The 505,939-nt window shown below is 38.7% G+C and overlaps 2 protein-coding genes across 5 annotated transcripts; one reads left to right on the forward strand and one right to left on the reverse strand.

The window, feature by feature from the left end:
• Positions 1-6,562: 6,562 nt before the first annotated feature.
• Positions 6,563-105,934, reverse strand: VPS41 (VPS41 subunit of HOPS complex). Its single transcript, XM_051610114.1, has 29 exons — positions 105,886-105,934; positions 101,632-101,670; positions 87,336-87,443; positions 84,307-84,384; positions 66,829-66,903; positions 61,185-61,247; positions 59,988-60,053; positions 50,887-51,006; positions 47,640-47,786; positions 46,389-46,455; positions 38,134-38,231; positions 35,659-35,788; positions 33,837-33,952; positions 32,221-32,277; positions 29,651-29,712; positions 28,811-28,892; positions 24,613-24,705; positions 23,982-24,109; positions 22,653-22,797; positions 21,376-21,417; positions 21,215-21,265; positions 19,795-19,932; positions 17,263-17,317; positions 16,132-16,272; positions 14,544-14,680; positions 10,784-10,883; positions 9,985-10,029; positions 9,620-9,699; positions 6,563-7,974 (listed from the first exon to the last, which is right to left on the reverse strand). Exons 1-29 carry the CDS (start codon positions 105,904-105,906, stop codon positions 7,894-7,896), a joined length of 2,565 nt encoding a protein of 854 aa, XP_051466074.1. The 5' UTR covers positions 105,907-105,934; the 3' UTR covers positions 6,563-7,893.
• Positions 105,935-144,840: 38,906 nt separating this feature from the next.
• On the forward strand, positions 144,841-458,562 carry POU6F2 (POU class 6 homeobox 2). Of its 4 annotated transcripts, XM_051610115.1 has the most exons (11): positions 145,560-145,700; positions 205,607-205,778; positions 278,177-278,268; positions 279,213-279,441; positions 304,314-304,415; positions 359,818-360,152; positions 402,573-402,719; positions 432,681-432,887; positions 444,944-445,112; positions 454,245-454,413; positions 457,723-458,562. In XM_051610115.1, exons 2-11 carry the CDS (start codon positions 205,613-205,615, stop codon positions 458,225-458,227), a joined length of 2,121 nt encoding a protein of 706 aa, XP_051466075.1. In that variant the 5' UTR covers positions 145,560-145,700; positions 205,607-205,612; the 3' UTR covers positions 458,228-458,562. The 4 variants fall into 4 exon arrangements, with proteins under 4 accessions (XP_051466078.1, XP_051466075.1, XP_051466076.1 ...); XM_051610118.1 differs by lacking the exons at positions 145,560-145,700; positions 304,314-304,415 and adding an exon at positions 144,841-144,945; XM_051610116.1 differs by lacking the exon at positions 304,314-304,415.
• The last annotated feature ends 47,377 nt before the right edge of the window (positions 458,563-505,939 follow it).

The following is a 505,939-nucleotide window of genomic DNA, read 5'->3' on the forward strand; positions in this document are numbered from 1 at the left end:
TTTATAAGATTTTTTTGTTTTTAATTTTTATTTTTATGGCTCCCTACCTGTAATAAATACAAATCAGTCTTTTTGCTTGAGTTTTTGTAGCTTCACTCTTGGAGTCTTCTGGGTGAGGACTAACAAAATTTATCATTGTTCTTCAGTTTAAAGCATCTCTAACTTATTTCAGTACCAGAAACTTAATTCCATACCATCTTAGGTGGAACCTACTTCATTATAGTCTTAAATCCCTTTTGACCGTGCTATTTTCACAAGTATATTTTGGGACTCTGCCTTTTTCCTTTTCATGCTTCAGCTACTGGGAATATTTCAGAAGTGTTACCATGAGGATTTTAATAGACTTAAGTGTTTTATATTCCTAACCCCTTTTAGGCTATTTCAGGTACATGACCATGTGCTGGCAAGAGTTACTATGAATATTCATCAACCAATCCAGCCATAATCACAATGGACAAAAAGGGAAATAGGAAGGGGTTTGAGGGGGATTTTGTTTTGTTTTCCCAAATAAAGATATACAGAAATTTACAGTGGACTGGAATAAAATTGTAAGCATGACATCATGCCAGAAATCAGCAACTGGTTTTAGATTTCATTTGCTTGAATTCATCCCCAACAAAACACACCAAATTACTTTCTCACCTGCCACTGCATGAATTGTGAGATAGTAACTGAATGAATAGTAAATGAGTTCAGTAACATGATTTTTTCAATTCAGTGTGAAGGCTGATTCCAGTCACAAAGAACAGGTTGGGGTAAGGCACAAATGGAAAGAAGAAAGATGCAATACCTAAAAGAAATCCACTGAAGAAATCCCGATAATTTCTTTACCTAATCTCTTTGTGCAACACTAGATTTTTATTCTTCAGATCCAGCAGCATGAATCTTTTCAGGATAACACTGCACTGCAGCATGTGGGGAGAAAGTATTTTAAAACAACTACAACTATCAACACACTCAAAATTTACAGGAGCAGCACAAGGTATCATCTCTTTAAACCCTTATAATTTTGTTTTAATACTGTTTTGGAAATACACATTATTAGTTAAAATGTTTTTTGGTGTTCCCTAGAATGATAAATGAGTCATAAACCTCTTCTGCAGTGAATCCTGTGGATGACCACCAAGTTCCATTATTAAAGTACTTTTGTACTATGTGTATCTAAGTAGTTATAGACTTATCGCAGCCCGCTCAGAAGGAAAAGTTCCTGATTTAATTAATTTTATAGTATTTATGAATAACGCAAACTAGTATCAAAGGAGGGCCAGGTGCTGTCCTCATTTAAGTTGTGGCAAATTTGTCATCAGTTTCAGCAGGAACAAAACCTGTCTCATGTTTCCAGAGCTCCAACATGGACTTGGGTAATCAAGGGTCCTCCTGACATCAGTTTGCAGACTTGGAGCCTGTGACTGCTGATCTGCCTGTATCTACAGATATGAAGGGTGGCAGCTGAGCATGGAGGAAGGAGCTGCACATCCCAGATAACCTGCTTCTCAGCCTGTTAAATGCGAGGGAGTCCCATCATCAGAAAAAAACCAGAGGGAACAGCAATGAATACAATGCACCCTATAAAAGCAGAATTTATCATTCAGTTCTAAACTGACCGCAGAGGATTTTGTATATGCAGGTGCCTGATGTGAGCACATCACCTCTGATCTCTCCCATCCAGAATAGCCATTACAGCCTGATTTAGACATAGTTTAAAAAAAATAAATCACTAATAAGTAAATAAATAAGCACCTAATAATTTCTACTGATTCTGTTAAAGAAATAAAATGTATCCTACCCTGGCACTTGCCATGTATTTTCAATTATTCCTCCTTGGTACTTAAGGACAAGGAAGTACCCAGCTTCATCCTTCATTCATCAGTAACAAGAAGGTATTACATCTGCTTGCTAAGCTGATGCAAGAATAACAGCTTCAAAGCAGCCTGACATAGCTCTTGGTACAGACAATGGAGGAACAGAGGATTTCCACTGCAATTCCCAGGCAGAGAGAGCTGCAAGGGCAGTTGTGAGTTCTATGACTAAGCAAGACAAGAGGAGCAGTTATCTGTGAAAGAAAGAGGCAGCAAAGGAAAATCTGAGCACCAGAAATGTGATCAAATGCAGCTGCATTTTTACCACTGCAAAGGAAGTCAGTGCTGCTTCTTTGAACAATAATTGTAAAGACTAACACTTCTGCACAGCCAGGATCTTAGGAACATCTGTCCTTGTCGGGGGGGGGCATGATCTAACCCCACAACAATTTTTACTGGCTTCATCTCTAGGCTAGTCTGCAACTTTATAAAATACCCATGAACAAAGTGTATTTCTTCAGTATGAAGAAAACATTCCTTTTTATCTTTAAAAGGCCATGTCAATCAGAAGAGGTTCCTGAAGACTAGAAGAAAGGAAATCTCACTCCTCAAGCCTGTAGTCCTCAAATTATCCGATCCTCCTGGATATCATAATCTTTAAGACTGGCAAGAAGTACAACGTGGGGAACCACAGGCTCGTCAGCTTCATCTCAATCCTTGGAAAGGCGATGGGATGAACCGGCGCTGGAGTGGTGGGATTGAACTACATGATCTTGAGAGGTCCCTTCCTACCCCAGTGATTCTTTTGACAGCACTGAAAATTACTGTTATTCTGCAAAGTTCACCTCTGAAGGAAAATGCTTTCCTTGGCTTAATACTGAGGAATGAACTCCCCCAGGAATTAAAGATGAACAAAGATCATCCACCTTCCACAGGACAGACCTAGTTTTTTTCTTGCTAACCTTAACACATACACAGCATGGTGTCTCTGTTTGCACACTGACTGAAAATCACAACCCAATTCAAAACAAGGCACTCACACCAATGCATATTCTTTGTGGGAGTGAGAGGAAGAGGTGGAAGGAAAAAGAGAATGAATACAGGATAATGTAAACAGAACATAGTCACCTTGGTGCATCACCAGAAGGTGAAGTGAGGCAGAGGGAAGAAGACCGGGAGGCTGGACAAGGCTGCTAGAGATTACAAGAAACACAAATACCTGGAGGGGCCTGAGGGTATCAGACCTTTTCAGCTGGATGGCTGTGGCCAAACCAAGGAAATGCCTTCTTGGGGAGCACTGCAGAACTTACCATCTTCATCCTCCATGGAACCCAGGGCAACAGCCATAAGAAAGGGGATGCAGAGATATTACCAGGGGTCTCAGGGCTTTGAAGCACCCACTGGTGCTTCCCCACCCAGGGATAGGAATGATTCTTGTTCCCAAGGTCAATCAGACTGGGGGCATCTGGCCACTCTGAAAGGCCCTGAGATGGCTCCAGGTTGAGGGAGAATAGGGCTTGGGCATCTCTTGAGAGGTGTAACCAGCCTGTGGGAGGAGGAGGCAGGTCTTGCTCACATGCTCAGGGAGCAGCCAATCACCAGCTCTGCTGGGGTCAGGAAGGAATTTTCCCCCGGGGCAGACTGGCCCTGGTCCCTGGGGGTTTTTTGCCTTCCTCTGCAGCACTGAGCTTGACCCCTTGTCAGGCCTCCTCTGGCCCATTTTGTGAGGTCACAGCCTGCTGCTCATGCTCCACGACTGTGGCTTCTGATGCCCTGCAGCTGTGGGGAGGAAGGTTTTTTTCCCTTCACAGAGGCCTAACAGCTGTCTGGGTTTTTGTATTTTGGGTTTTTTTGCCTTTCTGTGCAGCACCAAGCACGTCCCCTGCCAGGGCTCCTTTGGGCCACTTTGGCCAGGTGCCTGCTGCTCCTGGTCCATGAAGGTGGCCCTTGTGCCCCACATCTGGGGGGAAGAAACTTTATTGGATTCTCAGGGTGGGTCCCCAAGGGTGGCCCCCAGGGGTTGCTTCTAGTTCTCTGTATCACTGAGCACAACCCCTTGTCAGGGCTCCTCTGGGACCTCTTAGCTCAGTTCTCCTGCTGCTCTTGTACCTCCAACATACTTAATTTCTGAGAATTTCTGTTTAAATTGTCTTGAAAGTAATTGATTTAGAGCTAGTGTTTAGCAAAGATCTGCTCAGGGGACAAGCTCTTCTAGGGAGGAAGAGACCCTGATGTTGCGTCTACCATTTGTACACATGGGTGAAAGTATGCTGCATGGATATGGAGTCAGAAGTGTCCAACACAACAGGACAGAGAGAAAACAGACTTCTCAGAGAGATTTTCCTCATTTAGGTAATGGTCCTTGTTCAGCATTAGATAAGAATTTTCCTGCAGGTATTTTTTCAAACTGTTGTCAAATGACACAGGCAGGGACCAGTCCAACCAACTTGCAGAGATGACACCGTGTTTTCCAAGGTGACTGAGATATGCAATACTTGAATGCTAAATCAGAACACTTCAGAAATGGGAAATCCAATGTGAGGTTTTCCTTTTAAGATGCTATTTGCAATTCCAGCTCCTTTGAATTGCAGTCAACTCAACAAGCAGAAAACCACTGTGGTACTGTGAACAAAAGCAGAGTAAAATGGTGCCTGGAATAACCAATACATCTAAGGTAGAAAGTGACGACATTTCCTAAGATGAAAACTTGATAAGCCAGCCTGTACAGTCTACACAGAATATTGACAGCCTCTACCCAGCTATCAGCCAAAATTTGGAAAAAGATGTTGCAGCATAGCTTCCTACTAAAAACGCATTACAAAACATGCCTTTACAGTAGTCCTTGAAAAATCTGCAGCCAAGTCCTTGGCAGCAACTCTCCTTGAAAACACTTACTTCAAATAGGAGTATGATGTGGATCTTAAAAACAACTCATTTTTTTTCGCTCTGGCTCTGAAACACAAGAACAGTTTCAGACACTAGACAACCCACTCCTGTTCCAACACACAATACCTGCTGTGTTCAAGGTTTCCCACTGGTGAGCAGCTGTCAGATGCAGCAACAGCCAAAGAACATACTTTGTATTATGGAATGACTCCTTGAAGTATTAACTGACCCACTGATCCACTGAATGCTGGGCAGCAGGCTCTTGTCCACACACCAAACAGCGGATTCAGTACATCACTGATACGGTAGAGGAGCTGCTCAAGCCCACTGAGACACAGCTACTAACTGGTAAACACATGAAACTCACCTGTAGCAGGAGATGGCAAAAGCCTCTCATGCACCTCTCAGACATTGTCTGAGCCACAAAAAGATCACCCAATACATTTCTTACAAGAACAACAAGCACCTCTTACTTGTCCCACAAATTACTAGCTAGAACTTTACTCTTGGCATGTCCCTTCCAGTCCCCACAGGTCTATTAGGAACAGATTCCCTTCTTCTTTTAAAGTCAACCTTCATCCTGATGCTACCTACCACTTTTAACTGAGCTCTCAGGAGGATTAAATAGCCCCATGCTCACCAAGCACCAAATCTTCAGTGTAGCCCAACACTGCCACCAAGCTTATCACACAGCATTGTAGGTCTCCAAGTATTCAAATGAAGACATATGAGAAGAATAATCCAAAGATTCGTTATAACCAAAGTACTTCCCTTGATAAATTTACCATATCTTAGTTAGAAGCAAAAGCACTTTGATAAATGGATTGACATCTTAAGCTCTGATGAAACTGAGTAGCTGCTATTCTGTACTTTTGTGAAGGGTTATGCAACTTTAGGCTACTTCTTAGGCAGAACTGTTCTCCAAAAGAAAAACTCTTGGGTAGCTGAATATTTTAGACTCCAACCTCAGACGTTTTCTATGATGTGAAGGCTTCTTAGGAAGAAAAGTGACTCAAAGTCAGGACTGTACTTTTTTTCCTGAATCTTAATGAGCAAACTTAGAATTCAGGAACACGAAAAGTCTTCCCTGAAGCCTGAATGAAAGCAGCTTTGGATTTGGAGAAGATTTTGATTAGATTTTCATACACTGACTTAACATTACTTGCATAATTTAAAGAATATGCCAGGGTATAAAGCAATATGATTGCTAGCGATGGCAGGCTAGCAAACTGAGCTGCTGAACGCTCAAACGCTTAAGGCAATTTAAGGCCAAGCCAAAGTAAACAATATAGCTGCTTTAAATTATCATATAACTCTGAGTTACAGAACATTTTGTGGCATAACTGTAGAGTAGTAATTTGACTTGTTCCTCCTGCAAGCTGACAGCTTATTGAACTGCACAGTGCACTCTTAAGGTACAACAGAAAAAAGCTACTTAAAGCTACTGAGGAAGAAGTTTTTAAGACAGTTTCTCAACTTGTCTACAGACATGCAATAGTTCAAGCATGGTAAAACAGCCCTTGAGATCATTGGAGCATTTAGTTTACAAGGAATCAAAGCAGCTTTCCTGTTCAGTGTAGTAAAGAAAGGATAAATGAATAATATACCTGAGAATGTGTACCAGTTGCTGAAAATGAACTGCTACAGAGCCAGGCAGTAATTCTTACGGGTGAAGCTTAACACAGACAGACTGTGCTCTGCACTGCAAAGCTCCTGTGCTTCTGTTATTTCATCTACTCCATGTCCATAAATAGTCTGCAACATTTTTTTCCCCCTTGTTTGCATTACCACAAAAGAATATGATTGCTATGCTTTTGAGAGAACTATCCTTTTAATGATAGTTTTGTCTCTGTAACCATGCAGAGTAAATCCTAGTGTTTCTGATACACTTCAAATTTTATTCCAGTATTACACAGATCTACACAGTGGACATCAAAAATCACTCTTCAGATTGCTAGACCAGCTCAGCCAGCTGCTGGGAGGTTATCAAAAGAGTAAAATGAATTTACATAAACTAGAAATCCAGGTTTCTACAATATACATTATTTTAAGATGTACCTACATGGGAGTAAGGTGCAGAAGAACTTAAGGGTGTTACATTTTCCAATTTTACAGTTACACTGCAAGATCACTATGCTGTTGTTTCAGAACGTATGATGTTAACGACTTGTTTAAACCTCACAATTTGATGGTAAAACAATGTATTTCTTTACTTTCAAACTCCAGTTATTAAAAAAGGGGAAAAATACCTTGGGAGTTCTGAAAAAAGACTTTTCTTAGGGAAAAGGTGCTTATGTTTAATTTAATAAAGAGATTATGTGACTGTGAAGACATTCTGAAAGATCACTTCCTTTGGATCAACAAAGCAGCACACTCTTGAAACTAAATACAAATGTTTTTCATTTACACCCAAACAAGCTTATTAACTAGAAACTCCTAGACATCTTATCTTTGAAAGGTCAGAAGTGGTTTCTTTCCCCTGTACTTGAACACAATCGTACACTTAAAAAACTAAGTGTAAAGACCTACTGCTGACATTTTAAAGTTAAGTTTCTGGCTGAGTTTAACATGAGAAAACCCACTCTAAACCACTGCATTGTGAAGATCAATTGAGAAAATAAGCAGTTCATAACAAACATACAACCAAGGTAAATTGTCAATGTGTGGGATTAACAGGTCATAAGTTTGTTGATTTAAGGTATGAGTTGGCATATAGACAGCTTCAAGCCCTGAAAGCAGCCAGACTCCTATGGCTCTCAAGTGAAGCAGTTTCCTCATGGACTAAAGTAGTTCGGTGAGCTGAATTCAGAGCAATTCATCTTTCTTTACAATATATAACCATAAGCCTGATATGGCTCCAAACCGTAAAGCACATTAGGAAGCAAAGATCTCCAAGCTGTTTGCTGTTTTGTTTTTTGTTTTTTTTTTTTCCCCTTCTCATTTTATTTCTCTGTTCTGTTCTAGAGTTAAGTAATGAGCTGAGCAAAGGAACATTGACACACGAATTGCTAAACAAAGACTTACTACAGGGAGATTTTCACACTTTCTTTTTCCTGAAAACGTTCAATAAGCTGGATAAATTATAGAAACCAGATTTACATCACAATCAGAATTATATACAGAAATAACAACTAACAGAAAATACAGCGGCTCTGCATGGTCCTAACAGAGTTGGTGTCCCAGGCTGGCAAGGAGAACGAGGGGATTGCTATTTCTTCATCTCCAGGATTGCGCTTCCTGGCCCTCGATGTTTGGCACTGCATATGTTGCAGAACTGGACAGAAGATGCCTAGCAATTGAAAAGAGAAACAGAACCTCTTAGAGAAATGTAACCAGCTCAGAATGTGGGAAGAAGAATGCAAAGCACTAATGCCTTTCTCAGCGTTACTGTTCACAGTCAGGCTGTTCCCTATGGACACATTCATGGATAGGCGTAGGAAGGTGATATGGAAGAACATCATAAAGCAGGTTTTACAGGAGTCAGAGGGCAGTATGCCTCATCACTCAACTCCAACTGCATTACCACCACCCTTCCTCCAGGAGAATTAGGTCAAATTTCCTCCAGAACAAAAGTGAAAAATACAAAGTCAAAAGTAATAGTAATAATGATAGCCTCACTATTATTATTCATAGGTGTAGAAGACAGTAAGTCACTTGGTTGGCTCCACTGACCACTGGATGTCTCAGTCACTGCTCTGTCTTTGGATAGTACTCCATAGCTTTCCAACAGCTGAGAATATGACCTGAATATTGTCCATTTGATATAAAATACGTTGATTGTTACCCCTGTGTTCAGCTCTGTGCTATGTTTTATGCATGGGTTACTTTCCTTTCAGTATACCATCTGTAACGAAGTATCAGTAATAAAACTGATGAACTAGGAACAAGAAATACTGTAGCTGTGGAGAAATTTGCTAACATATATCCAGACATCTGTGTATTCATACATATTATAGAACAGAGATAATGGAATATCCATTTTAAAATCCCATCAGATGATTACCTGTCCCAGAAAACTGAGAATGCCAGATAAATTTTAGATTATTTCTCAAACAATAAAATTAGTGGCAAATATTGTTTGAATAAATATTTAATAGTTGTAAGGCTTTCTTGTGCAAATGATCTAATTCTTTAGGATCGTCATGTTTAAGTATACATGCTGTACCATATGGCTACAAGCACTTTGCTTGGTTACTTGCAGATTAAGTGATTCACCAAAGTTATTTTTTCACTAGATGCTCATTTGCAGAGAGAGGTACAGAAAAGCTTAAATTCAGTTTTCTTTACAGTTCTGCTGGAACATTCCGATATGTTCCTTTTTAAGTTTAAAACTGGTTATATCTAGAAGTTATTTTTTTGATGTGTTTTAACTGAAAGGAAAAAAAAAAAAAAAAAAGGAAAAAAACCGACCAAAACATTTCCCCAATGAAGAAAATCATGTTCTGAGAATAAAGATGGTAATGAAGTTATTTAAATATTCACTCTGAAATAAGTAATTGTGTTTTTCTCTTCCAAGTCAGAAAAATTTCATGTTTCACCTGAGAAAAATACCTTGACTCTTGTCTTTAATTAAACATACTTAAAGAGAGAGCTGCAACAGTAAATAATTATTAAAAAAAAATAATCAAACATTGTATTCACTGTATGTGTCAAAGCTGCATTGCATATTCAGATTGCAGAAAGTGATAAATTACTTCTCAAACAGCAGCAATTTCTTTCTAAAATTGGATGAACTCTAGTTGCAGTGGCCCTAAACTCCCTTTCCTTCGTCACATACTGCTATGGAGTATGCTATGGAGTATCACCACAAATAACTACTGTAATAATATTCTAATTCCTGATAGACCCATGCCCTTCTCCACAGTTGACAAAAGGAAACAATTTGTCCTTTTATCTTTTGCAAAGGTGTCAGAGAGATTAAGCCTATTCCTTACTGTGTTAGATACGGGGAGGCACTCTTTGTGAAACATATGTCTGCAGTGGAACACCACCACGTTGAAGGACTTGGATGCATCTGGGAAAGAGAAAAGTGAATTTGTTACAACAAGGCAGATCCAGGAGCTACAGCAGTATGATGAGTAAGAAAAAAAAAAATCTAGGTTTTCTGCCACAAGAAAGTTCAAACTCTGCTCCAGTCCCATGTCAGAACTCACAATCAAGCCTTGCACAGGAGAATGATACTATACAGTGATTACCAAGGGAGACTACTACACATTCCTATGAATAAAAGCAAACTAGTTCCTCTAAAAATAACATTAAAAAATCCCCAAACTCTTTCTCTTCTAGGCAAGCATCCTACCTGAAGGAAGTATTGGAGACAAGCATGATTCGCAGATATTCTCCTCTGAAAGAGCAACAAAAACCACAGATTAACAGCTTTGTTAACAAACTCCACGTTTACTTTTTATAAGGTGGGCATGAACATACTGCTGTTACAGAAATCAAGCTTGGACTTACTTAAGATGCCTAATAGAGTCTATTAAAAATTGAAGAGCAATACTGAAGCAGCATTTCTGTTAACAGCATGAGAAATTATTAGATCTGATTGTGATGATGGCAGAATGGCAGGAGTGAGGCTGCTTAGGATCAGTGCTGTAGGGCCACAAGGCATACTGAAAACAGGAGCACAGGATGGGTGCCTGATACCTCTGCAGCATTTTGTAGCAGCAGCTCTGATCCTCTGTCCTTCTGGCAGCCTTTGCCTCTTGGTATTAACACTCAGCTGGTGCAAACTACGGCACTGCTCACATGCATCATTAGCACCTTGCAATATATTTTCAACTCTTTCTGAATGATCTTGTAGCTTTTGCTTTGATTTCAGATTGTTATTATCTGACTATCTGTGTTGGCTCTGAAGAGCATTTTTCACCTTTGTAGACAAACAATACATCACTAGCTGTGCAGAGCCTGATCAAGAGAAAAAGCTGCATGCTGGGTCTTTTATTTTTTGATCTATGAGTAGTTCCTTTGCAAAGGGGAAAGCAGTGAGTACCCTATTATGCTCTACAAATAAGGCAAAGCAGTCATGTGGCTTGGGTTTACAAACCCAGTGAAAGACTTCAAAACCTTGAAAGTCACCATGTTTGTTCTGTACCCACCATCTACTAGAACACCCTTCATCTGAGTTCGATGCATTTTCTTCAACAGAGAAAGAGAATCAGCAACAAGGATCTTTTTGCAGCCTTCCCGCAGCAAGATCTGTTGGTGCAAAGAACATAAAATGCAGTGGTTGTTGAGTAGATGAGCATATCAGCTACCTTGGCAAGTCTCCACTGGGTTTCTGCTGCCAGAGAGTGTAACGAGTGTTTAAGATGTTCAAGCTATTCTAAAGGAGAGAAAGAAGGAACCTCCTGTTATCACCATCTCTACTTAAATGAAAACCAACATTATATTAAAAAAACAACAACACCCAAACCCTAAGAAAAAACAACAAACAAACCCTTTACAAACATACTATTGTCATAAATTATGCTCTTCTTCCTATGAGCTTGTCTCAACAGCATACAATGGGGAGGGATTTTATAGCACCCTTCACAATTCCTCTTCTGACTATGCGACTGTATAATTAAAACCAGAAGTCATAAAAACATCTATTTAATAAAAAAAAAGTCCTTATTTACAAATGCCTAACATTATCTTTAACAGAAAACACTGTGATACGCAGTTAATTTGAAGGGTATACTCAAAGCACTGGGAATCAAATCAGGCCTTGATTCAGTTTAGCACTCAAGCCCAAGTTTCTCAAGGCAAATCCACCAAATGCTTCCGAACTCTTGCAACCACAATTAAAGGCACATTACTTCTAGTCTACAACCATAAGGCAGCTGTCCCTCTGTGCAAGCTGGCATCTGCCCTCTAGTGTCTCCAAGGTGTCTGAACAGCAGCTTATTCACATTCAGGAGCAAAACCCAACGATTTTTCCAGATGGTATTCCAAGCAGCATTCATTAGTTTACCTTCAGGGTTCATAACCTCTGCTATGAATGCATGGAGCCAAATGCTATGAATGGATGAATCCCTGTTACCCGTCAGAGTTACTGCAGGTTCAATAAAAGTTTAAACTTGTAAGTCAACATTTGAGCAAAATGGCTAATCTAGAAAAGCTAGAGGTAACACATCTAAATAAATTGCTTTTATATTGTAAACCCAGGGAAAACAAATCTTAGGATGACAAAATATTCTGAGGTCTTCTTCTAATGATTTTCATACCAAGATTGAGAAATTAGGTCTGTCTTTCTAAAATGAGGGAGGTATTTAAATCCCTTCCAATGACACAAGCATTTCTGAAATTTCACTCAGGTACAGAACAAAGCTGAAAATACACCTGATTTTATACATTTGGAAAGTGTATCAGGCTTCTAACTAACTCAGAAGTGCACAAATAAGATTTTCTATCAGCCTTCTCGATGATACAACACTTTAGAAACCTAGAGCGTGATAACACTTTGTATTTTAAGAAAGGCTTCCTCATTCATAAGTTAGGACCACGGGGTAATCAGATACCAGAGACTTAAACACGTGCAAACTATTTTGTATTTTTTCAATTTAATTTTTGAACTGAATATAAAAGGTAAATAAAAATTCAGGGGCACATTTGTGAAAGACCGTCTTTGTTAAGATCAAACCGTTGCTGATGAGTTTCAGATCAAAGAAGTTGTATAAAACCAACATCAGTAGCACAGAAAAAAAATAATAGTTTCGATTTATGTTTTGCCTAGGAATACTAGGAAATGCTGATTTTGCTATAATTTTCAAGTAAGAGCTTTACTGCCCTAATTGTGTTGGCTAAGGGATTTTTTAAAAATAATTGCATTGGTAAACTGCTAATGAGAACAGAGGTTCTGTATGAGTCTCAAAAAAAGCATCTTTGAGATGAATACACAAAGTCCTAGCCAATGAAATTTGGACTGATGTATGAGTTCAAAATGTTTGGTACATTAGGTGATGCAAATCAAGAAGTTTTTACCAAAATACAAAGAGTGGTACCAGGCCAGAATAGAGGGCGTGGACTTCTCACCATAGACCTACACAACATGAGGTGAAGGTGTAACCAGGCATCACACATAAACACCAAAGCTAGCTTTAAAACAGCTAATGATGAAGCCATTCAGAGTTGGGCAGAGCTGGGCTCAACAAGATGATGTTTGCTTGAAGTTCAGGCCATTTCTTACATTTCTATAAAGGAAAATAGTGTTGTCATCCCCTCCTTTCATTTTTACTATATTGTTTTGCTATTGTACAAACAAGCAAAGTGCAATTTACATTAAGCTTCCCAAATTTCTATTATTCCTGTGAGGTCTCAATTTTAGCCCTAGAGCTATCCAAGTCTACTTCAAAATGAATTAATTTGAAATAATGAAGTATTTCAATGCTAGCAGCAAATAATTTTAGATATCACTCTGAAGGTTAAAGACATCCTTTTCACCCCAAAGCAATTTTGTTAAAAGGTACTTGAAGAAAAAATTATTCTTCCCTCCCCAGACCATGTCATCAGCATTGTTTGAAGCCACACAATATAATTTGCATATGTGTAAAACTGCAGACACACCAAAACTTACATTTTTAATTCAACACAATGCAGGAACAGGAGCATCAGCAGTGCAAGCAGCAGGGTACTCACAGCAGCAAGATTAACATGCAACTGTTTAAATGTAGCATGCTAGTTAGGTAGTATAATTTTGGAAGGATATTGGCCTGTCATTAAGTCAATTAAAAACTGAAGTAATGTTACACCATGCATGATATGCAGACATGTATCTGTTTATCTGGGGTAGCTCTTTGCCCATAAACAAATACCAGGAGAAGAAGACATGTAAAATGCTTCTTTGAAACAGTGAAAGTTATAACCTGAAACTCGTATGATAATAAAATAATGGAAAAGCCTTGAAAAGGCTTAAACCCTGCCTTTTTAAAAGCCCATCCGACATCATTGAAGGATCTAACAGATACAGGCTTTATTTTGCCTGCTAAGAGACCAAACATGACCTTATCAAGACCATCAAGTCCATTTACTTACTGATGTCCAAACAATAATAGCAGACAGGAAACGAAGTGTTTATAAGGTTCAGAAAATTGGAGTTTCAGCTACTAACTAGGCCATGTTTTCTTGGACTCTGCATAGTCACATCAGAGACACTCAAACTGCTCTGTATCCTTATGTCCCTCAGAAGAAATGTGCAATGCAGCATCACAGAGAGCTCAAGTTTGGGCCTCCTTCGTAGCAGGGAGATTTAATGGGCGCAATGCAACTCCCTCTGTTGTTACTTTCAGGAACATTGAAGGGTATGCTTGTTGAAACTTCTTATAAACACACATCAGAAACCAGTCCTGTATGGAAGTGCACATACCTCTAGAATTATACTGGGGTATGAACTCCCATAATACAACGAGAGGTCCTCAACACATTCTACACAACAGACATGGATTTTATTTTAAAAGTTCATCTTCCTTTATTTAGGATGACACTTAACATATGGCTCTAATACCTGGTCAGTGTATCAGTGAGGTCACGTTATGTTCTGTCTCTTCACATACGAAACAGAACAAAAAGTACTGGTCATGAGACTTTCTGACATTGGACAGTCAGGCAGTATAAAATTAGTCTGAATCACCCAAGACCCTTTCAGTTCTTCTTATCCATCAGGTGTATGGCAGCATGGGAGAGAATTAGAAGTGCTAGGAGCCACCAAGAAAAGAGACTTCTCATCTTGACAAATTTCTACTCTGCCATATTTATTTTTGTACCAACCGACAGAGTCAATGACAGTTGTGTGAAGAAAATGAACAAGAGAAAACCAGTAGCAAAGTGGTTTCGCTGTCTCTCTGAAAATGAGTATCACAGGAAGAATGCAACATTTACCTGCAAGTTGTAGTCCTGAAGAATTTTCACTAGTGAGTCTCTCAAATTAGGAATCTCCATGCCTTCCTTAATGCGGTGGATCAAAAGAATGGGATCTACATGGGTTCCAATATTGTTCAACAAACCAGTAATAAAAGCTGTGAAATCCAAGAGAAAAAGAAATTAAGAAAAAAAATCCAGCCAAATACCTGATTAAAGGATGCTTTGGTGACAAGCTACAGGCTTTGGCTGATTCTATGACAGTTCTGTACCACGAATTAACACTAAGCCTCTTCTATATGTTTCTAAGCCTTCATATGTTTCTTGCAGCTGTATTTACTCAAATACAGACCTTAGGGTAAGTGGGGAAGTTACAGTTTGGCAGCTCACAGAACTTCTTGGGTTTGCAGAAAAGGGGTTACCAAGTATCCAGCACAATGTCACAAGAAAAAAAGGCATTTCAATTCGATAAAAAGGGCACTCCAAGAAAACAAAGCCAAAGAACTAACTACATTGTGTGACTATTCCATCTCCACTTCCTGAGGTTAAAAAAAATAATAATTTCAAGCAATTAATCTAACTCAAACATGCTTCTGAAAATTGCTAAGAGTGACACAAAATAAATGTTTTGCTCTTTGAATTGCACCTGGCTAAACAAAACACTAGATCTGAGGAATATTGCTGGATTTGCTCTGCATGTGGGCAGATGGAACTTATTCAATATGCTTTGAGTCCCTTTTGCTTTAAAGATGTCACTGACTGTAGTATCACTTTTAGTGATGAACTACATGGGTAACCTGAGAATGCCATTCCTCTAAAGGAGTAACAGATTTTGGTTGCTGCTTCCTGTCAGAATTAGCAGCCGAGAGATGAAAAGATATGCATTCTGACACTAATTCTACAAGACATTAAATGTTTTGGAAAAGAGATCCCAATAGAGACTTTAAAGCCCAGATTTAAAGCCCCAGATGAGGCTGAAAAACTAAGGGAGTAGATAGTTAAAATACTTCTCTATTTTCTCAGCTGTACAAACTTCTTTGAATCTTCCTCCTGAACAAAACTGATGTTGTTTATGAGCTTTAAACTTGAGGAACTATTCATATAATGGATGAAATGCAAAATGCACTTATTATTACAGATCTTACCTTTGTAGCACAGAAACAAAACAAATTAGTTATTCTGCTAAAGGGCAGAAAGGTCTAGGTTCTTAATTTTCAGAATTTCAAAGGGAAGCAGCTGCAATAAACACACTACACAACATCCTCATCAAGCTTGCAAACTGTGTTTTGAGACTGTCTAAAAATAGAGCCTCATTCTGCCAAATTAAAAGCACTATTCTCCCCTTAATTTGTCATTAAGGACACAACTACGCTGGGCTTAGTCAGATCTAAACCCCCAAGTACTCATTTTATAGCATGCCCACATGCTGCCTTATTGGCAATTTTTATGTGCAGTAAGACAACTATGTTGTGCTGCACAAATGAGAACACCTCCCTGGCCACCCATAAACACTTTCTCTCATGTGCACGTGGCTAATTCAATCCTTCAGTTGCAATAGCATTCCACAAAAAAAATACACATGCAAGGCTCCTGAGAAACTGTCTCTTACGTGGTTTGTCTATAGAATATAAAATGAGGTCTTCCCAAAGTTCTCCATCATCTTGCTCCTTGGCAAATTCAATAGCCTTATCTACATCGTGCAATTCTTCCATTATCATCTTCAAGGCACTGCGACTGTTACCCATTCTGCCTAGAAGGAAAAAATAAGTAAAGATATTAGAAATTCTAAATGCTTATCAATTCTCAGGGCTCTAAGAAGCTCTTTCAATATTAATTTTCTAGGGTTGAAGTTGTCTCAGACTAATTCAACCAAGACTAAGTCTAATGTAATCTAACCTGATGTAGGAATGCAAATCCCAGAGCAATCAGTATAACCTGAAGAAGTCCTTGGAGCACTTTCCTGGACTACAGCCTGGGGCCTTTCTTAAGCATGTGCTGGGTTACAGTAGGGGTTCCGAACTGCAGCAACATCTAATGGAAGGAGGAATGTGTGTCTATGTATGTATGTAAACTATGACATGGTATACCTCCTTTAAGAGCAGAATGGATGCTCTTAATTTGAGGTAATTACAACACAGTTTACACCCAGGGAAAGTTTGAGGAAGAAATAATAGAAACGTTGAACTATTTTTTTAAGTAAACCCAAAAGTAAATCCTACTCTGCTCTCAACTCGTCCACAAAACTTTCTTCTTACTAAAACAAATTCCTTGGCCTATTTTCATTAATTTACAATTGATTTTGTTACAAAAAAAAAAACAAAACAGAGGCAACAGAAGCAAAACTTCCACCTCAGCAAAAGACAATGATGCTCCTGAGGTGTATTCAGAATAAAACACTTGTTTTATTTCTTCCCTCTCTTCAAAAGGACAATAGCACTCTTATCCTGGAGACTGTTTCAAGAATACATCCCTGCCCCAATCTGTTCACCAACACCTCCAAAACCACAGAAAAACGCCGTATCAGAAACACAACAACAAAATATATGGAGTTAAGACATAAGAATTCTCCAGTGCTTTGTTTTCTTTTCTAAATCATGTTATTTGGTCCAACTAACTGTATACCAACTTTGTCTCTGGGAAAGACTGTTAAATTTTATTAGAAAATACATCACATTTTCACAGCATAAACTTTGGCAAGATTAAAAGCATGTTGTAATTTATTACACTGAGTGTTACTTACTCAGTAGATAGACTGTCTCTTCTACAAAGTTCCTCTGTTGGCAGATCTCAAGAGCCTTGAATTTAAGGGAAGAGAGGAGGGAAAGAGAATACAGGAATCACGTAACATGATATTTTATTGATCACAAATGCTGCAAGAGGCTTAAAGATACTTTTCCATGAAGTTGTATTACTCATTTTGACAGGAATACAGCTCATTGGCAATGTCTTTCTTCTGCTTCCAAAAACTGGTTAATCCAAAAGCATTAAAGTTAACTCTGTCAAGACCTGCTCCCAGTGGGTGGACTTAAGAAATCTGTAGTGATGGAGATCTACTTGACATTAATTCTTAATACAAGCCTGTAGATCTTCTCAGGGTAACCAGAATGGTTTTGGAAGGCATAATGTGCCCTCCAAATTTTGTACTAGTAACCTCCAAGAAGAAATACAAAAACTAACCCAACCTGAGTATGGAAGAATAAGGACAAAGCACTTCTTGTAAATTTGTTTTAAAAACTCAAGGGCTAAATACCTCAAGCAGTTACTGAGTCTGTGTGTAGTTGACAAACACTAAGCACAACTATTGAAATCACTAAACTTTTAAGCAACAAGTATTAGTAACAGAAAATTGGTGGGGCTGGTATTCTGATTCCAATCTGGAAACCAAACTCAAGATTCATGGCATTCCTGAGAAGGCAATAAAGACTTCCATACTTGGAAATCAAAGCTATAAATGCGTAAGATACAGCTACAACTAAATATGTACGTAGGAATTAACTTTTTGTTCCATTCTCAAATATTTCAGATGGGTTGCTATGAAGATCAGAGATACTGGCAACGAATTTCAGGGTAGGGATAAGTGAATTACCAACCAGGTACTTCAGGGGAATGAAGATATCAATAATGCTGACTTAAAAACACAGGTAGTAACCTTTTTTCTCTCCACTTAGAAGTTAAGCTGCAAAGTACAAACTATTCAGTACTTCTGGATGCTGCACTGTTCTTGACTGTCATGCTCCCTCTAGAGGAAAACAGTCAACATTTATACTTCTATTTCAGTTCTCTTTATAAAACATTTGCTACATTGCACTTGAATAAAAGTGGCTTACGTTTAAGAAATGAGAATTCTTACTTAAGAATTACTTAAGAAATGAGCTTCTTACTTAAACATATTAACATTTTAATGTAAGGTGAGAATGTTACTTTTTCTAACATCCTTTTCTTTTACTTTGGTGACTATTGCACCACACCTTCCAAAGGTTCACAGGTCTCTGAAATATTCTTGCTCACAGCCCATAACTTCAGCAAAGCAGTGCCAGCAATGTGCTTGCATTATTTACACACAGCACTTTTCTGCACCATCCATCACTGAAGATAGGCAGCTGGATCTGCAGGAACTAAAACTAGACTCAGCCAAAAGAAAAAGTGCAGGTAAGCTTTTATACATAAAACCATGATCATGCAAATAATATATAAGGCAAAATTTAACAGAGACTCAGAAAGTTAAAACCAAATAAGTCATTACTATAGGCAAAAGTCTCTGGCTGGAAAACTCTTGGGCCCATTGCCTAAAGAGATCACTGAGACAACCTCGATTTGTGCAACAGTTTCAACAAAGGCCAAGCCTTCAATCCTACAAGTATTTTCCAGTGTTTCCTGCTGTTGCACAGTAGACAAAAGCATGTAAAACAAGAGAGGTGCCAGGAACAGTACTAGTTCCCTTTAGATTGTCAACCACATAAAATGCAATATTCAGTATTACAATTTAAACTACTCCACTGGTGTCATCATTATAGCTGCACACAGAAAGGCATCCTTTCACAAAGTCCTCTGCTTGTCCATTAACTGCAACAAATACAAATAGTAAAGTGCTGACCTAACTAAAGAGAAAAACTTAAGTTTCCCTTTGATTCACTTTAATTTAAGCAGGGGGGGAAAAAAAAAATCAAAACCCAAGACTGTCCTTAACTTTCTTTCTTTTAATTTGACAAGTAAGAGCATGGAACCATAATGTTAAAAAGATAAAAGAAGGTGGAAACATGGTAAAACCACAAGTCTACTAGCAGAAGTACAAAGATTAAATACTTCCAGCTCTGCTAGCTCACTGTCTGTTACATTATGCATATTATTTGAAAGCAACTTAGGACTGTAGAATACAAAGGTAGAAAAACTCCAGTTACAGCTACACATTTTTCAAGATCTAACACTGACAAGGCCTAGATTTGGGAAACGGCTTGTACGTTTCCTGCATTAGGAACCCACTGTCCTGTCAGGCCAAGCACTAATGTGTAGATTTGCTGCAGGTAGGCATCAAGTGCGAATTCACAACGTCTCCATTAGAAGTCCCCATGGACTCCTGCTCTGCGAGCTGAGAGAGGAAGGTCTTAGCTGTCAGCCAGCTCTGCAAACCAAACTTCTGCAGGTAGTGGTCACATATGAAAAGGATCTCTCCTTTTGGCAGCAGAGGGCAGTACTAGACACGGTTAGAAACTCATAACACTACAAGCTACAGACAGGAAAATCGAGGACCTGCAGTTAGATTTTGGGGGCTTACCTTCTCTAGTGGACAGTGTGTGCTGTCTCTGAGAAATGGTAGTAGATTTGGACGATCGTATTCTGCATAAAGGCTGATCTGTTTCTCATGATATCGTTGACCTTTATGGTGGTCTCTCTTGAAAAGCTTGTGCAAGTACTAGGAATCAAAGTGAGAATCATAACCCAAAAAACTTAGGCAGTATTACTTGTTCTCTGTTAAAAAATCCCCACTCTCTAATTTCCTCAGGAATGTCCTAACAAATACTAAAAGGCACAGCAATTAAATTCTGATTAAAAAGAATAGTTTTACATTTTTCTTAAGTACTCTCATCACAGCAACCTAAACCAGCTCTATAAAACAGGTTTTCAAGGAATAGTTAAGAAACTGTCAGTGAAACTACTGGATTTTGAATTTTGCAGAAAACTTTGGACAAATATATCAAATAAAGCATTTTGGTTATCTAGATATATTTGATCACTAGAGATAATTACAGATCGACTTTTTACCAAATGAAGCTTTTTAAGCAAAGTACCTCAAACCACAGACAGCTGGGCAAAGCTCCTTCTCTCTAGATGAGCACAGAAAAGCCTTGAGAATAATACAGAGTCACTTTCATTCAAAGGCAAGCAGGCCTCACACTTTCTAACTGATGCATCCCTTCCATAATCTGACAGTCACTCACTCAGTCAGTTGTCTTTGCAAAGCTCTTGGGGCTGTGGGCTGCACACTCCATAGAGCTGCTTCCTATCATCAGATCTCTAACATATAAACCTGCTCTCCATCTGAGCAATGCCCTGAGCCCCATCTGTACACAGCTGCAAGTTAAACTTCCCTCCCTAACACAGCCCAAGCCCACAGTTACACGTTACACGTTCCCCACTGACAGCACGTTCAAACTGAAGAGGTGCTTTTGGAATAGCAATTTTGAGCCGCAGCCTTACAGTGATACTGTAATTCTGCAAAAACAAGAACGATCCTGCAGCGTATGGAAGTTACAGCTCTAGAAAGACAAGGAGTTCACTGTCTCTACGGAGCAGCAAAACATGTTTGAGAGTTACACCTGCCATCCAACTCCATTTTTGTGTGGGGAAAGAGGAGGGATACAAGCAAGAAGTAATTGACCAGAGAAGTTAAGTGTCTCCAATGCCGTAAGGAATACCTTGTAGTATGTTAACAAGTAAGTAGCATGTTATCAAGTTCTCACAGGTACACATTTTAAAATTCTTGTATTATTGTAAAAAAGCTATGGCTACGTTAAAAAATTAATTACCAAAAGTAGCCACTTTGATGATTTATGACACTTCAGTGTCATGTGAACTTTGACGGGAGTATCTGTAAAATATCTGACCAGCAAAGAGTTCGTTCAGCTCAACTTGAAAACTACAGAAATATTGAATATTGAAAATATTGAAAAATACAGAAATATAGAAATATTTACCACGTGCTGCAGCTCAGGCCTGTTTTCTAATTCTTCAACAACTCTGTCAATCTAAAAGAAAACAAATAGAACCCAACCGATCAGCCAACCTGTAATGAACATCACACTTCCAGGGCTGAAAGAAGGGTGGGACTGCTGTGCCACAAACTTGTTATACTCACAGAAATTTTATCTTCGTTATCCAGAAGCATGTCTACTGCTTTCTAAAGAAAAGATAGAGAACTAAATTAAGAAACAGGTACACAGGTTTTCTCACACTCTATATAGTATTCTGCTTGTTCACTGATAGGTACCAGATGGATACTGCAGACCTGCTCTTTTCAGCAACAGTAATTCAGAGAGCAGTTTGCATAACATCAGCATTCCCTAACTGCACAGCATGACAGGAGAGCACATTACGTATTCTTTTAGGATACCTCTCCTAAGTTTCCACACTAATAGCAATCAATACTGTGCACTTATAGCAGATGAAGTATGCCCATCAAATCAGGGGTCATGGAAGGCCACCGCTAAATGATGTAGAAATACTATTTGTCCCACTGCAAAAGGCAACTGCAGGGTGATGGCTGTGTAGGAAACATATGACTCAACTTGCCACACAACTGGATTCCTCCAAACTATTTGCACACCAATACTGTAACATAAGATGAGATCATGTAAGCAGAGTGGCCAACAGGATTCTTGTTCTGATTCCTCTTCAAGCACAAACTTTGCTTCAAATAAAAAAAACTACAAAAATAAAAGATTCTTTATATAATTTAGTCTAATAAAAAAAAATATATTTTTTTCTCATGTAGTTCAGAATGGCCAACCAAAATTAGCATCTTTGGTACAGATGGCTCTAAATTTTAGCTCCAGTGCTTAGAAAACTGCTGCACTGAAAAAACAGATCTACTTGATTTCCCTGCAAGGCTCATATAGATTATTTCCCCAAGGATCACACCAAAACTCATTTTCTGAGGATTTGGCCAGCCAGGAAGAAAGAAAATTAAATTCAACACAAAATGCACACTTCTTGATTTTTGGAATTTAAGTTAATAACCTTACAAACTTTCAGAAGCAGACCAGTTGACTGCAGAGAAAGTGGCAACTACATATGCTTCACAGTAAATTCACTGCTTCCCTTTTTCTGCTTATTAATAGCATTATCTGATTAGAAATGCAAAAAGAATAACATGGTGGAAGTTTATGCAAGGAGAACAACAATGATCTTGGATCGGAGACTCTTCTCACTGAGTGATACTCAAATGGAAATGCCAAGGAAAAAAAATTAACTTTGGGTCAAATATTTTACAGTCTACGCAAAATTCTCATCTCAGAATGTATCCAGACACAGCAAATGCACTCTCTCTTCAACACTACCTTTACCTCATTTATTTTTAATCTGTTAAGATATCTCTAGTGGAAAGTGAATATTAAATCATTACGATCATCATACCTCTGAATCAAAATCCATGAGTAGAACAATTTTGTCTCTGATAGAACTGAAAAGATTGTGCTTGTGGATCAACTGGAAGACATCTTTGTGCCTCAGTGTTAGGTAAATTTCGAGGGCTCTGCCATAGCGCTGGTCATAAGTGTACCTGATAAAAAACAATAATACACGATCTTAGGTATCTGAGCATAGGAAAATCACCTATGAAGAAAAATATAAATATATCCTAGGATGCAAAGCCTCCTCCTGAAAAAAAGGTTGCAGCAAGGTGGATATTGATCTCTTCCCCTGAGTAACCAGCAACAGAACAAGAGGAAATGGCCCCAAGTTGTGCCAGGGGAGATTTAGATTTGATATTAGAAAAAAATTCCTTCACTGAAAGGGTTGTCAGGCATTGGAACAGCCTAGCCAGGGAAGTGGTCGAGCCACCATCCCTAGATATATTTAAAAGACAGGCAGATGTGCTTAATGACATGGTTTAGTGGTGGACTTGGCAGTGTGCTAGGTGAATGATTGGACCTGATGATCTTACAGGTCTTCTCCAACCAAAACTCTACTTGCTTTGATGAATATATGACTAGCTGCTGTGATTCACTTTTGCTGAGAGAAAATAACACTGGGCAATGTTAATTTCATTCCTGTTTATATCAGTCATCGCATTTGTCTTCTGACCTGTGGTTCTCTACATTTTCTGCCACAGAAAATGCTAGCTCTTCCATTTTTGGTAACTAATTGGAACCCATGTCAGAACTTAAAACCATTGCTCTCTTAAGACTCTGGAACAGACTGTAACACAGCAATAGTAGTAGCACTGCTTTCTAAAAAGCAGCAGCATGAAAAGAACTTAACATGGGGATCAGGCTGAGAAAACCTAAGAGCTTTATCCCTGTAAGAAGTAGCCTAGAACCAGATCAGTTTTAGCACATTTTGCAGTCACATATTTCCAGCCATGCAGTAAACCCAAATATACTTCTGAAATTGAAGGGAAAAAAAGCCATTTTGTTTTCCTGTGAGTAATTCTGAAATGCACACTTCACAAAAGAGGCTCCTTGTGATTGCACAAAGAGGAATGCTAGCTATTTTATTGTAAAGAGGAGCAGCAAATCCAATCTTAGATGAAACTCTTTGCTTTTATACTTGGCATACACTTTATAAGGAAGGAAAAAGAATTGTTAAGCTGTGCAATTAGCAGTGTGGAAAGCAGAGAAAGCCAATACTTTGTAGACTGCAGAAAGGGGATATTTTTGTTAAGAGAGTTAGACAAATATCTATAAACTACAGTATACTATTTCAAGCTTGCTTTTTATAATAGGAGTTGAAAATTGTACCCACAATTCTGCAAGCGTTCGTAGCAAAGTCCTGTTCTGTGGATCTTTCTTCAGGTGATCTACTACAGCTTGAACTATGATTGTGTTGTTGTAGAGATCTCCAGGCCACTCTTTTATCAGGGTTGCAAACCCCTAAAAGTATAAGAGATTGTAAAAGAAATAGAAAGAACTGCCTAAGGAGCATTTCAAAACATCAAAGCTTCAGCTAAGCCTCTGAGATGATACCTGCTGTGCTGCACCTCTAAGCCACTTTTACGTGCCCACAGATGTGCACAGTGCAGAACACAGATTTTCCTTCTTAGGGCAATGTTATTAAGATTCATGAAGCTGGGTTGCTTTCAGGTGCTGGATGCTTTGAGCAGCACCTCAATCCCCTGTACTACATTAAACAAACGACACATACTAGTATTTATAATAAACAAACAATCTTGCAGTATTTGTGTGCTCTGAATAACATTCTACTTATTCTCTTAAAAACTAAAGCCAAATTAATCTTTTTAATCTTGTCATTATCTTTGAATTGTGCACTGATAATCTCTTTGAATACATCAGAGAATTTGCTATCAGAGTTCCACATTGCTGAGGGTGTTTTGCTGGCAATAGCTATTACACTTGGACATGTCAGGTTGCAGTACCTCGTAGTCACTCTCCAAGAACTCATGCAGGACCATTTCATAGATCAAAGGTTTCAAAACTGGATCTCGTCTGGGCAGGTAACGACTAATTGCCTATAGGGGCATAGAGAACAAAGTGTTAGAAGGGGAATTACATGTAACACCGTAGCACGCTGATGATAGAAAAAAGAATAATGAAACAAAAAAACCCCAAACCCAAAACCCCAAAGCTACTTGCAAAATACAGCTCTTGATAAACACTGGAAGCACTTTATATTCATATTTGTAAACAGTATCCTAAATTTATTTGCTTTAGGATTATATAGATTGAAGCTGTATTACTTCTCTGATAGAATTTTCCTTAGGAAAATAGTGGCAAGATCAGAGTTATAATTTGAATTATCAGTCATTACACTTAAAGGCATCTGAATAATTACTTCTAGTCACTTAGAAAATAAAACCCACAAGAAGAGGGGAGTTTTCCAAATTAATTTTTCCAGTCTTGGTCTTCTATCTTGTATAAAGGTATAAGCATTCATTAGCTGAAAAACATGTACTTTTGTTTTTTGACTTACTGTGAGGTCACTACATTTTATGAAGAGTTCTGTTTTGCCAGCTATTTTACATATGCAAATGAAAATTAATTTGAGAACTCATCTCTCCATGGAAAAGGTGAAGGCATGTGATCTGTTGCCCTGTAGGAGGTGTTAAAGAACTTCATTCTGGCAGGCAGGAGACAAGAACCGGCCAGAATGAATCACCTCATACCCTGAAATTTCAGCGCAGCATCTTACTAGCACTATTATATTCCATGCAACCAGAGGCCAAGGTTATTTCACTGCCTGCCAAAACAAACCCTGCTGCTACCAGCTGTGTTGGGACATTGGGGGTTGTAGCTGAAGGTCCAACGCTGATGAAATTCCTCCAAACACTCAGAGGTGTTGCCTGCCGCCCACTGTCACATGGTACAGTAGCAATTTTGTTACAGAAGTTGCTTGAACAAAACAGGAGAAATAAGATCTCACTAAATACTTTTTGGTAGCTTTACAGATAGCAATGACTATTCACAACAGATTCTCCTGGATTTAAATAAAAACAATTGCCTAAGTTACATATTTCATGCCAGTCTTCCATCCATAGCTGAAAAAGGAGACAAAAATAAAAGACCAAGTAAAAAAAGCACTGTTAATGACTTTTAATTTTTGCAAAGTTCATTGCTCACAGGAGACCTCTTCTCTTCCCACATTGTTTGAGCTTGGCCAGTCTTTGAAATATAGCATGCTGCCAACATCAGCTCCCACCGTCTGTCACAGTATTTAATAGCTAACTCAGGGCACGGTCTTGCCAGCTGCCCTGGGGAATCATATTCCTGACCCCCACATAAAAAAGCCTCTTCTGACCATAAAGCAAGCTGGACATCAGCTGGAGAATTGAAGGCAGAGGACATTCTCCAATAGTTGTTTTAAAACCTACTTGCTACCTTCCTGCCACCTCCTAAGGCTTTGCTGCCACTCTTGGCTGGGGTTTGGCCACACAGTGAGCTGCGGAGCGGTGCAGCTGCCTCGCTGTGTGGGGGTCAGGCTGCTTCAGGAAGGAAATCTTTCCTGCCCCAAGCCCCACTGCTTTGAAGGAAAAGCTCGACCACCTCCTGCAGTTTGGCCCCTGTGCTCAGCAAAAACTAGGAAGCATCCAAGTTATTTTTAAGCCTAGGCACAAAGGTAAACTCAGACCTGTGCTGAAGGTTACGAAAACTCTTCGCATTGTATTGTTAAGCTGCAGAATCAGGATGCCTTTGTGTCAGTTCATGAACCACGTGGTGGAAGCCACTTTGAATAAAAAAGGAATACTACACACAGAAATGTTTTCTTCATTTCTTCTTAAGACCTGCCTTCAGACTTTTGATCAATAGGTATAAGGACAGGGTATACACAAGAAAGCCCATACAGAAGTTAACATGAAAAAACATCTCACCAATAAGCCCAAGGCACAATTATTTATTCCTCAGAGAATACCTATGAGATAAAAGAGACCATCTGGATAACGCTGCTCTATTCTATGTCCACCACGGTTATGCAAAGTTTTTCATGTGTCCTCAAGCCAGTATTTTGGTCATTATAGCACTGCTGCTGCTAGCTGATCATCCTGCACCCCTGCAAAAAGTCACTGCTGTCATAGCAGACTCAGCAGAATGGAGCATATTTCTCATGCCACAACTACCAGCACTTAGGGAGTTTGGCATCTTCCTCTGAATCCACCTTCCTCAGCTGCTTCAGCTGAGACATTGGACTTAACATTGAAGTGACTCGAGCACAAGCACACTAACCCCATCAAGCCACGCAAGGTTCTAAAATCTTGAAATTCCCATAACATGGTTTGCTAGTGGACATTCACTGAAGACGTAAGAGACATCAAGACACCAAAACGCAGTCTCTGATGGCCAAACAGGACCTTTAGTACAAAACACTCAAAAACCTAAATCCCACAAGCAAACAAACAAGACATTTGCCCCACAGGCTTTGACATTGGGGTATCACTAATCAGTCCTTCCTCAGGAAGTAAAGTTTAAACCTTTAGTTTCACTATCATCTTAGTTACTGGCAAATCACGTTATATTGGAAACATGAGATTTAAGGCAATCACTTCTATGCAGTGCAAATACTTTAAGAAAATTCCATTTTGAAATCCACTTTGTCTGCAAATCTCAAAAAGAGTATCCTCACTGGAGCTTAAAGCCATTAAAGTCCAGTGGCACTACCATGTTTAATACCCACTGGTTGAGTAAAATTCCAAATATCACACAGGTGACAGTGACACCAAGCATTTCAAGAACAGCTTCATTTAGATCTGGCTTAACTGAATATCCTTTATGATATTCAAGTATCTTTAGGAACTTGGGACAAGTTATATGTGGCTGAAATAATAAAGTACGAAAGGCATCTTCTAGAACTGCAGCTTGGAGCAGAGTAATGTAATGGATTCCACCTATGTTCTTCTAAGTCCACTTGCAAGGGACTGAAAATAACCAACTGTTTAGAAAGGCAGTAATTCAGCAGAGATGTTTTTGCAGCAAACCTGCAAAAATTTTTGTATTTTACAGTCTGTTGGATGACATAAGTGGAGAAAAGAAAAACATCCACTCCAGACACTCACATCTTAAAAACAAAATAAACCCAAAAGGACTAAGGAACACTATTGAAATTTCACCTGTACCTACACTCAGGTCCTTTACTGGATTGAAATAGAGACAGAATCATGAGTTTTCAGCTTTCAAGGTGACAAAGAGCGCATGGAAACACTGAGAACTCGTACAAAAGGCAAGACTGTTCTTGCACTGGCATGGCTCTAAACCAAAAGCCAGACATTTCTGAAAACTGTAATACTGAAACACTCTTGCTCTTTGAACAGATTTAAACAGCTCAAAACCAGCAGAGGACTGCATGCTGTGAGATCTTAATAATATGTCCTTTTTGGCTCATTGAGTTTGAATGGGAAGACATAAAATTCAGAACTAAAAGTACATGCATTACCAAAGGGAGTATGCATAATGTTTTCTACTGGCTTGGCAGTGACAGCACAATAGCCTTATGTCCCAGGTATTTTATTAACTGAGAATCTCACAATAAATGTGTACCGTTATGGTAGCTGGCTTGTGACCAGGGAAAACACAAGACAGGGCAGATTGCTCCTCTCCCTTGCTTCCATTTCTAGCACACAGCACAGGTTTTCCCTATTGCTTTGCAATTTAACTACATTTGACACTTAAAGCTTCATCTCTGTTGCAGGGGGCTTGGATTTTCAGGAAAGGCTGGCACCCACAAAGGATATTCTCCTTAAGAGTTGGGGTAGGATTTTTCAAGACACACTGGAATTGAGAGAAAAGTAAATAGGAAACATGTATTTCACTGTGAGCAGCTGTGAAAGGTAAAGGCCTTGGGCATGGGTCTTCTACTTGTGGGCTGACAACAAGTTAAAAATAGGTAGCCAAGTACCTGGATATGCTACGCCTCCAACCCTGTTTTGAGGCTTGTTAACATACACACAGTCTGAGTGACAACTGTACACGTAGAGAGCTGGTGCAGGAATTTTGAGGGCAGTTTTATACCCTCCTACCACTCTAGTGCCATTACACATGGCATTTAGATACTTGAGATACTTGATCAAAACATGCAGGAAATACAGCATGCCAACTACTGGAGTTCAGAGACAGGAATTAACTTACCTTAAGCTGACCTATTTCTTTAAACTTGTAAACTTCAAATTCCCAGAGTTCTGTGTTTTTGCCAAGAATTTTCTGGCACTTTCTGGAAAGAAGATGAAAGGGGAGAAAAAAAGTAGGCACACAGAAGAATACAAATGTGACAGCATTACTGCAAGGATTCCTTTCTCCTTTCTTCTCCCTAATCAAGGCACTTTCAAGGGTCGCTCATTCTGGCAACCATTGCTTCAAGTATGTTAGGTACTCCTCTCAGATCTTACTATTTCTTTGTATCCAAAAGGATATAACAGCTTATTATGCATTTACCATTATTGATTAAAGCCATATTAGCTTTATGAGTGAAACTTTTAAATCCCAGCCAAGTAAAATTGAATACTTAAAAATATGTGTATATATATATATGTACATGAAGACACACATCTTCAGTAATTTCTGTTGCTTACTTTAGATACCCAGATTTGACATTTTTATTTACACCCATGTGACCACAATTTATTTTCTGATGGTCGTACATGTTATGACACACTAATAAACTTCAGATCATGAACATCCAAAGAAAATATTTATTTAGAAAACGTAATGTGACTGAAAAAGTAAAGGTTTACTTTCAAAAATATATATGTCTCAAATCTAATTAAATTTTAGTAAGTTTACAGTAACTTTAGGGTCAATACAGGAAAGAAAAATAGGGTCCATACAAATCTGTATGTTTTGAATCTTCAGAAACTCTAGAATACATAGAAAAATCAACATCACAAAATACTTCAGAATCAGTAATTTACTTTTGCTTTTTCTTTACACAGATACACTTTAGCCACCAAAAAAAAAATCTTAGTAAGTTACCGAGCAGCCAGGTCATACTCTCCTTTCTCCACTAGATGATTTATATAGGCTAAACCAATATCCTAAAGGGAATAAAACCAAGGAATTAGTTATAAAAGTTTGGAAGTCAAACACTTGACTGGCACAATAATTTTAATTCCAGCTGTATGTACCATTGCTAGGTCAAGCACCAGGTCCTAAGTGGATACTCCAAATTCTCCTTCACACTTAGGGCCCACAAACTAGTCAACACAAAATACTTGCCTAGACTATTCACAGGTTCAAATTAACAATGGAAAGGCTGTGCCACCTCTACATATTAATAATTGTTCAAAAAACATGGCTGATCAGTCAGTGCCTGCATTAGGTATCTCAAAAAGAAACCCAACGGCTACCGTATGAGACACCTTCTTTGTAAACATAGTTTTCAGAGGAAAAAACCTTGATTGAGAATATAAATCCTAGTGCTGCTCCATAAAGTAGAGGAATTACTGCGAATTTAGCAAGATTGTTACCTATTATTACGTAGCAAATTTTCCACCCCTCTATTCTGCATTGGTGAGGCCACATCTGGAGTATTGTGGCCAGTTCTGGGCCCCTCAGTTCAAGAGGGACGGGGAACTGCTTGAAAGAGTCCAGTGCAGAGCCACAAAGATGATGAAGGGAGTGGAACATCTGCCTTATGAGGAAAGGCTGAGGGAGCTGGGTCTCTTTAGTTTGGAGAAAAGGAGACTGAGGGGAGACCTCATCAATGTTTACAAATACGTAAAGGGTGAGTGTCAGGAAGATGGAGTTAAGCTTTTTTCAGTGATGACCAGTGATAGGACAAGGGGTAATGGATGCAAATTGGAGCATAGGAGGTTCAAGATGAATATCAGAAGATTTTTTTTACTGCGAGAGTGACAGAGCACTGGAACAGGCTGCCCAGAGAGGTTGTGGAGTCTCCTTCACTGGAGACATTCAAAACCCGCCTGGACGCCTTCCTGTGTGATGTGCTCTGGGTGACCCTGCTCTGGCAGGGAGGTTGGACTAGATGATCTTTTGAGGTTCCTTCCAACCCCTAGGATTCTATGATTCTATTCTATTATTCTATGACAGTACTGAATGGCACACAATATGAACTGAGGTACCCAACAACTTCAATAGTTTAATCTACCACGAAGTTTTAAAGCAATAAATTCATGCACATACACCAGATTTTAGGATTTAATTTTGCTATAGGAACCACCTTTATACTTTCAACTTCACCATTATCAAGAATTGAAGATTTGTGGCAGTCTCCTTCTCCCGTGGACAAGCTCCCCATTGAGCAGAGAAGACGGTATAAGGAAAGGTGCTGTACATCTGTGGTTGTTTGGAACCCTTCCATTCTGCTCAAGAGGTGCAGAGGGGCAGTCATCATTACTGCAATCTAAAAGAAGCCCCAAGACCACTAGACTTGTCAGGTGGTCTGAGTGCAGTATCATTGGTCTGATTGCTGCTGGGCAGTGATAGCATGAGTTGTTTTAAATCCCTGTACCACTCACTAATCCTTCTCTTAGAACTTGATGTCAACATTTTTTCCTTAACACATTCCATGCGTTTTGCATTAGAGACTAAACACTCAACAGCTCTACTTGTATATACCCACACTAAATTTCATTCTAGCAGAGCAAATTTTTGCAAGCCAAGAGAAAAGCCTGAATTGCCAGGATCTCCTTTAAGAATTCTTTACAACTTTTGAAAGGGTCACAGAGGAGTTAAATCATGCAAATTTTGTGATAGGTGATGGCATGCCATTAGGTCTTGATTCAACTTCTGGACTACACAAGAAAATAATTTTAAAGACATACTGATATGCAGTGTACATATTATAGCAGTAATCAAAAAATTCAGTATGTTTTCTAACACTTTGTACTTACAAGCAAGCTTCCATTTAAAGAAGCAGCAGTATTAATTAAATACCAGTAAGTTCATGTGGAAGTCAAACAAAAAAGGCGAAAATTAGAGATGTTTTTTGTGGCTTTATCCCCCCACCCCTCTTCTCTTAAACATCAATATCCTTTGTTGCTCTGTGAAGGAACTAGAAACATAGGAAATAACTACACAGGAAAAAAGGAGCTTAACTATGTAAATAATGAGAATTGCAAAGCAACATGAGAGAGCTAGATGTGAAAGTGCAACTGAATAACAATAGCATTTAAAAGGTCTTCCAACTGCACCTTTTAAACTCGTGCCAAAACCCTGTTGCATGTAAAAGTTAAAAGAGAAATATGTCACCCCCTCCCAATCTCTAATATTGCAATACTGTGTGTTACTGGAAACAACAACAATTTTAATACGGAAGTAAAAGCAAACCAAAATCCCATCAGCAATCGGAGAAGTGCATCTCCTTTTTCATGTTAACAGCACCTTCATAAATCCAGATCCCTTCATGTTTCACACACTAAGGCTCCTCTTCTGCAGCCGAAACCGGGAAATTGCATGCCAGTTGGAGTATGCCTAATAGCTATTGTCTGCTGCCATTCAGAGAAGGGGTACTATTTGTAGCATCTTACAGCCTTCTAAAAACAACCAGATACTTTGCTTTGATAAAAAATGTTGAGACTTACCAAAATCTTGTGCTTTCTTATGGTTTTCTGACTTATCTCAGCTGCCATCAAAGCTTCCTATATTCCAAAAGTAGAAAACAGGAATAGTAGCCGAATCAACAAACGTTCAATACAGAAAGCTGTAGAATTATATAAATCAATTATTTTTCAGAGCAGGGTGTTTGAAGCACTAGAATTTTTAATGCCATGGTTGGATGAACAGCTTTGAATTCATACTCAAACAAAAGCAGTGAAGCAAAGAGAAAACTACTTTTGTTTCCATCTGGGTTCACTCCACATTACTATATTAGGATCAAATCGCAAGATTACAACAAAACAGACAATGCCATCGCATTGGATCATTTTCAAATGAGAACCCTTCACTACCAAAACCTGTGGAAAAAAAATCATCAGGAAAGGGGAAGGGGGAAGGCTACCTTTCACTTCCCCAGCCCAAAAGTCTTCTCCAGTCAGACTGATTTACATTTAAGTGTTGTTTTCTCTTCTTCCGCTTCTTTCAAACGTACAGAAACAAAGCTGGCACTTTTACAAACAAAATCAAACCTTTACCATACATCATAACACACAAGCCATCTACTACCCTGAATAGATTTCACAAAGGCACAGACACAGCTGTCACTTGCAAATTACTGGAGTCTTCAGGGACTAAATGCTGTGATTTACATAAACTGCAAAACTGCACTCATCATATCAGTTTGCTATTCAGATGCAAAAGCATCCACAAGGATTTAAACATCTGCATGAGAAATATCATGACTGCATTAATGAAAGGTATACATGCTGAATGGCTTTCCCACATTTTTTCTTCTAATGGGCATCCAAGAAATAACATGTAAGAAAGCATTTACAAGTTACTTTATGAACCGTAACAAGCGTTGTAAGTTATTAACTGCAGGACTTCAAAACACTGGATGTATGTTAATATTGTCTGTAAGAATTCTGTATTATTATTGCTTTGTGTTTAAACATGCTTAAACCAAATACTGAGCTGTTTTTTACCAACGAAGATGTATGTTTTTTTTTAATACTGGCTCTCTTTTTTTGGGAGTAACACTACTTTCACACCAATACCTACAGTTCAAGCCCAAATTATTTTGCTTTTAAAAACTTGCACACTGAAGTAAGTAATGCAGAGCAACATACAGTAACCTAACACAAACTTTTGACTTTATTGTGGATGTGATATAGAATAGGGAAAAAAAAATAAATCTAATGTTCCACACCATGTTCATATCCCTCCTCCCTTCAGTTGGGATAGATCTAGAAAAGTATCCATGTAGCTCATTAGTTAACTGTCCTGCTGCTTTAAAGCCAAAACTCAGCTTTAGTATTGTTCACTGACAGCTAATACGTTTCATATCTGGTGCTGAGAGCAGTATTCACAACATCTAATTCAGCTGCCTCACTTGGATGCAATTCAGATGAGTTGCTTCAGTAGGAAGACTAACTCTCCAGAGAGATGGAGAGATGTATAGTCAACACCTACCCCTCACAAGCATTTAGTCCCTGACTGCAGGAACAGAAACTATCCTATCCAAAGGACTGAACGAAGTTCATCATCCCACCCCACCTTCCAAACCAGGAAAGTCTGACAGAAAGAATGATGTAAAAATTACTTCATATTTCTTCTTTTCAAGAAGCCAGTCAATGTGGTCATCTTGGTCCCGCTCTTTAGCAACAACCACGTCTCTTGGGCTGATGATATAGAAAAGTGATTCACCTTCCGAATACTCTGCAAATGCATACACATTTTTATTATTATTATATGTTCCTTAAGTAAAGCCCTGCTTTTCAGTACACCCTCGAGGGGAATTTAAAAAGAAGAGATGCAAGGAAGACAGCAAGGCTACTCCTGCAGAACATGCTTGTTTGGGAAGCTGTATTCTCCAATAAATTAAAACTGGTTTAAATGGCAAAACAGCTTTCAAAAAAAATCACTACAGCTTATTGCAAATTCTGATTCATCCACTATGTGTAAACTTTATGATGGTTTAGAACACATTATTATACTTTTAGAGGACTATTACACTACATGGCCAGCAATAAACTTATCCTCCCCATCAAGGTCAAGGCCATCAAAAGCATAAATGATAGATGCCATAACCCCTGGGGACACAGCACATCATTACAGCAATGCATTTGCGATGCTATAAGTTAAGGTTATATGTGTAATGCATTTGTTTATACCATAAGCCTCTGTTTTTGAGTAAGCTCAAAAGTAAAAATGTACTTAAAGGTAAAATCAAGCACAGATGACTGTTCAGAATGGCTATTATTTCCACAGAACCCACAAAAAACCACTATCAATATTTTGTAGATAGAGGAAGGAAAACCATCCTCCATCTTTTATCTGTATCTATACATGCACACAAATCACTCCTGAACTGATAAGCAATCCACAAAATAAAACTTGTTTTAAATCCATCCAAAAATTTAGACTTAGAATATTCATTAAGCATAAAAGCACAACTGTGGGCATCAATGTTCTGCTTAAGGACAGGCACAAAGAAATTCCAATTCTACTGATAGTAGCAGAGATGTTTCGGAGATCAGGAGGAGATATACTGTATTTCTAGTGGCTTAAGGGCATTGATGTACACAAAGAGGCCTGCCAAGCCTATGATTTGAAGAGTGCTGCCAGAGAAGATGCTTAAAAATCAGATTCATGGATTTTAAAAGCCAGAAGGAATGTTTCTGTGTAACATACGCTATATAATCTTCACCAAGGAATTCTGCATCAGCTTTGCCATGCATCTTTCTGCACTACAACACATATATCAGAAAACCATCCCATCTTATTTAAAAGACTCTGGCATACATTGTGCTAGGGCTTAATCTCCCTGCCTGCTACATAATTACATCTATCTTCTGGGCTGAACTTGCCAAATTCCAGTTCCTGTTCATTACATTTTACCATTCTGGGGGTGTTATATGCCAATAGCTTTATCTGTACAGGGAGGCTAAATAACAGTGAGCCCCTTTTAAGGTGATCCAAATGCATGTTACTTTTGAGGTGATATTTACTCCATCTTCAACTCTAGAGCAGCTCTTCCATGACACCGTATCACTTATTTCACTATTCCTGAAGCCTTCTGTCTCCAAAGAGACACAAGAGCCCCCACAGATCATGCTGAATGCATCTCCATAGAAAATACTTCCTTCCATAATACTAGACGTTACAAAAGATTTGTATTTCTGCCTTCCCCAATATGTCTGTCTTAATAGGTGACATTACAAACCATGATGTTTAAATACGCACATTTGTTTTATTTCATCTGACTGTTTCTTGTGGATTTCCACTTAACATGTCAATGTCATAATCGGTTACAGACAGTTATTTACAGAGATGACCAAAAAATTAAAAAGGAGGCTGAGTCCTCCCAGAGCAAGTCTTTTTTAACCAAGTTATGAAAACAAAAGAATATTAGTAACACCAACCTAAATGATAATCTCTACATTCATTTTCCTGAAATCCTCGTACTGTTAGGGCATCAGAAGATATTTCTTCACAGGACTCAGGTAGGGGTTGTACAATATCCAGTCTAGGCCTTGCACAACACTCCATTTCCTAGAGAAACACAATCATCTTAGTTATATCCTACAGGATTTACCTTAGCAATGCCAACTGATGGTCATCTACAAACAAGGCTGAAATTAAACAACAGCAAACATTCCCCAAGGTACTTCGTACTGGGTACTCACTTGTGAACCATACCCATTGCAAAGCTTTGCTCCACAGAGTAGCTGTAACTACACCTGAAACACAAAGGGAAGTTAATGCTGCTCTTGGCTTGCTTCTCTTGAAGAGATCTGTGCAGAGAAAGGAGGTTTAGACAAGACACTGGTCAAATCCTCCCCTTGAGTTTGCTCACTGTTTTTCTGCTTGTGGTCACAGAAGTTTTCAGGGCTATTGCAGATTAATAATTAAGCAGAGCATTCAAGAAACAAAACAATTTGAGACACATTCTCAGCTGGACTCAGGCTCAGAGGGACAGAGCTCTATGAATCACTGATATTCTGGTACAAAGATGAACTTGGGTTTTTTTAGCTTGTGTTTATGTTTGCACTTGAAAGTGTCCAGCAGCACTAGGGAAAAAATTAATCTGCTATGCTGATGATCTTAAGAGTAACATGAACTTTCAAGTGCAACGTAGTGGTTATGGTAAGACAACATCATAGACTTCAATCTTCTATCCAAGGGAAACTGCTGCCTTCAACTGCTGCCTTCACCTAGCTGTATCTTTCATTAAGACAAGGTTTGAAACAATCCCTTATTTTCTACTTCTCATTGTGAATTATAACAAAATACAGAATGAAAGAGTGAGAAGACATACAAAGTAGATTTACACAGCTCTAGCCTATGCATTTGGCAGCAACATAACTCGGGTCTTCTACCAATTTAACTGTTTTCAAGTATTAACCATTAAAAGCAAGCAAGCAGTGAGTCTGATTCTGATCCAATTTGTCACAAGTAGGAAGCTGCAATTTGAAAGCTGTGAAATCAAGTGTAGAAAAAACAATGTTCCCCAAAAGCCAACAATATCCGTAGCAACCTGAACTTCTGGTGCAGGCTCAGGCAGCTCAGGCTCCACAAAGCCAAGACATTAACAGAGGGGTTCCCACCACACCAGGGCACTGACATGGTGTCAGGAAGGAGATAACTTGTTTCCTTGATAGAGTCATCCAGAGGGCTAAGAAGTTATTGAAGTCCAGCACTCAGAGTTGTTTAAAAGACTAATTAGAAGCAAATATATGAAAAAACCCATCTCTTTCCTGTGTACCATTACCATATCAGCTGAAACTCTTTTTGTCTTTCTTTCCTGAAGCTGCCAGAATAACTTCAACCTTTATCGGTTACTACCTCTTTTGTATTAGCTCCTTTTCCATGCTACGACTTCATTAACAGCAGCTTCCCCATTTCCTTGCTTCCCAGCATTTCAACCCATATCTTCTTTCCCTTTCCTTATCCCATTTATTTGCCTCTTTTTTTTTTTTTTTCCCCAACCCTCGCACATTAGAGAACTAGTGTATCAGCCCTCTTGGGAAACACTGCTGTGACATTACTTTTCTCCTTAACATAAATAAAAAAATAAAGAACTGACATCCTGCAGCAGAGCTAGAAGCTAACCCTATTGATTTCAGCAGGCTCGAGCATTTGTTTGAACCTACAGCATTTCATTGCCTAGCAACTTGTGCACCCAGTTGCTTAGGGTTACTATGGTGATGGTTGTCTAATGCAGATATACTATCAAAGAGATGATCAAGAGCACCTGCCACTCTCACTCTGCAACTTCAAGGATTTCCTCCACTGCCTTGCCTTTTATTTGGCAATATGAAATAAATGTTGGAGACAGACATGGCACTTGCCCACATGCAGTAATAACGACTGACATGAATTCTAATTTCTACCTATCTACACACACATCTGGGTGTACACAACTAAAGGTACTGGAAGCAAGGGAGACAATGATGCCACTCGCTCTCAATTGTGCTTCTCGCCTTCGCCACAGTGACTCTTACTGCTTGAGTTGATCAACTTCACTGCTTGGGTTTCTTCTGCATCTTAATGCAGTGTCAGCAAACCCCTCTTATAGCTAAAAAATTATACTTTTTTTCTGGTGTAGAAATAGCAGATAGAATGAGAGAAAAGGAGAGAAAAAGAGGAAGGGGGGAAAAAAGGAAAGAAAGAGGAGAGAGAAGGACTATTGAGACCTTCTCTGCCTCCTTCAAGAAATAAAGGAATCCAGACAGGACTTTTGAAAGGTAAGTACATTAGTCTTCAACATCACCTCCACTGACCTTATTTTATAGGTGAGAGAAGATTCAAGCACTGTTCACTACCAGGGAATACAATTTTTTTCACAGATAATCTGATCTGCCTGACTAGTATCAGGCCCAAATAAAAACAATTACCGTTTTTTCGGAAACCTCCTTCACATATGAAAGTATAACAAGCTGGTCGCAGAGAGGGGCAAGCCCACTGATATAGAACTCAGTGTCAAACTGGAAAACTGAAAAACAGGAAAGACAACAGATTGTTAAACAAATGAATGTGTATGAACCACTCCCCAAGCACAACACAGAACTGATTTTCAGTGGCCATCAACAGCCAGCAGGAGCACTTTGGAGACACGAAGACTCCATACATATAATGAACCCCCAGTCTTTCCAGTTGCATCAGCAAGATGAAAAACCACGTTTAACAGATTAAATTCCATTAAAGCTTGCAAGGAGAAATGTTTGTGCTCCAGGACATGCTAGATGTGAAACATGTGAAATGAATGGTCAGCCTGATTTTCAATAATCAAACTGAAAAAAAAGGAAGCAAACCCAATAAAGTAGGTAATAAATGGAACATGTCCATTGGTTTGCATATTCACAGCAAGTCATGTGGTCATGAAAATCACAGGGGCTACACCGACTGGTATGATACATGAAAACAAAAAGATCATTATTTATTGATTATCCCTTTAAAAATAACACAAAGTTTTTCAGATACTTGCATTACAAAGAAAACATACAGTCCATTTTCTTGTTTATAAAACTAAACCCGTAATTTCCTAAAATCAGTTTTGAAATCGAGACAGTTACATGATGACTATTTTGAGAAAGAGAAAGTAAGAGAGAAGCACTGTATTTACAAAAAGGCTCATTAAAGCAGATCTCTGCCACAGGAAAAGATACTTATTTTATTTTGCTGGATTTGGAGTGCAGGCATTTAACATCTGGTAGGCCCTTTTTGTGGGCTCCCCTCTCATGAGGCCCAAAAGAGGTGTCATCCAAGTACTAGTATTAGAAAAAATTATAAGTTTTTATTAAAATATGGGATGCATAATTATTTTCTCCAAAAATATGGTTTTAGGAGAATATAAGTGTAAGTAGAAAAAAAAAGTTTCCTTGCTTTCTGCTTAGCATGCTACATTACTTAATTTCTACTGTTTACTAGTTAGCAAAGCAAACAGATAAAGCAACGTAATGACACTAAAAATAAAGCTAATTTTCTTTAGCTAAGGTAATAAGAAGGAACAGGAGAAATAATCATCCGCCTGCTCAAGGAGAAAAAATCCTTTAAAGTGAAGTACAGATTTGACACCTGTCTCTCAATGAATAAGCAAATACTGTTGTTCTCTTAATGAGTGCTGACACTTTGACATCGCTGGGGGACCAAGGCACAGAGCAAGGGTAGAGCACTCCATCTACTCTAGGAGAGAATAGGTTCACATTTGTAATCCTCTACATAATTATTTTGTTCTAGCCTACAAGACCGATGAGATTACTTCAGCTGTGTCACATGCTGCTCTGAGTGATGATTTTAAACAAACGATGTCAGAAACATCTACATAATATAACTTATTCCCAGTTTACAATTTAGCAACTTAAAAGAATATGGAAGGCAGGAGGGAAAGATAAAACAAAGTAAAATCTGTAATGCTGGCTAGAAGGATAAGCAAACAAACTTTCATTTCAGCTTTAAAAAGTCAAAAGAGAAGGCTCTCAAAGGCATATAAAACATTGTGGTTTGAATTTGGAGAGGAAAAAACAGCATGATGAGTGGTACATTTATAAAGATTATGGGGACAATTAAAAAAAACCCCACACGTTTCTTTGACTTTCACCGGAACTTTAGTTCCTTTGCCAATGAAAATGTTTTAATGTGTACATAAAGGTGTATTTAGGATCAAGCAGTAGGCTGTTCTGTGAGACAAAAATAAACAAAAATCATCACTTCAAGTTTTGTTTTTCAATAGAGTTTAGTTTCCTTGGTTTCACTTTCAGCTTTCGCAGCTCATCCTCCTCAAGAGGCCTTGTTGAAACACAATGCTCGAGCTCTGCTGCTACAGCCTTGAACAAAGAATAGCTGGCAGAGACTGTGCTTCTTGACCTGATAAAAACCTTTGATACAGCTAATAAAAAAAGTCCTACTGAAAAAAAATTATAGCGGAAACAAACACTAATAGGTTAATTTGACTTACTGTCTGGACACTTTGTTGTGATTAAGGGGGGCAAAAAATCCAATATAGAGGCACTGCAGAAATGCTGTTAATTTGAAAAGGATTCAAAACAATTAAAACAAATGTAGTACTGCAGTAAATGGGAATGACCGAGGTAAGGCCATGTGTCACACATGTTTATGCCTGTCATAAAGGAAGATGGAAGATATGCTGACAGTGGATTTACTCTATGTTCAGCATCTACGTACAGCTGTCAAACAAATTACCAGGAAGCAAAAAGAAGAAACCTGTAAATCTTTTTTTGTTGTTCATTTAAAGAAACATATGAAATACACCACGCTACAGAAATAAAACAATATATCTACCCAAACTCTATAAATCAACTTTCTCTCGAATTTAAAGATCCACACACATGCAGTAAACTAAAGAAATATATTTCATGTAATCAAAACTCAAAAGCAGCCCCTGATTTTCCAGTGCATATTTACAGAGTGAAATTCTGCTTACAGTCAGGTTTTTGCCATGTTTTCAATGGGTCCAAGGTTCCAACATTGTCTTTTGGGAAACTAAGTAGGAAGCTGAACTAGCTTGCAGAGAATTAACATGAGAAATCTACTGTGTGGAGGAAAAAAATATTTTACTGTTTTTTTAAATTGCACTTGAAATAAGAAGGAAATGGAAAAGCAAACACACAACTAATTAGTAGGTAGTCCACTTGTATATCAGCAGTAGCAGAGCTACAAGGCACCATAAACCAAACCAGGTCACCAAGAAATCTGGTGCACTGTTAGCTGATGGGACGATGCCACTAGGCATTCCCAAATTACCTTTTAACTGGCTACTTCAAGTACATCTGCAAAATGTGCAGTCCCTGCTGTAGGCCACAGTACAGCATATCCCTTTTTCAAGATGTTATCTTCACCATCAGTAATTTTACTGAGATAGGTTATTTATACAAAACAAAATAGGCTGCAATATGGCATGTTTTGATCAGCTATGATAATGTCCGTGCAGTTGCATTTGATATAAAATAGAAAAATGAATTATTTTTTTTTCCACAGTATGTGCATTCAGTTCCAACTAAAGGACCAGAAAAGGCCCCATACAAGTATCACTTAAGCTGTCTCTAGATGGACAGAAGCAAATCACAAACCATAAACATACATACATGGTATAATTTAATTGAAATAGAAGACTATTCTTTCTTTTAGGTGTACTATCTAACATAATCCTTGCAGAAAACATCAATCTCAGATTTTTTTTAACATAATATTTTTCCCTGAAAACATTTATATATGAACACTTGCCCCAGCATTTAAGTATTTCCTTACAAATGGTTTATATTTCCCATCAGGCTCTGCAACAGCCTGCATATATTCAAATTTCCAGGGCAGACCTATTTCTGACTAGAAGCCTGAATGGAAAGCTCAGCATGTGCCCTGTTAAAGAAATGTCAACTGCAGCTCAAAAGGAACTCTAAAATTCCGGGGAGAAGCAGTGAAGTAACCCAAACGGAGGTCCTTTATTTGGGCTTGAATATCCTTAGAACTCCCTGCAGATTTTCTACCTGTAACACATAAAATTAAGCAACTGTTTACCTAATCACAAACGTATTGCAACAGCATTTTAATGGACTATCTTTTCCCTCGAATTTCAGTAGGAAGATCAGTAGGGTAAGACTAAAATCGATGGTGAGTCCTACACATCAATGACTAGCAAAAACTGATGTTACCAGAATCAAAACTTACATCCCCTACTATTCATTTATAATAAAAAATGGTTGGAAAAGTCATACTAAAATTAATTTTTGCTTGAATGAAGGTTCAGTAATCAATCATTCCATATCTAACTTTGAATGCCACATGGCAAAGAGGGTGAGTGTTTTCATTAAAGCAAAACAGGGCAATGAAAATGATACTGTTAATTGAATATGATCACTGAACAAAAAAAAACAACCGTGAACATCTACTCTTAAAATCAAAACTGTGTAAAGCCTCTGGGACTGAAAGCTGTTGCCTTACTACTTGATGCCAATATAAACTGGAAAGGAGCAAGAATTTTGCTATGAAAACAATTTATCTCAATTATAGTATCACACTAATTAGACACAACAAGAAAAAAAGCCCTCTGCCTCATTGTGCCAGTAATAATTCATCTGGTGAGGTCTTCTCTTTCAATTAAACTAGAGAAATGGGGTTTTTTTGGGTTTTTTGGTGTGTTTTTTTTTTACTGTAAGCAGTGTCACAATTTGCTGTTTTACCAGCAATCAGGGTGTGAGAACCAGATGCGCTACCATGATGCTGAAATAATCTTAACCCTATTCCATCTCACACAGCAATGAAAAAATCATCTTTAGAAATATGGCAAGTGTCTGCACAACTCTCTAGCTATAGACACACACAACCTTTAAGGAAATCCTGTGCTATCCTTGATGGCAACTGGAAAGTCCGAAGCTTAAGTTTCAAAGCTTCAAAGTTGCTTTTCTGAAACACTGTTTTTTCCATTACACATTTAACTGAGAAAACTTTGTTAACGAAAAGGGAAAATACACAGGAGTTTGACTACTAATTTTTTCAAGAAATGTATAAATTATCAATTTGGCTTGTGGCAATACAGGATGAGCAAAAGTCTAAGTGGAACCAGCTATATAAGTAGTTTGGGTTTTACTCCTCTAGTTTTGATTGGCAGTTTGCTTCTCAGAGTGTAGGAGACTTGATCCAGTGAAAGCTGGCATAAATCAGCAATATAACGTTGATGACCTTTAGTCACAGCTAATTTCCTGCTCAACACATTCATTAACTAAGCTTTTAGATCCATCTATATACAGAGAAAAATGTTGGTATGGTTGAAATCGGTATCTCACTTCACAAACAAAAAAATTAATACCTCCATGTTTTCTTTTCAGATAAAAATATGTAATCTCTGTGCTTGGTGATAACTTGCCGTGCAGTTATAAAGCTGTTCCCTTACAAAACATACAACTGTGTTGTTACACAAGTTGATCACAAAACCTGTGATATTTAAACCAGAATTCTACTTTGTGAGGAATTTAGGGGAATGCAGAGAGGAGACGTGCTCAAGAGGCATTGCTGGCTGGTTAGCACCTGGAATTAAGCTGAGATCCTCATAAAATTTGGGCTAAAGTAAATTGACTTGGAAGTCTTTAATTGACTTAAAAGTCTTTCACTGACTTCCAGTGTTGATCTCTATTTTCTGCTATCATTAACAACCTGAGTAACTGAGGCAGAGATAAAGTACTTCTCCATAAAAGGATATAAAATCCCAAGCTACTTGACAAGCCATCAAAGACTAGATGCCCTGTTTCACTTTGAAAAGACATTGTATTAACTGCAAAGTGCTAATTAGTTCTTTAGCAACCAGCCCTCTCACAGGCTCCAGTTGAGGAAGGGTTCCCTGTTCAGACGAGAAGCTGTCCAGCATTACAGCTTTTGTACACACATCAGGAGCAAGCACAAAGGTCAAGCACTCTTTAAGAAGGATCACAACAGCATTTAGTCCATGTTAAGCCTGTAATTCAATACCAATACTTTCTAATCAATACACTACTTCACAGCGGTAGCTGACAGAGCTAAACTGATAGGATCTGCTCAGCTAACATACATTTAAACCTAAATAGAAACATTTAACTGGAGTTTATCTTCAACACTGAATGAAGACCCACAGAAGCAATGTACTGGAACATGCAACCAGAGACAATGGAAAATAATACTGAAGAAAAGCATCAATTAATATACTGAAAGACGCATATAAAACGCCACACAGATCTCAGTGCTCAAGCCCTGTATAATTAATCTAATTTCTCTTACAGGTAATCATGGTATTATCTTCTTTAAAATAAAACAGCTAGAACAGTTCAGTGGTGTTACTTTCCCACATTATGGACTGTCTAGTTTAGCATCATAGCAGAGAGCATATTTATTTCCTGCCTCAGAGTAAGTAAAGCTACATCTTGATGAAGAGCACCTTGTTACACAGGATCCTATGTACCTAACTTACAAGGCAGAAGATGCTCTGTTTCCTTATTCACCAGGCTGCAAAACACTGAAGAAATATTTATGATCTACTAATGCCATCACAGTTTACTATGATACTATTGTGGAAGTCTGAGGCCCTCAGAGTAAGTCTACAAGAGCATAAATCTGAAATTGTTGAGGTGTAAGAAAACACTGTTTTATCATAGACTTCATATGTATTATCCCGATGAGCAGAGAAGCAACTGTGAAGTCTCCCTCTCCACTTCTAGTTTTCATTCCATGTGCAAAATGGTAAAAGCAGGTGGAAAAAAACCAAAAAACCCCGCACCACTAGACATGAATGAAGTTAGACTGTGTTACGGATTTCATTTTTCATAAGTACATTGCCAAGATGTTATGAGTCAAAACTTCTGAAAGATATTCAGCTATCCTGACACTGAAGGATATTCTTTCCTTGAATAAATTCTTTACATTCTGAAAGCGTATGAGCTTATACATCCACTTAGGATACTAATGACCTTGCAAAAAACTACATTGGTTGCTGGTCTGCCCATTAATATCAGTCCTTCCAGCTAAGCCTTTGAAAAGTAAAGTTGAAATAAAATTGAAATAGATACTATGGCATGACACACAGCTCTCAAGAAGACCTTCTATACGGCTACGTCAAAAGCTATTGTAACTTATATTGAGACGTACAAATAATGCCTCTTTCTTTTCCCTCCCAACCTAAAATCCATGTTTCAATGAGTGCTGCTGGCAGCATTTGGCAGAGCTGTTTCAGTGCTTCGACCTGAAACCAGAAAGAAGAATTTCAAGCACGTCATTAACAGGTTAAGCGAGATAAAATGCCAGTCCTCAAAAACAGAGATTTTAGGCTAAAAATTGTGAGATGAAAAAGTTACTTCCACAAAAATCCCTAACCTTCAGATCTGCACCTAAATAGTCTGATGACAGTTTCTTATTTTTATTTTTTAAAAATGAAGTTCCGGTAGACAGTCACATAAGACTAACTCCCTCCATGTAGATACATTATAGCTGAAGTAGAAGTTCCTCTATTTACTTGCCCCCATGTAAATAACCCCATTTAATTATTTTCTAAAAGCGACTTACAGACATATAAAATATTATTTAAAAGATCTAAGGCTAAAACTCAGAACTTCTCCTTGATTAAATTCTCTCAAATATCCTAAAATTCAAGAGTTAGTTATTCTGTTGGGGCCATGTAACCTTAAACAACAAATTGCTTCCAGGTCTTAGTTAACTGTCAGGCATGCCACTGTCTCCAAGCATCCAGAGTTCCTACCGAATTTAACAAGTCTCCTAGTTATTTTCAGAAGCTATTTTAAAACAATTCTTTCCTGAAATCAGAAAGCAAAGTATACACCTATGCCATGAACCATTCTAATCTGACATGAGCCAGGATCTTGCCTGAACACTCTTGTCTACAGTCTCATGTCATTACAGTCAAGAGAAGGAAGCACCAGTGTTTGCAAACTATTGTCTACTCAAGTCTGCAGAGTGCCAGTAGGTCTGTATATCTTCCCAGCACTACCTCTTCATAGATACTTTCTTTCTCCAGAAGAAGCTTCTGGAGACAGTTGTGACCTTTTGTTTATATGCTCTCTTTCCCTCCAAATTGCCTTTGAACTCCACTTTTAGCTTTATTTAATGCATATTTTGTCAAGACCTTTTCCATTGATCAGTAATAACAAAATTTATTCACATCACCTAAACTAGACAAATAAGTAAGCCAAGGAGAACATTAAATGCAGAAGCAAAAAAGGCAACAAAAATTAAAATAAATTTTCTAGCTCTACACCAAAGAGATGTCTAAAAAAACCCAACAGAACAGTTAGGAGCAGTGTAGTCAAACAACACAACCAAATAAAGTAGCACATATTTTTCCTTTACTACTACACTGCTCATTATTTAACCAAGATGAAAAACCAAGTTCTCTGTAGGAATCTCCATGAAAGGAAAGTTAAGACATCCACTGTTCACACAAGGATCACAGAATTTAAGACTCTCTACAAACACAAAATACCTAAAACAAACTATGCAGGTGAATATTATGACAACCTCACCAACTGCAAATGAGAAGACACTCATGTTACGACTACATATTGCCTCTGAATTGTAACAGCTTTTCCAGACTAGAATGCAAAACAAAAGACCTTTAAAGCTTATATAGTTTTCAAAAAGTGCATTTGTACAATCGTACCTATTTCCACATAGCGGTTTGGAAGGTCACGCATTTCACTGGCATGCCGTTCTTTTACTGAGCAAACCTAGGAAACAGAGATTGGGATCATTATGGTGAACAACCTGCAATTCCAGAAATTGTGCTAACTCTTTCCAGAAACTCCTTTTCTTACTGAGGCATTCTTGGACATGCATTTCTGTATTTTGAAAAACACTGGCTGTAAAACAACGATGATGCATCACTAAAGACGGAAACCAGAAAGAAGAGTTGTAGCTGTAGACCACAGCCTTACAAATACACTGGGAGAAGAGAGGGAAAGATGGACGCATGAGAGAAATCTAGTAACTTCTGCTCACTATGATTTCTTCAAAGTAGCATATATATGAGTTTAGCTTTGGTATCTTCTCACACTTTGCATCTCATTACCTTACAATTTCAGTAAGAATTATGCTAGTGTATCAGGAGGAGAGTATGTACACAATGAAATGCAAACACCCAAATGTGGTGAAGCACGCACAACAAAAGAGGGAAGACAGATGCCAAACTTATGACAAGCCTCCTCATTTGTAAAACTCCAAGTTTAATGCTCCAAAAGCTTTTTATGCTTCACCTACCTCATTTTACCCTCCCTTTCCATCTACTCCTACAAAGCACTTTTAATTTCTGACTGTGCAGTGATGTAGCAGTCTGTTATTAGAAAACAGCTAACAGGCTTGTAACAAACTCATATCAGGTGTTGGTCTGAGCAAATCATAGCCAGTCTGCAGTGCACAAGTTTGAAATGCCAATTCGCTGCTAAAAGCAGAACAAAACCCTAACCAGCCTGTCCCCTTACCCCACATCATTTTTATTATGGTTGACCGAAATCATGTGGCTGTTTTACCAGTCACAGCCTCCTCAGCCCCCAAAACAATTCCCCCCCCAAATACTGCATGGTAAGTTGTTCTTCCTTAATGCTAATCAAAAGAAATGAATTCAACAGCCCACTAAAAGCTTTCTAAAGAGGAAATCTCTCCAAGGCACAGAGAAGTGTCCCTGAGGATTACATTCGCTGCATGCTCACACACAGAGATCTGCCTGACCGCTGGGTGTCTGTCACTCCTCCTCCTCATGAGGGTCAGTCCAATGACATTTCTATGGCAGCAGGAGTTCTGCACACTGTAGTCAAACCAAATTCTATTTTTTTTCGATTGTCTTTGCTTTTCAGAAATAATCCTCTGTTTGTCTGTGATAACAGCAAGCATTTATTACAACGACAGGTAACTGCACCTTTACTGAATTTCCCCAGCCAATAATCAGCGTTAAATTATCCTTCCAGCAAAGGCTGCAGGGATACATATCTGGGCGAAGGCTTATGTCATCTCGAGGCACATTGGTAATTCTTTGCTTGGAGATCATGTCAAGTATCTTCACGCCCTGAAAGTTTAAATACAAGAGAACTTTATTCAGTATGACAAACTCCTATTCACCACATCCTGTATTATTTTGTATGCTAAGGCAATCATAGCAGCTTATGGCCTAAGTTGCAGGTTCAGGCTGAGCATACCAACAGAAAAAGCTGTTGATACAAAGACCTATCTAATTCAGGAGGTGACAGAAGGAATGAAGTTAGAAATTTTTAATTCACATGCCAAATGAAAAGATACAAGAAGTGAATCAGTGACAGATTAGCAAATCCAGTGATGAAGGAGTTCAGGCTGATTCTACTACTGGAGAAATGAAGAAATCCCAGATCGTCCACAACAAACCATGCAGAGAAACAGAAATTTCCACCTTGAAAAAAGGAAAGATGTGAGCAACAGCTCATTAAGATAAAAGAGGGCAATCTGAACTGCTCAAAAAAACCATTTCCACTCATATCAAAACAGAAAAGCAAGCATATTTAAATTCTGCTTAGATTTTTCACTGGCTCCTCAGGAAATCTCCTAAACTAAAAGAACAAAAAGTTTAAAGCAGGGAAGATTAAAATCATTTGAAAGAGAGAGAGAGGAAAAAAAAGTTCCACTAATCAGATTTTTTCTATGTCATTTAGAAAAGGTGAGTTATAACCTTTCCAATAGCAAAATGGAGATTAATTTCATGTTAAGTAATGACTTGTTCTTAGTGATTTAAAAACTAAAGTCCCTAAAACAACCAAAAAAAAGCATTTTAGTAGGTATTTCATTTAAGCTCAGTGAGCAGAAAAAACAATTCTCTTGATTACAGAAAAGGGGACGGAAGGGACCTTGAAAGGTCAGCATCCAGGATGCCATTCCATGTTAGGGTATTTCTAAGTGACAAAACCAATATAAAAGATTCCTCTGCCTGTTTCTGTTCCCTCCCACTGTGAGTTTCTATATCCCCAGCTGTATAGATTCAACTGTTTATACATCAAAGAGTCTAAACATGGGGTTTGTGGTCTAAGCCATTTTTTGGAGGCTTGTTTTTTTTTGTTTGTTTGTTTGTGTAGTTTTTGTTTGGTTGGTTGGTTTTGAGTTTTTTTAGTGCTTTCTTTTCTGTTTGGTTTTTTTTTTTAAATCACAAGGAGTGTGGAGTAAGCTGTATGGGGGTGGGTTGGGTTTGTTTTCCAGTGATCTTTCTAACTAAAAAACTGCAAGATCATGGAACACACTCCTGTTGGCATGTCTCAGGTTAACAGCCATCAAGGCTTCAGAAAAAACTTACCACACAGCATCTGCAATGTACAGAGCCCAGATATCTGAGTAATATGAACAAGGTACTTAGCTTTGTGTTTTCTAAGCTCATCTCACAATTTTGCAATCTTGCTTGAACTTGCATTTTACGTTCACACCTGTTTTCCTACAAGGCAGCAAATCCTATATGGGATAGACTAGCTTACATTTCAAGTACCTTTCAAGCCAAGAGAAGAGGATCCTCTAGTTAAAAGACTTCCAGAGTCAACTTCCTATCATGAAGGAGCCTAAAACCTGTTCAGAGGGGAGCTAGGCAGCCTCATGCCTCTAAGGATTTGATCCGCAGGTGCCTCAGTTTGTAAATGGCCATAGAGGAAGAAGAAGAGGGTACAGCACCAAACAGGAGTTACCTGAGCATCTGACAAGCAGAATTAGACCTTGCCTAAATAACCTAGAACCCATCTCAGAATATTCAGTGGCAAACAAGCTCACCTACGTAGTGCCAAAAAAATCCACACCAAACAAGGCGCAAGAAAATAAAATCTAGGTAGCCAGACACAGACAGTAAGAAGCAAGGCTATACAAGATTTTCTCTGACTTCTACGGGAAAAAGAAAAAAAAAAAAAAAGAAAACAAAGCCTTGCTAGAGAAATTTTTAAAAAGGTAAAGGGGGAAGGGAAAGGCCAATAACCAAATATATTAATCTTTTGGAGGGCAAGTGTCATTTCATTTTTCATTTAAAGATAGGCCTGACCGTGGCTTTTTGTCTCTGACAGATGGCTCTCAACATTTTATTAGTATTCTGTGTTCTGATGTGGCACATCATCTCTAGGGATAGCTCTCCTCAACTGTCCTATCTATTCCCAGCAGATTCACCTAGAATATATATTTTAATTGTAAGGCTCTGAAGAGAACAAACCCATCAAAACGAGCTATTGTTAAGACGACCAAGCACTCACTGAAGTTTCAATTCTAATGCTGTCATTAAAGGGGAGCAAATAAACAAGTCCACCTCTAACAATTTCATATTAAAATGGTTTTGAAAGGAATAAAGGAACAATGGATTTAAAATATTTTATTACATGCTTCCTTTCAGGAGGGAAAAACAATGGAAGGATAAAAGCTAGTGTTTTGGAAGTACTTTCATCACATTTTAAAATAAGGCTTTGGAATTTAGATGTAATACATACTTCAAAACATATCCCTCACTCCTGAGCTTTAAAACACAGACCTTGACCCATCAATTAGATATACAGTGATAGGTGAAATGCAACACTCAGCATGAAAGCAATGGTCCCCTTTAAAATATGAATTACACTTAGAGCAAAAAGGGCCTATTTTCTCCTAAGTCTAGAGTTTTCTAGTGGCCTACCAAAATAGGAAATTATTACTGTCATTTCTATAATCTGCAGCATTAGAAGTGCATATGATAATGTCACTTCAGTACAAAATACAAAACACAGAGAGGTTTGTAAGGTGGGGTGGGAATGGGGTTTGGGAGGTGGTGATTCTCTATTTTTATATAAAGAAGAGTTACATTGGCATTCCTTCCTCAGTTTGCTTCAATAAATTGCACTAGTCAAAACTGTGCTATACAATAATGCACAGTAGTGATCATCCACAACACTGATTATATAGAGCTACTTCTCTTCATTTCTTCAGAAGTAGAAGTCATATTGAGAACACTGACAGCAGGAAATGCCAAAAGAAAAGTCTATGAAGAAATGGAATCTAGAACACCATCCTTCAATACCTTTTATATTTGATTATTTAAATGCACCATTTTTCAATGTAATATTTTGGCAATTAACAATGAAACACTTCAAATATCAGTATAATGCAGTGGTATCTTTGCTCATTTAACAGAGGTGGCATATACTTACCATATTATTAGCCCAAGCAATTAAGTGTCCTCTCCATTTTACATTTCTTATATTTCCTTCCCCTTCATGTAAAACTGAAGGCTTCCATCTGTTCATCCAGCCTCTCTCGTATAACAGCAACTATGAAGAAGTGCAACAAGTAATATTTCTGTGACATGGTTTTGCATGAGAACATGCGAGGTCTTTTTTTGTTTCATTATCCCTTACTCTATTTGGATTCAAGAGCAACAAAAAAACCAATCCTATCACAAAACAAAAGCAAATATTGTCAAATATTTGCAGATAGTACAAATACATTGGGAATCCTATATACTACAGAATTCAAGTTACTTTAATAAAGTATTAATAAGCAGGCTTTCAATAAAGTTTCTCCAGAGAACTTGTAAGTATTATTTCCATGTTAAGAATAAAGAAATTAAAGCACTTGAGAACTTAAGCCTTCAACACTAGTGACAACACTTCAGAAAGCTGATAAAGAAACCAGTTCATACCTATTCACTGATCTGCTAATAGGCTCTTTCTTCCCTCCAAAAACCAACCAAAGCATTCCGTGTGCTTGGTGTAGTCAAGGAAAATTCTTGAAAACCCCCAAGTTTCTGGCCTTTTGTTTGACCCCAGGTGGAACTACAGGACCTTGTGCAGGGCTCTAGAGATGCTGTGTGTCAGTTCCACACAAGCAGACTGCACTGTATCACAAGCACTGCTGATTCTGAAACTTCTGTGGTTGAGAATCTATGGTTCTGCAAATAGGAAAGGGGTTTTTTGAATATCTAGATGCATAGGAGATGTTACAAAATGCGTTGCAGCAGCAAAGAAAAACCCAGATCCAGGCAGATAGTTTGTTACAGTCCAGCTTTTTCTACAAGTTCCTGTATGGTTTTAGGAAGTTCTTTAGTAGGATTATACCATAGAACCACTTCTTAGAATGAAAGAATGCCAGGCTGGAAGGGACCTCAAAGATAACCTGCTCCAGCCTTTTTAGGTAAAAATACTGGATGACATGGCCCAGCACAATGTCAAGCTGAGTCTTAAAAGTGTCCAGTGTGGGGGAATGTTCGACTGTTGTCTTAGTGAAAAATTTCTTCTGGTGCCATTCGCTTTGAGTGATGCAAAGTCCAGCACTTGGAGGGAAGATGAAGCATCTATGAAAGTTATACTCCGAGGTATCAGGCCTGTCAACTTTTGCATGAGAACACCCACACACAGACACACACGCAACCCAAACCTGAGCTCATGTGAGTGCACAGTGATCCCTAGGAGATGCAAAATTGCCACCTACAAGGACTTTTACCATGCTAAAACCTAAGCCGAGTACTTTTGTTGCTAATATTTCCTAAGATCCAGCTTTTCATGCTTTTTTATACATAGTTGCATAAATACATAAAATGATAAGGCACCGACTGTTTAAAATAACATCTTTTAACAAGGTAAGGGGGTTTTCAACTACACAGGCTGCCCCTCTCTCTCACAGCCACAAGATGGCACCAAAAGACAAGTATATTCTCCAAGAGTTTAAAGCGGTCGCTATCTAGGATGGTTTATCAGAAACTTTTGCTTGAAGTGCACTACAGATATCAAACTCCTCACTCAAGCATATCTTCACATTTTAACCCCACCCAAAATGACCCTGCATCCTTCACAAAGCTCACATGAAGGCTCACCTTATAGACAGATTACGGACTTTTTTCTACATATGTAAAGGTTACTCAACAAATCTCCTATGCACTATTTTATAGCAACTAAGGCAAGACACTGAAAGCAGGTAACATCTATGCTTGCAAGGCAGTGCCATGCAGAGGAATTTCCATTGGCAGGCTGATAGGTGGACGTGAAACACACGAGAAACCCTCAGCCCAAACTCATTAGTTTCAGTTAGAAGCTGAGAATGTCAGTAAAACCAAGTGCTATGTTGATTCAGACTTGAAAATTAGTTTTTTCCTTATTCACAAACTCCCAACCAGAGGCTTCTTTCAATACTGTCCAATAAAGACTACAGGAAAAAAAAATAGTATTTTCATCAGGACTCACTGGACAAGGCTGAAAAAACTGACACGGACATTGTAAAAGGATAAAAGTGGCTAATTTCAATTATATTAACTTTGAATCTTTTCTGCTTGTGACTGAATCATAATTTAACTTTATTTATTACATGAAAGATCCATAGTAAGCTTTAAATGACACTTTATAGCTATTTTGTTACTGTTCATGCTTTGTGAACATCATACTTTTTCATGATTGTCTACCCGAATAAGAAAACACAAAGAAAATAACCTGAAAAGCAACCAGTAAGAAAAAAATAAATAAAATTCTGCTTCAGTTTGTGCTCAGTTCTAAGCACATGCTTAATTAAATTCTCTGAGCAAGGCAGGAGAAAACAACAGTCTAATATTGCCTGTAATAAAGATGGAAAGTGAGTCTGAATCACTGCCACACCCAAAATTCCCCACGTCATACTAGCAAGTGCAATAGGTCCATCACTGAAGCCAAGAAAAAACACACTAATTTATTTGCAATACAATTATTGGCATTTTATCAATATACATAATGTGATTTATTTATTATTTCTTTTAGCCACAACACCTGGAAACCGAGTTACTGACCCGTAACTTTGTCACCTGCTTTGGAACTGCTATCCACCAAATGTGTCTCTCTAAACAAGCAGCCTAATTTATTTCTTAGTCTTCCTTTCTGTCTTCATATTGAAATGTTTATCGCACCAGAAGGCCATTTAAAACTTCAAGAGAAGCTAGACACATAACAAAAATCCACTGTTTCTAGAGGGTTTCCTCCTACCCCTCCCTCTCTTTTTGGTAGAGGAAGAATATTTTAGGGCTTTACTTCCCATAAATTCCGTATTTTGGCAGTCAGCATTCACAGTGCTTATATTTCAACAGCAGCCACAAAAATCACTTTCTTGCATTCTCTGCAATGCAGTTTGTATTTTCCTCTTTTTTATTTGCTCTGGTAAATCCTTCTAGTCCTTTGTTACAATACAGTAGTGCTTAGAACAGATTCCCAGCATGTATTTCATGCACCGCAACATGATAATACACCTAAATTAAAACAAAATAAACTTTGACATCTAGGATCCCCACCTACACTCCTTCATAGTACATTGCAATCCTCAGGTAGTTCACTGCTTACTATTTTGTGACTCTTCTCAACTGCTTATGCTTGTCCAATGGCTCATTAAGAAAACAGACACACTGAAATACATGATGCAAGAGGACACCACAGGACACACTGTGATCCTACAAACAAGTGGATTTAATTCTCTTGAATTAGTGAATACATCTCTGTATCTTTCTCTAACAGGAGATTAACCTCCTCCAAAAAAGAACTCAAAACTCTATTTCGGAATGTATCAGCTAAAGAGAATAGACTAGGGCTTGGATTTAATGGAGCCTGTCATGCAATTAGCATTAACACTAATTACACATAATCCCAGTCTTTTAACTATGTACAGGAATTTTCAATCCTCTGAACAAAGAGGCCAATGACTGCAGCTTTGGTAGTATCAATATGGTGAAGTAATTCAATTCAATTTCATCCTACTAGCAAATACCACCTTCAAAACTCTGAAATAAAAGCTGTCTTTTCTCACACAGTGAAAAGTTTCAAAGGAAACACGCTTTTACCGAAGTACTATGCACAGCATCTTTATTTTGCTTCAACATAGTACCTTCTCTGAAAAGATCTGTAGGAGTTTTACAGAAGAAAAAGGCTGAGACTTCAACTTATAACTAAAGAGCCATCCTTCCCTTCTCTATTGCAGCACTGTTAGATTACTTTTTATTTCACAAAATAAAAATTTGGAAAAAACTCCAGTATTTTCCTTCTCCTGCTCTTTGTTTGCCTGAGCGTGAAGATGGGCCTACTTGTGGAATTTGTTATGATTTTGGCATCTGTGTCACTAGCTCTCCCCTCAGCCATACAAGATCACAAAACCCAAAATGGTTACAAGTGCTCACTATAGACATTTACTGTTTTCAGCATAAAGCCAACATTTACAGGCACAGCCAAGATTAACAGACACCCAAGAGTAACACAGAACAGCATGCCACATGAAGACTTACTATTTAATCCTGCATCCCTAGGAAAATATATAGCAACAATAAAAAATTATCACTTCTCTTTGGAATAGCAATGGACTGGATGAGCTCAAATGAATCAAAGCACAATGAAAGCCTCAAGTTTTCAAATGAAGACGAGTTTTCAAAATATTGTCTCAAAATGCTTTTGTCTAAGGAGCTGTGGTATGGGATAGAGGTGAGGGTAGGAGGTGGAGTCAAGGGAAAGCACGCAAGGAGGCAGTGGCAGGAAAAAACAGCACTGAGAGCTGCTGCTGCAGTTAATGGACAGCCCAACTAGAAATCTGGAGTTTAATACAAACAAATGCCATAGAACTTTTATTAGGCAGTACTTTTAATAATTCAACTGCTAGATTCCAGCTGTCACCTATTCATAAATAGCTACAGAATTAACACCGTGGAAAGCAAGTCCTGTAGCCTTGCAGACAGAGACACAAACTTTTACACATTTAATATATTTACATCATCTTTGTTTGGCACCTCAGGCAATGGAAAGTCTTCTACACAGATATTTGCAAAAACACAGAACTACAGATTCCACATACACAGGATTATGATCCATTCCCTCTTTACACAACTCAAATTTGTTACAGCACAGGGAGAATGCTTTTTCATGATAAAGAAGAAATGCACAGCCAAATAATAAGAATAAATGTAAGCAAAATAATCTCCTTATTAAGCAAACAGCACATCACTACATATCAAAGGCTCATCTGCTCAATAATAGGAGATACATCCGGGCATTATACATCGTAGCAAGCGAATGGCAGACTTGTGTTATTGTGGCTTCCTTGCTACTACACTTTGTTTCCTGCTTATGGTAAATTACCCAATGCATAGACAGAAATTGCCATACTATTTTACTCTTTCTTCACTTAAACCAGACCTTTGAGTATTCTGACTGACATTTTATAGCTTACAAAGCAATTTGCCTTTCTTGTCTGGTACTCTTCTACCCAACATAATGCCAAACAGCTGACTATCCGCTTTCTAAAAATGGACTGTGCTGCAAACAGCATCCTGACAATTTAATAATTTGTCAAAGTAGTCCAACCAGTTATTATGAAGCACATATCATAGGGTTCAGAGGTAAAGGTCATCTACTTACTCACAAAGTGCATCTGCTGACACTAAAAAGCAGACAATTAAAAAAAAAAAGTATCTGAGACATTCCCTAGCAGACTTGACTTTACCATACAGATTTCATTACCCATAACAGCAGTTGCAGATCCCCAACAATGCTACTTCTTTTCCTGCTCTGTGCACTGTTCACAACCACTATCCTGCTTTGTATATGATGATGCTTCCCACCTGGAAGTGGAAAGGGCTTTAGACCATCTTGTTTTTCATCTCAGGCAGAAGACACAGTGGGTCCAACCCAGGATTCCAAGATTGAAGTAGTATTTCATGTAGGTTTTTTGTTTGTTTGATTTTTGTTGTTGTGTTTGTTTGTGGTTTTTTTTTTTTTTTTTTTTTTTTTTACAGCAAGACATTTTTCCCTGATAACATTAAGTTCTCTCTGCTTTTACATGAGACAAAAAAGTTTAATGCTTAAGCATAGGCATAGATGCCAATTCTAGGAGGACAAATGGGACAAACATATTCAGACACAGACGCATTTGAAAACCGGTTTTTATAGTCTACCTTCTCCAAGCAAAAGAAATACAGACCTAATTAAAATGGTTTTTTTAATCCATTTCCACTATATAAATATATATGAAATAGCAATATATTATGCAGATGTAGACACAGATATAAAGATATGACTGCTGACAGTCAAAGGGTAAATTTTCCATTTTATCTTGTTTCCCTAGCCCTTAAAATGCTTCAGATGGGATACTCAAATCATCACTTATTATACAAAATGTATGTCCTAGGCAAATGAAGAGGCCGAATAATTTTAGATACTGAATATCCTACTCCCATACTGGCTTTGGAATTAATTTGCTTAATTGTGCAGGCTTTCTACTACCATGCTAGGTAGAGAAGTGCCCCAAATACCTTAATTACTACACATACAGCAGAGTGACTCAATCACTCCAGAGGATTCACTCTCCTAGGAATTCTACTACAAAAACCTTTATGTCTGGTTATTGATGTTAATCAAAACATGAAATAGGGAGTCTCATCAGTGCCTCTGCCAAGAAAGAAACCTCAAGTTGTCCTGCTCTCCTTATCTTTACACAACATGCAGCAGCTGATACCTTGACTTAGGAACTGAAAACACCTTCAGTCTTCTCTGTTAATTCTGCCTCTTTAACCCTCTGGATATAATGGATTCTTGGACTTCACAATAATGTTCATTTAGTTGATGTGTTGGGAAAGACCAGCACTCTAATGGTTAAACAAAGAACACCTTGTTTTCAGCTTTACCGCCCTCATTTAGTTGGCTTTTACCCTGTTATTTTTTAAGATTAGACCCTTTTTTAAACAGTAGAGGGTTACGGCCTTCAATAGCACAGTATTTGTCTTTTCCCTTGCTTTGAAGCTCTACTGTCTGCTCTGAAAAGGAGTGCCCTGTTATTTACAATATACACTGTTATTATTTCAGAGTTACCATCATCTGCCAAGTCATCACAATGGTGCTGTAGTTAATTGCAGAGATAGAGGGGAGAGGAGCAGGGAAGTGCCTCTACTTAGTATGGTACCTATTGCTTCTCTCTGTGACTGTGTAAAAGTTTCCACAATACGTTTCCTGTTTCTAGGCACAGGTTGTATTCATTCATTTTTTTAAAAAGGGTGAAAAAAAGCCATCCCAGCGCAAAATAGAAGGTAAGTATCCCAAGATAAATTAAAGTTGTTTACTTTTAAAAACTAGTGCTTAAGTAAGCAAACAATTTTTAAGTGTTTAATTAGTTCATAATACCATTTAGAGAAAAACTGCTCTTAAAGGGCTCTAGTACATGCCTAGGTAAGCAACTGTATAAACATATTAAGGGTTTAATAATCTGCAACAATTTAACAACCTGCAACAACTTAAACAGCTGCTCCAGGTAGTACTGCCTTAAGTCAGCTTTAGGTCAGGCTCAGCTTCTATGACAAGGCAAATCTCACCATCACACAATTCACACAAGTTTCAAGCGTGTAACTGTGTTGGAAAGTCAGGGTCTGCACCATGCATACCTGAAACATACCACTTAGGTTTTATTCCCCCTCTACCTCTCTACTTCTTTTTAAGAGATTGTTGCCCACCTCGAACATTTGCAGATGCTCTGCAGTGGGTCTCTGAACTGTAAAGTTCATATTTCATACATTTTATATTGTTAAGAACTGCATATTTCTCCAAAAGTGAAAGAGGTGATAATTATCCCCTCACACCATTCCTTAAGCATTCTAATAAGGCAGATGCCTGGTTATAAAATAAATAATTAATTTGAAGCAGATATTAAAAGTGGTTTTTTTGAGATGAGACAAAACCAGGTGTTAAAGGATAGGAGGGCAAGTACTTGCTTCCTGTGTGCATGTATTTTCAAGGTCTTTTTCTTCTGAGAAAAGAAAAAAATACCTTCAATGAGTAAGTAGGTGGAATTTAACTTTCTCAATTTTCAGAGCATTTTGGTTTTGCTGTTATACAAGCACATATGTTACTTTTCAAAGAGAGGAGAAAAATGGGAAGGGTTTCTACCACAAGGCTAACAGGTTTTATTTGTTGGTTTAATGTATCAATAAAATCAAATTACAGTTGTCGAGGGACATTTATTTCAATGCTAAATAGCTTATGTTAAGATGTCAATTAAAGTTTTCCTGAAGAGTAAAGTTCCTCAGCAAAAAAACGAATGCATTAAGAATGAGTATACCATTCCCCAGAGAACAGACTATAAAACAACCTGTCAAGTAATCAAAGATAACCAAAGAGAATGTGTTAACTCCCTGATGGTTTTTTTTCTGTTTGGCATCAGGTGAATGCAAGTTCTTTTACCACCTGACGGAGCCCTGTTCTATTAATTCCCTGCTTCTCTCTTTCTATACCACTTTTATCAGCACTAAAAAGCTTCACAAACTGGTGGCTGACAAAGACATACACTGACTATGCATTATTTTAAGGACAACACCAGCTCTGACTAGCCAGCAAAAGCTGTCAAGCATACATGCCACTTAAAGCAAAATGAAACCCAGCTTTGCTTTGAAACATATTGAACAGTTAATGAAAATTAAGTTGTGTTCTGCACTAGAAGTCTGTATTTCTCACATGCTGGTAAGGGAGAGCCATGGCATTCAGTTTGATGCATCTGTAAGTGAGGATTGTTCATCCTTAATTCATAAGAGAAGGCAAAAGGAAAAGTCCATGCATTCAAGAAACTGTTCCAAATCAAACTTTTCTTATTTTGACTGAAAATACGCAGTGTGATACAAGATACTTGCACGACCTGAAAACAACTGTAACCTGAAGTCAGAATTGCACCCTACACCAATAAGACACCTAAAGCACATTTAAAATAACTGCCCCAAGTAGAAGTTTTTAACTACACAGATACAAGTAGTTTAAAAAGTGGGAGCTCTACTCTACCAACAGCTGTCCTGAATCAATTTAAAAATGTACAAACAGAAAACCCCACACCATGAACAAGAACTGATGAAGACACTTGGGTTTGTTTACTTTAAAAGCAAAACAAATGAACAAAAAACAACACAAAAGCAAAAGAAAAATCCTAAACAAGACCAAGACGCAATGTAATAGTTCAGTATTAAGGTCTAACTTCCAATCTCACTTCAACAAATTAAAATTAATGGAGCAAATCTGGTTTAGGGCATGCAAATGACATCTTCAGACTACGTAGACAGAAATATTTCTAATTTGAAGCTCAACTTGTTGCAATGTGTTTTTAACACATAAAGGGGACTTCACCCCTTCCCCAACAATTAGTTTTATGTAAGAATTTTTCTTTGAATACAATGCATAAAGAGAAGGGAAAAGCAGAATTCTTTGCTCTAGGTGTTGAAAAGGTAGTCTGAGGTATTTTAAAAAGCTATTTGAAGATAGCCTAAGTCCATTACACTATGACTGCTTACCTTTTTCCCACCTGTTACAAATTGCTTGTAGTGGGATCTTATGAAATGAGGATGAACAGCAACAATCTGCAGGGTGCAGAGGGTGGGAGAAGAAAAAAAAATGACAATATTTTAGCTTGAATAAGACTTTACAGGGAGCCCCACACAACCTTTTAAAACTTTGACAACTACCAGGTATTACAGCTGAGTTCTTTCTCTGAAGTAAATCTGATTGTTTCAGACATCTGTTTTTCATAGAGAAGAAAATTATCCATATTATATGGCATGGGACAAGACACACACCTGACACTGAGGGACACATTACACCACAAAACTACTTTTTTTGCACAGCAGGCCGCAGAATTAGAACTGTGCATCACAGGACTGCCACAAGCAAGGGTTAACCCAAGCAAGCCTTGTTTGGAGCCTGCCAAGAGGGCACATACAACTCAGCCCTGGTGCAGATACCTTGTGTGTCATCAGTGCACCTTAAATGGCCTCTTTGCCTTGTGTGTGACCTGTCAAGTGTGAGAGATTCAGCTGTAAGAGAGGTAAGGCCCTAGGAGGCCTGTAAGTCACATCTGATGCATGTGAAAACATAATTACTTCACTCCTATCCCTGCCCCCCAAGAGCAGCTGCAACATGGAAGACCCCAAGCAGCAAAATGCAATCACCACCTTTCCTCCTGCAATAAATGTTCCTCATTAAAAACAAGCTAGAGCTTCCCATACACCTACTAGAGATGCTTTTTCAATGGCCAGGCACCTACATGCCTCTCAAGCACAGTGTAACTGAAGATTTTTCTTCAGATAGGTTACATCAGCATCCCCACCCACTGCTTTATCATGCGGTAGGTTTATCAGATATGAATTGGTTGCAAAATATTGACCTCACAGTTAGCAGAACCCTCAGAATTTATATCATGGACCTATAAAGAAATATGTTGAGACAGGCAACAGCTGAAACAGGACAAGTTCTCTTTCACTTTGCCTTTTCTGTTCGAAAAACTCAATAATACTTCTTACAAAACCAAGATTGGCTTTCTTGCTGCCTAACTAGATCAAAAGCTTTTATATTGAGATAGATAACTATTTTGTAGTGACTTGAATAACATTACAAGGAAGCAGTATTCCCCTCTCTCATTTAGATTCAATGTGACCTTTCTGTTATTAAAGATGACAACAACACAATTACTAAAGATTAAAACAAGCACTTACTTTAATAGGACAGTCAAATGTTTCATGAAACTCTTCTGCGGAATACAATCCAAACACCTGCACCTAAAGAAGTATATAAAAAACCCAAAAATATTTACCTCATTACCACTGGAAAATTAAAGGTGAATGTATATCACTATCAACCAGAAGATTAACCTGAATGGTAAGAGGAACATCTTTTTTCTTTAAAAAGAAGAGCTGTATTTAACAATTAAGAGTTAATTGAGACATTGTGGGCTTCTATTATGGTGTATCTAAATGTATGCAGCTCTGCAAAAGTACATATTTGAATCTTTTCCCTTTTTTGTTACTAATACAGCAAAACCTACAAGTTCCTTTTGCTTTAGGCTTATCAAATCTTTTTAACAGATAGTAATTTAAGTAAGGTAAGAGCAACAAAATAACATTCAGGGGAAGATAAATTAAAACCTCTTCCTTTCTGAGAAAGAACTGTAACATTTTTTTCCCCTCCAAGCAAAATAAGGTTTACATAAGGAAAAAGAAATTTGTGACAATATAGCAAACCAGCCTGAAAACCAAGTACCATACATTTCCTAGCATCCTATCCTTCTCCCGAGTACATTTTGTGCTGTTTTGTTTTATTTCATGACCACTGATTAAATGTCTTTATCTGAAGATTCCTCCCTTCTCATCTACGTACTTGATGTCTCAGTACATTTAATAGTTAGCACTGAAGTTGTAACCACAGGCCATCAGAATATTTATCAGAATTAATCCATCTGAAGAAAGCTCAACATTAAAAAAAACCACCACAACAACAAGAACTAAAACAAAGGATGTTTCTACTATGAGGAGAATTAACAGGTTGTAAAATGTTCTCTTCCCTTTACTTACAGAACAGCTACAGAGGTATAAAGTATTAAGAAATATTAGACTTAACCCTATTCTGTAGTCTTAGCATCTTTCTGAAGTTTTGTAAGCACAACTCCCTCTTTTGGGCTGATGTCTCTTCATCCAACATGCAATAATCCCTTCCCCAATTATCTGATGAGACAGTTGACAACTCCTGCAGAACTAAGGAGTAAAACAGGGCTGAAGACTTAGGGCCAGGAATTAGTAATTGATTTACTAATTATGATTTCCACAAAGAATAATAACTAGCTCCTTTTTTCATAATTTTAACAGGTTTCCACCCACTTCCAGAAGCTGTTGGAACAAATCACACCAACAGGGATAGACACTGCTGTTGGGAGAAGGAAAAGTAAAAAAAGTTTCCCATGGAGTAATCCATGGAAAATTGTGTGACAACAAACCTACTTTAGGAAGTTCTCGGACAGGTTTAGTCATTTATCTGTATCTTCTGAAAAACATAATCCCTTCAGCAACTCTGCTCTGCATATTCAAGAAGTTGAACTCAAAGATCTGAGAGATCTTTTAATCTTATTTCTTTCTCCTCATCCCATTCATGATTAATTCAAAGGGATAACTAAAAAATAATAGTAACAAAACCCAACCAACCAACCAGACAAAGATCTGCAGATCAAATCCAGAGAATACCAGTAAGGGGCCTCAAAAAGTGAGGCTTAATAGCTCTAAAAAGATCAGTTCAGGGGACACAAACACCCAAAATTCCTGCAGTCAAGGAAACAAGAGTAAAAAACCAAGACTTAAGGTAAAATACAAGAGGAACTAAGCCATCAGTGAGGAACTAAGCCATCAGCCCAATGGCTCAAAGTTCAGCATCCTCAGTGAAGTTAAAAACATCTCAAACCACCTCATCTCTTTTTCAAGCTTGTCTCCTAGATACGTCTCCCTAAAGCAGCATTATCAGCTCTGTCCGTTACTCATTAGCGAATACACTGCCTCTAACAACACACTTTAAAAATACTGCTGCATTCAGTGTGTAGGGCTGAGCTACTGCTCCAAAGGATTGGAAAATCAATATTTGGAGACAGTGAGATGCATCACAAAGGTGTGATTATGTATAGCCAACCAAAGGGGTTTATTTGAGTTGGGCCTGGCCGTAAGCCTAGAAAACCTTAAGGCTGCTGTCTAGAGGATTTTTGTTTTCTGTTCTTTTGCTTTCCTCAGTTGGCACAGCATATCCAATGAAACAGACTATACAGAAAACAAACAGAGGAAAGAGAAAATAAGACAGAGAGAAGAAAGGAGGAAGAAAATGTATAGACATGGTTAAAACACAACACTGCAAATTCCATGGAAGCAAAATCCTCAAGAAGGACACAACACCCCTCTCGAATTAGAACTAATTAATACAAATTAAAATTAGCAACAGTGCCTTCAACATTTTATGATACTATACTGAACACAGCAATATGATGTTATTTATTTAAGACTATGAAAACAAAATTGAGCCAGTTAACTAAAGAGGAAAAAGCTCAGCATAAAATACATGTTACCATCTTTACTCTAGGGACACCATGCAACAGTTTATTACTTCTTAATTTCTTTTATTCTTCAGAGATAAAGTGATTTTTTTGATATTACAAACTTATATTGGATTTACCTATTTCTACTTTCTATTCCCACTCAGCTCATGATTTTTTGGGTATCTGGAAAAAGGATGTAATTATGAGAGTCCACTATATTTTGCCAGTCCACTCGGATTTTAAATATCCAGAACCAACCACTTCAGTGCATCCAGACTTTGCTTCCACATATGGAAGAGCAGCCAACCTTCAGTAAGCAAAAGGCAGGACAACAAACACATTTCATCTACATGCTACATTTCTTGGAAAAAATGATCAATATAATACTTGTTGGATATTCTTAACATAAACGATGTTACAAGCATTAAAAATTACACTGAAACATAGAAATTATATTGAAAACCCATGCGTTTACATTTCTTTGTATAAAAAGAGTTACAAATCAATAAAGGTACAATTTATAATACTGCTATGTAATGACTTAAGAGAGCTTTAGTAAAATTGGGAGTAGTCAGATCCAGCTTTTTCAACAGAGCATACAAGTAGGAAAAAAACTAACCTAATGGCAACCCTGCTTCCCCCTCTATTTATACCAGTGCCAAAATTCTCCTCTTATCCCCTAATATTTTAACACCTAGTCATTGCCTTCAGACAGTGGCCAGACTAGAGTGGTGGTGGTGGTTTCAATTTCTGTTCCTTTCTATGCCAGTGGTGATCAGCTGCTTCTGAGTATATTGGCACAGAAGATTTTCAAAGACCCAAATGTGCAGAACAGAAAAGCTGCAAGTGGCTCCCAAAGAACCTGTTGACCATGTATGACATACAGTTGGCCAGGTTTTGACACTAGGCCTGGATGCTGCCTGACAAAAAGAGGGCTAGAGAATTGCATTGTGATGCTATGCCTCACTCCCAGTCAATGTAGGTAGTCTAAATCTAGTTTGAGTGGGAAAAGAAAGAAAAAAGTAGTAAAATAAAATACCTCAGACAGCAGAATGGATATGAGGAGTATGTTCTCATCATAAGGCCTTCCTTCAAGAAGACAAATGGTCCCTCATATTAGATCCACTTTGATATTGGAAAATGCGCTCCCTGCCTATTGCAAAAATCTTTTGCAGTGGTCTAGAGGACATACCTTCATTAATTGGCAGAATATACTTGCATCAACCCAGGCGGCTCAAAAATTCACAAGTCTTTTTATTATAACTCTTTTTTGTTTAAAACAGATTTAAGAAAACTAAGCTATTTCACTCTTTTTTTAAAAAAGGGTTTCACTACTTTTGCTTATCTGACTGAATGAAGACTTTCCAACCAAACTGGTAAAAGTTTTTATCTTCTTACAATACAAACACTCCCACTGTAGTAAAGGAAGAGCTGTATGGAGCGTTAAGGTACACGTTGGTTATGACCCAGAACCTTTAAGTGCTACATTATCTGGACAAGAATTTCTGCTGTTTTCTTATAAGTAGCACAACATACAAGTATGTGTTTTCACCCATTTTAGGGGTGGATTCTTTTATAGAGACACAACTTTCCAGGACAAGCGGAAAGTCTAACTTCTAAAACACCCAGACCCTTCAAATCTCCACATGAGCTTTTCAGTGTAGAATATAGTGAGGCATCAACATCCCTGGACTCTATAAATGTAAATATGATGAATACTGCACTTGTGATACTCCATCCCTGTATCAAAAACATTACTGGAATTAGCCCTGGTTTGAAGACCATAGTTTAGACTGCCTTGTATGTAATGTCACCTATTGGATCCACAATAGCTATTTCACTAAATGAAGACAGATTAAACATTGGAGTCTTTTCAAGTAGAGCCACACCAGAGTAGGGATTATGGATTTTTTAATGTTTCTGATATCAAATACATATTTCTAACATTAATATATTAAATATGTGTGTGGCTTCTAGTCTCACTGCAACACACATATTTCAAGTCAGCAACCCACAGTTACATCTGAGGAGCCCTTACAGCAAATGCTTGCTTCTCTCCACCATTTAAAACACCCAAACCAACCATGCTAGCTCAACATTTTTATTATCTTGCACAATTACTGACCATTCCCTTATCTTGCTTAGGCAATTAGAACACCCTCTCTGTGTTTCTCACAGGCTGTAAAACTATACAACCCACTTTGATAGGCACTAGTATCCCAATTACCGTGTCAAGATAGTGACATCAAGATATCCCTGAGAAACAAAAGGTTTGGATACATAAACTGGCTGCTTGCCTGATAAGAAAAAACAACAACACCTTTTGGGAAGGTAAAAACCGAAGCGCACACTGTGTAGAGGGGTCATTTCCTTATTTTGCCTATTGCAAAATACAATTTTAGTTTTAATGTATAGAACTTGTACTGAATGGGATGCAGGAAACCTTCTCCCCAGTAAGTCAGATGGATATTGAGAAATTATTTAAATTATTTTTAATGCACTGCATTTGTACATAAGCATTGTATTAGAAAACAAGCTTAAATACACCCTATGCATTAGAATTGTATCATTGCAAACCAACATTAGAGAAGACTACCATCGACTTAAAAACAAAAAAGACATTCTTATAAGTGGAAAATCAATCACCAAAACCACTAAATGTCACAGCTCAACATTCTAGAGAAGCACTGATAATTGTTAGTTATACACTGCACAAATGATATATGTCCTCAGTCAAGGAAGTAGGTGCCAGTTTTTTAGGAAACTGTACATATATTGATTTTACATTTATTTAATGCGGCTGTTGTAAGACACTTTATTCTTCTGATAAACTATGATTGCTTATCAAAAGATTCTATAATTCAAGAGAAACATTCATAACGTGTGTGAAAATGAAAACTACCAGCCCACAGAAATCATGCCCGCAAAATCCAATTTTGTGGATTTATAGCAGAAAGGCATTAAACTACTGTCTTGCAGGAACAGCAGTCACTGAAGTATAACTGGCACAGCAGCAATGATTAAGGTGACATGTCCTCCTGCCACAGCTGTTAATCAGCTTAATACCAGTTACATTATTGACATTTGTGTAATTACTTTTCCTACAGCACATTTGTGCAAAATATATTTGACTTTAATTTTGTGTATTCAAAGGTGAGTCCAGTTCTCAAAATGGATAGTCAAAGTGGTGGTGCTAAATGCAGGAATTAACTCCACAGATATCACCATTATCTCAAGTGTAATACTGAGGACTACCTGCTATCTCATTAAATATAGAAATGGGTTTGTTGTACCTTGCCATCTTCTGAGCAAACACCCATGTGCTCTCCACTTTCATCCAGGCTGATCTGATTTATCTTCACTGGACTCTGGGAGAGAAAAGACACGTTTAAAGTTGACTTTAAAGATACATCACCAATCACATGCTTTAATGTCCCCAACACTTCTGAGATTTACATGTTAATGGTTGTGTAATGCTTAGTTGCATGAATCAAAAATCCCCACAGAATAGGTACTTCTATGACAATGCCAAAAGACAGCCATCTTTCCAGCCTTTCGCCTAACATAAAAATTTGACTTTTTTTGCAGTTATACAAAAGGCTCTAGAGCTCATGTGAAGCATGAAGCTCCCAGATCTTGAGCATCTGCACCTGCACACCACAGCTGTTCAATAAGAACCTCTCCTGCTGTCAAAAATCCACATAAAACACACTGACCACACAGGCATCTTCTGGTTTGGTCTGATGGCTATGCTGGTAATTAATTATTCCTTCAAATCCCTTCTCTTGCTTTCATTTTTTTGCCTCAGTGTTCTCAGAAGCAAGCATTAGAAGACATTGAAGTGCAACACAGGTTACTCATTCTTAGACAAATACTGAAAAACTTCTGAAGACTGCACCAATTAAAAACACTTCCCTTTCTCTATCCAAATACACTTTTGGTTCTTATCTACAGGGTTATATGGCATCTGTTACTGTTTACTTTAGCTTAAACATCTATCCTTACCTTAAGTACTGAGGACTAGCTTATAACATCATTTGGGTAACACAATGCATATCCTCTCACATGCAAAACCCCATCCAATTACATTCAAGTACCCAGAACATTATGTACCATGATCCTGATTTCACCCTCTGTAACAAATACCTCACCATTTCAAGCATCACTGAAGGATCTTCACCCAATAAAGTCTCTCTTACACATTTAAGAAAAATTTCTCCTATAAAATTTGGAGGGAATTAACCACAACTCAGATTGTTCCTGTGGTTTTGAGCATGACAAAAGAAAAATCCATAATGTGTTCGTGTGAAAAGAAAGTGTCACTGGAACATTGCTGGAGTTGCAGGGTGACATTAGATGTTACACAACTGTATCTAAAATATTTCAGGTCCTAATATACACTATGGCAGCTGGAATTACATAAAAGTACATCAAAAAAGTTATATAAAAACACACTGTCCAGATAGACTATCTACAGGAGATAAACTGAGGTCTTCTCACAGTGTTTGGAAAGCTTTTCCCCATAATCCTTCACAAACAAGCAAAACAAAAAAACAGCTCAGGGAAATGAAGTTTCCCTGTCTTCTACCTTGAAAAGAATATATGACCAAATCACATTTCATTTTCTAGAAGCTTCTTTCTAGTCAGGGTTGAACAACTGAGCCCTGCAGTGCAAAAGCTGCCTGATGAGCAGGGAAAAGGATGCTAATAGCCCTTATGCTTCCCACTTCCTTGTGTGCAGGATACAGCACTCTTGGTCTCATTAGGTCTCTGCAAAATGCTACATGGAAATACCACAATTACTGCCTATCCCAAAGTGGTTTTTCTGCTCTGTGTGGTTTGCCACAAAATGCACTGCCCAGGAAGATGTCAAACTAACCTCCCTTGACTTGCGTTCCAGAAGGATCTTCATCCACCACAGAGTGGCTACACTGCGTTGCTGCGTTGGAGCGAGCGCATCGCTGGCCACGCAGGCAGCTGGGGCAGGCAGCTCCCTGGCTGTGTTCCTCCCAGCACACTTGGGGGGGTGTCAGCTGGGGAGCACAGCTCAAACCCACCAGCTTGCTGGTGCAGTCAACATCCTTGTTAAAGCTCTGATTGTCAGATGCTACAGCCGGCTAATTCCAGGACTGGAGGATGTCGAGTAAGTCAGTTGTCAGTCTCACTGTCTAGAAGTTTCATAGAAATGGCTAGCATGGGCCTTTATTCCTGCCTGACCTTGTCTTTTTTAAACTTATGTTTTGCTTATCAAAGTGCAAGGGAATATTTTGTCTTTGTTGAGGGGGGGGGGGGGGGGAAAGAAATGCCAACCTCCATCATTCCCTCTGCAATGAGAAATACCTCTGGACCTCTGAAAAGGCCAAGCACAGAAGTTCAACTGGGTTCACCATGGAAGCAGCATGGGTTTTTTGTTCCGCTGCACCTAAGTTGCCATTGCCATTCTCCCTTCTTTTATTACTCTGCAATTGGAAAGGCAAAAAGTCCACCTTGATTAGTCCCACCTTGACACATAACCATATGCTAAGATAAAATGTTCAAATGGTTCATCTCTTCAGCACCTACATTTGCTGTCAGGTCTGACATGGCGGCAACAATAGGTTTAGCAGCATTCATGCATGATGGGACTTCTTGGAGACATTCTACTACAACAAATCCCAAGACAAAAAGAAACAAAATAGGACAGTAGAGAAGAACTGACAGCTCAGTTCTGCAGTCCACAGATCCCATGTTGCTGGCAAATGGCTTTGATGAAGTTTGACACTCAAAAAATTAAGTGAAGGAAGTAGGTAAGGTAGACTAAGTTCTCTTCACATAAAATGTGAAGACGAGGAGCAGGAGGATGGAATTTATGTATCATGCTGCAGTTTGGAAGCCACATGGCACACTTTGGAGATGAAACGTGATTGTACTGAGGTAACAAAATGATGCCTAGCAAGGCAGAAGGTCTTCTTATATACACGTAGAATACAATGGGAAAAGGCAATTTCACAATATTTACAATTTTTTTCCACATTTAAAATTGTGCACAATATTTCAGAACTAGTTTCTTAAGTAAAAATCAGATGTTACCATGTTTCGTGACTCTGTATATAACTGGCAACTTGTTGCAAGCCTTCTCCGTGCCCAACATCTCTATCAGATGCTTTGAACTTTTTAACTTTCTCCAATTCTATTTTTTTTTTTCCTATTGTTTGCAGTAGAGACAGATGACAATCAGGGAAAACAAATAAATTCAACTAAAAGCAGACCTGCTCACTGTATCACAGGAGACAATAGTCTAGATGACGTACACCAGGCAAAGCAAACGCAGAGTATTTTTTTCAGCACTGATGTTGAATAGTTGGTACTGTAGACTGCTAGTACATTCACTGATTTTACTAGTGAGAACATTCTATGGAGCACAGAAAGTGGTGATAGCACATCAACTAAAAAACAGTCAAATCTGAATATTCAATGCATTTTTTAATAAAGTTCCAGCACAGGGAAGAATAGCTAATGTTAACAGCTTCTTGTTCTGAGCTAAATAACAGTCAAGTTTACCATTTCCAGAACTAAATTCCACTGGAAAGCTGTTTAATATTTGTATCTTATCTATCCATCTATATATCTAGGAAATCCGACCGTAGAGATAAAATTGGTACACTTGTTATCTAAACCAAAGTCTTTCTTCTAGCTCCAATTCATTTTTTCATATAAATTATTTTTATAAATACATTACTGTGCCAGTCAATAAAGTTACCTACTATTTCAAACTTAGTTGTATTTATATCCTGTTAATGCCCTATGGATAATTTTGATATTTCAGAAAAGAGGAAGATTAATAATTTTAAGGGTTACCCTCCCAGACCTTGCTTCTATTTCTTTCCTTTTTTTTTATTAGCCATTATCAACTCAGCCATGGAGTTACAACCATCTGTCCCGTAAGTTTTTTTCAAAACTTATTCCAGCTAACCCACCAAAGAGTTTAATTTGCCTAGAAAAAATAAAATAGGTTTTGGGTTTTACAGTATAGAGGATAAATGCTCCTCCTGCAACATCCACCTTTACAAAGGTCAACAAAAGATGAAGAATCACTCAAGGTTAGAGAGGACACAGATAAACAGTAACTCCTCATAACCTGGAGGACTGATCATTTGACACAGAAGGAACCAGGATATGCTCTGAGGTTTGGGCAGTTGATTTCTTTAAAGGTAAAGGTGGGAAAAAAAACCTGTCCAAATTTACAGGCATCACATTTTTTAAAAATAATAAAAACTAAGTATTTTAACAGCAATGTGAAGTCAAATGGCCAATCTAAAAATTAGGAACATATCATCCATGTAAATAATACTCAACAGATGATCTAATCTTAAACCCCATGTCATAAAACACAGAAAGATGCATATAAAATGTTGAGAGAACTACTAACAATTATTTAATTAGCACTATAGTAGGCAGTATTTTTTTAACCTAATCAGGACCTCTAGCTTTAGGCCAAACAAGGAAAAACGCACAACTTCTTTGTGGTCTCAATGATACTTCCAGTACTGTATAAACAATAGTAACACATAGTATTTCTAAAGCAACATAATCCAAATCTGGCAATAAGGAGTATCCTGTTATTTTGGGAAGGAAATACACTGTAATGATTAACCTGGGAAGAGTTTCAGAATTTCACAAAGTGTGGGAGTTCTGGCAAAACAGGAAGAAACACCTTCAACTGAATTTTCATTAGCTGCAGTTTTCTTTCTGATGGAGACATGTTTGGAATTCTGGACAACATAAGTAAGTTTAGCTGTTCAAAATCAATAATGTCAAGCTGACACTACAGAACAAAAAAAATGTTACCTTAATGGAAGAATGAAAAGTTTTGGGAGAGGAAGAAAAAGCTAACAGGCATCTTGCACATAACAATCTAAATGCAGGCTTCTGCAAACTCCTATATCTAAAGGAAAGGAAAATCAAGTGCCAACAAATGTACTTCATGTGACAATCAATTACCTAATGTAAAATGCTTGAAATAAACACACTTAGTATGGATTATGTCAGCTCTTCAATTAGGAGCAAATTCACGGCCACTCAGAAAGCTTCTTTTAATTGTGTTCTTTGTGGCAAGTCCTTCTCCCCTGACACTCATCATCAACCCACCTTATACTACCAGTCCCCCAATGGTGAACATGAGAAATCAATCTGCTAATGTATAATTTGTAAAGCTTCTCTGACTAACAAATGGATAATTGATTCTTTCACAAATGCTGCATCCCAACGGAGATGAAGTGGATGAACAAGAGACATAAGACTGGATTTCACTCCAATTCTGTGAGAAATGCAATATTTACGAGCTAGGAATCTAAACATTTTAATAGTTGCCTGTGACTTCGTGCCTTTTAGCCACGGTTAGCAGGCAAGCAACACGTGTTGGGAGTGTGAAAAGCAAAGCAGTGTTTGATCATACTTACAGCAAAACTAATTTGACTTCAAGAAGTTTCCATCACTAATGCAAACCCCTTAAGCAGCATTTTCATCTACTCTTTAAAAAGAATTTTCAGAAACTTTTCCTAAATTAACAAAAAATATTTTCATTTATCTGTCTATACACAGACACATATACATAACCCAAAGAAGAAAAACATCCATAGGTCTTTAATGCTACCTTCATGTCAATCTGGATGTACACAACCACTATGTAGCGGCTTTCCATACTAAGGCAAATTGTATGTACACATAGTTTGAACTGCAATTAAAAATATTTGACTCCTACAAGTGCCTATTTTTCATATGTTTTCATCTCCATTACATTCAAATAAATAAGCATGTAAAACTCCAACATACAGCAATATGATCAATCAACCCACTGCTTAAAATGTTAGCCCACAGAAGGACAACCATTTTTACATTCGTATTATTTGCACCATGGTGGAAGTATCCAAGTGCAAATTACTGATTTGTAAACAGAAACTGCCACCGTTACTGTTATAACTAAGCTGCCATCCTCTCCAAATACATGCCTAGCTCTAGGTAAGGTAAGGAACTTGCTTTGAGAGCCCCAACTCTTCAGCTTCTGTAAAGTAACATTCCTTACACATCAACACCAATGAATTATGGGAAACAGACAACACCTTTAACACAATTGGGGGAAAAAAACCCAAACACCTAGGCAAGTACTGAACAGTTTTTTCTCCAAGGATGCCTTTTCAATTCAAAATTTTAACCTCAGCCCACCCAGAAAAAAAGCCTAATTTACTTTATTTGCATAAAAGGAGTTCTACTTTCCAGGGCTCTTTCATTTTGGGAAATGATAGGAAGTCATAGCAAAAAAAAAAAAAAGAAAGGTGTGCAACAGCTAAGCACAAGTGTATGATATTGTTTGTCCTATCTGTTTTGACTTGAGAACATTGATGCCCAGAGAGCTCTTGTACTAAGAAACTACCTTTAAAAGGAAAAAAATGATACCATGCACTTTTCTTGTCCTAGACCCTGCACATGTTGCATATTTGTAGAGTTCTAATGACAATATAATGAAAAGAATCTCAAGAAAGCAAATTCTGATACTGTATGATGATTTACCTATAACAAGGTACAAGTATACACGTAACTGTTTTTACACACAACTGAGAGACATAGTAACACAAAGGTTTAAATTAAAAAGACAGCTTTAAAAAACAGAGAATGTGGTGTTTGCCACTGCCTGCAATAGGAGTAGCATACTCTGAATTTACTTTACAATACTTGAATTTTAATTTTATGAAAATTTACTAATATCCACACCAAGGAGGTTTTGTTCAACCATACTGGCAGCCAAATTCTGATAAGTGAGGATTCCTGGTCCAGAGCTTTTCCTACAACACTCCTGAATCTGTCATTCTCCAAATGAAAAATGGGATATTATATTGGTTAGACCAGAAGGGAGCAGGGGAAAGCTGGGGACAGTGACAAGGTCTGAGGGACAGAACAATAACAACATTAACTTTTGTTTTGTCTACCGCAAGGCAGACCTTGCCTACAAAAACAGAAAGCTCTCAAAAGCTTGTCTAAAACTAAGGGAATATGAGGACAAAGAATCTCTCATAAATAGTCTGACAAAGTGAGAAAGACTAAAAAGCCTATAGTGATTTCAATATTTTCCACATCGGTGAATCCCTTAATCTTGTTTGTCAACTACAGGGACTAACAACAACAACAAAATAATAAAAAAAAATCACTACCAACCAAGGTAAAAAAAATTAACAAGGGATCTCCCTAAATCTGTAGTAGCTGCTGGGTAATCATAATGCTTGCCTAGGAATGATGGAACTATATCTGAAAAAAAAAAAAAACCAACAAAAAACCAAAAATCTCTACTGAAAGCCTACACTGCTTCGTAGTAGAATTTCACTGTTCGCTAATTCCTGATGGATCCAAAGTAGAATCTCTTTTCTATTAAAACACTGATGTGTAAGGAGAGATCCTCCTGGGAGCTCTGTGCTAAAGTAAACAAATTACTCCCATTTCCTCCTCTCCCCAGGTCCCCTTCACCATCTGCTGTATAACTGTAAGGCTTCAAAACAATGGTCTGTCCTAAACCTGCCTCTTCATCTTTGTTGCTATCTGTGTATTAAAACCATCTGAAAATATGATGCAATATTTCCCATCACACACTCATAGCGAGGGCTGAAGTACAGGTGGGGAACTGAGGAAAGGCTGCAGGCAATGACTGCAGCCACCTTTCTTGGAAAGTCCAACATAGCGTGGGAGAAGACTATACCAGGCAAGCTGAAGGTTCAGCGCACTGGTTTCTCTAACTGCTTTATTTTCAGAACAGATCCCCAAGCACAATGAACTCTGACAGTTCATCATTGAGCATTCACTTTCCACACAGGCAACTGAATTATAAATTGGGCTTTGAAGAACAATTAAAAAAAACCCCAAAATATATCTAAGCCTCTGAAGATGAAACTTACTAGTGTGCTTTTACAGCTTGTTTCTAACAGAACACCACCACTTTCATTAATACATTTAACAGGATTTTGTAGAATTCTACCCCCTAAAGAAGAAAGTATGAGATTTTTCTCCATTTCTTGATAAGCCATGTTTCAGAGATGTGACTGATGAGAGAGGCCAACCAGGTCATACAGTGCAAGTTCTTGTCAGGACACGTTTTCATTTTAGACATTATATTTTATTGGTGCCTTGACCAAACAACTTCTAAAGAGGCAAAGAGACTCCAGACTGTTCTTCTCAGGGGTCATGCACTGTTGTGACAATATCCTTTCCAGGAAGGTTTTCACAACAGCCATGCTGCACATTTTCCTCCCCAACGTAACAGACCATGCGGAACCCAGCATCCCTATTTCTCCATGCATTCCATTATGTAGCCATTATTTTCTCTCCACACCTACAAAGCTGTCTTCCTTCTATCAGCTCCTGCTATGAAACTATGCACTAATTATCTTTTTCAGTTATTTTAGCCTGTCAGCCATTCCACAAAGATCCCAATGCACTGGCTACTGTAATCAGTGAAAAGATCTCTCACTGACGGAATCAGACAAATGGAGAAATATTATACAAGAAGGAATTCCCTTTCCTGGCTGAAAATGATGTAACTAGTCATATACCTGGCACAATAAAAATATTACACTGGTGTTCAATGCTGAAGTTCAGCCAACAGCTAGAGCTAAAGTATCATTTTCCATGTAAACACTCAGTTACCAGCACTGGTATAGACTAGTATAAGTCAGAGCTATATACCATAATAGATACATTTCTTGCTTCCTAAAAGCATTATATTCTATTTAGACACCAACTCTGGACTTCCTTTATTGCAATTATAACATCTGGGAAAGTTTCACAAACCATCAGAGATACTCAACAATTATCAATGTTAGGTGTCTGATTCTTGAACAGGATCCTAAAAACATCTGCAAATGAAAAAGATGGGGGGAGAGGGAGGAGAGTACCCCCACAAGTAGAAACTATGGATCATGAAGTGTACTGTAACTTACTGTATGCAGCATACTGTACGCCATGTCCTCACTGTGCCAGTAAGGTATGGAAAGCTAAACGTGAAGATGAATTTTTCCTGTGCAACTTCCTCAATGCATTTACATACAAAGAGGCTCTATTTCAATACTAGTGAAGTGTAGACGTGATTGCTTATAATAAACTTTGTTTAAAGCAGATCAGAAAAGCAAACAGATTCATTAATTCCTCCATCTTTATAGCGCTCACATTTCACAGCTCCTGTCTTCAAAACTGCCAAGACCTGCAGCAACTACAAACTTCAATTAGCAGCCAGTTTAGGGTTACAGTCATGAATGAACCTTTCAACATCAAAATACCAATTTCTGAAATTTCTTGTACTTTTATTTCTCTGTGTCACAGAACCAGCTTCCTCAGCAGCATCACAGTGGAGATGGCCAGCTTGAAAGTAGCTATTATTGTCAGCAGCCACTCTGAGGGTATTAACACCCAAGACTGGTCAAATCTGGACTGTCTGTGTTTAGCATTCCATCAGGAGCACAATAAACAACTGCTATACACACTGACATGTCCTCTAAAACAAAAAAGTCTCATTCTTCAGAAAGGAATCTTTATTAGAGTTACAAAGTTCATTATCAAGTATATCTTACCCCTATGGGAAAAATACTAAGTTTTCCCTTCATGTTTTGTTCATCTTATTATGCCCCTGTTATGTCATTCTCTGTTTTTAATAGCGCTGCCTTTTTATTGTTAATGGAAACAAAGGGCTGTAGCTCTATTATTAATGTCAACTTGTATAAAAAACACTGTCCTCCAGAACTCAGTTGCTTTGGACTTTCTAACTAGGAAAACATTTTCTAATGCAAATAATATTTTATTAATGCCAGAACTCTGAATAATTCTGACAGGCAAACTGCTATTATTTTGTATATGTGCACGCAAGTCCCTGCGTTCCATATAGAGGAAAATGTCATCCAGGTATAATATGCCATTTGAAGGGAAAACAGCTCTAGGAATCAGCAGTATAGTAGCTTCTTAGGAATCAAACTTTCCCAAGTTCCCGAGTTTGTGGTTTTTTTTTCCTTTTAAAGGTTGTTGGGGTTTAGAAAAAGCATATCTGTGTTATCAGTCTTTTATGAAGACTTCATCAGTGCTACCTGAAGGTAGCTGTCTCATTGCTGCTAATAAAAACTCCAGAGCAACCTGGCCCAGTGGTCCAGCTGTGTATCAGCAAAGAGCATTTAGGGAGCGTATGAGACAAGAGTGTCACAATATGCTTTTGAGATTACTGGAAAAAGGAAGCAGTGAATCACTGAACATACATCTCCTGCCACTCAACATCACCCGGTCAAACCAAAAAGTTCCCAGTAAGGCAGGGACATCCCCAATGGTAGGAATTTGTGGGTTTTCAAGTATCAGTAAATAGTGAAAACCAGCAAAACCTAGCAGCATCTAGTCTTCTTGTGAGGGACCAAGCCTCTGAAAGGCACAGAAAAGTATGTTCCTTATTTAAGAATTGTTTGAAATTTGTCAGGAGTCTTTTGAGGCTTTAAAATCCAATTACGCTCTAGAAAAGTAACCTTTTGCTTAAATCAGAGATGAAAAAATATTACTGTGCATGGTTATTTATTATGTCTTTGAAATTAGAAACTATGTTTCTTTGTTTTTTTCTTAAAAGCAAATAAACTTTGTTGCCTTGTACTGTTGTCAAATTATGGTTCATCGGGCAATTTTTTGGAGAAAAGGTCAGCAATACTTGCAAACACAAATTACATTTACTAAATAAACAGTGTATGGATTCAACCAGCAAATGTTACCAAACCTGGATGGTGAAAGAGTTACAAGGGAAAAAAAACAAACAACAAAACTACTTTGATGATTTTGATGTTTCTGCAAGTCACAAATAATTCTGTTCAACAATGTTTGAAAATGCCACATGTAAATTCACTTAGCAGAATTACAATAAGGTTCTCTACTTGATCTCTCACAAAAATAGACTCAGTGTTTCTGTGTCTGATGAAAAAAAATAAAAAAGGCATTGAAAACTTTGACCTTTCATTGACCAACAATACTGCATTAAATAATACAATAGTATTTTTCCATAATGAGATTTTTTCCCCTAGATTTTTCCAGATTTCAATTGTTTTTTGAGAAAGCATGCAGAACATGATAGGATCCTGCCCAGTCCAGAGAAACTGAACTACTTGCTATGTCTAGATTTTTGTGACAAAAGAGTATTCAGTTATAGCCATTTATACCTTATTAAGAGGTGACATTAATAAACTTCCTTAGATCTGTGACATTAAAGAGGGCTGCTAAGGTACCTTGAACATAATACCTCTAGAGATGGTCATGAAATGCGTACCCACTCAGCAGCAAAATAATTGATACTGGAGAACAAAAAGGAAACTTCTTCCTATGCTTCTGTGTCAAAAAAACCCCACCAAAACAAGAGGAAAAAAAACCCGTGCATTTGGAGAGTAATGAAGTTCTAGAAAGGTGATTCAGTCTAAGGTTGGGACTGACATCCTTCCCAGAAGAAGGTACATGGACAACACATCTGCTAGTGGAAATTTCAAATGAGAAGGAAGAAAAAATTGCAGTCCCAGAAATAGCTCATGAAGTATACAGGCTTTATACTTTAAACAAAATTAATTTAATATACAGCATAGATGTTACTGTTCGTGACTGCACAAGTACGTATTTGATTTGAATGAGCTAACAACATTCAAGAAATAAGTGACTGGACCACGTAAGACCTTCTGTAGCTGAACCCAAATTCTCAGCTAAACTTTTTATGTTATTCTGCACTAAGGTACGGAGTCATTGCAAGCTATAAGCTTGAAAAAATAATTCAATGAAATGGTCATGCTTTCCTCAGTTCTGAGTTTATAAAAATTAATTATACATGACACTACAATTGTTTAAAACTTGCATATTTCATCTATATTCCTAGCAACATTTCTAGTGATAACAAATACCCTCCACACCCACCTGATCTCTTTGTTTAAGCAAAAATTCAAGCAATGCTCCCTTCAAAGGGAAGTTATATAGAGGGGATACAAAGATAATTTGCAATATGCCTGTGAGAGGTTTTTTGGTTTCAGTCATGTTGGACCAGAAACTTTTCTAGATCTATGTAGCACCTGCCCTGACACCACAATTTTTGCTAATCTAAGCAAGCTACCTCATGTCTCATCCAGTGACAGTGAGATGCAGATACACCATGATTCCTACCATGGAAGGATCATAATCTTCAATAGCTCCACAGTTCCCACTGGAAACAGTCCAGGTCTCAAACAACCTAATAAGCACCATCCCAGAACAAACATAATAAGATACACTTTCCAAACCTTTATAACATCCAAAGAGCAAGGCTCAAATGCCGATCTGAGTTACTCCCACAACTATTATAAAAATCTCTGGATTTCCAAATTATCTGCAGGTAACATGAAAAGACAGGTAGACAGAAGCACAAGGGCTATTTAGTTGGGTGTAGACATCTGAGTCTTAAGAGTAAAATCCTAAAAGATGTCACTTTTCTCCAGTTTTTCCATTTGATACAGCTGGGGAATAATTTAAGACACAGGACTGCACCACCCATTTGGGTGGGAGATGCCTTGGAGCATTTCACCTGCACAGACACTTGCTCGTATTAAAACCTTAGTTTTAACATTGGCTTTTGGAGACGAAGCATGCTATAGCAGCATGCTTGGTTTTGTACAAAACACAGGATTTCAGCTTCAAATTTAACAGGTGCAATGACACCCTGCAAACCCTAACACACAGCTCTTTACTCGAAATTCTGTTGCTTCATTTCATTTCCCTACTAAGTCTTCTTTCATAGTATGACAGTGACAACTAAAATGATACCGTTAAAGTAATACACAGGAATTTTAAGTAGGCTGTCAAAATAACTGACACTTACATCATCTTACTCTTAAACTCTCATGTAAAGTTTCAAAGTAACTTCTTCATTATACAATCAAATGCTAAGTTACCTTCCCCATTGAAAGATGTTGCATTATCTCTCAGAGCAGTTAGTGGGCTCCTCATCATTTCCAACAACAGCATTTAGTGCTCAACAACCATTGCTCTTCTTCATTAGGAAATATGCTTTTCTTGTTAGCAATTAAACTCTTTCAAAAGCACAACAAGTCAAGAGAAACCTCTGGCATTTTGCTTGCAGCCTGCTGAGGTATCAGGAAAACCAAGAAGCCACTGACCTTCAAGCAAGAAACACACCTGCTCCAGAGGTAACTTTAATAGATCCACAGGCAACAATACCACTGTGGAAGGAACTCCTCTTTAATTTTTCAAGGTAGCACAGATAACCTAGTGATTTTGGATTTTTGCCACTCCAATTAAAACAAAATAAAGAAATGTTTAGCACTACTAATGTAAGACAATTAGAAAAAAAAATAAATGGGTGAGGCCAGGAAAGAAGTGGTAAAAAGAAATGCAATGAGATGAGGCTTCTACTTAAGACTCAAGTTCTTTCTGAAATTTCAGCAGTCTTGAATAGCTCACAAACACTGCATGCTAAGAGGACTTCAATTTCTTTGCACTAATAGAAGCTTTAAAGCACTATTTACATTGTTTTCTAGGCTCATGCATCACCTCTGAAACACCTCTGATGCATTAAACATTTAAATCCTTCCACTTGCAAAATAGGCAGTGTTTCCTCTTCTCACAGAGTATCAGGGGCACCAGCCAAGACTTCTTACCATTTTTGCTTTAAGCTTGATGTTTATTAGAAGACCAGAATGGGGGCAGGTTTTCTTGCCCTTTGAAAGGTTTTTGACTTGTTACTTAACTAAACATGTTTGTACAGCTTTCTTCGTATCTGCAAGTCCTTAATCCACAAGATGTCAGTTGAGGCAATAATTATATTAATAAATTGTAGACAGCCTAAGAAGAAAAGAAAGATGGAGAGGCATTTGGAATTAACATGCTGTGAATCAGTCCTGCATCATCCTTTGTCAGTGGCATTAGCAGGCTTTTTTTCCCTCCCTTCTTGTTGCCTTTTGGTAATAATTTTCAGGGCGTTTGACACATTTCATCTCACTCAATGCACTGAGCCCTAATACAAGAGAGCACCAGTTTATCAAACATATGTTAGTTGAGTATGCGTATCAGTTAATCTTAAGCAGCTGACATTGTCAAAGACAGCCACACTGTCAAGTGCTAAAAACATGCCAGGCAAGGAGGAAAGGCAGGTCATGCAAGAGCACAAGCTTGGCTGCTGAGATACCAGCACCACCCAAGGCCAGAGCGCTCAAATTCCTGTCTCTCAATTCGCCCCAAACCAAAAGTTTCCCACACCAGTTTTAAAGCACACATTTCTGCTGATATTGACAAGAGGAGTTGCAAACCTCAGAAAATTAGTCACCTACCTAGTACAGGATCCAGCATCAGGTATTTTAAGAGCAAGATGAGAGCAAGACTCTGTTCTGAAGACATGCTAGTTGTCTATGTTAGTTTCACAGAAGCCTCTGTGAATATTTTGTTGGTCAATGCAGAGCACATGATTAAGTCTTTGCAGAACTAGGGCCAGTATTTGCAATTCAGGATACCCATATTGTTTTCCTGCTACAGACATTACAGAATGAAGTCCAAAAAGGTTTTTTTTAAGCAAACAAAACCAAACCAATCAAAAAAAAAAACTTGTTACAGTTGCAGAACTTCTAGGAGTCCCATTACATTTTAGTGTTTCTTGCAGCTATTTTTCACAATTTAAAATGCTAAATGCACTCAGCCTTCAACATGAGGGCCATAATTAAAAATATTTAATAGGAACTTGCTATTGAATTACTATTTTTTTAAAGGTTAAAATAAAAACTCCTTTCTCCATTTTGGTTTACTTAACATACTAAGACTAATTAGGATCTAGTGACTTCTAAAATTTCCTGTGTATGGTTTGCTTTTTCACATTTAACAAACCTAACTTATTTTTTTCTTCCCCAACCTGGCTTTTTAAAAAAACAAACTGCTGAAAAATACAGATAAAGACTCAAATGCAGAACAATTCCTTGAATTATGTAACTGGTTTCTCGCAGAGGAGGGGCTTCACCTTCCTATCCTTACTATTAATTTCTGCCATCTCATAAGACAGGAAACATCTGCTGAGAAGACTTTAAAAAGGCAAAATATCTAAAATTCATTCCCCGGGTACTTTGTTTACTGCAAACAATTCAAGATTTCAGTGGTAATATTGCTTGCTCTTTAATGAGAGCTTATTTTATTTACTTGGAACAATTTCTATACACTACTAAATCCCAGAAATTCGTAGTAAAAGATCCTTCTCCTATTTACAATTTCAAGGTAGAACCACACCTGCCATATCACCAGTGGAAATGCTTCTCGGAAGGAATTTACTCATGTTGGACCCAAAAAAGAACCAGAGAAAATACTACTAGGGAGAATACTCTTTGCCCCGGTGCATTTACAAAAAATGCTTTGCATCTGTAGGACTGCAGGAAGTGGCTCACTTTCTCTTCAAGAAAGGCTAACATTTTATTGGGGATTTACAACATGGTAATGCAATTCCCCCAAAGGGGAGACAGTAAACAGGCACTGGTAGGAGAGCACAGACAAAGGACCAACCAAACATTTTGATAGCAACACCTTAGTCTGCAGACCAGTATCTCAAAAAGTTAGAAGAAAAATATTCTGACACATAGCAGGAAATTCAAAATAACCTGTCTGCGGGTTCAATAACCAGCAACACTCATTCAGAAAACTTCTCTGTTTAAGCAGCCAAGGTTGTCACAGAGCTGCTTTGTTTCTCATATAGGCAGCCTACTCTGTTCTACAGCTCTTCATAGCTCTTTGGAAAACTTTTCTTTTAAAGGGAAGTAGTCCTAGATCAAATTAACTTGTCTTCAAACAATATACAAAAGAAGAAGCACCCTTTCTACCTGATCTGTGATACAATTTATCTGTTGCACTGGAGACACGTAGGTTACAAAAAGAGACAGATGCATTAAGAATAGAACCCAAGAAACATTTATTTTTCCTATTCTCCATCTCAAATAGCAGTTTGTATGCAAAAAATAGGTTAAAAAAATCATTGCTGTCTCTGCAAGAAGACATAACACAAAAATCTTCATCATGAAGCAGGTCAATTTTGGAAAGGGATAACCAAACAAGCACTGTAGAACAGAAGGTGGTTTATACAGCCCAACCTTAACTTCATCCTAAGAAACCACCCTCCCAACAGGCCCTGGTAGGACTTTTTATTAAAGAACAGCAAATAAAAGAACAGCAGATTTGGGCGGGTGGGTTGAAGGAGGATGCAGGGATTTTGTTTCATAGTCTTTAGCAGAAAACAGGACCCCTTGTTCCTAATTCTACACCTAGGCAGTATCCTAAGACTTCACAGAAAGAGGAGGCTCTCACCTTTTGGAACTACTGTGGGTGTTGGTGATGTAATTAAGAAAAACAAATATGGCAGCTCTACAAATGAACTCTTCCAAGTACTTCACACAGAGTGGAACAACGACAAGTCTATGACATTTAATGCCTGACTCAACAGAAAATCTCCACTTCACTTGACTGAGTCTTTGAGTGAGTTCTTTTACTGCAGAGATGGAAGAGGAGAATTCAGGTACACTTTAATCAGCCCTGCCTCAAGTAGATTACTTCAGAGAGAAAGAAACTATCTTTAGCAAGTAGCATACATGTAAATTAGCCAAAACTGTAAGGAAGACCCCAAAAGTGTTTTTTTCTCTTTTGAAATGCAGTCGGCATCTCCCTGTGGGGCTGATGAACATACAAAGTTACTAGAAATAAAATAACATAATTAGCTTGACTTTCATTAATACCCAGTAAGGTCATTGTCAATCTGACCAATGCTATATATAAAATTTCCTCCAAAGGTTGTGCCTAGGAGTCTAGGTTTTGCCTGTGACTTTTTTTCCCTTCTCCTTGCACAATTGCATAATTAGATTTTTCAAAAATATAAACAAAACCTTTCACCCCTCCCATACAGCCAGCTGTGTCAGCTTTAGAACATACGTTCTCTTTGAAAACATGCCTATATCTTGTGATGGATACTCTTGACAAGTGCTGACACTGCTACAAAAGCCCAATGCTTGGCTACTAGATTTTGTAACAGTGCCAGGAGAAAAAAATATTTCTAATTCTCTTCCTCCAACCTCCAGTGAAAGACAAAGAATTTGAAATCAAGACATTAAACAAACAAACAAACAATCAAGAAATAGCCACAATTAAAAGGAGTATTTAATACTCCAGAACAGAGCTTTGGATGTACCATTTAATTCATCCCCTAATATCAGGACCCACAATACGGAAAACATCTGCTTCTTCTCCTTCTATCTATACAAACCCTTAAGAGTCCAAGCTTCAAAACTTTCACATAAAATATCAGCATTATATATTTGCAGTAGATAAACTGAACCAGCAAGGCAATCAATCAATTTTCAATTACTCTTGGCAACTAGATAAGATGATAGTGCACACACTAATAACAGACAACAGTCACCTAATGAGCAGATTCATGCCTTATGGTGGTCAGAAGCCTCTAGGGTACATAATTAATAATAGCCATTTACAATCATAAATATTTATTTCCTCTCCTGTCTTTACAAAGAAAGTTTATTATTGGTAAACTGAGATATGCTCACCACAAAACCATCTAGTGTAACTTCTTTTTGCAAGGACCATACACTGCCCTTACAGCATGGGGAGGGAGTTCATTAAACGCATTAGTAAAATTACAGGTGTAGCAAGAGCATTAACTTATTTACTGCTTAGCACATCACAGCATTTTTACATCTCAGTAGATGTTTTCTGAATAATGCCATACTTACAACATCAAACTTCTGTGTGATGTTCCCCTGGACATCCAGTAAATAAACTTTGCCATAATGCGTTCCCAGTGCCAAAAACTGTAAAAGAAAGACTGATTACATAAACAAAAAAAGACACTGCAACCAAAATTTCAGCAATGCTAAATGAACTCCCAGATGTTTAGCAGATTCATGATTAGCAGCACCCAGAATGAAAAAAACAAACCACAAAAAACCAACACACCCCTGTAGACAAAGCTTATTTTAACTGCACCTAACGAATGAAACAGGGCTTCAAGCCCATATTCCTGTGATAGTGTAAGTTAGCTGTCAGAATGAGTCATGAGGACCCTCATCCACTGACAACTAATGGTGTGTCCACAGTCCGTACACACTGCCCGATGGACTCTGGCAGCAAATAAAAAATGCAGCGTGAAAGAAGCCACCAACACAGACCTGCAACGGTACCTGGATCCTTTCCACAGCTTTGTTCAGTCATCATGGTTTCCTTTGGGATTTATTTTTAACTCTCCTTTATACTTAATGTAAAACCAAAACATTCAAACATAGCAAAAGGCCATCACTAAGCCACTGGTAAAATACTGCTGAATTATGGAAGGTCTCTGACGTGCATTTAAGCACAGAGATAACCATTGGGTCTGCTTTCCTTCACCAAGTAACACTCCCACACTGAACCCTCTCAAGACACATACATTTTTCCTTGGAAATCTCAGTTTTGTTCTAAAAAATAGGAGCAAAATAAGGAAACTGTCACATAAACGCATGCTGTCACAAACTTATTTTGATACAAACAAGAAGGGAATCAATTCTTAGAGATCTACTGTTAATTGAACCATATGAACTATACCTAAACAGAAAAGGAAGAACTTCGGTACTACTTGATTTATGACAGAGTTTTCTTTTATTCCCCCCCTCCTTTCAGCATTACTAAATAGTCTAGGTTCCACATTTCTCTGTATTTCACTGCATGTGAGCATGCTTCATTGCAACCTATAATGAAATGCTCAAATTTACAGGCACTGCTAAGCGTGTCAGTCAGGCAGCACAATCTTTAAAAAATAACCTTACAGAAAGTCAAGGTTTAAAAGGATTTATCAAAATGGAATTGCTTAAAATGAAATTTCAGTTCAGGCACTTAAAATATGAAGCTACATTAAAAGGAGTCAAAAAAGGGAAAGAAGGGTTCATTAGAAATTCATCCCCTGCAATGCCTTTCACTCCTGCAAGGTTGCCTTTTTTCAGGAAGAAAAAAGTCCCCTGGGTAAAAAAATCAATACTGGTTAATAAAACATCAGGTGTGCAGACATAACTAGGTATGACTATTCCACTGCACAGGCCTGCTTGAATGCACCAGGTGCCATGACGATTAGTCATCCAGTGCAGACAGCAAGTCTGGTGAAAATATGATGCTTTAGCAGTGAAAAGAAAAAAAAAAAATTCTGGGGGGAAAATACCCTGAATAAAGAAGCCAGATTTTTAGGATTCCCTGCAAAGTTAAAATGCTTTAATAAGAGGCATATTTTACATAACACTTTGTAATTGTGCTAATGAGTCTTAGAGTGGGGTTTTCCCTGCTCTTGTAGGGAAAAAGAAAAAACAACCAAACAAAAACAGAACAAACCACAAAACATCCTTGCAAAACCTGTAACCCAGCTTTATTTTTAAGCTCTCTGTTATAAGAGACTTATTCCTAAAAGACTCCAGTACCTGGCTTCTAACAACATTGATCCTTCTCATAAATAGTGTATCTAGTCTGCTGGAAAACTAAAAGTGCTGGGATGCTTAAACAGCTTCCCTGTATTGTCACTCTTTGTGACACTACAGTTAAAGCTGTATCTGTGCACATCCTTACAGAAAAATCCTGTTCATCTCTTGGTTTTAAAAATTTACCTGAGGCTCAAGAAAAAAAGGTAACACAAACAGGCCACAGACCAGGACAAAAGGCTTGCCAATTTTTCAAATATCTATGTAACTCTAAGTTGTCAGAAACATTTTTAAAAGAGTTATTGTTTTCATTCACACAGTTAAAATACAAGCTTCATCTTAAGAGCCTCTTGAGCCATGGCAACAGTCCTTTGAGTAAAAGAAACACAGCACAAGTCAATCTAAAAACATAGTGAAATAATAGAGAAATCCCTCAGCAATAACTGTTAAGGAGCTATTACTGGCGGTGAAAAATTACACATTCAGAAAACACCTATTATGTCTTATATACTAATAGTTACTTTACAAACTCATACTTTCAGATGCTCTTCAGCATTACTCAATATTTTAAAATGGTCTTCAGTATTTATAAAAGAGAAGAAAACTCCGAAAATAAAAAAGGAATTGTTTAAATTACAAAAGAAACATAGGAAGCTTCTTCCTTGTAAAAACACAGGAAGGATTATTTGTAAAAAATCTTTACTTTCATTGTCCATTATTTTCTCCCTTTCACTCTCCTGTAGGTCTCAAACCTTATCACTGATAAAGCATGTGCATTTCTTCTCCTTGTTTTAAACTTAGTAATTCAGGGAAGGGGAACAGGGAAGTGTTAGCATGACACCCCCTCAAAAAACCGCAATCAAACAAAAATGGAATATTTTGATTACTTTCTTCTATACTAAGAGAAACTCATGTGTCTTCCGCAGTTGAATGTATTTCTAAGGTGACCCCTAGCATGATCAAGTCTGTCTGCAGTGATTCAGGCTGTACAACTAAGCAAAACATCTACACATACTTCCTTTTCAATAGAGGAAAGTTGAACTGTATGCCAATTCTAGTTGATAATACTGTCCATAATTAAAATCAAGTGACCATTTTCCCTATAGCTTATGTAAACATCCTATCCAACAAATCACTGCGACTCAAATTCTCACTTTATTTTCTCAATGGGAAAGTATGTGCTGTTCAACATAAGTTTAACAGTTGTTTTGTTTATATTAGTGTTGACTTGCACTGCACCTCTAGATTTGGCAGCACTTCTACACAGAAATATGCATTATAAGCACAGATAAATACATAAAACCAAGCAGAAGTTCTATCTCTACCTTTTCATGCACTGTCATGCAGCTGGCTGCATCCTTCTGGAGAATTTCAGTCACTCCATTAGAAAGCCGTTCATACTTCAGCTTGGGTTCTTCTTCACTCTCATCTTCCTAAATTTTTAAGAATGCAAGGAAAAGAGAGAAAAAGAAATTTAGAAGCTTTTTTAAAAATAAAAACAAATTAAAAGATATCCCAAAACTATGACACAGCAACAGGTGAAGATGGATCACTGCTTTTTCTTAACAACAGCCATTACAATCAAAAGCCCAACTTCCACATTTTTATCATTGGAGATGGCTTGGGTGGTGCTTTTTTCTTACTGGTTTATCTTTTTACTGCAAAGTTCTGGGTACAAACAAGGACTGCATAGCAGCATATCAACTCAGCTGTAAGAGGTACTTAGTTGATATAAAAAAAGCAAGAAAAAACGTGCATGTGTACTTTGTTACATATAGTTAAGTCATTCCCAATTTAGAAGAAAAATACAAAAGAGATAGATATAGAAAAATGAATGTTGATAATACTAAGTGTGTCACTGTAGCCACAATTAACTCTAAGCTGAAGCATGGAGGTTACAAGAAACTTCCAAAACATTTACAAGGTGCTGAACAACCTCTGCAGGAAGGAGAGAGGCAAAATGTTATGAAAAAAAATTAAGAAAACAAACAAACAACACACTAGGAATAAGTTAATTGGAGAAAACACACCAACGGATTTATGTTTAAAAATAATAAGAGTATAAATACATTATTGCAAAAGTGTATGGGAAAAGGATCTGGACACAGCATACACCTATATCACTTGCAGGAACACTTCCTGGCATATACTGAAGCTTTCCTCTCTTTTTCTTTTCAAGCATGTCAGGTATTATCACTCAAACACTACACAGATGCAAAAAAAGATTATGCATCAAGTGGCACAGAGTGAAGAGCGACAGAGCTAAAGAACACAAGCAGGAAATTTCACTGATCAAAGAACATCCAACACGTTCATCTCTAAGGAAAAAAAAAAATTCAAGGTGCAAAATAGCGCTTTGGTCACAGACGTCTATCTAACAGATGGTCTACTGAAGTCCAATGCCAGAGAGATTTCATAAGCTTCAGTAAACCTCAGTTCATACTATACATGCATAGACACACACAAACCCATATATATCCCTTGGTCCTCACTGGGAAACAGTGTGCCTGCAATGTCTCCTGCACTCACTTATGAGATCTAACGAACCCATCAATGTTGAGTGTGTTTCCCACATAAAAACACCAGTGCAGTGCTCTAGTAAAGGAGCACCTTTACTTCCCAACAACTACGGCTTTCCAATCCTTACAACAGAAAATAAAAACGCACAGTGTCAGCCTATGGCAGAAGAACTATATTTGAGCAACATTTCCTTGCAGCTAATGGTGTGAAAAATTTGGAAAAGAGACGTGTTATCTTTCAAGTACTTTAAAGTCAGTCTTTCCCAAGTTAAATATTACGGCCATTTACCATGCAGGCTACCATCACACAGGGTAATACATGCATTTCCTCATACAAAACACATAAAAGGCATAGGAGCCTATGGAAATGTTCAATATTAAGCCTCATGCTTCTAGAAATACATTGCAAAGAGAGGCCCTTTTAAAATATTAGGGAGTTTTATGACAGAATACAGATGAGATTAATATAGGGATGTCAGCAGCCCATGACGTAGCAGTCTGAAGTGAGGTGTCAAAATGTCCACCAAGAAACAATTTTAATCAGTAAATCGAACACTGAACAAAGTTGTTACTAGACAGAATGACAATGTCAAATTACAGGGCTGTATATATATCAGCCAAATTCCTTGTGCCTACAGATCCTTAATAAATGACTACACAGCAGAGGGAGGAGGTAAAGTCAAAGAAAAAAAGCATACATGTGATGGAAGGAGGGAATCAGGAAGCACACATCCATTTTAAAGCAATTAATACTTTTCTGCATTTTACACATTGCTTACAAAGATTACACTTGAAAGGCATGGGTAATCATTGAATACATTCATAAAACTAAAAATTGAACTCCAGTCATCAAGTTTTTATAAGATCCCACATGTTGCTGGACTCTGGACATCAAATGTGCAACCAACGTGAAAAGTTAATTCTAGTCTCTTCAGCAGTTTGCATAAAAGCATTCATCCATGGACCATTAGATAAAGTTCCTGTAAATAAGTTTTGCCTGTCTTATGAGTGAAAACTAAGTAATTTTTCCTGCACACGCCTATACAAAAAATATATACTTTCAAAAGTCAGTTCACTGGAGCATTGTGCCAGGCTTCCAAAAAAGTGAATAAAACAAACACTTCAAATTAGGCACAATGGGTGTACCCATTTCACACTTTCTCGACAGGTAACTTTTATGTTAAGTAAAAGTCAAGCCAAAAGGTGAACTTAAATAGGGTGGGGGCACTTCACTGCAAACAAAAGAAAATTAAAAAGGTGATTTGCAAAAATGCAAGATTTCTCTCCTGCTTCAAACTCTACCCAATATACTAAATGCATTTGATGATCTCTTAATCAGAGTTTAATAATTTCAAAGGTATTCTTTCATCAATAAAACTTTTATGCAGCCTGAACTTCTAAAGTAAATAAAAACTGTTGTTAATAAAAACCAAATCAATATTTTTTGTTAAATTTTAATAATCCTGAAAACCTACAAATAAAACCATCAGCAGCCTGAGTTGAGATGACAGTTAGCTGCGTTTCTATGACAACCCAGAGGAACAGCACAAGTCCTGACTCGCAGTAAAGCTAAGATATAAACAGTGACATTTACCCCATACAAGGAAACTCACAGCTTTCCTTTTTCAAAGAAAAAGAAAGAAAGAAAAAAATCAATATCTCAACGAACACGGATTTTTACTAAGTGTATGGCACTTTTAATTAAGAGAAGTCCTTTAAAGCATCCTAGAGGATTCTAAACATTTATAAAATAAATACATTTTGTAGCACTGCTTCTTGTACCACCGCTTTCGTACTTTCTGCCTAAAAAAAACCCTTAACAAAACAAGCCCTACAACACTGAATTCTGAAGTTTTTGTCCAATGTATTAAGAGAAAAAGAAATATATACTGAACAAAATGCACAGTGCTCCATACATGGCAGTCTTAAATTCTGAAAGGGAAGGAGACTCCACAGAGCTGACAAGAGGAAGCTACCTTTTGTGGTGTTGTAAAATAAATAATATTTTTTCAACCACAGGAATGCTAATTTGAAACTCATATTCCACTTAGTTTTCCGTTTGCCTTTTTACTACTGGAACTAGCAGTGAAATTGCTAAAAATACACTGTGAAGAACCTGTAGCGAACATTTCCAATTGAATAAAATACTCTAAATTAACTGTAAGACTAACACAATTCCCTTCCTACTAAGTCCTCTTTCATTTGTCAACACTGAACTGAATTGAAAACAGATTCCTCTTCTCACACCGAAGACTTTGTTGGTCTGAAACTCACTACCAACTCATCTTCCGGCACAGGCTTTCAAAACCGAGGCCAGCTGCAAAATGTGAAACAAGCTATCAAAAGGCCAGTGCCACTGCAAGGGATGCTCATCTGCTTTTCTGAATGCAGGTTCACAACCTTCTTCAGATATCCTGTCCCACCCTTCCCAACTTTGCCAACAGGAACAACTGCAGTGGAATCATAAGAAGAACAAAAAATCTGAAATGGGTCCTTGCAAAGAAAATTTCCAGAAGGAACCTGTGGGCAGTTCCTGGAGTTATTCCACTAGCCCACATTTGCTCCTGCAGCAGAGGATCTGCCCACAGGACAGTCTGTCACATGAACTACATGCTCTACTGATTGTGGATACTCTAATTATGTTACGGGCACTGACAGCAAAGTGTCATCCTTCCCACACGATTTGCCCTCTAAGTTTTTTCAAAGCCTTTATGGAAATAAACGGTGCATACATTATAAGGCAAGTGCCCTTCCTCTTTGCTGCACATCTTCCATTCAGTTCCAGCTAGAATTCCAATTACTACAGCTGGCCATTCCAGCATTGTTTACACTTGCAAATTTTGATGCTGCAAAGCATTTAAACTCAAATAGAGAGATACCTGAGGTCCATCACTCAAGCCATTTCAAAGAAGCTGCAACAAGGCCCTGATGTTGTTTGCCTTACTAAAAGGATGTCTTGGAAAAAACCAAACAAAAAAAACACCCCTACAGCTCACTGTATTTTTTGTCATGCTTTCTTTCAAGTTAATGTCAATTTCAGAGATACAAGAAAAATGTTAATTTCATTCATTTCCTCCTACCATAAAGTCCATTAACAGTGTTCTTCCTCCACATATTTGAATAGCTAGTTAGTGTTCAAGACACATTCTAAAATCTCATTTAAAAAACCTGTTGCCAAAGTACAAATCAATATTGCTGATAAAAAGTGAGAAGAGGCTACTTAGCAATTTGTGAAAGTAACTTTTCTTGACACTTAATACAAGCCAGATCTTTGGTAACCCTCAAACCTACTAAGAAATGAGCATTTTTACTTATTTAAACAGTCATCATTATTATGCAGAAGAAAAAACCCAAACTATTTATATTTCCAGAATTATTAGTTTATAAACTATGGGAAAATCTTGAGTAGAATCAAAGAATTAACTCAATATATTTTTGGGTTAAAATAAAAGTTTGCAGAACAACCTCAATTATGAAAAAAAAAAAGCCAACAAAAAACACACCCTTAGTGCTTTGCTGAGGGCAACCTTACTTATCACATAAATTCAATAACAAATAAACATAAAAAGACTTCAAGTCCCAAAATACAGTCTCCACAGAGAATTACTTACTCTTCTTCTATACATACAGAAGTACAAAGTACAGCAAAATAGCCAGAGGAACTCAGTTACCAAAATCATCTATTACCTTCTTGGTCAAATCAAGACTGTTCCACAAATATCTTGGCTTGATACTCCAACTTATGTCCTAAAGGTTTTAATCCAGTATGAGTAACTCCCTCACACACACTCTGCTAGAATTAATCATCATTTCAACAGCAATAACGCAGGGGTGAAAGGGTTCCAAGCCATGTGAAACAACAAGAAAATAAAGCACTTGGCAAAAGGATCCTACAACTGGCCCAGCACAGAGATAACCAGCTTTAGCTAAAAACAACCAATGGATCATGCAATTCCTGTTCTGCTTTGCTGCAGACAGAGAAAGACAGTGGGCAGGTGGGAACCCCAAAGCTGGCTACTAGCCACCCACACACGTATTGTAGATTTGGGTGGGAGAACACTATTATCTGAAACTTGTGTGTGTGTGTCCGTGTCCTCTTTCCATGCCCTAGCAGCATAGATGGCATTCAAATACATGCAATTTTTTTTTACTAAATCAGAGTTGACATATTTAAGTGAACACACCACCCATTTGCAATACATGGCAACATGGCTAGCGTATTAAAAAGTTAAACAAAAATCTCCTACAAGTGAAAACATCACATAGGAGCAACATGTGACATAACACTTGTAGGAGGATTAATACTCTTAAAGTCATTTTAGAAAATATTAAAAGGAAAGCTGTAACAAATTGCTAATACCTGTTGATGAATTTAAGGAATTAGCATCATAATTTCGCAACACAGTTTGGAGATCCCTTCAACTTCCACCGCAGTCATGTCTTAAAGTCCCTGTATTATAGTCCTATATAGTCCGTAATAATACTGAACATTTTTTTTTGTTTTTTTTGAGAACAAAAATGAAGAAAAACTCCTAATCTTTAGGATCTTATCATGCTCACAATTTCAAGTATGATAACACTTTGGTTTTAACTGTGATGGGGTAAATCAGCCTTCTCTCCCTCTTTCTTGATATATTCCCATTTAATAGTCACAAAATAGTCTTCATAAATTCTACTCTTACCTCATGCCTGCTGGCATCAGATTATCATTTGCAATTTAAAAATGAGGTAAAAGCTTTGAACCCTATATATGAAATTAGAATTGCTGTAACATCTATTTGATACAAGAAGGGATCCAATAATATCTTTGGACATTTATCCACCTTCCTTTACCCCAAAAGCAAACTTTGCTTCCTTACAGCAAGTTCAAATAACCTGACCTGCTATTAACACCTGCTGCATTGAGCATGCATGCTAGTAAGTCTTACTCCTCCTCAGAGCCATTTGGAAAGCCTGCCTTACTTGAGAATGATGAGAAGTTCCTGTTGGAAATGCTGGGAGGAGGGAGGTTTGCCTTTGGAAAGTTTCCGAAGTCAAATTTCTTCCATTGTAACATGGGACTTCCTCAGTGTTGGCCTCTGATGCTGCCATTTTTGAAGGAAACCTCCCACAGGACAACCTATCGCCCACCATTCTGACATGGGAGACAGAACACCCAAGTACAACTCAGGTTTCTTTTCACAACTGGAAACTAACCACTGGTTTTGAAAAACAAAGGATGATTATTTCTGACTTTTAAAAAAGCTGGAAATATACAACACAAACAATTGCCAAAAATTATGTTTTCATTGTTGCAAAAACAGTAGTCGATTGCTACGTTGTATAATCAAGACAGGTAAATTCCAATTTAAAAGTCCATTCAGTCCTTTAAAAGGTAACACTTCGTAGTCAAGTATCTTCAAGTAGATCTGGCCGTATTTGCTTCTTAAAAATGATTCTTCTAAAACAACGCAAACATCACAGCTTCCCTGCTGCCTATTTCTAGGCCTTAACCTGCCTTCTTTTAAAAGAAAATAAAAAACAAAACAAAATGCAAAAAAAAAAAATCCCCTTGTGCTGAAGAAACAAATGACACAGAGCAAACAAAGACAATTACAGTAGGATACATAACTATTGCAAAGTGCAGCTTCATCGCTACTGTTTCTCCATCCCTAGGATAGGATTTCCAGACTTCTCTTCCTGTCTCAATGACAAAGAGACTACTCATGCCATTTGCAGGATTAGGATCCTGACTCAATTTCTCTCAATGCAATCAGATTTCTAACACTAAATGGATGCCAAGAAAAATTCAGACTAAGGCCTTTAACCCTCAAAATTCCAGTTTGCCAGATAGCACATGAATTGGAACACAATTTCACTGCATAAAACTACTGGATGAAAACCTGGATAGTAACTTCAACAAAGATGCAAATTACTGAGGCAGGCATGGAGGGCATAACTTTATATTTGTAAAAGACCCCATTATTTACTCAAGTTTCGTACAACACTTGCAGGACAGTGCAAGAGAATACAAGCTGCTGTATTTTGAAGTGAATTCCTTCCTTAGTGAAGGAAGCGAAGTGAATAACCTCCCATCCAGTTCCTTTATGGTTCCTCAAAGGCAAATCACCAATACTTTCCCTGTATGTAGCTGTAAAATTGGCAAATATGGATTAGGATGGTAAAATTTTACACAGCAGTTTTCTGTCCTCCCCATGCATTTTCTACAGGGATTTATTTAATCCCTTGACCTCTGTGAGAAAATGCAGATATACACCAAGAGCAAGGAATTAAGATGATATGGCTCCCTGTGATTATGAATCAAAATGGGCTACATTCACAGTATGAAATGACACACAGATGAAAAGCAAAGTAGAGAGTATTTTATTTATTTCCAAAACTGTTGTGATATACAGAATGCCACACTATATTTGCTGAACATCAACTTAAGATTCACTCATGCAGGTTTAAGGAGCTTGGCATCAGCCAAGTTGTGAAGGAGAATAACACAGATGATAAACTGCACAAGCAATCATTATAAATGGCATGTTAAAATATAGTAAAAGTGCATATAGTATAATTTGGTTTCACTTACACTTTCATCAGTCTGTTCTATTTTACTGGTAGTTTTGTGCATGACAAAAAACACCTGAAAACTGTCAAATCCACTACAGTGTTCAAAAGCACAGGATCAGTCCATCGACATCAAGTGCACCATACAAAGGCAGCAAAGGATAGGCTGTTCCATCTTTCACACCCACATCAGATTTCCACAGTGAAAAGTCCAAACACAGATCAAATCTCAACGGAACTACACATTCATACTTGCATTTTTCTTCTGCTGAGTAAGGAACTTGGGTAAACATTTTTCTCCCCCGTGAACACTACTCATGCAGCCTGGTTGCCACCTTATGATGCACTGCATATGAAAACCCTACAGTGCAGTTTGGGAACAGCAGTTTTAAAATTCACCTGCTCACCACAGTGGAAGAGCTAGATGGTAAATAGATTAATTTCCCCACTGCTTTACTTTTTCCAGCCCACAGTGTTACTCCACCCTGATAAATACATTTCATGTTTTGGAAAAGCCACATCTGCATACTCCGTTACCACACTAGCTTTGCAATTGCATTTAATTTATGTAACACGCACAGCAGCATTTTTGCTTTTTATGTATTCCACGACATACAGATAGAACAGGCACTTCTGGTTAATATTAATAGCTCATTAAATGAAGTATCCAATTTTCACTCAAAATCTGAAGATATTAAAAGCATACAGCAATAATCAATTTTTCCTGCAAGTCAATCCTCTAACGATGTATATTAGAATGTTAGTTACTAGTTACTGCAAACTTGTTTTTCAAATTAATGTATGAAAAGATTCCATTTAAACTTCAATAAATAATTTACTATGCTCATCCTACTGATTCAAATTGATAAATTATTTGCATGATACATTTTCTCATTAATAAGGAGGATAACTTTCTATTTGGAATTTATGTATCTTTTCCTTCCATTCTCCTCATTTAAAAGGCCAGTTTCACTTCTGGACATAAAGGAGGAAGCAACCTCCCTTCAGATTGCTCAGGTATTTGAAACAGAATATGCTTTTTGGGCATTTTTTCCTCCAATCTCCTATTTTTAAAACAACTGGAAGAAAAAAATGGCAACATGGTGTAGAATTATTCAGTAATAAGAAGGAATGATGAAAAAAAGTACTTTGCCAAAGATAAGACAGGAGACAAAAAAAGGCAATTTGGGCTGCATTACAGTAGCCAAATCTGCTTTCCAACTATCCATTTTTTGTTGCAATGGTGATGCCCCTTCCGAAGCTACTAGCCATAGTAGCTCACCTCTTCCAGCCCAATGCTCCACATTCCATGTTAACAAAACATTTTGATGGAAACAGAGTATGACAAGGAGCCTTTTTTACCAGATGCTTTATTTACTTGAAATGATTTAATTGCTTTGACCTAATCCAGACCCCATCTACAGGACCAAGACCTGGAGTGCACTGAAAAGGAAAAGAAAACATGAAGGCTTCTTAGCTGCTTCTTTTTAAGGCTTACATGTTTCCTGTGTTTCTGCTCTGATCAGCTTTCAAAACCTTGAAGAACAAAACCACTATCCATTTCAGTGGGGAAATTGTATCAATGAAGGTTATTTCTAACTATCATAAACTGTATGAGCACTGGGTTAACCAAGAAGTTTTTTATACTTTCCTCTCTACAAACTCTCCCAGAATTAACTAACACAGTGTTCAGATAACTAAAAGAATAAACTAAATGAGCAAACATATACCTTTCACGGGGTACCAGTGATCAAAGATCAGAACACAAGCTGAAAAAAACCTAAGCCCAGGAGATATAAAAATGGAAGTTTTAGAATGGAATCATATGCAACACTGAGTACCAACACACACAAGGACATAGGAAAAAAATAACAGCAACACACATATTAATGTAATTTTTTAATATTTAATATTTAATATTTATTTTAATATTTAATATTTTTTAAAAGAAAATATTTTTTAAAACTTGTTGCATAAAATGAGCATCTGCATCCACCTATCATTTTTGTTGGTGGTTTCCTTTAACAGGCCAAAAATACAAAACAAAAAATATACTCTGTACTGCACCACCTACAAAAAACCAAAGTGGAACTCCTCACATAATCACAGATCATCTAATGGGATGCGGGACTTGTTTTCTAATTCCAATCATACTTGTTCTAGAAAAGATGCTCCCTGTAAAGAAGATACATACTGGCCCAGGCAATACACTCATAGCCCCAGCAGTAAACAAGAAACAAGCAGAAAACTTTAACAAATAACTAACCAAATTTCAGGATGGAAACTTAGCTTGGATTACCTCATCAAGTAAGAAGGTTCTGGCTTTTGACACATCATAACTTTATCTGTACCTCACACTCACAAATGGGGTTTGAAACCCTCTCTCTGCTTCTCAAATATATGATACTGTTCCACTTCATAAAGCAGGGGGCAGAAGGGGTTTGCAGGCAAGAAAGAGGCAGAGAATAATTAACTTGTACATGAACTCTGAGGCTGAGAGAGAAGCTGAAGGTCCTGGGACACCAAGGCATGGATCCAAACATTCTTCTGCTACAAGCAAGTTACCTGAAAAAACTGTTACTAATTTATGCAGACCAGTGATTTCCAGGGCGCAATACAAATATATGCTTTTACCAGCACAAATTAAGTCTCAATGGGAAGGCTTCATGCACTACATATACAGCGAACACAAAATTAACATTCGCCCGACCTCACAAGATTTCATAGTGTAACATAATGAATGGTGACTGTGCCATATTGTGCAACAACAGCACACTGTAAACAAATACTCCAGAGCAGTATAGTGCAGAGCAGCACAAAAGTTCAGGAAGACTCAAGCTAGTTCTTTAATAAGCTTTTTTTTTTTTTTGATGATGAAATACAAAACTAGTTCCTCTCTTCAGAACATGTGACTCATGCGGATTTAACAACACATACAGTCGTTTGCACTACTGTACTATAATCACTCCCTGTTTTAAATTAAAGAAGATAACGGTTTAATTTAAAATAAATATTTGTTTAAAACACTCCAAAACAGCCCATTATATGTTATAACAGGATTATCTCATTAAAAGCAGAAGTTGTAAAGACAAAATTACAAGGCATGCAGCAGCATCAACTTAAATGCAAAAAAAAAATACCAATGTGCATTTCACATTGCCACCACTTTGCACTGCTACTGAAGGAAGTTTAACTACTTACTTATACATTTATTAGATATCTTTTGCTAATTAGCTGGAAAAACATTAGTATCTGCTTGACAGAAAACAGCTCAACTGGGAAAAGGAAGATTTTCCAGTAACAGACACATTGCAAGAAAGAAAATTAATTTGAAAATAGAAATTAATATGCAGGTTGTACGTAATTTAGGCAGACTTTTTTTCCTCCACGGTTTACAAGCAGCCAAAATCAGATTACTTTATTGTCTATTTTTAAGTTTCATGCAGCTCCAGGTGCTGTAAAATAAAAAGTTAAATAAGCCAATTAAGCCACAATGTACTAGGACTTTTTGACCAAACAACCTGCTCAAGCTCAGCCCCAAATGCAGCGTATGTGATGATCAGACAAGGCTGGAAAAAGTAAAGCAAATATACTTGACAAACACAGTTCAAAAGAACCAAAATCAACCAACCAAAACTAGAAGATACAAACCCACAACAATTGTACTTCAAGACTGCAGCAGTATTACTTAGCAAACCAAGTAGTTTTTTTCTCTTGGGAATTAAAAGATGGTGTTAGAGATAATGCTTCCTCATCATATCATGGTATTATTTAGAGCAGTCTGTCTATAGGAAAAGTTTATAGTACACTCTATCATACGTAAAGAGATGAAATAAAAGTCTGAGTTGTACTGTAGTTACCAGGAAAGATCTATTACATTTCTACAAGTGCTCACACAAGTTAACAACCACCATCTCTACACTGAAAGATCTGCTTAACTGAAGATAATCACCTTCTAACTAAAACCTTTCAATTTTTCACATTCTGATTTAAACAGCTGAAAAGTATCAAACACTTAAGAAGCCTTAGGAACTAAATTTCCTGGGAAGCAAGAGTTGGACACAAACTTACAATGAAGAGCTCTTAACAGAGGTACATTAAAGATAGTTAATTTTTTGCAGACTTCCACATTTGGGGCCTATTATAATGCTCTACCACCAAGTCTGTGTGAGTAAGCATCCTGGCATTTATTAAAGAGCGTGTCATTCAAAACAAACCAAGAAGGCAGCTAGTTAGAGTTAGTATCTTATTCACTAGGAGTTACTAAAGGAATTATACTAGAAGAGTTGCTGAATAAGAGAGTCACTGTATGTTTGATTCTCTACTGAGATAATGGCAGAGCAGTGTAAAAAATACAGGGGGGGGGGGAATCTGTATTTTTGTTTACACATTCAGTTCTGACAGGGATAGCATTTACTCAAAACCAGGAATTTTAAAGTTAACTTCCTTAATAGAAAAGCCTTCTATAGTGTAACTAGGATATTTTATTTTACGGGAAGAATCTAAATTAAATTAAGTGCAAGACTGATTGTATATGCAAAAATCTGTATTACTATGATAATAATGTCTACAAAGTCCATACCATAAATACTATATTTTAATGGGTAAAAAAAGGGTACAGACTGCAAGGATTGGAGTCTCTGATTCTAGCACTGCCACCATAAAACCCATTCTTCATTATTTAAACTACCAGCTACCCAAAAGAAGTAATTCAATTTTATTATCACAAGAGCTAAGAGTGGAGCTATCAGTTCAATCTTGCCTCTGACCATACCTTCAAGCAAGCACTGGCCCCATCCAGACCTTCTGATTCTACCATTACTATTTGTTTGTATCTGAATAATCATTAAAAATACTTTCATGAGTGATGTAAACACTAAGATTGAAAACTGTTCATTACTTCCTTTAGGTACTTTCTAAACATGGTTTCAAAGTTCCATTTCAGCAGCTAGCTAGGTACTGTCAATACACAACAGGCTTGACTTACGATCTAAAGACAACACAGGTAAAGCATTTTATTAGGCATTAGAATGACAATTGTGTTATTCTTTGGAACATCGACATTATCGCTATGAAATTTTCCTTTTCACTGCTCTACACATGTGAAATTAACATTAAAAATAGACACAAATATTAACAAAGGTCTTACTGAAAGTTTATGACTTTCAATTTTGTGAAAGCTGCATGATGCCTATTTTTACTTAAGATAAAAGCAAATACAACCCCGATAACCTGTCAACCCATTTATGATTAATTCTGCTGTAAATACATACTTACTGTGGGCTGAAATGTTGGAAGGCCATTAAAAAGGCCAGTAAAGTTCTCACTTAAAATGGATTTAAAGAAAAAAACCCACAACCTCAGCAGGTAAGTGTTGGTGTTCACTACCTTGTCAATGTCAACCCTTGAGAGGATTACTGTTCAACTAAATACCATGTTGTTGTCTAGTAACTGTCTACACGAAGTTCACATTGCAAAGCAACATCCAGAATGAAACCATTTCACGCTGGGCAAAAAAGAACCTGGTCCAGGTGGCTGTTCCACACAGCAATATTAAAGGGCCAAAGAAATCCCTGATTTTCACCAGGAATGCCCTCAAGTGTTACTGTAGACAACCACTCATGAAAAGCAGAGGGTAAAAAAAATTATCCCACAAGAAACAAAGCCCCTCTGCTCTGCAAAAACATGTTTTCAAAATCCACCACTTCAGTCTCTGCAGTACCTGCTTGTCTTGGAAAAGAGCATTTCTAGCTTAATGCTTAAACCCAGACCCCAAGCATGAAGAATGGACCCTAGGTAAAAACCAGGAAGTCTTCCAAACAGCAAGACCATTAATGTTTGTGAAAGTGGCTCCCAGACTTCCAACACTCTACCATTTTCTGTGTCAATATGTCCTTTCTGGTGGCCATAACTGAAGCTGCTTGACAACCCTTATTTTGTCCTTTCTGCAGCCATCCTAGACCACACTGAAGTTAAGAATCTCCTTCCAGATCTCTCATGGTTCCTTCAATAATCATGGTAGCACACTACTGTTCAGGGACAAATTCTTGAACCCACTGTAGCTCTCTTGCTTTCCTCACCCTCAATCCACTTTTTCCAAGACCTACAGCAGGCTAGGAAGACCTCTCCACAACATGAGACAATTTCTGACAAAATGTCAGCTCAAGAACAGACACTCCACAGAACAGGATTACATCTAGACTAAAAATAGAAAATAACACAGTAATTACCTGAATGTAGTATTACTGCATATATAATTATACTTACAGTTAAATTTTCATTCAAAACAGAAGTGTGGGCACTTGAATTTCTCTCTCAACATAATTGATTTTACTATAATGGGGTGACTGTGGGTTTTTTAAAATATAAAGAAGCTTCTAATAGCAAACCACAGTTCCTTTTCAATAATTTAAGCCCAGATTATAATTTATTTCTACATAGTACTGGCAAAACTTCTAAAAAAACCAATGAGGTACTATTTTTCCCTCCCTACTGACAAACAACTAGCACTGACAGAGAATCAATAGTGAAGCATTTTAAGTAGGTTTACCTCAGATTCATCTGTTGACTCCTCATTAGACCTGGTTTCCTGAAAACGACACAAAGAATGAACAGAAAATTAGCTATGTAATACATAACTAAGCAGTATTTCCCTTCCTAATGTACTTTTTAAAGACTTATTAAGAGACAGAAGACAAAGCAACTCTAAGTTCAGACATTTCCATCTTTTCCATTCATACTAAGTTAGTGCTTGCACTTGCAATCTCATGCCACACTGACACTCAGTGGCACCAAGTTGACTACGATGATATTGAAAGTTACCCTAAGAGAGAGCATGACTGGATCATCTAAGAATTTGTTCCTGTGAAAGTCTCCCTCCTTCCAGCAGTAGCAGCAAGTTTTGCAGCTGCCCATATCTTGACTTGCAAGGCAGAAGTTATCCCCAACCAACTTTTATCACTCAATTATTCAGCTCGTAATATAGGCTTATTTTTAACTTTATTAATTCCAAACCATTTTCCACAGAAATACAGCATTTAATTATCTTCCTCTTCCCATCCCATGCCAATGCAAGCTATGTGGCTTTCTCTTGCCTTCAAAGAAACTGTACCCTTAAAACATATCTCTTTGGCAAGACAATGATTCTTACCGTCCTACAAAAAAAAATTTGTTAAGTCAACTCCTGCTAATCTCTCACCTGTCAACTGAGAAAATCTGCTGATGCAAAGCCTCCTCAAAGAGGTCAGCAAAATGAAGATTTACTTAACGTATTTATCGTTATCAATAGCAATAAAAGGCTACAACTAATATGCTGACAGTGAATGTAAGCATTTTAACAACAAAATATGATATAAACAAAGACCAAGCGAGTGAGAAGGCAGCATTTCAAATCTTACAAAGCAGTATTTGGACAGTAAGATGAACAGGTACACAATTTTACCACAGAAGGAGAAGAAGAAAAAAAAAAAAAAAAAAGAAGACAGTTACCAACAAGAGAAATGGAAGGGCAAGAAAATGTAATGCACTGACAACCAGTTTAATTTTTAGTTTATCACATTTATTCATTTTCTGTGTTTATAAAATACACTGACTGTGACCTCTAGGCAAAAAGGAAATGCCTCCTTTGCATTAGTGGACATTCACTTTGGTGACCATAGTGACCATCACAAAAGACTGGAGATACAGGTAGGGGAAAAGAAAAGCAGCGTTTCTACTTGCTACTTGAAACTCAGTGCAAGGTGATACCACTATTACTGCCATCTGTTTCCTCCATTTTACTTACTACAGCCAAGTCCATCTCTAGAACATGCATCCCACAGAAGGGCTACCTTTGTTGTCCATTTTCGTGACATGAATTACGAAATTTCTAGTAGAAAGAACAAGTCATGGGAAGATGAAGTAGCATCCTGGTAACCTTTCAAGCTTAGGTTTTACTTAGCCTGTACAACTGTTTGTCAGGCAGTCTCATGGGCTCTACTCACAAGATGCAGTTACTTTTCAGGAAATAATTTGTGTTACATACAAACTTTGTGCATCTTAAATTCGACTTAACAATAACTAAATGGTGTGAGGGACTAGCCCTTAGGACCTATTACAGAAAATTGTGTCGAAAACCCACTGTAAGCCCTCGAACAAAGTCTCATATGCAGCCCAAAAGGCCTGCCTGGGAGGATGGAGACGACGGTGACGGCCTGCATATGGCCTAAGGCCTGCAACGACAACGTGACAAATGGGGACAGAACTAAAACGTTGCGGTGTAACGCTGTCAGCCTGCTGGACATACTAGAGCAACACAGTAAATGCAATGCAAAATATCACCAAGTTCATAATAATATAACCTGCCCTTCTCTCCTAAATACCAAGAGTTGCCTACTCAGCTCCTTTAAAAATCAAACCTATAAAAATTAACATTTTAGTAATTTCACAGAATCATAGAACACTTTAGGTTGGAAGGGGTCTTAAAGATCATCTAGTACCAACCACCCTGCCATGGGCAGGCTCACCTCCCACTAGATTAGATTGCTTAAAACCCCTGGCCTTGAACATTTCCAGGGAGGGGGCCTCCACAACTTCCCTGAGCAACCTGTTCCAGTGCCTCACCACTCTCACACGAAATAATTTCTTCCTAATGGCTAACTTAAAACAACCCCTTTCCAGTTCAGTGTGATACAATTCATACAGTTTGTATCAGCAGAATTTGTTGTTGTCTTTTAAAATCTGTTCTCCAAAAGAAACTAAGTAATTACAGCAAGTGACATTTTTGCTGATACACAAGTCTTTCTAGTGCAGCTATACCACTTATATTTTTTGTCCCCTATGGTTCTGCTTTGCCTATTCAGAAGAACACAAATGTAGGGAAAGCCAGTGACAATAATCTATTTTGATTTAGGACATGTACCCTGGTATTGCTACTGTATTCACAAGCCATTTGCAATTGCAAATACTGAATTTCACAAACAGCATAGTAAATCAGGCAAGTGCCTCATGGCCTTTATGTTTTACTGGAGAAAATAATATGCAAAAACTCAGAGGGAATCGAAACTCTATTTGTTCCCTAAGAAGAACTTAGCTGAACAGAGGTGCTTAGAATTGACGCTTACCTACTAGCTCACTTTGCTAGCAACTTACTAAGACAAGCTTTTTGCTCGAGTCCTTCCACTCAGACAGGCAAACTGGAAGAGCAAACTGCAGCAAACTGCAAACTGGGGTTTTCTTAGGTTCCTTTCTCCGGCCTCCAAATGTATGAACCGAGAGGATTACCCCTCACTTTTACTTTGTAGTAGCCTTGTAACTGTAAAAAGGAAATTCCTCAACAGGGATTTGTAGACAACTAGAATGCCAAATCATGTAGGAAAAGCTGTCATTGGTAGGTCTCAGACTCTAGGGAAAAATCAGCAGTACGCATCCTGCTGTTGCTCAAGGAGCCTTAGAAAGGAGAAAGGGAACACGAATGAGGAAGCCACAGAAACACGAAGTTATGTGTCACCATTACTGTCTCTCACTTAGCAGATCAACTATCTCGATAAATTCTTCATCTAGCTTTCCAATATGAGGCATACAAGGTTTTTAATTCCCTACCCTTATATAATCAGATCATATCAACTAGGGTTTTAGGTCCATAACTTAAGATGCCAGGAGGTGAAAGCCATGAAACCTGCATTCCACAGGAACTGTGGCACTGCTCATCTACACACACACCATACATATCTGCTCACCTACACACACAACATACATCTCTCTTTTCAGGGCTGTGCATGCCCCTCAGACGACATAAACAGAAACGAATACAGAAACTTTCCTATTACAGTCCAAAGTGAGCAAAACACAGACTATTTTAATACCTTATACTATTTAAGAAGGTAAGAAGAATTGTCAGAGTTGGCTTTATCCAACTTTATCCAAGAACCCTTTCAAAATATGCCACAGTCAAAAACTGACAAAAGCAGGCAATGAAGTCTCCCTGTAAAACACTCAACCCCTCCCAGCAAAACCCAACAGCAGGGGAGGTTGAAACCAGATGGCAATTTCCAATTAAAGCCAGTTCCCTTGAGGTAATTTTAAAACTCTACCACCTTTAGGCATTTGAGACAAGACGAACATCACACAGCTTAGCTGCACATCAAAAATAAACGTCCTGGCTCAGCGAAGAGACAATGACAAAATATCTGAAAGCACTGGGAGCTTCACTTCTTGCATTAATTGTATGTTGTTCTTGGAAAGACGCAGCGTAGCAGGGGCAGCTTTAGGAGGACACCGACTCTGGAGAACCACGGGCCACAAACACCGAACTGACATGGACTCGTTTCACCTCTCCTGTGCCACTAGGTAAACGACGACTCCTCAAGCTATTTCACGCGTGCCCTTCAGTTCCTCAATCCTGGCTCCAGAGCGCTGTCACCTGCATTTCTAAGCCCCTCCCTCCCGCCCAGCCCCAGGTCCCTACATCGGGTCTTGTATCTACGAAGCGCGGCCCTCACGACCTGGCCCGCCTTCCCTGGCTGTTTATCGGGTTGTGGGGTTGATTGTTTTTATTGTTTGGGGTTTTTTTTTTTTTTTGGGGGGGGGGTTTTTTAAGACAAAACCCCAGAGGAGGCCCCGCGCCGCCGCCTCCTCTCCTCCTCTCCTCTCCTCTCCTCTCCTCTCCTCTCCTCTCCTCTCCTCCGCCCCGGCGCCGCGAGGTTCCAGCCGCCGCTCCCGCCCCGGCTCCGCGCGGGGCTCCGTCCCCGCTTCGCCCCGCCGCTCCCCAGGGCCGCCCCGGCCCCCGGCGGCTCCCGCCAGCCCCCGGCTCCCTCCCGGCCTCTACCTTCTCCTCAGCTTCCGCCATGGCGCGGCCGCGGGGCCGTCATGTGAGGAGGGGCAGGAAGCCGGCCGGGCTGGGAGCACCCTGGGAAGTGTAGTTTCCGAGGAGGGCGTGTTGTTTTCCTCTTCCCCCCCCGCCTTTTTTTTTTTTTCAATCTTTTTTCTTTCTGTGGTTGGGTGGGTGGGGTTCTGGTTTGGTTTGGGGGGGGAGGGGGGGGTGTTGTTTGTTTGTGTTTGCTGGTTGTTTCTGTTCGCTTTGTGGGTGTGGTAGTGGGCCATGTCTTTGGGGTGGGCGCTGCCGGCCGGGGGGCTCGGGCTGCAGAGGCGAGGCTGGGCCCAGCAGGCCCCGCACGGCCCAGCCGGGTTTGCCTTCTGTCCTCCGCAGCTGCCCAGCGGGGTGCTGTGTGTATTAAGCCGGATCCACCCCCTCCCAGTCCCCTCAGGGAGAGCTGTGTGCGCCCAGCTCTGAGGAGGCTGCGGGCCGCTGCCCTGGCGAGCGGCAGGAGGGCCTCTTGTTGGCCAGGTCAGCTCCCGGTGGGAACGCGTAGTGAAAGCTCAGAGGCAGTCGCTGTGTCTGGGCCTGGCAGTGCGGAGCCATGGGCTGCCAGGTGTCTGGGACAAGGCCCGTGTGCTGGCACCCGTCTGAGCGCTGCTCGGTCAAGCTTCCCTTTGTTAGAAATGAAACGTAGTGTTGTTTTTTTGCATCCTAGCGTTAGAAACATAGTGTCGGGTTTGGGGTTTTTTTTTTTAATATATATACCCTAGTGTTAGGAATATAATCGTTTATTTGAGAGAAGTGAGATATCTGCACATTCCAGTGACACCTGGAGTGGTTTATGGCCCAAGAAACTGAGGGACTGAATTGGGCTCCATCTGGGGGATCCGAACACGGAGCAGGATTTATGGCCGAGATCAGACCCAACAAAGCCACTTGTCTTGCTCCTCGGGGCAGGATGACACCAGTAGGTTTAGATCATGTTGGTAATTGGGAAGACAGCCAAGGGGGCAAGAAAGGTCAGAATTAAACCTTAAAAGGTAAAAAGTAAACTGCTAGAATGGAATGTGTAAATGGGGCTGGGAAACTTACAGGTTAATTAGAAGCGTCAGTTAGGCTGTGAACCCTGGAGTTCCCAGCCAGTGGGGAAACAGGGGAGGGAACTTTGCGTCGGGAATAGGGAATATAAACCGTTATTCACCTTCCTATGGGTGTGCCTGCTTGTTTAGGTCACCCATTCTTGCAAGAGTGTAAATAAACTGTGCTTCGCTGAAGGATCTGCTTGGGCCTGTTCATTGGCGCCACAAACATTTCTCACATGTTAGATCTTCTGGTGAGGCCCACAGCAGCCTCTCTCTGTACTTTTACTTAATTGGGCAATATTGAAATGACACACTGTCAGGAGAAGCATTTTAGAAAGCCTAAATATCTTTCTACAATTCTAGGAGCTGCTGCATTTAAAAGTTGCTTTTCAAACAAGATCTGAATACCTAGTTTGAACCCAAAATTACTTTCTTTGTACATTAAAAATATAACCAAAGTTAAAAAGCAATAAGCAGTGTTTTTTTATCACCCAGGTTTTGCCAGTGGACCTATTCCAAATTTGAGGTGGATCTACAGTAGGACTGAGAGTAACCAGTCCATACCCTTGGCATCAAAGCCAATAATTTAAAAATACGCAGAACAACTTTGGCAATAAAAGAGAAATGTTAGAATGCTATGCTGGATCTAGGTACCCATAAAGCCATACAAATAAAATTAACTGCAGTGAGCATTGGCTTGGATGTGAAAATCATCTATATTTTTGTCATAATATGTTGTCATAATACCTTTGGAAACAAATAGCTGGAATTTTCACTGAGAGGAAGCAGAACTGTCCTTTAAAATCACACTGAGAGGCTGACACTGGAGTGAGAGAGATCTGTCAAAGTTAACAGTGTCAGTACAAGAACGTGTAAATATAACTACCATGAATACATTTAATTTGCAAATAACGCAGTATAAGAAGAACTTTTTTGGTCTGTCACCAGGTGTCTGTGGACTATCAGGATACCATGGTGGAGTGTGTAAATGTCATCCTAGCCATACAAGCCAAGGGATATCTATGAAGAAGAAGAAGTTTGGCTGCCATTGTACAAAATACTGTTGAGACCTCACCTGGAAATAACACTAAATGTCAAGTCACCTTTGTTGCAAAAAAAGAGTAATTCAAACCGCAAGGGGGAGAAGAACTACTAAAAGGAATACAGAAATTTAAGGTCTGCTCTATTGGAGAAGACTGGAGAAAAAAAATAAATAATAAGGTTTGGCTTCTTCAGTCTAGAAATAAAAAAGAGCTGAACAAGAAAAAGAACTATTCATAGAATCACAAAATCACTTAGGTTGGAAAAAGATTTTTAAGATCATCTAGTCCAAAGGTGCAAGATGAAATAGGTATTGGCTATTTTCGGTGCATTTAGGCTGGAAATGGGAAATAGATTCCCATATATCAGACAACTGTGGTCCTCAGAAGAACCTTGCTGACAAATTTAACTGATTTCAATATGAGACTTAATAAACTTATATGAGAGACTGTAATAGATGTTTGCTGACAGCTATGTTGCAGAGAATTAATTCCAGTTCCATTCTGACCTTCTTGAATCTTAGTCCAGTTCAAATCAATGAAAACAAACAAACCACCACTGCTGCCAATGGAGCCAGGATTTGTCCTGTAATGTGTAATGCATAGCTAACTTATCAAGTACTTGAAGACCATGTATATCAAGTGAAAAAAACTTTGCCCAATATGTTGTTAGTTTTTTCTCCCATTTTCAAGGGGAAAAAAAAACTGCATTGGGGTTTTGGGTTTCAAGGTTAGTTGATGTCTCAACAGAGACGTTTTGTGGAACTTTTTAACCTGGAACGAACATTAATAACTGACTTTTGAAATGCCAGGAAAAACAGAATGTAAGGGAAAGGATGGCAGATCTTGTAAACTTTGCTAGTGTAGCAGCTAACAGGGCACATTTATTAGAAACAGAGCAGCCAAGAAACAGCTGTTCTTGTTTTCATTGCACATAGAGTAAGTGCTATAAACAATGTGATATACTTCAAGTGTGCTACTTATTTCTGGCAGAAACATGCAAAATTATTTTTTTCTTGTTTAGACTTAAAGTATGAATTTAATATGCCATGATAATAGGTTTTATTTTGTCAGGAAAATTTAATATCTTGGCATCTGATTCAGCTACCCCTCTCACACCCACCCTCCAAAAGTGCTGAAAGCCATCAAGAAACAATGACGTCAATGGGTTTTAAGATCTTTCAGCACTTCCCGCAAAGCACTCAGCATCCTACAGACTTGGGCCGGACAGCATCCCAGTTATTTTGGAGATAAAAAGCTTAAGAGTAGTTCAACATAAGTGGAAAATATAGCACTACCAAAGGGAAGTGAATGTTCTGTCCTAAGCTTAAAAACTACTTTCTCTCACTGTCTGCCAGCACATAGATCTTAAGTTTAGGTTCAGTTAGTTGTACAAGTGGGAGAGGTTTGGGACCCCTGGTGAGATTATAAACACTTTGAAGTTTAGGTGGAGCATTTTGGCTCAGCTTCATCTCAAGTGATAGGTTGGCTCTACTTTGTAATTTAGTTTTAACTCGGTTCACCAAAAACAGCACTCTTCCTAAGTCTTTTTAAATAGAGATTTTATCCATACCATGATGCTTTTAACATTCATAGTGCCAACTTTATTGCAGAGCTTCTGGTTGACAGGAGTTCTGCAGGATGCTTCCAACAGGTTGCTGACTTCCCCAGCCACCTTTCTAAAATTCAAGTCTCTCAGGAGTTTCTGATTTAACTTTTGCCACAGAAATCAGAATTATCATTGAAACTTGGACTTTGACCAGTCTTCATATTCCAAATACTTCTAGATTTCTTATCTCGTGCTTTAACACACTTTCTGACTACTGTGAAATATTAACAAGTAGCAAGTATCCATGCCATTTGGTGGAAATTATTGTATTTCAGTTTCCAAGAGGTCTCAGTTGCTTGCAAGTAAGACTGATTCATCCAACAAAATACTCAGCTGGGTTATCTCTTGCCACTCTTGCCACCACTTATTCCATAAAACAAAAAGACAAAAAAAACAAAATAAAAAATAACAACAAAAGTGGTGTCTGTAAGTTAATAGCATTTAAAACACTATGCTAGATAAAACATAGCTAATATTGTTGTCAGAACAATAGAAGTTCAAAGCTTTCCTCTTTCTGTCTGTAGAAAGAAAGAAACAAAAGCCTTTTCTTTTTCATTTGCTATCAAAGAATTATTTCTGTGAAGATACTTCTGATTCGTACCATGACTTCCATAAATGTAATATAAGTACTTCATACTTAGAAAAGATCCCATTTCACCTGCTAGCATTATATTATTTTTCAGTTGTTTATTTTTTTCTCCTTAATCCACCTCTACATTTTATTTATTACATTTCTTCTTGAAATAAGAATCAGAACAATGACTATAAAAACTATTTCAATTATAAATTAAAAAAAAAAACCACACAAGAAATAAATACACTTTAATGACTTGAAGCTAGATAAACTATGCTCATAAAGCTAAGCTCTTATGGAAATCTTAATAGGAAAGTCATTAACAAGGTGAAATAAATATATTTTTGTTAAACATTGTAGTAACACATGATCATCATAGTAACTGCCGTATTTAATTGGAGCTAAAGATTATCCCTGTGAAATTTGCCAGAGCACCAAAAATGCAAGGTAGGAAATGGAAATACCCATTACCACTATGCTCCACCACTGCAGCATATTTAAATTACATTTCAGTGATAACCTATTTTAATAAAAATGAGCATGATAATCACATCAGAATGATTATTACAAAATCTTTAAAATAGTTGGTCTGTGTTCCCTGACATTTGAAGATTTTTCCATATTATAGTGAATTATTTTCAAATCCTCCAGGAGTCACATTTCCTTTAGTCTTTTCTTTCTTTGACCCTCACTCCCTGTCTGTGTTTCTTCTCCCTTTCTTCATCTCCACTCTCAGGCAGTCTTTATTGAGAGATATCTTCTTCTGCCAGGTAGAGCACACAGAGAAGATGAAAAAATATGAAGAGCAGTAAACAACATAAAGCCAGTACAATTATCCATTTATTAAAGATAAACAAGGACTAGATATAAAGGGAGAGGCAGTAAGGAACTCTCTTAAAAACCTTATAGTTAAAAATACTAAGGGCCTAGTAAAGAAGGAGCAAGTCTGAAATGGAAAAATTATTATACTACAAGAAAATTTAATAGATCTACAGATTATGAAGCCAGATGGGAATAGCGCTGTGATTTAATCTGAACTCCTCCCTAACATGGGCCATGAGATTTCCCTGAAATAATTCATCTTTGTACCATTTTTAAAAAAGAAAACATGCTTTGACATAGCATTTCCAATTACAGGGAACTCTCTGCACTTCTGATAAGTCATTTCAAGGGCAGTTATACTCACTGCTAGAAAAATAAAGAAGGCCAAGAAAAAGTCTTACTGGATCAGCATAGTGGTCTGTCTAGCCCAATACTTGGTCCCCAACAGTGGTAAGAGATGCTATCTGGGGAGAGCATGTACCCTGAGCTCCACTCCCCTTGTCTTACCCCAGCATTTACTGGCATGGAATCAGAGATGTTAGAAGGCACATCCCTGACTTCTCCCTCTAGTATCTTCTAATGAACATGCTGATGATGTCTCTTTAGAACCTGCTGATACTTCTTGTTTCCACAACCTCCTGAGGCAATGAAGCCCTTAAGTTCTCTGCCTACTGCTTGAAGTCCTTTCTTTTTTTTTATTTCTTTTTCTATCATTTCCTGTTTGAATTGTGTCTTCCATGGTTCTTCTACCCGTTTTAATAAGCACCCCAGGGCTTGGTATGTAATGGGTTTTCCTTATCCCTATGGCAAGTTTAAATGTCTTGCTTCAGCTTTCAATCACTCTGTTGGCCACTATGGCATCATCTGTCAGCAGCTTTTGAAAATTCTGTATTAAAAGATGTCTGTTCCCCATATGAGTACTCATAGGCTAACATTAAATCACTTCTTAGTTGTTTGCTAAGTTAAATAGAAGGAAGCCATAGACTCTTTCACAAAAGATGTTTTACATCTTTTTTATTTATCTTTTATTTATCTTTATCTTATTTATTTATCTTTATTTTAATTTGTGCCAAGCAGGACATGACTCTATTGATGTTAAACTAATGCAAAATACTCACCCCTCTTGCATTTGTTTTATTATTATTAATAACTCTACCCTTTTCATCTGTCTTTACATTTTTAGGACTCTTTCTCGTTCCTAACAGAATTAAAATGCTCCTTGGCTAGTTCTTCTAATACTGACTTCTTTTTTTCCTGTTTCCTATAATATGGTTTTTTATGATTCATAGTTTTTACAGAATTTACAGTTACTGCCACTAATTTTTTTCTGTCTGAAACAAAATATGAAATTTAAAGTTTACAGATACAAACGTATAATAGATGCTTTCATGTCTTCCTCAAATATATTTTTTGTGTTTTGTGGTCTTATAGAGTTTTTACTATTTTAAAAGTTCCCACTTCCCATTTATGTGTTCCTCCTAGCTGGTTGTTCGTTAGTTTCATCTTTTTAAAACAGTATTAGTGTTTGTTTCTAGTAAGAGCTATATTCCATTGTCAAACATAAATGTAATTTGAACAATGAGAATTTTCATCAAAGAAAACACTCAGATTTGATCTAATTAAAAATTAATGCATAATGTTTAGAACAGTTTTAAGATACTGTTTGATCCAAGAGTCTCAAGAACAAGCTTAAATTTAATCCCCATGTTCTAATGTACGTTTTGCTAGCTTTTAGCTATTGGACTTCCTTTCTACGTATTGAGAACTGCTGTATCTTCATAAATGAGACCAGTTCTTAAAAGAAAGTACATATTTAGGTCAGACTTCAGATCTTGACTCTACATTTTCTTCTTTTTTTCTTAACATTTCTGGAATTTGAAATTGAAAATCCAGAATACCAATTTCTAAAACTTCAGTCTAGGCTAAGATAATTTTTACAAATTATCTGACTTACAAAGTGACTAAGAGAACTGTTTATCATATTCATTATGATCAACTGTTTCTTGTGTATTCTACTAGAACAAAATCATTATCATTACTGAATTATCAAGACAGTTCTGTCTGTGTTCTTGTCGCAGGTTACACCACAAGAGAATCCTGGTTCCCGAGGTGATTGGTGCAGACTGTCTTAAGACATGGCCTTCTTGTGAGTTTCCAGTTTTAAGTATCTGAAGTTATGTGAAGATAGTTTCTGTTTGTCAGGGGGTTGTCTGGCATCAATGCTGAGATTTTTCATGTCTTTCATGTTTTTATGTCAAGCAGACATAAGGGAACATGCAAAGGCACAAAGCCTTCTGGGATAGCGCTGGACGACTGTCTCAAGAAGAAGGAACCAGACTTGATGAGTCTGCTGTGGTATTTTCAGTCTATAGCAGACCCTGCATCAAACTGTCACAGAGGGCACCAGTTTCCTCACTACAGAGGGGAGCCCAGATGCGAATAGCCACATGCACCATTTTGTTAATCAGGCCAACAGGCCACTGGAGATAAAAGAGTAAGCCAAGCTGGCAGCATGAACTCATACACAGAATTATTTTGTGCTCCTGTGATCTTCCTATACACAGGTCATATTACCCAGGTATTTTGATATTTTTTACCTTAAGCTGTTATAAATCTGCATGAATCACAGGAACATACTGCCACTTTCACTCATACTTGCCACAGCTGCTTCCAGAAATTTATTGTGGGTAACCAGAAGATGATGTAGTATTAAGTTTCCTAACAGCTCTGTGTGGTGTGTGTTTCCTTTTAAAGACCACCACCTATTTGAAAAGCATCTTTTCAAATGGCTTACTTAAACTGACACTTCACATAAATCTCTCTTTTCCAAATCTCGGATATAATTGGTCTACTTGTATTTTAATCTAAAGTAAAAGGAGATTTCAGGATACAATAGAACAAAATTAATAGAATATAAGCTGTTCTTATTTTAATCTTAAATTTCTTGCCTGATGAAGGTTTTTCCGTTGTTAGTCAGGTGTTCGTTAAAAGGTTCAGCAGTAGCAACATTTATTTAAGTAACTTTAGAGAAGAATTTTGCAAAAACATTGAAGGAGCAGATTACTACCTAAAAAGCAACATTTTCATCAAATAAAATCCTGAAAAAATGCAATGCGGTATATATATTTATATATATATATGTAGATAGACATTGATATAGACATAAAAATATATATATATAGTGGATAGAGGAGTTGTCACTGCTTTATGAAGCTCGTCTATATTTGGCTTTGCCTGCTTTACTTGCTCTGTTGTGTAGACAAAGTAAATCAGTTTGTTTATGCCAGATCTTCTCACTATTAAAGGTTTTGAGTTCTTTGTGAAGTCTTTTCCACCTGAAACAAAAGTGGTATTCTTTTTGAACTTGTCATGTTTTGTATGACATCAAGGTGAAATAACTATAGATTACATGTATTTTCAAAACAAACCTCTCCCTCCACACACCAAAAAAAAAGCTCTTATAAAGGAGTGTTTGCAGAAGCAGCTGCTTATCCCTACTGTCAGTAAAGTTAATAGGAGTTTTATTGTTGATTTCAGTAGGAAAATATTTAGACCGATATTTTATGCTTTTGAAAATATCAACCATTTTTCTGCAAATAATTAATATATAAGAAATAAATAATTTAAATATTAGCATATAAATAAAGTGCAATTTTCTTTACAGATGTGTTGTATCTTGCCTTTAACTCTCCTAAGTCAAAACACCAAAATCTAGTGAAGCTCTCTCCTATTCCTTTTCCTCACAAGTGTTATTTCTATTAATTATTTTCCTTGACTACTTCTGATCTGCACTGTTACTGAAGGTATTTAATGGAGCCAATGCTAAATAGGTAATTGGAAAATCTAGTTTGTGAAAAACACTTTTCTTCTTCTTCCTGACATACACTTAACCTCAAGGAAAAACACTTAGATTTCCACTTACTAAAATAATGTACATAACGTACAGGAAATGATTGATGAGGTTATCAGAGTTCCTACCTCAGGAATACCGTATGCTTTCCATGTATAATATCCTGGTTATAACCATAGAGCATATTGCACTAACATTCTGAAGAGAATTTGCCATCTTTGTATACATATTTTGTAATACTGCTTAACTGAGATCTCAAGAGTGGAAGGAAGCAAACAACTAACAATGTGAAAAGGGAGGAGAAGCAACCAAATAAATTAAGCCACAATTAGAAGCCTGCCAAGTAAAAAGCTACTTATACTGCCATTTGACAGATATGACATAAAATTCTGGTTTCACTAAAATGAGTAAGGGTTTGGCTGTTCATCAAAAAAGGGTTAAGACTTCACCCAAATATCCCATATTCCCTGTTAACCTGAGATTGAAACATTCAGTAGGTATGAACACATGAAACTGGAGGCGCGTAGCTGGTTACAACAGAAAATTAAATGTCTGTTTATTTTTTGCTGATGTAAGGTTGCCTTAATTCCCAGTTATTACAGCATAGCTAAACCATCTTAATTTGGATGTACAAATCCTGCAGTATCATTCCTGAGAGAAGTCCAATTAACTTTCTTGCAGCTCAAAACATTAAATTTAGTGTATCACAAGCCTGTAGAGCCCCTTTAACTGGTGCTATCACCATACCAAGATGCTACACTGTTTGAGCAGAGGTGTGGAATAGATCCTGACCAGCAGAATAAACCATTGATTGTCTCAGTGAACTCCCCATTCTTTCCAGTTGTGTATTGATATTCCCAGAAATAAGGAGTATGCTCACAGGAAACTTAAAAAAACCCCACCAAAACCCAAACTAAACTAAACAGAACCCCTCCCCCCCAAACAAACAAACAAACAACCTCCCCCAAACAAAGAAACAAAAAACAAGCCCTCAGTGTTCCTGAGGATCAGGCCATCAGTTTATTGCCATCGGGCATTTTAATCACAAATTCCTAGGAGGCAACCTCTCCATCTACTGAAAGTACAATCCTCACTGCGTGTTCTGTTTTCTGATGCTCTAATAATAACCTATCTTCGAAAAAGCTCTTAAACCCAGTTTTTTCTTTCATTACATCTTTAGCTGCATGTATCAGCCCACTCCTTTGCATAGCTGTTTTCCTTGCTGTTTCTTCTCATCCTCTTACATCCCCTCAGGATTTGACCCTAGACCACACAGCTGAAGTCTGACAGTTCACCCTGGGACAACCCTTGATTATGAAGCAATGTCAGAGTCAAAACCCAGGTCCCTGGGGTGCAGGGTAGTGCTTGTGAGTGGCGCCTGATAAAGACTATTTAAGTATCTCCTGTTACCTCCCTTCACCTTGGAGTGGAATATGTTTTTAGTCAAATACATTCTCAGTGAGTTTTATTTTGACATGGGAAACATACCTCGCTCTGGTAATGTATCAGCAGTTTTCAGCAAATTCAAATGCAAGGCTGTGAAGTTATGTTATCCAAAGGCTGCAGATGTAAAAGATACTGTAAAACCAACCAACCTCCGACACAGAAACAAAACTAATGAAATGTTAACAGTCCTGCTGAAGTCAATGGTCCCTACTAAGGAAGTGATTCACCTCCAAAGGTTTTAAAAGATACGAATATTTAATAGAAAAAAAAGCCACGCAGCTTTTTTACATAGCACTCCTACACAGCATTCCTACAGCATATGGTTCTAGTATGAAAATGTTCATGACATGATCGCTCTCGACCGTGGATGTGGATAAATACAGCAGCCACGTGGCAATAAAAGGATTATATCCTCTCCAAAAGTAACTTTTAACATTTAAAATCAATTCTTTCCATTCTTCTCATTCTTTAGCCCCCAAGAAGGTATTTTGTGGATAATAACACTTTTATGAGCAGTTGGGTCGGATGTTGAAGGGCTCCACCTATTCCGTGCTAAGAGTGCAGCAGCAGAATGCCAGTCTTCACCTTCCCACTTCATTTAAGTAGATTTTTAGTACAGTGCTAAGAAGTAGTCTCATTTTTATCTGTGTCTGGGTTACTGTCAGCAGTGATAGTGAAAGGTCAGCAGCAACACTTCTCCACAATATTCACTGCTAGGCCACAAAATACTAATAATGCTTGAAAACTTATAATCTGTTTGCTTCGTGCAGAGTCCACGAGGAGCAACTTCTCATTTTTCCAGTGGGGAAAATGAGGCAAAGAGCATCACTAACTCATTTTAAGCAAATTAAAAGGAAAATCTCTGTCTCCTGATTCTTATCCTTATCCTTTGACTACAGGACAGCCCTTCTGCCCTTGATGGCCTGCCTCAACTATTGCCGTTTTCCATTAAGCAAATATTGATTTTGTTCTCCTGCTTCAAAACAGAATAGAAATTAACATAGCTCTTTTTGGTTACTTCATTGTTTGTGAGTCACTTGGGAACAGTATTTATTAGTTAACTGCTGTTGCTCATCCAATGGGCACTCACAACCTTTTTTTTCCCATGGTACGTATTAAACACCAGCTATTAAGAATGCTACTCTGTGACAAAGTGCCAGGCTTTCCCTTTAACTATTTAACATCATGCAGACAATCCAGCCCCCTAAATATAAAACAAATCATACAATTTAGAAGAAACAGGACAGGGGCATGCAAAGATCATGTTACTTATTTTAGAGCATCCGTCTCCTTTGTAATTAGCCATTTATATTGTGGTTGTGACAATAGCATGCTACTTATTTTTCAACATAGATGAGAGGATACAATTTCTGTCTGAAAGAACTGACTTCTAAATCAACACAGGATCTCATTTGAATCCTATCTAGTCCCTTGAAGTAGCTGGGATTAGTATGAGATGGGGAGGATCAAAGGGTGATAGGAAAGGATGCAAGTGAACTGCCACAATGAGAGTTGGTGATGGCAGGCACAGCACACAGAGGTTATGGAGGTTTCCTAACACATCTAGCACTAGTCCAGAGGAATCAGTATAGAGATCTCCTCTGTCAAGTGATACATAACATGTTACTTCAGTGTTTAGTTAGAAAAGGGGTGAAATTACTGGAGTAACAAGCCTAACTATTATTTCATAAGGCAATCTTTGTGAGAAAATGTGATTGAAATGGCAGAAAGGGAAAGACATGGGAGCTGACTGCTATCCTGTGATGTGCCACAGTCTTACTAAATGATAGGGGAGAATTCTTTCACTTCTATACCTCAGTTTCCCCATCAATGAAATAGAAGTAATGAAATGTACTGATTGTTGTGAAGTATTTTGATATCTAGAGATGAAAAGTCCTAAGAACTTGAGGCTCGATCCAAAGCCCTTTGAAGTCCTCAGCAGGCCCTTGATTCAGCTATATTAATTTGCATTTGCCTTAGTCTGCAAGTCACCCACCAGTCTCCTGAAATTTGGAAATGTACCACCCAACGCATTTCTCAAAGAGGGAAAAATACATTCTCAAGTAATCATTATCATTATCTTCAAGTATTTGACTATTCAGTTTGAATTTACAAAACAGCAGTGAAATATATGCATTTGGATTATTTGTAATATTTTACAAGATCAAGGTGAAAACTTAGAAGATGGAGAAGGAAAAAACCCAGCATGTTTCCCTGACACCAAAGAACGAACTTTGACAGAAACAAGCTTTTTTTTTTCATCTTTCTTCTCTGAAGATAGATGAAAAGATCAGGAGAAACTATGTCTCATTAGAAGTAAATGCAGTCTGTGGTAATCCATACTAAATTTACCAGGTCGTATCTTCTAAAAAGATATTAGGCACCAAAGGGCAGGTGATTAGATTGTAAACAACCCTGACAAAAGTATTTAAAAGTTGGTGTTTAATTTTTTTCCATATAGTAAATGAAGTGGCACAGACTTTCCAGAAGAGTTTTAAATCTTTCAGTGTGATAGGTAAGGTGAGAGAAGGTTGTAAGACGAATGACACTTTTGCTCATTATTCAACAAAGCTCACAACAAATGAAATGGGTGCCTTTAGAACATACTTTGTTTTCTTTTTTTTATTTTTTTTTTTTTTTTTATTCTGGAGACTAAACAGCTTCTTTTTCCTAAAAGAGAAATATTATCTTTATGAAGAAAATATTTTTCTTAATCAATATTTTTTTAACCTCTGGGTTATTACTTCCTCAATCTTTTTATTTTTTTTCCTCAAGACTGGTCTGTGTACTTTAATGAAAAATCTGAAGAACAGACACATACTATTGTTCACATTAAAGCTTTCAAAGGTTATTAACTCTGATGGAGCATTACTTGTCTTCAGCACATTTTTCTGTAACATATTACGTTATTGGGATGTATGTGTGTGTATATATATAATTGGAAGCAGAAAGAATTAGCTGCTGGCAAAGCAGAAACATCCACACACTAGTTACAGTCAAAGACCCAGGAAATACACGTTTTGTTCTTGCTATGCCACATATTCCCTGTTTCTGGTATATGCCACTTGGCTTCTTTCTGCTTCATCTCAGGTATCTGTCAAATAGGATTAATACCATAGGGACATTTGACCACTTCAGAAGCCTGCTGATTAATGCAGACTTTTACATTTATTTTTATTAAACTTCCTGTGATGAAAAATAATTGAATTCTTCAATTTTCTTATTTTTCTTCACTTTTAGAAGAGAAAGAGTGTAAGAAGTGATTTACATCTTAAAACCATTATGTCAGCTAGTAGTTCTCCAGAAGCTTTTCCTCTTCTCCTGCCAGGTCATTATTTTGCATCACAAACCAGCTTAAATTCTCAGGAGTACAAAACTGCAGTTTACTTCCATCAGGAGTTCAACTGTTTGAGAACTGTTGGCGTTAGCTCAACACTATTTCTTCTGGAGCCCTTCTCCCAGGTCTAATACAGTCAACGTGTTTGAATGTATACCCTCTAAGCACATGTAGACCATACATCAAAAGAGAGCCTTAGATGTTTTATTATTTTTTGAGCTCTGGCCAGAACAGGGTGATGAACACTGTGTTTGAAACTGCTGATGCTATTGAAAAACCCTACAATAAAATATCTCACGCTATCTTTTGTACTTGATTACCAAGCTGAAAGCAAGATTTTATAATAAATGGCAAATCATGATCACTTTCTTTTCTTTGTCTGTCACCTATCTTATTTGGAGAAACTTAGACAACTGTTGCCTGATTACTGGGCTCAGTTTCATAGAATCATAGATCATAGAATGGTTTGGGTTGGAAGGGACCTTAAAGATCATCTAGTTCCAACCTCTCTGCTTGGGCAGGGACGCCTCCCACTAGACCAGGCTGCTCAAAGCCCCATCCAACCTGGCCTTGAACACTTCCAGGGAGGGAGTGTTCACAGCTTCCCTGGGCAACCTGTTAGAGTGTCTCACCACCCTCACAGTAAAGAATTTCTTCCTAATTCCTAATCTAAATCTCCTCTCTTTCAGTTTAAAGCCATTACCCCTTGTCCTCTCACTACATGCCCTGGTAAAATGTCCCTCCCCAGCTTTCCTGTAGCCCCTTCAGGCACTGGAAGGCCACTGTAAGATCTCCTCAAAGCTTTCTCTTCTCCAGGCTGAACAGCCCCATCTCTCTCAGCCTGTCTTCATAGGAGAGGTGCTCCAGCCTTCTGATCATCTTCATGGTCCTCCTCTGGACTTGCTCCAACAGATTCATGTTCTTCCTTAGTTGGGGGATCCAGAACTGGAGACAGTACTCCAGGTGGGGTCTCATAAGAGCAGATTAGAGGGGGAGAATCACCTCCCTCGACTTGCTGGCCCTGTTTCTTTTGATACAGCAAGGATATGGTTGGCTTTCTGGGCTGCAAGTGCACATTGCTGGTTCCTGCTGACCGTCTCATCAATCAACAACCCCAAGTCCTTTTCCTCAGGGCTGTTCTGAATCCATTCTCCACCCAACCTGAATTAGTGCTTGGGATTGCCCTGAACCAGGTGCATGACCTTGCACTTGGCCTTATAAAACTTCATAAGGTTGGCATAGCCCCACCTCTCAAGCTTGTCAAGGTCCCTCTGGATGGCATCCCATCCTTCCAGCATGTCAACCCCACCACACAGCTTGGTGTTGTCAGGAAACTTGTTGAGGGTGAACTCAATTCCATTGTCCATGTCACCAAAAAAGATGTTAAACAGCACTGGTCCCAGTACCAACCCTTGTGGAATGCATCTTGTCACTGGTATCCATTTGGACATAAAGTCATTGACCACTACTCTTTGAGTGCAATCATTGTGCTGGTTTGATTTGTGGGTTTTTTGGTAGTGGGGCAGGGGCCCCATGGGTGGTTCTGGTAAGAAGCTGAGAAGATCCTGCTGCTGCAAAACCAGCCAAGGAGCCAACAGAGAGACAATAGATGCCTCTGTGTTTAACATACAAAAGAACTGATGTAAGAGCTGAGTAGGACAAGCAGCTAGGAAAAGCTGAGCTGGAGAGGCAGAGTGGTGGCCATGGTTGGTAAGGAAGAAGGGGAAGAAGGTGCCCAAACAGAAGTTTCCCTGCAACCCATGGCGAGATGACAGGCTGTCGCCCTGCATTCCCTGAAGGTGCCAGGAGGGGTGAACTTTGATTTTGCTGCCAGTGGACTTGGATCTGCAGATTTGGAAGACCCCAGCACCATGGGAGGTAACAGTTCCTGAAGCAGCCTGTGACTTTGTGGGAAGCCCAGGCTGGAGCAGCTCTGGACCTCGTGGGAAGGACTCGTGAAGGAGAGGTTGGTGGAGGACTCTCTGCCATGGGAGGGACCCCGTGGGGAAGTAGGGCAGGACTGTAAGGAATCCTTCGTGAGGAGGAAGGAACAGCAGGAACCACGAGCCTGTGAAGTGACTCTAAACCCCATCCCCTGTCCCACTGCGGGGAAGGAGGGAGAGAAACCGGGAACAAAGGAATTTGGGCCCAGGAAGAAGGGAGGGGTGGGGTAACATATGCAAGCCCTGCTCTGTGTGTTGTGTCCTGTCTGTGTTTGATCAGTGTGAAAATAAAATATTATTTTTCCCCAAGTTAAGTCTGTTTTGCCTGTGACCTTAATTAGTGAAGAACCCTCCTTGTCCTTTTCTTGACCCACGAGCTTTTAGTTGGTCTTTGTCCTCCCCATGACAGTGTGTAAGGGGGGAGTTGAGTGAGCGGCCACATGGCTGAGTCTTTGTTGTGTTAGGCCCAATCCACAACAACCATCCAGCCAATTCCTCGTCCACTGAGTGGTCCATCCATCAAATCCATATCTTTCCAATTTAGAGACCAGGATGTCATGCAGGGCAGTGTCGAACACAAATTTCAGTATGCTTGTAAAATTTCAGTGTTCTCTCTCATCCTGCTCCCACATTATCAACTTTCTCTGTGCTCTCTTCCTCAGCTTCTCAATCCTCTTACAAGCTACACTCTCCATCCCACAGGAATTTCGGTGCACAATGTTGATTGAGCTTACATCATAAACGTGATCGCTCATGTAAAAGCAGGTAGAAGCCCGTTTTTTACTTCATTTATAAACACTTTTAAATTAAAGTCGTGTCCTTAATTGCACTGGACCCACTTTTAATTATGAATCAAGCTAATTCTAGAAAAGTGACTACAGTAAAATAAAGATGAATATATAACTGGGAATATGTAATATAGTAGTATGTGACATCATGAACCTAGAGGTCCTTTCATAGTGTATCTGCTATATAAACATGAGAGGTTTTAAACTTTTTCTTGTTTAATTTTTTTAGTTGTTTTCTGAGTTTGAGGACTTTTCTGAGGTGAACAATCTTGCTTTAAAATATACATATAAATGATTTACATTTATTTTTTGTGAGAACTGAGCTGACAGAAATACGGGAGAAGCCACTTGCACTGTAGGGAAGAATGTGACATTCCAACTTTATATCCAAACTCTTCTACAAGTCGAGGCTGTTCAGACTAGGGGCCAACCTTCTCTGCTTCAAATTCTTGTTTCAGAATTGGTTATATGTAAGATTTTGGCACGTTTTCTTATGTTTAAGAACATGATCCAATGCTATTAAAAGTACTGGAAACATTCTCATAAATTTCAACTCATATTGCATCAGAGCAAAAGACAATAAAATACTCGATGGTTTCATTTTTTGCTCTACACGTCCTTAAGGTTACTTAATTTTTTAGAGCTTGAATACATCGTCAGGGAGGAAGAAAATATCTCTAATATTACTGTCAGGGGCAGAATAGCTTTGTTAGCAAAATGTAAAGTATCACTCTTGTTCATGGTGTGCTGAACACATCAGTGGATTAAGCAAACAAAAACTGGTAGTGACAGATCTTGTTTTCTAAATATATAATTAAATCTGTAGTTGAATATGCCCTCCCAGGCAAGTAAATGGATGAAAAAACATTTCATATACATATCAACAGATATCTTAGTGAGCGTCATGGTCCTAAAACTTACAAAACAAAAGGGAATTCCAGAATCCCTCTTACCGTGCTTTCTGTGTCATGTGACAGATTCACTTCTCTGCAATACTGACAAAACAAATTATGTATATCATGGTTAATGGCTCAAAAAATAAGTTTTTGATCTTGTAATAAAAATGGCCCAGGAAATGCAAGTGGAAGGCATTAGCTGAGCGTTATGAAGGCGAAGGCTCCCAGGGCACCGTGCAGTGCTGTGCCCCCAGATTTTTTTCTCATATGCTACTTACCTTTCCATTTGTATTGAATCTGCTGCAAACACGTGGTTTTGTTAGCCAGTTAGGCACGGTTCCATTATAGAGATAGTCATAATGATTAACTGATAACCTCATGTTCATCTTTTTGTCCTGTTTTCCTGCTGCATCCTGCTTGCTTTGATGACAACAGTGTATAATAAACAACATTATTATCCTTCAGGAGTTTTCTTCCAGAGCACAAAATAATGACTGCTAGTGAATGAATAGCTAAGATACAAGCTTACTGAGATTAGCATCTATGTTTTCTTCTAAGACCTTTCTTCCAAGCAAAACAGTGTACAAAGTACCTTCCAAAGTCAAGTTCAATAGCAGGGAATCTCCAGCAAACAGAGGTGTATAGGAAAACTGATACAGGCACATGCTGGAGAAGGACAGTTTGCAATGAGAGAACATTCACCTGCAGCTTTTCCCTCTGAAACATTAATACAGGATCCCAGGAAGCTTCTGTTGTGTCAGCTTCTCAGGAACTACAGGCTGTTGCTGTGTCTTGGAGGTACATTAAACAGAGACTGAGCAATGCAGATGTATACGAAGAGCCTCATTCCGACACGCTGAGCAGTTAAAGGACATTGGCACCTCAGAGAGCTGGGCCTCAAAGGAAGACATCCCTATGGTTTTTCTAAACGTAGGTATTTTCTGAAATAGATGTTACAGTATCGCTATTCTAAAAAGCTCTCTATCAGTATATTTTTTTCCCCTGAAGAAAATTGTGCATGCATAGGAGGCTGAGGAGAGGGAGTGGGGTAGCTCACTAGCCCAAGAAAAAGTTTTGTGCTATAGCCAGACATCTTTTAGTATATATGTTCTCATTTAAACATACTCAGAAAATGTAGACAAATCCACAGGTTAGTAGAGCTTCCAGAAGTGTTTCTCTTTGCCTTGCCCAGGGCTGAAGGCAGAAAACTCCTCTGCCTCTTGGAATTCAGACTACCTCCTTCCACCTGAGTGCTGAGCTGCTTCTGACACTTTGGACCCCATCCCTCCACCAGCTTCCAACCAAGATCTGATAAGTGTAGGGAGGACTGTGTTCCAGAGTAACATAATCCAGACGTGTATGCTTGAGCACAGAGAAGGTCAGACAGTAAAGTCTGGGAAGGGTTGTGCTTTTGCTGATCCAGGACCACAATTTTTGCCCTGCTTCTACATCATGCTGTAGTATTCTTTTTTCTACTTTTTAGTCAAGTAAGTCTAGCAAGATGGGTCTTTTATTTGGGTCCACTGAAGTCAACAGAAATAACTCCTACCCAGTTCCACTCTGACCAATGTTCTAACTTGTTAGGTTTTTAACCTAAGTAAAACAGATCCTGAAAACAATTAAATTATGCATTATAATTCTACCTTTGTGTGCTCCTTTCTGCTCTTCTCCAACTCAGAAATTCACAATGCAATGGGATGAGGTAGATTCTCAGAATTAATTTCTAAAATTGCGTTCATTTCTCCATCATTGCAAAATGCAATTTAAGCTTGCTTGCACAGGAGTGCTACAATTTAGAGAAAAAGACTTTTAAAATGCATGTTTCATTTGTTATTTTCTTTTAAATTCCTTTTCTGGTGCCTTTAGCCCTTTGATATTTTAGATTGGAGAGAAAGAACAGCTCTGCAGCAACACTGACTAGCAGAGAGTCTCACTAGAGTAGCATTGCAGAGCAGATGAATTATGAAAACAGATGGTGGCTAATGGCAGCTGAATTAAAAATAACACCATTATTAATCTAGAGGCATTTCTACAGGACTCCTTACCCATAGATCTCAGCAATTTATAGACAGATTTTTAAACTGAGGACTCTTTTGCCTTTCAGTCGCAACAAAACCAGAGCACAGTCCTGGCAACTGTAGACAGCAGTCTGTGCTCCATCTGTTGTGCTCTTCATCAGGCCAGTTCTGCTGGCTTTTGTCAGCAGGTGAGCTGGTGGTGTCATATGTTGAATAAAGTATGCTTTGAAGGAGCATAAGCCCTTACCACACTGCTCAAGAAACAGGAGGACTCTGGGGAAACTACTGTTGCCATAAGCCAGAGAAATCCTTTCTCTCCTTTTCAGAAGAGCAGGAGACCCATATCCTGTCCATGATTGTTACTCAACAAGATTCATTAAACGTAGGAGTGAGGAGACCATGTCTGAGTGAAAAGATTACACTGGTGGGTTAGGTGGCTAACTGGGAACCTCTGAACTATCATGAGATGTTGAACTTAACTGACTTTAGCTTTAAGCTTTATCTGTCTAGATGCTTATATGCTGTTGAACTCTTAAATCTGTGAAAAATGCTGAAATATGAGCTTCAGTAGCTTGGTGCCAGGTGTAAGATCTCTGGACTTGCACTGCTGTGAGATTTAAAGGCCACACTTAAAACAAAGGAAGGTCTTATGCTTCTATATCGGTAAACATAGCTTTCTTGCATGATGTCATTGATGACACTGTAGTTTGTATGTGCTAAACAAACATGAGCAGGAGCAGAAAAGCCAAAATTCTGCTTCTGAAAATAGGAAGTGACAAAATGAAATTCACTATTATGTTATGGAAGCAGCCTAGGTAGCCCCTAAAACTAAGACTCTTTCAGAGCTAAAAAATGGACATTGTCCACAGGACAGAAAAGATCATGATTCTTTTTCTGAAGTGGCAATAGAAACTTTCTAACCATTTGCAATGTGACTTCATACATTCATTTTATAATCCTCTTATCCCTTGGCATACTCTCTACTAAAATCAGAACTGGTGCAGTGCTGAAAATGTTGTTTTCTGCAACCTCTAACCAAATTCTAGAATGTGGAAAAAAAGTAAATAATTCTGAATCTTGCTGTTAAACTGTTACAAAGATAAGAAGCAATTATATGAGATAGTTGTTCTACCTTTAGGTAGAGAGTATTTAAATTTTTCTTCTGCCATTTACCTCTTTCCATGATAAAAATAATTACTTTATCTTGCAAGCATAAAAACTTGTTCACTTAAAGATCATGAAAAAAATCATCAACTGAAAAAAAAAAAAATATGTACAAACAAATGAACAAATTAAAATAGATTTTACACTCACTAAAGTTAAAATCTTGCAACTGAAAGTGAATATATTTCACTAATGTTGGTAAGAATTAGAAAATAAATGTCCTCATGTTTTCACTCTAAGACTTTTGCAATTTTAATTTCAGTAATGCTTTTTTAAATTGTGACTTTAGCTGACTTTCTGTTAATACTTAAATACTGCAGTCAAAGCAGCAACATACAGTCAAGAGATGTTATTTTACTGTCTTTCTTCTGTTGCGCTTTTGTGTTAGTGAAATTTTTCCCAAGCTACTGGCATGATTAGATTCAAAGCTTTTAACTGGTTCAGCATTGACTGTGACCAAAAATACCACCTCTCAGTTCAGGTGTCTTGGGTAGTGACTAGACTGCATAGCTGCAGTTTCTTTTAACCCTTCAGTGAGGACAGTAGTGGAACAGAAATTTTGGGAAATCATCTGTGCAGGCTCCTTCTTTATTTATTCCAACATGAAATGTTTGGATATTTTTTATTACCAGCTGTAAAATAGTTAGGTGGGCTACAACTTGTTGTTGCTTAAGTAATGCCAGTGCTAGCATCTTCTTTATCTTCCAAAGCATTGAATTATGCAAGAGAAAAGCTTCCAGCTTACCCCCTTCTGCATTTTTTCTGAAACTGAGCAGAGTTCATTTCTTCTCCAGGAGACTTTACAAAGCTGCAGTGTTTAAGTACCAGTCATTAGCAGCCCATCCTTCAGACAAATAATGTTAGCAGTGCTGTCAACACAGTTTACAGATCCTGTTAAGGAAACAAGGGCTGAGTTCCTTTCCCTGCCCCTCAGCCTGTCCAAGAGTCCACCAGACCATTACAAGTTCTAAATGAACAGTTCTGTGCTTCTGCTCAAACCCTGAATATCTATGTGTTTCTAGGCCTGTTATAGGGTTGTTGGTATTCAAGATACACGATAAAACTAAGGATGGTTATACACAAGGCTCTTCATGAAGATCCTAGACAAGACATCCATAGAAGTTGTGAGTGCTCAGAGAATTCAACCGCACTTACTTGAAGACCTGAAAGAAAACCCACAATATTTTATGTATAAGCTGTTGCTGGAAATATGCTGCTTTTTTTTTTTTTTTTTTTTCCTGATCATCAGAAAAAACTTCTTTACTGTGAGAGTGACACTGGAACAGGCTGCCCAGGGAGGTTGTGGAGTCTCCTTCTCTGGAGACATTCAAAACCCGCCTGGACACGTTCCTGTGTGATGTGCTCTAGGTGACCCTGCTCTGGCAGGGGGGTTGGACTAGATGATCTTTCAAGGCCCCTTCCAATCCCTAGGATTCTGTGATTCTGTGATAATGTTCTGCCTAGTAGATTTGCTGTACTGATAACTCAGAAGCACGAACAAAACAAGTCCCCATAGTGTTCCAAAATAATGAACCAGGAGTAAGACCGGCTTAATTTACATAAATGAAATATGCATGTGATTATTTTCTCTTATTTTCTCAGTCTGTATAGCACAGTGAGGTCATATCTTCAAGCTTTCTTTACACATACCAGTATTAGAAGTTGAAGTTTTTAGATGAAATCTGAGATTCCCATGCAATAAGGATTCATGGAATGGGGATTTTAAGGAATACCAATGATTGCAAGACTTAGCAATTGCATTTGTCTTTGGGCCATTTTGCCTTCCTGAGGAACATAGTAAGTGCCATTTTAGTTCACACCACAGATGTTTTCAACAGTGGTTGCTCCTAGGTGTTTAGCAAATCAGTATAAAAATAAGGTACATATAAAGTGATCCTTCTGACTTCCTACAATGAAGAACTTGGTTAGGATTTGGAACCAGACTGCTGTGTTCCATACCCATTATCTTGTACCTTTGTTTTTCATAAAATCCCTTATTGTTCCATCATTTAATTACATGCTCTTTTAAAAAATAGCTCTGTGTGTTTGAAGTATGATACTTGATCATGCCAGTTGCTTTTCTTGAGCTCTTCTATTGTAAGCAACAGTGACCATCCCTTTTCTGTCCTGGCTGGCCTAGCTCCTGCTTTAACTTACATATCTGAAGTCTGGCTCTTCAGAGACTCTATTCCATAAAAACATTAATGTTTGTTGGTACTCAGTTGTATCTGCCATAAATGCTCACAAATCATTCATCTCAAAGGCAGGCATTGCAACTTCAGTCCCTTGTAAAGAATGTGATGAGTTGTGAAGGTATGATAGCCAGGAAACTACATTTGTGCACCACAGTAATTTTTTGTGACTGAAAAGTGGCTGCAATTGACTGCAAATAGATTCTGAAGTGACCCTATTCTGTTATTTTTATACTCCCTTTTTTCCTCCTCCGAAAATAGTTGGGAATAGTGTCAGCTACCAAGGCAGTAGAAAACATCAATAACTACTTTACCTATCTCGTTGTTTCAGTGACTTGTGACAGAGGACTTGTGAGCCACTTAGTCAATACCCTAATGGAGATGCCTGTTAAAAATACACTGTTATCTGGTTGGTAGATAAAGAAGATAAAACAGGAATGTACAATAGAAAATGTTACAACAAATCAAAATGGTGGCATTCTACAATGCCTAAGAGTATATGAATACATATGAACTGAGGCAATACGGAATGGAACCGAAAATTTCCAGCAAGCTCTGAGCAGCTGGAGACTTGGATGTTTGGTCACAGTTCTACTGTCTCAGTTCTTGAAAAGTTTTTCTGGTTTCATTCAGCATACAAGTCAATTTATGATGGTGGTGTTCTCCTTATTTAACCCCTTTTGCTAGACTGAGAAAACAATAGAAAAAGAGAGGAAAGAAGCAGTTAATGATGATGGTGTGGATGAATGCATACAGAGGGTAGAAGCTAGGGCAGGTATCCTGAGAGGACTACAGAGAGGTTGTCCAAACAGCTAGGGATCAGGTAAGGAGAGTCAAATCCCAGACAGAATTAAAACTTGCCAAGGGTACAAAGAAGAATAAGAAAAGCTTTCTTAGGTATGTTTGGGGGAAAAGGACAACCAAGGAAAATATAGGCACTGTCCTGACGGAAATGGGAGACCTAGCTACACAGGATAGTGAGAAGGCTGAGGTTCTTAATGACTTCTTTGCATCACTGGCAAGTGACTGGCAAGTCCTCCAGCCTCATTGCAAAGGCCACAGCAGGTGAAAGCAGGGACTGAGAGAATGAAGTACCCCTGCTGTAGGAGAAGAACAGGTTCATGACCATCTAAAGAATCTAAAGGTGTACAAATCTATGGGACCTGATGAGATCTATCCATGGGTCCTGAGGGAACTGGTGGATGTAGTTGCTAAGCCTCTGTCCATCATATTTGAGAGGTCATGGTGGTTTGGTGAGATTCCTGCTGATTGGAAAAAAGGGAACATAGTCCCTGTTTTTAAAAAGGGTAAAAAGGAAAAACCAGGGAATTACTGGCCCATCAGTCTCACCTCTGTGCCTGGCAAGATCATGGAACAGATCCTCCTGGAAAATGTGCTAAGGCACATAGAAAATAAGGAGGTGACTGGTGACAGCCAACGTGGCTTCACTAAGGGCAAATCATGCCTGACCAACTTGGTGGCCTTCTACAACAAGGATACAGAGATGGTGGATGGTGGCAGAGCAACTGATGTCATCTACCTGGATTTGTGCAAGGCATTTGACACTGTCCCACATGACATCCTGGTCTCCAAACTGACAAGGCATGGATTTGAAAGATGGACCACTTGGTGGATAAGAGATTGGCTGGATGGCAGCACCCAGAGAGTTGTGGTCAATGGCTCAGTGTCCAAATGGAGGCAGGTGACAAGTGGTGTCCCTCAGGGGTCAGTACTGGGACCAGTGCTGTTTAACATCTTTGTTGGAGACATGGACATTGGGATTGAGTGGATCCTCACTAAGTTTGCTGATGATACCAAGCTGTGTGGTGGGATTGACACCCAAGAGGGAAGGGATGCCATCCAGAGGGCCCCTGACAGGCTGGAGAGGTGGGCCAGTGCCAACCTCATGAAGTTCAACAAGGCCAAGTGCAGGGTCGTGCACCTGGGTTGTCACAACCCCAGGCACAAATACAGGCTCGGGGGAGAATGGCTGGAGAGCAGTCCTGAGGAGAAGGACTTGGGGGTGGCAGTAGATGAGAAGCTCAACATGAGCCACCAGTGTGTGCTGGAGCCCAGAGAGCCAAACACATCCTGGGCTGCATCAGGGGAAGTGTGGCCAGCAGGGCCAGGGAGGTGATTCTGCCCCTCTGCTCTGGTGAGACCCCAGCTGGAGTACTGTGTACAGTTCTGGTGCCCTCAGCACAAGAAGGATATAGACCTGTTGGAGAGGGTCCAGAGAAGGGCCACCAAGATTATCAGAGGCCTGGAGCACTTCTGCTATGAAGACAGGCTGAGAGAGTTGGGGCTGTTCAGCCTAGAGAAGAGAAGGCTCTGGGAAGACCTTATAGCACCTTCCAGTACTTGAAGGGGCTACAGGAAAGCTGGGGAAGGGCTTTTCATCAGAGAAGATAGTGATAGGACAAGGGGTAATGGTTTTAAACTGAGAGAGGGGAGATTTAGGTTAGATATTAGGAAGACATTCTTCACTCTAAGGGTTGTGAGGAACTGGAATGGGTTGCCCAGGGAGGTTGTTGATGCCCCATCCCTGGAGGTTTTTAAGGCCAGGTTGGACAAGGTTTTGTGCAACCTGGTCTACTGGTAGGGTCCTTGCTTATGGCAGGGGGGTTGGAACTTGATGATCTTTAAGGTCCCTTCCAACCTTAATGATCCTATGATTCTGTGTTGGAAAGGTTCCAGAGAAGGGCCATGAAGATGATCAAAGGGCTGGAGCACCTCTGCTATAAAGTCAGGCTGAGAGAGTTTGGGCTATTCAGCCTGGAGAAGAAGAGGCTTATAGGCCTTACAGCAGCTTTCCAGTACATAAAGGGGGCCTACATGAAAGATGGGAGAAACTTTACACCAGGAAGTGTAGTGATAGCACAGGGATAAACTGAAAGAGGGGATATTTAGGTTACATATTAGGAAGAAATTCTTCACCATGAGGGTAGTAAGGCTCTGGAATAGGTTGCCTGGGAAGGTTGTGGATTCTGCCTCCCTGGAGATGTTCAAGACCATGCTGGATGGGGCTTTGTGCAGCCTGATCTAGAAAGTTTAAATGAGATATGACATAAAGTATATGAAATTTCTGAAGATAGATCCAACTAACAGGATTTCCTCACAGCTGCCTCAGTCAGTTTAATTTGGGTGAATGTCTTTCTTTTTTTCCACTGTTTCTTTAAACAGTTAACAGCTTGGATCTGAAGTTGTGCCTCAGAAGTTGTTTCACATAATGAAGCAAGTGATATGATGAGGCCAAAGTTCAAAATGATGTGCAGTCCTGACATAAATGACCATAAAATTTGAGATTCTTGTTTTGAATGGCTGACAAGAGATGTGGATTCTGCATGGTTTTATTGTGACAAAAGAGCTTCGCTTCTGCAGTTCTACTCGGGGCTTCCAGCACTACTAGGAGTTTGGCTGAATCCAGTGTAATGGCAGCTATGTGGCAATGCAGTCACACATATAGAACTGCTGCCTCATTTTTTATTAGATGTGGTTGAAAAATTGAACCTTTTCTCAAGGAATTAATTCTATTTCTTATTATTTTATTTTTAGATGTTAAAGCAAGAAGTAGAAATAAGAAATCGAGAGAAAATAAGAGAAAGTTGAGCAGTTGTTTGAGAAGTGAAGGATTGATGGTAGATTTTTTCAGAACTTGCCACATGAGAAAGGATTGAGGTCTTGCCTATTTTTAGAGCAGCTGCAATAGTAGCCAGCAACAACAAGTGCACAAGAAATTAAGGATCTGACCTTGACTTGGTAGGAAAAATCCATTCAAGTGCATTACACTGTAACAGTACAACTTGGTTCAGACTTGGTGCAATGATATTAGCATAACATTTTAAAATTATTTCTATTTGTATTTTGCTTTTTTCTAATGATGGGCACTCTTAGTTAATGAACAAATGAAACTGCACAGTAATAATTTAGAAAATCTCCTTGTTCTGATTTTCCTGTTGTTACTTTTTACAGCTATATTTCTTGACTGCAGCAAAACTGATAAATGTATTGTAGGAGTCTCTATTTGATTACCAAATCCCAGTCAGCCAGAGTCAGGTCACAAACCTCCAATGGACAGATATGTGTGATTTTTTCAATCAAATCTGACAGATATTAATTTGAGGCTAACATTTCCCTTTGAGATGCCTTCTGTGTGTGCTTGTGCACACAATACATGCTTTTTTTTTTTCCTGCTGGAAGCTCTTAAAGAAGACCTTGATTTTAAGTGAATAGCTTTTCCCTTGCTGAATAATAATAGAATTTGATATTATATAGGACTAGATCTTTGAAACTTTGATTATCCCACCAGAGAAAATTCTTTCATGTAAACAGGTTAAAGCCATGACATTCTTTTTTTCTGACTCTGAAGACATTTATCTTGTGGCTTTATTCTGATTCCGATATTTTATTTTATTTCTAGAACATCAAACGCTAACATTATTTGGTTGCTATTGTTTTCTTTGATGTCTCCATAGCAGGTGCTTATTGAAATGGGTAAAACAGAAGTAAAGGCACATGTAGGTGGATGGGTGAGGCGTTTTGAACAGACAGATTAGACAAGAGTGATATCCCAGTAACAGAGAAGGAGCTAGATTCCAAATGTAGACTAGATCAAACAGATGCGCTCTACACTTGCTTTAGTATTCAGACCCCTTTCTGTGCTGCCTGCCAAAGTTGTGCCCTTCCCCTTGGTCCAGGCTACTTCCTTGCCCTCTCTAGAGCAGGGATGATGCTAACAGAAGAGGGTTTGCATTTTAGCAGGGGGAAAGGAGATTACCTACAGGCAGACTGTGATCCTCTTCTTCTTCCTACCACCTGCATCTTTTCCATTATAGTAAAAACCTCAACAATTTGAAGCATAGCAGTGCTGCTATATATATGAGAGTAAAGAAGATCCATGACTGCCAGAAAGGAGAAACTTTGAGGAACAGAGAGGTCTTTTAGCTTACATGAGTAAAGGTAAGGAGAGGCAGTTTCCTTCACGAAATGGAATACCTTTGGAAAGTAGTTGAAAGAGGGTGATGGTACTGGGTAAAAGGAGCTGTACCCTTAAACAGACAGAGTGGATAGCATAAAGGCCTTTAATAGTACCCTGTTATGCAGCTCCTTCATGAAGAGCTGTCTCAGAGGGAAAAATTCTTGTCCTCTGACAAGGTAAGACGGGAGACTGAGAGAAAACAGTAAAGTCCCATCACAGTCTCCCATCTCCCATCAACCCATTGCCCATCACAACATCTGGTGGCTCTGTGTTTTCTTCTTGATTATTGTGAAACAGGTCAATGATACTGATAATTGCTAGGTGAATATGACTAGATGAAGAGAAGAATTCATAGCCCAAGTGCTAACACACTGATGGCACAGAGGCTGGTAGTGATGAGTCTTAATGGATTCTGAATTTCTAGATTATTTTCACCTCTTTCTTGCTTCTTCTACAATGTGTGAAACATAGGAAAATGATGGCCTGGCAGATAAATAAGAGTAGTGTACAATACTTATACTGATGGGACTTGATTTTTTCAGATCTTAATCTAAACAAGTAGATCATGCTTTGCTGTGGTCCACTGCAGGAACTGGAAAGGTACCAAGGTAAATCCCTCTTTTTTTTTTTTTTTTTTTGTCTACCAGTCTTCGCGGTGCTTGGGCTGTATGAGCTGAACAGGAAGGAGCTGAGGGAGGGTGAGTGCTGGTGGAGAGCAAGGCTCTGGATCCCTAGCATGAGGTCCTGCTAAGGGACCAGCCCTGTAAATGAGTGAGATGGCAGTCTCACGATGCTAAGTGTGGCACAGGAAACAGTTCTGTGAAACCTGAGAGCAGAATGCTTTTTCCTGTCTACAGAGACTCCTGGAGGCTGGAGCTGGTGGCCTCTCTTTCCAGGTCTCCAGACAGTCCTCCAGCAGAAAGTAGGGAACTACAGTGCTATGCTAAATATTTCTAATGTGAAGAGGGCAATGGGAATGGGAAAAAGACATCTGAGAAATGACTGGCAAGGAATTTCAATAAATGAGTTTCTGTAATTCTAACTGTGAGGATATAAAATCTAGTCAGACTCAAGTTGTGGCATATGCAATAAATACTAGCTCAATATGTATTCACTCAGTGTCTGCAACTGTCCCAAATGGCCTTCCCTCTGAAGGCTTATAATGTCTTTACTATGGCCCAGAGAAACATCTCTTAACAGTCAGGAAGGTCTTCCTGAAATAAACACAAAGGGCTGTTAGCCTTTGCTCCAAGAATCTATGCTTAAATTGACCTGCTGCCCTTGATCTGTGAGGGAACTTGTACTTATATTATGGGCCATTAGGAAAATTGCAGTTCTTAAAGGGACTGCTGAGAGGTACTTCGGGTCCTAAACTTTTGGAGAGGGAATGAATGTATTTTTCACTGTGATTATAAAACCTAATATATTTGTAGAATGGTAATTCCGTAGTGTGATTTCTTACCATTATCCTTTCAGTGTTTTCAGTCCAAGTACCGAAGTACATTAACTGGCACAAAAATTGACTGAAAATAAAACATAATACTCAACTTTTTGTCCAGTCTGAAAAATCATAGTCTATAAACTGAAAGCAAAAAAATCACAACTACTCTGAATTTTAGGATTCTTTCCATTATCTTATTGACGTGCCTAGTGGCATCAACTGGTTATACTTTTTTGTCTCCACCCAAATATGTCCATTGAGATCTTAGAATCCCGTTTCTCAGAAATAGTTCTGTTTTGTGTATAAAGCTGCTTGAGGGAATAAGTTTACAGAGCAAGGTCATAAAGGTCTTCCAGGAGTAAGAACATGTGAAGAGAGAACTCATTAAAATCACAGCATGACTTCTACGAGTCACACAAAGAAATAATCCAGAAGCGTATGGACTTCATGCATGTTTTACTTTGCCTTGAAAACCAATGTAATTTAAACACCCAGGGACACCATAGGCATTTGCTCCACTAAAGATGCTGAAAGCACTAAGCAAGGACTGGCCTGCACAAAACCAGGTACATTTGATACAAGTTGATACGGCTTGTGGCATACAATATTAATAATAGTTCTAATTTTTTAGTTTTCCCAACTTAATCCAGGTAATTTGAAACCAAAGAAAAGGAGATCCACAATGCTGTGCACATGAACATGTTCTAGTCTGGTTCTTTATATTCTCAGGAGATGTAAGTCAACATAGCTTCATATGTTTTAAGAATGTTTCTTTTATTTACCCTGATGCAGGATTCAACTGGAAATTACTTCCATTTGCTCAATACTCCATTTTAAATTACGTCTATAGCTTCATAGAGCATATGTTGATACAATGCACTTTTGTCCTGCTCCATTTTCAGATGTGGCTTTTTTTGGTCATTATTCCCTTCTTCTTAAATGCTTCTACCCATTCACTGGCAAAGTCCATTCATCCTTGAAAAATAATGGAGTGTTCTGTCTGAACCAGGAGTCTACAGTCTCCACCTCTTCATTACTGGACTGCATTGTGCCATTAAATCAGCTTGTTCTCTTCATGGCTGCTGGCACCTATTTATTTGAAACAGCAGATCTCTCATTGTAGGCTTATTAGCATCCATGTCAAGACAATCTGTAAAGTCCTCCTCTTTCAAGACTGATGAATGCAAACAAATAGAGAACAGAACCCATGAGCAATCTGTATCATTTCACTGCCACATTAATACCTCTAACTCTAATTGACAAGGTAATTAAAACCCAAAGACATCCCAAGAAAGCAGCCTGGGTAGCTGTGATCATGCCATCTAAGTGACAGAGAGCACATTGTGTGAAATAGGATCAAATTGGTTTCTCTGCATTTTGTGTCACCAACACAGCTGCCCTGATTATTCACATCCTATTAAGTGCACTTTGAGCATGTCATAATCAATTAAAAATAGTTGCCATTTCAGATAACAGTTTTGACATTTCAAAACTAGGCATTGCTTCCTTGGGACAAAGACTCCCAAGGCTGTCCTCCATTGGGCCCTTGTCATTCACCTGCCTCTCTCTCCTCAGGTTTGTGACAGTTTGGGGTCAGTCCTCCATGGAAGACCTCTGCAGTGGAAACAACTTTATTGCTCTACTCTCTCCAAAGTCTCCTCTCATGTGCTTCTCCCAGAATGGGCACCTGTCTCTAGTTCATCCCCAGTTACCATCAACACTGTTCCCACTCTTTACCCTCTTTCTAGCTCCTGTTTTTTTATTCACCATCTCTGATATCACTTGGGCTGCCTGTACCTCTGAACTGAAGGACTGCAACTGTGGGAACAGTGATTTTCTATTTGTGGACACTGAAATTTTAAGGGGTCAGTTTTATCAGGTGAATGTTTACGATAGGATAGGATAGGATAGGTTTAGTTCACCTGGAAGGGACCTACAATGATGATGATCTAATCTAACTACCTGACCGCTTCAGGGCTGACAAAAACTTCAAGTATGGTAAGGATGTTGTCCAAATGCCTTTTCAACAGTGACAAGGATGGGGGGCACCAACCAGCTCTCAGGAAGTCTGTTCCTCCTCTTCCTACCTCCTTCTTTCCCGAACAGTAACTGCCGAGGAAATCTTAACATTTCTTCCCAGCCCTGCACTAGCAGAGGTCTTTGGACACCCATAACCATGTCCCTGCCTAGGTATTGGCTCTGTCATGTTGCAGGAAGGAGGCATGTACCTTCTGATGGGGGTGAGTGCTGTGGGCCATCTCAGGATAATTGGACCATCTGCACAAATTTGTGAAAACATGTGAAGTGCGGGTTTTGAAAGTCTTCTGTGTTCATCCAGTTGAGCTGAGTTTCCAGAGGATGGCAAAACCCCACATCTCTGACACCAGCAAGGCTCAAAAATCAAGCCCTCAGTCTGAAGCAGGACATGCTTTTTTTCTCCTTGTACTTAGTTTTAGAAATGCCCAAGCTGTTTCTTGTGGAAAAACATACTAAAATAAAAGAGCATGAGAACATCAGGACTTCATCAGAGAGAAGGTCCCTCTGGCCCAAAACTCAGTCTCCAACACTGGTGGGTCAGCGGGATGCAGTTCATGGCACTGCTGTCTGTGGGGATGTGCTTTACTCTCCAGGGGTTTGAATAAAGTTTGATGGTGATTTTTAAAATTAATTCTGCAGGCATTTAGGGAAGAGGAAGGTTGTTGCTGGTAATGCTGATATGGGTAAGAAGGTGGCTGGCCAGGTGGCCATCCAACACTAAGAGGCAACTGCCTGTGTAGTTGTGAGATAGCTGCAGAAGCTGCAGAGAAGGACTTAAGATTTTGCTTTTTATATGCCTACTTGAAACCAACCGATAATGTGGGTGTGATGAAATTACTGATAAGGTCATTCAGATACAAAGGAACTTTTTTTTATTATTATTTCTTTAATTAATGAAAGAAATTATGAAAAGGAGTCTTCTAGCACACACATGGTAATTATTTTTCAGCACTGGTGCAGTAAGTGCAGAAAGCTGCCAGACTATACCTGTCCATTAAATCAATCTCAAAATCTTGATAGATAGCTGTAGATAGCTGCTCTCCCTTAGACCTAGGTCATAGACTGTCTTCAGTGCTGCCTCCTGGGTGGAGCTGGGACCTGTGATGCAACCCCATCTCTAGCCTGTTTCTAGCTGCATCTCTCACTATTCACAGCCCCCCTGGCTGCAGCCCCTGCCTGGTTTATACCCTTGCTGCTTTAGGGGCCTTTGATGGAATGGGCTACCAGACGATGGCTCTGCCCATCTGGACTAGAGTCTGCAGCAGGTGGCCCATCAGTGAGGGCACAGCCTGTGCCAGGGACACCAGCAGCTCCTGGCTCCCCAGTGCCTTCAGTGAGCAGCTGGCTTGTGCTGCTCCCTGACAACCTTCTTGCATAGACTCCTCCTCCAGCATTTTTCAACTCATGCAATTCCTAAGCCAGAGGGTGTCAAAGTACTCAGACACCCATCATGAATTGCCTCCCATGAATCTATCCCACCTCACCTTATAAGCTTATGGTCAAACTGTAGACAGAAACTGATCCTCAGCAGGTGTCAGCATTAAAAGCTGTCAAGGAGTCATAAACCTCTAAAAGGAATAAAAATTAGACAAATTTAAATATAAGTTTTGCTATTAACTACATTTATCATGGTTGTCATCACTTAATGATTTTCCCGTATGTATATGCAATTAACACAGTTTACTGATAGATGAAATGAACCCGGGAAGAATTATGACATGGCAGCTCTTTCAGTAGCTCAAACCTATCACATTTCCACTCCTGATCCTGTGCAATACACAGCAGGGTATAAAGTGTATAACCAAACGATGTGAACTGACTATCAGAAGATCAAACATTTCGCACTGCAAGGTGTCCTAATGCAATGCCAGGAAGTACCTCTCTGTATATAGCATACCTTTGTTTGATACATGAAATATTCAAACATCATCTAAAGTGCTTGGAGCAAGAGAAGCACAGGTATACGGGTACATCATTTTACTTGGGCCTTTTAGCTTTCTTCATGGGAGAGAGACATCTGAGTAGGAGCTGGGGATCTAAGGGATATGTAGTACGTAGGAAATGTGTACGCTTGCTGGCACTACCCACCCCTCCTGCCACATCCACTCTTCTTCTTGTCTCTAATGATGCTATCGTTCCATCATGTTGTGTTGAAGTGGGAGTAGCAGCTATGCAAGATGAGCCACTTACAGTTCAAATAAATGAAGCAAATCTAACAGTGAATAAGACACTAATAATCATCACACACACTGTGAAACTGCCTGCTTTTCTCTCTTGGTAAGCACATCACTGCTCTGAAGCGTTATACGTTAATAAATGCAACTTATTAATAAATTCCTACTAATCAATGAACAGAAAAATATGCCTAATTTTTTTATGTTAATGCTGGCCTTGCCAATGCCATGCCAAATATTTTTCAAAAAATTTAGAAAAAGACAATTCACTGTAAAAAGTAATCTTTTTGCTCATTCATATTTCTTGGCTGCCTTGCTTGAATGATGCTAGTTCACCTAAATATAGTGTGTTCTTCACATGGTGTAAATTTCCATTATTGTCCATGCTATATCCAAATACACATGTAAAAATATCTAAGGAGGTGTCTTAAAAAGCCTGTTGTGACAGAAACTGCAAATGAAACCATGTGACATGAGGAATGTAGTTTTATTGGACTGCTGTAGTTAGTAAGGCATCTGGAAAGTATATTACCAAACTTTACCCAGTTAATATCACCCTTTCTTGCTTATCCATCTTGCCTCCTGGCATATTTTTCCTCCACATTTCCATTTCACCTGGGGAAGGTGTGACATTAGCTTGTCATCTGACTGACTAGGTTCCAGCATCACTGCTGTAATCACCTCCCATCACCTTACTTAAGAGTAGAGGAGGAAGGTACTGTCTCTTCACTGTTTAGATGGGAGGAACCACAGTCTCATTTCCTATATTTTTTAAGGGAGTGCTCTCCATCTTATATAAATTATGGTTTAATCAGGAACCTGGAAGACCTATTGAATAATTGTCCTCTCTGAGTCACAAAAATAAGTTATCAAACAAACCAGCTTGTTAGATCTAGCAGGAAAGGGGGAGAATTTATTCCTACCTTCCTAAAGATACAAATCATGACAGCAAACCTCCTTTCTCCAAAATAAAGGGAAAAAAGAAAGAGAAAGAAAGTTCTTTGCAGAAATTTTCTTTAGGCAGTGTAGAATAATGCTGTGGGAGAGGGAGCCCTTCCACTGGCTGCACAAGAATGAGTAAGATGTAGATTATGCTTAGGCCTTGTTCCAGCAATTTAGGCACGGAATCATCTTCTCTTCCCAAATTTCGATGATATAGCCAAGCACTCATGAGGGCAAGAAAGTGTAGTCCTTGAAGTGAGTGTGTCTGTCCTAATAGTTCAGTAGTTGAAAAGCAGAGCTCTGGGGGAGTGGAATGGACCCAGAAATCATGCAGTAATAAAATCTGGAGCAGCAGAAATTTGAAGCAGCCATTGTTTTTTTATTAGCAAAATTATCTCCAAAAAGCAAAAATGATTGACCAAGATGGACTTGCACAGAGAGAGACCATAATCCACTAGTGCCTCTTAATACAAAACAATTCTTATGGAATAAGCATAAATGAGAGTACAATTTTGCACAAACACAAAACCCTCTCAGATACCCATGAAAATCAAGGTGCAAAATACAACATAGTGTCTGGTTGACAGAGATGGATAGAGAGAGGGAAAGAGGGAGGAAGAGCCATTGACAGCTTAGAATTAGGTCTGTTTATATTTGAAGAGTGTAAGATTGAAACTTGGGTGTTTAACCTGTTCAGCACTGGTGAGCCAAGGGTCTGCAGTGTGAGGTGTAACAGCTTGCTCTGACTGTGCCGTGCATCCACCACTCTAGAAAAGAGGAAAAATAGTCCCCCTAGTGTACCAATGCTGTAAGAAGCAGGAGGATCTCGCTTGATTCACTAAATCTGCTGCAAGTTCTGCTACGGCTTGTGAGCAACTGCATCAAGATATTGTAGTAAACCGTCTGGCTCTGCTGATCACAAAACTTGTAGTTTTTGGAGCAAGAAACCATGAACACTCACAAATAACGAGCATTAAAAAATAAACGTGTATTTTAACACATTTAAATGATGAAGTAATTTGGCTTTGCATTGCTGTATCATTCTGTATCTTGCTTTCCTCACACAGGAAAGATATCTTCTAGAAAAAAGAAGAAGTATTATATACAGTATAGTATTATATACAGTAATACTATTTTCACAAGTTGTTAGCTTTGTAGCTGAGAGGTAAATCCGAGCACATTTTTCTATTCAAAAGTACCACTTTTATTGCTTCAGTTAAACTGCAGACAACTGTTCAGGGAAAAAAGTTGAGTTTGAAAGGGAGAAAGTATTCAGTGTGACCAGGGACTACCACTCTTCCTGGATGCCAGAGGTCCAATACACCACGCAAAATACAGGATTTGTACCATTTTGAATTTGTACCCTCACAGAGTAAGTGATAATGGAGCGTCCTCCATGTGAAGGTCTTGATCATAGTCCTCCTATCAATACTTTTAGGTACAACAATGCAAACTTGGCCTTTTCTGCTAGGTGCTGTAGTGGTAGGTAAGAAGGTAAAGCTGTGGCTCCATAACCATTTTCCTCTTGGGTATGCTGAGAGAGAGCCACAGATAAAAAGATTCAAAGAAGACCAGAAGATCTCTGCTACGGATACAACACAGCTGGTTGGGAAGTAGTGTTTGACATTCTGTCCTTCAACCATTTTCCTCAAGTTGGCAGTGCTAGGGTGCACCTGGCCGGTTGAGTTCCCTTTGCACCCTGCTGTCCACCCGAGTCTGCCCTGTGGCAGATTAGGAGCTGCCTTGCTCCCTCACCTTTTTGACTGCTGATGCAAGAGCTAAATCACATTTCCAGAGGCACATCAAGGGTGTGTTTGGGCTGGGGGGCAGGGGAGGAAGTAGGGCGATGGTTCTTCACAGTAAGTAAAAAGACAATATTGGACTGACACTTCTTGGGGAATGGTTGGTGGAAAGCCCCAAAGATGAGCAGCAAAGATTGGATGGTGCCCAGGGACCAGGTGTGGAGCTTCTACAGGACCCAGGTCTCCAGCTCCACAGAGGGAAGGGCAGCTCCAGGGTTAGCAGAAGAGGCTCTTACAACTGTTCAGGTTAACAAGGAGGCCAAGACTTATGCAGAATCATTACCTGCAGGGATTTTGTTTTCAATTTTAGAGAGGACATTGGCATTTCCTGCAAGAGTAGGCTAATCATGGCAAAAAGAGAGGCAGTATAGATCTCACTTTGGGAGGAAGGAACTCTTGAAGCTCTGTCTGAGTGTCTGTTTGGTTTGTTGGTGTGTAAGGGATGCAGTAGATTTGTGTGCGTACAGCACTGTGCTTATTTGTGTGCTGCAACATATGTCTCAGTCAGTGTGTTTGCTAACGAAAACCCCTCAGTAGTCATTGCCGGGTTTAATTGCTTAGACAAGCTGAAGAACTTGGAAAGTTGTTTGTGCATATCCCCTGCAAAAAGGATCCTCCTAAAAAGAAACTATAAAAAAATTCCTTAAATTTCCTTTCAAATCCATATACAGTATTTGCCTTCAGCGTGTCTGCTTTCCTGGAGACTGCTGAGGCAATCTCTGCTACTCACTCCCCCATTTACCAGCTGTATTTTGGATGGCTTGCAATGATATGGATGTTGATTATGGCCTTCACAACACTGCCTGGTTTTTCCATGGAATCGTCCTAAGGGATGAGACCGCAGGAAATTCTCAGCTGACCAAAAAGCAGCCCAAGATATTAGTTCAGTGTATTTTCTTTCATGAGTAAGAAGCAGATAAGATTTCAGCGCAAATGGTGCATTTTAATTATGTTTATAAGTGAAATGCAGAGCAGATGTTGGAAGCACCATTTCAAGTACTTCTTCCTCATCCCAGAGGCAACATTTCAATGTTAATATTGTATATCTTTCAAGAAAGGCTTGATTTGAAAAACTTCTAAAGTTAAATATCTTTTTGGAGCACTTCTGGGTCCCCATGCATTTACATGTGAATTCATTTCTTGTTTCTGATTTTTTAAATATATACAAAAACCTAATTTCGTGATTTTGTCCTTAGAATAAAGAAAAAAAAAATGTTTTATAAAAACTTGAAGAACTCAAAGTAAATTGGATATTCCTTGCCCATCTCACTCCCTGCAACATAAATTCTCCTTCTCCTGTACATGCATGTACACACACACAAATATATATATATATATATATATATATACATAAACATGCACTCCTTCACATTCCAAACACTACTGGATGTTGGATCTTAAAATCATATTGTAAGAAATATTAGACTGTCAAGTGCTGTGACTACAAGTGGAATAGTGCTGATATTCTCAGATTTCTTGGCTATCACATGCTAAGATCAATATTGTCAATACCTTTAATAATGAGATAATAACTTCAAAATATTGCCAGAAACTTGCTTAAAATGGAAAAGGTACATTATATTAAGCTTAGAGACTAGACTGCTTTTTTCTGTGTTTTTGCTCCTGACAGTCTTTGAAAAGCAGGTTGTTTGCACTAGTAACAGAAGTACAGTTTTAAGAGGGCAGAAAGATGCACTAATATTTATATGAAGCTGTAATGCAGCAAAAAATTAGATAGACTGTTATTCTACTATATTGCCAGAGGACTGTATTGATCTTTGAAGGGTTAAAATGCTACCGGGTTACATTAATGTCACCCTTCAGCAATCACTGGCCAATAACATATCAGCAATCAATGCTGCAGCGTGTTGTTCGCGACACTCGGTTTTTGAAGACAAGTGGCTGATGTGTTTTGACGATGAGAAAAAATAGTCTTGGAAATCCTTGCAAATCTCCACTGAGAGGGGAAGATATATATGAAACAAACTGTTTCCATTAGAAAAAATGGTAATGTTTGCCTTCATAAGTAACAACATTTTATGTCAGTTCAGTGGAGCAGCGAATGAACCAAAACTCTGCTAACCTTCAAAATGGAAAGGATTCTGTAAGTAGGATTTACATAGTCTGAATATTTTATATTTTGAGTGCTCATCACAGCTCGCATAAACTAACACTTAAATATATATCTCCAATAAAGAAAACATTTGACTTCTGTTGAAGTAAAGCAGTGAGACACGTTTTGGCTTGTGAATACAGACGCAGGTTTCTCAGTCTCTGCTCCTTTTTTTTTCCTGGTAGCAATTTTCTTCTATCAAGTTCTCGTAATTTGTGCACATCCAAAGAAGGCAACACAAACCTCTTCACTTTGGCACAAAAGAAATTTAAAGAAAAAAGAAAAACATTAACTTAAACAGCCATAAAGAAGAAGTACAAAGAGGGGAATAAATAGAGGCTGTGAGATAACACAAGGGGTTAAAGTCCTGCCCACTGTCTGCATATATAAAATTATATCACCTTATCTGAAAAGTTTAGGCTCAAAAGAAAAGCCTCCGTTTAAAATACCTTGTAGGTTTATTAAATCTTTAGGCTGAAGATTACAGCAAGTGTTTTGTCTTTGGTGAGTAGCTGTTTGTCTCACTTTATTTACTTGGTATTGGGTATTTGTCAATGTCATTTCATATCTGCAGAAAATTCATACGTTCTATGGAAGTATGTATGTGTGTGAGTGTGCTGAAGGTCACATGACTGTTTCATCCTATTTGGTGGAGCAGCTTGACTTTTTTTCCCTTGCTTTTGGTGATGGTTGTGAGTGCAGAAGTTGATTGACAGATGCATGCCAGAAACCCCCATTCTCCTTTTCAAAGACTACATATGATGGATTGCGATCTTTCAGCTCAGCAGGACACAGGGACCATGCAAGCTGTAATTGGTCAGGTATGGAGTCAGCCATTTCTCAACTCCCCTTTTATTTTTTTTTTTTTTTCACAAGGGTCTAACCATATGATTCACATAATTCATATTTACAGTACCATCTTTCTATCTGTATCTTCAGCTACTAGCGAGTGTAGTACTGAAAGTGAGAAAGGGAAAAGAACCACAATAATCCAGCCAGGGAATCACTAGTTAAACCTGAAATACCATGCTTTTCTCCTAATAACCCCAGTTTATAATTTAGTCTGAGATTTGCCAAATCAATCTATTTATTAATTTACTGTTGTATTTTGTTTAAATGTGCTGAAGTAGAAGAACTGAGGAGTGAAAGTGTTATGTTTGCTGGGGAGTTGCTTTCTATTTCTAATGCTGTGCATTATTTCTATATTGACTGTATTCCTGTACTACAGGCTGTGCTTTTTTTTTTTTTTTTTTTTTCCTTTTTTCTTATTTTACTCCTAACCCATATAATATGTGATTGAGCTTGGTAAATGTACTAGTCTTTGCTGCTGCAGAGGGGCAGCCTGCAAATTAAACACTGCCACAATCTGAAAGGTCCAGGTGGTCTGCTCGTGCTTCCTAATGCAATCCAGCACAACAGCTTTAATAAACAGCTCTATTTAGTTCTCCCTCCCTGTATCCAGGGAAGTGAACTGGTCTGGGGCTGCTGTGATGAAATGCCAGAAGAATATCTCTCAAAGGCCTCACAAGCTGATTTTTAGAGCTTTTCCGTTTTGTCGTCTTTGTCTTCCAAATGGGTCAGTGAGTCCTCTTTCTGTTTTGTGATTTCTGATAAGTCTGTAGTTTTTATGTGTGTGTTTTAACCGTGTTGTTTCCAGCTTTAGCCAGAACAGAGTACAATCATTGTCTTTTCATTTGTTTCAAATAATAACCTGAAGTGGGGAAAGAAATTAAATAATTTTGTCCTGTTGTACAGGGAGGGCTGTTTTCCTATGAATGCAGCTGGAGTTGGATGAGGGTGTCTGTTTTTCGTTTTCTAACAAAATTTTAAGTGCTCAACACTTTCTCATTAACCACTGACTTGTAAATCAGTCTCTGGCAAAGGGTATTTTTTGAACTCTCAAAAGTTTGTGGTTTTTTTGCATATGTTTCCAGTGTACTGAACGCATGCTGCTGAGGTGATGACATACTATTTGTTTTTCCTATATGTTGATACAATGGTGAAAAAATAGCATCCTACATGCTGTTTTAAACTAAATTATGGCAAAGCACAGAAGTCCTTCAAAACACATGGTTTATTAATACCATCACACAGAGTAATGCATTTCTGGGTGGAAAATGTCAAACATGTAATACCATGTTTACCACAGACTTTTATTGCGTTAAATATTTTAAAAATAGAAGATACATTTTTTATTAAAAATCCCCCAAACATTAACAGCGTTCTATTAGGATGGCTTAGACCTAAAAAGTGGGGCATGTTTGCCAGCATTATATTGTGTGAAAATACATATTTGAGAGTCAGTTAATTACCTTTTTGTGTAAATTTCTTCAGTTTTAAGGATATATATTTAATGATTCTAAGGCAGATATGATGGCAAGGTTTTAAGCAAGTACACTTACAAGAAAACGTACCCTGAAACCTTGATAAATCTCAAAGCTTGTAATATCTCTTTACTGTAACTTTTGCTTTGGCATGCAAGAAAGTGTAAGCTAGCTATTTTATGTTTTAAGCTTGCTAGCTCTCCAAAAGTGGTTTTGAGGCTTTAAAGGCTATGAGCATGTTTTTTTCTGTGTGTAACATTCCATATTTCATCAATTAAAAAAAAGTTCAGTGAATGTCTGGAAAAATGTTTATATTGTGTGTTAGTGTATTTCATTTCCTAAAAATCAATAACAGGGACATGCACTTCAAAGAAAAATACATTTCACTATCTTAGGTGGCTAACTTCCTTGGGTTGATTTTTTTATGTCAGAATTTCTGGATATTATTCTTGTGCAACGTAATATTTGAAATGTTTCAAAATAGTCAGATGTTTCAAATATTTTTAAGATGTGTGTATGTGCATATTTACATATCATACATGTAATTGTGCACATCCAAACGTTTTCATAAATCCACAAAATATTTTTGTTTTGATTAATTGTCCAGTGTTTGGTTGTTATTAGCTACATGTGAAGATAGAACAAAATGCTTATTTTTTTTCAGATAAAAATTAGTCTATTTTCTAATTGTACAATCAATGATTTACTTAAAACTTGGAAGCACACAGCAATCAGTGTAATTACCATACATTGCTGAAAATAGAAATAGGCTTTCTCTGTGGACTCTAATACTCAGCTGACAAGAGAAAATAGCTCACATAACAAGCCCTGTGCCATAAAATATTTCCACACTATGTCTATTTTTATTATTGATAAATCATGAATAAGTGCATCTTCAGTATATGTATATTTTTAGAAGAGACATTTATTTTCTGATTGTTTTACAAAAAGTTCTTAAGAGTCCTTCTTAACTTTCAAACCTCTAAAAGCAAAAACTTTAAATAAATGTTTATCATTTGGCTTTTAATCTTTCAGAATTATTTTTTTCTCCAACTGTGAGAAGTAAATTTTGTCTTGACTAATCCTGCAGATGTAGCTTTAAATTCAGTCTTGTTTGCTGCTAATGGAGTGTGAACTTGCCTAATTAAAAATCCAAACTATACACGTATATCCCTGCTCCAATGGAGATCAGAAATATTAGCAGTTATTGTAGTTCAAGCACTAGTCTGTGTATGACACGAAAGTAATAGCAGGAGCATGCTGATTTAAAGGCATTTTCAACACCAAGTACTTGTACCTCATTAAATGCGTTTTCCACTTTTTAAAAACTATTCTTGATTTCATTTGTCTCATCAGGGTCCACAGTGGCTCCCACTGGTGATGGCAATGGTAGGCAGCATGCTACAATCCTGACCATTACCTAGCACCTGGGTGTACTTGCTCCAAGGTGTGGAATTGCTTGTATACCTTCCCTCTGGATTTTTCCTCCCCCAAGCAAGCAATTAAACAGCCAAGTACTCTGAAGAACAACCTCCTTACCTAGTGTGTCAAAATCTAGAAGCTCATTGCTCATTGTGATTTTGATTCATAACTGGAGTGTTTGGAATGAAACCCCGATCCCTGACAGCAATAGTCTGTTGCATCCTCCCTTGCAGACTGAACTGTAATACCCATTATTTCTTCAAATGTGTTTTGCTCTTGAAGAAACTATTAGCTAGATTTTCATGCTGTATTTATTATATATCCTGAGCCTTTCTAAATGACCAATCATTAAATGCAGCATTTTAATTACTCCTATTATGCTGTATTTTCTTTACCTTATATGCTTTCTAAATTCTGTACTGTACCATTCGCTTTTTCTTTTCCCCCCATCTTTTCTTTTCCTGTTTGTTTTGTCTTCTTTTTTTTTTTTCCCCGTTTTTTTTTTTTTTTCTTTTTTTTTTTTTTCCCTCAGACCTGAGCTTGTGAGTGACAGGTTAGTTCATCAGCATTACAGCCCTCCTGTTTTTGTCTCATCTCATGCAGACAGGTCACTGTGTCCAATCACCCTTCTGGTTCTGCTATCCCCGGGGGAGCCCAGGCCAGCCTGCCATCTTGATCCACCGGCCTGAGGGCCCGAGCTGGCTGCACATTTCTGTGTTCACTGGTTCTTTCATATAAAGTAGAATGGGAAGGGGAGGGGGGCAGCTTTAATTAGATCTCTGTAAACTGAGAGCAAGTAAATTAGGTAACATTCAGATTTAAATAAGCAGGCGTTTGCAGTTATTATTGCTATGTTTGTGTTTGCTTTTAACATGTTATGCATGTTTATTTTCTATATTTCAATTATATTCTCCATGTCTTCTCATAATCTAGTAAAAACTATTTATGCAAGCGTAAACGTGAGCTCTTTTCCCATAGAGAGCTCAGTTCTGAAGCCAAATTTATGAGACTTCTGCATTGCTGTAGCCAAGGTGGGTCTTCCCGTTCTGTGGTTTAGTTTGTTGCTTTTAAAATTTGTTTTGTTCCCCCCACTCAGATTAATAACAATAGAACAGGAATGTTTCAGAGAAGCCATTAATTTCCATAACTCATGGGTCACTTTTCAGAAGTTTGATCTGTTCTTAGTTGTTTTGTATTGCAGATCAATGCATATCCAGTTTATTTTTTACCAAATGTAGATTGGATCTATAATGTTAGTTTGGCTTAAGCAATCTCTAAGTGTTACTTCTTGTAGAAGCAGGGAAGACCTTTTTCTCTTGGAATCCCCATTTCCAACTCTAATATAAAATACAGAAGTGTCTATTAACATATACAAACAGAAAAGAACCATCTTACACACAAATTTAAGACCCACTTTTGTAATACAGCGAGGAATTGTGCCCTTTTTTGTACTGTATGGGACAAATCCCATTCTCTAGCAAGAATTAGACCCATCCCTGTAAGCATGACTACTTGCATAAGTAAGGTCAGACTACTTGTCCCCTTGTCTGCTTAGTGTATGTCCAGCACAGACATTGTTGTCCTTTACAGTCACGAGCAGTTGTTTTCTGCATCTTGAGACTGTGAAAGACTTACAGACAGGTAGACACTGACTGTTTTGTTCAGCAGTAGAGAGACAATGTAAACAATAAGAATCATGTTTGAAAAACTTCAAAAACACATTTTTTAATATTTATGAACAAGCTGGTACTCTGATAATGAAGCATTCCATCTCCACAGAAAACCACTGTTTTATGCGCTCTCTAGTATACTGTGTCCTTAAGAATTATTATTGTAAGGAGATGCAGGAATGTGGCTGTAATATTTTACAATATAAATATTTGTTCTAGAGGAGTTTGGATCTTGTTAATTTAATATATGTAAATTCTTTGGTCCTAGGCCTGGATTCCAACAAAAGAATGCATTTTTCTATTGACTTTTGTTTTTACAGCAGAAAAGATGGATTTTTATCACTTTCATTCATATTCAAAAAGATTTTTTTCTTGTTTTCACACCAAAATCAGGTTTAAATTAAAATCAGCCCTCTAAAAACTTCTTCAGTGATTTCTTCTAACTTAATTTCTTTAATCTTTTCTGTTCTATGCTACTGTGCTGTCTCAGGTGTTAGATTGTGGGTCAGGCCAATCAAGAGGTCAAATCTTAAAAAAGCTGTGATTTACAGTCTATGTATTATTCTAATTGTACAAGAAGAATAAAGTATGTCAGATGACCTTTAAATTGGTGGGCAAGCGACACTCGTCCAATGATGTAGATTTTTATCTTTTGGCAATGCATTTACATTCAAGTACCTCTGCTGTGTTTCCTAGATTCTAGACTGATAAACTAAATACCAATCTTGGCCACTTTTGTATGTACAGTACATAGAAGTGGCTGCTGAGCCTCTTATCTTGCTTGACCTGTAGCTGTAACAAAATTTTTATTTTATTGTCTGATCTGGACTGCAATTCAAATGGAAGAAAATGAAAGGACAATTGAAGACAAATTGTATATATAATTTTCAACATTAGATGAGGACACGGCAAATTATTCTCTTTTTTTTTTTCTTTTTTTTTTTTTTCCTGTGATTTACATCTATCAGTGACTTTTGCTTGTAATGGTGGTTCTTATTCTGAAGCTGTAAAAATGGCAGGAAGAACCTCGGATCAGTCAGTTCTGAATATATGCATGTTTATCTCATGAAACTTAACAAGACTTAAAAGTATGCTTAAAAGTTGGTCAGCAAATCACTTAAGCCCATATAAGAAGTCTGCAGCTGCTAAATCTCCAGGAGCATAGTGCAATGCTTAACTCAATGGGACTCCTCACATAAATAACGCTTTGCAGGATCTGGTCCAACTTGCCTATTGAGTAACTGTCATTGCTAATAAATATAGCAAAGACTGGTTTAAATGCTAGTTAAATAATTGCCATGCAAACTCTTTAATCCTAAAAGTCAGTTCTAATTATAAAGATAGGCACTCAAGGCTCTTGAACACTACTTTGAGGATGTCAGGGCTACAGGTAAATGGACTTTAGCTTCAGGGTTTTTGTTTTATCACTGGCTTTGAAACCTCTGTGATATGTAGGACTATTTCTTCAAAAGAGAAAGATTAGCTGTTGATATTTGCTGCTGATTCTCTGTTGACTGGTAGTGCTGTTCCATAGAAGAGCTATATCTAACTGCTAGATCAAAAGAAAAATTTGAAGATCAAGAGACTGTTCAAAATTTCTACCATTATTAAAAGTGGTGGGAGAAAGTTAAAAAAAAGGCAGGGGGAGGGAGGGGATGGCTACAACGTGCACACCCCAAAAATCTTTATTCCAAGCCATCCTTACATGGTGAATGACATATAAAATATATTTTCTTAAGACGTTTAGAATAAATTTTGTAGTAAAAATAAGCTTGTTTTTTCTGCCTAAGAGTGGTACAATTTGTATATGCCATAGTATAATACAGAAAAGCTAGGTCCAACCAACTTACATGCATAGACTTCCTTTTACTCACGTGAGTAATAGCATTTGATGTCATTAGCACTGGTGCATGTACTTGAAGTTGAGGAAATGTGTTTCAGAGATGAGAGCCTCAGAAACAGATCTTGCTCTCTGGTGTAGCTGCACAGCTGTCCTATGCCCTTGGCTCATGTGAATGAGGATTTACAGGGTAGGACACTGATAGCTGTTCTTGTGAAAACAGATGGGTCTTGTCTTGATGGTCTTTCCTGTACCACCTTACTGTGGTATATAATTTGATAAGCAGTGCTGCAAAATCTTACTTGCAAGAGTAATTTTTGGTCCTGTGCTATTTCCACCGAGTATTACCTAAACTACTTGCTAAATAACATCTGTTCCTATAGGTAACTCTTTCTGGAATGGTGGTCTGAGCCCACAGGAGGGGAAGGGCTCTGTAAAGAGAAACATATCCATAAGCAAAAGAAAAAAAAAGTTAGAAAGGAACTTCATGCTGCTTCAGTCACTGATTCCATCGAGTAATTTTTATTTTACAAGTTTTGTTTCAAGGATCTCAGACTCACGCGTTTTGAAGACACAGTCCGGCTGTGTAATGGCACTTCCATAAAGAAAATATTGTAAGGGCAACAATTAAAGAAAAAAGTTCTTTTTAGTCACTCCCTGCTATGAAAACAAGAGTTTCAAGCAATAGCAAGTAAGAGTGTGAGGTTTTTATGAGCAGATTAGTGAAAGTCATGTTAATACTATTACACAACAGCTGCTGTTAGACATATTTTAAGAAATAATTGTTTATTAAAATGTTGCCCTTTTCTCTAAACTGTTTACATCTCCAACTGCTTTTCCACCTACACAGGCAACCTGTGAAATTCTAACTCACCTTTTACTTGAGCTTTGCTCATGTTTCACATGCAACGAAATATGGAAAACTTTTACCAGAACAAAACCTCTGTTTTGGGTTGGTTTGTTTTTTCTTTTGAAGCTGGAGGCTTTAGCTCATTGCTTGAAGTCACCTTTGGTGTTTTTTTGTTGTTGCTTTTGTTTGTTTGTTTGTTTTTAATAAATAAATAACTTGGCAGCATTGAGTAAGACTGAAGCAAACTAAGATTGATGCAAAAATATTAATGACTAAAACATTTAATATCCTTATTTCAAGCTTATGATTTAAAATCACTTTGTCTCACATCAACGGCAAACTAACAACAGCTTCCATTTATTCACAGTACAACTCATTAAAGGCCATGATTATTATTTTTTTTATTTATAACAATAGAGAACTGTGCCAGATTGTTACCCAATCCAGATTTAGAAAAAAAGAAAAAGGCTAACGATGCAAAAAACTTTGATAATGTATAAGTTTGGCAGTTTTGAGATGCCGTCCTACTGGCTATAGCTGTTGATACTGGAAGCAGATGCTGCCACGTGCTTCTAGAGTTCTTGACTTCCCACTGGCTCTGTTAGGCAGGACTCATCCAGCGAGGCCTGAGTGTTTTTATCCTTCTTTTAAGGCACGGTTAGGTCCAGAAGCATGTGAGGGGAAATTTTTCATTCTATTTTCCTGATCAGAGATTGTTGATGAGGGAAAAATGTATAGGTTTCCCATGAAGGCTGTTCTGTTTAAACTGAAACAAAATAATCTAGAATAAAGGAGAATTGTGCTGCTCTAGGAAACAAAAAGGTGTCTTAGGATTCCTGGCAGTAAGTCTAACCTTCCTTCCATTGTGCTCATTCCTTTCTTTATACAAAATGTGCTTCAAATTCTTAAAACGGATTATACAAAGCAGAAATAATACCTGCAAACAGGAAGTTCCCAGTCATTTAGAGGAAAGGTTAAAAATTGTGGCAAATGTAAAAGTAGCTTCCAATGTGGAAGAATAAAGCAGAGAACATCAAACTAATTTCACTTAGTGTCATTCATTGTGATTTATCATTATAGCCAAGGAAATCTGATCTTGGAGCTGAAACAATTTTGTCCATCAAGAGGAAAAAAACAACCCCAAAAACCAGAATGTTCCAGCTTGGTTCTTATATCCTTAGGGTTGAAATACTGAATTCAGAAATGGGTAAGCTTAATCTTGCCGCCAGATTTGACAAGATGCTGGTTGAACAATAGGCAGAAGTGGTGGTTTGTGCGTCGTAGTGCCCATAGTCAGAAATAAAGAAAAACAAGATTTTTTCAGAAGTCTGGATGCAGTATTCACCATCTGCTCCAGCTTCTCTCCTTTATCTCACAGAAAATGTCTGTGTGCAAGCCTGACAGAAGACAAACTGGAGTGCTCTAAAACAGCATGTGAGGGTTTGCAGTGGTTATTAACACAGTTTTCTTTGTTTGTTTGTTTATTTTAGTCCTGTTGCTAATTTGAAGAGTTAACCATTTAAGTATGTCCAGAAATACACCCATAGATTTATTGGGAAAACCCAGGTGAGCACCTTATTGTGCATTAGACTGTGACACGAAAGGCTTGGGTCTAACCTGGCCTCATCAGGATACAGATATGTACAGCTGAAAACCAAAAAAAAAGAAAAGCCAGTTCTCCATCTCCACTCATTTAATCCTGGAGAGTCTGGCAGGCAGGGTAGGGGGCAGGCTGCGTGGAGCCATAAACCTGGAGGCTGCATCTGAAATCTTGGAGGGGTGAGCGATGGACTGATTGGTGGGTGTCTGGAAAAATAAGACCTGGATTTTGAATAGTCAAACAAAAGCAACAACAAAAAACAAAACAAACACAAACAAAACCCAACCAACCAACCAAACAAAACCACAAAAAACCCCACAGAAAAACCCAAACAAAAAACCACAAACAAAAAAACAACAAAAAACAAACAAACCTGAAAAAAAAACCAAACCAAAACAAAAAATACCCTGAAGTTTGTTCCCTCGAATATAATGGCTTCTGTTTGTTTTTTAAGTTCATGCTGATCCTTAGGAAGAGGAGAAGCTGAGGGTTGCCCCCAAACTAGGGATTTGGAGTGACTCTGTCATGAATTTTAATCCAAGAGGCACTGTGGTTATTCAGCAAACCTTTGTTCTATTCTGCTCATGTCCTTATGCTAGACCCATCACCGCAGTTATTAGATCTCAAAGATTACATTCTGTGATCTAGTGCTTTCTAAATCCTTAAACCATAGTTTATTTATTTAAAAGGTTATATCCAGCATTGGATTGGATTGTAAAGCACCCTTTGACTCTCTCATGAAGGACACAGTAGAAACACATGCTGCTGGAAGAGTATTTCCTTCTGACCATGAAACATCATAGCATTTTATTGAATTAAGAACTGCACAAAGATCTGTACTTTTAATTTGGCTTGTGTATTGAGAATATTTTCTTTTTATCTAATTGGTATCATGATGTCATTTATTTCTGATACAACAGATACATATTAGGATATGTAGGTGAATTTCAGTTACTCTCTAAATGAACAAAAAACCAAAAAAACCCACCCTAAAAAGTAGCCTCATATTTCTCTTAAGAAATCAAAAGCACACTGAACCTCAAACAGATGTTAAAAATTAGTACGTTCAGGATGTGTTCTTGGGATCTCTTTTGATGTGATGTTTACCAGGATTCTTCACGAGTAACTCTGTGGAGCCAAACAGTTACATTAGGGTAAACATGATCACTGGCAGCTTTTAAGTTTGTTCCATCAGATTCAGAAGCCCTTACATGAGCAAATTTACCAGTGTAGTCTACAAGGCTTGATTAATTATGAACTGTGTGATGTGACTCCCAAGCTAACCAGCAAGAAGGCTCAGAAAGCGAGAGGACACTAAAATTGAGCCCAGTGTGGTCTGTTCTGACTGATACTAATTATACTGTATCCAAACTGATCTCTCTTCTTTTTTTTTTCCAATCAGTCCTGCAAGGGAAACTGTAAAAATTCTCATGCAATTTCCCTTAATTCTGGAGAAACCAAGACTGAAATTGGCACTTGAAAAGAGAAATCTGATTAAAAATAGCTCTTATTGTTTCATTTTTTAATGCTTGTGTTTGGTTATTATTCTTTTTTGAGACATTCAGCCCCTGGAGATAGTAGCCTGATTCTCCTTTATGCTGAACCTCTTTATACCATCTGGTAGTACAAACCAGCTCTAAAGTGGGTGTAAAAGTAATTTATTTATGTGTACTTCAAAGCTCTTATATTTTCAGAATGGTACACTGCCATAGTGTAAATGGGAATCAGGCCCAAATAGATGGACTGGAATTTTCATTCTTTTTCAGATGGAAATAAAAAAAGAATAGGCAGAAATCAATCCGGGGGAAGGGAGAAAGGACTAAGCTTTATTCAGCTACAAATATGTGTTCATTAACATCCATTCTGAATTGAAAAACAGACAAGGTGAAGGGGCTTAATCCTGTTTTACCAGCCACCATTCATACCTTTGCTGGCAGTAAGGAAAAAATGAAAAGGAGGGAAGTGAGCACCAGTCGAGCCCTAGTATTCAGTACCTGACAACACAAACAAATCAAATAAAAGGCTGCTTTCTCAATCAATCACATATTAGTGTTTTCAAAATGAATATGGTTAAAAGAAAAAGCTTAATATATTTATCTCTCTTTTTTTTTTGTCCTTTTTTTTTAACCCCATGGGCTGCAGTGTTCTCTCTGTGACATTTGACAAAGATCTATGTTTCCAGGGCATTATTCAGTTAGTACACCTGGATTAGTGAAAAAGAAAACAAATGAAATTCATAGGAATTAATGTCAGTTAAATTCTCTCTATATTTTATAATGTCAGATGAATTCTTCAACTCCAAGTCAAAGGGTGAATAAAAAGAGCAAACAAAGAGAGAAGAAGCAAAACAAAGAATGACAGTTATGCTAATGAGAAACATCTTAAAATTTAGTCAGACATGGAAAAAAATATTAAAATATCAATTTCTGGGGTTGACCCAAGAATTTTCTTTGAAATTTTGACAACCTTCCTACTTGGGTGTTTTCATAATCCCTTTTAAACAGGCACATGGGAGGCTTAAGGGATTCCGTGAAGGCTGTGAGATATTTCTCTCTTTGCCTTCCCATTTTGTGAGAGCCCAAGGGAAAGATATTGGCAGGGCTTGTAGAACCTCCTATAATTGAAGCAGCCCAGTATTGCCTATCTTAAGACCTTTGCTGCTTCTGCTGCTAGTGTTTTCACCTGGTTGGCTACCTCTTCCTGAATATTTTTGAAGACAATTTCAGCTAGAATACTTCAGTGGTTACCAAGAAGGATAGGGAAATGTGGGATAGTTTAGCCCATTTTAAAGACACCCCATATTTAAGAGCAGAACTCTGAATTTGGTGAGGAGTAGAAGCGTTACGTCTGAGATACCTCTTCTGGTATTCTGTGACAAACCACATAAGTGTGTGCTTAGGCACATGGTTTAGCAGTGGGCTTGGTAAAGTTAGGTTAATGGTCAGACTTGATCTTGAAGGTCTTTTCCAACCTAAACAATTCTATTATTCAATGTTAAAAACCTTTGGGAAATGTAGTTGGCACATGTTTTCTCAGCACCTCTAAACAGCTCCATCCCCTAAAGTTTCACAGAAATTAAAGGTGTGAGAGGAACCTCAGAAAGTCATCTGTACATAGACAGGATCAGCTTATCTGAGTCACATTTGACAGATATTTAAGTGCTTCCTGAATAATTCCAGCAGCACCAATTCCACCGTATCCTTGTGCTATTAATTGAGCTTAACTATCCCTGCCTTAATGCACACTGTTATAAAGTTTTCCTTTTGTCAAAAAGAATCTCTCTTCCTCCAAGTTAAGCCCATATTTTCTTCCCTCTTTTAGGGATATCAGATTATGTCTGTCAGCCCTTGAAAGTCTAGCTTCTGACTTGGCCTGTCTTGGGAAGTGGCAGGGGTGGCACCAAGGACACTCACCCTTCTGTGTACAGAGTGATCACCCCCTGGGGAAGACAGAAGAGGAAGAGGTGTAATTCAGATGAAGATAGGACCAGAGCCAGGGAAGATATGGTTATAGTTTGAAACAAGTGCACAAGTAGTCAACCAGGACTAGAGAGTGGTGAGAGGGAAAGTAGGAGCTTCAGAGAAGAGTGTGCCCAAGAGAAGCTGGAACTGTGAGAGACAGTAGGGAAGAAGACTTGCCCCATCTGTGGGCAAGCTGAGATGAGAGGAGCAATGGAGAGAGGGCTGAACCTGGCTAGGGATAAAGACAGAAACAGAAAACCTGTAGGGCAGGTTCCCTTGCTGCTTGAAAATTTCTGCTGGCAAATCCCACTGGCAAATTATCTCAGTTTTCCTATTAAAAAAATAAAGTTACACATGCAGAATATGAAAAACATTGTATTGTTAAGCCACGTAATTCAAATGAAGCATTTGTACAGTATTAATTTGTTTTCCTTGTAAATATGTATAATAATAGACCCTTCAATTATGTAAACAACTACATATGCCACACAAATTAGATTCCTTTAGTGTGACCTCTATACATTCACACTTCCACTTAAGTTTCAAAAATAGTATTTGACAACATAGATAATAATATTTTATAATTCCTAGAAATGGCAGGAAGTTTATCTACATATGTGTGGATGGATAGATAGATAGATAGATAGATAGATAGATAGATAGATAGATAGATAGATAGATAGATAGATAGATAGATATACACACACATGGCTATACACATATTCTGGGACAAATTCCAGAAAAGTCATATTTGATTTTCAGTGTTCAGGGATTTTAGGTTTTTTTGTAATTTTTAAAGATTTAAAAAAGAATTTTTAAAGAAACATAAGTCTGGAGTCAGCACTCAAACTCCTCCGCTTACAAAACACCAAACTGAAATATATGGACTTTTTTCTCTTTTTTTCATATGAATGGTGACTTTTCTTTTAAAATGAAAATTTCTCAGAGATCTTGCCATTATTATTTGCAACAGACAAAATCCATCAACTTATCCAATAGTTTTGCTAGAACAGTGACTGACATCTAGATTTTTGTGTATATATGTAGACACTTTCTACAAAGTAGACACAAGAAACCCATATAAGAGGTGATACCTGGCTCTTACCTCTCCACAGCCAGAATTAGTTATTTCCAGTGTTAAAAATGGAAGCATTGCAAGGCGTTGCAAAGCCAAATGCTATTTCACTTCAAGTGTCTAATACAGTTTCTTTACTGCAAAGTAAAAGCTTCAGGTAACTACAGAGAAACAACACTAGATTATCATTTGAACAGATATAATTGCTACTTTCAGCTGCCTGAAGCCACTTTAATTCCTAAACTAAGACAATTTTTCTCTGATGGGAGGGGATAATTTTCTGAGACTTATTTAGCTTTTCTTCAGCATTATTTACAATTGAGACTATAATCTAATGTATGTTTCAGTAAGATCAAACCATCATACTGAAGAACTGTGAATAGGTAGCTAGTACAAACCATTTATGAGGGGCAGAGTGAGATGCAAAGGGAAAGGAGTAATAGCCAACATGGAGGTATGAAAAAGGCAGGATTAGAAGAAAGGAGGAGATGCAGGGTGGAGCATAGGCATGGCAGCTAGAGAAAAGGTGTTTTGGTAAGGCTGAATATGTCAATTATTTTTTAATAGGTTTGTTGTAGTTTTATATATTGAACTAATGGTAATAAGGACTCCGAAAAGTTGAAGATTAGGACTAGTAGCCAGGATTAGGCTGTGGCAGAGAGTTGTGTGAAACAGTTGTGTACAGGAAGTCTGAGGATAATAAAACTACATCCGTGTTAAATCCTTTTCCTTCACCGTTATCCATTCAGCATCTGCTCAGATCCAAGCTCAGGGACACATCTTACCAAGCATCAGCAAAGCATGCTCGTGGTAGTGGTGCAGTAACAACCGAGGCAAGTGTAAAACCAGGGCTCAATCCCATCACCTTCCTGTTCTTTATGGATACTTTGCAAAACTTTAGTTGTTACCACCGCTAATGTTAATCTGTTAAATTCCATTTTTATGCTGTAACTGAAGGTAGATTGACATAGGAATTGTCTGGTGGCAAACTGGGGCCTACAGTATTTCAGATAAAGGTTACAAAATCAAGAACAAATCTATGAAGCTGTCCTCAAAAGTTACTTACATCCTGAGCCATTCTGTTAGCAGAGGCATTGCTGGCTGTGGTACCTATTCCTGGCCCCACTTTCACCTCAATGTGATTTAATGATTCTTTTGAAATTGCTTTTCTAAAAGACACTTTATTTTTTGGTCAATATCCTTCTGCTTGGTAAATGCCATCTTGGTCACTCTGCATCTGCAGCTGTCTTGAGCATGAGGAAGGCTTGGAGGATAAAGTACGTATTTTAGGCTCTCTTTCAGGCTTTCCTCTGGTCAGTGCCTCCTCTTAAGGCCAGAGAAAGAAAAGAACTACTACTATTTGATATAATTTTACTAAAATAATACATTATTAAGCCTGGCTTTTTTCTTCACAAATTATCTGATAAGAATGTGTTTCATATGCAAGCTCACACTGGCATCTGGGAATTGTACTGGTGTCACTGAATCGTTAGACTATGCTGCAGTCCCACATCAGTGCCTCTCTGCTCAGGGACAGCCACTGCTGGCATCAGGGGCCGCAAATGCCAGGCAGAGACACTCTAAATTTGGTTCTTTAGCTCAAAGGTGGCATATGTAAGATGTGTAATTCCAATAGTATCGTGCAATATGGTGGGGAACGAGTCCAGAAGATACAGCATGTTTTCTAGTGAAGCTGTGTGGGGTTTTTTTCCTCCATAACTTCAGTTTTGCAAATCTGTGTGGTGACGTCAGCTTCTGGAATTCTTTCACTGTAAAAACGTCAGGCCCAGAGTTTTTAACTGTAGTATTTCCCCTACAGCTTCTTGGTGGCGAGCAAGCTTGGTGACATGCATATAATTCTTTTATATTTATACAGAAGATAGCAAAGGCACAGAGGACATCGGCTGGGTCTTAATTATAGAAGGCCATTTATTTAAATCAGCAGCACCTGTGCAGAAGAAGGCGTGAGGGAGCTGCTGCCCCTGAGGCGTGGGGAGCAGGGCTAGCCCTGACTCAGCTGTGTGGGGCTGGCCCAGGCAACGAGGCAAGGCAGGGGCAGGTATGAGGCCATGCTGGGACACAGGTTAGAGACAGAGTGCCCTGGGACAGGGCTGGAAGCCAGCAGAGCTGTGGCACATTGCTGGGCTAAACGGAGCTGTATGCGGGGCAGCCGGGGTCTGGTGTTTCCCTGGGAGGGAGCTATGAGGAGCTGGAGGCCAGCCATGGCCCTGCTCTGTGAAAAGAAAAAGAGCTGAAGGAGCTGAGTAAAGGTTTGTTTTGTGGTGTCTTCTGGGCCTTTTAAACTCAGGTTGAGTCTGGGTTTGATGCTAAGCTTTTTTTCTGCGGGAGAAGGTCTGCGTGAGGTGAAGGGAGGTGGGCTGAGGGTGCAGAGGAGGCGCATAAATGTCCTCTATGCGTGAGTGCCTAAGGAGGGGCAGAACGTGGTCTCCGGTCCTGGTCCTCGTGGTGCTGTTGGGTGGCTGGTGCCAGGCTGGTGAGGTGATGCTGGGCCCAGCCACGGAGGCACTCTGGCTGCTGGCAGTGCAGCTGGTGGGATCTACAGGCAAGTAAACATAAGCTCTCTTGATACTGTGTCTTGAGGATGCTCTGGACTCCTGCTGCTCTTGGTGCCTCTCAGTTCATGTAAGTATCACTGTTACTGTGGTGACAGGTGCTGTTTATGTATCTGTTGATATATTTTAGCAGGGCTTGTGGTGATAGGACAAGTGGTAATGGTTTTAAAGTGGAAGAGGTTAGGTTTAGACTAGATATTATGAAGAATTTTTTTTATAATGAGGTTAGTGGAACATTGGAACAGGTTGCCCAGAAAGGTGGTAGATCCCTGGAAATGTTCAAGTTTAGCTTGGATGGTGCTCTAAGCAACCTGATCTAGTTGAGTATGTCCCTCCTCCCTGCAGGAGGATTGCACTAGATTACCTTTAAAAGCCCCTTGCAACCCAAACCATTCTATAGTTTTATCTCTAATATTGTTGGATTGTGGGTTGTCTCTGAGTATGCGTGAAATAACCAGCAAAAATCTTGTTGAGTGTAATAAGGTCAGGTTTACACTGTATGTTAATCTGGAATCTCATGTTGGATTTGTTTAAAAACTGAAAAAAAGCAACAGAAGGGATACTGCTGAATTTTAGCCAAGAGTCTTCATCTTGTTATAAGTGACCCTATGCTGAGGCCTGGGTCTTAAAATGGTGCAGAAATAGACTCAGGTACGTGCAAGGATCCATTTACCTAGAGAATGTTTCAGGAAGTAACAACCAACCATAAGAAATTAAGGACAAAACTTATTTGGCCAGTCTTTACAAAACTTCATAGTGATTTTTTGATGTGCAGTGCTCCGTTTGGTGTATTTGTTTGTAGCTGTAATGAGTGATCAATAAAGCCTGTTTCATTGGCCTCAAATGTAAGGTAAAATAATTGAAGTTCTTTGCTATTTTCTTCAAAGGTAAAAGGCAGTACAATCAGATTAAGCATGATCGCAAAGTTGCTGAGTTTTAATTTTGTAGGTGAGATTCTCTGTACTAGTTGCACGTGGAAGGCTGGAGAAAACGTGGTAGTTGAATTTCTGTGTTACACTGTGGGAAGCTAATTGCCTGTGGAGTGTAGGCAATCTGTGAGCAGCCGCAGTGTTGCAAAAAGTTGTTGGTCAGGAATTGGACGATGTTGTTAAAAGATTTCTTTCCCACTTGCTTTCTAAAACAGAGTTATGAAATACATACAGATCAGAGATCCATGATGAAGATTTAGCCTGTTCTCCAGCATGTAGTTCAAGTTTGGGAAAATAGTTTGGTTTATTTTTCTTTATTTTGGTAGTGTCTTGACGTTCCCGTGGATTATTGTGTAAAGGCTGGGGAAAAATAAACCAAAACTAGTTTCAAGACTGAATTTTTTGGTAGGTGGAAATCTTTTCTTCAAAGAGGAAAGATCTACCACAGATGAAAACGTAGAGCTTTAATAGAAAGCTTTGAAAGCTGTTTTTAAAAGGAGGAACAAAGAAATAATTATTCTGCCAGTGCATACAAGGGTATGGGTTTCATGGTCTTTTATATTGGGTTCTTTTTCCCAACAGCCTGATTAAGGTTTTGACATTTAAGCAGTGAAGATGAGAAAGCCGAGGCTTACAGATGTGTTCTCATACCTCACCTCTCATTCTACCAGTTGAAAAGTTCCTATTAGGCTAAAAAGAATCACAGTGAGGCAAAAACTCAATTATTTTGAGAATCTGTCCTTTGCTGTGCTGCATCAAGCTTTGCACTGCAGTATTGCTAACAAGGCTTCTTTTCAACAGAAATTGTGTTAAGTTTACTACAATTAGCAGTCACTATGAACTGCCTTTTAGCTCTCTACTTGTAGAGGACTTCTACATCAAAGGGTTTTATTCTTCAATAATATTATGTCAGTGGATCTACATCTTTCTCAAAGAATCTTTCTTTAGTGTACTTCTGTATTCCAAAGTGTTTTAGAAATGCAACGTTCTCCTGCTTCTGAGCCCTTCAGCTACCTATAAGATGAAACTGAAAAATATGTAGTTAGAGTAGTGATTTACATGGCAGTGTGTGTCTGGAAGTAGAGAATGTGTTATCAGGGGAGTTTAAAGGAGTGCACCCATGCCAGTGTGGAGCTTGGGTGGGTTATCAGCTGTGCTCTGGGAGAGTTTTCCATTGCCCTCTGATAGGCCAAAAGGGAGAGAAAGTAAGTAGCTCTGCAGCTGTGCTTGTGCGTGTTGCCTTTCACCATGTTTCTTATTTAGAGAATGGATCATAAACATTAATGTGTGCTTAAAAACATGGGGTAGTGTTTGGCTTCAGAAACACCTATTCTTTTTCTGACTTCTGGGTTTCTACCAAATGCTCTTTTCAGTCTAGGAGATTGTCTTCACTCAGGTGCTTTCTCAGTATTTCAGCTCTAGTTTGGATAGATAACAGCATCAGTAGGTGGAGTTGAGATGTACTGGGCTCACTTCATATCCCTTCTTTCTATAGTTCACAATTTGTATTTGCAGGTTTCTAGCAAAACCTGATAAAGCAACCATTCCACTCCTGGACCAAAGGAGACAGAGCTACAATACAAAACAGCATGCAAATTTACTCCTCTTGACTTTACTACAGAACCTTGTTGAAAACACAGGCCGTCTACATGACATGGTGCTGATACTGTTGCTAAACATGCCATTATCAATTTTGCTAACAGACCTTTATCGTAGGCACAGTCAGACCAAGTGTAAATACTAATTAGGGCCTAATCAAAAAATCTATTGAAGTTTGTGGCAAGATTCAATGTCTCAAGTTAAAGAATTAATCACTGCTTTAGCAGGGTTCTGCCTCTGCAGTTGAGAAAATTACCTTGCTAACAAGGGACTGTTTTGTTTATGTGAGTCCTCCCATGTTCCAAAGCTCTCCTGTTTTTACCTTGGAAGAAATAGTGTGTAAGCTCTTAATGAGTATGAACTGACTGCAGAGAAGCAGCAGCAGAAAATACTTCCTTGCTGCATAAAAAATGCCATAATGGAAATAAAACACAGGGCAACTTTTGTGTATTGTCAAGCTATAAAACTGTGTTAAGCTTGTTTGCAAAAGTCAGTGGGAAAAGGATAAAAATCCTGGCTTTACTGAAGCCAACAGGGATTTAATCATTAACTGGTATCACCTGGAGAATCTGTGGTGGTTATGAGTACACAAGGTCTATGGTGTGGACAGAACAATTCTCAGTCTGCTGATCTTGATGAACAGAGATTATGGAGAAATGTTTACCTTCCAAAAGCTATATATTGACAAATACCTGGTGTACCATGAATGAAGTTAAATTTCTTATTCAAAACCTGAAAGTATATTCATTCTCAGTGGTCTAAAGAACTCTCATTCAAGGATGAATCTTTATTTTTATTGCTCCCTTTTGCTTTGTGACAGTATCTATGTTTTAGTGTAACCATTCGCTGCTTCAGGAGCAACAAGAACATTCAAGACAAGATCCTTACTAATTAAATATCCCATTTCTGACAATAATTAATAGAGCTGTTAAATGTTTGTATAAAATTTTAGTATTAATACACAAATTTTCCTGGAATGTATACATTAAGACCTTTTAATACTTAAAAGTTACTATGGCAGCAAACTTCAAATTATATACTGCCAGGCTCAAATGGATCTGTTTCAATAATGTTGTTCTAGTTACAATATTTTTGAGCCTTGCTTGTATGGGAGAAGCCCTGCTGAAGTCAGTGATGCTCCTCATGCCTCTGAAGTTCAGGGTATGACAGACTTTTTCTGGAGTACAGCTCAACCTCCAAACTGGCAAATGAGGTCAGTGTGGAAATCTCCACCAGTAGGCTTCATGCAGTAGTCTTCTCTTCCTGCTCCCAGGGCTAGAGGTGTATAATTGTCCTTATCAAGTTGAATTTACCTTTCAGATCAATGTTGAGTTGTCCAAATGTCATCTGATGAGCAGAAGTATTGTATAGGAAAGTGCACAAGTGATGTATTTATTTCCACAGAAGATCCAGAGGTTTACTTCTGTTTATCTGTTGTACTGTCTTTCTGTTATACAGCCTATGCAAACTAAGAAGTAATCATATAAGATGCTGGCTGTATATAAGCCTCCAGACAGACACACAGAGTTTAGGATGCTTGCAATCCTTGCCTAAGTATGACATAATGGAACATTAATGTGTTGATTCAGTTCCTCTGAAGAGAAGGATACTTCTTTTCAAGATCAGATTTAAACACCTTTTAGTATTTTTTTTCTTTCCACTCAGTTTTGTCATTTTTGTCTGTTAAAAAGATTGTTGCTGTACAAAAGAATATGCACTTATCCCAGTTTTTAGGAATTAGTGTAGGGTTAATGTTACTTGAGAAGATTTTAAATCATTACACATTTCCTAAATGTAAATCATTACAGCTATCTCATAAGTGAGAGACTTAATTTTTAAATTCTTACATTTGGAGACAAACATAAAACTGCAGCATGTTTCTGGTAACTGGAGAGATGTTGCACTTTGTATAATTATATATTTTAGTGGAAGAATTGCTTGGCACACCTCCATCTACATAATTTAGGGAAACTTCTAAAGAACTTTCAATTTTCCAGAAGTACTTGCATGTTTTATGAATCTTGTAATTGTCAGTAAGTTTCCTCCTCCAACCTACAATTATGGTTAGACTTTTTAAATGTGTTGTCTGTATGTCTTATGATGCTTAATTTCTCATATGTAATTCATCTGCTGTGACCCAGGCATTTAAAAAAATTACACGTCAAAGTATGAGCCAGTAACTCTAAAACCTTTTTTCTGTCTAAGCTGTATAAAGGAAAGCAAGGGACTGTGAGCTACACTGGAAGGTCTTATTGAACTCTTGTAAGTAACTCTCAAGTTAGGAGATATGAGCTGTACCTTTCATTATATAGCAGTTATAAACACAAGATTGCCAAAAAAACCTATATTTGAATTCCAGCTGGCAGGTTAATTCTCACAAATTAATTTCCAAACCTGCAATTTTGGCTTGATAAAGAGTGTCCTAAGTAATGTACCAAAGTTGAGAGTTGGAAATGCTCCAACTTCCCTCCGTCGGAATGGGAGGAAGACAAGTGATTGGGAAAAAAAAAAAAAATTGATTTTTTTTTTTTTTCCCCCTGAGTCATCTGGTATGTGAGGAGATATGTTTTAATCTTAAAAATGTTTTAAAATACCATTACATTAGAATTTTTCACTGAATATATACAGACTGTCAATTAATTGTAATTGTTATGCAAACTGAATAGTAGTTGGGAAGGAAAAAGTATCTTGCAAAAGTTTCAGCTTTGTAAAGAGCTTTTTCCTGCTCAAGTATTGCTTCATAATACTATACGATCACTTAATAATGATTAATGCTGGACAATGCAAAGAAATTATTAGTGAATGGAGGCCTCTAGTCTGGACCTTCTTTTGACCATTATTTTCAGAACTTGCCAAGTGCTCCATGTCCAAAATCCATGCACCTTTGTATAGGCTGGAACTGAACTGGTCCGTCTTAAGTTCTGGTTGTGTAGTTCTTTGCAGCAAGAAGTTCTTTAGTATGTATGCATAAGTGGTATCTGGAGTCAGCTTGTTGGTTATTTTTTTATCAGCTATCAAAAATAACTGTTCTAATGTGTTTTGCTGTTCTTCTAAGCAAGTTTATGGTGTGAAGTTGTAGGTGTTGCTTTTCCTGATGCTTGTTTTGCTGAGGTGTGTAATACGGTAGTAATAACAAGTATCAAACATACTGAAAAAAAAAAAAAATCTAAGGTAAAAAGTAACAACCTTAAGCAGCTTTCCTGTAGGCAATAGTTTGTTTGCTGAAATTCTTCCAGTCAAAATTTTTACTTCTACAGCTGTTATTCTTTACACCTCCAGATATTATCCAGGCAAAACTTACTGGGGGAAAGGCCTTGGAAGTGCTGAAATGCTTGTAGGTGGTCCTGATCACTTAAATATAGCCTCCTTGCTCTCCTCTGACTATCCAGTGCCACACACAAAATATATCTAGAAACTGCAGGTGTCAAGAAGACCTAATGTGGTGCTGGTGATATGCCAGAGCAGTTGGAGATGAAAATGCTTAGGAAAACCAAGGTGTCTTCAGCTGAGGCTCTGAGCAGTAGTCCCACCATCACCATGAGATACATGTCAAAGTTGTGCCTGTATAAGAGAGACCCTACATGGAAGCATGCCTCTGACCCAGGTCCCACAGAAGCAGGTGGTATTTCTGCTGTGTGGAACAAGATGCTTTGCCATCTTCCTCTTCCCTTCATTCATAGTCCCTGGTGCTGCTCTCCCTGGTGCTACTTTTTGGCCTAGGTCTCTGCTGTCTGTCTCTTCAGGACATAATGGAAGTTAACAACAACAAATTGGCTGTTACAGTGCTGCTGTTATAGTTTGCCATGTTGTTTCAAACTGTGTATCTGCAAGCAAAGATTAGGGTCCAGCTTGCATCTGATAGGAAGCAGCTGAATTGTAACTGAAAATTGGTGGGTTTCATTTTTGAGGTTGAAATTAATTTCTGTGTGGAAGAGCCTTCTCATTGATTAACTACCTGTATGTGTCTATGTGAGTCCATGTAGACTTTGTAGTCATCTTTCACGTGAAACAGTATGAAATGCCATGTGCTTTCAGTGGCAGATGTGTTTTGAGTCTGGTATTGAACACGATCAAGGTGAAGTAAATGCAGCCATATTTAATTGTCAAATGACTGATTACAAGTTCTCACTGATTATTTTTTTTTACAGTATTGACCCTGTTTGTTGGTTCCCAAAGATCTTCAAGCTTTAACAAAAATCCATCCAGTCAAAAGGTTCAGTTCAAGTTTATAATCTACATTTTATAATTTAAGTTTAAAACACGGTTGCTGTAAAGATGATCACAAAACCCAAGACAGATCCCTCTGCTCCAAGTCCAAGAAACTCAGTGCAGTGTAAGAGAGGAAATGCTCTGATGTGTAAAACCTCTCTTACTATGAGATGGAAAAACCTCAGATGTTGATATGACATAATTACCAAACATATTGCCTGATCATGAATAATACTGTGAAGTGTCATACTCATCTGTAGGGAACTCATTCCCAAAAGAAAAGCCTTCAAGTTCACAGGGTTGATCAAATACTTTTTTTGGTCTTATAAAAAATAAACTTTAGGTATTTTTTCTTCTAATTATGTGGATTGGCAAACTGCATAGCACCATGTAGTGGGATGCTGAGGGAATGCCCTGAGTCAGCCCAATGGGATGGGGCAGTTGAGGCCCAAGAGTGTAAGAGCAAACCTTTGAAAAGGTGCATTTATTTATTTTTTTTAATTTTTTTTTTAAGCAAAGCAATTGGGAATTGGATCCAAGAGGTACTGTTGTGAGAGATGAAATCATGTTTGCTGGGTTATTGCAGAAGGAAAGGAGGAATAGGAGTGAGTGCTGCAGGATGGGAAGATCTGCTGGTCCTTGCTATAGTAAGGTGGCTGCGGCAGGAGGCCCTCTGTCAGCCTGTAGAGCAGCAGGCTGGCACATGCTCACTGTCAGAGCATAGCCTACCCACCTCTGGTTCTGGTAGAGTGCTCGCTGTGCACACCCTGGGGCTGTGTCTTCCCGTGCTGGTGGGCTTCTTGCTGCAGACCCTTATTGCTTCACCTGTCATTTCTCCTACTGTCACTTTATCAAAAAGTTTTAACAAAAAATAGAAGCCCTCTGCAACCTGTTCTCCTGTTTGCTTTCACTGTGCTGCTCTCTAGGAGAGCAAAATGTCCAGCTTTTGAAGCTCCTTCTAATACCATGTTTGAGATGATGGAGCCAGACTAAAACACAATGATGCATATTGGAGGGCTCATCCTTTGAGCCCTTCTGATTGTGAGGAATTACTCAAAATCATGCTTGTAGCCATAATAAATGGTGCTGTAACCATTTACAAACAAAAGGTCTGCAGTGAGGTTAATTCTGTTATCGCTACAGAGTGGTGTGCACACAAGCTCAAGCCATGGGTCTAGGGAACCCTATACTGATCAGACTGATCTACTGAACTGGAGTCTACATAACAAATGAAAAATAGTTTGGTTATGCTGTAGAGTACTTAACTATATAAAATTAATGTCACTAAAGGAGGTGGGGAAAGCTGTCTTTTTCTGTTCTCTGTTCCATTCCATCTTTTGTAACATTAAAATATAAATGTGGATTGGCTGAATCCCAACAATATTCTGGCTGCTGCATGCTATTAATGTCTGAATATGCTTTTCTCCTGGGATTCTTCTATGCTTAACTGAAGAAAACAGACAGTGGCATAAATTGGGCATTCTCAAATTCTCCTTGAACTGTTTCTTTCCATCCCTTCTCACACTGCTACTGTAAGTTCCAGCTAAGTCACCTATCTCCATAAACTGGTGGAAGGACAGAGCAACAGAACAGCATGGTATCTCCAGTAAAGGGCTTAAAATCACAGTTTCCATCATGAAGCATCTAACAAGAGCTTGCACTGTTTTAAAACTGATAGTGTTACTGTAAAAAATGTCTAAGAATGTGTACCTGAACAGCTTAAAGCCATTAAAATCTTTATAACATGGCAACAGAAGTGTCCTGTGCAGTGGCATATTAATCAGGACTGGTGTCTGAAGCTCCCTCCCATTATGCACCAGCACAAAGGGAGGGGAATTGTTTGAAACATGATGGTCCCTATCGAATGGGCTAGAGTAGAGATGTCTGCAGATAGCAGACTGGATTGAGATGAAATGATTAAAGGGCAATGCTCAAGTTTTACTTCACTGTGAATTTTTTCTCACCATGCCTGCTAATTATACTGATTAAGCTTTCTTTAGCAATATCTCCATCCCACTCTGAGAAATTAAAAGGCATCTGCTGGCAGGATCTTCTTTCTTGTTGTATCTGTTGAGCAGAATGTTCCGAAGCGCACAGAGTGGTCTCTGTGCTCATACCACATCTCGCCACCATCTCTGCCCTCTTTGAGACAAAAAAATTAGGATGGTTCTCCATCTTTGTTTGCAGCAGAAAAGACTCAAGGTGAGAAAGAGAACAAATCCTATAAGGCAATTCTGTCACTCGGCTCATCTTCATAATCTTTCTTTAGCTTCCTCTACCTTCTAACCCTGGTATTGATCGTGTCATAGGCTACAGTAGACCAAGGCAGGGGGCTGAAAACCTTTCAGAACAGCAGTTGCCAGTCTGCCTGTTGCAGCCTGAAGAAGAAAAGCATGCTGTGAAAACAATCAGTGCATTTGCTTTAGATCTAAGTGATTCCAACTAGGTCGATGCTTCATGCTGATGTGTTGAAAACATTTAAAAAATTTCTCAGAGTTTGATTTCAACTGAAACATTTCAGCATGTGTCTGACTCTCTGAAGTTGTTATTTCTCACTAATGTAGTAGACAACTGCTTTTCCCACCCTATCACAAAGCAGTAGGGAAACTGGGCCTTTTGTCTAGATAGGCTTGTTTTGCATGTATTTATGGGAGAGGGAGATTTTGGTGGTTTGTTTTGTTTCTAATAAGCTGAGGGTCTTGCAGATTTTCTTTAGAGGAGCAGTACTTTATTTCATGATGGGAAAAGTGTAATCACAGTTTTCTGAAGTGTGAATGAGAGTAGAACTTTATTTAAACTGCTTTTGTTCCTTATATTTGAATTTTCATTCAAAGCTAGGGTAGGTCATTCATAAGTAAAGAATATTTTACTTTCTTTAAAGCACATGATGCTCCTTTGTAATGTGTTTGCACTCAACAGAATTAGCTTGATTCTCTCTCAGCTTGGGATCACAGAGCAAAGGAAGCATTGCAAAAGGAAGCTATCCTCATCCAAATGAGTGTTTATTCAGTTTCCATGAGTGGCAGGAAACCGGGACAACATTTTTCTATGGCAGGTGGTAGCACAATTGGTGTTCAAACTGCTTGGAAAAGACTCCGGAGAAAGAATTTGCTACAGTTTCTCTTAGTGTTCACTTTGCACATGCTCTGCAGTCTCTAGAGTCTATAGGAAGCTAAACTGGGCTGCTGTCCTAGTTTAGAGCTGGTTTGTTCCATGGTCTCTGTGGGAGCTGATTGGTAGGACCTCACTTCTGATTCTGCTCCACTGCACTTTGGTGCATACTCCTCTTGTTTCATGTGCACTTTTAAATAACAGGTGTTTATCAGTGCCTGTTGTTCTCTTTAGGATACCTTATTAATTATTTAATATATATTTATATGCTATATATATGATGGAATTTCTTTTCCCCCAAGGAAATGAAGTCACCCATGTGTTGTTGCCATCTTTTCTGCTTGCTTCAAATAACACAGAGAACATTCTTGCGCTGTTCCAACAGGAAATAGCAAACAAATACTTGCCTTGAGGTATTTCATTGAGTTTCAAAATACCAGCAGATAGAGATGTTCCAAAAAAATAGACATTTTGTTGGAAGAAAATAACAATAATAAGAAAAAAACCCACACCTTTAAAAGCTGCATTTATCTGTGGAGAGAAATTTCCCATCCCCCTGATCTAAGCCTTTGCAAATGCAATGTATGGTGTATTGGGTACTAATGGATTTCATACTTCAGCATTTGTTTCACCAAATATCATGCAGTGAACAATAGTTGTCATTTAAGCATCTGTAGTTTGCAGCTGTATGAGTCCTAGACATTAAAACTAGATAAGTCAGTGTAGGGGTGTTTGTGAGAAATTCTGTAGTCTTAGTAGCATTATTTCATTTTTAAAATTAACTCCATGGGGATGCTGCAAAAGTGCAAGTTGTAATTTAAATGTACTATTAGAAGTCCTGTTTATAAAGAATGTATATAGCACTGGGTAGAGTCTAGAGAAGGAGAAATTTCAACATTGTTTAAGAATCTTATGCCTAGCAGGAATTTATCTAGATCAAACTCCTCTACCATCATCTAGTATGACTATCAAGCAATGATGAAAACTTTCTTTTTAAATAGGCCCCTCTCAAGGGAGTTGTCCCATTGGATTCAACAAGACTATATATGTGATAGGAAGGAAGAAAGAAGGGTTATTGTACTAATGAGTCCTCGGTGGTCCAAAGGAGTTACCTTTTACTAGGTTGGCTTTATGTTTTTGAGCTGCAGAGGTTCGCATAGCATTGGAACTGTTTGGGAATTTGTAATGTTGTCTGTTTGCAAATATAAGGCCCCTTCAAACAGCAGCCATTGCTGTTGAAGTGCTCAGTTCCTCCATTGAGTTCAGAGGACATGAATTAGCACATGCTTGTGTTAGTGTTTTTGGTAGATTACTGAGGAGGGTAGTCAAGGGTGACTTCATTTTCTGTGCCTATCGTTAGAGTGATTTTTATATTTTTTGCTGTCTCTGCCTCTTACAAAGATGACCTCAAGCCATGTCCAGTGTAACCTTTCCACCTTGTATGAATTGTAAGCAAAAGTAGTTTTGAGAACTGATACCCCAGAAGGAATTCAAGCCAAAATCATGGTGCTTCCCACATGCATGCTGACCTTCATCCTACTTTTCTTGATGAAGTTTTTTTAAGCCTGGGGTTAACACAACATTATCCATGACTGGAATTGACACTGGAAAACCACAGAAGGCAATTCACTTAATCTGAGCTTGTTGTGAAACTGAAAACAGAGTTCTGCCTGAATTCTCTGTAGATTTTCTGGCAGGAAGCATCTTGGCATTTTGGGGTGAAATTTGTTCTGAAGGACCTTAGAGAAAGAGTCTTGCTTTAATCCATCTCTTACAGAAGTCAATGAAAAAGACTCCATTGATTATAATGAATACTGGGAAGATGCCCCATTCAAAGCTACATGTAACTTCCACTTCTGGACAATTGGTTTTCCTCAATAGCAATCCAAGGACAGATTGATGTAACTACACCAGGAAGAAAGACAGTGCTGAGTAAGAGGGAGCTCATCCTGAAGAGCAACTGAAAAAGAAGGGAGTAGAACATGACGACTGCTATGCTGTGTTATGTGTCAGCCATATACTGAATTACAAGAAAGAAAGAAATGGAGAACAGACTTGTAAGATGCAGTTGGCTGTAGGGCTCATCATTCTGTAGTATTTTTAACTTTGTTTTTAAATGCTGTTTGTGCTCAGATGCTTTTACTGCTATAAAGTATATCAGTATATCCAGGGGAGAGGAAAAGCCTGCATAACACTGTCCAACAACTATCTGTATCTCTCCCCTGTTGCTTTCTTTGAATTGTCTACTTTCCGTGATAGTAATACAGTTTAAATTGCCTCAAATCTTTTATGTACCAAGGTCAGACTACTAATGGCATGTGTCCTATGAGTTTTACATAATTTCAGTAGACTTGTCTAGCTAACTTGTCAGTCAGAGCATATACCTGTGTCAATTTCTCTCCTACAGAAATCACACAGTGCAGCTTTGAGTGATAATTGAACCAGATGGATACTAAATATGGCCATGAGAATGTGACCTAACATTTCTGATGTGACTCTACCATCTTTCAAAGTAACTAGGTTACTTGCCATTGTCATGAAGGCTAGTACCTGAGAGTCAAGGACACTCCATCCAAAATGATAGCAGCCAGGTCAAAAAAAAAAAAAAAAAAAAGGGGGTGGGGGTGGGGCGAGCAACAAAGATGGTGGGCAAAAGCCTGTGCCTTTTGGGAATGTAGGGATAAGGCAGTGCCCCCCACCCTTGCAGACACCATTTGATACAGCTCTGACTTGGGCATCTAACAGCAAAATACTCTCTCTGGCACAAATCCACTGTACCTAGATACTGAAGATATATACTGAGAACTTTAGTTAGGCCAGGCTATCAAATAAACTAGCTACTGCATGATCAAGAAGTTTGTATGCCCCAAATATCCTGAAGTTAATGCAAAACTCCCTTCGCAGGATTAGCAGCTAGACTCTACTTCCTGCTCATCCTAACCCCCTGCCCCAACTCTTTCTTTTTCCACCCAGCCTGCCAAGCTCAGAGTTTCTTTTTCAGAAACATGTATTTATTCTCTGGAAAAGTTGATATAGAGGGGGAAAATAATTTTCTTTATCCTTTAATCCTTTATTCTCTTTGCTTTTAAAAGTTTATTTACTCCCTACAGTTGGCCATCTTGAGCTTCTGCTTCTTTGCTGTGTCAAGACTTGCTTAAGCTTGAAGGTTTTTTAGGCTTGACCAAGCATTGACAGCACTATCACAGGAGCTAATGCTGGAGTCTGCCAGTTTGATGGATTAAGTAAACTTATTGAATTTATTTTTTTTTTCTTTAATACTAAAAGATGCCAAGGGCTGTTTTCTATGCTTGTGCTTTGTGTGAAACACCCACTGACATTAATGGGAGTGCCACATGTGGAATTAGAGTAGAACATGGCCCTTAATATTCAAAAGATTTGTCAACCTTGTGCATGAAGTAGTCTGGAGACATGTTGTGATACTGTGCTGCCCTGCAGAGGCTGTTCTTGCACATCCCCTGCCTTTTAAAGACACTCCTTGCATGAACTGCATGGCTGTTAGCAGCATTACTTAACTTTTTCCCTTCTAAAAATATTTTTTAAAGTATTATTCCCTTTTTGTGCCATCTGCCTGCTTTGCTTGGACAACAGAATAGATATGAGCTGTTTTACTCTGGTTTATGAACAGTCGTGTTATCTGATTAATTCATGCTGCTATTCTATGGAGGAAGAGGAGGAGAGAGAAAGCTTAACAGAGAAGCCATTCCCAATGGCTTTTAGTGTGTGTTTGTTTGTTTGTTTAGTGTTGGAACAAAATGCCTAGTCTTTCACACTCTAACTACTTTGATTCACTGCTTGTCTGAAGTTGTACCGTTCTCTGACACAATAATTGTTAAGGAATGTTAATATGTTCATTATAAAAAAAAAAAAGTTCACCACCAGCCCCATTCGTACTTCATATGTGCATTCTGTTTATTTTGTTAGAACTAGAGCTGCAGCTCAGTAGGGTTACCAGATTGTCACGGATGGCCTCAGTAGGGCAGAATTTTTTGCTTAGAGAGCCAGCTGCAAACCTAGCTTCTTTATCTTTCCAGAAAGAAAGGCTTTCTCTGCCCAACCTTCTGCTTTTCCTCAGTCACCACTCTTGAAATTCTCTGTCTTTACCTGGGAACAACTGCGTGTCCACAAAAGAGATCTTAGGGGGCTTTCCAGCTGAGGGTGTAAAGCTGATGATATACCTCTTCAAGATCTTGATTATAATGCTAGAAGGTTAGGAGAGAAATGAAGGTAAGGAAAAAAGGGCCTAGGTAACTCTTCCTGTGTTTTGAAGATGTCTGACAATCCAACACAAGACAAACATGTTTACTTCTAGTCTCAAATGCTTATGAATATGGCATTCATTTACTGTCATCCGTGCCTGTCTCAAACATTGCTAGTGAGTTTGCTCATTGTGAAGCATTGTGGAAGTTCTGACAGTTTAATAAGAATGTTACTTGTGAAAATGGTAAGAATGCTGTCCAAACTGCATACAAGGTACAGTAAACCCACTTCTACTGATGTCAATGACTTGGATCATGTCCTAGATGTTCATCTGCAATAATCAGTCCTTAACAGTTCTAACAGATCTAAGCATGTTCATGTAGAAGTCGAATGAAGTTAAGATGAATGGCATATGTGCTTTACACTGGTGTGGCCTGCTCTGCAATCTGCAGTTCCCAGGAATTTTTAAAGGTTTATTCCAGAGGACCTGCCTGCTATGCTATTCTTTAAAATTTGAATTTCTAGTATTTCTAAACCAGATCATGTGTGCAAGCAACTGAAAGATTAATCAAGAGCACCCACTTAAAAGTAGCCTAGGTGCAGAGTTCTGAAAACATGTTTGGCTTCAGAATGAGTGAATTTTCTTGGCATGTTTACTGGACTAGCATGTTAGTGGTTAGCCAAACCTGAGGGTGACTACAGAAGGTGGCTAATATAAACAAGTGATAGTAGCAGTTAACAGTAAAGAATTTCCAGAAACTGATGGAAACTCTTGCATCTCCTTCCCATATTATTTACCCTAAAGTTGTTTTTTAAAAATTTACAGAGATTACTGAGGAGTTTCATAGTGATAGTAGTGCTGCACTTAAAAGATGTTTGAACTCAACCCCTCTGGTAACTTCTTTTCTTTCTTTACTGTGAATGAAAAGTGGAAAGCTTAGCAGGCTATTCAAAGCAGACGTAGTCCTGCAGATTCCAAGGTGTCCATTTGCAAAATGCATAATGGAAAAACATGGAAAAAAGACAACCCTCTATTCCTCACTCTGTTTTACTGTGTTCTCAGCTAAAATTAATTTACTTCAAGGTAGAATGTCATTCCAGGTCCTCTGTTTTCCTCTGCTGTTCCTCTTATACCCTCTCAAACTCAGATGTGGGGCTTATTTTCCCCATCTCTCTCCTTTTCTGGTTCACCATATAGCATTTTTTAGTTCCTTCTTCTGTTAGATGTAGGAAACCCAAAGCTCAACAAAAAAACAAGGTAAATTTTCTTTATTAGTCTTTATATAGTTAAAGATTATTCTTTTTACTGTTATTTCCTTCCCTTGCTTCTGTCAGGCCACCTAGAGCTGGTTACCCAGTACCATGTCCAGATGGTTTCTGAAAATCTCTAAGGAAGGAGACAGCATAACCTCTCTGGGAAACCTGTGACAGTGATTAGTCACTTACATTTAAAAAGTTTTTCCTGATGTTCAGAGGGAACCTTCTGTGTTTCAGCACATGTCCCTTGTCCTGTCACTGGGCACCACTGAAAAGAGCCTGGTTCTGTCTTCTTTGCACGTTTCTTTCAGGTATTTATATACACTGATGAGATTTCCCTGAGCCTTCTCTTCTCCAGGCTGCACTGTCCCAGCTTTCTCAAACTTTCCTCAGATGTGAGATGCTCCAGTCCTTTATCCATCTTAGTGATCCTTTGTTGTACTCTTTCCAGAATGCCATCTCTTCTACTGGGTCAAGTGTGGCCTTACCAGTGTTGAGTAGAGGGGAAGGATAACCTCCATTGACCTGCTGGTAATATTTTGTCTAATGCAGCCCAGGATACCATTCACCTTCTTTGCTGCAATGGCCTTTTGCTGGCTCATGTTCAACTTGGTGTCCACCAGAACCCCAGGTCTTTTTCTGCTAAGCTACTTTCCAGACGATTGGGCACCAGCATGGACTGGCAAACAGGGTTGTTACTCCCCAGGTGCAGGACTTTACACTTCTTGTTGAACCTCATAAGTTCCTGTCAGCCCATTTCTCTAGTCTGTTAAGATCCCTGTGAATAATTGTTCTTCTATAGGGCAGAAAAATCAGTTTAGAATAGGCTTATGTTTAAAACTCTAACTTCTTTTTTTATTATCCTTCTCAGAAAAAGATCTATTCTGTCATGAGTTATGGTGTACAACTTTTGAGTTGGGTTTGTCTGAGAAATCAGGTGACATTTTTTGGCCTTAAGAGGGGAAGTAAGTTTCAGCCTTGACTACAAGGTTGCTCCGTAACTGAATTTGGAAACTCACATTGTCTAGTTGTATTAGCATGAGTGTAATGTGCCTTTGAATACAAATGCAATTTTAACTCATGATATAGAATAGCTCCTGTCTGAAACTCTCTAGGAATTATATCCTGGAATTTCACACATGTATATGTGATATATACATAAATATATGATATATACATTTCAAATATGGGTTCAGATAATAGAATTCAGTTAATAAATCTTTCAACCTTGTCCTGCATTACATCCTGGTCTCTAAATTGGAAAAATATGGATTCAGTTGATCAACTACTTGGTGGATAAGGAACTGGCTGGATGGTTGCACACAAACAGTTGTGGTCAACAGCTCGATGTCCAAACGGAGACCAGTGACGAGTGGTTATTCTTCAAGGGTCAGTACTGGAACCAGTGCTGTTTAACATCTTTGTTGGTTACATGGACAGAGTAATTCAGTTGCACCCTCAACAAGTTTGCTGATGCCACGAAGCTCTGTGGTGTTTGACATGCTGGAGGCAAGGGATGCCATCCAGAGGGATTTTGACAGGCTTGAGAAGTGGGCTTATGCCAACCTTATAAAGTTCAATAAGGCCAAGTGCAAGGTCCTGCACCTGTGTTGGGGCAATCCCAAGCACAAATACAGGTTAAATGGAGAACGGATTGAGAACAGTCCTGATTAAATGGCCCTGGAGGTGTTGGTCAATGAAGAGCTCAACATGAACCAGCAATGTGCACTTGAAGCCCAGAATGCCAACCGTGTCCTTGCTGTATCAAACAAAGCATGACCAGCAGGTCAAGGGAGGTCCCTTTCTACTCTACTTTTGTGAGACCCCACTTGGAGTACTATGTCCAGAGCCCCCAACACAAGAAGGACATTGTGCTGTTGAAGCGAGTACAGAGGAGGGTCACAAAGATGATCAGAGGGCTGGAGCACCTCCCCTATGAAGAAAGCGTGAGAGAGTTGGGACTGTTTAGCCTGGAGAAGAGAAGGCTCCAGGGAGACCTCACGGCAGCCTTCCAGTATCTGACGGGGGCCTACAGGAAATCTCGGGAGGAACTTTTTTTACAAGAGTCTATAGTGATATAATAAGGCATAATGGTTTTAAACTGAAAGAGGGTAGATTTGGGTTAGACATTAGGAAGAATTTCTTTAGTGTGAGGGTAGTGAGACACTGGAACAGGTTGCCCAGGGAAGCTGTGGATGCCTCATCCCTGGAAGCATTCAAGGCCAGATTGGATGGGTCTTTGAGCAACCTGGTCTGGTGGGGGGTGTTCCTGCCCATGGAGGGATGTTGGAACTAGATGATTTTTAAGGTCCCTTCCAACCCAAACCATTCTATGATTCTGTGAATTTGTCTGGGGCAATGAGTCAAAATTATTGCTTTAAAAATGTAGCTGGAAGAAACATTTTAATATTCTGGAAACTGCATGTAAAGGTGCCTAGTGTAAGGTTAGTTTTGTTTTGGGCATTTGATGACCTTAAAAGAGCCTTGCTGTCATATGTCTTATTTCCATGGGCTTCCCCCTGATGAACACCCATCTGGATTTCGTGGATGGAGATTCCCCTCCTTTAAAGCAATGGGAATTTTTATTTTGTTGGGTGCAGGATTTGGTTTCCTGTGCAAATTCCAACCATTGATCTTTGAATGTGTATGTGTTATTTGGTGTTTAGGCATTTTAATCACTATCTCTAAACAGAGATCCATACTACTTAGCATCTCATTTTCTTAGTGCAGATGAGGAGTAGATAGGTAGTCTCAAAGGGGTGTGTATAGACAACCATGAGTTGTCTTGACTGTAATTTTGCAAACACTTCCTGCTAGGCAGTATCCTGCAATTGGGATTGGCCTCCATTGCATGTTATTCCAGGAGCAGATACAGGGATTCTGAATCCACTTCCATTGTATGGTTTATGAAATTTCACAGTATCAAAAGCAAAAATGGGTAAATAAAAAGAAGCTGTATTAAAACAGGACTGAACAGGTACAGTACTGTTAATTCAAAATTTACATCATGTCTGAGTATGAGAGAACTAAAGGAGGGTAAAGACTAAAAGTATTAGAGAAACTAAAAAATTGAAATTATTTTTTTTTTAAATATTCCTTAATCCCTTTACTGATCCACATATTTGCTTTCCAGTAACCCACCAAGGTAGGCCCATCTTGAGTAGGCAGAGAGGGAGCTGTAAGTTTTGCTCCCTCTGTGAGGAGACTATTACCAAATTTCAAATACAAAAGAAGGATTTAAATATACACTTGCTGTTCTCCTAATGTGTGATACTAGAAAAAAGAAAGAATCAAAAGTTGGGGTATTTTCCGAAGCAAGAGATATTATATGCATTCCAGGAAAATCAAGTCACTGAACAAAACAAAAAAAAACAGCCTTTCTGTGAACAACTGAGGAAACCGAACACCTGGAGGTGCTGGCTGTCCAGGTTAAAGAATGATCCGAATAAATGTTTATGGTCTAAAACAGGTAATTCTTGCTACTCTGGTCACAACTGGAATGCTGGAGGTATGTCTGAACTATGACTTCAAGAGTGGACTATCCTCGGAAGAGGACAGATACATACTGATATAAAAGAGAATAGGATTTATTCAGTATGACAGCTCAAAATAGAACTGTTACACCCTGCTGGTGTAGTGGATCATGAACTCCTACCTTAGCAAAGGGCATTCTTCTTTAACAGATGAGACACCAGTGTGTGTCTTCTCAAGTATGTGTTGATATGGTTCTTAAGGACATGGTTTAGTGGTAGACTTGGCAGTGTGTCAGGTTAATTGTTGAACTTGAGGATTTTAAAATATTTTCCAACCAAAACATTTCTATGATTCTGAGTAGTATTAGGCCCTTTTTTTGTTTCTGACTTGTGATGCTGCAGGGAGATTGAATGCTTCAATGGCTTGGTTTCAATGAAGACATCCTTTTCCTAAACCTATGCTGAAAGAAGAAAATTTCATGTTTCTCTGAGATATCAAAAAATTGTTTGGGGTATCTGTGATAGGTGAGCATATGTACATTATTGTGTGTGTATGTTACTGTGCCCTTTGATGGGCACTTGTCATGGGTTGCTACCGACTAGTTATGTCTTTTTGGCTTTCAAGTGTTTCCCTGTGTTCAGCATAAGAGGGAAGGACTGGTCTGGCATTCCTGTGTAGTTTTCACCTAGGTCAAAATTTCAGACTCGAGTAGATGAACCATCTAGCTTCAAAGTCTTGACCTTGCCTCCCTGTCATACCCTAGTGCATGTGCACATATATATGTGCATGTGTGGGCCTTATTTCTGTTCCCTGCCGTATCTTGAGGTGGTGTTCTGAAGCTTCATTACTTGAAACGTGTGAAGCGCTCTGAAATTCTCCATTGAAAGGGTTCAAAATACAGAGGTCTGAGGAGAAGCTGCAGCCAGTTCTTGAGGAGACACCTTGGGTGAGAATGAGATTTGTCAATCCAAGAGAACTTTAATTTTATCCTTATGTTCCTCATGAAAATGATATGAATTGACTTTATCAGGGATTGATATGCTATGTTTCATACTCTTCTTTATAAATTCTTTTCCACTGTAAGTCCATTTATTTCAGTCTTATTTGTTCTCATGAACACAAGGATGGTAGAGATAATAGGGAAAAAAAGATATAATTTTAACTATGTGCTCCCTCAAGCATGAAACAATACAGTGGTCTGTCCTGTTCCTGTACATTCTGACATCCTCAGCTCAACTAGGACCTAGGGCAGCATCTGTTCTTGAGCACTCTTGCTAGTATTGTTTTCTTTATAAAAACAAGGAAAAAACCCCACATGAACCAACAGCAGCCAAGCTGAAAGGATTAAGGAAATTGTGCAAGCAGGTTCCTTGAACTGTGGAAGTATACAAGGCATAATATTTTCTGAATATATATAATAATGGCTTCTACCTTCATGCTACCACCTGGAAAATGCTGGAGAAACTTATTCAGGTGCACGGTTTGATTTTCAGGATGTCACTAACTCCATAGGAGATCTGCATCTTAGAATATTCAGAACTGCACCATAAGATTCAAACCCCATCCCTTTTGGGGGGACTCAGCCAAATGTGAAGCAGTTTCAGAGTGCCAAAGTAACTTTTTTTTTTTTTTTCCTGCCTGTGCCTTCCCATCATATTTTGTTTCTCATGTTGTTCTGGGCTTCCTTAGACTTGATTTTCTGTGTTCGTTCCAAAACCTACTTGTAGGAGAGAGCCTACTCTCCAGACTGTAGATTTCTTTGGGCAGCAGAGGCTGCCTCATCTCCTCTCTGGTTTCTCAGCATTAGGGAGAGGGACAAAGCTCTTTTTTCCTTTCCTCAGCATGCATCCTCTCAAAGATTACCACCCAGAATACTTCTGTGCTGGGAGAGCCAGGAATAGAAACACAACCCAGCATGTTAAGTTTCATACCAGCACTGGCATTTAGAATTGGAATGAACATTTAAGTGCCCACACTGTGCATATTACCACCACTGCAGAAACAACACTACAGACATTTCTGGCATGATCCTCTTACTCTCTGCAGCGGGAGGAAGAGGTTGTGTAAAAAGGACAAATTAATTCCTCTGCTTGTGTGTATAGCCCACTTACGATTTTGCAATGCATTTGGACTGCTTGCTGTAGGCCATACTGTCAGTCTGTTTTCAGGCAGATGCTGCTTCTGCTTGTATGTAAAAATCACATGTTTAAGTACAATGTAGCTATGTCATTTGAAAGTGTAAATGCTAGGTGACGTGTGCTACTTCAGTAACTGGCTGAACACCTTTCGGGTCTGTGAAGCACCTCATAGAGTTATAGTTGCTATGTATAAGTAACTCTCAGTGCTTGAAAATGGAGCTATATATGTGCCTGTACAAAAACCCCCAAAATAAATGCACGCAGCATAGTAAATATTTGTGTGTGTGTATATATAGAGTGAGTACAGACTATTTGTGTAGGTACAGAGAGTGATATAGTAAGAAACATATATGTGTGCATGGGTATAATGACATTTCCTCGTATCACATCTATCAGGTTACAAGCAGCTAATAACTTTCTTTTTCTTCTCACAGCCAAGCATTATAATGGCATATACTCATAAATCAACATGGAACATTGCTTAGCAAATATAAATGTATGTGCATTGCAGAATGATCTGAGATTACAAAAATATATCAGAAGTCAAAAGTAGCTGGTGGAGAAATGCTATGTCTTTAGTTTATTGAGATTGTTTGGAGGATCCTAATGTACTGTCACTGAAAGAATAATTTTTCCTTTACAATCTACTTAGCAAAGATTTATCGATCCTTTTCCCCTTCATAGAGAATTACTGATCCATTTTAGAAAATCAGATTTTCACACCTTTCATGAGAATGTGCACAGCGCAGTTCCCTAGGGATTGCCAAGGAAGTTGACTTTGACATGAAATCCCTAGGTACCGGCACACAACAGCCTATAGTCTCATCACTGATTTGTTGCACAGGGTGGTAAAATAGTTTTATACATTTATAGAGAAATGATTGCACTGCAAGGACTTATTTTTTCCATGCTAGTGGATGTATTCAGGGTCCTGTTATTTGTGTAAACAGCATTTTTCAGGGTTTTTTTTCTTCTCAGCTGTGATGTTATGAACAGTAAGGTAAGATAAAAGTTGTTGAAATTCATGTTGCAAAGCAGTAGGGTACTGTAGAATTTTTCAGTGTGTGTAAATAACTTTCCCGAAGATGTGTCTACGCTCTGTCCTCATTATTGTAGTATCCTAGGTAGCTAAGCATTAGACATGTTATATTGAAGTATGCATCATAATGAAGGTGATTTATTATAATTAAAACGGCATAGAGAGCAGCTTTTATTAGACATATTGTTTCACAGGAGAGCTTAATAAAGAGCATTATTATTAGTTATAGATCTGCATGAAGGATGTTGTTTACTGAGAGTTATGTGAGTATTAGTCAAAGTCTGAAGTTGCTCATTTGAGCTGTCCACTGTAGGGGGAAAAAAAAAAGCATTCGGCACAGCAAAGGGAAGAATTTTAAGATTGGAGGGGAGAGAGGGAGACAGACAGAGAAAAGGAAATGCCGAGTGCATGAAGTGTTCTCTGCAGGAGCAGTTCTAGAATACTTTATTACATATCTACGGAGACAATGGCATGGACTGTAAGTAGCTCCTGTCTCTCAATATAATAATGCACATAAAGTCGGGGTCAGACTGGGTTCGCTCTGGGTTTTGATGCTGCAGAAGGTCACCAGGGGAATCGATGGACAAAAATGAGACCCGAGTTTCATGCAATCAATGAGATTTTTCTACTTAAAAGTGGGCACTGCTGAGTGTGAGTCTCAGAGCTTCAAATGTGGTTTTGCTCAGCTTTAGCAGATTGAGAGAAAGATGCAGTGTAAATGTATTGTTTGTTTTAATAACTCTGCTGGCAAAAGGGGTCTATATATAAACAGGTTAGTCTGGCAAACTCTGAAGTTGCATGAGCTGCAAATAAATGGAAAAAATAGCAGCTACTTTGAATGTTAATTACACTGAGTTTTTATTCTGTCTCTGTAGAGTTGTAATTACCTGGCATTTAGATAACTCTTAAAATAGGGTTTGCAAATTACTGAATAATTTCATTAAAAATCATGTGGGATTTAGCTGTTCTATTAAATGTATTTTATACTAATAATTTCTTAGTCCTCTATACTTATAATAGTCAATTCCTTAATTTATTTGGAAACTCCTCACATTTCCTTGGATAAAAAAATTATTTTGTGTGTTTGGCTAAGAAGCTTCATTCTTTTGAGCAGCAAGTGAATACTTGGGACATAATTGCTTTGATAATTTTCTCCTTAAAGTTTTCAGGCAGCTGAAAGATCATCTGTTGTTTTGCCTTTATTGTGTACCGTTATCTCTCTAGGATGAGGGAAGCAATCAGGAAGAATGTGATCAGTGAGTCTAACATAGCTGTAACACTGGCAACAGCAAATAATTGACTGATATGAAGGAGATTTATCTCTGTTGTGAAATGGTTAAGAAATTAAAGCATGTTATAGGCCAGTTTCTAATCACTGATGTATAGGATTTTAACTGCTTTGCAGTTGTTGGAGTTGTTGCAAATTTATACTGCCCTAACAGACACAGGTCCTGACACTGTTTTCAATTTCAAAGCAAGTCAGCTATTGGAGTGTACTTTGTGAATAAGCAAGCCACTTAAATCTGGGATTTAAATGGTTTGCTTGGTTGTTTTTAAAAAGTAAAAAGAAAATGGCTAACACCCTCCCGCCCCCACCCCTGACACCTCCCCCCTGCTCCCACAACAATCTCTCTTTTTTCTGAGCTTCCATTTCACAAATTTAAGGACTGTTTATCCTACATCACTGCATAAGTAAATGTCCACCAGAGGCTAGGAAGAAAAATGGGAAGCAGTAAACCCAGCTCCCTGTACTTTTCAATCTGTTATTAAAAGTGACCCTTTTGATGGCAGTGAATAAAATCTAATTATTCCCTCAACACAGGTACAAAACAATCCCAAAACAAAGGAACAAGCCAAGAACTTGACAGTTGTTTTCATTTAAACACCTTAAAAATAGAGTAACTGAAGATTAGTGAGAAGAGCAATAGAAATTGTAGATTTTCTGCAGCTCAAGTCTAAATTTGTTTGTCAGAATCTGAAAAATGCCCCAAAGAAGAGTAGGTGTAGTGAAGAGAACTTAAGCTTCTGACTCAATCCAATTTCTGTTATCAGGGCCACTTACAATTCAAGCAGAATTTATGCTCACCTGAAAAGATTTATTTGTATTTTCATGTATGCCCTGAGTAAGAATACTTCAGTTTATATTATTCTCATTAAAAAGGGAAAAGAAAAACATCCTCCATGTCAACATCCTCTCTTAATTGTCCTTACTGTTGCATTCTTAGGATGTGTTAAACGTTTTCCAGCTAAGACTTTTTGATAAAGCATAGAAGGAAATGTATTTGTTGAATTTTATATATGAAGATTTTGGCAAGAAAAGGCCATTGCAGTAGCCACCCTCCATTGTAAATCGGGTCTTCAGCAGATTAATGGGAAGAGTAAGCAATTGCAGGTAGATTATATAAAACTTCAACAATAGGACAATGAGCTTCCAGGTTCTCTGTGAAACCTAAAATAAATCAGAAGGTGATACAGAAAGGGGTTAGAAAATACCACAACAGCTGTAACCCTTCTCTGGGTACACCTTGAGTATCAGTATTTCTCTTTCCTTCTTTTCCATGTAAACATCAGAAAAAACTTCTTTACTGTGTGAGTGACAGAGCACTGGAACAGGCTGCCCAGAGAGGTTGTGGAGTCTCCTTCCCTGGAGACATTCAAAACCCACTGGGATGCGTTCCTGTGTGATGTGCTCTGGGTGATCCTGCTCTGGTAGGGGGCTTGGACTAGATCTTTCAAGGCCCCTTCCAACCCCTAAGATTCTGTGATTCTGTGTGATTCTGTGATTCTCTTTGGCTGCAGACATAAGAAGGTGATAAACCATGGCACATACAAATTCAACTGTTGTCAGTTTGTAGCACAATTAACTTTTTTTAGCCACTACTGAAGTGTCTGTCTTTTGTGGATGGCAGGCCTGGCATGATTCTCACTGAAGAGTCACTGAGAGTTAAATTGTGTTTTGCAGTATCCACAATGACTGCTGCCCTTTAAGCTACTTTCTTTGAGTCAAGTATATGCAGCCTCTTTTGGCCTCCCCAGAGAGATCTGCTGCTTGTTACAGCCAACCCCAACAGGGTCAAGTTTCCAAGTCTTCACTCCTGAAAAAGTTTTTTGAGAAATAGCTGCTTGCAGAATCCAGAACAGAGGCAAGTGGGTTTCTGCGTGAGGATTGCTGCAGAATTAGGTGCTGAATTAGTGTACGCTTCTCGCATATGAAGCTAATAAAAAGGTGTTTTTTCTGATTCTCTGGTTTAAAGGTACTGTGTATTTCATTGTACTTTATCTTTTTGAGTGTTTTAGGAAAGGGTGGAAGATGAACTACGTATACAACAGCAGAAGCGTATGGGCCAAAGGGAAAAGAAGTACAAATGATCCAAAACTGAGGAAACAGATGAGTTCAAAGGAAAAATTTTGCACACTGGGGAAATGTTGTATTTTGTTTCTAAAGTCTTTACCTTAGTATTCATACTTAGTGTACATTCCTTTTTTTGCTAATTAATGAACCATCATGAAAAGCAGTTTTTTACACTTTCCTACCCATTTTAAAATTGTGGGAAAACAATAATGCAAATTAAAGCTCCCCATGGACATTTTTAACTTTACAACCAGCTCTTATTCAGCATATCATCCTAGGTCTCGCTGATCTTAGCAGCATTACAAGGTTCATCTTTTCACACAGATGAACCATTCATGGCAATTTCTCCAATAGATTTGACACAAACATTCTTTTATTTGATATTGGAGCTATAAGCTTTCTATTTTTGACCTATTTTTTCCCCCAACCGACATATTTATTGAGGCTATTGCAGGAAAATCCCATTTTCCATTAATATTTGACTTCTCTGTTTCTTTCTCTTGCAGAATTTCAGACTGATAGAGCAGTAAGAGGGTCTTGGTCAATGTCAGCTTTATGTATGTGTGTGCATTAATAAAACCAAACCTTTTCCATTTTATTTAGAATTAGTATTTAAATAAACACATACACACATGCAGTGCTTAATATGCATGTATGTATCATTTTGAGTAGACATCTTCATGATTCTACTGTTGTAGATCAACAGGTAACATTTATTGATCTGTTATAACAGCAGTTCTAGTTTCAGGGAAGATTTTGATTGATTGTCCTCATCCAGAGTGAGGTCTTTCTCCATATCTCCAGAGTCTTGAGTGGCATTGGCTGTGGATAGCATTGAGACAAAAGATGTCTTTCTGAGGAAAGGATGTAATTGTACCTGTGTATAGTCATGTTTGGCTTCCAAGTAATTATTTCAAAGCTATTTGCTACATCTAGCTGAGCAATTTGATTCACTTCTTATGCTAAGAGTATATAAAGTATTGCTAGTAGTATAGATATCTTATGTCAAACCTCCATTCTGTAGAATAAGATGATTACAAGTCAGTGTCACATAAAGCAGGAATACCTTTTTAGCTTATGCTGTTTGTTTCATCAAACAAATATTCTTCCTCTTTTACCTTTTAAATTCAACCTAAAATCAATGTTTCAATTTTAAGAATTCTAAGTATGCAAAACTCTGTATTAAGAAAGTGGAAAAGTACTTAACTTCACATTTTTGATTCTTAATATTAAACTGTAAGGTACTTTACTGTTCTATTTCCTTTACTGTTTATTTCAGCACTAAATGTTTATGACAGTAAATGCGATGACAGTTGATTCTCAGTCTAGGTCAAGTGGTAAGAATGTGCTTGTATTCATTTAGATAAACTACTTAACCACCTCTCACTTACTGGTGCCAAGTGCAACCATAGAATGTATTCACAAGTCAGGTTCTGGATCACAGTCACTAAATGATAAGCAGCTCAGTTCCTTATCCTGCCTTATTCCTTCTCCCATGGTCTAAATGATCTCTCACATTTTTATCTCTGAGATCCTTTGACTTGTTGAATGAAGTAAAAACACAGGAAGTCCCTCTTTCACCTTTTGCCTTCCCTTTATAAACAAATATTCACCACAAAAGCCTGGAAAGGAAATGTATGAATGGCAGTACTGCATCTTACGGAGTTCTCCATCAACCAGATCTCTTGGTTAGACTCAGTAAGACCTCCATGTCTCTTCAGGTTACTGTCCAAAAATAAATCTCAGACTGTCCTGAATATTTTAACAAAAGGCTATACCTGCCCTTCCTCCTTATTCCCATGTTGTGGGTTTTGTGTTTTTTTTTACACCAACAAAGCTTTGTGTGCATGCATTTAACTGTCCTGAACAATGAGACTACTGGTGCTAAACTAGAAAAACCTACCTGGAGACTGTTCTGCAACAGGTCCATGCTTCACAATGGGACGAACAGTCGGTAAGCCTCATGCCCTTGCAGTAGTAAACTGGCCCATCAGTTGTACAGCTTCCTGAAAACAGGAGTCGGCCACGTGGGCTGAAGGGAGGTCTTTGTTCCATTCCAATTCAAGATTACTTCCCTTGCTCTGGAGCTGCAGCCTACCTCTGGATGGCAGTACGGTCACTGTTACTGGGTTGGAGTTCCTCAAGCATTCTCTTAGGAAGCACATTTCTGGTAAATTTGTCTGGTCTTCACCCACATCCCTGGTATGGTTTGCCTTTACCTCAAGCTTTCAAAATTTGGCACAAGAATTAAAGCTTTGAGGCTGGAGTCTCCATGCACAGATGAAGACCTATAGAAAACTTCCTTTTGAACTCAAATTTTTCAAGGTTTTGTGTCCCTTTTTCCCACTGAATCACCAATTACAGCTATGCAGCCTTTTGAGGGGCCACATTTTCTTTTTAATTGGATATTGTTACAGTACCTGATCTGAAATGTTCTGCAAAAATTGGTAAGAAAGTAGGAAATTTTCTCACACAGGCTAGCTATACTCAGTTATAATGTCATGTACTCACAGTTTATTTCTTTCAGTGCACTTAAGCTCTAACATTTTAAATATTTTCACACTATATAAAGATATTAAGTGTTGGTAATGAGTTTTCCTGAGCTACGAGGAAAATGGAGCATATTATAAGTGAAAAATTTCAGAGCATACACTTTTGTCACATGCCGCTGTGAGTTGCAAACAGGAATTGTCTGACATTTTCTGCAAGATTAGGGCAAGCTTTTCTCTTTGGTCATCATGGTTTTTTTTTTTTTTTTTTTTCCCCTTGCAAATAAGCATTACAAGCCAAAGCAATGGGATTTAAAGCAATACAGGGAGCTAAAAATAAAATTGTCATGCTTATAGTTAAAGTGAGATTGTTTTCTAAATAACATCTGTTCACATTATAGTTCTCTTAAAAATACCATGACAGTGTAAACCTACATGCAAGGCAGGCATACTAAGCAAAATCAGAATTTACTACTGTTGTGTCTGTGAAACCAACTGGGAGACTAAAAGGGACTCTGCTATGCATTGTCATCAGCAGTGTTATAAACTGTGCTCCACTTCTAGAGTGCGTTTGAATTTCATTGCCTTAAATGAAGTGCTAAATTACACTTTCCTACGTGAAGGCAACAGGATTAGAATCCTGAGTTCCAAAGTGTTGCTGAGTTCATAACTTATTAATAATGTTAATATGGTATAATAGTCAAGAAGGAACCCACTTTGATAGTGAGATCCTAGGCTGAGTCTGTAGAAGACAGTATTTAGAGGGAAACGCAGCAAAATTGGGAAATACTTTTGGAGAGTAAATAAACACAAACCTTTGTTTTCTTATTTTTCTTTGATTGTCAGTGCAGCGTTAAAATTTTTTCACTGGATAACAGTGCGAAAAGTATTTCTTTGGCAGCAAGTTTGATGTGAAAGATCTTTGGTTCTCTAGCTTAGAAGACACTGTAACTGTGTGTAATTGTGCAGTCCTTGTGTTATGTATTTGTCTGTCCAGTAGAACTTCAAATATCACAAATGTAACAGCTTTTTCTGCTGTGTTTTCAGGAGAAGGTTGCAGTCTAAGCACCAGATTTTCTGGGTTTTCCTCCCCCTTCTCATAATGCCCATTATATGCATTTCAATGTCATTTTCATCCTTTTCCACCTACTTAGCTCTGTACCCCACTGCTTGCCTCCAGCCTCATGGAATCTGATCACGTAAGTGGTCCCATTGATTCCAGTATGTATACTTAGTGTGCAGGGTTACATGCTTGAAGGACCAGTTTATACCCTTCAGATACAGATAAATGACTGTTGTATCTTAAAGCCATAATTTAAGCACAGCATAAACATGGCTTTGTTTTCATCTCAGCAGTTCAGTTCCTCTGTCACAATAAATTTAACATATCTGTTAAATGTATCTGGTTGGGATTCTCAGTACTTTTCAGTATGTTCTGATCTTTTCATTAAAGACCCTTAAAGATGTTTACAACCGGTAGGTCATTTAAGAGAAAGAAATCCTATAGATGTAGTGAGTGTACAGCAGGCTAACAGGATGAGATCCCTAAAAACTGGGATTTGAAGCCAGTGTAAATGTTGATTTGAGTTGTCATGTGCAGTGTCATGTATCTCTGTCATCTTCCAAATCACTTTGAAATCATAGGAACTATGTGTCTAGGTCCTTTTGAAAGCATTACCTTACCAGTGTAGTTGTTGTGAAGAGAGATACATAAATTTTTGTTTATCAATTTTTTTGTTCTAAGTGAACATTCTTTCACTTTTTCTTTTTTTCCTGATGAAGAAACAGGAAAAAAAATAGTGGAAGTCTGCAGCTCGAAGTTTTCTTCAGAAAACAAGTAATTTGAGCAAATATTTGTACTGTTAGATTGTCTGTCCTCATCTGATTACTACCTATTCTTAGTTGGGAACATTTGTATGAGTAGAAGGATTGTGTGCATGTGGCCATGTGAGATTTCTAAGATCGTAAAGGCTTTAAGTTTCTAGATAAGGCAGATTTTGATGTGATAAAGTCCAGGGAATTGCTACTTAAGCATGCAATTCATGTTAATGCACCCCGATCCCTGGTGAGTTGCTGATTAATCTAAGTAGGTTATAGCATAGCTCCACTGTAGCTTTTCTTTAACTGATACATGGAACAGAATTCAAAGTTTCTTTGCATTTAATATATGATTCTAGGAAACTAAAAAGCAGTCTAGCTTTTGATCATTGTGGATTTAGATTTTGTCCTTATTTTATTAACTTCTGTTCCATACAACACTTGGCCTTAGAATATAATGAAAGTGATATTCTGTGCTTAATCCTCATGGTCCTTTAAAACTGGCATTACTTTTTTTTTTTTTTTCTTCCTTGAAATGTATTCCTTTTAGAGTTCAAAGCTTGAGAGTTTCTACTCGTCTCACATGAAGAGGTAGTTTTGAGCCCAACAGAAGTTTGGTTGTGTATATTAGAGACTGAATCTGAAAGATGAGCAGAGGAGGGAAGCCCCGACACTGTTGGTACAACTGTACAAATAGTATTTTGTAGAGGTTACCATTTCTCTTTTCTGCTAGAGTGTTGCACACTTTATAGGGAAAATCTGTGAGCATATCCTGGTGCTACACAAGTGATCCCGTGTCCTAGTTAAGTATCTAGTCTGAGAATGTTTAATGCTTTTGCTATTTTCACTGCACAAGTGAATCAGTTGTTCATGGTAGTTGTTCTGTGTAGGAGCTGTCGGTCTTCTTTTACTAATAGTTCTATATATAGCCATATGGATATATAATTTTACATGCTCTTGGAGGCAAGCAAGTATTTTGTGATAGCTACTTAGGCAGCAATATTGTGCTCCCGACTAATATGCCCTACCTGTGAGTGCAAAAAATGTTTGCACATTCTTATGGAAAAGCGTTTTTTCCAAAACCATTGTGGCTGCTATTGCAGTAATGGGATGTCGAACAGGCAAAATTGTATGTGTTGTCAATGGCTACAATATAATTTCATTGACTTACAATGTTTAAAGTGAAGGCATGATGGTAAGCTTATATTAGGTGTCACAATGAAGTAATTGCCCACCAACTTGATTTTATGGCCAAAAAGAACATGTTAATATCCACACAAATTCTGAGCACACTTTTGTAAGCTTGGAAACACAGAGATCGAAGAATATGATTAAGCACTCAGATACTGTAATACTGAGAAATACTTAAATAGCCCAAGATGTAAGTGGATTAAGTAAATGTGAAAGTAGATTTAAATAATCTATGAGTAATAAATGCAAACAAGCAAAAAAGTGGGTGGTTTAAGTCACTGGTTATACTCTCACCAAATGTAGCCACTTTTACTTATTTGGTATTTGCTTAAGTTTCTTTGCTTGTGCTTCCATTGGCTCAGGATTTCTGTTCAGCACTCTGCAGGCTAGTTTGTTTGGTTAGGGATTGGTCATAGAAAGGACACTGCATTTGGTTCCAGAGAAGGCCCATGAGCTGGGACCATCCGGCCTGTGAACTGAGCAGAGCTGCCTGGCTGTGCAAAAAGCGAGCTCAGGGAATGTCACTAACATGTGGGTGCTCCACACAGCTTCCTAAACCATAGGACTAAATAGTTGTGCTCAGGTTGGCTGGATGTCACTTGCTTCCTAGCAGCCCATACGGTGCTGTGTTTTGGATTTGTGACTAAAACCTTGCTGATGACACCACCAGCGTTTTGCCTGTTATGGAGCAGTGCTTGTACGGTGTCTGTGCTAGAGAGAAAGGACACAACCAGGATAGTTGACCTCAACTGACCGAAGGGATAGCCATACCCATACTATATGATGTAGTGTTCATCATTAACAGCTGGAAGAAAGAAGGAGGACACAGAGGTGTTTGTGGTTATGGTGTTTTTCTTCCTACATAGCTGTTATACATGCTGAGGCCCTGCTGCCCTGGAATTGGCTGGACATCTGCCTTGCCAATGGGAAATAGTGTGCATGGGGGAAAACCTTATTTTGGTTTGCTTGCATTTTCATTTTACACTTTGCCTGTCAAACTGTCGTTACAGTGATCCACAAGTCTTCTCTTCTTCCTTCTGTTTTCTTCCCATTTTGTGGGAGAGGTGAGCAAGCAAACAGCTGTGCAGGTGCTTGGCTGCTGGCTAGGGTCAACTCACCACAACAGTGCAAATCTTTAGGAGGGAGCAACTGCTGAAACCACTTAAACCAGGAGTAAATGTGCTGGAAGAAAATCTCAGTAGGCTAAGGACTAAGAATTATCCACTGGGAACTTAAGGAGAGTTGTTTTTCATGTCCTATTAGTAACTGCTTGGAAAGGGAGTATTACTGAGGAAACAGCAGTGCTAGCTTCAACTATGGAAAAAAAGGAAAGAGAACAAGGATCAGGCCTGGCAGCAGTAGAGTCAAGCTCTGCTTCACGCCTGTTTTACAAGGCTTTACTTTGCTGTCTTCTGTCTCTGCAATGGAGATCTGCTTTCCTAATTCTTGTTGAGATCTTCAGGCTGGAAGGATGGAGATTGTTCATTGCACCAGTGAGTAGCAAGAGTGTAAGGAAAAAGCATCTTTTGCTACCAGAAGACCCTTTGAAGTTGCCCCAGTGATGCGTTTTCCAGACAAAACCAAGACTTGCAAAGCAGCTCTGTGGTTTTTTATGCTGCTTGATCCATCCTACTATTTATTTTTTTTAAGAGCAGTGAAATAGATCAGAAGAACCACCAGGCTACAAACTGGGAGAGACAGATTTTTGTTGATGTAAGAATTAAATTGGTTAAGTATGCCTAACTTAAGTATTTGATCAAAACATGAATGCATATCCTTGGATTTCATAAGCAGGTACATGGTCAAATGACTAGGTTAACAAAAGGAATAAATGGAAGTAATGGGATAAAATTAAGAATGGACCACTTAAATACAGGGCAAAGTGTCTTAACAGTAAATATAATTAAAATTTGTTAAGTATTGGTTGAGAAAAGTGGGGCTGTATGAAACTTTAAGTTAGTTATTATTAAACCCTAGAAAAGCATAGATAACAGAGTTCAGTAAAGGGTCTGTGGAGATAGGGTAGATTACTTTGCATATTTTCACAGGAATGCTTAAAAGACAAAACAGACACCTATGACCTGCTCTCTCTTTTCCAAATTGGTTAAATGGACTATAGAGATTGGCTGACTTGGACAGCAATGCATAGAGGTTCAGTGGCAGAACTAAGCTTTCAAGGTGCCAGCCCTCCAGTTCTAACCACCTGGTTGCAAACTTCCTCTCCCACAAAGAAAAGGCTATTTTTCATTACAAGAGGACTAAGAGGGAGTATGAAAGTTTGCTCTTACAGCTGTACTGGTATATTCAAACTTGCTGGAGAAAAACCCAAGTGGTTCTTTGCCTTTGCATGTAAAACTGTAAATGCATGTAGCCCCTAGCTTTAGAAAAGTAATGATAAATATGGGCATAGGAATTAACTTTTTCATAAAACTAAACAGGAAAGGCATGTTTTTCAAATATATACATTAGTTTCCATTTGGAATGATGCATGAATATAACTTATAATGAACAAATAATGCAAGATTATGATCAAAGCTCTTATATTCCCCAGAAGATTGCTCTATTTTAGCAATTTTAAAAATAACTCCGAAGTTACTAATGGATATTTTAATATTCATTTGTGTATGCTAATGTTTAACAATATTTTTGAATACTATGCATATTTGTAAATATGTTAAGCATATTTTGTGTAATCCTACGTATTGCAAAAGCTTCTGCAAATTATGATGTCTCTAATAATAATTGGAAAGTCTTATATTCAAAACCTCAATTAATATGTTGAAAAGTAATTCAGAACCAGTAATATTAAGAGATTGTTTGTTGACCTATGCTTTTTTTAAACAACTAAACTACATTTAGGGTTATCTGTTGAAGTTTTGTTGATTTCAGTGACAAGAAGAACAGGGCTCTTGCATGGATCTCAATGATCTTCCATGCAGAGAAGTGTGTATGTTTGTTCCTGTTGAAGCTGATGGCAGCAATCCAAACAGCTTATTTAGAAAGAGAGTCAGGACTTCTAGGAACTTTTTACATATGTAATATATACACACGTATGTTATATATGTATGTGATAAACAATAGCAGGATCTTTGGGAAGATTTTTCTGCTGTTGAAGCATAAGGGAATCAATGGCACTTGTGCTTCTGTTCTCTGAAGATCCCAGTGGCTGTTGCCCTTTAACAGTGAAACTCAGTGGCCAATTTGTAAATAACAGGTGCAAGCAACAAAGTGTTGTTTAGTTGCATGTTTTATTTTACTCTCAGGTTTTCTGCCTTAAAGATATATTTTATATATAACAATAGGGAGCCAATGTCAAGTCATTTCATCACAACTTTTTTTAATAAAAACAACAAAACCCCAAAAAAACCCCAAGCTAAACCACAAACACACCAAACACTATCTAATAAAGATCAGAATTGTCCATGAAGAAAAATACTAGCAGATCTGAGAAATGTTTCATTCATTGTTTATTGATAATCCAGTTACTGTAATTACTGCTAAAATTATCAGTGTTCTGCTGTTTTCCTAATGTAAGGCATTAAACAGAAAAGCTGTTGTTACACTGCTTTGAACTGAAGTGATTACTCCTATATGTCCAACATATAATACTGTTACTGTGTGTGATGTGTGACTGATCATTCCCTAGCATAATAAATGAAACATTGGAAGTTTGTAAGTGTACCTGCAACTTTCAGCAGATTAAGGCTATCAACAGAAAGGCAAAGGACCCTTTGGGCTTCAATTTCTTAAAGAAAATGAAGTCCTTAAGAAAATTTCTTTGGAGGCCTAAAGCTGTGTGATAGTTAAAGGCATGTTGAACTTGGAATACATTTAATCAAATTCATATGTGAAGAGAAAATATGAAACACTGAACAATGTGAAAAGAAAGATGTGGTACTCGGGTGTTGATGAAGACCTGGTATGAAGAAAAGTAACCCTGAAAGATCCTCTGTAATGATTTTTTAAAATTGCACTGATTTATCAATGGGGAAAGGCTTGGGAAATATGAAAACATAACACTTATGTGCAATATTTGCGGTATTATTAGGTATGTTTAGCAGTTATAACACCAGGTTTTGCTGTCAGATGGGCTCAACATAGGATAATGATAGGAAAACTGTTTAAGATTCTTACTTTTAACCTGGGAGCCGCACATTTTGTGTCAGTGCACCTTCTAGTATCTGAAAAAAGAAAAGAACATTTTAGTCTGTGAGGCTCAGTTCAGATGAAGCTTTTAGTTTCTTCAATAGATGGGTATTAGTGCTATTTTATTCTATGTATAGAGTAGATAAAAAGAAATCTGAGGGTCCATCCCTAGAAGGCATAGTATTGGTAGAAATGTCATGAGATAAGTGATTTCCCATACTTCAAGTATGCAATATTAAGATAAGCACCATGAAAAGCACCTATAAGAGCTGACTATCTTGTTAATCACATAATATATAAAATCAAGGCTGTGATGTCCTAAGTTTGGATTCAGATTTTGGAAGCCTTCAGTCTTCTTTAGGAAGCAGAATTCAAGGAGCACCTCCTCACTTGCTTTAAGATGACAAAGAACAATTTTGTATCAAAATTAAGGTTTTCCAGCAATTTTTGATTGTGATATTCTGGTGAAATCCTGACTTGCCCAGTGTGTTTTCTAAGTATTATACCCTTATTTAGAAAGGATTTTGAAAGGTTTAGAAAACATAATATACCCAATTTCCAAATTGGCCTAGGTTGTGACTGTGTATTGTATTATATATTGTAACTGTTCTTAGAAGTGACAGTCAAACCACAGTTGGATAAAACTGGAATGAGATCAGAACAACTTAAAAAATCTTCAGCAAAAAAAATTCACTGGAAAACATTGTTTCATTTCACTAACACTGATATGTCCCCATTTCAACATATCTTCTTCTGAAGGTGTTACTTGGTGTGTCTTTGGAATTTCTGATGAGAGCCAAAGAAGGCCCATCCTGAAATAGAAAGTGTCTTTCCTGATAGGCCAAGTCCACAGCCAGCTACAGACAGATCGTTATTTGGATTTTCCTAGATCAAAAGCAAGTAGTTGAATTAACTGCTGAGCTCAGTAACTGTTTAACCCATGCTCTGATTTTCAGAAATTCCAGTTAATGGTTTCTTTGTTTGACAACTTGCAAATCCTGACATTGTTAAGTAAAATCAAGTTTTTGTTTAACTCAGAAGAATTCGCTTTCAATTGCTGAGTCCTTTCTATGCTGCCTCCTCAAGTTACTTATACATGATCAACATTAAAAAAATATTCTACATTTGGTTTTGGCATGGTTAGGGATGTGCTGTTTTCTAAAAGAAAATAACTTTAACGGAATTCTGGCTTTGATATTTCCCCCAAGTCATTTCTAGTATGTGCAAAGTAGACAAAGACTGACAAAATATATGGAAACTGTATATAATACCATATTTAAATTATGATTAGCCCAAATTAATATAATTTGAATGTGTTGTGGTAGAAATCCAGATCAGCAATCTTTCACCTAGGAAACACTAACTCAGAGTATACCATGGAGTATTTTATTGCATTTCTTTGTTCCAAAGAGGCCATTTATGGCCTCTTCTTCCGTACAAAGAAAAGAAGGATTATGTTGATAAGGGGATGCTGTAGGTTCTAGAAGGATCTTTTAACACATCTGAAAAGCCTGGTACTTAAGACCCCTTCAAAATAGACTCTGAGCAAATATTTTAAAAAGTCAAGTTATGGAACTGGCAGTCTCACGAAAGACCACTTCTGTGAAGTCAGTGCAATGATTTGGTAAACAGGTTCATGTCACCTTTAGGTAGCCAACGTTGAGACTAAAACAACCCAATATGAAATACTTTACAGGGTGAATGAGAACTTTTTGTTTTCATAGCAAAGATCTGGACAGCTACAATGTGTTTCTTACATTAGGGTAGAATGGTATTTTTCCCCTAAGAGTGATGAATGCCTTAATAGAAATTATTAATATGTTTTTTTGGGGTTTTGTTTGTTTGTTTTTGGTTTTGTCTTGTTTTTTTTTTTAATGGAAGATAATGTCTTCCTCTTCATAATGGAATTTTTAAGTCTTTTGGTAGGTTGGCCCAACAGTATGTGCATTTTAGAAAATCCTAGTTGTTCTTACAGGCTTATAATTTTCTAGATGGTTTCTTATGTTTAACTTGGCTCCCTGCAGGACCAAACTGACAGAACAGTGGGAATCATCCACTACTCCTATGAAGAAAATGTGTCAAAGTCCTGGTAGGAACCATCTTCTAATTCCAGATATAATTGCTCTCCTATGTCATCTCCCCATTCAACCTGGTCTTGAACACCTCCAGGGAGGGGGCATCCACAACCTCCCTGGGCAACCTGTTCTAGCATCTCACCACTCTCACAGGAAATAACTTTTTCCTAATATCCAACCTGAAGCTCCCTTCATTTTTAAGCTTCAGACCATTGCCCCTTGTCCTCTCACTATCCATCCGTGTAAAAAGCCCTACCCCAGCTTTCTTGTAGGCCCCCTTCAGATACTGGAAAATTGCTATAAAAATGTTGCTACCTGTTCAGTCTCTGTCCTGTCATGATCTGTAGGGCCTGATCTGATTTTTCAAAAATGGGGTCAGCTTTTGTGCAGTTCCAAGAATCTTCAACTAGAAGAAGGCTGCTTTCTGTCACCTTTCTCAAGACTTGTAATTTCTGATGCTGCACTATTATCTATCCTGTGTTTTGAGGAATGTGTTAGCTTCTCAGAGTAGTACTTTCTGGCTCTTGAACTCTGCACGCATACAAACTTCTGCTACGTGTCCACAGGTGAACCAGCTCCTATCCAGTAAGCCAAGATACAGTTTTAATGGGGAATCACCATAATCGGCCAAGGCCAAAATTACAACTCTTGTTATCTTAATAGAAGAAAGCTGTACATAGCTTCACCCTGTGGGTGATAACATACTCTGATGATGACATGGTTTGCAACAAGAAGAGTTGTTCCTCACTACTTCTATGCTGAAATCAACATCCTATGCCTTTCTTTCCTATTTGAAGCATGCAGCATGACTGCTGGGGTACACTTAGGGCAGTAAACCCAAATGGATTATAAAATAAATGGTGACCTGGCCATTTACTCCTGTACTGCTGCTGTGTGTGTATTCCCATCCTGCAGCCTCTAGTCAGCATGTTGTAGAGCATCCTGGCTGACAGGTTGACCGGGACTTCTCTTTGAACCTTTCAGCTTGTGCTCAACAGGTGTAAGAAATATGTGAAACACTTTCATTAGGGAAAATAGTTCAGTGGGGTGGAAAATAAGTTTAAAAAGGTGGGGGTTTTAATTGTTTAAAAATAGGTAGCATCTCAGTCTCAAGACACAGCAATTCAAGGGATATTGGCACATAAAACTAGGTTTAAAAGAAAAAAAAAACACTTTAATTCCATTTTAAGATTCCTGAAGCTACAATTAAAAACCTCCATGAGTTTTTGAAAAAAACCTTTTCTTGTCAGAAGTTATGTTATGCTAACCCATGCTAACAATTTTGCTTTCTGGAGAACTTAAAATTAAGTAAATAAATTAAGGAGACCATCCTAGTATTACTGGCTAACCCCAGAAGACTATTTAAATGAAAGAAAACACCATGGGCAGTCATAGTTTCTCTAACTTTCCAAATTAAATGGTTAATTAAAGTTCAGTACTATTAATAACATGAGTATAATTAGGCACTGGTCAGGTTATTTTTAACTAGAAAATGCTCCTTTTTATCTGCAACCTGCACACTAGATGTGAATCATAGAATCACAGAATGGTTTGGGTTGGAAGAGACCTTAAAGATCATCTAATTCCAACCCCCTGGATGGGTAGGGACACCTCTCACCAGACCAGGTTGCTCCAAGCCCCATCCAACCTTCCCTTGAACTCTTCCAGGGATGAAGTTGAGTATCACTGGAAAAATACAATGTCCAAAGTCACACTTGTATTGAGAAAAGGGAGAAAAAACCCACAAGTCTCTATTACAGAGATTTTCATGAGAATAGAATAAATACCATTCTAGCCAAAGAAAAGTAGAGACTGTTTTGAGTGATAATATTCATGTTGAGAGAGAAGAGCTGGGGTTATATCAGCTTCTTGCTTTAAGAAGAAGGAGACATAATACTGAAGTTTTTAGGAAGTTAAATATGAGTAATATAGGTAATATAAGTATGTAATGTAATACTCCTGTAAATAGGAGTATAAGATCAAAGCAGTGAAGGAGATCAATGATCGTATATCAGCAGTCTTGTTTGTTTTGCTTATAGAAACATCCATCTAAGGATGGTGGTACAGGTGGCTGTGAAAAAAATGAGATTTTTCTCTTAACTTTTTTCCAGGGAAGTGTCAGCCATTGGGTAGCAATGGTCAGAGGCTATCAGAGGACAAAAGCTGATTCAAAGCGGTTTGCATAAACCAGACTATGAATAGATTGAGAGGGAAATATCAGCACATTAGCAACAGTGGATACAACAATGTTAAAGAAGAAAGAATCTTGGGCTTTCCCTAAGAAATAATTATTTATGGAAAAAATAAGTACCTCTAGAAGCAATACAATGAAGAAAGAAAGACTGATTTCTAAGACCAACATAGTCCTTAGTTTCAGTTAGTTGGCCAAAAATAAATCCATTCCTTTCCCCTCGGCAGAGTCTTTCTAATGTATTCCTCACTCAAAAACTATAAGCTAAATTACATCTTAGAATAGCTTAATCCAGGATTATGATGGTGCTCTGTCTTGATTAAAAATTAAAAGCTATGAGTACTTTTTTGGTGCAGTCAGAAAAATGTGTGAGCAGAGTAAATTTTATGTTTATTGGTAGTATAAGTGGAGTGTTTGCTCAAAAAAGCACTGTGTATGTCCCAAACTGAAGTCTGTACAAGATCAGAATCTTAGAGGGAGGGAAGGGCTTATTTCAGGTTTTGAAAAAACAAAATAAAAACAAAACAAAAATCCCAGGAAATTAATTTTGAGTAGTCATAAGCCATAGAAATAGTCTGTGCAAAGTAATTTCAAACCAAGGGCAAAATAAAAAGCAAAACATAGGATCTTACTTTTTATCCTAATTAAAGTAATTAACTTCAGACCAACAGTGATTATGATGCAGTAAGTACAAAATTTAGACTAGTGGCTAGATCAGTGCATGAAGTCTTTATAAAGCCCTATCATCACCCAAGCCCTATATTAAGGATAAAAGTAGTTTGTTCTCTCATTTTAGACTTTTGCCTAAGGCATGTTTCACACAAAGCCCATATAGTTTCCTTTAAAAGCTGTCTTTGATTACTAAATAGATTTGCTTAAAAACTGCGACTTTACCCTTAAAGTACAGAGGCAAAGCTTTTAGTGCAGTGATAAATGTTGTCCTGTACTTTGTTCAGTGCTGCAGATAAGAAAAAAAGTGAATGTTTTGGCTTTTAAAAGAGGATGTATAACCAGAACTGTAATTTGCATTTGTAAATCCACAAGATTTTTGCTGTTAAGATTAAGCCAAACAGCTTGTTTAAGTCATGGGGGAGTCATAGAGCTGAACAGAGGTGTAGCAGGTGTTGCAGCTGAATTACATTAGGTGTAAGCCAACCTTAAGGGAGAAACACAGCAGGGACAACCACTTGCTGCACAAAACTGTCAGTGAAATCTCACAGAAAACAGGCAAGTCTGGAAATACTAGTGATAGTTGGACAAGAAATAGATGACAGGGTATATGAGTATCTGCAAGAGATGCATGTAAAATTTGTCACTATGTGTGTGGTATATACAAGTATATTTTGAATAAGGGGATTATAATTCCTTAGTTCTCACATAAGTAGAATTTTTTTCTTGTGGTTATGCCATCTGAAATTCTGAAGCATTCTGTCTCATTCATGTATCCTTACCTCTTTCTTAATGCATAGAAACCCTTTTTACAAAACTCATCTTGCTGGTTTTCTATGCATTCTTAGACTTTCCAAGTTTGTACATGAAAGCCTAAAACTTTTGTGTGGCTGTTGGTCAACAGAAGATCCTGTGTTATGGTACAAAGGGTATCCTGACCTTTAACACCTTCCCAAAAAGCAGATGCTGAGCATCAAGCCCGCAGCCATCAGGGCAGGAGGAACAATTGATGATGGGACTGTCCACAAAAGATGCACACACAATTGCTTGCCCTGATGCATTCTTTTATAATACTGTGGGGTCCTCTGTGGGCTGGACTTTATAGATGGGCAGAGGAGCAGTGGCTGCTGGGCCTGCAGCTGGCATAGCTGCTATTCCAGAGTTTTTTAGGGAGGCCATTGGGAAATACAGGAACAACTGCTCTGATTCTCAAGGGATTTTACAGATTAAGCCACTTGTTGTACACTGAAATTAGAATTTATTACACTTTTTGTAAAAATAATAGGTTTTAATCACGTAATTGACTGGAGAAGAAGCACATTCTCAAATATGGAAAGCAATCGCAGGCCTGAAGATATTTTTTAAAAGTATGTTTTTGAAGGAAACAAACTTTCCCTCAACCCATCATTTAGGTGATTTGTTTGGTCTTCCTGTAGGCTAGAATTTTGGAGAGTACTTAATCTGTCTATTTACAAAGCAAGTTGTCATTTATTTGCCACCTGACAGGAAGAGCTATCCTGGGGGTTAACTACAGATTCTAGTATCATCTGAGGGAGGGGGCAGCAGTTTATATTATTCAAGGTTTTATAGTTCTTGGTTCTGTGTTTGCAAAGCTATTTTAAATAAGATTCTGCCCAGCCACTATGTTTATGCTTACTGAGGTGCAGGTCTAAAGTGATATCCAGCAGCAATGAGTTCCACAGGTTTTCACTGCTTACTGTTTGGAGAAGTATCTTTTATTATTATTAGATTTACAACTCTTCCATTTCAGCAGAGGCCCCTCTTCTCCTCCGATGAGGTAGGATGAACAGTTCCTGAACTGTGTTTTCTCCCTGCCGTTTATTATTCTCTATACTTTCATCATGCTCATTCTTACTCTTTTTCTATAAACATTCTGAATCCTTTCAATCTCTTTATCATTGCTACCACACATCTCTTTCTGATGTATCTTTCTTAGATGGGCTAAGCAGAAATGAACAAAGTACTCCATATGAGGCCAAATTATTGATGTACATAACAGGTAAAATCCTGGCCCTGTTGAAGTTGCTGAGAATTCACTAATATGTAAGGGCTGATGTTTCTTCCAGTGCTGTCACATTTCCTACATTATTCTTCCTTCCATTTTTCATATGCTCAACTTCAAAATTTGGCAGCTCAGACTTTAATCTAAAATCTTACTGATTCAGCATCTTCCATTAAATTGCTGTTAGTCCTCAGATTAGCAGTGCAGCTCTGTGGACAGGATTAGTTCCCTCCCCAAAATGCGTTGATGAAAAGAGTCAAATTTTGTCCTGATTCACATTTGTTATGGAACCACTCTTGGTGTTAGTTTAGAACAGCTGAAACTGAAGGCAGCAGCCCAGACTTGGAAAAAATGCTGTTTGTGTTCACAGTGACCCTTACCTGCAAAATCTGCTAAAACTACATTATTTGGCATATGAAAGCAAACAAATGAAATTTTTGCCTTGGTAAATGACTGTCCATAATGCAATATGAATATGAAGACAAAGAAATCAGAGGGTTTTTTTACAGCATCTGCAAGAGAAGTCTGTTAACTTCTGGTTTGTTCCCCAGAAACATCTAAGAAATGCTCAGATTGTTGCTGGCTAATAAATACAGTAAATGAAATGTTAATAAATCACCAGCAATTTAGCCTGACAATAACATGAATTGACCACATTGATTATGTTTAATATATTTACAATATGTAGACACAAGCCTAATTTATTTTCTGAAGAGTTCAAGGTAGGTATCACTGGTTTAAAAAAAAAAAAAAGGCAAAACAAAACAATGGAGTAATGTTTGTGGTTGCTATCTGCAATAATCTAATGCTGACAGAGAGCAGTATTTTATTTAGTAATTAACAGTGTAAAGGGGAGAGAAGCTGTCATGTTGGTTCTTAAGCTGGGGAATGTGATGAAAGATGATATCTGCGATCTCATCCTTTCCACTTGTTTAGGATTGTCAGGATGAGAAATGTCAGCATTATGAAAGCTCAGCTCTGCTCTTGATATGATAAAACCCTTCAAAAGCCAGTCTTTCTCTCCCTCTCCCCCCCCCTTCTTTCTCCCTCTCCCTCTCGCACTTGCTTTTTTATTTATCCTGTTTTGTTAGATGGCAGAAATATAATTCTTTTCTCTCTTCCTATTATAAGCCACCATTTTTGTTTTATTATATGTTTCACAACCCCTAATGCCCCACTGAAAATTACCTTGTTAAATGACAGTGTTTCAAAGCCATGAATCCTTTCCACCATTCCCTCAGAGGTTTGAAACAGTCAACAGACTGTAAAGAATAAATAATAAAAAAGTATTGATTATTTTGATGACTGTGAGATTCAATTAAGTATTAATTTTGCCCTCCAGTGGACCTATCAAGGTATTCAAAAGGGAGGATTCGGCTCAGCTAAATGCGTGCTGAGTGCTTCAGCCTTAAATAGGGAGAAAATGTGTTTACCTACAGTATTTGAAGAGGAGTGCATTGATGCACAGAGTCCAATATTTAAGTGCTGTGCAAATTAAGCCCTGGTGACAGTGACATTGTTTTCAGCGATATGAGTATTGACTAAAGAAGTGCATTTGATGACAGCTTAAACTATTTGTATTGATTAACATTTTCATAGATTATCATGTGTCATATCAAATTCACTTTTCAGACATGAATACATTAAAAAACCCATAGGCAAACATCGACCAATGTGAGGACGGGACAGAGGGAACATGCTAACCAACCTACTTGCTCGCTGGTCACCTGTTCTCTGCATAAGAACCATTTAGGCATGAACTTTGCAATAAATAGCTGCCAGAGAGCGCAACAAGGTCACTTGTTCCTTTCCTTTTTTTGTTGTTTCTTTTTTTTTTTTTTTCCCCACTCTGCTTTCCGTGCTGTCATGATATTATGCCTGTTAGTTTGCAAACGGAATAATAGAGTGTGCTTGGAAATAATGCCTGACCCCCAAATGTCCCCAATGAGCAGAAGATAAACCAGATCCAAATCATCAAGAAAACATTTCAATGTACATATATATGTAATGTTTACGGGAGATACAATGTCCCAAACACAAGATTAATTGCAGTCTGTTTGTGTAAGTATCTTCCCTAATTTTATCTCTTAAAAATGGTTTCTCTGTGTTTTATTTTCGAAAGAAAAATGTGTTTGTGTGTTTTTATGGACTTTTGGAGCATAGTATTCCAAAGACAGGAATACTTAGAAGAAATCTGTATCTCTGTTGAATGTATGTAATGAAATGGTTATTTGCTGCTATGTAATTTCATATAAATGCTGGAATGTTAGAAACTGTGTATTTGATTTTGTTAGTGTTGTACAGCTGAGGATGCCTCTTTAAATCACTATGGAGCGCTCACAGGGCGCTTCTCTTCTGTGGTGTTGGAGCATACAGGAATTTCTTTTCTTACTGTGTTAAGGACAGGGTGAGGTGTAAAAACATACCAAAAAAAGCACATCCCACAATTAAAGCTGTGTTGGTTATGTTGCTTTCATAGAAGTTTTTCTCCAAAGCATCCTGAATCTCTCACATGCTAGTTGAGCTTTAATAGGGTGGGGAGTAATGGAAAACTCATTGGATCTGTAATAGCTCTTCACTTGACTGCAGCCAGCAATAACAGCAGGAGCAGCCAGAGATAAGAGAGAGAGAGTGTGTGTGTATGTGTGTGAGAGAGAGGGAGTGGAAGAGAGAGTATACGCACACCAAAGCTGCCACTTTTTTTTTTTCCCCTCACTCTTTTTTTCCCCCCTATCCTAGGATCCAATGATAGCTGGACAAGTCAGTAAGCCCTTGCTGTCACTGCAGAGTGAAATGAATGCAGAGTTGAGAGGTGAGGACAAGGCAGCTACTTCAGACAACGAGCTGAATGAGCCCCTGCTTGCGCCTGTGGAATCAAATGACAGCGAGGACACTCCCAGCAAGCTCTTCGGTAAGTCTGTCTAGGTATTTCATTTCACTGCTACCATGTTGTCCGGAAGAGCAATCTCCCCCCCGTTCCTTTTTTTTTTTCCCCCCTTCTTTTTTTTTTTTTTCTTTATTCCTCCCCCTGGCTCTGTTTCCTTGCAAGTACGAAGGAGTAGCTTGGAGCATGCAGGCATACAGCCCTCTGCTCCCATTGCACCTGGTTACCAGAATGACAGCATCAGTCCTGAAAACTTGTGGCAACAATGAACTTATTTTATGCAAGTTGCAGACATTTTATGTTTTCTTTTGATCCATGGTCTCTAATGTAAACAAAATGGGAGGGGGGTTATCTTGGAGTAGTTCATTAACATTTATTGCGTTAGGTGCTGATGTGTGTCCTGTGCTTCCAGCTTTTTCTGAGGCTGGATTACACTGAAAAGTTCTAATTTTATTTGGTAAAGATAAAGCTGAATGAAGAGAGCTGAAACATTCCCATAGAAAACACTCTGTACTGAGTAAACAAAGGCTACCAAAGGTACTGCACATGGAGCTAACATTTTTGAGATAAAAATGAAAGCCTGCACAGAGAGAAAATAGCTTTTGAGGGTTTATTTATTTTTAAATAGTCTAACTTGTGCCGGATAATTGTAAACTTTCACAATCAAAACAAAAGCAGCAAGTGTGGCACTCCAACACAGACATCTGTCATTCAAATGGATGATACCCTGTAAGCCAACTCAAGCAACTCTGATCTCTAATCAGAAAAGGGAGCAGAGTTGTTGAGGCTCATGCTTGAGTGATAGATTTTGATAGATGTCTGTGCTAGAGCAGCACTATATGGTACGTAGTGACATTTTGCGTTTAGACAGACTGCTCTCCTGAAGGAGTTCCTTTTAATAATTTCCATTTGTGACTTGAGACAAAGCTTAATAGAAGCAAATAATTTCCTTCTTTTACGTGGTCCAATAGGTGGAAGTTGAAGGGAAAAATATGTTGTTTAAAGGGAATGCTGCTTTGAGGGAGAGAGGGTGAGAGCCCGTTTTCTAAGATTCAAGTTCTGATTTCATAATCTGTAAGGAAATCTGTAACAATGTTCAGATTTCAGTATCCCAGCTACAGTAAGAGCTGCAAGGGTTTTTTAAACAAAAGAATACATGCAATTTTATTTTAAAATGTTATTCACACATTTCTAAATGATGTAGTACAAAATGTTTTGCTAGACAACTTCACTATAAATAGGGGAAAATAATAGTTAAAAATCCTAAAATTTAATTTCTAGATTATAGTAAAGACCATTACTGAATGTCACATCCATTTTTAAGCACCCTCTTAGTAATCCTTGTTTCCATGGCAAGCTTAATTGCCATTAGCAGTTTGAATGTACAAAAAGTATATAATAGTTGTTTTAGTTAATTTAATTCAGGAAAGAACAGTAATGTTTAAAATTCAGAGGGCTATTAGTTATCTAGAGTAGTATAAATATCTTCAGCTGTGTTTGTCTTTTATTTGCTCAGATGTTTAGGGTCCATCTATTAAATATAACAAGGTTTATACAAAACAAAACCCAGAGTTTTAATTCAAAATGTCTGGGTTTAGATCAGGTAAGTCATGTAATAAAAGGCAGGGTATTTTTTGAGCCATTGTCATTTGGATGCTCTGCAGTGATAGTGAAATATACACAGACACTTTCATTAGATTTGCCGTGTGGGATATAAAATGATGTGCAACAATATATTGTCTCCTTCTGAACTGCAAATATAATTTATGTCCCTAAGACCACTAATGAAAAAGCTACAAATACATTGTGCTGTTTCTATTGGTGAGTGTAAGACACTTGACAGCCTGATTCTTATACTGCTAAAAAGGTGTTCCCAAGTAAACAAAAGTAAGTTAAATAGTTCAAATGCCTCAGCATGAACTTATCTAGCATTTATCAAGCTTCTACTACAATTATGGCAGATGATACAGATCATTTAGCAGCAGTCCTTGTCACTTAATTTTGATATCTTTGAGAACATAAAAGAAAGAACAATGAGACTATTTTGATATCTTTGAGGATCAAACTGAGGAAATCTATTTCAAATAGAGATGATTAGCCTTTATGTATGCTTCCCTTAAGATGGATTTGCAGTAAGCATTTGAAATACTTGTGTGTTATATACTTTGATACATAAAAATGGAGCATTATTTTATAGCTCTTTCTCTTTGTTTAATGTTATGAATAGCATGTTAAGAATGCATACTTTGGGCCTTTCTTTGCAGTCTCTGAAATGAAATTGTTTGTGGATGTGATGGCATAGTGATTGACTGTTCTTTCCTCCAACTTTCTTCCATGTGATCAGAGATAATAATTTTCTTTTTACAAAACAACATTTAACACACGCTGTATGAAAATTTGCCCAGAATTTTTATTAAGCAGGAGCGGGAGGGGCATTTTAGAAAGTCAAGGGGAGGAGACAGGTTGATAGAGAACAAAGTTTTTCTACGCTACTGCTTTCAAGTTTTTTGAAAAATTTGTGATAGTCATGTACTGACTTAGTTGCAGAGAATGACCAGCATTTAATTGTCTTGTTGAAGTTGGCGATATTAAATGTTTCATGGCTTGTAACACGCCTTATTTTCATGTAGATGAACAGAGTTGAATTATTAGATACAAAGAGCTTTCTTCTTTCTCACCGGACACACTCTGCTAAGCTTCTTTTGATGGATGTATTTATTTCTGCAAGGCCCTGCATTGCTTACCTGTTCCTTTTTCTAAAATCCTCCTTTTTATCACACTTCCTTGTTTCAGCATTTCACTGCATGCCATAGAAACACTGGGTATTTAGTTTTGGTAGCAGATAGCACAACTAATCATAAAAATGACACCTCTTCAACAACAGTTCCTGCTACAGGTGAGGAAAGGGCAGGACTGCAACTAATTATACTTATTTTTTACTTAGGAAGATAGGCAGTTTGCTTTTGTTTCTCTATGGCTGCTTTGCTATAAGTGACAAAGCAGGTAAATGCTGCAGCTCCTTGGCTCTCAGAAATACCAGCAGAAGCTGGCTAAGTTTCTGATGATCCAAAATAGCTCCCACCTGAAACTGGTGCACAGGCATCTGGGAAGACAATTTTGTCACACAGGTGCAGGTGTTACCTGCAAGTAATGACAGGGTGGGTGTGCTTGCTTGCTGCTTGCCTGCTTGGTTTCTCTTGGTGGTGGTTGTTGGGTTTTTTTGTTTGTTTTTTTTTGTGATTTGTTTTGTTGTGGTGTTGTTTTAAAAAAAAATCTGTAGTCTCTGAGTTTACATCTGTAATCCTCCTCCTGTGTGTTTATACCAGTGGACTTTTTGGAATCTGCATACCTGCATGCAAAAGACTTTTGATAGTGAAATCACGGGGAAGGAGGAGGGAGTAAAAACATGGTGAAAAGTACTTTCCCAAGTGCAAAATGTTGGTAAAAAGACTCATTAGCTCAGAAGTAAGAGTTCTGATGTGTGGAGTTAGCACAGCTACAGTGTTTCAGTTACAGAAATGCTGGTTTTGGTGAGCAGTTTGAGGCAAAGTTGAGTTGCAAGAGATCTTGTGGTTGTATGATTATTATTTTTTTTAAATAGTTTTAAGCAGTTTCTCGTATTTTAATCATATGATGTAAATAAGAAACAGAGGAACTGATTCTGGCTGTTGGTATTCCTGGCAGTGTCATTTTCAGATCAACTCGTCATACTCTGCAGTATACTTCAAAATAGTATCCTGGCCAAGTGCCATGGCTCTTACTACAGAAAGCTTTTGTAAACGCTGAATATTATCTTGTCTTGAAGAAATACACTGGGATTTGATCCTAAGTTAATTCTAGTTTTCATTTCATACAATATATTTTAACAAGTTTTGAATAAACTATGAAGTATTTTCCTGAAAAAAAATCTTAGTAAGAAAAATAACACTTCAGGGTTAGCTGTATAGTATTGTAGCTGTTGAGATTCAAACATTGGTACAGACACCAGGGTTAAGTTGTGCAGAAAATTCTCTGTACGGTAAAAATCCCAGGAAAGAAGTGGCTAGCCCAAGCACCAAAAACCCTTGTGGACTAGGCTGGCTTTCCTGGAGTGTTAGATCCAGTCCTCAATTCATTCTTAATTGAAGGTAATCTGTGACATAATTAGATGATGGTAAAAAGAAAGCATGTTAAGGTAATTTTACTGCATTATATGAAGTAGCTCTTTGAGCCCGTACTTCTATGTATCAAACTTATTGAAATAAAGCAAACTGTAAACATATAGTGAGTGCAAGACCAAGCCTATTATTGTGGAGTACAAGTGTTTCCTATTTAATAATTTCAGAGCAGCAAAAAAAATTGACCGCTAACTATTTTTTTTTGCCAACAAGGTTTTGTTCCAGTGAAATTAAATCTTAGTTTTCTTGTGCTGGATCCGATGACTGTGGTTTCATTTGGTTCACTACCAGCTTTTGACTGTTTTCATAATGCTGTGTATGCTTGAAGTATGGAGCAGGGACATGCGAGTTAGATGAATCTGCACACATTTCCATAAGCAAGGGTTTCTTTTCAAATGCCTGTATTGGCTTTGGGATTTTACTTTCCTTTCCCATATTGTTATTCGTGTTTCAGAACTGTGTGCATCTTTCTGTCTGAGTATGTACATATATTCTGTAGAGGAACAGGGTAGAAGTTGTTTCTAGATGATTTTGTTTTGCTAGTTGTTTCCTTGTACTGCTCTTTAAGGAAAAATGCATTATCCAGTTTTTTATTTATATATATATATTTTACATTGGAGTTGCCTTGATTAGAATTTATGGCACTGGAGTCATTTCAGTTACGAAGGATAAAGGACTAAATTGTCTTTTACCTCTTGAGACAGTGGTCTCTGCAGGTCAGAGCAGAGGTCATTGCCAGGTTGCTGTGAGGAAGCTCACATTATCATCATTAACAGCATATCTAGCCTGTGGGGGAAAAAAAAAAGGCCTTCAGACTAAGAGCTTTCCTTTCATCAGTGTATTTAAGGGTGATTCTCGGTATTTTGGTTATATCCTCAAATTTTAAAGGCTTATAAGATCTCTGCCTGTCCGGATCTCTTTCATAAGTTTTGGTAATTATATTGGAATAAAGCAATGTGTGTTTGTCTCTCATGCTGCATTTTAAAACTCTAGCAAATATTTCTGTTCTGATAGGGAAGTTCATGGCCCAAATGGTCTCAGTGTTAAAATCAGAGCATTCTTTTACATGCATCAAACATTTGACATATGTTTTATCTGCATACAAAGATTCCTGTCTCTTCACATAATTTTATTCAGAAATTTCCACATTGTGGATCCTTTGTTCTGAGACACTATCGGTTATCCATTCGATCTATAAGGGCCATAGGACTGATTCTGCAAATGCCTGAATGTGTGATACCTTTACTGAAGAAAGTAATCTCTGTATTAGGAGCACTATTTCATTATAAAGACTGTCAATAAGGACAGTTATTGGGTGGCTTGTTTATAGAACTGGGTCATTAGACAGGCTTGCAAGTCCATTTTCTAAAATGTAGCCGTGTCTTGCTCAATTAACAAAAGAGTTTTCAAAGAATATGAAAATCTGGCTATGTGATTGATTGTTATTTCTGAAGGATTTATTTGTCATGAGCACTTACTTAAAAGTGATCTTGAGTAAGTACTCTGAATAATATTATTGTCTGATTCCTTAGCAGAGCTCTTACTGAAGTCAGTGGGGGATGCACCTTCAAATGGGGAGTAAATGCCCATTAAAGCCTAAAAAGAGGTTATGAGTGTTTAAGCACAAAGGACAATGTAATGGTAAAATAGAAAATCCATCCTTGGCTTGAGTGTTCCTGCTGTGTGCCTAGGTATTGCAGGTAGCTCAGGCAGTGGTGGTACTGATGCTAGCATGTATATTCCAACTCTGAGGAGACTGGAGTCTTACTCCTTTAACCTTTGATGAAAAGTGGTATCATGCTGATGAAGGACAAATATTGCAGCCCCACTTACAAATTTCCTTGCTTGTATGGAAATGAATCAGCCTCTTATTGGTGTGCCTAAACTGTGACAAAGACAGCCTCTTAAGAAAAAGCAAACAAACAACAAAAGCTATTTTGAGTACGAAGAAAGTTAATTGTGTTTTTTTTAAAGAAAATTGTTTGTTCTCATAAAACTCTAATTACTCTTAAACTTTTGAGATAAGTGTACGTTACATGTTTCTTAAATGAGGCTTGAAGTCTGGTTTTCTGTATTTCTGTACAGAATAACTAACATTAGAGAAGGAAGCAAAAAAAAAAAATTTGAAATCCTAGTATGTAACTGGTATGACTGAATGACAAATAGTTAATTTTTAATTAGTTAATCTTTCTTCCCTCTGCCTTTGAAGTTATAAAAATAACAACAAGCAAACCTGTTTAAAAGCAACATAAATGGCTGGCTGTTTCAAAGGGAACTTGCTGGCTACTAGACAGTAAACAGGTAATTTGTGAAAGAAGTGTTACTTTCTTTGATTGAGATCCTTGCTGGTTTGTGTTCTGAGATTAATAATAGATCAGACACTTGCACATTAAAAAGGAAGCAAACATAGAAAAGGGATGGAAGGAGAATTGGATGTTTCTATTGGACTTCACATGATTAAGCAAGTTCTCCATGGAAATGTGTGGGTGATGCAAACAGAGGCAAAGTTAGATTTACCCAAATGTGCACATGGTGCCACTTAACACCTCTCTTGATTTCCTTATGCTAAACAAAGAGAAAGTAAGTGCTTATACCAAGCTGGCACCCTTTCAGGGGGCAATCTGTATAAAGTTTCCTGCCGTTAGGTTAATAAATTTTTAAAAAATATCCAAAGGCAGAGATAGCGGTAGGAAGCTCATAGTAACAGTTGCCATTCTCCCGTGGATCATTTTTCTCTTTAATATCCTATGTAGCACTTGATTTTCCTTGTTGTGTTGTCTTCCTAGGTTTTGTTCTTTCTGACATTTGAGAGTTGTTCTTTGTTTTAATTCTTCTTCCTCGCTAAGCTTTTTCTTCTGTTCCGTCTATCACCTGTGGCCTTTTTTGAGGGGTAGAAGTGGTCAGAGGATGGGATCAGCTTTATGGCTTTTTATACTTTGATTTAATTGTAAATTCAGCATATGTTTCTTCCATTAATAGTTTACTTTCTGGATTTTTATATGACTACCATTAGTACTAGTACTATCAAAATAACATTAATTTATATTCCAAATATTTCTGATGAGCTCAGTGGAAAAAGTTACATGAAAATGAAAATTTAATGAGAAAATTAGTGTTGAACAGGGGCAAAACAATAAGATTAAATGTGTCATAATTTGTGAGGTTTAACAGGAATATTATTTTGACATGGAAAAGGTTTGATATTTGTTAGTGTAAAGTCTTGTTTCTTTTTTTTCCCACCATATAAAAATCCAAATCAATATCAGTAAGAAACAAAGGAAGATTTGTATTGTGACATGCCCTGCTTTATGTTGTGATACTGCTTTGATGCTCTCGGAAGCAGGACTAAGCCCTTTTACTTTGAAAGCAGAGGTCAGCTAGAGAATAGTACCTCATCCCGTCTGGCTAAGGAAAACCTGCTGTTCTTAGAGAAACTGAAATTGGCTTAGTTGTCTAGGTATTCCAGGGATACTTACATCTACCAAATAGATGCACAACCCATGCCCCTTCCACTCTAAAATGTGTTTGTTTGATGCTTAAACTACTGCTTGTCCATTCCTAAAATTAGTTTGTATTTCTGCTTTTATATTAGAATATACAAGAAGAGTTGTTGGGAGAGTGGGAGTTTTGTTTTTCTTGTCAAATGTCCTTTCTTTTCAGAAAGGTAAAACAATTTTAATTCCTGAAAAGTTTGAAGTCATCTTAAGGAAAATGTTATGTTTTAGAAAACAGAGCAATCACACTACTTTGAAGTGATTATAAAAGTTAAATATATATTTATATAAAATTATCAGCCAATGTGACTGGATATGAAGTAAATTCTTTTAATGTAATAAAAAATCCAAGTCCTAAACCAATTCCACATTGCTCTAAAGATTTGAATGTTAAATGAATTTTAAAAAAATCATAATTCCTGTATAAAGAACAATATTCTCTACAGCAATATATAATTAGATTACTTCTTTGAAAACTGGCTTGACATTTATAGAAACACATTAATACTAGATTTTAAAAATATCTTTCTGTTTTTCAGTTCAGATCATCTTTGTAGGGGTAGATTCTATTAAGTCATTTTCATTTCCTGGGTCAGTCTCCTCTCTGACATAGTCCCACTTTCTATAATCGTGTTTTTTAGCTGTTGAATAAATAATTATTAGCAGTTAGTTGCCTTCTAGCAGAAGATAAAGGAAGTCCTCTCCCGGACCACACTTGACACTCAGCTTTGCTTGTTGTTCTTCCTACAAATGCCAAGGCTTGTAGAGGGCCAGTAAAAACAAAAGTGCTACCCTTCCTTTCTATCCCTCTCCTTCCTTACAGCCAGGGCTGGAGCCGTTCCCCTCCCTTCTTCTGCTCGTTGCTGTGTGTGTGCAGCTGGACAGCTGTGCATGGACATTTGTTGCTCGGGTCTACTCGAGTGCGTTTTGCCTCTCTGCTTTCAAGGTCTGCTTTAGGTTTCTGTGCTTTGTTTGAAGCTTAGCATTTGGCAGGAATTCCTTGAAGAGGCTGATCTAAAAACCTGTGTTTAATCAAGAAGCCAGATTAGCTTTTCAGTAAATATACCTTAAAGCATACTTTACAATATTGTACTAATAAGTATGTGTAATTATTTCTTGAGATAGCACAGTATTAACTGGAAAGGAAGAAATATAATTTGCATTCAGTCTAATCTCTTGAGCAAATACAATATGGGTCAGTTTTTGTATTTTCTTTTGTATGCAATTAGGATTTATTAACTGGGTGTAGAGATGTCATGTTTGCTTAGTGGTTTGAATAAACATGAGGCCAGATTCTGACAGGTCTCAGGTGACCATCCATCACATACTCAGGAAGATCATAGATTTCAATGGGGTAGTTGCCTATCAATGCTTGCATACCAGTCCATGGCCTCCACTTCTCTAATGTGGTCACTGCTCCACAGCTTCCCATGTTTTGGAGCTGAAATCAACAAAGCAAACATACTGACAGGAGGAAGCAACCACTCTGTAATTATGCTGTCTTCATATTTAACAAAAGATGAATTATTGAACCAGTCCCAGGGTTACTGTGGGTTTGTGTTACACTGTGCAGGTATGTGTAGGTAGTATTGCAAAGGTTCTGTGACTTCACCTCTGCTGTTTTGCCATGGGCAAACAGGCAGTAATGGCAGGAACGCCATTTGACCTGCTGCAGGGCAGAGGTGGTGTGTCAGAGCTTATGTAAAGTTTCCATAATGCTGGAGAACATTATCATATTCACATTATCATAATCAGACATTAAAAAATAATTAAGGACCATAAATGGTAGCTATTACTGAAACAAAAACATGACTAGTGATTAAGATGGGAGGGGAAATTGGACACATATATATGAGCTCAAAGGTGACTGTAAATGTACAGGTTTGATATTTCTCCTCCTTTCTTACGCTTCATTGACTGAAATAATAAATATTTGGGACTGCAAGTTGCAAATCTATCCAAAGGAAAAATGAAATTTACAACTAGAAGAAAGCAGAAAATGAAAATATATTCAATTATTTTTTTTTCCCCCTACTAATTGAATATACTTTACACTCATAAGCACAGGAAAATTAATGATAATGTCCAGTAAGAAAAACATTTGCATAAGGCATCTGAGTTACGTTTTTTATCTTCTGGTATGATGAGTGTGAAGGAAACTCTTGCACGCCTCTGTTGCTGGGATTTGATGTATTGCTTTCAGAGTGTCCTTATTTTAACTGCGTGGATACAGCACAGTGAACCTTCTCGTAACAGTTACTGACAAAAAAAAAAAAATCTTTCAATCAGCTGGTTCTGCTCAGTCTCCCCCACCCCCCACATCTCTTTGCTTTTATGAGGCAATGAATAAAAGAGGGACTAGATGATGCAAAGGTTTACTCAGATGAGATGTCCTAGTCAATGAGCAACTTCGGATTTGTGGGACTCCGGCTTGTGACCCTGGACCTCAAAGCGATTGAGTGTGGGGGCTGAGCCCTCCTCACATCGCTGTTACCTCATTTGTGTAAAATGATGGCTGGTGTATTTTGGATAGCACTTTATATATTTTGAGCTTGCCTTTGGTGGCAGCCCCCTTTCTAGTGTAAAGGCTGGTACTCTTCCAGCATGTTACAACATGGTGCATCTTCCTATCAGAGGCAGTGGGGTTGTACTGGAAGAGAAATAGAGGGCTGGAGGATGGTTTTGTTTTACACTGTGTGAAAAACGAGAGGCAAAACATTCATGCTTATCAGAAGGAGCAGAATCAGGCCACTTCTTGCAGTGATTTCTAAAGAAACTTAAAATTTATTTCTCTGGACTCTGGTCAGATTTTTGGTTATTTACTTTTAATAACCCATTCTTCTGATTTTGTATTCTCTGTTCTGTGGGTTCATATAACTGCTACATTACTAACCAGGTTAAAACAGTTAAAAAAACCCCTAACAATTGGGTTCCCTAAAAGACAGCTTACTGCTGACTGTTTTATTTTGTTTATGTCTGATATTTCTTAGAGTATTCAGATGGTTGTAATATACTAACACAAGAACTGCATGTCTTGTCATCTGTACTGTATCAATACGTTTTTATAATGATACAATAACCTCAACCCTGTAACAGTTTATGATCCATTTGAGAATTCTTATGGATTCTCAGAGTGACGGAGACCTGAAAAAAGAACTTGACTGCTTTTGCAAAACTGGTGCTGTGACAGGAAAAACTAGTGTGTCTGTGATTTAGTTGCTAAGGAATCATATTGATCTGATTCGTCATTAAACTTTTAAGTTTGAGGGGGGAAAAAAAAAAAGTCAAGCTGGCTGAAGGTGGAAAAAACAGTGATGTGATTGTGAGGGTCTGCAACACAGGTATAGTGTGCCATACCACTACTGATATTGATTTGTTATGATTAATAAACACAATTTTATGCATTACCCATGCACTGTATCTGTAACAGTGCTTTTTTTAGAGCGGAAGAAAATTGCTTCTTGCTCTTTATTTTTCATTGACTATTTTTAGTCAATGATAAATAAAGAACTCTAACAGCAGTCTGAATGCAGGAAAGACAGGACTTTAAAACAGAAATGTAGCTGTAATGAATAACCACAAGTGAACTACACACACACAGCCATCTTAACATTTGTAATGGTGCTAATTTCCTCCTGCTTTTTAAAATACGCTTCCACATGAGCTCTCAAAAACCATAAAAGCTTGGCATGTAAAGTAAATTGTTTGTCACTTGCTGACGACCTGCCATATTTATTGTCAGGAGAAATGGACATTAGTTGGAAAAGCAGTTGTTAAAGGCCAAACAATTTTTAAAGATGGCAAAGATGTGCAAGGGCTTTCCTTTTTCTAACAATGAGCCACCCCTTCAGACATCAAAAGACAAGATAATAAGACACTTCAAGCACAATTCAAGATTATATTCAACATCTAAAGGCTCATCTCTTGTCAGTTTGCATTTACTCTCCAAGGGATGTGATGCTTCTATCATCATTCTGTCAAGAGGAGTCTGGCAGAAGCGATGAGGGCCCCTCATTTCACACACTTAGTGTTTTTTATGAAATAGCCCATGCTCATTCTGATTCAGCCAAAATGGAGAGATAATTTGAAGAAGGTCATGTACAAGTACAAAAATCTTGTGCTGATTTGTGTGATTAGAAGGCATTAAAATTGCACTTTTATATTAGTTCTGAGATGTTTTGTCGGTTTATTTAGTAATATGCTGTTGAAATATTAAAATATTTTCTAAAGAAAAAATGAAGTTGGCTTAAAACAACAACATGCACTATTATTTAGCAAATATGTTGAACAGTGAGCTATTCTAAATGACGTTGTTTTTAATATAACCTCAAAATGTGTTCACAACCCCTTTCCCCTTTGAGTGGGATGTTCAAAAGCTCCAGGGATGAAATCTTGGCCCACTCAAACGCGTTAGGATTTCACTGACTGGTGATTTCATCCTCTGGAGTTTTCTTTGGGTAAGGATTTAGGAGGCTGAATTCAGCATAATATCAATATGAATGGAATAATTTTTGCTTATGTAGGCATACCCAAGTACAGAGTAAAATAGTACAGCGCCCATAGGGTTACATACAGATAATGTCATTCATATGATATCACATGATACCTTTGATTTGGCAGGTGGGTATTTTGTGCCCTATTTGTATCCCATTTGATTTTGTGTGGGCAGCTGTTGTTGACCATGTTCTTCTAGAAACCAGAGTTGTGATAACATGATGTTGCCTGAGGACATATTTGCAGTCTCCTCCTTCCCCTTTTCAATCAGCAAACTTGTAATACGGCATTATATGTGCTATTCATGATAACTTTTTCAGTGAAATGAGTTGTGGTTGTTCTGAGGAAGGAAGGGGATGTGACTGCAGAAGCAGTTCTTTTAATTGTTTTCATAGGGCTTAGATTAGTGATGGAAGTACTAGTTAATAGAGACAGCATTTTAAAAGCAATTCTATTAATCCTAGCAAAATAATTTGGTATGACTTTGCTCTCAGGTAAACCATAGTAACACCTGTTAAGCAGTAGTCAGCAAACTTTTTTGATTGTAAAATTCTGTCCATAAGAAGCTTTTGAGCATACACCCCCAGTATATGTAGATTTAAAAATTATATATTTGTGTGTTATTTATAAATTATGTACATGTACTACTGTAGTAATATGTACATCATAAAATGTACACAAAAATATATATTTAAAAGGGTGAGATGAATATGAAATAAACATTATTTTAAAAAGATATTTAAATGTTATTCGGGTACAAAAAATATTCCTTCTGAACCCCAATGGGTTGTCTTGCACACTGCTTAGTGTGCATGCACCCCACGTTGAGGAACACTGCTGCAGGGGGCCAAGACCTGAAATGATAGTAAGTAAACTGTGCTTAGGCCTCCTGCGCCCAAAATCATAACTGAAATGGGTGGGCCAAAAGCTGTATTTGTTTTCACATCTGCTGTCTTACTGAATTCAGTGTGAGTCCCTCAAAGATGAGTGAGGCCAGAATTTAGCTCTTTGCAATTTCATCTAAGTAAAGTCGAGTCCTGAGGAGGATACTGACTGTGTTTAAAATGTGCAGTCACTTTGCTTGTGCAGAATGCTAGCTTTTCAGGAAAGAAAATAAGACTGGTGCTTTAGCAAGCTTTTTTTGGCATCTTTATTGGATGTCATGGATGAAACTTTCTTCTGCGGTATGTGTTATTTTCGTGTCATCTGGATCTTGCCACTTCTTGTCTTGGCATTACACAGCTCTTTTTGCTAACAAGGGATATGAGAAGCTGACAGGGAGAGGCAGGGAAAGGTGGGATGGAGTAAAACTGTTTTCCTCATTCCTGACTTTGTTGTTTTAAGCAACAAAAATAGAAAGACCGGATTGTGCTATCAGTATATCTGGTGCCTGAAACACGCTCCAGTATACAAAACATACGTGGACTGTGTAATCTGGTAGGGGGTGAGGCATCTTCATCTCCTGTTGAAACCAATGGGATGTGAGGCTGTTTAACCCCTCTTAGAAAGGAGCCACCACTGAGGGACTTGGCTGGAGCTGCTCTGAATGTTGAATCAGGAATTTATCAGCTATGATAGGAAGGAGCTGTGAAGGAATGTGCGTTTGGCCTTGTGGAAAGAAAAAACAAACCGTCTGCTCTATGGCTTACCTTTGCACAACACTGAAGAAAAGGTAACCTACAATTATGGTGCATTTCAAGGGTTTTCACAGGACAAGAAACCACAAGGGAGATGGGAAGCTGTGAAAAATTGTCAAAAAGACAGCTGGAATCACTGACTGACCTCCTGGTAAGATAGGCTAGCAACTTCCACCTCCATGGTACGGTATTTATGCTGCAGCGCAGAGTGACTTCTCAAAGGAATTTGCTCTCGTACACATGTAAATGCCTTTGTGGATATAATATATCAATGTGTAGTGTGCAGTATTTCTAGGGAACTTGTAAGGAGAAGTGAGTGTGCATTTAAACAGCTGCAGATGTTTAAACTGCCAGACAGTTATGTCCAGAATAAACAGCATTTTTTTGCTCTCAGCGAAAAGGCTTTCCTGCGTTATTCATAAGCCTATCTGTATTCAGAAATTTGGTTTCTTTTTGCTGAATTACTCTGGAGGAGAGTTTATGGCTGTTTCCACATCAGTGTGATTCTTTGTGCATCCACTCTTGCTCTGCTCCATGCTGTCCACTTGAAAACCCTCATTCTCTGAGACTGAGTGGGGAGACAGGGAGATGTTGCCTTTGCAGGATTCTCGTTAAAACATTAAGGATTGGCAAAGACTGAGGGGAAAATATGGTCAAAAGGCAGCATTAATGTAGTTGTGCAAGATCCATAGTACCACTGGATAGTGCAGGTGGTCTCTCTGACAGGCTTGTATTCTGAACATAATTTGGTTTCTAATGGGGCGGGATTTACTTATTAAGTTTTTACCAGGTCAGTGCCAGCTCAGGCCTGTTCCATTACCATCTCTTTCAGCAGAAGCATATGGGCTCATATCAACTTTGGTTGCTACGTGTGTATCACTGTCTTGATGAAGCTGCTCCCTGGTATTTACATTCCTTGAAGATAAGATCTTTGCATGCTGTTGTGCATGGGGAGGGAAGAGTGACTGCAAAGTTACAGGACCCTCAGTATAAATTCAGCTATGCTTGAAGCTGTCCTAGCTTGCCAGCATCTTCCTTACTCAGTCCCTTCCTTGGTGTTCTAGGAGGCTTCTTCCTCTGTGCCTGGGGATGTTGTCCTTGGCAGCCTCCCTCTCAAGCATGAGTGTGCAGAAAACAAACACTAGTAATAAGCACTGTTAGATGACTGTAAATTGTTTTCCATCTGCTCTCAGACCCCAAACTGTGGAAGTTGTAGGGATACATGCAGAGAAGCTAATGCAGATGCTCAATGCCAGCGAGCAAACCAAGCGTCCCCACATTGAGCAAAACCTCCCTGTTTAAAAAGTATTTAAACTGTAGCTATTGTGCAATCCATTGGAAGCATTCACAGTGCAGTGATCCAGGAAATGAAAATGAATTCCCATAAATGAAGTTAGAAGAGCCACTATGTTTAAGGCATTATGGATGTGTTTTATCTTTCTACCTATCCTACAAGTAACAGGGATAGGTAGTAGCTTTAGCTAAAGTAATTATATTGATTTGCTCTGTGCTGTGCACCCAGCTGCTTTCTGAACCACTCTCTTAGCTGTTCTGTCAAGAACGACTGGTGCAAGAATTACCTGGTGCTCTAGAGAGAGCTTCATATGATTTACAGAAAGTTCATGTGTGAAGTTGTGAGAAGGGGACTCCAGCTGGTGTGCATGACTGCAGTGTTTCTAAGGCACAAAGATTAAAAACTGAAGTTCTGTTAGTTTCAAAATCAAGCTGAAAAAGCTGGAGTGGCAAATGTGACATTAATTGTGCATTTTCAATGTATATGAAGGCATCTTTCCCTCAAAGCCTGCACTAATATGCAGAGAGGCTGGGAGGAGCATGCACTTATGTAAAATAAGTGCCTATTTAAGCTCTTACACAATGACACTGAGTAATTCTATGTGCTTCTGGGTTTGTGTTTACAGGAGTTGACTGTGCATTGTTTTCATGGGTAAGTGGAAGTGAATAAGCAGGCATAAATGTGTTTCTGAAGATACAATTCAACCTTTTTTATGTTACTATTCAACTGTTTCACTTTTTAAACTGTCTTTGACTGTGGCATGTACTCTTGGAAAATTCCTGCCTAAAAAACAGCTCATTAAATCATTGATAAGATTCTGCTCAACAAACACAAGATATCTGTCCCTGACAAGCACATGCACAAAAAGTTGCATTTACCCAATTTTGTTAATGCTTTTGTGGGTTTTCTTTTGAAATAGAGCTGTTGTTCAGGCCTAGTAAGATTATTGAAATTACTGAACTAGCTACTAAATGAACAATGAAATCTGTAACTATGAAATAAATTTTTTCCTTTTCTAAAAACTGTTACCATGTTTCTTAAGTATATGTCACTCTCTCCCCTAAAAAGATTTTCACCAGCTCTTCCCTCAGAGGCAGGAGTAACACACAGTAGCAAACTGTAGAAAATAAACAGAAACTAGGTGTGCATATCTCTCTGTCATTACATTCTTTGGTTCCTAAAAGCCAGGCTCTGACACCAGAATTGAAGCCATACATCCCTGAAAAGCATAGTACAGAACTGCTCAGTTTTGCTGAGGAACCTTAACAGCTCTGAAAATAGGAAAAATTATGTGCTGATATTAGTCAGGTAAAATAGCATGGTTTTGAGGTTGTTGTCTCACTTGTACTTTGCAAATTGTTAATAATTGCAGCGAAAGCTGGAATTGCTTGACAATATTAAATTTCTACTATACTTTTTTTTTTTGGGGGGGAAGACATACCACACTTTCTAGAAGATGAGAAAGGTGTTTTTTTGGAGATGGGCAGTCCATGTTGAATGTATTTGACGTGATGGCATCTGCAGGTTATGAGAGTGTAATCCAACCCAGAAGTGCCATCCCTCTTTAAATGAATCTGAATGTGTTATAATAAAGTCAGTTAAAATTGAGTAAAAAAAAGTGATGCTGGGTACAGCTTTAAAAAGTCAGTCTATAGGAAGTAAAAGCTCAAGAGGCAGCAGTTAGAACTGGTCAGAAAAACTTAAGCCTCTTTAGTAGTTGTGGCACTTCAGGGCATGCTCTAGTGGCTGAAGTTGTGGGGCTTTTTGGGGGTGATTTTTGGTGGAGTGTGTGTGGTAGTTTGGGTTTTTTTGTTTTGTGGGTTTGTTTTTTTCTTGTACTAATGACTGGACTTGGTGCTCTCAAAGGTCCTTTCCAACCACGACAATTCTGTGGTCCTGTAATGTAGTTACAACTATTTATTTGATTGTTTTTTTAGTAGTCTTTTTTTGGTTCTATCATGAATTAGAGGGAGACACATGAAAGCCTAGAGACTGGCTATCTCTCACCTGCAGTGAAGCTCAGGTGTTGGTATAAAGTAATGGGATAGTGGAATTGGTGGCATTTTGAATGTAGATATTTATCAAGTCAGCTGTAGGTAAAAGGGCTTTTTAGTACTGCTCTGGTTTATTTCTTTAATTCCAACAAACTGTGTATAGAGGCAGAAGCAGCAAAGACTGGCTATTTGTCAGTATTCCAGAAAGAAAATTTAGTTAAAACTATTTAGAGTGTAATAAAGTATATAGATTATATGGGAAGATCTGTTGCAGCACTGGGAACACGCTCAGTGACCTTACTTAGTCACCTGCTATGATAGTAGTTCTGAAATAACTCTCCAATCTCTCCAGTCCAACCTACCTTTACTTACAGGGAATTGTCATGTAAGTGCAGATAACTCCCAAATCTGCTTATTTAATGAGAGATAACAAATGACAGTGGATACAGATAGAAAATGTGTGTTCCTTCTGGAAGATGAAACTTTAAAATGTAGTGCTTCTAAAACAATCAATAGTCATTTAGGAATTATTTTATTTGTAGGTCGTTTGGCTGGACTGCTACTGTCCAAAGAGGGGACTTGTGTGAATGCTGCTGAGAATGTTGCATATTTTAGTGGCTTACATGAACTGTGCTTTTTTACTATGCTTCCTTTTTCTAGAATACAGTTTTAAATGAAAGTGTATATTCATGCAATTTAGACAAAGCAGAGACCAAGAAACACCATCAAAATATTTCAACTTAACTGTCATAGCAGTACCATGCTGTATTTCTTAAAAGGTTTTAAATAGGATCTTAAGCAACAAAATCACACTGATTAACATTAATTGATAAAACACTCACCTCTCAGTTTGCTCAGTTGTAAGTCATGGAAACTCCTGCTCCAGGCTGTGTCATGGGGACACATGGCCTCTAAGTTGATAGAAAGGAGTTTTGCTATAAGGATATGATGCAATGTCAAGGGAAGTTGAGAGGCTTGCCATGGGTGGTAATAACTCCAGGAGAAGCATTGTGATCATCTTACCAGCCCCTGGTCTGTGCACCAAGCAGCACCTCCAGACACTGGGGTGAGAAAGCAAGAAGTGCCAGGTAGCTGAATCAAATCCATGCAAAGATTTAGCGTATCTGGAGACTGCGTGTCTAGTAATGCACAGTGCTGTACAGCTGAAGACGTATTTACAATCCTTCTCTCCTTGGAGATGGTTGGGACAGGGGGAGATTCCAGTGAAAACCTGTGGGGTGATGTTCCTCTCCCCTGTTCACTCAGTTACCTATATAGGGTAGAATTAGCTCCTATTGCTAGAATGAATATTTATTTAATAAACTTTGTGTGCATCTTGTCTGCCTTCCAAAGGCACAAGAGCTGATTTCTACTTAACCTCACTTTAAGGTCATTTAAACCCAAACTCAATGCATGTAAAATGCTATTTCGGCAGGATGGGAAAGTGTAATGCCTACTTAACACAGATCTACCCATGGTGCAATGCAGGAAAGACTTTTCTACTTTGGGATTATGTTTTTATCTCAAATGAGCACAGCAATATAAAACCCATAAACCCATTTATTTTTTATAATCATGCATTGCTGTAAGTCAGTTTTAGCTGATATTCCTTACTCTTTATTGACCTGTTTTGTGAGCTAAACTAGCTAATAAACCTTTGCTTTGCTACTATTAAGTTTAATACAGTACAGAACATTCACAGCTGAAATAAAAACTATGGTTTAGATAATTTAAAAAAAATTTAGAATGTCTTAACAATAAACACTTTTGTTCACGAATATACTTTTATGTTACATCCTACTTCAACACAGTATGTTTTCTCTCATTCATCTTCAATGTCCCCTTCTAAAGCCCATCTTTCTGAGTTTGGTTTTAACTTGTAGGCCTCAGGCAATGCCAATCACACTTTACCATAACTAAGAGATAAAAAGCAAATGTTATGACTGTAGGTTGGTCTTCAGGAGCTGCGTTGGAGTCTAGGGTGGTGGAGGCAGCTGGGGGAAATACTGAGTGCAGTAAATGCAATTATGCTTCTTGTTTGTTGTCTTTGGAGGGTAAGATGTCAATTTAGACTTGAGATATTGGACTCTGTTGGCATTGTGAGTCTTTTTGTGAGCCCAGACAATGGTGTGACTCTGCTGGTGATGGTCAAGTTAGTGCAGATTTCAATGAAAAGTTCTTCCCTCCACCTTGCTGGATGCCTATTAGATGAGAAGAGCTTCTACTACAGATGAATGGTCTTATGCTGGAACTGCATTGATGAAGGGAAGTGTTTTTAAAGGAGTAATGGCACCTGATGGCTATGATGGTGGGAGGGTAGGTTAGACTACAACAGTGGGGTACAGCTGTGAACACAGTATAGAGATGAGTTTTAGACTTTCTTGCTGGAGTCTGATGCTGCAGACAGGGTATTAATAATTATTTGGGAGGACTAACATCTTTCTGAGGACTGTTCTCAGTGTCTATTCTCCTGTCAGGGAGGAGCAAGGCTGGCTGTTCCCTCAGGAAAAGAAAGCCAGAAGTGGACGGTGACCCCCACTGATGGCAATGGGGTCCAGTGGTGTCTGAAACCGTATCTAAGGCCTACCCAGGGAGCTCAGACAGGAACAAATAGAAATGGGGCCAAAGACAGGACTAGAGACAGTGGTACAACATACGTACAAGAGTTTGGCTCAGGACACAAGATACCTACAGTGTAGATACAAGGCTTGTCCAGGAGGCAGGGCAGGAGACGGGACTGCATGTCGGTACAATAGAAATGCAACTTAAGCAACAGTTCAATGTTCAGGAGTCTCTGACCCATGGGCAGAACATGTAGGGGGAGACCCCAGCTCATCAAACTGAGGACATTAAGGCCTGTTGGTGTGCTCATGGCCCTGACACCACCATTGTCTCACTGCTCACTAGAGCAAAATTTTGAAGTGTCTTTGTACCTCTGCAATAAGCAATTTAATGGGAGCTCTGTAATGGAGTGTATCTGATACAGGCAGGTAAGACACCAGTGGGGCATGTTTTGTTGCTCTACTTGGAGCAGTGCTGCTCAGCAGTGATGTATGTGAAGGTTATTCCAGACAAGGGATGATGCTATTTTCACAATCTGTGTTGCCCAGATTTAAGGGAAGATGCTCTGTGAACTTTTCCATCCTTGTTGATTCTATAAATTTTCATGTGTGGAAGGGCTTTTTTTCCCCCACAACCTCAAGCAGTAGGGAAAGCATATGAAGTCTGATTGCACTCTCTATGTTAGGACCTTGTATAACAATTAGATCTTACAGGTGAAGACTTCCTAGCTTTTGTAGTTAACAGGTTTTTCCCCTGGCAAACATTTCTAATATTTTTTTTTCAATTAAAATAAGAATGAGCTGTGGATAGGAAAAATAATTACAATCCCAACATTTAATTATGATCTTTGAGTTATCTTGGTCTTTGGAGTTTTTGTGGAAGGCTTTTCAAGCTTATATCAGGAGAAAAATTTCAATATACAGCTTTCAAATGCAGGACCACCTCTCCGAGGATGTCTGCTGATGGTGGCTGTGGAACACCATGCTGCTACTTCTGATTATTTCTTCTGTGCCATAAACCCAGGTTGTCTTTTATGGTTATTGTCCTTTTAACTAAAGTAGTTAGGAAAACATGTTCCATTTGTATCACATATGGGTTGATACTGCTCTGGTGATAACTGGCTATGGTGAGTTAGTGGTGACTGTCAAAGGCATGAATTTTATGCCTGAGGAATATTAATGTGAGGTGCTCATGCATAAAAAAAGAAGTTAGTTGAAATTTACATAACACTTCCTGCACCTGCTTGAATGAACTGTTAGATTATTGTACTGGGCTGCCTCAGTTCAAACACTTCAGCTTCTGCCATTCTCAATGGATTAGTAAAAGTAATTGTGTGGTTTGACAGAGGAATTTATATTGTGTTTGAGAGTCTTTGAGCAAACACTAGAGACTGAAAAATACATTATAGACCTGGTGAGCCATGCTGTGGGAAATGTAAACTAAAGCAGTGATATATCTTTAGGAGTTGTTTCCCTTTTACTACTTGTGAAACACTATTTAATCGATTGTGAATAAGTAAGATCTGTGGCATAAACTGATGAGTGAGATTTATTAAACTGTAACTATCATGCAATATTTACAGAAGAATATGGCAAATCATTACCTTTTCTTGAGGTGAAGTTAAATTTGGTCTCAAAGGACATGCCCAAAAGCCAGCTTTGAACTCAAATCTTTGTTTTGAAGATAATTCTATTTTTCCTTGCACATGCATGTACATAGCTGCTCAGACTTTGTGATGAGAGAAGAAAGTTGCCCTTATTTATTAAGATGGAGACAGTTAAGTCTTCTAATCTCTTCAGCTACTTATCTCCCTTGACTTGTTCCTCCTGATTAAGAATGCAGGAGTTATTGATATCGTAGATGTTGACTGTTAGATTCCCACAGTTGCACTAACTGTAATAGGAGTTGAAACAGAGTTGTTAAAACCTCTACATCCAAGAGTCATACAGGAGAGAGAACAAAATGAGAAGGTAAGGTTAAAGCACTTAGTGTACTCTAGGTTTCCTACATTGTTGTTTGTTTGTTTTTTTTTAAAAAAGGTGTTACACAGTTTAGAGGTCAAATCCAGGTACTCAGAAGATGATAACAGGGAATGCAGAATTGTGGTTGAAAGTGCAACTGCAGACTTACTAGCTGAGATTATGCTATGAAATACAAGTATTTACTATTTTAAAGCAGTTAATTTTTCTTGAATTGCTTGCATTTACTTGGTAGTACACTAATTCCAAATCACTTTGGACTTAAACCAGTATTTTAGATTTTAATTGCTATCCTTTTCATAACGTATTCTATTTCTAAATTTTGAAGATTTCTTTTAAGAATTAAGTTTCAGAACATCGGTGAGTATAATTTTGCTTCATATATAGTTAGACGCGTAGGCCTTGAAGACCAAGGAAATGATGAAAACGTTTTCACTGTTGCTTGTGTATATTACATTAACATCAGATTTAATTACTCTTACTATCTGTATCATACTTTATAAACAATTCCCCTAGTATTATCTCTAATTAAACTAGAGTTAAACCACTTTGGATGGCTCTGGGCAATATTGCAAGCATCCTGGAGAGCAGACAGGACTTGAGAAGTGATACGTCTGGGACTTGTCTGCTCTGGCTCAGTAGATTATCATTACTTGTTTCTTTATGCTGATAATGAACTCGGTGCTTTGGGGATACGTACCAGGAGCAGTCACGGGTTTATCAGCCATTGTTTTCATTTTGGTTCTAGCACTGATGACCACATGCGCTCATCATTTAAAGGCAATTCTCTGTCATTAATGTAGTTGATAGGTTTTTTGTGTACTGCAGTAGAAACAGGACTTGTTCTATATTTCTAATAATGTATCAACTTACCATTCTGAGGGTTAAGTACTTAAGTTGTATGGTTTAAATCTGTCTCAAAACCATTAAAAAAAACCAAAGAAAAAAAACATCTCAAACCAAAAGAAAAAACCTCACCCCATATCTCCCTCCAAATCAAAACCAGCATTGCTTTCAGGTTTTTCATTATGCAAGATACCTCACTAGTAGTACTAGTGTACTCTCTCCATGGTACCAATCCTACTGAACTGTCAGACCAGCTTCAAGACTGAAAGTAGGTTTTGTTTGGATGTGATTTGTGTGGAATACTCCTCCCATGCCTGAGTAAGATCATTTGTACCTAGTATTGTTGTTTGGCTGGGGAGTATCTGCATTTTTCAGCCTTGAAGCCTAGATGCAGTGATGGGCCAGATGAGGACAGCTTATGAGCTCTGTAACCCACAAACTTGGTAAAAATTCATCAAGTAGCTCTGCACTGTTCTAACCTTCTTACAAGGCAATGGTGGTAGTGAGAAGGTGGTGGTTTCCTTGTATTTTTATGTTTTCAGAGTAGGGGAGGCCCTGCTTAATCATGGTTCTTGGTTCCAGAAAAGTGCATTGGCAGCATCTGGCCTCTGTCTAGAGCTCAGCCTGGTTGAGGGTGCCAGAGGCTAATAATTTCACCCAAGGTTCTGCATCTGTGAGAGGCTGTAGATTTTGGCTCCCAGTTTCTCTCGCAGCATGAATGTATGGACCCTGTGGTTCCCTGTTTTGGTGGGTTCTGTACCCTATACACTGATGAGCCCTATGGCAAATCTACAATACACTAACGGTTAGTCTCCGAGCTCCTTCAGTTTCAAATGAAGCTCACAGTGTTTTGAGGACTCTCCCTTTATACAGTTTATAAGTCCCTGGGCTGTATCCAGAGACCAGAAGTTCCACCAGTCTTCCCTGATACCTACAGGTATTCAGCCATGTGCTGCTGAGGCCAAGCCCTGACACCATATGCTACAAAACTGTTATCACTGGCTCAGCTCAAGGAAACTCACTTTGTTTAGCCTTTAGCAGATCTTCAAAAAGCCTCAAAAGCAAAGCATGCACACTTAGTGTTTTAATAGATTCTTTTGTGATTTATGATTAAAGGTTTGGCAGTTTGTAAATTAATTATTAGCTTATATTGCTTTATAAAACAACAGATGGTTTAATAAAAGTCTATTCTCTATCTGCCTTTGCAACATCTGAAATTTACCTTCTCATGAGAGTGGTATTATAAATACATACAGTGAGAGTGAGAGAGAATGAGATGCTGTAGCAGTTTTATGGCTATGTAAACAAAACTCCTTTGTCAGAATTCAGTCATCTTTAACAGCTGAGAGGTGATGCTTCTAGTGACAGTGATCACCTTCCAGATGATAGTACCTACTTACCCATCTCACAGTAATTTAAAGAGGAGACACAGCTCATCCATCTTTTTCAAAGAGTTACAATGAATATTTGACTGTAAGAATTTAGCATTTACCCTTCATGGGTCAGTAGATGGGTTAGTCTTAAAGCATCTTTAGGGGCAGATTATACTAATAAAGCCTTTTTACACACAACATACTGTACTAGTATTCCATGTTTCTTTTCAAAAAAAATAAAGCAAGTAGCAGGCTACATTTCCTAATAAGCTGTGTTTCAGACAACGTTCCCAGAAGCTGGGGATGATGTGGACTTTCATAGGGAGTAGATTAATAAAAATATTTCATGTAAACCCTTTTTAGGGAAGTCGATATCCATAACAGGCTAACAGGTAGGCACTTCGATCACTGTCTTGAGCCAGTGTTCTAGCTTAAAGGCAACCATTTTGATACTCTTTTTGTTGTTGTCTCCTAATTTAATCCTAATTTTCATTAATTTATTATTTGTGGGTTTTTAATTTTATTTTACAGACATTGATTTTTATTTTTTTTTTACCACAAAATAGAATTGTTATAAATTCTCATGTAGGCTGCACACTTGTGTTGCCTGATTTTCATCTGCTCACAATTCTAGGAAGTAGTTCAGAACAGAGACTGAAGAACATCATATTTAGTTGAAAAGTGGAAGGACATTTTAGTTGATAATGAAAATAGAGGGGCAACCTTTATGACATGACCTTGCTTTGTCATTAGAAAGAAAAGTATCTTTTCTTCCCCATGTTACGAAACTAATGGAAATGCTACATGGTTAAATTCTGTCTGTTTACATTTGAAAGTACTGTGGTAAGCACTGAGGAAGAGCTTAGGGGTTTTTGTTGCCTGTTAACACTTACTACTAAAATGGCCATGTCTTAGGAAGGATTTGGCCTCCCCTATTAGTGTTTTACTCATAGTGAATACCAGCTCTAAGCTTCTATAAACTAGTAAAAAAATGAAAGATCTTAACCTCTCCAAGCCATAAATCAAACCTCTAATCTGAACAGACTGTAAACCAATTCACTGACATCTACCTGAGGTCTGTGAATCTCCTTAGCCTCAGCTAGGCAATGTGGAATTGGCTCACTTTGAGACACATCTTTGAGTGTTGATGATGATACTGGAAATAACCTTGGTTTTTTGTGTTTTGTTTTGGGTTTTTTTGTTGTGTTTTTTTTTTTTTCCCCCGCTATTGCCAATTATTTCAACAGAAGTAGCAAGTGTTGTTTTTTGTTTTGTTTTTCATCATGCTCTTAAGGCATCTTCTTGCACACCAAATGTGTTCCCCTTGTTCTATGCCATGTAGTTAAAGCTTCAGCATTGCTCTGTCAAAAGTTGTGGCACAGATTCATGTCAGAGGGGGAAAAAAAATCTGTATGCTGCTTAAAATTTAAAGGAAGCTTAAAATGAATTAAATGAGAAGGGGGAAAAAAAAAATGTATATATATTATTGCTTATGTTGATATTTCATTCAGCTATTTAAAAAATCAAACTGAAGTGCCTGAAGATTTCTGGCACTTTCTTGGGAGTACATCGGAGTTCAGATTCCTGCTACAAAGTTTGGACCAGTCAGGCTCAGCCAGGGAGGAAGGTATGTTATCAAAGGTAAAACTGGAAGCTCTATATAGACAAGAATTAAGCTAGTATTTAGCAAGCATCCTCTAATTTTTAATGTATAAAATGACATTATTGCACCCTAACTCAAAGTAAAGTTTCAGAGATGGTCAGTAATAGTCAGCTACCCAGAAATTAGTATAAAGAGAGGCTTTGGTGGAGGAATGAATGAGCAAGCTTCCAGATTTGGGCAGTTACTTGGGCAGAAGAGAACTAACTGGTAATGGATAAAAGAGAGACAAGATGGTGCCTTGAAGGCATCATTCTTGAAGGATTCAAGAATCCAATGTGCAAGCTGCAGCTTTTTTGCACTTTTCACACTTCTGAAAACACCAGTGGGCACAGCCCAAATTTTACAGGTATTAAAACATGCCTTTGTAGGCATGGCAAGATCTGAGCTAGCTTTTTGGGAGTGACTTGGGTCCAGATTATTCAGCTGTAAGAGTAAGGTATTAGAACACCTATAAAATTCAGTCCATGAGATTTTAAGAGGTTAACTTCCCTTGATTTTCACTGGGGTTTAGGCACTTTTTGTGGCAGTCACTTTTGAAAATGGCCATGTAATGGGGGACCCTGAAAATAGTTGAGCAGGATCAAATAAAAGAAGGAAGTGAAGGGACATAAATTAAGGCAGGTTGATGTGTCTATATGGACTTTCTCCTAAGAGTTTACAGGGACTTTACCTTAATGCTAAACACTTAAAATGTGCCTTATCTTTACCTAAGTTCCCTCTGTACGAAGTAAGGATAATAGCTTATCCCTGTCTCACAGTGACAACAACATTAAGAGATTATGAATTTATTTTTTTTTAGTACTAAACTAATGGGGAAAATATAAACACCTCAGATAGTGAAAAGGTAAGTTGACAAAAGGTAACATAGCCCCTATTTTGAAAAAGGGTAAAAAGAAAGACCTAGGGAACTACAGGCCGGTCAGTCTCACCTCTGTGCCCAGCAAAATCATGGAGCAGATCCTCTTGGAAGCTCTTCTAAGGGACATGGAAAATAAGGAGATGATTGGTGACAGCCAACATAGCTTCACTAAGGGCAAATCATGCCTGACCAATTTGATGGCCTTATATGACAAGGCTACAGAGATGGTGGATGGTAGCAGAGCAACTGATGTCATCTACCTGGATTTGTGCAAGGGATTTGACAGTCTCATACAACATCCTGGTCTCCAAACTGACAAGGCATGGGTTTGAGAGAGGGACCACTTGGTGGATAGGTAATTGGCTGAATGGCTACACCCAGAGGAAAGCTGGGAAGGGGCTTTTCACCAGAGAGGGTACTGATAGGACAAGGGGTAGTGGTTCTTAACTGAAAGAGGGGAGGTTTAGGTTAGACATCAAGAAGAAATTCTTCACCATGAGAGTAGTAAGGTGCTGGAATAGGTTACCCAGAGAGGTTGTGGAAGCCCCCTCCCTGGAGGAGTTTAAGGCCAGGTTGGATGAGGCTTTTTGCAGCCTGGTCTAGTGTGGGGTGCCCTGCTCATAGCAGGGGGGGTTGGTGCCTGATGGTCTTTAACATCCCTTCCAATCTCAACCATTCTGTGATTCTGTTTTATGAAGTGGCAAAGCAGAGGTCAGGAGCAACTAGAGATGGGATGCAGAAAGGGGCAAAGCTGTTTGAGGCCTGGAAGGGCTGGTAATAACTTTATATACCGTCTAGGAGGGAGAATTTCGGCTTTCACTGACCTTTATTTTGAGCTTTTTACTTCTCTATTTTATTTACAGTTACACATACTGACATTTGTACAATTTCACATTTGTCAAAGACAGAAATGTGGCAATTTTCTTTTTCTGACTCTATTTTAAATTGTTTGTGTGTACATGTATGAGATTAGCCTTCTGTTAACTACTAGAGCATTCAATTAGAACTTGCAGCAAGGGTACAAGATTCACTCTTGTAGCAGTAGTGGGTGTCCAGGTACATGTGTGTGATCTGAGTAGCAAATGTAGCTAAAAATTGTACTGAAATATTTTTATGGCACAGGAACTGGAAGAAACTTGTATAGCAAGGCTTGTCTAATATTTTCTACTGCAAGAGCATGTTTACAGAAATTTGTGATTTATTAAGCTCCAGTCTTAAGTTTTTAAACTTCAAATTAAAATTTTCTATGTCATATGATTGCCTAAGGGTAACTTTTGCGTTCAGCGATGATGATTCAACCATTTCCTGGACCAACAGCAGGGAAATATGTGTTGCCCAGTATTGTGTGTTTATTTATGGTTTGTCTCTCACATACTGGAATGAAATTTGCCAGGGTGATATCTTCTCAATGCCTCCTTTAGAATCTGCCTAGATTGGCTCTTCTGTTATTATTGATAAATCACCTTTGTGACACTCAGCCTTGTTAATTGCTGGCAGCTAAATTACTGGAGGAGTCTTTCTTGTATCCACCAGTGAGATTCATCTCAGTCGTACAGTAACTGAGCAGGACAACTGCCATTGCTCGTCCATGATTCTGGCTGCTCTGGCATGAAGTGCTGTCTCTGGAGAGCAGGTTTGGTGAGGGATATGTTGGAGGAGATAAGAATGGAGAAAACTGGTACAGAAGAGGCTGAACAAGTGCAACTGAAGAAAATGGCTTCTTCCTACATTTCAGAAACTAGTCTGGGGAATAAATAATTTCAAAATCCCTTAGAGAAGAGCATCTTACCCACATGATAGTGACCTGGCTGCCCAGAGGATCCCTGCTGCCTTCTCACATGACCTGCACGTGGAACCATGGAGCTGCAGTCCTACTGTGGGCTCTTTCTGGAGCCAGGGCTGTGCTGTCTGGACCCACCTCTGCTGCCTCAGTTTGTTTTTCTGTGTTAGGACATTAAAATCCCACCATTTATCTCTTCAAGGTTATGAGATGGCACCCCTGAGGCCCAGATTAACTTAATGTTAGTACTTCCCTGTTTTTACATGCTTAATTACAATGTCATATTTCTTTTGACCTAGTGATCTGAGCAAGGATTTGGCTCCACTTGGCTTGAGCACACGAAACACTAAGCATATTTTCATGAGATGTATGAAGGAAGAAAACCACCTTAGCCCCGGAATTGTCTGTAAATTTATCTCCTGTAGTCAGTGGTCATCTTTAGGAAAACTTATACTTTGGGTAAACACTCTGATCCTGCTCCTGCTAGAATAGTGGGATTTTCCATTACAGTGATAGATACAGGGGTCAGGCCTGGAAGCTTCTGAACCAGGAGGCTGGAGAAAATTATCTTTCAGACTCTTTTATAATTTTGAAGGTGTTCATTGAGTGATTCACTTCTTCCTTGCCTCATTTTGACACTGAGTTATCTGGCTAAAAACCAATCTTCCAAAAGACCCTTTCGAAGCTGATCGTGCCAGAGGGTGACTGCTTCTTTAGCAGCACAGAGCCCTCTCACCACCAGGGAGAAGGAACATGTATTGAACATATTTGCCTCTCAGCACCTTGCAGTGTTTCACCCTAATAGGCCTCATCTTGCAAGCATGTCAGATCTGTAACTATCATATGGCAGGTTTGGAGGATTAGCCCCACCTACTGCCCTTTAAAAAAAGCTCTGTAACAATGTTGAAGGAATTGAACATGTATATGTAGGTGTGTAGATGCAATACATGCATATATACACGCACACTCACCAGGCATGTACAGACTGGCTGTCAGCTTTTGTGCATTAGATAGCAAGACAACTGGTTCCTGCTTAGCATGGAACTTTTAAAGAATGTGTATGGGCTATAGATGTACATATGCAAGCAGAATCACATATTTCTATCATCTACAGTGCATTAAAAAGCATGGCATTTTAGTTTGTTCTCCTTATGGAACTTGTTAAAAATGTGTGTTAGTGTATCAGTTCCTATATTTCAGAAGAGAGCAGCACAGAGACATGCAATCCAAAGTTGCTCAGTATTTTTAAGCTGAAATTAGATTCATTGCTTTGATTATTCCATTGTGGGCCCCAAGTTATGTTTTAGTGTCCTTCATCCTTTTCTCCTTTATTATTTATAACCCACACTCTTTGAGCAATGACCAGGACTAATCTGTAACCTTCTGTCCTTCTGCCTGATTCGTTCTCTTTTGAAACACAAAGATTGAAGCAAATATTCTCAGACTCTCTGTTAAAATATAGATAGATAGATATTTCTCCCATATGTCTCATACTGAAATAAGACTTAATGGAGGTTTTCTTTTTCTAATTCAGTCTCAGTGGACCTACTTCAAAGGAAAATAGTAAAGGACTGGGAAGTATGCATTTGGTATTCATTTCATTATAATATATCTACCACACATGCATACACATAGGTATTTTACAGGCATCCACCAAATGACTTGTGTGGCCATCTTGATTGTTAGATTAATGCATCTGTGGTTGGTGGGGTTTTTCCCCCCCATGTTGTTTTTTTCCTCTGCAATGTTAGCTGCACCTAAATAAATAAATTAAATAGCAATTCATTTGTGCTCACTCTGCATCACAAAGAAGTGGGGCATAAAACAGCATTAGCAGTGAATCCCCTGAGGACTAAAGAACCTCACAGGGGGCTGGTCCTCTGAATGGTCTCTGTCACTCCCTAGCAGCTAATGACTGAAACAAGATCCATTGCCACTGGGAGCTTTTAATTTCCTTACATTGTACAGATTGCTCTGATCCAATGCAAAGTGACAGCTACCATTTCAGTACAGCTCATTAACAGCTTTTGCAAAAGCCAGCATGTACCATGTCTTCATGTATGCCATATTCCCGTGATCTGTGTTCGTGCAAGCTAGAATTCAGCCTTTGGATAACATAAAATAACATAGTTGCAGGCATAATAAATGCAGTGTCTTAGACACCTGGGGAAAACAGACAGTATATTTAAACTTACCTTGGGGCAGAACAATCCATGTCCATACTTCAGAATAACTTGGGAAAACTCAGGGATTTATTTCATTGGTGAAAGACCAGCAATAATATGTTGAAGAGCAGGGAGCACGTAACAAAGAAAGCTTTCCAGGAAGTTTAGGAATAGTTGACAAGAGAAGAGTAAAAAGGAGACGATTCAAGAAAATAATTGGAAAATTCAGGGGAAGCTCTCAAATTCTCTTAGGCACTTGGAATAACAGGACATAGTTCTGTCTGTCAAGTATAGGCAAAAAAAAAATAGTTTCATTGGTTCTGTGTTTATGTATTTTTGTAAGTACCAGGAAATTATAGCCAGCTCTGGTATCTTGCAAATCAGTGGAAAATTCTTGCTTTAAGTTAAATAAGAATGTTTATTTTTCTAGCATATGTTTATATAAAGAAAATTGTCTTGGCTGCATTAGCGGTTTTGAAAGTATATTTATTTTGTTTACTTGTTTAAATAATTTTTGTTAGAAAAACAAAACCACTGAAAGCAAGGAATGAAAAACCTGGATTTTCCAGAAGGATCATTTGAGTTGAGAAGGAGAACAGTAGAACAGGTCCAGAACATCCCAGTGTTCCACATCCTTCAATGCTTTGAGAGAGGCAAGAACTGTCCATTCATGGTCTAGTAACTCTAACATAATTGATGAACCCTGAAAGGGTTTTCCAAATCAGAAGCAATGTTGATATTTGCCCTATGATGAGTTAATGGGAATGTGGTGGTGGTGCCTTCTACATGAGCATCTTGGATCTGAGCATGTTAGAGTAAGTTCAGACTCTGCAACAAAATTATACAGCTACAGTAGACACGGAGGACATTGCTGAGTAGTTTTTAATGGTACAGGCTTTTATCAGCTCTTAAGCACAATGAAAGTTGAAGGTATTCAACATTTTCAATGGTGATAAAGAAGACGTGGTCTCAGAACTGAGAGTAGAAACTATTTTGTGGGTGTTTATTGAAGGAAGCATTTACAGTTGTAGAATGAGAAATTTGGAAAGTCCGATGGGAAACATGTCACCCTTAAGTATAAAGACCTGATTCAGAAAGAAGCAAAACCTGAGGAATGAAGTGTGGGGTATGCCTTGCTCATTAAAGGCAGCCAAGATGCAAGTAGTCGTCATTTAAGTTCTTTCCCTGGTTTTGCTTCTGACCATTAGTGAGACTCATCAGAGTTTAATTACCATGAAAAGTTAAGGTTAGTGCATGAAATAAATAGCATCAGATGTGAATAACATCATGAGAAAATCTGTGATGTAGTTACATTTAGGCTTTGCAGTCTAAATGGGAGAGTTAATGAAAAGCTGTAAGATGTGGCACAATTATTTTAAGGCAGAAGCTTCCATACTGAAGATATTTTTTCGTTTTTCTTCTCTTTTTGATGCTGAAGATGAGGAAAGTGCAAATCCTGAGCATCTAAAGTACATGAGTTCAAATGATGTCACTGACAATTTACTATACAGCTAGGTGACTTATAGTGACAAGAAGTAGTGATGGTCTCTAACATCCTTACAGGACTTGTAGCAGGCAGAGAGACAAGCAGAGAACCTCAAGTTTTTAGGGCAGTACAGAATGGGATCACTGAGGAAGTACTGGAGTGTGTGAGGAGTCACCTTTCACCATTCAGGATGACAAATGTATGTTTTAGAGTCCAATAAAAAGAGCCAAGGTACTGTCAAAATCAACAATGTATTTTACAAGTAAAATTATATTTAAAAACATGTAAAACATTATGAAGAGCACCTCACTACAGCTCCTAGCCTGTTTCTATCTGCAGCATTCCTTTCACACGTCTTATTCCTCATTCATTTTTCTATCAGTATGAAACATGTTAACATGTAGGAAGACTACACATGTGCACGTTTAATAAATAAGGGAAGCAAAGTTAAGTTAATGAAACAAAACTAGATGTGGGTCCATCATAACGTGTTTATGGAAACAAAAAAGATTATGTATAATTGCAATATATTTGTGTACATGTAAGTATAAATATGTTCGCACGATGCTCACAGAATAGATGATTGGCTACATATAAACTACAGTATTAGTAACAGTGAATTTATTAAAAAAATGGTGTCAAATGTATGTATCATTTTGCATTAAATGTGTGTGTATCAGAACGAGGTTGTGTTAAGACGGAAAAGTAGAAGTACATATTGATGCATGCAGTGGATGAATATACGGAGGGTCCTCATTAATCCAAACGGTTTGAGGGACTGAATCTTAGTAAAAGCTTGTATTCCTAAAGGTGGCAAGGTACTAGTGCAAGTACATAGAGTTGGATTAAGTTTTGCCACAAATAATTCATATTTTGGTCTTATAAAAATGATTGGACTAAACATAAAGGTCTCTCTGAGAACAGCAAGAAAGGGAGGAGAGGAGTGGCTCAGTTTTAGCTAAGGCAGCTGATTTAGGGAGCTCCAGAATAGCCAGCATCCTCTTTAGATAAAAACACCGATGGCTTGGAGGGACTCTCTGCTCTGAGGAAATGTCCTTATTCCAGGCTCCAAACTTTTGCCAGAGAGCTGCTGCCTTCTAATCGCAGGGTGCCTCAGGGCTTGTCTGAGTGTGAGATTGTGTATGTCCCACTTCTAGCCCAGCTTTGAAAGGTCTCAGTAGCTAAACTAGTTCAACAGGCCAAATTAACCCTTTGCGTGGAGATAAAAAAAAACAAAAAACCTTAAATAAGGTACTTAAGTGATTGTTTAAAGATGCTAGAATTACATTTGTATGCAGGCAGATTTTTAAAATACATTTAGTAGCCCATATACTCCCAAGCCATCACATATTGATTCAGTAAGACACATCTCTTGTGCTAGGAGACCAGCATTGTGCCTAGTGATGTACCTCAAAATATACTTTAACTCTGGTTGGAAGAAATCAGTTTCACACAACTGCATGGTGTTTGTGCTCTAGAGTAAGACAAGAAAACACCCAGCTATGTGTCTTAACATCTTCATCTGAATGAGTAAACAGCCTGAGTACTGAAGCTCTGGACAGTGTGTTACATGGTCTGTGATACTCAGGAGAAGTCTGAAAATTAGCTGTCTCAAAATTAATTAAAACTATGGATAAATAGTATTTAATGATGCTTGGAAAAAATTATTTTCACTTCTGATTTCTCTGTAAAATGGAAAAATTACCTAACTATTAAGGACCTATTGAAGATCCTGTTCTGTGGTCTTTTTTTGCATATTGTTCCCCCAAAGTGCCATGGTAGTTTTTCAAGTGGAAAGGTTACATGTGTGAATTAAATTGCAGGGTCAGATGTTGCTCTTGTACATGCATGAAGAATCTAATTGATGATGACAGATGAATCAAGCCTTAGATGGTAAAATTGGGGTATTTTACTCTAAATTGAAGGAGAATTTGTGGCCATGTTTTCAGAAGTAAAGAGTGGCTGTGTACCCTTAACAAAGTGTTTCTACAGTAAGTACTCTGGTTAACATGAGCCGGATGTGTTAACGGTTGAATAGCTTTGGGAACACCAACTCTTAAAATTATGAATATATATATACTTAAAAAAGCATAAGTTTTTGAGTGTTTTTAAATAGCAATTTATTGCTGCTTGAGTTTTGAGGCACTGCGGTTCTTGTATTCAAATTGCTATTCTCTAAAACCATGAAAAGCTGATTTATTTATTATATTTTTTTTGGTGGGGGAGAGGAGGAAGAGAGAGGCTCATCTTATGTATTCACTTGACTCCCACAACAGGACCTGTAGAAAAAACATCCAATACCATCAATCTCAGTGAAGCAAGATGAGTGTCAAGGTTACATGTCGTCACTAGACTGAGGACCCTGTGAAAAATTAGCAGCTGTGTTGATTTCTTTTTTGTTATTGAGGCTATAGCTTCTAGGATTAATAAAGCACCAAGCTGACTTTGTGACTCTTCAAAAAGTGTATGACTTGTGATGAAACATGTATCCTGGGATGGGACATAGTGATGAATTTCCATTCAGAGTTCAGTTTTCTGCCTGTGTGAAGAGACAGCCACTACAGATTCAAGGTGAGCTTTGGGGAGCTGCCTAGCTTGGCACCAGGAACTGCAGGAGGATGGCTGTGGTGAGGCTATGCAGTGCCTGTGACTTTGCTGGGCTGAACTTCCAGGAAAGAGTGGGTGGTGATGATTCTTCCCTCTGCAAAGAAAGGAGATGCTGTTGTGTGCTGTCATCCCATTTGCTTTCTCCTTTCAAATAGCACAGGAAGGCTGGGGAAGGGGGAAGTGGGAGCAAATAACCTTTTTGAAAAGGAGGAAATTAAACACGAAACATTTAATTCTGTAAAAGATACTTTTTTTTTATTTATTAGGATGCAGGACTAATATTTTGTCTCTTTTTATGTGTTTGTTTTTTCACAGGGTTACCTTAGTTTTTCCACCCCACCCCCCAACCACCCTGAGCTTTGAAGGATTTTCGGGGAGGCAAAGGAGTGTGTCTGGGATTGGGTTATTCTAACTGCCAGAAACAGGAAATGGTGTTTTAAAAAAACATTTAATTAAATGACAACACTTGGGATTTCATTTAGTTCACATTACAGGAGGAATTTAGGCTTCCACTGCTACCACCTGCTGCCAGGCTGAGCTGCAAGCATTGTTCCCACCTCTCACCGATGCAGGTGAACTTACTGCCGAACCACTTTCACAGTCCAGAAAGCATGACATTCCTTGTTACCAGTGGGAGGAAAGGCTAATTGAGAAGTGTGTATAAAAGCTGTAATGAGTAGCATTTACATGTATTGATTAGAAGCAGGGCCACCGTCTCTCATTTATCACCACCAGCAGCTGTGAAATTTTCCCCACGTCGATTGGCACGGCTCATATTCCTGCTTCTCTGGTTCTTTATTGCTTTTTCTTCCCCCCACCCGCCCTGAACCAGAGTGCTGATCCACCATCTGGAATGGGCTGGTAATTACTCCAGCTTCTCCACCAGCTGCCACAATTGCCAAACCGCTGGAGTGAAAAATTCCATCCCGCATTTCCGATTTTTTACATTACCACTGCATAATCATATTTGACGAATAATTAACCTGGGTTAATACTTCAGGGAGCCATTTGCAAGTAAATTGATAAGCTGAGTGCTGTAGAGGCGCACAAGGGCTAAAGGCTTTAGGAAGCTGCACACAACAGCCCACTGACTGTGCTGCTTTAATACATGCACACCTCCGGATCATCTTAATCAAGAGTGGCCTGTGGGTGCTGTCCTCCAGCCTCCTTAAAGAGAGTGTGGCTCAGGAGAAGGGAGAGGATGGGAGATATACCCAAATTAAACTCTCTGCTGTATCTCTTGCACAGCAGTGATGCAGTGGACTTGAATAAGCACACTTTTCCTCCCTTTTAGATTCAGAAACTAACACTGTTAGATCGGAAACTTGTTAGACAAGGTTGAAATCAATGAAAATTTTCCCTGCCAACTGGATGGAGCTGGATGCAGGTTGGAGAGATGTTTTCCCCACCTTTAATAATGGCATGCAGGTCAATGAGAGAACAGAGTTGAGTCCTTTTGGGAATGTGTGTATTTGTGTATTTTTTTCAATTAAGGCAACTGCACCGTGTTTTGAATGTGTACCTTTGTTTTGAGGTTGATCTTGGACTTCTGAAATAAGTGGAAAACACTCCTATGAGACTTCTAGGGTTTATAAATCTGCTCTTTCTTCAACTTTAGCTTTTAGTGGTTGACAAGCAGGACCTCACCAAATAGTTATTTGTAGCTTTCCACAGTTTCTTGGGGTTGTTTTTTTGTTGTTTTGGTTTTGGTTTTTTGTTTTGGTTTTTTGTGTGTATGTGTTTGTTTGTTTGGGGATTTTTTGGGGGGGTTGGGCTTTTTTTAAAATCCTTTTTGTTTGCTGGCAATATGTGTTTAATTTCCTCCTTTTTCTATATACGTTTTACAGCTGTTATTATCATTGGTGAATCAATAAGTAATTTATAGTGCTCTTGGAAGGATCCTGTAAAAGTAAGCCAGAATAACTCATTTGCCAAAATATAAGACTGTTTAAATGACAGGTCCCACCAAAGCTTTCCTTGCTGCCAGGGCTTATACTTAATTCCCTCCAATGTGGGCTCTTCGGCAGATCCTTGTTTGATAATTCAGCAAGAGTGAATAAGCAAGCCTCCTTCTTTTATGAAGACAGGTAAATTTCATTGTATTTCATACTCTTAGTTGATTTCCTATTATGTTTTTCTGGCTCAAAAAGTCAGGTATTGATGGGAGGCCACATAAAGCCTGTGTATGAGGGGTCCAGACAATCTCTTTCATGTTTGTTTTTCTGGTCCAACTTTCCTGTCATACAGGCAAATTACACATCTTCAAGGTGACCAGCAAATGCCATAGAAATCTTCTGAAGCATGGTTTTGTGCAGAGCAAGAGGAAAGAACTAAAGTTAAATAAGGCTCATATTATTTCAAATTTAATAGGATTTTGCTTTGGTTTGGCTTCTGCTATGTAGCAAGATTTCTTAGATTCCTAGAAAAATGTCATAAGAAACATTAAAATATCATTTTATTTCTGAGCAGGAATACCAGAAAACAGTGTCTAAATGATCTAGAGAGAAAAAAAAAAAAAAGCTCACCAAGTGTTTCCTTAGAAACTGTGATTTGTTACCTCCTCAGGACTTCCCGTCTTACCTCCTGATTTTTGGGAACATCTGGTTTGACAGTCTGAGTGGCAGCCGTGATATGCCATAAAACTGCAAAGCTGTAAATTGAGGAAACAAATAATGGATTTGTGTGTCATGTACTTGCACTTGCCTGCATGCCCCAAGTTGGTGGCAGGCAGAACATTGGCAAGACAGCATTAGCAGTGAAACTATGAAGCAGCTGCACACCTAGCCAGGGGGAAACTGTCCCCAGCGTGGGACACTGCCTGGCTGAAGTCCCTGTACAAAGCCGTGTGATCTCCCCACAGTGCCTTGGCATATCCTATCACTTGTACCCCAGGAATGACTGGAGATGGTGAATGGACATGGGAATGCTACAAGAGTAATTTTATTTATTTAATCTCTACATGAAAAAAAACCCCAAACTATCAGGAGACATTTGAATAAAAATGTGTGCATTAGCGTTTAAGAGATCAAGGTCATTATTAATTAAAATAACTCAGGAGACAGATGCAGATAAGATTATTTAAAAGGAGATATTGTCACTAAGGTCCTATTAAGAGAGTGCTCTTACAGGTATGCTCAGTAGGTTGCAGTGAAATTAAAAGTGTGGTATCTGGAGGCAACATATTTTTTCTTGAAAGGTGCTGTATTTCTTTAAGAAGCTTAAACCCTGATAATGTAGAACATTAGCCTTCTATTATGTCACTTGCTTTAAATAACAGGGGGTTTTCAAAAGTATCTTAAGTTTAAATTTGCCTTATGTGTAGTGATTTACCCTGCTTCTAGTGAAAACCTAAAGATTTCTGGGCTATTTTGTATAATTTGAAAACTCTTGTAGTTTCCGAGAATTCCAGGAGGAATAATATTGCTTAAAAATATGGTATTTACATTATTTTCAGTGGGTTTGCTTTTTTTCTTTTTCTTTTCCAAATGAAATCAATTTAATGAGTATCTTATAAAGAACTTTCATTGTACAGGAGAAAGGGTTGCCAAACCCTGGATTTCGTCTTTAAGCCTCTAGGCTGAGAGCTGTATATATTGTGGCAGATGTTTGAGCCCTGTACAAATCCCTAATAGGAATTTGGTGCAGGGGATGTTTGAGCCCTATACAAATCTCTGATAGGAATTTGGTGCAGGGCATTTTGATGGCAGATGTGATAGACTAAAACCTACTGCTGTTAAGTTATTGCTGGTCAAAACTCTTGTGCACGAGGTGAGTTTGCATTAGCAGGTGATGCTAGAAACTGAGATGGGCCCTTCAGGATGTGGCCTATTCATAGTAAATATGAAAGGAATTAGCCTTTTCAGTTTTGTTTTCCTCCTTTATGCAGCTTCCCAGGTCTGCGTTATGATTTTCATGCAGCCAAATTGTTGTCTGTCTTATTGTCTGCTCAGCTGTTTCTGTGAACGTGCTCTTTCAAAACTAAATAGCATTGCACGAGATGGCCTGGCAATTCAGAAAATAAATAAAGAATAACATGAATATAACTATCATGCTGTATTCCCTTGGCATGTAAGCAGTCTGCCTTTTTTTTCAAAGTAGAGCTTCTGAACGTTGCGAACCAAAAGTCAGCACTGGGCATTTGTCACCATGTGTGGTAATGCAGGAGAAAGCACTTCCTTTCAGAGCTCAACTGTAGCACTAAGTGAAATCAATGGCCAAACAATCTAACACAATTGGTCACATATTGATAGAATTAAACACCGCTGTTAACGTGACTTGTCATTGATCTGACAAAAACAGAGTCCAGGGTAAAAGTCGCCTGAAGCCTTTAGACTCTGTGTTTATGTAGCAAAGGTTGGGAAATTATTCGCTCCATCTGCTTCTAACGTAATTTTTTTTATTTTATTTTTGCTGACAATACTTCTCACTCTAGAAAACACTTGCAGAACTTTAACCTCTTCCTTGTCAGAAACCGGGGAGTGTGCAGCAGCACCCCCACCGAGCTAGTTCTCTCGGAGTTCAGGGCATTGGGTCACTCTTCCCATGTGTGAATGGGGAGATGCTTACAAAAGTTACTGCAAGGACTGAGAAGCTTCCCTAGGTAGCGAGCGGAGGGAGGCTGATCAGCACAGGGCCATCTAGATCAGCTGCAAGTAGTTTTGCCAGCAGGCAAACCCAGAGGGTGGAATACGCAGTATTACTGGCTATATATCAGGAAAGACAAATCATTCCTTCTGGTGCCCAACATATCTGGCATTTCAGGAATCATTGTTATTGAGCTCCAGCTTTGCATCTGTAGTTTAGCTGTTGGCCTTTTGTTGGTGTGTCTGAATCCAAAAGATTTTACATTATGAAGCTAGCTGGAATAATTGCCACACATGCTGGAAACAAATGCCTAATGAGCACCTGAAATATCTGAGAAAATTGCTCCAGAGTATTTGTAGGGGAGACTTGTTCTTAATGCTGCTGAGTTCTCTGATCTGACCTATGTGTCACACTTTGCTTTTAGGCTGATTGCAAACCTGATAAAGTTTTCTAAAGTACCTTAAGAGGAAGGCGCCTGGGTTTATAAAAAGCATTTCTTACTGGTAACTTGTAGTCACAACATGTCAGCCCTACATTTCTGCACCCTTTGCAGCGTCAAGAAAGGCATTCTCACCTGCTCCGCACTCACAATCACTTCTTTCCTCTGCTTCTACAGCTCTTTGCCTCTTAGACGTCTATTTTGTTTCCTGTAATCTTTATGTTGTGTTAGAGGTGATAGATATTTGACACTTTGATAGTGGATGTTGCTGCTTTGTTTATCTGCTGGCTGCTGAGCCCAGGCATTGTTGGCAATGGTGCCAGCAGGCTCCTGCACGTGCTCACACAGTATGTGGTGTTCCTGGGCAGCCCAAGCACCCCAGGGTGATCCACAGCAAGAGGCTAATGCAAACCTTGGTTCCGGGGGAGAGCAAGGAGGAGCTGTTTTGGTGGGTTTTTTGTTTACTTTTTTTCCCCAATGTTACAGGTGTATAATAAAAGCTTTCCACCTAAGTTCAGTGTAGATATTGCTGGTGGATTGTTGTTGCCTGTGGCAGCTGCAATGGCAAGATTTGCTGTGCTGTATGCAGCCCAGGGACTCTGAGACAAGTTATCACACCTCCACGGCACTTTCCTTTAATTCACAAGCTTTACAAAGATGGAGGGAGAAAAAAAACTTTAATGTACACAGTACCCTAGTCACAGGGGGGGAGAGAGTCAGAAAAGACTTCTGCTGCTTACTTGCACTTCTGGCAACATTACAGAAGCAGACAGGTTTCTTCTGAGTGGAATATGAGTTTTTCCAAGATTATTAGTAGGAAGACATTCCCCAGTAGGAAAGGAGCAAAGATACCTGTGCGCAGTAATTGCATTCTCACAGTCTGAAGCTCTGTGGGGCACTGATGGTGCTAATCCACCTTCTCCACATCCTCATCGTGAAACACCAGTTCATTGATGGTGTATGCACCTGGACTGGGAATGTGAAGTGCTTACAAAATATTACCTTACGCTGAAGTTGAAAGCTAATTACCCATCATGACAATTCTCAGTAGATTCATATCTGAAGTCTCAGTGTGAACACTAAAAGCTCATTGCAGGGGTTAAAGAATCCTACTGCCAGATGGGATGTCAGAAGGGAGACATAATTGCACAACAGAAGTGGCAACCTGTACAGCTCGGGAAAAGAATAGACACAGCTCCTGTATCTTCAAAGAAATAGCCGTGTCCAGGCCTTTGAACTCTATCAGGAAAGCTCACCCTACCAAGGAGACAGCTATGTGATGTGGCCTTCCTTCATACAAATGCTGTCTTCAGGCCTCCTCTCTCATTTGTACTCCTTCTCTTTTCCTAAAGTGAACTAAAAGTACTGCAACTTGGTAATCATTTCATGAAATGCCATGATGAAGAGTATAAACCGTGTGTGAATACATGATGGCAACAGAGAGCACAAAAAGGCTTTCTTTTTCACATCTTTCTGTGCAGTGGTTGAAGTAACTTTCTTAAAAGTTCTTCAGCAGTTATGCTTGGATGTTGGTTTTTTCAGTAAGAGGCCTCAGCTGTAATGGCATTTTCTCAACAAAGCCAAGTAAAAAGACAATTTAAGACATTTATATCTGAGTATCATTTCATGCTGCATGATTAGGGAAAACTCAGAAATACTCATCTGATTTCATAACTTATTGCAAATAAAATGGATTAAAAGAAAATAATAATCTCCTTATGTTTACTTGATGCACCTTCACCTTTTTGAAGATAAAGGTTAAGGTCTTCAGTTACCTTTTAGCTTCTGAGCTCTAAAGCACCAGGGATTTTTTAACAGTGTCTCCAAATCTAGTCCTTAGAACTACAACCCTATGTTTGCCGTGTTTCCCTTTGAATTTTTTAATCATTGGGAAATAGCAGTCCTACCAGCTGCTCAAAATTTGTGTCAATTGACTTTCTCTAGACTTCATAAGATGCAGGAGCAATGGCAAACTCTGCCCTGAATTTGTTCCTATTTGCCACAGTAATGGTACTCTAATTTTAAATGAGGAGCTAGTTAAATGACTGCATGTAACCTTCACATTAATGTTATTTCATCACTTTCCTTATTGTGTAACACTATAACAAAGAGTTAAAACGAAATGTCCATGATAGATTTGCAGTGGTGTATTGTGGTCACTGGAGACATTTTAAACAGTGCAGCCAGCTGAGTGAGGTTTCTATGCTGTCTTTTCCGCTTTTTGTCCATGAAGAGTTTATTTCTTATTACAGTTTACTTGTGCAGACTAGGATTTAATTTTTTTCCTCTTGACTTAGAAAATTGGTTGATCAAGACAAGCTCTTTAAGAAGGGTCAAGAGATCTGTAATAAATATCAAAGACTGCTGAAGCCAGCTTCATAATAAATTATCCCCAGTCCCATGCAATCCCTAGCATTGCAATTGGAATTCATGGGAGCCTGGTCTGACATGTCTCAGGAGAAAGTCTTAATCCTTCAAGTGAAAGCCTGAGAAACTTGGCATGACAGAAATTTTGTGCTTAATGGCCTCAGCTATATTTCTCACTTGTATGGTTCCTCCTCCACTGGATCTTTAAGTCTATTGATATGGTGAAATATGGATGGGCCAATAGGATGGGTGAACCTTTAAATATCTGTGAGACACACTTCTCTTGGAGTGAATACCATGGGTTCTTGGTTTAAAAAATATTTCCATGTGTCCATAACTTTACTGGTGCAATTCCACAGATGGGAGCAGAATACCCTGCCACTTCAGGTGTATTTAGATTGAGCTGAACTGAACATGGCTCAGAGGGATCTATAAAAACTTCTAGGAAAACAAACAAAACCCAAACCAAAGCACGGTAAAATACTTTTTCTCTACTTAGAATTGTAGTGACATTGAAGTGTTTTCAATGAAGACTTTCTAGTGTAGAAAATATGTTGCTTTGGGAAGCTGAGACATTCCCTTTTAGAGTAACATTCTTACTTTTTTCTCTAAGAGTGTTCTGAAAAGGCTGCCACCTCAAACCTACAAGTAGAGCAAGATAATGTATTTCTATACCCTGAGATAATTCAGCTTTTGTTAAAAGTTTCATGTTTTTGGCAAGTGACAAAGAAGAACCTGTCACTGTGACAGAGAGACTTGTCACTCCAGTCTACAAAAAGGGCAAGAGGAGGGCCCAGGTAACTATAGACCGGTCAGCCTCACCTCCATCCCTGGAAAGGTGATGGAACAACTTGTTCTTGGCACTATCTCTACGCATATCAAGGATGAGGGGGTCATTAACAGCAGTCAGCGTGGTCTTACCAAGGGGAAGTCATGTTTGACCAAACTTTTTGCTTTCTGTGAAGAAGGAACTGGGTGGATAGATGATGGTAGGGTGGTAGATGTGGTTTATCTTGATTTCAGTAAAGCATTTGACACTGTCTCCTGCAGCATCTTCATAGATAAACTGAGGAAGTGTGGTCTTGATGGTCAGGTAGTGAGGTGGATCACTAACTGGTTGAAAGGAAGAAGTCAGAGAGTTGTGGTCAATGGGACAGAACCTAGTTGGAGCTCTGTGACTAGTGGAGTCCCTCAGGGGTCAGTACTGGGACGGGTGTTGTTCAATATTTTCATCAATGACCTGGATGAGGGAACAGAGTGTGCCCTCAGCAGGGTAGGAGGAAGTGACCTGGGGGTCCTGGTGGGCAGGAGGATGACCATGAGCCAGCAGTGTGCCCTCGTGGCCAATGGCATCCTGGGATGTATTAGATAGGGTGTGGTCAGTAGGTCAAGGGAGGTTCTCCTACCCCTCTATTCTGCCTTGGTGAGGCTGCATCTGGAATACTGTGTCCAGTTTTGGGGCCCTCAGTTCAAGAAGGACAGGGAACTACTTGAGAGAATCTGGCGCAGAGCCACACATATGATGAAGGGAGTGGAACATCTCCCTTATGAGGAAAGGCTGGGGGAGCTGGGTCTCTTTAGCTTGGAGAAGAGGAGACTGAGGGATGACCTCATCAGTGTTTACAAATACGTTAAGGGCAAGTGTCACGAGGACGGAGCCAGGCTTTTTTCAGTGATGTCTAGTGACAGGACAAGGGGCAATGGGTGCAAACTGGAGCATAGGAGGTTCCACATAAACATCAGAAAACACTTCTTTCCTGTGAGAGTGACAGAGCACTGGAACAGGCTGCCCAGAGAGGTTGTGGAGTCTCCTGGGCTGGAGACATTCAAAACCTGCCTGGATGCCTTCCTGTGTGATGTGCTCTAGGTGATCCTGCTCTGGCAGGGGGGTTGGACTAGATGATCTTTTGCAGTCCCTTCCAACCCCTAAGATTCTGTGATTCTGTCTCAAATTATTACCCACTGAATCAGTCAGCTAATCACAGGATTAAATGTTTTTAAAAATCCATGCAGGATGCACTAATGAAATGTTTGTATGTGACATGGTGAGATCTGAATGACACATGCATGTTGTGCCTTGCATTATCATATGGATAAAACATCCACCCTGATGGGGATGAGTGCTTGAAAAGCATCTGGTGGAGAAGGACCTGGGGGTGCTGGCTGACAACTGACTTAACATGAGCCAGCAGTGTTCCCAGTTGGCCAAGAAGGCCCACAGCACCCTGGCCTGCATCAGGAATAGTGTGGCCAGCCACAATAGAGAAGTGATTGTGCTCCTGTATTCAGCATTGCTGAGGCTGTACCTTGAGTTCTGTGTGCAGTTCTGGAACCCTCACTGCAAGAAGGATGTAGAGAAGAGCTACCAAGCTGGTGAAAGGTCTGGAGAATAAGCCCTATGAGGAGAGGCTGAGGGAACTGGGATTTAGTTTGAAGAAGAGGAGGCTGAAGGGAGACCTGATTGCTCTCTACAACTACCTGAAAGGAGGTTGTGGGGAGGTGGGAGTTGGCCTCTTCTCTCAAGTGAATAATGGTGGGACGAGAGGAAATGGCCTGAAGTTGCACCAGGGGAAGTTTAGACTAGATATTAAAGAATTTCTTTACTGAAAGAGTGGTTGGACACTGGAACAGGCTGCCCAAGGAGGTGGTGGAGTCACCATCCCTGGAAGTGTTTAAAAGAAATATAGGTGTGGTGCTTAGAGACATGATTTAAGCATTGAATGGGTAGATTAGGTTATGGTTGGTGGATTTAGTTATGGTTGGTGGATTTAAGTTATGGTTGGACTTGATCTTCCAGGTCTTTTCTAACCAGGATGATTCTGTGATTTTATAGTTCTGTATTATTTGTATTGCAGTGTTTTCTAAAAACTTGAAAAGGATTGTGTGTTATTTTACAGTGTGTTTATAAGCACTGGAAAGCTGGCCAGGAAAGTGAAGAAAATATGTATTCTGATAACTATAATAAATCCAAAGAAAGAGCAATGGAAGGGAACTTAGTGAAACATCTGTTGGCATATAATAAGTTGAGTATTGTATGATATATCTGTGGGACACATAGGACGCTTCATGTAGGAATGACAGCAGCTACATCTGCACACAAGGCATTAAAGAAAAAATTCATAAAACTATTTAGGTGTATGCCCAGGAGCCAGTCTGCCCAGTGATTAATATTAGTGCTATTCTTCCCTTTTGATTGGAACCCCTCTGGAGGGGAAGGCAACCAGTAGCTTCAGCATCAGATTATTAATGTTGTTGTCGTCATACAGGAGGATCTGCTGCTGAAGTTGCAAGGTTTAACCAAATGGGTAAATACAGTATACTGGTCCTCCAGAAAGATGTTCACAGCCCTGCACAATAACAGTGTTCCCTGACTGTGACTCAGCAAGGCATATATGTCCAGTTTTAAGAACAGGCATGATGCACTGGATCAGCCCAAGAGGGCGTCCAGCATTCCACATGTTCAGTAATCCTTGCAGGGACCCTGCACGGTTGTCTCTGCAGACCTTGGGAGGCAATGGAAAAAAATTTGGTTTCCTTCCACTGAAGGTGGGGAAGGATCTCTTCATTGGAATAAACATTTCACAGGAATACGTAACTGATGATGAAAGGAATTTCATTTTGTAAAATAAATATTCCTTATAAATACATATGTATATACTCATATTTATTTATCTTTTTCTGTGGTATGAGATTGGTAGTTTTTGAAGGACTAGCATGTAGTTGTTTGAAAGTATTACCAGAGGTGAAAACTTACACTCTTTTCTTGCAATTCTGAGTAAAAATAACACCAGTTAAGTTTTCAGTTAAATGCTAATTTTTTGAAGGCTTGGATGAGTTGTTGGTTTATTTTTAACAGAAGCAATATGGAAGAGTGATCCTGGTCCTTCTGTTTCACCTGCTTGTGAATCATGTCTAGCCTTTTGTGAAACCAGGAGTATTGCAAGCAGCTTCTTTCCACTGTATCTAGTAGCTGGACATGAATTTCTGAGTTGTGCACTGCTCAGGTTGTACATTGAAGCTGGGTTCAAGATGCTGAAGCACATGCAGGTAATTCTGTATGCGTCAGTGCTGGGCTGTGGCAGGGCCAAAGTCTGCTGGGGCTGACCCACGCGAGTCCCACTTCACTTAGGTACCAGGGGTTTCTGCCTTTCGTCCTCTCGTGGAAAAATATGGGGTTATTTCAGTGGAAGAAGATGGAGAGGAACATGCATCATGGAAAATGCGAGGGTATGGTGTCAGGGTGTTGATTTTCAGTCTGAAATTTCATTCTGGATGTTAGAAATGAGTGGTCTGCTATACATTTAGTGTCCTTTTCTGAAACTGGTGTTTTTGTGAAACTCAGTTAATCTGTTCTAACTGCTCTGGCATTTTCCAATAAAAATAAAAGAGATTAGAATCAGAAATTTTCTACCTGGGTTTAGAGATCAAATTAATCCCATGTCAGAGATCTAGGCTTTCTAGCAGTCCATATCATTAAGTGGGGAAAACGAAATTTGCTAAATTTTGGTGTCTTTAGAAAGAAGTAATTTGTAAATGTAGTTTTAGTTAGTTTATATAGCATTGGGAATTAAATGACATAAAAGAATGGCACTTTTTTAAAAATAGAAAAATTGTTGCACATTTTTAGCCCACTCTTTTTGGTCAAATTCAGGAAGGTTGATTATTGTATTATCTCATTGTAATCCTACTCTTTGTGCAAGGGCTTTTAGGGAACTAGGTTCTGTAAAAATACAGGACAAAGAGATGGGGCTATCCCTAGAAGCTACAGCATTTTTGAAAAATAAGGAAAACTTAATGATGCTAGTAATATTAAATTAGACAGTGAGAATGAAAGGTAAAGAAATTTGGGTGCCGTTTCTGTTAGGCACTAATTAATTCCAAGATGTGCCAAAATACTCCGAATTTTCAAAAACCACAGTATGGCTCAGTGTGTGTGGTAGGATTGAACCCTCTAATGCTGGAGCAACCATGATACTGATGAGCAGGAATTTTGTTAAAGCCTTTTCTTCATTTTAAATATGCAACAGCTAGAAACACAGCATGTGTTTTGCATACATAGAAAAGCAAATAAAATAGAAATAGCAAGACATTGATACACATGAGAAAAATGGCATCAATACTTTAATCATACATCAGCTTAGGAATACTGTATTGATCTGTTTTTCTTCCAGCATCAAGATAAGATTAGTGTTACATGCATGGAGCTTCCTTTGCTATTGGATTCAAGGATTAGTGACTGGTAGTCAAGAAATGCCAAGTCATAAGTTGGACAAAACACTCCTGACTTTTTTTTCTTGCTTTTTCTACCTGGTATTGTGACCAGAGAGACACTTCATGCTTACCTGTCTTACAGGTCAGACATGAAGAATGTACTGGACAATTTTAATATGTTGTATACGCAGAGAAGCTACTGCCTGTTAGTCTGATCCATGAGTGTCCCTTTCACACTGTTGCATTTTTTTTTGCTTTTTTTATTTGTAGCATTTTGGCAGCCAGAGGCTCAAGCAAAGTGTTGCATCAGACACTGCATAAGCCTGTCACAGGAGGCAGTGCCTGTGTTTCTGGAACCACTGTCAGCTCTGCACACCGGGGCTAGATCTGACAGCTTGTGGGCCTTATGCCTCCTTCTGGCAGAGGCAGCCTTGCATCTTCCATCTTTCTGCCAAGTAATGTGCTTTCTCCTCCAGAGCTTGCTGTGTGTCTCTGCAAGTTCACATCTCAGGGATGTGGGAGAGTCCTCTAGGGATGCATCTCATTGAATACAGTAATGGAAATGATAATAAAAAGAATAAGTTCCTTAGGAAAATTTCCCAAGTATCAAGTCGTGGTCTGAATTTCCTCCCTCCTCCCCTGCTTTTTGTAGAAGTGAAGTAGGAAAAACAAGTCACGTAGCTTCACATTGTGACAATAGATAATAGTAAGCAGCTTTAGTGGCCTTTCCTGTCAAAGTGCTGCCACTCTCCCTGACAATTTGAGCATGCTGACTAAGAAGGCTGTAAAGGAGAACTGAGCTAGTAGAAAGGAAATACTTAAAGAAATTTAGATCACTGTCTTCTTGATGAAAACATTTTTATTAACCAACTTTGCCTTACAGCTTTAAAAAGGCATAGTTTTCCTTGTCATGTCCTGACTACATTTGTGTCAAGAAGGTGCTTCTGAAGAAAAGTATGCTTCCGGGTTCTTAAGACCTGGAGATTGATATGGTTCTTGTTGATGTCTGTTGGAGCTTCTCTTGCTGGTCTTGTTGGAAACAAGTTCAAGCATAAGAATAATAGAAAGGACCAGTTTGGTTTGAAAATCTTCTTAGGGTCTTATGAATACTCTAACAACCACTTGCTTTTCCCCTAAACTACTGTTTTCAAGTACAAATCCATCACTAAGGAGCCAGTTCTGTACTGATGTGGTTTGGCTAAACTGTTAGAAAGTCACCATATTGCAATCCAAACAAGTAGCCATTGAACTCCTGCATGTTTTATGAGCTTTTGGAGTCTGGCAGAGTCTCAGGTTTGCCTTTTACCTTAAAATCTACTTTTTAAAAATTTGTTGGGTGGAGAAGGTAAGTAAGAGAGAAAGAAACACAAAGAAATCAGACAGGTAAACAGGCTTTGCACAGGGATTTTTAACACACCACTGGTTTTGTTTAAAGCATGCTGTTGTTTCTATTTAGCAGCTCTGCTGCCAAGCTCCAAACCTAATCTAGTTCAGGCTTCCCTTGGGAGTCCCCTTTTACTGAATTTGTGGTGAATCAGGAAGTATTTCTACCTGCCTCAGTGTGCTCCTGGGAAAAGAGGAGCCAAAGAGAAGTGCTTTTGCCTTTCCATATTGAGTACTGACAGAATTTGCTCCCATCAGGTGATCAAGGGGTGGCTTACCCCTGTGGCTGCCTCCATGACAAGCTGGCAGACCGCAACAGGAGTTACCTTACAGTCTGAGCCAATTGCCTAGGTCAAAGACCTTCCTTTTCAGGCTTAGGTTTTTGCACTTCCAGTCTGCAGTTGAATATTCATCAGGCCCCTGATGCAGGGCTAGCTGTCTCTTTGCTGGCCAATTCTCTGCTCTTGTGTGGTGAGTCCATGTTTGTGCGTAGGGTGTACTACTTACGTGCAGAAAGACATTGCAGATGCTCTCCCCAAAGCTGCGTGTAAAACTAAATGCTAATTTTTCAATGACAAAAATTCAGTGGAGAATACCGTTCTCTTTGATAGAAATTTCATTTCTTTACCAGCTTTTCACCTCCTTATGCTAGTGATAGACATGATCCTCTTGATCCTAAGTACTCTTTGTCCACATCTCATCCATCCAGAACACATATCTTAAAAATGCATTGATTTGTGGTACAATTCTGCAAATCTTTTCTTTTCCCTTCGCAGCTACAGATATGTTTTAGCTCTAGATTTGAAGAGGTTGGGTGGACAATGCTGGATATGCCAAAATACAAGGAGACAAAGTTACACCTGAGAGCTTTGCCTTATTTCTCAGATAGTAGAAAAAATTCAAGTCATAAAACTTCAAGTGCCCTTTAAATCAACATCTTGAATCTACTTTGACCCTGCACATGCATCAGGTTCTTGAGGTTCATGATTTACAGAATGTAAACAGGTGTTTAAAAACAAACTATTAATGTAGTTTGAGTACTTTGACTTACCTTTACAACTAGGTACACATAAGTAGTGCAGATGCAAAATTTTACTTGAAGATGAGAGAGTAGAAGGCACTGACTTTTAGAGGAATATTTCTATTCTAGTTCTTATCCTTCAGAATGATGCTAAAGCATAAAATATCACTAAGGGGAAAATGAGGGAAATTGTATTTCCACTTGTGTAGGAGTGACCCTGCTTGCTTTTCTGTGTATGAGATGATCTGAGGATAGTTTTACTCAAAAAGGAGAGGGGGGGAGCTGCATACACGTGTATAATGAAAAATGGGTTCTTTCCAAAACATATTTAATAAATACGACTTTTAATGAAATGAAATAAAATAGAAGTTGTTAAAAGCACCCAGCCTACTCCCAATGATCTGTGCCATATTCTGAAAAGTCAGTATAAGCAACATAATAAATTTCCTCTCTTTTGCATCAAACTTGCATTAGGTTTTTTGTTTGTGATACTTTGATTGCCACATGCATTTTGGTTTGCTTTTTTCTTAGATTGTTTTCAGTGGGCTTTTAGCTGGTGTGAGTGTACAATCCTTCCCAACTGTTTGATGTTTTAACTGAGGATGGACCCATTGGGGAGGAAGCATAATTAAATTTGGTTGACTGCATTTTCCGCTTCTCTTTCTGTTTCTAATTATTTCTTAGCAAGCTAATGTTTTAAAGGCAGCAGACACATTTTTCTGTTATAAACTGATATTTCACATATAGCCAAATGATCCTTGTCCAACAATCATCTTTCAAATCAATGGGAGTATTTCCGCTGGCCTTGCCAATCCCTTCTGTCATGTGTTTCAAGTGCTTTGCCAGACTGAGGTTTAAGTAATCAAAGTAGCATGCCAAGAGCAAGCCATTGTGTTGTCTCATGCCCTCTGCAGTCATTTACACACTTGTCAAGTGTATGGAAGAATGTTTCCTCCCAAAATGACAGTGCTATGTCTCACAGCTTGTGCTGGCGCCAGAAAGTACTGAGTGATATTGGATTGGATCCTCTATATTTAGAATTACCTTAAATGTATTTTGTCATTGCAGTTCTTAGAACACTAACCAGCCATCTCTTTTACCCATGATATGATGTGTAGCCCTTGCTTGAGGATGGAGCTGGCTCCAAATGCTCTGTTTGGTGCCTTGCACAGTTTTGCAAATCTGTATGTTATGTTCTTAAGAAAAATATAACATAATGTTGCAAAAAGCTGTGCTCAACTCTGGAGTCCTCTTTCCAGGAGCAGAACTGGTACTTCTGCTGACTGGCTCTGGCTGTGAAGTCCCATAGTGACTGTGACACCACGTTATTATGCGCCATCAGTGTTGAATCTAGGGGAAGGCTACAAGAGAATCAGTCCTAAGATCAAACAGCCCTAATCTTAATTATCTTTTCAGTGTCTTATAAAGCTTTATAAAGATGAGGTGACTGAGACTGACATATTAAGAGATCCACATGCCATTGCGAGCACTTGACAACAGAGCTATAAAGCAGAAACAACTTTCTCCATTCCTTTTATGTTAAAGGTTCTTTTCGGACATTTTTCTGTTTCTGTTTGTGTTTTTTTTTTTTTAAATTGTTGGAAATATTAGTGGAACGAGCTAGTCCTCTTATACTGAAGTATTTTGTTTGGTAAAGACTTATTTTTCTAAATATGCTGTTTGAAACACCTGAAAAATAAAATGTTATCAAAACCCATCAATCAGAGTTTTTCCTCAAAAAAACCCACATTTTGTTGATCTTTAAAAGAGACAAAACCCTTTGCTACAGTAATAGGTCTCTTTGCTGATGAAAATGAAGATAGATAAAGGTTCAAGATTCTTCTTGGTTTGGAGTTCTTTGTGTTGTTGTAATGTTGACTTGAGAAGGTACAGGTGAATGTTTCTTAATCTTATCGTTACTTACTACCATGTTGAACTCTGCAAACTAAAATATGAACCTCTTTCTTTAGAGAGCAATCCTATTGATACCTGAATATACATTTGAGTAAAAATACTTCTGCTTTTATGACTGGAGCTACTCACAGGAGTAGAATCCCCTTGCTAAGTAGAAGTTAAGTTGGATCCATACTGTATGGTATCAGACTAGTTATTTGCAGGGACACAGTGGGAAGCAGAAGCAATTTCTTTCATATTGTGCATCAAAATCCATTCAGATTTCCTAGAAGAGTCTGCTTTATTTCCACTTTATTAAATGTGGTCTTGCTTATCCTCATACCAATTGTGTGTGTGTGTGTGTGTTTTCAGAATGTATCTTTCTTTATTCATTGTAATATGGGAATATTGTATTTTGCAGTCTGTAAATTAGATATTTGATTCAATGCAGTGGCAGAACACAAGAGTGTTAGAAATGTCCAATTCCAGCAGGCGAAGCCAAGGGATGTTTAAAGCTTAGTGCATATAATGTTTATATTGCATTAACTACTGTGTTATTGCACAGGCTGCTTATTGTTAATGTCTGTAGGGAGAATCAGTTCCAAAGATTTCAATTTCAATAAACTGATTATGCAGTTCCACCACATACAATTAGGACAGTAGTAATGAAATGGTTATGAAGTCCCTTGGCATTCTGTAGTTGTTTGTTTTGTTTTGTGGGTTTTTTTTTTAATTTTGTAAATAACATCAGGAGCATTCTAGGGGGAAGTGTTTATGTATTTATTTATTATTGATTTTAAAAAATACATTAAACATTTCTAGTTATTACAAATCTAGTCTCAGCAACAGGAAGGAGATAGGCTGTTTCCACATTATTAAATGCAGGATGCCCAGGGAATTGAGGAAATTTATCCTTTATATAAATATATTAAGTATTCATGAATAGTGATTACAGAAATGAATTTATAGCTGCATTTAATTTTCTAATAACCTAATAGCTTGATTCCTTTATTGAAAACAATGCATATTTAAATACAGCCCCTTGACAAAAACTTGGATAACTGCAGAATGATCTTGTCCACTGATCAGAGTGCTACATACACGTCACTAAATAAGAGAGAGGATGAAGTGGAAAGAGTTTGAGTCTAATCAATGTTTTATGGCTCCAGAAGAGAGGCATTTCACATCTTCTGAGGGGAAAATCAGAGGCAACACGGGGAAGATTCAGAAACTTAGAAGGAGTTGCTGTATCTTACTACAGGCTACATTTGGCCCTTTTGGGAGACAGCATCTCTTCTGACCTATTTTGAGAAACCTAAAAATATCTCATTTGTTGTTTCTCATCAATTTGTATGGAATGTTTTAGTTTCTATGGCTCAGTTTTCCTAAGGTGTTTTGGGAAGAATGTTTGCATTTATGTCATGTGCAACATTTTTGCCCCCATGAGTCATTTTTCTACTTTTCTAGCTGCCAATAACAATTAATGTTGCATTGTGGTTTATTTTTGCTTCCATTTGAGCTCAGGTCCAGGCACAAAACAGCTCCAGAGGAAAGGTCAGTTCCAATTCTGACATGGACTTGTTGCATCGTCTTGGACAGGTCAATCTTGGGCAAGATCATGGTCAATTTACTCCTTGTGCCCAAGTTTCCCTGTAGATTAAATAGGTGGGGACATCTTAGATCTTCTCCTTTTTTCCTGGTCTAAAGAAATAGGTGCAGACAAGCTGAACTTTTCTGTTGTTTCGGGTTGCTAGAACTAACCCCTCAGCAGGTTGGATGGGAACTGTATCTTACTGTTGCTGACTGCTGAGCTTCTAGATTTCAAAAATTATTCTGAACTCATTTTTATTTTTGTTATTTTGTTGGGGTTTTTTTCTGTGTAGAATTCAGATGGGAGAAACATAGTAAAGAGAGAAAATAGCTCTGCTATGCATCTTTTTTTTTTTTTTTTTCGTGTTCAAGCTGTGCCTGACTTCTTTTGGGATCAATGCAAATGAATGAGTCTTAATCTGAGGACCACCAGAGATCTGTGGGGAATTTCCACAGATCTTGAATAGCCAAAGAGAAACGAGCTTTTGTGTCCTTTTCTTTCCCTGAACATGGTTAGGATTGGGCCATTACTATCAAACAGAACTTTTGGCATTCACAAAGTGGGCTTTCCGTTATTAATTAGAGGAGGTACGTTATCTTTGTATTATGCTGATTTTAAACAGTGGTGGTTTCTCTGTCTCATTTAATTTTTCTGCAATTGCCTGCTACAGATCTGAAAACCAAGGTACTTTTAAGTACATGAGAAATTTATGATAAGAGGGAACTGGCAGATTTCAGGAATGATGAGAGCATGTCTAAATAAATGTTTAGTCAGAAGTGGGTGAAACATTGATCTCTGCTGCTGAGCACAAAGGGATTGGTTCAGCAACTGCTGGGACCTTGGCAAACAGTACTGTTTGCCTGTGCTCCTTCTGGTCTTTAGTAGAAGATGGCTTGATGTTGACGTGCTGAGGCACACCTATGGAAGTAAATTAATGGTTTTTGTCTTAAAATCAGTTAAGTTTGTGTCATGGCCTGCCAAGGTATGTTACTTGCCTGTGTAGAGCATCCCTCGCCACCAGGATGAAGCAAATCTGTTAAAGAGCACAAGTTTCCTTTGCAGAGCAAATGTATATAATTCAGAATCAAAACTTCAATTTGACCAAACAGGCATGTGTTAAAACATCTAGATCCTCATGTATTTTTTTAATTTTTATTTTTAAATCAGCAGAGGACAGCTTGAAAAGTCTTTAACTGTTGAGAACTCAGAACCAGAACAAGCTCCCTGGGAACCCACCCTGAGAGCCTGTGTGTTGGCCAACAAGAAGTTGAGCAACATGTCAACAGAGTGTCAGGGAAGACTGCAGACCTGTCGGGAGTCTGTTGGTTTGAGCATTGATTCAGACACGTGTTTTAGAATACAAAGAGCTACTCTGGATCTTATCTCCTGGCCTGTTGCCAGGTTCATTCCCAAGCTCAGTGTTTCAATCACACTGCCAGCCTGAGTAATGTAATGTATGCCTTTGTGCATCTGGACATACCAGCTCTTCTTGCTGTTGGGGAAGTGCATACTGTTGCCTTTGTGAGAAGGCAGACAGCTCCTCAGCATTGCCATGCTGTGCTATTTGGAGGCAAGCGATGTTCCATGAGAAGAGAAATTTTTGAATGAAACTTACATTGTCAAGCTTTCCTGCCCTCTGGAGTGAACGTATGAGAATCCAAAATAGAGTATCATGCAAATGTGTTTTTAACTCTATTATAATATACCTTTCCAAAAATTTGAAGGCAAAGTCTTCAGTCTGGTTTGCTGCTTGGGGACATTTCCAGTTCTGTCTGCCAGAACAGAATCTCTCAGGATTGGATTTTGTAATGACCAGTACAATATACTGTCAATGGAAGTCTCAGTGTGTTTTTGGGCCATCCACATCACTAGATGCCCAAAGATTAATCCTTTCTGCAGGAGCCATTAACATCTTCAGTAGTACTGCTGTTTAGCTTTCCTCACTCCACCTTGACCTTGCTCTGCCCTCTGCACTGAACCCATGTCATGAACCAGATCAAGGAGCCCATCCTGCTGAAGAGAGTGTTTTTCTTGTCTTCTTCCCAGTGCAACCAATACATCATTTACCCCAGCTGGGTCATCACACAGGTGCATGAAAGGGGATGGCAGCACATCATGTTGTAGCAGATCTGTGAACACCTAGGTGCAGAAGTATATGCCATTGCAGTTTCATATTCTCTGCAGAGGACATGATGTTTAAACATAAAAAAATGCACACAGAAGGGACTTTTGTTTATCTGTCAATCCCCAAGGCTGTACATATCGGCACGTGACTAGTTACACTGAAATTAAGCAGAAATATGTAGGCTTAAAATTGAACATTTGAAGATGTTGATACATGCCTTCCTAATTTAACACATGTAGGTTCAAATTCATAAACTCCCAGGAGACCTGGAGGACAGTCAGATCTTCACAAGGTCCATCTTTTTGAGTGATCCATTGGAACTGTGCTGTATTCATCTGAATGTCATCAATGTCAGAGAGTAGCATTTGGCCAACTGGATGTAAACCTCAGAAGTCTACCACCCATGGACTTACCATTTTCAGGAAAAACAAATAGTTGCTGAGAACTTCTATGAAAGGAAAAGTAGTTGCAGGGGTTTTTTGCCTACTGTGTGAAGCAGATTAGAATAGTGTGAGAGGAGTTATGTACTGTATATGAAGCAACTAAAGAAATTTCTTAGAAGAATTTAAACTATAGTAAATAAATGACTGGAAAGTCTTTATGGAGCACCATCATTGCTACTGGAATGACTGAGAGGGATAAAATTTAATAGTTTTCTAATCATCCTAGCTCTAAAAAAAAAAATAAATCAGTTTTAGTCACTTTTTGTCATAAGGAAAAACTCCTTTACTGTGAGGGTAACAGAGCCCTGGAACAGGCTGCCCAGAGATTTTGCGGAGTCTCTTTCTCTGGAGACATAAAAAACCTGTCTGGACATGTTCCTGTGAGATCTAGTGTAGGTGATCCTGGTCTAGCAGGGGTTTGGACTAGATGACCTTCAGAGGTCCCTTCCAACCCTTACCATTCTGTGTGATTCTGTGATTTGTTTTTATTCATGGTTTATTGGGCAGAAAATAATTCTGAGACCAGTGTCTCAGAAGGCAGCAAGGCAATGTGTTCCCACACAAACCACCCTGGTTCTTTTGTGCAAATGGGCCCTAACAGCTTGACACAGTGATGAGCTTTCAAGTCAAAGTAGAGGGTGACACAGTGGGACTAGCTGAAATCGTTGTGAGTCTATATAAATGGCAAGGAATGCCAAAGAAATGAACTTGGAGGAAACTGGATGCAAAGTGGTTATAAAAACTTCTGAGCTTAGGGGATGGTAGTGAGGCCTAATCATTTTGCACAATTGAAGTTTACTTACTGTTGGTGATGATAGGATCTAAGAAACTCCAACATCCACCTGGGAGTATTGCTGCAGTCATAGCTTCACAGAATCATAGTCCTGCTGGATGAGGGAGCAGACTGTGGAAACTCTTTGCCAGAAGAGTTACTGTGGCGCATTGACCTATTCAGTTTTCGCTGCTGTTGTCTAATCTGTAGAGGACAGAAGTTTGATAAAAAATGGACTGCGGATCTGGGCTGTTTAAACAATCCTTCTTAGTTGGAAAGATGAGGGTTGTTGCTTCCAACACATTCCCAGGTGTTTATCTCTTCAGTAGCACATGGAGAGGAGAAGACTGTACAAGACTGTCAGCTAAGCAAGTCCATTTCAAATATCCTCACTGTGGGTTGTGTTTGGCTCAGTTTGGGATGTGAATTTGCTCCTCCTGGCCTCTGTTAGTTCCAGGAAATTGGCCCACAAGGTAAACTGAGAAGAAAAGGTTTCGTGCTAATAATGCTGTCAACTGTCATTACCACATCATGAGTATTTCTTGTCATTTATTAAAAGTGAATGATGATTCCTTGATATTCACTGGTGTTACATTAGGAATGCCCTGTAGTTTTGTGTTGCAAAATCAGTAAAAGCTATAAAATGAGTTCAGGCAAATGAATGGACCCAGAATCCTAGAGGAAGTAGGAAAGGGTTTTTAGCCTCTAGTTTGTACACTTGAGGGTCCATTAAAAACAAGCTACTGTACCTAGACTGAGACAGTATGAATGACTCCACGCTTGCTCCAGAAAAGGTTTGGGGGTTCAGAAACCTAAACCCCCTGGTATGTGAGGACTGAGTGCTCACTAAGCATGGCTCTGTCAGTTGTCTTGATATATTGCACTCCTGTCATGACCTTTAGTAACTTTCCAGCAAACCCCTTGAGAATAACCACAAACTGATGCATATTAGACAAACTGAGAGTTATTTAAATTCGAATATTGGTTTGGAATCAAGTTGTCTGTCAAAGTGTAGGTTAGAAATACAGTGGAAAACTGTTTGGTTCTTTGTGAAGTGCAGTTCAGTGTGATCTGACCTCCAAATAAAAAATCTCAGTCTTGACTCTTCTGTTCCATTGAAATTATTTAAAATTATACTAAAAGAGAGTGATGATAATGGCACTTTTAATTACCTTTATTATTACTGTTAATTTTATAAAATTTAAATGGCAAAAGCATTTTGAAACAAAAAAAACTTTGCTTTTAAAGTACAAATTATGTGTGCCATTTTGTCCCAGATTTTGCTTTTAACTCACAAAAAGCTGCAAACCCATTAAAAAAAATAGGATTTGTGGTGATTTTAATTTGACTCAGTATAATGTGTTAGAACTGAAAATTGATAGCCAATTGAGAGTTATTAATAAAATTGAGAAGTTCAGGAATGGGGGCAGGGAGATACAGCTGGTTTTTTCAGCATAACTTTCAGCCTTGCTCAGGGGGGATAAAATGAGATGACACTGGGAAGAAAAGTACCTCACCAGAGCTTGTAGTTATTGCTGTTCTGAATGCTTATGCAGCTGCTCCACTGGAGCCAGATTGATCCATTTCTTGGCAATGGTCATTATATATCGTTTCATACAGAAAATGCAATGCTTTTCTTTTAAGTTGTCCTTGCTGATGGATGTTATTATGCTGAATCTTATTGCATTGTATTATAGTTTTGAAACATTAAGATATTTATGTCTTTGGTAAGTACAGGAGAGGAGTGTGGATATGATACAGCATTTGAAAATGTTTATCTTTGTGGAGGAGGAAAGTATCCTTGGAAGATGAGCTGCTCCTAATGGAGAAATTCTACTTTCTGTTCCAGCATGAGAGGGTGAAGTGTGGGGAGCCTCCAGCCTCAAGGAAACCTTTGTGTTATTGACAGGATCTGTCACCCACCTGCTCTGACTTCCTCCACTGATCCCGCTTGTGGGAAATGGCTTGTGACACCACTTTAATGCAAAATATTTTTTATTCCAAATACAAAGTTATTCTCAGAAATTAGTGGGCTTAAAATTTGCCTTATATACTGCATTTGAGATTTTTTTTTCAAGACCCACCCCACCTTTAAAAATATGAGCAATTAACCCCACATACTTTTAATATTTTTGAAATAACTGTTTCAGAGGTTTTGTCCGATAATTCTTATAGCAGTGGAGGAAAACAGCACAAAAAAAAAGGGGAAGCTAAGCTGGAAATGGGAGCCAAGGAAAGCAACGGTAGCCTAAGACCATTTCTTAGAAGACATATGTCAAGTGTTAGACTTTAAGTGTGTGTAGGTTAAGAGAGTGCAATCCCAGTGAAGGGCCCTGGAGAAAAATGTGGGGATCACTGTAGGAATGCTTTAGTCCCATGATATATGCAGGATTTTTCTGAGGATTACAGCCTATCTTTGCAACTAGATGATTGAAAACCATTGACCATCAAGGTCTTTCTGTGTAAGAAGGAATGGTGGGATTTGCTTTGATACATTTGTCACAGATCATCAGAGTGGGAGAAAAAGAGCTCAGAATGATTTGCACCCCATACCCTTACTTTTATACTCTTGTGACTATTGTAAATAAATAAAGGGTTGGGTGCTCTTGCTTCCCCCTTTAGAACTGTGTGCTTCAAAAGGAAATGAATTAGGGTTATGACAGCACCCATTTTACCTAGATAGGAGACATTAATGTTGTCACTATTCACTCCAGTGTCTAAGCCACTTTTTTCCATACCCTGAGCTGTGTGCCCCTGTAGTGGGTCAGCCTGAAGTTCTGGTATGAAATTATTTCAATGCTCAGAGTTCAAGCACAGAGGTATGTTCAGCACACTGGCTGATGCTGTAGGTAGACAGCAGCCAGTGCTGCCATGCTGTCACTCTCCAGAGGGCAGGCCCCACTCCTGAGGCATACAGTGCTCAAACAACTGACCACATCTTAGCATTGCCTCTGCCTTACTTGATGATGCTGACCTAATATTTTGGGGAGCTATCCCTAGAAAGGCTGTTGCTGAAAGATCAGTCCCTACTAAAAACAGCAAGCACCAGCAGACTTGCTGCTGAATAAACTCCCTTCCACTGTGTTGCTCCCCAGCAGCCCCTAAGCTGCTCATGACTTAGGAAAACTGATACTCATGCTGCTCTGCCCCTTGCCTGGCACTTTGTGTGCTGCAAGGCAGCACTGCAGCCCTTTCCCACATAGCCCACTGGTATTTCAGAGCAGTTGGGCTGCCAGGACTGCTGCTCAGGGTTCCCAGCATGGAAATGTTGCAGGTGAAGACTGTATTTAGAGACCCAAGCTGCGGTGTGGGCTTCTCTGAGAAAGCACAGCATCCCTGCTTGCAACCTGCTGTGATAACCTGTGCCCCAGCACGACACAACAACCATGCCATGCAAGTTGGTATGTCAGGTGGATGCACTGTTGTATAATGCAGTGCTTAAGATCTCAAACTTTGCAAAAGTCAGAGGTGCTTTAAAGAAACCTCCTGCTTTCTTATAAAACAACAAGTTTGTTGCTTACTGCCATAAGTTGTCTTGGTGTTACTATATGACATGAAATGAAACTTAGGGGGAAGAAAGTAACTTTCATGCAATGAGTTTTCATGCTGTTCACAAAAGGTGTCACTCTGGTTTAGTTGTGTACTCTGTTCGTAGAGGGTCTTACCCCAGGATGATAAAGCAGCATCACCAGTGCCTCATGCTCATGTTATTTCAGTGAGTCTGCTTACAAGCGTGAAGTTGTTTACTGAAACATTTACAGTATTGACCCAAATACAGTTTACTGCAACACGCTCTTTTGCACCAGGGATAGTGAAAGTAGAAGTGCAAACCATCTTCAGATGAAAGTCCAAAGGGAATCCTGAACTGCACAGTCTCCTGTTGCTTATCAACTGGCTTTACACTCTGTGTCAATTTTAAAAGCATTCCCCATTTTTGTGGGGTTTTGGCTTAGGTTAATGAAGTATAGAAATGTGTGGCTACCCTATGCTGTTTTGGACAACCCTGTCTGTGGTCAGTTTTTGGAAGTAAAGGATTCAGATGATGCTGTTGTACAACATGTACTTTCTGTGTAGGCTGCTGGAGCCGTGCAGAAGTGGCCACAATAATCTTATCCAAAATCCAAGTGCAGTGTTAGGACGTATTTGGGCAGTGAACCAAGAGAGCAGCATCAGAACAGGAAAATTTTCATCGATAACAGATCATGTGTTCAGCTAGCTAAGGAGGATGAAATAAAAAGATATTGTATCTATAAGTCTAAGTAAGCCTGTGGGTGTGTATTAAGGACTTAACTCAATTTGAAAAATGCTGCCCAAATTTGTTTCTTTTGTGAGTAAAGTGTTTTGAAGCCTCAGACGAGCCATTATATTTATCGAGGATGACATCTGTTAAAATATTTTTGAATGAAGAGCCTGTATGGAGCATACATAATAAGATAGCTTTTGTGAGCATGTTTGTATTCCTGATAGATGAGAATGGCTCATTTGGAGCCCTCCCAATTTTAGGCTGTTGAGGAGGTGTGCTAGATCCCAGAAGAAAACCCACAAGAAAATGTAATTAGTGGAACAAAATTTAGTGCATATGCCCCACGGCTAGTTTTTACATTACAGCAGCTTTGCTGTTAATTTTTCTTCTTCTTCTTCAAAGTACTGAAAACAAGAGATTATCAAATTAGGGGCCTAATCACATCACAAAATCAAGCCTTATTTTCCAGTGCTTTCATATATTTCTTTTTTTTTTCTTCCTTTCTTCCTTAAAAAATATTTTTAAAGGAACCAATCTTCTTTTCATTAAAAAAAATAAAGCAACCAGGCTCATGAACTTTGGCCTTGGACTGTAATCTGGCAGGGCCCAGCTAATGGAAACACTCCCACTGAAATAAAATGGTCAGCTTTCTTGTAGAAGATTTTGTAGAATCTGGCTTCTGGTTCACCAAGTTTCACGCCAAAGCAAATTTTACAGCCTAATTGTAAGTATCTGAAAAATGGGGAGCATAATGGAAAAACTGAGACAACCTTAACCATAGAGGCACAAGCAGCACAGTGTTATAATCTGGCAGTGCTGCTTTGACAGTGGTTGTAAGATAATGCAATCCAGGTCTGGAGCACTTTCAGCTAAATGTTATCAATATGAACCTAATTTACTTAGACCTTCATGTCATCATTCACATAAAAAATCTCTAGCACTCTAATGTGTAGATCAAGACAGTTTCTTTCTTCATGATTTGTACCAGACAGGTATATGTTAAAATGCATGGTGAAGAGGCAGAGAATTAAGTTGCCAAGGCAGTGTTTCTTCAGACTTTTCTTCAAGCCACTATTTACTAAACAGTATCATAAGAGCTATATATCCTTTGGGGTGTTAATATGTAACCAGAACAAACAGAGGACATAGGAAAGGTGGAGAAAAGTTAGATATATAAGCGAGAAAAAGTGAGTTATTGATTTTATTGACTGGTCTGTTAACTTCTGACATTGCAATAAAGCCTTATTTATTTGTATACAGAAGACTCAATTACATAGATACATATCATTTTAACAACTGGGTTATTTACAGGGGAATTGCAGCTTCATAAATAATATAGACCTGCATTTCTCAAGCTGATGTTTATCCGTTGTTACCATTTAGGGAGTTACAGTGTTCACAAATGCTCTTTAGAGGAAAGTCATTAGAATAACATTAAGTAAAAGCAATGCTGTTATAACAATATATGTGCGAAGTACACTAACGTGTACAAGTGTGCTTCACAACATCTGAAGTAGAACCTATTGCATCCTGGTTTCTGTATGTAGCTATCTTATGAATGTCAAATGTGCGTATTATAGTAAAGGTCTGAATTTTCTCTAGAAGCTATTTAAATACCATTTGAATTGAGAAGATGGTAGGTATGGGTATAGGGGGGGTTTGTTTGGTTTTCAGTGTGTTTTCAATCTAGATTGAGTTTTTAACCCAGACATCTCTGGCTGAGTGAAATCTGCTTAGTGGGTTACCATCTATATAATCAACAATCCCTACAGAATAACAGGGGAAGCAACCTAAGTGATGGTTAATGGAAAGACTGATTGTGACCAGAACCTCACTTGGGACTATCTAGTCGGTAGTCAGCAAATATTATTTTCTCCAGCAGTTCTTCAGTAGCCGGTATGTGGAGAGAGTTAAGGAGAGGCAAGGTGGTGAGAGCAGGAGCTTTTTGTACCCATGTGAGGATTCAAGAAATAGAAGCAGTGGCTTTGTCCCAAAGACAATGGGAAGTTATCCCAGAGATCTGAGTGCAAATGCCTTCAGTGTGGAGGAAAGGCAACTCTAGAGCACAGACATTGCGCTGCATCCCATGTATGTGTTAGTCCTAAAGTGTCAGGTGATAAGAAGTCTGTGACTGGAGGAAGCAGCATACTGGCAATACCTGCCGATGGTCCAGGACTTCTCTAAGCTCTGAGGGCCCAAGAGTGCTCTTTGCATGTGAGCTGGTGAAGGTCTCACAGAAATTCTGTGATCGTTGGGCACTGAGCCTAAATCTTGCTTTTGCCAGATTAGCACTTGATCTATCTTTCCTTTATGGCAGCCATCAGGAGCAGATGGTGGAAGTTCTGGTTTATTCAAACCAATCCTGGCTGTTTTTGCATACCCTCAAAGCCAGGAACACTAAAAGATTTTAAGGCGGCACTGGCAGTCCACTTCCATAAAGCACGTCAGGTGTGTTGAGCCCTTTGTTGGCTGCCAAAGGATCTTACTTGAAGGAAAGATGGACTCTGAGTGTCCTTTGCTCCAGGTCCTCTGTGCTCCACTGTGACCAGTCACAAGACAGCTTCTGCCTAGGAGCAACACAGCTGGGTTAGAGTGGCACACAGTCTGCATCTATGTCTGGCTTCCACACCAGAACTGGCTTCTGTCAGCTCAGCTGGGAGTATGGACAAAGAAGTTCAAATCTAGTTGCCAATAGGTACCTCTAGACACTGTCTTATTTTTTTTTATCACTACAGCTAGGATTGTGTGCGTCAAAACCAGATGACAGAGCTCTTACAAAAATATAGAAGAGTTTAATTATTTAAAAAACAAAAACATTTTAAGAAGGAATTGGTGATTACTTTTTGCCCAACTCCGAATTATGTTTAATAGGCACGTAGACATGGTCTGACATCTGACATAATCCTTAAAATAAATAATATGACAAATGGAAGCTGATGCTGGTTTTGTGTTGTTGTGTAATGGGGTTAGAATAATGACAGGACAATAATATAATAGAATTCTGCAAAGCCCTCACTCTACTTGACTTTAAGTGGAAGTAAAATCTTAGAAATGAGAGGACAATAAAATAATGCTTTGTAAAAAGGATAAAAGAATAATGTTACCTAAGTCTATTAGTGACATAACACACTATGAATGCACTTAAATTAATAGCATCTTTTACCAGTAGATACTTTTCAATTACTGTAATGCTGAAAAAATAAACAGAACAATAATACAGAAATGAAAGGGATGTAGGACACTAATTTGTTTTAAAATATGTATCTATATATAGAGAGGCATACATATATATATATGAACACGATCATTCTCATGGATTAGAAACAGTTTGTATATTCTATATAATTTAATCCTGTTAGGATGTATCACAGTGCCCTCTCACTCTTTGAAACAAGTTGCCTGCCACTTGGTATCTTGGCAAAGCTAAGTTGTGTGGTTTCTTTTTTGCTTTTTCCCTTCCTGCATGGCATGTTGTTACAAAGAGGTCTTGCCATGACAAGGCATTAGTAACCAGGAGATTTTTCATGCAGTGTGACTGTCCTGGGATTTATGCCTATTACTTCTAAAGCTTTTTCAACCTGTGCTGTATTCTCAAACCTTTCTGAGAGAACTAATCCAACACATGTGAAATCCAGTGGGAGACTGACTCACAGAAAGGCAGCAACATATTACAGGAACAGTATCCAAGTGTTTGTAAACCACTTGGTTATTTCCCTGCAGATCTGTTTTAGGGTAATTTTAGGGTGCGGAAGACCATCTTAGCGGCTGTTGCAGTGTTTCACTGTCATTGTCTGGTAAATAGCTTCTCACATTTGGAAAGCAGACAGAGTGATAATGCTGACTATTAGTTCTTTAGGTCTTCTTTATATTTTTAGCTTTTGGTCTACAGAGCAGGGAGAGAATGAAAGGGGGGGAGGGGAGGGGAAACCAGAAGCCCTTGCTGTCTGTTTTAAACTTGGTTTAGTGATGGTCAGGCGTGACATAGCTTGCAAGACCTAGCCTGCAGACTGAATGCTCTTTAAAAACAGATAAATATGAAGTGTTTGAGAACCCCTGGCAAAAGCTCCTTGTAAATAGTCACTACAATTGATTTCAGACAATAATAAAGAGACAGAAGTTAATTCACTTTAGGATTTACAAGATCTGGAGGCATTCATATCAAGATTTTTTTGCAGCTCCCAGCCAACACTTTCATTTGAAATAATGGTTCACCCTGCTGAGCCACATCATGAGAACTTGCTGCACATACCAAACCACACAGGCGGCTTTTGGAGGGGCAGGGCTGTTGAATTTTTGTAGCTCAGAATTTCTGAAGGTACATGTGCAGCTAAATATGTTTATAATATAGACTTACCAGTTTCTTGATTTAGTCTGACCTGGGAGCATGGTCCCCTGCATACAGAGTTGCTGCCACTGTTAAGGTTTCCTCCTGGATCTCAACTGGACTCCTACAGTACACCACTCTGTGGGATGGCTCTTTCAAGAGTCTCAATAAAGCCTGAACAGCTGAACAACCTGTAATGAGACACCTGATGGAGCTGCCCCACAGGGCTGTGTAAAAACCACAGCAGAGAGTGTGAAATTGTTAAAGGCACCACAGGGATGAAATCAGACAGTGAGCTCAGTAGCAAGAGTGATAAACTGCTGTTGCTTGACCATACTTGCTGGTCAGGATGCTCCAGTAGGAGTTTACATATATTGTGGGGTGCATTTTTGCTGAACTCTGGCTCTGCTGAAGATCTAAGTGCCAGGTGCTTTTACTGGGTTTAATTGAATACTTCCTCCCTTAACTGGATATTCCCTACTCAGTGAACCAGATGATTTGAATTTCTGAACAGACTCTCAGAGGACTGGTAGGACACCAGGTTCATCCCCTTCCCACCTTATGTTTGTTTTTTCTTTCCAGTCCCTGGAATGTATCAAAGCTGCAAGTTAAATTTCTGTCATCAGCTGCCTACCCATGCCCTATCCTTTGTAAATAAGTCTATCAACGTAACTTGTAAAAAAGCAAAAAATGTCAGACATGCTACAGTTTTCTTCCACCCAGAAGCCTGAATTACTGTGCACCAGGTGCAGCCCACCTGAATTGCCTGGCTTTCAGTAGCCTGTAGCGTCAGAAGCCAAACCCTTGTTATGTACATTGTGCAAGGTTCCATAGGCATTCACCAATGTATATCATTAGAAGATATGATCACAGTCTACCTTATTTTGAGGAGAGTACAGGAGTCAGATGGGGGTGGCAGGGAATTATCAGGCTGTTGGGGTTTTGGTGGTAAGCTTGCCCTCTGCCCTGTTAGGTATAAAAATACATGCACAGATAAATGCTGTAAAAATCATAAAGAAATCTTACTTAGCTACAAAGATGGCAAAATGTAGCGGTTGTTCCAAAATAGATGTTCTTTAATGTGCTCACTCTTTGGCATTTAGAAAGTTTCCAGGGACGGAAAGAAAGCAAAATTTAATTTAGAGAAGCCTCCTGCCCTTCTTAGCTAGGGATCAGCTGCCCAACATGAAATAATAATGCATTCAACTGTCCATCTTCTGGTAAGTAACCTTTATCATCATTGCATTCACCAGCACTAACAGAAAACAGCAAGTAAGAAATGTTGTATGAATTCAAGGAAAACTGATAGGGTCTTTGTGACATTAATGTGATTATATTTGTACTAATGCATATGGTATAAAAGAAACTACAACTCTCAATATGAAGGGTCCAATTCATAAAAAATGGATGTACCATTAACAAGAGATTTTTATACACTGTACTTAGGAGGTGAAGAAATGTAGAATGAGTCTATTTTGAATAAAGAACATCCTTTTGCAATTATATCCCTTCACTTTTTCTGCAGTAGTGGCACTTCTTTTCTCACAAGAAGTGTCTGAAGTGGAAGAATATTCAGATAGGCACTAATAAGAGAAATTTTCACTTGGGGAAAAGAGAAAGAAGAAAAGATAAGACAATGAAAGAGGAGCAGAAGCAAAGATGGGAAAGAAGAAAAAATAAGGCAGTCGAGAAAGCTGGGTTTTTGTGTTATCTGTGATTTTTGTGCTTCAGTTTGGTTTTTGTTTTTGTGTTTGTTTTCTTTGATGGTAAATATAACTGGTGGTTACCCAGGAGCAGTTTTCTGTAACATTAATCACTTTAATAGCCTGATTTTCATTATAAACAGTCATGGAGGTTTAGTGTTATCAGTCCTGATCCAGAAAGATGCAGCTGCATAAATACAAGCCAAGCTCTGTGCGTACGGGTAACGAGCACAGTGATTTTTGTCTACCTTTTGTGTCTTGCTGGTGAAGATGCTTTAGGAGAAGATATTCCCTGGGACCAGGTAAAGGTGAGATTCTGTGCTCTGCCAAATTTGCCAACTTGCAAATTTGCAGATTTGGAGCTCTACTGTGATATTGATAGCTTTGTAGTAGCAATTGTCTGGCAGTTTCAGGCAAGTGTAAAACTGAGGGGGTTTACTTACTTAAGTGCTGAATAATACAGTCAGTAAAGCAAACCTGCACTATTCATTCTTCTAATTCAATCAATTTTGTATGCAGGTTTTTTTACCTTTTCTGTACAGAATACTGCATTGGCATGTATGTCAATATAGTAGATCAATATGGCATTTCCTTATCACACAACAGACATTTTCAAAGATAAACTGGAAGGTTTTTGGACATAGGTAGGGGAAAATTAAAAGTTATATAATTTGAGACAGTCTGACATTGTGGCAGATAAGCATACTATTTCTATGTTTTGCTAGAATGATTGAACAGTAAAATAATTATATTGACATTGAAACATTGTTAAGGTTTAGAGTTAACAGGTCCTGGTGGTAATTTGCACACACCTAGATCTCTACTAGCTTAGTTTTCTTTGTGAGACTGAAATCACTGCCTAAAAATAAAAGCTTAGAATCTGAAGCAGAGGTCAGCAGGAAAAGGTAAATTGTTTAATGATTTGTGGCATAACCTGATACTTAGAGGAGTTTTATACAATCTAGGTGAGGGAATTGTATGGCTCATCCTGGACTTGGACTGGAAGAAAACAACTGTCTTACTACTGAAATTAAATATGAGAAGTCCAAGCTTAAATTCACACCTTTTAGTGGGCGATTCATTATTATAATTTAATTTCTGAGCATGATTTTCTTTGCTGACATAAGGGAATATCTCCTCTGATCACCATAGGATAATACCAATGTAAAATGGATTCAGCATAAAATCTCAATTTTCTCTCCTGTAAAGATTGTAAAATTTAGACAGGCTTGTGAAATTCTGTGTAGCGATCTGATTACTAAGGTTTTGTGATGAGGTGGTTTGGAAAGGCTTCCTACCTACATGTCCAACCTCTGAGGCAGTGGGAAAAAGAAAATAGTGAAATTAAGGGCCACAATATGGTGGCTTTGTGGAAGGAGGATTGTTTTGACGGAATGTTACATTTTTTTCCCTATCAGCTGCATCTTTTGCCTTCAGCTATTAAATTTTGTTCAGCAAGATTGCTTCTGGTATAATTGCTGGCAACTAAAGGTTCATTTAATTAAGAGCCGAGTTTCTTTAATCAGAGATGATGGACTTCCACACACAATACCCGATAATTTGAATGTTGTTAGTCGGTCTATTTATTTTTTTTTAAAAAGTTATCTTTTGTTCTCCTGCTAATATGGCTTATGATCTAAATACAGCTATATTACATGCTCAGACTCTGAGTTAATTAATTTTAAAAATGTAAGTCTATTTTTCTCACAGGCAGTGTTTTCAGTTTAATGATTTCATTCTTAAAGCTGTATCTTTAAGGTAAGTTGGCTCAATGGGTGAGAAGAAAGTCTACTCTTCATTTCTTATTGTTACACGTACTGAGAGATAGACACAAGTAGTTTAATGTCACAAAGTGGAGCTGTATCTAAGGATTTTAATACAAACCGCTGCTTGAAATGCTGCTTTTGTTAATGTTGCTTCACTTAAATATTTGCTTAAATGGGTATCTCACGAGGATTTAGGTATTCTTCTGATTACTGAAAATCGAGTATTAATAAATTTGATTCTGCTTTTTTTTCCAAGTATTGAGTACTACAGAGAGGTGGCCCTGCATCTCCCTGGTTCAAATACAAATGGGAGACACATTGAATTCATTCTTGAAGGCCATGAGGAAGTTAATCATGTACAGATCAGGTGCCAAGGCTCGTCCTCTGAGTCTGAGAGGAGACACCAGTGTGCATCATGCCTGTGAGCAGGCACAAGCAGATGCCCACAGGGGAACCAGGAGGTCCAGGACTGAGCTGGATGTATGTCTTTAATGCATGCCAACATATATCCTGTAAAGCTCTTCCTTACAGTCACAGTTCCCAGGCAGCCGTAGGTTCTCTGCAAGCATCAGGCATGATGTGAGCCAAGAGCTGCAGGGATGGGCAGTGCACCCGAATGCGGGGTGTCAGGGACTACATGCAACTTCACTTTGCCAGAGCTGCTGGTAGCTTTGGAGCAGCCAAGGAGTCACAGAGCAGTTTTGTGCTTTGACCCATGCTTTCCTCAACAGTGCTGAGGAGATCTAGGTGCCTAAAGGATGCTGATTTGAGAATCCGGATCCAAGTCCCTCTCTCCATTATTTACTCATTTGTAAAGGGGATTAGAGTGTTCTGTCCTTCATAGCATACTGGGAGATAAAGACTTTTAGAACTGAATTACCTGTGGTGTTGCTGAAAATGTGTAAGAAACAAAAAGGAGGCAAACTGTAGAAAGCCTGTTTGTAACTAGTGGGTTCACAGTTGTAATTTTGTATGAGGCTTGAAGGCCTTGGGATGTGAATTTTTGTTTTCCTTCTGATGTTTCTCTTGTGGTTTTCTTAACCAGATTAAGAACTAGGTTTTTGTTAAGGCAGGTTCAACAAGGTTTTTAGCTTGGTTTTGGGGATTTTTTTTATTTATTTATTTTTTTTGATAAAGGGAGAAGAAGGTTGCCTTTGTTTTACTTAGCTTTATTTTAAGTAATATTTTATTTTCAGAAGGTTATTTTACAATGTTTACAGTGCACTTCCATTTTTTATTGTGTCATGCCCTTCCAGCCCCTTGGTGGGATGAGAGGTGAGTGTATGTATTATATAATTTATAATTAAATTATGATGAATCACATACAATGAATACTGCTTATTAAATATTAAAGCCTATCTACAGTCATGGCTGTATAACAGCATGTTCATATGGTGCTACTGAGCAAACTCGTTGACTTGGCTGTGATGACAGCCCTCAGTTATAAGAGGAGACTTAGCTCCCTGTCTAGGCAAATGCTGTTAAGGAGAATTACTTCTCTTTCCAGAGTAGGCTCCCTGTTACTGCTTTCTTCTTTCACACCAGCAATTGAAGATGGAATGAGAGTACAATCACTCCAAAGAGCAGCTGAGAACAGAGAAGTTGCTGCTGGTAGTTCCCCAGCTCCATAGGGACTGCTATGAGTCCTGGTTCCTTGCTGCCATACCCCTCTCTGGCTGAAAGCTGAGCAGTGTTGGAGGATAGTCTAACAGGAGGGAATGGCCTGGATCTGGACAAGTGGAAAATCTAGAGCAGGTTTTGACAGGCGATTTTTATTACTGAGTTCTGGAATTTGTACAGGGAAATAATTTACCTGCAGAAGTCGTTCCAGCATCTGAAACTAATGAACTCCCAAATAAAGCTGGTAAAACAGACAGGAAAAACAATGCAGGGGGTGATTGTGCGCGGCCACTTTAGAGCAGTGGTCTGAATGAATGTAATTTTCCAGATTAGTGACAATGAATCTGTGAACAGTAGCTGTGACACAGAGCCCTCCCGACTCCTCAGATCTTCCAAAATCAGAGGAATCCCCCCAGTCGACATTATAAGGCAGGAAAGGAAGAAGTAGCCTTTTACCAGTGTTTTGTGCACTGCTTCGCCTTCCTGGGAGCTTTGACCTATGTGTCTCACTGAAGATAGAGTACAGCAAGGAACAAATGCTGTCACTGTGTGTGATGCAACAGAACTTAACCCTGAAGTCCTCGCTTTGCTGTGCTTACTGCCAGCCCAGTAGGCAGATTTTCCTGTGAGTTTCAGAAAAATATTTACTCTGGAGTGGTAATCTTGACTGTCAGAGCAGGTAGATTAAAAGGGGCATGAGAGGTTGTAGTAATTGCAATAAAGTCTAATTCTAGTGCCTGTTTTACTCCAGTTTTGTGCTTCTCCCAAAGCATCCATAGATAAAAATTAATAATAGTCAGTTGGGAGCTTGTTTTAATATTAATTAAATCACACACAAAGACAAAATTCTCAACCCTTAAAATAACATAAAGAAAATTGACTTAAAATATTTGATCTTAATGGGGAGTGATACATTCATTGGCATTAAGCCTTTGATCTGATCTCACTTTATACATACATCTGTGATGAGAAGATTGAAAATTACTGTAGGTCAGCTTATTCTAATTATTAAATAACAGTGGTCATGAAAATACCAAACTTATTTTGTAGAATTAACTTTAAAAAATGTCAGCAAGTCTGTTTGCTTTTAGTAGCTCCAAATCAGATATTTCAATAGACTGCTCATAAGTAATCCCAAAGCAACGTCCATTTCTGACTTTTTGAGACCATACAAAAATATTACAGACTAATCAGATTTTCAGATTTCTGCATAATAACTCTGCACATTTATAGTTTAAACCTATTCTAAAATGTTGTTATGATTGACACCTTGCTGTAGAGATAGAAGTCAATTGCAGTCAATTTTAGTTGTACTTTAATGTGCTGAAGTTTAGGGTTTTTTCACATTTTGATGATTTGTCTGTTCCTTGGAGAATATATAGAATAATTTGTTTTAAATGAGCTGATAATACCCTCTTTAAAATGTATGACAGAATCGTATCCGTTTTTCTTACCATGCCAGGGTATGCCAATAAACTGGTGCTGAATTATCTTGCACTTGTTATTCATAGGACAAACATTGGAAAAGAGCATCTCTTTAAGGTTTACTTAGTATGGAGTTTTAACCTCTCAGCTGAAAAAACACAACAGAACGGGAGCTATCCTACCAACCAGGAAACCTGACACCATTGCCAGGGTTTTCTTTTTGAGACACCACAGTACTCTCGCAGCTACTTTTGGCACTTGCTGTCATTCCTTCAGCTTCAAATATAAATGTGGGCCTGATCACGGCATCAGCACCTCAAACATTTGTGGATCAATGTGAGTCCCTCACCTGGAGGAAATAATGGATCGGGACACAGTTTTGAAAATGCATTTGTACTTTCTTACAACTGATAGGCCTTTTTTCTCTTTCTTTTTCCTCTCCAAATCTGTACTGCAGACTTAAGCAAAATCCAGTAGGGCTGGACTGTGTTTGGTGCTTAGCAAGTCATTAGTGCCCAGCATATAGTTCAATTGTTGGATATTGATCTTCTCAATAAATGCTGCAAATCCTTGGTTTCATACAATTTTTCTTACCCCCTACATACAATTTAGAAAAAAACCCTGTCATTTGGAAGCATGCATGTTTTCAGTTTTCATAGTGCCTTTTTATTGCACATAGTACAGCCTTTCATAACTCAGTAACTGACAAAAGAAAATGCTTTATTAAAATACAAAGTAGATGTGACTTGATTGTTTTTCAGATAATTTCTGCTTTCAGAAATTAGAATGGCTGATGTTCACCTGAGCATAAAAAATACAGTTCCCACACATGCAGAGTGCTCATGCACTGTATGTAAATTGATGTATAATGCAACCCACATTAGCTGGATTGATGATAGCTTCAGTTTCACTGCTGTCAGATTTCTGTAGCTCCTTGAATGAGTTGGCTGGTCTGAATGAATGTTAGCATAATTTATGCAGCTGATAAGTGATTTGAGTGCTTGAGTTATTGATAAAGCACTTTAACATATCATTTTCAGCTTGATGTTATGTGACATCACAGTAGAAGGTAATGTGGCAGTCCCCAGGCTTGATATTAAAGTCAATCTGCTCTGTGGATTTCAGAGGCCAGAGGAAACACAGTGCTGCCTGATACCAGCCCAGCAGACCAGCACCAACCTAGTCAGTCTCATCCTACATTCCCTGTTGGGCCTCAGGTCAGTATTTTTCCTTAATTGAGATGTGCAATTTGATGAAAAGTAAATAACTGCAATTGATCATCTTTGATCTGTGTAACATAGAAAATGTGGTTCTATTTGTCTGCATTTACTGTTACAAAAGGGAGCATGTATGTATCCTGCATGTTTTAAAAATTCTTTGGAAATATTAGCTTTTTGTATGTTTGGGTTTGTTTTTTTTAATGAAACCTAAGGAGTTTTGCATATTTAGGAGGTTAAATTATTTGAATTTCTTATATCAGTAATTTTTAAATGCATGTAATAATTTAATATTGAAAAGCTTGTGCAATTTTAATGCAACCTCATTGGCTCTAACAGTTCTGCCTGTCACACACAGCTCTTGCATTAGTACAGGCTTTTCATTATCTTTTATGCCAGGTATTTATTTTCTTTAGAGCAAAATGCAGGTGTAATAGTATGGCACTGAACAAGATTTTAAAGATATTTCCCTTATCACTTCACAATTTTACCCAAGTTCAGCCGTATTCTAAGAAGATACTCAATGTTTTTCCACTTCCCAGGACAGTCTTGGTCCACATAGTTTCTGGTAATTGTTAGTGTTGTGTTTTCCACTTTCACCAGTCATTATACAACCAGGAAATTTTGGGCAGTGTTGGCATTTAGGTACTTGTAGGCTGGCTTGAGTTAGGCCTTCTTCATAAACTGTCTTTGGTGAATATGTAATGAATTTTCCAGTCTAGATTCAACTGGAATTGCTACCACACTACATGCCTGTATAGCTTACACCTTCAGCCTGTCAAGTTTGTCAAAACTTTCTGTGTTGGTGAAAATGTATGCTTTAAGGTATTGGAAGCAGCACGTCTCTAATGCAACACAAAAGGATCTCAAGCCAGAAGAGTTTTGTGTGTGTGATACCAAGCTATGCACAGTAAAATAGGCTTGCTGTCTGTGTTTTGTTACAGCCATTACTGACAGCCCAACAGTTGGCCTCAGCAGTAGCAGGGGTGATGCCAGGAGGCACTCCAGCCCTGAATCAGCCGATCCTTATTCCTTTCAACATGGCTGGGCAGCTGGGGGGCCAACAAGGACTCGTCCTAACTCTACCTACAGCGAATCTCACCAACATCCAAGGGCTGGTAGCAGCAGCTGCAGCAGGAGGCATCATGACGTTGCCATTGCAAAATCTACAAGGTAAGTCACGTTTAGAATTTTTCCTATAGTTTGGGGGCTTTTATTGTTTTGTTTTGTTTTTTGTTTTGTTTTGGTTTGGGGTTTTTTGGTTTTTTGCTTGTTTCTTTCACTTTCTCTCTCTCTTGTAGTCCAAATGTTCTCTTTTCTTGAACGTTAATACTAGGGTTGTTTTTTGAATACTTGAGGGATACTTAAGGAATAAAAATTTGCATTTTTATAAAAATTGATTGGAGGTTGGAGCTTAGATTGGGTTATCCCTGTTCTCCCCTAGTATTCTCTGCTGTCCAATCAACATATCTAACACTGTTAGAAACAGTACTCAATCCAAACGCATATGATATACAAGTTTATTTATTTACTAGTCCTAATTATGTTGATTGTTTCTCAGAAAGTAGTTGCTGCTGAACAGAACTGCATCAAGTATAGCAAGACAAATATTAATCAGTATCTTACAGTAGAATTGTTCAGTTTTAATGGAAGAGGATGGTAAGGAAGTGGTTGTCCTGTGTGAAAGTGATAAAGGTGTGAGCATGGAGTATCACAATAAAGCTTTAGCACTCTCAATTTATTTACATACTTATTTTTATCTCTTACTGATGTGAATGGTAGGAAAAGTTATCCTTTAACAGAATGGTAACTTTTATAAATGAATGTTCTGCACTGCACCCTAAGTACCTTTCAGTTACTAAACTCTGGTGGTTGCTGCTGATTACCAGATGAATTGTCTGAAGAAGCAAATCCTACAGGTTGTGAAACAGAGAAAAGGAAGAGACAGCTCATGTGTTGAGCAAACTCCCATACAAACTGCATGCATAGTACTCTCACCTGTTGGAGCAGCTACTTGCCTTTACCTTGTGCATGTTTTAAAGTTTAATGTCAACAGACCTCTCTTATCATAGTTGTAAATGGTTTTCACTTTAATGTTTAAAATAATGTCTCTCTCATACCATTAAGCTGCACCGAAGAACCTGTCATTCATAAATCATAGATGAAAAGGACACACTAATGCACAAATTTTGCTTGTTTAAAATTTGAGAGTGCATGTAAAGTAGGGAACTGGAGATTAAAAAAATAATGCAAGAACAGGAGCGGGTAAAAGCAGATATAACAAAGTGAAGGGGAAGTAGCTTTTTAGCGTAGGTGTATGATGAAATCTTAATGAAGAAACAGGCATTATAAAAATGTATCCTTCCACTCTGGAGTGCTCCAGGTTATAGTTGCTGGGTATGTAGTATTATAAATAAACATAAACTCATGCAGTTCTTACGTCATTTATTCACCCCATGTTGTAAAGCTGGGAGGCAGTGATTAAGCCATGCAACCTTTGCTCTTTAGTTTAGCCACGGGTATCTAATTGCTAGCTAAAAGATGCTGCCAAATAAATTTTGCAAGCAATGACCTTACCAGATGAAAAGGTTTCCTCTATAATCTTTACCAGTAGATAGAAGCAGGGGATCAAATTGCTGGACCATCAGGTGCAGTTCCCTGTCTATGGATGCAGTCGCACCTTCCTTAAAGTAGCTGAAAGGAACAGAATCCACAAATTCACTCTAGTTGTACTGATGTTTGTGGTCTTCCCTAACCTTTTCCCCCGCTTCTCCAAGGAAGCGGCTACTGCCCTCATTATTTGGAAGTAAAGCTGATACACAAGGAAACAAAGTAACTTGGTCAAGGTAGCTCTTAAGTTCCGTGAATGGAAGTTGTAAGCTGCTGTGGTTTCTCTATAGCCCACTACCCAATTCACCATTCTGTGAATGAAGCTAGGAGTCAGGTGAGAGTGCTGTCTTTCAAGAGAACATCTTTAGCTGTGCAGTATCATCAGTTGTATTGAGCATGATTGACTTCTGGTCCCTGGTTTTTGTGGTTATTTGGAAGATAATAGTAGAATCTGTGTTCTGTTTTGTACCCAGCACTTCTATAGGTATGCTTATAGAAGCCCATGCTTGAACACAGTTTTGGTAATTCCTGCCCTTTGGGTGATAAGACCATGTTCATCAATTTTCGTCTCTCTTAAACTTCACTGTGGTCAACCCAGATGATTGGGGGATGTGTTTTCATGGTGTTTTCTAACCTCTTATTACTCCTGTTGTTGTCATGTCTGCTGTTCCTGAATTTCCAGTCCAGTCAAGCATAGATGACTGCAGCTCCTGTGAGCTGGGTCTTCTGTCTTCTTTTTCTTCTCTTATCAGTAAACTTCTAAACCTCTTTATCAAAACCTACCCTGGTTAGGTACCTCAAAAGACACCTTGAAGACTTTAAAAATAATGTATGAATTCAGAAAAGTTCTGATCCAATAGAGTACTTGAATTCATGCTAAGTGTTGATTAAGGGAGTAATCCCACTGTATTTTGTGTAATCCACATCTATGTTTAACTAATTTTCTTAGGGGGGACTTTCAGGTCTGGTTCAGGGTGATGAGACCACAGAGTGATTGGATAAAACAAAACCCTTGCTTGTGGAAAGAGAAAAGAGCATTCAGTGACAGGAATTATAGAGGAGATAAGTATTTTAAAACTCAAGACATTAGTAAAATGGAACAATTAAAGGTATAGAGATTACTCACACAGTATAACTTATTCAGTGAAATTACCTATTCTTCAGTTATCAGTTACTTATAAATAAGACAACTTTCCCCCCACACACACCCCTTATATATTTCTGTTACATTTTTCTTTGCTATATGGTCCTGATCCACCACTAAATCAATAGGAATTTTGTTGTTATAAGTGAAATGATGTTTAGACTAAGCCTCTTTCAAAGCTACTTTTCTTGAGACATAGTTAATTATTTTCTGTTCGTTACGCTGTGCCATTTTCCATGCACACTGCTATACCATATCTGTTCCCTGAGCAAAAAAATCAAATGTGTGTGAACAGAAGGAAGGATGGTGAATGTGTAAATTCTTGCTGTGAAACTTACAAAATATGTTTTCCCTGGCTTCTCCTAAGCAAAGTTTATGTGCGCAAGGAATAGGCAAGGAAAACAATTTACTGAGATGCCAGAGGGCTGGTGGCAGAATAGAACCAAATGCCTCAAGCAGAAGTCACTGAACATAACAGATTCACCTATGGAACTTTGGCTTTACACCAACAGTTCTTTGAAAAAAAACCAACAATAAAACCAACAATCATAACTTTTCACTGTAATCCATGAAAAGTACTAAAGATAGGAGTTTAAAAACCATCCAAGAAGGCTGTTTTCCCAAAAAATGTACACACCTGTTTTCCCCTCACCATTTCTTAGAATTACAGCTGGAACACAAGCATGCTTTCCTAAACAGCAAACATTTTGGAAGTGTCACAATCTCAGTGGTGAAGATGTGAGAAGGAAAAGAGTAAGGCAGATACCCTACAACACAATGTGTTGTCTGTCTATTGCTTTTAGTTCCTTGCTTCTTGGCCTGTCCTTATTGACTTAATGCCGAAAACACTATGTCAGCTTTCCTCTTGTTGTCCAAACTTGTGTTCATCAATCAGTAATCAACTTTCTGTCTTCAGGAAACTTTTCTCTGGGCTGAACAATTTCAGTTTCTCTATCTCCTTTGCCAGGTCAGATTTTTCTAGGTTTTTGGAGGGGAGTCTGTTCTCTTTTTTTAAAAAAATGTAATTATCCTTCTCAAGAGTCTCTCCAAGGGTCTAGCAGTTGCTTAATCTCAGAATATTCAGCAATGCCTGGGAGCTTATTCATGAAAAGACATTCTTGCCTTAAGCCCTTCTGATTTTTGTCTCAGTGTAATATTTCTGTATATATGAACAGAAAGATACTTGGGGGTGAGGGGGTGGTGTGCTGAATTAGTTCTGTCTTGTTTTCTTAATCTAATTTGACCCTCTTGATAACACACTGAAATCACTGAGAAATGGGAAGGTGTTGCTAAAGGTGGTCCCCTCATTTTGTTCACTTTTTCATGACAGCAACTGCAGTTTTAGCTAAAAAGCTAATATATTTTAGCTATCTTTTCAGTATATTACAGATGTTCAAAATCAGAAGAAGCTAGTGCCGTGATTCCTACCAGCTCACTGCTGGCCAGTCACATGCCACAGATAACAATTTGGTAGTCTCCCTGCAAAGGACTGGCCTGAATATATTAAATCACATAAGAGTGGCACAACAGTGTTTTAGATATCTCCACTGACACAGAGCTTGAATGACACTTGAACCTTGAAAGAAACCAACAAGTTGGAGATTCTAGCCTCATGGCACTGAAATTTTATATATTTTATTTCCCCTACATATTGTACTCTTCTTAAGTGGATATCAATAATTTATTTCCAAGCCAGAGTTTCTCATTCTTGAGTTCTGAAAGAAATGAGAACAAACCATCTCCCCAAATCATTAGTGAAAGTCTTCAGTGCTGAAAAGATGCCTTGCGTGGCTGAAAATGTGAAATAATTAAATTACATTATTTGAACAGCAGGAGGTCATAATTTGTTTCAGTACAATGGAAGGGGAAATGTATTAAATACCTTGAGAGCTAGGAGACAGCCATTAAAGTGCACTGGTATGGGTAACAATAGATGTAGATGATGGTAAATAGATGAAAAAGGCTTTTATTTTGTGGAGATCAGTCAAAATGAATGTTGAGTAAAGACAGTGTTAGCAAAAAGGAAGGAAGTATTGTTTACATTTATTAGATCTTGTTTTATCTGGACATCAACTTGTGTCATTAATTGTGCAACAGATAAAGTAAACATGCTCTGTCTCCATTCCTCCATGTACACACACCTTTAAAATAAAAAATCAGAGAGAGATGAAAAACAAAAAAGAGACAGAAAAGAAGTAAACTACAGACCTCAATTCCTTGCTGATCTAGAGTCCAAATTCCAGTATTTTAGAACATTTTCCTCTTTTAACTAAAGTGATGCAGTCCCTATTCATTTGTATTCCCCTTCAAGTAACATGAAATAGCTTTCAGAGTCTACAGAAAGGCAGTGTTTCACTTATGTATTTTAATGAGCACCAATGTCAGTAATAATCAAAATGATGTTTCACTTAGAGGAATAGTTTATTCCCAGGTACTTCTGCAGTGTACTAACATAACCAGAACAAGAATGACAAGAACCAAGAAAAGGAGCTGCACTCGCTAGCAATTTCTGTGAAGCCCTCAAACCAAATATACCTTCCCTATCACTGTATAAATGCTACACGTAATATAGTCACTGTGAAGAGCTCACTGACATGAAGGAGGGGTTGGCCACCCCTATGCATGGAGCACTTATGGATTAGAAGCCACTACAGCAGCTTTCCTCAGGCTAACAGATATATCCTATTCAAACTGTGGTGTAGGGGGACAGAAGTAATAGGCAGAGATCGCAAAAGATCGAGTAGGTCGCATGTTTCGTGTCTCCATCTGGTCTCCCAGCAAACATACTGTTTGAGAGTCTTAACAGTTGCTTTTGGGAGAAAGGGCAAAAACTGCACTTCTGAAGGTAGTACAGAATGAACCTCACTAGGCTGTTTGTTTGTTTATTTGTTTGTTTTCCCCCGCAATAGGAGGCTTCTCCCGTGGGAATTCTGTGGCCCCATGTTAATTGCTCATCTTGTTCAGTGGCAAATTGCTGCCTTCACAGAGGGAATGTGAAAGGTTCAGGGGCTTTATTAGTTACTAGTTGTTTATTGATCATTCCCAGTGTGTTAGCTATTTGTTGTTTGGATTTTCTGCCCTATAGTTAAAGGCCTACCGTCAAAGACATGAAAATGCAGTAGTCTTAATGCCTGTGTGCTCTGTTGTTGCCTCCCACCCAAAATAGACTGCAGACATGCCTATTTTTTCAGTACTGATGGTTATGGAACAACGTCAGTGAGGAGTAATGATGTGATGTAGATCAAATTAATTCTGAAATCAAAGTGTTCACACCTACTTAAACTCTGTGGGCCAAGTTTGGCAGAGTCTAAGTTTCCAGACTTGTATGCCAAGAAGCAGAGGGGAAAGACAGAAGTACTCTGCTCCTCTGCAAAGTTTCCACCAAAACCTTATTGTTTGACTGCCATCTAGCAGATGTGATCACTAGGCTAGGACTTGTGGTGTGACAGGAATGTAAGACCTGGTCATTTCTGGGAATGTACCCCTTTACTGAGCCCTGACTCAGACTAATGCTGCTCCTGGCAGGAATATTCTGCGTGCAGGATTATAAAAGAAATTTCTGTGAAGCAGAACATGGATGCATGTTAATGCTGCTTTTAAAGTATGTCTTTGCACCTGTTTCCAGGAGCCTTTAATTTTGAATTTAGACTGTGACAATTTAAAGTAATGTAGAGAAAACTCATTTCAATAATATTAAACACTTAATTTACTGTAATCTTAAAAAAACCATGTAATTTCAAATGCAAGTGAAAATTCTAGCTAGTGTTTGTCCCTCTGCTCCTCACCTCTGCTTTGTAGCATACATGCTACATGCTCTGGTGTATCATATGTAAATAGATATGCACATCTATAAGGTATGTGCACATATGACTCATATGCTGATTCAAGACTCCTTCATTCAGTAGACTTATAGAAGGATTACCAGGATGGATTTGCAGCCTTCACTCTTAATTTCCTTGACTTAGTGGATTTAAGTTAGACATTTATAGTCTCTGTGGTTTAATTTCCTTTGTTTTTCCATGGTGTTTGTATTAATAAAATCCCTATGATTCATGTTTAGAAACTCCCTGAATTCGAACTTGGATTCCTGATAGACTAGTGAGATTCTAATCGAGCACATATACGTTTAGGGACTCATAAAACCAGCAAAGTCTTTATTGACCAACAGGGTTTACAGACATTTTTAATAGTGTGAATTTTGAATGCACGGAACATACAAGTTAAACACCTGGGAGTCAATTTTTAAAATTAAATTTCTTTAAAGTCTATATGGCTCTGTACCACTGAAGAACACATCTCTTCTATTTTTTTTTAACTTGTCATAGAATGTTCTGAAGATGTCTTACGACTTTCTCATTGAAATCTGAAAGTTTATGCATCTTGAGACATTTTACAATATTTTTTTTCCTTTTATTTAGGAAAAAATTGTGTGCCATTGAGAGTGCTCTAGAACTGGGAATGGAACATGTCTGGTGACATCACCAGTGATGAAAGTGAAACTCTTTTTGTCCTCAGACCTCGATGGGATTTTATGTCCTTTGGGTAGAATTCTTCACTCATGGAGATCTTCAGGCCTCGGTCTCAGTTTGTTACCAATCCCTGAAGCTGCTTTCGTTCCTTAAAAGTTTTATCTTGACAAGCCTATTGGTCTGACAGAGGTAGCAGAGAGTACAGATGTGAGACCATGTTCTGCTCTGCGCTCTGCCCCACACATCCCATGTGATGGCAGACAATTCACAGGTGTTTTCTGCAGCTCTCTTCCCAGCTATATATGAATGTGCAGATAATTAGCTTTATGTTTTCCTACAAAGTGGCATAAATCACTTCTGTTAGATGCCTTGAGCTCCTCAGACACAGCTACATCTTTGCTAAATGTCCTAAGTTCTTAAGCTTTGTCCTGGTTCATAGATGTAAAAGAGTCTAGGCTCTTTTTCATAAGCTGAAATAATAAGGTGAATTCTCCTTTTTTCAGTCCTGCAGTGACCTTTTCCAGCCCATAGAAGGACTGGAATTTCCACCAAGGTTAATAAGATTAAACCCAATATGGATTCTTAGACTATTGTCTGCTATAGCATTTTTTGCTTATTTAACATGAGTATTGCTTTTAAACTGAATCAACTGTAGATTTGATGTATCTTACAGATTATTCTTCCCTTAGCTATGTTTTGTTAGAATAAATTATGTGATGTTAAAAGAAATCTTCAGCATAAAGACAAGCTTCTCATCTCACTTCCATGATTAATTCTATTCAAGTCAATGCTGATGCTTTGGATTTACATAATCTGATTCTAGGATATCTTTCCTTTTCTGTTTCTCAGATCTCATTTCAGTCTCTTATTCCTTTCCTCTTCCAGTGCTGTTTGTTTCTGCCCATCCTTTACATTTCAGATTGAGTTTTTGAAGTTATTCACAATCCACATATTTCCGAACGTATTTTGTACTGTGCAGCTAATTTCCCATTACATCAGCAGTAATAAATGAAGAGGTAAACCTGTGATAAAACTGTTGTTGTTTTCCCAGTATATTTGGCTTCTGTATTTTAGAAGATGCAGTCTTAACAGGACATGAATTCTGCTTAAAAAGCAAGAAAATTATAGTAGTATATTTTCAGGAAATACACTTATTGGCAACCTGAAAGTTGTTTCTTGTATTTTTGTTTCTTTTTAAAAGGATGAAGCCTCTCAAGAACAAATTTTGTACATGTTCTCTGAGAACTGTAAGTCTAGCAATCTGAACAGTGATATCACTTTCATATTCCCTCTTTGAGATTTTAGCTTTTTCTTTCTGAAATCAATGCTTGTAAACTGCAAAGGAAGATCATGTTCCCCTCCCAGCATTGTCACATCTTTGAAAAATATTCAGTCCGAACTTTCCCCTCGCTACCTTGCTGGTAACAAAATCAGTTCTTTAAATCTTTGTTTTACTCTGCTTTAGCAGGAGTGGTAGTTCAAAGCTATGTCTAATGAAATTACATTTATCTAATATGAGCATCTTGGCCAGTTGCAACCAAAATTAAAAACATATACTATTTGTTCCATTTGTCAGCAGAATATCATTGTTTTTAAGTGTAAGACTTATCAAGTGTATCTTTACACGTTTATGTTCCCATGAGTGCCATTATTTTGAAATTTCTTAGTGGTATTTATATATATTCAATGCTTGACATCAGATAATTTGAGTATGCTATGTTTGTGAGATAACTCACAAGGGAGAAAGTTGTATTAAATAAATAATACAGATAAATTTTATACTTCCATATATTTCAAAGCTAATGCAGCTAACTTGCAGTGGAATGGTAACATGAAGACACAGTGCTATAATATGATTGATTTGTTTTGACAGCAGCCAAATAATTGAGAGTGAAAGGTGTCAGCACAGATGAAATATTGTATAAGCCACATTCAGACGGCAACCCCAGCAGCAATAGCAACTGGAGTTTTATTTCCTTTGATATCGCACTGTTACTCACTTCCAGTTTATTATAAAACCAAGAAAGGTACACAACTTTCCATATGATGGAAGCTTTTAGGGAGGGGATAGAAACAGAAGTTTGTCAGGTACTTGAACAATAGATACTGACAATGGGATTTATGATGGATACAATATACAAGGGTAAATTATCTTAATCTTTCCCCCTGCTTTTCTCTCTTCTTTTAATCCCTTTTTACAGGCTACTGCTTATCTGGCATCTTACCTCTAGCTTGGAGGGTAAGTGACTCCCTCCAGAGCAACCATCAGTGTCAGTCTATGGATTGCCTGGCAGGGGACTGATGCAAAAGCAGGGCTGCTATTACCCTCCCCAGCAGTGAGACTTTTCAGTTCACCTCTTCTGCTCAGCAAACTATACCCATTCTGGCTGAGACAGAGTAAGGCTTGTGTATTTGCTTCGTGGCATCCTAGTGCACTGCAAGGAATACAAAGGACTATAGTATCTTTTGAGCTTAGGAGAGTGTAAGTGTGCAAGTAACCTGGTACGGAAGGTAGCCAAATAGACCAGCTGAAATAATGCCTGAAAGCAAAATGGTTTGAAAACACTGAACAGCACGGCATGCCTGTAAAAACACAAGCTATAAAGCTTCCTTTGTCCTGAAGCCTCATTGACTTCAGTGGGAGAAAGACACGAAGTTACAGTTTGAATTGAAATGTGTATGTCCTGCCATTCATTTCAGAAATGCTCCATTAAGAAGACACAAGTCGATGTGAATGACAAGGGTTCTCAGTAATGAGCTCTTGCTCATGCAAAACAAAACAAACTATGACAACCATCATGTTAACAAGATCAGGAACCCTTGTGGCTTTGTAATGTAACATCTAATCTATATCTATACCTATACCTATACAAATACAATTATCTTACTTGGAGAAAAGTAAATAACAGAATGGGATGAGATTACCAATACAGAGCAATTTATACACAGTCACATTCAACTTGCATTCTCTGTCTCCTGATCTGATCATTTCATAAATGGCATGGTGGAGATTAGAAACCGGGACTGAGAAACCCAAACTGACTGGTATTAGTAAGGAAGAAGTTTTTGTTGACGTGGTGTAGGAAGGCAGGAGGTAAGCCACTGTTCAGAAAAGAAATCTTACTATATAACAGTCTCCATCTACTGAAGTATTTTCATTTAGACAAGTAGAGGAGACTTAAAATTAATCCTCTGGTTTTCATATTTTGCTTCATGTTAGTTTGGTGTGTGTAGATCAGTTCTCTTTCGGAGGAAACTAAACTATAAGCTTCACTCCAGGTACACATCAACTGCATTCCAGAGCCAAGTGGTGATACAAAGGCCCGAACAAATAGTTGGCCACTGAACAGCTTCAAGACACATACATTCAGTTAAAGAAACCAGAGTAAATACTGTCCAGAGTGAAAATCCTGAACTGCGAGTAGAGGAAAGGAAAGTGATTCAAACCATCTGCCTCCATCTAGTGATCCTCTCATACTGCAGCAAATCACTTGCTAATGTTTACATGGCCTGAAACGTTAGAGCTTCAGAAAAATGAACTGGGGACTGGTGCAGATAGAATAAACAAATCCTACATGGCTGATGATTCAGAGCAGTGTTATTAGGTAGTGGCTTCTGTCAGAGCACTAAGTGCCCAGGTTGCAGAGTTGCGTGGCTTATGTAGTAAAAACTTTCTGCCATCAGCACTTGCAGAGTTAAATTTAACTTGGCAGCTCTGATTTTAGCCACCTGCAGTTGTAATGTTCTGCTTAGTAATTGTAGACAAAATGCTGGGAAAGGAATGCCTTAAATTTATGTGTATATAAATCTATTGATGGGCATCAAAATGAGTACATGAGCATCTAAATGTGAAGTTCTGATCTGTATTTGCTAGTGTGTGTTTCACAGTGGAACCACAGGCTTCTCGTGCATCATGTTTTCTGTACAGATGTTAGTATCCTCATCAAGCAGAACTCAGATTTATATGAACACATGGGTGGTTGAAAAGACTCTCATTAGAGTGCATAGTTTTCATGAGAATAGTTTGCTTTCCTTTTCTCTCTGATATGCCCTCAGATACTTTTTTTTCATGTTCCGGCTTGTATCCATGAACATGTGCATATACTTCTGCTGTGCCTTTTGAGCTTCAGCTAGCTCCTTCATCCCAGACCCTCTAGCAAGTAGGCTGTGGAATAGAATCTCCTCCTGACAGGAATTTCACCAAGTGAAGTAAAGAGATAGAGGGTCTAGTTAATGGAAAGATGCTCAAGTGTCAAGCATGCTTTCTGGCCACTATAATTGAGATTCCTCTTTGGTTGCCCACCTCTTGGTCATTAGAGGCATTTGCCAATTTATTGCTGATGGAAAAAAAAGGCACTAAAAGAAATATAAAGGGAGTGCGGGGGTGGTGGTGGTGGAAGTGAGGTAAAATCCACTGCCTTCTGGCCCTTAGGTGGCCAGAAAAATGGAAATAAGAAAAAAAGCAAGCTAGCCATCCAATTGAACCAAGTCACAGGCATCTCCCACACTGAATATTTTTGCAGGCCTTTTACTGATTGGTCAGATAACCCAACCAGCTACTTGTTTATTTAGTTAAAGTAGGTAACATTGAAACTCTTGTTAAAAGACCAGACAGGTTGTCTTCATAGTAATCCCTATTCCATAAAGGTTCCAGTGACTAATTAATAGATGTGGTTTTGGAGACTTTACTGTTGTGAATAGCTTCCTCCTTAGATTATGAGGTTTCTCTAAATCAGGAAGCAAAGTAAACATTTTTCCCAGCACCTCTTCAATTCTGAAGTAATTCCATATCATTATTACAAGTAAGTGGTCAGCTCTAAATAGTGATTGTGATATGCCAGCACAGAGCCAAATCTGGAGGCCTTCAGCTCTCAGTTTTAGTGAGGCAGAGTCACATTAGATGTGATGCTCAAGGCCCTGTTGACATTTGGGAGTTTGGGTTTTAAAAAAACCCTATGTGAAGACCCTCAAGGTTTGGCTGACTATAACCTGCAAATGGTTTGGCAAGACCCTATTTACAGAGACTGCTCAAGAGCTTTTCCCTTCCCTCATTTCAGTGGTCAGCACTGACACATTGCATTATGAGAAAGAGCCCCACTTAACGCAGGACTACTTTCAATTGTCATGAGCACTCAGCCTTATTTAAACTGACACCCTCTCCATCACCCCCAAGCTAGAATCCCAATGTCAGAGCGCTTCAAGAAGTTGGGATTCAAAGCTGTACTATCTTGCTAAGAGCTGTAATAGAGTGGTGCAAAACAGCACGGAAGTGAAGTTCAGAGAGGGAAGGACAATCCCAGAGGTGGAGTGAGACATGGTAAATATGGATGTGCCAGGTAAGCAGAGGAACAGAGTGAAAGGAAGGTTTGCACGTGGGTTCGGATCAGAAGAGAGACTTGGAGAACCCATGCTTCTCTCTTCTCTTGCACTTAATCAATTCATTAGAATTCAGTGATCTGGGATCATGCCATTAGAAAGGATTAAAATTCCTTTATGTTACAAGAGAAGGTAAGACCATTCTTTCTCCCACCACCCCAGGCTGCTCTGTTCAAGTATTTGTCCTGCATTTTGGTGCTGAGATTCTTTAGTAGTAACAACATGTGAAAACAATCTGAGATTAAACAGCACAGGAATTCCTGTTATGAGGAAATTTAGTCTACTTATGTAATGAGGAGGTGATCACTCCTGCCTCTTTCTGCTTCAGCAAAGGCTCCGGCATAGTCAGCTGGCCCATTCAAATGCTCCCATTTAATATGACAAGGGGTTGCTTTAATGATTCACCATTTACTAATGTAGAAACTGAGGCACAGACTAGGAAAGTGACTGTCCTGTGTTTCTCAGAATAGCAGTGAAACCAGATTCCCCAAGTCCAGTCTGCCAAATGTATGTTTACTAATTTGTAGATGAAGAGCACTATGTTTAAATTTAACATAAGAAAATAGCATTTTGAATGATACTATTTCAGTATAATTTATGGGCATTTCTGTAATTACAGATTACTTTCAAGGCTGAATCCTGCTTGTCTCACAGGCATATCCTATTGGTTTTAGGGTGGCTGCTTTCATGAGTAAAGATAGCAATATTCAGTCATATATTTTAGCCCAAACAAAGGATCTGTTAGAATATAAGAAGAAGAATGGTTCAAATAAAGCAGAGCAAATGACTGAACTGTGAATGGTTTTTCTCCTTTTCTTCCTTTTTTGTCTTCTTTCCCCTAGAGAAGTACATGATTGCAGTAGGGGTTTGGGATTAAGTAATCATGTCTGCTTGCTGCAAAGCTAAAGCAGTTTATATTCTTGCCTGAATTTTTGGTTTAGGAACAAATGTCATTGTCATGAAAGACTTTTAGCTCTACATACAGTTACATTTAAAAAATGTACCTGCTTTTTAGAGGTGGGGGGTGAAGAGAGAATGGAGGAGTACCACTACTTGGGTCTCATGCCAGAGTTTAATGTAAAATTAATTCCTTTAAAAAGATTTTTTAAAAACCACAACATTTTTCTAATGTGCATTAAGAATGTTGGAGAGCTCACTGAAGCATATGCTTTGAGCTTTCAGGAGCAATCTGTAGTCAGGCATTTTAAATGAAAATTGATTTGTGATTTACATGGTCAGTGGAAAGAAAATTAACTTATGGAAGGTTGTAATGAAATATTAGACAAGTAAAAAAGTAGATGGTGATCTAGTGGAACTAAAAGTCCCATCTGGAAGAATTCTGTGACATTTTTACATTTATCTGTGTTCTGCATGAGTTGTAATGTTAGTGGTAATTTTATGGGACTGAACTGAAATGAAAAGGGTGTTATCACAGATTGCCTACAATATAGGATTGTGTTCAGTGGAGAGTCTTGTATCCTTTTCTCCATTTTCCTATAATATGACTCATTGCACTTTTTTCAGCTACTGTTGTTGAATTCATTCAGCCTTTTACTTGAGGTTATTAAAGAAGAACATCAAATGCTCACAAATATAATCTAGCAGCACATTTAAAAGCAGTGCTGCTGCTTCCACTTACTCCTGCATAGTTGAGGCATTGTCCAGGAGATCCTTTACAATATATGCTAATATAGCATGTTACAACTCTGAAACACAGTTTATTAAAATATGTTATCCTTGCAATTGTGACTTATGAGCCTAGTAAGGGTAAAGAATTAAAACTTCTCCAGGAACATACTGCCATACTTCTGTTCCTCTGCCTCTTTTGAGCTCTGATACTCAGTGTACGACATCCCTGATGGCTCTTGCTGTCAGCTTCTTGGAGAAGAAGAAATAGAAACATTTCAGAATAACATGATGCCATACTCCCTGCGTTTTTCTTCTGCTTTTGGAGTTGAAAATCTTCCTCTTGTTTGCATAACCCAGACTTTACTGGTATTGGAAAGAGGAACTTGTACTACTTTCTAATAGATAATTTTCCTCCTGCTGCAGTCTCCATACAGGACAGCTTCTGATTTATCATAGTTTATGCACTTTGCAATGTGAGGCTCTGATTTGGCAGAAGAGTATGTTCTTTGGAATCAGTAGGTTCTGTTAAAGCATTTGGTGAAATTAGTTCCAGTGTGGATTTAAAATACCTCAGATTTTCAAAATCTTCCCATCAACAGCTTGCTTCCTTCTGTTTTTAAGTGAATTATCTCTGTGTCCTATTAGAGTCTTGTTTGTTGTGAACATCTTACCTCCATGTTCACAGAAGAGGTGTGTTAGACTCCCTAAGCAGCTAAAACTAGATTTATGCGATTTCTTTTTCTCTGTTCCTTTAGGAAATATATACTAAACATTGTAGTTTCTTTGAATGCTCAGAGTTTCAACATGTCTCAGCACCATGGAGGATTTGGGCACTGCCAAGTAAACACAGACTGTAGACTTGTATCTCTTCTTGTGTTTTTTTTCTAATGAAAACTGCAAAATCTGGCTTGAAGTTATAGTATGTGTATATCATCGTTAGCTGAAATAGTCTTAAACATCAAATTGTGCAACTAATGCATGTAATGTATTAGTTTGAATGAGTGCATTATTGAAGAACATAGTTTGAAACACACCAGTTATTTCTCCTGGAAGCTAATTTTGTAAGCATATTTGAAGGAGGAGAAATACCACAACTCTATCACAAAGACTGTATATGTTTTTCAATAGAATGATGTGGTTCATGGCGATAGGAGCAGCCTTTCTAATCACAGGATACTGTAAAGGTCAATATCAGGTATTGGCTTTCCGTCCTGTCCATCTGAAACAATATACCATAGTAAATGTAATCAGTAAATGGTGGTAAATTAACCTATTAGAAACATTAGCATTGCAGAAATACAAGATTTGAAATAGATGTTAAGTGGATCCTGCAGCTGGTAATTGTCATCCTGGGAATAATTACACTAATTAATAGTTGCTAACCCCAGACCTTTGTGTCTGGGACTTTGAATGAGTTAATGATTGCTGCTCTGGAGAGTGTATTACTGGTAGATTTTCAGTAAGTGTCAGCAGAGTAAAAAGGCCCCAGGGAGGAGACTTTGGCTCTGATGATCTTTAGGGTCCCAGTTTTTACAAACCACAAGTACATCACTGAATGATCAGATAACATCTCCACAGACCACAAAGTAGTTGAGGGTTTTCTAATGAAGAGATCCATTTCATCATGAAGTTCCTGATTTCTAAAGTTAATATTAAGTTCATTTAACCTCAGAGTCATGGCACATGCAATCTGAAGGTTTTACTTCTGGGGCTGAGCTTTAGAAGTACCACAAAAGCCAATTTTTTCTATTGTGTTTCTTCCTGACTCTAGTTAAAATGGACTCTGTTTCTACTAGAGTTAGTTTAAAATGCTACCAAATCTTTGTTAACATAATTTATTTTTTGTAGGCTTTTAAAGACTAGGAAGTTTTATTTTACATAGAAAACTGAGTCTAATTCCTTTTACTATTCTGTTCTCTATCTCTCTTTCCTCCCTTCCACCCCCTCATAAAAAAGTATATGAATCCTGTAATATCCATAAATTCATGATATATAATCTAGCTGTAATCTTGTGTCATTAAAATCAACAACAAACAACAAGGTAATACAGTAATGTCACACATCCAAGTTATTTACACTACTATATTACTACTTGGTGATTCCTCATATTGTCTTCAGGAGGTTAGAAAACGACATGAAGATACATTTTGTCTTTACTGCATTTCCTGCTTCTGATGGTTTCCCATGGCCCTCCAAATGGAGAAGATAGCTCCTTAGGGCCAAAGTGAGTTGTCCTGTTCTGAGCTGTAAAGCTACTACTTGGCAATGATTCTGGCCATCTTTACTTAGGTAGTAATGGATAACTGATCACAGAAAAAAATCTATGAAAGTCTCAAAGAACTGGAAAAATCAGTGCTTAAGTGTTGCTTTGAACATAGAACCTACAATATAAACCTAGTATCTGTACAGCATTTTGAAGCAAGAGTAAACATGGCACTTGTATCACAGAATCACAGGATCCTAGGGGTTGGAAGGGACCTCTGGAGATCATCTAGTCCAACCCCCCTGCCAGGGCAGGGTCACCCAGAGCACATCACACAGGAACGTGTCCAGGCAAGTTTTGAATGTCTCCAGTGAAGGAGACTCCACAACCTCTCTGGGCAGCCTGTTCCAGTCCTCTGCCACCCAGTATGTATAGGACGCTCATTTGTTTTCTGCAATCTGTAATAGAGAATTTATTCTGTAAACTGTCTTTTTTTCAGCCCTTATTTCTCATAGGCTAGTGGTATTTTTTCTTTACTTTGTCTTGTTTACAAATTGTGCCCATAAAGGCAAGTGTACCTAGTGCAAAAGTAAGATAAGAATGCTGAAGTTTTTAAGGAATAAATAATAAATAATGAATGTTAGGAGCCACAGAGGTGCTAAATGAGTCCTTTAGAGACCAGTGTCATGTACACTGAGAGGAAAATGTCCCCAGGCTTTTGAAACAAGATGTAGTAAATGTTAAATCATTGCTATCTCTCTTAATTAAGATGCTGTGATTCCCCAAATGACAATATGTGGAATAGTATGTTTTATAATAGTAAGTATATTTGTTGTCTCAGAAGGGACAAACTACTAGAAAGGTATTCAAGTAACAGAGCAGAAAGGTGCAATACAGTTAAAGAGACATACTCCTTTGCCAACTAAAATAATTAGTTCTTACAGTCCTTCCAAAAGATTGTGTCTCTGACAAGATGTTAAGAACTTTTAAGTATCTTAAGTAGTTCATTATGCCATGGGAGTAGTGATGGATCTCAATTGTCTTTATTTTAATTCACACTCATGAGAAGGATGGAAAATAAAAAGATCGTATCAGGACTAACTGCAGGTCTGCTTGTTCTCTGTTAAACCAGAAGAAAATGAACTAGGTCTACATTTTGTTGTATTTATACAGAATGCTTCAAGGATGCTGATGCCTTTTTGGTAAGTTAAACAAAAGAATACCAAAATGTTATGGAACAAGAAAACAATGCTGAGCAACAGAAAATTGTAGGGGAAACAAAAAACTGGGTGGGAGGTAGTATTAATGGAAATTGCAACTCATCCAACAAAGCAGGATACAAAAAATGACACTAAAAGAAGACAATTGTCCAAAAAAAAAAGGATGTACAGCAAGGAAGGAATAGAGAAATAGTAGTTAATAAACTACCTTGTGAATGAGTAAGAGGGTTTGGCTTTTAGAACTACAGATCAGTACCTGAGTGTTTGAACTGAGACAGTGGCACAAAGAGCTGGCGCAAGAGGTACTGACACTCTGAAAATGGTAACAGTCCATGGGGTCTCATCATGTCAGTGCTAAGAGCGATCCTGACCCTGGAAGACAACAGTCATTGCTCAGTGATAAAGTGGACTAGATAGTGCGTAAACTCCCATTTGACATCAACCCAAGGAGATTAGGCCTTTTGTTCCAGGCATAGCAGAGATCATCAGACTTGTGTGAGAGAGCAAAGGACACAAATTGGAGGCTTGCAGCAAGTGGTCTCATCTTCCTTTGAGTTGCAAAATTAATTAATTTCCCTCCAGAGATTTTGTACTTAGACTGCTGAGGCTGAAACTGGGAATTAGAGCTAAATTTCTAGAAGACTGTGCCTAGACAGAGTCTAGCCTTATATTCTAGAAAGAGCATGGACTTTATTGAATTCTGTCCATTTAAACCATGAAGAGCTCTCATTGCCTTTTATTTTTTTAGACTTTGATTCACTGTACTTCAAAAGACAGCAGTCTGTCTAAGCAGGAAAATTTTAGTTCTGAATTAGTATTATAAGGATAAAAGGTTAAAGAAAATCACAAAATAAAAATTAAATCTGGATTTGAGATGGACAGAGAAAGAGTACATTCCAAATAGACACTGAGGCACAAAAAATGTTAAGCATAAAGCCAACGAACATAAATCAGGAATTAAGCAGAAACATGAAAAGTTGTGGCCCCATTGGATGGAATACCAGAATTTCCTTTGATTTAAGTCAGGTCAGGATTTTGCCATTGTGGGAGAAAAACAGAAAGCCTAAACACATGGGATGAAAAATGTAGCACTTGGGAGAGCCAGCCTGAGAATGTGAGACAGATTCTCTCTAGAGGCCTGGTGCATCAGAGAGTCTTTTTTGCTCTCCAGTCAAATTACTTGGCTAAAAGGCATCAGCAATACCATTAGGAAAGGCACTAACATCTTCAGAATAGATGGAGAAGAAAGATAAGAGAGGGAGACTTTTCTTGTTAAAAAAAAAAAAAAAAAAAAAAGCAGCAATAAAAAGACATTGTGGCCCAAAGTATGTTCTGCTGGATTCACTGTGCATAGTAAAACTAAATCAGCTAAATCTCTCCAGAGATGTATTTTATACAGGAAGGATGCAAGAAAGGAGCAAGTTTTGCCTCTCAGCTTATAAAATTTGTCAAGCATCTAAATACTACCTTAATACATAGACACATGGCAATGTCATCATGCTAGATTTCTTGCAGTGTAGCAATTATATTTCAAGAAGTTTCAGAAGATTCTTTCAGACAGAATTCCAGAAATAGACTGGCTTTTCCAATGCTTATCTCTCTTCAGTGCAGCTGTACAGCTGGTAGACATAAAAACAGACACTTTCAATGTATTTTTAGCTGTGATTCCACATACCACCAGAATGCCAAGAAGTTTCTCCTTGGTATGTGATGTACCTTTTTGCAAGAAAAGAGGAGTATTTATAGTGTGGTAGGATTCCATGGTTATGTGCCAGAAATTTTTATTAAGAAATGTTTTCATAAACAAACAAAATTCCACAGGGAAATATAGAGATACTATTCCCTTTTTTTCTGGGGTTTTTATTATTATTTTTAATTAGTGCGATCCACAGAGTGTTGAAAGTTATGATAAATGTTTCCTGGAGCAGATTTTCAACCTGTAACTGAGGAAGAAATACGTATTTAGAGCTGTTGCTTTGTATTTTGACTCTGAAGGGAATTAAAAAAAATATTCTCACTAGACACTTTACAGTTCATTTTCTCAAAAGAAGTTCTGGGGTATTTAATGAAGGAAGTTTACCCTAGCATTAAACCAGCTAAATTTTGTGTGAATGTGTTTATTATTTTCTAAGCAGCATGACTTCAAACAGTTAAAGCACTGGGCTCCGCCAATATGGAAATACAGCTGAATTTGAAATTTACTATATGCTGTTTCTGCTTTTCATTTTTTTTCCATTTCACACCTTGTCCGCATCTCGAGCAAGCTTGTAAGTTTCCAACGCATACATTTCTTGTGATGATATATTGTCCTGGTGGAAAATTTCATTTACTGGCTGTGCCCTTTGCTGAACCTGTTGCTAGTCAGGGAACATGATAAGCGTATAAGTAGCATGCTACTTCATTTATCATACATCGTTTTAGACACTCAAATATCTCATATACAATTCTGCATTCTGCACCAAGGGAAACTACTAAACTTGCAGGGAAAAAAAATCTACAAATAAATTGTCAGTTTATAATATATAAGTGTATCATCCTAATAAAAATTAATCATAGTTTATACTAAACCTGTAAGTGCCCTTTATTATTTTTTTTTTATGGCCTCAGTAACCACATGCTATCAAACACTAATAGAAAATATCTGGCTTTTGTGATTTGGTGTACAGCAGAATTGAAAGATATAAAAATACTGTCTATTTTTAATAATTGAATTACATTGCAAATAAATCACAGGCTTGAAATATCTAGCAGTGCTAAGAACATTGTGCTCTCCTAGCATTTCTCTCTGGTTCATTCACCGTATCTTGTATAAAAAAAAAATTAGATTCCAAAAGCAACCAGAACAGTAGTGCCAACAAATTCCTTTAAAAGTTGAGGAATTTAGAACTCACCAGAAGGAAAAAAAAAAAGGAAGAAATTTAAGGTCAAGTGAGACCAAGTCTACCTGATGTACTAGCTGTTCCTAGCAGAGCAGGTCAGGCCTCCCTAATTTCAGTAACTTGTCATCTATTGATTTCAAAGCTTCTTCAGACCATCATTACAGTATTTTACTACAGGCTGCTTTTTATGTCCAACATAAAATAATCTGCATCTTGTCAAGCTGCTGCATTTGAGACGTTGAATGCAAAGCTCTGATTTACGTTAAGCAGTGTTTACACTAATTATAACCTTTCACTTAGATATTGGACTATGAAAAAGTATATCTTACATTTATATAGCACCTTTCATCCTGCATCCTTTACAAACTGCATATAAAAGAATCACTGCAACTACCTCATATATATCTATTTCTAGGGAGGAGCAGAAGCATTTAATGGATCATAGTGACATTGCAGTCCAGCTTTGAACTAGAATTGAAGAAGCATTTGTTAAACAGACTTTAATTACCTGAGCTGTAATTTGAGTAGGCTATGAGAGCTGATACTGATATCTCTGGGGAGAATAGAGGTGGGAGAGAGAGAGAAGAGGAATGAAAAAAACAAAACTAGCCCGGATGTCATATGTCTCATCTGGGAAAGGGAAGGAACCCGCAGACAGGATTTTTTTGTACTTTTTGAAAACACTGGTTTTTAAAAAGATGCCAGGTAAGGAGATATAATAGAATCTCCAAAGTAGGTTTTCTTCAGGTGAGTGGGTTTCCAGTAGAGTCCTTAGCAAAACTCATCATGCTTGGCCTATGAAATATCAAATGTTTATGTTGTTATATGAATAAGTGATCTGAATATGAAAACTCTTATTGAATTGCAGACAAAATTCACCTAAATTAAGATAATTGGAAGATCTGAAGCCAAGTAACTTCCTCACATAATCACCAAATGTTGTAAACAATGGAAAGGAAGGAAGTAAAAGTGGGCCTGTAGAAAATTATATATCTAGTTTAAAACTTCATGTCAAGGAGATTTGTACCATCATTAACATCTGTATCTCTTTCTAGAAACAAAGAGGTCACAATATCAGTATGACCTATCAGCTCTAAATTTGAAACTAATAGCTGTGATTGGCTTATTAGACAAAGAACTTGCTAGGTTTATTTAAAAAGATAACAGTATTTTTTTTCCCATTTAAACCTCATTGATAAAGAGGCTGAAGTTCAAGTCAGGTTCAGGACTTAAAATTTCCCAGTTGGAATTTAAAATGCAGATTAATTTACTCTTGCAAGGAGACTGGAGGGCCAGACAGTCAGAAGTTTCTGGTATAAAGCTGGAAGACTTGTTGACCTTCAATAGAATTGCTAAAATCAAGGGCTTCTTTTAGGTTTGAGAAGTTTAATCTTATCTCTAGAAGCAGAAGATTACATCTACTATGTTAGCTTGTGTTTATATTTTATTCCTTTAGCACATGGATGAAAAGAATTACTGGATAAATGGGTCGTTCTGTGTTTGATGTACTTGTCCAGTGTTTTAATTATGGGATTTGGAAGTGGAATCCATTTTATACAAGAACTTTTCAAAGAACAAATAACTTCACAATTAAAAATAAAACACAACAATTGGCTTTCCTTATGACCAGGTACTTTAGGTCAGTGTAAGGAGACAAGTATTTGCTGCATTTAGTTTTCATAAACTAATGAGATCTAAAATGATTAATTAAAAAAAAATCAGGTTGTGCATTTGGTTTGCCATAACCAGCTAGAGTGGAGGACGTATGTCCAGCTTTAGAACGGTTTGAAGTGTAAAGAATCATGGCTTTTCCACTGTAAGACAGGAGTTCAGCACAGTGATTCAGCACATGCCTCACCTTCCTTGCCTTACTAGCTTCTTATGCTGTTAAAGTGGTAAAAGATGCTCACTCACTTAGCTTTTTTCAAGCTGCTGATAAAACACAGTGTATTTAATATGAGTATAGAAGACAGGAAAAACTCCTATATGTTATGGAAGAAAGATTGTTGAGATACTTCAGTCAATGATGTTCTCATTTGTCTTCCTGAAAGATATCCAAGGCTGGTTAGTAGAACAGTTGATTTTTTTTGTGTGTTGTGTTGGTAAATTTAAAGATAGCTTTGAAGAAAACCTGTGTATAGCTAAATAAAAGAAATAAATAAGAAAAAAAATGCAAGCAACAATGGCTTTATTGTGTAGAAATAATGGTTTACATGCTCATGATTTGTATCATCTTGCCATCTAAACATGCGTTACAACCATTAATTAAAATTTCACAATATATCTATTAAGCAATTTAATATCCATATTATTCCTGAGGGAATTAAGATACTGAGAAGGCAGGAGGGAGCAATAGAACCCGAGATCTGCCTCCAAACCTTTTCCTATGCAGTGATCCCCTTCCATACTCAGAGTGTAAAAACACCTATAGATAGAAAAAGCGGAGAATCCAGGATCTAAAAGCTGCTTCTTTTAGGAAAAGAAACCTGCATTAAAGAAGACTTAGGACCTCTCATTCTCTGTTATGCATTCCTCAGCAACACCTTGGTTTTAGTTGCTGTGCCCTTGATTTGTGTTTCTGGGGACAAGTTTTTTGTGTTGATGCCCTAGATTTGCAGTACTTCAAGTTCAGAAAAGAGTTCTGAACAAGGAGGAGGACAGAAAGGGCTCTGTTATGTTCTTACTGCTGAGCTCCTTGACAAAAGCAGAGTAAAGGATGCAGAAGTATTTGAGGAGAGAACCACCCCCAGTCAGAGATACTTATGTTCCCTAGTGCTTTCCTGGGGGGCTGAGGGGACAGAGAGAGATAAACATGGTCCACTGGGAGTCCTAACCTGATGTGGTTCCATACACCTGATGGCAGTTTTTCTCAAGGTTTTTGGTTTTTGTTTAGGGTACAAGATTCCACTGCCTGAAGGGGGCCTACAAGAAAGCTGGGGAGGGGCTTTTCACCAGAGAGGGTAGTGGTCAGACAAGGGGTAGTGCTTTTAAAGTGAAAGAGGGGAGATTTAGGTTAGACATCAGGAGGAAATTCTTCACCATGAGGGTAGTAAGGTGCTGGAATAAGTTGCCTAGGAAGGATGTGGAAGCCCCCTCCCTGGAGGTGTTTAAGACCGGGTTGGATGAGACCTTGTGCAGCCTGGTCTAGTGTGAGGTGTCCCTGCTCATAGCAGGGGGTTGGTGCCTGATGATGTTTAAGGTTCCTTCCAACCTTAACCATTCTGTGATTCTATGATTTCCCTTTGAATCCTGAAGGTAGCTATTAAATACCCAGAGGTCTGCAATACCCCTTTATTACTTTATTTCCACAGAGCATTGGGGCAGAGCTTGACCTCAAGTTTTACTTGTTCTAGGTAGACTCCCCAGCTAGAGGTATCTCTGCAAAGAATTATTATTATTTTTGTTTAGTTGTTTGTTTATATATTTTTTATATTGGTTCTATATGGAAGAGTCCGGGATCCCATCATGCTGTGCACTTAAAAAATACAGAACTAGAAGAGCTCCCAAAGCTGCATGTAAGACAGGAGGCCACAGGTTAATATGGTGAGATAGGGAACACAAAGAAACAGTAAAGCAATAGTGGTCAGTATCATCTTAATATACATTGTGTGTCCTTGAAGAATAGATGAGAGATAATGGGAGAAGAGGAAGGGCAGAGGTGGGCAATACAGATCCTTGAAATTGAAAACAAGCGTCTTGTATTTAACGTGATGAAAAAAAAAGTAAGCTAACTAAATGATGTGAAGAGACATCTGAAGTAGTAGACTTGGAGAAACAGCACCATTCTAAATGAGTAAAAAGAGACCACTTTTCTTCTGAGCAAAAAAAGGATGTTGTCAAATGTGGTTGGACAAGAATTTGGTTGGGCAAGTAGATAAGGGAGAATCTTAAAATAGGCTATGTGTAAAGAATCTCTTATTTTGGATTTGACAGACAAGTTTGTTTGCTGTCAGCATACAGATGGAATTGAATTCGTCTTTGAGATTATTCAGATGAGGTATTAGGAGGACCAGGAACAGGATCTGAAGAAACTGTTACAGAAAGGTGGAATGAGGGATTAGAAGGATCTTCTGTAACGCATTCCAATGAGGCAGTTAGAAACGTAAGATGTGAAGTGCTTCAGGATGGAGCACTGAATCTGAACAGGTTTAGTTGAGTGCAAATGATGGGAGACAGGTTGTAGAGTTATGTGGTGAAATTAGCAAACAACTTCAGGCTGTTATAGTGATTATATGTTTAATTATTAATTAACTGAAGACAGCTGGAGTAGTAGTTGCAGTGTTAGAGGAAGTCAAAGATGAGGTTAAAGCTGCTATTTTTATATTATTTTTCTAAAACTAAAGCAAGTTAGTATTTTGAAAAGAGCCAGCAGGGCATGAAAGGTGATGAAAATGGTGATAGGGGTATCTCCAGGGAGGAGAGAGGGCCTAGTTAATGGGACTAGTGGTACAACCAGTAAGATACTGATGGTTGGAGAAAGAGAGAGAAAGTTGTAATTGCATTGTGTTTTGTCAGCTTCCCCTCGGAAGACGTCAGAGCAATACTATGTGGAAAGAGGAGTGAAGAAAGCAGAATATAAGGATGAAGTTGGTGGTTTCCTCATGAAGAAGCATTTGGGTCAGTATGAGACATCAACAACAGAATAGAAGGGAGAAGACTTAGATGCAGGGTTGTTGGAAGGAAAAGCACAAGGAAAAGAATGATTCTGTAATTTGAAGTAGGAACCACAGAAGCATCATATTCTGCTCACAAGCTAATTTGGGTCAGGCAGTGCTGGAATAGGAGAGGCTTACACCCAGGATGGTTCTCAAAGCAGCAGCAGTGCAGCAGTGTCAGCCAACTGCCAACAAATTATAAATTCTTGGGGCGACCTCAGAAATGCACTGTATATATCAGAAAGAGTTGATGAAGGGAAGGCAAAGAAAGTAATGTAAACACTAATTTTTTCTCTGAAAATTGGTACATAAAATTCTACCTCTGAAAAAATGTTCAGCAGTAAATTAGCAAATCCCTCAAGTTTTGAATACAAATCTGGAAAAAAATTAATACCTGTAGTTTTTTTGCTGCCTCCTTCTTATTGTAACTTAGTTTTTGGGAGCAACCACTATCAAACTTGTTGAAATATATTGATTTTCAGAAGGAAATGGCTTTTAAGGAGAGTCACAGCAGCTCATCTCAGCTGTCACTGTTCCTTTCCAACTACAAAAGAAGTGAAATTGAAGTGGATAATGACTTTCCACATCTGCAGACTTCTTTAAAATATTTAGTCAACTAATTAGCTGTGCATTTTAGTGTATAGCCATCTAACCACACAATCTTGTTTCAACTTGTTCTTGTTCAGTTTATTAGATCAACAAATTTATACCCCTGTAGATATGTGTATAAAGTTTTAGAGTTATGTATTTGTCATAAAAATACTGTTAGTTTGATGTGCATCTAGCTATAAATTTAGGAAGGAAATTCAATGAGAAGCAGCTGAACAGGTTATGTCACTACTAGTACAAGTATATTCTGTACAGTTACAAATGGTTGGATGACTATTCACAGATGTGAAAGAGGGTTCCTCATTGAATTTCCTTCAAACCGGATGTTTTAAACCATTAATATACTACATTTTAAAGAACAAAAAGTCACCACACAAGTTATGCTGCTTTGAGGTAATGAAACTGTTATTCTTGCACAGATAACATTAAATACTCCTTAATTATTCCTCTTTTTTAATTTTTTTTTAATTTTTTTTTTATTAAATTGAAAGCTATGCTGGTTTGTCATCCTTCCATGTATCTTCACCTAGTCTTCATAGGAGTGGCTTATTGGTGTATCCATCCGCTTCGGACTTCCCTAAAACTGTCTTGATTTGCTTCTCTGATGTTTTGGGTTTTTTTCAGGGATGCCTCAGCTTTCCTGAGGGTCTGTCACTTGTGACATCCCCTCCATTAGTCATTTAGCCTGTCTTTGACTTCCTTATTTCTTCCCTTGCATATCTAAGCCTTCCCCCAAACTTACCATTTTAATGTTTCCAAATAGATCTAATAGTTGGTCTCTACCATTAACAAAACTTCTTTTGCATCTTCTTTCTTATTTTGATCTTTTCCCCTTTCCTAATAAACCCTGTTACAGCTCTATGTCCTTCCCAAGCACAGGTGCTAGGATCTAAACTTTCCTGTCTGATCTCTTGGGAAGCCTTGCTACCAATCTGTTGTCAATGTATGTGGTCCATGTCAGTAAGATCCAACTTTTTTCCTGTGATGTTGCTCACGTTTCCTCCCTTCTCTTGGTCAATCTGTTGATGTAGCCTAAAAATACCTTTGTAAAATGTATCAAGCATCTTCTGCTGAATTAGCTGTCATATGTGCACGGATGCTCTATTGCCTTCATTCTCAGGGCACCTACTTACTCATATTAATTCTGGTGACATATTAACAATGAGTATTCATAGTGGCAGGGATGCAGATTAACCTCAGTTTAAATTTCACTGTGTGTATATGCATGCATTTAAATATTTTCAAAAAGTTATCAGGATTTTCATTTAACAGGCATGGTTGCAATTTCCTGTTTTCCTTCTATGCTTTCTTCCTGCTATAGTTTTACACTTTCACTGTTTAAAGGCTTTGTTTTTTTCTTTGTAGTTTTATAGTACCTTTCACATTAGGTTTAGCTGTTTGAGTAGAGCTGGTATCGTTAGGGTTTATTTGTACTCCAGTAGCACATAGAGACACTGATCAAAGACCCACATGCTAGAAATATTGCAAAGGTACATTAACACAACTATTCTTCTCTTGGGCATCTCCCAGTTCCGGTCATGGCCAAATACACTGCATGAGGGCAGCACACAATGGAAGAAAAGCAAGCTCTTGTGTATTAAATGAAGTTCTCAGTTCACCATCTACCTCACCAAAGTTTGCTAGTAAAGCCTCATAAATGTGGGGACAATGGAATAGGTTTGTGAGTACTTTGATACAGTTCTTCCATGTCTATGGTTGAGAAGATATTTTCTCACTAAACTGTGAGATCCTTGAAGCAAAAGCTGTGTATCTTGTACAGTATTGAATACATTCATTCTCAGCAAGTAAATTCACCTTAGTTGTTATTACTTTTTAGTGTTCAGGAGTTAAAACATTGCTTCTAATATGGCTTTTATGTGGTAGTTTTGTTAGTTCATATGTTTTGGGGAGAGGACTAGTAGAGTGAGAACTTCCAGTTTTGAGCGAAGAAAACTGTAGCTATTTCTTTCACAGTCAGAGTGAAAGTTTTTTCAATACACGACAAAGGAAGAAATGACCACACTGTAGAACCAGACAGCTGTATCTTCTCCTCAGTGACCTTGCACCCAGAAGTGTGGGTTTCTTTCAGGGAGACATTTTACCAGTTTGGTTTTGTCATCTTCCTTAAGCCAAATCTTGTAAGGTGGTGATGAAACCACTGTAGCCAGAGGAGTAGTTGCTGTAGGAAAGGATTGAGAATAGAGCTGGTTTTCTTCACCTCAGCATTTCTGTGATGGTGGGACATCCTCAGCTTATGAGAACATTGTGTTACACAGGCTTTGTTGTTTAATTTGGCATGCCTGGTGAGGCATGAAAGCAGATAAAAATGAATACACCAGTTTGTAAACAGATTGGTGTTGATTCCTTCCAGCAATAGTTATCTGTGACCCTGAAATCAGTCCTGTTTCTCAGTCCTCATGTACCTCCACACTCAGCACTAGAAACCGACTGTTTTCACTGCTGTTGTGCAGTTTATTGCTGATGAAGATTACTTGTTCTCACTGTTAATAATTTCACAGCTTCTTTTTGTAAATTTTTTTTGGGGGAAATATACTGTACTGAGCTGCTCACTGGTGCCTGTGGCTCTGCTGCAGGAGCTTCAGGGGTAGTCATTTTTCATTTGTGAGAATTCAGCTAGGTAGTATTCAGTGTATTTCTATAGCATACAACCACCTGTGTTTTGTAGGGTAGTCTGTGTGGGGGTTTTTTAATCCATTTTTATTTAGTCTGTGGCTAGAAAGGGTCACATTTTATACCCACCTCATGTTTGATGGTTTGAATTTGAAAAAAAGCCACTCACTTGACCTGTTCCAATTAATCAGCATTATGGAATGTTTTAAAAGTGCAAGCCACAGCTAAATATGTGCATAGATGTCAAAAAGCTGAATATGGGAGTGAAGTATATTTTGTAATAATATAATGACAGTTGCTATGGAATTCATGAATTTCTAAACCAACTAGCAGTGCATTTCTTAATCCTTTTTTACAATCTGTATTAATCATTTTACTCTTTACCTATGAGTTAAAACAAAAGTAGAAGACGTTGATGAAAAGCTTGTAATACCATTTAATAAATTATTTCTCTGTATTTACAGTGACAAAAAATGCAGTGTAAATGCGTTCTTGTTCTGACCAGAGGTATTTTTTGATGGAGGGAATATATATTATTTTTTTAAAGTAGACTACCAGTTTGTTTCTTATTTCAAACATTAATTTTCCTCCTCCATTTTCTGACACCCTCCCTATGTCTAACAAAGAAGTATTAACTGAGCCTTTAAAAATTCTTGCAGGATGTTCACCCTAACATTAAACTGCATCTCGAAACCTGTTTTCTAAAAAAAAGCCTTTGAGAAGTTACCTTTTGTTTAGTTGGTGATTTATTTCTCTCTCTTCCTCTTTTGTTTTGTTTTGTTTGTTTGTTTGCTTGCATGTTTGTTTTTGTTTTGTGGGGCTTTTTGTTTGTTTTTTTAAACTCCATCTTTGTGGACCACATCTGTCCATGTTAACAGGCAGTATTAGCATTTTAAGCCACAACAGCCTGCACAATCTGTGCAACATCCCTGGCTTGTGTTGTCCTCTCATATAAAAAAAAAGATACAGTCTTTTTTTAAGACTTACAATGCACACTGCATTTTACTCTTTTTAAAATAACATTTAGGAAACTGAGAAGCTTCTTTTGAAGGATTACATTACAGCTTTGATTTTTATTTATAAAACATAAAGGACTAATATATATCAGTTAGGACATTTTGCTTCCAAAGTGCATTGTAGCAAAATAATTGGAAGGCAGTTGTGGTGTGAAATATATGACAGCTTTACAGGACATAAAAAGCAGCTTTTTCTTTGTAATAGTGTAATTGCCTTAAACCCCACAATCATAATTGTTATCAAAAAATAATCCCAAGGAAAGGCTAATATAAGGTGAGCAGACTATTATAAGAGCTCTAATACACTCAATTCCTTGAACGGCAAATGCAGCCCTTCAATCTCCCAGTGCTTTTAGTGTCAGTCAGAGAGCACTCAGTCATTTCTGTGCATCAAGCCTGCAGTATTGATTTTTCCACTGACTGAAACAGCCATATAAGCATAAATTTTGCATGAGGCTTTCACTTTGTAGACTCTCCTTTGGTCAGATGACACATGATGTGAACATGAAGACTGTATAATAACAATGCATGGTCAACCTGCAGGCATTAAAGCGTGGTCTCTCACAGCTTTGAAGGACAAAAGCTGGAATGTTGCATCTCTGGTGTGACAGAAAACAAATATCATTTCCATCTTGGCAGCCTGCGTTCAATTTTGTACTCTCTCTTCCCCTGCATTTTCACATTCCTCTTTTAGAGAGGAAATGCACACACACAAACACGTATAGACATAAAGTATACTTATCGCTGATATCCAGTCTGGATAAAAATCAGCTCTATGGAAAAGCAAAGCTGTGATAATAACTGTGCATCAAACTTGAACCCTTCGCTGTACTTGCCTTCCCCTTTTCTTTGGTGGTGGTGTGTTGTTTTGTAGTTGATGCCATTTCTTTTAAGTCAGCCCTTGAGACTAAATATTGTACCACAGCGTTTGATAACATCTTGTATCATGCTAAAAAACCCTTATCTAAAGATTCGGCCTTGTGATAGACAGGCAGGAGTGAAAACATTCCTTAATAGCAACATTGCTTTCATCTCCTTGCTGCCTTGTTGAAGTTCCCCTGCTCATTAATATTCCCACAGTCACCCTTTCTCTCTCTCTCTCTCTCTCTCTCTCTCCTCTTTTATTGTTTCAATGTTTAGTGTAAAATACATTCATCCTGTTATGGGTTCATGTCAATGGAATGAGACAAAGGAGTAATCCTAACCAGTGTGAATCTTAAATAACAGTATGAGGAGTAATTTCTCGCTAAGAACTGCAGCAGTGCATTAACTATTTGTTCAAGTGCATTAAACTGTAGGCAGTTGATGTAATTAACTCATCACATAATGCAGTGCAACCTCTTAAAATTAAGTTGAGTTGGCCCAGAGGAAAATTTATCTGTAAGCAAAAAGCTCACTGGAAAGTTCGTGACAACAAGAGAGCTATTTCATCCTAAATAACAATCACAAGAGGAGAGCGGGCCCTACTGTAATGAATAATTGCAAATGAATGCTGTTTTCCTTTTGTAAAAGGATCCCAACATAATCATTGCACAGCAACATGATTATTCCATATGTTACAAAAACCGTTTCTATTCCTATTTATGCAGAATCCAGATAAATGTATCACATTTCAATAGTAGGAGTTAGTCCGTACTATAGGCAGATCGGTGTTCAGTCCATTTAAAAAAAAAGAGACTGATCTTTTTCATTTGAAATTGCTCTGCCAAGGAAAAAAAAAAGTTCTGACCTCCCTGGTCGGAGGGAGTATTTTAGTTTTGTTTCTTCCTCCTCACCCAAGTCTGCCTGTCTCCTCTCTTAAGTTTACAATAACATACTGATATGAATACAGTGACTGCATAAGTGCTACCTTTCCCCAATAGGTATAGTTGTGAAATTACTATTACTTTTCTTTCAAGTTGGACAAATATTGGAAGATGAGAATATGGGGTGATTTTATTCTATTTTAGTTTTTAACCAAAGGAATTACACTATTACAGTGAGATTTTTTTTTTTTTTTTTTGCCTGAAATGAGCTTTTTTTCTGGAAGGACGATAAGCATAATGATACTTGAATACATGAACTTCACTACAGACACCTGTTAAATGAGACTGTGTTGACAAGAAATACAAGTCTAGGACAAGGGTGTGTTTGGAACTTCTAGTAGTCCTAGGAGCTAGAGTCAGGTTCACAAGTGCTCTCAGTGACAAATCTACCTTTATGCTACTATTCACATTGCAAAAATCTGGTTAAAAGAGAAAAAGCATTAAAAGCTGTACTGAAAAAAGAACATAACCTGCCAGTTCTAACAGAGATCTGCAGGATGATATTAGAGACAGAAGTAATTCTTGAATGTGACTAAAATTTGTCTTTTAAATAGAAGTTTAGGCATCTGAATTCACAGGTAGTTTTTAAAAGGGCCCTAAGCAACTATGTTTGTATTTCCACGGTGAAAGCCATGGTACCGAGCATTTTAGAAGGCTGACTTTTAAACACAGATTTACAGATTTAGAAAAGGGGGTGAGGTTTTTTTAAGAATCTTGGCTGACTGGCCAAGTAAAAAGCTAAAAAGACTTAGGTTTGCTATAGGAAGGCTGTCTAAAAAGCTAACTACTACAAAAGAGAAAATGTAAAGGCAAAGACTATCTGCCTAGCTTTGCCAATGTGGGATGAGCTTTTTATCTTCTCCCATGTAAACTACCAGCCTAAATCCAGTGTACACAACAGGTCCTGTAATTTGAGAATCATTTGGTGGCACGTTCAGAAGGGTTAACTATCCTTTGAAATGCATTTCAGTTACACTAGCCCATCAAGTTACCACCTGAATACAGTGCCCCTCCGTAATGTCATACCTTCAGCCAGGTTCAATTCTGAAGGCTGGAAATCTGGGTGCTTGCATGAACAGTGGATTTCCAAGAGCAAAATGCAGGTTTCCTTCATGTTGCACTGCACTGAAACTCCTGGAGGGAGCACGGATTCTTGATTAGAACTGTCCATGGGCTGGCTGCTTGTGAGATTGGTAGAGCCAGAAGCAGAGGAGGTGTGTGGGGAGGCTGTTTGTTTAGTATTTTAATCACTACAAGTGTATGACCAGGTATATCCTTTTCTGTGCCTGTGTTTTGACAGACCTGAGCTTTTCCAAAATAGTCATTGCCATCAGAAAGGATTTTTTTCAATTATTTAGGTAAACTTTAAGTGTCTAATTATTAAATTGCCTCTTGTTTGACTGAGTGACAGGTTGTTTTCAGGAATGTAGTCCTATTCTTCACACCAGTAGAGGTTTCTCTCAGATTTATTGCTGTTTAGGCAGCATATGAGTGCAAGTAGTTCATCTGTTGTAAAATAGTAAGCAACTGCATACGTATTTTTAAATTTGTGACATTAATCACTAGTTAAAAGAGATAAGCTTCAGAGCTACCTCCTAGGTTCCTTTCATGGAAACGTTTGATTGATTCAGCAATATCTATAGCAATACCTATTCCTGTACTTGTACATAGAGAGTTATGTCTTTCAATATAGATATAACATTAGAATAACTGAATAACATTTCAGTGTTTGACATTCATATAGTCAACAAAAAGCAGGCTTATTGTTGGACTATTTCAGAAACAAAAGGTCCCTGTTGAAGTATTGTACCTATTTGTTCCTTATTTTCTCCTAGCTGAATTGAAATTATAGGATTTACAGGAATTTACCTGTTCAGTGTGTTGTTAAGCATTATTCATTTGCATTGTGGTAAGTAGAAGTAGAGTGCAGCCCTCAAAGGAGATGATTCTTTGTAATAAAATGTTGGCCATAATACTTGTAAAATGGAGGGGAAAAAGTGTAAGATTGTTCTGCTGAGAAGGAAGGACAAGTGACATGGGTTCTGTGGGTGACAGGACTTGTGAAAAGACTGGAAAGATTTTTAAGGATGAAGGTGTTCAGGAAATATTCTGTATGAGATGAAAAGCTGCCTGAAATAAGCTGAAAAATTTTATGGGGGTGAGAAAGCAATGAGGAGAAGAGATGGTTGTAACCTGTTGTAGAAACTCAGCGTGGAGTAGCAAAAGTCACTTAAGGAAGGTAATTCAGGGGCAAGTGTACCTATATACCTTTTTCTTGCTCTGCATTTCTCTCAGGAGAGAAAGATCTTTCCCATCTTGCTTCTCTGAGGTGCTGGCAGCTTTGGCAGAGTGCTTTGGGATAATTTATGCATATAATGTCTGCACATGTGAATAATTCATACTTCTGTTCAATTGTTCACAGTTTATAAACATGAAATTAATATACTTTATTTATTTTCTGTTACCTTGTTCAAAGCTAGGAAAGTCTCTTTTAGCATTTGGCTACTTCTGTTTCAGTAGCTGGTTTGCAGATCTTCCTTATCCCAGGATAGCAGTGAACACAGAAATCAGCCAAATCTTTGGAGCAAGAATCAAGGGAACAGGTTTCAGAAAAGGTAGATTGGAGGAATGCTGTAAGCGTGAACCAAATCCTATTGAAATGAAGAGGAATGGAATCCGATTTGTAATTAGGAAGCTAGAACCTCATCTCTCATAAATTGGTAGAGTTGTCTTTGTAGTAACTGAGGGCCTGCTATACCGAGTTATAGAGTGAAGAAAAATCTCAGACCTCCAAAATGACCATTAATTATTATATGATTAAATTTATAGTTTGAGCCAAACTGTAACAATATCCTCAAGAATAGATACAGACACTTGCGAGATTGTGCTCACAAGTCAGTGTAAATCCAAAACAGCTCCAATGGTTTCAGCAGCACTCCTGTGCCTTGCAGCGATATGAGTGAGGAAAGGCTCTAGCCAATACCTGAGCAAATAAGCAGAGAGGTCATAGCACTCATGTCCTACCTATAGAAAATGCTATAAAGTTCAAAAATAGTAAGAAATTTATGTGGAAGGCATAATTTTACTGAAACAGGAATCAGGACATTCCAGCTATATAGGTATAGTTAGTACCCGAGAAGACTGATAAATCACCAACCTCAAAATCCAAATGTGCTGTCCAAACAGAATAAACAGTTATATTTCCTATGTGCTGCAAAGTAAGGAGCTCTTAATATATATATTTTTATGAAACTCCATGAAGGAAAAGAAGGGAAAAAAATAATAGAGAGACACAATTAAATTAAAAGTCCAGAATTACAGAATTCCTCATCGAATCTTCTTCAGAGTCCAAGGAATCATTCAATTCCTTTTCATTCGTCTTTTCTAGTTCTCTCCTCCAGGCATTTCAAATTGCTTTGCATCATTGCAGTCATAAAAAAAAAAATTTATGCCCCTCAGAAAGGATATGTAGTTTTGCAGGAAGTAATATAGACATGTCCAATTTAAGATCAGCATAGTCCACCTTCAAATAAATAAGTCTTTTCCAGGAAGCCTGAGTGTCTTTAGCAATACCTGAGTAAGTAGATGTATGCTTAGATATAGCCTCTTTCCCTTGTGCCAGTTTTAAAATTCAACTTCCCACCTCACATTAGTGGGAATGCCTGACTGAGGTGCAGGAGTGAATTCCTGAGGCATTTTTTGCCTTCACTAGGAGTGCTGGGAAGGACAGAGGGGAGTGCCAGAACTGAAACTGGAGGTGAGCATCACATTTAGCCTCTAGGGAAGCCTCAACTCAGGATGCTTTCTTCAGAAAGGCTCCTAATCCTAAGGGTAGTGTCACTACAGCTATTTCCTGGGATGAAGAGCCATCAGCCTCGCATGGTCTGTTGAAAGAGAGCTGAAATTTCCAAGTCAGTTTACAGGATACAAATGCTTCAGTTATTCCCACCTAACTTTACCTGAGGCATGTATTTTCAGAATGTGATCCCCCTAACTGCCATCTGGAGGTAATATGAACAGAGAGGCACCCTCAGAAACTGAATAAGCTGACTGAGATGTGAGTCACTTGCAAGAAATGCCTGTAATTTTCCAATGGCTATCAATGGCAGCTAAGATGAATTGTGGTGCACAGATTTAGACAGGTGAATTTGGCCTCAGGTATCAACATGTATTTTAGAAATATTTTTACGGAGTACAAAGGTAGCTATACCTTTCATGCAAAAGGTTTTCCTCCCAAAACTCTCACAGCTCTTTGGACATAGTAAAATAAGGATGGTGAAGTGAAAGCCACGAGCTCCAAATGCCTCAATATTTAGGTGACCAGCCTGAGATGCCTCAAGTTGCAACTACATCTAAAATACCTATGGTCATAGGTGGACTAGTAACTAAGTTGAGAGTGTAACTTCAGGTTTGAATTCTGACTGGAACCACTGGTGCTTCATCCAGTGGGTTATATTTCTGTTCTAAGTAAGCAGCAGGGAGGAGTATACAAGTCAAGCAGGTCTGTATTTCCAGATATATGATTGTGAGTGCTGTCTAGTTGGTGAAGGCAGTGAGCTGTCTGCACAGATCTTAACTAAGGCTTAGTTTCTATCAGTGTCCCTTTAGAAGATGTTGCAGAGTTGTTTGTGTTTTATTTGCTGATGCTGATTGTTGTCTCCTGCTTACCTCACCCACCGGCTGCTTCACAGCACTTCCCGAGTTAACTTTGTCCAACATGTTTTTGCAAGCAACAACTTAATAGCTTCACCCACTGCAGAAACAAGGTAACTCTAAGCAGGGAATGAACAGTAAAGAACTGCCTTAAGGAGCATAGAACACTATGCACAAGTAGGACATGCTAATTAGATTCTTTAATTTTCCAAACTTAATTTGTTCACTAGTCAGCCTGTAAATGAGAAAAAGGCACAGAATCCTAAAGCCTGTTGCAACTAGGATTTGTTTGACTCTGTAGTGTTATATCTGCTGATGAGTATTTTGGCCTCATTGACACTGAGCACTGTGAAGACCCCATCATTTTCACATTAACACTAACCAGCTCTCTGAGATTAAAATACACCCAGTCTTATACACATGAACAAAAGCCTATCCATATGAATGCCTCAAAAAGTCCAGTGAATGCAATTCTAATGAAAGATTTATTTGGTTTTCAGGAAAGGGGAAAGCTGATTTTCACAACATTAAATAATAGTTACTCTTTATTCAAAAGTATATTTCATCTTCAACATTTATTTTCACTTGGGCAGATTGCTAATGACCACTCATTTTTTCATAAAAAATGACTCTACTACATCTTACAGAATCTGTATTTTAAAAGGCATTGATAAATGGAAGGGAGTTCAAGGGAGAGAATAAAAAATTACTAAAGTGCTGCAAGTATTGACTTATGACTGAAGATTAAAATAATTGAATGTGTGTGGGCTTACTAAACAGTTCCTACAACTTCCTGCTCAAAAAAGTAGGTGTTTGATTCCTTACAATTCAAGTTTTAAAACTGAGAACATTCTCAGGAAGCATGATGTAATTGTACAGTAGATAAACTTTTCAATTCAAAGACTAAAATTTTGTTTCTCTCCTTTGTTTCTTATCTTGCATAATATTTTGTTAAATATATTCAGGATAAAGAACTACATAACCTTAGTAAGCATGACAGAACTTCTCTATTAAAAATAAACTTTGGAGAAATTTATTATTTAAATACAGCTCTGAATTCTTCATCTTATGCATATGACAGGGAACATTCAGCTCCTTAGATTAAGACAGCATTTAAAAGTGAAGAACAGTTTGTGTTTTGTTCTGGATCTGGATCTAGTGTCATCGTGGGACTCGCCTTTGTAGGTAAAAAATAAAAGTATATTATGCTGCTATAGGATTAACAGAGAAATTTAAACAAAAGCAAACCAGCTGAAAACACAGTCATCAGTTTATTGTTTCCCTTCTTTGCAACTTTAGTTCTCTGTCATGAAGCCACTGCCATGTGAAGAGCAAGAAAAAATCTTGGAAAAGGGATTCCAGAGTTTCAGCCCTGAGTAAGAACCGTGTTTGACTGAAAATAACATTTGTGGAGGTACCTTTTAAGGTAATAGCAAAGACACACAAAATTACCTTAAAGGCTCAACTGGTCCTCCATCTCACCATATTCCAGATATGTATGGAAGTAAAATAAGTCAGAAAGATTTGTGAGGGATATGATGGACTTTGCAGTGAGATAGAATGTCAAAATCAGTTTATTAGGAAGGACCATTAAAATGTTAGTGTTAGAAAGAAATGGAGAGAGCAAAAGCAAAAAGCATCACGATGATACTTTTCAGATTCATAGTTTGCCTACCTGTGGTATATCTTACCCAATTTTGGTTACTGACACAGGACAGAGTAGAAATAAGAAGACCCAGAAAAGGATGACCAAGATATACAGAAGTGAATACCTGGCTTTAGACAAGGGCAAACTAAATAGGTCAGTCATCTTCACTTAGCAATGAGACAGTAGGATATATAAGTTTGTTAGTCCTGATTTGCATAGAGCAACTAAGTAGGAAAGAGTTGTTCAACATGGGATGTCACTTGAAATTGTCAGATGGTAGTTTCAAAACAGGAAAAAGGACATATTTTCTCTCACAGTGTGTAATTTAATTGTGGATCTTGTGGGATTGCAGGGAGCTGTGGAAGCAAAAAGTATAAATGAGCTCAAAATAGGATTAGATAAATTAATGAAGGATTGGCGTGGTGGTTTTTTGTGGTAATTGAATTCAGTGGTTTAGATGTGATGTCAGGCTGAGGAAATCCCCTGACTGCTGATTTTTGGATCTTGGGATGGTGAACCAAGGGAAGGATTACTCTGTGCCCTTAAACAGTGTACAGAACACAGGATGGGCAAGAAGGCTTCCCTTACTGTGTTGGGCCTTAATAAGTCATGCTTTTTCCCCATCCTTTTTCAAACATCTCCTCTAATTCCTGGTCTTTTAAATGTATTTGTTTTATATAATAATCTGAAATGTAAATCAAAGAATTGAAGAAAACAGACACACACCCATTAGAAATGTGAGGTGACAAGTGTTGTTCTTCCCCTATTGTAACGCTCGTAATGTACACCTCTTTTTGCTGTTTGTTGTCATTTTTCACCTTGTGCATCTAATTTAAACTGTAAGTATCTCAGGGTAGGGTCTTGTCATTCTAGTTCTCTGGAAAGCATCAGGTCCACCTATGGTGGTATATAAATAATAATATTTAAAAGGCTGAGCTGCATCACTTAGATGGGAAAGGCACCAAAATGGATCCAAGGGATGACTTTTTTATTAATAACTGCCATACCTCTTATTTGCATTCATGGTAACTGTGGACAATGAAGTGCACACCTGAATAAACAGAAGTATTGGGTCAGGGGTTGGTTTTGCTTGTTTGTTTTTATTTGTTTGGATTTTAAAATGTAACAATTTATGTATTTGGAACTACATCAGAGCCTGGGCATTCTTACTGTACTATCCTATTTATCCATGAAAATGGAATAATGGATAAAATAATAGAAAGTTAATACTGTAAACAACTAAAGCATTGGAATGACATTTTTCCTAACGGGTGCTGTTTTTTGTAGAAGATACATCTTGGGGTTTTAATGAACTTTAGTCAACAGGAAAAAATTGTGAACAGGATAGGTGAGGTTTTGATGCCCCCATGGAAAAGGTGCATTTTCTTCAGTGAGACCACAAAGATGCAGTGGCTACTGCTCCATAATATCCTGGTGAGCACCAGGCTCTGCACCTCATGTCATCTCCCTTAGCCAGGTCATACCTGGTAGGGGAGTACTGGGTTGACTTGCTGTCAGCACCTTAAAGGCTGTCTTCCCATCTCTGCACAGAGATGCAATAGCTAATGTGTATTCATGCTCTAACAACAAGACAAACAAAAAGCACTCACACAAGAAGCAAGAACAAAACCACAGCCTCACATCTGCATTGGTGCATTTAATTTTGCATTGTGCAACATTACAGTTTGAATGATTAATATTGCCCAAGATCAAGGCTGAGCATATGTCACACTGAATGGTGAAATAGGAAGTATAAGCTTATTGGGAACTACTAAATAATTTTATCTAATTTAATTGTCTTAAAACTGATGAGTGGAGCTATTTCTCTATGCAGACAAGAGGAAGAAGTTTGTATCATTGTTCACAGCACTACTAGAATCCTCACAGAAACAGCTGCAGGCTTTTGATAGACAGCCATCAGAAATGGCTGCATTGGCAAAGATATAGGAAAGAGGTTGAAACATGGCTGGAGGGCTGGAAAGTTTGGTTTACATATGGAGACTTAAAAAGTCTGATGTCTCTAGCTGTAAAAAGGGAAAATTAATCACAGCCTACAAGGGCCTAAATGAGGGAAGCTTTTGAGCTTACAGTAAAAGACTAACAGTAAATCAGTCTAACAGAGCTGTAGCTTCAGATGACAAGAAGCTGAAGCTGTGTAGTTAAGAGATTAATTTTTATACAAATTTGATTAGCTGAATCTGGCTTCTCCAATGTTCCCTCTTGTCTCCAGCAGAGCTGCATGGCTCTTGTTATTTATTTTATGCATCAAATGCTTACAGTGCGCTTGGGGCTGTACAAGACTTAAATATAAAGGGAGTCCACCCCCTGTAGGACTTCCTGCATGAAAGGCAGAGAGGAGTAATAGCTTGGGTGTAGAGCACTGGTTGTTCAGAAATGGTGCATTATTGTTTCTGGAATAGGTTGATGCTTGAATCCAAGAGTGTGGGTCTGGGAAATTGGCAGGGATGAAGAGGAGGTAACCAGGGCTTGAACAGCAGTTGACATCTGGGGACAGGATGTGAGAAGTTAGGGAGTAGAAGTCGGAGGAGGGCACAAAAGGAACATAGAGTGCCACAGGGTGACAGGCATGAGTGATAAGATGTGAATTGCGGTCTGGGACACAGTTATGCAGGTCCTGGAAGTGAAGGTGGAGTTGCTTAAGCTTGAAACAAGCACGAGTGAACCACAAGTTAGTAAATTCAGCAGAGACAAGAAGGTAAGAGTAAGTCTCTTTCCTGCTAGAAAATTATTGATCTATAGTCTGCTTTATGGAGGAAGTTGTACCCAAAGATCTTAAACAGCCTGTATATGAATGGCATCATGAGGACAGCTGCAGGGGGAATAGCCATCAAATATTTGTTATTTCCTTGATGATGCAGAATTTCTGTTGTCTGACTTTATTCCAAGTCCTTACTGTCTTCAGGATAACCGTGTTTGTACTATAGTAAATCTTTTGCCTTCTATTTATGAATTTTACATAATAAACATCACCATCAATTTATTTGGTGGTCATTTCGGCTGCTGGAAATATTTCATATCAGAGGTCAATCTGATTTCCCATATAATCTGAATCAGTAGCACTCTGACTGATTGTTAATTCTTTCATCTCAACCTCAGGATTGCACGGGGGCTCGGAGCTCACATTATGTTTAACAGCTTTTGACATGTTGGATGTAAAAATCATGAATAGCTGCAAATTGTTTTCTGGCTGATTTGTGTGTCTGTACTTTGGGTAGAGAGGAGGAAGTCTGTAATGTCATAAAATAGCCCAGGTGTGCAGAAACCCACAGTGACAGGTGTAACAATCTTGCAGCAGATTTCATGTGCAGAGTGAAACAACATACCAAAGAAGGGGACTGGAAAACAATCCTCCTACTTAAAGTAATCGCATTATTCATAGGAAAGCAGTTTGTAGTATTTGTAGCTACTCAGAAAATGCAAACTTAATTCTTCTTGGTCTAATTCCTATACACTATTCAAAACCCATTTTGTTTAATATTTTTTTATTATGCGGTTTGAAGGAGAAACTCATTCCTCACATAAATTGCTCCAGTGCTTCAGGACTCATGTAACTTGTTTAATCATGATAGTTATTTGATAGCATTATCTAGTAATCACTTTATCAAACTCTGATGATCACCCAGAAGCAGCTTTGGACAGGATTGTAGAGAACAGTATGGATTGATGAAGACAGAGCTATTTGTTATTACACACTGAGCTCTATGGCTTGTGGGCAGTAAATGGCACTGCTTTTCACATTTGAAACTCAAAAGATATATTCACTTCAGTATAACACTGTATTACATCTTCTGAAAAGGGAAACTCTTACAGTCCATAAGTCCTCCTGTTCTCCTCCAAAATAAAAAGCAAAGGTATTTTGTGCTTATTTTGGTTATGTGGTGGCCTCTCTGTAGTTATGACTAGAGCTTGCATAGTATCACAAACCTGATTTTGCTCCTCTTCCATCCCTCATGTAACCGTCATCTTTTTAAATTTCTCAAGAAATATCCCTTCAATTTTTAAATTACCTCATTTGGGTTGGCTCTTCAGGAAGCAGGTTTGGGAAGGGCTTCTCTTCCATCACAGTGAAGCAGGCAAAAATTTTTCCTCCTATTCATTGCTCTAGGTGTGAGACTTCAGAGCAAGTGTCAGAGACAACAGTACCAGTACTGCAGCTGAGGAAGGCACTTGCTCTTCACATTTCCTTGTATAGGAGTGAGTCTGGAGGAGGGCCACTAAGATGATCAGCCCTCTGCTATGAAGATAGGCTGAGAGAGTTGGGGTTGTTCATCCTAGAGAAGGCTTCAGGGACACCTTATAGCAGACTTCCAGTACCTGAAGGGGGCCTACAGGAATGCTGGGGAAGGACTTTTTATAAGGGCATGTAGTGATAGGATGAGGGGTAATGGTTTTAAGCTGAAGAAGGAAGATTTAGGTTAGGTATTAGGAAGAAATTCTTTACTGTAAGGGTGGCAAGACACTAGACCAGGTTGCCCAGGAAAGTTGTGGAAGCCCCATTCCTGGGAGTGTTCATGGCTAGTTTGGATGGGGCTTGGAGCAACCTGATCTAGTGTGAGGTGTCCCTGCCCATGGCAGGGAGATTGGAACTAGGTGATCTTTGAGATCCCTTCCAACCCAAAGCATTCTATGACTCTATGTTTCTATAATATTTACGTGCACATATGTGAAACATCTTCCCTGTACTCTCCCTGTCTCCCATGGAAACAGCACATTAGGTTGAATATAGAAAGTTATTTTATACCCAAACTTACAGAGCTGATGTTTCTGTGGGAAAAAAAAAGGTAATTTTTGGATGTGTGAGTGAAAATCACTAATTCCCAATAGAAAATATACTGCTCCTTTCCAGTGTGTCAGTTGAACGAGTATAAGCACAGCAATAGAGCAGGAGTGAGATAGAGATTCCCTAAAAGCCATGCAGATGGATTCATTCAAGTTAGCAGCTTATCTGGAGGTGAACTGTGCTGGTCAAATCTCCTGAGCATGACAAGCAGGGATTTTACATAGCTAATGTGTTTTATTTTGCCACATCAGACGTTCAGGGCTCACAGATACGGGGGGGCAAATGTCCAGTTGAAACACAAACTGGACACAGTTAGCTAATACACTTCTGGGCAGACAACTAGATTTTAAATCCTTAACATGGATGTTTGTATCTGGAATGCTTCCATTAACAGTCCTTTGAGGGAAGCATGTGTGCAGTAAATGAATGAAGTAATATATTGATTACTGAGGGCCTGAGAGGTTTTGAAAGCCTTCAGCCTCAGCCTGTACTTTGGTGCAGTCCTGCCAGCCAATGTCCGTGACCTCAGGAGCTGATTAATGGCCAGGTGAATGTGGAGCTCCTGGACTAGTTCATAAACAGGACATGTCAGTGCTTCCCCAGGGGTCCTGTTGCAAGATGGGCTAATGTCCATGTGTCATCTGCTGATGCTGATCTTGAAAGCTTCTTCCTCACAGAGACTTGGATTTTCCAGCAGCTTGCAGCCTGCCCTGTGTACCATGGCATAACTCAGTGTGGGAACCATGTTTGCATTGCTCACAGTATGGAGGGGCTGAGCACAGGGAACCAGTAGAGGGGAACTGAGCCAGACATCTCTCTGCCTGCTGAGACTTGGTGCCTCATACCACTAAAATTGTCTCTATTTCTTGAGTGCAAATTGTTTTGGATACTCAGCATATTCTTACATCCTTAAAATAATTTCACATCAGTGGAAGAGAAGCCTGTTGGTAGCAGTAAGGCCCTGATGCAATACATCTAGAGGTGACACATATTGTGTCTTCTCCAGTGTTGCTAGTAAAGCATAGTAAGTAATTACACTAAATTCAATAAAAGCTGAGGAAATTATCGTTAAGCAGCTGCTTAGGCATCTGTTTGACCTTTCAAGGAATTTTCATTTCATGTTGGTAGGTGAAAAAGATTAATTGTGATCAAGTCCCTGGTAAGAAAGTTGTTTCCTTTCTTCCAGCCTGTCACAGACATACTGTGCAATACTGAGGCAGTAACAGGCCTGTCCTGTGCATCAGTTTCCCTGTCAGTAAAATAAAATGCATCATCCCCTACCTGTTAAGAGAATTAAATCATTAACAGCTCTGTGGTGCCTCGGTGATATGGTGGTATATCCCACAAAAATAAATAAAATAAATATGAAAAGTGCAAGCCTCCTCCTCCTTACATTTTGTGACTTTGTGCCTTATTTGTAGATTTTTTCTCATCTTGGAGAAGTCAAACAACATTGTTGGGGTTTTTTTGGTATATTATAAGCGGCAGTGGATAACATATACTTAACAAAATTACCCACTGCATTTGCTGTGAGCAGCACCCCAGTTCCTTTTCACTTCTGACAAGAAGAAGAGTATCACCAAGAAAATCACCGACCTCCATTTCCACCTCACTTTTAGTTGGCAGAAAACAGTCAAGTTTGCCATTGGCTTCCTCTAGTATTGTTCAGCTCATCTGGTATGAGATCACATTAAAGAAGATTGTTGCAATTTGTCTCATCTTGCTGTGAAAGCACATACTGTCCTTATGCACTCAAGCCATACTTTACAGTATGAGCGATTGAGTGGACCTAAAGAATGCTGAGTAAATATGTTGCTGCAATTAGGGTTTGAGGGGGGGAAAAAAAAAAAGTGTATCCAGTATTTTCCATCCCTTTACTCTCCGTATATAAAAGGAATACATGATCTTTGCCCTGTACACACAAAACTTAGCAGATAACATAACCTGGACAAATTTATCATATTGAGGGCCACTTTCTATACTGGTTTACCTGCAGAACAACACAAAACGGCTGCCTGTAAAACAAAAGAGAACCTGGCTCTGCGGATATTAAGACTGTCATGACTAAACTAACCTACTAAACCTCTCATTTTTCTTTGCATTTTGTGCACAAAGCAGGGATGTCTGAAACACATTGTTCTAGAATGGGGTGCTGCAAGATAGGAATCTCTTTTCCATGTCATGCAATGGTTTGATTTTGCATTTAAATAACATCTTCCACACAAGATCTTACAAGTTTTTAAAGCTATTAATTTAGCTACACAACAGCCCTGTAAAGAAGTTACAAATGAATGGTAGATAACAGTAGATGTAATAGTAGATAATTTAATAATAGGTTTATCTTTCTTCTGTGGTCAGAGAGACCAACACAAAGCCCTATTTTATTTTCTGGATGAATATTAGTTTGTGATGCTTGCAGGTTTTGGATGGCAAGCTAAGAGAGCTGGGGTTTCATTTTCAGAGAAAATGAACACCTGAAATTGCTTTTCATTTCAGCTAAAAAGTCTGAGTGCTTAGAAAGAACATCCAATGTGTGTGCCCTCAAATCAGTTTCCCATAAACAGGGATTCTGTGGTCAATGAGCTACTTCAGAAAACCTTACCTGAGGTACTTTGTCTAGTGTTTCACAGGTTATGTCTAGCTGCATAGATTCAGGTAGGCCCTCTGCCGTTGCTTTGAGATGTCGAGGGATGATGTAGTCCAAGTGGAATGCATAAAGCTACTGTCCTGCAGAGGATCAGTTGAATTTCTTGTCTTCTGCCTAAAGTATAATAAACAGCATTCATCCTCTTATGTAGCTTCAAATCTGGCTCCAAGCTGTATGTATTTGGTCAGGCTCTATATTCAGACTTTCTGTTTTAAATGCCATTACTGTAACTGACTGCTGCTAAGCAGAAGACAAAGTAAAGTCAAGCTATTTAAGCAGCAGTAACACCATTATCTGACCCATGCTTTAATTGCTGAACAGCAATAGCAGAATGCAGTCTTCAGAGTCCATGTCTGGTTGCTCCAGGACTTTGGGAAGAGCTTCTTACAAGTACTTTGCTAATAGACAATGAGAAGTACAGGAGTTGTGCTGGCTGCATTGAGATTTTAATGGAAGACAACGTTGCTCTTTACATTCACCTTTGTTGAGTTTACATTGAACCCAACAGGAGCTTTGTTGGCTGGGTTCAGGATCAAGTCTTAATACCTAACAAATATGTGGATTATTGCACAGTGAAGATATACTTCAGATTCGTTTCCAAGGTACCAGCAGTCAGGAGGACCAAAAACTATTTAAAAAATGCCAAGAGTAGGTTGGTGATTAATGAGAAATTTATTTTATTTTGCAGTGTCTCTTATTTAACTGGGTGCCTCTGGAGACATTCTTTAAACAGCAAGGGACTATCTTAGACTAGTATGGTAGATTTTCATCTCACGTTGACTCCATTAAAGTAAGCTTCTATAAACAGACATCAATTACAACCAGTTTAAAGGGTTTTAAAATGTAATCCAGCAGTGCTGCTTAACTAAATGAATCCTGAGAACTGATCTCCAGTGAATTAATAGAGCAGTGTGTAGAGAGCTCACTATGAATCTGAGTTAATGACTGCAGAAGATCAAATTAATTACAACTGCCTCTGAGGACCTGCAGGAAAGAACTCCCCAGATCAACTAAGGTTTGATTAACTCTTTAGGTACCAAACATAGACTTTATACAAGTAATTTTCAAGTAATTGCTGGTAAGACAATGGAGTGAGGCAGCCTGCTACTTCTCAGGTGGCAGGTGACCACTCTGAGAAGTGATGTTGCTGAATTTTACTGCAAATTTCAATTTTCAATTTAAAAAAAGAGGGCTAAATTTAATTTCCCCCCCCTCTATTTGTTTAATTGAGGAATTTATATCAAATATTAATGCTAATATTACACTAAAATTAAAACAAAGTCACTGTGTGGCATTTTCTCCACATTCTAATACAGAAACCATTGCTATTATAAGTTTCCATTTTGATAAACATGCAAGATTCAACCACTAAGTTCTCTCTGAATTTTTGCATACATCATCATTGTTATTATTCTCTAGAAAATTTTATTTGATCTAATTGTGTCAAAGAAGGTGTGATTACTAAATTAATTAATAGCAAAATAGGAAGAGACAACCATTGGTTTAAAGCAAGGCTGTGCTGATGCATCCATGGGGCCAGGAAGGCACACTGGTCTGCATGAAATGAACTGATACCCAGCTTACCAAAAAATCTGAGTCATAACTGATAGTAATTGGCCATCACAGAAGAAGAGTATATGGACAATGGTCTGAATTTCCATCTTCTCAGAAACAAACCCCTTCTTGAACATTAACTTCTTATCTTCTTATCCCCCCTGCCTGGTACACCAAGCACTTCATTTTGTAGAGCTGTGCCAGCCAGGGCACATGGGAATGGACACGGGATATGGGATATCCCCTGGAATCCAACCCCGTGGCAAACTTCTCTTAGGTTTCTCTACAGAGGCTGAGCAGACATGTACAACTGAAAACAGACATCATTTTTTTTCTCCAGAAATACACACGTATTTGCTGCAGGCAGCATAAGGGCATGCCTTCAGCCTATGAACCACATTAGCAGCCTGTAATGGCAACTGGCTGCAGATTTAAATTCATTCTCTTGCCATGCTTTTGAATTACTCAAAGCTTTAAAGAGTGTGCTGTTTGCTTTTGTATTCATCAACTATTCCGTTCTTATTTTTTTCCACAAAACTGTAACAATAAATTCCTGCTATGCATTCAGCTGTACAGTACATTAGGAGGGTAATGGGGGGGCTGCCAAGCAGGGAAGCAAGGAAGGCTAAACAACAGATAATTGTTGGTGCCCTGTAGTGAAGAAGGTGCACATACTAAGAAAGGAAGGTGCTAATCAGCTCCTGAACTTTTAGACTGCATTTATAGTAGGGATAAGAGGAAACAATATAGGCAATTAGGCAGATGATACATCTGTACATTCAGGAAGAGGCAAGTCACCTAGTACTGTCTGCTTCATCCCATAACTGAAGCTCCAGAAGGAGTTTTGAGAAGAAGAAGTGATATACTGGGTTTTAGCAATTTTCAAAGCACTTTATAGGCATGGCTAATTAGGCATGTGGTAATATGATGGTTACTCTAAAAACAATGGAAATACCTCTTTCCTATGAAGTGAATACAGTGATTCAGCAAGGAGAACTGCATAACAGCCTATATGTCCTGATTTCCAAAGACTGACATCAATATTTTTCCCTCTGTATTTAAGTTCTTCCACAAAATCTGTATAGCAAATAGAAAATCCTCAATGTTAGATTTTGGAGAGACTTTGTTTTTTGCTCTAAAATGTTGCTTCTATTGCATTTTGTCATTGAGTGCACATAACATATATTTTCTTATCCAGAAAATATACTTAACAGTCGGTTTGTTTCATAATTTCAGGTGTTTAGAACTAAAAGAGTAATTTATAAAAATAAATATTTGTATTTTTTATGCATCAGGAGTTAAGTTTGCATATTTCTTCCAGAAAGTGTCAAATAATGAATTTTAATTAAGAGCAAAGGAAAACTCTACTATTTTTCCAGAGATATTTTTTTGCATTGGCCTTCATTACTGGCAAGCTGCTATATTTCTTGTTTGTAAATACTTAGAATTCAACTTCTTATGCCTGCCTCGAGGAATCTTGTAGTGAAATCAAATTACCTTGCTCACTATTTGCTTGTTTTTGTTTCAGATGAATTAAAATCAAGCTATTTCAGTCTGTTGCAGTAGAGTACTTTCTCTAATAATTTTAGCAGCTCTTTTCCACACTTCTGTTTCTCAAGAACTTTTTAAGAACTTTTTTCTTTGGTCACTGAAACTTAATACAGTGCTCCATTCCTTTCTCACCAGTGGCTTCAAAACAGCAATAATGTCACTCCTGTCCTCTAGCACATGATGTTTCTGGTTTCAGCAGGTTTTTGGGGTGCAGCTGTGCCCTGGAAGCTCTGTAATGCATTAAAATAAGCATCTTTAGGTTGCAAGAGACAGTTCTCCTTTTGAATATATGTCCCCTTACTTTGTCCATTGGATATATTGTCATACATTTTACACTGTGTTAAAATGGATTTGGACCCAGTTTACCAGGTGTGCCAGGTGACTTCTTATTGCTGCCCAGTTCCTAACAATATTTGCTATTTTTCTGTAGGGATTATATATTTACTTGTTAGATTAACATATTAAATGTTATGAGAGAAAATGTAAACCCTTTTGGACATCACAGCAGTCATATTCTTCTGTGTCTGCTTTTGATCCATGCAGAGACTGTTAAAAAAAACCCTTTCAGAGAATTATTCCCAAGTGTCAAACTGTCAGTTAGCTAGTTCTTAATCCATTTGACATGTACTATATTGTTATGGTATATGCCTGATTTTCTAAAAAGGAAGTCTAAGGAGTTCATGTCATTGCAATTTCTTTGTGAAGCAAACTTGTAGCTCTCTTGAAAACTGTAGCCAAGTTTGTCCAACTGAGCCTGTTTTTCATAAAGCCACATGGATTTATATTCCCATTTCTCAATTAAGAAGATCCAATACAATCTTTTTCAGTGTTTTTCTTGGGACCAAAGTCAGGCTATCATCTTTCTTAATTACAGAACAGTTGTTGGTTTTTATTCTGCTTAATTTTAACACTTTTACCTACCTTTGTCTAATAATGGGCCTGTGACATTACTGGGCTTATTTTCACTCCTGATATGTCTTTAAAATCATGTTATTGTTGCTGCTCTTAGGCCAGTCGTAAATTTTCCTGGAACTTTTTATTTATCACCCTAACTTTTTCCTGTTCAATACAGATTTGGATTTTGGTTTTAGTCCTCTTTTTTATTTTCTGTTAAACAGGAAGGGTGCTTGTCTTAGCCCAGTTTTGTTCAAATTCTTTCAGCTTTCAGTAATTTCAGCTATAAATGTTAATAAGAGTTCAGTCCTCAATATGACATCAGGAACCTGATGAACCTAATCTGGTCATGATCTTTGGTCCCTCATCACTCACAAGCATGATGTTAATTTATCTTCACCAGTCATTAGGAGATCCAAATTGGGGTTACTGTTTTTTAGATGCAGTAACTTTTTTTTTTCTCCAAAGAATTGTCTGCATGTTTTCAAAATTGTGATTTTTGTTGGTTTGTTTTTGTATTGAGCATCCTGCCATGACTGGCTGGTTTATAGTGACACCTACCAAGGCTTTTATAATGAGCAAATGATCCACATTGCATGGAAATCAATGGTACAAAGAAATTGTATCTGAAGCTAAGCACTTTCTGAAGCATTTTACTATTTACATTGCACACATGGACTTACTCATGTTTGATTGTGATTCAGGCTCCAATATCACTTCACCATGGATTTAATACATCACAACTATGATGAAGACTAACACTAGTTAAATACAAAGTTTCCACAGTGTATTTTGTGCAAATGCAAGTCTGTTCTCTGTCGCATACCCTTCTTGTCATTATCAATTATTTGTGTCACATGACATTGTTTTGAAAATAACTTTAAAGCTTTGCACTGCACCAAACAAAGAGCAGGAATTGAGATTCCATAAATTTAAAGGACGAGTCATCCTGACTGTTTTGAAACCATAGCAACTTTAGCAGCTCCGGGAAAAAAACACAAATGTATACAGTACAGTTCATGTGATAGTTCAAGTAAGTGGTTGACCTTTGTGGAGGATTAAAGAAGAAAGGACTCAGATTGAGGTATGGACCATCTCATTTGTTGCTTCACAGAGTGGGGAGTTTTTGGGAGTTTCCAGATTGAGAGCAGGAAACTTGGTGGACAACAGTCACTAGGTAACTGGCTCAGTACCAGGGTAGATGACTAGAAGGTGAGAAGCTAGAACTAGGAGGGGGAAAAGGCTAAAAAGAAAAGATTGCTAGATGGCAATAGTTGAATAGAGGATATTGGAGTTATATATGTTATATATGTTATAGTCAAGCATAAGTAGTGATTTGAAAATAGTGAGGAGAGACATGAACCTTTTGTGGGAGTAGAGAGTTGAAGTGAGACGTTTCAGAAGAGGGAAGAGTAACAGTAGCTGATTTTGGATCATCTGTCTGAAATGCAGGAAAAAAACAACAGGATGAAGCAGTCCAGCAAATAGTTTTAAGTAGTCAGAAAGGCAGAGATTAAAAAGGTGCTTTTGCCCAGTGAGTATGAAAGAAAATTATGGAGGTCAGTCATAAACAAAATCTTTTGCCAGGGCAAAAGAACAATTAGAGGTTACATTGGAGGCCTGAGGAAAAGGGATCGTGGTGATGTTGTCAATCTTGACAGAAAAAGAGGAGAATTAGGGCAGAGAATAAAGTAATTTTTACAATGTAAATTCCTCATGGCATGAATCTGTCTCTTTCATTTCTCTGCAAAACATCATGCATGTTTAAGACTGAATCAATCATGTTCTGCAGATAGTAAGCCTGTAATAGCAAACAGGCTCCCAAAAAGTGGGAAGATGGGGCAGACTGAATGGAAAGCAGCAGTGAGGGAAAACTCTTGTCAGTAACCACAAGCTTAGAGACTCAAGCTGAAGCTGTAACAGTGAATACAAATGACCCAAAAGAGCTGGGCATAAACCATGAAGAACTGTTAGAGGCAAGAAAAAAAACTAATAAGAAAGTATGAAAAACAGCAAGTAATTAAGATGGTATCTCCATGCCACTATGCAAGAGTGCAGTCTTCTCCTTCTGAGTCATTAATACAGGTCCCCAGCCACCACACTGACTTCTGCCATAGGAAGGAGACAGGAAACAGAAAGTGATGTAAAGCCAGGGGATGTTGTGTAGAAAAAGAGAAAATTATCAGTGATGTCAAGCAGGTGCAGTAGATCACATTCCTTAAGCTTGTTCTTTAATACCAGCCTGAGCTGCAGTACAGCAGCCATCAGGCATCCAGCATCTGCTGTTACCACGCAGAAACACAAGTCGTGTAGCAAGTGCTATCACAAGTCGCTACTTCATGACTAGGTTGGGTTGTATACCAAAGAACAAACATTTTCAGGCTTTGAAGGGTCAATTCCAGCATGCCAGGCAAAACAACATGCCATCTTCCACCTGCCAAGCACCTAATGGGTCTCAGCACCAGCCGGGTGATGTATCGTTTGTGCCAGTCTATACTGACAGATCAGAGGGAATTTGCCTGCTTGGACTGAAGAGCTAAAATAATTTGCTTTGTGTTCAGCTGGTGCCGTGAATATTTTCCTATATTCAGGGAATGATTTCATAGCTACAAAATTCTAGGAAAAGCACTGGTTCTTAATATATTGTCAGCTGCAGGTTCAGCTCCATAGGTGACTGAATTATCACAGCTGCAGGATCTCTGTGCTCTTTCGTTATTCTTGCTGGGGAAGCCTCTCACAGCATTCCTGTTGATATGATATCCTTGTTCTCAGTGAGAACAATACTGCACTGGGAAGTATTTACATTGGGAATATTTTTTCCAGGGAATAATTTTCTGTAATAATGGACAGAAGGGATTCAGTTATTTATTTACTGTGTGTTACTGGGCTTTTCTTGAAATAACTGTGCTTCAATATGCTATAAATGCATTGTTGTTACTTTTAAACTGAAAAAAGGATAATTAGACTCATCATTCCTTAACCTGAAGTTGTTCTACACCTGAAAAGGGAGTCATAAAGCCATCTAATGGTTATGCAGCTGATCAAGTCAGTGTACCATAAACCATGCCTACACATGGTCTCTATGATTCCTATTATTTTAATAGAGCCATGGAGTAAATTCTGGGAGGAATGATAAGAAGGAAATCTGGGAGAGCTTCTTGACTGTACCCTTTTTATCAATAACCAAGGGCTGCTGAGGTGGAGACCAGACCTACTACAGTTCTCCTGCTAAATGCACACCAAAGAGTGTTAGATATGTAGTGTACTAAAGCATTTTCGGTCACATACAATAAGACAACAACTTATCCATAAGTTCAGCCTGGCAGACTGCTGTGGCAGTAAAGCACCATTCCAGCTGAAAAGTGAGTCATTTTGAGAGTCTAAGGATACAGAAATTGCAGACTACATTGGGCCAGGAATCCATCTACCTTAATGTCTGGTCTCCATCATTGACCTCCTTCAGAAAATGATGTCTGACAGTAATCTCACTGATAAATTTTTCATGTAAGAATTGACTGCAGGATAAGACCCTAAACACAGGATGTACAAATGGGTGAAACTGTGCAGATGGATGTAACGGAAAAGAAGAGTGGAGCTGCTCAAGGATGTTTCGTCATCATGAGTGGACAGGTTTTACTTGGAGATGTATCTTTATTAGTGTTTCTGACATATGTCTACAACCTGAAGAATGCAACAAGAGAGCAACAGTGTAGGGATAGGTTTCATAGCAGATCCAGCTGCTCAGATAAGGGGACAGAGAAGAGACCAAGAAGGAAAAATCACTGGGCTTAGTATGTGCTATAATCAGGGAGAACAGGAGAGGCAAAAAATAAACACCTGAGATACATGAGTCTGTTGCTTCCACATGCAGACAGCAATATCAGATCCTGCAGGCAGGCCCTAGGTTGGTGTTTGAATAGAAGCATCATCTGCTTTACAGAATTCTGCAGTATCTGTTTAACTGTTCTGTAGACTGTAACCTCTCCCCAGCACCAACTGCCTTTTCATTGTTTAGATATGTCATCTTTCCATTTATCTATCCCAGTGGCTGCTCCAAGAAGAACAACATATTAAAAAGCAATAGGAAACAATTGTTTTATGAAAGCTCAATGCCTGCCATTCTGTCTAGAGTAGCAGGAACAGGGTAAAGGAGTTTATGGTTTGGATCACATTTGAGATATGCAATACAGTGAATTCTATAACATGACAAGACCAGAAAGCTCATCAATACCAAGTATCCTGTAGCCTCCTAGAATAATTATTAACATGGTTCTGTTCTCTCATTTTGAATATAGAGGAACTATTGATACTTCTTTTTTTAATTATAGAAACATTTTATTCCACTGTCTATTACCGTGGCCTGTCCATTATTGTTCTGATAACTATCTGGCTGGATATGGGTATCATTCTGATCAACAGGTACACGCTTTGTGCCAACAATACCCAGTTGCAGAGCAGCCTTAATTAAAAGTTTAATATTGAATTAGTTTGGTTCTGTAAAGAACAGACTGAACCTAAACTTGAATATTAAAAGTTGTTTAGACCATTGTGTTCAAGCTTACCATATTTTTGCAATGTTTAATAGTGCCTTTCTTCTGTCTCTTGCTAAAGAAACACTCTTCACTGGATAAAAAACTGGCTGGATGGCCATGCCCAGAGAGTTGTGGTAAATAGGGTCAAATCTAGTTGGCAGCCCAGTCATCAGTGGTGTCCCTCAGGGCTCAGTTCTGGGGCCAGCCTTGTTCAATATCTTTATCAATTATCTGGATGAGGGGGTTGAGTGTATCCTCAGTGAGATTGCAGATGACACCAAAATGGGTGGGAGTATCAATCTGCTAGAGGGTAGCAAGGCTCTACAGAAGTACCTGGACAGGCTGGATTGAAGAGCCAGGGCCAACTGTATGAGGTTCAAGAAGGCCAAATGCCAGGTGCCAGGTCCTGCATTTTGGTCACAACAACCGCAGGCAATGCTACAGACTTGGGTTGGAGTGGATAGAGACCTGCCCAGCAGAAAAGGACCTGGGAGTGCTGGTGAACATGATCCAGCAGTGTGCCCAGGCAGCCAGGAAGGTCAATAGCATCCTGGCCTGCATCAGGCATAACATGGCCAGCAGGACCAGGGAGGTGATCATGCCCCTGTACTCAGCACTGGTGAGGCCACACCTCGAGCACTGTGTTCAGTTCTGGGCCACCCGCTACATGAAGGACATTGAGGTGCTGAAACGTGTGCAGAGAAGAGCTACCAAGCTAGTGAAGGGTCTAGACAACAAGGCACACAAGGAGTGGCTGAGGGAACTAAGGTTGTTTAGTTTGGAGAAGAGAAGGCTGAGGGGAGACGTCATTGCCCTCTACAACTACCTGAAAGGAGGTTACAAGGAGGTGGGTGTTGACCTCTTCTCCCAAGTGAATATTGACAGGACCATAGGAAATGGTCTGAAGTTGCTACAGGGAAGGTTTAGATTGGATATTAGGAAGAATTTCTTTACTGAAAGAGTGGTCAGGCCCTGGAACAGCCTGCCCAGGGAGGTGGTGGGGTCACCATCCTTGGATATATTTAAGAAATGTGTAGATGAGGAACTTCAGGGCATGCTCTAGTGGTCAAGATTGTAGGTTGTGTGTTGTGGGGGTTTTGGGGCTATGTTGTGGGTTTTGTTGTTGTTTTTTTGGGGGTTGGTTGATTGGTTTGGGTGGGTTTTTTTATGATTGGACTTGGTACTCTCAGAGGTCCTTTCAACCATGACTATTCTGTGATTCTCTGAATATGCTAAGAAGTTTACATTTACATAATTGAAAGAGATAATCACAGATTCCAGAGCTTTGCATTTAAAATGCACTTATAGCAGGTCATTGTTTCAAGGGACTAGTTTTTCTCCCCCTTGCCTCATCTCTGCTACTGGAACTTTATAACTGGGCAGTACACTGGAGGATAATATTCAATATAATTAACTACAAGGTAATAAACTTAAGATACAAAACTCTAAACTACATACAGAGGATAAAACCATTCTAAATTAAATGTAACATGAAAATGTTTGGAAGCCACTTCAGGTAGCTTAAAGAATATGTAGTTAATCCACAGTGCAAGCAAAAACGTAAATGAAAGAAAAGCCCTTTAACAAAAGGAGTAGGACTTTATGGTATAACTTATTGAGAATGAAGTTTGGCTTCAGCAGAAACAAGGGACACATTTTTTTCATAATTGGAGTCTTTAAAACTTCTTCCAGAATGTTACTTAAGCATGTATATACATTTAGAAATACTTAGTTTAAACTCAGTGGAGATGTGTTTTGTTCGTGTGTTCTTATATCCAGGATATGTGCTTAATAACTTTACAAATAACCTTAGTAAATCAGAGGCAAATTTACCAAAACTGTACATGGCTATGTGGGTTTTATTTCTGGTGTCCCGAGCGAACACAGATCTGAATCATGTAGCCATTAGCTACAGGACTAGAATCAAGAACAGTCATTTTTTTTTCCTGACATAATCAACTTCCATTTGGAATTCTAGAGAAATAGCATCACCTTAACATGACCTCATCTAATTGTCCACACACGTTTATCTGTTTTTTTAACTGTATTTGAAGGGTGTCTATCCATGGCTATTTCAGGTTGAGTTTGTTCAGGGTTTTTAAAGCAAAAGATAGAAAGGAAGGCACTCAGTTTGTAACTTCAAATACTCAATTTAAATGCTTTACATGTTGACTGTCTCTTGCAGAGGGTCACTGCACAGGCAGAAATAAGTTTACCTCATTTATCTTTTTTTAATGGAAGCATGTAACCTCTAGTTTGTTAGTATAAGAGGGAATGCTTGTTAGCAGGGATACCGGGGGCACCTTCTTTGGGCTCCCTTGACCACAGCATGAATGCTGCTTTCTGAAATAAGACATCAGCAGATCCACTGTGTGACTGTTTTCATCCACTTTGTGTAATGGTCTGAGTAAGCTGAGGCGATTCTTCTTCTCAAAGGTACACACAAATCTCACACACTGGCCAACGTGTGTGTGTGAGAGAGAAGTGTTCTCTCCTAGTATCACAACAAGTGACATCTCACTGCAGAAAGATTCAAAGCCGGATGCTTTCACTCTCATTTTCTGCATTTCCTAAGCTAGTAAGAGAGGAAGGAAGATATTTCTCAGGCTCTGTTTTAGTGAGTGAGCATTGCACTTTGGGTTGCTGCTGACCTTGCTGGTGCTGTGACCACCCTAGGAGGGACAAATACATTGCAGATAGAACTAACACTAGAGGCAATACAGGCCCACTGCTGAATGTGGTGGGTGCCCTGGTGACGGAGGATATAAAGAAGGCAGAGGCACTGAATGCCTTCTTTGCCTCTGTCTTTACTGCTGCAGACTCTCCCCAGGAGCCCCAGATCCCTAAAGCCCCAGAAGAAGTCAGGATGAAAGAGGAGTTTGCTTTAGTAGATGAGGAATGGGTTAGGGATCAGTTAAGCAATGACCATGAATCGATGGGTCCAGATGGAATACACCCACAGGTGTTGAGGAAACTGGGGAGGTCATTGCTAGGCCACTCTCCATCATCCTTGGTAAGTCATGGTCAGCAGGAGAGGTGCCTGAGGACTGGAGGATAGCAAATGTCACTCCAGTCTACAAGAAGGGCAAGAAGGAGGACCTGGGTAACTATAGACCTATCAGCCTCACCTCCATCCCTGGAAAGGTGATGGAACAACTTGTTCTTGGCACTATCTCTACGCATATCAAGGATGAGGGGGTCATTAAGAGTAGTCAACATGGTTTTACCAAGGAAAAGTCATGTTTGACCAACCTTACAGCCTTCTATGAGGAAGTAACCAGGTGGATAGATGATGGTAGGGTGGTAGATGTGGTTTATCTTGATTTCAGTAAAGCATTTGACACTGTCTCCTGCAGCATCCTCATAGATAAACTGAGGAAGTGTGGTCTTGATGGTCAGGTAGTGAGGTGGATCATGAACTGGTTGAAAGGAAGAAGCCAGAGAGTTGTGGTCAATGGGACAGAATCTAGTTGGAGGTCTGTGACTACTGGCATCCCTCAGGGGTCAGTACTGGGACAGGTGTTGTTCAATATTTTCATCAATGACCTGGATGAGGGAACAGAGTGTACCCTCAGCAAGTTTGCTGATGACACTAAACTGGGAGGAGTGGCTGACACACCAGAAGGCTGTGCTGCCATTCAATGAGACCTAGACAGGCTGGAGAGTTGGGCGGGGAGAAATTTGATGAAATTCAACAAGGGCAAGTGTAGAGTCTTGCATCTGGGGAAGAACAACCCCATGGACCAGTACAGGTTGGGGGCTGACCTGCTGGAGAGCAGTGTAGGAGAAAAGGACCTGGGAGTCCTGGTGGACAGGAGGATGACCATGAGCCAGCAATGTGCCCTTGTAGCCAAGAAGGCCGATGGAATCCTGGGTACATTAGAAAGGGTGTGGTTAGTAGGTCAAGGGAGGTTCTCCTCCCCCTCTATTCTGCCTTGGTGAGGCTACATCTGGAGTTTTGTATCCAGTTCTGGGCCCCTCAGTTCAAGAAGGACAGGGAACTGCTTGAGAGAGTCCAGCGCAGAGCCACAAAGATGATTAAGGGAGTGGAACATCTCCCTTATGAGGAAACGCTGAGGGAGCTGGATCTCTTTAGCTTGGAGAAGAGGAGACTGACCTCATCAATGTTTACAAATACGTTAAGGGCAAGTGTCAAGAGGACGGAGCCAGGCTTTTTTCAGTGATGTCTAGTGATAGGACAAGGGGTAATGGGTGCAAACTGGAGCATAGGAGGTTCCACGTAAACATCAGAAAACACTTCTTTACTGTGAGAGTGACAGAGCACTGGAACAGGCTGCCCAGAGAGGCTGTCGAGTCTCCTTCGCTGGAGACATTCAAAACCCTCCTGGACACGTTCCTGTGTGATGTGCTCTGGGTGACCCTGCTCTGGCAGGGGAGTTGGACTAGATGATCTTTTGAGGTCCCGTCCTACCCCTGAGATTCTGTGATTCTGTGATTCTGTGACAAGGGGCATCTAGGAATGGCTGATAATATTTGAGATTTCAGTACTCTGCTAGATGATATCATTCGTGAGCACAGGCCTGGAAAGCATCGTGGTCTCTGAGGTTAAAAGCAAGAGCATAAGGGTGGGCCTGATCCCACCAAAAGGAGTTTACTACAGGGCGAGTGAGAGCAGCTCCAAACGGGGAAAGAGAATACAAGGGCATACAAATCCTGAGGAATTTTTTGCTACAATGACAGTGCACTGGCTGGCAGGCTTCAGGTTGTTGAATGCTGCCTCCCGAAGTGTTTGGAAAGCCTCTCTCACTTTCTGCACACTCCCCAGTATAGATTATAAATAATAACTCCTAAGTCAAATATGGGTGTTTTTTATTGATGTAGGGGCCAGAGCAAGCAATTTTCTAGTCAGTCCCTTTGTGTTAAACATGCTACTTGGTGAATTCTGAAAAGGAATTCTGGAAATGAAAAAAAAACAAAACAAAACAAAAAAACCAAACAATATTAACATCCCAGTGTAGCACATCAGAATAAACTTAAACTATTTTTTGGTGGGGCTGGCTGTGCCACTTCATAGTAGAAGCTGTTCTGCCAATGTGTAAGTGAGCTGCTTAACTAGCAAATGTGTTTTTTTGCTGTGAATGTGCTACAGGAAATTTTTACTGACAGGTTATTATGACTACTTTAATGCACATATGACCCACTGTCTGGAAGACAGTTAAAATTATAAACTGTTCATAAATTTACTGACACTCTTGGTAACGCTGTGTTACAGCATAAACATTTAATTTGATCCTCATTTCTTAAAATAGTGCTATTGCTATGCTTGCAGAAATGTGAAGCTTCCTGTTGAAGAAAGCTATTTCAGGTCTCTGAGTATTAGTCCTTCAGCCTTGCTAATGTGCATTTTGACAAATGAAAGTAGTCATATTAAATCTCCATTTAATGTTAAAATGATAGTGACAAATTCATACAATTCACAGCTTTCTGCATTCAAGTTCTTACAAAGCCTTACACCCCAATTCTAAGAAATCATTTCTGCCTGTGATCTTTCTCTAAATGATTTTTTATGTACTTGTCTGCCCCAGCTCCTCAGGATACATGTGAGGCATAAAGAATAATTTTGTAACAAGGAAAGCTTATAACTTCTTACAGTTCTTACTCAAGCACATTTCCCTCAGTGAATAGGAATTATGCTCAAGTAATAATTGCATCATCTGGTTCACAGTTTCAGTATTTAGAGATCCTTCAGTGCCATAAAATGATGTTAGGATGCGATGGAGCAATATCTGTAGTCCTCTGCCCTATTCTTCACTTCCCCATATCCTGCAGCTGGTAGAACAAACTTATTTTTCTCTCACACGTAAGTAGAAGTTGCTTTCTGACAGGAAAACCTTAGGAGCACCAATAAGTTGAAGTGGGAAAACACACTGCTTTCAGTTTTGATCTAATAATTTTTGTATAGTACTGGTTTTGGCTGTGAGGCTGCGGGAAGAGCTCTGAGGTTGCCAGCTGTTGGTTACATCTGCAGAGCTTGTGGCAAAGCCAGTCTTAGGGGGAGGCTGTTAAACCCCTGCTTTTCAGGGACCATATTGCTATTAAAGCTCTTTTTCTTGGGTTTGCATACTTTGGCCTCCTCTGATGCTAAACAAATAATAGGCCTATATTGTTTGCTGCTCACACCCCAGGTTTATTTTAATGACTCTCATAGCTTTATAGAGCCTGCCCTTCTGTTTTATAAAATCCATGCTTGTTGGTTCCTTGATTTTTTTAGAAAAATCCAGTTCTGGATTCATTTGTACAGTTCATGATGTAGAATTTTAGCACTGTCTTGAGGACTTCTAAGGCACAATCACAGAAGGAAGTGAGCTATTGAAAGAGATAAATCAGCGTGATCAGAACATATATGTAATTTTGTGCTGTTTTGCCATAAACCTGGGGTTCATCACGGGAGGTCAGACAGAAGACATAAAGATAGTATCAGACCCAAGTAATGACTGGAGAGAGCTGTAAAAATGCTGGAGTGACAGGTCTATGTAAATTTCATGAAGAAAATGTACACCTTAAAGAACTGCACATAGTATCATGAAAGAATAGAAATGTCAGTGCATTAAGATTCAAATCCTCCCAAAAATTCTGGAAGCAGAAAAGCACATCAGATGTGAGCTGGGAAGTGGCAGTGGAGCTGAGATGCCATATGCAGATGGGGTGAAAGGTACTCCACCACTTAGGAAAGCAGGCTGAGCATAAGACCCTGATGACAAGGGAAAGACATGCTGTTTTGTATTATGTGGATCTGCAAAACGTGTGGAGGTGACACACAGCTAAGTAGAAGAATTACGTCAGTCAGAGAAGTGTTGTTCATGTTGCAATAACATGGCTGTTAGCAACTGATCATAATACTGCAGAAGACAGCAAAAGAAAGAGAGGGTGAGATAGCAGCATCCTGTGAGAAAAAGTCTGCTCAGAAGTGGTTTTAAGTTATATGAACACCAGTGTGAAAAATAACATGGAAGAACCAGTCAGATAAGGGTCAGCCTGCAATAGAAAAGTAACCGGTGTCTGTTTAAAGCAACAGTGAGAACATAGTGCTACTAATATCCTATTCAAGGATAGAGTAGCTTAATAAAGTTTTCTCCTTCTGTGTTAATTATACAACAATTGAAAGACCAAAAAGGGTGGAAGACTCCTCAGGCAGGTGAGAGTAAAATTTTGCTTGTTGTCTCCCTGTAAAACTAAAGCCTTTAAGAAAAAGGAAAATAACATAAGATTTTTTTCAAAAATTCATCTCAGTGGGCAGCTCTCAAAATGCTGTTGCCAAAATGAAGAGGAATTCAACTGCTTTTCACTCTTGTGGTTCAGTTTCATGCAGTGAAGATATTGTCTGATGGTCTACAGTAGATCTATACAGGGAACCCCAAGGAGTCACAGAATGAAAGGAAACTGAGGAAAAAAATACTTTTTAGAAGGAAATGAGAAAGCTAATTTTTTGAGAGAAGGGACCTGTTAAGAGTAAGAAGAAAGTATATTATGGGTAACCTAACTGACTTGCAGCAGGCATGACGTTCATGTACCATCTTCTCATCTTGACCAAGTATTTAGCTTTGTTGTGTTCCACATAAAGAATAAAAGTTCCTTAGCTAACTGAGGGGAGCAATGCTGAGTGGAACGTAACAGAGCCAAAAATTTGGGCATTACTGCACCTGCAAATAGAGCTTGATAATCTGCCTCACTTGCAGACTATTGAAGAAAGCAGCTGCCTGTGTTATATCCACAGGGGTTTCTCTCACATGAGCAACAGAGAACGACTCACTGCCTCTGCTGCTAATTTCTGTGCTAGATATGACCCAAAAAAAATGAGCTGTGTAATTCCTAAGAGCTGTGTGTAGTAAAGAAGACTGTCGCTTGTCAGGAGAAAGTATGGCAGTTTGACAACAGCCTGCTATGAATTAGTATTCATTCGAGGACGTAAAATGTGTTTATGGTGGCAGTTCTCAGCACAGTATCATGGTTCTGTTGTACTGTTTAGTTAAATGTCATCTATTAATAATTCAGTGAACAAGGCTCCATGCAAAACCCAGCTGGGATCTTATAATCAGTTATTTTACGTAATGCAAAGAGGCTCTCCTAGACAATGGACAATGCCCAGCTCTGTTTTCCAATTACTTTTTATCCCTACACTTGTCCTGATCCCACAGTGCTGTGTAGAGTCACCCTAGGTTTTAAATTTATGCACTGCAGCACACATGCAGAAGGGTGTCCACACTGTAAGATGGCTAGAAAAGCAGTTTACAAACACACTGCTATAAGCAAAATTATTTTAATGACAAGCCCTCTATTAAAATTTCAATTGGTGCCAGCCTCATCCCATCTTAAACATGAAAATTCACATGTTGTTGCCACTGGAGGTTTGGAGTAAAGAAAAACATCCTGAAGGAAAATTTTATTTTGCAATAAGGGTGTTTTTTCTCTGCACTTCTGCTTCCTTTCTCTTGTTGAAATTTCCTTTAATTTTATCTTCTTTGAGAGTGAGTCAAAACCAAGTTGTTCTGCCTAGAATTTTGGAAGCACGTCATACTTTGTATGGCCTGAAAACCAAATCAGGTAAAAAAAGATCAGTACTTCCCAATGTTGGTCCATTCTAAACTCCGCCATTGCTGTCAAATATCACAGGAGTGCCACGTACTCTCAAGTTTTGGATTAACTAATTGCTGTCAATTTATTAATCTCTTGTCTCTATTTTAAAGAATTTTGTGATCCACTACTCTATGAGCTGAATTCTGTACATTTTTAATGGGCAGTATCTTCCACCTGTGGTTGGAAGCAGAGACCTGTTTGTGTTCCTGCAGCAGAAATAGGGCTTTGAAATAGCAGGCCTTGAAATAGCTCTCCCAAGGCACAGGTCAGTAGTCCACCAAGTATTTTGAAATCAGAACCTTTTCTTCTTTTTTTGAGTTATTGGGATATTTTTTTAATAGTCTCTTCACAGTTAAAACTGATATTTTTTTTTCACAAAACATTTTGCATTTCCTTTCTGAAATGCTGCTCATTCACATAGTTTCACTGAAGTCACCAATTTTGTGCAGGGAACTTAGACTAGTTTGAAATGTTATTTCATACAGATTTAAAACAGAGTTTCAGAGTATTTTTGCCCAAGACTGATTATAAATATTTAAAAAGGTCATTTTTCTAGCTAAAAGGAGGTATTATGTCACTTAGTCAACATATTAAAATCACCCTGTGCAGCAATGTGGTTTATTAAAATTAATTTAGTAAATCCTCTCATTCCATCACTGAGGGGTTTCTGAGTCTGTTCCTCCCAACACAGAGACAGCCCTTGTATGGATAGGCTTTAGATGAGGTTTTAGACGAGGTTTAATTATTTGTGTAATTTACCCTGAGGTTCCCTTTGTGAAAAACACTCAATAAACACAAGAGCATTACCTTTATATAAAGAAGATAATTGCACCTACATGTACCTTTGACACAAAATGGTTTTATTTGAGGAAGCATCCCTTGAATCACCAACTGCTGGCTTGAAATGACAGCCCATTTCAGGCCAGCTGAAAATTCACCACATATGTGTAGTTTATCTTCAATTAATTTAGACATTTAATTCTTTTAAAGGGAATTATTGGCTGTGTTTTTATCTGAATCAGGCCTATATAAATCATATTCACAGGAAATCAATGGATAATTTCAGTATTAGCATTATTTCAGTGGTGCACAGCTTGTAATTATGACGAAAAGGTGTTTTTTTTCCTCATAAATGGTTTCAAAATATTGTATCATGTTGTTTTTTTAAGGATTCTGTAAGAGGTGCATGGATTTAACCATGATTCAATTACATTGCTGTGTGGGCTTTGGACCTGCTATGATTTAATTACATTTTTGTTCATTCAGATGTTTATACTGCATGTATGTTTTCAAATCATTCCCACTGTAGCGTCAATTTCCCAACTTCTCTGTGCGAGCAAATGATCTTTAAAATTGTCCTCGCTCTGTAGTACTTAAGAAAGGGAGGAAGTACATGAAGAAGAACCTCAAAGATGAAGGCCAGGCTTGAAGCACAGTTTCATTAATACTGGATGGCAGGAAAGGAGCCAAGTCCCAGATAATGAGGAAGGAGTTGCAATTTTTTTTAAAGCTATCTGGTGACAGGGAAAACAAAAATGACATTCAGCTGACGAATGAGTGGAGTTTGACCTAGCCTTTTGACCCTTGACAATCAATCTTACCTGCTGCTTCATAAAGAATTATAGCTGTGCCACTCACATTTGACTCTGGATTTTTGCTGTTCTCTCTTACTTTCTTCCTTCTTGCCTTTCTTCATTTTTGCCTTTCTTCCTTCTTTCTTTTTATTCTTTTCTTCTTTTCTTTTCTTTTCTTTTCTTTTCTTTTCTTTTCTTTTCTTTTCTTTTCTTTTCTTTTCTTTTCTTTTCTTTTCTTTTCTTTTCTCTTCTCTTCTCTTCTCTTCTCTTCTCTTCTCTTCTCTTCTCTTCTCTTCTCTTCTCTTCTCTTCTCTTCTCTTCTCTTCTCTTCTCTTCTCTTCTCTTCTCTTCCCTTTCCCCTTCCCCTTCCCCTTCCCCTTCCCCTTCCCCTTCCCCTTCCCCTTCCCCTTCCCCTTCCCCTTCCCTTCTTCTTCCCTCTTTTTCTCTCTCTTTCCCATAGCCAGCTGGGCTGGACCTGTTCTCAGCTAACCTTGCATATTTTCCCCTTCAGAATGCATGCTAAGAGGAGTAACCATTTTCCCCTGATCTGAGCTGCAGTAAGGAGAGCTGTTGGGTATACAGCCTGTGCAGGCTTTGTGCAGGCCACACCTCACATAGCTCCTCTCTCTTTGGCTCTCTTACACTTCGTTTGTGTTCTCAGTGGACACAGTGACTGAATGTTGCCTGCACAGGCTTTATAATGCATGTAGACCTTTCTTGCATGTATTAATGTCACACCTATATGTGAACATCGTAACATGTACTCAGATGTCTTGGTTTATTACTATTTGTACTTGTAATTTATTCAGAAAGAAAAGCAAGCAAGCCTTAGCATGGCTTGAGAGCCTGAGAATACTTTTTTTCAAGAGGTGAGGAAGAGAGAAAGAAGGGGCTGTTGAACATGAGAGGGAGAGGAGTTCCTGTTTCCCATTTGTTCTGTAATTTGGGAGACAGTAATCATTGGGATGGAAGCAAGAAGGCTCACACAATGGTTCAAATTTCATAAGCATAACAAAAGTCTGGGCACAAAGCAGTGCAGTTTTATTTGTGGGGGAAGTGAGGTCAGTAGTCTTCAGTCTCTTAACAAGATGACAGAATTGATGAAGCATCACAGCAACAGGATGTGGTTACCTGCAGTCTGTTCACATAACAAGCACACCGGAGTCCTACAGTCATCGCCTTTGAATTTCTTTTCCTTTCTTCATTTTATTTTGTCATCCTCTTATTTCTCTGGCCTAGCTTACTGCACTGGAGTAATCACTTTATTGCCTGTGATGTCTTGTTGGTGAAATTTTCTCTTGGATTTCTTTATTGTTATTGTAATTAGCTAGTTTGGTTTAGCTGGCTCCAGCAGTGTGTCTCTGATGACAGAGGTGCTCACAGTGGTGTGCAATGAACTCTTAAGTACTACTCTTCTAGGAAATCTGGGATTGTTTTTCATTCTGAGGTATCCTTTAAACCCACTATGAAACAAGTGCCTAAAATGTGCCTGAGCTAAGAGTTCATCTTAAAAGACATCCTTGTTATTAGAGATCTCAAAAAGTCTTATGAGCCGCTGGGAATGAAAGCATTACCCGGACATTATCAAAAAGTGGGGGAAAGAAAAAATAAATGGGTGCTTTTAAACCATCTGTCTCTTTTTAACACAATTTTGGAGGCAGCTCTATAACGATCTTTTCCATGTGGAAATAAAACTTTGTGTATCTTTGACCCCCTTCATTTTGAAGATCTTTGTGCACATTGTTGTACTTCACTAATTTTGCTTCCTGTGGTGAGGGAAGTGAAGTTTATTATCCCTCCTTTTCTTTTATAGAGCAGGAAAGTGAGGCAGGGAGATTAACTGCCATGCCCAAGGTGACAGTAGGTTCAGGAATAGGAGGTGGATACCCTGCACTGATCTTCAGCCATAAAACCATCAGTCCTAATTCCCTATTTCTATGATACAGGATCATTGTTATTTATTTTTTATTATTATTATTGTTATTATTATTATTATTATTATTATCATTATCATTATCATTATTATCATCATTATCATTATCATTATCATTATTTTCTAATTAGGAATACTGTGCTTTGTATCTTGGAAGCACAACATCCAGGTCGGAATAGTATTTGTCAGCACAGCAAATTTAATTATTTATAACTATGTTCTTTGTCTGATGTTTCGATTGCTATTTATTTTCCACCAGAAGATTTGATCACTTAAACAGCCCAATCAAACAATCAAACATTTGGCAGTGTTTACAAATTATGAAAATGGTTTCTGATTAAAATGTTCCACGGGGAGATGAAAGTTTCAGATCAGTATGTAAGCCAAGGGCACTCTGCTGAGCCTCTGCAGAGGGAGCTGCTCTGTGGCATATGCTCTTTACCCACACCCATGCTGGCACAAGGCACAGGCAGAGGCTCACACATTTCCCCCATGGTCTTCCTGGGGCTATTTCTGTAGAGTGCTCTTATGGCAAGGGGGAAACCAAGCCCTCTTAGCCAAGTGAGATGCAGCTCTGCAAGGCACCCATCAGGCAATACCTGACAAAAAGATCACTCTCAGTCACAGCTGAAAGAAGTGGCAGAATCACATAGGCATCTAAAGCTTACCTGTTTTGTAGATGTACTGTGGTCACATCTGAAAATCATTGCAGCATCAGATCAGCAATGCTTCTAGCACTATGATTGCAAGAAGTCAGACATCATTTCACTGTGCAAAGTAATTAAGGGCTATTAGAATTCATCTATTTTAAGAATACCACTGCTTCAACAACAACAGCTACAACAAAAACAACAAAGAGGTGGAAATTACTTCTGGTTTTGTTTGTACTAGTCTGTGGACCAGTGTTGTTTCACAGACATCAGAGATTTTGGGTTCTTGGCTTCCCTCTTAATTTCCCAGTGCAAAACATTACAGCATAAGATCCTTTCCTGGCATTAATTTCTTTATTAATCAGAAATCGATGTGGTCCATAATCCAAATACATTAAATAGTCAGCAGTGTACTCTGCAAACCTCCTAATAAAATGTTTTGCACTGGGTGATTGCTTAAAGAACACTTGCCTTCACTTAAGGGTTTTTTGTAGGTGGTTTTCTGATGCAGTTCTCATAGCTCTAATGACTGGGTAGCTATTGGCAAAAAAAAAAAATCCCTAAACGTTCCTGAGAAAATAAAGGCAGGAATTTACACAACTGCTTTGGCCCAGAGTCACATGAAGAAGACTTTGTTACAACAATGTTTAGCAAATTTGCGTTCACTTCAGTTCCCTGTTCAAAGGTGAGGATTGTTGGAGTGCCATCATAGTTCCTTGAGCTATAAAGAAATAAATTTCTACAGCTGGTAGGAAGAAGAGACTGTTAGGGCCATATCTGCTCAAAGTGAGGGCTCTTTATGAGAAGAACAGCAGTAGAACTGCTGGAGATGATGGCCATAGGAATTGCCCTGCCCTATAGAACACTGGAGAACCCCTGCAGAGCTGGTCTCTCCAGGTAGTCTGTAGACAAACATGAATCCAAAAATTTCCTTTTTTGGAAGGTTGTGGGAGAGAGGGAAAGAAAGGAACATTGTTGTGGTCACGTGATGCTGGACCTGGCTCTGTCTCAAGGATGGAGATGAAAGCATAGTTTGCCCCATGCTCCCTGGCGCTTGCATGGAAAATCAAATGAAACTGTATTAATTTCAGCTTCATTGAAAACACACAGTAGAAAACACATCCACAGTTGGCAAATGGAAAAGTTTTAAATTGATGGTGGAAGAAACATTCATTTCCAAGCTTCTGAGCGAGCTATTAAAATCAACAGAGTAAAGACAAAATACCTGGCACTGAAAATGGAAGTAACAGTTTTTTGCATCTACTTAGTTAAAACTTGGCAAAACAAATCTAAAGTAGTGGTTTCAGATTTCCGTGTGCACTAACTGTGCCAGCTTTTGTTCTCAGGGTTGCCATGATAGATAGTTCATCCTGCTTGAAAAGCATTTTTCCTCTAACTTTTTAAATCAGAAGTCAATTTAAGCAAAAAGCTAGATCTTGTATCAACACTGACATGTGTGTGTTTATTTTGTACTGTTGAATGGTCCAGGCTTTTCATTTAATTACACTATTTTGGAACAAGCTCATCTCCATTTAATTGACTTTGGAGTTACCACAGTTAATCTGTTAACGGTGTTTGCCCAATGTTTATGTAGTAGTTTCACCTACACCTCTCATGACTTCCTCAGGTGGATGAGAAATCCGCTAATTTCACAAGTAAGGGGATTTATGAACAGTAAATTCTCTCCCCTTGCCCCCTTTGCATTCCCCCCAGCCAAACTTCTTTATGTATGGCTACACGTGAGCAGTCACATGATGACCAATGTTTTCATTTTCATAAAAATTCTCTCAGTTGTCTACAGTTAAAAGCTGGCTTTTGCATTATTTTATGAGCAGGTTATATATAACAGAAGGAAAATTTAAAGGAAAGTTATGATTGTTGTATGGAAACTCCACACAACCTAGCTGCATCACTGCCAGTGTGTTCCTATAGGATAAATAAAATATACCTGTTAGGATACATTATCTTGTGAATTTTCTGTATTTTAGAGCAAGTTCTGCAGGATTCTATTATAATTCTCAAGAGGATAACATTAACAGCATGTGTATTTAATATTTATAACAGCCTTAGTGCATTGGTAAACACATTTTTTTTTTGTACATTAACACATTGTTGGATTTGTTAAAAGACTGAGGAACCTGGAGAGGACAATGAGAAGAGTGTTTTGTAGCATCATTGAGGTTTGGTATAGCTAAACACCCACAGATGAGACCTAAACCCTTACTTAAAATGCTATTTCATTATCCTGAATATTACAATCATAGCAATGTTGACATAGGGAAGAGAAAGTCTAGCTTCCTGGGAGTTTTTTAGAGTTACTGGATAGCAACTAAATTCAGCTTTTCCTCCATTATCTGGTCTGGAAAAGCAAGTATTTCCATTGAGAATGGTAATGTACTACTTGCTGCATCAAAAGGGCAACAACATTCAGTTGTGACTGACTATGTAGATAGAAATAGTGAACAATTTTTAAGTAGATTATTTGGCCAATTTTAAATTAATCCTTTGGATTTTGTTTCCTTTCTATAACTGGCAAATCCTGCTCAATGTAAGTAAATAAATTATTTAAGTGGAAGTTCTTTTAGTAATTGTTCAAATTAAAAATTATTAAGCTTGAAGAAGCAGCTTAATAGCTAAAGAAAGATCTAGATACTGTTTGGTCAAGGGCCAACTACTAACAATTTTGTTGTGTACAAAAATGTATGAAATATCAATCAGCATGGAGGTTCTTGATGTGCTTTTGAAAGCCATGAAGTGGATAGTGCATAGATTGCCAGAGGAGTGCAGCTGTTTTTCTCAGCTCCCCAGGCCTTCTGTTCAGCTGTGGATGCAGCTTCATCCTAACCCAGAAGCTCCATCCTAACCCAGACTTGACAGACAGGGAATGAGGAGTGCCTTTAAAATCTTCTCCCTGTGTCTCCTGCACAAATTTTCTACTGATGAGGAATTTACATGTATGAATAACCAAGTTGTTTATTTCAACTGTGAGCAGGAAATTTAGATAGGTGGGAGCACATGAGCACTCAAAGAGCAGCTAATTCGCTGTTGCTGTGGAAAGGTGATAGATGCCATGCACAGCCAAGCTAGAATTAGCACTTGAAGCAGCAACATGTTTGGCTGGTGAGCTACAGGGGCAGGAGAGAAATCTGATACTCTGCCTTCCTCATTTTAGTGCAAATTTAAAATGTGCAGTCAGTCCACTCGCAGGAGATGACCAGCTGCAGAGTCCAGAACCACTGCTCACCTACTGTTTAACTTGGTCTTTAATCTATCCTCAAGTAAATTAAGCTAGAAAAAGGGACATAGGCACATCACCTTTAGCTGACCAGCAGTTAGCTCAAAGCTTACAAAAAGAAAATAGCTATGGATAGTGTTGCATGTTTTGAAATGCCCACAGCTAAATACAGCCACACATATCTATGCACAACAAATAATAAAAATCAAGGAAGATCCTTAAGGACAGCAAAATAGAGCTACTATGAGTTAACAGTAGGCAAACAATGTACCTTGCTAGTGGTTCATACATTCAGGGATAGCTTTTGGTGTGACAGATTACCAAATTAGAGTTTGTCACCTAGCTCTTCTACAGTTCTTCATGTGGATGGAGTTGTGTGATCTCTCTGCGTTGATGCCTTATCTAAAGAAAGAACACGTCCATCTTCTGCTCACATATTGAGGTCACAGTACCTAGCACAGCATCTCCTCACCAACCCAGTAACCTATGCTCAAGATTGCTCAGGTACCACAGCTATTGAGCAACATCTCCTGTCACTTAGAAAAAGCTTTATAGTCCATGTATATTTTTCAATTACTAATGAAGAATGCCATGTACAACACAATACTGTACATGGGTCCCAGCTGGTGAGGAATGGCCTTCAGTCCCTGGGAGGTGCATAGGGACTGAGAGCATTACAGCCCTTGCAGGATCAGGCCCCATGTTTTGGTTTGGTTTTTTTGTTTGTTTCATTTCCCCACCTTCCCCTGTTGTAGCACCCTGTTGCTACAATGTTTAATTTTTCATGGCTTGGTAAAACCATGAGGAGTTTGAGGCTATACTGAGGGTAACAGAGCCTGTTGTTAACAAGGTTAAAACCTAAGTCACTACTCCAGCAGAGCATTTGTGTGCACAGCCTTTCAGCAAGGTAGAACTGCCACTTTCACACATGCTTCTTGTACTTGCTGTTGTAGTTTTGATGACTGCAAAGGGAAGGACTGGACTGGGTTGCATTTTTTTCTTTTCTCCTTATAGCGTACACATTGCTGTTTTCTGAGTCATTCTGTGGCCTGTTTTCACTGCTGCTCAGTTAACTTCTCTAACTGGAATTTGCACACTGGGAACAGAATTTGCAACTGCTTGACTCTTGGAGTTCTTAATAGAAAACAGAGTTGCCCGAGGTCTACAAGTTTTCAGAATAGACTGGAAGTGGAAAATGATGGAAACACAGATATAATGAGACTCTGAGAGATGAAAGCAACTAGTCATACCAAGTCACTTGGTGGGCATGGTATTCTCTGTTGCTTCCAGTGGTTGGAGCGGGAGAGAAGTGACATTGTCCTTTGTCATCCTTAGGACACTTCCACAAGCTCAGCATCAAGGCCAACCTTTTAAGCTACAAACACTATTGATGCACTATTCGATTATATTGTTAAAAAAAAACCACAACAAAACCCAAACACACACATGCACAAGAAAACCCAGTACATTTCACTTACAGTAACTTCACTTTTAGTTAAGGAAACATGACTCACTTCAAAGACTCTTTGAAGAGACTTCTAATAATTCCTGATCTTCAAAGAACCACTGCTGAAGCTACACCTGGATAAATACTTCTTTGTCAGAAGACCTGTTTGCCATAAACAATTATAGAAGACACAACAGTAGGCCTGTTATCTGAAAGCATGTAAAATCAACCTTTGAAGCCACCCAGACAGGTCACCCTTGTCTCTTGACAAGACTTTGCCCCGAAGCCTCACATAGCCACCTTACCAGCAGAAATGGCAGAGGCCTGGAGACCCATGGCTCTCCATACGTCAGGACAGGATTCTGCACAACCTCTTCCAAAGCTCCCGGGGCTGTATGTCATTGCACTGCTTTTTCTGCAAGCATCGCTTCCTCGAGGCACATCAAACACTTAGGCTGCCTAAGTGCTATGGAAATTATGGTTCCCATCAATATTAGAGCATTTTAAAGAGATAAGGAGAGAAAAAAATAAATAAATCTGTCATCCCTGTTATTAAAGGTTGTATGCTCAGAGAGTGCCCAGCCTTTTTCTGATGTCCATGAGTCAGCAGACTGTAGTTTCAAACTTCATTTCTTTGTATCATTCATCTGTTCCCTGTCACATCCCTTCAGCTGTGAAATCTTATATTGGGCTCTGTTGGCCTTTACATGATATTTTTTTTCTTTCTCAGTTAGTTTCTTTCAAAGGAGCCTTGCAGAATTTTTCCCACAAAATGGGAGGTTATCTAAAATTCTGGTCCATAGGAACATTTTTATGGTCTCAATATGGTCTGGAAATCCAATGGAATCCATGGAATACCATGCCATTCAATTTGATTTTCCATTCCAACATTATTGTGTTCTTAGATCATATAGGAGAAGTCCTGCTCTCTGTATCTAGAAAACTGCTTTTGTCTGGCACAGGGACTTGATCTCTGAGAAAGTCATGTTTTCACAAAAAAAACCCCCAAACAACAACAACCAACCAAACAAAAACCCCCAACAAACAAACAAAAAACCCGCATGAGCTGGTAAAATTAGAAGTTTACCAGATCCGGATATCACTTGCTTGACACCCAGCCTTTGGCATTCAAACACTTATATTGCCCTCAGACTATGCTATGGTGGGGTTTTAATTGCCTGTCTTTGCATGAGAGTCCCAATACAACTCCCTGATTGATCCCCTGTGTCTTGATGATACCCTGATTCCAGTTAATGTTTCAGCCATCTGTACAATATGAGGCCTAAGGTCCCATTTGAGCTGAGAAGGCAAATGGCTTATTAAAGTCTAATTTCTCCAGCTTGCTCTTGCCTTTGGGCATTTTAAATAGGTTAATGCAGTTTTTACAATACACTCAGGGAACTTTACTCACAGTGTGTTGTCATAAACTAGAGGAAAATAGCCCCTAGATTATCTCAAAATGGGAAGTATTCCAAACATACTTGTCCTGATACTTAGTCAAGCTCTCTACACAGAACAACTTTTCCTTTTTTTTTTTTTTTTTTTCTTCTTATGGTTTTAGTGGATTAATGTACATTTAAAGGCTTGATAAAGAAAAAAATGTCAGATTTATTTAATGCACTGGATCATTTTTTAGGGAAGTTCCAGTATTCATCAAAATGCGAAGACACCACAGGCACCATATAAATTATGATGGTTTTCTTCTTAATACTTCCTTTTTATTGCCTGTATTCTTTAAAATGAATTTAGTGCTCATGAAAGATGCTGGATATGACAACAGTAGAAAGTGAAGCCCTCTCTTTATCTGCAAAATTGGTACAGAGGAGCATTGGAGATGCAGGTTTCTCCCTATAACCCCATCTGCTTTCTGCAGCTGTAACCTTGAGGGATCACCTTTTGGAAGGAGAAGATGACTTGGTGTCCTTATTCTTTCTATGCTTAGCCTCTCTGCTAAAGTGCAAATAAAGATGTCAGTGTATGCCATCCAGGGCCATAGTCTTTATGATCTTCCTAATAGGTATTGGGAGACCATCAATTTATTAGCCTGTGACTGTGTAGCAGACTGCTTCCAATGCAGGCTCTCTGTGGGTATCTGTGTGTGAATACATCTTCTATACATCTAATACATCTTCTATAAGGTAGAATACACTCAAAAGCACCATTAAAGTGCAATGACTTTTGTTCCCTGTATTGACCTAGACTGGATTTGAGCCAGTGATTTAGAAATAATATGCTCTGTATCCCATTACTAATCTCTTCAGCCACAAGTCCAACCCTTCCTTTTTTTCTTTCAGAAAGAGGATGCTAACATATTTAAAACGACTCACATTTTGCTCTCAAAAAGAAAATTCAAGCACATGTAAAAAACACATTGGGTATTTGGCTAATCTACCCCTCATTACCCAGAAGGGAGAGAGCATAAACACAGGCTTCCATTAGACCATTCAGCATGTGTATTCAGTCTTCAGAAATCTGTTTCAAAGAAAAGAAAGGCACATGCCTCATTAGAAGGAAAACAACAGGGTGGGGAAAAAAAAAAAGTGGGCCATGTCAGTTCAAATGCAAGCCCAGATGCTTAAGTTAGTTACACCTTTCAGTTGAAGGCAATGCAAATCCATTCTCCATTACTGGGGAAGTGGAAAAAGGCATTAGGCCCTTGAAATGGCAAGAGCCAAGTTCTGTGCTCAGTCAAATAGGAAAAGGTTTAATGTATGATTTTCTCCTTTTTAGTCCATTGTACGTTGTATCAAGGCACTGAAGAACATCTATGTAATTATGTAAATAGGAGAATAGAGGATAGAGTAGCACAATAGTTTGTAGGCTAGAATTGTTTCTTATTCCTCTGAACCCTTCTTCCTCTTCACACAAACATGCACAAAACATTATTAGAATAAATCAGACATTATGTGAAGCTTATCCACAAGAGCAGATTCTATATACAAATCTAATGCCTGAACATTAGTATGTACTTCTGCAAAGCACTGTAGAGGTCTTCAGAATCTGAGTTTATATTGTGAATGGAAAGTGAAAAAAGAGTAATAAATTTTACATTGTTTTCCATATAGGAACATTTGTGGGATTACTTATGTATCTTGCTTTTTGCAGACATGTGATTAAACTCTAAACTATATATTTTATCTAAAATATAACCAGAGCCATTCCCATACTTATGCAAGAATGTATTAGCCAGGGGCAGCAGGCAGTTGATACTTTCAGTGAATGCAATCAGGACTGGGATTTGAAGAAAGAGCCTTTTCAGTTTTCCCACTAAGAAAAAGATACAGTCATTCCCCAGACTGCTTCTTTCAGCATGATTGCATCACAGGTGATTTTTTCCCAATGCACTACTCCACTTGACAGAGGGGCATTTTAGTATAATTTTAGTTTCCTGTGTAGGTAACCAGCAGAGTAACAGAAGATACAAGAAAAACATGAAAAGACCCATTTTATGTAAATATTGTACAGGCATAGCAGCATTGTGCCTAAGGTATCCCCCAAAGGAAGTCAAGAAGGAGAGTGTTTCTTAGATCATACCTTTCTCTGAGTCCTTAAAGTAGTCTGAGGTCTGTGACAAGTATAGAAGTATGTGACCTGGGAGATGAGAAAGTTTGTTTTCACTGCCTCTTGGCAATTTATTTCCATCACTTAAATCCATATCTCTTGTTCTAATGTAAATCATTGAATCATAGAATGGTTTGGATTAGAAAGGACCTTAAAGATCATCTAGTTGCAACCCCCTGCCATGGGCAGGGACGCCTCCCACTAGACCAGGTTGCTCAAAGCCCCATCCAACCTGGCCTTGAACACTTCCAGGAGGGGGTGTCCACAACTTCCCTGGGTAATCTGTGCCAGTGTCTCACCCCCCTCACACTAAAAAGTTTCTTCCTAATGTCTAACCTAATCTACCCGCTTCCAGTTTAAAACCGTTATCCCTTGTCCTATTACTACATGCCCTTGTAAAAAGTCCCCCTCCAGCTTTCTTGCTGGGGTTGTCAGCCTGTTTTCATAAGATAGCTGCTCCAGCCCTCTGATCATCCTCCTGGCCCTTCTCTGGACTTGCTCCAAGATCTCCACATCCTTTTTGTGTTGGGGGCTCCGGAACTGGACACAGTACTCCAGGTAGGGTCTCATGAGAGCAGAGTACAGGGGGAGAATCACCTCCCTTGACCTGCCAGTCATGCTTCTTTTAATTCAGCCCAGGACATGATTGGCTTTCTGGACTGCAAGCACATGTTGCAGGCTCACATTGAACTTCTCATCAGCCAACATCCTGAAGTCCTTTTCTTCATGGCTGTTCTCAGTCCATTCTCCACCCAAACTGTATTTTTGCTTGGAATTTCCTTGACCCGTGTGCAGGGTCTTGTACTTGACCTTATTGGACTTAATGAGTTATTATGGCTAAGCATAATCCGCTTAAAGTAGGATCATAAAATATGGGGTGATCCCTTGTGAAGTCTGTCATGGCACCATAGCAAACAAGAAATTATAATTAAAACTTAGGTTTGAAAGCCTCTCATGTCATTGATTCTTTGTAGGTCTTAGTTTTTCTTACTATCTTACTGGATATCCAGTATATATTCAAAGTGCATTTTTCTCAAGGAAAGTTGAAATGCCACAAGGCTTTTGTGAATTTTCCTCACAGGTTTTCATTGTGTGCATGCATTTGTAGTTAATTAGCTCTCTGTTAAATTGAGGTACTTTGTGTTGTCTTTTGTAACCACAGAAGTATCTTTTTGCAATTTTTTGGCCAACCTCTTTAATTCTTGAATGCAATTATGAAAGAAAGTAGGCACTTCTCACTTAAATATGTCAAAGTTTTACTGAGCTGTTAGCCAGTAAGTCATAAAAAGATTCCTGTCAGGAAGGCAGTGCATGTTATCTTTTATACATGTAGACATAGCACTGTTGTACCACCTGAAATTCCATCAGGCTCCAAGCTCTGCAGAAAGTGACAAATGCTAGACAGGTATACGATTTATAATGGATGAGCTATGCAAGCAAGCTCTGGGAGTTGGATTGGATTTGATTACAAACAATAATATGACACAAACCCTGCTGTGGATAGTAAACACATTGTGAGAGGCAGTGCAATCGGGCAACCTGGACATCAGATTGCAGGCATGATCCAGAGCCCTAAATCCACTTTTTCAGCACACCTACTGTGTGGCTTTGGGAAAGCCTGGTCTGATCTAACAGTCCTTCTCCCAATTCCCTATCTGTTTCTTTAGGAACAGCATGTTAAACAATCACACTTCACTAAGCCAATTCAATGCAGTTTATAGCTCAGCATGATAGTAGGCTTCAGAGAGGCTTTTAAAAAGAATTACATGAAAAGACAAGAAGTTATTTGAATAATTTTGTGCAGCTGCTGGCAATGAACGTAGAAACTTGTCCATGAAGTAACTTTTCTCCATCTACAGTTTTTTTCCCTGAGGGATTACCTTCCTTCCCAGCAGGAATGAGTGCATTTCCAATACAAAATCTGTGCCAGTGAATGGTAGAGGTATTGATATTCCTGCGTCTGCCAACATCCAGGCAGTACTGAATACAAAGCTTTTCTCCTCCTAGATGGAGAATAAAAAAAAAATCTCTGTATCTCCATTTGAGAGTGCTGGACATGCCCACAGAATTTACAAACTTGATGTTTTCCAGGTCAAATTCAGATCCTCTCCTTTCATCAGAGAAGTCAGCTTGCCTGAGTGATTGCACCTGCTCACATTGTCAATGCACAGATGTTGCAAATGGCTATTCAACATCAGTTACAATAGCAGCTCAGTAGCACCTGAAGCTGCAAAATTTTAGGTGAAAAAAAAACTTTGGAGGCATTTTTTTCCCTTTTCTCGCCTCCGGATTCTGTCCCTTGTTTTCTTTATTGACAGAAGAAAAAATGTACAAATCAAAATGTCCAATAAACTGAATCACAGAATCACAGAATGTCTTTGACTGGAAGAGACCTCCAAGATCATCCAGTCCAGCCTTAGACCTAACACTGCAAGCTCACCACCAAACCACGGCCCTAATCACCAGATCCACATTCCACTTAAATGCCTCCAGAGATGGTGACTCCACCACTAACCTGGGCAAACTATTCCAATGCTTGACAACCCTTTCAGCGAAGAAATGCTTTCTAATATCTAGCCTAAACCTCCCCATGTGCAGCTTTCATCCATTCCTCTGGTCCTGTCACACATCTCCCTGAAGCCTTCTTTTCTCAAGGCTGAACAAACCCTGTTTTCTCAGCCTCTCCTCACATGGCAGGTCTTCCAGTCCTCTGATCATCCTTGTGGCCTTTCCCTGGACCCTCTCCAGCCTGTCTGCATCCTTTTTGTAGAGCAGAGACCAAAACTGAACACAATATTCCAGGTGTGGTCTGACAAGTGCCAAGTAGAGCAGGATGATGACTTCTTTATCTCTGCTGGTGATGTCCTTGTTGAAGCAGCCCGGCATCCTGTTGGCTTTCTTGGCTGCTGCATCACGTTCACTCATGTTGAGCCTGTTATCCACCAAGATCCCCAGGGCCCTTTCCACAGGGCTGCTGTAACATGTGCAACAATAAAATCTTTCTTAAGCAGATTCATACATTTCGTAAAACTGCATTTCAATTGGTGTGGATTTTTGTCCAGTGGTAGACAAACAGATCAGTACTATTTTTGTATATCCACAGCTGTGCTTTACACTCTGTAATTTTGCAGGGCTACTTGTATCACTGGCAACATTTCAATTATAGCATCCTGAAAGAAAATAGTGTGTTCTGAGGGGAACACTGATGCTAATAATTATTAAATATTAATTTCTGATTGCTCCAAGCTACACGCAAATAAACAAAACAATAAACATTTTGCAATATAATACAGACACCCCTTCATTTCTTTTAGTTTGTCAAGAAACTTCACTTATTTTACACTTTGGGCTTCTTTACCATTCTCCTAATATGTTGTATGTCACTGTTTTAAGAAGTCTAGGCAGTGATGCTTTTCTCTTTAATGTTCTATCTGCAGACATTTTTTGTATACCATAAGCTAAATCATAAAATCATTGTCAAAAAAATTAGCACTGACTTGTTTTTGCACTTTTATGTTATCAGAATCACAGTGATCCCTGTGTGCTGTTACTTCAAGTTATCTCAGATTGATACTTTCAATATTCTTTTAATTGTTGGCCATATTTTCAGAAGTCTAGCTGAAGGGTGTTCCTCAAGGAGCCAAACATGTTCTGTGCTCCAAAAAAGTTTCAGTAGATGGCCTCCTCTTTACCTTGAGTGCTTTTCCCTGTCCTTTACTACATGACCCAGTGCCCTACATACAACGCATGGCATTTTGGCAAATCCGTTCTTCCAAGCCATGGCCTTTAAGAGTGCTCTGTGGGCGCAAAATGGTTCGGGGACCATTGCAGTACAAAAACCTCCCATTGTATCTAGTTCACTACAGAAGTTTTGTCTCTTCACGTATAGCTGTGCACATAGGATATAAAATGACCCATTGTTCCTGTCTGTGAGCTATGTGAATTACAAATTATGATTCTGTGGGACATCATTGCATTAATTTCTGTATTGGAGTCTGTGGAAGCCTTTTGTGTTTGAAGTCTTGGTTATCAATGGTTTGTCCAGACTGCTAAGCTGTCACAGGTGAGGAAATGGCCTGCATGAGATAAAGAGCTGCTCTAGATTAGTTTTTTTTTTCCCTTATGTCTTTCCTCTTCTGTTTACACATATGTACAGATGGAATTGGTGAATAATATTACTTGCCATCTAAGGTGCTGTGGTTGATATTTGTCTATGCAGTTGCTTTCTTGTATACACACCTTCTCCTTCTTTGTTCTCATGTGCCTTAGATTATATTTCCACTTACCTACCGGCTTGACTTTGAGGCATTTAGGTACGAGTTCCAATTGTGGAATTGATAGGAGTGTACCCTTACTTGTCCAGGCTGATTTATTTTGCATTAAATACCATGTGTGGTTTTAATCTGATGGTCACTCTGTCTTACGTTGAAACACCAAACTTCCATCAGTAGCTTTCCTGATGGAAAGATATTGGTGTTACCAATCCTACTTCTCTGCGTTATTCAGGTTCTTTCTGAAGTCACATACACATGACTATAATTCTTTGAAAGGCAGATTTGTGGTTTGATTCCCACCTATGATGAAAGAAAAATTAAAGAAGCTATGAGTGTGGGAATGGATGACCAACAGCTCTTCCTACCAGCCTCTTACTTCTCCTTCATACAGCCTTTTCTAGCATACTCATTTTGCCTCATCTTTCTCCATTTTCTTTTCTTTCTTCTCTTCCTTGTTCCAGTTTATGGCTCATTGATTTCATAAGTCGTACCAAGACCTCAGGTTCATCCCCAGGGCATAGACATCTGAATAACTGAAGTAGGGATGTTGGTATAAAAAGAAGGCAGAGATGACTTGGCTTTATCTGCCAGTCCACAAATAACTTGGTGAATAGAATTTACAGCCATGAAATCTGACTGCCATTTTAGAAAAAAACAAATTTGATTCATTCCCAGTTTATTTTGGCTTCTGCTGATGGAAACTGGAATACAGAGTGGTGTTGACAAAGCAGCATACAAAGTGCAAAACAGTGCAATGACCTTGTAAGCTGTTCCTCTTGGGATCTTATAACCATTTAACACAACCACTAAGATGTTGGTTAAAATGGGTAAGGCTGAAGAACCAGGTGACTTATTCAGGGTGTAACCTTAGAAATCAACAGACTCCTGTGGTGTTCTGGCTGCTGCTTAAAGGTGTTCTTCCTTAGTGACATCCCTGTGGCACACTTCTTAGCTTCCTGAGTTTAATAAATGTCCTAGTCAATTTGTAAGCATCTCTGTGCCAGCTCTTCTGGAAAAGTTGTTCCTCGGTGCCAGTAAGTTGTTGTGAGCCATGGGTTTCCTCTAGGAAAACACAACAGGCTTTTACTACCAGGAGTAAGGGAGCAGTGTAAGTGCACAGAATACCTACCCTGTTTCACAAGAGGAACGTTACAGCTTTTAGATGTGGATAATAAGGAGCAGTTCTGATTTCAGACACACATTTTATCAGGTATTTTTTTCTATCTATGCATTGAACAAGAAATTTCACAGCTGAATGTTTTGTTTCCTGACACCTGTTGCATAAAGATATGACAAAGCTCTTTTTAGAGCACCCTTTGTTTTAGAGCTGTGGTTTTCTCCTTTAAATAACAGCACCAGTTCACATTATGATTTCTTACTATGGTGTGTACAGTGATGACCTGTTCACCTGTTCTCTAGGCAGGCAATATTCCCATTGGCTTCACTGGTAAGCTTGTCTGAGCAAAGACTTCTGAGCTCTGATGTCCATCCTGTGGGAGAGCTGTAGACCTTCCAAAGGTTTGGTTTTATTGCCTCCAGTGAAGTCTGACTTGCCACAGAACTGTACTGGCAGAACCACAGGCTGTTATTGATGGAAATGTGTTTCCTGCCACAGCCTGAAGTCTGAGGTCAGCTGGCCTCAGTGGACAGTGTGCCCAACAATGTAAGAGAAACAGGATTTGATCCAGGACAGCTTTAACACAGTAGGTATTACTGAAACCTACATAACTTCCTTCCCTCTCTTCATTTCACAGCTACCTCATCCCTGAACTCCCAGCTTCAACAGCTTCAGCATCTTCAGCAGCTCCAACATCAACAGCAGCAGCAGCAGCAGCAGGGTCAGCAGCAGCAACAGCAGCAGCAAAGCCAGCAGCAACAGCAAGGTCATCAGGCACAGACTCCACAGCCACCCCAGCAGACCCAACAGCCACAGACACAACCATCAGCACCACCACAGCAGAGCCAAACACAGTCCCAGAGCCAGAGCCAACCTCCACTGGCCCCACAGTCCTCCAGCTCTCCTCAGAAACCCAGCCAGTCACCAGGACATGGCCTTCCATCTCCTCTTACTTCACCAAATCCATTGCAGGTAGGACACCGTACAAAATTCTAATGGTCTAACACCAGCAAGTGCATATTATCCCACTAAAAAGGAAAATCAAATGAAAGTTATGCATCCTGCTCATACAGGCTGAGAAGTTCCACCTCGTATGAGTTAATCCTTATAGGCGTGCAGCTTAGAACAGCTAAAAGGCCTGATAAGACAGAAAAGCATTACTAATGATGGTCCTAGTCTGCTCCTTTCTGAAGAGTAAAATTATTTCACTCTTAAAGTCCGTGTTGTAACACCCGTAGGAAACAATGTAGTTTTTCCCGCAGATTCAGCATGGGACCTTCATAAATGGTGTTTGCCCAGTGCTCCCCCTTTATGGTATCTTATGAGGACAGCAAAGTTAGCTGTTGATCCTGACTCTCCCTAAAAGATAAAGAGTTTCTGCTGGTGGACACGTGCAAGGGATGGATGAATGGATTATCCTTCCTCATGAAATCACAGTCCTAACGTTTTTCCTGCTAAGAATCAAATACTTCTGTTGAATCTTAGCATAGACTCCAAAGCTAAGGATGCCAGTCAATGCCTTTCCTGGGTGCTCACTCCAATGACACAGATGTTTTTTTAATAGACGAACAGCTATGATACCCACACTGATGCTGGATGGGCTCTGCCCTTCTTGAAATTCCCGGGCAGAAACAGGAGAGCTCAGATCCAGTGGTCCTCATTTCTTTTACTTGGGTGTTCTCAGGCTGCGTGGGTTATGCTATATTCGCACGCCACAAGAACAGCTTTAACCGTAACCACAGGTATGATTCTGAATAAACACCTGGGTTGTCTGTGAAGTGAGCAGAGTTTTTTTCACTGGGCAGTGAAGCTGTGCTTAGAAACTAGCAAAGACTCTATTCACTTTGCACTCTAAATTTTGAGACTCCGCTTGGAAGGTTTTATCCACAATGGTGGATTTGGCTCCACTTCTTGCAGAAATTAAACGGCATTAGTTTAATATTTTTTTTTTAAAATCCCTTTTCAAACAATTAAGGGAATTGGTTTACAAGAACCTGTCTTTGCTGTGTGGTCTGTTAAACATGCATTAATCTGAGCTTCAGCTAAATTGCATCAAATCTGATTTTTTAATGGTTTTGATAATAGATTTATAGTCCTTGCTTCCTGCACTTTTTCTTACAGTAGAGCATAATGTTTCTAGAACTTCTTCTGTGCATTGTCTTAAGGGCTACTTAGGCACCACTTAATGCCCCATCTATCATGCTAGTGAGTGCTTTGGGACTCTTTAGTATGCAGATTATTGACACACAGAGACAGGAATATTTCCAGAGGATCTTCTTTCCATGTTATTGTCTTAGTGGAGCTGTAATTTATGCACACTAACTGTATATGCTATATGTTGCTAAAACTGCCTGCTAAATATTTTGCTTCAAAAGGCATCCAGTTTTCCAAACAAATCAAATACACACATAAATTAGAGTTGGGCTAGAGTGGGATTATGTGAACATACTTCAAGAGGGTTGTACTAACAGTAAATCTGAAGTCTTAACTCTCATTTAGCCTCTGCTCCCAGTGTAAATCTCGACTGAATCTGAGTACTTCCAGTCTCATCTGTAACCTACAGGTACAGGCCAGTAGAAGCACTTTCTACTGTTAGCTCTCCAGGGCCACATCCCACTTGCAGAAATACAATAAAAGTAGGTAAAACCAATAATTACTTTAATGGAGATACCTTGGCACATCTCTCTCTTTATCATGCTTATTCTCACAACTAGCCCTCTGAGGTCGGTCTGGATGTGGCAGACTCAACAGAAGTGGAAGGAGGGAACCAAGTACTCTGAGATGGTTTTAGTTCAAATGCTAGCCCCTAAACTTTTAGAACTGGGATTAGAGTTAAGGAAAGACACCAGCATGAGAAGTCTGGCATTCCCACTGGGCTGAGCTCAACCAGTTGCACTAGGCCAGCTGCGTGACTGAAACACTTCTGAAACAGCCAAGGAATTAGAAGTCATTAGCTGTCAGCTCTGGCCCAGCATTAAAGAGTTAGTAATAAACTAGGGGATAAGTATTTATAATGTTCTTTCCTCAGCATTTAAATAGCCATGAAAACCCAAAGTTTGTTCAGAAATACAAATATGTCATACTCTGACATCCAGAAGAGAAGCCAGAACTCAATATAGTACTTCAGGACTCACCTTAGTGATGTGTGTAGGGCCATTAGTTTGGCCTTCTAGTCATTTCTACAGCATTTCTACAGCAACCATAATACTTATCAATCTTCCCTAAGAAACACTTTGAAACATGCTCTGTCATGTTGCTGAGAATGGCAAGACTCTTTCATATGCAAACAAGTGATACTCAGAAATATTTACAGAGGAACTGCTGTTGCACTTTATAAATGGTTGAAAGATGGGTTTGGGTACTTTTCTAAAACAGAGCACTGGTAAGATCTCCATTAAATTTGTCTTTCCATTCTAAATCCTGCAGAGAAAAGCTGTTTTACCCCTGTACATCTCGCCTGGGGACTGGATCTGAAATTGTTTTCTTCTGCACAAATATTAAAAAAAAACCACACAAAACCAACCAAACAAAAAAAACCCCAAAATCAACCAACCGACCAAACAAACAAAAAGGATGGAACACATTTGGCAGCAATTCATATATCCAGTTCATAATAGATGCTTGGAATGTGGATTTTTTAAATGTCTAATGCTTTAACTTAAAAATCGACCTCGAATAAAATACAGAGATATTATAGCCTCTAAGGTAATGTTCTTTATGAACTAGAATGAAATGGGGTTTGTTTGAAGAATATTAAGGGAATAAAGATCAACTAAGTTAAAGTTTGACAGCTTAAATTTCATTTCTGAATTCTTGTTTTTTTCATGTGAGCTTTATCCTCTTACATTATTCAGGATCTGTCTGAAAGATATTAGTTTAGAACAATGCAACCTCAAAAATTTGTCATGAAAAGTCAGTAATTCAGGAGGATGATTGTGTTTGTTTCAAAAAACTCTGAAGGATAACAGCAATTACATCTCAAAATGTACAGATGCTGTCATGTCCTTCAGAAGGCAAATTAAATGAAAGTTACTTGCTTAGGTATACCTGAGTGACGTGGTTTTGTTAGCTGATCAGAAATTAATAATACCAATGCAGCGTACACCAGCTAAAAGTCTCAGAACAATTCTTGTTGAATTGTTCTGTAATATTCTGCTCTAATCATATCACTGTTCTTTACTCAGTTCAGTGGGCTGGATTGTAGTTACAAAACTATTCTTTTTAGGAAGTCTTTTAATGATTTTGTAGAAAGATGAAAACCCTCACTTTAGGTGTAGGCCTGGATTCTGTGCCGACATCAGTGATAATGCTCTGGATTTACACTAGTAAAAGCAAAGCACTGCAAACCAGTGTTATCACTGATTTGCAAAAGACAACAAACCAGAGAAGAATTTTCCAAACCAGAGCTGTATTTCAGGAGGTGGTGGATCAGGTAGGTGATGAAAAACCTTAATCCCTTCATTTTAAAATGATGAAATTGCTCATATTGTTAATTGTAGTCTGATTTTTACTTTCATTGTTTCAACTGAAAAAGGAATCCAGAGGTGAAAGCTGCAGCTTCAAACCCTTTATTTCTGGGAAAATACACTTCTCCAAATGTGGTTCTCCCGTGAATGTTTAATGTTATTACATGTTAAACTATACAGGTTCTTGAATGGTCAGCATGTTGCAACTTCAAAGCATAGTTAGCGCCTCTTAGAGACTTTCCATTCAATTAAATTTCTGGAGCCATAAGATCTTGATTATATGCCATATAAAATCAGATGAGCCAAGTACTAAGTAGCCAATTATTCTGCTTGACTACAAGAATAAGGCTCAGCATGTCTTTCACTGGCTTCAAATGGAGGTTAGTTTCTGGTGCTGACACTCAGTGTGTTTTAGCAATATGGCTAAGCTGAACGTACACACAGCCAGATCTACAATGGGAGAGCTCCACTACAGGAATAGAAGTATTTCCAAAGATTTCTAGCATTCTGTTCATGTGCAAATAGGAACAGACAAACAGGAAATCCCCCAGGGATTGCCCCACTGTAAAATTATTCTGACCATTTTCAGAACTCTTTCCTAAAGCACCTTTTTGTCATAGAAGCCTACCTGCAATAACAGCAGCTGACGGAAGATGATAAGTGAGAAAAAAAATAATACTAAAAGCAGGGAAGAAGGGAAGGGAGGAGATGACAACAGCAGAAAAATCTTCCAAGCAATAGCAAACTCTAAGATAGCAAAGCCAGAATGTCCTTCAGATTAAATTTTCATACTAATCTTAAATAATGTATTTGGAACCTCAACACTTTTATAACAAAGGAGAAACGAAAAGCAGAAAGGCTGAAACACTCGGCTGTAAATGAGGGAGAGTGTGTATACAGATGCCTGAGGCTACAACAGTCACAAAAAAACCCCTGCCCTTCCCCCACAACTTCATTCACTGATTAGCTTCTCATTAAGAAAAAATCTAATTGTAAGACATCTTATTGTTTACTGACACTTTGATAAATGTACCTGTGTTGTATATACAGAAGAATCAACCAAGTCTCTGTCGGTTTGAGGAAGGCAGCTGGGATAAGTTTGCAAGGGCTACAGTCATGGGGTGTCTTTATGTCTATGCTCACATCCAAGACCTGCTGTATTTTTCTCATGCTTATTGAATTCTGAGATCAAGAAAACTTGATCAACATGACATCAGTAGTCCCACTGAGGGGGTTTGTTTGTTTGTTTTTCTAAAACTACCCAGCCTTCTTCTTGCATATGATACTGTGCAATGTCTGACTGTCTAAATCTGTGCACAGGTTCCTTGGTGAGCAGTTTGGCAAAGAAATATTTTCTAAATGGTGAGCAAATGCAGTGCTTTGAATCCATTTTCCAAAATTTCATAGTTTTTTTGTATCAGTAGGGAGCAAGATACTGCTCATCACAAGGCAGCAGGTGACATAGACATATACAGCCTACATTTATTTAGGAAGGTTCATCCACATCACGCGCTTAGAGGTGAGGTACTGGCAAGTCCTAGGTCTCAGCTCTTGACTAAGAGCATGGAAACTCCTGCATTTAGCTGAATTGAGTTGGTCTTGGTGAACTGTTGAGAATATTTTGCATATTTCATCCCTTGCTCACTTCAAACAAGTCCCAAAAGATTTAAAGATCTTTTTCTACTGTCAGTTTTGGATTTCTGAGAATTCTTATGGTTTTTTAATTATTTTTGTTTGTTGATAATGGACCTGACATGAGTGAAAGAGGCAAGTACTTGTCTAAATATTCCCACTAGCTAGAAAGTCATGGTCATACTGATGTACCACACACACACATGCTTATTATAGGCATTTCAAGTACTGTTGTGGTTCAGGTCCTGTCTTTCTGGTTTTATGCTCTTCCTTTTGCCACTGTAGTAGTTCTGTGAACCACACAGACATTCCTGTTCACAGACTTGAACCTTGCTTGAGAAACTGTTGGCTTTGAATTTCAGTTCATCCAGTTCATTCAGTTCATCCTTTGTTCTTCTCCTGATGATCCTACTCATCCCCTCTGGGTCTGCCACTGGCTAGGCCTCACCAATTTGGCAACATGGCAGTTTGTCCTATCGGGATACTCAGGTGTCTCCGCACTGTGCTGCACCATGCTCCCTGATCCCCATGCACAGTGCAGAAACATGCAAGCTGGTTTCCTGGCACAGTGAGTTTGTGTGAGGGCTGCTGCTCTTCATGTCTACCTGGAAATGCATGCGTGTGATTTTCAGTTATGTGTAAGACTGCATCCATCCACAGGACTGAGTAGGGTTTCAGATCTTCTCCTTAGCTGTCTTTCTTCTCCCAGAAGCACGCTGCTTTTTTGGGTCTTTGAGGCACTGGGACTTCACATTGTAAAGCTGTTGAATACTGCATTTAAGCAGAGCAAAGAGATCTTTAAGGGTTCTCAAAGAGACTTTATAAACAAGTCACTTCATTCCCTGAGGAAACCTTCTCTTATTGGCGCATTGGCTGCCTGGTCCATCCAAATATATTCTGCAAATGTTGCTATTTTCAAAAGCACAAGGAGCGCTCGTGTCTGACTCACATTTAAAGCAAAGGAAATTAATCTTCGAGCAAAACAACTGGCATTATTAGCACCCAAGGGGCAGAAGCTGAGGCAGATATAGGTAACCATTTGCTAGATAATTCTCTGAAGGAGAGGAAAGCGAAGCTGTTTGCCCAGCAAGTTCTGGCTTCTGAAATGGGAGCATTTAATAAACTCCCTAAAGCAACTGAAGTATTTAATAAATGGAAAATAAATAAATAATATCATCCCAGGACAAATTTGGGAAAGGATCCATATCCCATAAGGTCTTCTATTTCCAAACCCTCTCTAGGCAAAGGGGAGGACCCTTGAGGATCTTAGGGACAGAAAAAAATGACACAGCTCCTAAGATACTCTTTTAAATCCGTGCATCTGTTTTGCTGGGATAAATTTATCTCAGTTTTTCTTTCTATTCTTATTTCCAAAAATTTTCAGATAAGCTGACTATATCTCAAAACCTTACTTTACTTTCCTCTAGTTTTCATACCCTTCACTTCTTGGTAATAAAGAAACAAAACCAACCAACCAAATTGCAAGTCACCACAGGCTTCTAGTTCTGTGAGAAGAAAAATTCTTCTACTTGGAAACAAGTGAATCAAATGAACACAGAGAACCTAGTGGGTTTGTTGAATCTGATTGAGGAGCAATATTCTGGAAGGGGTATAAGCCCTAATATTTTACCATTCAAGGCTCCTTGTACGAATAAGTACCTTGAAGAGTTTGCTCAGTTTCTAGGTACTGCCTAAAAAAAAACCACCCAAAACAAAAAATCAACCAAACAAACAAAAAATCCCCAAACCAAACAAAAAAACAAACAAAAAAACCCCTAACAAAACACAGAAAAAAAATTGATAACCACTCTAAACTAGGTTTTAACACTTAAAATTAAGCCTTTTTCATCAGTATTGCAGACATCTATCAGAGTGTCCACTTGTGGATTCTCTTTGTGGTTTTAGCAGATGCAGTTCAGAGCAGGAGTTTAAAAAAATAATAATACTTTCTTTTTTTTATTGGGAGCCAGAATGTTTTGAGAGAGTGACTAAGCACAAGCCTGGAGATTATGAAATTTGCTTAAGTGCTAATGGGTTGATTGCTGAGTTACAGCCTGCCGTCTTCCCTGGAAATTGATTGACTGGTGCTGCAGGTCTTCACACTTGGCGCTCGGATTTGACTCGAAAATTCTGCCAAGTCTTTTACTCTGAAATTTATCTTAATTAGATCTGAAAGACCTGCCACAGCAGAATAGTCACACCGATTAAAATGAAAAACAGGAGAAATTACTGATCAAATTAATCATAATGTCGGGTTACAGCTGTAGGTCTGATGTAATTTGCCACTCCAGTGAGTTACATCGGCCCAGGCACAGGAAAAAGAGCTGGTTTTACGCTGATCCATAACACCAGGCAGCTTCGGGCAGCCCACCAGGACGCTTATTCCTTTCATTCTCTTGGCTTATTCTGACCTTAGTTCTGCAACTAGAGGCAAATTAGGCAAAAGAAATACACTTGTATCCAAAGGGCTGTACTGAAAACTTGAACTTTCCAAATCCTCCTAGTTTCATTTTTCCCCTTTCTCTACCAACTGTCTACTCTTGTTTGAAATAACCAACAATTAATTATGTGGAAATTGGAAAATTAAAAGGTCAGAGGTTACTACCTCAGGCACAAGTCAGAAAATATGTATTTAAGTCATCCTAGTGGGTTAGGGTATGAGGAAATGAGGATCATTGAAGCAAATGGGCATATAGCAGCATATGAGATGGCGTATTCTAGCAGGTAGGAAATCAACAATCAGACTTGTTATCTTACAGATGTGATGCTCCTAATCTTTCTTTTTAAATTAGGTATTTGTAACATATCACGTTCTACTAAAATCTTTTTCTAAAATAAATAAATAATAAAATTATGTACAAATCACTGTTTAAATCCATGTTAGAAGGAGATATTTTGTAGGTCCTAAGGGGTCCCACTATAAATTTTCATCTGGAAGAGAAATCTTCTGCAAGTTTCCTAGTGTTTGTTCCACCAGCGAGGTTTGAAAGATTTTTAGGACAGCTTGTCTTGTAACCCAACTGTATTTTTTGCTGCTGATCCAGGACAAAGTCAAGAAAAGAAGATATTTGCCACTAGCTGAGAAAGGAAATGAAGTAAAGGAAAGAGAACAAGAAAGTAAACGAGCACTATGATTCTCAGAAAAAAAAAAAAAAAAAAGTGTCTTAACCTTTAAAATACACTATTTTTTATTTTGATACTATAGTACCTTAAAATAATCAGGAATTTTCTAAGTGATTTTTCCTTTCTGACAAGTATGTAATTCCACAAAGTTGGTTTCTCCCATGCCCAAAATTTAATTTTCATTTTCTCTTTTAGGCCTGGGAAATGAAAAGAAATGAGGATAGCTTTTGTTTAAAATCAGCTTAAGTTGATATAAACAAATTATTACATTGAATTGCCAAAAAAAATAGTGATTTAACAAAATAAATTGAAAACATTTTAATTTAAATACTTCATCACTTTCAAATGCAAGTTTTTATTTGATGAAACATTTAAATATTTCATCTTGCAGCCGCATGTGCATCAGAAATTACATCTCAAATTCAAAGAATTTGCTGCAGGACAGGAATTTGACTAATTTCTGATAGTTTAGTCATGACCAAATATCCTGTGAGGATTCCAGTTGAAGAACCAAGCTGTGTTATGTTTGTGAAAGAGACTGGAAGGCAAAGCTGAATTTCCAGAAGAGGAAAACTGAAGTATGAAAATAGTACATCATATATTGCTAGGATTATCCTTTCATTAAAGAAATGATGATGGTGCATTTTGGTTCTTAAAGGAGCTGAGATTCTTTAAAGCAGCAATCGCTGCTGCAATTTATTTGTACACCTGTTAAGAAACACTTACATGCTTGTAAAAGGCATCAGGGAAGCAGTCAGGAGGATCCTAGGCTCTTAGCAAAAATACAGATGCTACAAAGAAAACCTGAAAATATGGGCCTGGTCACAGTACAGAGTGGTACTGTCTAGTAGTGATGGCCAATAAACTGATATCAGAAGGTGGTTCTGACTGGAAGTCATAACAAGTGCTATAAAAACTGTTGGATACCAATGCTTTTACGATTTTCACCACAGTAACCCTATCATCCCATTTTCAACCTGCTGGGTAGCCAAACCCAGCTGAAGTGCTATCTGTCTCTTCTTGCGCTCCACCCAGTTTGGGCAGAGCTACCCGTTGTTGACTGGTGGCTCCTGCTGGGACAGGACAGAAGGTGGTAAAGGGCTGATCTCCTCTTGACCTTCCTTCAGGGGCCAGGGGACACCTCACAGACCACCAAGAAGAGCCGCTAGAATGGGTGCTCCTTGGCCTATGGGGCAGGGGGGGAAGAGGACTAGGGCTGTACTGGAATCATGTCCAGAAGGGGGCAAATAAGGAGAAGTCAGTCTCATTCCCTGGATTCATCTAAGGCTGCAGTTTCCATCAGTGCAGAATTCCCTGGTGCCAGGGCCTTATTTTAGGGACAAAAAAGAAAATGCAGAGAGGAGGAGAGGGGAGAAAAACAATGTCTGTTTTTCAGTGCCTTTGTTCCTACTGACCTTTTCTACTGGCAGAGAGGCACAAAATACCAGAAGGACTGGCATTGTGAAAGGCTGAAATTGTATCACTGATCACCATTCTGTAATAAGATGCTGTGTGCATTTCCATCCTACCTCTGTCTACAACTTTTCACTTTATAACAAGACCTAACACTACTACTAGGGAAGTTGGCAGGAGATTTCTTATAGCTCTCAAATGAGACAGGAGCAAGCTCAATTTGCCATTAGGAATGTTTCCCCCTCTTCTCCCTCCCCAACTTTACAGAATTACAGTTTCCTATTTTTATATTTTTTTTATAACTGTCTTCTGACTATGAGACATGTTCTCCATGCAATCAAAATGTGTCTGACAGAATTTTCAGTTCATGTAAAACAAATACAAATATAAACGAAACTTGAGAAAACCAAGCCATTCTAAAAATCATTGATGTTTTCCCCACAGACATTCAAAGAGTGTGTCTAGGGGGAAATCACTGGGACTTCAAATGTACAAGCAGGTATAGAGATAACATATGTCAGTCCTCTAGACCCAATGTGGCAGTCCAAGCTCTCTTGAACAGAAACTGCAGGGGAAGGAGGGGAGGGAATCCTTTTACCACCACATACGATCTGCATATTTAGCACTAATCTCATTATCAGGTTATGCCTTTGCTTACTGAATTGACTTTTGAAGAATAATTTGCATCGTGAAGCAAAGTGCTCTGGTAAATGGGTTGTTGGAGTCAGGAGCACCAGACTGCAGTCCCAGCCCTGTCACTGTCTGACATGTCACGTTGTCTTTCTGTTCTTTTGTTGATTCTCCCACCATTGTTTGATCTCTTTAGAGTGCAAACTTTTACGTTTTTTTGGTATCATTCAATGAGGCCTTGATCTTACTTTGGGCTTCTAGGTACTGCTGTAACACTAATACTACAAAAGTAAGGAATATTCAGAAGAAGAATCACATAGCCCCAGTCACTCTGTTGCTGAATTCAGAGTAGTATTGCTGTTGACTTCAGAGGAATTGGTATCCATTTTGTTTTCAAGTATACTGAATATTTTGAAGTTTCTGTCAGCTGCTCAGTGTGCTGTCAAATGCGCTAATGAAAGGTTTTCCCAAAGTTAATTTTCCTACTCGTAATACAATAACCAAATTTGCTTTAACACTTGAAAAAATCCATCCATACTAAAGAGAATCAGTTGCTTAATCCTAAAATTAAAGGTTATTGCATGCAAGAGAAAATAATTACATGCTCAAAGTATGGAAAAAAGAAAACTTTTTTAATATGTAGGTATTTGTATAATTAAAGACTAATCAAGCATGAAGGCTGCTGACTAAACCAGAAAATGAGATTGTTGGCAAGCAATATTGTAATGTAAATGCCATTTTTGTTTAAGTACTAAAGAGCTGGAGGAATGATATCCTGAACAGATTAAAAGCAAACAGCATTGATAATAAATATTTATCAGATTTCAAATGCAACACACAGAGATTTTTATATTTTACATGCAAAATATATTGGCATTGAAATATTCAGTCACTTTTCAAAGGTTTGTTCACATCTTCACTTTAAAATGTTGAAAAACAAGCATTCACTAGTAAGGGAAACAGCTTTAGAACTCAGTCTTAACCTGTAGCAACGTCAGTAATCTGTAGGCAATGGAAAACAGCTGAGAGTTACTAACATACTTAACTACAAAAGTATAAGATCAGTTCCTGTGATGGCAGAGTCAAAATTCTAATGGTCTTTATGTGTGTTTTCTTTTTTTTCCCCCCTTTTTTCCAAAACGTTCACATTAATTTTTCAAAAAGAGAGGGAAGCTCCTCAAACTTCTGTCCATTCCATGAAGTAAATGGGTAGTAAAATATTTATGGCTTGCTTATGGATATACAGAAATTATCCTAATGTAACCACCATTTTGTTCTAGAGGACTGCTTTAGTTAATGGTTTGTGTATTCTTGGGGCAGTGTTTTTAAATTTGTGTAGTATTGCTCTGGTTAAGTATGCTCAACATATACCTTTGTGTTACATTATTGTAGCTTAAATCTTGTTCAGAAGTGGTTTTAAAGATGTTTGGCTACACCAAGAGTTGAGGAGAATGAGGAAATGCTAGAAATGAAATACCAAATATGTTCGTATTCCCATCCATTTTCTTTCCATTACACTGTTCCCAGAGTTGGCACTACTCATCATGCTGAGGTCTAGCAGAAACCATCTCATAATCAAGCCTGGTCATGAAATAGTTGAAGCTAATTAAAAGTGTCCTTTGACATCTGTGAAAAGGGGCTTAAATGTGGTGGTTATGGTAGAAAGGGCAATGAAGGCCTTTGCTTTAATATGTGCACAGTGGGACGTTGCATCCTTTGTGATGATGTCTATCTCCTGTTGTTTCATCATGCATTTATTTTCAGAATAATTTTCATTTCACTTATTTATGACTGAGTGATACACTAGTTTGTCACTGACAAGAGTTATTGGAGGAAAGTGACAAAAAGGGATTTTTGAACGTAAGGCTGCCTAAAGCATTATCAAATTTTACCTGGCCTAGCATAATTATATTCTATTAGCCTTTGGACAAAGGCAGTGCAGACAAGTTAAAATTAAATAATGCTGTGCAAAAGTCTAACTCTAGGCTCTTGAATAAGCATTGATCTAATTTTCAGAAGGATTGAGTCACTCCCATTGATGTGTACTGTAGAAATTATTACTTAGCCCTCAACGGAGGAGCATGGATTTCAGTCCCTGGGTTTCTTAGAAAAATCTTGCTTATGTCTGTAGGTTATATCACAGCAAACTGACAGTTTACAAATGCCAAAATTCAGGTGAAGCTGACCAGGTTCATACAATATCTTGGGTTTATCTGAGTTACTGAGCTCTTTAATGTCTAACTTCACAGACAGGTGTATTTATATATGATCATTAAGAAATTTTATATTAAATACTTAGCTTAATGATGCTAAGGAATGCATCGGTAAAATGCAGAGTAAGGAAACTAGTAGGAAAAGTTCAACACCGTCTGTAGACCATCAGTCAGTGATCCTGCAAGAAGCAAACTAGAAGAGGCACATTTAGATCAAGTGCTATGTCTGTGAGCCAGGTCTGACCCATAGAAATTTCTATCCAGACCCCAAGTGAGGAAATGAAAGAAAAATAAAAGGCTTTTGAAGGCAACTGTGCATGTGCTTTGCCCTGGGATGTGCTGTGGCTTGTGAGTCCTGAGAGCAGCCCAGTTACCTGAGAGATGGGCAGGCAAGAGATCTGCCTTTTTATATTTGTTTGTTGTTTGTTTGACATATACCTGAGCGAAGCACAGTAATAAGTTTTAAATTGTCTGTTAGCAAAAGATCCTAGCCCTTTTCTTCTACAGAGATGGCTCTGCCTCCCAGAGATTACTGACCCTGTAAAACAGGTGACCATTCCTTTTTTTGTTATCTAACTGTAGTGTTGTATAAAATGTAAGTTACAAAAAGGGTTTGCCTATTATTTCTAGAAGGGTGATTACCACAATTTACTGAGAAAAATATGGTAACATGTAAATTATTTAAAGGCTGAAACAGACACTTTCACAAGTCATTAAACTACTCTATGTCTTGGAACACAAAGAGGATATCCCTGGGATATTTATCTGAAGGGTCTGCAGGTCAGAAGGGGAATGGAGTCAGCAGAAAAAGAAGCAGTCACACATAGAAAGAGCAATTATTCACAAAATAAAAATGAAGGTAGTGGTTAGAAGTGTCAGCATATACATCTGAGATGTCTTTGTGGGGCCATTACTTATGAAAAAAGTCATTACTGCCATTTTGCACTAGATGCTGTGTACCTATTTCATGGTGACAATGCCCTGTATAGTGTTCATTTATAGGGAAAACCTAGAAAAAAACTTCAAACCACCTAGTGAAATGCAGAATTGTCTCCCAGCTCTCTGGCTTTATATTCACTAGGTGACAAGCATCAACATAAACAGAACTTTAAAGTGCTCAACACTTGTACACATCATCTCCATTTACCTTCATAAATCAATAAGGACATGCAAGCTTCATCTTCAGTGTGTGGTTTTGAAAGTCTAATCTGATTCTCTAGCTTAACAGTATCCTTTACACCAAATCATAAGAAGTAAGATCGCAGTTCTGGTTATAGCCTCACTTGGAAGTCTGAGGGCCAGCCAGATGTCACTTGGTTTCCCAGGGCTGGCCAAAAAAGTTGCCTCATTTTCACATAAGACTTGCCTCTCATCTGAGCAACAGATATTGAAATCTGTTGATTTTTTTCTGGATATGCTATATTTCGTTTGGTAATTTCTTCATAGGAGAAAGTCTTAAAACAAGGATCAGGCAAAAATTAGACCCAAGAATATTCCATGAGCTCAACAAATATTTGTCTTCAAACCAGAAAAAAGAAAAAAAAAAAAAAAAAAAAAGACAGAAAAAACAGGGTAGCTGACAAAGTTTCATATGGATGAAGTAAAACTGTGAAGTCTGCTTTAATCCATTTTACTTTACCACATGCATCTCTAACCATTTGAGGAACTGGATTCAAATTAAAATCCCAAAACTGGAGAATTTCAGTACTACCAAAACAGTCTCTTTTGAGCTTACAGAGGGAGCGACTTCCTAAAACCAATCAAAATGCCCACCACTTTCAAAAAGTTTCAATTCTGATGGAAATAATAATAGTGCAATCATGTTTGTCCATCAACATTTTTTAAACCTGTTTGCAGAAAAACAAATAAATGGTAACAAAATATTTTCAATTAATCCTTTTCCTGGAAATTACCATGGACTTCAGAAATACTACCTGGTGCTTAGAAAAGCTAAATCTGACATTTTTCCAGTAAGCTGGAAAGTTGCACATTGTTGAATATAGTCTTCACATTAGGGTGCTGCATTTAAATTTGCCAGGGGGTGATTCAGCGACTCAAGGCAACAGAGGCAATGATCTGAGGAAGAGACTCCTCTTAAAGTAGAAAGAAAAGATGAGTACACTTCCCACTTCTGATTGCTGACGGACCAGAGTTTGCCCTATGAAATAAAGTCAGCCATGCCAGTGAGATGTCCTAACATTGAGCAAAGGAGATTTACCTCAAGAACTGAGGTTTGTAATCATCAGGGCGATAAGTGCCCTCATTTTCCTACAACTTGTTCCTTTGCAAAATGCCTAGCAACCTGCTTTTAAACAGCTGGAAAACTCAAGATTTCTTTTAGATTAGTTTTCACTGAAAAGCAAGTCTATTCATGGCACCTGGTGAAGTCATCTCATGAAGCAGTGTCTTAGCCTCAGGTTCAAGCCTTTCACTGCACCTGATTCAGACATGAGGCTTCAACCACGGTCTCCGCATGGTGGTCAGTGCTCTATTTTGGTAGAATAATGAGTGCTTGAGGGCTTTTACTTTTCCATCCTGGACTGTTTATCAGGCCAGAAAGAGAACTTATCCTCCAACCTGTCCCAATGCACATGGTAACTTAAAATAACAGCAGAAAAAGGTCACAAGCCTGTAACTTCCTCTGTATATGCATGTCTTTTCTGTTTGAGAAATGTCTGCTGGAAATTTTAATGAAGAATTTCTATGAATGCTAGACAAGCCCACAAGAGCTCTGTAAATATTCCAGATGTAAACCAAGAATGGCTTGGCTTTGTTCTCTCTAGGGAGAAGAGGGGCTGAATCATGGACTGGTTTGGGTTAGAAGGGACCTTAAAGATCATCTACATGATATTACAGATTACATGATATTCTATCAGTTGTTTGGATGGGAGGGCTTCCACTTCAGCATAGAATGAGCACCACTTTTCCTGGGAGGGCTGCCTGGTGTTTGGTTTGCATCTGGCTCATTTTCATTTTGTGACCATGCAAAATGAAAGAATGTTTCCTAAGCTACTTAAAGGGGGACATTTTTAAAAGATGGTTGATACAGAAAGATGAGTGTAAGATATGTAGGAAGCATATGTTATGATGAAGGTTATTGAGATTTTTATTTTTTTTTTTTAGAATTGGTGTCTTCCTAGGAAAAAGATTAATCTTTAATGTAGATATTGAGTGGTTTCCTAACACTCCACGCTAATTTTAATATATGGAAGTGTAGAAATGCTTCCAACAAGTACAATTAAAAAAACCTTATAAATATGCATTTACATATTTAACTCCAATAATATTGAGACTTTATGAGCAAGATATTACTTTTAATGATATTAGGTCAATATAGACTTCAAAAAAAGAGGAATTACAAGTTTTGAAAATAAAGTTTTAGCCTTAGTGCTCTGCTAAAGATCCATGACCCCTGGCCCTTTAAGTATTGAACTTAGACTGTAAAAATATCACTTCCTATTGATCACATGGTTATTAAAGTCAGCCAAATGCTTCATTTATATGTCAAACGCTTGTAATATTTCCTGTAAATATTAGAACAAAAGAAGAGGGTGGTATTATCATTGTGTTCAGTTGCGTTAGTTATTCAGCTTTTCATCACTGAGAAATAATAAAAGTGTCACTAAGAAATACGTTAAATATGCCAAGCATTTATCAAAGCTATATTAATTTACAGCTGTATCATTTATGTGGTGTATGTCTGCATTAGCTCATGCAAATGAAGGCGAGAACATACCTGTCCATGTAACTGAGTGGTAGGATATGTATGTACCATGTGTTCTGGTTCTGACCTTATACCTTCCCACATACTTGCAACCCTGGAAGAGTATGGCTTATTTGTTGAATCTCAAGGAGAAGAAGGAAACTTAGTAAGTCAACAGATACTAATTAAATGTTAAAGGCAGGTTTTAAAATACCTTATCTATATATTGTGCCTAATGACATTCAAGTGCGCTTACAAGGGAGGTCAGGAGGGAGATCTTTAGATCCCCCAGGCTCCCCCAAGATGCCTTTCCATAACCAAATGCTTTCATATGAGTAATCAAAAGAAACCTTTAGTCAGCCACTGGGGAGTCTTTACAGCTTGGCTTCGATTGGAGTCTGAGTGCAGGCCTGTGAGCAGGAGGTGTTTGTAAGCATTTCTAATGGCATTTTGATGTACATGTACAAAATTGATGTCGGAAGGATCATTGTAAAGTCCCAAACAGTGGAATATTGAGGACATTTTCAGGTGGCAGTCAGATTCTGGCTGGGTGAGCCCAGTATATTTTCTCATGTCACAGTTGATTAGGTTCACAGGGAAGTGGAAAGAGTAAAAAATTCTCTTATTACTCCAGCACTGCCATATCAGCCTCTTTTCCCTTTGAATGCAACATTAGTTTTTATCCAGAACTCTAACTGCTTTCTACAGTTTGGGGAATTGTAAAGCAGAAACAATTTTCCCAGCTAGGCTGACCTTCACAGTAATGAGAAATGACTGGAATTTCTCTCTATTTCTCTAACATTTGGGGAGGGCAAGTAGGTGGAATGTGTTTGTTTTACCTCATATTGTGTTGTGGGCGTCTCTTTGGCACTTTGAGCCTAATTTTTTTCCATTCGGGAGATTACATGGACTGCTGCACCATCTGACCCAGTAGCCATCCCTCAAGTGTGTAGAGAAGTGACAGTAATGCACTTTAAACCTTTCGTTATCACAGCAGTGATGGCATTTTATTTCAGCCATTAAATGATTTTTTTTTATTTTTTTTTTCCATGGGATGGCTATTTTCATTTACACTTAGGTACTTGTTCAAGTGATGAACAATGATCTTGAGAAAATTTCAGCTTCATTACAGGCCAAGCAGATGGGTGAGCCTCCAGCTGGACATACATCTGCAGAGCATTCCTTGTGAGGCTGGTACTATAGTACTACCGTGCTGATCATCTCTTCGAGACAGGATAAGAAAATTCTGCATTTATGTGCAAAACAAAAGAGTGCCATGTCCAAAGAGTCTGTAAGAACAGCACTTCTGGCTAGAAAGATGCATTGTTTCCTTGTTCTTTCCAGATGTTTCAGAATAAACCACATTCCCTGTGGAATCTGAAGCCTCTAACAATTCATGGTGATCCAGAGTAGGTCTTCCCTGTCAAAGCAGAAGTAGAATTGCAGAGGTGTTAGCATACCCAAGCTGGCTTTTGTGAAGCAAGATAAAGTGCCAGGGAGAGTGAAGGCACTATGAGAGGGCACTAAATGCAATGAGCCTCCCAAGCAAACGTGCAGGACACTTATACAGCCTACACTGAACTCCGTACTGCTGCATCTTTGTTGTGGCATTGGCACAAACTAGATGGGCTCGAGTGGGATTTCACCTGCTCCTGATTACAGTGTAGACCTGTCTGCTACTTGGCATCTGTGCTAGGAAAATACCCAGAAGTTCCTGGAAATGGGCACAGGTCAGAACATTTCAAGTAGGAGATGAATTGGACCAAATATCTGGCTGCAAATCACTCAAATATGAAAGCTGAGTTGTAGTTTCAGGGAATTCGTAAGGTTCGAGTGTTTTCCTTTAATTTATGCTTTGTTATAGGTACTAGAGGCTATGGAAATGTCAAAATGTCACAGAGGAGGCAGGTTTCCACTTCTTTTCACCATGGAACATTAAAAGTTCTTATGATATTCCTAGGAAAAAAAGGTTGCATAATATCCTACAAACTTGCAAGAGTTTAGTTATACTCCTCTACTTGTACTATATCTGGAAAGCTTGAAGTGCTGAATATATTCCATTAAGTTGGAGTTACATTTTCCTAGTTAATATATCCATATTATAGCCATTATGTTAGGCCATGGCTTTAATTCCATATTAATAGCCCACAATTTGGGGAACAAAGACAGGAATGTTGAATTCCAAGATCATGCTGTAACCCCTAGAGTGTGATATCTCTTTATTTGCATTAGTGGGCCTTCCAGAGCCTCCACTTGAATTTTTTAAGTCTCCAGTGTTAGTGGCATGCTGTTACACTGACAGGTGACTTCTTTCTGGTCTGCTCCTTCACTTCAAAATACCTGTATGTCTGTAGCTCATTGATTGTGAAGACAGTCATTCAGGGGAGAAAATGCTTGAAATTGCAGAGGACATCTCCTTTGTTTGTTATAGAGCATTACAGAAGGCTTAATTTAGATGACATTTTTCTAATTATATATTAAACTATTTGGTACTGATTCTTGCCTTTCTCTGCTGGTCATTTAAGACAGGTTTCTTGAAGGCTTCAGCAGCCTGTTTCTTACCCAGTGCTGCTCTTTCTCTGTTTTCCCTTTACTCCACACATGGTTATCATGAGTAAAAAGGATTGGATGCGTGTGGCCACTTAAATGAACCAAAATAAACTAAAGAAAAATTGAAGTGGTTCAAGAGAGATCTGCTGGCCCTTCCTTTCTAGGAAAGGAGAACACAGAAGAGGAAGCAGCAAAGAGGAGTAAAGACTGCCCTCACACTTGGATCTGATATTTTTCAGGAAATCCTCATTGTCAGTCTTCATATGGGAATGACTAAATCTGTTGGATCCTAGCAAAGTTATAATTTGGGAGAATGAGAAGGTCAAATATTTTTGTGATAGACAAAAGCAACAGTCTCAAATACTACTTGATGAAATAAAGCTCAGATAATCATAGAGTCAGAGAATGGTTTGGGTTGGAAGGGACCTTAAAGATCATCTAGTTCTAACTAGTTGATGGGCATGGACACCTCCCACTAGGCCAGGTTGCTCAGAGCCCCAGGATGCTGTGTGGGACAGTCTTGAAGGCTTTGCACAGGTCCAGGTAGAAGACATTGGTTGCTCTTCCTTTATCCACCGTAGAAGGCCAACAAATTAGGCAGGCAAGATTTGCCCTTGGTGAAGCCATGTTGGCTGTCACAAATCACTTGTTTTCCACATGCCTTAGCAGAGTCCTAAAGAGGATCTGCTCCATGATCTTGCTGGGCATAGAGATGAGACTGACTGGTCTATAGTTCCCTGGGTCATCTTTTTTCCCTTGAAAATGGGGGTTATGTTTCCTCTTTTCCAGTCAGTGGGAATTTCACCAGACTGCCAAGACTTTTCAAATATGATGGACAGAGGCTTTTCAACTTCATTGGCCTGTTCCTTCAGGAGCCATGGATTAATCCCATCAGGTCCCATGGACTTGCGCACTTTCAGGTCCTTCAGATGGTCACAAACCTGCTCTTCTCCTATACTGGGCAGATCTTCCTTTTCACAGTCCATGTCTGCCTTCTCTAACTTGGATGGTGTGACCAGAGCCTTTACTGGTGAAGACTAAGGCAAAGTAGTCATTCAGTACTTCAGCCTTCTCTGTGTCCTGCATGACCAGGTCTCCAGTTGCCTTCTGAAGTTGCCACAGCTTCCCTCGTCTTCCTCTTATTGCTGACATATCTGTAGAAATTTTTCTTGTTGTTCTTAACATCCCTGGCCGGGTCCATTCTATCTGTGCTTTGGCCTTCCTTACCTGATCCCTTGCTTCTCTAACAACTTGTTTGTACTCCCGCCAGGATACCTGGCCTTGCTTCCACTCTCTATATACCTTGTTTTTACATTTAACTGTGTCCAGAAGCTCCTCGCTCATCCATTCAGACCTCCTGGCCCTCCTGCCTGCCTTCCTCTTCATTGGCACACATTGTTCCTGAGCCCAGCTTTCCTGGGATCCCTTCCCCTCCAGGACTTAGTCCCATGGCACCCTACCAAGCAGATCCTTCGAGAGACCAGAGTCTGGTCTCTTGAAACAGAGGGTAGTGAGCTTGCTCCACTTCTTCCTCACTGCCCTAAGGATCCTGAATTAATCCATGTCATGGTCCCTGCAGCCTAGTCTCCCATTAAGTCTTACATCATCAACCAGCCTGTTTCTGTTGGTGAGAACACAGTCCAGCATAGCACCTTTTCTTGTGTGTTCCTCTACCATTTGGAGGAGGACGTTGTCATCAATGCACTCCAGGAACTTCCTGGATTGCTGGTGCTTTGCTGTGTTGTCCCTCCAGCAGATATTGCGGTGGTTGAAATCCCCCATAAGGACCAGGGTCTGTGAGCATGAAGCTGCTCCTATCTGCCTGTAGAGGGCCTCATCCATTTGGTCATCCTGGTCTGGTGGCCTATAGCAGACCCCCACTATGATATCACCTGCTCCTGTCTTCCTTTTAACCCTGACCCATAGGGTTTCAGTTGACTACTCCCCCATCCCCAGTCAGAGCTCCATGGACTCCAGCTGGTCACTGGTGTAGAGGGTGGCACCCCCTCCTCTTCTGCCCTGCCTGTCCTAAATTAATTACAGAAAATAAACTGACAATCTGAAACACTTCTTTCTTTTAATTATATTTAGCAATGCCCTGCTTTATTCACTATTTGCAGTGTCCTGATGGCTGACTCATGCTTCCATCTATAGCTAACGTTTATGAAGACTTCATAAAAAAACAGCACATCAATTCAAAGATGTTCAATACTGATCAATATTCATTGCAAAGCAATCACAAACGTCTGATCTTCTTCTTTTTATTGGCAGCATTAGTCAAATTTTTGTTTTATCCTGAATCAAGCCCTAAATCTGATTTTTATGCCAGTGTAAATCAGGACCAACCAACTTTCTAGAAGGTGAAGTGTGATACATCAGTATGAAAGCAGTGTAAGCAAAATTTGCCTGTATGGCTGTGAATTTTGGTAAGCTTGTCTTCATGGCACATCTAAAAGTGTATGACTGTGACTTGTCTTCATCTGTGAGTTTCTCTTAAAAGTTCTGCATGTGAGAAATGTCAGTAGAGCTCTCAGGACAGCACCACATTCAGAGCCTTCCCTGTCTGGCAACATTAAGAAATCCTTCGTGTACCAAGGCAGGATCTGATCCTGGAAAAAAGCATTACTCTGGTTTCAGAACTGGTAAATCAGCATCTGGTCCTGGCAGCCCTTAGTGAGACATTATCTCAAGCATTTCTTATTTGGTTAGAGTAGGAAAGTGTGCACTGTATTAAATTTGGCATGCAAGACAAGAGATACTACAACTTTAAAAATAACTGCAGTGTCTCCACATTAAGTGTTTTGGGACTTGGATTATACATTTGGAAGCTTTGTGTTTGTTTTTCTCTCCTAGGTAGCAGTGGCAAATCACTGAGTTAAGAACATACTTACAGAAATAGGGATGAAATGTGTTCTACCTCAAATCTCTCCTCCTGGTGTGCTCTGTGGTATGAAGGAACATTGTTACTTCTGCATGTTACAGGCTATATGTGTGAAAATTGATCAGCCGGTCTCAAAGCAGTGGGCTAAGTTTCAATTGTGCCTATTAAGAAAGAGACAAAAGTGCCTAAGATGTGAGGAGAAGTTGCCCACGGCTGCTAGGCTGATGATGTCCATCAACTTGGGGCCATCTTCTTCAAAATGAGAAAAGCTTGTGGGTGAGCTGCTGTAATGAGGCAGAACATGATGTGTATGTATGTATGTATACATGTCAGGTCTCAAATACATGGCTGGCACAAAAGGGTGGTGACTATCCCATCTAGCAAGGGCAAGTGGCAAAAGCTGGGTCTCACCCTGCTGACAAATGGAGGATGTGGAGTATCCTATTCAGTCCTCACACTCCCTGTGGCTGTTAGGAATTCACCCAAATTCCTAAAATTTTCAGAGGCTGCAGGAGCAGCCAGGGAAAATAAAAACAGGACCTAAATATAGGGGAAATAAAAGCAGTATATAAATATTGGAAATGGCATTCATTCCTGGCTCTGGCAGAAAGCAGGTGAATGATGCTGAGAAATGTGGAGAGCCAAGACACTATCACTCTCTGCTCTACATGTCTACAGGTGACCTCTGCATAACCTTTAGTGTGTGATCTCCTAAATGCAAATGATGTTTATAGCAATTATTTTAAGGTTTTTCTCTCCCTCCTACTGCCAACCAGAATTAATGGCACAGCAGTAGAACAAGCAAGCACTGCATAGCAGTGTTCAAGAATGTGTGCTGTAAATGTATTTGGCAGCTTGCACCACCCTGCCATATTTTCACAATCAGGGTGCCCTTGTGGAGCTAAACCCTCATCTTTCTGTTGAGAGGGTCCCCTTCTCAGCCCATTTCTTCCACCCCAACACATACCCTTTGGACTTTCATCCTGGGCCTTACTGGTATACCAGTAATTCTCCTTGGTTTTTCTTCACGGAATTCCTTCTGGAGAGCCTAGGATCATGCAGCCACCAGGCTTGGGCAGCAACAGAAAACGGCAGGCTACCCATCAACTGAAATGGGGTGTCTGGCAGAAAAGAATAATCTGTAAAGCACAGAGTAGCATTACCTACCTCTGTTCATCAACAGCCAGGCTCATTCTCAGCCCCACACTCTTCCTGTTGCAGCATTCGGAGATTTCTGACACCCTAATGTTGCTGTTTGCACTTACTCCGCTTCTAGCTGGCTAGGAGGCATTATAATTTGCTGGCTTTTCCATTCTGTCATTAAAGTAGTATTTTTAATGTACAGGTAGCTCCTATTCACCAATCTAGACAACACTGAAAGCAAAAATACATTAAACAAATCTGTTTAGCATTAATTACTGCCCTAACTCTGCTAAGATAAGTATGCTTTGAAGTATTTGAAGATAAAGAGACTAAGGAAAAGACAGTTTTTAAAGCTGTCTTTTCCAAAGATGTTTCCTTTGGCAGACTTTTCTATGCCTTGGTCAGTCTGTATCTTAGCACAGTAATTTTGCCTCCTTTCCATCACACTGTGCTTACTGGACTTTCAGAACCAAATCAGTGATCAGAAACCATACTGGCCGGTCACTGCTGCCGTCTTAGAGCTATTCACGGCTCCATCTGCTCCTGAGAAACAAGGATGATATCAATAAAGAAGATGCAGATTAGGTGTAGAACAGGCTGAGATCACAGGCAACTGGGCTGTGTGAGGTGCAAGCACATAGTCTGTAACATTTTCTGCTCCCAAAGATGTTAGTGTCTTCACAGAAAACAAGACAAAGGAATTGTGATTATCTCCAGTTTACAGATGGAGAAATGACTTCGTAAGGGATTAACTAGCTTGTCCAAGGTCACTCAGGGAGCCTGACAGGCACAGAACTGGGACCTAGATTTTCTGAGTTCCTAAGGAAGGATCAATCTCTAAGAAATAGTGTCCTAAGCTATGTTTCTTAATAAAGAATCTCATATTAAAACGTTACAAAAGTAAAAATGCAATTTCTTTACCTTTCAGTTTGATTAATGGATTCTTCACAACACAACAATAAAGCAAGTTCCTTTTATAATATAGAGTATTTGAATCATTATTTTTTTTCAGAAAGTAATGATGGGGAGAAAAAACTTATCTTTGATTAATTCCAGGTATACTTGTTTCTCTTTTTTTTTTGGCTGATCATTTCTAGATATCAAATAGATGTATTTTAAAGTGCTAGGATTTGGCATGATGGTGAGCCAACTAGCAAGAGACCACCCTTTAAAGGTAATATAATAATAGAACAAATTGAGTTTCCAGACCTTAATCCTCTAAGAAAAGCTGAAACCAAAGGGGAAAACTTCCACAGTGTTACTCAGCTGGTTCACCCTATTTGATTGCCGGTCAGTACATGAACCCTGTTTCAGAAGTGATGAGATTTCTATCTAAAATAAGCTATTTACAATGTTCTATGGACTGTTACTGTTTGAATGCTAGCTTCTAAAGTTTTCAAAAGAAGTCTACATTCAAGCAACATTCAGAAGATTGTAGGATTGCTTTGTATTCTCTCTGAAATGGAATGTGATTTCATCTGCATCAGGCTGATTTATATGGAGTAATGTTGTTGTTTTGCTTTTGAGCATTTTATGAACTCCTAGAGAGATTGTTGACCCCTGCTTAAAAAGTTTGTGCTGAGAAGATATATCAACAGTAACCCTATTGTTAGTAATAATGACCACAGTGGGCATAAATTCAGCTGTTCTTTTTGGGAGAGGAAGTGTTTTCTTTACTCTTTTATAGACATAAGTAGAGCATAAAAGCAAAGGTGGTGGGGATGGAGGGTGTGTCAGAATTTTCTACATGTTCCCTTCCAGTGAAGCGTAGCAGTGTACAAGAGCTGCAGAAAACAGGATCACAACCAACCAGGAGTACTCAGTGAAGAACAATGACTAAGGAGTACTCTAAGGATTAATTTTTAATTATTATGTTAGAAGTTTATGCACTTACTTGTTAAAAACAAGGGTAAAATTACAAATGGTTTCCTTATAACATGGAGTACGTTCAAGACTGCACCTTTATTGTCCATGGGAAAGTAGTACATGGTTGAAGTGAAACAAAATTTAAGCACAACAGCAGATTTTCTTTATCATGGCCTAAGATACTTAGACTTGCTCTGTTCAGTATAGAATGGTGTGGGGGCACTGACGCTGGTGCAGAAGTCTGTCTTCATTAACGCTGTACTCCGGATAAGTAGAATGAAGAGCAGGGAGAAGGGGTCTACCACGTTAGCACAGTCAGTGGCTTCTTTGGCCTGGGCAAGAATCTATGCATTGTTGCTCTTCACAGTTTCCTTTAATGACAAGACATAAGAGACTGATCACCGGTTCCTGAAGAGATCTGCAAGGCTCTGAGTCCATCATTTTGCTTTAGACGCAGAGATAATCACCCTGTCATTTAGCTTAATGATCATTTGACTTTAACATGTCATTTGGGACCTAGACCATTGAGCTCTATACAGTTAGGGCTAAGAGGCAGGCCCTTAATGCAGGTTCTTAGCTCTCTCTGCTCAAATCTAAATCACTAAGTAGCTCATAGACATGCCCAAAGTCCGGCAGTGGCACTTGGTATGCAGTGTGGCCAAAAACTGGGAAAACTGCAAAACTCCATTTGCAATGGCTCCTGGTACAACATACAGGTGCCATCCAATTTAAATGTATTCTCAGTTGCCCCTGTGGTCAATGGAAAAAGAGCCCTGTCTGGGATAAAGCTCAGAAAAGGATCTTGTCTTGTAAGGTCTGAGTTCACCCTCTGGAGCATCTGTTTCCCTTCAGCCACTATAGAGACAATGAAGGGTGACTGGCTTTGTAAAGGTAGTGTCTGAAAATAGGTGTTGGGGTCATTCCCCAAAGAAACATAAAGAAGACAAAGTGTGACTGCAGCGTGGGCTAGCTGTATTCCCACACAGGCCATTTTTATAACTTTGTGACAGAATATGGGCTGGAGAAGAGCATTATTACAAGGTTGTGTTTTTTTCTTCCAGTACTAATGTAAGGTTTATCAGAATAGTTGTGACACTATTTTGTAAAACTAAAAAGAACACTAGTCAGAAAGACTGCATGTTTCTGAGATCATCACATGTAGATTAAAGGCTCATTTCTTATGCAATGACTTATATATGCCTATCATCTCTTCTCCTAGATCTTCTGCACAGCAGGCCCGGTGTATAAGGCTTCATGAGATGCAGAAAGATGACAGGAATACATAAGTGTTTTGATTTACCTATAGTCTTCTCTCTTCTATTCCTGATCTAGGATTTAGTAGTTTTATGATGTATGTTGTGTGTCTGATTTAAAATAATTGTTTCCATAGTTACTCTTGTAATTCCACTTTTTTATGTTTCAGCACTGTTGTGTTGATGTTAGAATTATTTATTTCTTTTATTAGCTCAGCAGTGCTTTGCCTCTGTAAATATAATTCAAGACCTGTAATTTTCTTTATCCTTGGTGAGATTAATCTCTATATACATTTTTTTTTAACTTGTGTTCTGCTTGGGTAACAGGAACAGTCCTAAACGTATATATGACATTTCTTGGGTGTTTTTTTATATAGCATATCACCTACATTAGATGGTAGCCTGTATTATGCTGTTATTTGTTCAAGTTTATGGAGTATTTCTGCATTTTTTGTATTTTCTCTTGCACATTTCTTATACACACACACATGCACACAGTTCAGAACCCTAACCTGGAGTACTGTGTCCAGTTCTGGAGCCTCCATCATAAGAAGGACATGAAGCTCCTGGAGACAGTCCAGAGGAGGGCCACAAAGATGATCAGAGGGCTGGAGCACCTCTCCTATGAAGAAAGGATGAGAGAGTTGGGGCTGTTCAGCCTGGAGAAGGCTCTGAAGAGAACTTACAGCAGCCTTCAGTATCTGAAGGGACCTCCAGGAAAGCTGGGGAGGGACTGTTTTCAAGGGCTTGTAGTGAGAGGACAAGGGGTAATGATTAAAACTGGAAGAGAGGAAATTTAGATTAGATGTTAGAAAGAAAGTCTTCACTATGAGAGTGGCTAAACACTGGAACAGGTTGCCGAGGGAAATTGTGGATGCCCCATCCCTGGAAGTGTTTAAGGGCAGGTTTAATGGGGCTTGGAGCAACCTGGTCTACTGGGAGGTGTCTTGGACCATGTCAGGGGAGTTGGCACTAGATGATCTTTAAGGTCCCTTTTAACCCAAACCATGATTCTGTGACTTCCTGGACTCAGTTCTAAAGGCAATCAATTCAACCGTGATTCCTTTTTTGTTTCTTTCTTCCATTCTTTTTCTAATTTTTTCTTTAATGCCTTTTGTTTTCTGTAATTTGACTTCAAGGACATTTTTGATACAGGTTTGGCAAATACATTCCATGTAGAACATTGCTGTGGAGTTCCTTTCTTTTTATTGCTGCATGTCTGTTCTCTAATACTTCAATTTGATTATTTGTTCCATCTATTTTTACTTCTAAGTTTCTGGATCTGTAGCGTTAGGGCTTGACTCTCACCTTATTTACACTGGTGTGAGCAAAGAGCAGATTTCCCTCTACACCAGGTTTTTGCATACTTTTATCCCCTTTTGGAGGTAAAGGGTAACCCAAGAATAATTTGATTGCACACATATTTTCCACTGGCTTTATTACTTCATATCAAATCCAGGGTGCTTATAAAGAATAGCTTGTAAGCACTAGACATAACTCTCAGCTGTGTGAGAAGAATCTTAACTTGAGGTGCCCTTACAACATCATCTGTTGAGTTCCCCAGAGTAAAGCACCACTTCCACTTTTGGTTCTAGCTAGTTAATGCAGTTTGAAGATTCAAATGCAACCTATGCTCGAGACTGCTCCGATAGATAGCACACAGTAGCATACATGGTCTCTACTGACTCTCCAACTTCTTTCCCCAAGCATAGAAGAGGTAGTGGCAAGGAAGAAAAAGCAGATCTTTGGTAGTAAGAATACCCTGAAAGGGGGTAGCATTGCTAACATTTGAAAAAATGTCTATCCAGCAGTCACACACAAAAAAAACAACCACAAAAAAAGAGAGAAAATTAGACCAATTAGAGCCATTCTTCCTGAGGTAGGAGCAGTACCCAAGACATTGCTGGTTATCTGGGGAGCTGGCTGCCACCAGGGCAGCTCCATGTGGAGGCAAAACTACCTGTGTCCCAACGATGACAGATGAGAGGCAGAACAAGAGCTCCCTAGTGCTGCTCACCATATCATCAACCCCTCTTTTCCACAACAGCCGCTCGTACAGATGAGTGGATGAAGCCTTGAATCCATGGCTACTCATTTCTGCCCACCAACCTGGACACCAGTTAGTGACAATCATAAATAAGGGGCCTGCAGTACTCTGCAGTACAGCTCTTGTGGCTTGACATACAATTTCTCTCCCGGATTTTATTATCTTTAATAGAGGTATGATGAAGGTCATTTATACAAGTGAGTCATCTGTTCTGCATAATAAGATAGAGTGAGAGACCTAGAGCTCAAGTAAGCATTATATGAGTTACTGTAATTCATTTTAAAATAGGACTTGATAAAAACAAGGTATTATATGTGACATTTACTACAGGAGTGTGAATAAACAGAAAGCCAGAAGGAATGGTAGGATGCATCAGGGATTTCCCCTCCACTGCAGTGGCGAGTTGAGTAGTTGATTTATCTTAGGAAAGATGTCCAGAGCATTAATGATAAAATTATTATTTTTGAAAGAATATACACGTTGTCAGATTGCAACTTCAAAGGGAAGACAAAGCTTTTATTTATGTAGGGTGTTCTGATAATGTAAGCCAACAAAGTTAAACCAGTTAATTTATGAACAGCAGCACATCCAGACATATGTACTGTGCTCTCCTGGATCTACCATTTCCTTGTGTTAAGTCACCTTTCACTTTGAAATAGCCCCTTGTAGTTATTTTTAGGTAAAGGCCTACATTTTTTGAGTAGTTTTGTTAGTCACTTAGATGTTCATTCATTTCTGTACCTAGGAGGAGCTTTCTGACCTCCATTAATATTACCTAATTTTATATTATGGCAGTGGCTTAAGTGCCCAACTTACATGAATACTAGGTGAATACATAAATCACTAGGTATTATGCAGCAAACAAGAAGAAATATTCCACATGCAGATCTGCCCTGAAACAAGAAAATTTGTTTTAATTTGGATCTTGCCTTACTTTTGTGCACGTGTATGTGTGATCCAGTCCTAATGGACTTTGAAAGTGTATTATCTAAAGAGAAAATAAACAAACAAACAGGAGGAAAGAAAGGGAGTTTTATTATTCTCATTTTTCAGACAGGAAATTAAAGAAATGAAAATATATGGAAAAATGGAACCCCTAGTGAGATTTCTAGATCTCTGCCTAGGGACCCTAATCACAAGACTGCCTTCCTCCTCAAACATAATTATTACTATTTCCATCACATATACTTTGGAAAGTTTTTCATGTTTTCACATGAAATACTAATTTTCTAACCCTGAACTTTCCTTTTAAGCAAAATCAATGAAAAGCTATTGTTGCTTTTACAGATGCCAGGGAGAATTATTACCATCCTAGGCAACAATAAAAAAGATATTTTCAGCCTCGGTAGATTGAATTACTGAGAAATAACCTTATAATTACTGTATAAAACACCCTGTTTTAACACTGTTTTTAATATCCATAAAGTTTCTGATTTATTTTTCACCAGCCAGCATCAATGAGCTAAATTTTGCCTTGCTCTAGGCTGGTGTAATTATCTTGACCTCCGTGGGACTCTGCCTGTTACATTGATGACTCTTAGGGGGCACACTGATTTTGGATGAATATTAGTTAGGAACAAAGAGAAAGATCTGATTTAATTGATATTGATTTAAATAAGTGGCGTGATTTTCTGGAAACCAAAGGAAATATTTTGGACTTCTAACACTGTATCAGGTAAATCTGCTTTACATCAGGTGTTTGTCACACCGGTGGGTAGAAGGAGCCTTCTGATATTCCCCAGTGTGGGATTCACCAGTGGAAATGTCAGGGTACCTTTGAGTTATAGGGAATTTACCAAATAGACCCTTGTCCTTCACTCCCTGGAGATCTTTGTTGAGACAACTTAGCAACCTGCAGTGCTCAGCTGGCTCATGGTCTTCAGGAGAGGAAGAAAATTCCCCCTCAGCACACTCATATTTCTCTCTTACAGCTACAAAAAAAACCCTGGCTCCTGGACCCACGCAAAAGTAATGATTTCTGTTTGTGTTTAGGCTGTTGATCTTGGTTGCTTCTTCTTGCTGGCTGATGTTCACCAGGTCTTCTGCATATCAGAGTCCTTTTCTGTCTTTTTGAGATGAAACTAGGAGGATTATTACCTACCTGCTGATTGTCCAAGTTGAAATAGGAAACAGTTCAATGCAGAATGACTGCACCCTTGTTTTCTGTTCAGTTAATATGTGCTTAAAGTAGGCCATCCCTTTTCTGTTGGTCTATTTATCCATTTTCTCCTGGCATGGTAAGAAACCGTGCAAGTGCCCTCTGTGAAATTTCTCTTCTCAAGGGGATGCATTCAGCTCTAGGTTTGGAAAGGAAGGGGCACATACCTCGTATTTTATAGGGAGTATTGGTTTTACTGCATGCACAAGTAATATTAATGTGATAGGTATAGTGGAAGCGTCCTGTCTGGATTGCAGTAGGGCTGGGTTAGTCACGGTGTGTTGAAGGTGCACTGCAACAACAACATTGTCTGACTGAGTTGCTTGCAAAAACATATTTGACCCTTCTCCTACCCCTTTTACTGACAGAATTACCAGTAGCACCCACCAATACCAATGGCTGCAAAGGAGTCTGCAGATTGCGTCCTTTCCAAAGGTGCATATTATTAGGAAAACCTGTATTTTCCTCCCACTCCAAAATGGATGAGATTAGGAAAAAGACATGTAAGAACAATGTCTTTGAAACTAATTATTACCACTCAATTTATAAAACCACTATCTGTGAGGGTGATCCATTTTACATTTCCTTTCAAGAAATCATTTTGGTCTGACGTAAATATTTTGTGTGACCTAAAATTTATTTCTTTACCATTTTAAAATTTTTTTTCACTCCAGGTCTGTCTGAACTATGTTTAGTTATTGTTTTGGGTGTTTTGCTTGAGGGGGTGAGTAAGGTGTTTTGAGGGAATTTCTCAGTCTGCAAACAAAAAAATCCATTAGTTTCACAGCTGTATGTGTGAATATTTTTACTTCTGACTTCAGTGAATTGCTTCTCTAGGTTACAGAGGCATAAATGCAAAAAATCAAATCAGGTCTTTTGTGAGAATATTTGATAAAAATAAAATATGAATGTAGTTTGCTAATTCTGCTCCTTCAAATGAGAGTATCATTTCACCCTTATTTCAGATTTTTAGCCTATAAGAAATCAAAGGGACTGATTCTGACAGTAGTTACCTCTGTTTAAGCCAATTGCTGTGCTGCTAACCTCATTAAAATTACACCAGATTTCTATCTTGGTGGAGGAAAAGCAGAATAAGACCAAGAACTTGGAACTTAAATTATTTTTAGCACAAAAAGATCCCTCGTTTCGTAAAGCACAAGAATTGCTGCGGGGCCCATAAATATTTTGTGAACCTGGTCAACAGATAAAAGTAGAAAATACTTAGAACATGAAGAAATTCATCTGTCTGTCTATTGACAGTGCCTTATGGAAGAACAAGAGTCAAGGTACAATAAGGCAATAATGAATTTAATGAAAAAGCTACAGACATTCAGGTTGTAAGCTGAGCTGCTGTTGGAAAAGATAGGACATATTTTTGCCCATATAGCAGAATTCCGTGTCTGACTGGCTAGAAGTAGATTTCCATTGATAATAAATTTGGAGGAAATTATTTATTGGAAATTATAATTAGACTTTCCCCAGGCTATGCATTCAGCCAGTAGCAGATACTGAATAATAACACAGGCATTATTTCTGACATTCTGCCTCCACACACAAAAAAGAGGATGATAGGAGCTGAACCTTGCCATGACTTTTGTTGAACATAAAGCAGTATCAGCAGAGGGGTAAATTAATATTTGCACGTGATTTTATGCCATGATATGTATAACATGGGGCATAATTCACACCCCATGCTTTATCTGTGAAGTATAAAAATCACAGTCACAGGAACATACTAACACAAACTCTCTTGAGTTTTCCCAGGACTGCATTAGGACTTGTATGCAGGCTAACTTTAAGCAGTCTTTGCAGGACCTCAGCTTCAGATTTTAACCAGTTTGGAATTGATCCTTGCAGCAAAAAAAAAAAAAAAAAATCTTCAGTTTATACTTGCAGTCATCACTCACATTCAGCTAACAGCAGTTCTTCTGTTACCTCAAGCAATATGGAGCTATGCTTTTGTTATAAGAGGATCTCAGTTTCATATACCCTCTTGCCATCAATTTATAGTGCCTAGCACAGTGGCAATTGCAGAGACCTCAGAAACAATACATTCCTAGCCTATATGTTTTTAATTATATTTCCAAGTTTCATTTGCTGTTGGCAACTTGACGTTATTTTGATTTTGCTGAGGTGAAATATATGAGTTTCAAATACAGCTTTGAAATTGATTAGGAATTAATATGGCAGCATTACAGACACAGTAGATTTACTGCTGCTTTTGCAGCTCTGTGTGAACTCCCATATGGAAAACCAATTGTGACCAGATCCAGAGGGACATGAGCAAAGTGGCTGAGACTGGAGATGAGAGATCAGAGAAAAGAAATCAAATTGGTAAAAGCAGAAGGACAGTCTATCATGGCAAGAAAAATTATACCCATTTCCCCAAAAAACTCAGGAACGAGTCATGGAAAAGGTGGGACAAGGCTGGATTATGGAGTGGGGAAAAAAAAAAGGCTTTCAAGGCAATCATGCTTCAGCAGTGCTGCTCCTGGGGCAGGGTTTAAAGCTCATTTTTAGGAGCAGGTTTCTTGCTGACACCAAAAGACATGGAAGGGCCTGGAAGGAGGGAGGGTTATGTGTGGAAATGTTTCATCTGTAACTGCATTGCACCTTCTGCCTTTCCTCTTCTGTAGGAGCTGCATTGAGGGTACAATTTTTGGCATGTCAAATACACTATTGTTACCAGTTTATATGTAGCTTTATGTATAGAGCAGGACTGCTGGTGAAAAGGAGAATAGTGGGTGTATGTATAAACAGTGGCTTTAAAGTGCTGCAGTCAGTCTTGTGTTAACTAGTGATTTCCTGTATGGTTACAGTCAAATTAAGCCTTCCAAAGGCAGGAGGTTGCTACCAGCAGAGGTTCAATATTCTCACAAAGTGCTGCTGCAAGGAGAGGGAGCTCAGGCTCCTAGATGTTTGTTCCTCTGCTTTTAGAAAAGGAGTAGCATCAGTAACCTCTACATGGACACACAAACAGCAAAGAGTTGAACAAAGTCACATTCCAAGTCCATCACTGGGCACGCAGGACCGTACTGCAGTAATACAATAGTGTCCCAAGGTAAATGTTAACAGTATCCTCCTTAGGGAGTCCCCAGCATCCTTTTTTGCATGCCCTCTCCCGTCACACAGGCTTTCACAAAGGTTTCATGTTTTAGTGGCTATCACTCACCTCTTATATTTATTTTATTAGAAATGTAGTTTTGTCTTCAAGGTTTTGACTAAATGCTTTCTTCAGACTTGCTAACGCTTCTCAAATCTCATTTTGTATACTAAGATTTCAGAAGAACTCAAATGTATAATTGCAAGTCAGCATCTCAACTGATTTGATATCTCATCTATTCTCAATTAAGCTTGGAAGATAGAACTTCTCAAACACATGGTATCAATTATGGACGGGGTTTATGTCATTTTGCCTTTTGAGTGAACTGACATAACCACAGAGGATTAAATCCTTCCAGTTTTCTAGATACCTGAATTCAGAACTGAATTTGAATCCTGGGCTGACCTGTGTTTTCACCAGCAATCTTTCCACTGCACTCAGGAGTTGTCTGTATCATTCTTCAACTTTGTCTCAGATCGGTGCATTTAGTAAAGTCAAGTTTGGAGCTGAAAGCAGTGAAAAGAAAAATATTCCACATAGTTCCAGTTTTAGATCTGATCTTGTTCGTATTCAAGTCAATGAGACTTCAATGAAAGCACTTACCTTACATGGAAGCAGAACTATTTGGTGATGGTATTACATCACAAATAAGTGGAAGTATTGAGATGTATTTCCAGCTTCAAAATTTAGGATCTTTGCAGAGCAGCTGGCTTGGAATTTTTAAAGAAACCTTATATGTTGTCAGTCACCAGTGTCTCCCTAAGTATTAACAAGGATATATTCTTCAAAGGGTGAAAAATAAGGTCTGTACCTAAAATTCTCATTTTTAATATGATTATTTGACTGGACAGTTCCAGGCATGTATACTAAAATTGCATATCACAATGTTAACCAAGACTGTTTCAGAAATATTTTCTCAAATACCCAACAAGAAGTCTCATATGGTCATGGTGTGACCTCACATTGCATTTTTAACATTTATATATGCTAATGGTCATATTTACATGTGCCTATGCCATTCAAACATTCAAATTAAAAGCAAATAAGTGTTTTAGATTAAGGAGATTAATATGTTGTGTCTCACAGTTGACACACTTTCTACAGAGGCGAGATCACTGAGACCCAAGCGCTGGGCTCTTATCCGAGAAGACAGATGGCAATTTCCTTTTGATAAGAGTTCATTTTTTTAGCAGCAAGGGAGCCCTGAAGTAACCATTTTTCTTGTGGGGAAAGCATCTTTCAGAAGTCAGATAAATCATTCTAAAATAGACAAACACAGGAACCGAGGAACTAATCAACCTGAAATGAGCTGAGTTGCAGCCCTTTTCAGAAAGTTTAGGAGTTGCTCTTCACTTTCATTCTTGCCATTTTAATTCAGAAAATTAGACAATTCAGATGATTTTGTCAGTATTCTTTCCTCTTTTATGAGGCCAAATACAATTTATGATTAGTAGCAATGCAAAATTTCATCAAGTCAGATTATGTAGTTGGTTTACAGTATGTTTATATCATGCATAAAATAAACAGTTGTACATGTTTTAAAGACTGCATAAACATAAAAGTAACTAACCAGACTAAACCAACATGGCGCTGCTTAATTAAAACCTGGAACAGTGTGTGCCAGATTTTATGGATCTGGAACATTTCATACTTGTAATTAAAATACATGGACAGCCGGGAACCCACAGTCTGTGGCTAGTCTACAAGTACTGACCTGCTGCTGAAGGAGTCAGTCAGCTATTCTTTGTAGTTATTTACATTGAAATACATTAAATATATTTAAATATATTCACTCTTATTTTTGGTAAACATCTAAGACCCTGCCTCAGACATGCTGACACCTTCCATTTAGCTTATCTTTCAGGATTAGACCCAAACAGGATCCCTTTCCTCTAGTTTCCTTTGCTTTCTGTCTGTCACTAATAAAGCAGAAATGAAAATGGCTGAGGTGGGTTCTACTCACTCCTTGCTTGTACCCTAATGCATTCTTCATTATTCATATCTCCCATAGTTTGCTGCTAGACATCTGGGAATGATGCCTGCCCTTTAGTTGTTTTACCAAGGCTCTAGTAAAAAATACACCTTTTTTAAAATTTTGTAAATTGTTATCGTAGTTTTTTTAGACTGGTTCCAGTTTGAGCAGCAGCACGTTGTTTACAAAGATACTGTGAGGAATTCTGTGCATCCTCCTCTATCCGTGTCATATCAAGGCATCCATGAGCACTGCGTGCTTCCCATCACCTCAGGTCGCGTCGCTTTGCGTTGAATCAAGTCATGTCACATCAGTGATACCACTATCAGTAGTTATTCCTGATAGAAAATTCAGCATAGATTTAGACAGCAAATAGCTCAACCACAATAAATGCATATAATGAGCAGATTAAGTATCTGTGAGAACCAGATATTTTAAGGGTCCCTGGCAAGTCGGTGCTTTCAGATACACCAATATCTCTACATTGTATTCTGCACGTAAATATCTGATACATATACTAAAATATTCATCTAAGCAGCCTATTTGGAACTCTTACCATCTACAACTATTTCCAATACAGATCTGTGCAGCTTTGAGCTATCCAGATGTTATTGGATGGGTCTGGACATTTTAGCTACATCTCATAGTTTATAAGTTGATCATATCCCAGCACTGTACAAATAACAAATGTTGACAGATATTTATTTGTTCATAATTTGGGATTTGCTTCAAACATTTGCCTGCTGGGGCATGTTTTCAATGAGTTATGCATGATTAGGCTCTATAACAGCCATTTTATTAGACAATTTACCCTGTTGTTCATTTATGAAAGTTAAATGTTGTAATTATCCTATTACATAAAGAGGAAGGATGGGAGGGCCACATTTTTTTTTTTTAAGAAGTCTCTAACTGATATCTAAAATATACAGAGTTTCCAAAACATTTGAACATAGTATCTTTTTTGATAAAATTAGCTTATTTTGGTCTGTGTTACCTTTTTATGCTCTCTTGGCTTTCTTGGGATCTGCACGTTCACAAGTTTCTTGAAAAATTGACTGATGCTTTTGCTTAAGACCCTAAAAAAGAAAATAAACCTGCAGAGCTCAGGCAGCCATAGTTGAAAAATTTGGCTGCAAAATTCTATATAAGTGCTAAGTGGTCTTCTTATTGTTTATTATTACAAACATTTATTTGACACTCATTCTCATGGTCTCTAGGTGCTTTCCCAGGATTAAGTTGAAGCAGTCTTTCCAGTGTCTTTTGAAAAATTTCTTCAGGGATTTTGAGATTTAATATAGCTCCTAGGGAGCTACCTATCAACTGGTACAAAGTATATATGCATATTTAAGATAATTAGGAATGTAAGTATTAATATTATATAAAGAATTTTCCAGAAGAGCCCCTAGGGACTTCCAGGGAAACTGTACTTCTGCATCAATTTGTTCATGATTAGAAACCATGCATATGGGTATCTACATTGAAATGCTCTCTTCCTGTGTATTCTGGATACTGAAGACAAATTCACACAGTTGTTGTTAGTTACAGTCTACAGTTACTGGAATGGGATGTTGTGATGGATTAGCTGTGGCTAACAGCCAAATGCCCACCCAGCTTCTCACTTGCTGCCTCAGTGGGATGAGGGAGAAAGTAGGATGAGAATGTTCATGGGTCAAGATAGACTGCTTATCAATCACTGTCATGAGCAAAATGGTCTCAACTTGGGGATAATTAACTTTAATTTGTTGCCAAGTAAAATAGATTCAGATAGTGAGAAACAAAAAGACAAACATTAAAACCCAACATCTTTCCTCTCCCCCCTCCCAGACTCAACTCTGCTCCTTCACTCCTGACTCCTCTCCCCACCTCCAGTGGTGCACTGGGGCATGGGGGGTGATGGTCAGTCCAGAACTGGTCCTCTTTGCTGCTCCTTCCTGTTCACCATTTCCCCCTGCTGTTGCGTGGGCTTTCCACGGATCACAGTTTTAATCAGGAAATATCCACCTGCTCAAGTGTGGGGTCCTCCAAGGGCTATAGTGGGAATAACTGCTGTTGTAGAGCATCTCCTCCTCCTTTCTGTGACCTTGGTGTTCCTGCTGATTACTTCACTCTTTTTTCACCCTCCTTCTGTACAGCTCCTCTGCTACCAAAACCTTGCCACCTACACCCAGTACAGTTGATAATGCTGATCACAGTAACAAAGAAGGTACCAGAATATCCTCAGAAGCCTGCACTCAGTTTGGAACAGTATTTTTCCCTTAAGGCCAAGTGACTATTGCCCATAATCTATCTCACTGGCCACTGCGAAAGTGGGAGTAAAACCACTAGATTTCACCATGTAATTCTCTTCTAATCTAACCACAGATAAAACTCACATAGATTCTCAGTTTAAAATTCCTACAAAAGCAAATGTAATTTCTGTGATCGTTTTTCACTTAGTCTGGATAGAAAGAAAAATGTCATGTGTATCTGATTGAGAGCCATTGTTGATTTTTTTCTCACCTTTTAGAGTTATTTAAACCAAATTATTTTTCTTTTTTTCCTTGAAAAGCATTGGTTTAGACAAACACTCTCAGTAGCCAATCAGTAGAGGATCTAGTAGTGTGATGTTAACTACAGAAAGGATTGTCTGAGAACATAATACATTGTGGATCAGTTGGTCCCTAATCAGATATACTACTTTTCTACACTAATTTAATCTCTAGGAGATGCCCAGAAATGGGATTTTTTTAAATAGCCTTCCTGAAAAACACCAATAGTGTTTTGTAAGAAGAAATCATGCCTGCTGTTACTCCAGAATATGTCCCTCCATTCTCCATTGCTGCATTCAAACTGTGCATCTTCACTCTTAGCTTCTCCCACAAGACCTTTAGAAAATTCAGTAATTTTTTTCTTATACTGGCACTGCATATAGTCACCTCACCTTTCAGGGTACTGGTGCATTTTTTCATATGATGTTCTGGAATCCTGAAATGTCTTGGCTCTTCATTTCATCAGTCAATCTGTTTTTTCTTTACAATTGTTGAATAAGTGATATTGTAATGAGTAAAACTGGGTCTTTGATTTCCAGACCAGGGGAATGAAAGTTCAGTATATGCCCTTTACAGGGAAAGGTACAATTATGGTGTAGGCTATCAAATCCAATCTTATATTTAACAGCACAGAAATGCTTGATCAGTTTTGCACAGCAAGTTCACTAAGATATTAAGTTAGCTGTGGGGTAAAAAAAAAAAAAAAAGAGAGAGAAAGAAGAAGAAGAGGGTATTCTTCCAGAAGAAAAAAGTATTTGTGGCTCAAGAAAGCTGCTGGCAGCATTAACTCTACTACACTTTTCTTGAAATTGTAGTTTTTGAAGACTGTTTCTTAACCATAGAAACTCTCTCTTCATATGTCTCAGTTTTTGGATCTTGTAAGTAGTGCCTCTTCCATCCTTCATCATTTTACAGGTGGGGTTTATTTGTGTGAGTTCTCTTTGCTGAACTGGAATGGCTCCTGCTTTACACTGAGATGGAGCACACCTTTAATATGCTTTTCCTTTAAAAATTCGGCTTTAGGAAGCCAGAAAAATGTGCTGAATGTTCTCCGTTACTACAAGATTTCTTCCTCATAAAGTTTGCTTCCCTGTATAATGATGTCATTAGCAAACACATCCTTGAGAGGGCTGGCCTGTCAATCTAAGCTAAGATCTCTACTACCTGCTGTTTTGGCTGGTGTTTTCAGTGGGAGCAGAAATTTGGCCACTGAAATTGACACCTCCAAAGGATTCAGCCTTCCAAATTAAATCATTCTTCAAATACAGAAACAAAATGGGAAGACCCTTTGTGGGATCTTTCATATTGTATTTCTAATATTTCACAGAATCACAAAATCACAGACTCTTAGGGGCTGGAAAGGACCTTGAAAGATCTAGTTTAACCCCCCTGCCAGAGCACGATCACCCAGAGCACATCACACAGGAATGCGTCCAGGTGGGTTTTGAATGTTTCCAGCCCAGGAGACTCCACAACCTCTCTGGGCAGCCTGTTCCAGTGCTCTGTCACTCTCACAGTAAAGGAGTTTTTTCTGATGTTTACGTGGAACCTCCTATGTTCCAGTTTGCACCCATTGCCCCTTGTCCTATCACTGGACATCACTGTAAAAAGCCTGGCTCCGTCCTCCTGACACTCTCCCTTATCATATTTGTAAACATTGATGAGGTCTCCCCTCAGTCTCCTCTTCCCCAAGCTAAAGAGACCCAGCTCCCCCAGCCTTTCCTCATAAGGCAGATGTTCCACTCCATCATCTTTGTGGCTCTGTGCTGAACTCTTTCAAGCAGTTCCCTGTCCTTCTTGAACTGAGGAGCCCAGAACTGGACACAATATTCCAGATGTGACCTCACCAAGGCAGAATAATAATAATAAATGTTCTCACTGATTCAGCCTACACTGAGAAATGGCATAAAAGTCTAAAATAAGAGATTTTGTTTTTAAAATAAAAGCAAGTTATAATATTTTAGAGGTTACCTCAGAGTCCAGGTGTATTTCTCCATCCCCAATTTGCACACAACATACATGCAGTCACATTAATAGGGTGTAACTTGCAGTCAGCAGCTTCTCAAAGCACTCAAAGAAAAATGCATCTTCTCGTTTTCATCAGACTTCTAAATAGATAGGAATGTTTTTATATCCATTTGGAAGTCTTTTACCCCGTGAGTTGTCCCATTCACTGTGATTTTTCCTAGAACATGGTACTACCCAGGGTACCTATGCATATCATAGCCCCTGCCATCATTTTTAATAAGTAGCTTATCTGTGTGATGCAACTAAAAGCAATCCTGAGTGTCTTCAGGGCTTGTTGTAATTAAATTTCTTTGTTGTATTTGAAAATGTACAGTTTTTGAAAACTGGCATAAGAAAAATAGAAAGGAGATTCTCGGAGATTATAGTCTGATTTTTAGAAGGTTTTAACCCTTTGTGATTTCCGAATTCACAAGCTTACTTATGCTTCCTGAGTAACTGTTCCTATACGCAACTGAAGACAACTATAGCAGCTAGTGTAGTTTATTAGTTGATGCAAGGATTATCATTTATACCTGCAGTCAGATGCTGTAGGATCATAGGTGCAGTGATTCATGGGTTTCTAATAAGATTCTAGAAGGCCTTTTCTGACAGTCTTACACTTGTGCTGCTGCCCCTTTCTTCTCCAAGTATTTAAAGCTACAAGGAAATTGTTCCAAGTCCCAGCACTGCCCATGAAATCCTGTGGAGAAATGAAGGGTTTACCAGCCTCTGATCTGGACAATAAAGTTATGACATTGTTTTGAGCAGAAAACTGACAAGTTTATCTGTGCAGTTATCTGGCATTACACTGCTGTGCTCAGGCACCACCACCCAAGTCACTGAGGAGCACATGCAACCACAGCAGGGCTTCCACATTATGCAGTCAAAGGGATTGCTTGCACTCTGTGTTCAGAGATGGAGCTTTGCCTTGGCCATTGTGCCCATCTCCACTCTTTTCACATCTTATCAGCACTGCTAATGAAGCAGTCATTGCTGTTTCCCCCTTTGTGTTTTACTCCTGCTTGATTTTCTTGCCGTGGAATGCCATGGACTGGTTTTAGAGATTCATATAACAATTTTTTCAAAATGAAAATATTTCCTCCTACAATGTCATATTTTCTGTCCAGCATTGCTACTAATCCTTATTTAGTTATTTACTTTACGATTTCTAGAAGGGTTGGATGTGCCCAAGGTGCCCCTTTAGGCAACACTTTATATCAAGGTTCCATTTATAAATACTTCATGAAGGGCTAATGAATGATTAATAGATGTTTTAATGTATGACCAATCAATTGTTGTAGATTTCTCAACGTCCAACAGACAAGTAGGTTTCTTATAAGCATAGATTATAACCATATCTGACATCTTCTACTGATGGGCTTCTAAACATCTATAACATACACACTACTCATATCTGTAACATGCTTAAAACATCTACTAATCACTGATTAATTTTTTATAGCGTATTTTGAAGCAGAGCCTGTCTGTGGAGTACATCCCTTACTACTGTCTGTGATTCTCCATTTCTGTAGGATTGATACTTTACTTGCAATCTAAGGACTTAAAACTTGTAATTTCTGCTCAAATGTTAAGCTTTTCAGAGTTATCTTCAGCATTTTCACCTCAGCCTCAGAAAAAATGTTTTTGCTCTCCCCAGACATTTTTCCCTCTCATGTTAATGTGCATTTTGCAAGCTCTGCTAAAATGCAATGATTCTTAGGGGGCAAACCCACTCTAAAATATGTTTTCAGCCTGTTTAACTCTGTTTGATTGTTCTCAGGACAGCTGTCCCAGTGATAATGGTTCCCAGCACCTTTTTTTTTTTTTTAACTGTCATCCCTGCATTCAAAGTTTGTCTGTTCTCAGAATATGATGAGAAAATACAAACTTTACAATAATCCAATGAACAAGCCATCTCCCAGAGGACATTTGATTACCACAGAGGAACACGTTTTGTATGTTTGATAAACTCAGGTGTTGCTAGAAGTCTTCCTCTGAGAGCTGTCTATATGTTTATATGAAGCAACCAGGTAGAATCTGCTGAAGTGGGCAGTACAACTCAATTCCTGGAAATTTATGAGTCCGGCAATTAGCAATTCACTGTTGAGAAGCAGTAATTTTCTTAGGATAATATTTTGCAAATGAATTTTGATTTTTTTTATATGATTCTTGCTGAACATAATCACAAGGTTGAGTCCTCTGATTTCTCTAAATATTGAGACCAATTTTTTAATGATATACATCTGCAGGTTTTTCTCGTTTCTGGGCTAAAATAGTAAAACAGTCTCTGTTCTGAATATACAGAAGTAAATATCCCACTCCCATTCAAATCAAATGCTAATCTTTCACCAATTGCTGTTTAGAGTAGGATTAGGCAGCTACACATGTGGCATTAGTGCATTGAACCTAAAGAAACACATCAAGCATAATTAAAAAAAAACAAACAACAAACCGCAGAATAAAGGGTAAAAAAAAAGAGTTTTATTCTTCAATATTATCATGGAATGTCCTCTGGCTTTATAAAAACATTTGTTGTCAAAGACAGCAAAGCCTTAGAAACAGGAACCTCTCAAAACTATTCAAGCTCTTGGAGTAGACAGTTTTTTACCCACTTTAGCACAATCACTTTTATGTCCTCCTGTTAGCACCCAGTGTTTCTGTGTTTATCAGGGGTTTCAGCCTGACCTGTTCTTTCTTTTTGCAGCTGGTTAATAATCCACTGGCAAGTCAAGCAGCAGCGGCTGCAGCAGCAGCAGCCATGGGCTCAATAGCAAGCTCCCAGGCCTTTGGCAATGCCCTCTCCAGTCTTCAGGGGGTCACAGGTCAACTCGTCACTAATGCACAAGGACAGGTGAGTAGAAGATGGAACAAACAGTGAATTCTGATGGCAGGCTGGTCTTGGGACAAAAATGAGTTCCGCTTGTATGACAGCAATTTAAAAGTGCACATATTGAAGATAAATAAATATTGATTGGCCAGACAACGAAGAAATGGAAAATCTGAGAACTGGGAGGAAGTTAGGAGCTGTTAGAAGCATTTTCAAGCCAGAAAAGGCTTAGAGATTGTATTATTTTAATTCAACTTTTTGAAAAGATCACAATAGTACAATAATATGTTATTTTAAAAGTCCAGCAATCCTGTGAGATTCTTAAAAAATATACCAGCTATCTTCTTCCACCTATATAAGCCTAATAACAGAGCACTATATTAAAGTGCTACTGTGCTATTATGACTACTTTTTTTTTTTTTTTTTTTGCAAATTGTAGCATTTCCGTATTACTTTATTTTTAAAAGGTATTAACTGTTTTAATAAAAGGAACACAACTTAAATTCTAATGAAATATCTGGGATGGACTTAACTGGGTGGATTAGTCATTTGCTGATTAACTAAAGTTAAGCAATTTACAACAAATCCGTTGCAACAAATCAGCCTGTAATGCAAATCAGGGAGAAGCTTTTGCTTTAAAGAAAATTTTCCGAACAGAATCTTAAAAAACATTAACTCTAAGTGTGTCTAAGAGAGAGGCTGTGAGTTATCTGCATTTGGGAGCTGTTTATTTGTTGCAAACTATTTAGATTGCAGAAAGATGTGCATCTGAATCCATATATATATAAATAATTCCATTGATGCAGCATGCTTAAGCAGCTTTCAAATCGTGGCCACTGTCATTCTCTATTGCATTTACTAGGACTAAAAGTAGCACAGCTACTTGTTTCATGCAAAGTCACTGCACCAAATCTGTCAATATAACTTATGACTGGACCTGGTAACTGAGTAATTTGAATGTCATTATTCTAAATGTTACAAATTGGGCATACAGTGATATCCACAGTGCTTATGTGGATGTTAGGCCCTGGTAAACATTTGTTGAAATGATGGAGCTTGGCTGAAATGTGAATCCAAAGTTTACTTTCTACTTTTACTGTTTACACTGGGGACAAAAAACACCTAGTAATTTTCTATCACCATGTTACTTAATTGGAACAAGGGTGAAATTATTTTATTTTTTTTTGGCCCACTAAAAAATAAAAGACAACACTTCATAGAAGCCCTCCCCTTTTTTTTTTTTTTTTTTTTTTTTTTTTTTAACATAACACATAAAGAGAGATGCATCCTGAGCTTCACTATCACCATCCAAGTCCCAGGGAAAAAAATGCTGACCTTGTTATATTTACTGGGTGGGTGCAGAATTGTTCCATCACTACCCCGAGGGTTGAACGATGGAGCTTGTCAAAGTGAGGCCTTATCTAATGAATCATCTTATCGCAGGTGCACACCACACATATTAAAGGAGGATTGTATGAACAATGTGCCCTCTACAATAACCTTTCAATGTCTACTTTAACCCTTGTTTCAATCCCTTTTCATCAAAGGATCATTTTATGCAGCCAGCTTTAAATGGAGGCTCTCAAAAGCCAATTAAGATTTCTGGAGGGATGGGGTATTGGTTTGGAAGAAAAGTTGGTTATAGTACCTATAACTCATAGTCAGATCAGCTCCAACCTAGAAACCTGCTTATTTCTATCTATGCTCCAGAAATGGTTCACAGTCACCACTGACAAGAGACACTTGGCACCAAAGATGTTCATTGTAAGAGCTGAAGAGATAAACCCAGACTAGTTTTTCAGTAGTTTTTCCTTCACATGTTCTCCACCAAAACATAAGGATAGTGTGGCCATTCATTGTATGCTTAAAAAAAAAAATACTGCTGGGAAGATACCACTTCTATAGATTCTATACCACAACTATAGATTCCCTCAGGCTGAGTCTTGTTTATTCCACACATAATGTAAAGTCCAATAATTCTACAGGTTGCAGAGAAAGAGAAGAGAAAGGAAGAGAAACAAAGAATCTTCCCTATTGTTGGGCAAAATTACAGAATCTATTGGTTTGCCTAGCCCTTTTAAACAAGGGCTGTCTTTTTATTTTACGAGAGTTCCTTTGCTTATAATCAGTACTGCAGACCTCACCACAGTATAGATAAATATTCATAATAAGTGTGCAAGATAACACTCTTTCTTATGATATTCACCATTAAACCCATACTGCATAGCACACACTTCTGAAGTTATCTGTCCACAGAACAGGACTACACAGTGTAATTTAACAACATTCCACAAATTAAATTACATGCCCTGCAAATTAATAAAATTATAGCAAGTAAACAAGAACTGAAAGGTATGTTTCTTCAAAATTGAGAGTGTGCGTGAATAGTAATTTGGGATAATCCGTTTCTGAAGGATCTGCCTGGACTTGTTAAGGAGCCAAATTTCCATCATATGGTAAGAATCTGCCCTTTGAAAACTGCCCCTTTCAAAGAACTGCATGTGTGATACCCAAAATTCAGTCCTGCAAATATAAGGCTGGATGATTTACCAGACTGTATGTGCAGTCTCTGTAATTATACACTACTTCTCTTCCAGAAATTCAGGGCTTGTAAATGTCCATCTGTCTAGCTAAATATACAGTGATCAGTAATCCCTAGAGACATTAAGCTATAGGTCAAATCCAAGATCCTGTGGCAAATTTAGGGAAATGATCTTCTAAGTGGCATATGGCGTGGCCTTAATTCTCAATGGTCAAGGAGTTCTTACAGTCCCAGTAACAAAATCATATGTATTAACAAATATTTATGTAGCATATTTCTTATTAATTTCATTATCGAATTAATAATTAAGGTATGATCATTTTTTCTTCTTTTTGTTTTTTCCTTGAATAGCAATATGAACCATAATACCGGAGCTCTCCAAGACCCCTGTGGCAAAAAGATCTAATCCATTGGAATAGTATTATTAGATCACCTGATTAATTTGATATAGTGTAGGTAGAGGACTCTAAGTCCAATTTTCATTTTCAGAAGCATATTATGAAGAGCTATGGGCCCATGTAAGGCTGCTTAAATTTTGTTTGCCCTCAGCACTTTCCAGGAAGCATTTGCAGGACTGGGCTTTCATAGCTTAAATTTAAAGGTAGCAGAATTGTTAGATTCCACTCTGTGAGCAGATAGATACACTGATTTCATAGAGAAGCTGTCTACCTGCTCAGCTTCAGCCTATCCTCATAGTAGGATCCTAGTGCCATTGCTGCACTTGGATTCTTCAGAGATATAGCAACCAGACATTTCACTTTATTGCTCTATTATGGCAATTGAAAGAAAGTATCAGCAGTTTTGAGTGGGTTTTACTATGTCTATTAAGTACATTCAATATGTATTTTGCCTGTTTTCTTATTCTTTGTAATGAGATGAACCATAGAAAAATGGAAGCAAGGTTGATGCTTCTGGTTTCCATAAGTGCTACCTGCAAGCCAGCCTCTTCATTGGCTAAAACACAGTGCTTCAATGTCAACAGTTGCATTCATATAAGACCCTTGACTTCAACAGGATCAAACACCTTTTATTGACAGGTGCTGAGTTAAGTTTAGTGGAGGCGGGAGTAAAGATGGGAGTTGTCTAACAGGAGAAAAATACATCCTGATTTAGCAATTGCAAAATAACATTTTACCATGAAGAGTAAAAATGTTACATGGTAAGAGTTGGCATTATGAACTGTCTTGTGATTAAGGAGGGCAATACATTATATTTTTGGGTTCTATTTCCTAATAGAAAAATCTAAGTAAGTGTGGTTTAACTATACATTACCTACAGTGAATTTAATTGGGATGTCATCAATATAATCTAAGAAAGCCCTTGGAGGCACTCGGGCTTCATTGTGCCCATACCTTGCTCCTTAGATGTGAAAACCTTCTGCATATGAAAAACATTGTGCACAGCTCCACCCTGGCAATTAACAAAAAATAACATTTTGGAGAGCTGTAGTTCACAAGCTGTAGTCCACAAGTAGCTCAGGAGGCTAACTAGAGAGGGACATTGTTGATCCGGTTAGATAATAGAAGTACTTTGGTTCTCATTATTCTGATGAGAGCGTACACGTTTGCTCTTTGAGCTTCTTGATGGTAAATGGTGCTAATGAGGCCTGATGGATTCCCTGCTCCTAACAAGCCTCTCAGCAGTGCGAGTGATTACAATGGAGATAGATTTGATGGGATGCGCTCTCTTTTGTAGTGTCTCAGCTGCTGACACTCTGCGACATAATCAGGTCACAGAGCCGGTCACAGCCATCAGCAAAAGCCATAGCTCTATCCCTCATTATTAAAGTGCATTATTCAGTTCCAGGCCTTCACAATACTGCCAAAGGCCTTTTTTTCATCTTCTTTTTTGTTAAGCATCAGTTCTCAAATACAAGGGTTAATAAAATCATCAGCTAAGGAACTAGTAAATTAAAGAAATGGAAATAAAGTGCTCCCTTTCAAATTCGTTGAAGGATCACAATTAAATAAGCAGGGAGTTTCTCGTCACCACACACTGTACAGTACAATGTAATATGTCATGTGCAATAAAAACAGGGAAGAGGATTTTAAAAAATAGCATTGTCCTCATTGTGGCCTGGCTTCAAAAGCACTGAAGTATCTTCCATTCAGAAAGGAATTTCTGTCCTCCCAACTGTGACATAGGTGCATGGAGGTAATATTATTTTCACCATTCTCTGTAACTACTTTTTTCTGGTGTGGTAAGAACTGCTTGCAAACTGAGTTTATATGTTAAGTGTAATAGCTGTTTTGTCTTAGTTAAAGTGGCCAAGGCCACAATCTGAAAAATATATGATAGGCCACTGTGGTAGGGTGCCTCCATTCCCATTGACAAGGCCATTGCCTCCTTTTGGAGAATGAGCTAAGTACAAAATGGTGTGGGAAAAGAGAAGTGTAGCATTTTCTTTCTGCAGTGATGACAGTCAGTTGGGGCAATCTCCCCTCCAAGAGCAAATAGGCTTTTTAAGTCCAAGATAGACTTTAATGCAATTTAGTCAAACAAGTGAGAAAATAATGAGTGAAGAACCCAAACTTATTTTTTATTTATGTATTAATTTTTTGTATTCATTTCATTTTAGCTGACTATGAGCATATTTCAGCTAACTAGAAATAAGATATTCTAATATTGAGATGTATACTTTACAGGGATTTACACTGTTTCTGTTAAATCACTGAAGTACATATTCAGTGACGAGTATAATTCTGTGTATAGCTACAACTAAAGGGAAAAATACATTGCTCATTTTTTACTGATTTGTTCAACTCTACCATTGTTCCTCCTTTTTTTTTTCTGGTAGAGTATGCTATGATGAGCAAATGAACCTGTATAGTCAATGTTGATTATAAAACTTTCGGTTCTCTTGAACCACGGATACAAGAACCTCTCGACAGCTACAGGTCAAACTACAAAGTTAGCACTGTTGAACTAGAAGTCATCTCCAAGAAATTATGTAGAGATTGGCATGTGACCAAGGTTGGTTTTTTTTTAGAAACGATAAAATTGGTGGCTATCAATGAGAATTCAAGGTGGGCCCCCTCGTGGGACATAAAAGGAGGATCTTGGTAATTTGTTGGGGTTTTGTTTTTTTTTACTTTACGCTCTTTCAGAAGTTCTAGGAGGCCCAAAGCCATGTAATATGTAACACTCCTCAAAGTCCATCTGAATATGTGCAATTCTTACTGTTCTCCAGGTGTGTGATGTCCATTAGCCTTTTCTCTTAGCAATTGTAATCATTGCTACATCTGTTTCAGCTATGCAGCTCTAATGCATCCTAACCACTAATGTTTTAGCCTTCACAACATCTAACATTGTTCACAAAAATCTAAGCAGTAATTGTTTTAATAGTGACAACTAACCAGGGCTAAGGTTGACAGGATTCTGACTTGGTGGTATCAGAATGGTATATATTAAGGAAATTTCTTTACAAGCCTGAGATAATAGAAGAGGCACATTTTGCGGTAGAGGCTAGAGGGGAGGGATTATAACAATCAAATAATGCTAGCTTTTAAGAACATTTCTTGGAAAACCCTTTGCTAGGATAATCTATTTTGGCAGACCTTCATATTAATATACTGAATTTCTGGTGGGTGGAATCTGGCTCTCTATTCCCCCTCCATACTTTCACTAAGCTGAATACATATTTTTCTGATGGGAAAAAGGGCATATATTATGAGAAAAGGTCAGTTATAAGTGCAGGGTTTTTTTTCCAGTGGTTTCTTCTCCCCATAGCTAAACATCAAGGAGGCTATTTGTATAATTACCTCCCATGTGAATTTTAATCAAAAGACAAGTAATTCTTTTAACATACTTTTGCTGACTGTGACTTTATTTTACTGTACTATTTATCTAACCTCAATGTTAGCCATAGTAGTGTAAATGCAAAAATGTATGGACCAAACTCTCTGGTCATGCAAATTGGTAGTTTCATTGAAATGGACAGGGGCAGAGATTGAAGCTAAGTTTATCAAAACAAGACTTGACCAGTCTATTCTGTCTATTTGAGGCAGTGATTAGTGATAAATTTTGGATATCCACAATTGTGAAATCCATATCGACACTTTTTAAAACAGTGATGAAATTTAGAACAGTTACCAACTGCAACATGGCAAAGTGATATTGTATTAGCCCCTCATAATAACAAGTTCAGAACCACTGTGGTGCCACCATGTTTAATAGAGGGACTCCAACTTTCTCACAGGGTAAAAAAATGGCAGGTTAAAAACAATTCCAAAATTAATTATACAAGAAACCGAACATTGCAAAAATGTTGCAAAAATGCAGCATGACCAGCTCACAACCTGCTTATACAAAGGGCCTGGCTTTAAAGCTGAAGCACCACCACTTTCCTCCAAAGCTCCAGGAAAATGAATAATCAGAAGGCATAGTTCAAGACTAGCTGATGAGCTGAAGTCAAACCTGTAGCAGAGGACATACAAATATTACCAAAAATCTGCCAGGTCAAGAGTAAATATGCTAAATAGTTGTTGGATTTTTTTTATTATTATTTTTATTTTTTCAAATAGGAACTGCAAGGGGAACACTGTTATTCAATAAAAGTGTGGAACTTTACCTCAATGAAAAACACATAGTGGAGCCATTCTGGATCACTACTGAAGACTCCAATCAGATACCAATGAAAGGATAATTGTGAAATCAAATCTCGTTCAGTTGAAAATGATCAGCAGCTATCCAAAAAGGCCTCCGAAATTTATTACATCTAGCTGACAAGAAATCTTACTTTGAGCTTCACACCTCAGATTTGTAGCCTCTTGCCTGCATCTTTGCCAATGTACTGAATTTTTTGTAGGTGCCTAAGTCTTGCTTCCAAATGCAACTTATACACCTGTAAGAGCCTGAGTTTCCTTCAGTCAGTGTTACTAATCTTACTTCTTGAAGGCATGTCTAGCAGCGTAATAGAGCATTGCAAGCAAATTCCAAGAGACATTATTACATTTAGATGTCTCAGACATTGTCATACCAGAAGTCAAAAACCTCAGTAGTATGGTGTTAGGGCTGTACTAATTAATTCTAGGTCTCAACAAGGTGACTTAGAATCTAGCTCATTAGTTACTAGCTCTGGGGTGTTGGTAGCATGCTGTATTATGTGGAGTAAATATACTTTGAAGAGAGCCTTAAAAGCCTGAAGCACATAGGTACTTTTGAAAATGTTATTCACTAATATAAATTAATTATTTCAAGTCCAAAGTGCACAACATACCTGTCCTTTTATCACTGCCACCTTAATTACTTTTGCATGGAGGAGAAAACCAAACTAAGTTCAGCTTACCTGATATTTTCAAGAAGGCTAACTAGTTACTAAAAGAAGCACCTACCACGCCTATAATCTGTTCATTTTAGCATCATGAGATGGTTATAAGCATGGCAAATTTTCATTGTTATCACCAGTGACACACATCACAGTCAATGAAATCTTTCTGCTCTATGGAGGTTCTTACACTCTCTCCTTATCATCGTGTCTTATCACCTTCCAGTAACGCATTAAGAAGCATGACTAGTCACTGTCACAAATTGGTCTTCCTCCCAGGAGAAGCTTGTAGAATAGAGTCACATGTTTGATAAGGGCATTTAGTTTTGTTCTGGTTTTGTTAGGAATGTTTTTGGTTTTTTTACTTTCCTTTTAGGGTTTTGTTTTCATTTGAACTTAAAAATCTTTATGCTTTATGAGGGGATTTCTTAAAGATGCATATTGCTTATATTTACATTAAAGAAGGGCAGATAACAGAAATGTACTTAGCTTTTACAGCAGAATGTGGTGAAGCCAGAGGTGAAAAACCCAGGAATGTTCCTCAGCTACTGTTGGAATTTGTTCCAATTCCTTAACTTCCCCCTGGTTTGACTATTATTATCCTGGAAGACTGAATTTTGCTGGTTTAATTTTCATCCAGAAGCATTAGGTAGCCATTAAGGTTCGTGGGTACCAGACCAAAGAACTTGAAGGCAAAGGCAGTCATTCTAAGCTCACTGAAAAGTCTTCAAGGTGACGTAAACAAAGTGGTAGACAGAGTTGAGTTATGTAGATGGTACCAAGAAATGTGCTTTGTGTATTGCTGGTGTTTTCCAAGCAGTGTCATGCTCAGGAGCATTGTGTCACCGTGTGCCTTCAGGAGTTGAAAAAGTTGAGAACAATTCGAGGCCACTTCATTTTCCAGCTAGAGATTATGAAAATCCTGCTGTATGAGAAATTCACATTAGAGTGGGATCCAAGACTAGTCTTAATTTGGGATTTCTGCTTTATACAGTCCAATGCTTCTTAGGAAGAAATGCTCTGCTCCTTGGAATAGGAAGACTGTAGGTAGACAGAGGAAACAGTGGACATAATCTGAGAGTTTGAGTTATCTTTCTGATGTGCCTTATCATTAAAAAAAAAAAAAAAGGAAAACAAAAAAGAAAACAAAACAACCAACCAAACAAAACTACCCACAAACAAACCAAAAAAACAGATAATCATTCTTTGTGTAACACGGTGCTTAGTTTTATTTAGATGTTATCTAATTTATCCTGTTTATATCAAATGCTTTTCCTCAGTGTGAGAATTTTACTTACTGGTCAACAGGTATCAGAAAAAAGAAAACCAAGAAGGACTGTTTAGGCAAAGGGGGGAAAACCCAGATAGCTCTGTAGAAAAGTGGAAGTTAATGTAAAATGCTAAACACTTAAGGTCCTTGGCTCACTTGTAGAGCACTGCTGCTGTTTTGGGAAGTTTCGGAATTTCTTAGAATTCCTAATTTTTCATGCATCAATTAAGGCCACTGGCTTTCTTGTTGGGCTACAGTCTTGGCATCTGTGTGCAAATATCATCAAGATACAGGTGAGGAGAGGACATTTTGGGCTCCCACTTTTGCAGTGCAGTCAGTATTTTTTTGAAATCTGAAAGGATGAGAAGTCCAGATATTTTAGCAATATGTTGTGAAGATTTTGAAAATTAAAAGATGTGTCTTACCCAAGAAGTCGACACATGAAGAGGAGAAAATTGCAGAAATACTTGATTTCATATTAAGCCCAGAGCCGAGTTCTCTTTATGCAGCTTTCCTAGTGATAACCAGCCAGATGCAGACCCACAAGCTTCCAAGTAACACACTGAACAGGAGTTGTCCTGTAAGAGAAAGGATTCTCTGTCTTCTGGTTTGAATTCTGAGTATTGTGAAGAATTGTGCAATGTCATTTCCTTTGTGTTGCATCTGTGAACAGAGGCAGGGAATGTTCAAGCAGAAAAAGAACAGTCCTCACCATGAATGGACACTCAATCTACCTTTCTAAAATTATATCTCAGTTTGTCATTTTTCTTCAGATATTGGCAGTGTTAGGCTTCAGTGTGTATGTATGCAAATGGCCCAGGTATCAGAAAGGAAAAAAGGACTTTGAAATATCTCTGCCAATGTTATTAAATATATATGATTTTTAAAGTACCTTTTTCACTTAAACTTCCCTCTTTGCACATTAATTAAATATTATCTCTAGGATAAGTATCTCTCATAGAAGATTAATGTATTATTGTCACATAATAATGGAAGAGAATGACAGAATCTCTTTCCTTAAGCACAAAAAAGAATTTATTAATATAAAGAAAACACTCATAGCCCTTGAGCAATTCTGTGTCTGCTTCATAGAGAGCCTTTCCTAGCCTCCTCTCATGTCTAGCTTCATGCTAGATATTCAAGAAGCCATAGATATATCCTGCCAGTTGAAAAATCAATCCACCTTTCAGGTGATAATTTAATATCAAGACATGATGTACCCAATATCCAAATATACATTCATTTTAATGTTCGACGCATCAAATACTCTGACATAGCAAAGTTTCAAAATAAATGGTTTGTTTTAGAGGTTGGATATGTCATATTAGCATCCACCCAGCAGATAGAGAAATAGATCAGAGAGTGATCAGGACATCAGGGAGACAGTTTGAGAGAGATGAGAGAGGCCAGGTACATCTTGTAACATTAAAAACAGCTAGCTAGCAAGAAAGAAATTGTATAAATAGGTCATTGCAGCCCAACTGGAAAAAAAAAAAAAAAAAAAAAAAGTTTAATTTTAACTTGTTAGTCATCATCTTGAGAGGCCTAGTCCACTCCCTTCATTGCAGGCTATACATTAAGCTGAGATGTGTCTTATTTAGTAGTACAGATAGACAGCCTCAAAATGCAAAGATCAGGCTCAGGCTTTGAGGGGGAATCGGCACCATTTACCATGCTAAACTTTCCTTCTTTTTCCTTCCAAAGTTTTATTATTTGCCTTAGCTTGTTCTCACCTGCCCTGGTTTTGCTCTTTTTGGTCCTTCTGTAAGTGGAAGCATAAAACCATGTGGAAACAAGAGCATTGATGAACAGATACCTGGTGCCTATGTCAGTGTCAAATCCCCAGACATCCCAAGGTATCTGTTTCCCTGATTCCTGTTCTGCTTCCCCTATCTCTACCAATTTAATTTCCTGACAACAGTTCTTTGCCACACGCTGGGATTCAGTTAGTTAAGCATAGGTCTTTAATACCGTTTTAGGTATCATGTAGTACTCCATTAGGGCCCCTGTGACCAATCCAGAAAACTGCTCATCCTCGTAAGTCTTATTGCCATGTCCTGACAAAATCCTCAAACATTTCAAATAGAGTAGATGTCCACATTTGTTTCAATTTAATTACTCCCCACTGATGTGAACACATGCATCTGTGTACACGTGCACAAACACAGCTGAACATGTTCTTACCTGGATCTTGGTGCTCAAAAAGAGGCGACTCCTCAGGAAAGATACAAGTACCTACAGGGACCTCAAATTGCAAAACTTCTAATTGCCTTCTTGAGTTACACTTATGTTTTTGGAATCTGTTAAACCTTTATTCTGATGACAAATGAAAAAAACCCAAACCTTCTCATTTTGGTATAGGAAGTGCCCTGGTGTTCTCTTTTGCCTCAAGTCTGTCTCTCATGTGATGTTGGAAGTGTGTAATCATGACTGTATGACAGGTCATAATTGTCTGCAAGTGATTAACTGGAGTAGAAAACCAGGCCTGTATTTTTCTTAGGGTTCGATTTCTTACCAAGATATATTAGTGAATGACTGCAAAATGTGAGTTAAAAGATGCTGTGTGATAACACTCTGTCCTTTCACTACTAGGGGGTACCATGTATTATTTACATTTCTGCAGAAGAGGCAAGGGTGAAGTATTTAAAAAGTCAAGATACTTGAGGTTTGTTAGGAGAACTGCGTGGGAAAGATTTCCCAACCACTGCTCACAGGATGACACAGGCTGCCTGTTTCTTGACCAGTCTCTCATGTTGATGACCATCTCTTCCACAGCCTCCTCCAAAGTGTTGAGAAGTGATTTCCGTTTTTAGGAGTTTAATCACATCTTCGCCGATCTGCACTATAGATCTGTTAATTTTAATTGTACAGATATTGACGTATGGGTTTTGTGTGTGAAGTCTCTCACTTTTATCATTAGTATCACTCTATATGTTTAAATCTATGTGTTATTCTTCTGGGTAGTCTATATTTACACCCAGGAGTGTATCTTTCATGACTCTGATACAAAGAAATGTCCCAGCCATCACACCTACTGTTCCGCTAGAGACACGTGTATGAGACACTCACGCATATATCATCTCAGGTATATTTATGATTTTGGAAACAGAAGTTGTTTATGGGAATTGTTGAAAGTTACTCCTTTAGCTAAAGCAGAAAGTTAAAGAATCTGTGGACACACAGGCTAGATAAATATTAAGGCTCTCACCTTATGGTGCGAACAGCATGTAACGCATTAGCAAAATACGTCACCTTCTCTACCACGTCAGAGAATTTTTGCCTCAACAACCAACACACAACCCTGCCTGAAGACTGTCATTAAATATTTAATGACTGCATAGCAAAGTGAAGATTTTGATTTGTACGTTTTCCTCACGAAGGTCCAAAGAGAACAAAATTAGCTGATGCTCGTTTGGTCAGATACAGAAAGGCAAAAGAAGCTTCTCAGTTAGGGTAATTATTTAAAATCTGAAAGTTAGACTACTGACCTAGGCATCCTGTTAGTAATATGTGGAAGCATTTCCCTGCCCAAATGCCGTCATACTTGTGTTATATGCAATGATGAATAGTTAGAGCTTTGCTTACATGGAAGTGCTTAACCAGCAATGTAGTACATCCTGTATTTTGAGAATAAAATGTCATAAGTAAGTATGCTACAACAAAAGCCTTTTCCTGAATACAGATAAAAATATATATGTTAAATATTACCGAGTCGAGCTCAAATTCTCATAACCCAATCTATCAGTGGAAAGGGCCCTTCCTAAAAAGCATTTACTGAGGCAAGTTGTACCCTTGGCTCCCTCTTGCCTTTTATTTCTCCTTAAAATCATATGCAGTAAAAAGAGGGAACAAACATGAATGATGCATGCCTGATTCACTAAATCACTATAGTCTCTGACAAGATCAGAAATATAGAAATATTTGAATCGGCCTCATACTACCCAACAAATGATGCAAAAGGAGCCCTCAAAGAGCAGAGTGGGGGGAGATTAATGAGCATCATGTCAAGAAGGCAATTTCTCACTGAGTTTGCACAGAACATGGAAATTTGACTTCCAAGAGATGGTTATGGAATCTTCCTAATAAATCTTCAGTCCACAGTCATTGCTATGTCCTTTTTTTAAACTTACTTTTTAAGAGATGTGTAAGTTATACCCTCCCCAGTGAAATGTGTCAAGATATTACGAGTCAGGTTTAAGCAATGTAAGTGAATCATCTCTCTCTACTTGTTTATGTTTGTGGCAGACAGGGGTGGTCAAACAGGTTTCATTTTGTGCATGTGTTGAACAACTTCTTAACCAGTGAGGTCTTCTCAAAGCTTTGTTTTATTTTAATAGTAACTCACCAAAGGAAACAGAAGAAAGGAAAAAAAGAAAAGGAAAAGTTTGAGCCTCTTCCCTTTAAAAAGCCACTCTGAATATATTTTTTAATTACCATTTTATCCTCCTTTTTTGTAATGCTGAGATATTCAGATGGTCAATAAAAAGACAGCTTTTCCAAATGACTTAGAGGCTGTAGGTCAGTATTAAAAGTTACTTTGGTACTCAGGAGATTCCTCTCTAAAGTGACTTTGACTTTGATTTCCCTAATTTTAGCCACATTAAAGTTAGCTTAGGCTGCAGCAAATTTAAGACAGTTCCTTAGTCTTCTCTGTCATCACTGAAAGAAACAGGCACTCGAAGAATTAAACATTGCACTGATCTCAGACATGCATTTTAGGCTGAGATTAAGAGATTTCTTACTCTCTGACTAGAGAGAGCTTGAATGGCAATCTCAATCTAGACTTCTAATGTTAGCTGGCTGACATTACATCATTAAATTATGTAAGTTCCATCCATAGAATATCGCACACCAGTTAATTTTTTATCCTTAAGCTCCCCATGGCAGTCACTGGAGTTTTAACTCAGACCCTGGCAGCAGCTGCTGATGACCACACAGAACTCAGCACTGATGGAACTGCCTTATATTTTGGGATGGGTATAGAGACGCTCTTCAATTTTTCTGAAAATCAGGCTCCTGTTTTGCTTGCCTGCTTCTTTGTGTTTCCCAAATAAATAGAAAAGTAGCATCCCAGAGACCAAGGTAATGGTATCTGTTTGAATTATTTAAAATGTACTTAACTTTACTCATACTTTAACTCAGTGATGGATAGCAATGTGAAGGGAGGGTGTTTCTATTGAGTATCTTTTCTTTCAAGTAAGATTAAGTATTCCATCCATAGCATGTTGTTATTTAAAAATCAGTTGTGCATAAATGATGTGTCTCTGAGGTTCTTCTGGTATAAAAAAAAACCCAGCAAACAAACTTGGAGCCTGTAGTAGTGAGGAAGAAATCTCTCCCTTTGACAGATTACTTTTAAAATTTCTCTAGGCATTTACTCCACTGTTTTGGTTAAGACAGAAAAGGCATGCACTAAATCCTCAGACCACAGGCCTGTTTGAAAATATTTTCAGCACAACTCTGACTAGCAGATGCCACAAATGTCACGGGAGAGTGTTATCACAGAAGAATTTCTGTACCCAAATAATAGCCTCGAGTTGCCAGTGTTCAAATGATTTTAGATATGTATCTAAGCCAAAGTGACCAACAGCCTTTTGAAGCTGAGCCACCATTATTATTGCCAGCTTTACCACATATTGTTTCAATTTATATTTGTTCCCAAATATTATGTATGCTTAGAAGGGGACGCACATCCTCTAATTTGATTCCAAATATTCTGCTTTTGTTCAGAAATGGAACTCTAATGTTTAATGTTGCTCACTGAATTCTCTTCATTTTTTACTAGCAATAGGTTACTTTAATCTGTAATGTGTATGATGTCACTACCAGCCTATCAAAAAACCCCCATAAGAATCAAAATTGTCTTTCAGCTGATGGCCTGACCAACTGCTCTACTGCATCCACTGCAGGACTTGCATCCATTGCAGGACTTGCACTGAGCCTATAGGACACGAGAGAAAGTTTTTCTATAATGTTGCTTTAACAGCAACTCAAAGAGAGAAGTTGCCATCTCTACTTTGCACCTCTCCAGCCAGTCTTCTACATGGGAGCTGGAGCTTCTTGTCAATTAACTCACTTTAATTGGTTTCTGTTTCTTCTCTAACTACGACCCTTTGGCCTTGCCTGCTGCACAGCCCTGTTTCTTCTTAAGCACTGACTGTATAGAAACCTTATATCAAAATCATCCCTTTGGAAGGGAAGAGAAGATAAGTGATAAAGAGTTTCAATACTTGTGCTATCTTGGTTATCTCTTTTGTCTCATAATAGAACCTGAATCATCATAAAATTGCACCATAACTTTGTGGTTTATATGATGAAGATCTGTAAAATGAGGGAAAAAAAAGAGCCAACAATTCTTTACCTGACTCTGTGTATTTAAAGAAAAAAAAATTAAAAAAACCCACCAAAACACAAAGAAAAAAAAAATTTGTCATGGATAAGAGTAAAACTTTTAATCTCTAGCAACAAAAGTGATGCAACTTTTGTAGGCGTAAACTCATCAGCATAATTGTAATGAGTGATGGTCTTTGTTGTGAGAAATGAGAAATCCTGTGGTCTCACCCTAAAGAACATTAAAAAAACATTACTGACAGGAAATTGAAAAAGTAATATATGTCTGAATGAATATGACAACTTTTTTGTGATAGAGCAGATAGATAAATGTTACATACAAGTTTCAAAATACATTTAATTTTGCCACCACAATGGATATTCTCTTCATAAAATATATATGAATCAGGTTTGAATCATAAAACTTGAGTGTGATAAACAAATGCATATTTGATAACTTTTTTTTTTTTTCTGAGATGTGCTTTTTTTTTTTGAGCTTATTTGCTGTTTATGCATCTTCACATTTTTATTTCTGAGTGAAGCAGCCTGGGAGACAAATTTTGTGCACATTGAGCCTGGATGAACTTTCTTTTTAAGAAATGGGTTCCTTTTCTTTTTGGGGAGGCAGTTGCAGGGGGAAAAGGAGAGGGAAGGAAGGAGAGACTGGTAGATGCACAGGCTCTCTTAATGATCATGTTTGACATCACTGAGTTTTGTGAGCAGCATTCAGGATAGAGTGATGGATGAGAAAAGCATGCAGGCATTTTCTGAGCCGGGGCTGGAGGAGGAGTCACAGTAGACAGAGCACTCTTCTACATATTCTCCCATGGTGCAGCAGCTCTCAAACTAGAGGCCAGGTTGTCCATGTCCCAGGAGGTTAAATAAAGATTCCCTGTTAAAAGCTACAGAGTAAATGAAAGTTTTAGGTTTTCAACAAATGCATATAGCTTTAAGGAAATGGGGTAAAGATAGGAGTATCCTCTTCTTTTGCATTTTTCAGGCACAGATCCACTGGGAAGACAGAAGGACTTTATTCTGTGCCATTTGAGCATGCCAGAGTGCTACCCACCCTTTCAGCATTAGGGCTTCCTCCCCCTTTTCAAAATAGGGACTACCTCAACCCTTTCTTTCTCCAGTACCCAGCACATCAGGCTGCTCTTGGAGCCTGCCCTAGTGCAAGTGTTCTTGAAGACCTTATGAGCAGTGAATGCAATGGGCTCTAGAGAAGGAAATCTATTCTGTATCCAGAAGTATCCCTCAGTATTCTACTGTTACATTTGAACCTGTATTAAACAGTGAGGTATAATTACATTTTACTACCTCATTTATTAATATTTTAGTATAAATTCTTGCAGCATTGTGAGTAGAACTCAATGGTACTTTTTTCATTCCTGGTTTCTGATGGAAAAAAGGAATATAATCTAAATATAAAATGTGTCATTTTGACAAATTCTGTTCAGTAAAAATGTAAAATACAGTGTCTCGATAAGATTCAAGTGTCTCATTTTTACAAGTTCTGTTTGAAAATTTAGTGGTTTCTTCCCAAGCTCAGAAAAGTTAAAAGGAATATGAAATACTTGAGTTTTGATCAGAATGGCTCAATCTACCCTGGACATTTTTTTCCAGTTTTTTTTATTTAATTTCAAGTTTAGTTTAAGTTCCATTTTGAAGTGAAAACAAAAATTAAATAGTATAATTCCCCACTTTATTTCCATAACTACTCATGAGTCATGCACTTTGTTTGCATGGGTCTGCTCCGTTGGGCAGAATGGGTGCTATATGAACAGGAAAAAAGAGAGAGAATCCCTAAGTTTTTCTAGCTTCAGCTGAAACCAAAGCCTGAGATAACTATTCAAAACCAGACTTATGCTGTGCAGGGTACACATTAGCCATTCATAATTTAAAAAGGACCACGGGCTGCAGCTAGACCCAAACATCAGCCTGTGCTGTGTTCAAGTCCCAGGGGCGATTGCGTTCAGGTCAGTAGATTTGCTTCTAATTTTTGTTAGTAGAAGTCAAGTCAGAGAGAAGCCTGGTAATGTTATGCAAGCGTGGCTCCAGACTGAAATGGAGTCAAGAGATAATTGACATTATTATCAATGAATGAGAAGCCAGGAGATGAAATCTTCCTAGAAAATATTACCTGGCAATTGGCAGCAGAACCATGACAGACCAGTGAGTGCAGCAGAACCAGCAGACCATTGAGTGAAGCTCAATGGCTCTTGGAAATGACTTCTGGGATTCCAGTTACTCCGTCTGCTCCTGGCTTATAAGATCTACACTGTGATATAATCCCAGACTGTTTTCTTTCCCTAGTATTGTGGGACAAAAAGATAGAGCCATTGTGTATGTCAAGATCAAATATGTTTGCATACTAATGACTTCTCCTGAATGAAGAGGGGGAAAAAAAGGAACCCATTGTGGTCTGAGAGACTCAGTGGAGTAGAACTGTGAAAAATAAACGTTTTTATAGTCCTTTGTACACTCAGTGTCACTCTTTTAGGATATTGTGCTATCATGGCAATTAATAATATTTCTTTTCTGTCTAGCCTCTTCCTCAAAACTTTTTGGCACTGTTCCAGTATCTTTAGGCATTCAAAAGGATCAAAGAGCTTTCATCTTTTAAAGCATTTTACTGTGCTGTGCTCTGCATAGGAAGAAATATTGATACTGTTCAAGGGTAGTTAACATATTCAGCTTTGTTGCAGAAATGAGCACAATTCCTTGACTTATAAAATTGAAAATCTGCCATTTCCCACAATTAAAATGTTCCATATATGAATTATACTGTGGCATTTGCACTTCACTCATCCTCTTCTGCTGTAACACACGTACACCTGGGAATCTTCTCTGCTATAGCTCCAAGATTTAATAAGTACTGCTTTACAGAGAGTTCATGTTATTGAGACTTTGTTGCTTTAAAAAAAATATAAAATGTATTACAAGGACATTTCAAAGTACAATATACATTTTGACATTACTTAAAATTATATTTCATTTTGCAGTTGCTGTTTCCCCCTTTCATATCAGTTTTATTTTCCTTATAGAAGATTCCACCATTTTTAGTCTTAGTAACTAATCTCTTACTCTACAGATGGGTATCAGGGGTAGTTTATTCAAAGTAAGGCTAAGCCTGAATGAAGGAATTAACATCTGACTGTCCATACTAATACTTCTGCATTTTCCTATACTAAAGATACCTATGGTAGGTTTTCTGGTTCTTTTGGGCAGTCAGGATAGTATATCATAAGGAGTATTCTTGCTTCATTTGGATCATTTGCACTTCAAGGCATTACATACCAGGAGAGACAGGCTGAATCTGGTGGACTTGGAAGGGTAAACTTTGCAGTTGGACTCCATGATATTTTCTAGTCTAAATTATTGTATGATTCTAAGTGTGGACTGGTAAAGATGAGCTGTGGAAGTGTTTACCCCAGTCCCTGCAGGTGAGGAAGTATCTGGGGTGAGAAGAGAAAGGCTGTAGCTGCAACTGTGGATGATGTCCTCTGAACTTGGGAAGGAACTGTTTATTCAGTGTAATTTTTTGAGGGCCACTGACACCCCAGCTGTCACAGCTGAAGAGTAAGTTGTGCAAAATAATAGCTCTAGGGAGATATTTAAAGTAAACTGTAAGCATTAGGGTCTCTTCTAGCTTCATTATTTATTTTTTTTTTTTCCCCAGCATGTAGCTGTGTTCTTAAACATTCTACACAGTGTGTAAGAATAACTAATGTGTCTTCCTTTTTTATTTTGAGTATGTCAGTGCTGATGAAGGCAAAGTAGCACCCCTTTAATTCTTCCCTCAGAAACCTGTAATTCCAGTAAATTTTGCCAGAAAGTGCAGCAGTACTATCTCACTTGCGAATATGTATAGAGTGTATCACAGCCATTAGTTACCTTAACTAAGAGAAAATATAAGAATATTACAATAAATAAGATTGTTGCTATTTATTATCTACAGCATCACCATAATCATGACTGGAATATTGTGCTAAGGCCTGGTTCTAACGTAGAAAAAAACCCCGATGGCCTGCCCAAAAGAACTTAAAATATAAGTGTAAGACAAGTGACAAATACACAGATGGAGCAGGGATCCTGGAAACATCTGATCTCTGCCCTTATCCTCTCTCTCCTCTAGAGCCAAGAAGGGTAAAGGAGCCTCTCACCCTTGGTGCTCTGCAGGTCACAGTTAAAAAGGAAATTTTTTTAGCACTGAGACAGAGACAACATGCAGGGACAGAAAATGTACAAAACGTCTGTGATCCCCCACTTACCACAGAACTGGCCACAAGGATATGGGCTCTGCTGTCAGCAGAAGAGAAAGATGAAGTAGTTTATATTTGTATAAAAAAGCATAAAGAGAAATTGCACTATGCCTGTCTGCATCAGGTGCATGTTGCTTCAGAATAGTAGCAGTGTAGGTGCTGGAGATGGGGTTGCCTTAGGCCCACTGTTGCTTTTAATAAGAAAATCAGAGTTATTTAACTATTCCTTGTGCTAACTTACAAACCAGCCATGAATGCAACTGATAATTAGGCAACATGTTCTCCTCACAGGTTCATAAAATGCAGCCCCTTTCTATATCTTTCCAAATCTGGGAATAATTTAGCTATATGTAATTGTCATTTTTTTTGAGTATTTGTTTAGTTAAGAACACCTTGAATATACAAAAATATACAAAAATTAGTTGCTAGCCCTGAGAGGGGTTCAAATCTGCATATAAACTACTGCAAACAAATGTATTTTGGCAAATGGAAATGGAGAAGTGACTGAATGCTGGATACTCATCTCCAAATCCACCGACGGCTACCTCCTGATTTAAGTGCCATTGCATCAGGAGAGCACTTTGTTCTCTCTCTCTGCTAAGGCAAATCATTTGTGGGAGATGCCATCACATGTACTAAATATCTGTATGACAGAACTGATGACAGTGGTTTGTATTGGGTGGTGGTTAGAGTGGGGATTTAAGTCAAGCTGTTAAGATGCGGGCAGAACACCTTTCCTTCCCTTCTATCTTTCAGCTCAGGTGAAATGGATTAATGATGCATTTGGTAATACAAGACACTTTAGCCATTGAACGTTCAAGCAATGAAGCATATGCCCCCTCTATTAACATTCAAGAAAAGAACAATCTGAGGGTATTTTCAGTGAGATAGCCACCTTTGACATAAAAAACCCTACCTTTATATGGTATCTTTTCTTGATAACTCTAAGGTACCCTTACAAAAATTACTTAAGGCTCATAGAAGTACTGGCAGAGAGATAACTAGTATTTATACGAATATATTACACATGATAGAATGGAGAACTGGAATTTCAGTGACTCCAAAAGTGAACTGATTGGCAGAGCAGCTCACTGAACCAGCAGCTGAACCGGATTTCACAAAGTAAGAAGGACTAACTCTGGCTTATATTTGGTTGGCTAATTTTCAAGGAGACAATGATACTGAAAGGAACAAGCAGCAATCCTTCTGACGATTGTGTGACAAAGGAAAGTTACAATTCATCTCAGGAAGGATTTTTTTTCCTAGCGATTCAGATCTACAAACTTGGATCGTGACCATTTTCCATCCAAGAACATGCATATGATCCATCTCAATTTTGCACCTCCTTTCAGTGAAATGAGTTTTTCCTTCTTCTCTTGAACATCCACATAATTGGTCTCCATTACAACCAAATTCCGCTTCATAGGTTGGAATATTGGTTTCCATAGTGATGATCCACAGTAGAGAGACAATCCAGAATGGTTTGTTACACCATAGTCATACCGGTGATTAATGTTGTGGTTCATTCTGAGTAGTCTGAAAATGGATTATTGAAGAAATGCATGTGCTGTAAAATTTAAAAGTGTTTCAGTAGTACATTTGTCTGGCCAAGTGCAAAAGTTTACAACTACTCACCTAAGCCTTGCCTTGAGCTTTTGTAGATAATTACATTAGAAGTTACAACTCTTAATTAATTAGACCAACAGTTTTAACCTTTTATTTAACTGAAGTCTGGATCATCTAAAATAATAGAAACATCAGCTGTATCGTAGAATCATAGAATCATAGAATGGTTTGGGTTGGAAGGCACATGAAGATCATTGAGATCCAACCCCCTGCCATGGGCAAGGACACCTCCCACTAGACCAGGTTGCTCAAAGCCCCATCCAACTTGACCTTGAGCACTTCCAGGGATGGAGTATCCACAACTTTCTTGAATAACCTGTTCCAGTGTCTCACCACCCTCACACTAAATAATTTCTTCCTAATGTCTAACCCAAATCTACCCACTTTCAGTTTAAAGCCATTCACCTTGTCCTGTCACTACAAGCCCTTGTAAAAAGTCCCTCCCCAGCTTTCCTGTAGGCCCCCTTCAGATACTGGAAGGCTGCTATGAGGTCTCCACGCAGCCTTCTCTTCTCCAGACTGAACAGTCCCAACTCTCTCAGCCTGTCTTTGTAGGTAGGGTGCTCCAGCCCTTGAATGATTTTCATGGCCCTCCTCTGGACTTTCTCTAGGACCTCCATGTCCTTCCTGTGTTGGGGGATCCAGAACTGGACACAGTACTCTAGCTGGGGTCTCAGGAGTGCTGAGTAGAGGAGAAGAATCACTTCCCTTGGCCTGCTGGGCATGGTTCTTGAGATGCAGCCCAGGATACGGTTGGCTTCCTGGGCTGCAAGAGCACATTGCCAGCTCATGTTGAGTTTCTTATTAACCAACACCCCCAAACCCTTCTCCTCAGACCTGCTTTCAATGTGTTCTCCAACCAGCCTGTACTTGTGCCTGGGATTGGCCCAACCCATGTGCAGGACCTTGCACTTGGCCTTATTGAACTGTATGTGGTTCCCATGCGCCCACCTCTCAAACCTGTCAAGGTCCCTCTGGATGGCATCCCTTCCCTCCAGTGTGTAGACCCCACCACATAGCTTGTTGTCATCAGCAGTCTTGCTGAGAGTGCACTCAATTCCACAATCCATGTTGGTCACAATGATGTTAAATAGTGCTGGTCCCAGTACCAGCCCTTGAGGAGCACCACTCACCACTAGTCTTTATTTGGACCTCGAGCTGTTGACCACAGTTCTTTGAGTGTGACCATCCAGCCAATTCCTTATCCACCAAGTGATCCATCCATCGAATCCATAACCTTTCAATTTAGAGACCAGGCTGCTGTGTGGGACTTTGTATTTAAAAGAATGTCTTGTTGTACAGGTGCAGTATTGAAGTGATGGGTTGACAGACAACTACTGTGTCATCCATAGTCATTAAACCTAGGCAGCAAGCTTGTGATTTATTACAGTATTTGGAGAAATGGGATCGTATAACAACAATGTTGAGCATCATTGCTACTGATGGATTGCAGTATCTATTAACCTTCTTGTAGTGACTTTTGGCTAAATCTGAAATGATTGAATGAATCAGCATGCCCATCTTATTTCACCTTTAAGTGTTACAGACTAAGAAATCTGGTGATCTCTGATAAATATTTTATATAGTGTATGTAATTTGATCGTGTAAAGATGAGAGTAGATTATTCAAGAATATATTGATGGCCTAGAAATTCTTTGACCTGTAATCTAATTAAGGAACTATGGCCCTAAAGATTGCCTCTGAAGATTATTTGATGGTTAATGATTTCAGTCCAGTTTATCATGGAAACGTGTCTAAGAAAACATACATTGGTATTCTAAACAGACAAGTCGAGGCTAGAATAGAACATCATTAAGCCTTCAAAGTCATTTGTCCAGAACACACTTGTATTTTCTCAGGAAATTTCCTCAATGAAAATTAAAAAAAGAAACCCAAACAAAAACAAACAAACAAAGAACACCACCAAAAAAAAACCTCTTTAAGAATTCCAAATTTAATGTATATTTGGAAGACTGTAATACTTTTGGTGAAGTAACTTTCTCAGGAATGGTGTCACAAGATAAAGCAGTGGCAGCAGTGACTGCCGACTGAATGCAGTTAATAATGTGCCATCTCCTTAATCGAGCTTCTTGTCTGTGCAAAACAAGTTGAAAGGAGTAACCCAGAGAAAGAAAAACAGAGCACCAAAAATTCTCCTGCTCACTCAGTCACAGACTTTGGCAGTAGTGTGCAACATCCCTTTTTAAAGAGTGTTATTACAACTTGGAAAATTGAAACAGCAGTGTTTCAGCGAGAACTGCTCTGGCAGTAGAGAGCGTTCTCTTTTTCATGTCTATGCGAGATTATGTCTCATAACAGCTCTTAAAAAACACAAGATCAAAGAGCAGTTGCTAAATCTTGTCTCATTCTGGCTCCTGACCTCTCGATAGCACCTCTATAGGAGGCTGGTACAGTGCAATACAATACCAAGTAGCAAAGCTAGTTCCAAACAAGCTGATAATGTCGCCGTAGCATGGAAGCACCTTAATCACATTGGCTCACATTGTGCTTGGCCTAATTAGGCTTGCTGAGAAATGCAATTTGTTTCTCAAGCTGGCCTTGAATGGCTCAGCATGGCGTGCACTGCAAAGTGTTGGGATGCCTACATTTTCTTCTGCTGTATGTCCAGTATATTAGATTCTGATATGGCTGAAAGCAAGTCCATTCTATGTTATGAGGGAGAAGTAGCAGTAAATATTTGTATTACGTTGTTGCTCAAAAGGAACAATGGTTTCTAAATGGTTTGTAAGCTACAGACACAAAGTAAAGGTAGAGTTTCCAGATGCAGCGTACATACAAAGCTTTCAAAGTTTGAGAAATTTTATTGCAGAGCAGAGATTTTCTGTCTCTGAGATGCTTAATACTTAGTTGAGATTGAAATCTTTAGAGAAACCCAAGTAGCAATGGTACTTCTGTAGGCAACTATGAAAATCTCAGCCTAAGTAGAGGTGAATGAAAATCTACTAATTTTTTTTTTCATTATCATTAATTCTAGCAAATCATGTTGGCAGCTCAGTCACTTTGCATTTTCTTCCTGAAAAAATGAATACCACTATTTTTTCTTTTAAAGAGTATTTTACAGAAAAAAACCCCAACAAACTATCAAAAAACACACATACAAAAGTGTATTTGCATTTATACTCCCTGCAAGCATTTGCACAGCAGTCAGGAAGGCTGTGGTTTGGGAGGCAAGCAGTCAAATGCTAAAAACATGAAGTTGTACCTTCTTTTGGTGATCATCAAACTTTATTAGAAATTATGGCTGTTTTGTCATAACAGTTCTGTTGACAGAAATTACGGCTGTTTTCTCATACATAATATAATGGATTTTTTGTCATAATCAAAAATATTGCTAAATTTTTTAATGTAAGTCAGACATTAATTAATTTTAAATAATGAACACTTTCATAAGAATCTAGCTAACTGATTTTCAGAAATGCTAAGGACCTGTAAATCTAATTAAAATCAACAAGTGCTTTACTCAACTCAGAGAACTGTGACCTCTGAGGTCACAGTTATGCCTTATGCCTGACTTAATTATTGATTTTAAAAGGAAGATGAATCTGATAAGAAGATTGCTTAGATAGAGCTGTTTGGCAGACACTCAACATAATTTTTAATCTTTAATTTGGTAAATGTATATCTCTAGATTTTTGCAATGAGAAAATGCTGTGTTGTTTTATTTGGGATGTTTGATAAAAGAGACATTTCTTTTAAGACTGTATACGTGCCCCTGCTAACACAACATAACATATAATTTCACCACATAATTCCTACAGTGATGACAAATAGAGTCCTGTGTAGTTTGATGTTAGTATACAAACATTTTTTTCTGAAAAATAAAGCAGGGAGAAAGTCAGAATGTCAAGCTCAGTGTTCCATTATGATATTTACAAACAATATACCATCCAGGTTATTGTATGATATATGAACAATACTTAACCTTGAAAATTATAATTCCTTACATGAAATGGTGACTCAGAAGTACAATTTCATAGGTGCCTGTTTCTGTTATCACTGTTTGATGCCTTGTTCTTATGATAGCATTTTGTTGTGCCATTTTTTTGAGTTCTCATCAGAAAATATAATGGACCAAAGGAAATTTGCAAGCTTTGTATAAATTAATACTGCTTTTACTTCAAAAGACACAACCAGACTTTGCCTCATCCTGTCTTGAGGTTATATATAGATAAAATAATGTGTGCTTTTTCACAGCAGAAACCAAGGCAGTTGTTGAACCATCCATTTCACTACAGTTTGTAAGATCCCTTTGGTTGTGCTAGAAAAACAGTGAAGCGAGGTGGCATCCCTATTTCCGATGAGGGAAGAAGAAGAAATTAAACAAGGGGTTTATGCTTTGTTTTAGAGTGTGTAGTAACTTCACCTAATGTAAAAAAATAAAATAAAATATTGGTTTAAGAGCCACAAAGAAAGACCCGCTGCTGGGAAATCATCAATTTGTCCTTCATACAGTTATGCAAAATCTAGTTTTATATCTACAGTGCAAATGGGGCTAAAATTAGGCATTTATCTCCAGAAGTTCTGAGCAGTCGCTCAGCTTCTGCTTAAAGTTTCAGCCCATGAGTAACCATGAAGTAATCCACAAAGCCTATAAATAGGAAGATGTGTTGTTAGTCAGGAAAGGATAAGAATGGATTTTTAAATGTTATTCTTTCTTAAAGATCAGATGTTTAATGGGTTGTTCTTAAGGGAACAGATGTTTTTATGTAATTTTTAGTAGAAACCTTTATGGAGCAAGGCCAGGGTCTAAAATCTGTGTAATGGTGCAATAAGTGATTAAGAACTTCCATGTATCAGTGCTAGGACATGACCCTGCCAATGGGGGTAACACACAGATAGTTGTTGGTATGCTGAGGATTTGGGATTTTTTTTCTCTCTATGGTCAGCTCCAGTCCTTGGATTTTTACCTTCACTTTAATGGTGTGCTTATTCTTACAGTGCATCTGAATATATAGTTTGCAGGACTACATAGGCAAAGACTGCTGAGCCCACAGATGGTATGTAGAGGCAGATAGCGAATTAACTTCAGACACGAGCCAAGCCTTACATCTTTATTTTATATGAATAACACTTAATCATGTAAGTTGTCTTGGTAATGGCAGATTCAGGTTGTAAGATCTGAGAGCCCCGATCTCAGATATTGTGAAATGCTAGGATGCTAAAAGAACACTAACAGAGTAATCAGAGGAGAATATTCAGGGGAAAATATTTCCATTGAAAGCAGAAACAAATAATTGATCCTTAAAATTGGATTAATATTGGGAAGCTTAAAAAACCAAACTAGCATATATAAAAACTGCTCTGTAGGAATCTCAAGATGCAATTGGTGCATTATTCCAGTATTTATTCATGCATTTCTTATAGTAAAGTAATTAGTAATTCTATTATTAGTCCATAACCAAAAATAAAAGGATCTTATTGAATACTTGCAGTGAAAATATGGCTTAGCTAAGGCTTCTGGCAACACTCCATCACTTGAACAGGGCCAGAATTAAAGTCTTGGTGTTTTAATTAGAGGTAGACCAAATTCTGTCTCTGTAACATAGCTGAGATCTGAATTTACATTCATAATCTCAGCAGTGTCTTACCTGCACTACATTTTGTGCCCATATCTGGAGCCTGTACCTCAGACTTACATCCGGGTGTAATACAGTTTAACCAACAGTGCTCTGCAGATTGCTCCCCTAAAGTGTTTGACTCCCTTAGAGGTTATGGATCATTGACAAGGAGGTCCCTTGAATTAACCCTTGGACTGTCAAAACTGTCCATTTATTGTTTTGCTTATGACACATATTTTGCAACTCCTTTTGAAAACCTAGTGCTTACTTTCATCTGTATGAGGTATAAAAGGAATTGTGAAAGTCACGTACATCATATAAGTAAACCTCAAAACTTTTAAAATTATGTTTTGCAGTATGAGGACTTCTAAGGATGTGTTTGCTTTCTCAAGAATGTGTTTGACAGGTGGGATTGTTTATGAATTTGAGTCCAAACACTGACAGAACAAGAAGCATCTTCTGCTATGTCTGAGAGAAGTTGTGGATGCCCCATGCCTGGAATTGTTCAAGATCGGGTTGGATGGGGTTTTAAGCAACCTGATCTGGTGAAAGGTATCTGAAATAGCAGCATTTGCTAGAAAGGAGCAATGCCTCCATGCTAGGGAAACCACTGGCAATTAAATAGCCTGTACCATGGCACAACAGTGACTCCAGCCTGTGCAATGGTCTTGTTTTAGTTCTTCAGAAATTTTAAATGTATCAAAACCATACATTTTCTTCCAAAAGTGCCAGCTTTTATGCTGCTTTAACAGGACAGATAAGCAAGGCCTAGGGTGAAATTTGCAGCAAAATTAGAGAAAGAGGGACTTGGCCCAGCATCAGGACAAACACACAAGGTTTGAGGAGGAGATCCAGTTTCTGTACTCCTCCCTAGTGAATATTTTGCTTATTTGTACAAAGCTGCGAAGTATGAATCAAGGAGCTGTTAGGATGTTTGGGAACGGGTGCTTGGAGAAGGGGGAACTTGAAAGGGAAAACGTGAATCTGGGTTTAGCCATATCAAAGATGAATGCCACAAGCAGTAGCCCTGTTGGTGAGCTACAGATAGGTGGACATCTTGTTTTTAATCAGACAAGATTTTACTTTATTTTGGTATAAAACAGAAAAAAAATACTGACATCTCAGCAAGTTTCACAAAGTGGGAAAACTGTTTTCCATTCAAATTTACCCTTGGCTCCTGGGATAACACCCTTGAGGGCATTTTGCCATTTCTCCTTCTGGAGCACCTCTCCCAGCTGTGTGTTTTCCCCGCTCCCTTACTAGCTGTGTGCATGTACAGCGCCATGTGCAGACTGGTGTGTGACACACATTAATACATATAGATAGCCTTCTGCTTCTGACCTTACAAACTGTCCACTTCAGCACTGTCATTCTTTAAAATGTCCAACTGCAGTCCAAGAAATGCATTTTAAATGTGAATGCAAACATTTCTATTACTGATAACACCAGCACAGCATTTTTTGCTTTGCTGGGATTAGGACCTTGATAGTTAAAGTTACATTGGAGTAATGACACTCCAAGGTCGCGTCCTTTACTGATGTGGCAAAGGAAGAAGAGGTCTTTGCTATGCTTCTGTTGATAGAATTAAGAGGGATTATTCCTTGTGTTTGGAAACATATGGTAAAAGTGAAAGATTATATTTGTGACATAAATATGTTAAGTTGCCGAAAACTGGGAAAAATTTACATGTTGCACTGAATGGAAGTTGTGCAGGCAGTTGTGCAGAATTTAATTCACATTCTGAAATCTGATGATGATGTAAATAAATGCTCCCCTCCTCAGTAACCAGCCATCTTCTCACATGAACTGTAAAGCAGCTGTAGTTCAGCTAGGGGCACCTAAAAGAAAAAAATAGGTACCATAGTGTGCAGAGAGAACCTGGCAGATAATTCCATCTGAGAAGGCTAACACTCCAAATCACAACCTTTGTCTGAATATGCTTTGTGCTTCACTTTCATGCTCTGTAAAATTGGGGTAATAATCTTATTGATCTGTCTACCTTTTAGGAATGCATTAAGGGGAACTTAAACTATATCCTTACAGTGTTTTGAACAGTTTTGATATATGCAGCTCTTACAGCTTAGTGGGTGGGCTTGCCAGTTTACCTGGTCCTCCCACAGGAGAGCTGTCCTGCTTTTCTTTCGGGCTTTCTGGTCTACCCATCTGACCTTCTAACTGGGCAAGTTTAGTAAACTGACGAGTACTTCATTTGTTGTTGTTTAAAAAAAAAAAAATTAAAGTTTGGTTTTATTCACAAGCTTCATCAAAAAGTTCGTTTTGGTTTCTCTAACACTTATAAAAAGAGTCTTCCAACAGAGTAACTTTCTTCGATCTAGCAACTTATTGACTGACAAGCTTTCTTACAGTATCTGTTTGCCAACTCCTCATATTAGTTCTACAGGCACATTCACATTTTAGGAAATCACTGTATTCTCAAATCTGATATGTCACAAGTGTCTCTTTCTGCAAGTACTTGCCCCAGAAATATTAGCTAAAATGTTGTATCTAACAACATTCCTCCAGTTGTGTTACACTACTTTGTTGTCATCCAAAAGCAGCTGCATTTTAATTAACATATCTTAATAAGCTGTGTCCTGAAAGGCACCAGTGTCTCTTGGTTCCTCCCTGAGATCATGTGGGAGTCAGGTGGACAACTAGAGTAGTAGGTAGGAGTAACTCAAGAAAAAATACAGAAGCACCTCACTTCGCAGTTAACAATATTGTAAAGATGAGTTGCAGAAAGCAGGACAAACAGGGCTTGTACTTGCATCTGTTTCACTCCGTGTTCAAATGAGAGGTGGGAATGAAGCACCATACAAGGGCCAGAGAGTGGCCCAGCATTTGTTTCATGCACTCTCAGCCACAGCAGATTTGTTGGTAACAACAGTGGACGGTGGCAAAATGTACAGGTGATATGTGGCACAACAAATAAGTTGGAAAGTCCCCCTCACCCCAGTAGAGGAACAGTTGTTTCCCACCCTCAGGTGTTCATATCCATCTCTGCTTGTTTCGCCTAAGTTTGCTTTAACATGCATAGAACAAGTAATGATGTGTGGCAAGTAAATGCAGCGTGTGTGTATTTTCCCTTTCTGTGTCGTTTTCTCCAGATTATTGGAACAATCCCACTGATGCCTAATCCAGTCCCCTCCAGCCAGGCGGCAGGTGGAGCTCAGGGACTTCAGGTGCAGCCGATAACTCCACAGTTATTGACCAATGCCCAGGGTCAGATCATCGCTACGGTCATCGGCAACCAGATACTCCCCGTGATCAATACCCAGGGAATCACGTTATCGCCACTCAAACCAGGCCAGCAGGTAAAGTGTCTGTAGCCTGAACTGTTATCCAAACAGACATGCAGAAATCTTCTACTCCTCATGGACTCTCTCATGGCCTTTCTCAGAATCCCCACTTCTTTATCCTTTTTGATGACAAAAGATTAATTGTATCATACTATCAATAGCACGTTAGTGCTTACTATGTATGTGGTTACAATACAATGTCATATTATAAAATCTGTTTATACTTTCAGAGATTATCCAGATGTTGGGTTTTTTTCCTTTCTTTTAAAGGTCAGTATGGGACCAACAGGGAAATTTTTTGCAGCAAAAGTGCAGTCGGAATATGAGACAGGAGAGAGGTCTATCTGGCCTATAAAGTCCTTTGTTAGTGGTCACACAGTAGACTGGTGGTTGAAAAGTTTTGGAATGTGCAGAGAAAATTAAGGAAAGTATTTAAAAACTTATTTATCATCTTCACTGGAAAATCAGATACAATGGGGCATATTTGCATGGACAGAAAGCGTTTTTAGGAAAATTATCATTCACTGTAAAGCACCAGGTAGTTCACAGAATGGGTGCAGCAACCTTGCTAAGGTCCAAAAAAGATTTCTGTAGTTCTTTTTATAGTACTCTAAAGTCAAATTTATTAGTTTTGGCTATGTCTGTAAAGCAAAGTTTTGTAGTGCCACCTTTTTTTCTCTGAAAGAGAGGAAATTGAGGATTGAAAAGACAAAAAGGTACTTCTAAAAATGTCACTCACTTAAATGTTCAGCTTAGCTTGTGCTTGTTTGCTAGTCCTGCCTACACTTCCAGTTGCAAGTAGCAGCCTTTTGTATTTTTCTGAGATTCCCAGGGCCCCCTGACTCCAAATTGATTAATTTTTAATTTTTTTTCCAAATTTAGAAGGGTAGAGCCAACGGATCTCTAAGGTGACATCTTTTTTTTTGAAAATGTTTCATATCCAAATTGTTACATTCTCTTTTTTGCCATCCTATCCTCTGTGGTATCTAGCAAAGGCATTTTCCAAAGCACTTGTAATTTATCTGGCTCTGTTTTCTTTAATGAAAGCAGACTTATACCACCGGCAAATGCTTTTGCAATTGTTGCATATATGTGGTTTTAAACAAAGCAGGATAGATGGGAAAGCAGGCTCTGTGTTCTCCAGCACCAGAAAGCCCAACAACGGAATAAAGAACTCAGCAGTTTACATTTTGTGTCTTGGGGTTGTTTGAGGTGGGATGTTTCTTTTAGGGTCAGTCCCATGAACAGAATAGACCTTTCCCTCCTTTATGGGGGAAGCTCTCAAAAAGCACTGCAGTCCTGAGATCCCATTTGAAACACGTGAAATTCAGAAGTCAAGAGGAGGATAGGGGTCCTGTATTATTCCCTGACACCCTCTCATCCATGGAACACCTTCTGAGTCCTGCAGCAAAGCAAGCTGTTCCAGACAGCATCTGTATCAGTGGACAGAGAGGGGACAGAGGTGTAACCTTTCTGGGCACAGCTGGTAGCACTGGGCTCACAAAAAGGGACAAACTGCAGCTGAAGGCTGCAGCTTGCTGAATGAGAGCAGGGTTTGAGGTAGAAAGTCACTGTTTAGCCATGTTGTGTTGTATTGTACTGGTTCACCCGACCTGCATGCTAATGTGTGACCACCAGCTGGAACAGACAGCAGAGTCAGTCAGCAGAGCTCTGGTTATGTCTGAGAGAAGATGTGTCCCATATTGTGCTGGTCTGCTCAGGAGTGCTGTGTGAGTAGAAAACATTATATTGCCAAGATCAGTTTCACAGGGTCCAGCCTGTGCCTTTCGTACAGAGTTTTGAGGTCCCAGGGGCTGCAGGAAGGGCCATCAAAAAACTCGGAGCCTCCTCACCTGCACTCATTGTAACCTGATCAAGAGAGTGTTTTTAATTGGAGGGTGGGTGGGGAGGGATGGGGAGGAAGGAGAAGTAATGCAAATACTATATGAAAAAATAGTACACATTATAATTTTCATAGGAACTGTAGAAAATTATTTCTATGTATTTGTGCTCCCTCTACTGGCTCTTTTCCTTTTACTGAAGGAAGTCAGATGAAATTTTGCTATTGATTTCTGTGGGAGCAGAAAAGAGGTATGAGAGCCAGATTCCTCATATGAATAATGCTGATGGAAAGTCAAAAGCAATTGAGCTAGTACTATACAAACCACTGTAACATTTGAAAAGTAAATAGAATTACAGAAGCTATAAGGAGAACCTGAATTTACCTTATTGCCCAGCTAAAGGCTTGGCCAAACTGTAGTGTTTGGCTAATATTAGTATATTTAGTCATAAGCTTAAAACCTTCTTTTCAGAAGAACTGAGTGCTCAAACTCAGAGGGCACATCAGGAATGCAAAATATATTTGAAAATAGTGTCACACTGCATTATGTGTCTTGTAACTTGATGAAAGAAGCTTCAGAAGGGAGAAAGAAAAGTGCAAGACAAGTTTGGGAAAAGTTTTCAGAATGTCACAGAGAAATAAATGAGGAAATAAATAAGGTAGCAAAATGTTCCAGTTGCAGATTATCTTACTTTAACTTAGAGCTTGTCACTTTCTTGGAAATTAAGTCCTACAGGAGAAAGAGAGGTGATTGCAATTAATGATAGTATGCTGCTTCTTGTTGGCTGAGTCACAATAATTGCACCTGTGTAGCCTGCTTCAGTTGCTAAGCAAGGGTGCTAGGGCTTACTTTTTGCCTGAAGCCTGCAGACTTAAATGCCTCGGATACTGTTTTTAGTCAGCTTTACTTGCATAGGCTATATCCGTTATTTACCCATCATATAACTTTTTCAAACTTGACAGACTAAAACCTCAATGTCTCCTCACGGAAATTAGTTCATAGATTCCTTAAATATAGTGTAAAGCAGTGCTTCTTTTTCTGTGTTATGAATAGGTGGCTGTTTAATGTACATAGGTGTTTCTACTGAAATCCTATTTCTCTAGTTTTATGAATAGATGTTTCTGGTTACGGTCTTTAAACTACCCACAGTACGGACCATTCCTCTTTAAATTACACCGAGTAGTTAAAGCTTCAGTATTCTCACTGTTTTTCCAAGATTTTGCTAAACTAAGCAGCAGCGTCTATGCAAACACTAAGAATTCTAGAAATTCTCATGGCTTTCTGAAGTGTGAAGATGTTTGCACTTCTTTTCTAGTCTGTGTTCTTTTTGTCTCTGTTCATAGACAAGTTTTTTGTTCCCTTTTGTAACTTTTTTTTTCAAGAACAGATGAGTTTGTTGTAACAACTTATTAGCATTGTTTGCTATCAGATTTGAAAACCTTGTTCTTTCACGTCAAAGTTGTTCTTTCGTATATTTAGCAACACATGTTAACACCAAAACAACTGACAAAAGAACTTAAACCATGGATTCACGTTGCTTAACTTAGTCATAGAGCAGTTAGGTGGAAACTAGTTAAGACAATTTCCTGTGGAGACGAAGAGACCTAGACAAGAAGACCTAGGTATGTCTGATGGACAATTCAAGCTGTCAAAATAGAATTTTTATATAGAATTAATCTCTAATAGGTATCTTAAGGTATCTCTTGTCTCCATTGACATGAGAGGGGGCTAAGGTAGTTATTTTAGGATAGATGATTCATTCTTTGATGAGTGAAATTAAGTAAGAATAATCCAGCTGCCAGTGATCACTGGACTTCAAAACACGCACTTGTTTATGAATTCCTTAAACAGCTTTCCTAATAACTGGTGTTTTCATAACTATTTACTTGCCCTCACAAAAGCGACTTCTATACATTTTATTGTTCTCCAGTGTACCTCATCAAGTGGGTTCCCTTCTAGCCATTGTCTGGCTCTTTGCTTCTACACGCTACATTCATTAAATCAGGCCTGTAGTCCCAGTTGTCCTCAGTTTTGTTTTATCTATGCTGCCTGCCAGAACTTTTCATATTTCATTGTGCCTTATAGCACTACTAGCTTTGGGCATCTGCCAACTCTAACCCAATAAAATGAGTTACTAGGCAGCATTTTCGTACATAGTCAGTTCCCCATCTTCGTTGTCGTTGGTTATCATGCTCCAGATTAACTGCTGAAAAGGCATAGACAGCTCTCAGATGGGTCTGTGGTCATTCTTGTACATCTGCTTTCCAAATTTCATGTCAGACTTTTTCTCTCTGCAGTCTCAACCTACCACATACAACCTACCATCTCATGATCTCGAATCCATGCAATCCCTTGTTATCATCTCCCATTAAAATCTAGTCAGCCCTCAATCAATTTTACTCTATAGTGCTCTTACTGCTTTGATGCTGTTTTGTTTTATGAGAAATGTACTCTTCTTTCTCTGGGTTTTAATCTAGTCATAAACTGTATTGTCTCAATCCAACATTGTTTTGCTTTTGCTTTTTATATGACTTTCCATGATGAGGGTGACAATTTTTCTTACTACTTTCTGTTTTCCTTTACCATCAGCATGACATAATTCCATTTCATCCATGGATAAAATTACTAGGTTTTTGAAAGTCAAAATTACCAGACCATTTACTAGTAGAAAGGACTACAAAAGATTTTCCTTGCCACAGCATGAGCACTTGACTTGTAACTTCCATCTCTTCCTGATCAGTTTTCTCTGTGGCATCTGCCACAAAGATGGATAGGAATAGGATACCTCAAAACGGAAAACTCTATATAACTGCAGCACACCACTGGAAACAGCAAGATGCCACCACACTACCTGTGTCATTCTAAGGAACTGAGGCATAGAGGGAGTGCTGTTCACTGTTCCTGTTACCTTTGACTTACGCACTTACCTGCACACCTAAGGCTGCTACTGTAATATTGACATTATATCATTCCTGGTGATGGTCAGAATGATGACTGATGCACCTGATTTGCATATAAAATTCTATCTTCTACAGAAGCCAAGATGTGTCCTCAACCTCATTTAGTGAGCCAGGAAACTTTCAATTACAGCCTATGCTTTGAACGTAGTTCTGAGCTCATGGAAAGGCTTTGAAAGAATTTCAGCAGATTCTGTCAATGTCCTTCCCCCAGTTATGTCCACAGCACACCAGCACTTCTTTGCTATTGTCTTCATCTTGGGCTGAGTATGTGCACAGCCTGTGTGAACCCAAAGAGCTTCTTAATGCTGGTTTCCAATGTACCTATTCTGTTAGTCTAAGTAGTGTGTGTAGAGGCTCTTAATACTATATACTATATACTATATACTATATATATAGTATATACTATACTATATATACTATATACTTTATACTATATTATATATAGTATATATAGTATATATAATATATATACTATATATACTATATAGTATATAGTATATTACATTCTACTATATTGGGAGAGAAGATACTTATTAAGCATTCACACGTCAAATTCACCTGAATTTGAGTAACCTGTCATGATGGAGTACAGTATTTGGGCCACAGAGGAAACATTCTGACAGAGCTGACTGTGAAAGAAATTTGGCATGAAGCGTGTGGATACGTGTAATGACTTGTTTCCATTTGCTAGAAGATTTAAGAAGATGTTCTCAGAGCATATTCCCGGTCACGGAGTATTAATAGATTTGAAGACAGACTTCCTTTGTCATGGTGCTCTCAAATCATGCAGTGGCCACAGCACACCACCACTCTTTCTCAAAAACAAACGTGTGGCACATTTTAGGAAACATAAATGGAGCAGAGAATTCTGTTCACAGGAAAAATGGAATCATGAAACACTTGAACTACTACTTCTGCAAGGCATTATTGCGGCATTTCAAAGTGTTTGGGCATGTCTTTTTATATCAAGGCATTTATTTTTCAGCACCTTCCATGGACTTTTAGTCTTTACTAGAGCTAATGCCCGTATTTCCCAGGAAGAACTAGCTGACATCAGAAAAAATTGAAAATCTTTATTTGTATCATAAAGGCAATTGTTTAAAATGTATTTCTAGCTCTTTGTGCCACTCCTCTTAGTTTCATCTCTTCTGCTTTTTTTGTTGTAGTTGTCTTTTTCACCTCTGTCTTCTCTAATTTGCTGTGTTTTCTCATCTCTCAGATTTCCTTCTCACTGAATCATAGAAAATAGGACTGGAAAGGACCTGAAGGCATCATACAGTCCATCCTCTCCCCCTAGGCAGAATCAGCTGTCCCTGTATCATTCTTGACAGATGTTTGTCTAACCTGTTCTTAAAAACCTTCAGTGATGGAGGTTCCCTGACATCCCTAGGCAACTCAGGCTGCTCTCCTTAGCGTTAGATAGGTCTTCCTGATGCCTGACCCTAGCTTCCCTTACTGCAATTTAAACCCATTACTTTCTTCTCCCTTCCATTAGGGCCATATTTTGCCCTTGCTGTTTGTCCAGACTCTGTAAAACCAATAGCAGTTCTGTTATGATACAGGGCAATATATCTCAAAAGTTTGTTCTTTGTTTCCTCTTAGTTTCTTTCTCTTTCCTTAGCCTATGCAAAATAACTTGTTACTCTACCACTACCATGTAACTTTCTGGATGCAGGGAACAACATCCCTGATCTCACAAGGAGACCTTAATACAAGTCTGCAGTCGGATGTCCCAGGTGAAGGAATATCCTACATATGTAATTTAAGAACAAATTTTAGTCTTTAGAAACATTGAATCATAGAATGGTTTGAGTTGGAAGCAACCTAAAAGATCAACTAGTTCCAACCCCCCTGCATGGCCAGGGACACCTCCCACTAGACCAGGTTGCTCCAAGGCCCATCCAGCCTGGCCTTGAACACCTGCAGGGATGGGGCATCCACAGCCTTCTGGGGCCAGCTGTTCCAATGCCTCACCAACTTCATAGTGACAAATTTCTTCCTAATACCTAACCTAAATCTACTCTCTTCCAGTTTAAAACCATTACCCCTTTTCCTCTGACTACAAGTCCCTCCCCGACTTTCTTGTTGGCCCACTTCAGGTACTAGAAGGCCCCTATGAGGTCTCCCTGGAGCCTTCTCTTCTCTAGGCTGAACAGACCCAACTCTCTCAGCCTGTCTTTGTAGGTAAGGTGCTCCAGCCCTCAGATCATCTTTGTGGCCCTCCTCTGGACTCACTTCAAGAGTACCATGTCCTTCCTGTGCTGAGGACTCCAGAACTGAGCACAGTACTTCAGGTGGATCTCAGGAGAGTGGAGTAGAAGGGGAGAATGTCCTCCCTCGAGCCACTGGCCACCCATCTTTTTATAATGCTTATCAAGTTCTTTGAAGCCTTTCAAAAGGCTCTGCTGCAGCTGCACAGATGTCTTCTGCTAAAATCTAGCATCACATGCAGATATGGATACAATTAAGTACAGCATATTTTATTAGTAAAAAAAAAATAAAAACTGGAGTGTTTATTTTCTCTTTTTGGTTCTCCGTATTGGCATAGGAACCATAGATTTGCATATCCAGCACTAAGATCTTCTCCCTTTAAAGCAGTTACTCTGTTTACTCAGTTTATGCCACTTCCTTACATTTGTGCATCTTCTGCTTTGAAAGTGAATCTAGCTTTTGACTTCTGGAATCAAGTAGCACATGATTCTCACTTGGGTTTATAGACAGCCTGGAAACTTAAAGAGATGTTGCTAAAACCTTTGCAAGTTCATACTTCATGAAACATCTAATAGGAGTGATGGGTATGTATTATGTACTATGTAACACTTAAGTAAAATTAGTTCTTATTGAAATGATGTGCAAACAAGGGCATTTTAAAGTTCTGAAAGACTGAAGTAGTGCTTCAATACATCTTGTCTGCAGCAAAATAAGTGTTCATGATCTGTTTAATTTCATAAATCTAGGCTATATTTGATGCCATGGCATCATCATCAATCAATACTACCTTCACTGTTGACAGCAGCATGTAAAACTGATGTAAAAGAAATAAGAATCAGGCCCTTTGCATTTTTCAGCTATTCTTATAAAGTATTCTGCTGCACTTTATGCTTCTCGTATTCCTCTAGCTGTAGTATGCATACATCTATTCCTGCCAGATACTGATCAGTGTTGCACACAGTCATCATTCTCAGCATGTCTACCATACCCACCTACACAGAATGGCACTTACAGCAACTGCTTCTGTAATTTCTGTGCCTCCTTCTGTCTGTGGTTGGAAAATGCACAACAGTCATAAATAAAATTCATATCATAGGTACGTGTCCAAAATTGGGAAAAGTCAGCTTTTGCAAGTTCAAATTGATTCTGTCATCTAGAATCTAGTTCCTAATCTAATCATTGCCTCTCCTTAAGGCTATTTCTGGAGTGGAAATTACAGTGGATGAAAAGACAGAGAGTATTTTAATGCAATTTCATGACATAGATAACTATCATTGTTCTTTAAGCAGGACATTTACAGCCCAACTGTCATGTTTGTAAAACAGAGGCCATGCTGGAAATTATGTAGGAAGTTAAAGTGGTAAATCCTCCCTCAGTCCCTGGTCAAGTCTTAAGGTGACTCTTCAGCCCCTCCAATCCCATTGCTCCCTTTTCCCTCACAAGCAGTGAGTTAGAAACTGACGATCTGTAAATATCCTTTATACATTTCTGTTACACCTAAGGTCACTGTGCATCCAGATTTCACTAGCCATATCCCTTTTTGCCCAGCTACATTTTGAGAATGTCTTACTTTTTCCAAAGATTTCTGAATGTCTGACAAGAAAACTGCCAGGCTTCTGGGTATCCCAGTTGTTTAAAAAATACATTTACAAATGCATTGTGCAATGCATGTGCAGAGAATCAACCATTTCCTAGACTTAACTGTTCAGGGACTATATGTCCATGACTATATGTAGCATGACTGAAAACTGTTGGATTTGCCATCTGCATTTCATATCATCCCTGAGAAATACTGATGGGAGACAGCAAACAATCATAAAAAATGAAGGCTGGGAAGTCAAGGTTCAAGAGATTATCTGTTCCACTCTGCTGTTCTTAAGCAGAGTGGCTATTCCAGTATTTGTCTAATTTGCTCCTAAGCACTCTCACAGGAACCCCACAGGTTCCCCCAGCAATTTATGTGGGGACACACTGCCACGTTACACAGCTTTTCCCAACATCTAATTTGAATAAGCCATGTTATTGCACCTCATTCCTCTATAAAGTTTGAGACAGACTCATTCTCTCCTCTTCTCATTAGCTCTGCCTGTATTTGAGGCAGGCATCATATCCCTGTTACTCTTCCCTTCTTTATATTAAACATGACCAGTTTGTTCCAGATGTCTTCATAAGCCTCAGATAACTCCCAGGCCTTCAGCCACTCTAATCATGCTCCTCCAGTTAGTCCAGATTTTTTTCTGAAGTGTGGCATGTAGCTGTGAACATGGTGCCCACCTCCCATCCCCTCTCCCCCCAGCATTCGTCTTTCCAGTCCTTACTATGAAAGAAGATTCTTCACATGCACTGCAGTCATCACTGCCATTCACACAGCTTGGTAAGGGAGTTGCTTTTCCTTCACTTTTGCAACACCCCAGCATTACTGGTGGCATGTTCAAACTGACAGGATCATTTTGAATCTTAATCCTGTTTTTCAACCTATAAAAAGTCCCTCATCACATGTAATTGGCACATAAATTCAGTAAGCGTATTCTCTTCTCCATCATCCTGGTCATTAAGAAAATACTAAATTGTGCAGAATGAGGACAGACTTCTATGGAACACCTTATATGCACACTTCTGTTTCCACAGATAGATATCCATCCTCTTTGGTTTGTTTTCCAACTGCTTTTGCATTCATTCTGCAGCAATTTCATCTAAACTATGTTTCCCTGGGTTATAAACAATGTCACACGAGGGAGTGTTGAGAGACCTGTAAAGTCAAGCCACCTACTGCTTTTTCCATGTCCACAAGGCCAATTACCCTGTCTTTGAGGGAGATCAGATTGGTTTGACACAGTTTGTTCCTAACAATCCATGTTGTCTGTTGCTACCTTGTTTTCTTGCAGGTGCTTACAAATTGTTTTATTATTTTCTTCAGTATTTTTCCACAGGTTGATGTTTAGTTGACTAGACTATAATTTTACAGGTCATTCTTTTTAAAAATAGCTACTACATTTGCTTCTCCATCCTCACAGATAAGCACTAACATCTTTAAGACTGTTCCAGACATTGGGAAAGCATCTAACTCAGTTAAACACAGTACTTTTCTTCCCTCACCTAGGCTGAAATCTTTAGTTTTGCCACAGATTCCCTTGAACAACAGACATAGAGCCCAAATGCCTGCCTGTTTCTGAAAGATGCAGTCTGGAGTGATGCAGGCGTAATGGATGGGCATTCCATTTCTGCTGCATTCAGAGGAGGCCAGCCCTCCTAGTGGGCTGCTTCACCAGGAGAAGGTGTTATAAAAGTAGACGTTGTGAGTTGGGAGCTATCTATAGATAAAATCCAGCCGTTAGGGACATATTTTTAAGATGCCCAGTGCTTGCACAAGTCTGAAATCTGGAAGCCTTTCAGTCAGCTTCTCGACTAATATCTCTTTGATACAGTGTCAGTTTTCTTTTCTAAAATTTGCTCGATCCAAAAAAACTCCTTGAGATCATTATTTTTTGTTTGTTTATTAATCCCTAGGGAAGCCAGAATAGGTTAAAACTGCTCAGATAAATATTTTTCATTATTGTTAAAGGGTAAGTTTTTTCTTCATTGGGTGTCATATCGTTCTATGTGGGAGGCAGAAAAAGGAGTTGTAATTTTTTTCCATTCTTAAACAGACTCGTAACAGGCATAATGTCATTAAAATTGTTCATATGTATTCCACAGAAAAGTGTCATCTTGAATGTGAGCAGGTACCTTTATCTGCTATGCCATACAATTTGTTGTCTACTTAGCATCAGTAATTTCTGTGTGTTCTGGGAGCATATTATATGTCATTTGAGTATTACTAATGAATTCAGCTCCTTTTCTGAAGTAATTTGTTCACTTAAATATCAAAGAGAAAAGCTTATACTCCTTAGAAATCAAGAAGTAGGTTTAAATTACTGACTCCTAGCAAGGCCAAATAGGCCTCTATCTTTCTCCCATTCTGAGAATGCAGATAACAGCTATTATTTAAAAGTGAAGCCTTTCTAGTACATTTTTGCAATCTTTTTTTGGTCAATATCACACAATCAACATAAAATAAAGGTATCATAAGTATCAGTCACTTGAGTTTATCAGGACTATATTGCTGTATTTTTCGGCTCTGAAAGGACTGTACTGGAGTACTAGAAGCCAATGCAAAACTGTAAGATACTTTATTCTGTAGAGAATGCTCTTGGAAATTGTTGGGAGTTTTATGTAAAAATCAGTACCAGAGAACGTTTCCAGTTTTCAGTCCCAAGTGAAAGATTATTACACGCAGAAGAGATTAATACTTCTTTCCTTTCCCCTAGTGAAAAACCAAAAACTACACTATTGTAAAATTTGTAAAAAAAATAATAATTGTGAAGCCACAATAATGAATCACAGTGTATCAATTGCATCTACCATAACTTACTAGACTTTTTAACTGTTTAGGTGTCTTGCTTGACACAGTCCTGATGTGAAGGGGGCTCAGAAGTTCAACTGTGTGGTTTGGGCAAGGATGATTTATTGACTGAGAAGTGAAGCTTCAATATTTTTTGTTTATTTGCTAGATATAATTTTATTAGGCAAGTTATCATTTTCTGTAGGAAAGGGATTTCCCCCCCCGCTAGTTTATCTCCTCTTCCCCATTCCTGGTCTTCTTGGCCCTGGTCCTGTAGTATGAAAGGACCTCTCTGAAACAATGCTGATTTTTAGGACAGTCCATGTAGGGAATAAAAGTCTGACTTCATCAGTCAGAAAACAGGTAAGGACATGTATTTATGAAATCAGAATGCTGCTGGCAATGTCATAGGTCTCTTATCACCCATGGCAAACAAGGATTTAGCTTCTAATTAGATTAAGCATCTGATTAAACTGAGAAAAAAATGGAAAAAAAAAGTCTGAATTCAAAGGAGCTCAGATTGCTCCTGCTGTAACACTGTCATCTAAACTAAGTCCGTGGTATTTAATGCTCCCTATGGGATTTGTTCCCCAGAAGTAGATGGGTGAGATGGTGCATTGAAAGTTTCTTATTACTGCTTCATTTTCTAAATACCTATTTTTACATTTTAACATATAGCTCCATCAGCCCTCCCAGACGCAAGTGGGACAAGCAGCCTCACAACCCAATCTCCTGCATTTGGCTCACAGTCAAGCATCTATGTCTCAAAGCCCAGTGCGTCAGGCTTCCTCTTCTTCCTCCTCATCCTCCTCCTCTTCAGCTTTGAGTGTTGGCCAGTTAGTCAGCAGTAAGTATTGCTCCCTGGCGCTCCTTAATTCTTCCCTCTGTTTGTCCTCCTCACTGCTGAGTTTCCTGATCTGCTTTCCCTCCTAGTTTTTTTCCATATAGTAGATTGTATATTGCTAAGTAGAGTGACTCTTATCAGTAAGAACTGCTCAAGCGTTGCCATAGATGGGGCTTAAGGTGAACATGCCTTAAGAAATTGTAATCAATGCTAAAAATGGTCACAAAAATGGTAGCAACTATTAATTGACTTACAAGGGAAATTCTTGTAAATAAAACATAGTTATGTTCCTTAGAAATGAGAAGGGTTTTAATCAGTTGATATAACTAATTATATTGGTCAAAATTTGGTGAGCAGACAGATCCTCCTGCTTCTGGTTAGGCTGCATGTTCATTACAGTTTGTTGGCTTAGTTAGGGTAGCAAACCGTTTTACAAACCCTAGCACTGCACAAATCTAGAGCAAGAGACCTTTCTTGCCAGGAAAAGCTTGCACAGTTCAAACAAGAAAGAACTGTAATGTGGGAGAGGAGAGGCAAGCACACTGCAGTGAAATAACTGACTTTCAATGTTAGGATTGTAACAGCTGATCAGCCCTTTCTTCCAGATCACACAGTTCAGGATCTTTGCTTTTTTATCAGTGTTAACTTTAGTCTTTACGTAGCAAAAAAACAACAGGTTAAAAGTGGACATAAGAAGCACTAACAGTTTTTCCACCACTGCAAAAATCCAAGTGTATTGAATGACCTTGTTCAAAGATACTCCATGTACATATTTCAAGTAAACAAACACTATAGTTCACATCATATTGTTAATGTAAAATATATGACTGATACAATCTTATAAAGGGCTTGGAGAAAATTTCATGCAAGGGAAGATGTGAGAAAGTCTTGGTTAGATTATTTCAGAGATTATTTACATGGGGAAATTACTAGCAGAGCTATAGTGGTAAAATTATGCTAGTATAACTCCCAGTGTGAATACTTTTATTCTGGAATAAAAATATCTGCATTGGTAGCTGTAAGTACATAAAATATATAGATACATATATAATTATAGTGGTATAGATATACCACTATTGCTCTGTCAGTAAATTTTCTCATGCAGACAAGCTTGTAGGAAGAAGACAAATAAGAGGCTTCACAGTAAAAATACATAAAGTTACCCCTTGTCTGTGTGGGGAAATTGACTAAAATAGCTAGTGCAGGATAAGTTACTTTTCAATGACTAGTCCAGAATAGACTCCCTTGTGGACATTCTTATTAAAAAATACTCTAGAAATAAATATTGAGGGGTACTCTACCCCACAATAGTTCTTCCAGTAAGTTTCCCCATGTGGATAAATGTACTATAAAATAAAATAAATGTGGAAGAAGCCATTTTAAGTTTACAGGATAAATCCATCAAAAGTTAGGAGATGCTAGAAAAATAGATGCTGGTCCAACTGTATGCAATTCTTAGGACATGTATTTTATGATAATGATATACATTGTGATTAAAATCATGCAGTCATGATTATTTCCTCATCCTTCTTTCAGCTCATGCCCAGTTCTAAGGATGCATCAAAATTCCTAGTGCAACAGGTGGGCTGTTGTCCCAGGGCTCATTCCCTACTTGATTCATTAAACTTTTCCCCACTCTGCATTATGTGTGAGGTGGGGAGCTGTAAAAAGGTGAAGGATGGTCTTGCTTCAGGCGGTAGAGGGCTGAGGAGTTGAAGCTTTCTATTTGCCACATAATTCTAGTGCAATGGCAGACAAGTCACTTAAAACAGAATTTTCACAAGTGCTCGCTCAATATCCAGTTGAGACTGGACTTTAATTTACAGAAGAACCTGGTACTCACAGTTACAATTTAAGTGCACTTTCACAGTAGAACTATATAAAGAATCATTTAAAGACACAGTCTAAAAAATCATTTCCTACTTGACCTAGACTGTACTTGACCTAGACTGGGTACCCAAAAATGCTTTTTCCCTTAATATCTGTCTACATCTGTGAATGAGAAGTGGAAGACCCTCATCTTGTAGAAACACAAGAAAATAAATTATGGTTTAAAAAAACCAGGAGAGCTCAAGAGGAAATTAATAACTATGTCTGTGGTGAAGAGCTTTAATAGAGGTCTGGGGCCACACAGTGAACAAGTGAAAAGGCAATACATCAATCAGTTCCTCCATAAGGAAGCACAGTTCATCCTGTGCAATGGATGATGCAGGGGTCTGGGGAAAAAGAGCTGGTAATCCAGGGCTCAGAGACTGTGCTACACTGTGTTGGGAGCTACTATAGTTCCATCATTTTATAGCTTCTGTGCATTTATTTGTGCAACTCTAAGGATGCTCTTTTAGTTTCGTTTTTTGCTTGGATACATTTCAAGGTGGTTACTAAAGCAGAATAGTAATATAAGTCATATGGTGAGATAATGCTTATATTCATACCTGGAAATATAAGAACTTCTATCAGTTAAATGGATGGAGAAACTGATAGTTTGTGTTATCATCTTGTTGGTCCTGCCTTAAAAGGAGTAAGACACATGTTGTGCTTAAGGTTTGGCTGAGAGCAGAGGAGTATGAGGCACAGGAATATCAACTTGGGAAATAGGGGGAGATACACTAATGCACATAGACTTTCTGCTTGTTCCTCTCAAAGTTGACTTCTTCCACCACTTGTGGTGGAACTTGTCCTGTTCCAGTCCCATTACTTCCTCAAGCTGCTCTCCACACAATCTGCCTCCCTTTGCCTCTGTGCTTCTGTTCCTCTTGCCTTCTCCTGTCAGTCCTTTCTCTGCCATCCATCATTCCTCAACTTCTCTTTCCATTTCAGTTCCCCTCCAACACTCAGTCAGTCTCTGTCCTCAGACCATGTATCTCTCCCTTCTACCAGCCATTTTGTTAGGCAATTTCTGTCCTCTTATACCTTGCTTTATCACTAGTGCTCCCTCTTTTTCCGTTTTCTTTCCTCTACCACAGTGATTACTACTCTCTGTGTAGTCAGATGCTCTCTCCCTCCACTCCAAACTCAAATCCTTAGTAATCTTCAGGGGTTTTTTCCTTCCATCATTTCTTTTTCTTCAGACTCAAGGTTAATTTTTGTCCTCCCTGCATCCAAATCGTGCATACATCACTCCCACCCTCCCTAGAAGCCAGCAAAGGAGCGTGGAAAACAATCACCAAGAGCAGAGGAGAGTCAGTCTCTCTGTCTTTACTGTCCTGGCCCAAAACCGGCCAGAGCCACAACCATAGGAGAGGGTGAGTTCTCCTCCTTAACTTCAGCCCTAGACTCGGCCATCCTCAGTACAAAGAAAATCTCAAAGATAACTCCACACAGAGGTCTAGCAAACCTCTACTGAGTAGGTATGACCTTTGGAGGCTGACCTGCTTGGGCTTTTTGGAGCCAGATTGTTACTTGGGATTGGAAGAAGTCAGTTACTGACATAACCACTATCTCCCTGACACCTATCAAGGCCATGCTTCAAGTTGTAGGGAAATTGAAACTTCTTAAAGAAAATAGGTTATTACCATTTAAATGTCTTTTATTTCTGGCAGAACAGCATTGTTTTATTAGCATCATTCTCAGAAGCAGTTGACCTGGAATTTATCTTACAATGGCAAATGTCAGGCAAGTTTATCCATAGTCAGTACCCCACCCGTGTTAATGGATGGCACAGAGAAGTTGAAGTGTTTCTCCCTTGCTCAAAACAGAAGAAAGTTCAATTCAATGAATTCATGCAATCAGACTGAGGAAGCATTGTGCCTGGGAATGAATTCACTGGGACTCAGATCTTTAAAGCATTCCAAAGGGAGAGGCTATTGATAGGGGTTTCCTGCAAAATAGCATTATGATAATTACATATCAATAAAAAGCTTTGTAACAGTTTGAAATTCATGTTTCTGGTTTCATCCAGTCTCTAGCCATTCAAGACCAATGGATTGAGTAGTGTGAGGGGTAAACCAACTAATTTATGCCATTTGCATAGCATTATCATACAAACAGAAGTAAAACAGTCATCTCCATGATCCTTGATGGCAGTCCTGCATATTATTGAGCTCATGTAGCCACCTACGAACAGGAGCTAACTCTGCATGTGCAAGGCTGCTTGAGCTGGCACATAAGTGATAGTGTTCCAGGGCACAATAGAGCTACTTGCTTGTTTCTAGTAATGTGGGAAGAACCGACAAGAAAGATAAAAATTTGGTCAGTTCAATAGGAAAAGAACAAACCACCTGTGTAATGAAACATGAAAATTCAGACAAGATCCTTTACAGCTTTTTGTTGTCATTGATAATGCCATCTTTTAGACAAACAGTCTTAATTGATCTTCACAAATTTGAAAATTGTTTCATGTGACTACAAATCCATTTGCATGCAAACAGGGAAACAGACAGACAGAAAGTCATTGCTGTTTTACTCCTTTGCAGAATCCATTCAGTTTCTAGGATCAGAACCCTGAGGGGCAGGCAGCACCACTTCATCAAGCCTATGGCCCGTAATCGAACGGGCTTCCTTGGTGTCCCAGCTCCTACACTGGCAGCAGAGCTTTGTATAACAAGCCTACAATTGAAAAGTAGCATCTGCCAAAGTCCATTCAAAGTCTTTTAGTGGGATGAGGCCTGCAATGGGTCAGTGGTCCTGAAAGAGAGCCATAGGCATGAGGGCAGCAAGAAGCAACTTGTGGCCCCCTGAACACCACTTTGACTGCTTTACCCCTCCTGAGGCAGGAATATTGTAATTTCCTATTCCTCACTCATTCCAAAGCTGCAGTCCAGTCCTCCAGCAGAGTCCCTAGAATTGAGTACCTCGGTAGAGATTGGTCATGTTCCAGAAATGGTTGCTAAATACAAGAAACTTCATGTAAAACTAGGCATATTCAGCTATCTGATTCTGTTAATCAAATTCCTTAGAGCAACATAACTTCAGGAAATAAATAGCTATTTGGGGCAAGGTTTTGCACAGTTTCTGTAAAGAGGGTAACTCCCTTTACCAGATGCCTCCTCCCATCGGTGAAATTACTAAAGTGCTCTGAGAAAGGGATCAGAATTGGGCCTTAATAAATTCAGTGTTCCATGTTTCTTGTTTTTATTCCTTTTACCTTTAATTGTAGTCATATTTTTATAATGATTTTACAGATTTTCTTCAAAACATTTACTAATTTTAAAAAGGTGCATTTCCTTCCTTTTTTATATTTCCCTTTATTATTTCCTGTCCTTTTTTTTTCCCTGTGTCATTGTGTTCTTTATAACTTTTCCCTTTAATTTCATCCTAACCCCTTTGTCCCTACCAGCAACATGTGTTCTTCTGAAAAACAAAACAACAAAAAAATAATGATTGTATCTAAAGAAATGAGATATTAAAAGAAGCTCTATCTAAGGAAGAATTGCAAGATTTGTCTTTACTATTCCTGTCCCTTCTGTATGATTTCTTTATATTATATCATCCTATCTGTATTCCTTTCTCTCTTTGTTTTCACTTAATTTCTTTATCATTATTCCTCCTTTTTTCCATTTAATTTTCTTCTTCTCCACTGAATCCCTCTTCTCATTTGCTTAACTCTTCCACCATATGTTCTCTTTGCGGAAATCACTGGTTTTCCCTCATGCTCTGAGACTTGTGTCTCCATGAAGTTCCTTACTTCCTTCCAAATTTGTTTGACTGTCATCTGTTACTATAAAATGAAAATACTTCCCACAAACAAATTATTATTCTTTCTTTCCCCTGAGCTCCAGTTCATTTTCCATTAACAATGTTTTGTCCTGACTCTCTTACTCAGTTTACTTGCCATTGGACTTCCTCTGACAGCTATTTCTCCTCTTGTTAGACCAGGGAAATCATGCCCTGTAATCCCTCCCATGGCAGACCTTTGCATAACATAAGTTTGCTTTCTCCTTCAGGGTGCACTGATTTCTCTGGAGCAAGTTTTTCCCCTAACTATTAAAATCACAGCAAATTTGCACTCACCAACAACCTCATGGGGGATTTTCAAAATAATTCAAAGTGGAAACATTATTCTCCTCAGTAGGGAAAAAAAAGAGGGATTTCAATGCAGGATAGCATGTGGATTTTCTCTCTTCCACTCTGCTCGCCCACCTTCATGCCCCAGAACATCATGGGGAATTTTAGATGGCTTCTTTTTTGCTAGAAGATATGTACACATATGCCCTAAAATGGTCCCAGACGACTCTCACTTTCTCCAGCACCCAGTGGTTTCATAGACACAACAGCTGCTGTTTTACCAAGCTGTGTGTACACTGGGAGTCTTTAAATGCTGTTACTGTAGATGCCTACCACTGTATTCTTTATTTTCATGTTGGCATTGTGCTGCCTTCTCTAGGATATCCACTTAATTTTAAAAGCACTGGTTTATTTACAATCCTCAAGAAGATATTATTCCTAAAATGTGAAGTGCACTAAACACTTGACTGTTCTGAGAGCCCAGAACCTATTAAAACAAAGTCCATTATCTATCTTGTATGTTTATGTATGTGCATGTGTTAGTCCACAGAGTTCAAGATTATGTATTGATGGCATTTTAATGGCAATAGAGTAAATAAGACCAGTGCTGTTATCTAATGGTGTTAATAGAGTGGTCTTCATAGTAGTATTTGAGTTTTATGGAGCTGACAGCAAGCAAGGGCCTACTTCTATGGATTCTAAAGGGCTTTGAATCACGCCTGAAGTAGAAGTGGTTCTGATTTGATAAAAATTTTATCCCTGGAGTTCAGGGCTAAAAGGCTTCAATATTCTGGTCCACCTCTGCTAGTACTTTCCTCCTCCCAAAGATGCTATGTAAGAATGAAGCCTCTTTGTCAACAGATACTCCACCATATTCCTGAAGTACATCATAGGGTTTTTTTCTCATCTCAACTCAAAGTGAGCTCAGTCTAGTTGTTCCCACACAGGAAAGGACTTACCATGATATTCACTGTTTTAACAGTTCTGTACCAGAAGGATCCAGCAGAACTTTTCAGAATTTCTCTATAATCATGTGCAAGCAAGCAAGCAAACAAACCGACCCTTAGCTTTCTTACCTCCCTTTTTATTCCTAACAGGAGTTGGGGAGATTTACAGCTGTCAGTTACCATAGCATTTGCTGCTTTGAAAGGTCTCCGGGAACACCTGAATTGTCCTTTGTCACATCCCTAACAGTCTTAGTCAGAGGCCTTAAAGTGAAGGAAGGAAAGAGGTGAGGAAGGTCCCTATCTTAGTGCACTTTACTCAGGGGAGTCTTTGAGGTCGTTATAATTTGTGATATTTTGTACATTTTTCAATTGTGTTTCAGAGACCCAAAGGGCAGATAAGCATCCAGCTCCATTTTGTGTCTCTGAAAATCAGAACTGGTATGCTAGATAGGCTGTGTATGGGGTAACAGGAAAACATCACACCTCTAAAGGCAAAGACCTTACAAACCTGAGTGGCCCCTGTCTTTGAGCCGACTGCTTCAAACCAAGTAACACGTCCCCTGGCTTTCTACTGAAGCAGTGCATGCATGTGTGCACAGGTGAGCTGAAAGCACAGCACTGACAGCAGAAGGGACAATGCTGAGTGTGGAGCTTTTTCAAAACTAGGCTCAATCTATGAGTATGTTTACCTGTATGCAGAGTTCACATGGTCCCTGGTTACATATACTAGTATTTTTTAAATATTGTTGCTATGTGCACTTCTTACACTCGAGGTGTAACCATATAGGCTAAATTTTTATAACAGAAAAACCTCTTCTCTCTCTCTCTGTCATTGGACTAAAAGATTTTTTTATATAGGATATTTCTATCATAAGGGAATTTTACATCAGGTTTATAAACCCCTGAAAATAAAAGCTTTGTTACTGTAATCCTGGCAAGATTTTAGCTACAGCAGCACTAGCAGGAGCCACTCTCATATAGGGTTCAGAATAGTAACGTAGTCTAGCACCGTCCTTGGACAACTGCTTGCATTTACAGAAATTGATGGGTTATCGTGCTGCAAACTTTTCACCTAAGAAGTCTGAGGAATGAGGTGAAGAACAATAGAGATGTCTCGCTGGGAGAATGGCTTCACTACACGCAGGATTGCACAACACTTTGAAATCTTCCACCATCCCAGTCCCATGCTGTCTCTGACTTGGCAAACACTTTCATTTAGCCAGGGATCAGTAGCTTGGGGGAAAAAAAAAGTTCCATTCTCCAGCTGTTGTGTCATTTCCCTTGATAAGTCCTAAATTGACCGAGTTATCCAGCACCAAAGGAGCTTTCCTGTGGTAGACATGCTTTATTATGTGCCCTTTCAGGGACAAAGGCTTCTGTGTCAGTAAACTGCTATGGAGAGGAAGGATAGATTTATTCTCACAGCATCATAAGCATTATCTTCAGCAGGGCTAATGTAAAAGTAAAAAATTGTGCAGCATTACCATCTGAAACCTAATGGCTGATGTTGCTGCTCCTTGATTATCAACGTGATGGGAGGCAGAATGAAAAGCTTGAAAGGCTGCTTCTCATAAGGGCATATTTTAAAAGAAGATTTTTAAATAAAGGAGTTTTTAAAGACATCATTTTATTTTATTGGAGGGGGGCGTTGGGGTGCTGTTAATTTTCTAGGTTATTTTAGATGTTTGGCTGGTGGTTTGGGTTGGGTATTGTGCAAAAGAGAAGGAAGGTTTTTGAAGTCTCCTTCTTTGGCACTTATTTTAGATAAAACAGAAAGTCTTAATTTCAAATAAAAAACCCAAGCAGTTTGTGCATATATTTAGCCCTCCCCACAGACTGCAAATAAATACCAGCCTTCCTTCTGTATGTGAGAAAAAAGGGAACTGGGGGACATGTCAACCTGGGGGACATTTTGCATGGCACAAACGGCAGAGAGGAGCCCAGGCACCACCTCAGTTGGAGGCCAGTTGGGCATTTGCAGGAGTTCATCCACAAAGTATGTCTTTGACAACCTTTCTCCAGCACCTGGAAACACTGCAGCCTAGTTAGCATTTTAGCAAGCTGAGCGTGCTTTGTAACACACCTGACAAGGCAAGCCTGTTTCTCTTTGGGGAAGATGAGAAAGGGATAAGTATTTTAAGAAATGAAATGTGCATGAACACCTTGACAAGGAAAGCTGGTGTACACCTAGCCCACTCGTATGTCACAGGAAGCACTGATATGATGAAAAAATGTATTTCAACAGATCCTCAGACAGCCACTGGAGAGGTGGATGGGGTGAATCTGGAAGAAATCCGAGAATTTGCCAAAGCTTTTAAAATCCGGCGCCTGTCCCTTGGCCTGACACAGACTCAAGTTGGCCAGGCCCTAAGCGCCACCGAAGGCCCAGCCTATAGCCAGTCTGCCATCTGCAGGTAACAAGTTACATCATCAACTCTATTCTCCTCTTTCTTCTCAATAAGTTTTCAGCTTATTGTGAGGAGCGTGCTTGATTTTGAGTCTCATGTCTTTAGAATGTGTTCTTTAAACTGGGTCTTAAATTAGCCAGTAATGTTGGTATCTGGCAGCTAAAATGTTCTTAATGTGTACACATAAAGTAACTTTAGGTTTTTTTTGGTTTTTTCCCTCCTTTTTTAAACAAGTGAGAAACAATGTTCCTGGCATTGAAACTTAATTCAGTAGACGAGCTGGAGACCCTGCTGATGCTGGATAAGCACCAGCTGACCCTCTTCATACTGTGCCATTTTCTACAGATAGGGTTACTGAACAAATATTTCATGGCTGCATCCCTGCTAAGTTAAAACCCGTATTACTGTGGTTAGCACTTCACATCTAGGATGTTAATGATGATTTACCTAGGCAACACAGAAGGGAAAAAATTACCCTTCCTGCTATCTTGCAAACCAGCAGCTATTCATCTTTTATCACCCAATGTTTACTAAAAAAACCAGACAACCCATATATGCAAAACGGAAGTAGAAATCGGCCCTAATCATAAGAAATTATAATACAGTCTTGACAGAGTTAAAATAGTTAGAACCAAACATCATATATGCATGTCTGTGTGTTACAGCAATCCCATGTTTATGCATGAGGTAACAAACACACTTAGGTAACAGCTTTTTTCTCTTGGGCAATGCCTTATAGTCCTTCTCCATCAGTGAAAGCCAAGAAAGCAACTCTAAGCTCATTTAAGTGGATTTTGTTCTTGGTGATCCATGAAATGCCCTGTCTTTTTATCTGCTCTTTATACTTTTAATGTATTCCCCATAGAACGGAAGTGTACTTTTCCTGCAGTTTAAGACTAAGGTTATAAATAACATCAGTATGGGGTAGTGAGCTTGCAGCTCGCATTTTGCTCAATGATTTTCCATAAAAACCATTGATTGTTGTTAAATACAAAAAGCTCCATAGGATCCTCTCACTTCTATGGTCTCCCCTACTGTTTTTTCTTATAAGATACCTCCCTGTAGAAAATAACCTTTATTCAGTCTATACAAGGATACTACTGCTGGGAAATTTGTTCCAAGACTTGTATATCGTTACGCCAAACAACATGTACTGCAGTATCAACACTAACAAGCAATGCCAATGAAATGAATGCTATTGCTCCCTGTTGCTAAGCCTTTTTATTTATTTATTTGGTTGGTTTTGTCTTCCCTGTGGTCAATTGGTAAAGAATGCCTAAAACTGGTGGAGTTTTTAGCAACTGCCGATTTATTGTAGCCTTAAGTTGTTAATGTACCGTATTTTAAAGTGATAAATTGCAGTTTCCTTTGCATTTATCTAGTTTTCTGTCTTCTCATTTCCTCCATCTACCTCACATCTGAGAAAACCACTGGGGATGTTTCGAATTTTACTAAGAGAAGGGCTTCCCCACTGACCAATTATCATGAAAACCCCAATAAAGATGAAGTTGAGGCACAGACACCGATAACAAAAGCCCAGAATGAGGAGACCTATTACACAGGGCTCCTTAGAGGAGTAAATTGCTGAGAACATGAGGACTGGGTGCAGAAGATGGTTCCAAATACTTGTCCTTTGACCCTTATAGACGGATATCATTCAGGGGTGAAAAAGCTGCTATGACTGTGTTAAGCACCAAGATAAAGTGCTTCAGTGGCAGTTTGCTGTTCCTCCAGAAGTATTAGCTTCAGCTTTTCTTTTAATGGTAACAAAGGAGTTTCAGTTTAAACTCCAGAGGAATGGAAAGGGCAGTAAGGTAAGCAAGTTGAACCACCAACTCGGAGAAAGACACAGATTCTCCCAGTGTCCCATGCAGATCACATCAGCAATATACCACCTTGCTGATATGTTCTGTATGCAATTAAGAGCATTTTCTTAACTTGAGACAACATGTTCTGAAGCATACACTTCAGCCTGAAATATCACTGGACACCATGGAAGGACATCTTGCAGTCAATACCACACTGGGATCCCAGGCACCAGTTACAAATTCTTTGGAGTGTGATTATCTGAAATAATTCCTTGTCTTATTATTTGTTTGTGAGAAATGCTTGGTTTCTTGCCAGAATATTTTCTGCAGCCACCACGTGCTGAATAGAGACACGAAAAACTACCAACTCCAGAGTCACCCAGTCGCTTTGCACAAAGGCATTGATTTGGTCGGTCTCATCTCCAGAGCACGTTGTGATTAGCGACGGTGGCAGCCCTGGTGCTTCAGCACTGGGAGGGCAGGGAGTGCGGCAGCACCACGCCACAACTGTTGCCTTTCCACAACGTTCAATGCCACAATGTGTGGGGTGGATGTAGGCAAAGTGGGGAAACAAATGGGTGGCATCAGAGGAGTTGGGGTAAGATTTTTTTTAATGCGTAGCAAGGGAGGATGAATATGGTAAATGAAAGAGACAATTACTTACGAGACTTGAGATGTGAACTCAGCTCTTCTGCTTGTTTTTGAAAGGATTAAAGCTTTGTGTGGCTGCTTTTCCAGATGTTTTATAATACTTGTAAAATCTGGTTTGGCAAAAGACTTTTGATGGCAAAATGATATATAGAAGACCTCATTTGCAGGAAATGATATCATTCTGGTACAGTTTGCAGAAATCCCACAATAAACCCAGCTTGGTGCCACAGCATATTAGTAGGCTATTATGCTGGGTTTCATCTGGAAAACATGAGTCTGTCTTTGCACATTGTGGAGGCAGTCAAGATAATTGCAAAGTGTCCAGCTGTTTCAGCTGAACACCACCGTAGCTATGGGAATCTTTTTCCGACCCAGAAAAGGGATATAGTGTTAACTTGCAAACAGTGAAAATTGCTGAAAAATGAAAGGAAAGGAAACCTGATATTCGGAGGCCAGTAACTGCCATTGGTTTGTGTTATTAAACCTGTGGTGCTTGGACAACATGGGATGGGAAGGGAAACAAAAGGATAAATCACAAAAATTAGATGATAAAGAGCAATTTCCTTTGATGTCATTTCCTGTAATTAGACTTAGCCTTAAGGATTTTGAAGATCATCAGAAGTATGAAAACGCGACTAATAACCTGTGTTATTTAGTGTACTTAGAATTTTGTTGTAGTGCTCTTTTTGTGTTAGCTTAAATATCTAGAGATATGTGTATATTTGTAGATATACCTACCTGATAGTTTTCGTAATCCATTGTAAATGACCTCTGCCAGTCAATTAGTCAGGCAGGCAGGAAGTCCCACCCTGGCAGAGCATCAGTGTAAGACTCTTCTTTCTCAATTTTCCCTCAGACACACCATCCTGAGAAGCCACTTTTTCCTACCACAGGAAGCCCAAGAGAACACTATAGCTAGCAGTCTGACAGCCAAACTGAACCCTGGCCTTTTGTATCCTGCCAGGTTTGAAAAGCTGGACATCACCCCTAAAAGTGCCCAGAAGATAAAGCCGGTGCTTGAGCGGTGGATGGCTGAGGCTGAGGCCCGCCATCGGGCAGGTATGCAGAACCTTACCGAGTTTATCGGAAGCGAACCGTCCAAAAAGCGCAAGAGGCGCACCTCATTCACGCCACAAGCCCTTGAGATCTTGAATGCCCACTTTGAGAAGAACACGCACCCCTCTGGGCAAGAAATGACAGAGATTGCAGAGAAACTGAACTATGACCGGGAAGTAGTTAGAGTTTGGTTCTGCAATAAGAGGCAAGCACTGAAGAACACAATTAAACGCTTGAAACAACACGAGCCTGCGACTGCAGTTCCTATGGAGCCTTTAACAGACTCTCTGGAAGAAAACTCCTAAAAACAAAATCACACACACAAAAAAACCCAAACCCAACAAAACCCTGCACCAACAGAAACGTAACCGTTCGAACTCTGAAAATACTTGTTCATCACCCTTGTAAGTAAAAGACTGAGAAAACTGCAAGAAGGACAGAACAGTTTATAAATGTCCGTGGGTTTTCCTATTAACAAAAAAAAAAACAAAAAAAAAACCAACACAACACTTGGTGTGTGTGTGTCGTAGAGTTAGTTCCCAAAAACAAAAAGAAAAAGCCAGTTTTTTCTAAATGGACTTAGAGTAAACCAAATAACTGCTTACTTTTTTTCTGTATATTATGAAAATGTGAACACATTTTAAGGAAAAAAAAAAACAAAAAACCCAAAAAAAACCCAAAAAAACCCCACAAACAAACAAAAAAAACCAAACAAAAAAAAAAAAGAAATAAAGAAAGAAAAAAAACTTTTATCAGTTTAAAAGCGAATACAAGCCTGCCACCTGGAGGAGTCATTGTAGCCTTTCAGGTATCAAGTGCTGATTCACTCTGAAAACTATTAACCAAAGTCAGAAACACGGCATTGCAAACTAGATTGTTAGTCTACTCTTTTATGAGTGTAAAATTGTGTTACAAATTTTTACATTTGTATTTTGCAAGGAGGAAAACAACAGGCTTAATTTCTCTCATCCTTGTCCACACCCCCTGCGGGTGTGTACAAACAGGTGTTAAAGCCATTCCATAGTGGTCAACTCCTTTTCTTTTTCTTTTAGTCAACAGTTTTGCAATCTCCAAGTGTTTGGGTGCCAAATTTTTATTATTTTTTTTTAATTGTGATTTGTGGGGTTTGATATTTCTCTTCTAAAGGTGTGTGTCTTGGTTTGCATCTCTATTTTTCTTTTTTTTTTGTGATTCTTTTTGCTGCTTTCCCCCTTCCAGCTCATTCTCCACCCCTGTCCTGTTTGAAGCTTTTTAAAATAAAAAGTGAATGCTGAACACTTTTTTATTAATATGCTGAAATGCAATAGAGGACAAAGAAGGATTAGAATTATGTCTCATGAACTGTCAGCCCACACTGAACATTGTGCTTATTGTTGACTGTGTAGCTTGGGATTTCTCTGTCCTTTGGCTGTGAACCTGAAGAGGTTACCAAAACTCATTTCCTACATTGTATAAATATAAACTGCACACTTGGTTCAGTACTGCATCTGTATTACAGTTCTGTTTGAAGTGTCTCCAAAGTCTGCTAGCCAAAGAAATTTCTTGAGATCCTGATGAAAACCAATGGACAGGCCAAGAAGTGAGGAGGATGTTTTGGTCATTACATCACTGTGGACTGTTTCAGTGGTAGTACTTGGCTCCTTCTGCCTTTTTTTACTGTCATCCCGATATTGATGCTTGCCCTGTTGACTTCTTCAGTAGAAGGATGTCTTTCTGCAGGTGTTTGCTGTGACTGCTGGCTAGACTAAGCAATCAGGATACAGGGAAACCCATTGAATATGGTGGGTGGGGTAAGGTGGGTTACCTGCAATATGTTCCAGGTGAATTGATTTTACATTAAAGACAACTTATCTCTGTGGGCTCCTTTTTGATTGGAAGAGTATGTTCTAAAATACTGTGGTCATTGAATATACGAGTGTACCACGGCTCAGAGTGAGAGAAGAGTGTTCCAGGTTCTCAGTGGGGTAGAGGCTGACCCATGAAGGTCATCTGTTATTATCATCTTCTGCTGAATTCTCTTCCAGCCTTTGGGGTTCAGCCCACTATTAGGGGAGCAGGGAGCAGCTGCATCTTGATCAGGACTTTCCAGAAGATAACAGCGGGGATTTGGTTCAGCTCACTGTAGAGGCAGTAGAGGAAAATTCTGCTGGTGTAATGCCTGATTGCATTCACTGACCTCAGGACAGTTGTACTGGATTTTTACTAGTCTACCCAGGACATTGAAGGAGGCTCCTGAGGTGCTGGAGTCTTCAAATAATACCTCTCTTACAGAGTTTTCAAGAAATCAAGACCGTATCCAAAACCCAGTGGAAGAAAGGGACTTGCATTGATTTAACTAGGCTTTGAATTTGGCCCTCACTATTTTATTAATGGGATTTGCCTTGTAGAGTGGGGTATTTGCTGCATGGTTGGTGGAGTTTTAAGGCTTCAGAGGCCATCATCTGTGCCAGAAACTGCCTCTAAATGTGAGCAGTCTCAAAGGTCAGGGTTGGAGAGCACTGAGGATCTAGTACTCCAGGCTGGGCTCTTGTCCAGCAAATGCATTTTAGGCTTTAAGCTTCAGCAGGGTATGTTTAAGGATATTTTCAGGATTGCTTTTATGAGGAGGAGAGTGAGAATTTTGATTGACTGTTTTCCAACGGTTGATATATAAACGTCTGCTGGGGGAAAACCACCTCAATAACCAGGCGGGAAATTGTGAGGGGGGGAAAAAAAGATCCTTTACTAAGATGAGCGTGCGAAGCAAAGAGAGTCTCACAGCAACATCTGGCCCTCTGGGTTGTTTTTTTTCACCTGTCTATCCATAAATACCTTTGTCCCCAGGTATGTTATCTATACCAAACAGTCCTAAACTTGTGGCCACTATTCAATTTACATAATGATCAGGATACCACCCAGAAGCCAAGAGGGAAGAACAGATCATATTTGGAGGTGGACATTCCTGGAGTCCTGCCCATGTCTTCAGTATGCTACTAATTGTTCAGTCGTTAATTCCACATACAAAATCACCTGTTCAGACACCATACAGGCCCACCCCTTCGTCCTCTTCCTCCACCCCCATCATCAACAACCTGGGAACAAAACTACCATTCTTTGCCTAAAAACTGAATTTCCAATTCTCCCAGGGACTGCTCTAAATTTTGTGAAGAAAAATCTCCCGAGAAGGGAAGTTCACTAAACAGTATATGAAAGATACTAAATGTTTAAAAATATGCTGGCAGCAGTTATGTAAACTCTTTTCTGTACGTATCGGACGGATGTAACTAGGACAGTGAAAATGTAAAATAAATATAAATCGCCAGCTTGGAAGAAAAAATGATGTTCATCCCACGGTCTTAAAAACCATTCATGTGCAGTGATTTTTTTTTACCGTTTTCTAATTTTGTATTATGTTTTGTAAATTATTTATAAAGTGTTGTAATGCTTCTTATATTAATTATTTTATAGACAAATTTTTGCTATGAGGCATAAATGGTGCCTGAACAGATTCTTAGGAGGATAAATTATGTGTGAGTCCTGCATCTTTGGGGGGCCATAACTGTTTTGTTTTCTTTTGTTACTGGCAACATTTCTGGTTTCCATTTGTAAACAATTCTCATGCATTGAGTACATTTGAAAATCTTTTAATTTTTGCATGTGACTAAAAGATGGATTGCTACCAGCAAATGAAACAGAAGTCTCTTCAGTCATATGTGAAGGTTTAATGGTTTTCCGATTTATTGACCTTTGGAATTTTTAAATATATATCTATATATAAAGTTATTATTTGAATAATGAACCAAGGGTTCACGTACTGTTCTAATTTTATCTTTTTATGTTTTTCACTAAAAAGCTATTTTGGACAGTTGAAGAAATCAGATGCATTCAAATGGTTCCAGTGTCTTTACGTTACTAACGCAAAAAAAAAAAAAAGACAACAAAACAAAAAACAGAAAAAAAATTAAAAATATTAAAAAAATAAATAATAAAAGAGTGAACAAGAAAGCAAAATGGAGCTAGGAAGGAACAAGTAGAGGCGTATCAAAGAACTCAAGCTATAACCAAAAAGAAATATGTAAAATGCCTTTGCTCGTCTTCTCAATGCTGGACCAAAGCTCAATGTATGTAGGTATATGCACATTGTATAGATATGGCTAAATGTTGCTGACAATCTCGCAATACTAAACTCTTACTATTAAAAAAAAAAAAAAAAAAAAAAAAAGAAATACAAAAACAAAACTGTTCATCAGTGTTTTACCTCAGCACTCTACTTGTACCCAGTTATTGACCAACATTCAAATAAGAAGAGAGGAAACTGATTTCCATGTCAATGTTTGACTGTAAAATCTGTTTGGAAAACATTTTGTAATGAGCTTTTTGTCATGTGGTTTGCTTGTTTCCAACTTGAGATTATGTGGGGCACATTTGTTTATTTATTGTTAACAAGTGATATTATTATTATTAATTATTATTATTATTACTATTATTATTATTTTTTTTGTCCTATGTGCTATAATCTACAGAATGGTCACCAGGGTCACTTAGAAGCACTGCAAAGAGATCTGTTTTTCCATGCATGGAGCATGCAGCGGGAAAGATGGCAGTACAAAATGGACTGTATTGTGTTGTTAAAAAATAAGAATCATGACAAAAGGAGTTGGTGTGGTGGACTTGTGACCGAGAAACCAAACTGGATATTTAAAAGCTCCTTACTACTCTGACTTTGAAACCAAAGCTGATTTATCTGCACAGGTTGCTTAACATGAAAAAAAAAAAAATTAAAAAACTGACAAAAACTGTACTTAATCTAGAGCAATATCTGTATGGTCAGTAAAGCTGCACTTTGTGTATTTCTTAACAGCTTCAGATCTGTCACTTTTAATTTGTACCATAAAAATAAAGAATTGTTTGACATGAAAAATAAGCTCCTTTCATGTGTTTGTCTTAAATCTCATGCATTATTCACATATCAGAGCTCGTGTAATTTCACATCAGTTCAATACAAAAATAGTTAAATGCTTGAAAGAAGGGAAGAAAGAAAATCTGTTTGCACTGTGGAGCATCCCTTTATCTGCAAAACTAAACACTGTTTCTGTACCTAGAGTGAGCATGTACATTGGTGATGTCTTATTTTCTCTACAGATATGCAGAGTAGAGGATCTGCCTCAGACATATCGTGGAATCACTCAGGTGAGTAATATCCCCCAGGCCAAAGTGGATCAAAGCACAGATGGACATGAAGGCCAGGAATGGTGAATCTCCCAGTGCTTCCACAGATCCCATAACAAAGCCCAGGTAAGTGCTGGAAGGGGACTGTGGTAGCGAGCTTGGGTCAGCCTTTCAAATTATTTATCTTGCATTTTTGCAGAGTTCATGAGGTTCATTCCTTTCTGTGATTATGATACTGGTAGCAGAAATGCCTGTTTTCCAGGCCTTTTGCATTGAGTTATACTGAGCTCCATCTAAATACGTGACTCTGAAAAATCAAAATGTTTTGAGAAATCAATTGGTTATAAAGTTGTTTTGGGAAAAAAAAAAACAAAACAAACAAAACACAACAACAACAAAAAGCCTAGAATAAAAGCTTTGACAATATTAAAATACTGTGTTTGAGACTTGGGAAAGAAACTTTTGCAAAGCTTTTTTCCTTTGCTTTTGTAAAATACTGGTTTACATTTCCAATACAACATGTGAAATAATAAAAAACAAACCCAAAATATTCATTTGCATAGAAAATACAGGGAGTACCTGGAATATTTCATTATCTTGAATTTTTCCAGATTGGAATTTACCTTTTCCAAGCATTTTTTTACTGCATTTTATGGATTACTGCATTTATTTTAAAAAATAAAGGAAAAAGTTCACTTTCTTGTAGACAGGATGATCCAGGCACCATAAGCAGGTCAAAGATGATAGAGGTGTAGCTTTTTATTAGGCCAGCTAGTATATGTGGGAAAAGTAGATAAGCTTTTAAGTGCACAGATCCTCCCTTGGTCTGAAACAGAAAGCAGTTCAATCCAAAGGAAAACAGAAGCTGAGAACAAAGAGAAGACACAGGAGAACCATGATGAAGTCTTATCTCATTACTACCTACACTACAATGTCCTGGATTTATGGGCTAAACCATCATGTCCTTGCTTCATTTCAAAAGCAGTGACTGCAGGTTTCCACACACCACCTACACACTGGGATTGCCAACACCATTAACTCCCAAGAGGGATGGTTTGGGACTGAGTAGTCTTTACCTCTATCCACTGGTAAATACCTGCTCTGCAGCATCCCTCTCATGGTATGGGTAAGGATAGCCCAGCATCCTGCAGGCATATGGGGGAACCAAACTACACTGGGAAGACATGGTTTGATATGGCCTATTCCCCTGTGCAGATGCTTTACAACTGGTCCAAGTCTAAATCTATACCTGGAAGAAAAGCTTGAAGTATTAGCAGGGATTTGATAAGCACAGATTCTCTTCCACTGACTTTAACTTCAATTAAACAAGCACTCAAGAAGCAAAACATAATTACCAAATAGGAATATTCTCTTGGGGTTTGTTTTTTAATCTGAGAATTCAGTTTTAATACGAATCACTCCCATAGGAGACCGTGATGTTCTTGAAAATAATTGAGAATTAGAGAGTTGGTAGGTTTTTTCCTTCTCTCTCCCTCTGCTCTGCAGCCCTGGAGCTTCGTTTTTTTCCCTTGTTCACAGTCCTTTGCTGTTGCATTTGGCCACTTTATGGACAACAGTGGTCAGGACTGAGCAGAGTAGCTTACTAGCAATGACCCTGTTTTTTTAATCCAGATGCCAACTGCCCTGATTTGTTCTGCAATGCCAGCAGCAGCCTTGTCTAATCTACCAAAGCAGCTGCAGGGAGGGCATGTAGCAGCTCATGTGGTAATGAGTCTTTCATTTTCTTGTGTTCATAAAGACACTGAGCTTCCTGTATCATGGGTATCGTTAGGTACTCCATGCCTTCTTTACCTTAGTCTTCAGTAGTAGGACCAGTTGTTCACTGAGTACCCAGCCCCCTGAGCTGGAAGACAGGGACAGGGAGCAGATTGAAGCCTCTGTGATCACAGAGGAGGTGGTTAGTGACCTGCTTCAGCACACAGATAAACACAAGTCTATGGAGCCGGATGGAATATGCCCAAAGGTATTGAGGGAGCTGGCAGAAGTGCTCGTCAAGCCACTTTCCATCCTTTAGCAGCAGACCTGGACAATTGGGGAGGTCCCAGTTGACTGGAGACTGGCAGATGTGACCCCCATCTACAAGAGGGGCCAAAAGGAGAATCCAGGGAACTACAGGCTTGTCAGTCTGACCTCAGTGCCAGGGAAGGTCATGGAGCAGATCATCTCCAGTGCCATTATGCAGCATGAGCAGGATAATCAAGTGATAAGGCCCAGTCAGCATGGTTTTCGGAAAGGTAGTTCCTCTTTGACAAATCTGGTCTCCTCTTATGACAGGGTGACCCGCTTATTGGATGAGAAAAAGGCTATGGATGTTCTCTACCTTGACTTTAGCAGGGCCTCTGACACAGTTTCCCGCAGCATTCTCCTAGAGAAGCTGGCTGCTCGTGGCTTGGATGCACACAGGCTTTGCTGGGTTAAAAGCTGGTTGCATGGCCGGGTCCAAAGAGCTGTGCTCAGTGGAGCTAAATCCAGTTGGTGGCCAAGGGGTGTTCCCCAGGGCTCAGTGCTGGGGCTGCTCCTGTTTAACATCTTTAGTGATGATTTGGACGAGGGGATGGAGTGCACCCTCCGTAAGTCTGGAGAGGACACTAAGCTGGGTGGGACTGTCGATCTGCTTGAGGACAGGGAGGCTCTGCAGAGGGATCTGGACAGGCTGGATTGATGGGCCAAGGCCAATTGTATGAGTTTCAATAAGGGCACATGTCAGGTCCTGCACTTCAGCCACAACAACCCCCAGCAGAGCTACAGGCCTGGGGAGGAGTGGCTGGAGAGCTGCCCAGCAGAGAGGGACCTGGGGTGCTGACTGACAGCCAGATGAACATGAGCCAGCAGTGTGCCCAGGTGGCCAAGAAGGCCAACAGCATCCTGGCCTGTATCATGAATAGTGTGACCAGCAGGAAAAGGGAGGTGATCTGCCCCTCTACTTGGCCCTGGTGAGGCTGCACCTTGAGCACCGTGTGCAGGTTTGGGTGCCACAGGATAGAAAGGACATTGAGGTGCTGGAGAGGATGCAGAGTAGGGAAACTAGGCTGATAGGGATCTGGAGAACAGGTCTTATGAGGAGAGGCTGAGGGAGCTGGGGCTGTTCAGCCTGAAGAAGAGCAGGCTGAGGGGAGACCTCATTGCTCTCTGCAGCTACCTGAGAGGAGGTTGTAAACAGGTGGGGATCAGGCTGTTCAATGAAGTTACAAGTGATAGGACAAGAGGTAATGTCAAGTTGTGCCAGAAGAGGTTTAGATTGGATGTCAGGAAGAATTTATTCACTGAAAGCATTATCAGACATTGGAATAGGCTGCCCAGGGCAGTGGTAGAGTCTCCATTCCTAGGGGTATTTAAGAGTTCTATAGATGTAGTACTTAGGGATATGGTTTAGTTAAGAACTTGTCAGTGTTAGGTTGGTGGTTGGACTCAGTGATCATTAAGGTCCAACCAAATAATTCTGTGATTGCATGATCACTTGCCTCATGTTAAAGCACCAGTTGTCTTCTCAACCCAAGAGCTGTGCGTGTGATCACATGCACACCCAGCATTTGTGGGTCTTTGGTCGGGCCAAAAACACACATACAAGTTCGAGGGGCAGCAAAAAAAGGCTTTGGCAGTACTCACACTCTGCAAGGGACTACATACGTGAGCCAGTCCTAAAAGAACATGAGAGATTCTGGTCTTGTGGAGCAGCAGCTTGAAATTGTGTCACAGCCTCCACCAGCATAGCATCAAGAATCTCATCAGGTCTGGGCTTGTTTCCTTGGTTTTGGACACCACGTTACTGGTGTTCAGCTAATGAGCTCGGTTCAGCTGATGGGCTTTCAATTAAAAAAATCCATTCCCCACCCAGTCTATCCATCAATACTGTCATCAGGAAGTTCTCCCACCTTGTGTGTTCTCTCTCAATGATGATCTCAGGATGCCAAAGGTCTTAGAGGACATCTGAATGGTATGGCAATTTCCAGTTGATCCTGGAGGAGCCAGGATTACCCCAGCAGCTGTTGGAAATGCCTCTGCATGCCTAACTCTTCTTTAAAATTAATTGAAAAACCTGTGTTGATGTTCTGTCATTCCTCATAGGTTTTAATGCTATTAATTTTAAACATTTCACATTCTCCTGAACTGCTGATACCTTTTCTCTAAAATGTATACTTTTAACTATCATCCAAAATGAAAAGGCAAAGCTACGAAGATCCTTTCATTTCTTTTTGCAAAGAAGACATTCTGGTGTTTTTTACCACCTTGTCTCTGTCCTTTTGACATTTTCAGTTCAGTTATATGCTCCTAAATAGAGGAGCATGAAATTATCCTCGAAATTACCCCTCAATTCTTCCAGGTTAAGCTACCTGAAGAGAAATGCTTATTTCATGAATACCAACAGCTATTTTCAGTTACTAGTTGTGGAAACTAAAGGGTCTGATCTTGCAAATGCATAATGCAGGTAACTTTATCTGCCCAACTAGTGTTATTGATGTTTTGATGCTACCTTCATAGATACATTTAGTGGTGTGCAGTTCTACACAGGATTGGACCTACCCTAGGCAGGTGTGGATCGATACTCATATTTATCACTTTGTCTAGCTCATCCATCAGTAAATCTTCATATGTCCTTTATTATTTTTGAAACACAAACAACTCAGAGGGGACTATATCTCAACACGAAAGGTACATATTCCTTCAAAAGTCAATACAGCTATGGTTTCTGGCTTGGCAGGTGGCTTCCAGAAACACTTGCTGCTGAAGGTAATCTGGGGGGTTGGAAACTGAGGGAAACAGGATTACTGCAAAAGCATGAGCTGATAAATATTTTTTAAATACTTTCTATTATTCCACTGTATTTAAGATTCTTCCTTCTAAAGGTGCCCTAACAAATTCACATACTGACCACTGAAAAGGAGAACTTAAAGCAGCAGCATTTTATTTTGTGCCTGTGGTATACCTAAGCCCAAGCATGTGCATCAGCAACCTGAGTGTAAGACTTCCCAGCTAGCCTGGGGATCAAAGCTCACCAGGTGATCTATACTTCCAGAGTGAGGAACACAAAGAGCAGGGATCAAAAATCCACACTGGCATATGCACTTTGTGGGTCATGATATCTTCAAAGAAATTACTCAACAGGTCATATGTAATGAAGACCACATCTGAGAAAAGACAAAACTCACAGTCATTTGTTAAAAAAAGTAGGGGGGGGGGGGGGGGGGGGGGAAAGTAGGACTGACAGAATGTGTTTCTTCCTAAGATGTGTTAGAATAGCTGTACATGGTAATAAAAAGCCTATCAATCGCTTGGTATCAGCTGGGCATACATTCACTGTACATCAAGGTTGTGAGGAGTCTGTATTATTTATAATGTACTTTTTCCTGCTGTGGTTAAAGGTGTGATATCAAAAGCAGGTCCTGTGGTCCCAGACATCAACTGAAGATGAGAATATGACAAGTTACATTTACATCCGAAAATGGCTTGAATTTCATGCAAAAATTGAAACCTGACTGTTCTACACAAGTAAACATTTTAAAAGAGATAAATGTTTGGCCTAAAACTATTTTACTAGAGTGATAGAAATTATTTCCCCTAAACTAATGTAAATCCTCTCTGATATGTAATCATTCATTTTAGAAGGCAGGAAGGTAGTGTTCATTTTCAAAGATTTACATGGCATAGTTATTTATTTTTTTGATTGTGCACAACTTGATTTTTTCTATTTTAATTCTATCAACATACTGGAATTCTGTAATATTTAAAAGTGAATATGTCTATATACAAAGCCAGCATCTCCAGCCTAGTCGTGTCTGAGGTGTGTTTACATAGCTGTGTTAGTTTGGTGTCATGAAGAAACAACCCGTTGCATGCTTGCTTGCTTTATTCATTTAGATTTCATACATGTTTAACCTAAATGCTTTAAAGTATTGGCCAGTTTCAAACTAACCTGGTAGAAGAGAAGAAACCTCACAGATAACTACAGGTTTAATGAAAATAGCCTAGAGAAAAAAAGAGACAGATTAGAGTCCCAGGTGGGAAAAAGGCTGCAGTAAGCTCAAGTAAGCCCTACTCCACACCAGAGAACCAACATGGGACAAGGAGGAAGAAAGTCCTTCTAAAACTCCCAGCTGTAGGCAAAAAGAGAGCTCAGAAGCCACCAGGAGATGTGCATCCTAGGAAACCAGGTTTCATTAGTCTCGGTGCTGACAGTTCTTCCTGTTTTTCATGGGATTACAAGCCCAGCCACTGATGCCTCAGAACAGGTATACCAGCAAGGACCAGGGGGCTGTCTGGTCTCACACCCTTCCTTTCACAAAGCCCACTGCTACCTTCTTCAGATAAGCAAATATTGCAGGGGTGCATTTAAATTACAGTCAATTACAATAAACTCTTTTCCCCAGCACAACAGCTAGGCCTTGGCTTCCTTTAAAACTACTCCTTACTGAGGAGAGGTACTGTCTTTAAAAGAAAGCAGTCTGTCACTTCCATTTCCAATACAGCAGTTATGTTGTAATTTAGGATGAAAAAAATCTCTAGCTGAAAAAAGCATTACATTCCTATTGCACTGGGAAGGTGATTAAAAGGAGGGGGGGAGAGGAAAATAGCCTCCCAGTAGAATCTGTTTATGAGGTATTGTATTGGAAAGTCTATTTTTTTCTGGCTCAGGGTTTAAATCAGAAAAATAGGTTACTTGTGAAGACAGGAGAAAAATAAACACAACTCTTCATTCATTAATTTAACGAAATCTGCCACAGGTTTGAGGCCATTTTTGTTCACTACTGTCAGCAAGATTTTACACACTGGAAGCAACCTATTGAAACTGGAGGGAGATGTTCAAGTGTATGAGGTTACAGGCTTGCCTTTAGTAGCTTTGTTGCTTAGCTGCTTGAGTGCTGGCTCCAGACCTGGACACTTCTTTTCGTTGCTTTCCTCTTCTTCTAATGTTCGTCTGCTTTCAAAGAAGCTCTGAAGCTTCAGCACCTGTGCAGTAAAATGGTTTAAAGGAGGCCAGCAAAGTCTATATCCAGTTCAGTTTATCAGAATAAAGGTTGATCATGCTTGGCAGCGAGGCTTACCTCTCTCTCTTGAACCCACCCATGCAAAGAGGAAGACACGTTTTATCACAGAGCACTGTGCAAGCCAAAGATACAGCAAGGCCAAGTGAAGCCTACACCAACCCTACAGGCAGCTCTCTGGGGTCTGTCTTCACCAGCTCTCTGGTGATAAACTCTGTGGCTGGAGTAGGAACCCCTGAAATGCAGGCACCCAGAGCATCTGGTGCCTGGCTCCTGAAGCACACCAATATGCCAGGATGGGAGGTGTGAATAAGGAAGCAGAGCTTCAGCCACTGTTTCCCTTGCCTTTGTCCTCTCCAGCACAAGTTGAATGGAGTCAAAGACTACGAATATAGATGACAAATGTGATTTACAGTCTTCCCCAAAACCCTGCTATCCAGGTCAACTAGGCAACATATATAAGTTTCTCTTGGTGCAGACAAACTTGGTGCTTTCTCTTTGTGCTCTGCAAACATCTGCAACAGTAGAAGTGGCTCCTGCAGCACTTTCTCATCCCTCTCCCCAGCTGCCAAAGAAGACTGACTCTTCAGGTCTTCAAGTACGTACTCCCTTCTCCTCATTCAATAGCTCATTTCAGTTGGGACAACCTCAGCAAACCCTTAGTATTCCAAGTTTTTTAAGCTTAACTCCTGTGTGACTGAACCAGGTTGAAGAGCACCCACACAAGCCACTCCACTGACAAAGGTGCCAAAATAAAGGACTGTGGAAAAGGCTGAGGACACAGATGTCATCACTGAGCATAGCTGGATCCAAAACCTCACCCCATTCAACTGCCCCAAAGCAGATAACTCTTCACTGCCTCAGAGTTCCTTCATGTCCTTTAGGGAGATTTACACCACCTATGATTGTGTTTTGAGTTTTCTGCTCTCTTACATCCTGTCAGTAATATTTAATCTTTTTTTTTTTCCTTTGGTAACATGAAAAATATGCCATATCTGTTCTGAAGAAGGAGAATTATTTGTTCGAGGTCTGAATTGTCAGAAATATCTGTATTTTTGTTAATGATCCTAAGAGGCTGTTTCCTTTAAACAAGGAATTCTGTGAGAAAGAAATAGCTGAAATGTGCTCTTGGTTTTCATAACAATATTGAAGAAGTTTGCCCTTTTGCTACCATTATGACATTACCAAATCCCTTCTTTCCCTCTAAATCTCATAAATTCTAATTTAAGCTGCCACTCTAGTGAAGAAGAAAAATTAAAATTAGCTATTTTTATTTTGTAAGATAAGGGGGCCTGAAACATGAGCAGAAAACCAGTTGTTGACCGCCTAGTACACTCTCTGCTGCCACGCTGAGCAAAGGTTTATTGCCTTTTTGAAGTAACAGACTAGTAGAAAAATCGAGACCTCTCCTTCTCATTGATGCAGGACAGCACACACAAGCAAGAAAGAAAACCAGATAATCAAGCTCTCCATGCCTACATAGATCTGGTCCTTCCACTTGAGACTTCTGACAGAGTGCAAGCTACTGCCAATGTAAAAACAGCTTTCCTGTTACAGATACCACTCTGCTCTGAGCCTGATTCATCATAAACAATTCACCTCACATAGGACACCAAATGGTGTCCCTCATGTGAAAACAACTTGTAAACTAATAAATAAGAGGAAGAGATATTTAATAATTGATAATGAAATGGAGTAAAACCAGTGACCTTGGCAGGAAACATTCTGCGTCTTATTAGCAATTGCCAGAGCCAGTCATCCATCCTCCTTAAATCCATTTCCTGAATGTGTTGCATCTCTTGAATTTATACTGCTCTGGCATCAAACCATGAACATCACATTTCTGATGTTCACTGCCTTGCAGTCTAAATCCAGCAGACTTTCCTGCTCCTACCAGCATTGGCTTCTTTATCTATTTTCTTTCCTACATACAGATATATAAGCTTCTCTAATTTTTCCACATAAGTAGAAATACTTGTGGCTTTGGTAATTTTATTGATCTTGGTAGCCTCAGGTTGCGTAGTGCCTGAGCACAACTAGAGTTTATGGACTACTGGCATGAGGTATATATTTTAGAGTTCTCCTTAGAAGCTAAAGGAAAAATTAGGGCCATATTATTCCTCTATGGGTTTTATGGTGGGGAAAAAAAAGTGCTTTTTAGACAATGATTACTCAGTATGTTGTGCAAAAATCATTGCCAGGGACCAAAAAAATCACCTCCTATACAGTGTTGTTGGCAGTACAACAAACATTCTACACCAGTTTTTTTATAACTAATATTAATCTTTCCCACTGGAGGTGGCCACTGTTAATACACTGTCATGGTAAGGCTGTATGTTTAAGCCATTATGAAGTCCTCCCATTTTAAATAAACTGTTTTTAAAATATCTTTCAGCCATACCGATTGCATTTACATTTCCTTTCTGCATCTTCTAGAGACTTAACAGGAGTGTTCAGCCTTTTGGAATGGATGCAAGACTAACCCCATTTACTTTATATGTGCATATGAATATATATTCCCACTAATGCAAAATAAGCATATATACGTTTATGTGTCTATTTTTATTTTTTATATATATTCACATAAACATGCCATAGATGTGGACACAGATACATAAAACTTTACAGTGGTGGTCATTGAAGCCACATTTATATCCATTGCTGGACAAATGGTTGACCCACTTAATCCTTTTCCAATGAAATGCCTTGCTATGTTATTTTTGGCTTCAATTGCATTTTTAAAGCACTCGCTTCTAAATTAGAAATGGGGAGGTTCCAGGCTTCAGAAAAAGGCTACTATTCTGTAGCCTCCAGAACAAGAGCACCCTGTTCCCTGAAATAAACCTTTCTAACAATGTTTCTTGATGTGTTTGTGTATTTTAAGGGCTCAGCAGCAGCAGGGGAACAGGCCAAGTCTTTTTTATTATTTCATTCCTAACACCACATAGCTAATTATTTTGAAAGGTGTTTTTTTTTTTCATCTTTTCATTCCACATAAATATGGGCTGATATTTTTTCTTCTGCCATTGCCTGCAGCAAAGTGAAATAGACACATAAAATAATTGCATAAAAGTCTAACAACTTTTTTTTTCCAAAGTGTTTTCTTATGCATCCTCCTGGAGAAAAATTCACAGAGTTTTTTTTTGTTGGGGGTGTGGGAGATGCTGCAAGAGGAGGGGGGATAGGATATTTATACACCTGCCTAGATTTGGAACAGTTTTAAAATAATAAAACTTCCTACGAGCAGCTTCAAGAGAAGAAGTGAGCAGGAGAGAATTTGGATTCCATGAGATTAGACTATAAGCAGTGTCAAAGGTAGTACACAATAAATGAGACTTGAATGAAAACTGGAAAAAAACATCTCTTTATGTATGTTGAAACTCATTAGTGACCTTTCTGTGTTTGCTCTCTGAAGACATTTAGGAGTTTGAGCTGCGGTGCCACCTTTATTGTCCAAATCTGAAACTCAAATAACCACTTACACTAAGTTTCAAGTGGCAGATGCACAATCTTCACCAGGCACTTTGAGGGATGTTGCATAAAGCACAAATAAGAGAAGGAGCGGAAGCAGCTCTCTGGTTGTGTAAAGGAAGCCAGCTGCATTCTCAGGCTTCAAATTGAGGAGGGGTCTGGTTTCCTCTCAGATGTGATGGAAGAGTCCATCCAGTTCAGTAGTAAACAGCAAGTTGTGTTGTAAAATAAATGAAATTCAAACATAAATTATCCTGTCAAGACTGCCTGTCACTGATGGAAATTACTTGCAGAGATCTGCACTGGCGTTGAATGATACAAGCTGCTGGTCATTTTCCACTACCCAAAACCAGCTAAAGTAATAGAGCTACTTACATGAAAGTACCTAAATTACTTTATTTAGCTCTGGCAACACTGACATTTTCCATCCAAACAACCACTTGGAAGGTTGCACAGATGTATCCACAGCCTCCAAAAACTTCCTGTTCTTGGCGTTTGCATTTTGGCAGGGCTACCCCAGAGAAGAGCCCTAGGGACTCTGCTCCCCCTTTGCTTCCCAAAAGAGCTGGCTTCCCTTTTGTCTTTCTGCAAAAGCCTTTGCAGTAGCCTCTTTGCCTCCTCTCCACGCAGGCAAGTACAGGGAGCACCACTGCAGCCCTCACACAGCGACCTCCACCCAGAGCACCATGACAGCAGCCCCCTCAGATCATTTCGAGGCGTTCATGGTTTCCCCCCCCCATCTTCCTAAGGGCAGAAGTCACTATAATCTTGGACCAGACTGCTCCTCTTGGCACCATGAATGCAACGTTCAGATGAACACAAAGTGAGCTGGAACAGGTCTTCAGGGGCTGAACATCTGACAAACTAAAGCATGCATCTACTGATTGTCTTTGTCAGCTCTTAGTAGACAATGTTTTAACATTTACAGGTAACTGAACGCTGCCATTTCCAATACATTTACAGTAAGAGTATCTCTCATCATTAATTCTACTGCCTTCTCTAGATGTTAAAATGGTGTTGACATTTAAAGCACGCCAACTCTAATCCTTGCAACCGACATAGATGTCTGCATATTTGAAAATAAAAGTTCCACACCACTGACAATTACTCTGGTTTCTAGCATTCAGCATTTCTCTTGGTAGGCAGCATGTTTGTGTGTATTAGCAAATGCATGGGAAACTGAAGAGGCAACTTTAAAGGCACTCCCCTGCAATTTCTGGACTGCAAAAGAGGGTTTTGAAAACTAGTAGCTGCCTCAGAAGGCAGAAGTGGAACAAGGATGGGCCATCCTGGGAAAGATCTATAGGGCTGGCAAGAAGGCAAGTGGAGTCACTGGCCCTTTTCTCTTCAAAGGACAAAAATTCTTGCTGCATTTTAAAGCTTTTTTTGGTTTGATCTGGGGCTTATTTTCTCAAGGATGTGAACTTTTGTGACGGCTGCTACTGTCAAGGCAGTAAGAGCACTAACAGACCTTACTGTTCCTGCCCAGCCTCCACCCCAGGGCTCCCCTCACCTCTGCCCGTGGCCCAGGACCCTGTTTCAGCCCATCCCAGGGCCATCAGTCCCTGCCACAGGAGTTCTGACCTCCATCTCCCCCCAGCCCAGCCCTGCCCTGGCACTTCACCCTACTGAGCCAGCCCAACCTGCCACCTAATGTCCTTGCGTGGCCTCAGATCAGCCTCATCACCATGAACTTGCCTGACAATCTGAGCTGAGCCTAGCTTCTCACCTTCCCCAAGCCTGCCCTGCTCACCTCTCTTGGGGATGGTGGGACCAGTTCCTGACCAGCAAGTCTTGCTGGGTGAGTCATCCACCTTCAAGTCCCTGAAAGAGCTGCTGCTCTGGCTGCCCTCTGACAGATGCTATACAATGTCAGCTTCACTTTGGGAGAAGGGCTGCCTTGGAGAGAAGCTTACTGCAAATGTTTCACCTGGATCATCTTGGAGACTGGAACCACCTGAATGCTCAGAGGTGATTTTTCTACAGTTAGACCAAGAAACCTTTGCTTCCCCTGGCTTGTCCTGACTGTCTACTCAGAAATATATGTAACATTAGACCCAGAGACAGCACTGAGCAAGAAGGCTTCATAAGGCACTACACACTGGTGAGAACAGTAACCTTGGAGTGCATATTCCCAGTCTGGTGCAAATATGAAGTCAAACTCATTAGCACAGCTCTCTGTTGTCCAGGTCAGGGGCAGACACACAGCAGGAACAGCTGCAGCAGCTTAAGATTTGATTACCCAAGAGCTGGTTCATACCACCTTTTGCTTGCTTTCTCTTTTTGCATTGCATCCCCTTTCCTGCCCCCAAATAAAAGGTGTTTCAGCAGTCTAGTTTCAAATAGCCCATGACTGTGGGTTTAAGTGCATGGTGAGGCAATACAGCTGAGTGCCCCTGGGAGCTTGAGGGTTCCAAAAAGGGCTCATTTCTGCACTCACCTCCACTGCCTCCAGTACTTTCTCCTGGCTGCTCAGTCCTTCACTCTCTCTCCTACCAGATCTAATGCTCAGCTAACTGCAAGCTAAACTTGCACTGCTCATTAAACCAGGATAAAAACAGAATGGGTCAAGGGCTACCTGAGCTAGTTTTCCACTGAATTAGTAAATTGAATTTAGCCTACCATGCTATCAGGGAAGCATCACAGCCAAGACAAAGGACAGAGGGATTGGACTACTCTGTTTTTGTAGCAGCAAACTGCTAGATAGGCTTCTGTATTCTCTCTAGCTGTACACAAAGGTACCAGACCCACCCCTGATATGACTAAGGTGTGAGTTCATATTATGTGCTTGTAAAAACCTCCAACATAGGAGAAGGAAAATAGGCAACTCGAGCAAATCAGCTACTCAAATGCCCCAGTTATCTTAAGCAGATTGTGCTGTACTCTGACCTTCTGATCATGCTAGTGTGTTTTATTCCAGCTTGGTTACCAACACCAGCCCCAGGTCAGCAGTGCTGACATACCTGCGTTCCTGAGCTCACAGCTGTGACATCAGCAACATAGTTCTTACTCTGCAGAAAGGGAGTCCCCACAAGTGGATGAGAACAGATTGGGTAAATGAAAGAATTAAATATGATGTAGAAAGAGAATAGCAGGGAGGGGCATGGGGGAGGGAGAGAAGGGAAAGTAAACATTTACAGCTATTTGGCAGCCTTTTCTGCTTACACTATGAAAACTTAACTTACAGGTGTTTAATGATAATTAGCAAATAATTACTAATAAGATACCTTGAATTACTAGCATCTGTATGAGTTAGGATAAATTGTAAGGTAAGTGTAGATACTTGCCAGACCACACCTTTACCTAACTGGCCATGATCACTTCACCTTTCTGCAGCTCTTTGCTCTGTGTTCATTGAGTCATCAATTATTCAATTGAGACTGTTTGTTTCTATGTGTGCATTGAGATTATTCCATTGAGATTATCTGTTTCTAGTGACCAAAACTGATTAAACAGCTATTCTTCTAATCAAACAACTCACCCTTGTTGTGATACAAAGCAAGGAAAAAAAAATTGAAAGGATATGTACAAAAAAGCATACACTATCTTCTTGATCTTCTCCCTGACTGCATTGTGTATGGCATATACCACATGGTGTATCTTCTGCTGTGTGCATCCTTATGTAGGGACTGATAATAAATTAATAGTATATTTTATCAAAGAGAGCAACTGAAGTAAAGCTCTGAAGTAAAAATGCAGACCTCTTAACTGTGGCTTCTGTCTGAAAGCAGAAAGCACTTGCTCATTCACTATTCCCTTCAAAAGGAGGTGGTGGAGTCTCAACACACTTTTTAAATGAGTTGAAAGTAGGGGTCCTAAACGTGGTTGGATTTTTTAGCAACATCTTGCTCCCCTTGTCATAAAGACTGGTGCCAGTTGAACCTTCCAGGTGCTGTGGGTAACAGCTTGAATAAACACATGCATGCTTGAAGTAATGAAAAATATTACTGTGGACCCTGGGGTGTCAGAATTTTGTCCAAAATGTCTACACTCTGCATGGATACATATCTACTTCTAGATTTGAAAAATACATGAGAAATCTTCACGTAATACCTCCTCCTGCCCACACTGCAAAGTGCAGCAGCAGGAGGCTAAGGAATTTACACAGCTAGTGATTCTGTTGAAAAAGAAATGTATTTTTCTTGTTAAGATTGACTTTGAAGAGTGAGAGAAAATTTAGTTTTGACTTTCTAAGCTATCGGCAGTATGAAGGACAAGGAATTATTAGTGTACCCCTGAGAATCAGGAGACTGATTCTGGTATCATCTGTGCTGTAGTTGCAGCATCCCTTCTCTGTCAGGGACATGGAGCCTTGTACAGTTGCTCCTGAGTATACGTGAAGGAGATTTCATCCACACTGAAGCATCACACACCATTAGGCTGTAGTAGAGCCCTAGTGTGGAAGAAGTAACAGGGGCTTATGTACAACATGTTACTCTGTGGGGACTCCAAGCACTATTGCCACCCTTGTCAGGCAGGGAAAGACAACTTGTGTATGCTGGTAGCACGTGGCTGGAGTCCTGACAAAAGCCTTTAGGCAAATGGAAATACAAACATATAATAGTGGACAGGCTGCTTTTGAAAAAAAGAAGGCTTTCCCTTTCAGGGACAAGAAGGCTGTAGAAATCAGGACAAGTCCTGTACAGATATTTTAAGTCCTATTAGTATCTTGATAGTTGAGGATGTGATTGATTTTTCTTCTTATGTGTGCCCTTTCCATTAGCTGTTTAATCAAAATGAAATCTAATCACAGGCTGTTACTACAGCTCTGCTGACAGATGGTAACTTCTTAAGCCATGGCTGTGTGATTGTGTTCATCATTTGCTCATACTCTGTGCCAGAGCCAGTAGCCCTCATCTGGTCGCAAAAGCTTTATTAATGTAACTCAATTTGGCTCAGAAATCACTCCAGCCACTTCTTTACTCCCACCATGAGACATTATCTTATTTCAGGTTAAGTTAATAACTGACCAACTAAATATAAGACACTCCTTTAAGCCATTTAAGTTTTGCCTTGAAGGCTGGAAGATAAATGAGTTTAGAAATAGTTTTGTTACACTGACACTAAGTAAATCACTACACTTTTCTGTGTATATAAAGTGTAAGTACACTTGAAGAAATGTCAAGTTACAGCAGTTCAAAATCATATTGTCCTTCAGTCAAGCCACAGCAACAGGCTGAGTACACGCTCCTGTAAAGTAAAACACAACTGCTTAAATCTCCTTATGCTAGTTAACCTACAGATGAAGCTGTTCAATAAATTGTGAGCCACTGTGTGTTACCTTGAAGTCAGACTGACCTGAGACAGTGTCTGTGGTCAGTGGGCAGATCTCAGCTGATGGGGATAATTGGTTAAACCACTCACTATTTCTAAGTGGCCTCACATGCTAAATGCATTAACCATTTCCATATTTTAACCACTTGAAGGTTGAAAGGCATTTCAATTTTAAAATTTCTTATAGCTCTAATAAGCTTGATTCTTTTGCAGTCTGCCTAAAAGCAGTGGAATTCACCTTTTTGGAACAGATGCACAAATGGATGTGTCTTTGATGTGTTTAGAGCTACAAAGTTTGATGTTTTCAATTAAAACAAGTGCTATTTACTTCTATACTTACGGGTAATAGAGCACTTTTGACTTTTACAAAGTGCATGTTATTAAAGCACTTTGCTAATGTACAAAGGCACTTTTATAAAACAAGAAAGAAAAGAAGCAGTCCTCTTTCAAACTGTCTCTGGAAAATGAGATGAAAGTAAAAAAAAAAAACTTGTGAGGGAAGAGTTCTTTAACAATAAGAGAGCTGTCTTCAGCTGTTCCCATGTATGATTTCAGTCATCATCTTTATGCCTAGGAGCACTTTTATAAACATTTGTAACAATTTAAACATATTCTATCACTCAAAACTTTTCACACAAGGGCTCTTCACCCCAACCTTTTTGATGAGGCCAGAAAACACTTGTCTTGTGGTTTCCAAGGTATTCCTAAAATAGTACAATGGAAAAATGATGTGGTATTGTTAGTGCTCTGTAGTAACTATTACTGATTTATTACTTAATATCATTATTGAAACTGTATGTGGACATCTTATATCTGTGTACCTCAGTTTGTCTGTTTTCAGCAAATATTTCCTGTATTACAGTCTGGAATTGCAGTTTTCAGGAATACAGGGCCAGATTCAGCAAGGAACAAGATGAGTTTAAGTCTTTTCTGAAGCCATTTTGCTCTTCTGTACTTCTTTGTGTCTTCTCTTCAGTTTAGGACTGACAATGACAGGAGTTCCATCACTTCAAAATTTGCACAGTCAGATGTACAACTTGTAGCCATCTGGTATGATATGCCTAAACCCAAAACTGTTATATTAGGTTAGTGGTGGCCAAGATGAAGGAAGGACTGATGTGTGTTTCTCCAGACTTCTTCCTGTTAGGCCAGGAAAGGCTTTTGTATTTCTTCTATTCCAAGTAAAGCTGAAAGGTTGTTTTATAGAAGAAAAAGATTGTTTCCAATAAAATATTTCTCAAATTGAGTGTCTCTAAAATGGCAGAGGAAAACAAGTATTCTTCTTCAGGTCATATAGCAATGTTTCCAGTAATGTGGCATTTCTAATGGAGAAATCATCAGCAGAGATGTTGTTATTTTTCTGCAAAGCCTTTTGCGCAAGATGCTTAAAACCTCTTACGTTTTAGTTTCAGAATAAGGCAAAAGGATGGGCACCTTACCCACTATGTCTTAAATATATTTATTGCTTCTCATCTCTGAGGAAGGAGTTTTAATCTGGGAATGATTATTACATTGCATTGCTTTGCTTCTGCAAGGGTACATTCAAAAACAAAAATTCCCCATCTTCGTTTTTCTGTTAAAACCCAGCTTCTGATGGCTGCTTCTTCACATTTCGTCCCACCAGTCTTCCTGTCACTACATGATTTCTAGCTTTTCATTCTGTTGTGTTTTATTGTTTCAAAACAATAGATTTTTCATCTCATTGGTGTAAGTAGTCAAATAAGGAGACCAAACAGCTAGAATAGATGTTTAGTACAGAGCACGTAGAGAAGCAGATACAAAGAAGTTAGTCTTGTAGGAGAATCCAAGAGCGAAGCGCAGCTTTTGGTAACTGGACTTCTGAGGTGTGAGTCAAAAAAAAAACACCTTCTTGGGAAAAGATGCACTTTTATGCTTCTATATCTGTAAGTATTCTCTAAGTGTTTATTTATTTATTTACTGTAGAGTAAAATGTCATCTCATAAAAGCATCAGCTCCAACCAAAGATGCTATTACAGGTTTTGTATTATTAGCATCCAGGAGTGCTTGGGGTGAGCAAAAGGTGCCGGAGCAGCGGGGGACTGTTGCCATAAACAGGATTTCACAGAGTCATGGGTGTTTTGGAGACATCTCTGGCTTACATTACTTCTAAAGTTAGCATTATTTCTCCATTCCAAATAATCAGAAATAAAACATCAGACAGTAAACACTCCCTCAGCGACTAACTGTGTTGTTTGGGGCATTTCTTCCCCCCACTCCCTACCCCTCCTCCCCCCCCCCCCCCACTACTTTGCAGAAAGAAAAGACACTAAAAGTTCCTTCTGTGAGTTGCCAAGGTGCTCCCAGCCCATTGTGCAGAATCATTGTCAGGTTAAATTAGGGAGTACAGACTCCATGAGTGTAAAAAAATCAATACTTGATGGAAGATTGCTCCCCGGAAAATCTGTTTTGATTCCAGGATTAATTCGCGACCAAAGGCTTCTGCAAAATGACATGCCATTAGTCAGAAAATGAACACATTCTACCCTTGAAATTGGATGGAAATATGTCAGGTGATTGACCTATTCATTCTCTTCGCTCTCTGGGCAGAGAGAGTAGGTGTGGTAGCTGTGAATTAGCCCCACAAACCAGGTCCATTTTCCAAGCAGTAAAAAAAAAAACAAGAGGAAAAAAAGTCCAATGTGAATTGCAAGTATTCTCTAGGCCATTGTTGTAAAGCTATTGCAAATGCATTCCTTCAAGGTAAATGCATTTGTCTGGAAGGCCTGATTCTCTTGTGTTTTCTAAATCTCAGAATAAACCATACTAAAAATCTTAAAATAAAGCAGGGATATTTTTATTTTTTTTTCCTTCTGCAAAAAAGGCTTGCAATATTAATGACCGTGTAATTTGTTTGCCATCTATAAAGTAACATTCCACCCCCCTCCCTTTGCTCACCAGTTTCTTCCACTAAAAACTTTCATGAGACAAACCCAGTGGCTGAGCAGCACTGGCTGGGCTGTGTTAAGGGCCTCTCTGAACAGTCCCTGTGGCCATCACAGCCACCAGCCATGAGCTGTGCAGCCAGGGTGCTTCCCTGCCTTGCAAGGTGCAAAGCTCCAGGACAAAAGGGCATTTTAATCTTTGCATTGATACATTCTGAGCCCAAACTGTGTCTGCTTATACTGTTGAAACATGCTGAATATGTGGAACAGAAAGGTCGTGACATGAAATGTTTGTATTTATTTATCTGGTGTGGAATTGCCAAGGTGAAGCTAACCTCTTGGTAGAGAGACTTTTCCAGTAGAGAGAGAAGTTATGGGTGTCAGCGTTAGACCTTGTATGGCTCTGTGTCACTCACAGTGACCTGACTGGAATGCACTGAGATGGTAGAGGTTGCTCCCAAGTATGTTAATTAATGCAAAATTGCTATGTAGACTTAGCTCTTCCAGAAAGAAGTCACCACCAGAGTTTTCTTTTTGTAACCTCTCTGAAGAACATTTTCGAAGGGTGCATCATACTAGGATTCACATGATCTGGAGCTTTGCTTAAAAAGACTCCTGGAAAACCATTTATCAAGGGAAAATGCATGCACAGGTAGAATGGAGGCAATGAACAAAATCACCAAAAGGTATGTTAGCAATGACTGAATATTCAATAGCAGCATAATACATCAAACTACTAAGCACTGACATATCAGAGGACTCGTTCTCTAAAAACTGGACCCTTCTTCATCTCTCATCCCCCTCCAAAAATGGCTCTAAAGCAATTTTTTAGAATTTTGGACTTGAAATTATGCAGTTATCTTCCACTTTAATTGTGATACAGCATCTGTTGGCTTTCTCAGAAAGCTTCTGTGATAAAGATTGAACCTACAAAAAGCTGTAACTTTTTTGTCCAGTTCTGGTGATTCTTTCATTCAAATTTTGGAAGTAACATATTGTGTAAAGAGTAGGTCATTGAAGGTCACGATCCATGTGTGAATTCCCAGGTTGGAGTGTTACTGTGTTGGTGGATTAGCTCTTCTACTTGAAGTCAAGCTAAGCTTTTCAACATGGCCATCAATATCTATGGGAGAAAAAAGCTGTTTCCCAACAGTACAACAGGAGTAGCTTGTGGTACTGATATTGGAATGCCCAACTAATCTTTGTTTCTCTGATGATTTCACAGACTAAGCATCTTTTCTTAAAAAAACATTTAGAATTACAACAGCGAGCTTAAAGCCAGCAGGAGACATTCCTCTCCTCAGATTACAGTGATCCTCACTGACAACCCACTGCAGCATTTCTATCATAAATGTGCACCAGTCTCATATTGTAACAATCTGGTCAAGAATAGAGGATCTTGTCAAGCATATTACACAGAATTAATAGGTTACTTCAATTTATTGGGAACCCTGGAGATTAAAGCCATCAAACCAGCAAAAGAATGTCCTATGTTAATATTACAGAGTAAGACCAATTGTTTCCCCCAGAGCCCATATCCCAACCCCACTACCAGAGTCTTATCTTTACTCCAAAAGTCAGTGCAGCTACCACTTCATTTCAAGAAATAATCACTTTGAATAGAATTTGTCTCTTCTGCCCTTTTCCCATCGAAAAGCCAGATGTCAGGTTTCCTTGTCTCACAGAGATAGTAACCTCACAGAGAGGGAGTCACCCCACACTAAGACAGGAATCCTGAACTGTCCTCCAAGATCCCTTCCTCTTCCTATTAACTTCAAGGATCTTACAAGATTAACTTAGACTGGATGCCAAAGTGCTAACATTAGATAAAATTAATCCCATTCTTCATGCCCAGATCTTCATACCTGCAGAAAAAATATAAAAATGGCCATCTCTCAGAAACACCAAGAGGGTTCCCTAATTAAAGCCAGTGTGCTGTTCTCAGTGGCAAAACTCTCACTGATTTCAGTGGAAATATGAGCAATCCATTAAGTGTTTTGAGCCCAGTGGATGATAAAGGTGGTGCAGGTTAAAAATGCCTTGGAGGGAATTTGGCTTTGACACACAGAGAAGCAACAGGCTTAACCTGCAGCAAAACTAGTTGGATTAGATGTTAAGGTAAAAAAAAATTTCTTAGGGCAAGGCAGGTGGACAGCTGTGCTTAAGGTCATGCCATCAGAAATTATTTAAATACTTACAATTCTGTTTCCAAGGAGGAACTTAATTTTTCTAATTCTGTGGCAGTTTTGATTTTCTCCTTCAGTTTTGGAGGATTCACCTAGAAATTTATCATTGCAGAAGTGCAGGCATAGAAGGTGTACAAGAGGTTTCCAATTTTCAGTAGCACAAGCTGTCAGATGTTATGAAGGTGTAATAACTTTTGGGCTGGAACTACATTGTGGATGCACATTTCCAGACATCTGGTTATCACTGACTTTACACTCCGGGCTCTTAATTACTCTGCTTCCCTTTTCTCTAAAGGCATTTCCTCTTTCTCACTCAGTTCCATCTCTCAGTTCTCTCATCCACATTGCCAGAGCTCTCCCATTTTATATTTTGGACCCTTTGGGCATGTGCTCTCAACTCTAAGGACCACTGCTACAGGCTAACAACCAACTAGTCTTTATGAGCTGTTATGTGAATAAAAGGTTGCAGGAATGAAAGGCTTTGCCTAAACATTCTCAGGTTCTGTTGAAATATTTCTCAGTGAAAAAACCCTAATTTGAGACTAGTGAGCTAAGATATTTTGTTGTTGTTGTTCTTATTAGAAGGCTACCATGACTAGTTGTACATGAAAAAAGGGATAAAAAATACTGGCATATGCAGTTCTGTGTCTGCTTGTGTACATCTCCCCTGGTGATGTGTCAGCAAAGAAGCTACTCCTATTTCCAATATTTTTTAGCTAAGCTTCACTCTTAATAGATCTAGAACTTGAAAGAAGTTTGCAAATTATTTTAGAGTGTTGATGGAGCTTATCCTTCAAAGACCAAAAAAAAAAATTTGCTCCCAAGAGCATGGAAACAATGATGAGTCTAAAATGGCTTTGTTTGATTATTTAGTTAGTACAGCAAAATCTGTAAATGAAGTCCTTGACCGTAGAGGTTTCATAGAACTACACCATCGAAGTACGTTCTCTAAAGAACTCTGCATTACTTGATTTTTCTGTACACCCTAAATATTGGTAATGATTTCTGGCCCATCTTTCAATCATTCCTATACATGTCCACAGCTAAATACTCATAAATGTGGTCATCAACCCAAATTTTGTGGTGTACAAAGTCAAAGGAACACTCCAGCGCTTCCATGGTGAACATCTTTTTCTTCCTCTTCTCACCCAGTGGTCTGATCTCTTCCACAGCAGAGGTGTAACCTTCCCCTAGGACAGTTCCCATCCATCTCTCAGTTACTGTAACCACCTGCATTTGGTCCAAAATCCAAACTCATCTCCAGCAGGCGCTATGAACTGGACATGCCTAAAAAAGGAGGTAAGGTTGGAGTGAGCCTGAAGTCTAGGTATCATTCTATTAAAATGCCATTAAAGATGCAGACATTTCTTTCAAAAGACTGAAAATAGACCCTGAAGTCAATGATTAGCAGAACAGCAAAAATCTTTTAAAGCCAGAAAATTGACTATACAGTACAATCAAGGTTCTTTGTGAAGTTCTAAATGCTTTCTTAGAAAAATCCCTATAAATTAGTGACTCTACAAGAAAATCTAAAGAAAGGTGAACTCTTGGCGTAGCTTCCAATCACAGTTTGCACATATAGTTCATAACAGTTAATGACATTTTTCTTCTCTTCAATTTCACATAAAAAGATAAGAAGGAAAACTGCCAGAATGTGGTCAATATCTTGCTATTTGCTCTGTCAATGCCATCAAAATATTGTTTAATAATTTAGAAGCAACCATGTAATTTTCTTCCCCAGCAGTAGCAAATTAGGCACTTACTAAATAATTGACAAAAATACTTAATTCTAGGGATGCCTTGAAGAACATAGTATTAGCTGACAGCTTTTAAAATTTTCCTTTCATTAGTGATTATATTTTTTTATTATTTTCATGCCAGTTCACATAGGCAAGGGTCCACACTTTCATCTCATAATGTGTTAAGTTTACATGCCTATTTTTATGAATACATTGCAAAAATTAGAATTTCAAGGAGAAATGTCAACAATTTAAAAGAACAATGAGTACGGTTTTACAAGCAGCTTCAAAAGGACAGTTTTAAGTACTGCAGGAAAATATACCCTAAAAAAATCTTTATAAGAAAAGCATGCCCATAGTTCCCCACAATTGCCTTCTTCAGACAAAGAAGCTGAAGTACTGATACCAGAATGCATTCAAACCGTCTGTAAACTGGAAATGCTCCAGATCCACATTCTCACAAAACCAAAGGAGGAATTCCTTTGTGGAGCATTGTTTGATGGTGAAGTGACAGTTGAATATGTGGGGCTCTTCTTTAGGGAGGAAAAAAATTAACATTTAGCTGCATTCAGCTGTGTCCCACCCACAATACTGAGGGATTACCAACTTCTTTGTTTGAGGATACTTTTGGATGACTGTATGTTCTGAGCAAACAGAGCCAGGGGAATTGTACTCCACTGTCTGCTTGTACCAAAAGTTCTAGGCATTTTAGTGAAAAGACTTGTGTAGATGAACTAGGCAAAGCTGCTCAGCAGTAGGAGGCTCAGTTATGCTGAAAGAATTTTGGGTGTTTTTTGCCCTCCCTAGTTTTTGCAAAAACCTTTAGGAATAGAAGTGGAGTTCTATTACTTCTGCAAGCACTTGAACCATGCGCTATAATGTAATTGATGATTTTCAGTAAGTCTACATCTTTTTCTCCAAGGAAAGAGATGTTAATGAAGTATCTATTATATGGGTTCCAAGCACAAATCATTATGAAATATAACCAAACAATTCACTTGGAGGTTATTCATTTTCATTTTAATTATTCCATTTCTTCTGTTCCACTTTGGTTTGTACATGCAGAAACCTTTTCTTTCCCAGTCAATGAATCGGTTTTACCAATAGCTGGTCAGTAGATTACAAGTTAATGTTATAGATAGAGTGCTAATCTTTGGTTTCAAGATCAAACACTGCAAGATCCTTTAGGTAACTTGCTCCCTAAAATTTCGTACCCAAGTGCCTTTGAGGATCTTGATTATATACACAAATTATTTGCCTTCGTAATTATTTCTTAGCAATCTCTGAAAAGAGGTGGTTATCTCCTATGCAGAGACACTGATAGGGAATTCAAAGAATTAGTTCTTGCTCAGGTGGTGGGAGAGAAAGGTGTAGAGCAAGAACACAGTTCCTTCCTGCTCTCAGTTTCACCAGATTTTTTTTCCAGTGTAACACAGTTTATTTTAATTCCACAATAATGAAATCACTTTTCTGCCCATGACACAGAGCTCAGAGTCGCTCCTGCTCCGGAGTCCTGTATGAAACCCAAGTAACCTGTGAGGCTCTGTTGAAAGCTCAGATAATTCTCTTTCTTCTGTTCATGTCTTCAGCTGTTCTGACCAACTGTCACAAAAATAAAGGTGTGTGTGTTAGCTGTTACTTTGCTTTTTTTAAAAAAAGAAATTCCCTCTGCTTAAAAACGTTAGTATCTAGGTGGTACAAATTACAAGCCTTGCCATTCCTACCTTACTGAGGTAATGAAGTGCTGCTGTTTGGCTGCAGACAGTTTTCTGCAAGACTAAGTTAACTGGTCAGCAGCCCATCTGTTTTTCCTGTGATCTGTGATGCCTGTAATTGCCCACTGCAAAAATATAAGAGCATTATTTTAAGAAGAAAATTGAGAATTTGCAGCAGATTGTTGGAGGCAGTGAAAGCCAGCAGGGCATCTCTCTGAGACGGCAATTTCCAGAGCTTTCTTATGTTCCACCTCTGGCTGGTATCTTGGAGGAACTGAGTGTCCATGTTTCAATAGGACATTGTGGTCTATGCCTCGAAGGCTGGAGAAAGAAAATTTGTAGTGATTCTACAGCTTCACAGGAACAGGACAGTGTCAATATTTCTTATGTTTGTGTTTCTCAGATAGGCTAAATAAAGTGCTAATATTTGTTACAGCGGAGTTCAGTTTTAGTAAATTGCTAATAGCAAGTTTTTATCATAAAACACCTTCAGAAAGTGGTCAGAAGTATTAATAAGATTTAGAAATCTCAGCAGAGTCAGAAGTAATTTTTCAGCTGCTTTTAATACTTTTTTTTTTTAAGAAAAGGCTCTACCTTGTTAATAAAGCATGTTTTCGTGTAGTGGTTCAAAAGCCATCCTTGTAGATCTGTCAAAAATCCTGTGGCTGTAATAGGGAATCCAATTTGATTTTGGATTGGGCTGGGGGAGGGTGGGGGGGGTTTGCATTTCTTTGTTTGTTTGTCTTGCCAATCTGGTTCCTGGGAGAAAAAAGATATAAAAATGGGAGGTTTAAAATAGTGAATTTGCAGGGTTTGGAGAAATCCTCCTGAAGGGAGGTATTACCTTTCACACATATGGGGTTTCTGTTCCAAAGATAAAAAATGAGCTTTATTTTTAAAGACAAACTGTATTTCCATGAGAAAATTCTTCTGCATTAACAACACAATGTTTTCCTTGTCGTCAACGTATGTTTATGCATCCACCTGTAACTGCAAAGAAGCTGGACAAAAGCTGAAAAGGAATGATTCCAGTACAACTGTGTTCTTAAAGAAAACATTATACAATGAATAAAATACTTGGTCTTAGTCACTATAAAAAGTGCTCTATTATACAGCTGTCTGTGACTAACCTACCTCTCAGACAAAGATATAGGCAGTATTTGTCTTATTCACTGTAACAACTGAGAACCAAGTAAGTTTAAAAACAGACATAGCTATAACCATTCCCTTACAAGTGTTTCTTGTTGGAAAGATACACGGGTAGGGTATAGATTTGACTTTTATGTGTATGCATGAAAATCGCTAAGGGAAGTTAAACTGAAGATATTAAACCATCATCATTTTTATGTCTGCTTTAGAGTAGTTTTCACAGGATAGGCCCAGCTGAGGTGTAAATTTCATCTGTCATAAGTGGTGGAAATCACAAGTGACAGCTCATTGTCAGTCTGGGAAGCAGTGGCTCTGCAAAAGGCCTTGCTCAGGACACTAGGTTGTATAAGGAGGTAAAACATGTGCTAAATAACAATTGTCTCGGTCAAATAAATCATTTAAGAAGCTAGTAAGACCCTTTAAAAGGCTTTCAATGAAAATGCCAGTGAACAGACAGGGGGTTTTATAAATAGGTTTCTTTTGGCTTTTTAGAACAATAGCATAACTTTGGAAGGAGGTCATCTGATTCAGCTACCCTGCACAACCTTAAAGCATGGACAGCTTAAACTCTAAGTACCAAAGTATACAGCTGGTTGGTGAAATTTTGAAAAATGTGTGCATTTTGGGGAGTAATTTTTGTCTGCAGTTTATTATTACACTGTCTTGTACTGGTTTTATCTCCATCCGCCTGACCAATAGTTAAAAAAAAAAAAATTAAGTGGAAAAGGAAAATCTAAGGCTGTTGTAATTATGGTAACTATTAAATGACACTTTAATGATTCTAGCACATATTTTCTATATCATAACCAGTTCTGGTTTTGTTTGGTTTTCTCTGACTTCCTCTATCCCAGGGTTTCCTGAACTAGTGGTGGCTTTAGCTGTTACAATGCTTGGGTTGTGGGTCCAATTATATAGACTATATTTTCACTTGTTTCCCTCACCACATTAATTCTCTCATCCTCCAAAATGAAAACAAACAAGTTAGAAAAATTAAGTCTCTAACCTTTTGGGAGTATAAGCTGCAACCTCTTAATTGCAGTGAAGCTATTTCAGAACAGAAGGCTGGAAGCTCTCAGAAGTTCTTCTTGTTAATGGATCCATGGAGAGATGGGACCAGTGCCTTCAGGGACACTTGTGGGAGATAAGAGAGGGATGTAGCAGACAGAGAGAGAGACCTTACAAGTATGGTGAAAGTAGCTAAAGGAAAATCAAGAGAGGTCAGAAAGGAAACAGATTATGAGAGGGAAGAGACCAGTAATGCCAAAAGCAGCCAGAATAAACAGGAAAAAAATTGATAAGAAGTTCTGGGGTTTGCCCAGGAGGAAGACTTGGGTGACCTTTAGCAAGAGCAAATGCTTATTGAGTGCTGGATTCACAATTAAGACACAGGTCAGAAGGAAAGTGGGAAAAGTATCAAGGAGTTAAGTGACTGATTAAAGAGGAAGGGCTGCCTGAAGAAGGCTTGCAAAAGCATTGTGTATACTTGTATATATGTATATAAAAACATGCATTTGTGAGATAGTTGCTACCCAGAGTTGCTACCTGTCTTATTTTCCAGCTCTAGCTTCTAGCTCTGTGGCTCAGTGAAAGTACACAGGAATTGAATAGAACCCACTAGTTAATTCAGATGCCTAATGACAAGGGAACAAAAAATTTCTAGGGATCATTTAAAACACTTGTGTAGAACATACACCGCAGCATATATTTTGCTAATGAGCTTGCATGAATAAATACCACAGCTGACTTTCTGTTTGGCCATGACAAGGAGAAATAGCACACCTAATTTCCACGCAGACACTGGTAGCATTAGAAACCATACAGAGTAGATCATCTTGTTGCAACATAAATCTTTCCCCCCTGCCCATTGATGCTCCTTGTTCCAGTAATCATTTGTAGCGAAATTCCAGGGAGAGCAACTAATAGAGTCACAGCAGTACACCTGCATTATAACAGGAGGGGACAGTGATTACCAGAGGAGAATTTAAACAACTCAGTATTAAGTGATGCCCTAGCTGTTTTAGCCCACACAAAGACCTCAGTGCACTTCAGGCAATTCTGGTTTCAAAATCACCCACTGCCCATGGAATTTTTGCAGTTCTGTGTGTGGAATAACACGCTATTGGCTCACAAAAAAAGGAAAATCATAAAATCATAGAATCATAGACTGGTACTGTCCCAATTAGACGGCCTCACTGTTAGTTTTGCCATCCACTGATATCCAGTATAACAAGAATATCAACATGACATCAATTGAACTATCATACCATGTATTTGGGCAGATTAAGGGGTAATAAGCAACACACTGGATAGCATCAGGTAGGGTTTGTTCTGTCTATGCTTTGGAGTATTAGAAGGTAGCACCTAGTCAATCAACACTTGTTCTTAGCAGAAAGTTGCAAGGGTGGTGTTTATCAATGTAATATGTAGAGGTCTACACTTGCTACTCTTAATGCCCTGTTATCTATAGTTAAAGTTGGACTACTATCACTGCATATAAATGGATGTTTCCACCTCTTCTCATGAATGTAAACCTAGGCTTTCTCAGTGGGCTACAACTAAAAATTCCCCTTTTCACCTCTCACCCAAAAAAAGACTTCACTGGAATAGAAGATTAATACACTAATGTACCCAACATGAACCTAGATATTAACAAGGAATGTTCTTTGTAGAATTCCCATGAGATGTGGTGAAAATTTTGGGAAGAACAGGAAAATAAACCTATATTGCAGATATCCTTTTGAACTAAAACACCATAATTGTTAATGTGAGGTAAAATTGTAATATTTGTACTCTTGGCTGATTCTGTACTTCAACTTTATCCTTGGGTTCTTGAGTGCATATTCATGGAAGGATCATGACCTAATGCTGATCAATATATACAAAAATTGATCCATGTCTAATGTAACTCTAGTGCAGTTGATGGGCTGAGTCCATTTGTGGTGTAACTACGATGACATCAGCATGGATATTTCCAGGATAAGTCTTTTATTCAGTACATTCAGAAAATGTAGAAGAGTGTTACGACAAGAATTCATCACTTATCAGTGTTTCCTGGCCACATCACAGAAGTTAGCACTTTCAGTTTTTAATTTCTTTAGACAATCAGCAAGTTCAGCTACCATGTAAATGTTCTGTGATTCTATGATTCTAAATCTCAAAGCTAAAGGACAAAGAGGTTTGTTTTAGGGGCAGCATGCAGAAATTTTAATTTGTGGTAGATAGAGCAGATTTGTTTGAAAATGCATCAATCAAGCAATGTGGGCATAACAATGGCTATTAGAGGTAGAATTTAGAATATTAAGACAATACAAGCATACCTTTATTTTCTTTTTAAATTTGATACTGAGATGAAGGTACAGCACAATATGTAAATTCTCATTATGTCTAACAAGATATATGGCTGACTCATGCATATTTTCCTACCAAGATCTTATCATGAGTAATGCAGAGTTTGATTTCTGATTGCTCTTTTGGCAGCCATGAAAGGTCTTGACAGATTCCCGTTCCCTCCAATGCACTTTTCTGTCAGGACAAAGAAAACTGACAAAGAAAACAAAATCCAGCTGATCCTTGGCCATGCCTGATAATTCCTCCATACATGTAAGACTTCCCAACTCAATGGCTTTACATTTTTTACCATGCCAAGAGAAAAGACATATCAGAACATTGTCTATATCCTGAGAATTTCTCCCTCCCCAGTAGCTGATAAACAGCTGCTGAAAGATCATAAGCATTTCTGTATTGAACTAGAACTGAAACATGTATATAGAGGTGCTAAGGCTTTCCAAATTCTCCAATCTTTCTGTCAGGCTGTTAGATGAAAGGGGACTTCAAAGCATGCCCATTTAAACCCTTTTCAAAAAATATTAACTATTACTACTGAACTCTTCGATATCTCCTGCCATTGCCCACAATTGAACATTTGTAATTCCTTAAGCAATACTGACTGTCTTCAGTGGAGATTTGGACACAAAGGCAACTACAAACTAAAGAAGACCAGTGTTTTTTCTAGGTCAGCCTCCTCCCAGCTGATCAAAGGAACTCATTATGTGGTAAACATAGCAGGCAAGCCTCCATGAAAGCAGACATTATTTGGCAGCTCAGGACTGAACTGTACGTTTATGATTTAAAATGGAGGTGGACAAAAAACATCATGGAGCTGGTCCCTAGCCATTTTTCTACCCTTTCTCCTCTGCTCTTTCTGTTTGTAAAGTTACATGATAGCAATATACATCTTAAATGTGATTTAGTCTGCCTCCAACATGATGACAACCACCAAAAATATGTCAAAGCTGTAGACTGAAACATGTTCTCTGATTAGCAAGCTGGTTTGGGAGTACACTCACATGGCTGCTCCTCGCTGAAAGTCATAATCTCATCTTGCAGGATCTATTTCTGAGCTGCTGCTGACTTCATTTTTCCAACCCCTTATTAGGTCTCTATGTTCATCTTGCAGATTAGAGGCAGTTGTCTCTCCAAAATTCAGTGTTAGAAGGAATCTCTGTACCTTCTTATCTATCTATCCGAGCTATGTTAGTGGTACCTTCAGCTTTATTGTGATCTACATATCTCTTCCAGGTATATTACTTCCATCATACAGGATTTAAGTTTTCTTTAGTTTAGCTCTAGTTCACTCCATTGTTTCTCTGTGCCTGCAGCCATGCTCAGCTAGTGTTTCTTCCCAGATCAAAACGTCATTTCATTAAACCTTCATGCCTTCCATCCCATCAAAATATTGATGAATTTCCCCATAAAACACCCTGGGAGCTCAATACATGCCAGTTCCACTAGCTGTTTTTGCCAGACTGAAACTTTGAGCTCTGCATGACTTGCTGCCTCAGGTGGCTCATAGTGGTTTGGATTTTCTTCCGTCTTCAAGTTCAGAGCACTGACCATCCTCCATAGTATTACTGTGGACTGGTTGATTTTCTTTGCCTGGTGAACTCAAAATGTTTCATGAGGAGTTAATTCTGATTTTTTCTCTAGTAGCTCCCAGAAGTTTTTTATCCTGCTCACAGACTCATCTCCTGCTGGGAACACATCTACCCTTAAAAATTGCTCTTCAGCCTCAGTTCTGTCACAGACTGTTCTCTGGTTTCACCTTCAGTTTGTATTTTTCACTGTTCACATTCGTGTGGTGCCATACTCTTAAAATTTCCTTACAACATTCATAGCATTACTGTCTTTTGGTCCAAGTTACATGGAAATTATTAGGCACAGAAAGCACTTCCAAGACAGCTATCCTAGAAATAGGGCAACCTTCTAACTGATTTCCTCTGTTACTGGCATCCTAATCCAGATGCTTGCAAGCACATTGTGATGTGCTATTTAAAACTTCCTGTGAATTTTCAAAATCTCCAGAGAGTTTTGGCTCCAATGAAGCTTTTAGTTGCTCCTTTCTTTCACTCCAACTCTTTTTTTTGTTCCATTTTACAAAGACCAGGAGGTGATCAGCAATCATTCAGAGTTTTCCATTCCCACTGGAGTTCTGCTTTATTTGTTTGTTTTTGCCAGCTGCTTTGTGCACAGTCAGAGAGAGCAAAGCAGCAAGGACTCTTGCCATATGCCACGATAAAATGCACAACTGCTGGCATGAAGGAAGAGGTGACAAAAGTCAGTGGGGGCTCTGAAAGGAAGCAAGTAGGGAATGGCAGCTCCCAGTGGGTGATGGAGAGTGTAGGTGATCAGCCCCTGGCTCTGACACATGCCCTCAAATCAGTAAAGCATGCAGCCTTTGGTGCCCGTTCTTTCATGTGCATCAGCTCATTTCACAGCTGAAGAACAAGTTCTTTGCAGCTCATGCTCTTGTCAATCACAAAAGAGCCAGGCATTCAGCTGCTACCATCAGGGCCCTGTTGGCTCTAATAACCCTGAGCAGCCTCACCTGGAGCCTCCCCATGCCCTCTGCTCATTGGCCCAGGAACCCTATTTCAGCTCAGCCCAGGATACACACTTGTTGCTTGGACTGACCTGGAGTGTCTGTCTTTGCTCTTGAGTCTGGCCTTCTTTCCTGAATGGAGCTGGGATGTGTGTTGGAGGTTCCTAGCCTCCAGTTCTGCCTGCTGGATGGACCTGGGACCCACAGTGCAGCCTTGCTTCCAGCTTTGTCTCTGGCCAAACTCTGACCGTGGCTTCATTTCTCACCATGTCAGAGGCTGTTGATGGACCCTGTTTCAAACATCCATGTCAGCTCACCTATCTTGGGCCCTGTGGAATGGTTCTCCATAAGTGGGGGGCTGGCCTGCTCTAGGGTCACCTATGGCCCCTGTCGTGGCCTGTTCACACTGCTCCCTGACAGCTACAACCTCATCTCTTCCTTGCAGGGATCAACCTTACCGCGTGGCAGCTCCTGGTAAAAGACAGATGTAAGTTGTACAGGTAAATCAATGCAAGGAGTTCACCTCTTGTTATGTAATCTTCACTCATCCTACATCTATGCAGGGGCCATAACATGCAAATTTTCATCTGTGCTCTTTCAATGAAAAGAACTGTATTTGCCACATGAGATGACCCAGAGTCAGATTGGCTGGTCTGTACTTTCCCACCCTTTTATCAGATGGGAATGTGGCCCGAACACTTTCAGCTCGAGCACTTCCCAGCTGACATGTGTTGACCTGAGATATAACAAGATTAAAACTAGCAGAGGGTATAGCCAAGGGAATCAGGAAAGTAGGAGAAGTTCTGTGACAACTTTCTCAAATGCAAAACTTTAGTCTGAAGTCCCTAGGGCGGACTGTCAAATCCCACTCCCCAAGCACAGAAAGGAAGGGAAGAAGGCAAGCTGCTGGCCTTGGTATAACAGCATCCAGAGAAGTCATGCTAACAACTGAGAGTTGTTGAGAGGAAAGGCATGAAATATGTGACAGGTATTTCTAAATGTCGTTAGGGATGATGTTGCAGTATGTGGACTTCACATGTAATAGAGTTTGAAATGAGGCTCCTGCTGGGATGGGTGTTTGCCCTGCAGGGAGAAGTCACAAGCAGCTAAACAGCCATCCAAGACAGAAAGAAAATCATACTTCTCATTTTGAATCTTAAATCTGAACATTCAATTACAGAGTTACCAGAAATAACAGCATATAATGGAATCCTCCATGCAAACACACAATTTTCATGCTAATAGGGGTCTGCAACTAAGTTTCCTCTGCCATGTAATTAAAGGCAGTTAGCCAGATAGGTTGCTATGCCAGTTAAGAAATTTTTACATGAGGTTAACTCTGAAGACATGTGAAATGTTTCAATGAATGCCAAAGGAATTAAAAAGGATTTTTCTGGTTTATTTCCAATGTGAGAAAGTATTTGATTCCTTATGATATTGTTGCATCAAAAGAGGATGCAGGAATTTTCATCTGATGATACAGCCTGTTCATATTTCTCTAAAGCATTTGTTGATTCAGTCTTTCACCATAAGCAAGAAAACTTGTGAGGCAAGTGTCATGTTGGTAATTTTTGTTTGTGGGATTTCCTTGTGTGTCACTTTTCAAATTGAAAATATATGAAATTCAAACTTTTCTGTTTCTTCTCTAAATTCTCATTTGGGAGAAAATTTTAGTTCTGAGTTTCTAAAACAGACACATTTCTTGAAGAATTCTATTTAAGAACAGAATTCTAAACAGTTCTGTCCCTGAGCAGAAACAGTGAAAATGTTACTGTACTTCTATCTGTCAAAAAAGTCTAATAAAACAAAAAAACCCAGATGCCAGTGAATTAGTTTTTCTGAAGTCTGCAGATATTAAAATAACTGTCCTCTATTAATATTGGGTCTGTATTTCAGAATTTTGCCCATATAGGAAATTAGATGAAAGATGAAGCAGTATCTTTTGAACTAACAATGCATGAACTTCCATGAGTTATTAAACTCAAGTTTTCATGTCTTTCCTTGTCACTTATGTCAAATTTGCTACAGGATCTATTGGGTACTAATAATCCCAAACTTTAATTAATTATGGTACTGTGAAATGGCATTAGCAGACTGGGGGGATTTCTTTCCCCTCCCCTTGTCTTTGTAAAGACGCTCATCCTAATGTTTTGAATACTGATGCAACAATTTTGGTAATTAAAGCCATTTTTAAGCATGTCTACATGGCATTAGATCTCTGATAGCAGTTAGTGAAATCTGCACTTCTTTTTACTGATGTTTTTCTACACTGTAGTCCACAGAAACGACCTGTGCAAAAGGCACAAGCCTCTTAAAATGTTACACAACATTATTCCACCCCTTGTCAAGGCTGAGGGCCAGCTGCCTTCAATGGGAACTTGGTGAGGAGCTTGACATAGGTGCCTCTGAGGAGCTGGTTAAAACTCAATTTTTAATGTGCTGGCACAAATTAAAAATCAAAGGTTTTGCATTGTTTTGTGAAACAGAGTGAAGTGTGAAACTACATTTTTGTATTACACTGGGGATCAGGTGCCTGAAGAGACAACAAATAAGTACTGTGCTAATAGCAGTGAAAGTGAAAAACTGTTGATGATGGATTTGTTGTCTCCTGTCTACCATGGACACAAGCTGAAAGCAAATGTAAGAGTTAGGGCAGGGGAGGTGGAAATCAAAATTCCTATTTTTATTTTTCCACTGCAGTTCAAAGCAAGAATCCTCTACTTCTTGTCCACTTCTTTATCTTTCAATTTCCAGAGTAGAGTTCAGTGATTTATTTTTTTACACAGGCAAAAATTCACCCTGAGACTGAGGTTCCTACCAGCCCTAGAATATCTCTCAGATGAAGTTTTAACAGAAGTTCCCAAAAACAGAGAACAAAAGGGTCTTCTCTGAATTGGGCTGACCCTGTTACGATGTTTTTTCCAGGATATTAAGTAGCCACATAAATTGCTGGTATAAAAGGGCTTAATATTTATTTTTGTTTAAGTGCAACCGTCTTAGTCATGGTATCTGCATAATCTCTAATTGTAGACCTCTTTTTCACTGGTAAGAGGAAAAAGGTCAGCGTGTTTTCCTCACTCTTCAGTCACAACTGTCGAGTTTTAAGTCAGGAGAGTCCTTAATCCCCAGTCTTACAGCACCACCTGCTGTTCGCTGCTGTGGTTGTGCCACTTTTAAACCTGTACAGGAACTAGTTCAAAATATATAAATAACCATAAATTCTGATAGGTGGGGGCAGAGGGGTAGAAGTCCGTACCTAAGAGCTGTATGAACAGGAACCTACATTATTTGGTGGCTGGAACACAAAGTATTATTACACTTGTGATAATCCAGGTTCTTTTGTTCCCTAGGACCAACTTCCAGCCATTACTTCGGCAAGGATAAAGCACTGAATAAAGAGGAAATCTTGTCCCTTGAGCTGAATGAACTGTAGCACAAGCTCAGCTCTCTGCCTCCTCCATCGTGCTATTGCAAGTTCAGTCTGGGATCTCTCTGTCCATAAAAGTTATTCAGTGGGACACTGACTGAAGACTGAAAAGTCTTGAGGTAGGTTCTGCTTGCTCTGGCTAACTGTCCCCACGACCTACACAAAAATCTTTGTTTCTCTTTGACTTAGTTACCTTCTTTGTAAAATGTAGACTGGGCAGTGCCAAATAAATGTTGCACTGGACTAGGATTTGATGAGTTACAATTCCTAGCTCTGTCATTCATCAGCTGGTCATTAAATCACTAAGATGATCTTTGGTTCCTAAATGACAGTAGAAGACTTTTGAGTCTCTCCTTCCCTTTGTGCACATAAGAGGACACAAAAGAGGCATGGTTCTCCTTCTGCATGGAAAATAATTCTCTACAGAGAATCACTCTTCAGTCATTTCCCCACTTTTAATACTGCACTTGTCTTTATACAATTCAGCACCTGATCCCCAGCAGCACAGGATGCAATTTCATATTCCACACCCGCTCTCTTCCACTCTGCAACTATATATGCAGCTCACACACATGGCTCACTGATGTTTTCACATCAGGAGTCTTCTTTCCTATCAGCAGTAATGGGTCCAACCTAACCCCCACATTCAAGCAACACAAGGTATTCCTTTTCCTTTCATGAATTTCAACTAGTGTGTTGTTGCTTTGAACTTGAGTAAACTGGTAGGAAAAACAGAGCCCTCCACCACCATACTTAAAACAGGCATGTCCTTTTGCACCTAAAGCAACACAACTTTATTAGGAAGCTGTCAGATATAGACAGACAGATTCAGGACATTACAGCTGCACAGGTCACTAGGAGAGAACAGAAGTAATAAAGAAGACAGATGATCTGCAATACTCCTGATTGTTGCTGCTATACCAACAGAGGTGCAAGTGCTTCCACTACATCTGGAGACACTATTACCTGTGTCCTGGAAGTATTGTCTGCATGTGAAGTTACACCACCCTAGACAATGCACTGTGGGGTGTAGATGAGGACAAATGTGCCCCCTAAAGTCTCTCTATCATGCGGTGCTTCTTCATCCTTCGTGGTGCAGCAGGGAGCTTTCTGCTGCTATAACCCTACATGTAAAAAAAAGTGTCATAGCAAACATTATGCAGTCACTTACTGCTAAGATCAACATTTTTCATACTCAGAACATTTTTGCTATCCCAAGAGTTCTGAAAGACTCACTGTAATCAAAGACTACTGCAGGAAACTTCTCCTTTAATAATACTCTTCCTTCCTTTTTTCTGCTGCCCTAACATGAGACAAGTGACATTTTTTCCTTAAGAAGGATTGGAAGGGATAAGCCAAACCAGTCCCTGGTACCATAGCATGATGATGCTGCTGCTGTTCCACTGGAAGGTTTGTCTCATTGACAGTTGCTGTCACTAGCATCAATAATTTAAAGACACAGACACTGTCAAGTTGTAAATAATTTTCAAAATATAATTCACATCCATTCTTACTGCTGCAGCTCAGCCAGGATCCAGATTATTTTATACCTGTATTTATACTAAGGAGCACACACAATAGCCAGCCTGCAGTAGTTCCTTTAAAACAGCTCTTATTTTTATTGAGTTAACATTTCAATATTAGGTTCTTGAAAGTGCGGGCTCTGGCATCCTGCAGCACATCAGAACAGCAGGATCTGAAATTCTTTCTCTTAAAATGTTCCCTAGAAGAATGGGAGCATCATTAAGTCAGAAAGCCCTTTAAATAAATAATAATTTGGGGGAGGGGGTGTGAAATGCTTCCTTGCTGCTTGCCAGAATGTTATACAAAAATATATTGAGTCAAAGTATGACTGAGATGTGCTGTAGCTAACAATTCTTCCTCCAAGAGACATTAAACAAACAAAAACTACAAAAAAACCACACCTCATTCTAAAGTCTATCTGGGACTTAAATGAGCTCCACAGGATTTTTTCACTCTTCATAGAATAAGAAGTAATGCCAGTTGCAAAGAAACCTTGTAAAGTTTTCCTTGAGAACAACTTTCTGCAAGGATCCTTTCTAATAATGTCATGTTTCTTTCCTGATACGAAGCATTCATAAATCAGATCACAGATGCTAATTAGTTATCTGAGTTTAAAAGATACAGGGTGAGATAAGTTTCCCAAGTGACAGGTGCTTTTGAAACACAGACATTCCAGGATTATTAAGATATACTGAGGGATTACTTCTTGTTCTGTAAAAGGAAATATCAACAAAAATCAGCCCAATTGTTGCTTGTGAGAATATTCTTGTCACTGATGTAATTTACATACCTTAATATTTTTTGCCTATATAGATAAGATAAGGTGACTCTACTGAGTAAGGCTGTTGAGCTCAATTACTGATATGCTGGTTTTTCTGCTTAAGATGCTGAAAGTCTTCTGATATTGGCCTAGTAGAGGGTTCTGGAAAGGTTTTTCTTGTTTATTTTTTTGTTTCTTGTTTTCCATTTTTTCTATAAAAATAAGAAAAAATTGTGATTTTTTAAAAACTGATACTATTGCTTTAGTAGGCTGTTGGAGGGGGGGAAGGGAGGGGAACAAACAATATTGTCTCTGGCAAGAAGTCTGTTGCATCTCTTTTCAATATCAACAGTAAGTTTCAGAGCCTGCAAAAGAAAAAGTGGCTTGTGTGCTGACTGGCTATAAAAAAGGTAAGCTGAAATAGTTGCAAGGGCACGAGAAATCCCTAGACACAGAAAGGAAGGGAAAAATAAATTCAAGGTTTCTAAAGAAGATTCAAGTCTTTCCTATAAACTTTTTGCATACTCTTTTCATTCTACTCACTCTCCCAGCAGCCTATGCAGAAAGCTTTTCCTTTTCACAAGTAACATTTCAATCCTAAAGAAGGTTTGCCCTAAGCCCTGCCTAGTGGGATCAGGTTAGATGAAGGGGGATGTTTGTATTTAACTTACTATAATTGATTTGGTTTGTTCATTTTGTTGTGTTCTTTGTTGCTCTTACTGCAGTTTAACCATTGTGTAGCCTACTCTAACTAGACTGTTGTAACTCATGCAGAATTCAGGTATAGTTTTAGGTACAGAAATGTCCCATAAGAGTCACATCATCCAAACTTCCAACTTATTTTTTCATCCATTCAGACTTCCCTGAAATAACCGGAAATCTTCCTAGTTATTTCACCACATTGGATCAGGCTTTTTTGGTTGGTTAATGTGAGCAAATGCAGGTTTTCCTCTGAGCTAATTGTCTTGAGCACCTCTAGAGTCAATGGAGGAAAAATGGACACTTCTAAACAAAAATGAGCTGTCAAAAATCAGACCATTAAACTGGCTATTTCTACCCAATAGCTGTAAGGGGAGCCAAGGATGACTTCTTCAGATGTGTAAATATCTATTACAGAAGTGAAGTGTGAAATGAGTCATATTGTGTCCCTGTCTTTCTGAAAGACATGGAGATCTTCCAGAGGACAGAACAAAAACTGTGCTTCAGACACAGCCTTCAAACACAGGCAGAGCACAGTGTAATTCCTGGCGTCACTCACATTTGTAGTTTAGCCGGAGTGAAACTTTGTATAACAAGTCAAAGACGATTCTACAACAGATGTACAGGCAGGACCTCTTCATTCAGCCAGAACTAGTCTGAGAAGTATGAATAATGAAGGGCTCTAGAAATCTCAGATTTCTGTGTATCAGAATGATTAGACAACCTTGTGATGCACCCAGAACTGACCCCAGATCTTCAAAACTTAAATATGCTTTCCATTAGAAATTGTGGGCAATGTCCTCCTGTCTTGCCCTTTTAGAATTTAAGAGCTGATTCTGAGTACCCTTTTGCTCCTTTTGTCTTCAACAGCAATTCAAGCATGGTGCCAGCTGCACAATACGCAGTAAGTTTCAGGCACTACTTCCTTACCACACTACCCACCCACAGACTGAAGTAAGAGACCACAAGGCAAACCCCACCCAGTTTCTTCTAATATCACATAACCTCTGCACATAACCTCTGGCAGACACCCTCTAGTTTCTGAGAGGCGGGAGCATCTTGGACAAAACTAGCATCATCATCATCTAGGACATGACATTCTGTGTGTTACAGCTGACTAAGGGTTAACAGTCTGGAGTAAATGCATGGTGAGGTGTTTCACTATGCAATGTGATCAGCGATAAGACTGTTAAAGAGCGTGAACTTCAAAGCTTCATTTAGACTACTTTAAGCAGGTTTTTTTAAATATTTGGATCAGAAGGGAAATATCCAGGTATTGAAACAGGATTTGAAAATCTAGTGTAAACATCCATTAGTGCTTCCAAGTGCAACCTTTAGCTCCTTATAGTTACAAAATGCTAAATCCTTTATTCCAGGTAGCAGGGGTACAGAATAATTTTGAGCTAAGGAAGCCATACAGCCCAACTGAGTGTGTTCTCTAGTTGCATCCTAAAATTCTTGCACAAAATTTTATCTTTATCTAGAAATATATGAGAAAATTTATATATAGATTCAGGTGTCACAGAAATCTCAAGGTCTAAGGTGCTCAGTATATATTTGATGGTCTTCTCTTATTCAGGATTACTAAAGCCTGGTTTCAGGCTGCAATAATTAGAAATCCTTGAATTAGATTCTTACTATAAATGAATGTCTACAGAAATAAACAAATAGAAATATTTTACTGAGTTATCTTGATGAACTGCAATTCCAGCTAAAACTTACAGTGGAGGAAATTATGCTTTTTCTACAAATAGTAGTAGCTGAGCACTGGCCAGGCAGAATAGTTGTTGTACTTTGTTTACAAGGTTGTATGCATACTTTGGATATCATGTTAGGAGTCCATTGCTAGCTTCCACTGCAGCTAGAGAGAACTTGACATCTTGGGTAGACCAGCATCCTTTTGGTGACTCTTGAACATTGCATTGATTATACAGTGTGACAAGGTTTTTAAACTAGCTGTTCAGGAAAGGGCTTGAATCTAGCCTGGGTAAATCTAGGCTTTGGTGTCCTTAATTGCTTAGTAGGCAACTCTAGTATTCACTTCAGCTTCATCCCATGGCCTTATTACAGCTACAGCCCACCACCTTACTCCCTTGAGGGAAGGAGCAACATGCTGCTCTTTCTACCTTTTCAGTCACTTACCTGAGTCTTATCTGAGATAGATATTAAGAAGACACAAGAGTGAGAATGGATGAAGAGTGGGAATAAGACAGGCAGGTTCAGGTTTGGAGGCCTTGGGATAAGGCTTCAGAGAAAAATCTTTTTTTACCTGAGAAGCCTGAGAGAATTCACCCTTGGAGATAGAGAATGTACAGTGAGATCCTTGTTTATACACTGGAGTAGTTTCTCTATTTCCAAAGATTCAATAAATAATAGTACTTACTTTGCAAGAGCACTGCTTTTCAGAAAGTTTATGTAAGTAGACTAATACTTTTTCTGACTATGCCATCTACAGGCCAGAAGAGAGCTGTGAAAAGAGTGAATACTTTCAGGAAAATAAAAAGAAAACAAACTACAACTTTTATTGCCCATTCCATCAGAAGAAAAGGTATTTATGAGGACGCATATAACACTCACATTACTGAGCTAATAATAGAACTCTTTTCATTTAATTTAGAGGGGAGTGAACAACTGCTTTCCTAAATTTCTTGAAGAGTATATTTTAAGGCACAACTGAGATTAGTAAGAAAGAGCTTTACAAAAGAATTGTGCAATTCCTTAAAATTCTACTCACTCTTAATAGCTACATTTTTCCATGTAATAATGCACAGATATTAAAATACAGTGCTTTTCACCATTGGCTGCTGAAAAATTACTGCCTGAAGACAGTTGTGACAGTTTCTATCTTCCTCAAATTGAAAGAGATCAGGAAAAAAGGAGTGTTTCTAACAGGACAAGGGATCCTGTGATTTCTGCTTGCCATTGGGTCCCACAAAAACAATTAATTTGAGTTTCCTTGGGCTGCTGAGAAATGGTGCCCAAGCCAGCTGTGATTAAAGCGTCAGTAGTGGCTCTAGGAAATAAGAACTTGTTCAGGAGAACCTGAACATGGTGAGGGAGGAAAGGTGTCAATTAAGAATCTAGAAATAGAAAAGGCATGGTAAAATTTAATCTGCTGGAGGTAAGATACATTTTTTCAGAAATATCACCAGTCTTTATTTCTGCAAGCTCCTGAAACACATCACATCACTGGGGAAACTACCTTGTTAATACCATGCAGGTAAAAGCTAGAAGAGAAAAGATCAACTTGAATTAACATGAACCACTATCTGCTTTTCAGCTCTTAATCATGAACTCTATAGACATACCACTGTCTTAATCAGTTGTCAGAGCTAATGTCCATACTTCAGATACACCAACACTTTTGCTCTTTTTGTCGTACATGGCAAAATATTAGTTGTCTGTTTGCAGGGTTTCCAAATTACCCAGTCTTTCCTTGCTTTGCCCCCTCATCTTCCTTTCACAGAATGGTTTCTGATTCTCCTACATACCCCTGAGTACTTCCCAATGGGAAAAAACATATCCTGGGTGAGAAAATAAGAAGTTTATTTTAACCTACTCTCCAAAATATGTGGATACTCTAGCCAAAGTACTACTTATTTTAGTGGAAGACTTCTAACCATTGCCATTAATATTGCCATTATCAAGCGACTTAAGGAGACAGATTTAGAGGTTACTTAATATCTTTCACTACCATCCCCATCTGCTACCTCCTCTGGACACTCCGGACTTAATTCAGTTTACCAGAACACAATTTTCCTCTCATAGTCTATACCAAGCAATTGGGACTCCTGCCCCCTATTCTTCACTGTTAAACTTTAACAAGGTGCTGTGATGTAACTAATTCCTATTTGCATTATCACTTTTTGAGAAAATGATCTGTGGACACAAACTCAATTTACTTTAGCTTTCCTTCTGCATTATGTCTCAAGATTTACTGATTGACAGTTGAAGGAAAATAATTCAGCTAGCTTCATGACAGAAGGATTTAAGGAGTTAGTATTTTTGCACCACAGTTTTATCTAAGGCTATTCTGTGTTCTTATTCTCCCTATACATATTTATGGAGCTGTATTAGTTCTGTTTTCACCTGACTTTGCATGAAGAGCATATCTGATCATTAGGTGAATTTTGCAATATTAATAGACCCAGGAATTTTTCATACCAGTTTCTATGTCTGTACATGGAAGGATTATCAGGTTATCTTATAGCAAGGTGTCCTTTGGCTGGAAATTTGTCAGAAGCTTTTCTGGCATCTACTGTGGGAAAACACTTCCTTGCACCTGTTCACAAAGCTTCAGCCATTAAAGACTGAAAAGGCTATTCCATTATTTGAAATGATGAAAGATTTCTCATTAATCCAAAAATCTTTGTGTGCTATTCTTATTCCAGGAAGGGATTCAAGAAAGGTAGGGTGTAAGATCAATGTCATACAAACAAACAATATCATAACGTCACTGTCCCTCCCAGAAACCAGGGACTAACGTTTGTGTCTCATAGAAGAATCTTGTAACAGCGATCTCTGCAACTCTCAACAGTGAGGACTGAACCTGGGCCCAGTGTATGTAAAACAAACCAGTCTATTATTCTGAGGAGGGATTGAAAGGATTAGGCAGATATTGCTTCTAGGTATTTCTTACACTCCTCCTGTTGCTTTGTATTGTTGCTTACAACACAACGGTAGGCACTCTGGGCTTCTCTGCATAAATGTCTGGGTCAATTAAATTTTAACTGCTTGTTTAGAAGAAAAAGAAGTCTTGATACTAAAGTTTTCCTAGAAACTCACCCACTTTACCTTTTTTCCTAACTTTAAATCCTCAAATTCAAAACGAGGAACACAGCAAGGTATGCATTTTGGTTGATCCCTAGAACCAAAATCCAGATAGGTTTGGCTTTTCTTTTAAACTATTATTTGTAATCACAATCTGCTTTTTTTACCCTTAGCAATCATGTGTCTTTTCTGATGTTTAATATTGCTCAATTTCTTCTTCCATTTTAAGAGCATCTTCATCATGCAGACACTCAAATCTGAGATGAAAAAGAACTTCCTAAGAAATACTATGACAAATAAAGACCATCTGGTAGGCATAAACATAAATGAGATGCAAACCAAAAATCTCAATAAGAACTGAATCACCATCAAT

This window comes from Apus apus, chromosome 2, assembly GCF_020740795.1.
Source record: "Apus apus isolate bApuApu2 chromosome 2, bApuApu2.pri.cur, whole genome shotgun sequence".
Lineage (NCBI taxonomy): Eukaryota > Metazoa > Chordata > Aves > Apodiformes > Apodidae > Apus > Apus apus.

What these genes read in the sequence shown, in the direction of transcription:
- VPS41 (XM_051610114.1), bottom strand. Translation starts at nt 105,906, where the DNA reads ATGGCGGAAGCTGAGGAGAAG. An exon ending in CATTTGACTGTCCTATTAAA is followed by an intron (nt 60,054 to 61,184) that starts GTAAGTGCTTGT and finishes TGCACCCTGCAG; the next exon opens with ATTGTTGCTGTTCATCCTCA. An exon ending in ATGTAGAGATTATCATTTAG is followed by an intron (nt 33,953 to 35,658) that starts GTTGGTGTTACT and finishes ATGCATTTGCAG; the next exon opens with AGTATTCGGAAGGTGAATCA.
- POU6F2 (XM_051610118.1), top strand. Translation starts at nt 144,841, where the DNA reads ATGCATGCCAGAAACCCCCATTCTCCTTTTCAAAGACTACATATGATG. An exon ending in TGCAAGCTGTAATTGGTCAG is followed by an intron (nt 144,946 to 205,606) that starts GTATGGAGTCAG and finishes CCCCTATCCTAG; the next exon opens with GATCCAATGATAGCTGGACA. An exon ending in TCACTAATGCACAAGGACAG is followed by an intron (nt 402,720 to 432,680) that starts GTGAGTAGAAGA and finishes CGTTTTCTCCAG; the next exon opens with ATTATTGGAACAATCCCACT.